General features: G+C 44.1%; 6 protein-coding genes and 6 pseudogenes across 8 annotated transcripts; 9 read left to right on the top strand and 3 right to left on the bottom strand.

The window, feature by feature from the left end:
- Positions 1-7,616: 7,616 nt before the first annotated feature.
- LOC139014444 (cystatin-8-like) lies at positions 7,617-16,442 on the top strand. The gene is made up of 3 exons (XM_070421413.1): positions 7,617-7,847; positions 12,475-12,588; positions 16,359-16,442. Exons 1-3 carry the CDS (start codon positions 7,617-7,619, stop codon positions 16,440-16,442), a joined length of 429 nt encoding a protein of 142 aa, XP_070277514.1.
- Positions 16,443-24,673: 8,231 nt separating this feature from the next.
- Positions 24,674-29,416, top strand: LOC139014443 (cystatin-13-like). The gene is made up of 3 exons (XM_070421412.1): positions 24,674-24,901; positions 28,196-28,309; positions 29,333-29,416. The coding sequence occupies exons 1-3, from the start codon at positions 24,674-24,676 to the stop codon at positions 29,414-29,416; spliced, it is 426 nt and encodes a 141-aa protein (XP_070277513.1).
- A 10,116-nt stretch (positions 29,417-39,532) lies between these two features.
- Positions 39,533-42,216, top strand: LOC139014442 (cystatin-9-like). Its single transcript, XM_070421411.1, has 3 exons — positions 39,533-39,742; positions 41,155-41,268; positions 42,127-42,216. Exons 1-3 carry the CDS (start codon positions 39,533-39,535, stop codon positions 42,214-42,216), a joined length of 414 nt encoding a protein of 137 aa, XP_070277512.1.
- A 16,904-nt stretch (positions 42,217-59,120) lies between these two features.
- Positions 59,121-63,319, bottom strand: LOC139013650 (cystatin-C-like). Its single transcript, XM_070419810.1, has 3 exons — positions 63,003-63,319; positions 60,245-60,358; positions 59,121-59,434 (listed from the first exon to the last, which is right to left on the bottom strand). Exons 1-3 carry the CDS (start codon positions 63,243-63,245, stop codon positions 59,351-59,353), a joined length of 441 nt encoding a protein of 146 aa, XP_070275911.1. The 5' UTR covers positions 63,246-63,319; the 3' UTR covers positions 59,121-59,350.
- A 6,661-nt stretch (positions 63,320-69,980) lies between these two features.
- LOC139013649 (mediator of RNA polymerase II transcription subunit 28 pseudogene) lies at positions 69,981-77,541 on the top strand (annotated as a pseudogene).
- A 2,553-nt stretch (positions 77,542-80,094) lies between these two features.
- Positions 80,095-81,467, top strand: LOC139014441 (RNA-binding motif protein, X-linked 2-like). Its single transcript, XM_070421410.1, is given in 2 exon segments — positions 80,095-80,417; positions 80,419-81,467. Coding segments are annotated over 2 exon segments (1,017 nt in total). The 5' UTR covers positions 80,095-80,124; the 3' UTR covers positions 81,143-81,467.
- A 1,039-nt stretch (positions 81,468-82,506) lies between these two features.
- On the top strand, positions 82,507-82,638 carry LOC139014816 (U2 spliceosomal RNA; annotated as a pseudogene).
- A 68,002-nt stretch (positions 82,639-150,640) lies between these two features.
- On the top strand, positions 150,641-152,662 carry LOC139014347 (RNA polymerase-associated protein RTF1 homolog pseudogene; annotated as a pseudogene).
- An 87,713-nt stretch (positions 152,663-240,375) lies between these two features.
- On the bottom strand, positions 240,376-405,691 carry LOC139014346 (casein kinase II subunit alpha' pseudogene; annotated as a pseudogene).
- Positions 326,559-512,496, top strand: SYNDIG1 (synapse differentiation inducing 1). Of its 3 annotated transcripts, none has more exons than XM_070419808.1 (4): positions 326,559-326,603; positions 444,669-445,234; positions 462,048-462,185; positions 511,328-512,496. In XM_070419808.1, exons 2-4 carry the CDS (start codon positions 444,755-444,757, stop codon positions 511,484-511,486), a joined length of 777 nt encoding a protein of 258 aa, XP_070275909.1. In that variant the 5' UTR covers positions 326,559-326,603; positions 444,669-444,754; the 3' UTR covers positions 511,487-512,496. The 3 variants fall into 3 exon arrangements, with proteins under 3 accessions (XP_070275909.1, XP_070275907.1, XP_070275908.1); XM_070419806.1 differs by lacking the exon at positions 326,559-326,603 and adding an exon at positions 388,472-388,573; XM_070419807.1 differs by lacking the exon at positions 326,559-326,603 and adding an exon at positions 388,809-389,038.
- Positions 512,497-549,537: 37,041 nt separating this feature from the next.
- Positions 549,538-551,606, bottom strand: LOC139014440 (RNA polymerase-associated protein RTF1 homolog pseudogene; annotated as a pseudogene).
- A 2,381-nt stretch (positions 551,607-553,987) lies between these two features.
- On the top strand, positions 553,988-554,946 carry LOC139014345 (zinc finger protein 296 pseudogene; annotated as a pseudogene).
- The last annotated feature ends 6,598 nt before the right edge of the window (positions 554,947-561,544 follow it).

Genomic DNA, 561,544 nt, shown 5'->3' with positions numbered 1-561,544 from the left:
TTATTCATCCATCCATCTATGTGTTTATTCATTTATTCCCCAATCTCTTTGTGCTCCTCTTTCAATCCACTGATAGGAATGCAGATAATTTTCCCCCCTCTGGGCCCAGGTCACAGTATAGTGGCCTTTTTATAGTGTGTTATGCCCAGACATAGGGATGGAAGGTGGGCGATTGAAGCTGGTTGAAGGCTCTGTCCTCCATGTACATTCATCAGAGCATCTGCACAAAGAGCTGAATTGTCGACAAGAACATCCTCTCATGCTCTCTGAGAAGGCCTATAATGTAGCATCTCCAGCCACTATATTCCCACATGCTCCCTGAGCCTCTGTTTCTCCATCTTGGCTTAGTGTGATGTTAATGGCTATCAACACTACTCACTTCCCCTGAGAGAGGCACTGTGGCCACTGACACCCACTCTGATGAGCATCTCTCTGTCCCTGGGTCCTAGGGAGGAGCAGCCTGGAGAGACAGATGGAAGGCATGGGAGGGTGCAGAGCATGAATAGGGACAGAGACACAGTGGCAATGCCTTCTGTCGAAATATTTCAGAGCGAAGGGCTGATGGGACTTCCTTCATCCCACCTGGGTTTCTGGGAACTCTGGTTTAATTGGTCCATAGTCGAAAGGCTGGCTCTTTCCTGGCCATCCCATTGCCATGAACTGGTCGTAAGGCTGACGGTGTAGGATTTTCCTGGACAGCTGGAGACAGCACGAAGAGAGTGGCCTGGGCCAGCTTGGGAGTTTTTGGCCAATCTGTGTATAGAGTTTGTAACATCTGCCCACAGTTCTATAGGGGCATCTATAAAGTTGCAAGGGCATGTGTGTAGTCAGCAAAGCCAGCCTATTTCCCACTCTTGCCTATGATAGCACTTGGGTTCCTAGTGGTTGAGACATTGTTCATGGGTTGAGGACAACCAGACCCTGCCGGAATGCTAGTTGGCATTCCTCATGGGTGGCATCACCTTCACCTCTGACTCCCGTTTTACACCAGAAAGGCCTGGTGTCCTGTTCCTTTTCACTGTACTTCAGTTGTTTCCTACCTTGATTTGTATGAAAACTCCATTGGTTTTATTTTACAAATTTCCTAGAGACCAGGCCACACCCCCATCTCTATGATAGAAGAATTTTTGTGACCTGACATCAGAAATATATAAAGCCCCCAGGTGATTAGCACTTGTGGCCAAGGTCGTGTAATGGTTCTCTAAGGAACTTCCACATTTAGAAATTGTGTAAATCGCAGTTAGTGAATACTGTTTGTGGCCTCCGTCTTTCCTCTGATTCCCACTCTCAGCGAATTACAGGTCTGTGGTAGGGTTGGTACATTTTGTGCCTGACACCACGGTCCTTGAACCCACACTAGTAGTTTTTGAATGATGCGCCACTCACTAAGGTCTGTTAGAACAGGAGCAACCTATATCCTGTGTCACCGTGTCCTGGAGAGACCTCTCCAGATTCAGTCCAGCCACTATTTGTCCCAGATCAGGAGGGAGTAAAAATACACTTAAAGTTACAATACGAGCACACAGTATGAAAATGGACACATTTTAGAAATTCTTGATTTCCACAAAACCCAGATTGTTTTATGGAATTACCAGATTGTTTTATGGAATATATTTGCTGAGGACCCCCCTCCCTCCTGAAAATGGGGCTTAACCCAAATCTCAGCACTGGGGTCTTTGGGGAAAAATTCAAGGCAGAGGGAAGGAGGTGGAGGAGAAGTAGGAGAACTGTGCTCCCTACACATTGGATGTAGTATATTTTGAGTAATGAGATTATCTCTGTGAATCTCAACCATCAGCCCCTTTTTCCATTTCTATATCAGGAAACTAGCAACTTGTCTTGTGGTTTTCTGAATTGAGCTCAAGGCCAACTGAATCCAGCACTCTTATCACCAATTTCCCTTTTGACTCTTTCCAAACATAAAGATTCATTGTTGTTAGCACAGAAACAAAGGCTTAGAAACACTTGTAACTAACCACTTCTTATTTCCTTTCTGTGAGGCCCTCCAAATATTATTTTCAGAACAACATCACCTGCCCCAGAAACCACTGTTGTTTATCTGCTCTCCTGTCCTCTCTTATGCGGTCACATTATCAGCCTAGGAATACCATCAGTGGATCAAAACCAACAAATCAATGTCTCAAATCATTGCATTTGTCAGGATGAGCCCGTCACCCCATCGCCAACTGCCCCAAACTCAAAGGCCTCATAGCATCTGCCTCAATCTATCCCCAGCACTCCATAGACCCTGTACCATCTCTTTTTCTTCCTCTTCTGCTTTCTTCACTGCCTCCCACTTTCTGTTACTCTGTAAATGATGACACCCATTATCTCTGAAATTGCTTATATTTTACATATACCTGTCCTATGGCTTACATTGTGTGCATAGCTGTTAGATAAATCTAAAATATTAGCCAAATCACACAAAGGTTCAAATTAGTTCTATATTTTTGAAACACAAATTTCTAGAACACGTTAAAAAAAAACCTATCAAAGAAAGTACAAGACATGATGGGATAGAACGAAGATAAATAATAGAAACAAACCTGAAAAGCTATCTAGCCAACGTGGTTATCAGATATGGACTTTAACATACCTAGGATGAATTGGTTCAAGGAATTCAAAGATGACTAATATTGGCAAAGAAGTTGGAGTTATCAAAAAATAATAAAAGGAAAGTCCTAGGACTGGAAAATACAATAACTGAAATGAATAATGAGACAGGCAGGTTAACCTCAGATTAGAAACAGCTGAAAGGAGAATTAGACAACAGGAGGCAGGACAAAGGAGAGGCTGCAGGATGAAAAGTATGAGAAGGTCAATGTGAGCTCTGCCTCATAGTGAAAGGAAGAGACAATGGGGCTGAAGCAATATTTGGAAATGCAAAGCCCGAGTTATACAGAGCTGACCAAAGACATCAAAACATTTTTTTTAAAGCAGTATTACAAACTCCACGCAGGATAAGAGAAGAAATCCACAGCTGAGCATGAAAAAGTTAAAAATCAAATTTAAGGAGAAAAGTCTTAAAATCAGCCAGAGGTGTTTTATCTTCAAATAAGCAAACATCAGGTTTTCCGCTGCCCTCAGATAGAAACCAATGAAAGTCAAAAGACGTTGTCATGCATCTTCTAAGTGATTCCTTAGCCAGCAAAAATATCTCTCAAAAGTGCATATAGAACTAAGTAATTTTAAACAAACAATGTGGATGTAATTATTGCCAGTAAAACTGTTCTAAAATAAATACTAAAGGGAATTTTCTGGGCAGAAGGAAAAGATGAAAAAATAGTATAGTAGGAAGAAAGAAACAACATTCAAAAGAATAAATATGTGGATGAATCTAGATGATATACAGACTACAAATATAATATTTTATTGAAGATTGTAAAATGCATATAGAATTAGTATACATGGACCTCATGGCACAAAGCTGGGAGAAGAGTAAATGTAGCTGGAATGATGTAAGTGAACTTAATGCTCTAGTTAAAAGACAAATTTAGTTTATTGTTGGAAAAACAAAAGAAAACAAAGCGCCCAGCTGGCGTGGCTCAGTGGTTGAGTATCAATCTATGAACCAGGAGATCATGGTTCGATTCCCGCTCAGGGCACATGCCTGGGTTGCGGGCTCAATCCCCAGTAGGGGATGTGCAGGAGGCAATTGATCATTGATTCTCTCTCCTTCTCCCTTCCTTTCTGAAATCAATAAAAAAAAATGTCAAGAAAAGAAAACAAAGCAAAAAGGAAACATCATAAATATATGAAAACAGATTTTTGAAAAATAAGGTTGGACTAAAGTATACAATGCCAACGGCTATGGTGTAACAGTGCTAATAGCCTATAAAATTAACTGTAAGACAACAAGCACCACTTGAAATCAAGGGGGCTATTATGCTGATGAAAATGTTCACCTGTTTCAAAATACAGCAAAAACAGAAAGAAGAAATAATCAAATATACAATCGTAGTGAAAGTAGAAAACACAACTTCCAGAAACTGGTAAAACTTACTGGACACAATGCACCAGTCAGGGTCTCAAATTCTTATACAGAAGATCTGAATGACACAATATCAAATTGTCCTGAACATCACTGAAACACTGAACATGAGTTCATGGTCTTGCCAGATGTACATGAAACATTTTCAGAATTGATCAGTGGTGTGTCATGAAGTAATTCTCAGTGAAATTCACAGTCCTGATACCATGCAGACTCTTCTAAAACCACAGTGAAATTAGGGTAGAAATCAAGAAGAAATTATTCATTGGAGACTCTTCAAGCTGATCTCCATGCCACACTGGGCAGGCAAGGACTCACAGCCCTCCCCTCCTGTGCAGGAGGTACTCAACAGATACACTGCTTACAGGGGACCTCCTCCTGGGGGAGGGGCACTTGAAGGCACTTTTCTCCTCTATGACTCAGTTCTCAGTACTTGCCCACTCCTAGGCCTTACCCCTTGCCATCCCAAGGGTGCCAGAGCCCTCTCTGGTTTGTCTGCTTCCCATTTATTCATTTATTGATTCATTCTCTTTTTCTCTTACACCTACTCTGGTATTCCCTGTCCATTTTCTTCTTAGATAACCAACCTTATGACTTCTATGGGTATCTTTATGCTGGTATTCTTGAAGAATTGGTAGTATTGTTTTGTGTTCATAATGTTCATGTAATTGTTTCGTTATGTACCTTGAATTTGCTTTTTTTGGTTAATGCTCACTGAGCATATTTTTCCATTGATATTTTTTAGAGAGAGTGAAAGAGAGAGAGGGGACGAGAAAGAGAGAGAGAGAGAGAGAGAGAGAGAGAGAAACATCAATGTGAGAGAGACATATTGGTTGGTTGCCTCCTGCACGCACACCAATGGGGGCCAGGGATCGATTCTGCAACCTAGATATGTTCCCTTGACCGGGAATCAAACCTGTGACCCTTCGATGCATAGGCTGATGCTCTAACCACTGATTCACACCAGCCAAGGCCCTTGAATGTACTTTTTCCTGTTATCATTGTCTTTTAAAAGATCTGTTCTTGTTTCTCTGTATACATCTAGTCTAGTTTCTAACTTTTGCATAGTATGATAGGAATGCCCACTTATTTTACCTACCCTTTCTTCCATTCCTAAACTGCTTCTGATTCCTTGCTGCCAAATTTGCTGCAATGAACTTTTACCTTTATGTCCCTCCTGTACCTAAGAAATTCTTTCAATTTGTACTTGAGGATGGACTTGCTGCATTTCAGGGGTTGCAAGCCCTCAATTTGTCCTCCAGAATAGAGGCACCAGTTCTCATCCCCACCAACTGTGCAGGCGGCCTCCTATGCCCTCATGGCCAGTCTCATCTAGTTTATTTATTTATATTTTTATTGATTTCAGAGAGGAAAGGAGAGGGAGAGAGAGATAAAAACATCAATGATGAGAGAGAACCATATATTGGCTGTCTCCTGCACGCCCCACATCCCGCAACCCAGGCATATGCCCTGACCAGGAATTGAACTGTGACATCCCGGTTCATAGGTCGACACTCAACCACTAAGCCATGCCAGCCAGGCACTTTGAATATTTTTTGCCAGTTCCTTCTGGCCTGCAAAGTTTCTGTTAAAAAATTAGCTGATAGTTGAATGGGCTCTCCCTTGTAAATAACTAACTCCTTTTTTCTTGCTGCTTTTAAGATGTTCTCTTTGTCTTTAACCTTTTGCATTTTAATTATGATGTGTCTTGGTGTAGGTCTCTTTGGGTTCATCTTGTTTGGGGCTTTCTGTGCTTCCTGCACTTGTATGTCTATTTCATTCACCAGGTTAGGGAAATTTTCCATCATTATCTTTTTACATAGGTTTTCAATTTCTTGCTGTCTCTCTTCTCTTTCTGGTACACCGATGATGCAAGTGTTGGTACACTTGAGATTGTCTCAGAGACTCCTTATGCTATCCTTATTTTTTTTGGATTCTTTTTTCTTTTTGCTGTTCTAATTGGGTGGTCTTTGCTTCCTTATATTCAAAATTGCTGATTTGAGTCTTGGCTTCTACTCTACTGTTGATTCTCTGTAAATTATTCTTCAATTCAGTTAATGTATCTTTCATTTATGACTGGTCTTTTTTTATGCTGTTGAGTTTCTAAGTTCATTCAACATTCTTACAACCATTGTTTTGAACTCTATCTGGTAGCTTGCTTCCCTCTGTATCGCTTAGTTCTTTTTCTGGAGATTTTTCCTGTTCTTTCATTTGGGACCTATTTCTTTGTCTCCTTATTTTGGCTGCTTCCCTGTGTTTGTTTCTATGCATTAGGTAGAGCTACTATGTATCCCAGGCTTAGTAGAGTAGCCTAATGTTGTAGGTGTCCTGTAGGATCCAATGTCATAGCCTCTCTGATCACCCAAACTGGGCACTTGAAGTTCACCCCAGGTGTGGGCTGTGTACACCCTCCTCTTGTAGTTGAGCCTTGATAGTTCTTGGCTCATCAATGGAAGAGATTTACTCCCAGGCTGATCAGCTATAAGGACTGCCTATGACCACTGATCTCCCCACACTGTACAAGACCAGCTGTGCAGGAGCCCACACCAAAGAACAGGACTTACTTCATCAGAGTCTGCCTCTGGAGTGCATCGCTTGTGGAGGTGGTTGGGTGGTAGTGCTTAATGTGGTCTAAAGCTTTCCACTGCATGTACTGCTCCGGGGCCTCCTGAGGGGTGCAGGCCAAGGTCAGGTGAAGGCACCCTGGGACTAATGCTCACCTATCTACCTTTCTAGTAATTTGCTGGACACTGATTTGGGATTTTCACAGAGAAGCAGAATTTCTAAGAGCCCAGGGGGTGCATGATCCCCACAGGGTGGGCTGTGTTACCTGCTCTCTGGCAGAACAGTGGAGAGAGGTAGTATTGGGACTCCCTGGCCAGAGGGAGTCCAGAGGCCAGGCATTTAGGAAGCTAGGTTCATGGCACATGTGAGCAGGAAATCTTTGAGGGACCCTCACTCCAAGGGCAGAAGCAGGAAAGGTTTGCCTGGACTGAAGGTCAGTGGCAGGAGTCTGGAGATGCCCTCCCTGAGGCAGGGTCACAAGTGCTAGATTACATCACAAAGTGGGACCTCTCTGCAGGGGCATGGACTCAACAGATGAAGAGAAACCAGAGATTAGGAGGCCATAGGCCAGGGTATAGCTGCAAGCTGAGAGTGCTGGAGACCCAGGAGAACCACGAGCTGGCACCGAGGGCAGAATCTGACTCCACAAGGAGGAAGGAGCAGCTGGCAGTGGGGTAGGTTGGAAGGCCCACTGGGTGCTGGAGCCAGGAACCCAGTCACATCTTATAGGCCTGAGACACACAAGCAAAAGTTTGTGGTGAGGCTTACAGGGTAGATGTTGGTACCTCTGGGCTAAGTGCTCTCCCTGGAACTGCAGACCACACCCAGGATAAAGAGGGCAGATGCCTGGAGCAGAGACTCCTCATAGTTTCTCTAGGGTGGGTTTCCTTCGAGGGCAGGGGTAGCCCTACAGGTGACCCTGTCTTGAATCTAGCTGGGCTGATGTTGTTGTGGTAAGATCTTTGAACCTATAACAGCAGCAGCAGCGGTCACCCCATCTCATCTGCAGCTCCATCCCTGAGAGGACAAAGGCTCACCTGTGCCCCTGGATGGAGAGACCATGACAAGACTCTGGGGGTCCTGCCTGTTCCTGCTTACCCTTGTGGTGGCTCTGATGGCCAACACAGAGCCAGACAAGAATAAGGTCAAGGTTATAAGGGAATTAAAAGTTATTGATGCCTCTAATTACAACGTGAAGCAGTGTCTGTGGTTTGCCATGCAAGAGTACAACAAAGAGAGTGAGGATAAGTACATCTTCCACGTGGTCAAGATAGTGCAAGTCCAGCTGCAGGTAAAGGTGTTCTCTCTCAATATGCATATTTGTTTCTGGTGTAAAGACTGAAGCCAGTGTGAAAAATTGGGCATCTGAGAAAAACATTGATATATGAAAATCCTAAATATGTAAGTGCTCAAGCCATATACACTTGCACATTACTATAACATCAGTGCATTTCCTATATGTGCTTGGACTGTCATTCTAAGTACTTTACATATATTAACTCATTTAAATCCAAAACTAAAAATCAAATGTTCATTATTTGTATTTGCTAAGGTTATTGGGAGACCAATTGAGTACCATGAGTATTTTGCAACAATGCTGCCACAGGCCACATTTCAACCTACCCACATAATGTGGAATGTGGAGTTGAAAAGAAACACATAGCACACTATCTACTGTGTAGGCTAATAAGGTGCCTTCTCCTCCATTCTTTAATACTTTTAATCCAACATTTTCATGGAAGTGGAGACTATGATTTTCTGTTTATAGAACAGAACCACAAATTGCCCAAACCGAGGAAGTGTTACTGACTTGGATTCTAGTGTGTGGGGTGTTCCCCGGAGTTTCCAGGACGTGGCCTTGGCTGCCATGTCTGATAAAAGGCTCTGTGTTGGAATTCAGCCTCAATGGTGGGATGGTGGGATGGTGGGGTGGTGGGGTGGTGGTGTGGCTTATAATTGCACCATGCAACTTATGAGAATGAATTGAAAATGGAAGGTCATTGTTAGCAGAGCTTATTTCAGGCTTTACACTCCCCAGACTGTCTCTTAGCAGGAGCTGGACCACTTTACATGTTGATCCTTATAACTCCATCTCTTGGGAATATGAGAGCCAGGAGCACCATATTTCAAATGTTATGCTGCTGGTGCAGCATGCTTTACTGATTGGGCACATGCCACAATCCATCAGAAGGCACACTCTTGTGACATCTATATATATAAAAGGCTAATATGCTAAGTGTCCAACCATCCAACTGGTCACTATGATGCACATTGCAGGAGCTGCTGTGATGCACACTGGCCATTTACAAAGAAATGGCACCATGGACCTGGCACTGACAAAGCAACACTCAGCTTCCCCCAAGTGGGACACAGGCCCCGGCCACCACCCCAGAGTGACACCCCACCAAATCCCAGCAGATGCTGCTGAGGCCCCATGGTGCAAAATGTGGCCTACAGCCCAGCCCAGCCTAGAAACGAAGGCTGTGGGCACTGGGTAATGAGGTCATATAGCAACACCCAGCTTCCTCTCCCTAGCGACTAGACTCCTTGGAGTTTCTTCAGCCCAGAAACACGACTTGCTTTATAGCCAGGTGGAAACATTTTACACTTTAACCAAATGTCTGTGAAGCGTTTTCATGTGTCTCATCTCATTTGATCCTCACAGAAGTTCTGGAGTAGGTATATAGGAGACTCGATGGAATCCTATTTTCTTTTCATTAGCTGGAAAATGGAGATTTAGAAAGCTTAGAAACTTGATCCAACTGAAAAGAAGTAAAAAATGGTGGACCTTGAAAATGACTTCAGGTTTCCTCACTGCACAGAATATAGTCAAACACTGCTGCAGTTAAATGTTTTACCCTTTGTTTTCCCTACAATAATAATCTGCTTTGTGTTGATATTTACTGCTGTGTTGCTGACAATTAAAGAGAAGTTGGGGTGCTTCACTGGGCTGGGAAAAGTTTAGCTAAATCAGAAAACAGGTCTAATTAAGCAAGTTTATCTATATATATAAAGCTCTTGCTGGCGCCAATCACACACATGTGTTTCAATCTGTCATTGTCAATTGTGAATTTGGTTGACACTTCTATTATATTTTTTCTAATTAATTTCCTTTCAATGTGCACGAATCCATGCACCAGGACACTAGTTTTGAGATAAAGGAATAGCTCCTAGGTCTTGTAACTTTCCTAGTCTTCCTCACAGTTTTTTCCCTTGGTACCCCAGGAACATACACATTTAGCAAGTTTCTCCAAAGCCACTTCTATATTAGCCATTGTAGGTGGGGCTGTGAGATGGACAGAAATGATCATAGCCCTTGGGGAGCCATCAGTCCAATTAGAAAGAAAAAATGCTCAACCATGAATGAGGAGCCGCGATGTTTGTTTGAGAGACATGGAACATAGACAAGGTCTGGTTATCAGGGGAAGACTTCTTCAGACAGCATTTCTCCTGAGGAGCTTGTAAATGTCCTACTGTATCCTCATCAATTAAATGAGAGTCTTTAGGGGGGTCCTAGGCCTTATTAGGTGTTAAAATCCTCCAGGAGGTGACCCCTATATGCAGACAAGGCTGAGTACCACTTTTCTAGGTCAGCCCAAGGTCAGACTAGGAGTGAAATAAGGTGAAGAAGGTGGGTAGGAAATGTTTTAGTTTGGGTTTCCCAGAAGCAGACTCTTGTGCTATAATTCAAGTGCAGATATTTGGAAGGCCATCCAGGAAGCACCAGGAGGCCAGAAGGGGGAGTGTGAGGGGTCAGGGGGCACCCATGTGGGGTAAATTTCTGAGCAGGTTACCACCTTGGGCAGCTGGGCTCAGTCTATCTGGGGAATCAGGGAGAGGGCATAGAGCCTGATTAGAAATGGGGCCACCCTGTAGGTGAGGAGCTGGGCTACTTATCCACCAACTCTTACCCGGCCTTGCCCAAGAGCTATTCTGGGAGTCCGTGCTCCTGTTGGCAGCAGGAAGCCCCAGCATGGAGCCCCAGGACCTAGCAGTGTGCTTAGGAACAGCATGGGATTGGGGCACCACTCATAGCATCTGCCACAGAGGAAGGCAGGGAGGTTTATGGTGCATGGGGGTGGGGAAGAGCGTTTAGGCATAGCAGGTTGCCAGTGGGAAGAAACAGGGCCCATTTGGCAACCCAGGAGCCAGTGTGACTGGCCAGGAAATAAACAGGGACCACCAGGACTGTCCTTGCAGGCCATGGGCAAGACTTTGACTTTATTTTAGGAGCACTGGAAAGCCAGACAGACATGTGGTCTGGAGTTCTCAGAATCCATGTTATTAGATTTGGGTTTTAAAACTGTCATTCTAGGTAACCTATATTTAGAAAGAGGTTATGCAGATTCAATCAAGGTGTCCATGAAACCGGATGTCCATGAAACTTCAGGTTCACATTCCCCAGGAATCACACACAGCAATCCTCTGCCTTCCTCTGGCTGGACAAGAAAAGTGGGCGGAAACAAGAGAGGGGTGAGCATGGTGGTTAGGGATGCTAGTCCACATGCTAGGATAATCTTGTTTGAGCCCTGGGTTAGCTGATAGTTAGATGGATAGTTAATTAGCTCCTCTGTGCCTCAGTTTCCTTACCTGAAAAAATGGGAGTGATAGCCTTACCCCAGAGGCTTGGTATGTGGGTTAACTGAGTTATTTTTTTAAAAATATTTTTATTGATCTCAGAGAGGAAAGGAAAGGGATAGAGAAATAGAACATCAATGATGAGAGAGAATCATTGATCAGCTACCTTGTACACACACTCTACTGGGGATAGACCCCGCAACCTGGGCATGTGCCCTGGCCAAACCATGACTTCCTGGTTTATACCTTGAGCTTCAACCACTGAGCACACCGGCCGAGCTGCCTGAGTTATTTTGTGCAAAGCCCGGGTGTAGTGTGTGACAGAGAGCGAGGGTCAGCAGGCATTATGACTAACAGGAAGTCCTGCTCCTGATCAGGTTCACGGCCACAGTATTTTTGAGATTCTCTAAATACAAACTTAATTTCCAAACTCAAGGTGTACCTCTGCTGGTCACTTCTTGATGTCTAACCAGCTTCTCCCCAATAGGCCAGTCTCCCTTGTTAATTCTTTGGAACACAGCCACAATTTAATACAAATTTATCAAGGTTCAGAGATGGCAATGAGGAAACGTACTAGAAAAAGTGGAGTCCAGGGAAGCTGGAACCAAGGCACAGATACCCCTTTTTTGTGGCTTGCTGTGATGTTTTCTAACCTGATGAAAGCAGATTTAAATGACCACCTTCTCCTTCACTGCACTCAGTCATTAATGAATTCAGTAAATACTGATGCCTTACTACAAATCTACTGCTACACTCCTTGCTAAACACTCAACAGAGAACAGAAAGACAAACTCCCTTGGCATAGCCCCTTGAGGACTATTTGCTGAGGTGGTGGGAGGGGCCTTGAGTAGAAAAAGGGCAGGGGATTTAAGCAGATAACAGAGCCTGAGGGGTGCGTGTGTGGAATAAGAATCATGGGGGATGTCCAATATGGCTGAAGTATCTGCCCCTCCATCTGGCCTACGTGAATATGTAACATCCTGGGCCCAGAGGAGCTGCTGGTTCTGGTGACTTCATTTTTCTCCCCCAACCCGTCACTGAGCGTGCAGCATGCCTTGGACTTTGGGACAGAACATGGAATTAGAAGACTTTGCCTTCCAGGAGGCCCCACACTGGAAAGAAGCCTCTTCCCTGCGTATCCAGCTCCATGTAGGGCTACGTAACTGGTATCAATGTGCAAAGGAATCCAGGCAGTGGGCATCACTGGAGAAAGACTGGCTAACAGATAGGGAGGCAGGATGAACATGAGAGTAGTTTTTTAGTGTTCGCTAAAACTTCTTAAAGGCAAAATACAACTTTTTGAATAAAATCGCACAATTGTTATAATTGCTGATTGACAGGTCACAGATCGTTTGGAATACTTCATTGATGTTGAAATTGCCCGCAGCAATTGCAGAAAGCTTTCAAACAGTAATGAAAACTGTGTCACTCAGGAAAACTCCAAACTGGCAAAGGTAAGTGACAAACCAACTGTCTGGGATGGTCTTGGCTACTCTTAAGCCCCAGCCAGAAGAACTTGGGGTGTCCAGACTCTCTCTTTGAGGTCTGGATGACTTCAAACATTTAGCCCCAGAAGTGGTCAACTCTGTGGCTTTTAGAGTGGAGAGTGTAGGTCTGCAGAATGTGGTGGACTTCTCTGAGACTTTCCCCACCCCTCAACCTAGGGACAGCATGCTGTCAATGTCACTCTTATTGAAAGGGCTCCATCAACTCTGGCCTCTTGGTGCAGGAAAACTTGCCCATGCATATTTATTGAAAGTCTTCTCTCTTGGGCCCGGATGAGCAGTCAGCTGTGGCTTCCCCAACAGTTGCTCATCCTTGAGAAGATACAAGAGGAAATTTGTTCATTCACTCATCTACTCATCGAAGCTTACTTGTACCAGTGCTGTTCTGTGTGTTGGTGATTAAGCAGTGACTAGGCCACACTGTGTCCCCATCCCAGACTTACAGTTGAGTCTTGCTAGGCTCAGCCATAGTTTCAATGAAGGTCCAATGACTCTCCCCAAAAAGCTGGGTTGGCCCAGGGGCCTTTCACTTGAAGCCTGTTTTTTTAATTTCAGAGGTGGGGAGAGCCCTGGATTATCCAAATGCTTAGTCTGAGGCTAGTGGAGGCCCCTAAGTTTTGCCTAGGAGGGGTGTCTTTGTCTTTTTCTTTATACCAATGGTTCTCCACATGAGTGGGCATCAGAATTACCGGAAGGCCTTGATAAACCCACATCCCACCTGCAGAATTTCTGATTTATTGGTCTGGAATGGGGTCCAAAAATTTGCATTCTTGACAAGTTCCCAGGTCATGCTGCTTCTGGCATTGAGTCCAGGAGCTTGCAAAGGCCTGATCACCAAGGACACTCCATCATGCCTGGGACTGCCTCTGTGTGCTCCACCTGAGCAAGTTTGATCATTTCCAGTTGACAGTAGATAGCCATTAGGGCACACATTTAAGCTGTGAGCGTGTCTTAATGCCATCTGATCTTTTATGCTAGTATTTAAAAAAAATTTTTAGTAGAATTATGGTCGGTTTAAATATATTCTTTTGTACTGGACTTATTGGAGTTATAGTGAAAGTTGTTGCTTTTTACCTGTTTGTAGAACATATTAAAAAGAATTAAGGAGAATTTTCCTCAAGGAGCTCACTTATTGTATCTAAAGTTTCCATGGACAATCTCAGTTTTTTTTCTTTATTGATTAAGGTATTACATATGGGTCCTTATCCCCACATTGCCAATCTCAGTTTTAAGATATATGTTTTTAAGCATGCATTTATCAATACTGAAAACTTTCTTTCCAAGCCTTTGGGATAATGTTGAAGAATAACAATGCCAAACAATTATTCTTATTCCTGCTTTAATGGAAATGTTTTCAGTACCAGCATTTATATTCTCTTATTAAATATTACATAAGTGCTACTTTCTGAAGTCTCTCCAATTCTCTCTTTATGAAGTGTTATTTTTAAAATTAAGAATATTTTCTTCTATTGATTATTCTTTCAGCATCTACCAAGTATAGTGAATTCTTTCTCTTCTTTGAACGATTAGTATAGTAAACTGAAATAATAGATCCCCTCATATTGAGTCCTTATTCTTACATGTCTGGACTATGGTACACTTTTCTTTTTTTGTGTAGCTTTATAACTTTATTTTATTATTAGTTCTCATCCTCTTTGACTGACGATAGCTTTTTGAAAATGGTGACAGGCCCATAGATCACCAATAAATATAAATTTCCTGGGTAACCACACACAGATACAGTATGGGGCATTTCTTATTCCTTTGACTCGGACAGCTTTGCTGAGCCTGGAGTTGAGGGGCACATCTGGCATTTCTGTCTCTTTCACTGCAAATGTTCATCTCTCTCTGCGAGTTGGGATGGGGGAGGGTGTGCACTTCTGGAAGGTCACTCCACAGGTGTGCTTGTGAACATTGACGGTGTGTTCTAAGTCACCACCACGTTGACAGCAGATAGCTTCCCCTTCCCACCTCCTTTCTTTGTTGCAGCCCTCCTGCCAGCCCCAGGTTGGAAAGAGAGCAACAGATTGTGTCTGCACTCATCTGTTAGAATGCAGTTGGGTTCAATATGCCACTTCTTTATTTAGGACTTTTGCTTTTATATAGTATATTCAGTACTCTCAAACTAGTATTAAGAACCTTTGGAGAATGAGGTGAAAACACAGACACACATGCACACACAGATGCACACATGGGCCAGTTCCATTGCTTCATTCTAAACCTATTGAATCAAAATTTCCAGGTATAGACACTCACATATACTTGATATCACTGGGAAAGCCTCAGAGGCACTGCTTTAGAACTGTCTAAAACTCGGCAGCCTCGAGCTAGCAGTAATTGTTTAACTTGCTAGTATTTTTAAAATCCCGTTTATTGATTTTAGAAAGATAGGAATGGGGGGGGGGGAGAAGGAGAGACCACACACCTGGATATGAGAGAGAAATATGAATCTGCTGCCCCCCGTGCACCCTTGGAATTGAACCTGACCCTTTCTATATACAGGATGACGCTCCAACCAACTGAGCCACCTGGCCAGGGCACTGGCATTTTAAAAAATAATTTTTGTTCTATTTACTAGGACAAACACTTAAGCAGTAAGAATGCCTTAATGCCATTTTTGAAGTTCCTTGGTAATACTGCTGCTGCAGGCCCTGGGGCCAGCCGTCCGGCTTATGATTTGGTCTCGGGGTTTCTCTTGTCTGGTATAATAAGAACGGAGGCCTGAATCCATTTAAAAACAAAGGGAGCTTTTGGTTGCCAAGCTGACATAATTCCCCTGCAAAGCCATCTTGATCTGGTATTGTCTGTGGGCCTGAGGGGCAAGAAGCTCCATTGTCCTCCTCTGTCGGTGTCTGATACTCAGCAGAGATCAACTCCTGACTCCATTCTCTCTGACTCTGTTTGCCTCAGAGCTCCTGGAAGTACCTCCTTGTTGCAGTCAATTATTTAAATGCCCTTTGCTGCTTTCCAGGACTTCTATCTATATCTATCTATCTATCTATCTATCTATCTATCTACCTACCTACCTACCATCATCTATCAATCATCTACTTATCTATCATCTATATAATTATCTATCTATCTACCTATCATCTAATTATCTATCTATATCTATCCATGAATGCATTCATCTATCTACCCATTCATGCATCCCTCCACCCATTTATCCATCCATCCACCTATTCGGCCCTTTATTTGCCCATTCATCATCTATCCTATACAGATAGAATATTTTATTTCAAAGGTATTTTTTAATCCTGTTTATTGATTTTAATACTAAACAAGAGAGAAGGGCTCTATAAAATGGAAGTCAGGTTAGGCCCTAGAATCTTCTAAATTGCTCTTATTCTGACTTATTTGTTATCAGAACAAAAGGCACTATTTAATTATTAATACAACATACATTGGTTCATATCTGGCATAGCATTGCTTTATTTACATTGTAGAATATATTTATAGAGAATTAAAAATAAAATGAAGTTGACATCTGATCTCCCATTAAAATATGGTGATTGTTCGATTTGCGATCTAATGGTTGGTGTGGAAACAGAGAATCCTCTGGGGCCATCAGCATTTGCTAATCATTATGAAGGTTTGCAGCATCCAGCTAGCAGGCTCCTGGGAGCATTTCTTGATGGATGATAACCGTCTTCCAGCATGTGTCTAAGCTGGTACCTTGTGGCGCACTACTGATTGTTTGTGGTGATGGTCTCTTTCAGAAAATGACGTGCAGCTTTATAGTTGGAGCACTCCCCTGGAATGCCGAGTTCACCGTGATGAAGATGCAGTGTGCAGACCTCTAGGGCTTCTGGAGCGCGCCCCACTGTCTCCGCCTTGCTCTGTGAACAGAACTGGGAGAAACATGCTTTCCTCATGCAGGCCTCTCTGCTTGACATTTTGTTTTCCAGTTTCATAGTATGTGGTAACGAAAGATGGGCATGTCCAATTCCTCCTTCCTGGCCGCAGTGGGGCCCTTTGCCTTTAGTCAGCCTGATGGTCCACCACCAGGAATATGCTTATCACTGGGTACAAAGGATGGAGTGAGGTCTGTTTCTGCCCCCCCTCTGCAAGTCTGGGGAGGAATCAGTTTTGATTGGGTAACAGCCCCTTACAGAGGTAGGAACCCAGTGGGTGCTAACTGAACATGCTCCTTTTGGAAGCCTCTTTTGCCTGGGGCTCCTTCCCTTCCCCTGCCGGAAGCCGGTCCATCATTGCTGCTTGACACAGTCACTGCAGGGAAGAAACATCTACACAGCATATGTTTCAAGGGACCTGGCGTACATAGCATACTGTTCTTAATATGTTTGCTCCCCTTCTTAGCACTATGTGTTTTAACCAAGGTCACCTCTCCGAGAAAGGTTGTTTCCCCAGGTGGGGATTTTTCCCTAGAGTTAGGGATTAACAGGACTAAGGAAGGGAATAAAATCCCTTAACTAAGTGCCAGGCTGATAATTAATCACTTTAACTATGAACAATCACTCTTAAGCTACATAATCTTTATTTAAGATAATCTCCTTCAGTTACTTCCTTGTAGTTTAACAGAACAATAGAGTAGTGACCTTGGAATGAAGATAACAAATGCCCTAACCTTTGGAATAGAATGGATAGGATTAAAATCAACTGGTATAAATAGAGATGTAACAGGAGAATAAAGAGAGAACCTGGCTGGAGAACCTGGCTAGGCTGCTGATCAACTGAATGCTGTCTCCGTGTCATTTCTTCTTCACCAACTCTGTCCACACCTTTGGAAACCCCTGGACCCACTGGGGCTGGACCCCAACATTCCCCCTCCCCCCAGGGCCCTGAGTGAATGGAGTTTTAAACTGTTAGTTGTAAGGTCGCTTTTAGTTCTGAGCTGACAGAGTTTGATTCTTTCGACTTCAAATGAGGGCAGGGACAAAACAGACTGCAATGCTTTTGCCCAAAGAGCAGAAGGTTTTGGACCAGATGACATGGAGGGTTTGAGTCTGGCAGTTCTCTAGCTTTTGTCTAGAACAGGGGTGGGCAAACTTTTTGACTCGAGGGCCACAATGGGTTCTTAAACTGGACCGGAGGGCCGGAACGAAAGCATGGATGGAGTGTTTGTGTGAACTAATATAAATTCAAAGTAAACATCATTACATAAAAGGGTACGGTCTTTCTTTTTTTTTAGTTTTATTCATTTCAAATGGGCCAGATCCGACCCGCGGGCCGTAGTTTGCCCACGGCTGGTCTAGAACAAGGGCACATCTGAAGCATGCACCCTCCCATCATGTGAACAGGAATATGAATCTGTGGGCCACTCTCAGATTACAGGAGGGCAATGACTTTGTCCCCTATCCCAACAGCCCCCCACCTTGGACACTACAGGCAGGTCTCTGGAGCTTTCTAACACGGAAGGTGTACCCCAATAAGTGCACATGTGTAGGTGATCAGCTTGCTCTGCTTTCAGAAACCTGTCTGCCTCTCCCTGCCAAGAACTTGGGCTCTACACTCCAACCCCTCACTGCACAAGGAAGCTCATTAGAAGCCCTTTCTGCAAGTATTCCCTCAGCCTCAGTTCTTTGCCGTGGGAAAGAACAGGACAATGGGGCTGTGCCCGTTGCCAACAAGAGGAAATTGATCTGTGGTAAAACTAGCTTCAACTTGCTGAGTGTTACAGCAAATTTTACCCCCAAGGGAAGGCCCTGAGCCAGGCTACAGATCAGAGAATTGGTTAAAAGTCCTGGGGCTCAATCCCCCACTCTTCCTCCTCATAAAGAAAAACACAAAATATTAATACTAGGAGTGAAACAGAGAATATTACTACAGACACAATCATGAAAAGGATAATAAGGAAATATAGTTGACTCTTGAACAACATGGGGATTATAGGCACTGACCATTTGCACAGCTAGAAATAAGCTTATAACTTTTCACTCCCTCCAAACTACTAATAACCTACTGTTGACTGGAAGCCTTACCAATAACATAAAGCTGAATAATATATTATGTACGTTCCCCTCTGTCTTGTTTATACCCCAGCAACAGCCACCTTCCCACAATTGCAGTATTCCAATAGCCCTTTACTGAGCACCCAACCTCCACCACTATTGATGTTCTTCAGTCCATCATCTACCATCATACACAGAATCACATTATAAAATTAGAAATCAGCCCAGCCAGTGTTGCTCAGTGTTGAGCATCAACCTATGAACCAGGAAGTTCAATTCCCAGTCAGGGCATATGTCCGGGTTTCGGGCTTGATCTTCACTAGGGAGCATGCAGGAGGCAGCCAATTGATGTTTCTCATCTATATTTCCATCTCTCTCTTCCTCTCCCTTCCTCTCTGAAATCAATAAAAATATATTTTAAAAATAAAATAAAATAAAAATTAGAAATCTGACAATGCCAGTCCTCTAGACCTTCATGTTTAAGCAGCTGCTTTTTAGTTTTCAACTTTTTGGGTCACCAATGGGCAAAGTACGGTTGTGAGAGGAGGGACAGATGAGGACATGAATAAAAGATGGTGGGACATGAGTGTAAAGCAGGTGATGGAAAAGGCAGGCCTGCATAGTATTCCATTGTGTGACTGCACCACAGCTTTTTAGCCACTCATCTATGTTAGGTCGGAGAGAGCCCAGGATCGGATACATGTAGACGTGTGCTGAGACAATGGACTCCCCCAGAATTTCTCACAGATCAATGTACCAGACACAGATACCGGCTTCTTCTCCCTGAATCCACATACCCCCACAAAGACACTGACTCCTTCCTGAATACCTTGCTGACCCCCCTGCAGCTGAAGCTTCCTCAACTGAATACCTCAGCTCATGTCCCTGCCCCTCACCCAACCGCAGTATAAAAAAAGCGCCCCCCTCCATGTTGGCGTGAATCCACGTGCCCTGTCTTTGGGGTACGTGGGTCTCCCGGGGATGTGGAAATAAACCTTTTCCTTTTCTTTCTTTTTCTGATTCACTGGACTGTCTTTATTTCCTATGCCGCCTCCTGAGCCACCTAACCTAACAATCTACAGATGGGTTCTTGGGCTGTTTCCAGATTTTAGCTGTTGTAAATAATGCTGCTATGGACGTAGGGGTGCATATATTCTTTCTGAGTAGTGTTTCAGGTTTCTTAGGATATATTCCTAGACGTGGGATCACTGGGTCAAATGGCAGTTCCATTTTGATGTTTTTAAGTAAATTCCATATTGTTTTCTATAGGGGCTACAATCTGCATTCTTACCAGCAGTGTACTAGCCTTCCATTTTCTCCACATCCTCACCAGCACTTGTTGTTTGTTGATTTACTGATGGTAGGCATTCTGGCAGGTGTGTGGCGTTATCTCATTGTGGTTTTAATTTGTATCTCCCTGATGATTAGTGATGTTGAGCATTTTTACAAAAAAGAAGAATGTCTTACCTTTTTCAACAACATGGACCTGGAGAATATTATGCTGGGTGAAAGAAGCTAGTCAGAGAAAGACAAATACCACACGATCTCCCTTATAAGTGGAATCTAATTAACATAATAAACTGACAAACAAAATAGGTCCAGAGACATGGAGGGATGGAACAGACTGACAGATCTCAGATCAAAGGGGGGCTGGGAAGAGATTAATCAAAGAACTCATATACATACATGCATAACCAATGGATACACACAATAATGTGGTGAAGGCCTGGGGTGGGGCAGGGGCTGGGAGGAGGGTGGTGGAGGGGGGGATTGGGGAACATCTGTAATACTGTCAACAATAAATTTTTAAAAATTAATAAAAGGCAAGGCTGCCAACATTCTACAGAGAGAAGTTTAGAATGAACTCTTGGGAACTGATGAATCAGAAATAGAGGTTTATTTATATTTGTTAAATTTATTAAAAAAACTAGTAGAATGTCTCTCTATCTAGCTATCCATCCATCCATTCCTCTAAACATGAAGAAGAAGAAGGAGAAGGAGAAGGAGAAGGAGAAGGAGAAGGAGAAGGAGGAGGAGGAGGAAGAGGAGGAGAAGGAGGAAGAGGAGGAGGAGGAGGAGGAGGAGGAGGAGGTCATGGGTCCTAGGGCTTGTAACCAAGTGGTAAAGAGTAGGGGTGGGCACTTGCTTTTCATCATCTTAAGGTCTTCTCTACATTTGATTTTTACTTTAGAACTTGAAATTTTTATCAAAGTAATATTTATTAATAGATAGAGCATTACAGAAATAATTAACTTAGTGACATTCCTAAGTAATCTCATTCCTCAGGTACAAGCCTATGAATGGTTCAAAATCTCCAGATTTTCTTTTATTTGAGCTTAATAAACCATTATCTTTATTCTTAACAAGTCAAAATCGTTCTCTGCTTAGTATTTTACAACTTGCTTATCACATTTATATAGAGAACACAACTTTCCTTGTCAGTACATGCACATATTTTTGTTGCTTTTAAAAATCTCATTTCATGGACATTACATATCTTATTTAATAGTCTACTTTGATACATATTTGGGCTAATTTCCTTTACTGTTAAAACTTTTTGTTACACTAAATAATTTTTCAGTCAGTTTTGTACACATGGGCTAATATTTCTGTGGGATGCAATCCTAGAGGCAGAACATCGTGTAAAGGAATGTGTAACTTTTAACTGTTCAACAGAGACTGCTTAGTCATTGTGAACAGAGTGAATTCCCACTCTGCCGATGTTGATGAAAGAACCTTATTTAGAAGGCATTGTTATTGTATTTTATTTTTTCCCAATAAGTAGGAGAATAGTGATATTTTATTGTTGGGTTAATTTGAATTTTTATTGTTGAGGAGGTTACTAGTAAGCATATTTTTACATGTGTATTAGAGACATTTATTTTTTGTGTGATTTGTGTACTTGTGACTTTTATGTATGTTACCTATTGGATTTTGTCTTTTTACAAAAAGAATTACTTGTAATGGCTCTTTGATATTAAGGAAATTAAAGTTTTCTGTGTCAGATTTGTCAAATTCTTACCACTTGTCTCACTTCACACGCAACAGTATGACTATAAAAAAGACAGATAATGCCCTGGCCAGTGTAGCTCAGTTGGTTGGGCGTTGTCCCATGTACTGAAGGGTTGCTGGTTTGGTTCCTGGTCAGCCCACATGCCCAGGTTTTGGGCTTGATACCCGGTGGGGGGTGTGAAGGAGGTGGCCAATCAACGTTCCCTCTTGCATTGATATTTCTCTCTCCCTTCCTCTCTTTTTTAAAAAAAGACAGATAGTAATCAATGTTGTCAAGGAAGTAGAGAAATTTGAATCCTTATACGTGGCTGATGGGAATATAAAACAGTAGATCCACCTTGGAAAACCATCTAGTAGTTCTTTAAAAAGTTAAACTTAGAATTATAGAATTACCATGTAAGCCAATAACTCCACTTTAAGAGAAATAATCCTCGAGAGAAATAAAAGCATATGACCACACAAAAGCTTAAACGTGAATGCTCACAGCAGTATTATTCATAATAGCCAAAAAGGGGAAACAACCCCAGTGTCCACCAATTGCTGAATGGATCAATTAAATATGTAACATAAACAATGGAATAGTACTCAGCAATAAAAGGAAATTAAGTAGCAATGAATCCTACAACATGGATGAGCCTTGAAAACATGCCAGCATGATTGATGCCAGCTGACACTTTATGGTATTTCGGGTAATGGCTTCTGCCAGCTGTGGCCCGCAGCTCCTTGGCCCAGGCACCACCAAGGACCTCTCCTCCCTAGGCCTCTCAGTCCCAGACTCGCCGAGACTGGCTGTTTGGTGCCTCTTCCTGTCTCTAAGCCCATGAAATCAAGTAACAGGACCCTGAAATAAATGGCTGTGGAGGTGCTTCCTGTTCCAAATGGTTTAGTCTAAAGCCCAGAAATGTAGAAGGTTAGGAGGCATAGAATAAGAGTGAGGACTTCTGCACGGTGAAGCGGGGAGGGGAGGGGGGTGCATGTGATGGCTGCTGGTGAGCCTGTGAACTGACGGGTGAGGGACCCCTGTCAGAGGTGCTGCTCACTTGAGCTACATCAGAGGGGCTGGGCTTACCTCACAAAAGGGCCATGGCTGTGACCACCTGGCTGGGGAGTATATCCAGAGGACAGAGGCAGCCCTGAGCTCAGGTCCCACTGACACCCTGACCAGGCACAGGCATGAACTAAGCGTGCTGGGGACCCAGGGTGCCACAAGGGAGGGACTGGTCAGAGCTCAAGTCCCCAGGAAGGAGAAAGATACCACCGTGGTCAGGGCCTTCAGCTCCAGGCTCAGCGAGCAGGAAACTGGTGGAGGACTTGGTTCTGAGGTGGGTCTGGGGTAAAGAGGTTCTGGGTGGGAGATGACAGGAATGCTAGGGGGGTCTCCAAGTATGCCCCAGGCCACTTATTTCAGAGTCACAGAGCAGAACAGGCCAAAGTTTGCTGCTCACATGGCGTGGGTTACCAAATTAGTGTAAACCATTGACCAAGGAGCAAGGCTATGAGAAGGAGCAGGTTGAAATGCTTAAGACATGTGGCCAACACCACGTTCACCACTTCCTGCAAGCTCCAGAGGCTTTGCCACTGTCAAGGCATAGAGCCTGCAGGTGTCCAAACCTCGGCATTCATGGAGATCTATGAAAGGCTTCTGAGCTCTTACCATCAGTCCTCTCTCTTCCATGGGCCAGAGATTCATCCATGAGCTGGGCTATGAGACAAATCAGAAGACAACACTCTGCAACTGTCCTTCTAATGCCTCAGATTTTTATACTGGACTGACCTGTGCATACCCGGCTCCTACTTCCATGCAAGGAAGCTCCTCCACCCCACCTCCTTCCTTTTGCTCTTCCCTGCCAGTTACCCAGCCATGCCCAGTCATATCCTGATGTTAGACCCCATTTAGGCTCAAGCTGGAAGCCCTGTCATTCTTGCAATGTATTCCTCTGTCCTTGTGTAAACATAAACACGTTAGTTACATGAAAAAATATGGAAATAATTTGAAATGTGGTTAGTTTGGCATCATCACAATTCAATATGATTTTGTAGAATGAATCTACATCCCTGTTTATGGAAAGCGCTGTACAAATGTCAATAATACTGTCCTGACTGGTTTGGCTCAGTGGATAGAGCATTGGCCTATGGACTGAGGGGTCCCAGGTTCGATTCCAGTCAAGGGCATGTGCCTTGGTTGTGGGCACATCCCCAGTGGGGGATGTGCAGGAGGCAGCTGATCGATGTTTCTCTCTCAACGATGTTTCTGATTCTCTATCTCTCTCCCTGCCTCTCTGTGAGAAATCAATAAAATATATAAAAAATTTAAAAAAAAAAAAAAAAAAAAAAAAAAAAAAAAAGACATGTGGCCAGTGGGGCAGACGTGGAGCCTGGGCCAGCCATATTCTCTGTGGCATCAGCCTCCTGCGGGCGAGTCTGCTTTGCCCTCGCACAGCTGGGCACACTGTGTGGCCTTCCGCACAGCCCAGGATTCAGTTTACGTTTTCTGGGGAGAGGACACATGGGGCCAGAATGACATCACCAGTGGGCAGCAAATGAAGACTTTCTGAGTATTGTGGGCTGCGTGTATCGCATGTGTGCTTACTATCTGATGAGGGGAGAGGCAGAGCATAGTTTGGAGGCCTGTACAATGACTTTCATATGTGCTCCTGGGAAGGAAACAATAAGAGAAGCTTTGGGACCTGTCTTCTCCCCTGCTGCAGGTGCTCATGGCCATCTGCTCACACAGACTTGACACAGTGAGGCACCTTCACTGGATACACAGGGACTTTGCAGATAAGGCAGCAGGGGTCGTCTGGCAGGGAAGAAAGGTGTGTGTGTGGGGGGGGGGGTGTGTGTGTGTGTGCACGCGCGCGTGTGAGTGCATGTGCTTCCTTGTGTGAGTGCATAGAGGTATGCATCCTTCCAGAAAGAAAAGAGCTAAGACAGGAAAATGGACAGATTGTGATTGCAGATTTCTCCCATGGTTTCTGTCTGGGGAAGAAGAGAGAGAACCCACAAATAGCAATGTTTACAGAGATTCTTTCTTTTTCATCCCAGTCTGGTCCACCCCTAGCCCTGGAAGGACAGAGGGAGCTAGCCTGAGCTCCCTTGGCTGAGGTGCCATGGCCAGACTCTACCCAAGCCTACTGCTCCTGGTGGCCAATATGGTTCTTGTATCCAGAGATATTCGCACCTGGGGCTGGAAGAAGGTGGTGAGGGAATTCAAAGACATCCCGGAAAGCTATGTCTATGTGCAGCAGGCACTGTGGTTTGCCATGAAGGAGTATAACAAGGCCAGCAAAGACAAGTACACTTTCAAGGTGATGAAAGTGCTGAAGTCCCAGGAGCAGGTTGGTGGGCATTTGCTCCTCAGTTCTCTGCATGTCTGTGGTTGTGGTGGGGCCATTGTGTATGAATGGAAAGCAGCTCAGAGATAAATGCTTTTAGCAAATATATTAATTTTATTTTAGGGGTTCTTAGAAGAAAATTAATTGTAATGTATCCTTTACTATTCTGAAATAGAAATAGAAAATATCCATTATGGTAACTTAAAATTGATGATAATCACATCATAAAACATAGGTAATAGCCCAGAAGGGCTCTTAAAGAGGCCAAGTTTGGGAAAATTTGGCTAATATCAAAATGAGTGAGACAGGGATTAATTATTATATGGCGAATAAGCAAAGAAACTGCAGGTCTAGTTTTCACTGATAAAGAGAATCAGGGCAGAGAAGAGAAGGCTTTTCTTTACACAAGAATGCCTGCTTATAGCCAGTTTTTCTCAGTGGTTAGAGCGTTGGCCCACAGACTGAAGGATCCAAGGTTCGATTCCAGTCAAGGGCATGTACCTTGGTTGCAGGCTCGATCCCTGGCCCTGATCGGGGCATGTGCAGAAGGCAACCAATTGATGTGCCTATTTCATATCGATGTTTTTCTGTCTCTGTCTCTCCCTTCCACTCTCTAAAAATCAACTGGAAAAAATATCCTCAGGTGAGGATTTAAAAAAAAAAAAAATGTCTACTTACAGATGTAACTAAAAAATCACCTTTTGCAATGACCATGGTAATCACTAACTCAGGAAAAAGATCATCAATAAATTCTACAACCATTGGGTGAGAGAGAGCTGGAGAACAAATTTCTTAATTAATTATAATGGAGAAAAGATACATTTTCTGGTGAACACCTCACTCCACAAATGTACCGACACTGGGGAAATTGAAATCATGTGCCCTGATGTGATATCCCTGAAAGGACACAACATCAACATCACCTGTTTATGTTATTCTTACACACACAAAAAGCATACCCTGAACTGTCATGAGGAACAATTTTAAAAAGTCCATATTATGGGACATTCCATAAGTTCACTTAACAATATCTACATCACCCTGCCTGGTGTGGCTCAGTTGGTTGGCATCCTTCCATGCACCAAGGGTAGGGGTGAATGGGGGTGGTGGTGGTGGTGCCAGTTTGATCTCCCATTGGGACACATGCCCCTGGTGCAGCTCGATCCCCAGTGGGGGACATATGGGAGGCAGCTGATCAATGTTCCGCTCTCACATAGATGTTTCTCTTTCTCTCTACCTCTCCCTTTCTCTTTCTAAAAATCAATAAAAATGTTTTTAAAAATCTTTAAGAAAAAATTTTTGTTTAAAGAGATCAATGTCATGAAAGACAGGGGGAAAAGTAGGGACCCTATTCTCAATTAAAAGAGGTTTAAGAAACATGACAATAAATGTAATGTGTGGTCCTGTATTATCTCTTGGATTAAAAAAATGATAAAGGCCCAGTTGGGTGTGACTCAGTGGTTGAGCGTCGACCCAGGAACCAAGAGGTCACCGGTTTGAACCCTGGTCAAGGCACATGCCTGGGGTGTGGGCTTGATCTCCAGTAGGGGGCATTCAGGAGGCAGCCGATCAATGATTCTCTGTCATCATTAATGTTTCTATCTCTCTCTCCGTCTCCCTTCCTCTCTGAAATCAATAAAAATATTTTTTTTTAAAAATATAAAGAATGCAGCCGAAACCGGTTTGGCTCAGTGGATAGAGCGTCGGCCTGCGGACTGAAAGGTCCCAGGTTCGATTCCGGTCAAGGGCATGTACCTGGGTTGCGGGCACATCCCCAGTGGGAGATGTGCAGGAGGCAGCTGGTCGATGTTTCTCTGTCATCGATGTTTCTAACTCTCTATCTCTCTCCCTTCCTCTCTGTAAAAAATCAATAAAATATATTTTAAAAAATATATATATAAAGAATGTTATTAGGGCAATTGAAGGAATTTGAATATAGATTTTATCATAGAGGCGAGCATTGAACCAATTAGTATTTCCTAAGAAAGATAACTGTGCTGTGGTAATGTAAGAGAGATCAAGATAAGGCTGGTGGCCAGTTGGGGGCTGTTGAGTGTGATTTAAATCAGCCTGTTTTTATGATTTGGAAACATTCCTCAAATATAAAGCAATCGTTCTCAGCTGGGTATGGACTTGGGTTGGCAGGGGAATTTGGCAATAACTGGAGACATTTTTGCTCATCACAACTGAAGGGCCAGCTATTCACATCCAGTGGGTGGAGGCCAGGGATGCTGCTGCTAAACACCCTCCAGTGCAAAGGAACTACCCCACCCCCGAGAGTGAGGGCTGAGGTTGAGAAACGTGATATGTAGTCATAATAAAGTTCTAGGAGTACATATGTTTGGAAGTTGTTGAGTTAAAAAAATGAAAGTGAACACTCCATTTCTCGCATTTCCAGTCTGACTCAGCATTCCTGCGGGCACCAGCAGAAATGGTTTGCTCTGTCCCTCCAGACATATTCTATCCACTTCCTGACTACTTTCCCATTTTCCAATGTGGTCAGGACTGGAGATGCATTCAGTGGCCCTACTGAAAACAAAGATAGGCATGAAATCACAGTTAGAATTCTGCCTACTGCACCCATTTGGTTCAATGCCCAGGCAATTTATCTAGAATTTGCTATATTTTCTGAATTACCGCTTATTCTTCTAGAGTAAGTTATTGTGTTTAACTTGGCCATTCTCTTTCACATGCTCTCTCCCCTAAATCTTGTAAAACTTGTTATCTTCTCATTCCTTTTTTAATGATAAAAAATCTACATTTACCATTGTGTGGCTCCAGGTCCTCACAAGGCCCTCCTGAATAGAGGGCAATGGTGGGCTCTGCACAGATGAAGGTGCCCAGGAATTCAGGAATTTGGGAGGGTTATATCATAGGGGATAAAGTGTGTATTGTCAAAATCTCCAAAGTATGGAAGGCTTTGGCGAGAAGCAATATACTCTAAGTATATTTCAGTTCTGGGATGTCTTTTCTATTGACTAGGCATGAAGATGCTATAACCTCTGTTGTCTTCGTCCCAAACTCCAATAAAGTTCTATTGAGAATATTTTCTTGTTTTATCTTGGGACAATTGTTGCTACTTTAAAATTAGATGCCAGAGAGAGAGAGAGAGAGAGAGAGAGAGAGAGAGAGAAAGATCAAAATAAGAACCCTCTCTCCCAATTATTCCAAAACTTCTGGCAAGGAAACTAGGAGAGAGGGTCATTGACCCTAAGTAGACAAGTTTATTTATCAGAGATGACTATTAATGCTATGCATTATTTTATGATATCTAATTTTTAAGTTATTCATTGACAGGTCACAGATAGTTTGGACTACTTTCTTGAAGTCAAAATTGGCCGAACAATGTGCAAGAAAGCTTTAGGAGACAATGAAAACTGCTTATTACAACAGGATCCTGAAATGCAAAAGGTACGTGACTGAGATGGGGAGAAGTGATGGCCATGGTTTGGTTTGTGACCCAGACAGACAAAACGGATAGAACCAACCCATTTTGATTTTCAAGTTTCCTCTTTAAACCATATTCAGAACTGAGGATGGCCAGGTTCTAGATATAGAGCATTGTTTTTATTATGTTGTGCTGATACCACCTTCTCCTCACTACACACACACACACACACACACACACACACACACACTCACTCACGTACACACTTAATGGCTTAAAGCAACACCAAGCCATTGCTTTTCATTCTGTAATCTGGGCTGGGTTCTGCTCCCTGTGTTGTGAGCTGGGGCAAGAATGTTCCAGACATCGGCTCTACTTACATGGCTGGTGTCTCAGCTTTGTATTTGATGCAACTTCAATTCTATTTGATGCTGCCATTCCCTACTGATGTCATGCAGGTGTCCCTACTTTGTTTTTATTCTAACTGAGTAACACTTTTAGGAGAGAGAGGAGGGACACAAGACAACTCATCCCACATGGCATGTGCCCTGACCAGGAATCGAACCCATAACCTTTTGGTTCCTGGGTGAGCCTGAAGCCCTGCTCATTCTGCAGGCCCTGGAAAGAGCGCTATGTGTCTCTTCCCAGCTTCCAGACTGAAAGCTTTCTTGGTGGTATCTGTCCAGGCTTTGAACCCCCACCCCGCCCCAAGGAATGCAGGATCCTGCACTATTCTTTGCGGGTTGCCTCCCCTGGGAAGGACCCACTGGGCCCTCCATGCAGTATGGGGTCTCCGCGGGCTGCAGGGAAGCTGGCCCGGCTAGATGAAAAGCAGAGCTGGAAGTGAGGATTTCTGAGGATAGCCGGTTCTCGGGCCACCCTGGAGCAAACAGAGCCATGTCCCTGATGGCTTCAGATCACAGGAAAGTGAATTGGCAGGAGCCCATCCAGCTGAGAGAGGCTGGCTCTGCACTTCATAAAACAGAAACTTAAAAAATATATATTTTTTCTTTCTTAAAGCTGATTATTCTTTTTGTCTCTTTTAGATGCTTCATTGCACCTTTATTGTTCTAACCAAACCCTGGTTATTTGAACTCACTCTGCAGAAGAAACATTGCAAAGATATCTAATTGTCTTCTAGTACATTCTGCCAGTCTCACTTTCATTTAAAGAAGCAACAACATCTGCAAAATATTTAAATAACACAGCTGGCCCCCTGACTTCATTTTTGTGGACTTTTTGCTTTTGTGTGTGTGTTTTTCAAGGGCTGATGGTGGGAACGTGATGCCTTTTACAGTGTTGGGAAGCCTCTTCTAGTTGGCAATTCATCCGCTGGCAGGGCCAATCTTCTACCGAGAATTGGAGAGAGTGGGAACTTGTCTCCATATTTTACCCAACTCTGAGCACAAGTTACTTTTCACTGACAGCCTCACAAAGAACTAAACGGAGAACCCAGTTGTCAAGCTGGTGGGTAGTTTTTACACGGTTCCTAGGGTCTGGTTGCCTTGAGGGTGCCCTCATGGATTCATCCATGGATTTCCACAGAAACCTTCCTGCCTAGAACTTCTGGGAAGACACAGCTTAATGGCTTAGAAAGTTTTAAACTCCAGATCAACCTGTGATCACTGGATCATTTGGAGATTTATATTTTACTTTTGTTTTTGAAGTGAGGGAGAAAAAAATGCATGAGTGACGGTGAATGGAGAGTAGGTTGCATTTGTGTGTGTGTGTCTGTGTGTGTGTGCGTGCACACGATAGGATACATTATCTAATGTTATATGACTATTATGTTATCTAATAACCCTGCGTTTAGTGGCTTAACCAGTTTTCTTATGTCTCTCACGGTGTCTGTGGGTCAGGTGTCTGTGGGTGGCTTGACTGGGTGGTCCCAGGTTTTATCTCTCATGAGGTTACACTCAGCCAATGACTGCACTGCCCTCACATGAAGGTTGGTGTGCCTGGAGAAACCACTTCCCAGATGGCTGCAGGTTGGTGTTGGCTGCTGGCAGGAGGTCTCTGTTTTCTTCCACATGGGCCTCTCCCTTGGGCTGCCGTGAGCTTGGCATGATGACTGACTTCCTCCAGACAGAGTGTTCTGAGAGACCAAGATGGAAGCCAAGATGGCCCTTGTGACCGAGATTCACATGTTACACATCATCACCTTTTCTTTTAGTTATTGGTCACCTGATTCAGTATGGAAAGGAACCCTACAGGGGCATAAGCGCCAGGAGATGAGGACCAGTGGAGGCTCTCTTGAGGCTGGCTACCACAATGCATGCATGTGTGTGTGTGTGTGTGTGTGTGTGTGAGAGAGAGAGAGAGAGAGAGAGAGAGAGAGAGAGAGAGGGATGGGGGCTGAGATGATGAAGGAGGTTAACATGGCCAGAAGGAGGCACTTTCTGAAACTTGAATGTGGAAACTATAGTACTTGTATACAGGTCAAGGTCAGCAGGGAAATGTCAACAATAATGTAGGAGTGAGTTCTAACTTAGACATGAGAGAGATGCTGTCGTGCAGAGGCCATCTGGCTGACAGGTAAACACTCTCCAAGAGTTCTTTTCTCACAGGATGGATGACAAGCACCTGAGCCGCTTTGTCTAAGGGTTTCCCCTTCACCAGGAGGGGCAGGCCAGAGTGCTGGGAAGGTAATGACCCTGGGAAGAGCCCTCAGTCAGTGGCTGAAGTTGGAAGATAAATATCCTAGCCTTCTGATGCCCCAGGAGATAACACCAAAATTTGATCTACCAGGTCTTTGGGAGGTGCCCAACAAGACAGAGCCCATAGCCCATATTGTGATTCTGCTCACTGTTCCATGCTGCTTCCCCTCTATTTCCCCACGCCGCTCTCTGGTATTTTCTGGATCATCGCCAAATAAACCATTTGCACCTAATTTCTGTGTCAATGTTAGCTTCTGAAGGAAACAGCCTCGTAGTGGAGCCCAGGTCCACTGTGAGGAGTGGCCTGAGGACACCCTGGGGGCTCTCCTGGGTAAGGTCAGGCAGCAGGGCATACTTCATCTGCACTTACCTCCTCTCAGCTGGTGGAGAAGGCCTTTGCCTTTCTCCTCCTCAGTGTGCTCACAGAGTTCTGGGGACAGAGCGGGAGTAGTTTTGCTATATTGCTTCTCCCCGCCTCGGGAAAGGGATGCTACCTGCAGCACCTGTAGCCCGCTCCTCTCTGCCCACCTCTGTTCTTAAGCCCCAACCACTGTGGGTGTGCAGCCTGTGCTACCAGAGCATGTGCTCCTGGGATCTGTAGCCAGAGCTGGTGGGCCCCACCTGGACCCACGAGCAGCCCCTCAGAAGGTCTTTCTCCTCTGAGCCCTGACAGTGTGGTTGCACACCTGGAGGGACCTGAGACGTTTACACGTCCTGGGCTGGTCATTTTCATCTTACCCTTAATACCGATTGCAAGCCAACCAAACTTTACTGTCCACCCCCGGGGTCAGCAGGCCATGCTTTGGGTTTAACTCTTCAAATCCTCCTGGGACCTTCTCACACATTGAGTCAGGATGAAGAATCAGGATTGACAACTCAATTGATTGATGAGATTTTTTATTTTTTTATTTGCTCCAGGTTGATGACGTTCTATGTGATATGGAGGGAAATAGAACGTATGGGTATTCGGATTTCTGGGGCAACTCAGTATTGGCTCATTCTCCCGAGGTTTTAAGGCTCATTAAAACCTGTGACCTTGGCCACCCAAAGGACCAGCTGCTCATGAGAAGTAAGGCCTCCAATCCTTCTCCTTGGAGGTGGTGCTTCTTAGGTGATACTTGGATGACAGAGCATTGGCTTTGCCATCATGTCCCCTTTCCCTCTCAGATCATGAAAAAAAATTGAGGAGGGGGAGAGAAAGAGTAAAAAATGCATCTTTCAAGCAGGGGGCATTTCTCTTCCAGGATGAATGGGCATGGGGGGTGGGACAGGGAGAAACCAGAGTTCTAATCCCATGGGCTGTACCAGGATCTCAGAGGGTGGTGTGAGCATTAGGGACCAACCTGAACATTTGCAATGTGTGAGGTTGTGCTGAGGAGCATGCAGGGCAAGGACCACTGACAGCAGGGCTCGTCTCTGTGGACATCATCTGACAGTACTGCCCCCTGGCCCCAGCCTCCTTTCCCTTCCTTTGTCCCCATGGGAGTGGCCTGGCATCCGCAAAGGCCTCCGGGAGTTCTGCAGCTGGTTGTTACTTTGTGTTTAGTTCTGTGTTTATTGAGCCCAGGGCTGTGCCATGACCCTGATACCCTGGGAAGCGGGGGGAAATGTCCAAATGTCCCCTGGCAGATGGGGATGTGGCTCCAGAACAGAACACAAGATATGAATGCAGAACATTTGATAACCGACACAAGCAGCTATTTGCTTAACTTGATTGTTAGCTGCAGGCCTGGGAATTCACTCCTGCAAATGTTTGCCAGCAAGTCTCAGCTTTCCGATGGCTCCAGGAAAAGAAGGGGCAACACTACTGACTCCTGGTATAAGGGACTCATGTCCTAACCCTATCTGTCCTCACAGGGTGCCCAGGGTTCTGGGTGTTATCACTGTGGAGTGCCAATGGCTGGTCTTTCAGGAACTTCAGGGAAGTGTCCAGCCTCCCTGAGTGTGAGGCTTAGAAGCAAAGCCCATTCATTCCCATGTGACCTATGGGCACAGGGCCTTGAATCCACACAAGTGCCCAGGGTCTGGGAAAGCCCATGCTGGAGAGGGCATGAGCCCTGACTTTCACAGGAGAGGTACCATCCCCAACAGCATTTCCTTCCGATTTTTGTTTTCAGGCATTGTCTGTTCCTACTGAGAGCTGCTTCCCGGGCTGTGGGGGCCAGACCTCCTGGTTGGCTGTCTCCCTCATTCATTTTCCCTCAGCAGGAAGCTCGCCTGAACATCCCTGCCAAATCCCAGGCCATTTCTATCAAGTGTCATTTTCAAACTCAATGCTTTCAGTGTTGCATATTTCACTTGTCCTGTCAGATGTCCATATGAATGTTCATTCTTATGTCAACACAACATTTTAATTCCTTTTGGAAGATTAGTTATTTCTAGGAAATTTACTTTAAAATACTCAGCGAATTGGTTGGTTTGGGTAGATATTTCATCCTAGAACACCTCACTAGGATACTAGGTTGTGACCAACCCAATCCAGGGTGCAGAAGTGGTCCTGTTCACCATCTCATTATTGAGACAGAAACACCACCCCAGGGCAATCATTTAAACTTTGGTCTTGAGTGGTTGTCCCAGACCAAGCTGGGAGGTGTGTGTGCTGTGGGGGTGGCAGCTGCAGGACTGTGGGCTGCTCAGCTGGTCCCCACACTTCAAAGGCTCCCGATGCAATCAAGGCTGGCCTGTGCCTGACGAGGATGGAGGCCTCAGAACAAGGGTCTCGGTGTTTCTTGCTCTCTCCCCACACGACTTATTGTCCATTATATTACAAAGTGGTTGATAAAACTGTCATTTAATCATTCTTTTTCCTCAGCACATAAAGAAGTTGTTGCTGTGCTAGAAATAAGGAAAGGACAAACTGGCATGCCAGTCCTTCTGAATAAAGGAGGTCCCCTCTCTGGCTGGCATAGGGATGGGAGAGTGGGAGTCAGGACGTCCCCAGATCTTATCTGAGCGTGCGAGGCGAGGCTGAGGCACAGGGTGTGAAAGAGCATCGGGCTGCTTAGGGGGAAAATGTCAACTGCTGTGGGCTCTACAGCAAGCGCTTTTATAACTCACAAGACACTGTGGGGTAGGGGAGCCCGGGGGAATGTCAAGGGGTGGGGGGGAGGAAGGAGACATATGTAATACTCTTTGTAATACTTTAAGCAATAAAACAAAATTTAAAAATAAATAAATAAATAAATAACTCATGGGAAAGGAGTAGCTTCGGATCTCAGTTTCAACCATGTCTGCCTGCAAACAATTCAATTCCAGTTTTGAGGACATATACTTTGGGATTAGTTGTTAGACAAAATAAACAACTGGGATGGATATCTATAACTATCAATGTTATCTACATTATATAATTTAGAAAGAATATTCTATTTCTGGCTTAAAATCATCTTTCGATATCTGTTGATTGGACATTCAAGTGTGCTTTGCTGGGGTCTTTGATGAAGCTGTGGTCAAGATATTAGCTGGGGCTGCAGGCCCCTGATGGCTTAACAGGGCTGAAGATCCACTTCTAAGAGGCTCTCTCCCGCAGCTGTCAGCTGGAGGGCTCATTTCCTTACCAGTTGTGTTCAGAGCACACGTGGGTCTTCCTATAGGCCTGCTCTCCAGGGCAGCTGGCGAAACCCAAAGCAAGTGATCCAAGACAGAACAGGGGCCAAAGGGAGCAGAAAACCACAAGGGCTTCTACAAGCCAGCCTCCGCAGCTGTGCAGTGCCACTGACACTTTATTTATCAGTTACTGAGCCTGGCCAACACAAATGGGGAAACACACACACACATAACTAGGCTCCACCTCTTGAAAGGAAGAGTATCAAAGACTTTGTGGACAGAACACTAAGCCGCTGCATAGACTATGAAGAGAAAATATATGAAGGCAATAAAATGAATGTTTTAGATGCCTCTGAAAGTGTATCAGTGAGCCCTAGCTGGTTTGGCTCAATGGATAGAGCGTCAGCCTGCAGACTGAAGGGTCCCGGGTTCGATTCTGGCCAAGGGCACATGCCTGGGTTGTGGGTTCTGTCCCCAGTGGGGGGCGTGCAGGAAGCAGCCAATCAATGATTCTCTCTCATCATTGATGTTTCTATTTCTCTCCCCCTTGCCCTTCCTCTCTGAAATCAATAATATATATATATATATATATTTTAAAAAGTGTATCAGTGAAGAATTCAGCATGATAACTGAGAAGAAAAAAAGGAAGACAATGGAAAGAGGAAAGAGCTGAAGAGACAGTGAAGTGGGTAAGATTGAGGAAGAAATACAGGAAGAGGAGAGATGAGAAGATACACAGAAAACAAAAGAGATGAAAAGTGGAAGAAGCAGAGTAAAGCTCCAGGAGACCTGGAGGTGACCCTTGTCTTCTGTTAGAAGTTTTTCTTCCCTGCATTCCCTGAGCGGGGATGGCGAGCTGTCCAGCCGATCCCAGTCCCGAGGGCTGCTGGCAGTGCTCCTGCCTAAAGCCCAGATAGAGTGCGTCAGTAGCAGAATTTAGATATGGACCAGGAGTTAGGTTGTAAGCTGGGGAAAATACGAGCTGATGCCTACCCCTCTCTTCACATTGAGTTAATGCACTTAGTACGTTGCCGAACGTTATGTATGAGGGGTGAACTCTGAGTCGGAGAAGGGGTCTACTGGGGGCTCACTGAGTGTGGCTGATCCACGCTCCCCTAAGAATCTTGGTTGGCAAGTCCTTGGGAAGCAGAAAGGGCAGCCCCGATGGGAGTCCTGCACTGCAGTGTTCACTCGGGTCTCTCAGCTTCCGGCCTTGAGCAGCCCAGAGGTGCCTCCAGGCCCAAGCAGCCTCAGTGTTCCTGGGCAGGTCAGCAGCCTCCTTTGCAGGCCATGGCTCCTCCTGCTCTCTCCCTCTTATTCTGTAGGGTCCTGAAAGTGGTTTGGCTTCTTCTTGTGTCCTTGAGGACTTCCATGCCTTTTTCCTGGTTATAAGGGTCAGGTGTCCAGTCTACTGAGCCAGCTGGTCCCCTGCCTATGTCTTGTCCTGGCCTAGGAACTTTGGGGAAAGGAGGATGTGATGTGAGCTGCCCCTGCAGCCAGAACTTCCTTCGTTTAACTCAGGGCTCTGTTGTGTAGGATGCCTTTCCCCAAGATCCATTCCTGGTCCCATGTTCTCTTGGGGGTAAAGTTTGTGGCTACCGGTGGCACATGCTGACTTAGATCAAGGCCTGTGCACCCAGCCTGCTGCTTGGAGCTCTCAGGAGGGAAGTTCAAAACACAGCATGGGGGCAGGTGGTGACCCGAGAAGCTTACCTCTGGGCGCTTGGAGATGGTTCCAAAGCCAGGTTCAACTCAAGAGCTCCCAGGGCTCAGACATCAGGATACAATGATGGACCACAGCTCGGTGCTTCCCTGAGCACTCGCCCTCTCACCTGGGAAAAGAAAAGGGAAGTGTCTTACATCTTCTTGTGGATTTTTCAAAAAGTTCTGAAGAATTTCTCTTTCTTCCTTCCTCTGGTGGCACAGTTTAAGGTCCATCTGATGAATACACCCAAAGGGGGCAGCACCTTTCGTCCTGTCATTATGCCCTGTTTCCGAAGGCTGTCAGTAAGGACAATTTGAAGCTTTTATAAAAGTTGTGACAAATGCCGAAACCGGTTTGGCTCAGTGGGTAGAGCGTCGGCCTGCGGACTGAAAGGTCCCAGGTTCGATTCCGGTCAAGGGCATGTACCTGGGTTTTGGGCACATCCCCGGTGGGGGGATGTGCAGGAGGCAGCTGATCGATGTTTCTCTCTCATCGATGTTTCTAACTCTCTGTCCCTCTCCCTTCCTCTCTGTAAAAAATCAATAAAATATATATTAAAAAATAAAATAAAATAAAATAAATATATCAATGTGTTTAAACATTTACCTGTTGAAGTGAATCCGGGCTGATTCCAGTTTAGGGCTCTTACAAATAAAGTTGCTATGAACATATCTCTACAGGCTTTTGTGTGAGCATGTTGTCTTTCAGTGGGATCTATGCTCAAGAGTGCAATTCCATGTTGAATTTTATAACAAACTGTCAACTGTTTTCCAGAGTGGCTATATCACTTTACATTCCCATCAACAATGTATGAGTGATCCAGTTTCTCTGCATTCTTGCCAACATTTGGTGTTGTCACTATTTTTTTTTTAATCTTAGTAATTCTCAGTGTATGGTAATAGCTCATTGTGTGCCTTTTTGTTTTTTTGACAGTTCCTTTTGCTGTGAAGAAGCTTTTTAATTTGATATAGTCCCATTTATTTATTTTTGCTTTATTTCTCTTTGCCTTTGAGGTCAGATTAATAAAATCCTCTTTAAGACCAAGGTCCAAAAGTTTAGTACCTATGCTTTTTCCTATGTAATTTATTGTTTCAGGTCTTATATTTAGGCCTTTGATCCATTTTGAGTTAATTTTGTATCTGGTGACAGACAGCAATCTAGTTTTATTCTTTTGCATGTGGCTTTCCAATTTTCCCAGCACCATTCATTGAAGAGGCTTCTTCCTCCCAGCCCCCTTGTATCTTTCATCAAAAATTATGTGCCCATCTGCATGTGGATGCATTTCTGGCCTTTCAATTCTCTTTTATTGGTCTGTGCATTTTTATGCCAATACCATGCTATTTTGATTATGCAGCTTTGTAGTATAATTTGAAGTCTGGGAGTGTGATACCTCCAACTTTGTTCTTTTTCTCAGGATTGCTTTGGCTTTTTGGGTCTTTTGTGGTTCCATACAAATCTTGTGATTTTTTGGTTCTGTTTCTTTAAAAATTTTGACGGGGATTGCATTAAATGGGTATGTTGCTTTGGGTAATATGGCCATTTTTAACTATATTGATTCTTCCAATCCACAAATATGGATTTATCAAAGGATGTGAAGGACCTATACACTAAAAACTATAAGACATTATTAACACATATTGAAGAAGACACAAAGAAATATTTGTAACATTTTTAATACTATCATTTTATGATTATCACTTCCTTACTTAAAAACCCACATTCCATACTGGGCAGAAGAATTTTCAGAAAATTGTTTAAGTAGACTAGTTAACTGCATCTTTCAACTCAGCTATATTCTTTATAATGTTAATCTGTCTTGATATCATCCCTGAGAGATGTGTAAGATGCTCCCAACGTGATTGTGGAATTGCTGGTTTGACCTGTAACAGCACCAATTATTCTGTTGGCTATTCCAGCTCCACATGTGGTTTGGATGCAGGTTCATAAGTATTAGAGCTTCTTGTTGAAATGTTTCTCTTATTATCACATAACATGCAATTGTATTGCTATCGATGCTTTCAGCCCTCAATCCAACCATGTTCCCATTGCTATAAGAGCATTCTTTCAGTTGCCATTTGACTAGAAATATATGAGAAAGAATCAGCCCACAATAAGGGGCTTGTAATGCGAGCGATACATTTCTACACTTGACCATGGTATCTTGTTAAGTGGGTAGCAAATGTTCCAGATGATGAGGAGAGAGCGTCTGGGTGACTCAGGTGGGCATGCTGGACAGAGCAGGGACTGAGCCCCTCTGTTTTGGAGCTGTGCCTGTGTCCAAGGCTGTCAAACACCCTCTGGCTAGAGCCCATCTTGAAAGGAGACCCATGCTCTTACACTCTCCCTCTGCATTTCCTGTCCTGGCAACAATTCAAGGTTATTTGTTTACCACACAGCTCCTGGAACAATACTTTGCTGCAAAGCCCATGGACCTGGACCTGGTTGAGTTTGCAATAATGCTCATACCATCGTCCAGAGTTCTGTCACAGGCAGGTCCTATGACCAGCTGTGTTCAGCTGAAGGTACTTGGTACTGAATACGTGCATTGTTCCTGTTCATTAGTCCCTGCCTCTGTCCCTGTCCCCTTGGCATTTGGGACTCTTAGGTCTACCACTATCTCTGCCCAAACCTCTACATCCTGTCTACATCAGGTTTGAAGAGTGCTGGCTAGCTTCACCTGACTCTCACATCTCTTTGGCATGAGGCTGGTGTGCCAGTGCATCAGACTCAAAGCAACAAAAAAAACGAACCATGTCCAGCCTTCATCCCAAGGCCCCCAGGTGGCCACAACTCAGGCTGGCGATTCTCAGGCAGGTGCTGGTGCCCTTTCCCAGAATGTAGCTACAGGTTGCCTTCTTTCACCCCCAAAGCTGGCTCTGGAAAACGCATCCTTTTTGGTTCTGCTCCTTCTTGTCTTGCTGACCTTCACTCTACTGCTGTGTCAGAGGATCACCTTCCATTTCTACCTCTTGCACGTGTGCCTTCATTATAGACTCTGGTTCTGGGGCATTCAAGTGAAGTCTTCCTTCCCCACTGAAGCTCTGGGGGAGTCCTCTGGCTGGGATTCAGCTACAGGGGACCCTGTCTCCTATCGCTGATCCTTCCCAACCCACCCTGCCAGCACCTTGTTCCTTTGTCCTGGACAGGAGACAATTTTAACTACTTTGGACAGAGGAGGCAGGGTCACATGTGGGAGGGGACAGGGTGTCACAGCAGAGAGGAGGCTCACAGGAAGAATATGCCCTGGAGTAGATTAGTTGGACCACTGCCCAGGGAAGCTTGAGTGGAGTCTGAGCCAGAAGGGCTGTGGGTGGCTGGTTGCCTGCATCTCTGTGTCTGCAATGGAGATGAGCTCTGCCTGGGCCATGTTCCTGCTTCTCGCAGGTTCCCAGGTCCGAGTGACTCACAGCTGGAGGATTAGCGATGAGGGAAAAGGCATAGAAAGTTATTTCCTTGCCACCGTGGAGTATGCCTTACACATATTCAACGTGAAGAACAAGGACACGAATGCCTACAGGCTGGTGAGCATCCTGGACTCTCAGAGAGAGAAGGTAGGTGACTGCATCTTCCTGCTCTGCTGGCCTTCACTTGTAGTAAGTGAGGGTACAAGACAGGGGCCTTAGCACAGGATCTTGTATGCCATTGAAGTTTATAAAATAAAATATACAAACTATTCATTTTCAGGTTTTATAAAAGCTTTTACATGGAAATTTAAAAAATTAGATCAATGTCTACTCACATGCAATATTTTTTCAATCTTTATGTCATTGTTTAATGAAAAATGACATCCAAATGTAGTCAATGAGGGGAGAAAGAGAAAGATGTCCAGACACACAGAGAAAATGCTTAAAAAGTTAGGGTGAGGAAAGAGCTCAAGGAAATAAAATAAAACAGGGCCTCTGCTGTGACTTCCGTGAGCCCTGGGCTACCTGATGTGGAATCCACCTCTGTGGATGGATGTTATTTTACACTCTTCCCCAGGCCATGGTTTTGAGTCCTGAAAGGTTCTCCTTATCATGGACTCTCTTTCAGAATACAACCAGCGATGCCATTTTCATTTGGGCTGCAGACGTGAACAATGAAAACACTCGCCCGAAGGAGCGCTTCTGGCTCTGTGTGTGAGTGTGTGAGTGTGTGTGTGTGTGTGTGTGTGTGTGTGTGGTGTCGGGGGCATTACTCTCTCACCCTCTGGACCTCCGCACTGAGAGTCCACATGAAGGGCAAAGGGTCCCCACCCTCACTGACCTTAACCCTCTGTGACACTGGTTCAGGCACCCTGGGCTCTCTCAGGCTGGACCTCTGGTGAGGATTTTTATATCCAGAGTCACAGACTGAGTTTGGGTGCTGGGGATAATGGAGTGGATGCCGTGGGAGACGATGGAATAAAATGAGTAGAATGGAGTGGAGAAGAGTACAGAACATTTCACAGTGCACTTTGTAATAGAAGTTGTTTCTCGAAGCCATCGTCGTATGTGTGTGTGTGTGTGTGTGTGTGTGGTCTCACTAGCATCGTAAGGCATTTTTCTGATGTTGGGCAGGTGAAGGGTGTGACAATGGGGCTATAGATGAGCCTCCCACTCTGGGGTTGAGATGATCAAGCAAACTCTTGCAGGGCCAACACCCTCCCAGCCACTTGTCACCTCTCTGGGAATGCTGTGGAAGCAGGAAGCATTGAAAAGAAAGGTGGGGTCTCATTTGGCGTTTGCAAATGTGAGGCTGCAGTGTGTGGTATTAATAGTGTGTGATCAGCTTGCTTTTACCCCGGAGGCTCCACCGGGCTAAGTGCCTCTTTGTCCAGAACACCCCAAGTGTAGCTTTAACACAAGTGTGCTGATCCAGACCCAGAGGGAAGCCCTGAATAGAGTAAGGTTGGGCCTGTTCCTGCACTCCATGTGTCACCACTAGCAACTCCTTAATGGGACCATGAGGGATGTTTCCCCTCTAATGTCTATATGTACCACAGATAGAGACCCTGATGGCTTTCTCCATGGAGCTGAAGCTTCGCAGAACCAGGTGTGGGAAATTTGATGAAGACATTGACAACTGCCCCTTTGAAGAAAACCCAGAGCTGAACAACGTAAGACACACATGAGCCTCCTTCAGGTTCCAGGGCTGTGGACCCGCATAGGGGTGTTGTGGGGGGTGGGGCAGAGGACATACCATTCCTAGGGACACAAGAGTGAAGGGGCTACTGGCCCTACGACAGCCACTGCTTCTGCTAAAGACAGAGCCCAGCCTAGCAGGTAAGCCCCAGGGTCCACTTGCAGGCCCCTGGCCAATGTGAGATCCTAACTGTCCACTCAACCTGTTCAGCTGTCTGAACCTCGGGCCATACCGGTGACAGATTGTTCCTGCCCCTAACGGTCCGGGTGTCTTGATTCTGACCAGAGGATGTTCTCTTCCCGCTTTGCAGCCACTGCCCTTTCCTGCCTTCAGGAGGAGGAACATGTCTGGAGTGGCCAACATCACTGTTGACTGAGTGGCCAGTCCTCAGGTCCCCCTGTCACTTCGCAGAACTGATGGGGGTTTGGGTGAGGGGAGCCCACTGCCCTGTGTCCCATGCTCTGCCTCAGGCCCTGCTGAGCTGCAGTTCCTGCCAGGGGGGTAAGGGAAAGTGAATTCCTGCTCTAGGACAAGCCCACCTCAGGTCAGGGCTACTTGAGGTAAGGCCTGTGTTGCTGTACTAGAGGCATGGGCCACTTGGGGACAGCCCAGGGGTGCTCCTGGGGAGAGCAGAGTGGTACAGGAGACCCTGGGGTTAGGAGTGAGCCAGGTGAGGAACATCTGAGACTTAGACTGAGGGCCAGAGCCTGCGTTCCCCCAGCTGCTCACCTTGCAGATGCAAATTTGGGATGGATGCTATCTTTAGGGCTTGGAGTTACCAGCTTCCCAAGGCTTCTTCACCCACAATTTATTCGTGTGCTTATTCCCTCAGACCTTCATCTGCTTCTTCACCATCAGCATCGATCCCTGGAGAACAATGTTTCAGCTCCTAAACGAGACCTGCCTGGAGGGGACCTACTGAGTGATATCACGCTCCAGCCCAGCCTCTCTAGCCCCCTCTCGGTAGGTGGCCCTTCCGTGGCTGAGCAGCTCTGAACTCACTCTGTTCTCTGCCTTGCAAATATCTGGAGCCTCACACACAGGCATTGTGGAAATTCCTCGGTGTCCATTTTCTTTCATGTAGAATAGTCCATTAAACACCAGCATTTCAAAAGGCGCTGTGTGCACGGTTCCTGACTGAGGGGGATGGGCAGTTGCTGGGCAGCTCGGTGGCCCAAGGGGGTGGGTCATCTCTCCCCTTGCACCTCCTAAGCCAGCTCCAGGTGGCACAAATAAGGCGCCTCTGAGCGGCTAGCTCAGGGCTCATGAGGGATAACCATGTCCCCAGAGGGACAATGACCATGACCAAGGTGGGGAACCCTTGTCTGAAGGATGGAAACAGACAGGGCCGCAGGCCCCTCAGGACACATGTGGCCTCTGTTCGGGGGTCTTGCTCACACACATTTCCTGGTCCGTGACGGCTGGGACAATGGAGGAGGGGACTGTAGCCTCCACTCAAAGAGCAAGCAAGGCCAGTGGCAGCGGCAACGGCAGCTCAAAGACCCTTTTGGAGATGTATGTCTCAGGGCCTGCACCTTTGGACCAGGAGATTGCATTTTACAAATCTCTAGGGACCCCAGGGCCAGTTAAAGACTGAGAGGCACTGGCTGCTGTGCCAGGTGCTTTTGGGACTCCGGCCAAAATGCCTAGAACAGGATTTGGCAAACTTTTTCGGTACAGAGGAAAAGAGTCACTCTTGGGCTTTTGTGGGCATGTGGTCTTCTCCACTCTGTAATGTCACCTTGTGTCTGGAAAGCACTGGGGGCAATGAGAACACAAGCAGGGTGGTCTTCTTCCAATAGGACTTTATGTGTATAGACAGGCAGAGGGTGGGTTTGGCCCAGAACCAGTACCCTGACACTAGGTGCCCCACCCACCCCTGCAGCTGGGAGGTCCAGGAGCAGCACACTGGGAACAGGTTGGATCGAGAGCTGAAAGCATCTATAACAATACAACTGCAGGTTATGTGATAATAAGAAAAATAATTCAACATAAAGCTCTAATACCTATGAACCTGCACCCAAACAACATGTAGAGCTGGAACAGCCAACAGAATCATTGGTGCTGTTACAGGTCAAACCGGCAATTCCACAATCATGTTTGAAGCATCTTACACATCTATCAAGGATGATATCACGAAGGATAACCATACCGACAACCTGCCTTCCTCCATCCAATGCAGTTAAAATTGTCTCCTGTCCAGGACAGAGGAACAAGGCCCTGGCAGGGTGGGTTGGGAAGGATCAGCGACAGGAGAAGAGGTCCCCTGTAGCTGAATCCCAGCCATGGGACTCCCTCAGGGCCTCCGTGGGGAAGGAAGACTTCACTTGAGTGTCCCAGAACCAGAGGCTGAAATGAGGACACAAGTGCAAGAGGTAGAAATGGAAGGGGATCCCCAGACACAGTAGCAGAGAGAAGGTCAGCAAGACAAGGAGGAGCAGAACCGAAAAAGGTGTTTCCCAGAGCCAGTTGGTGAGTGATAGGAGGCAACCTGCCCAGCGATGAATATGCATTTATTAGGAACTAAAGTCCCAGTGCATGAAATTCGTGCACGGGTAGGGTCCCTAGCGGCTGCCAGCTGCCGGCCAGGGCCTCCCTTCCCCCGGCTGCCTGCCACCGCTGCTGGTTGGGGGGAGGGGCCGTGGTCATTTGGCCGGCCAGCCCCACCCCTTAGTTGAACTCCCGGTTGAACTCCCAGTCAACAGGAAAATTTGCATATTAGGCTTTCATTATATAGGATGTACAGAAGGGGCACACTGAGGTTTTTGTTTTTTGGTTGGGTTTTTGTTTTTGTTTTGTTTTGTTGTTGTTGTTGTTGTTTTGTAAATTAAATGCACCAGCAGAGCTGGTTTTTTTTAAAAACATTTTTTTATATATATTTTATTGATTTTTTACAGAGAGGAAGGGAGAGGGATAGAGAGTTAGAAACATTGATCAGCTGCCTCCTGCACACTCCCCACTGGGATGTACCCGCAACCAAAGTACATGCCCTTGACTGGAATCGAACCCAGGACCCTTGCATCCACAGGCCGACGCTCTATCCACTGAGCCAAACCGGTTAGGGCCCACACTGAGGTTTTTATGGGCCCCAGTGTTTCCTTGTCCCACTGGCTCCTCAGACCCCCTGTGGCTTCTGAAACAGTCTGGACTCACTGGCTCCTGGGCTGTGGCCTCACTAGGGATGTTGGAGGATGAAGCTGAGCTCAGTGCATCACTCTTTGCACAACTCCTCAGCTTGTGGATGTGCTTCCATGAGCTAAGCTGAAGGCCTGGCTGGATGAGCAAATGCCCTCTCTCCAGAGGGGTTTACAGGAGATGGCCCCGACATGCACTGCACCTATTGGTTTCTTTGTAGAAATTTATTTCTAGAATAGGAGGAGTGAAAGAGAAACAGAGAGAAGAGTGAACCAAATGAGCTCCAAGGATCCCTGAGCTGTATACATTAGGTGACCATGGTGCCCTCTGGTGGCCACAGTTGTCACAGCTCAGCGAGCACAATTTGCTGTGTGCAGTTTCTAGAGAAGGGTCATTCAAGGCCCACAGCTGGAATAGCAAATGCAGCTCTTGGACGATTAAATAACACTCGCTTTGCAAACAAGCTTCAGCGCTGTACCATGAATTAGGCCTCCAGCATCTGTGTGAAGCTGCTTGTGAACTTCAAAGGGTACCATCACCCCTGAAGGCCTGTGGACACCCAGGTCCCTGTGCTTGTCCCTATCCCAGGATTCTGACCCAGTAGGTCTGGGAAGGCCTGGAGGGCTTGCTTCTTAACCAGAAACCAGCAGGTGGTGATATTCTTGGTTTCTGGCTCCCACTCTGAGTAGCGCAGTTACAGTGAGTCCCTTGGTTTGGATGCAGCCAATCACATGGAGAAGTCGCTCAACTGTAAGGGTGGGGGCTTGAGTAGGGTTTCTGGGCCCACACTGAATCCAGGAAAGGGTCAAAACTTCATGCCGGGTGATAAAGAAAAAGAGTTTACAGACCCCAGGCATCAGCTTGTGGGTGTGCTTCCATGAGCTAAGCCTGAGGGCCTCGCTGGATGAGTAAATGCTTATGGAAGGAGAGAAGGCTGCTTTGACCCTGAGCGTGCCTCAGCGCTGATGCCCTTCGCCACCAGAGGGAGCTCTTAAATCTGTCCCAGCCATCCCAACCCCAGGTGTCCCACACTCAGGAGAGCCTGCTGCCTGCTCTCAGCTATGCTCTCCCCAGAGACATGGTCTTCCTCTTCCTGACCAGGCAAGCATACCTGTCTATCCTCCATGCGTCTTTGTGATTTTCTTTCCACACAAGGTTCCAGGTTCACTGTCCGTTGTCTCCCACCAGAAAACAACTCAGTCCTGTAGGACAACAGCAGGTTGGGATGTGCTATTTGCCACGGATAAGCAATTTGATAAATCACACGTGGAAGCAGCCAAATGTGCAGCAGAATTCCACCCAATCAGGTTGCATCGTATGCAAAATTATTGAGCCATAAAAAAGAAGGATGCCGAAACCGTTTGGCTCAGTGGATAGAGCGTCGGCCTGCGGCCTAAAAGGTCCCAGGTTCGATTCCGGTCAGGGGCATGTACCTGGGTTGCGGGCACATCCCCAGTAGAAGATGTGCAGGAGGCAGCTGATCGATGTTTCTCTCCCATCGATGTTTCTAACTATCTATCTCTCTCCCTTCCTCTCTGTAAAAAATCAATAAAATATATTTAAAAAAAAAAAAAAGAAGGAAATTTCCCCCAGTATGGATGGACCTGGAGGACGTTATGGTAAATGACATAAGCCAGACACAGGACAAATGCTGCATGATTCCACATTTTTTTTTATTGTTTAAAGTATTACATGTCTCCTTTTTTCCCCAATTAACCCTCCCCCACTCCCACACCTGAGGGCAAACCCCCACCGCCCCAGTGTTTGTGCCCATTAATCATGCTAATATGCATGCGTACAAGTCCTTTGGTTGATCTCTAACCCCCCTCTCCCCTGCCTTCTCCCCGAGGTTGGACGGTCTGCTCAGTGCCACCTTGTCTCTGGGTCCATTTTTGTTCATCAGATTATGTTGATCATTATATCCCACATATGAGTGAGATCATGTGATATTTATCTTTCTCCAACTGGCTTGTTTCCACTTTTTAAAAAATATATATATATATTTTTTATTGATTTCAGAGAGGAAGGGAGAGGGAGAATCATTGATCTTCTGCTTCCTGCACGCCCCCTACTGGGGATCAAGCCCATAACCCTGGCATGTGCCTGACCGGGAATTGAACAGTGACCTCCTGGTTCATAGGTTGACACTCAACCACTGAGCCATACCAGCTGGGCTGCATGATTCCACTTTTATGAGAAATCCAAAATAATTAAGCTCACAGAAGAAGAAAGCAGAGTGGTGGCTCCCAGGGATGAGGGAAGTGAAATGGAAAGATGTTGGTCAAAGGGCATAAAATTATGCAGGATGAATAATTTGGGGAGATCTGCTGTACAACCTGGAGCCTACAGCTAAAAATACTGTGTTTTGCACTTAAACATGTGCTAGAGGGTAGATAATGCTCTTACCACAAAAAGAAAAATTAAATTAACTAAAATAATGGGTGTCGGAGGACACTTTTGCAGGTGATGAGTATATGGTCTTGGTTGAGGTGATGATTTCATGGTGTATACTAATTTCTAAACTGTTTGGGTTGTAGACATTGGATATCAATCATACTTCAGGATAGTGGTTTAACCAAAGCAAAGAGAAAAAGATTGTATCTTTTCTCAGGAGACTTTAAGTTCAATAAAACTGCCATCGAAACATAAGTAACATGGTTTTTTAGCCTGAGAAGGATTGTGCATGTTTGGGGCTGGAATAGGTGTCAGCAATCTTAGGAGCATCTTTGTGGGTTTTGGGGGGAACAGGCTGTAGCGATCTGTGTGAAGTAGAGTCCTAACACATCTGGATAGGTTGCAAGTGTCTCGACAGTGTCCAAACAATGAACACAGAGGCCACCCCCACTTTGCCACCGAAGGGGACTGAACAACATGGATCTGTCCTGCAGACATCAATGTGTGGGATCCCTATCCCGAGAGCCCATATGTATTCCAAAGGAATGTCCACACCTACCCTTACACGAGGGCCGGTTTAGACCTCGGTGCACTGTGTCTGTCCTCACTTGCGGCCGAGGAGAGGATGGGGATGGTCACACCCAGACGTGATCACAGCTGCATGGACACAGCTGGTCCTTACAAGTGTGTCTATACTCTTGCCAGGTTCCTAGGTGTCTGGGATGGTCCCCCTTCCCAGACTGAGAGCTACTGGCATATCAAAACATGAGCCCAGGGAAGAAGAGTGAATGTGCAGGAGGCAGCTGATCAATGTTTCTCTCTCTCTCCCTCTCCTTTCCTCTTTCTAGGATTTTTATGGTTTCATGACTTACATTTAAGTCTTTTTATCTATTTTGAGTTTATTCTTGTGAATGGTATAAGTTGGTGGTCTAATTGCAATTATTTGCATGTACCTGTCCAATTTACCCAACACCATTTATTGAAGAGACTGTCTTTACTCCATTGTATACTCTTGCCTTCTTTGTCAAATATTAATTGACTATAAAGGCATTGGTGGATTTCTGGGCTCTCTGTTTTATTCCATTGATGTATATGCTTTTCCTGTTCTAGTACTTTACTTTTTTTTTTTAATTACAATGGCTTTATAGTACAGTTTGATATCTGGTATTATGATTCCCTCCAACTTTGTTCTTCTTTCTAAGATTGCAAAGGCTATTTGGAGTCCTTTAGGGTTCCACATAAAGTTTTGGAACATTTGATCTAGATCTATGAAATATGCCTTTGGTATTTTAATATGAATTGCATTGAATCTATAGATTGCTTTGGAAAGTATGGACATTTTGATGATGCCAATTCTCTAAACCCATGAACACAGTATATGCTTCCACTTGTTTGTATCTTCCTCTATTTGTTTCTTCAATGTCTTATGGTTTTCTGAGTACAAGTCTTTTACCTCCATGGTGAAGTTTATTCCTAGGTAACTTGTTTTTTGTTGTTGTTGCAATGATAAATAGGGTAATTTTCTTAGTTTCCCTTTCTGCAAGTTCATTATCGCTGTATAATTCTGCTATCGATTTCTGGATATTAATTTTGCATCCTACTGCTTTGCTGAAATAATTTATCAAATCTAATAGTGTTTTGGTGGAATCTTTAGGGTTTTCTATATACAGGAGCTTGTCTGCACCTTTCCCTTTCCCCTCTTGTTCCATCACATCTTCTAAACTCTAAGGGACCCCATGAGACTTGCAACTGGGGAACAATGGGCAGTGGCCGCTTGTCCTGGATAAAACCCTGATCCTGCCCCCAAAGCTCCCTTTTCTCAGACTTCTTAGTGAGTGAAAGCAGCCCAGCCTAGGCTCATTTCCCCACCTAGTCTCTCTCCTTTGCTTCTTCTATTCTAGGCCCTTCCTTGTTTAACTGTGCACAGCTTTAATAAGCATCCTCTAAACATTGCCTAAACCCATGTTGTGAAATCTTTCCTGCATGGAGTCAAGAACCCACACACTACTGCTGGCCCTAGGCAGACCAGCTCAAGGCCAGGTCCCTTTGCTGGCAACACTATTGCTGAATGTGGGAAGCCACCTATTGTCTTCACTAGCAGAGAGGTGTGAACAAGGAATCCGAAAGGCTGGTGACCCTTGATACCCTGGCAAAGGTCAGGGCTGTGCACCCACTGTTAGTCCAGACCAGCCGTGGGCAAACTACAGCCCTCGGGCTGGATCCTGCCTGTTTGAAATGAATAAAACTAAAAAAAAAAAAAAAAAAAAAAAAAAAAAAAAGACCGTACCCTTTTTTATGTAATGATGTTTACTTTGAATTTATATTAGTTCACACAAACACTCCATTCATGCTTTTGTTCCGGCCCTCTGGTCCAGTTTAAGAACCCATTGTGGCCCTCAGTCAAAAAGTTTGCCCACCCCTGGTCCAGACAATAGTAGCTGAAGCAACTTCCCCATTTATTATTGTGTAAATCCTTGCTGATGGGCTAGTCTGCCTGTTATTGGAAATTGCCTGCCTAAGGGCTATGGGTGTATCCCAAACCAATAAAAGGTTGGCACGGCCTGAGCACCAGTGGAAGTCCTTCCCCTTCAGTTGGACTTACCCGCCTGGCCCCCCAATATTTCCAAATTATTACTTGTCTCGTCTCTTTCATTTGTGTGCGGCCCCTCTTCCAGATCCTGAACCCTGAACCACGAGGGACGTGGGGAGAACAAACAAACATACAACTCTACACAACTGAATTAGGAGCAGTGACTGGGGTTGAAAGCATCTCACTGCTGAAGAGAAGAGAGGTCTCAGGAGAGACTGGAATGATACCTTTGGTGGTGGTGTAAGATCCAGGACACTATTGTGGGAGTGCTGTGCAAGGAGTACCCACAGTAAGAACAGTTGAGGGATTGCCCCTAAAACTGTTGCAATCATATGAGTGTGACTTCAGCAATCACATGAGGGTGATTCTAATGTGTAGCCAGGGCTGAGGACCGCAGCCTTAGCAAGTGAAAGGGCGAGGGCTAGGCCCTCCACCTTGCCCCAGGGTAAAGGCTACGCCCTCCACCTTCCCCCAGGGTAAGGGCTACGTCCTCCATCTTACCTTGGCCATGTGTTGGGCAAGGAGCTTCTTCACGGAAGTCTAAGACTCTGCTAGCCACACCCAGGAACGGGACATCGACTTGTGCCTGGCCAATCGGCAAAGCACAGTCCTTTCTCCTCCCTTACTCCAACCCCCCCTATATAACCGGTCTCTGGGCGGGGTTGGCCTCTCTCAGCCACTTGGCCTGCCGTTGTGTCGGTGAGTCTGGTGGACGGGAGCCGAGCTAGCTCGAAATACAGATTCTTATGCTTTTGCATTGATTGGCTGGCTCCCTGATGTGGTTTCTTGGGAATCTTGAAATCTGGGCATAACAGCAAGCAGGTCAGATTTGCCAATCAATTTCACCAACCTCAACATATCAAGTTCTATTGTGTGATTTGCAGGTAGTGCAGACACTATAGATGGAGATACAGGTTTGCTTCAGCCCCAAAGGAATGTGCTTGATAAACTTAAGGAAAGGAGGGTGCAGCAGAAGTAAGACATTTTACCAAAGGCAGCCTGGGTTGCAGACATTCTGATGAGAAATGTCTTCTTAGGTGGAAGTTATCAATCTCAGGAAGAGAGAATGGACACTTGTTTCAACAGCAGATGAGTTTGGAAGACTAGAGTTATTGAGGTGTATCTTTTCACAGGATACCCCTAGGGCAAACTATCGTGGACTATATAAAAATAGGAAATGAGTGGGTCTTAAAAGCAAGGGAAAAGCAAAAGAAAGAGAGACACTCAACCTGGAAAACAATACATGACCTATCAGGTTTAGGAAATGTTAGGATCCAACTTAAAAGGCAGGTGAAATGAACAACTTACTGATCCTTACTGAATGGCAAGGGACAGAGTGAGAAATTCTGATTTAATTGTGGCCAATTGACTATTCCTGAAATGAAAGCAGTGGTTCTCAAACTTTAGCCTCCATCAGAATCACTTGAGTTAGTCACATTGCTATGCAGTCAATTATTGCAAAACCTAGTAACTTCAAACAATAAACATTTAATATTTCACAATCTCTGTTGGTCAGGAATCTAAGCACAGATTAATTGGGTGCCTCTGCTCAAGGTCTCTGTAAACTTACAGTTCAGCAGCTGGCTGAGCTACCGTCTAAGTGAAGGCTTGACTGGAATTGGTTGTGGGAGAAGCTCCCGCATGTGGTTGCTGGCAAGTCTCGGTTCCTGTCATCTGAGTCCCTCCATAGGCTGCCTCTGTGTCCTTACACCACAGCAGCTAGTGGTTTTATGGCCAGAGAGCCAGAGAGTGACTAAGATGGAAGCCACAGTCTTTATAGACTAGTTTTTAGCGGTGACATCTTATCCCTTCTACTGTTGTCTTTTCATTATAAAGTAGTCATGAAGTCCAGGCTATACTCAGAGGGTGGGGATTACACAAGGGCATGCATACCAGGAGATGGAGATCATGAGGACCATTCAGGAAGCGGCCTACCACCGCTCATTAGCACACAGATTGTGGGATTCTACCCCAGAGTTTCTGACTTAGCAGGGCTGGGGTGAGGCCTGAGAATTTGCATTTCTAACAAATTCCTTGCTGCTGTTGTTGTTCTGCTGGTCTGAGAACCACACTTTGAGAATTGTTGCTTTAAAAATACTATACCCAATCACAGAGAAGTAGACTATAGGACACAAAACAAGACAGACAAGAAGTTAATAGCTTTCCCTGGGAAAGAAAAGGATCAATAACTAGTGGGTAGCCCTAAACCAAATTCACAAGAGTCTAAATTTGGAAAAGAAAGGGAAACATAAAATTTTACCTGCCACTCTTTTTTTTTAAGATTTTTAAAAATTACTTTTTAGAAAGAGAGGAAGAGAGAGGGAGAGGGAGAGAAACATTGACGTGAGAGTAAAATATTGATTGGCTACCTGCCAGAGATTGAGCCTGCCACCTGGGCATAAGCCCTGACCAGGAATTGAACTGGCAACCTTTTGGTGCATGGGATGATGCCCAACCAACTGAGCCATGTTGGCCAGGGCTACCTTCCACTCCTGATCAGACAATATAGAACAAAGTCAGGAAAATTGACTCCAGTAAGAACTACGTTATTCTTTGCTAGTGTGGATAAAAAAGAGGGCCATATACTAAACCTGACAAGTTCAGGGGAGGTCAGCTTGGCAGGCCCTACAAACTTGGAGACTGAAAGTAACCACATAAATGTCTAAACAAAATTTCCAGACTAAAAGTGGGTTGTGGCAGGCAGTCACATCCTAGGCCTGTAGCTTTCCTGACAAAGGTAAATCTTCACCTTAAGTGAGCCTATTGTCTTTTTAAAAAATCTAAGATCATATACCTTTGAAATATCAGCGCAGTCTCCTTTCCTAGAACCCTCAGGGCAGAACTGCTGCACCAGAGCACTGAGATCACAGACCCCTCTTTTTTATGTTGCTCCCCCGCCCCCAAGTACCATCTCTATGTGCTGTAATGTTATTAATCATCCTGAACCCACCAATGTAAAAAAGTATGTGTCTCTCCATTTCACTTTTTATCTAATCCAGAGTTTCCCCCTGCTTTGTTTTCTCCCATCATTTTAATCCACCAACAGACTTCAGGTAACCCTCCTTAATCTTCTCCTTAGATGTTACTATATATACAATAAGCTGTAAAACTGCCACTATCCAGAGCATTTTCTCAATCCACTGGGGTTTTGCTCCCCAGCAATTGTCATCAGGTAGGCCCAAATAAACTCATAAAAATTCTCTACAGGTTTGGACATTTCTTACATTAACACTGGCTTCTGAAGGCGCCAGAGCAAATGGGGTGTAAAGTAGAGAGGTTAGCCCTGGTACCTAACAAAATTTAGCAAGGTTTTCCATTACTTTTGTGGATAAAAAGTAAAATTAAAAAAAAAAAGGATTCTATGGAAAGTATCCTCACAGCATGGTGATCTGATGATAAATTCTTAACTGGGCAGGTCATGTTGGGTAGTCATGCCCCAGGCATACAACTTCTTTAGTAAAAGGATATTTTTGCCTGGAGATATCCTTTGTTTTTGTGCATCTAAGTTAACATACATTTGAAATGCCCCTTATTTACAGTGGGGCCTTGACTTACGAGTTTAATTTGTTCCCTGACGGAGCTCGTAACTCAAATTACTCGTATGTCAAATCAATTGTGAATGAGTGAGATACGTGATGCTGGGCTGATGTTGTGGCGTTCACTGTGACGTTCGCTGCTCCAACTAGCGGTGGGGTATCTGAAGCTGGCTCATAACCCGAATTTTAGCTCGCAACTCAAAGCAAAAAATCGGCCTAGAGATGGCTCATATCTCGAAAAACTCGTTAGTCGGGACACTTGTAAGTCAAGGCCCCACTGTATTTATTTATTTACTTTTACCCTCAGATTTTAAGGTTTATCTCTAAACTAGAGGCCCCAGTGCACAGATTCATGCATGGGTGGGGTCCCTCAGCCTGGCCTGCACTCTCTTGTAATCCAGGACCCCTTGGGGGGACGTCAGACTTCTGGTTTTGGCCCGATCCCGGCAGTCTGACATCCCTCTGAGGGATGTAGCAGTGCTGAAGCGGCAGGGGGTTAGGGAGGAGCCCCAGCTGGGGCCAGGTGCAGCTCTGCTGCAGCTCATTCCACCACACTGCACTGTGCTTGCCACTGCCACTGCCACTGCCGCTTGGTAGCGCTGCTGTGGAGGCAGGAGAGGCTCCCGCAGCATCTGTGCGCCAGCCATGAGCCAGGCTTCTGGCTGAGTAGCGCTCCTATTGTAGGAGTGCACTGACCACCAGGGGGAAGCTCCTGCATTGGGCATCTGCCCCCTGGTGGTCAGTGTGCATCATAGCAGTGGCTTAGGCTTTTATATATAGACTAGAGGCCCAGTGCACTCAGCCCGGACTATGCCCTCTTGCAGTCTGGGATCCCTCGGAGGATGTCCACCTGCTGGCTTAGGCCCGCTCCCTGGGGGATCAGGCCCAAGCTGGCAGTCAGACATCCCTCTGGCAGCCTGGCAGCCCTCAGGGGATGTCCACTTATCAGCAGGGAACAGACCTAAGCTGGAGTCGGACATCCTTAGTGCTGCTGAGGAGGCGGGAGAGGCTCCCACCACCACTGCTGTGCTGGTAGCCATCAGCCTGGCTTGTGGCTGAGCAGAGCTGCCCCTGTGGGAGTGCACTGACCACCAGGGGACAGCTCCTGCATTGAGCGTCTGGCCCTGGTGGTCAGTGTGTGTCATAGTGACCAGTCATTCCCAGTCGTTCTGCTGTTAGGGTCAACTTGCATATTACCCTTTTATCATATACGATAGAGGCCTGGTGCATGGGTGGGGGCCGGCTGGTTTGCCCTGAAGGGTGTCCCGGATCAGGGTGGGGGTCCCGCTGGGGTGCCTGGCCAGCCTGGGTGAAGGGCTGATGGCTGTTTGCTGGCTGGTCACACCCCCTTCAGGGTGGGGGTCCCCACTGGGATGATGCCTGGCCAGCCTGGGTGAGGGGCTGATGGTTGTTTGCAGGCTGGTCAAGCCCCCCCCCCCCCCCGAGTGGGGACCCTCACTCCATGGAGGTTTGGCCAGCCTGGGTGAGGGCCTGAGGGCTGTTTTCAGGCTGGCCAAGGCCCCTGGTGACGAAAGCTCCCAGCCTCTCCTTTTTTTCTTTTTTTTTTCATTCTGGGATTTATTTACCTTCTATAATTGAAACTTTGCAGCCTTGAGTGGAGCTCAGAGCCAGCCAGGGCGGGCAGGAAGCTTGGCTTCCACCATCACTGGAACAACCAAGTCTCCTGCTTGCTCCAGCTGCATGGCTGTCGGTCGCCATCTTGTTTGGGTTAATTTGCATATAGTCACTCTGATTGGCTGGTGGGAGTGGCTTAAGGCATAGCAAAGGTACAGTTAATTTGCATGTTTATCTTTTATTAGTGTAGATTGTGGAACAAGAGGTTTCATCTTGTGGTAAAGGAATTTCAGGCAGCAACAAGCATGCAAGGTAAGAGGCCAGCCCACACACACAGTCCTGTAGGCTGACACTTACTCATATGATCCACTCAGCCACTGCCCCCTTGGTTAAGACCTTCCTCTTAGGGAGCTGATTTCCTGGGCACGCCTCTCAAGCTCCCCAATCTTCCTCTCGGAGAAAAGAAAATGTAAGCATTCTAATGTGTTCAACTGATTTGAGCATTTCTGTGCAGGGTGCGTCTTTTTTAGACCACTCTGAAGAGTTACCACCCTGGAGAGTGCACATAATCTTGTTAACTATCTTGCCATTCAATCCATGCCTTGGTTTTTTCCTTTATGTAATCTCCCTTACATTCCATCCTTAATTCCAAATTCATAAAAGAAACTTCAAACTGCCATTCTGGGAAGCATCTATCTAAGTCTGTGGAGATCTTGCTTCCAGGCTTATCCTTTGTTTGCTTCAAATGAACTTTTATAAATAAATGATTTACAGATTTGGACCTTTTTCACATTGACATTTGCTTGGTGTAGTCAGCAGAATTTCAAATAAACCCACCCAGAACCACCCTGCATAAATGAGTGGAACAAATCTCTCTCTCTCTCTCTCTCTCTCTCTCTCTCTCTCTCTCTCTCTCTCTCTCTCCCCGCTTCCCTCCTTCTCTCCCTCCCTCCTGTTAGGGTCACCGAAGGAGGAACGCCCGAGAACAAAAGGGGTAAAGACTTATGAAATTTATTAGGTCACCTGGATACCAGATGGGCAGAGCCCGCGAAATGGTGCCAGCCCCCAAAGACAGAGAGTCAGAGGCTTTTAAAGGACTCTAGGCGGGCTTTTTCTGGGAGGAGAATTCTCTGTGCAGGTGCAGATTCTGGGAAACTCCGGAGGGGAGAGAGAATGGTCTTAGCAAGTGGAATGTGGTCTCAGCAAGTGGAATGTCCACCGTGAAGTGGCCTAAAGCTCAGTTCCCAGGGGAGGGGGCACTGATTCAATTATTTGATCAAACCTATTACTTTCCTTTCTCTCTCTGTAAGAGCAATAAATTTTAAAAAATTTTCTTTATAGTAGTGGCTCTTAATAGTCTGAGTCATGCCTCTGTTTGTTAGGCCCAGTTCAGCCTGTGACATGGCCCTTTTATCAGTGGTCTAATGCCTCCCAGGTCCAGAGGGCAGGACCTGCACTGTCTGCAAGGTGACCCCTTGGAGTGTTACTTTGAAACAGTCAAGAAATGCCGTGGGGCAATCAGCTCTGAGGAATGAATGGTGAATTCAGCTCCTGCTCCTCTCTATCAGTTAGGACTCATAAGAGCACACGCGCCAGAAAAACCACCCAGCAGGCCTGAAGAGAGGGGATGACCCTCTCACGTAACTAAGAGGTCCAGACAGCAGGCGCTGCTCAGTGCCGGGACTCAGGTGATGTCAATGACCTGCTCTTTTTTTGTCTCTTCACTATGTTATTGTGCCCCCTGTAATCTGGCTTTATTCTCAAACAACTGCTTTAGACTTCCAATCTTCTATTCAAACCCAGCTAGAGAGAGGCTGCTTTTTAAGTAGCTTAAACAAAGTCCCACATTAAGCCTCAGGAGTCTCCCCCTCTCCCCTCTGCTGCCCCAGGTGGCCAGCCTTGGGTGATGTGACATCTTTAATCCAATCACTAAGGCTTAGGGTGATGGGCTGTCCTGACTGGCTTCGCCAAGGTCACCTTCTCCAAGCCATGGTTCAAAAGGTAAAGTCACCTTCCCTGAAAACAGGTGGAATGAGAGGAAGGAAGGGGGCGTCGTCACATGAATTATTGTCTTGTTTTTATCATCAGAAGGCGGGCACTCTCTGATTTGTGAGTCAGCACTAACCTCAGGGATTTTCCCGTGGTGTTACCTCCACCTGGACAATGCGATGTGAGAAACACACAGGGCCAAGGGCTAGCATTCCTCAGCACAGTGATTCCCAAAGTGGGTGCTACCGCCCCCTGGTGGGTGCTGCAGCGATGGGGGGGGGGGGGGCGGTGATGGCCACAGGTGCATGTTTTAACTTTTTTTGTATTACCTTTCTATTCTGAGTTCAATAAATAGTTTCATAATTTCAAACTTCAATGTTTCTAATTTACACCCTTCTTTACTATATTTTACGAAAAAGGTAGAAACATTAATATATATATCTTTCTGTTTAATTGCTATTAAAATTTAAAAAAAATTAATTTCCAGGGGGCGCCGAGTAATATTTTTTCTGGAAAGGGGGCGGTAGGCCAAATAAGTTTGGGAACCACTGCCTCAGCACCATTCATGGCATGGCGAGTGGAGTGGCCGGAGTGGAGTGGCCAGGACAGGCAGGTATTTCACTTAATCTGTTCCTCAGGGGCCTGGATTCCACAGGCATTTGGGTAAAAGGAAAACATGTTGTTATTCATGATGAAAAGACTTCACTAAGAGGGTAGAGCCTGTTGACTAGGAAACCCTTTATATTCTGAGCACCTTGATGGGTGTGATTAAGTCTTGAAAGAACTGAGCTGCTCTGCCCCATAGAGGGAGGTTTGGACCTCCAGCTGACGGATCCTTGGGAAGGGATCTCCAGGAAAGGGATAGGGTGGACAAATGAGAAATGCCAAGGAAAGAGGGACCAGTGAGAGAAAGAAGGTCAGTGACTCCGAGAGGTGAAGGTCAAAGGGCAACTACCTCTAGGAGTGAGGTCAAGAGCGTTTCAAGGAAAGGGTTGAACATGTCAAGGTTATTGCTCCACAGAAATCTCTTCGGCTGCCACAAGTCTCCACAAAAGTTCACTGACCTAACGAAGGCTTTGGTTGAAGGATGTTTTCATGTGGTTTTGTTTGGTTGCTTTTCATTTACTGGGAATCAAGAAGGGGGCTGGGTTATATATCTGCATGGATCCCTGGAACCAAAAGCACGTGTGGATGCAGGTGTCTTTGAAAGAGAACCCTGCACTGGCTGCAAATCCCAGATGTTGTAGGAGTCTTAGGACTTTTAGAGGAAGTCTAATTGAGTTACAGGTCTGCAGTTCCTTTGGGAATCAATTGGATATCAAAATCCCAGTGCCTAGGCCCCAGCCCTGACCAATTAAGTCAGAAGTTCTCAGAGTGCACAGCAGGCATCAGTATTTTTTTAATCCTCCTCGGGTGATGGCATAGGCAGCCATGCCCTAGATTACGGGGACTCCAGCTGCCATTTAGTTGTTGTTATTAATCCTCACCTGAGGATATTTTAAAAAAATGATTTTATTGATTTTAGAGAAAAAGAGAGGGGAAGAGAAGATACAAACATCGATCGGCTGTCTCCTGCAAGCCTCCTACTGGGGATCAAGCCTGCAACCCAGGCACATGCTCTGACCAGGCATATGCGATCTCTTGGGTTCGTGGGTCAATGCTCAACTGCTGAGCCACACCAGCTGGGCATCTGAGGATATTTTTCTATTGATTTTTAGAGAGGGTGGAAGGAAGGGAATGGGGGCGGGGGGGGCGGGGAGAGAAAAAGAGACATCGATGTGAGAGAGACACAGTGATTGTTTGCCTCCCACAAACGCCCGACAGGGGCCGGGGATCAAACCTGCAACCCAGGTACATGCCCTTGACCAGGAATGGAACCTGCAACTTTTCAGTGCACAGGGTGATGCTCCAACCACTGAGCATACCAGCCAGGGCTCTGACTGACATCTGAATGACCCTGAGTGTGTCTGACCCTGGGCTACAGAAACCTCTGTATCATCTGACACCCTCCCCCGCGCCCCCCCCCCCCACCCCCCTTGCCTCCAGAGATCCAATACCAAGGGCGTGAGAGCAGGACTGCTTAGAAGTGTCTGCTCCTTGTTCGGCTACCTTGTTCATGAACTGTTTCTCAGTTTTATGTGTGTTTGTCCACATGGCAGAGTATAATGAAGAGAAGCAGGTGAATTATCGCTTTCGTTTCTAGGGAACCTCAGCCATCACATCAGCCCCTGGGGTCTGATCAGCTCAGCACATCTGGCGGAAACCTATGGCTCTGCAGAAGCTTGCAGAGGGAGGCCCTGGGCTATGGGATCCGTCTGACTCCTCCCTACTGTCCAGCCCTGCTCACAGTCTGACTTCTTTTCTACCGCAGCAGCCAAGTCTCCAGAGCCAGCAGCATAGGTCCCTTCCTCTTTTCCTTGGTTTCCAGGCCCCCTCCATGACTCAGTCATCCGAAATGGGGCAGCATATTCCCCAACATGCCCACTATGGCCATCCGTGTCAGCTCTCTCTTCTCATCTGCCCTCCAGAGCCAGGGAAACAGGAGCTCCTGGTAAAGTAACTGCAAACCCTCAGGCACATCCCCGAGACAGTGAACAACTCCAGGAGTAGCTGATGTCATGTTTTATTGCATAAAGTGGAAGCAGAACATGCACCGGGCACAGGTGCATCTAGAAAGCACTCTACAGAAAGAAGCAAGTGAGAGCCACTTAGCTGGTCACACAATGCTCAGAAGCTTCTCCGTTTGTCTCCTGAGGCCAGCACACTGAGGGGGCCCCACCAGGGAGGGGGCGTGCAAGCGAGAGGCAGCCTGCATGGCCCCGCCTGTCTCATCTCCTCTATGCGTCCTGGCAGTTGGACTTCACCAAGGAGGTCTTGCCCAACCAGGGGACAGTGTATACCTGGAAAGAGCAGAGGGCTTCCTGCAAAAGGGAAACGAGAGAGATGGTCAGTTAGGGCTACAGTCAAAAAGGAAACGGCCCAGCACGAGGTCTCCGAAATGCAGGTGAGGAGCTGTGGTTGTTTGGTGGACCTCTCGGCCCCCTACCCTGTGGAGCCCCCCGATAACAATGCAGGGCTCACCAGGGGCTTCTTGGTGACCCCTCCCATTACTCCAAGTCCAGGAGATCTTCATCCCCCATCCCTGCAGGAATCCACACTGGTGTAGCCCCAGCATGGCCCTTTAAGGAGCAGCCCAGCAAAGCCACACAGCCCCAGGGGGTGGAGGGTATCAGCCAAGTTCCCTCCACCTCCAGTGGGCTGGCACTGAGACAGGAAAACCTCCTGAAAGAGTCAGTGTGTTTGGGGAGGTGACAAGCAGATGGAGGTCTCCTCAGCGGCTGAGACAACCCAAGAACCAGTCAAGCCCAGGGGAGAGTCTGGTGTTCAGTAGCAGGGCAGCATGGGTGGGCTTCTCCCATACAGGCCTCTAATTCCCTCTAATCTGTTCCAGTGGCTGAGTCTGGGATTAAAGGGCCCTATCTCCACCTGCTGCTTCCTTCAGTCAGCAGGCAACAACCCCCCAGAGCATATGGTGCTCAAAGGTCCCAGCTCAAATGCCCTTATAAATTCAAATTAGGAACCTGTACACACAAACTGACACCCTTTCCCCCCACCCCCCAGCCCCTGCACACCCCACCCAGGCCACAGCACTCACCCATGACATATCCCCAGGGCACAGTCCCACCCCTCTGCCCTGTGTGCCTGGCCCCTGGCCCACATCAAGTACATACCTTCCTCAGGTGCGGCTGCACGTGGAAGGGACAGCTGGCCAAGTTCGGCTGGGACTTGGTACATGTGGTTCGACCGATTTCCACATCCAAGAAGTAGTTCAGTCCAGCCACGAGCTGTGCACATAAAGGGAAGGATTGGTTTTCATTAACTGCCCACGTCACCCAGGCAGGTACCTTCCCGTTAGCGTGCATTGGGCCAGCATTCAGGGGTTGCCAGAGCCAACACCCAGGAGGCACCCAGCCACCTCCTGAAGGCTGCCCAAGTCTGTGTGCCCCAGGTCCTCCTTGTAACTTGTTTACGGAGCAGCTCTGACAAGGTGAGTCACACAGCCTGGCAGAAGAGAGGCAGGAAATAGAAGGTGGAGCCAGACATCAGCATTCTGCCAGGAGCTGGAGGTGCAGCTCTGGGGAACTAGCCAGGGTATCAGCAAATCTACTGTGCCAGCGCCAGGAACCAGGGCAGGGACTAAGGCAAAATGACAGCTCTGCCGGGGCCATGGCTGGTTCTGCCTCAGGAAGACTCACATGGTAATGGCCTTGAAATTACAGTCCAGTTGGTAATATCCAACCCATCGAGACTCTCATTCCATGTAACCAGGTTACTCATGCCCCCACTGAGCAGATGCTTCACACACATACACACACAAACACACACACACACACACACACGCGCACGCACGCCAATAAAAGATGCCCCTGGGATGCCTGCCTTTCAAGTTATTTGTGAGGGGAACACTACTAGTGTGCCACACACTCACACCTTGTGTCTTTTACATTTGAGATTACAGATGTGAAACCTGTGCTCACACAGGCAGTCCCCAGGCACACCTCCTGAGAACTCGGAGAACCTCGAGATGAGGGGCCCAGACCAGGCTCTGGACTCTGTCCTATGGATGCCAAGCAAGTCCTACGATCCCTCTGCTGTTGGTTTCTTTCTTTTCTTTCTGTTTTTTAAATTTATCTTTATTGTCGAAAGTAATACAGATGTGCCCTTGGTGTCAGTTTCCCACATGGGCCGATGAGTTGTGACACCAAGCTGGGGTCACAGTGGAGAGGAGCTGGTAGGGACCTGGTGAGCAAGGAGTGCACGTCCCATCCAAAGGGGCCAGTGCCAGCCAACGGCTGCAGGAGAAATGCGACCAATCTTGACCCATCGTCTGACGTTTCCAGAGGAGGCGAGAACAGGCTCTAAACACTGGCCTGCAGCAGGCCACACTTTGCTGCTGCGTGGCCATGCTCTGCTCTTCCGTGGTCTAAATTCCAGCCTTCCTCCAAGGACAAGCTCAAGGCCCAGCAGCCCCTCCGGATGTGCCCTCCATTCCCCTTCTGGACTCTGCTGACTGCTCTCCCTATCGGGCCAGAACCTCGGGGCGGGATGGCAGAGGCAGGGTCAGGTGGCCCTCTCTACCCCAGCAGACATTTACTTACTACCTCTGGCTTCTGGTGGTGGGGTACCCATCTAAGGGTGGGGGGGGCGGGGAACGAGACTTCAAAACCCAGAGCCTCCTCCAGAGGTCTGACCTCTGGAGGGAAGAACACTCCAGGGGCCTTTCCTCCAGGACCTCTCAGCAGCTCTGGATTCTTAGGCAAGACCCTCTGCCGTAGCATCTGCCTGGATACCGCAGGCTTATCCTGGACTCCTCTGTGTTTGCCGGTTCCCTCAAGGCGACCAGGGGAGCAGTGAGGGCCCCAACTCAGTGCCAGAGGCCCCAAATACCATGGCACAGAGAGGACAGGGAGGTTGGTGTCGTGGCACCTGTTGAGAGGAGACTCAGAGAACATTCCTCGATTGCATGTCCCAAATCTTATCCTGAGGAGACCTCAGGGCCACACAAACGGAGTGCCAGTCCGCACATTTAGGCCGGACCCCTCACAAATGTCAAGGTGAAGAGGCAGGCAGACAGGCTGCTCCAGGGAAAGGGGCTGCAGTGCAGGAACCAGGAGTGTCCCTGGCTACAGGGGACCCCGGTGGACCTGCCACAGACATCTGATAAGTCTCTGCATTAGGTCACTGTTTCAGGGTTGATTCCTGCTGTTCAAAACTGTACTGCGATTCTTTTTAAAAATGCCTGTTTTTAGGAAATATATACTCTCAAATAGTTCAGAGAAATAAATGCATATATGTACCCCCACACACATGTGGGGAGGAAGCGAGGTGGATAAAGCAAACAGGGCAACATTTGGACTAATCTGGGGGAAGAGTCTACAGGATTCTATGTTCCAGTTTTGCACGTTCTGTGTAAGTCTGGAGTTATGTCAACATGAAAAGTTAAGAGGAATAAAGTTTTAAAAAACCATTCAGTGGCACAGCTGGAGGGCAGCCGGGAGGCAGTCGGTTCTCCTTCGCCTGTGGTCATTAAGTTGCCAACTCACTCTGACTCCCCAGTCCCACGGCCTGGCGGGGAGATAAGTGGGCTGGACCGCAAGCCCTGTCCTTGCGGGGCTGGTGCTTGGAAACATAAGCGCAGGCCTGGCACGGACCCAGAGTGCCCGCGACCCGCTGCCAGGCCCGGGGAAGAAGCCCGTGGTCTGGGGGTCACATGAGAGACCAGAGACACTGCCGGGCTGGGAAGCACTGGCGGGGGGGACCATCCCGCGAGTTGGGCGCTTGGGGCGGGGATGATCGCGTCACAAGGGCCACGCCTCCCGGGGCACAGGCCCCTCCTCCCCATCGCCTCGCCCTGCCCTCCCCCCCCCCCCCAGGCCTCCCGGCCCCTCGGCCCCCCGATCCTCCCAGCCCCCCGACCCCCGGACGCACCTGCTTGCGGGCGCGCACCACCCGCATGGCGCGGCTGTGGAAGGCGTCGTTGCTCGCCTTGTTGTACTCGCTCAGGGCGAAGTTGAGCGCCTGCTGCACGCCCTCCTCGTTCACGTCCGCCTCCGCCAGGCCGCCCACCAGGCGAGGCCTGCCCGCGGTGGCGCCGGCCGCAGGGCTCGCGGTCAGGGCCAGGGCCAGGGCGAGGGCCAGCAGGAACAGCGGGGCGCGCGAGAGCCCGGCCATGGTCGCCTCCAGGGGAAGGAACCGGAGCGAAGAGACGAGCGTGGAGGGTGCGATCCAGAGGCCGCGAGCTCCGCCCGCCCACAGAGGCTTTTATGCCGCCGGCCGCCCCGCCCCGCCCCGCCCTCCGCTCCTCCTTTTCCGCCCGGCACATCCCCACCCCCTTTCCGCAGACCGGCCCCTCGCTGGCCCTGCCCCGTTTCAGTCCTCGGGTCCTGCTTCTCCAGCCAGCTCCCTTCGCCGGCTCTTTGTCACCATCGCCAGCCTTAACAATCCTTCCCCTCCTCCCGGCTCCTCCGCACCCTGAGCCCTGCCCCTGGACCCAGTCCCGGTTCAGCCGCCGAAGTGCGTCCGGGCTCCTCCCCCGCCCGTTTCAGCCCCTCCCCACCCTCCCAGGCCTCCTCTAGGGCGCGCCGACGCTCAGCTCCTTCTGGCCCCCCCCTCTCTGGGCCTGAACAGCTGGTAACCCCTGAATTCTAACTTATTCTTTTAAAAGGGAAAAATCGGTGTCTTGGTCTCTGAGCAGTGGGTCCAATTCTAGGAATGCCAGAGCACGGGCACGATTTCAAAGGCTGGGGAAGATGCCATCTGCGCCTTGTACTGCGGAGTATCTTTGCCGAACATAAGTGAAGTACTTAACCTCTAATTGGTAAAAAGTTCGGGTTCTCTTTTGCACAACTCATGTAATTTATTCAACAAACCTTTCTTGGGCTTCTCTCAGGCCAGGAGGTCTAGGGTTTGTGTGTAACAGGTGGCGAGTGGGCGAGTGAGCCTTGGACTTGACATTGTAGAGGGGCTGCCCTATAGAGATGTAACCGAGTCCATGTGTAGCTTTCTGTTTCCTAGTAGACACGTTAAAGAATGTAAAAAGATACAGGTGGCAGTAAGTTTAAGAATATTTATATTTGATGTGTTAACTGAAAAAAAAAACACAACAAGGTGAGAAGTGACAAGTGTTGATTTGCGATTCAAAAGAGCAGCTATTCCAGAAGCACTGTTTTAGGCAGAAACCCATAGGGTTTCTATTAGAGGTGAAGGTAAGGGGTATTTATGATAAAGGGAAGGGGGTAACTACTTGAAAAGAAGGAAGAAATTTCTATGGGTGTTAATAAACTAAGGAAGGAATTTCTACAGATGCAGATAAGCTAACAGTGATATTTGTCCTAAAAATGTAACTGATTTTTAGTTCTGTAGTTATGACCTCTGCTTCCCTGTTTTGACTGCGGGAAAGAAAATATCTGCCAAGGATGGCTTCTTGTGGTTCACTGGGCCCAAGTGTAAAACTGGAGTCTGGCAGCTACTGTGGCAGAGACCTCTAAATGCACACTGCCTACCAGAGAGAAGCCACAGGCTGAGCGGTCAGCCTGTGCAACGCTCCTGCATCGTGAGGCAGCCCTGGTAAGAGAGCTCTTAGGATTGAAATTCAACCAATAGAGCTGAGACCTTCCTGTCCAATTTGAGACTAGGGAGGGCTATTTGGGCCAATCAAATTGTGATGATTTGGAGTCCTCAGTTGCATAGCAAGGGGCCAGTCAGGGACAGGGGGTGAGCATCATGATATGAGCCAGCTTCCTTGCAAGACTGTTTCCCCAGCTGAACTCTGAAACTAGAACCTTCACACTGAGGGCACCTCATCTGGGCCACTTCTCCAAAGTTGTTTCAAAATCCCGCTGTTCCAAACTAGTTTCACCAGAAAGGGGGGTGGGGGTTGGGGGTGGTGGTGGAGGCGGGAGACAGAGAGGACTCAAATAAAATCAGAAATGAAAGAGGAGAGGTAACAACTGACACCAGAGAAATAAAGGAGACTGTGAAGAAATATTAGGGACAACTATATGCCAACAAGTTAGACAATCTGGATGAAATGGATTAATTCCTAGAAACATACAATCTTGCAAAACTGATTCAGGAAGAATCGGAAAATCTGAATAGATAGATTAAAACTAATGAAATGCAAGCAGTAATCAAAACAAAACAAAACAAACAAAGAAAAACCCTCCTGAATAACGAAAGTCCTGGGCCAGATAGCTTCACAGGTGAATTTTAACAAACACTCAATGAAGAACTAACACCTGGCCTTCTCAAATTATTCCAAAAATTTCCAAAAGGATGGACGACTTCCAAGCTCTTTTGGTGAAACCAGCATTATCCTAATTCTAAAACCAGATAAAGACACTACAGAGAAAGAAAAATTATAAGCCAATATCTCTGATGAGCAGAGATACTAAAATTCTCAACAAAATATTAGCAAACTGGGTCTAGCGATACATTAAAGAGATCATACACCAGGATCAAGTGCAATTTACTCCAGAGACGCAAGGTTGGCACAATATCCGAAAATCAATAAACTTGATACTCCATATAAACAAAATGAAGGATAAAAACAACATGACTGTATCAATAGATTCAGAAAAAGCATTTGATAAAATCTAGCACCCATTTATGACAAAAACATTCAGCAAAGTGGGAATAGAGGAATCATCTCAACATAATAAAGGCCTTATATGATAATCCCACAGCTGACATCATGCTCAATGGGCAAAAACTACAAGCACTCCCCTTAAGATCAGGAACAAGACAGGGGTATCCATTTTCACAACTCTTATTCAACATATAACTGGAAGTCTTAGCCCCAGCATTCAGATGAGAAGAAGATATCCAAATAGGAAAAGAAGAAGTAAACTGTCATTATTTGCAGATGACATGATACTGTATACAGAGAACCATAAAGATTCTACCAAAAACTACTAGAAGTGATAAATGAATTCAGTAAAGTAGCAGGATACAAAATTAATATCCAGAAGTCAGTTGCATTTTTAGGCACTATCAGAAAGGGAAACTAAGAAAACAGCCACTTTCACAGTTGCTTAAAAATATAACATAGAAATAATTTTTTTTTCAATTAGCAATAATTGAGCCTTGGATAAACCTCATTGGCTATGATACTGCACAAAGCTGACCTAGAAATAATTTAACCCAGGATGTAAAAGACCTCTACTCAGAAAATTATAAGACACTGAAGAAAGACAATGAGGAAGATACAAATAAGTGGGAGTAAATACTGTGTTTATGGATAGGAAAAATGAACATCACTAAAATGTCCATACTACCCGAAGTGATCTATAGATTCAACGCAATTCCTATCACGATACCAATAGCATATTTCACAGAACTAGAACAAATATTCCAAAAATTTACATGGAACCACAAAAAATCCCAAGTCGCCTGGCAGGTATGGTTCAATGGTTGAGTGTCGACCTATGAACTAGGAGGTCATAGTTCAATTTCTGTTCTGGGCACATGCCCGGTTGCAGGTTCGATCCCTAGTAGAGGACATCATGCAAGAGGCAGCTGATCAGTGGTTCTCTCTCTTCATTGATGTTTTTATCTCCCTCTCCCTTTCTCTATGAAATAAATAAATAGATATATATATTAAAAATCCGAAGTCATCACAGCAATCTTCAGAATAAAGAACAAAGTTGGAGGAATCATGCTACCTAATAGCAAAGTATACTACAAAACCATAGTAATCAAAACAGCATGGTACTGGTATTAAAAAAGACAGATAAATGGAACAGAATAGAGAGCCCAAAATATACCCACACTTTTATGGTCAATTAATATTTGAAAGAGGCAAGAACACACACTGGGGTAAAAATAGTCTATTCAATAAATGATGTTGAAAAAATTGGACTGATATGTGCCAGCAAATGAAACTAGACCACCTTTACACCATACACAAGAATGGATGGTGTAAACTCGCCCTGGCCAGTGTGGCTTAGTTGGTAGGGTGTTGTCCCATGCACCTAAAGGTTATTGGTTCAATTCCCAGTCAGGGCACATGCCTGGGTTGTGGGATCAATCCCTGGTAGGGGCATGCAGGAGGCAGCTAATTGATGTTTCCCTTTCACATCAGTTTCTCTCTCTCTCTCTCTCCCTCTCCTTTTCTCTCTTTCTAAAAATCAATAAAATATTAGAAAAAAGAACAAACATAATGAATTAAAAGCTTAAATGTCAGACGAAATCATAAAATATAGGCAGTAAAATCTCGGATATTTCTCGTAGCAATATTTTTTCTGATATACTATCTCTCCTTGGTCAACGGAAACAAAAGAAAAAAATAAACAAATGGGACTACATCAAATTAAGAAATCTTTTCACAGCAAAAAAAACCATCAACAAAATGAAAAGACAACCTACTGAATGGGAGAACATATTTGCCAATACATCTGATAAAGGGTAAATATTCAAAATGTACAAAGGACTTATAAAACTCAACACCAAAAATACAATCCCATTACAAAATGGGAAAAGGGCCTGAATAGACATTTTTTCAAAGAGGACATACAGATGGCCAATAGATAAATGAAAAGATGGTTAAAGTCTCTAAATATCAGTGAAATGCAAATTCAAACCACAATGAGATATCACCTCACACCAGTCAGAATGGTTCTCATCAATAAATCAACAAACAACAAATGTTAGCGAGAATGTGGAGAAAAGGGAAACGTGGAGAACTGTTGGTGGGAATGCAGCCACTGTGGAAAGAAGTGTGGAGTTACCTCACAACATAAAAAAATGGAACTGCCTTATGACCCAGCAATTCAACTCCTGGGAATTTATCCGAAGAAACCCAAACCATTAATTCAAAAGAATATCTGCACCCCTGTGTTCATTGCATAGTTATTTACAAGAGCCAATCTTTGGAAGCAGCCCAAGTGCCCCCCAGTAGGTGAGTGAGTAAAGATGTTGTGGTACATTTACACAATGGGATACTACTCAGCCACAAAACAGAGCTTGGATGAACCTGGAGAGTAGTTTTATGCTAAATGAAATAAGCCAGTCAGAGAAAGACAAGTATTATATGATTTCACTTATTTGTGGAATCTAATGAACAAAATAAACTAACAAACAAAATGGAAACAGAGAACAGACTGACAGCTGTCAGAGGGGATGAGGGGTTGGGGAGCTGGGTGAAAAAGGTGAATGGATTAAAAAAGAAAAAAAAAATCCTAAACCAAACAAAAACCAGCAACTCATAGACACAGTCAGCAGTATGATGATTGCCAGAGGGAAAAGGGGGATAAATGGTGATGGAAAAAAAAATTCTGCTGTTTCTCAGCTGTGCTGTTTCACAATGCAGCTGTTTTAACCGAATGGCATCTCTCTCCCATTCCTGCACCCCAAATTGAGGACTCCTTTTGGCATTAAATTGGCATCCATGACCTTTGGTTGACATCTGTTAGTTTTGCAAACAGTTGTTTGGAATACAGTACTGCTGTAGGGTTAGTTCAAGGGTTATTTTGCCCAGTTTTAGTATTCAGAGGTTTGAGGAGTAAGATCTTCAAGGCACTTTTTTGGGGGGATGGCAGCTTTGACACCATTTTGAAGTGACTCATTTTATATAAGTTTTTACAAATCCATAATGTTATTTCAAAAATATGCAAGCAATTGTTTTCTTCAAACTATATGTATATATTTTAAATGTATTTATTGATTTGAGAGAGAGAAAGAGAGAGAGAGAGAGAGAGAGATATCGGTCTGCTACCTCACTCATCCATGCATTCACTGGTTTTTCTCTTGTATGTGCCACAACCAGGGATTGAACCCACAACCTTGGCATATTGGGATGATGCTCCAACCAACCAAGGATTTGCAAACAATTGTTAATGAGATGTTTTACATTCTTCTCTCTGTGCTAAGTCTATGGAATCCTGTGTACATATTTTACACTTAGAGCAGGTGTCGATTCAGACTGTTCTTATTCTTAGCTTCCATGGCCAAATATGACTGGTGGTTGTGGTATTGCATGGCCCAAATTTAGGGTGTGTGTGTTCGTGTGTGTGTGTGTGTGTGTGTGTGTGTGTGTGTATGTGTAGAGGGGTAGTGATCAATAATTAAGATCAGGGTGTGATAGGCACTTAGTTGGAAATAAAATAAAATGGTGAAAGAGAGAGATGATTAATGCTGGACACAGTTCAGGGAGACCTCTTTGAGATGACAGACATTTAAGCTGAAACCTGAAGGACAAAAAAGTCCTGCTGAGACCAGAGAAAGAGAGCTTCAGGCACTGAGACCAACCAGTGCAAAGGTCCTGAGGTGAGGTAACGAGAAGGAATTGGAGGCTCTTTAAGCAGCGCAAGGATCTGATCCAGAATCTCAGCTCAGCAGCTGTGTGGACAATAAACTGTGGGTGGGGGTCATGGGAAGAAGATGCAGGGAGACCCCTACCAGGATGGTGCAGGGGCAGGTGGGAAAGAGACATCGAAGAGAGCAGGCAACTGGGAGAACGTGTGTCGAAGCACAGCCGCTACTCTTGCTTCTCCCCTGGGGGAGCCACATTACTGACTGGTTGTTGTTTTTTTCCACGGCTTGGAAAACTTGATGTTTAAGATCACGTTGAATGAGGTATCTATTACATATACTGAAACACCTCACGTTTTGTGTCCAGATGAGAAATTTTAGCATGCAACAATATCCTAACTCCATCAAGGTCTGGAACATTCCCACTACCCAGAAAGTTGCCTAGTGCCTCTGCAGTCAGTCCTAGACCCACCCCTGGCTCCTGGCAATGCACACACCTGTCCTTGTAGACTTGAGCTTGGGCCTCTTCCTGCACTTCCCATAAAGGGAATCACGTGGTGTTAGTGCACATGTGTCTGCCTGGCCTCTTTCTCTCAGTATCAGATTTGAGCTGTCCCATGTTGTTGTTGAGACAGGCTCAGCCTGTCTCAGGTGGATGGAATGCTCTTTGGTTGTTTTTAAGCCTCTTCTGGACAAGTTGAAAGTTTCTCTTCAGGCACTCCCAAAGAGCTCAGCTCTGTGCCTGCGCCAATGGATACCAGTCCATAAAGAAAACTGGAAAAGCAAAGAGCTCTGCGTGGCACCTGCGTGAGGAACCCAGCCCTCTGTAAGTCAGACCCCGCAGCTGTTCAGGGCGCTGCCTTCTTCATTCATGGGCGCTCCCTTGATGCTTCAAGCTCCTTCCCTTTCACCGCTCCCTCCACCTTGTTTTCAGGAAACCTCTTTTCTTGAATGTTTTGCCTCTCAATTTTTTCTTTAAAATATATATATAATTGATTTCAGGGAGGAAGGGAGAGGGAGAGAAAAGTAGAAACATCAATGAAGTGAGAGACACCTGCATGCCCCCAAAGGGGGTTGGGGTGACAAGACCTTCTTTACTGATGACATTGTGCTAACCTAATTGTTACTTCTTTTTCTCTCCAGAAATGGTTAGGATATAGGCTCTGAAGTCCCTTGCACACATTTTCCCTCCTTCTCCCCCTTCCCACTGTCCAACTCAGGGAGACATGGGCATGCTTCTGCACCATGTGCTAACACTGGTGAAACAGGGCTCTGCTCAAGAAGGATGTTAGGTTATTATAAAACAGTGATACTCAATGGAAAGTCTGTGTACTGTAGCCTATTAAGTGACCTGTTTTGCAGAAAGGATTATTTTGGGAAGTTGTTTTTTTTTTCAGTATCCACCAAGCTCTTACTGCTTTATATTATAAGTTACCATTTGTTTTCACAAGCTCATAATGACTAGAGCAGCTCCAGTGTCTGATGCAGCACAGCCAATGGCGAGGGGCAGAGAGAGGGCAGGGCCTCTGGAGACTCAGCGGATGTTTTGTGCAGCTGGGTGTTCTGCCTTCTCTCTGGGCCTCAGCTCTGGCCACGAGGAAAACAAGACAGCTCTGAGTCAGATTGAGCAATCCCCTTGGCATTTCTGGGTGGTCAGAGTTATCCTTCCTGCTGTGACTTCCCTCTCAGTGTTTGTGCAACCATGCATGCCTTTTTTTCTTTTTCTTTTCTTTTCTTTTTTTTTTAGCAATCTGCAATGGAGCGGCAGAGGGAAGCTTGTGTCTGCCCAGGATGCCATTAAAAGTGACACACCAGATTTTTGAGCAGAAAATCAGAGGCCACTCAGAGAAGCCTGCCCTCTCCATGGTGCCCTCTACTCACCCCGTTTCTGCCACTTTCAGAGGAGCTGGGTCTAGTAACATGGGCTTGTTGAAGCTTTAGTCTGGCTCCCCCACGCCTGCTCTGTCACTAGGCCTAGGCCTCGGCTCTGTCCTGTCCTGTCCTTGCCAGGCCTGCTACCCCTGTCTCAGAGAGAATCCCCCACCCTGATATCTGATCAAGTTCTTTATCCCCCATATTTGATGTTTAAGTCTTTCTAAAAGTCCTGTTAGGTCACTTTAGCCAGAATATTCCCAGTGTCTTCTCCCAGAAATTTTTCATCTTCTGACCCACCCCCTTGGCTATCCATTCTCATTTGTCGTGGTTGTGTTTACGGTTGAGCTCCTTCTATTTCCATAGTCTTGATTCCTACTGCACTAGTTTTGAATGAAGTCTCCCTTCCCATTTTAACAAGCATCAGGATAACATTTCTTTAACAGTCCGGCCAGTGCTCTTTGCTCTTCCTGGAACATGGTCAGAATACTCGTACTGCTGCCAAGTAGAAGCACAGGGCCTGGTGAGATGGAGGAAAACAGAAAAGGGAAATGGCAAAGAGAGAAGCAGACAGGGAGGAAGAGCGCAGGGGAGCTGGGGGGTGGGGAAGTGGGATGCATTTCCCCTGACACTTTATTATAAAAATTTTCAAATGTGTAAAGTTAGGATAATTTTATAGCAAACATCTGTATACCCACCACCTGGATTCTACCATTAATATTCTACTTTTCTGACTTCATCACATAAATCCTCCTGTCTACCTTTTTTTTAATGCATTTCAAAGCAAGGTAAAGACATTAGTATACTTCACCCCTATATACTTACTAGTAAGCATGAGTAGCATTAGCTAGAGTTTAAAAATTACTTACAGCTTTTTCATTTGTTGTAAACTTACATACAGTGAAGGTGTACATTTACTTAATTCTGACAAATGCATATCTCTGTGCAATCCATGTTATCAGAGACAACATGCCTATCACCCCAGGAAGTTCCCTATTCCCTTTCCCAGTCAATCTGGGCTCTCACCTCCAGAGACAACCACTGTGCTAATTTTTTTCTGCTACAGATTAGTTTTTAGTATTTCAGAAGTTCATATGTAGACTTCTCTGTGTGCCTCTTCTCACTCAGCTTGTTGAGATTCATCCCTGTTGTTTAAATTGTATGTTTATAAATCGGCCTTTGGTTGCACACGGCGCCTATTCCAGAAAAGTCTCTGGAGGGTCTCAGGCTCTGGATCACAGGCAGGATCTGCCACAATGAGGAGGGCAACTCTTATTTACTCAGAATATTTTAAAATATATTTTTATTGATTTCAGAGAGGAAGGGAGAGGGAGAGAGAGAGATAGACCCATCCATGATGGGGGAGAATCATTGATCGGCTGCCTCCTACATGCCCCCTACTGGGGATCGAGCCTGCAACCTGGGCATGTGCCCTGACCAGGAATCAAACCATGACCTCCTGGTTCATAGGCTAATGCTCAACCTCTGAACCACGCCAGCTGGGCTACTCAGAATTTTTGCTTCTGTTCTCTTCCTTTCTTTTTCTGTATTAATTTGGAACAACTCCCCACCTCCCCGCCCCTTTTCCTTCCCTGCTGCACTTTCTTCCCTCCCTGTCTCTACTTCCTTCCCTTCCTACTGCCACACCACAAAGCTAGTTTTTGTGAAAAGACCTACCACGGATAGAGGAAAACCCAATTTTAAAAGACAAAGAACAAATTTTCCAAACTTGACTAAACATGTAAAGAAAATCTTGATATAAAGGGATAGATTGACAGTAATGCAGTGATAGCAGGATATTTTAGCACCCCATGGACATGAATGGATAGATCTTTCAGATGGAAAACCAACAAGGAAATGGTGACATGAAATGACATACTAGATCAGATGTATGTTCTGAGCATTTCACCCAGAAGCAGCAGAATCTGCATTCTCTTCAAGTGCACATAAAATTTATAGGATACAAAACAAGTCTCAATATATTTAAGATGATTAAACTCACATAAAGCATCTTCTCTGACCATAACAGCATGAAAGTAGAAATCAATCCTAAGAACAAAACTAGAAATCACCCAAAGACATGGAGGCTAAATAACATGTTAGTAAACAATGAATGGGTTAACAATGAGACCAAGGAAAAAATCAAAAGATACATTGGACAAATGAAAATGAGAACACAACTCAAAATCTATGGGATATAACGAAAGCCGTCTCAAGAGGAAAATTCATAGCATTACAGGCCGACCTCAAGAAACAAGAAAAATCTCAAATAATCTTACTTTATACTTAAACTGTTTCAATTATGCTTACAAAAGTGTAGTTTACCAAATTCCTCTAGGTCGTGGCTAACTTAAGAAAAACTTTTTCTTATAGTATTGGGAAAATTATAAAATTAAAGAACCATCAATATTTCAAACAAAAGTCACAAAAATTGTAATATTCTCAGTTCATTCAGTCCTGTGCAGTTAGAACTTGTCCTCTTATATTCAGTTTTTTCATCAGTTCTCTCAACTTAGCCTGGCAATTGCAGGTGATAGGGTCAGTTATAATTCTAAGAAATTTATAAGGTTGTCTGTCAAGGTGTGCATAATTTGCTCAGTAAAGTGTGTGCCTTGGTTACTAGAGATTGTAGAAGGTGTACACTAAGCGGAAAACACATTTTCAGACAGTTCCTTAGCCACTGTTAGACATCAACCCTGTGGAAGGGGAATGCTTTAACCCACTCAGAAAAAAAATACATATGACAACAAAAACATATTGATAACCCATACTTAGTGGCAATTAAATGAAATCCAGCTTAAATGTGCAATGGCAGATGAAGAAATGCAAAAACTGGGGGAAGAAGGGTTTTTACCACAAAATCTGGAAAAATCAAGCAGCTGTCTTAGGTTTTCTATACCAGTAGCCAAAACTATTTATTTAATTTACAACCATTGTTTACCCATACAGTGTCCCCTAGAAGTTTTTCATCACTTATTTTGCAATGTTTTCCATGTAATTTAATATACCACAGATGCTTATTTAGTTTAAAATTTCTCTTTTGCAAGGAGTGAAAACACATCTTTTGTGGTGTTCCAGGAATACCTCAAAGTTATTCCCAGGTCAAGACTTTATTCATAATTTGAATTTTGGGAAGTTTGTCACAATATATGAGGTTTGGACATTTGACTAAATTGGATCAGAAATCATTATGAAACCCATTTAACAAAAGTAACAATAATAGGTTTCAAAAACAGATACAGAAGTTTATGTAATTGTCAGCAAAACTTAGTTCTTACTATTGAGGAGACTGAGTTTTCTTAAATAATCAAGAACCTAATTAAGACAACATAAAACAGAAAATTATTTTGATAAAACACAGAATCTTGGCTTTTTATTTAGAAAACTTTTTCACAGTACTTATCAGTAGCAGACTAGTAGTCCATGAAAACTGTCATGGACTACTTTTATCAGAGAGACAGAACAGAACTCTAAATTTGCATCAGCTTACTTTTGATATTAAATTCACCTACTTGATTAAATCAATTTCAATCATCTTCAACTTGACCACAAATAAATTTTATTTCTCAGGATTCCTTTTTCATAGCATTTATATGAACTTCAGTGTTTTTTTAAAGTTTGTCTCTTATTCTCTTACCTACTCAGAAATAATCTGGACAGAAGTTCAAACAGGAAACTCTCAGGGGGGTAGCATGTATCCCATCAGGGACACTGGGCAAGCCAAGAGTCATGATTCCCTGTGGGGGTGTCTGCCAGTGATGCTCTAGGTATTTGCTTTTCACAGGTTGGGAGTATATGAATTATTTTCAATGCTGAATACACTGCTTGTAATAAGCCATGTGCCTCATTTTAAAATCTTACATATTATTTATTCTTTATATGTTAAAATTATAATTGAATCTAAAGCTATACAAATTTTATATTCTCTGTTATTTTTACAGGGGTTATTACTTACCAAGAAATTGTTGTCTTGGAATGTTATATTTTATAGAAAAGCAAAGTTTTTATCAAATCTATAACCATGCCACTTTTAAATTTTGTCATTCGTGGACAGCTTTATTCTGATGCATTTGTAGGTATATTATATGTTTAGAAAAATCCATGAAAAGGACTCTGACTTAACCTAAATTGCAGGCTTGTAAGCAGGTCATATTTTTGAACTGGATGACGATTTATAGAACTTCAAGGAATAACTGAATTCAAAAACTGCTGGCAAATAATCAGGATAAACAAAAATAACTATGGGAGTAAATGAATTGAGGATAATTATTCTTGTGACTGTTTAAAATATTGTTGACTTTTAAATTTTTGTTTCCCAAATATAAGGAAAAGTAAAGAGCGGACATTCTGCATTGTAGGAACTAACAAATTGGTAACAGATTCATTTCACAGTGCGCTCCCGGGAGACGAAGATTTCAAAGATCATGGCTTACAACCAGGAGATTTGGTGTATTGGAAGAGACACCAAAATAAAAGACTCTCTCCAACCTCTTTGGAGGGAACCTTACCAGGTATTACTAACTAACCCATGTGCAGCTAAACTTAAAGGAGTTAGTTCATGGATTCACATTTCTCATTTAAAAAAAGGCACCTGACTGTGAATGGACATCTACTCCCATCTCTGACACTCATCTCCGTCTGCAGCGGAGATCAAGGACTTTTCAAGGACAAGAAACAGCTGAGACCTTTCTAGGACGAGAAGTCGCTGACCATGGAGGCAGACAGCTATCCCACGACACTGTCAACAAGGCCTGTATGCTCACAAACTGATATTGCTTGAAACTTGTTTTTATATCATCTGGTTGTTATTGATTGAATGTACATGAAATGCTTTTCATATTATTATCCTTATGGTTTTCTAGTGGAAACAATATCTGCCTCCCCAGACCTCCCTTATTAGATATGAAAAATTTAACTTGGATACCTGCTCATCTTTCCCACCTACTGCACAATGATGTTCTGACTATCAGGTATGATAGTGAAATTAATGCTTTGTTAGCCACATATTGGTCTTCTCCTACTATCAATATAAGCTTTGGTACATTTTTTTCCCCTGACTATATCTATGATAAAGGAATCCACCTTAGGCAAATACCTCCCTGATAATTCCACTGGAAGAATTGTATATGGATCTAATCTGGATGAATATTGTATAGCTATAGAGATGGATGATGAATAACTAAGAAAAACACCTGGATATGATGGCCAAAGGCTTGCAGCAGCCTGTCCTATCTGTCATAGTATGCCGGAAGCTGGTCCATCCTTGCTGCTTGACACAGTTGCTGCAGGGAAGAAACATCTGCACAGCTTATGTTTCAAGGGACCTGGCGTATATGGCATATGGTTTGCTCCCCCTCTTAGTGCTATGTGTTTTAAACAGGACCACCTCCCTGAGAAAGGTTGTTTCCCCAGGTAGGGATTTTCCCCTGAAGTTAGGAAGGGAATAAAACCCCTTAACTAAATGCCAGGAGGGTAGTTAATCACTTTAACTACGAACAATCACGCTTAAGCTATATAATCTTTGCTCCCTGGAATGGAGATAAGAAATGCCCTAACCTTTGGAATAGAAATTGACAGGATTAAAATCAACTGGTATAAATACAGATGTAACAAGACAATAAAACACAGAACTTGGATTTTCAGAAATGGCGGCTCCACTGGGAGGTATGTTCTCCAGGCAGTCACTTGGTGCTCCGCCTCCGCCGCCAGGCCCCCCGGGCCAGGCCTCGCTTCTTCAGGCCACGCCAGGCGCTCCCAGATCTTCTCCGAGTACCTTGGTGGATGAGTTGGAGTCATCTTTCCAGGCTTGCTTTGCTTCTCTGGTGAGTCAGGACTATGTCAATGGCACGGATCAGGAGGAAATTCGAACTGGTGTTGATCAGTGTATCCAGAAATTTTTGGATATTGCAAGACAAACAGAATGTTTTTTTCTACAAAAAAGATTGCAGTTATCTGTCCAGGAGCCAGAGCAGGTTATCAAAGAGGATGTCTCGGAACTGCAGAACGAGCTGCAGCGGAAAGACGCCCTGGTCCAGAAGCACCTGACCAAGCTACGGTATTGGCAGCGGGTGCTGGAGGACATCAACAGGCAGCACGAGAGGCCCGCTGACATCTCGCAGGGCTCCCTGGCCTACCTTGAGCAGGCGCCTGCCAACATCCCCGCGCCTATGAAGCAGAACTGAGAAAAAGCCGCAGGAAAGGGTCACTTCTCGGTGGCATGACATTTTGGAAGAACTCTGCCAGAGAACGAGACTATCTCAGTTGCATGCTCCCACCTAAAATGTTCCCGTTCTTTATAAGCTCTTACTTTATTATTACTTTATAAAATGTGCATAGCTTTGGTAAACCAAGTAAATATTTGTGTTTTTTTTTAAAAAAGAAATAATCTGGAAAATATTATTACTTCATTTTCATTTGTTTTTATTGGGGTGACATCTATATAATAAAAGCCTAAGTGTCCCTTATGACCGAATGACTGGAACGACCAGTCGATCAGTCGCTATGACACACACTGACCACCAGGGGGCAAATGCTCAATCCAGGAGCTGGCCCCTGGTGGTCAGTGCGCTTCTACAGCCAACCTCCTGCAGCCTCTCCTACCGGTCTGCTGGCCCCCCATAGGCCTTGATCTCCAGCCAGGCTAAGGGACCCCCACCTGTGCATGCATTTGTGCACCAGGCCTCTAGTTGCTCAATATGATCATATTATCTTTCACATTCAAAAAAGCCAAACATATCATATTTTTAAGTTGCACAATTGTTTTTCCTATTTTATTAAGTTTTATAGCTTCAATTGCATGTATTAGAATTCTTTACCTTCAAAACCTTCATTTCTAATGAAGACTAAGAAGTAAGCAATGTGAAGTGTCTGTTACACCAGTATTCTTTATATTGACAAATTTATGAACACATTTCATAATTTCTAGAAATAGATATTTCTTCATAGCACATTTTCTAAAATATGGCACAAAACATGTTTATAATAGACTCAAAATTATCTTTGGTTCTTCTATAATAACAAGCAAAAAGTAGATAAAACTATGTTCAGCCATTAATGTTTCATTGTTTTATCTTATTTGGAAATGATTTTGATATCTAATGACTATCCATCATTTAATTTGGCTAGCAAAACTTTAAAGTTTTAAGTTACTAAAGAGATTTAAAAAACATTTTTAAATTAAATACAACTATTGCTAAAGAGTTCACTTACAAAGAAACTTTTTGTCCTACTTACATATACTTAATTTACTTGCTCTTAAAAATTATGTTTAGATTACTTATAAAAATTTTATCATACCAAGTTATCTTTATTTCTGACAAAGTTTGCAACAGAGATAACATGAACTTATTTAACTAATAAACCAAGGTAAAATAAAAGTATTATTTAATGCTGATGACTCTAAAGACACTCCTCTTTAACTAAACCAAACTTAAGCTAGCTTTACTATCATTTCCCCAGGTTACATGACTCTGAAAGCATTATTTATTGATTTGTTTTTTAGAGAGAGGAAGGAAGAGAAAGAGAAAGGAAAACATTGATTTGTTATTCCCCTTATTTATGCAATCATTGGTTGATTTTTGTATGTGCCCTGACTGGGGGTCAAACCCACAACCTTGGCACATTGAAACAATGCTCTAGCCAACTGGACTGCCCGTCCAGGGCTCTGTTATATTTTTAAAAATTCTAATATATGCACTTGTTAAATCCAACTTAAAGAGCTCTTTACAAAGTTACATGGTTGTTCAGAGGTAGAAACTACCACACAATACATATACACATACAGACAGACACCTGTGGTAGGCAGTTAGACAGACATGAACAGAGCAAGGACAGAAGGTCACCAGGGTGAAAAGCCCAAAGTGCCTAGCAAAGGACAATTGTAGGGTGGGACCTCATCTCCAGGGTGACCTTTCCTTCCCTAGCATACTAAAGTTCATAATCAGTTCACTGTAAGAAGGGAGATTATTCTAGATAACCACGGTGGCCTGATTAAATTGGTTCAAAGTCCATAAGAGCAGAATTGAGTTTCCCTGAGGAAGAAATATTAGGCCCAAGGACAGCAGCTCCAGCATGTACCCTAGAGTTCCAGCCTGCTTTTTCTGGGGACATGCTCTGTGTGTGTGTGTGTGTGTGTGTGTTTGTGTGTGTGTGTGTGTGTGTGTGTTGCCATCCACAAAAATTATACAAGCTGATGCCTTGCCATAAATACATTCTGGGTCTATTTCTCCAGTTGAACCCTGACTGACACACACCCATGTAGCAATAGTCAGTATTGGCTTTAACTTTTTAAATATATATGTACGACTATATACATATTACTAAAACACATAAAATTAAAAGTTCAATGCTGGAAGCCGGTCCATCCTTGCTGCTTGACACAGTCACTGCAGGGAAGAAACATCTGCACAGTGTATGTTTCAAGGGACCTGGCGTATATGGCATACTGTTCTTAATATGTTTGGTCCCTTTCTTGGCACTATGTAGTTTAACCAAGGTCACCTCTCTGAGAAAGGTTGTTTCCCCAGGTAGGGAATTTTTCCCTGAAGTTAGGAAGGGAATAAAACCCCTTAACTAAGTGCCAGGAGGGTAGTTAATCACTTTAACTACAAACAATCACCCTTAAGCTACATAATCTTTACTCCCTGGAATGGAGATAAGAAACGCCCTAACCTTTGCAATAGAAATTGACAGGATTAAAATCAACTGGTATAAATACAGATGTAACAAGACAATAAAACACAGAACTTGGCTAGAGATCCTGGCTAGGCTGCTGATCAACTGAACGCTGTCTCCGTGTCATTCCTTCTTCGCCGACTCCGTCCACACCTTTGGGGACCCCTGGACCTGCTGGGGTTGGACCCCAACATCTGGTGCCCAAATAGGACTCTCCCGTAGTGGGTGCCTCTGTGCTGAGCGTGAAACCACGGAGATGAACCCTTTAATGAAAGTGAAGCTGATCAATGAGCTGAATGAGCGTGAAGCCCAGCTTGGGGTGGCGGATACAGTGTCCTGGCATTCCGAGTACAAAGACAGCGCCTGGATCTTCCTGGGAGGACTTCCCTATGAACTGACTGAAGGAGATATCATCTGTGTATTCTCACAATATGGGGAGTTTGTTAACATTAATCTGGTGCGAGACAAGAAGACTGGGAAATCCAAAGGATTCTGTTTCCTCTGCTATGAAGACCAGAGGAGCACAATTCTGGCTGTTGACAATTTTAATATTAAAAATTAAAGGAAGAACTATCCGAGTGGATCATGTGTCTAACTATCGGACTCCTAAGGACTCAGAAGAAATGGATATTGTGACCTTAGAGCTCCAGGAGAAGGGCTGTGGGGCTCACACCCCTTCATCAAATTCATCTGAGGGCTCTGAAGAGGACAAACGCACCAAAAAACACAAAAAAGACAAAAAGGAAAAAAAGAAAAGAAAGAAAGACAAAGAGAAGACTGACCAGGAGGAACTGGCAGAGCAGCCAGCCTCCTCTTCAACTCCTAGAAGCAAGATGAAAAAGGAAAAGGACGACCCTGGCTCTCAAAAGCACAGCAGCAAGAACTCAGAGAGGGGTCAGAAGCCAGAGTCTAGGGAGGTGTGGAAGCACCACCCCAGCTCCCCTGAGGTCAAGACAACCTGCCGCGGGGGAGTAGAGGACCATGAGCAGGAGCTGAAGAGGGAGAAGCACGAGCGCAAGTCCTCAAGCAGGAGGGAAGAAAGAGAAGAAAAAAACAGGGATATGGACAGAGGTCGAAGCTCAGACATACATTCTGGCTGTCACGAGGGGCATTCTGAGGGACATAGCCATAGAAGTAGAAGTAGAAGTAGAAGTAGAAGCAGAAGTAGAAGTAGAAGTAGAAGTAGGAGCCGAGATAAATCCCATAGGCCTAAAAAGGTCCGGCACTCTCGAGACCTGGACCCCTCAAATCCCAATGATCACAGGCATCACTGAAGCTGAAGCCTGGGCAGCTACTCAGTGGAATTAGAAATGAACTACATTTTTAAAATTCAGTCAAATTCAATTATGCTGTATTGTTTCTGTATGTAAAATCTCTGAGGTTGCATTCTTTAATCCCTTGAGTATTAGAGTTATTGAGAGTGCAGTAGTTTCAACAGCCAAATGTCCTGGAGTTTGGTTGATTTAAAACTTTTAAAAATATATATTTTTATTGATTTCAGAGAGGAAGGGAGGGGGATAGACAGATAGAAACATCAATAATGAGAGAATCATTGATCGGCTGCCTCCTGCACGCCCCACACTAGGGACCAAGCCTGCAACCCAGGGATGTGCCCTGACCAGGAATTGAACTGTGATCTCTTGGTTCATGTTGGGGTCCAACCCCAGCAGTTCAAGTTTGTCCAAGTTAGTAAATACTAATTCAAAAACAGCTTTAGAAGCCATAACTTGAATAGATCTTGTTTTCCCTTTGATTTTGGACTCTAGTTTCTTGCCATCTTCCATGTTTTTAAGAAGATAATTGTTTTTGTCAGCATATTTGGTTATTGATAGTGGAAAGTTAGTCTGATCCCTAGTCAGCTTATTTCTGAAAATGAAAGTTCTTCTTAGGCTTGGCTGAACTGCAACACTTACAAACAAACAAAAAATAACATGACATGGTTTAAGTAAGTTAGCATATGGAAAACAAGCAAGTGTTTTTTTAAGTCTTCCATATTTCAGAAGAAGAATCATTGCAAGGTTCCCTTACATAGATTACAAACATTTAATTACATAGAACTTTTCAGGAATGTGTCAAAATCTTTTCAAACTTTTTTTATTAGACTTTAAAAATTATAAAATACAAGATTTTATTCAGAAATTACTTTCCCAGTGAACTCAACCACCCAAGAATCCAAAAGTGCGTATAAAATAATTCTATGTAGTCTAATTAGATGGCCAAAGATTTATCACCTTATTTAGTGTAATTTATTCATTGGAAAGTCCTTAAGGCCTCATTCAGAGTCGATTAACTTTTATTTTATACACAAATCAAAGAAACCTCATTCTCTGGTTTTGTAGCTCATAAAAACAATAAACCCTTAAAAACAATAATGTAAAAGAAAACATGTACTTTGAAAGATGGGCTCATTAGAAAAACCAGGGATGCTACCTGAAATATAAAGTTATACATACACATACATATTATAATTATTTACTGACCTTCTTGAAAGTAAGTTGTAGGTATTATGACCCTTTGGATTTTTTATTTATTTATTTTTTAGAATTACACATAATGATCAAATTCAGGAATTTAATATTGATCACTATTATTATTTAATAGTCAATCCTTTTTAAATATTCTTTAAATTGTCCACTACATCGCTTCTCGGCCTTTTGGCTAAGATCAAGTGTAGTATCTGTTCTTATCAGTTTAAATTGTCCATTACATATTTTTTTTTTTCCCATCTGGTTGAGCATTTAATACAGGATTACATTTGTATTTAGCTATCATGTCTCTTTAATTTCCTCTAATTTGGAAATACTGATGTGCCTTTATTTGTCTTCCATGTCATTTATATTTTTAAAGAGCACGGAACAGTTTTTTATAATATTTTATAATTATTTGGAATTGTTCAATGCTTTCCTGATGATTAGACTCAAGGTAAATATATTTAACAGAAGCATCACATAATGATGCTGTGCCCCTTTAGGGTATCTTATCAGGACAGTGCCATGTTTGTCCTATCCCTGTTGGCATCAACTTGATCATTTAAGGCAGTGCCTCCAAGTCTCTCCATGTTTCTTGCTTGCTTTGTAATAAATTAGTAATCTGTGGGGAGATAATTTGAGACTGTAAATATACTGTTCTCCAATCACATTTACCAGTGGTTTAGAATCTATTGGTGATTGTTATCTGAACCTACTATTATTTTATTATGATTATTATTATACTAGAGGCCTGGTGCATGATATTTGTGCACGGTGTGTGTGTGTGTGTGTGTGTGTGTGTGTGTGTGTGTGTATGTGCGCACGCACGCATGTCCCTCAGCCCAGCCTACACCCTCTCCAATCTGGGATCCCTCTCACAATCCAGGACTACTAGCTCCCAACCACTCCCCTGCCAGCCTGATCCATGCCTAACTGCTCCCCTGCTGGCCCAATTGCCCCTAACTGCCCTACCCTGCAGACCTGGTCATCCCCAACTGCCCTCCCCTGCAGGCCTGGTCACCCCTAACTGCCCTTTCTTGCAGACCTGGTCATCCCCAACTGCCCTCCCCTGCAGGCCTGGTCACCCCTTACTGCCCTCCCCTGCAGGCCTGATAGCCCCCAACTGCCCTCCCTTTCAGGCCTGGTCCCTCCCAACTGGCCTCCCCTGCTGGCCATCTTGTGGCAGCCATCTTGTGTCCACATGGGGGTGGCCATCTTGTGTGTTGGAGTGATGGTCAATTTGCATATTACCTCTTTATTAGATAAGATACTTGCCTTTCCTTCTAAAATGCAGCTCTTAGCATAGGCTCCAGAGGCACTGATCTGTGGGGCGGGTCTCTGACTTTTGGGTTGCAGAAAGGTGGTGTTGTGCTCAAAGTCAGCCAGACTATCCCATGCATTTCCTTTTCTCTGGGAAATATGTGTGTTTCTTTGGGAAAGTTTTGTTAGGAAGCCCCATTTTTAGACCTGAGAGCCCCTTGGCAAAGACTACTTATTATACCACCTTTTCACTTTAACATCAGCCAAAGCCTCTAGGCCTTACTAGTAAATACCCCAACTGGAGTCTGGAAATGAGACAGTTGTTTAAATTTAGAAGCCAATGCTTCGCCTGAAGCTACCAGTATAATAGATTTAAGTGTATATTTAAGAGGGACTGGTGCTTGCTTGTGTCTGAGAAGCCCAGCCGTGAACAGGAGTCAGGAAGAGTCCCAGCAGGCTCCTCAAGGAGAGGACCTGGTGGCTGACTCTTGGACAGCCCAAGACAGCCACACACCACTCAGGCCCAGCCAGGTCCCACCTGCAACTGCCTGCTTCTGAACCACACCTGAGAACCACTGCTGCTGGAGCACCGGGGCGAAGGAGTACCTGTTCTTAGGGACCGGCCTTAGGCTGTTCCTCTTTTTCTTTCTCCCTTCCCACCCCCACACCATCTGTGATCAACCTTCCCTGCAGGGAGTGGGCAGAACTGACCTCTCCAATCCTGTGGACCAGGAGCTTTCTCCTCCTGTCCCTTCTGGGGTCAGGTCAGGGGAAGCTGGTGCACAGCCTGCCTGAGTTTGACATCCCTGAACGTTGTGCTTCTGAGAGGCTCACTCATGGTCCAGACACATAGCAGCTTCTCTGGGGGGGCTATTCTAGTTCAGGTACCACCCAGTTTCGGGTGAACTCTTTGATGGCTGGGCCCACTCACAGTTTTCAATCTCCCGTGAAAATTGCTGACAGAGCACATGGCCCAGGGGGAGCCAGGACCAGTTCTGTAGGATTCCAACACTGAGGTAAAAAATGTGTGAGATTATTGTTCATCTCTGTCGAGAAGTCAAATGTTCAGGAAATATTTGTGTTGAAAAGGGGTCACATACTAAACCTGACAAGCTCAGGATAAGACTGCAGGACAACTTTACAAACTCAGAGACCTGTTGGGTCACAGCCCCTCTGCTAGGGGCTGGGCCTCCGAGGATGTTGGGAATTGGAAGAAGACACGAGGAGCCATAGGCGTATAGGAGAAACTTTATTTCAGACCAAGCAGCTATTGCTAACAAGGAGCCATCAGACAAAGCAGTTCTTCAAAGTAGCCCCACAAAGCAGCCACACACCGGCTGGTCAGTAACACATTTTTATACCAACTCATGCAAAAGAGGCTTCTTGCCAAATTGTGACATTAATATTTGGGTTATGGAAAGGTATGCCTGTGCAGTTTGTACAGTGAACTGCTGTGTCATTGCCTTTGAACGTGTGCGGCAAATTGGCCTTTAACCCTTTAACATCTGGGGTACTCTGGTCAAGGTCCCCCCAGTAACCACCTAGGATGGTCTTGTGACAGGTTCCTCTCACAGACACCAGAGGGCTGTTATCGGACAGCCCTGTAGTCAGAAAGAAAGGGCTATTCCCACCTCAGTTCTTGTCATGCTCATATAAATGAGTTTAAATGAGAGACTTCAGATTATGTTGTGATAAAGTCAATTTATTAAAAACTTAAAGCATGCACATTTATTAAAGAAACAAGGAAAGCAAATCTATACATCTGGCTTATAAAGTGCATATAGGCTCTCAGCTAATCTGAAGAGCAAGTAGGGTGGGGTTTCAACGCATTATATACCCTTCTGTCCACAGGATTTTGTTGTTGTTTAGTTGCTCTGCTAGATATCCTGGTGCAGTTTAACTCTGAAGGTCTCCCCTTTTCTTTGTTATGACTTTCCCAGAATTTATGCGAAGCACCAGGTAATTAAGTCCTGAGACTGTTGGCTTCTCTGTGTAAATGGTGAGAAGAGATTAGGCTGCACTCTTCCTTTGCTCTCCTCCCTCCTCTCTGTTGTCTTTTAGTTGGTTTCAGGTTGATTTAGCTCTGTGTCCTCTAGTTGCATTTAGAATCCTCCTCCTCTCTCCCTTCTCTTCCCTCTCCTCTCCTGCATTTGTGAGGAGAGGTTTTAATCCTTTGTCCCAAGATAAAATCCTTATATAAGTGGACTGCAAAGCTCTTTGTCATCATTTAATTTTCCAGTCTTAGATTCCCTATTTCATTTTGTAAGGACAGAAAAAGGCCTCTCTTTTCCTTTGCTGTGGCCTTCCACATTTTATGAGAATCACCTGGCAATTAAACCCCAAGATTGTTGGCTCCTCTGATTCAAACTGCTTCTCTGTTCAAACTGTGGGACAAGATAAGCTACTCCCAAGGCTACATTCTTGCATCCCCCTCCTCCCTGCTGTTTTCACAACTCAGGGGTAATTCCCACCAAGGAGTCTCTAGTTAGTACAGTGGTTCTCAACCTTCCTAATGCCGCAACCCTTTAATACAGTTCCTCATGTTGTGGTGACCCCCAATTTCATTGTTACAAATTGAACATAATTAAAGCATAGTGATTAATCACAAAAACAATATGTAATTATATATGTGTTTTCCGATGGTATTAGGCAACCCCTGTGAAAGGGTCATTTGACCCCCAAAGGGGTCACGACCCACAGGTTGAGAACTGCTGAGTTAGTAGAACGTTCCTTTCCCCACTCCGCTTCATACAAACTTCCTTTGAACTCTTCATAACTTTTGTTCTAAGCTTGTTTTACTGATAAGACACCTCTCTAGGACATCTGCCAGAAGACTGTTTCCTGGAAAGCAAACAAACTGTAGCTTTTCAAGACAACCCCCAATATCTGCTCAACTTCAACACAATCCCCCTCCCTTTCTTATTACCTGTCAACAGCAACTGATTGGTCTTTAAAAGTGGAAGCTACTTTTTGTTCCTTGTCCTGTATTGATTAGCAATACTTGGCCCTTTACTCCCTTGGAAAGTATAGTAAACGTCCTCTCTGTATCTTCTCTTTCACATAAGAGCTCAATAAATTACAAAACACACATTCTTTTAGTTGTGAATTCTTTCACAGCCCATGACACCAGTAAAACCCTGATACACTTGTCCCAGAATTTTCCCAGCTTTTCATTGTCTTATAACAGTCTGAAATTAAAACTTAACTAAAAGCAGTTTATAGTAGGTCCTAGGCTAAAATCTTCTTAGACAAAAGTCAATCTTTACCTCAATTAAGCCTGTCTATTACCTTTCTGCATCTATGACAACCTGATAACTTCCCTTTTTCCAGAACCTTCAGGGTCAGAGATCACAAATTCTCTCATTATTATTGTTATAGACTTAATTGTTGACTGTTAACTATCCTATGAGCACCTATGTAAAAGAAGCCTGTATCTATCTTTTTATTTTTATTCTAATCCCAGAGATTTCCCCTGTTTTGCTCTCTCCCGCCTCTCTAATCTATTACTAATGGATTTCATGTAACCCACTTACTTCTTTCTCTTTCGATTGTAATGTATAAAATAAGATGCAAAACTGCCATTCTCTGGAACATTTTCTCAAGCTGTTGAGATTTTGCTTCCCTGAAATTGTTGACAGATTGGCTTAAATAAACTCATAGAAAATATTTACAGGTTTGAAAGTTTCTTATGTTGACATATTTGTGTTTTGAGTCAGAGGTCCTCACTCTGACTCTCCTGTTCTGCTGACCAGGTTCCCATGGCTGGGTAAGTGTTCAAGGTTTGCCTAGAGATGTTAAGGGATCTGCACAGAAAGGGTCATCCTATGAATATGTGGGTTTCTTCCTAAAGTCACTATTACAGTGCTAAATACATTTAATTCCCTGTCACTCTGAGGCTGTGAGAGTGGGTGGGAAGAGGGCAATGCTGCAGGATTGATGGGGTAAGAGTGCGATTAGAGGGATGGAGGCAGAGAAATTAAGGTAACTTTTGTTTTTAAGGTAACCTTTGCTTCCCCAGCATCTACCAGGTCCTTTTATATGTGCTTCCTCTGTTAATTTCCAGACAATTCTGGGAAACATAATCCCTGTTTTATACATATCAAAATGGAGGATAGAAAAGGTCAGTATATCCCACACACTCATTCAATCAGAAAGAGGATGTGAACCAAATCTGTTTACTTTCTGTGAAAATAGGAAGTGGGCTGGGTATGGAGAAGATGGGGTCTAGAAAGTGATGGTTGAGGTCGAACAGGGAACAGAAACAGGAGTGAGCAATGTCAAGATGGGGAACCATGAACAGGCCTGAATTGGGTGGAAGCTGGAAGAGGCGCTCCAATGTTTGCTCTCCAACACGGGCACAGATGCCATGACAATCATCGGACTTATCATTACTGATAAGCACTTAGCTAGTCATGCATTCGTTTATGTAACCTTTGGCTTACACTTGGTTCTCAGTAACATTCAATAATTCCAGTTCCAAAGATCCACATAAGAGTTCAGTAAATTACAAAACACACTCAAGGTTTTGGTGTTGATACTTCATGAAGAAGAAAACAGCCTGGCCGGCAAGGCTCAGTGGTTAGAGTCGACCTGTAAACCAGGAGGTCATGGTTCGATTCTGGTAAAGGCATGTGCCTACTAATGGGCTTGATCCCTCGTGGGGGCGATGCAGGAGGCAGCAGATAGACAATTCTTTCTCATTGTTGATGTTTCTGTGTCTCTCCCTCTCCTTTTCTCTCTGAAATCAATAAAAATAAAAATAATGATAATAAAGAAGAAGAAAACAATGAGTGCATTTAACAAATTTTTTAATGATAGGATTCTTTGTGGGTATGGAAATCCTGACCTGAAGGCATTGATTAAAACAAAACAAGTACTTTGTGGGAGAAAAGGTTCTTCTTTGATAAATTTTGGAATCATCTGGGGATTCTAAAACTGATTTGTTAAGTAGTCTGAATTCTCAACATTTAGACTGGCCTTCTTCATTAACTGGTCTCATTATAGGCACCAAAAATGCCAGAAAAGGTATTATCAGACCCCTGAGTTGGAGGGAGAGGGCTGTATCCTCCCTGGTTCTTGTCAGTCTCATAGGAAAGACTTCAAGGGAGTAACACTGGACATTTGCATTGTAATAAAGCTAATTTATTAAAGAAATAAAAGCAAGTAAATTTATTAAAGAAGCAAGGCAAGTCAATTTATCAAAATACATCTTGCTTATGAAGCACAGACTGGCTCTCAGCTAATCTGAGGAGTGAGCCTAATGGGAGTTCAACGGGTTTTATACTTTCCTGTCTATAGGTTTTGTTGTAGGCAGTTAGACAGACGTGAGCAGAGCAAGGACGACAGCCAGGTACAAAAGGTCACCAGGATGGAACGCCCCAGGTGCCTAGCAATGGACAACCAATTGTCGGGTGGGACCTCCCCCCCAGGATGACTTTTCCTTCCCTAGCATATCCCTGGTCATGCAGTTTGGACCCCCTGACCTTTCCTCCCTAGAGGTAACATCTAGGCTTCAGTTGTATTTCAGCTCCAGGCCCAGATAAATAACCAAACCAGCCACGGCTGACGTCAGGACCAGCTGCATTGAATAATGTCCCCTCTGCCCTGGTGCTGGCCAATCAGTCCGTGGAGACCACAATACCTGGAAAGTTGTTGAATAGTCTATTAAGATCTTCCCCTGGGACCACCCCTAAAATCATAGCCCTAAAAACCCTTAGGATGGAGGACCCAGTGCCTCTCCCTCCAGGGAGCATGCCTTTCCATTCCTCCTCCTTTCCTTTTCCCTTCCCCCTTCTTCTCCCCAGGCACATTACCATTAGCTTCCTGGCTCCCAAGCTCTAAGGGCCCTTCTTTTATCTCTATAACTTGTTTCCTAAGCCTATTTCTCCTAGGAATTACTTCTTCTACTCCTGTCATTTACCCAATAAATGTTGTCTTACAGTTTGGGTGTTGCTCTGAATTCTTTCCTGCTGAACCCAGGTTTGGTCTGACCCCACGGGTCAGACCCCTGGTGTCAGTCCGCCGCCTACAACAGTTTCAAGATTCCTCTGCCAGATATGTTGGTACAGATGAGCTCTCAGGGCTTCCCTTTTTTACTTTGTTACAGCTTTCCCAGAATTTATGAGAAACACCTCCAGATTTTATCTAGACAAGCCCGGAAACTGCTGGCTTCTCTGTGTAGTGAGTGGGATAAAAACTCCCCCTTTTCTCTCTCTTTCTCCAAGACAGCTGAGTTTTTTGTTTAGTGGGTGAAATTAAACTCCTTTCTTTCCTTCCCCCTCCCACCCCTCAGGCCTTAGCAGTTCCAGGGTGATTGAAGCTACATATTCTCTGGTTAGGGAGGAGAGGTGTTAACCATTTGTTTTCAAGTGTCCTTGGTTGGGAAAGATAAGAGCTTGCTATTCACAAAGCTGGCTGCATGTTGCCTAAACTGTTTGGCCTTGCTTAATTTTCTTGTCTCCGTCTCCCTATTCCACTTGACTAGGAATCCTCCTAGCTTCTTGTTAGCCTGTTACAAACTGGTTACGTTTGGGTTTTCTCCCTTCCAGAATTTAAATTTCTCCGTGTGAGAACAGAAGAGGGTAGAATAAAGGATTGTGTTGTCTGCCAATTCTCTTGTACTTAAAATCGAGTGGCAGAAATCTCAGGCTTGCTGGCATTGCTCTTTGACTGGGTAGGGATGGAGCGGCATCCGGAGCAGGTTAGAAAGGCCTTCCCTGCATTGCCAAGGCTGGAATATGTGCTTGGCCTGGGAATCAGTCTGGAATTGGCTAAATGCACAACCTTCCTATAATATGGCGCCCAGGCCCTGGCTTCTGTTTTCCTCGGCAGCCCATTGTTAGGTCGCCGAAGGAGGAACGCCAGAGGCCAGAGTGGTGAGGGACTATGAATTTATTCCATCATCCACACACCAAGTGACTGAGCCTGGATGGCTCCAGCATCCAGTGACAGGAGTCAGCAGCTTTTAAAAATACATATATTTTTTATTGATTTTTTTACAGCGAGGAAGGGAGAGGGATAGAGAGTTAGAAACATCGATGAAAGAGGAACATTGATCAGCTGCCTCCTGCACACCCCCCACTGGGGATATGCCCGCAACCAAGGTACATGCCCTTGACTGGAATCGAACCCGGGACCCTTCGGTCTGCAGGCCAATGCTCTATCCACTGAGCCGAACCGGTCAGGGCAATCAGCGGCTTTTAAAGGACTTTTGGTGGGCTTTTCCCTGGGCAGAGACTTCTTTATGCATACCGGAAGGGGAGAGAATGGAATGTGGTTGCAGAAAGTGAAATGTGGTCTTCAGCAAAGGGAATGTCCATAGTGAAAGTGACCTGAAAAGCCAGTTCCTGGGGGAGGAGTATCAACTCAATTGTTGGATCAAACCTAACACCCATTGAAGCTCACTGCTCACCAGATGGCCCCGGCTGCTCTCTGGAGGGTCCAGGGAAGCCAGCCTGCGAGACTGGGTCTTCCACTGAGGAACTGAGGGTTGTTTTTTTTAAGCTCCTGCACCCCTGCCCCAGGCCCAGCAGGTCTGCTTCCCACTTCCTCTTTCATTTCCTTCCTGAGGATCTGAAATAAAACAGCAAACCTCTCCCGGCACGCAAGAGGAAGTCCAGACCTTCTCCTTGCGTCTCTCACTTCGGGTCATAGCTGCGAGCTGAGCTCACTGTGAAGGACTGGCCTGTGGTGGACTGACTCCTCTCCGTGTGTTTATCAGTGACCGGGAGGCCCAGATGGGTCTGTGAAGGAAGGGAGCCTGGGGCCTGGACCTCGGGATCTACAGGAAGACCTGCCCTGGGGTTCCTGGGAGCGTGACTAGCGATGTGGCAGGCACTCACTTTCCTCAGGGCCGGTCTCCCCTGTGAGTGCCGTCCTGGTCCTGGGAAGGGTCTGAGAGAAGGGGAGGGAAAATGGTGCGATTTGAGGAAAACCCAGCGTGGAGTCCCCAGTACTCACAATCTCACTGGTGGTAAAGGGGCTTGAATATCACAAGGTGACAGATGACATAATGTCCACGCACAGGGCCATGGGACTAAGACAGGAAACCTAGTATTAAAAACAATTTGTGAACTGAGTTTATCTCTGCTAACAACTGGAGATAAGAGCCTGGTGACACAAGGGGAGGGGGAGGGGAAGGAGGAAGAGCAGGGGAGCCGCACCCCAGGCAGGGCAGCAGCGCCTGTGAAGCTTAGGCCTGTCTGGGGGCGCTGTCCATGGGCAGGGGGTGCGGGGGGGGGGGGGGGGGGGGGAGGGGAGGTGGTGAGTGTGCGCACGAACTGCTTGCAGAGTTTGTTAAATGAAGGTTCTGATGCAGAGGTCGGGGGCCAACCTGAGAGACTGAATCTCTGACACACTCCCAGGTGACGTTGATGCTGCCAGACGGTAGCCCTCTGGCTGCAGGGCTGCGGACACAGGACCTGGGCAGCAGCGCCATCTTCATGATGTTGAGTCAATCCTTGGCTGGGAGAGTCCATTTTGGCTAACCTGGCACTTAGAGGTAAACCTAAATAGGACCATATAGTGTTGTATTGAAATTCAGCGAGACGCCACAGCCAGAGGGTCGAATTTTGAAGCTTTTATTTAAAAACCGACATGCCGGGACCACGAAGGGCTTTTCACCACTCCAAACCTCCCCCGGAATGAAGTTAGGGGTAAGCTTATAAAGGCAAAAAGAGGGAAAAAAATCACTCTAGGATTGGTGCCCTGAGACCCTATCTCAAGGCCTGGCCTGGCGCCAGCCCTGACAACTCCGTCTGGGCGAATTTTAGGTTATGGCCTTTCCAATATGGTTAAGCAAACAGGTCCTCCAAGACAGATGATTTAAGAGGGAGCAGTGATCAGACTATAAACTGATAAGAACATACAAGGTCCATTCTTCAATAGCTGGAACCAAGTGCCAACGAGTCAAATGAACGGTGACTAGCGTTTAGCTTATGTCCTTAACACACAGGAGTAAAGTCCGTTCAATTACTGCACGACACAAGGTGTATGCATACATTTCATATCCTATCATAAAAACAAGGACTTTAAATTCGTCATTACTGATGACTCTGAAGGCTCCAGTTACTTTAAGTCTAGCAATCCTAGTTCTAAGACACACACTGAGGAAGAAAACCTTTCAGAGTAACCCCGTGACTTTTGCTACTGAAGCAATCTTAATTATTCAGATTCGTAATCAAATCTAATATTATTTAAAATTTCTGTGCTGAAGATGCAGCTTTAAGATTTAAATTTGGGGGGGCCGTGGAGTGTCTGAATCAGCTTCCTCCTTGGGGTGTTCCCTTGTGTTGTGGAGGAAGTCAGAGCTCTACCCTCTACAGTGCAAGCTGAGAAAGGCCGGACACCCCCTCCTGCCTCCTGGAAGGTAAGACACAGATGCCAGTCGGACGCTCTGATTCTGGACTGTAAATCGGGAATAGGTTTATAGAGAGAAAAGGACAGATGAACAGGAAGTGGAGTGAGGCAGTACCCCTGTCTGTGGAGGCAGAGTTGGAGGACCTGCATGCTGACCATCATCCCAAGCGCTAATGGCATAGCCCACTGCCTATGGGGGCAGAAGCTGCAGCCGAGGCCAGGTGTGTCTTGAGGTGTGACTTGGCCGGGCTCTGGCTACCTGATGCCTCTCCGTCTACTCATTTTCTGAGCCTGGTTTTCCAGGCATGCCTCAGGTTTGTGAAACACCTCATTTCCTTTCAAATAAAGCCAGTTGCTCTTAGTCAATTAGATTTGGTTTCAGTTGCTTTCTGTGACTGTGCTTCTCTCCTATCAGAGTGAAAACAGGAATGGTGAGCCAAGGTTTTTTCCCCGGGGGTGGTGTCTCACAACACCAAAGAATGAGCTCCATGGACCAGAAGATTTAAGCAAAGTGTGGAAAATTTATTATAAGCAGATTCAGAATCCCCTCACAGAGAGAGGGGGGCAATAATGGGATGCCCCCCTCCCCCGCCCCCGCCCTAAGTCTTGTAGTCCAGGGGTATATATTTGCTACAAGCCTGTTCTATATCTATCTGTGTCATCACCTGATTGAGTCCCTCAAGTGTTCTTGCCCAGCAATGGACCTGAACTTTCCCTGTTTCTGTGTGTTCTTTCTCTGTTCCTATGCTGAACTTTCTCTCTTTCTCTGTTTGTACACCTTGTTTGTTTTCCCATGCCTCCTGCTTTGAGTCCAGAAACATTCTATTATTTCAGCATGGCTGGTTTCTGGGATTAGGCTTGCTCAAACTTCCGTGTCTGCCCCTGCCTATGTTCCACTTGCCTTCGTTCCCCACTGGACTCCTGCCCTATCTGCCTACATTTCAAGTTAACCCTCTCAATAGGTATAAATTTCCTTATTTTTTCCACCACTGACTGCTGATTCAGGACCTTCTGGGATTTCCGATAATTTTTAGAAAGATGACATTATAGCCATTCTCTCTGTTTCTCTCGTCCCCTCTCCTTGCTCCTCCCTTTCTCCATGTATCTATTTGACTCTTGGTTCCTTGTTTTATTCCCTGAGCTATAATATTTTATTACTATTCATTCTAAGGTATAAGTTGTCTCAGAGTTGGCTGATGGAAGCCCCTATAAGCTGCTTCGTGTGCTCTGTTGATATATCCCATAATGCTTTGAGCCCATCCTTACTTTCCTCTATAACAAGAAAATTTAGCTTCATATTTCATGAACCTTGGTTGGAATTCATGGTGAATGGTCTATGGAAACCAATACCTGCACTAAGTGTGCTCATTAATACTGGGATGCCATTGCAGCCAAGACAGGGGTTGTCAAACTGGGTCACTTTTGCCGCCTGGAGACAGTTCTGTTTGCTACAAGTTGCAAGGAGCAGGGTGCTACTGGCATCTAGCGGGCCAGGGATTCTGTTAAACATCCTGCAACGCATAGGATGGCCCCACAGCAAAAACTATTAGGTCCAAAGTGTCATTAGTACTGAGATTGAGAAACCCTGTTAGACCCTCTAGTGGACAGATCTAGGAAATACACACACTAACACACATGCTGGTATTTATTGTTACGTCTCTATATGTTAAAAACCATGACTTCAGATTGACACCAATTCCAACACAATAAGACCCATTCTAGTCCTTCCTTTCTACAGCTGACTCCTTTTTATGACAGCTGTGAACTGGGTCCCATTCTCATCACTATACTTTCTCAATAGCAGAACTCACAGAAGGTAAAACTTTATCCCATGTCAGTGTTTTACAATTGATTTTTACAGGACGCTATTTCTGAAGATTGCTGATAAGAGTTAGCCATTGCCCTGGTCTCCCTGTAAAAAGGGTAATAGAATTAAAATAACCCATGAAAGTTTCAAGAGAATGAACCAGATTCTTTACTGCACACATTTGCAGTGTTTTCATTAGTGTTCTTATGTGCATTGGTATCTCCCAAGGGAGGCTTTTGTGTACAGAATATTGGTTCAAGGAATTTTTAAAATTAGGAGCATATATTAATCCATCAAGCCACATTTGTGCTGCAGGCAACAGTTTGTAAAACGCTATTTTAGATCTCTTTCCTCCTGCAAGGAGGCTTTCTAGATTTTTCCATCAACATAAACTGTTTTGTGTTTTCAAGGCTCTCCAATGTTTAAAAATATCTATAGAGCATGTTTTCTCTGAATATACTCCTAAAGACGTGTGTATGTGTGTGTGTGTTGTGTATGTGTGAGTGTGTGTGTGTGTGTGTGTGTGTGTGTGCGCGCGCCCGCGCATGCATGTCTGGACATATGGCCAGGCACCAATCCTTCCACAAGTGTCTAAGAGTTGACTCTCACTGATTTTCTAATGAGTAATGAGCCTGACTCACCCTCATTCAGCAGCTCCTGCGTTCCCCTTGGCCATCTCATTGCCTTTTCCCAGGTCTCTGGATTAGTGTCATAATTTTTGTGGTTTTGCTATTTGCTCAACAGCAGAGTGGCTTTTCTTTGCGGTAGCATCACATCAAAGATATACTCACTTTCCCTCATGTGGTTCCTACCATTGGGCACATCCTACCACACAGCTTCTTCTTCCCATGAGACTCAGGCCAAGAAGGGGGAAATGGGTGCTCACTACTGACCCTCTGGGCTCTTCCACATGGCACCTTTGTTCTGACACCTGGCTCTTCTGCTTGCTCACTGCTATAGTCCCAGTCTCACCCACAGGGATAAATAGGCAATGTTTTGAATGAATGATCTTCCAAACTCTTTATGAAATCTGTTTTCTGCTTTTGCATGTGAGGAACCTGCAATAAAAAGTGTTAGGGTAGCCCGACAGGTGTGGCTCAGTGGATTGAGTGTCATCCCATGCACCAAGGGGCCACTGGTTCAATTCCAGGTCAGGGCACATGCCGGGCTGTGGGCTCGATACCCAGCAGGGGCCGTGCAGGAGGCAGCCGATTGATGTTTCTCTCTCATCCATGTTCTACCTCCTCTCCCCTTCTCTATCTAAAAATCAATAAGAACATATTTTTTTAAAAAGTGTCAGGGTAGAATTAGAATGCAAGCCCATCAGACCCCATATGGGTGATCTTATCACTGTCAAGTTGTGCCTGGGGTCTCAGAACTCTCCTGTGATATCACATTTAAGGAAGGAAAGAAACTCCATCCATGAAGTCAGTCAAAAAAGTTTATGGTGTGCCTCGTATATGTCAGAGATTATATTTTAAATTTAATTTATAGAGGTAACATTGGTTAAGAAAGCTATGTAAATTTCCAGTGAACAACATTATAATTTGATATCTGTACACTGACACCAGACTCCTTCCAGTACCTATATTTAACTCACTTACCAAATTCACCCTGCCCCACCCAGGGATTATTTCTCAGTAGTAAAGTACCCGATCTACTTTGGGAGTAGTGAAGAGAAAATGATGTTTGTGAGGTCCTCTGCTTGCACACAGAAGCACACAAGAGAGGTGACAAGTGTTGCTGAAAAATACTCTGCCAGTTGGACTCAGGACACCCTGTTCTATGAGTCACCCTTTCCAGGCCATTTATTTCATTCCTCCCCAATTGCATTTTGATATTTATTTCCAAATCTTTGTTATTTCCCATAAGTTCTAACACTAGGGCAGGCTCCAGCTATTGAACATAGCAGTTCTAACAAACAGTCTTAAAGTCATACCTAATGATGCTGCCAGCAAGATGTCCACCCTGGAACATCTTATACATACTGGAATGTCTCTGGTAAACCCATTCAGGAATATTCACCCAATATGATCATTGAGTGTCCTTCATGTTCCAGGCAGACACATGATGGAAAATGAGACAAATACACTATTGCCTTCAAGGGGCTTACATCCAAACAGTAGCCACCTACCTACAGAGAATAATTAGGAAAGATAATTTAGAGAAGGTAATATGTGAGCCAATATCTGAAGGAAGAGGAGAAAGCTGCAGAAACCAAGGAGGGGTGCTTCTGAGAAGAACCCCTTGAGCTGACCCTGAGGCAGAAAGGTCTTAACTTCAAGCTCTTAACTGAGCTGACAGGTACTGGCAGTGTTGTGGTAAACAAGATTGAGTTTGATGGATAAACAGACATCAATTCACGCCAGACCTTATGCACCCTCATAAGGAGCTTACATCTTATTCAAGTGTAATGAGAAATCTTTGAAAGGTTTTATAGGAACATATTAGTGGATATTACATGCTATTAAAAGACTAGAGGCCCGGTGCACGAAATTCGTGCATAGGTGGAGGGTCCCCTAAGTCCAGCCTGCACCCTCTCCAATCCGGGACCCCACGGGGGATGTCTGACTGCCAGTTTAGGCCCGAACCCTGGGATCGGGCCTAAACCGGCAGTTGGACCTCCCTCTCACAATCCTGGACCGCTGGCTCCTAACCGCTCACCTGCCTGCCTGCCTGATCGCCCCTAACTGCCTCTGCCTGCCGGTCTAATTGCCCCAACTGCCCCCCCCCCCCATCATCGGCCTGGTTTCTCCCAACTCCCCCCCTCCCCCCCACTGACCTGGTAGCCCCACGCAGCCTGCTGCTCGGTTGTTTGGTCATCCCTCACTAACCCCCCTGCCAGCCTGGTCAACCCACACAGCCTGCTGCTCAGTCATTAGGTCGCCCCTCACTAACCCCCCTGCTGGCCTGGTCGCCCCATATAGCCTGCTGCTCAGTCGTTTGGTCATGCCGGCCCACGCAGCCTGTTTGGTTGTCCGTTCAGTTGTAACAGTCGCGTAGGCTTGTATATAGATAGACTAGTGGCCCAGTAAGCGAAATTGTTCACAGCAGGCCACCTGCCGCTTCCACGGGAGGTGGGAGCGAGTTGCCAGCACCTGCAGGAGGTGGGAGCTGGGAGGGAGCTGCCACCACCCACGGGAGCCGGGGTGGACATTGTGGATCTAGAGGTGCTCCATGCATCTCCTTGTGCCTGTACATGCCTCACTGTGCATGCAGCCCCGCCCACCCATGCATACCTGCTGTGCATGCAGCCTCCTGCTGATCAGTTGTAATGTGTGAGGGCATGACGACCATTTGCATATTAGCCTTTTATTATATAGGATGAGCATTGTCACGTTGGATGGAATGGTTTTAATCAGCAAGAATGGAAGCATGGAGAACAGTCAAGATGATCTTGCAGCGATCCAGGGAAGTGAGGATGGTGACCTGGGCTGCTGTAGTGTGAGGGAGATGGAGAAAGAAAAGAGACTCAAGATGCATTTGAGAAATGGACTTGCTGAGGGTATGGGTATGGATGCAGAGGAGAGGAAAGAACAAAAACTGCAGCCCAAGCTTGAGCAAATGGAGGTAGCAGTTACTGGAGAAGAGATGAGGATGCACAGACTGTCATGTGAGCTGGGGGAGAAATAGGGAGTTGTTTTCTGAGATCCTGGGAAGAACCACGGGAGTAGGTCTGTGGATCTCAAATGCCAATCTGTGGATTCACCTTAAAGGGGTAGTTTTTATTAGTTAAATTGCAGGGCAGGACACCCTTCATTTTGGGCAGTATCAAAGTGTCTTTCTGTTATGACCAGTAATAGATTTTTTTTGACAGTCTTATCTGAAGATACAAACATTAGCATTGTTCATCTAAAAACAAACAAACAAAAAACAAGCCACTGGTTATAGTAATGTACATTCTGCAACTCATGGCCTGGATGATGTCTGAGGGGACCATGGGATTGTCAGAGTCGGCAGGAGGGTGAGCCTTCAGGGCTCTGAGAAGTGGAGGGCCCCTGAGGGGAACAAAGGAGTAAAATGCTCACAAGAAGGGCAAGCCCCTGTCCACAATGCAGAAGTGGTTGATACACTGAGATATCACACATGAAGATGAAGACACCAAGAAGAGAATCCATGAAGCTGATGCATCAACCACATGATAAGGGCCATTCCAGGGCCTGCAGTCTCCTTGCCCTGTAACTCCTGCTGAATTTAGGAATTCGCAGAGAATTGCTATTAGGCTTAGGTCTGTGTTCACCACTTGCCCACAATGACCGCCAGAGGGGAGCATTCACCCACTGATCGTCAGCCTTCTCCTCTAACTTATTCCAGCTACACTTGTGTGCTGCACATTCTCCAAGGCCTCTCCTGGGAGGACTTAGGATCTGACCTCAGGGAAGGGGCTCTGCAAACCAAACATTCCTGAGTACTGACTCGGGTTCTAGAGAACCCCTATCTGGGCTCTGTGCTCCCTGCTCTGGACTCCCTGGTGTCACTGGGCATTATTGAACACAGCAAATGCCAGTAGATGGCAGCAGCCACTCCTTACTCAACTCCTCAGCAGAAATGCCCAGATCTGAGCCTCCCCAGGAAGGAGAGACAGGCTAAGAACTGACCATCGTGGGAGACAGACCCCTTCTTCAAGCAGGTGACAGTAAGTGTGTGGACACCCCTGCAGACAAGTCTGGTTTCTGCCCTCTCACCTCTATCCCCTCCCCCTTCTCTTCTTTGCTTTCTCTTGCTCCCCCTTTTTTTTGTTTCTCAAGATAACCATCTCATTCTTGTTCAAATAGCCACCCTTTGGCCTGAGGGAGTGCTCGGTGGTAGATGCTGGATTGAGGACAAACTTTTCCTGACATCAGAAACATTTTTTGAATCAAGCTATACCCAAAGATCAAATTCATGGTGGTGCCCCGGAAAAGAAGAGCGCTCGACGCTCGTTCCAACAATTCCCCCGGAAAACAGAATTCCATGCTGGCCCATTTCTCTGCACCTCAGCTCTGAATGAAAGATTTAATTGAATGTAAAGAAAAATCAATTTTCTCTTTTATTTTTAATTGGATCTTTCAGCTGGTGAGAGCCTTGGAAAATGAAGTTTATTCCCTATCTGTAATATTAAAGGGAAAATAATGTAACTAAAAAAGAACCACCGTACACTGTTCTGAATTATTTACATGGGCGATGCCCCCTGCCGGAGGCCACATTGGAACATCAATCCCCTGCTGTAGGTGTTTTCATAGTGTGCCTCTCCTCAGCTGTTTTTTGGTAAAATAGTTACCTTGATTAACCTTTCTTATCTACAGCTGGGACTGGTGGGAATTAATTCTGTGTTGTTTCTGTCTTCCTTGGGATTAAATGGCGCTCTTCCTGCCCTCCTCCCATAGAATCATCTCATTTTTAGTTTAAAAATTCAAGTGCTAAGGTAATGCATTTCATCACACAATTCAGTCTGTACTCCAACATGGAAGATAGATTTCTCTCTAAGCTAATACTGTCTGCCTAGATGATTTTTCATGGTGCTGTGAAATTGAGCAGACTTCATAAGAGACCAGGAATCTGGCTTGTAAATTATAAATGATAGAAAAAGTTAATCCTTCTCAGGTTAAATCTATATATGCAGAAAAGCACAGTGCAGACCTCCTTGGAAATCCCAGAATGTGTGGCTTGCAATTTATAGCTGTAACAATTTGAACCCTTTTTTTCCAAATAGTAAGCAATTCCAGGCAGGAGATTTGGGCCTTCATCTTTGTTTTTCCAGTAAAAAACAATGTAATGCTAAATTGGAGAATTCTATTTTATTACTTTAGTGGATATTGTCGAGTCTTAGAGCCCATTTATAGCTAAAAAGGCCCTTGAAGAGACGAGAAATAAATGAAATGATCATTGACCTCGCTGTTCTAGTGAGAGTGGCAATATTGCTGGTATCTCATGAGAGCAGTTGCGGGTATCTGTACATGTCCTGGGCAGGAATCGGAGGGAATCCCTCCGCCCTGGCATCCAGAGAGAAAAAGCAAGTTCCCAACAGAAGCACCTAATCATATCTCTACATTATGATTTGGGCTGGAGCAGATACAGGAAGGAAAGCAACAGACGTGGGGTTCTTACAATAATCTGCCTGAACTGGAGCATCTCCTCAGGGTTACAACAAAGTGGAGAAGTTTTCATGGTTGTTTTATTGCCCAGGATGTTGTGTGTGGCCCTTGAAGGTATTTTCCTTAAAATTTTCGCTGAGAGGCAGATGAAAAGAGAAAACAACTCCCTCCGCCCCGCCCAGGTTTATGAAGAGCTCATTGCTAACAGTTGGGAAGAATTTCTGCCAACAGTAAAGTGAGATAGAGTTGGATTAACAGAAGCTTCGGTTACTCATTTGTGCTTGGCTTTGCTGTGCATGTTTTTTGCCCACATATGTGCACTGTCCTCATGCCACGGCTCGTCCTAAGCTCACAGGCCATGGAGCCAAGTCAGTAGGAAGCAGGACAGAACCTCTTCATTTTGTGAGTGCCTCTCTCAATATAGCTACTCAGAAACTACAACCATCCAGAAACAAAATGTGGTGGAACGGGCAAAGTAGCACCTTGTGGTGGCACATGAGATGTTGTAAGCGTTGTATCCATGAGCAAGTCCCATGGTCCCTCTGGGTAAGGGACCAAAAACAAAATAAATGACATGTCCATGAAGCAGGATGTTTGGTCAGCCAAGATGGTCCTGCATTCCTTTGAACTGAGTGTCAAAACAGGGATGAAGATCTCACATTAGCATGAGTCCAGCTCATGGATAAACTGCCTGTCAACATGCTGTCGATCTGATTCAGTGGGTGGGCGATGAGGAGAATCAAAAGGAAGTCATGCAGCTCACTGTTTGGAGAAATGCAATGGGAACTGTATATCCCTTAGAAGAAGAGTAAATAGAGAAAAAGAAAATGTTGTCCCACCCAAATGCACTCCAAATCCAGGGAATGGGGCTATCATAGCTGAGATGCAGAGTAAGAGCAGACCTTGAAGTTTGTTTGCTTGTTTAGAAAACCGGCCTCCTCAATAGCATGCCAATGGATGTGGCTCTATAAACCTGGAGCAGAGAGTGACAATAAGAAGACAAATTGGCATGGAAAGACAGCAGGTGGTATGAAAAGATAAGAGGATAAGATGCAAAGGCAATACAAGGAGAATAAATATGACCTTGTTATAATAAAGATTTAATAGCAGAGCTAAAGCACAGTGATAAAGCACAAGTAGCTAAATCATGAATATGGGGAAGGAACATTAATACCTAGACAGCCTTGGTAGAATGCCTACAATGTGAACAAATAGGTGTAGTATACACAAGAAAAAATAATGGATAAAGAGGATAAAATGCAAACTAAGAAAATAGGTGCTTATGAAGAGGTAACATGTGCAACTGGAACATTAGTTGTCATCAAAAGAATTATTTCTTGAATTAGTGTAATTAAAAAAAGTGTCCAGACCCAGGACCCGAGTGCATGGATTAAAATTATTATTATTATTATTATTATTTGTAAAACAATAGTCCTCAAGAAATAACCTAGACAGCTTGGGTAAATGTTTTCATTAGGAGGCTGGAGTGGAATATCTTCGTCCAGAGAGAAAAAAAAGTAACCAAGAAAGGAACCAAATTCAGACTTCTGTTTAATAATATTCAGACTTCAATTAAATAATATTTATAGTTTTGAAGTGGGAAAAGATTATCACACAAATTTTATTCACATCCAAAGATGACATAATCAAGGACATATATCTAAATTTTATTTTTTGATTAAAACGTTGGTATTCTAGAAATAGCTTTGAGATGAGAGAAGGAGGAAGTTATGGGAGTAAAAGGTTGGCTTTGAACATCGAAACCAATGAAGGAAGCATTTGCTTGAATCATTCTGACAAACTTGCAAATCAACAAGCATACATACAACTAATATTTGATGCCAGAGAAAGAATGCAAAATGAATCACAGAGATCATTCAAAGATCCAATTTATGTTAAAAATAAGACTCAAAAGTGTAGGGTAGAACATAAAGAAGCAAAAACATGCTAAAGCCTACATTTTATGCACATGACAAAGCACAGCCAAAAGACATATTTTCTCTTTTGATTTGAATAAAGAATTATAGGTTGAACAATTAAAACCACAATGTAAACCATTAGAGAAGATAAATGGTAGCATAAGTTAATCTTCATAACTAGTTACAATATAATAGGAGAAAAGAACAAACATGACAGGATTTACAATAAACATAAGTGGGTTGGATACCCTAAAAATGTCATAGATTCTGAACCTGCCTTAAAAGTTAATGTCTGTATAGTTTGATTACATTCTAAAACAAAGAAAACATATAAAATTAAATAATATAAAAATATAGAATGAAAGTAGATGGCATCATTGTTTTCAAAGAAGTAAAATTCAAGGCAGAAACCATTAAATAGTAGAACTGAAAAGAATCACAGTGGATAACATCTGTGGATACTCATGCATTAATTAATATTGCATCAAAATATATAAAGCAAATACTATTTTATTAAAATAAAATAGCAAATTGATAGATGATATTATGGAAGTTACAAATCTCAAGGAAACATAACAAGGACAGAGAATAAGAGTAAGATTAAAGTAATTACTACATTTTGTTGTAGAAAACATACTTTTTCAAATGTTTATAAAACATTTACTGCCCTAGCTGGTTTTGCTCAGTGGATAGAGCATCGGCTCTTGGACTGAGGGGTCTTGGGTTTGATTCTGTCAAGGACGTGTACCTCAGATGCAGGCTCAATCCCTGGCCCTGGTCAGAGAGTGTGCATGAGGCAACCAATCGATGTGTCTCTCTCACATCAATGTTTATCTCTCTTTCTGTCTCTCCTTAATCTCTAAAAAAATAAATCAATGGAAAAATATCCTCAGGTGAGGATGAACAAAAACAACAATAACAAAAGAAAACATTCACCAAAAAAAAAAAGTTTAATAGGATGTGCACAATTTTTCTAAGTCAAAATCACTGGACAATCTTTCAATCAAGTTGGAATAAAACAAGAAATGAATGTAAAAAAACTTGCAAAATGAATCAGATATTTTAAACTACTTACATAAGATTATTGGGTTAGAGGAGAAATAAAAGTCCAATTATAAGCTTTTAGATATAACATATCTTTTAAAAAAAATATATTTCTTTATTGATTTCAGAGAGGAAGGGAGAAGGAGAGAGAGAGAAACATCAATGATGAGAGAGAATCATTGATTGGCTGCCTCCTGCACACCCCACACTGGGGATGGAGCCCGAAACCCAGGCATGTGCCCTTGGCCGGAATCGAACCTGGGACCCTTCAGTCCACAGGCCGATGCTCTATCCACTGAGCCAAGCCGGCTAGGGCATATAACATATCTTGAAATAAAGTTAAACATGAATTGAGTATAAGTTTTATAGACAGAATAAGCAATGAGCAAAAAGTGTACATGACAAAGTTAGAAATAATAAAAATAAATAATTGTAGGGAAAACAGGAGAAAGGAAATAAGGATGATGAAACAAATGATAATAGAATGCATAAGGTTCCCACAGTCTTATTCTTTGGTCAAATTATTGGCAAACCTCATCAAGAAAAAGGAAAAAAATGTACAGAAAAACAAATGATGTGAAGAAAGAATATTAAGAGGTTAATATTCACAACCTTCCTTAATTTTATTTTATTTTTTGTTAAACCTCACCTGAGGATATTTTGCCAGTGATTTTTAGAGTGGAAGGAAAGGAGAGAGACACAGAGAGAGAAACATCTATGTGAGAAAGACACATCGATTGGTTGCCTCCCACACGCAGGCCAACCTGGGGCCCTTGACCAGAATCGAGCCTGTGACCTTTTGGTCTGAGGGCTGATGCTCTATCCACTTAGCCAAACTGGCTAAGGCCATAACCTGTTTTCTAATAAATGATAAAATATCAAGTAATTTTCTTTTTCTGGGAAAAATATCAGTTAACATGACTGACTTACAAAAGACAGTTCTGGACAGATGGTGATTTGAAGCACACCCTTGACTTCTCAACCTCCAGTTCCATCTTTTCTGAGATTTTGTGTATAGAGCGTAGCTGTGGGCCTTGGTTCTTGACAGAAGCAAAGCATCAGGGGCTGTAACAGAAATCAAGGCTTCTCTATTTCTGTGTAAGAAAGCACCCCATAACTTTGGTACTTAAAACAATGGCCATTTCATTAGTTAATGATTCTGCGATCTGGGCTGGATCAGCTGGGCAGTTCTCTTGATCTTGCCACTGGTTATGTTAAGAGATTTGCTAGAAGCGAGGCTCACCTGGGATGCTGGGATGGCCTCTGTCTTTCTCCACTAGTGCCAAAGCCTTGGCCTCTCCACGTGGTCTCTTCACGTACACACTCAAGCATCTCTGTAGCAGCTCAGGGCTCCTGGAAGCACAACAGCAGAAGGTCCTCAGCGTGGGCTATCGGCTGTGATGTTCTGCTATTCTCCCCTCTGGGAAATCTGCTCACACGCCATCTCCAGCTGGGATGTTTCTCCAGGTTTCCCTGTGTGTAGGTGTCTGCAGCCCCCTCGTTAGTGTCTGCACTACCTGTGGGAGAGGCTGAATGTTTACAAGCTTACCAGGTAGAGGATACATGGGTGTAGAATATATTCCCTGGTACTCAGGCATGGAAGTGGGAGCATCTGCTTGGAAGTTTTGAAAATGTGACTTAGTATGAAAATGTAAGGTGTTTAGAAAATACAAAGGATTCAAGCTTTGGTGGTTCAACAGCATGGCCAATTGGTTCTGAACACTTTCAAAATTGTGCCTCCAAGACTCTAAGGCAGCAATGGGGGCAAGCATTGTTTTTATAAAGTAAACAGCATGTTTACCACAGAGCCAACTCCTGTGTGAGCCACGGGAGAGAATGACCTCTCATATTGCACTGTCTCAGAGTAACCCGGGAGGTGAGCACAAAGGGCTCAGGTTGGCCTCCAGGAATTGACTGAAACCCATTGATTTCCTTGTGGAGGTCTGATGTCCAGGCTTTCAGGTCAGAGAAACGGAAGAATTTGTGGTGATATCATGGAAACAGTGGATATCTTTTATTACCTAGAGCAGTGGTCGGCAAAGTCACTAGTCAACAGAGACAAATATCAACAGTACAACGATTGAAATTTATTTTGAGAGCCAAATTTTTTAAACTTAAACTATATAGGTAGGAACATTGTTATTAACTTAATTAGGGTACTCCTAAGGCTTAGGAAGAGCCACACTCAAGGGGCCAAAGAGCCGCGTGTGGCTCACGAGCCTCAATTAGGACCTAGAGAGGTTCTCACTTCAAAAGTGCTGAGGTTTTTTCTAACATCAAAAACATTTTTAGACTTTATTAGAAAGAATCCAGAATCTTTATATGGTCATTATGATTGATTGAACAAGTGGCCATGAACCTTTCCCTACATATACCCACACCATTAAAATATGACCTTGAAAAATCTATCCAGAGACCAAGTCAGAGTTTATTTCTCTAACCATTGAATCTGGGTTGGCCATGTGACTTTGCTTTGGCCAATGAGATTTTGGAAAATATGATATAAGCTAAGGCTTGAAAAGTACCTTAAATCCATTTTGCATGTCATTAATTTTTAACAAGACTCAAGAACATGCAGTAATCTGAATATTATGTTGGCTTAGAAAACATATTACCTTAAGAAGTATGGGGAACAAGCACAAATATAATAACAATATTAACAGTTAATAACAAACACACAAAGAGATCATTTTTCTGAGCTGAGAGTGTGGATGCCTTTCTTTGGGGACACCAGCTGGAACTGAGTAGCTGCACAGTGACTCCTTCACCGGGTCTGTGGAGGCCTCCTTTACAACAGTGCTTACTGCTTCCTTGAACTCATTCTGCTTCTACCCACGGTGTGATTCTTTGTGGGGAGTGTCTTGGCCTGCATGCTGGTAAACATGCATGTGGAGCAGATGGACATCTTTTATCAGTCACAGAGCCATTGCTGAAGTTGTCTTCTCGGGTCCGGATGGTTTTCATGGGAAGCATGTAACTCTTGGTCATCCTCGGGAGCCTGTGCATGACAGGGAGCCATACCGTGTTCTGTCTGCAGCTCCCAGGCCCTCTTAGTAACGTGCCACACCCTGGCAAAGAGAGTTGGTGATGGGTCTGCAAGAAGAGTGCAGCCACCTGAAAACTGCAAGAGATTGAATTAGGATGCTCCAGAGGATTCTTATGTCTGTCACCTGCACAGAGCGCACTCTGAAAAAGGAAGCAAAGCAACAGGGCATTGAGAAGGGCACTGGGACCTGGGTATTCACACCCCCAGTGCTTGGTGAACACTAAGTTTTCATCTTGTAAGGCTGTTCCATGAGGCACTTTTTCCCCCCTGCATTTCCCCCTTTTTGGCATTGAAATAAATGATAGGCAGATGTAGAACAAATAAAAAGCATCTGAACATTTACAAGATTTCAGACAAAGCATCTTCTTATCAGGAAGCAATTGTATGAAAACAATCAGTTAAGATCAAGGTTTTCAATTGATGTAAATGCTGAGATTTGTCCCACAGGTTAATAAAGCTGAACAAGCTTCTTATTCTGTTTGGAGGCCAAATGCTGCAAAGCTATTAAATTGCATACATCTTGTGTGCTTCAAAATTGAAATTAGCTTCTTTAATTGCATCAGCATAAAGCAAATATCTGTTCCTCAGAGGACCTGGTTTTAAAGGTAGCTTGAAATTAAGTCATTCCAAGCCCTTGTGGGTGTTGTCTCAGCAGCTAGGAAACAGGATGACTTACTGTGCAATTAGGAGAATGCAGGGAAAGCTGAAGTAATGGGGAAATTTTTTTTCTCCTCACTTTCTCCCTTATTCTTTGGATTTCACCATCGGCGGTTGGTTAGTTTCTTTACTGCCCGATGCTTTCAGACACACATAGCAAGTGGTGAGCCTGCAAATTGAGTGGAAATTACTAATCGCTTAGATAGTGATCCCAATAGAGGCTTCCTCACGAGGAGAACTGCTCATGATATTACCAGGTGGAACCTGGCCCCGTCTGGTTCTCTCTGCTCACCAGTAAAGCTCCCCTCCTCAGTTCCCTGGAGAAGTAACAGGGCCAGAGGAAATTGGGTATGAAGACTGGTACTCTGAGGAAGAATCAGGACTGAGAGTAAGAAGAGATAATGAAATCAATTAAGAGAGACAGAGATAGAAATGGGGGAGGAGGATGGAGAAAGGGATGCAGAAGATAGCTTATGCTCTGCCACACTATCAACACATCTGCCCCTTCCACCCCCACCCCTCCATGAAAGCATCCAGAGAACCAGGTGAAACTGCACGTCCTCTCCCACCTTCTTGGAAGTCACACGGTGTCTCTTGCTTTGCATTCTGTTCAGTAGAGATTCAAGGTGAAGGCTCATCAACCCCACATTCTGATAGGAGGAACATCAATAATTTGGGACCTGCCCTAACCGGTTTGGCTCAGTGGATAGAGCATCAGCCTGCGAACTGAAGGGTCCCAGGTTCAATTCCGGTCAAGGGCATGTACCTTGGTTGAGGGCACATCCCCAGTAGGGGGCATGCAGGAGGCGGCTGATCGATGTTTCTCTCTCATTGATGTTTCTAACTCTCTATGCCTCTCCCTTCCTCTCTGTAAAAAAATCAATAATATATATATATATTTAAAAATAATAATTTGGGACCATATTTTTAATCACCACAAGAGACTTTCCCAATAAAGTGACTGAATAAGCATAGACCCAGATAAATCCTGTCCCAGGATTGGAATCTTAGATACCCCGCAGTTCTCCAGGGACCTCAGCTTCTCTGCCCTGCGAATGCTTCCTGATTCCCTAGGCATAAAACACACCAGATGCTCAACATGGGACCTAGCATACCGTACTGGTAAGTAGATTAAAATAAAGCACCGTACGTCAACCAGTTGACAATCAACTATCTTCTGTTATGTGGCAAGAAGAGGATCAAAAATGATGAAGAAGGAAGAGGAAGGTATCCACCACATTCCTGAGTATGCATGCATGAGAATGAGCAGCACTCAATACAGAGCAAATCAGCTGGCCTTTTTTTTTTTTTTTTTTGGTCTTGTCATGAAATTTAAGGAGGAAATGGCCATTGTAGACAAAAGCTGTGCTACTGGTGTCTGGTCCATGCTGAGAACCTGGCACTGAGGATGGTATAGGTATAATACTCTACACCCTGCTGTAACTACGTGGTGAGTACCAAGGGAGTTGCAATTTGACATGTGGCCATCTTTCATAGAACTAATTGAGCATTTCTCATATAGGTTTTCACTAAAGAAAAGCACAGTGCTTAGGTGTACCTGGTGCTGAGCTAGCACTGGGAACAGTTAGGTAAATAATCCATAGATTCTACCTTCAAGGAACTTAAGACCAAGAGAAACAAAGTTAAACCAAACCTACAAGTGCTCTGAATGTTTCCTCAACAAAAGTTTCAGGAAAGTCTTTTTAGAATAGCTGAAATGTGAGTTTAATTCCAAAAAGTATGTTTTTTACATACCCCTGCTCCTACACACATCTAGATTCTTACCTCTTTCTTCATCTGGAGGGTGAGACTTCTTTAATTGTGTAAATTAACTCCAGTCAGTAAACTGTGGTATGTTGAGATGGGCTGGGCTGGAGTTGGTAAAAAAGCTGCTCCAGTCTGAGGTGTAAGTATGAGAAGTCAAAGGGAGTGGAAAATGTGAGGTACTTAGATATTCTAAATAGTTCTTGAAAGTTCTGTTATTCCCAGGCAGGAATCTCGCCCAATACAAGCCAGGTCTTAGCTCCTGGTTAATTTACAAGTAGAAGAGAGAGAAGAGCAAAGAGATGCATCTGTCTAGCATCCTAGCCCGTCTTTTTCTGACTCTGCTTCTCCCTGCTCTTTCCTTCAAGGCTCTCCTGACTCCCCAGATGTTGGGGACTGGGTGTAAGCTGACAAGGTCCTTGCACCTGAAGGGGCTAGCTAGGCTGGGACCCTTACCCTCACAGTTTTCCCAGACTTGTTTGGATGGCGATTATCAGTAGAATGAGAACAACCTTTGTAGAATGAGAACAGCCTTTCATGGCTTACCAAGAAGTCTCTAACTATTTACTGAGATATGCTATACGGAGAACAAATCCTTCTGCTCTGTCCCTCCCTTAGAGATTAAGAGGAACAAAGAATACATTCCTCTTGACAGACCTCCTATTCAGTGTCTTGTGTATAAATAGGATTGTGTGGCTAATAAACTTGCTTCAGTTCCTCGAGAGCTGTAGTCCTCCCGATCCCGCTTTCCTGTCTTTCTTTCTTTTCTCAATTCCCACCTCCCTACCTCAGCCCGGCTCAACCTGTCAGGCTGGCCCTGACACCCAGAAGTCTCCTTTAACTATTAGAAAGTTTAGCTACCTATTGACTCTTAGGCTGGCTTCCATTAAGTCTGGTTGTGTCCTTGGGGTGTAGAGAGAAATGTAATTCCTATCCCTTACACAGCTTTCAGGTGTTCACCAATAGCTATACAATTTACCACAGTCAGGTTTTTTTTTTCTTTTTCCTTAAAAAAATAAAATAAAATAAAATCTACTTCTCTCAACATTTTTGAGAACATACTTCTGCTTCCACACACTTTTAGATTCTTACCTCTTTCTTTATGGAGGATCAACTTCTTTAATTGTGTAAGTTAATTCCAGTCAATAAACTGTGTTTTGTATCCTCTTGTGTTTATTTAAATAATAGGGAATGGCAAGTTCTGTGTTTGAATTTGAGTTAGCTTACAGGAGTGCTGATTGTCTAGATAGCTACGTGTCAACTGTTCTGACTCAGGCTGCCGTGGAGCGGGATAAACACCACAACATGACAATGGCACTCTAATTTATTATTTTTGGTACACAAGTGGCTTACATGGTTTTAATAATCACATGAGACACTTGGTCTGCACAAAAGTAAAGCAAAGTAACCTCACTATTAAGCCAATAGTGGAGCCAGCTCTTGAGTCTTAGAGGGGCTGAGGTATAGTTCCACCTCATTAATCATTTTGGGAAGCCATCATATGAGCAGAGGCTGTTGTCCTATAGGCATTCAGACAGGTGGTGATTGTCACCTTCCTTTCAGGATCTGAGAGGTCAACATGCCTATTTTCAACTAGAGAGTGATTAAAAGGCCAAAAGATCTTGGCATAATTGTCACAGAATGAGCCCACGTAATACCAGACAGCAACAAGATTGTAACACGTTTGGGATCAGTCAGCTCAAATGCTGAGAAATGTGAGTAGAGTAATAAGACTATAATTTTTGTATGAAGTAATTTAAAATTTGATAATGATTTAATATTTGTCAGAGTAATACACATATGGTAAAGAAAAAGAAAAAAATGCCAGTGTAAAATGAGAAGCATAGATAGTCCACTAAATGTCTCAAAGTTCTCACCCCAAGTCTTTCAACTCTTTGTGTTATGAGTTCTACTGGTTACCATGAAAATACTAATAACCTATTCTGCTATTTTATTCATCTTAAAATATTTTTTAATATATATTTTTATTGATTTCAGAGAGGAAGGGAGAAGGAAAGACAGAAACATCAATGATAAGAGAGAATCATTGATTGCCTTCTGCATGCCCCCCACTGGGGATCGAGCCTGCAACCCAGGCATGTGCGCTTGACTGGTATCAAACCTGGGACTCTTCAGTCTGCAGCCCAACACTCTATCCACTGAGCCAAACCAGATTGGGCTTAAAATAATTTTTATACATGATCTATTAAGTCTCTGGTTTAGAATTTTAAAATTTAGCTAACTTGAATCACCCCCCTCTCTTCTCTTTGGCCTCTTCCCAATTTTAGGTAGTACAGTTGGCCCTTGAACAGTGCAGGGGTTAGAAGATTCAAAGCCCTGTGAAGCCGAAAATCTGAATATTAATGTTGACTTCCTTCAAACTTAACTACGAATAGCCTGCTATTGACCAAAAGCCCTACTGGTAACATAAACTCTTGATTAACACGTTTTTGTATGTTAAATTCTTACAATGAAATAAGTTAGAATAAAGAAAATGTTAAGAAAATCATAAGGGAGAGAAAATAAATTTACAGCATTTATTGAAAAAAATCTGCATATAAGTAGGTCTTCACAGTTCAAACCCATGCTGTTCAAGGGTCAGCTGTACTTCTATTAGTTACAGTGAAAATATAAGAAAGATATGGCTTCATTTAGTATGGATTTATTTTTTATTAGACTTGTGTCTCTTATCATCTCAATTCCTACACCAGCTCTCCAATCCCTGTTAACTGAACCTTTGTTCAGGGAAATGACATTTATTTTATATTCTGTATCATAATTAAATTTTGTGTTCTTTGAAGATTGATTTAAGAGTTCAAAACCAACTGCTCAGGGGACTGCGAAGAAGGTGCTAGGGAGTGGCCTGGCCCCAGTTCCCACAGCCCTGGATGCTGTGCGTCAGGCGTAGAAGTGTGCAGGGCATTGTGACAGCCCCTCTGTAGCCTGGAGGGCATCGAGGAGGCCAGGTGGTGACAAGGAGGTGCTAGCAAGTCAGGCAGAGCTGAGGCATTGGAAGGAGAAGAAGTGATCGCTCCTCTTCCTAGAAGCTACAGGAACCACCTCCAACACAGTGCAGTCTGTTCACACCATCCTAGCCGAGACCAGCATTCCCCTGTAGAGCCTAGTTCTGTGGGTGCAGGGAGAGGGCTCAGAACTGGGTCATTCCAAGCGTGAGACTGGAAGCAGACCCAGCTTTTGGGCTATAGAGGCCCACCCACAAGACTACCTGGGACTCCGCCCTGCCATGCTTTAACCAGGTTGTCCAGGGTCAGGCAGGGATAGCGACTCACACTGACCTGCACCACAGAACCTCCCAGGAGGCCCGGGACTGACACACCAAGGGGCCAGATTCAACCATACAGAGCAAAATCCAGCAAGCTCCACAAATAGCAGATCCACAGGTTTGGTTTTTTTTCTTTCTTATCTTTTTTCTTTCATATCTCTTGTTTCTGTTTTCACTCATTCCATTTGTTTTTCTCTCTTTTTAAATTAATTTTTTTCTTGTTTTATTCTATTTTTTTCTTTTCCCATTTTTGTTTCCTATTTTATATTTAAATTTATTCATTATTATTACTTTTTAAAATTATTATTTCAGTTATTTTTTATCCTTTATCCTTTTCTTTTTATTCTTATTCTAGTTCTTTTCTCTTCCTTCTTTCCTTCCATATTCCCTTTCTGGTTCTTCCCCCTCCACTCTAATTTTTTTTGGTCTCATGTCTTTTAGTGTTTTGTTTTTTTCTTTCTTTTCTTTTTTCTTTTTCAGTATTTCTTGTTACTGTTGTTCTTTTTGTGAGTGTTGTTTTATAGAACAGAGACTCCAGAAATTGAGCCATGTCATTACCTTCAATTAATATTTGTCAAAAGAGGCAAGAGCATGCAATGGAGTAAAGACAGTCTCTTCAATGAATGGTGCTGGGAAAATGGAAAGGTACATGTAAAAAAAATGAAACTAGACCACCAACTTACACCATACACAAGAATAAACTCAAAATAGATAAATATACTTAAAGGTAAGTCACAAAACAATAAAAATTGTAGAAGAAAACATTGGCGGCAAAATCTCAGACATCTTACATAGCAGAATCATCACTGATACAACTCCTAGGGCAGGAGAAACCAAGGAACAAATAAACAAATGGAACTGCATGAAACCAAAACGCTTCTGCACAGCATAAGAAACCATTAAAATGCAAAGGGAACCCGTGGTATTGGAGAACATATTTGCCAATGACACATCTGATCAGGAGTTAATCTCTAAAATACATGCAGAGCTCATATGACTCAATACCAAAAAGACAAACAATCCAATTAAAACTGGGCAGAAGTTCTGAATAGATACTTCTCCAAAGAGGACACACAGATGGCCATGAGACATATGAAAAAATGCTCAAAGTCACTGATCATCAGAGAAATGAAAATTAAAACCACGAGATTAGTACCTCACACCTGCCAAAATGGCTACCATCAATAAATAAACAAACAACAAGTGCTGGTGAGGATGTGGAGAAAAGGAAACCCTAGAACACTGCTGGTGTGATGCAGACTGGTGTAACCACTATAGAAAACACTGTGGACTGTCCTCAAAAAATTAAAAATAGAACTGCCTTTTGACCCAGTGATCTTCCTTCTGGGAATATAATTTAAGCATCCCAAAACACCAATCAGAAAGAATATATACACCCCTATGTGTATAACAGTCTTATTACAATAGCTAAAATCTGGAAACAGCCCACGTGCCCATCAGCAGATGAGTGGATAAAATAGCTGTGGAACATTTACACAATAGAATATTATACAGCTGTAAAAAAGGAGGATCTCTTACTTGTTGCTACAACATTGATGGGCCTGGAGAGTATTATGCTAAGTGAAATAAACCAGTCAGAGAAAGGCAAATATCGCATGATCTCACTTATATGTGGAATATAATTTAAGAAAATACAGGGGTGGACAAAAGTAGGTTTACAGTTGTAATACAAATATTTAATACAATAATAAGTAATAATACAAGAATAAACTGTGTTTCACACAACTATTAGCCTACCTTTTCCCACTCCTGTATACTGATGAGTAAAATAGGTCCAGGGGCATGGATGCACGGAACAGACTGACAGATCTCAGAGGGGAGAGGGTGGAGGGGACCGGAAGAGATTAACCAAGGCTTTCACCACACAGAGAATAGTGTGGTGAAGGCCTTGGGAGAGGCAAGGCCTGGGTGGAGGGGGTAAAATGGGAGGAAAATTGGCGATATCTGTAATACTGTCAACAAGAAAAAACTATGCGGGGAACACTTTGGAAAGTATTTGATTATCTAATAACTACACTGCACACCTGAAACTAATGCAAAATAATATCAAATGTAAACTTTAATTGCAAAATAAAATAAGAAAACTACATAAAAAAGAGTTCAAAATCAAAATATTTCCTTAATGAAATTTTGATGAAGTAAATATTATTGAGAGTCGAGTTACATGGTTGAGTTGTTTTTCTTTCTCCAAACTCAATATGATGACCCTCAGGCACACAGAGTGAAATATTTTTTTGGGTAGAATACAAGTTATATCGTTCACTGCTCATCAGACCACATTGAATTGGATTCACATTGAAACCATGCCTTTCTTGAAAGGCTTTTCCCTTTTCCTTGGCCTTTCTAAATGCTTTTTGTTTCTTAAAGCTCAAACAAAATCCACATTTCCCCAAATGTGTGAGTCTTTGTCTTAAAACATGTCTTTAGTTACAGAAACACGTAGAAGCTTGGAGGGCTGTGGAAAAGGCAATGGATGTATTTTAAAGAGCCAGATTTACACAGAAGTGCAACAAGGAGGAATGACTGAAATAGAATCTGTGCGACTAAATTGATTTAGATTGTACTTCTCAGCCTAGGGAGATGTTTGGGGAAAAACGAGAAAATATGAAAGAACCAGATTGGAACCCAGCAAGCTTGAGACCTTACTAGTTTCTCAAATGGCAAACTGAGGAGAGATGCACCTGCCTGGGGAAAGAAGAGAGCTGATTGGGGTAAATTGCCGTTAATGGGGCTGGTAATTTGCAGGGAGGCACATTTGCATGTCTTTTGATACATGAACCAGAAAGACCAAGTAGAATGAGTCCTGGCTCTCTGGCCTCCCCTCTCCCCACCCACCATGCTTCATCTGTCCTGGTTCAACAATGAGAAATAAGCAGAAATAATCTGTACATAAATATTACAAAGAAGGAGTGAAAGCAAAATGAAATAAAAGGCATATATCAGAAGAGCAATCACCAAAGGAGGGTGAGTCTGAACACATAGTTCTCCAGAGACTCAAATAAATTACAAACATCATCTTTGGAAAAAGATTTAAAAGAGAAACAGAAGTCCGTGCAAGGCATTATGCAATATCTGAGAAGGATTCCAAAGTGCACGGATTGGGACTTGTGAAGATGAGGAACAAATAGAATGGAAATTTTTTTTTTCCAAAATGTAATAAAACAAAATTTCCTGAAACTAATATCTGGATCTGCAACTTCACCGGGCACACCACATCCCAGTGAATATATACACTCTGGAAAAGAATAACTCCAGGTTTATGTCTGTTCCCTGTGTCTGTATATGTGGTTTTTGAATGTTTGAGTTGGAGTTTGTAAACATTTCTGAGACATTTTCTATCACCTTAACTTTTTGCTTTATAGACTGGGGGTATTTTATATATATATATATATATATATATATATATATATATATATATATAATTGATTTTTTTACAGAGAGGAAGGGAGAGGGATAGAGAGTTAGATAGTTAGAAACATCAATGAGAGAGGAACATCGATCAGCTGCCTCCTGCACACTCCCCACTGGGGATGTGCCCACAACCAAGGTACATGTCCTTGACCGGAATCGAACCTGAAACCCTTTAGTCCGTAGGCCGACGCTTTATCCACTGAGCCAAACCGGTCAGGGCGGTATTTTATATTTTAATATTACTAATGATTTTATTTAAACTTCAGAAATAACCATTTTAACTACCAAGAATATTTTCTTGTTCTTTGATATTTCCCCCAGCTGTCTGTTCTTGACTTATAGATGCAGTTTCTAAAGTACACTTGAGAGTATTCTGGATATTTGAAAATGTTGTCTCTACATTATCTCAGTTTCCCATGGATTGAGTTATTTCTGTTGACCTTGGTTGTTTCCCTTGGAATTGTTGCCCTCTCCTCAAGGCCTAGTGACTGCACCAATGCTTCAGACAAGGAAAAGGTCCAGCCCAGCCGGCATGGCTCAGTAGTTGAGCATTGATCTATGAACCAGGAAGTCACTGTTCATTCTTGGTCAGGGCACATGCCCAGGTTGTGGGCTTGGTCCCCAATGTGGGGCATGTGGGAGGCAGCCGATCAGTGATTCTCTCTTATCATTGATGTTTCTATCTCTCTCTCCCTCGCCCTTCCTCTCTGAAATCAATACAAATATATTAAACAAAAAAGAAAAAGCTCCAACAACTCACATCTGCCCACCCTCTGTTCCATCCACTGAGGTAATCAACACTCTGAATTTTGGTGTTACCCATTCTCCGTTAAAAATATATCAGTTTATCCTTTATAAATATATGTTTAAATAATATAGCATTTATTTTCAAATCTTTTATAATTTTATAAAAATGTTATCAAAATATGTTTCTTCAGAGACGTGTTTTCTCGTCCATTAACATTTTGTTCCTATGGCCTATCCTTGGTGTAGCATGTAGCAGTAGTTCATTTTCCCACAGGCAGGGTATTTTATATTTTACCCTGGTAAGGTACTCTGGCCAACTAAACATGAGCAGAGGGGAACATGTGTCAGTTCCGGCGGAAGCATTTAAGGTCCAGCGTGTGCTTCCCTGTGCTTGTGCCCACGCTGCTGAAACTGGGGAAGCGCCTCTGGACACGAAGCTGCCGCAGATCAGAGCACCCCAAAGTGATCAGCTACAACATGGAGAACAGCGGCCCCAGAGAGTGCTGGCAGTCATAGGAAATGTGTCCAGGGAAAGAAGTTAACTGTGGGTGTAGTCAATGAGATTGAGGGGCTACTTCTTATCATAGAATAACCCAGAGTGCCTTTTCATTCCGTTTATTTCCATCTTGAAGTTATTTTTGTGTATGAGGTGATGTGTTAATCCAATTTTATTTCCTGCATGGATAACTGAGTTTGCATCCCCACTTAAACAGCCCTTTCTCTGGCCAGGAACCCACAATGCACCCATGTTTGTATGGCCTGTTTCAGAGCTCCACCCTTCTCGGCTGTCAATTCATCCATCCTGCACGAATACCTCTGCAGCCTTCATTACTGGAGCTTAAAAATATCTGGTAGAGTGGTTTTCTTCACTTTTTTTTTCTTCTTTAGGAGTGTCTTGTCCAACCTTGTAATGTTTGTCTATTAAATTTAAAAAATCTAAAATTACATACATAACAAAACATCTGTTGGATTTTTAAGTATAATTGCATTTGAGGAGAACTGATGTCTTTAAAGTATAGAATCTTATTTTTTTAAATATATTTTTTATTTATTTCAGAAAGGAAGCGAGAGGGAAAGAGAGAGAGAAACATTAATGATGAGAGAGAATCATTGATCAGCTGCCTCCTGCATGCCTCCTCCTGGGGATCAAGCCCACAACCTGAGCATGTGCCCTGACAGGGAATTGAATCTTGACCTCCTGGTTCATAGATCGATGTTCAACCACTGAGCCATGCTGGCTGGGCAGTAAAGAATCTTCTTACTCATCATGGACTATGGGCTAGTCCATGGTCTTTTGTCTTTTTTGATGTCTCCAGATTATTATAATCTTTGTGAGCAAGGGGATAAGATTACTTTCTTTAGACCATCTTCTGGAATTGGAAATCTATTTACAATAGCGTTTTAGAGAGTTAGACACAACATAAAAGCAAAACACAGGAAGAAGACAAGGTGGGAAGAAGACTACACCAGGTATTTGTTTTGTGCCTGATGTCCAGTGGGTGTGATACAAGCAGAGCTTCAATCTAGTCTACTAAACCCCTCTCAAGTATGTAGTAGGTTTTTCATGAAATCAAGATAGAGGTATGTTAAACAAACTGTCAGAGCTCAGATTGGTACAAAGTGACAGAGCCAGGAATTGGAGCAGGCTACTCTGTATGCAAGCCAGAATTTCTCCATTTATTACAACAAGAGGCCCGGTGCATGAATTCATGCACGGATGGGGTCCCTTGGCCTGGCCAGTGATCCAGGCCTATCAGGGGGGCCGGCCAGCCTGGGAAGGGGAGTTGGGGGGAAAGGGACTGCGGGAGGTTGGCTGTGGGAGCACACTGACCACCAGGGCCAGCTCCTGCATTGAGCATCTGCCCCCTGGTAATCAGTATGCGTCATAGTGACTGGTCAACCAGTTGTTCTGGTTGTTCGGGTCGTTCAGTCATAAAGGCCACTTGGGCTTTTATATATATAGACTAGAGGCCTGGTGCACAAAAATTTGTATACTGGCAGTGGGGGGGGGGGGTATCCCTCAGCCCCACTTGTGCCCTCTCACAGTCTGGGACCCCTCGGGAGATAACAACCTGCTGGCTTAGGCCCGCTCCCGGGTGGGAGAGGGCAGGACCAATCCCTAGGTGCAGCCCCTGGTTGGGCTCAGAGCAGGGCCGATTGCAGAGTTGGGGCACCACCCCCTGTCATGCACAGAGCAGGGTGGATCAGGGAGTTGTGGTGCCACCCCTGTCACATACAGAGCTGGCCGATCAGGGGGTTGGGGCACTCCCCTCGTCACACTCAGGGCAGGGCCAATGGGGAAGTTGCGGCTCCACCCCATCACACACAGAGCAGGGCCCATGGGGGGGTTGGGGCACCGCACCCTGTCATACACAGAGCAGGGCCAATCAAGGGGTTGGGGAGCTCCCCCGATCAGGCACAGAGCAGGGCCGATCAGGGGGTTGGAGCGCCTTCCCTTGTCACGAACAGAACAGGGCAGATAGGGAGGTTGTGGCCTCGCCCCCTGTCACACACAGAGCCGCAGGGTGATCAGGGGGTCTGGGCGCTGCCCCCTGTCACGCTGTTCCAAGGGCCAGGAGGCCTCGTGGCTCTGTTGATCCCAATGCTGGGAGGCCTTGCGGCTCCGCTTGACACCAGGGCAGTGAGGCCTCGCTGCTCAGCTGATCCCGGTGCTGGGAGGCCTCGCGGCTCCACTGATCCCAGTGCTGGGAGGCATATTATCCTTTTACTATATAGGATAGAGGCCTGGTGCACTGGTGGGGGCTGGCTGATTTGCCCTGAAGGGTGTCCTGGATCAGGGTGGGGGTCCCGCTTGGGTGCCTGGCCAGCCTGGATAAGGGGATGATGGCTGTTTGCAGCTGGTCACACCCCCTTCAGGGTGGGGGTCCCCACTGGGGTGCCTGGCCAATCTGGGTGAGGGGCTGAGGGCTGTTTTCAGGCTGGCGGGTGACTGAAGCTCCCAACCTCTCCTTTTTTTCTTTCTTTTTTTATTCTGGGATTTATTTACCTTCTGTGGCTGTCACTGGAGCTGAGAGCCGGCTTTAGCTCTGAGGCTTGGCTCCAGCTCTGAGACCTCGCCTGCTGAAAGCAGGTTTCTGGGCTTTGTTTACCTTCTTATTTGAAACTTTGTTGCGACTCCAGCTCTGAGATCCCGGCTGACTGAAAGCAGGTTTCTGGGGATTGTTTAGCTTCTATAATTGCAACATAGTTGCTTAGAGTGCAGCTCAGAGCTGGGCAGCGGCAGGCGGGGAACCTTGGCTTCCTCCGTCACTGAAGCAAGCAAGCCTCCTGTTTGCTTCAGCTGCCTGGCTGCCAGCTGCCATCTTGGTTGGCAGTTAATTTGCATATTTCGCTGATTAGCCAATGGGAAGGGTAGCGAAGTTATGGTTAATTACCATGTTTCTCTATTTTTAGATAGGATGAGCTTGCTAAATAAATTCAAAACTTTGCCTGCATTTCTTTAGGTGTAAGAACTGGCTTAGACCATATTTTCTGTCAAATTTATGATTATTATAAATAAATTTTAGAATAAGATCCTGGTTAGGCTAATCAAAAGTAAATAACTATGGTTTCATGACCTACATTAAAGTCTTTAATCCATTTTGAGTTTATTCTTGTATGTGGTATAAGTTGGTAATCTAGTTTCATTTTTTTGCATGTACTTTTCCAATTTTCCCAATACCATTTATTGGAGAGACTATCTTTACTCCATTGTATGCTCTTGCCTCCTTTGTCAAATATTAATTGGACATATGGCTTGGGATGATTTCTGGGGTTTCTGTTCTGTTCCATTGATCTAAATGCCTGTTCTTGTGCCAGTACCAGGCTGTTTTGATTACAGTGGCTTTGTAGTATAATTTGAAATCTGGTATTGTGATCCCTCCAACTTTGTTCTTCTTTTTTCAAGATTGCTGTGACTATTTGGGATTTTGTTGTTGTTGTTTCTGTTCCATATACAGTTTTGGAGTATTTGTTCTAAATCTGTGAAATATGCCATTGGTATTTTAATAGGGATTGCACTGAATCTATACATTGCTTTGGATAGTATGGACACACTAGTATTAATGATGTTAATTCTACCAATCATGAACACAGTATATTCTTCCACTTGTTTATATCTTCTTCTATCTCTTTTTTCAATGTCCTATAAGTCATACAACCATAAAAACCCTAGAAGAAAATATAGGCAGCAAAATCTCAGACATCTCTCATAGCAATATGTTTCCTGATACATCTCCTAGGGCAAGGGAAATAAGAGATAATATAAACAACTAGGATTAGACCAAAGTAAAAAGCTTCTACTACAGCAAAAGAAACCATCAACAAAATGAAAAGGGAGCCCACTGTATGGGAGAACATATTTGCCAATGATATATCTAACAAGGGGTTAATTTCCAAAATATATAGAACACATGTAACTCAGTACCAGGAAGACAATCCAATTAAAAAATGGGCAGAGGACCTAAATAGACACTTCTCCAAAGTGGACATACAGATGGTCAAGAGTCATATGGAAAAATGCTCAAAGTCACTAACCATCAGAGAGATGCAAATGAAAACAACAATGAGGTATCTCCTCACACCTGTCAGAATGGCTAGCATCAAATAACCAACAAATGACAAGTGCTGGCAAGGATGTGGAGAAAAGGGAACCCTGGCACACTGTTGGTGGAAATGCAGACTGGTGTAGCCACTAAGAAAAACGCTGTGGAGTTTCCTCAAAAAATTAAATATGGAACTGCCATTTGACTCATGATCCCATTCCTGGGAACCAGAGACACCAATCAGAACGAATGTATGCACCCCTATGTTCATAGCAGCACAATTTACAACAGCTAAGCTTTAGAAACAGCCCAAGTGCCCATCAGCAGCTGAGTGGATAAAAAAAAACTGTGGTTCATTTACACTATGGAATACGATGCAGCAATGAAAAAGAAGGATCTCTTACCCTTTGAGACAGCATGGAGGGACCTGGAGCGTATTATGCTAAGCAAAATAAGCCAGTCAGAGAAAGACAAGTAGCACATGATCTCACTCATTGTGGAATCCAATGAACAAAATAAACTGATGAACAAAATAGATCTAGAGACATTGAAGCATGGAACAAATTGATGAATCTCAGAGGGAAGGGGGAGGGTGGTGGGTGGGTGGGTAGGTGGGAGAGCTTAACCAAAGAAATTTTATTCATAATTCATGGCACATACAATAGTGTGGTGTAGCCTGGGACGGGGGCTGGTACGGCTAGAAGGGGTCAATGGCGGGGGCGGTGGGGAGGGAAGGCAACATCTGTAATACTTTCAACAATAAAGATACACTTTTTAAAAAGTAAATAACAGGAATGGATGTCCATAGACCAAGGTCAAGTGTGGTGTCACTTTATCTTTCCATCAGCTAAGAGAGGTGAACTCCTCACATAGAGAAATAAAAAAAACAAGCAATTCTATTAGGTCTCACAAAACCCACAAGGAAGGTGCAGCTGCTGCAATGTTTTGAGAAAGAACATTAGTTTCACTTGGTCTCTATGTTTAGATCCTTCTTTGGTGACTGAGGGGGCAATTTATTACTGGCATAATTAAATTGCATTATATACCAGCTCTGTCATTGTAGTTTTATATTTTCTGTCTATGTAATAACCTTCTATGATTATGTATGAACTTCTAAGTAAGAACAGAGGAGACTTAATTCCATTACATATCCCTGGAGAAGGGGGAGTCTGACTCAGTTCAAATACAAAGATTCTTCTTCTTATGAAATGGTGGTGTTTACTTACAGCATTATTTTGTGGAGTTGGTGACTGTGTCTTGATGATATTTTTATTTTATGTATGCAGTCTGGGCTGCCCACACTTGACTAACTTGAGAAGCAATAATACGAAGAGCTTTCTTCTTACTGGACATGTAAAAGTCCACAGGTTTTCCCACTCCTGCTCTAGGATATATGAGCTCAGCCCTGAATAAATTTAGTCTCTAACTTAATTTTGTTCCCTCCTTTCCACAGATCAAATTGTTTCCACTGATGCAGACGATCTAGCAACTGCAGACACACACTGTTTTTATATGGTCTGTCGTCATCTCGTTTTGCAAAGGATATAAAAACAGGCAGATACTACACAGGAGCGAAAGACAACACAAGGGCTGTAGTTTAATTATAGAAATGCTCAGTGCTTTAGTTATCAAAGGTGGATCGCTTTTTGGAGTGTGTAACAGAAACTCAAATATTAAATAGATTAGTTGTGTCGATCCAAGACACCATCCCAGAACAGAGCAGGCTTCTGGGAACAGGGTCCTCATTCACCCGCTCTGCCTGGCCACATTTTGGCCACACCCTTGCTTGTCTCTACATGTCTGCACACTCTCTGCACACTGCCTCTCCACACCATGCCAGCGCTTCAGCTCAGTCCTGCACAGTCAAACAATGAGCTCTCTGTCCCATTCCATAACCTCTGGGCAATGCTGGACTAGCTGAGCTGGAGCTACACGTCCACCTCTGGTCGTGGCCAAGGAAAGGGTGTCCTGGCGAATCAGGATGGCTCCTTCCTAACTGCAGCCTTCCAGGCGTTAGGGGCCGCGGGGAGTAACAGATGAGTGTGTGGAGGCAAAATAAGGTCTTAAAAGATGCCCACATCCTAATTGATGGGACCTGTGTTGCCTCATATGGCAAAGGAACTTTGCAGGCGTGTTAAGGATCTGCAGATGCATAGTTTATCCTGAATTATCCAGGTGGGCCTGAAGTAATCACAAGGTCCTTTGAGGAGGGACAGAGGAGGGACAGAGAAACAGATGTGATGACAGAAGCAGAGGTTGGAGTGATGCAGCCACAGGCCAAGGAATGTGGGCGGCCTCTTGAAGCTGGAGAGGGCAGGGAACAGATTCTCCCCTAGAGCTCATGAAGGACCACAGTCCTGCTGACATCTGGCACAGTGAGACCCATTTCAGACTTCTAACCTCCAAAACCACGAGATAATATATTTGTTGTTTTAAGCTACTATGTTTGTGTTCATTTGTTACAGCAGTCATAGGAAATAATACAGAGTGAACATTGTTAGAATCTCTAGTAATAATTTAGCTAATGTCTATGATCCTTCCATTTTTATGGTTTATTAAGATTTTTCTACAGTCATTCATTCAAAGAAAGAGAGGGAACTAATGGTCACATTAGCAACATTTTCACATAGAAACAATAATAATTCTGGATCTGGTGATATCAGGATTATAACCTGTTTTGAACAGTGTGTAAGGAAAGTTCTATAGATGTGGTAAATGTTTCCCTCCACGTCCCGCATGGTTCAGGATCTGGAAGAGGAGCCGCACACAAATGAAAGAGAAGAGACAAGAGATCATTTGGGAATATTGGGGGACCAGGCGGGCAAGTACAACTCAAGGAGAAGGACTTCCACCGGTGCTCAGGCCCCTCCAAACTTTTATTGGTTTGGGATACACCCATAGTCCTTAGGCAGGCAATTTCCAGTAACAGGCAGACTAGCCCATCAGCAAGGATTTACATAATGATAAATGGGGAAGTTGCTTCAGCTATCATTGTCTGGACTAACAGAGGGTGCACAGCCCTGACCTTTGCAAGGGCTCCAAGGATCACCAGACTTCCGGGTTCCTTGTCACACCTCTCTGCTAGTGAAGACAATAGGCGGTCTCCCACATATAGATATTAAGTAAATAAACTGACCGGCAATTCACCCAGTTTCCCCAATTTTTAGAGTTGTTGTTTTTGTTTTTTTAATCTTTATTTTTGGGCCACATATGAGACTTTGAGGAGCCCAAATGACTTAACACTGGAAATCTTTTTTTCCCGTTTGTATTGTCTATTGTGAAGAGGTCTGGGTCCTTGTGCCTGAAATCTCATCTCTGGCATCATTCCTACGCTTGCCCCGCTAAGGACAGGGAGATCCATAAACAGCTTGGAGTGAGCGCTTGACCTGGGGTTATGCTTGCACTTTAGCAGCTGCAAAAGCATCTGACGCCTGAGCTGTTCAATGACGAGGCTGGAAGGGTGACCCATTCAATATGGGAGTGGGATGCCGCTAACGGATCGGGTTTGGAACAGCTGCCTCCGAGGAGGCCACCAGGCGTTCCCAGGGATACCTGAGAAGAAAAATCTGGCTCCAAACCTCGGCCACCCAGGGTGAGAGGGATGGGATTGACCCCAGGCATTCCCGCTTTCATCCTCTGGCTTCAAAGAACACGGCTGGCTCTTTTTTTTAAGGAGCTTTCTGTGTGCCACTCACGACAGAAGTCCTTTTTATCCCACCGGCTCTTCAGGAATCAGATTTGGGCTTTTGTTAGATTCCGCCCAATCTATTGTAGATAAAGCCTATTTGCTGAAGCATTTAAAGTCGGGTAAATTTTTATACAACTTCATATTTATTATGTACACTTATTTCCTTTTTTTTAAAAAAAAAATATATTTTATTGATTTTGTACAGAGAGGAAGGGAGAGGGATAGAGAGTTAGAAACATCGATGAGAGCGAAACATGGATCAGCTGCCTTCTGCACACTCCCCACTGGGGATGTGCCCGAAACCAAGGTACATGCCCTTGACGGGAATCGAACCTGGGACCCTTCAGTCCGCAGGCTGACGCTCTATCCACTGAGCCAAACCAGTGAGGGCTGTACACTTACTTTCACCTTTACCCAAGAAAAAGTCAAATTCAACAGGAAGGAAAAATCTGAGATTTTTTTCTCGGAGCATGTGTCCTCCAGTCAGGAGCAGGCAGGGTATTAGACATGTGGGTTTGGCAGCCCCCAGGACCATTTCTACTGCCAAGTTTTCAGTTGTGTAGGTGAGTTTCCAGAATGTTCCTAGTGAGTTTGACTAATTTACAAAAAGAAAGTGGATCTGGACATCAGCTGCAGAGACACACCATGCAATCGTCCAATGATGCCCCTATCACTCTTGCCAAATGTGGCAAAATGACCTGGCAGTTATTGCAGTTATTAATGAGCAAGAATGCACAAAATGTACCATTTAGGGAAAACTGTCTATGGAAACTAAAACTCAGATCAGTAAGTGGGCTGCTTTGAAAAGTGTTTGAATACACTTCCAAAACATGGGACTATCTATTGTGCTCTGGCCACTGCACCGGGAGTTTTTTTACACGTTACCCGGATCCTTATGACAACCATGCTGGGAGTGTATCTGCCATGACGAGGGGAGGGGACACTCACAGCATCGCTTCCCTTGGCTGTCAAATCTCCAAAAGCCCCCTGCCCAGTCAGAGTTCAATAATTACTTACTAGCTGAATGAGCAATCAGATCAAAGATTTGTTTTTTTCCCCAGGGATAGCATTTGCTGGAGGTAACAGAGCTGTTGTGTGTCTCCAAGTCCATTTCCTCCTGCCTCCTAAGGGTCTCCTTTGATTGAACTGCATTCAGGGCTCCTGATATTTTTTAAGTTCTCAGTGATCTCGGTTTGGGGCAACACTACACCATAAGAAGTAGTTTCCCCAGGGAGGCCACTGGGCATTGAAACCAGATTACATGTCTAGGACCTTTACCCATTTGGTCTTGGATAAGTACAAGGAAGATACATCATTTTCTGAAGGGTCTTATGAGCTTAAACGAGATGTATTAAGCAGCGGTTCTCAACCTGTGGGTAGCAACCCCTTTGGCGGTTGAACGACCCTTTCACAGGAGTCGCCTAAGACCATCCTGCATATCAGATATTTATATTACGATTCATAACAGTAGTAACATTACAGTTATGAAGTAGCAATGAAAATAATTTTATGGTTGGGTCACAATATGAGGAACTGTATTTAAAGGGCCAGAAGGTTGAGAACCACTAATAATTAAAGTATCATTCCTGTATCTTAGTGAGATAAAACCAGGCTGGTAAAAAATTCCATTAGATTTTTTATTACTTTTCTAGAGCTTTGAGTACCAAATTTTTGTTAATTTAGTTGTTTGCAATAATTTCTATCACTGGAAGCACATGGGAAAAGGGAAGCCTCATCTACAGTTGGTGGAAACATGTTTGTTGAATTGCTTTTTGGTGTCTTTTAATTTATATAAAAAAAATTTAATGGCCAAGAAATTGTACTTCTTGGAATTAATATTATAAAGATGACACCACCAGGCTATGGAAACATTTTATGTTTGAGGATATGTTAGTGGTAAAATTTGAAAAAATTTACTGCCATTATTGGGGAAAATAATAGAATAAATCATAGCTTATCACACACCACAATTATGGAGTCATTACAATAAAACAAAAAATTAACAGTTTCATCTATACTAAGGCATCCATAAGCATTATTGAGAGATGCACATGTAAAGCAGCATGTATCAGCTAACAACTGAGGACCAAGGTTCGATGCATGGACAACTATGTATGAGGAACCACACAGCTGCAGAGTTTGTGTGACTTGGTAGGTGTGTGCATGTGTGTAATGATCACATGAGCACGGAAAAATTTATAAGAGTCATGTGGAATTAGGGAGTGATTATGAGTAAAAAGGAAAAAAGGAAACACATTAACAAGGAAAAAGGAAACATGAAAAGGTTGCACTTTAGAAACCTGGCATATATGACATGATCCACTTCAGTAAAATTATGTGTCTGTAGAAATAAACAGTGAGCTCTATTGCCATTCCTTAGTGGGGTGTCCATGATACATTGTCAAGTGAGAGAAAGTAGTTACATGATAGTTTGTATAAACTATGATCTATTTAATAAAAAAAAAATCAATGGACACCTCAAATAGCCAACACAATACTGAAAAATAACAACAAAGTTGAATCACACATTCTGATTTAAAACTTCCTATAACATTTCAATAATCAAAACAGTGTGGCATAAAAACAGACACATAGGCCATTGAAATAGAGACAGAAACTCTCACACATGTGTTCAAATGATTTTCGACAAGTTTGCAAAGCCTAATCAATGGGGAAAGGATTGCTTTTTCAACAAATGGTGTTGGAGTAAATGGATATCCACGTGTAAAATAATGACATTGACTCTTGCTTTACTCCATATACAAAAACTTCAAAGACTTAAATGTAAGAGCTAAAACTATAAAACTCTTAGAAAAAGTGCATAAGAAGAAAGCTTCATGACATCAAAATTGGCAGGGATTTCTTGGATGTGACATCAAAAGCACATGCAACAAATGAAAACATAGAAAATTGGACTTCAATAAAGTTAAACATTTTTTAAAAATATGTTTTTATTGATTTTAGAGAGAGAGGAAAGGAGAGGGAGAGAGCTAGAAACATCTATCGGCTGCCTACTGCATGCCCTTACTGGGGACTGAGCCTACAACCTACGCATGTGACTTGGCCAGGAATTGAACCAGTGACCTCTTGGTGCATAGTTTGATGCACAACCAAATGAGCCACACCAGCCAGGCTAAATTAAACATTTTTATGTATCAATGGACAATATTAAGAAACTAAAAGTCAAATCCCAGAATGGGAGAAAATATTTGAAAATAATATATATAATAAGGGACCAATATCTAGAACAGCCGTGGGCAAACTACGGCCTGCGGGCCGGATCCAGCCCATTTGAAATGAATAAAACTAAAAAAAAAAAAAAAAGACTGTACCCTTTTATGTAATGATGTTTACTTTGAATTTATATTAGTTCACACAAACACTCCATCCATGCTTTTGTTCCGGCCCTCTGGTCCAGTTTAAGAACCCATTGTGGCCCTCGAGTCAAAAAGTTTGCCCACCCCTGATCTAGAATATATAAAGAACTCTTACAACACAACAACAAAAAATCCAACAGTCCATTTGAAAATAGTCCAAGGATTCAAATAGATATTTATTCAAAGAAATAAATATGGCCAATAGCACATGAAAATATGTTCAACAATGTTAATCATTAGGAAAATGCAAGTTAAAAACACAATGAAATATCACTCCATACACACTAGAATGGTTATTATTTAAAGAATCAGAAAATAATAAGTGTTGGCAATGATATGGAGAAATCAGAACCTTTGTGTACTGCTGGTGGGTGAGAATGTAAAATAGTGAACTGCTATGGAAAACATTATGGCGGTTCCTCAAAAAATTAAGCACAGAACTGCCACGCGATTCACCAATGACATTCTGGGTATATAGACAAGAGAAATGCAAGCAGGCATTTGAACAGATATTTGTGCACCAATGCTCCTGGCAGCATTACTCACAGTAGGCAAAAGATGAAAATAATCCAAGTGTCCGTTAATGGATGTGGTATATACATACAATGGAGTGATAGTCAGCCTTGAAAAGAAAAAAAATTCTGATGCATGATACAACATGGATAAACCTTGAAGACATTATGTTAAATAAAATAAGCCAGTCACAAAAGTACAAATACTGTCTGATTCCATCTATGTGAATGACCTAGATAATTCATTTCATAGGGATATAAATTAGAATGGTGGTCACCAGATACTGGGTTAGGGAAGGAATGGGGAGTTAGTGTTTAATAGGAATGTAGTTTCAGTTCAAAATGATGAAAACGTTCTGGAGATGGATGGTGGTGATGGGTGCACAACAATGTGAATGTACTTAATTCTACCAAAATGTATATGTTAAAATTATTTAATATGTTTTTATTGATTTCAGAGAGAGAGGAAGAGAGAAAAACATCAATGAGGGGAGAGAATCATTGATCAGCTACCTCCTGCGGTCCCCCAACTGGGGATTGAGCCCACAACCCAGGCATGTGCCCTGACATCCTGGTTCATGGCTTTATACTCAACCACTGAGACACATCAGCCGGGCCTGAAATGTATATTTAAAAATGATTAAAATGGTAATTTTTACGTTATGTATATTTTACCAGGCAAGCACAGGCTTGTGCCCATGTGCTTGATTCAGGAAAGGCTGGGAGTAGACAGTGTTGGCAGGAGATGGGCTGCCTGACGGGAGACCATTTTTTTAAATACAGCATTGACTGTGTTTCATTTGCCATACAATTTAATTAATTTTATAACACAAATCTAATAAGGAACCTCTTTCTTTTAATGGCAGAGGAGTTACTAAGAACATATGCATACTGATCAAGGCTTGCTTTTCCTTCTACTGTGGACACCCACATTAAAATTGTCCTTAACCCGGTGACTAACCTTGTAAGGAAGGCTACTTGCCAAGTGGATTCAGCAGTTGAGGGTTGTTTTGCACAGCAGACTCACCCCCGCCTGGGCTCTTGGAGAATAAAGAAGTCAGCTCTCCGTGCTGAGCCTGGAGTCCAGCCGGCAGGGGCTGATGGCCCAGACACCTCAGGCAAGGGCAGTGCCAAAGCTTCGGGAAGACAGGCCTGATCATAACTATCAGAATAAATGGGAGGAAGCTTTCTGTGTGTGCTCCAATAGTCACGACTTTCTGGTCTCACAAGGCACCAATGTGACACTTGCTGAAGAATGTGGCTGTTAATATAGCTTGTCTTCAGTTTTATTTTCTTCCCTTGGAGTGAAAGGCTATTAAAGAAAATAGTTTCTAAAAAGATTTATTATGTACTTGCTGGGAAATGGGACTTAAGAAAGTGGACTTTCATAGCAAAGTTTCGCAGTATGGTAATGAGGGTTTTGTTCAGCAGGAAGGACAGGGTAAGGTGTGTGTCCTGGGAGGACATGGCATGGCGGTGCATCCCGTGCTCCCACTTGGCTTAGGATATTGGAGCAGCTGCCCTGAGTTACTTTTATGGCTCTGCCTCTAACCCGTGTGTGAAGCTAGGATGCCAGTGATGCCATTTTTTAAAATATCACATTGATTGAAGCGTAATTTACATACATAAACAGCCCTTTTTAGTGTCCAGTTGCATGAGTGTGACAAATACATGCCTTTATGTAACCGTAACCACAAAGGAGACACAGAACATTTCACTGCCTCAAAAAAGGCCACTTGTGCCCCTTAACAGTCAGTTCCTCTTCCAATTCTCACCTCATGCCAGCAAGTGATCTGTTTTCTGTACCTATGGTTTTGACTTTTCCAGAATGTCATAGGAATAATCCATAAGGCATTTTTAACAGCCAAGTTGCCTTTTGTATTTTATTAAAAATTTCAATTACAGTTTACTTTTAATATTATTCTGTATTAGTTTCAGATGTATAGCAAAGTGGTTAGGCAATCATATACTTTACAGAGTGCTTCCCCCACTGCTTCAAGTACCCACCTAGCCCCATACACATTTATCACAATATTGACTATAATCCCTATGCTGTAATCTACATCTCTGTGTCTATTCTGTAACTACTATTTTGTACTGCTTAACCCCTTCATAGTTTTCACCAGCTCCCCAAGCCCCCACCCCTGACAACTGTCAGTCTATTAAGTTAAAATGTCCACTGGTGCTTTGCCTACCTCCAATATTCATGAGCTGACATGGTTCAATAAATATTCTTTTTTTCCTTTTAACAGACTTCCTGGATTCAAATTCTGATATTGCCTGAATATTTCTATATATTTCATTTTGGTTTTCAGTAACTTAGTTTCCTCATCTATAAAATGGGAACTATGAAGTACCTATCTTTGGAGATTAAAAAAAAATTAAAGAAAACAACAATGACAAAACATTATATTGTCCTTAGGATCTTACAAAATAAACTACGTGAGCTTTCTTTATTTTAAGGCTTCTTCAGATGACAACAAATGGCACTCAGTGACCATGGGCAAGTTTCTGTGTGCTAAAATCCTTTTGTGTAAATTAAGAAAAAGAAATATGCCTTTTCCGTAGGATTGTTGTCATGAGATTAATGAGACTCAATCTATATAATGCCCTCTGAACAACCTTAGACTGTTGTGAACATGAAAAACAAACAGGGCCTATCAAAATTATCTATTGAATTTAAATATCAATATTAGAAAATATATATGCAGTATATATTTAAGAATGTTTAAGGGCCCTAGTTAGTGTTGCTAAGGTTAGAGCATCTGCCGAGCACCGAATGGTCACAGGTTCAATTTCCAGTCAACAACATGTACCTGGGTTGCAGATTTAGTTCCTGGCCCTGGTTGAGGTGAGTTCCAGCAGCAACCAATTGATCTGTCTCTCTCACATCGATGTTCTCTCTCTCTCTCTCTCTCTCTCTCTCTCTCTCTCTCTCTCCACCCCTCCTTCCCTTCCACTGTCTCTAAAAATCAATGGAAAAAATATCTTCAGATGAGGATTAAAAAAATAAAGAATGTTTAGTGATCTGATTGCTGAATAATGCCCTTCAACTTGATATACATTTTTCTTTCATTAGTTCATTCTTTTAAAGAATTGAGATACAACTCATAGAGTCAAAAATTCTTCCTTTTAATGTATACAATTCTTCTGTCTAGTTGTTCTGTTCCTAATTGAAAGTGGCATATTGACTTTTAGTCAAGATGGTGGAGTAGGGAAAGGCTGTGTTCCCCTCCTCCCACAACAACATCAAAATTACAACTAAATTATAGAACATCCATCCTCGAGAATCAACTGAGGAAAGACTAGCTGAACAGAACTCCTATAACTAAGGATATAAAGAAGAAGCCAAGTTGAGGCTGGTAAGAGATGCAGAGATGTGTAATGGGCTGGTTTCATAACCAGGTGTTGTGATTAAGAAAGGGAAGGGATATCTTGGCTACAGAGATCCCCCTTGAGGAGTGAGCAGTCCCAGTCCCACCCAGGGTTTCCCATTCCAAAGCACCAATGCTGGGAAGAGGAGTCAACACATCTCGCTTTGACAATCAGCAGAAATTCTGTTTGGGTGAGACAGGGCTGCTGTAGACACAGGCATCCTCTTACAGGGCCTGCACACAGACTCACTTGCTCACAGCACTAACTCTAAGCTCCAGTAGCTCAAAAAATACAAGGGACAAAAGAGAAGGAACTGAATTGTGTGACTTCAGGGCAAGGGCTGGAGAGGCAGCTCCGTCCAGGAGTGGGCGCTGGCAGGTGCCACTGTTCCTTTGTTAAGCCCTCCTTCACTTCTCCACACAGCCAGCAGGAGCAGGTGCAAGTGCTGGCAGGCACCACTGTATTTTTGTTGAGCCCTCTCACTACCCAGTCTGCAAGTACAGATGGATGCCAAATATGTCTCCATTAACCTGGCTAACACCAATCACCCCACCCTGGTAATTCCTTAAGATCCTACCCCACCCTTTTTTACACACTTGCCAGAACTTCTTTCAGTGGCCATGTCTCACAATCAGCCAGCCTTGGCCTGTGCTTCAGACCTTCCTAAAGTCTCTCAGAAGTCCAAAAACCCAGACAAGCAGAAGCTGGCCTCAGTGTGCCCTGCACCTATGGCTGAGTGGCCATAAGCCTGGCATTAGAGGCAGTTGGCCTGAATTTGCAGCATAACCCCTTCCATTGAACTCCATGCCTAGCAGAGACAAGCAGATTGCTTTGAGTCTCCTACCAGGTAGTCCTGGGTTTGGCACAGGCAGCAGCTAACCTTGGACTGTACCACAGACCCTCCCAAAGGCCCCAGGAGGCCTGGGCAGGGGCCTGAGAATGTGCGTTTATCACAAGTTCTAGGTGATTCTGATGCTGCTGGTCCAGACACCACACTTTGACAACTGCTGCACTACATACTGATGATCTAGGAAAGACTCTCCTCCCCAACCTGGGCACTGTTCAGATCTAAACTATGTGTAAATAATAGTTAAGTCCCTCAGCTTCTACAGAACTCTTCTGTTAACATGCTTTCTGTCAGGGAAGGACCTCGGGTAAATCAAATCCTCCAGGCATGCGCATTGTCAGCCCAGAAGGTATTGACAGGCTGATAGAGAGAGTGAAACCATCAGAAGGTGCATCAAAGGAGGGTGCTGAGTAGGGGGGAAATGGAGACGAAATCACCCTCACTTACTCTGAGTTTGCTTGTGACTGGTGCCACTCCAAGATTCTCTGACTCATGTCAAACAGAATGATTGGTTTGCCCTATTGGTATTGCATTTCTCTAGTCCTTAAACATGTTAATGGAGGCACTTCAGTTATGGAAAGGAACTATTAAAAGACATCTTTATGGACAACGTGGGCCACCACAAAGGTACATGGGAATGCACCAATGAGTCAGCATACATTTAAAGAAAAGCTTATACATCTGTGTATGGCCTGGATTTCCAAAAGCTTGAGAGCCACTGACTTAAGAAATGACGTGTTAAAGAAATTATTCACTGGCTACTTGCTAAAAATGGCAAAGAAGACTTTATTCAAAACTACTGCAATAGAGGGAAGTGATTGAACTCAACTCAGCATAGAACAAAGATAGCTAAAAATTTATAGCCACTGAACAGAGAGGGAGTCAAAGATGAAAATTGCTAAGAGGAATTTAGAGCAATTTTTAAAAATAATTTCTTCATTGTCTAAAGTTTTACATATGTCTCCTTTTCCCACATTGACCCCCACTCCAAGCCATTCCCACCCTGGGCAAGCCCCCACCGCCCCAGTGTCTGTGTCCATTGATTATGCTAATATGCATGCATACAAGTCCTTTGGTTAGAGCAATTCTTGCTAAAATGGTTTGACAGGATTCTTGCTTAAGGCAGGCTAAAGACTTAGATATCAAGGAGGAGCACTAGGAACTTGATCAGATATCAAGGGTGGGGAGATTCTTTATAAATTGCTTTAACAGGTTTCTTTGATGAAACTGGGTTCAAGCAGAACTGCAGGCCAATGGGCCAATGTCAGGGCCTGGTAGAGAAAAGGCTCAGAGAAGCTTGCCCTCAGTCTGGTCAAAGGGGATCCTTTGTCAGAAGAAAGAGAGGCAAGGAGGCTAAAACCTGAGCAGGTCCAACATATTTTCTGATAAACCAGAATCTTCACCAGCAATGTTCAATCCTGGGTTTAGGAAACCAGAGGCTAGGATAATTTACGTAAACAAGTATTATAAAAATTTTAGGTCAAGATTAATTTTAATATGCTTTACAATAAAAAAAAAAAAAACACCCATGCTATATTTTTCCAGAGAAATCTTTTGAGACTAAGGCTAATATAGTTCAATCAACTGAATAAGATGTTATTAAAATCCCAAGAAAAACTTGAAATCAGCAAATAGAAATGGGATTCAAAACTGTGTGAGCAATCAGACTTGAATAGAGATGATACCATTTGAAATACCATATCAATTGAGATGTACTCCCAGGCCATCTCCAGTGCAGCTATAACTGTGAATTTCTATGAATAAAAATAAAGAAGAAACTGCCTTATGAAAAGTTGGGGTAAAAGCCATGATGGCTGCTACATTTGGGAATTGAGCTGGATTCCACAATGCCTAGTGAGAAAATATTGCAGGGTCCAAATCAAGAGAAATGACATATAATGGGCTTGTTATGAAGAATTGTACTTGGAAAAGAACAATAAATCTCAAAATAATATGTGGAAAACAATGAGTCAGTTATGCTGAAAGGAAAAGAGAGATGTGTGGGTCATAACAAGTCATACACGTCACCAAAATCTATAGGTCCACAGGGCAGATCTGATTTGAGAGACCAAGTGTTCTCTGTCCCAGGGCTCCAGTCTGGCTGCCTTTGCTGCAGATCAAGTTTGCAGATCAGCAGGCTTTGCAATGGAGCTTGATGTGTAGGTCATTGGTTAAGGAGCATTCTTTGCACCGACTCCTGCAGAAAGGCAGAAGAGAGACAGACTAGGTGGAGGGAGAGAGAAATGGAGCTGGGGTGTAGGCTGACCTACAGGGTGATCTGGAGCCAGAAATGCCCTTCAGAGTTGTGCTGAATCGAGCCTAAGTGGCCAGGCCTTCATGTATCATTAGATGTGGGCTCTGGGCTGGCCAGGCCATTGCTGAAGGGGCTGATTCTGAAGGCACTATGTGGTCAGTGTTCCCAGAAGCAGGCAATATCCTTCACTGATGGGCATCTGGGGCCCCATGGTGTCCACCACAACATTTGACTCCCTCCACTGAACATTCATATTGAACCCTGTAACTTCAAATGCTACTTACATGTGCAGCAGCATACCGGTTTTTAAAATTTACTTTTTATTATAGCATAGTTGATATATAATATTATATTAGTTTCAGGTATACAACATAGTGATTCAGCATTTATATACCTTACAATATTTTTCTCCATTTTTTTTTCATCAATGTGAATTATGTCTGTTTCCCTAGGCTTCCTCTATTAGCTTGCGGGGGGTGGAGGGGGGGTTAGGTCTGAATTGTGATTTCTTTTCTTATCTGTTTCTCCATCATTGGACTGTACACTCCTGTAAGAACAAGGTCATGTCTGTCCATGGTATATTCTATCCCTCCAGTGCAGCAAAAAATGCGCAGTAAAAATGCTCACCCACAAATCTATTTCCTTGTAACCACCTGCTCTCCCCACCTCACCCCCAGTGCCGGGTGAAGCTCCAGGTGCAGTCATGAAGTTGATGCATCATTATGACTGATTGAATAGGCAGGTAATGCACAGATGTACTCACAGGAGCAGGTGAGTTAGCTCAACGGTGAGAAGAAAGGCCTGCTGAATGGTGATGGCTTCCTACTGCGGTTCCTTGCTCAGGAAAACATTTTATCATTAGTTATGAAATGCCTGCTTAACAGGGAGGAAGACTTGATTAATAAGTCACTTAAAACAGAAACAATTAACATCAGCAGGGCCTTTCTTCAGGTTTGAAGAAGATAAACCACTCAGCCTTCTTGGCAAGTGCATGTTCTTCAGCATGCAGCCTGAGAGGGTCATGCTTTGATGAGTGAGGCAGAACTTTCCCACTTCTTTCAGGCAAAGAAGTGTCTCTTTCCTGAGTTAGGGCAAGGACTCCTGCCTGCAGCCTCTTCACCTTGATAAAGGGAACTGTGGTACAAAGCTTGCATTTCCCCATTGAGATGTAAACTCCAGGAAAATCCAAGTCCTGATAACTTAAGGCACATCTATCCAGGAAAATCCCAGTCCTGGTAGCTTAAGGCACATCTACAAAGCAGGACAAGACATGTCAATTCTCCCAGATGCCCACCTACTGTGCATCTGCCGCAGCTCCTCTGCCGCTTCCTGCAGGAGGACCTTCCTGATTGTTCTCCTGGGGCCAAGCCTCTGAGTGTTCTATGTCCGCTCTCTTTTGCACTGTCTCTGGGGCCTTGATAGCATGCACCCTGCTGCTCGGCAACCATTGTCCTTTTTCTGGCCTTGGTTACTCTGGAAAACCTCGGAGTTCCTGATACTGCAGCCATGGCGTGACCCAGAGCACCATTATGGCAAAGACCTCTTCTTAGCAAAGGGCTCTACTTAAATTTGTAAACTATTTTTTTAAAAAAAGGAACAAACGAGTGATACATGTGGAAATGAATCTGAACAACACGATGAGCAAAAGGAGTTGGACATAGAAAATACATACTGAGATTCTAGTTATATGAGAACCTAGCACTCAGACACAATATTTCTTCGTCATCCTGTTAGTCCTTCCTTCATCCCTCTCAACTACCAAATGTATGTATTTGCGCAGAAGCCTCTCATTTGTACACATCAAACAGGGCTTATACTGCAGGAAACCTCACACTGCTGTGAGTTACTCTGAACCACGGGGTTCTCACCCCAGGGCACTCCTCACATCCTGCATCTGAGGATAAACAGGGCTCCCCCAGGGCAGCACTGCTTCATGTGGACATAAGAACCTGTGACTCTCCTCCGTACATCCATCTGGTACTCCCACCTGGCCTTCTCATGCCCCGACCACAAGGGAGCAGATAAATCTACATGAAGCACAGAGAGTTTCAAAAGTTCCCAACTGTGGCCCATCCAACTGAAGAAAACTCTCTGCTGTTTGGTTTCTATTAAACAAAGTTGTTTATTAATGAAGTCTTCTGCTTAGCAACCAAGCAAGGATAATTGATGTTTAAATGATAATCTTGAGAATTGTGGAACTCTAAATTGCCTTCTGAATTATCACAGAGATTAATATCCTTATAACGTCCCTGCAATTCATTTTTTTTCTAGAACAGCACAAAGAGTGGAGAATAAATGCAAATGGAAAGAATTCTTAGGAAACAAAGATTATGGTAATCATTAGATCTGAAGGTTTAGAATTAGAGAAGGGACTTTAATATAATTTTACAGAAAGGAAAGTGACACACACAGTTTACATTTAGTTACAAAATAAAATTAAGTTTTGAACCTGGGCTTTCCACCCCTTCTCTAACAATGACCCTAGTATGTTATCTCATGAACTCTTCTGCAAATCATGAGGTAGGCACATTTCCCTCAAGTCCCCTTTCCCTTTTATTGCCCCACCCCCTTCAGTGGTTGGGCCCCTGGGATAGAACAGTCAATTGGCGCATCCATTGCTATCAGAGAATTGATGCCATAGAGCAGTGGTTCTTAACCTCCTGGCCCTTTAAATACAGTTCCTCATGTTGTGACCCAACCCTAAAATCATTTTTATTGCTACTTCATAACTGTAATGTTGCTACTGTTATGAATCATAATGTAAATATCTGATATGCAGGATGGTCTTAGGCGACCCCTGTGAAAGAGTCGTTCGACCGCCAAAGGGGTCGCGACCCACAGGTTGAGAACCATTGCCATAGAGCATGGTGGTGAAGGGCAGAGGTTACAGAGCCAAGCTCCCCAGCTATGTGAGTTTGGGTGGGTTATTTAGCCTCTCTGGGTCTCAGAGGGTTTATTAGAAGCATAAAATAATATTTACAAAATGATTAGGACAATGTTTGACATAGATAATATTCTATATTAGTGTGTTTTTAATAAATATACCCCCCTGCCAAGTATTTACTTTCAGGATAAGCTAGCAAAGACCGTGTTTACAGTGTTTAAGGCCTGTTTTATGGTGTGAGCCCTGGCTTCGGCAGAGAGAAAATGAAGCCAGGTGCCTTGTTGGCCACACCCCAATCACACTACACAGATGACCATCTTCTAGATCTAGAGGCGAGGACACTGGTGATTACAGTGAATTGTGGTTTTGCTGAAAAGAAGAAATATTGAAAAGGATCAAAACTGTGAGAAAGCAATTTACTTTTATACCTGGAAACTCTTTAAAAGAAGCCTATCAATGTGTGATTGGGTGAGCTAAAGTAACTGTCTTATTATCTGTTACATACAAATATGATCCATTCATAAACATAGCTGTTTGAGCAAGTGCATCTAGCATTTTTCTTTGGGGGGTCTGGATGGATGAATGCCATCTTGAAGGACTTTTCTTTGTCTTAGTGATGAATACTTGGTTCCTTAAAACCCATAAATCAATGAAATTTTAATAGATATTGCTAACCCTATCTAATAAAAGAGAAATGTGGTAATTAGCCGTACGACCGTTACCCTTCCCATTGGCTAATCAGCGAGATATGCAAATTAACTGCCAACCAAGATGGCGGCTAATTTGTATACTGCAGGCAGGGAGGGCCAGCTCGAGCTGCCATCCGGCCCATGTGGCGCCTAAGCCCCAACGCCAGCCGGGACCCCAGTGTGCAGCCCTGAGTGGCGGGGGGCTTGGCGGCTTGAACAGCCCCCTAAACCACACCCCCAGCTGGGACCCCTGTGTGCAGCCCTCAGCCACGGGGGGCTTGGCTGTGCGAACAAGCTGCCTAAACCACGCCCCCAGCCTCCCTGTGTACCCCCTGGGCGGCTGGGGGGCTTGGAGGCACAAACAAGCTGCCTAAACCACCTCCCCCCCCCTCCCCCGCAGCCAGGACCCCTGTGTGTGGCCCTGGGTTGTGGGGTGCTTGGCAGCACAAACAAGCCGCCTAAACCACACCCCCAGCCGGGACCCCTGTGTGAGGCCCTGGGCGGTCGGGGCCTCCGCAGCTGCAGTTTTTGGACCCACGACCCCAGCCTGCCCTGGGCTCAGCTCAAGGAGGGGCTGTGGGCCTGGGGTTTACTAAACTTTACTGGAGCTGCTCCCCACACCCCAGCCCCTGCCCCAGAACCACACTGCCCACAGCAAGGTGCCTGGCAGCGTCCTGACAGGTGGGTGGCGGGAGAGCTGAGTAGAGCAGGGTTGCAGGGAGCCACGGAAGGATTGGGCAGGGGGAGCCAAGCTCCAGGGGGTCTGAGGAGAGAGCCTGAAGGTAGAAGAACCTTTGGCAAAGCGGCTGCCAGGAGCCACGGCCATGGGGTCTGCAGGCGTGCGGACAGGCCTCCGCCTGATGGGTGATCCTGGGCAAGTGCCATGGCTTCAGGGAAGTGGCTGACCAGGAGGCAGGCGGCCCAAGGGGCGCAGAGTGGCGCCAAGGTGGGGTGCACTGGAGGGGGCTCAGGCCTGGGCAGGGTGCTGGCAGGTGGGGATCTGCCTCGCCCATGGAGAGTGAGGTTCTGCGGGAAACAAGAGGCGATGACTGCAGGCGTGGAAGGATGCCCGGGCAGAGGGGCGCAGACTTGAAGCCCTGAGGCTGGGGTGGAGGGGTGGTGCCACCTCAGTGGAGGAGTGCCCCACTGCTGGGTACTCCACTGCGGTGGTTTGGTGAAGCTCCCGGTGCTGACTGGGCCTCCCCGCGGCCTGCACACTTGAGAGGCCAGGACTCCTGCTCCCGCCTTGGCCCTAAAACAAGCCTGCGCCCGCCCCGCCCCCAGTTCTCGCCCACCCCATGGGGGTGCACACCTGCACAGTGAGTGCAAGCCTATCACCTGCTCCCCAGAAGGGAGGTGGGCAGTAAAGAATGGGGTGGTTGCGGGGGAGAGGAAAGAATGTGGAGCATTGGTGATGAAGAGGTGCTGGAGAATGAGGCTTGGAAGCCTCAAGGGGAGGTTTGTTCTGTTTGCCCTGCGGCTGTCTCTTAGGAAAGGCGGAGAGCGGGCTGTGAGGGCTCCCTGCGCGAGGAGTCCAGTTCCATAGTCAACTGGAATTGGCCTCAGTTTCCTGCTCTGTAAAATGTGTTAAGCATGTCCCAGTGCCTTCACTGAGCTTTAAGGGCCAATTGAGATACTATATAAAGAAAATGAGGGAAGAAGTGAGAAAGAAAAGGAAGGGCTAGCAACACAAAAGAAAGATTGAAAAGAACCTGTAAACCTATTGTCACTTAAATAAGGAATAGCGTCAAGAGTGTTGTAATGACAGTACGAAGCCAGGTGGGTACTGGAAATATCAGGGAACACTTTGTAAAGTATATGGTTGTCTAACCACTATTCTGTAACTAATAAACCTGAAACTAATACAAAATAATATTGAATGTAAAGAAATGAAAATAGGAATGAAATTTTTCTAAATTTCAAAGTTTAAATAAAGGCTGTAAAGGAAGGAAGGGGGAGAATAAAAATAGTGTTTTTCATTTTACCACTTTATTGTCTTTTCAGTATATGAAAAAGACAGTTGTCTCTATAAGGCGCTTTTATGCTTTTCTAAGTCATTATCTCATTTGATGTTCAGGGCAATTTAATGACAAGATAATTATTCCCTCCACTATTCAAAGAAAGGAAGTCTTGGTGTCTGGCCCCAATGATTCAATCATCAAGCCCTTATTGTAAAGCAGGGTTAGTGAAATTTCCTGTGAAGGGTCATATCTATACCAATAAAAGCCTTGGGGGTGATCTGGACAGCAGGGGAGGGCAGTTGGGGATGATCAGGCCGGCAGGGGAGTAGTTAGGCGTCAATCAGGCCGGCAGGGGAGCTGTTAGGGGGCGATCAGGCCGGCAGGGGAGCTGTTAGGGGGCGATCAGGCTGGCAGGCTGAAGCAGTTAGGGGCAATCAGGCAGGCACGCAGGTGAGTGGTTAGGAGACAGTAGTCCAGGATTGTGAAAGGGATGTCCAACTGCCGGTTTAGGTCCAATCCCAGCAGTCGGACATCCTGGGATCAGGCCTAAACCAGCAGTTGAGATCCCCCAAAGGGTCCAAGATTGGAGAAGGTGCAGGCTGGGCTGAGGGACGCCCTCCTCCTATGCACGAATTTCGTGCACCGGGGGCCACTAGTCCTATATAATAAAAGGCTAATAAACAAATTGACCGAATGGTGGAATGACTGGTCGCTGTGATGCACACTGACCACCAGAGGGAAGATGCTCAATTCAGGAGCTTCCCTCTGGTGGTCAGTGTGCTCCCATAGGGGGAGCACCACTCAGCCAAAAGCTGGGCTCAAGGCTGGTGAGCAGCAGTGCTAAGGACCCAATGGGGGATGTCTGACTGCCGGCAAGCAGACATCCTCCAAGGGGTCCCAGACTGTGAGAGGGTGCTGCGGGCCTTAGGAGCTTCCCCCGCTCTCCCCAAAACCACCCCAAGTGCACAAATGTCATGCACCAGGCCTCTAGTATGTATATCTACATTAATAAAAGAGAAACATGGTAATTAGCATACGACCGCTACCCTTCCCATTGGCTAATCAGCATATCCTTATGCAAATTAACTGTCAGCCAAGATGGCGGCCGGCAGCCAGGCACTGAAGCGAACAGGGAGGCTTGTTTGCTCCAGTGACTGCGGACTCCAACGTTCCCCGCCTCACTTGCTGGCCTCTCAGCTGCAAATCTAAGCAACTGTGTATTATGTTGCAAATATAGAAGCTAAACAAAACCCCAGAAACTGGCTTTCAGTCAGCAGGGCTTTAGCCAGCCTGACTGCAACATTGTATCAATGTTTTCAGCAGCGAGGCCTCAGAGCTAAAGCTGGCCCAGAATAGAAAAAAGAAAAAGAAAAAAAGGAGCAGTTGGGAGCTTCAGTCATCCGCCAACCTGAAAACAGCCCTCAGCCCCTCACCCAGACTGGCCAGGCACCCCAGTGGGGACCCCCACCCTGATCCAGGACACCCTTCAGGGCAAACCAGCCAGCCCCCACCCATGCATCAGGCCTCTATTCTATATAGTAAAAGGGTAATATGCCTCCCGGCACCGGGATCAGCATGACAGGGGACAGTGCCCAAACCCCCTGATCGCCCTGCAGCTCTGTGTGTGACAGGGGAAGGCACCCCAACCCTCTGATCAGCCCTGCTCTGTGCCTGATAGGGGGGAGCTCCCCAATCCCCTGATCACCCTGCGGCTTTTGAGTGTGACGGGGGGAGCTCCCCAACCCCCTGATCGCCCTGTGGCTCTGTGTGTGACAGGGGGCGGGGCCACAACCTTCCTCTCTGCCCTGCTCTGTTCATGACAAGGGAAGGCGCCCCAACCCCCTGATCAGCCCTGCTCTGTGCATGAAGGGGCGGCACCCCAACTCCCCAATCGGTCCTGCTCTGAGCCTGACCAGGGGCTGCACCTAGGGATTAAGCATGCCCTCTGCCACCTGGGAGCAGGCCTAAGCCAGCAGGTCGTTATCTCCTGAGGGGTCCCAGACTGGGAGAGGGCACAGGCTGGGCTGGGGGACCCCTCTCACCCCCCAAGTGCACAAATTTTTGTGCACCGAGACTCTAGTGTGTGTGTGTGTGTGTGTGTGTATATATATATATATGGCAATTTACTTATCTTGGGAAATAATGGATTTATAAAGGGTCTAAGCAATTTCATTAAGAACTGTGTGGTGAACACAGAGCAGGGTAACGATTATTTATGAACCAGGTCTGGGCAGTTGACCTCCCCAAACCAGTTTTAAGTGCAATAGAAAAAATAAATCCTTGCTGCTGGGTAGAGCAGCCGTATAGCCTCAGAGGCCAACCCCAAAACACTGCCACCCAGAGGCTGAGCCATAAACTGACTCTTAGGTGAACACAAATTAAGGCAGTCTGGATCACAAATACAGCCTGCTTTAAAATCAGGACTGTGATTTACAACACGGAGGAACAGTGTATCGCAGGGAAATTCAATACTCTCCAGAATACCTGGCAGGACTAAGGCGAGCCAGGCTGAAGAGTAGAAGAACCGAAAGACCTTCACTACTGCAATTTTTTTCTTTTTTCGCCTTTTAACTAAGAAACCAATTTTTTTTTCTTTTTCTTCTTTTTCCATCACCTGATTTTACCCTTTTAATTACTACATTTTTATTTTTAACCAGTATTATTACTGCTACCATTTTACCATTTTTTAAAGTGCCATTTTATTTTCTCTCTTTTTTTTTTTATTTTGGGAGTAGTGTTCTCCATTCTATTTTCATCATTCCTTTAGCATCAATTTTCCCTACCTCAATTTTACCTCTATGCTAAAACCCTCTTCCTCACTTTTCCCCATTTGGTGTCCTGTTTCTCTTACCCTATTCCTGCTTTAGATTTTCCCTATTCCATCTTTTTACCCCCTGTCTAATTTCACCCTACTTATATATCCTATTTCCAATCACTGTTCTAAATCCTTATACACCTATCCCTTATCCTTCTTCACTATCCAAACATTTTTTTCTCTCATCTTTCTATTGTTTTCTTGCTGTTTGCTTGATTGCTGAATATATTGGTTTTTTTTTTCTGTTTGTCTGTGGTTTTTTTTTTTGCTTGTTTTGTTTTGTGTTTTTTTTTTCTTCTTTTTTAGGACTGGTTGTGAGGTTGTTTTTCTTTTTCTTTTTCTTTTTTTCTGCTGGTTTTTCCCTTCCCTCCCCTCCCCCACACACAGGTATTTTTGTGCTTCTATTTTTCCTTGCCTCTCTTGATATCATTGGTTGTTTGTAGTTTGCATTCATCTCCAGGGATCTGTTGCTGAAATTTGTTGGGATTAGTGGCAGTTCTATTGGAGTTTTTTCCTCATACAAATATTCTCTTCCCCTCTTCTATTTCATTTTCTCTCTCTATTTTTATATTTTATTGATTCTTTTTACAGAGAGGAAGGGAGAGAGATAGAACCTGGGATCTTTCAGTCCGCAGGCCGACGCTCTATCCAATGAGCCAAACCAGTTTCGGCTTCATTCTCTTTTTTCACTCTTTTTTTTCCCCCCTCTTTTTTTCCCAATTTCATTTTTGCATTTCTTTTTTGTTTTTTTTTTTCTTATTTTTCTTTTCTTTTCCTTTTTCTATTTTATCTTTTTCTCTTCTTTCCTCTGTATTCCATAATACTATTAATTTGGGTGGCCACCTTTATTTGGGGTTATTAATACCATAAATACATTTGGTTTCAGTGCCTGGTATGTTGTGCCTTGTTGTGTTGTATTTTGTGCCTTTAAATAAATGCAGCAGATCCAAGCAACAGCAGCCTCCTGATCACCAGACCATCTGTCTGAGGAACAGCAGCTGTACGTGAAGCCTCCCCACACCAGCCAGAAAGCCACCACAGCTGTGAACAAAACCCACCAGAGGAGCTGCTGCGAACTGAGGAACAGCTGCTACCACAACCACCCAAGGAGCAACCACAGCCCGAGGAGCCACTGCCACCCAGGGAGCAGCCACTGAATGACTCATTATCTATATATGTTTGTGAGATCAAACATTGGTAGACAAAGAAACCCCCAAAGGAAAGGAAAGAAAAGGAGGACTCGCCAGAAAAGCAGCTAAGTGAGACAGAGGCATGCGACATGACAGAAAAAGAATTCAGAATAAGGGTCCTAGTGTGCATAAACCGGATGGAGGAAAAAATCAACAACATATGCATGAAGCAAGATGAAACAGATGAAAAAATCAACTACTTATGCAAGAAGCAAGAAGGGACAGATGAAAAAATCAATAACTTATGCAAGACCCAAGAAGAAATGAAGAGTGATATAGCTGAAATAAAAAACACCATTGAAAGCATAAACAGTAGACTAGGAGAAGCGGAGGACCAAATTAGTGAATTAGAAGACAATGAAGCAAAAAACACCCAAACTGTACTGCAATTGGGGAAAAAAAATTAAAAGACAGGAGGAGAGCCTAAGGGAGCTTTGGGACAATATGAAATGAAACAACATACGAATAATAGGGGTGCCAGAACAACAGAAAGAGGAACAAGGGTTAGAAAACCTACTCGAAGAAATAATATCAGAAAACTTCCCTGAGGTGGGGAAGAAAAAAGTCACACAAGCACAGAGAGTCCCAAACAAGGTGAACTCGAAAAGACCCACACCAAGACACATCATAATTACCATGCAAATGTTCAGGACAAAGAGAGAATCTTACAGGCTGCAAGAGAGAGACGGAAAGTTACATACAAGGGATCTCCCATTAGATTATCAAATGATTTCTCAACAGAAACACATCAGGCCAGAAAAGAATGGACGGAAATTTACAAAGTGATGCAAAGCAAAGGACTGAATCCAAGAATACTCTATCCAGCCAGGCTATCATTCAAAATTGAAGGGGAAATAAGAAGCTTCACAGACAAAAAAAGGCTAAGGGAGTTTATCACCACCAAGCCAGCAATGCAAGAAATGCTAAAGGGACTGGTGTAAAAAGAAATAAAAAGCTCAGAAAGAAAACAGCCACACACAAAAAGAAATGGCTAAAAACAAGTACCTTTCAACAATAACTTTAAATGGAAATGGACTAAATGCTCCAACCAAAAGACATTGAGTGGCTGAATGGATAAAAAACATGACCCATACATCTGCTGTCTACAAGAGACCCACCTCATTAGAAGGGACTCACACAGACTGAAAGTGAAGGGATGGAAAAATATCTTTCATGCAAATGGAAAGGAAAAGAAAGCTGGGGTAGCAATACTTATATCAGACAAAATAGACCTCAAAGTGAAGGCTATAACAAGAAATAAGGAAGGCCACTTCATAATACTAAAGGGATCAATACAACAAGAAGATATAACCCTGGTAAACATATATGTACCCAATGCAGGAGCACCCAAGTACATAAAAAAACTCCTGGAAGATATCAAAGGAGAGATCGACAACAATACAATCATAATAGGGGACTTTAATACACCACTGCCATCACTGGATAAGTCCTCTAGACAAACAATCAGCAAAGAAACAGCAATCCTAAATGACTCACTAGATCAGATGGACTTAATGGACACCTTCAGAACACTTCACCCCAAAGCCGTGGAATATACATTCTATTCAAGTGCTCTGGGACAGATTCAAAAATAGATCACATATTGGGTCACAAACAAAGTCTCCCCAAATTCAAGAAGATTGAAATCATAAAAAGCATCTTCTCAGACCACGATGGCATAATATTAGAAATAAACTACAATAAAAACAACCCAGAATACTCAAACACTTGGAAGCCTAATAGCATGTTATTAAATATTGATTGGGTTGCCAATGAGATCAAAGAAGAAATTAAAAACATCTTGGAAACTAATGACAATGAAAACACAACAATCCAAAACCTATGGGACACAATGAAAGCAGTCCTGAGAGGGAAGTTTATAGCTCTACAGGCCAATCTCAAAAAACAAGAAAAAATGGTAGTCAATCATCTAACTCTACAACTCAAAGAATTAGAAAGAGAGCAACAAGAAAACCCCAGAGTGAGCAGAAGGGAGGAGATAATAAAGATTAGAGCAGAAATCAATGAAATAGAGACCAAAAAAAACAATACAGAAAATCAATGAAACCAAGAGCTGGTTCTTTGAAGGGATAAACAAGATTGACAAACCACTAGCCAGGCTCACCAAGAAGCAAAGAGAGAGGACCCAAATAAACAAAATCAGAAACGATAGAGGTGAAATAACAACAGACTCCACAGAAATACAAATGATTGTTAAAAAATACTATGGACAGCTCTACTCCAACAAACTAGACAACCTGGAGGAAATGGACAAATTCCTAGAAAAATACAACATTCCAGCACTCAATCAGGAAGAATCTAAAAATCTCAATAGGCCAATAACTATGGGAGAAATTGAAGCAGTCATCAAAAAGCTTCCAGCAAACAAAAGCTCAGGACCAGACGGCTTCACAGGGATGTTTTACCAAAATTTTAAGGCAGAACTAAAACCTACCTTCCTCAGACTACTACAAAAAATTCAAGAGGAAGGAACACTTCCAAGCTCATTCTATGAAGCCAGCATCACCCTAATACCAAAACCAGGTAAAGACAACACAATGAAAGAGAATCACAGGCCAATATCCCTCATGAACATAGATGCCAAAATCCTCAACAAAATCTTAGCAAATCGGATGCAGCAGTATATCAGAAAGATCATACACCATGACCAACTAAGATTTATCCCAGGGATGCAAGGATGGTACAATATCCGAAAATCAATAAACGTGATACATCACATAAACAAATTGAAAGAAAAAAACCACATGGTCATATCAATTGATGCAGAAAAAGCATTTGACAAAATCCAACACCCATTTTTGATAAAAACTCTCAGCAAGGTAGGAGTAGAAGGAACATACCTCAACATAATAGAAGCCATATATGACAAACCCACAGCCAACATCATACTCAATGGACAAAAACTAACACCATTTCCCCTAAGAACAGGAACAAGATAGGGATGCCCACTCTCACCACTCCTGTTCAACATAGTCCTGGAGGTATTTGCCATTGCAATTAGGCAAGAAGAAGAAATAAAAGGCATCCAAATTGGAAAAGAGGAAGTAAAACTGTCCTTATTTGCAGACGACATGATATTATACATACAAAAACCTAGACACTCCATGAAAAAACTACTAGATTTAATACATGAATTTGGCAACGTAGCAGGATACAAAATTAACCCCAAGAAATCTGAGGCATTTCTATATACCAATAGTGAACTTTCAGAAAGAGAGATTAGAAAAACAATCCCATTTACCATTGCACCAAAAAAAAAAAAAAAAAAATTAAGCTACCTAGGAATAAACTTAACTAAAGAGGGAAAAGACCTTTACTCAGAAAACTACAGGAAGTTGAAAAAAGAGATAGAGGAAGACATAAACAGATGGAAGAACATACCGTGTTCATGGATTGGTAGAATCAACATCATTAAAATGTCCATACTACCCAAAGCAATCTATAAATTCAACGCACTTCCCATTAAAATACCAATGGCATACTTCACAGATCTAGAACAAACTCTCCAAAAATTCATCTAGAATAAAAAAAGACCCCAAATAGCTGCAGCGATCCTGAGAAAGAACAAAGTAGGTGGGATCTCAATACCAGATATCAAGCTGTCTTACAAAGCCATTGTTCTCAAAACTGCCTGGTACTGGCACAAGAACAGACATATAGATCAATGGAATAGAATAGAGAGCCCAGAAATCGGCCCAAACCAATGTGCTCAATTAATATTTGACAAAGGAGGCAAAAACATACAATGGAGCCAAGATAGTCTCTTCAATAAATGGTGTTGGGAAAATTGGACAGATATATGCAAGAAAATGAAACTAGATCACCAACTTACACCATACACAAAAATAAACTCAAAATGGATCAAGGACTTAAATGTACAACAGGAAACCATAAAAATTCTAGAAGAATCCAAAGGCAACAAAATCTCAGACATATGCCAAAGCAATTTCTTCACTGATACAGCTCCTAGGGCACTTGAAACTAAAGAGAAAATGAACAAATGGGACTACATCAGAATAAAGAGCTTCTGCACAGCAAAAGAAACCATCAACAAAACAACGAGAAAACCCACTGCATGGGAAAACATATTTGCCAATGTCATATCTGATAAGGGCCTAATCTCCAAAATGTATAGATAACACGTACAACTTAACAAAAGGAAGATAAACAATCCAATCAAAAAATGGGCAAAGGACCTAAATAGACACCTTTCAAAAGAGGACATTCAGAAAGCCAAGAGACATATGAAAACATGCTCAAAATCACTAATCATTTGAGAGATGCAAATCAAAACAACAATGAGGTACCATCTCACACCTGTCAGACTGGCTATCATCAACAAATCAACAAACGACAAGTGCTGGAGAGGATGTGGAGAAAAAGGAACACTCGTGCACTGCTGGTGGGAATGCAGACTGGTGCAGCCACTATGGAAGACAGTATAGAGTTTCCTCAAAAAACTAAAAATGGAACTCCAATTTGACCCTGTGATCCCACTTCTAGGAATATATCCCAAGAAACCAGAAACACCAATCAGAAAGAATATATGAACCCATATGTTCATAGCAGCACAATTCACCATAGCTAAGAACTGGAAACAGCCTAAGTGCCCATCAGTAGATGAATGGATTAGAAAACTGTGGCACATCTACACGATGGAATACTGTGCTGCTGTAAAAAAGAAGGAACTCCTACCATTTGCAACAGCATGGATGGAACTGGAGAGCATTATGCTAAGTGAAATAAGCCAGTCAATGAAGGAAAAATACCACATGATCTCACTCATTCATAGATAATAGAGACCATTATAAACTTTTGAACAATAACAGATACAGAGGCAGAGCTGCCTCAAACAGATTGTCAAACTGTACTGGGAAGGCCGGGGAGGGATAGGGGGCAGGAGGGAGGGGGGTAAGAGATCAACAGAAGGACTTTGATGCATGCATATAAACATAAACAATGGACATAAGACACTGGGGGATAGGGGAGTCCAGGGGACTGTCAAGGGGGAGGAAAAAAAGGAGACATATGCAATAATCTTTGTAATATTTTAAGCAATAAAACAATAAAAAATAAAATAATAAAATAAAATAAAATAAATAAATCTGTCCAGAAAAAAAAAAATAAAAATAACATAAAAAATTAAAAAGTGGTAGTTTGCGGAAAGCCAGTCCATCCTTGCTGCTTCACACAGTCGATGCAGGGAAGAAACATCTGCAGAGCTTGTTTCAAGGGACCTGGTGTATATGGCATACTGTTCCTAATATGCTTGCTCCCCTTAGTGCTATGTGTTTTAACCAAGAAAGGTTGTTTCCCCAGGTGGGGATTTTCCTCAGTAAAACCCCTTAACTAAGAGCCAGGCAGGTAGCTAATCACTTTAACTACGGACCATCACTCTTAAGCCACTTAATCTTCTCTCCGTGGAATGGAGATAACAAACGACCTAACCATTGGACGAGAATGGATAGGATTAAGACCAACTGGGTATAAATACAGATGTAGCAGGAGAAGTAGAGTCAGAGCCTGGCTGGAGATCCTGGCTAAATCCCGGCTGGAGGACCTGGTTAGGCTGCTGATCAACTGAACGCTGTGTCCGTATCGTTCCTTCTTCCGAGACACCGTCCACACCTTTGGGAACCCCTGGACCTGCTGTGCTTGGACCCCAACATCGAGGTGGTGGCGGTGGCGGTGGCAGTGGCAGTGGCTGTCCCACTGGCAGACGGGCTAGAGGGGAGTCGGGGCGGCGACCGGCGTGGGAGCCGGGGGATCACCATGGCAAAGAAGCGGAAAAGCCGCGTGCTGATCAACTCGGACATGGAGGACAGCGGCAGCGACCAGAACCTGGATCAGGAGCTCTTGTCCCTGGCAAAGCGGAAGCGCAGTGACTCTGAGGAGAAGGAGCCCCCTGTGAGTCAGCCTGCAGCCTCCTCAGACTCTGAGACGTCCGACAGTGATGACGAGTGGACGTTCCGGAGCAGTAAAACTAAGAAGAAAGGAAAGGCCAGAAAAATAGAGAAGAAAGGAACCATGAAGAAACAGGTCAATAACACTGCTTCATCAGGCAGTTGGGACAAAGACAGTTCAGCTGAGAGCTCAGCCCCTAAGGAAGGTGAAGTGTCGGATTCTGACAGCAACAGCTCCTCCTCCTCCAGTTCACACACTGACTCCTCCTCTTCTGGAGAGGAAGAGTTCCATGATGGCTATGGGGAAGACCTCATGGGGCATGAGGAGGACAGGGCTCGTCTGGAGCAGATGACAGAGAAGGAAAGAGAGCGAGAACTCTTCAACCGCATTGAGAAGAGGGAGGTGTTGAAAAGAAGATTTGAAACTAAGAAAAAACCAAAAACAGCCAAAAAGAAAGAAAACAAGAAAAAGCAAGAAGAGCAAGAGAAGAACAAGCTGACACAGATTCCAGAATCTCAGGGAACATCCCACAATAAGGAACGACATTCCAAACGGGATGAGAAACTAGATAAAAAATCTCAAGCCCTGGAGGAGCTAAAAGCAGAGAGAGAAAAATGGAAGAACAGAACAGCTGAGCTCCTCGCCAAAAAACAGCCATCAAAAACCAGTGAGGTATACTCTGACGACGAGGAGGAGGAAGAAGATGACAAATCCAGTGAAGAGACAGACGGTTCATCCCGAACACCATCGTCTGATAAAGAAGAAGAGAAAGAAGAGATCCCTCTGAAATCACAACCAGTGTCCTCACCCGAAGAACTGAATCGGGTTCGATTATCACGGCATAAGCTGGAACGTTGGTGTCATATGCCCTTCTTTGCTAAAACTGTCACAGGATGTTTTGTACGGATTGCCATTGGAACCCACAATAGCAAACCAGTTTACCGGGTTGCTGAGATCATGGGTGTTGTGGAAACTGCCAAGGTTTACCAGCTTGGTGGCACCAGAACAAACAAAGGGCTACAGCTACAGCATGGCGATGCCCAGTGGGCATTCCGCCTAGAGTTTGTCTCAAACCAAGCATTCACTGAAAGCGAATTCATGAAGTGGAAAGAAGCGATGTTTTCTGCTGGCATGCAGTTGCCCACTCTAGATGAAATCAATAAGAAGGAATTATCTATTAAAGAAGCTCTTAATTATAAATTCAATGATCAAGACATTGAAGCGATTGTAAAAGAGAAAGAAAGGTTCAGGGAAGCTCCGCTTAACTATGCCAAGAAGAAGACTCAGCTGCTAATGGAAAAGGCCATGGCGGAGGACCTAGGGGACCAGGACAAGGCCAAACAAATCCAAGACCAGCTGAATGAGCTGGAGGAGCGGGCAGAGGCCCTGCACCGCCAGTGGACCAAGAACATATCTACTATCAGTTACATCAACCAGCGGAACCGGAAATGGAATATTGTGAAGCCTGAGAAGGCCCTTGTGGCTGAAAGTCACAACGTGAAAGACCAACAGATGGATCCCTTTACCAGACGGAAATGCAAACCTATCATCGTTTCTAATTCCAGAAGCCCAGCTGTTCAAGCTGCCATCTTGGCCCAGCTGAATGCAAAGTATGGTTATGGAGTGTTACCGGATGCCCCAAAGGAAATGAGCAAGGGTACGGGAGAGGATAAAGATTTGCATTCTAAGTCAGCCAGTGACCTCTCAGAAGACTTGTTCAAAGTACATGATTTCGATGTGAAGATTGATTTACAAGTTCCCAGCTCAGAGTCAAAGGCTTTGGCTATCACCTCCACTGCTCCACCAGCCAAGGATGGGGCTCCAAGGAGATCTCTGAACTTGGAAGACTACAAAAGACGACGGGGGCTTTTTTGAGCTCACCCAGCCTGCTGCTTCTGACCCTGCAGGCCCCCATCAGTGTCCCGCCTTTCCTCTTCCTTTGATGTGCCCTCTTTGGGCTGGAGCAGCAGTAGAAACTGGGAAGAAACTCTAAATAGAGTGCACAAGTGTTCATTTCATTATTATGCTTTGTATATATAGGGTGGGGTTTTTTTTTGTAACATCAGTGTACAATTTAAACATAAATAAACATTATGATCAGCTTAACGCCAAAAAACATATGGTATATAACACATATAACCTACAAGATATGTGTTAATCAACAGTTTAAGAGTAAGGCTTGTGGTCAGTAAGGCTTGTGGTCAATAGTAGGCTTTTAGTAGTAGTAGTTAAATTTTGGGGGTGTCAAAAGTCATATATGGATCCTCAGCTATGTAGGGGGTCAGCATTCCTAGTCCCCACATTGTCCAGGTGTCAACTGTTTTTGAAGGAGCTGCCCTATTCTAAAAACCTCAGTTTCTCACTCAGACAATGGCATAATAATGCCCGCCCTAACGCATTTTATGAAATTTCAGTGACACTATGTATGAAATGACTACGGTGGAGTAAATTTTTCATAACTGAGTTTTACATCCCAATCAATTCTGCTCCACTTCCCATTTTCCAAAGTTCAATTTTTATCTTAAAACCACCCATTCCATTCTACCCCCTTCATCCAACAACCATACACTTCCCCAATACCCATCTACCACCCATGTATTCATTTATTTTTCCATCCCTCCCTCCATCCTTCCCTCCATCCATCCGTCCGTCCGTCCGTCATCCAAGTTAGATCCTTAGAAGTGCATGTGGAAAGCTAAATACTGTAATGAAGGATGGCTAAAATGAAGGCTGAGTTCCTGGAGTAAACAGAAGGAGACTGAAAAGGTTGATGAGAAACAGTGGTGACCAACCTGTTTTCTATGCTAATGAGGTGAGCTTTGTCCCAAAGGCAGTAAGAAGCCATATCACATTGCATAGAGACCATTGGTCAGGCACTTATGAAATGGGAACAGTTAAATCAGTGGCTAGATGAATGAAAGCTTATTGAGCACGGTGGTGTAAGTGTAGGAATTTAAGATCAATGAATGATAAAACTAGTAAGAATGATGGTCCACAACTTGTAGAAATCAGCAATTTTGGGAGAAGACTGACTTGAATAGAGACAGTGAGGAAAGTGAGGAAGATTTTGCAACCACTTATTATAAGACTGACAAGGCTTGAACTTAAACTGAGGCAGAGAGATGGAAATGTAGATTGGGGAATTACTCAAGAGGCCTGAGAGGGAATGTGCAGGGCTAGCTGGGTGACGGGTGGCAAGTCACTCAAAACCCACTGTGCTTGGTTGTCCATTTGTAGAGTGAGCAGACCTCCACTACCAGCATCTGATGAGCGAATACCTGTAAGAGGCACTTGGCACCTTATAAGCTTTTTGTAAGAGCTAGTCAACTCAATGTTGTTAAATAAAATATAAAATATTTCTGAGAAACTTTTTTATTGATCACAATGAATACGTGAGAAAGGGATTTACAAAGTTGAGGTGGTTTAGGGGGTGGAGCATAAGAAGCAATAATATATATTATTTATAATAATAATATGTATTTCATAAATGTTACATTATCTGAACCATGCAGCATACATTCTTTGGATATTAACTTTTCTCACTCAACATCATTTCCTTGAGTTTTATCTAAATTGCTGCATGAATCAATTGTTCATTTTTTTATTGCTGAGAATTTTTTCATGATATGCCATACTGACCTTTTAAATCATAAATTTGTTAATTAAATAAAATTAAATTAACTTTGAGAAAAATTCTGTATTGTTGCTCATCCACTTGACATGATTGACAACTTTGACAGAGCATAAAATATGGAAGCAATTAATCGGAAGAATTTTGTGAATGATGTCTCATTAACACTGAATGCTGGATTGCAGCCAGAAGACTGATATGGGTTTCAAAGTTTGCCTTCATATGTGTGCTTGGGTTGGGGGCTTGTCCCAGCATTCAAGGAGTTGTCAGTAAAGGCATCTGAGTGCCCAGGCACAGTGACTTAGAGAGTAGAATGATATTAATTTCCAGATGTTATGAATTAGACTAGCAAAGAGCGGGAAATCAGTCCAGACTAAAACACTCAAGTGACAGGCAAGGAAGAGGGGCTCATTCTTGGAAAATTAGGGCCACTGGTCAGGTTCTGATTTGGAAAGTGGATTGGCCAAATTTAGCAGGGACTGAGGGAATGGCTACACTTGTTATGCATGGCACAATCCCATTATAGAGTCCTGTGGCATGCAGTTCACTCTGTGCAGTGATGTAACCTGCTCTGAATAAAGAAGAGGCCTGGTGTCAGTGTACCATCAAATTGGATTTGATTTTACTGCAGGGTTTTGTCATTTGAAAGAAGAGAAGACCCAAAAAGGCAGTATGAGAGGTAGGTCAGCACCACCTAGAGCACATCGAGGCAGACTTCCAGAGTTTCAGCCACATTGGGTTATGGACATTCGTTCCAAGGATAATCAGGTCTCATCCTCTGCATGCCCTTCTCTGGGGTAGGCCAACTATAAAAGAGATTTAGGGTTCATAAGTTCCCTGAAACCTTGATCTGAATCCAAAAGTGTGACAGTTCTGTTACATCTGATTTTGTGGAGGAGGCTAGGCAAAAGAGGGAGGTCTGAGGCTCATAAATTTAAATCCTGCTTAGGTCTACCATTGGGGATGGTATTGGGTTAATTTATAGGGAGCTGAGAAAGGTGTAAAAAACAAACAAAAAACTGTTAAACAGGGAGAGTTGTAAATAAATCTCATTGTAACTAACTCCCTAAAGGCCAGCTAGAGGGTCTAGAAAATATGGCATTATATTGCATTATTACCAAAAGAACACTTATCACAAAAATGATTTCAAACAGACACAATGGTGTGTTTTCTACCTGTGATTTGTTTTGTTATTGCAAATTAAAATTTAGAAATTGGTTTATCTACAGCTCAGACAAACAAACCTAAAACCTTCCTCCTTTGTCTTTAAATCTATATGCTCCATAGCTTCTCAGAGTCTTCTGTCATCCTGGTGATTGTGAGATGTGACTCAAGTAATACTGGAAAGTTAAAAACAAAGAACAACAATGAAATAGCAAGGACAAAGAAAAGAACAGGAAGATCTTTTTTTCCTACTCATTCAGCTCTAGCTCAAGGTCCTAATCAAATTAGAGCCAATCCAGTTATCTAATTCATGAATCTCATTAAACCCAGTTCATGTTGTGACTACTCATGCACTAGAAAATGTCTGAATTAACAATACAGGGAAACCATCTCTGACACCCTGAACCCGCCATCAGCCCTAGTGCCATGTGGCTCATGTTTGTGGGACCTGCCTGTGTGGGTACCTTCCTCTAGGCTGAGGGTCCTATGTGTGCAGAACCCTAAGATACCAATGAAGGAAAGCAAAGCAATTGACTGACATTATCTTCAGGGGGTGAACACATCCGGTGTGCCCAGCTGCCCTGGTCTCTGCCAGGGCACACATTTCAGACTGGGGGTATTTTTCACCATAGGCAAGCCAGGTCAGAAAAGGTGAGTTTCTGACTCCTTCCATTTGTCAAAGTCCTCAGCAGTCCAACTGCAGAACATGTCTCAAATCCAATCCTTTTGTCCATCTCACCACCACATGCTAATTCAGACCTTGGCCAGGTCTTACCTGAATTTCCTCCAGAGCCTCCTCACCAGGCCATCTCCTCCATTGCCATACAGGCTGCCTTCAATATGATCTTTCTAACATGGGTATTGGACTTCACCTGGAAGATTAGTCTTTCAGTAGCCTTAACTGTCTTTAGAATATGTTTTAAACTTATAGCAAAAAAAAAAAAAGGTATGTTTTTATCTGACACTTCTTCAATCCTATGGCTCTGCTCTATCCCGCAATCACCCTAAACTCCTGTATTCTTAACTGAAAGCTAACTCTAAATTCTATCATCTATCTATCATCTATGTCTCTATGTTTCTATCTATCTATTATCTATCTATCTATCTATCTATCTATCTATCTATCTATCTATCTATCATCATCTCTATCTCCCTCCTTTCTTCCTTAGCCCCTTCTTTGTTCTTTCTTGTAATAATCTTTCACCAGGGAAGACTTTATTCCAACACATGAATTCAGAAAAACTTTCCCTGACCTTAAAGGCTGCATGCACTTTTCCCCTTGTACCTTTTTTTCACAAAAATATCCTTTATCTAAAAGGTTCTGAGACTTATTAATGGTCTGTTTTCTGACTAAACTGACAGATTCTTGAGGACAGAGAGCAGATCATGTTCAAAACTCTTTCTACAGACTTTACCACTTTACTCAGAATATAAGGGCACTAAAACTGTATCTGTTAAAATATATTAAAACATGGATTTTATGAAAGTAATTTCTTTATTATTGCAGTAATAAAATTTCAGTGGCAGATTAGAAAAGTGTGGTTTTGTGGTGTGTTTTGTTGTTGTTGTTAATGCTTAAATGAGGATATTTTTCCATTGATTTTTAGGGAGAGTGGAAGAGAGAGGGAAAGACAGAGAGAAACATCTATGTGAGAGAAATATATTGATTGGTTGCCTCCTGCACGAGCCCCGCCCAGGATATGTGCCCTTGACCAGAATCAAATCCAGGACCCTTTGGTCTGCAGGCTGACGCTCTATCCACTGAGCCAAACTGGCTTGGGCTAGAAAAGTATTTTTATCCATCCTGTGAGCACTTGTCCTGCAAAATGTAAAACATACTAGAGATCAGAGTATGGTGTAGGAAAAAGAAGGAGTTACTGGTTGCACCAGTCTTCATTCCCACCATCAGTGTAATAGGGTTCCTTTTTTCTCCACATCCTCACCAGCATTTGTTGTTTGTTGATTTATTGATGGTAGCAATTATGGCAGGTGTGACATGATACCTCACTGTGGTTTTAAACATTTTCTTTTTTTTAAATATGTTTTTATTGATTTCAGAAAGAGGAAGGAGAGGGAGAGAGAGAGAGAAACATCAGTGATGAGAATCATTGATCAGCTGCCTCCTGCACACCCTCTACTGGGGATATAGCCTGCAACCCAGGCATGTGCCCTGATTGGAATCAAACTGTGACCCTCTGGTTCATGTGTTGATGCTCAACCACTGAGCCACACCAGCCGGGCACCTTATTGTGGTTTTAATTTGCATCTGACTGATGACTAGTGATGTTGAGCATCTTTTCATATGTTTCTTGGCCATCTGTATGTCCTCTTTCCCATTTTTTAATTGGATTGTTTGTCTTACTGGTGTTGAGTTATATCAACCCCTTATCATAGGTGTCACTGGCAAATATGTTCTCCCATACAGTTCGTTCCCTTTGCATTTTGAGGATGGTATATTTTGCTGTGCAGTAGCTTTTTAGTTTTATGTAGTCCCAGTTATTTATTTTTTTTCCGTTGTTTCTCTTGCCCTAGGAGAGGTATGGCTGAAAATTCTGCCATGTGAGATGTCTGAGATTTTACTGTCTATATTTATTCTAGGATTTCTATGATTTCATGACTTTCATTTAAGTCTTTTATCCATTGCACATTGGTGCAGTATGGAGTTTCCAAAAAATAAAAATAAAAATGGGACTGCCATCTAACCCAGTGATCCCACTTCTGGGATTATATCCTAAAAATCCTAAAACACCAATGAGGAAGAATATATGCACCCCTATGTTCATAGCAGCATTATTTACAATAGATAAGACCTGGAAACGGCCCAATTGCCCATCAGTAGATGAGTGGATACAAAAGATGTACATTTTCACATTGGAAAACTAAGCAGCTGTAAAAAAAGAAGGATCTCTTACTCTTTGAGACAGCATGGAGGGACCTGGAGAGTATTATGCTAAGTGAAATAAGCCAGTCAGAGAAAGACAAATATCACTTGATCTCACTGATATGTGAATTCTAATGTACAAAATAAACTGACAAAAAAAAAAATAGGACCAGAAACATGGAACAGACTGACAGATCTCAGAGGGAAGCTGGGAGGGAGGTTGGGGAGAGATTAATCAAAGAATTTACATGCATATATGCATAGCTCATGGATAGAGCCAATAGACAGGTGAAGGCCTGGGGTGGGGTGGGAGCCTACTGAAGAGCAGCAAAGCGGGAGTGGGTGTGTGGGGGGATTGGGGAACATCTGTAACACTCTCAACAATAAAATAAATTAAAAAAAATAAAAGGATGGGGTCAGGTAAAGACAGAAAGATGCTTTATGTTAAGGCATCTCTGTGTAGAATTTTTGAAATGCATTTCCCAATTCAGGATAAAAGAAAAAGAAAACAAAAGCTGAATTCTTCTGCTTTTTGCCAAATATCCTAGGTTCTCCATCTTAGATGACCTCAAGTTTACCATGATCTGTGAAGAAAACCAGAGTTTGCCACCCAAAATGTGCCTTGTATGATATTAACTATTTAAGCTGGTTATTGTTAAGAAACAAGACACAGAAAAAAGCGTTGACCTTTCCCCTAACTTCCTAAAAGGAATTTATATTGAGTCAGATCAAGGAAAGACAGATATCATCACAGTAACTATAATTTACTATGAAATACTAGTAAGTGTGATTAACTGGGGGGAGTGGAGGGTGCTAGAAAAGCACATTAGATCAAAATCCTCTCTGTGTCCCACTGTTAAAAGGCCCAGCAATCATTTGTTTACCAGGCATTTGCTTTTCCATCTCCATGTGGATTGCCTTCCCGACCTTTTAAGTCCCAGACCACTGCCCCCTTCTCCTAAGCTCTAGATGGCGTATCAACCTTAATTGCCTGATCTGTCCTAGGTCTCATATTCCTGTGGAATCCCCATATGTAATACATAATACATCTGGATACTTTCTCCTGTTAATCTTATCATGTTAATTTGATCATTAGTCTATCAGAAGAACGTTCTAAAATGTAGGAGGAAAATTTATTTTTGGTCCCTACATCTGCTCCTCAGCATATGCAGAAATGGGAGTTTTGATTGATTTTGTCAGAGATGAGGTGGTAGCACTACTTGAGCTTCAATCTCCCTTTCACTGATTGATGACATGAAACATCCCAAGTGCCTTTATGGCATTGACTCTGGAGCAGTGATGGCGAACCTTTTGAGCTCGGCGTGTCAGCATTTTGAAAAACCCTAACTTAACTCTGGTGCCGTGTCACATATAGAAATTTTTTGATATTTGCAACCATAGTAAAACAAAGATTTATATTTTTGATATTTATTTTATATATTTAAATGCCATTTAACAAAGAAAAATCAACCAAAAATGCTGGGGCCCAGCCCCAGCAGGTCCAGGGGTTCCAAAAGGTGTGGACAAAGTCGGCGAAGAAGGAAGGACACGGGAGCAGTGTTCAGTTGATCAGCATGGTTGGGTTCTCTCTTTATGGTCCTGTTACATCTATATTTATACTACTTGATCCTATAAGCATGCCTCTATAATTACATCATGGTATGTTTTGGGTAATGTTCTACAGTTCCTTGTTTCTTATCTGACCTTTACCCAAAATCCTATCTCTATTTAGTTCTGTTGATTTTAATCTTGTCTAGGTTAATCTCTGTGTCCCATTACAAGGGCTATTCCAAGGTCGCTGCTGTACTGATAAGCTACAAGGAAGTGACTGAAGGAGATTCTCCTACCCAGTAAAGGTTATGTCCTCCCAGCCTCGCTGCTTGCCTTCCCTGGGACTGCCCTGTGTCAGTGGGTCTCCAGGGGTATAGGCTTTGGTGCTTTCCCTGGTGGGCAGACCCCTGGGATGCGGGCCCAACAAGTCCCAAATTTATTGCCAACAGTCTTAGTCCAAGTTCTTCATAAGTAGTACATGGTATTTCTGTAACACTAGGGGGATTTACTGACTTATTCTCTTCCTTAGTCCTGTTAACCCCTAACCTGGGGAAACAACCTTTCTCAGGCGGGGGGTGGGGGGGGTGGTCCTGGTTAAAACACATAGCGCTTAAGAGGGGGAGCGAACATATGTCATATACGCCAGGTCCCTTGAAACATAAGCTGTGCAGATGTTTCTTCCCTGCAGCGACTGCATCAAGCAGCAAGATGGATCCGCTTCCAGCACAAAAAAATGAGTTCGCGTGTCACCTCTGACATGCGTGTCATAGGTTTGCCATCACTGCTCTAGAGAGTGTGATTTGACTCCTATCCCAGAACCTTTTGAAGTGGATCAGAAGTTCAGGGTGATGAAGGTGAGCAGACAACTTAAAAGATAATTACCCCTCGATTATTTACTTCTCACAATCTGCAGGCTGGCCACCAGGCAAGTCCTTCTTTTGGTCCCTCTGGGATCACACATGTGCTGACATTACTGATGGCTGGAAGGTGGCATGGGCTGTTGGCTTGGGCACCTCAGTGCCTTCCAAGTGGTCTCTTCTTGGAAGAGGCTGGAGAAGGCTTCTTGCAGGAGGCTGGCCCAGGTCCATTCACAACACAGTGGGCCCAGGGTTGCAGAAGCGGAGAGGGTAGGAGCTATAGGCTATCCTGAAGCTCTGGAACCCACACAATGTTAGTTCCCCCACACTCCACCAGTCAGACAAAGCACAGGATGTGCCCTGTGAGTGGGGAGGAGACTCTCTCTCTTTTTTAAATACTATGTTTTTATTGATTTTTTTAGAGAGAGAGGAAGGAGAGGGATAGAGAGACAGAAACATTGATGAGAGAGAAACATTGATCAGCTGCCTCCAGCATGCCCCACATTGGGGATTGAGTCCTGGCACCCCCTCCACTGGGGACTAAGCCAGCAACCTTCTAAGGAAAGCAAATCAAACTGTGGTGACAGACAAGATCTTGCCTGGGTCTGTGCTTGGTGGGGTCGTGATCGCAAAGGAGCATGGGAGCATGGGGGGTGTTAGTGATAAAAATGTTGGATACCTTGATTATAACAGCATATACATTTGTAGAACCTATCAAACACTGTACTTAAAATAGATGCGTTTTATTGTGTGTGCCTTTGGCATCAGAAAGTTTATTTTTTAGAGGCTTTTTAAAAAGCACCTGACAATTATGTTCAGTCCTGCCCCGTGAGGAACGCTGCTCTGGCTCCACTCTGCCTTAATCAGGCAGTGAGTTCCCTGTTAGCCCTTCATGTCTCCCTCCTGTTCCTCTCAGGATAGAAAGCACTTTGCTAATGGGATTTGGTCTTCTCCGTTAGATGCCAACAATGATCAAAGAATTCCCTGGAGATGAAATCAAACCGTCTCCTTCTGGACTGAAATATTGATTATTGCCAAGTTAATGTCTCCTCAGTCCCTACAAGATCCTGGTCCTGACAAAGAAATGCCATTAGCATTTTTCCCCCTTTTCAACCCAAAGACAGGGACAGTTTTTCCTAAAGTTGATAGAAATGATGTCAGCTGGACTGTATGTTTTAGAGATTAGCCACAGATAGAGTTATTCTGTGTTGACATGTTTTACAAAATGGCAAAAAACAACAACACTTGAATATGACAGAATGTGTCATTTGACTCTCTGCCTACACAGCAAGCAATGATTTCAGAAAATATTCATTAAATGATTATAATATGCACTCCTAAATCTATTAACTAAACACAGGACATAAATCTATCTTCTTTTTAATGTATCTTCTGATGAAGTGTAGAAAGAAAACTTTTTGAAGCTGAAGTAGATGGATCCTCCTGGGGCCATGATAAAATGATATCATAAAATATAGACTCCCTCAAGAAGAAAAATAACCTTTCAGAAAAACAATGTTATGTTCTTCACCATAACCAGAGGCCAGTGGTGCCTCCTGTGATGATGTCTTTTCAGACCAGAAATAGCATCTTATTAAATCGTGTCTACACTTGACTCATTCAAAACTGAACACAGAAGGGAAAGCCAAATCCCTGGAATAAAGATTTAGCCTCTTCCTCTAATGCTGTTCTTTGCAAGGGGGTCCACATCCTATATAATAAAAGCATAGTATGCAAATTGTCCCCTCAACCAGAGTTCTTCTGGGAGTTCGGCCAGGGGGCAGGCTGGCCAGGGGAAGGGATGGAGGCCCTGGCCAGTGGTGGCAGCAGGCGGCAGGGGGAAGGGAGTACTGGGCCGGCAACCGGCAGCTGCTAGGGACCCTATCAGTGCACAAATTTTGTGCACTGGGCCTCTAGTTTCAAGATTAAAAGGTCAGGCTGATATCACAGTGGGAAATTTTTCAAAGCAGATAGTTTCCTTTTTATCCTTCTGATTCTGATGGTGAGTGGCACTGTGAACTCAATTTCCAGATGCAGACATTGAGTTACCCAGTAGGTATTCCTTGTGAAAGCACCAATCAACAGAAGTGGAAATAAGCCCCTGCTACCTAGAAGGCAAGGACCGTAGTGCATCCACTGAGCACCTGTGTCCATCTTTCTGGGAAGCATCACCAACAGAAGGGGGGAGGTGGGGGGAGAAAACCCATATTCTCTAATAAATAGAATCCTAAGATTCTGACTGTCATTTCCCTCTCCCTCACTGAAAACTTGGGGTGTGGGCCAAAGAGGAACCAAAACACTGCAGAGTCCTGTTCCCTAGTTTTTATTCTACAAATTTGAAGTACCTCAGTCACTTCCTCCTCTGACGTAAGTATAGTAGTTTGAGTAATAGTAATACCTTTCTCCCAGTAAGAAAGGTGCTTCTTGCAGGCAGAGATGGGGCTCCCTTTGTGCACTGAGAATGTCCTGTCATCTGTGGATTGAGCTTTTTAAAAATATATATGTTTTTATTGATTTCAGAGAGTCAGGAAGAGGGAGAGAGAGATAGAAACATCAATGACTAGAGAGAATCATTGATTGGCTGCCTCCTGCATGGCCCACACTGGAGATCCAGTTCACAACCCTGGACGCATGCCCTGACCAAAAATCAAACTGTGACCTTTTGGTTCATAGGTCTATGCTCAACCACTGAGCCACACCGGCTGGGTGAATTGAGCTTCTTGAAGTAGAAGCCAGGTGGCTGAGGACAGGGGTTTGTGCTTAGCCATCACAGAGCTCTGTGCAAGGACAGACCCTGAACAGGGCACAGCTGGCCCAGGGCCTCAGGACTAACTATTGTCATAGCAAGGCCCCTGGAAGTCTAAGGGTAGGGGACTGGGAACAGGATTCATACTTTCTGACCTGGTATCCTGCCATCTCAGGTACCTCAGGTAGGATCAGAATCGAGCTGAGTCCAGGTAAAGTGAGGACAGCAGCTAAGGAGAGGGTGCATTCCAAAGGCTCTATCCAATCACAATGTGGGATTGTGCCAACCAGATCCCTGCTTTCAGGGAGTGTGGTGCAGGGCAGATGAGAGGGAAGTGAAGGTGGGGAAGGAGAAAGTAGGTGGAAAGTAAGTGGGGGTGATGGAAGGCTGTGGGGTGAGAAACAGCACTGTGACCTGGGACATGATGAGGACTTCTTCCGCGAAGACGTCAAGACTGATGCCTGGTTTCCTGTGAATCCTTAGACTAAATCTTTCATCACCTTGAGCTCACCTGCACCCTCTCACAATCTGGGACCCCTCGGGGGATGTCAGATTTCCAGTTTAGGCCTGATTCTGCAGGCCAAGCCAAGGGACCCCAGCAGTGCACGGGCCTCTAGTATGCATATAAGATCTTTGGTTAATCTCTTCCCTCCTACCCCCTTCCCTCCTTCCCTCTGAGATTCATCAGTCTGTTCCATGCTTCCATGCCTGTGCATTGAGCGTCTGCCTCCTGGTGGTCAGTGCGCCTGGTGCACGGGTAGGGTCCCTCGGCCTGGCTGGCAATCAGGGCCAAACAGGGCCTTTTGGCTGCCGGCCAGGGCCTTCCTTCATTCCACACCACCCACTGATGGTCAGTGATATCATAGTGAGCGATCGAACTCCCAGTCTCCAGGTCGAACTCCTGAGGGGACAATTTGCATATTAGGCTTTTATATATATAGATTTTAATTACACAAACATGTCTATATGAAATAAGTAAGCTAACTAATTTGTCAATTTTTTAACATACACATTCGGAAAACCTACTTTATTATATAATGGACTTTCGGCTTTAATGGACACACCCTCACTCAAATTAGTCCATTATATCGAGGTTTTACTGTAGATAAAATCAACATACTTAATCAAATTTGTTGTTGAAAAAAAAAACCCAATAAATTTGAAAGACTTTAGACAAAACTAAGCGAGAATAACAAAAATGACATAAACAATATCAACAATGAAAAATAGTATATACTTATAGATGTAGCAAAGCATTAAAACTTTTGATAAAATATGGATTTGAAAAGCTAGGTAAAATAGTCAGTCTTTGAGAACTATAAATTATCAAGATTGAAAGGAGAAGAAAAAGAACATTTTTGCCATTAAATAGGCTGAATATACAGATCATGTATCATAGAAATGTACCCTTGAAACCTATATAATCTTACTAACCAATGTCACTCCAATACATTTAACAAAAAATAAACTAAATACGTATTTAAAAGTTCCCCACAAATGAATCTCTCTACTTAGTTTCCCAGTGAGTTATTTTAAGACTTGTGATGGCTTTTATGTCCAATTGCCATGTGTCAGGAATATTCTCATTGGCTTGTACACATTAACTTATTTAACAGCCAAAGTGACTTCACCTTGTGGGTGAGATACTACTCAAATCTGAGGGTGGGATGCCACCCCAGTCTGAGGGCAAGTTAAGAGGCAAAGGGAGGTTAAGTGACCTGCCGAGGCTCATGCAAAAGAGAGAGCCAGGACTTTAACTCAGGCCATCAGTGTGTATAGACTCCATAACACCCTGGACCCACAGATAATCTCTGAGGGAGAGACAATCCCTGCTTTATGCAAACCCTTCCAGAGAAGCAGATTCCTTTCATTGAGCTGGGCTAACTCTGATGCCAAGCCAGACTAAGGGAAGGAAAGTCAGACCAATTTCTTTTTTATTTATTTATTTATTTATTTATTTTTAATATTTTATTGATTTTTTACAGAGAGGAAGGGAGAGAGATAGAGAGTCAGAAACATCGATGGGAGAGAAACATCGATCAGCCACCTCCTGCACATCCCCCACTGGGGATGTGCCTGCAACCCAGGTACATGCCCTTGACCGGAATCGAACCTGAGACCCTTCAGTCCGAAGGCCGACGCTCCATCCACTGAGCCAAACCGGTTTCGGCATCAGACCAATTTCTATCAGAAATATAGATGCAGAATGTTTAAACAACGTACTGCATTATATATAAAAAAAAGATAATAATCATGACTAAGTTGAATTTATTACTGAATGCAATGTTGGTTAACATTAGAAAGTTAAATAATGTCAATCACCACTTTAATAAAGGAAAATGACAATACAGTTAGCTCAAAGAGGCAGAAAAATTATTTGATAAATTTGAAAGATAATTCCATGGTAGAAACTCTTCATAAACTAGAAATCAATTTTAAAAATTCTTAGGCTGATAAAAGATATCTGCCAGAGCCCTAACCGGTTTGGCTCAGTGGATAGAGCGTCAGCCTGCGGATTGAAGGGTCCCAGGTTTGATTACAGTCAAGGGCATGTACCCTGGTTGCGGGCACATCCCCAGTAGGGGGTGTGCAGGAGGAAGCTGATTGATGTTTATCTCTCATCGATGTTTCTAACTCTCTATCCCTCACCCTTGCTCTCTGTAAAAAATCAGTAAAAAATATATTTAAAAAAAATATCTGCCAGAAAGGTCTGAAAACAATTTCTACTTAAGTATAAAATGCCAGAAGCATTGTCTTTAAAAATAGAAACAAAACAAGAATGCCCAGAACTTAGCACTTCTATTCACATGGTGAGGGATAGTCCAGTCAGAGCAATAAGACAACCTAAAGGCCCAAAGACTGGGGAGAATGAAGTTTCCATTAATACAGATGTTATGACTGTTTACCTAGAAAATGCAAAAATTCTATAGGCAAATCACCAGATATAATAATAGAACCTAACATTGCTGTTAAATATGAGGAATGCATATTAAGGCCCATGGTATTTTGTACTCAAACAATTGTTGGAAAATGCAGTTAAGATATTTTATTTACACTGGCCTACAAATATAAGAAACCTAGAAATAAAATTTTTAAATGTAAGGTGTTAGCATGAAAATGAATGATACTTCATTGAAAGTCATTATAAAAGTCTTAAATAAGTGAATGGACATATCCTGTTTATGGGCAGAAATTTTCAGTATTCTATAGCTCTCAAGTGTCCTCAAACTGATCTCTCAATATAATAGAACTAGAGGCCCGGTGCATGAAATTAGTGCACTTAGGGGGCTCCCTCAGCCCTGCCTGCACCTTCTCACAGTCCGGGAGCCCTCGGGGGATGTCCAACTGATGGCTTAGGCCCGCTCCTTGCTCAGTCCCAATCAGCCAGACCCCTGCAGAAAGCTAACCTACCGGTTGGAGCGTCTGCCCCCTGGTGGTCAATGCACATCATAGCGACTTGTCGACCAGTTGACTATCTGTTCCCTGGTTGTCAGTGCAAGTCATAGCAAGTGGTTGAGCAGCCTTAGCATATCATTAGCATATTATGCTTTGATTGGTTGAACGGATGGCCAGACAACCAGACACTTAGCAGCCAGAAGCCTGTCCATCCTTGCTGCTTGACACAGTTGCTGCAGGGAAGAAACATCTGCACAGCATATGTTTCAAGGGACCTGGGGTATATGGCATACTGTTCTTAATATGTTTGCTCCCCTTCTTAGTGCTATGTGTTTTAACCAAGGTCACCTCTCCGGGAAAGGATGTTTCCCCAGGTGGGGATTTTTCCCTGGAGTTAGGGATTAACAGGACTAAGGAAGGGAATAAGTAAAACCCCTTAACTAAGTGCCAGGAGGGTAATTAATCACTTTAACTACAAACAATCACGCTTAAGCTACATAATCTTTACTTAGGATAATCTCCTTCAGTTACTTCCTTGTAGCTTAACAGAACAATAGAGTAGTGACCTTGGAATGGAGATAACAAATGCCCTAACCTTTGGAATGGAATGGACAGGATTAAAATCAAATGGTATAAATACAGATATAACAGGAGAATAAAGGGAGAACCTCGCTATGCTGATCAACTGAACACTGCCTCCATGTCCCTGATCTCCATTTATGTCCCCTGTAACAGGGGCGTGTGTGGCAGTTACCCACAAACATACTTCTGATTCCTTAGAGCAGCGTTCTTTCTCCATGGAGGGTTTTACTCCCCTGGGGGTGGGGAGGACAAGGCTGCCCTCCCCTCACTCTGCCACCACCAGAATGTCCTCTCAGAATCCTAGGGCCAAGAGATCCTCTTGTCCCCTTGCTAAGGCAGCACCGCTGTAGAGACAAGAACCGGAGTTTGGCTCTCAGCAGGGCCCCCTAAACACAGGACTAACTTCTCCTGCTTCAGAGCCCTCAGTCACAAAATAAAGATGGCCCAGTGGCTTGTAGGAGTGCTGGAGGGGCAAATGACAGAGCTTGGGCCTAGGTGAAAAACCAATGGTAGACTTGATTCCTGCTCTGGAAGAAAGCTAGGCAACTGTGGGTGACATTTAAACCTCCTCTGACCCTTCCCTCCCCGCTTCACCCCCCTTCTCCCCTTTCCTCCTCTCTCCAAGGCTTTCCTCACCAATAGGTGATGCTCATTATGTTTGCCAGGGGGAGGAACTTACGGGGGTCTAGCTTTTAGAACACAGCAGTGAGAGAGATAGAGCAGCAGGCCAGCGCGTCACCAGTTTCACAGACTATATATGAGGAAACTGAGGCTCAGAGAGGTGACAGGGCATGTGAAGGCCTTGCAGGGATACAGAGCATGTCCCTCAGGATGTGCCTTCCAGGCATCCCTCGCCCTGCAGAGGAAGCATTGGATTCCTGGACAGACATGCACTCCAAGCTCTGTCACCAGAAGCCAAGCCTCTGGCCGGGCAGGGAGCCACCTGGGCAACTGAGCCTTGACCCCAGCGATGACGCCGTGCCTGCAGCTCTCTCCAGGGAGCATCTCTTTGTCCTTTCCATTTGCTCTTTCATGGGATGAGCAGAATCTATTTTCTCTACCTCCCTGCATCTGAGTAGTTAATTGCCCCTTTCCTGGGCACCAGGTCATGGCCTGGTGGGTGTTCTGTACGTGCCTTCCATCTCTTTCAGAAGGTTTGGGTCTGTGGCTGTCTCTTGCTTCCTAATCAAACTAGCAGGCTTCAGGGCCGTGTGGTCAGTTGATTAGGTAGCAGAAGTAATCACCAGCAAATTGGTCAGGCAGGCTTGGACAAGGCGTCCAGGTCAAACTCATTTAAATGTGGGTGAAGATGAGCAAAGGAGAGAAAGAGAGACCAGCCCAGGAGCACTCGGTGAGTGAATTAAGCAGACTGGAGATCGACAGTGTCTCGATCACCCAAGTCTGAATCTCCCACCCCCAGAAACATGAAGGAAGTGAGTGCAGGTTGGCCCAGATGAGCTGGGGGCAGGATGCTAGGCTCCTGACTCCTAGAATTGCCTCCATGTGATTGACACTTGGTGCACTCGGTATCCACGCTTCCTCTCCCCTGCGGTATAATCAATGCCCATGTGGTACATTGATGCCCTTGGCCCCTGTCAGTGGCCACAGGGCAGACAGCACTCTGGCACATCTGAGGTGCCATCAGCATTAAGGGTTCCAGCCAGGAGGGTCTCAGGTACCCAGTACCACATTCACTGAACCTCCTCTTTCTTAAAGACCTGAAAACCAGGAGGGCGGGACTCTGGTCCTGGCTCCACTATACTCTCTCTCTGCTTTTCTTCAGGTCGTTTTTATTTCCTTGAGCCTCTAGAGACATTTGTTAAAGAAGGTCACTCAAAAACACTGTCCTCTTGAGCACAAATATTCTATAATTTGAAATATTTATGAGATCTTCTGAATTACTCAATGACTTGAAATGTTCTCTTCAATGCGGAATAAAAACACGGGGCTCAGGGATAGACCTAGTTCATCCTGAAGCAAACAACATAGTTAAGTTTGTGCAGGCAAAGCGTGCCCATCCCACAACTGCACCCACTTCCTCCAAGCCCTGTAGCAGTATTTTACTTGCTTTTAAAATTTATTTCTCACAACACCACAGTGCTCCAGGGCCAGCAGCATCAGCAGCATCTGGGACCTGTGGAAGTGCAGACCCTCAGGCCCCAGCCCGGCCCGCTCAACCAGAAACTCCAGAGCTGGTGTCCAGCCACCTGGGCTTCACACGTCCTTTGGGTGATTCTCCTGCCACTCAAGTTTGAGAGCCACAGGGACCATGACACAGTCAGCTGTTCTCAGCCTGTGCTATCAAACCAGGCCACCTGTGCAGTTATTCCAGCCCCACCTGTCCCTGTTGTCTAGTCCGGAAGGCCTGGAGTTCATGGGTTTGAAACCCCATGGCTGATTGTAATATGCACTACAAGTGGAGACCCTCAGATCTGGTTCCTTGGGACTCATTTTCACAGGCACGAGGTCTGAAGCTCAGAGATGTTTCTGACACATTCTTGGGAGCATGTTGTCAAGGAAGGGGTTGAGGCTGCAGAATCCAGAATTGATCTCAGGTCTGCCCAGATAGTTCCACTGTGCCAGTGGGTTTCACCCCGATTTTGGAATAAGCACACTTGGGTCCATGTGTCCCCAGCCTCAGTCTCAGTCTCCTCGTGTGAATAATGGGATGAGTTGGCACCATGTGCAGGACTGTTGTAAAGAATAGATGTGACCGTGAATTAAGTGTACAGGTGGCATGTAATAGGTGCCCAATAGAAGCTACCATTGATAATAATACAAGACCGTCCCTGAAATATTTCATCTGTAAGTTCAAGCTGAGTTAAGAAATATTCATTTCTGGAGACATTTGGCATTTTTCCTGGGACGAAGCATGAGAGGTTTATAGCGCTGCAATGGGCCCCACTGATTTGTGTAATGTTTAAAGGAAGGGAAAGAGTGAGAAGGAAGGAGGAAACAGCCACCACCACTCTCTGTTTAATACACTCAAGGAGCTGACGCAATCCAGGCTTGCTACAGGCAGGGTTTAGAGAAGGGAAACACCTACACATTCACTTACCATCCACACTCACCCACAGGCACCCCACTACAACCCTCCCTCACCCCTCTTCACCCCACTCCACTCAAAGGTGGAAGAGCTTACCTTCCCAGTGGCACTGACCATGATGGCCACCACAGGGGAAATACCATGGCAATGACTCAAAACGTGGTTTAGAAGAATGAGACAGGGAGAGAGGAGAGAGGGAAGAAAGCCTCTTCACTGTCCAACTAGACAGGGCCCTCAGAGGGAACATTCTCAGAAGAGTGATTCTGAAAAACCTGCTGGAGTTTGGGGGGGCCTGAGGAGCAAATTCTTATCTGTTAGATAACACAGAGCTCATCAAGCCCTGGTGGGTGTGGCTCAGTGTGTTGAGAGTCGTCCTGAGTATACAAAGTTCGCCTGTTTGATTCCTGGTCATGGTACATGCTTAGGCTGTGGGTTCGGTTCCCAGTCGGTGTGTGAGAGACAGTGATATTTCGCTTACATCGAAGTCTGTCTCTCTCTCCCAAATCAATAAAGGCATATTAAAAAAAAAAAACTCATCCAGAAAGAGGCTCTGGGGTGGAATGATTATTCTCTGAGTAGAGACTGTGCATTTGGGGAAAGGAGCGTGGTGACTGTCCCTGCTAGGGAGACTCGAGGAAGGACTGGACTGGAGCTGAACTGTCCTGGTGGGTCACTTAGAGAAGCAGCTCCACAGACAGGCAGCGGAACCAGGGAAACAAATCTGTCCCAAAGGTGCTTCTTCTGTCCCCAAGTGCTTTCTCCATCCGTGATCCAAGGCTTTACAGTTTGGGCTGAAATGGAAATTATTAAAGCCACTAATGGCTTAATGGCATGAAAGCTGGGATCGTACCTCTAGAAGCTTTCCATTAACTATGCAATTACCTGGTGCCCACCTTTCCCCTGCATGCTCAGCCTCCAAACACTGGAGGGTAGCTCCCAGTCACATGCCCAAGGCAGAGGTGGGTGCTTGGGCCAGGCAAACGTTATATAATGAGAGAAACATTTAAAATAAGGTGATCATTTATGTCCTTAAATGACAAATAGAAAAAGTCTGGAAAAAAATGTATTCCTTTTCAACTTGAGTATTTTTGGCAAATTAGAGTTTGTTTGTTTTTCTTAGACACCCACTCTTCTGTCCCTTTGCTTGTTTTTACTTGTCTATTTCCCTTAGCTACCTTCTTTGTGAAAACAAAACAAAACAAAACAAAAAAAAACAATGCTGATTTTTTTAAAAAGCCCTGAAAGTATGCCACAATTTACCTTTAATTTATGTCTTTCCCTCATCTTCTGCAATTTCTTCTTAATCTCTTTGAAATTATGATTTTGTGACTCTCTAAACAAAGACTACTTTTTCACAATAATTTCTCCTCGCTTAGTAGTGAATATATATATTCTCTTAAATATGTTATTGCTTTCCAGTAGTATTTATTGGTGTGTTTCATTATTTTTGACACTAACTTCCAGTTTATTATTTTATTGCTCACTAGAAGATAATTATATACATTGGAAATCAACAAGTGAATAAGAATGCAATGAAGTGGCAACATTTATAACCTGCAATACACTGAAGTAAATTATTTCAAATTTCTAATTTAACTAGAGAAATCAAAACATTAACATCAAGCCCAGCTGGTGTGGCTGAGTGGCTGAACAATGACCTATGAACCGAGAGGTTACAGTTTGATTCCCTGTCAGGGCACATGCCCAGGTTGCAGGCTCAATTCCCAGTGAGGGGCGTGCAAGAGGGCAGCCAATCAATGATTCTCTCTCATCATTGATGCTTCTATCTCTCCCTTTCCCTCTCCCTTCCTCTGTGAAATATATATATATATTTAACATCAAAACAACCACTATAGTTGAAAATAATATATTGATAGCTTCTCTGATGTAGATTGCAGTTGTAGCAATGGTAAAAACTTGGAAAAAAGAGAGGAATGGCCAGTGTATGAGTTTTGAGTGCAAAAGCTTGCTCTCAGGCCTGCAGAATATGACCCTTAAATTATCAAGCACCAAGTGATGACACATGAAGGGGAGATATTGCAAGTCAGATTTTTATTTCTGAACATATGGCAAACTAAATATCCTGAGATTCTCTAGAACTATAAAATATTCAGGAATGCTCAATAAAATCAAAGAAGCATTCTCTTCATGCAAAAATAAGATTGAGCAGAAATAAGAAATATCCTCATGTGTCAATAGCAAAGAAGAAGCTGAAAATCAAAGAGGTGAGGAAAGGGGAAAGCTCTGGAGAGCTGCCAGCTGGTGGCCAGCCTGGTGCAAACAGCTAGGGCAGTGCAAACCTAACCCATTTCACAGGAACCAGCATCAGGAGAGGCTGTTTATTCTGTAGCAAGAATGGGGTGAGCAAAATGAAGACCCCTCTACCATGTGTCTGAGCACGAACAAAAGTAGAAACACTGTGCAAATGGATAAGAATGCATATCCCCTCCTCCCTTCCAGCTGGAGTGGCTGTTGCTTCATTGCTAATAATAGCTTGAGTCTTTCTCCACTCTCGCCTTAGAAAAAAATCATTGGTTACCCAATCATGGAGTAACCCTACTTTCTGATGGCATCTAATCCAGACACGTTGGCTTCTTTGGCCCCTCCCAACACCAGTCAAAACTCCATCACAAGCTCCTCTCAGCACCCTCTTACTGAGATGTGTAAGGCTCTGCATGGTCTGCGGTCTCCTTAGCTGCAGCAGGTAATGAGTCCAACTTTGACGCCAGGTAGCTGACTGGGGCCATGGACAACATCAACTGACAATGGGACTTAGGGGAGAAAAGGGTGGCTACCTGAGAAGACAGGCCTGGGTATGGTAAGGGGGCCAGTGAGAGAGGGTCCTTGAGACGCTGGACTGCAGGAGGAAGTGCAAGATTTGTATACTTTGCCCAAGAGTTTGGTTTATATTTTATGGGATAGTCACTAGTGGGTTCAATGTTATTGCATTTGCATCTCAGCGGACCACTTTGGCTGTAGTTTTGAGAATGTGTGATAGTCAAGCAATACTGACTGTAGAGGGTGACCACCATGACCCAGGAAAGAGGTGATGTTGCCTGGGAGGGGAAGGAACGGGTTAGAGAGGACACATAAAGGTGAAGCCACAAAATTCCACATGATATTGGCAGGGAGACGTGGCAGGGTCAGGTGCTAGCATTCATTTTAGGTGGCAGATATTTATTATCATTTGGGACACTTGTGATTTGGGATAGTCAAGGGGAGACACTCCCTCAGGAGGCCTGTACATGAACATGCTGGAGAACAGAGACCAACTGAGGAAGCTGGGCGAGGTCTGTGAGGTTGAGTGTTCAAGTGGAGTGCTTAACTAAGGTTGGGAGGGTCTAGCATGAAACAGTGCAGAGGTGGGAGGGACTAATTGTGAGCTCTGGCCATGTCATATTAGCGGGCGGGGCACACTGGTGTAAGTTCATTCACCTCTGAGTCTGTTTTTTCTCTGTACAGTGGAAATAAATGCCTGCATCTTGCTAGTTGTTCTCAGGGCTAAGCATTTTCAAAGGGTCCTCATTACCTGCGTGCCATTTTCTAATGCCCCACAGTTCCATGGTTTCACAGGGAAGAACTGTGGCCTAAAAATATACCCCTTATAGGCTTACAGCCACTTGGAAAATTAGTCTCCATTCAGTCCTTTTTTTCTGCTTGACTGTCATATCTATCGCAACTAATATTTTTGTCATTATCCCTCTGTTGGTAGTTGTTAACTTCAGATAAATTTAAAAAATGCAAATCAACTGCAAGAGTGAGAGCATCAGTTTTGAAGAAGCTGCAGGGTCTCAGGAGGTGCTGGGGGCTGGCAAAGAGCGGCATCCACGGGCTCCAACAGAGCTGGACCACACGCTGGGAGGGGAGGGAACTGCTGAGACAGACAGGGCCATCTTCAGAAAATAATGTCTTCAACATGAGTGCATTGAAACAGGCTCTCAGGAAAATCAGTGAAGCTTTGGAATAGTATCCCCCGTCTCCACCGGAAACTGCTCTCCTCCAGATGGGACTCTGGGAGTCCAACAAAAGGGGAAGAGCTTCATGCTAGGCAGTCATGGCGTTTTTTGGAAAAATTTGTTCCCCACGTCTCCAACCACACTTGACTCATTATCTGTTCATCCTATGTCAGCGGTTCTCAACCTGTGGGTCGCGACCATTGGAAAACACATGTAGCATATCAAATATTTACATTACTATTCATAACAGTAGCAAAATTACAGTTATGAAGTAGCAACGAAAATAATTTTATGGTTGGGGGTCACCACAACATGAGGAACTGTATTAAAGGGTCGTGGCATTAGGAAGGTTGAGAACCACTTGAAGTAGAACATAGCTGGTTTTAAAGAAATTTAAATTTTGTCTGACATCTATTTGTTTTATAAGTTCATCATTCAATCTACTGTATCACAAGCACACATTTTGCTTAAACTATGGTTGCCTTGGTGAGGTATCTCTTGTGACACAAAATTACCTCCAGCAACAAGTGCCACCTGAGCAAGGAGCTGGCTCCTTGCCTGACACTCACAGTAGGAGCGTCATAAACGACCATCTTTCTTCTGCTGCATCACTTTCTTTGAGAGAGGAGGGAGGGGAGGAAGGAGATGACAATGTGGAGGCCTGGGTTGTGGGGGCTGGAGAGAAATGAAGAGGGGGCGCACTCATCAATAGCAGTGCATGTGGTAAGTTGAGCACTCTACAAGGCATTTATTAGGTGCCAAATAGAAGCGTTATTTACTTGCCCTGAGCTTCTTAAATGGAAGTTGGTGTTCAATCAATTTGGCTTAAAGAGGGAAATCTCTTTCAAATCTTGAACCCTCAGTATTCATCTTTGCCCTTTAGGTAGGCAGTTATGTCCGATTTAATAATTTGGTTAGCCTCTCCCTTTTCTAATCATGTGGACTGAGTTTTCTTCTTTCTAGATTTGCCAAAGCAAAAGGAATAGCAAATAACTCATCACTTAAGAGGGGAGGAGTTAACTTGAATAAATTAGCACTATTTTTAACTGGCAGGATAGTAATATTGTCATCAAGTCCATGACTGTTTTGACAGAATGAATGTCACCTCTCCCTCCTGTCACTGTTGGAGTATGGACAGAAAGGGCTGTCTGAGGATGCTGCTCTGGTGTAGGCTGGTGCTACAAATTATTTTTCCAATTTCTGGAAAATGGGGAGGGGATGGGGATAGTGAAGTCCTCTATTGGCTTGATGTAGCAAGCTGGAGGGATTTGAGGTGTTGTTATTGTCATGTTAACTTACTGGATTCTCTGAAAGGTCATGGTAGGTAAAACAAGGGACAGAGACAAGGAGCTCAAATCTATCTTCCACGGAGACAACACCCTGACATTCATTTAGATTAGGAATTAGGACCATCTTTGTGTGTCTACTTAACTCAAAGAACAGGTACAGGGATGTGCTAACCTACTCATCCAAATGAACAAAGATGGAGGCTGATTGTAACTGTGGCGGGGTTAGGGCTTTACCTGAGCAGGTGCTAAACATTTGGAGAAGGCCTTCCACACAGCCGGGTGGGAAAGGTGTGAGGAGAGCTGAGCGAGGCTTTAGAAAGTCTGAATGACTTTGAGAGTGATGAGTGACATCCACAGCTAAAAATAAAAAGGGTGGTGGCCAGGTATGATTTTTTTCAAGGGTCAGGTCAGTCCCATACCTCTGTTACTGTCTAGAATGAAGACAGCCTTTTGGTATTTGTGTGGGACCAAGCCCCAACTGTATGTAGACTCTGCTGAATAAGGACTGCTGCCATCAGCTCATGATTTTTGAGAGACCATTGGTGCCATTTGCTGAAAAGTAGGGGAGGGAACTAGAAATAAGAGGTCATGAAAAGAGAAAAGCCACAAACTTGATTTTCCTTCAAATCCTGGAGTTTTGGGTTAGTGTTTTGTTTTTTGTCACTCTTATGCTTGTGTGTGTGTTTTGGCACATGGCTCTTGAATGTCCTAGTAGCCCGTTTAATTGGTAGGATGTGCTGAGTGAGACTGTGTTACCATGGTGACTAGCCCAGGCTCTCTGACAGGGATCTGAACCGATCCTGGTGAGATAAAGAGAGACATGCAGGGAGAAGATAATTGACAGAGCTGCTCCTCAGTCTCTGGGCTGCACTCTCTGTGGGCACCTGCTGTGAAGAGAAGCAGGCTTGTCTCAGGGAGTGCCGGAGAGAATCACAGGCGAGACTCCCCAGTGTCACCTATGCCTTTAGGGAACCACCTGATCCACCCAAGAGGTCCAGCTAAGCATTGGAGGTGCTGCCGTGCAAGAAGTGTCCAGAGTTTAATTGCCCTCACATGTGGGAGCCCTTATCATTCCCCTCTTGTGAAAATATATGGAATCTAACGGACAAAATACACTGACGAACAAGATAGAACCAGAGGCATGGATAGGTGGAACAGATGGACGGATGTCAGAGTAAGGGGTTGAAGGGGATTGAATGAAGGGAGGTGAAGAGATTAGTCAAAGAATATATATGCATAGCCCATGGACACAGACCACAGTGTGGTGAAGGCCAGAGGGCAAGGGTGTGGGGGCTGGATGGAGGGGCAAAAGGGAGGAAAATCAGGGATGTCCGTAATAGTATCAACAATAAAAATAAAGTTAAAAGGAAAATCTCATTAAAAAAATTTAAGCTCAAAATATCCAGTGCTGTGCTCTGAAGATAAAGCAAAGTGTTGGCATAGGCTATACTTACATTTAAATAGCCTAGGGTAATGCATATATACCTTAGCACCAATACATTTTACTTTTTATGAACTGTGTACTGATCTTCCCTGCTTTCGCCTTCACTTAGGCCTCCTGTTTTTTTTTTGTTTTTTTTTTAATTTCTTTTTTTTTATTTTTTTTTTCATTTTTTTTTTTCGCTTAAAGTATTACAAAGGGTATTACATAAGTGTCCTTTTTCCCCCCCACCCTTGACAAACCCCTACCCTCCCTTACCCCCCAGTGTCTTATGTCCATTAGTTATGCTTATATGCATGCATACAAGTCCTTCGGTTGATCTCTTACTCCCCTCCCTCCTGCCCCCCAACTCTCTCTGGCCTTCCCACTGCAGTTTGACAATCAGTTTGAGGCAGCTCTGCCTCTGTATCTATTATTGTTCAAAAGTTTGTAATGGTCTTTATTATCCATGAATGAGTGAGATCATGTGGTATTTTTCCTTCATTGACTGGCTTGTTTCACTTAGCATAATGCTCTCCAGTTCCATCCATGATGTTGCAAATGGTAGGAGTTCCTTCTTTTTAACAGCAGCATAGTATTCCATCGTGTAGATGTACCACAGTTTTCTAATCCATTCATCTACTGATGGGCACTTAGGCTGTTTCCAGATCTTAGCTATGGTGAATTGTGCTGCTATGAACATCTGGGTGCATATATCCTTTCTGATTGGTGTTTCTGGTTTCTTGGGATATATTCCTAGAAGTGGGATCACAGGGTCAAATGGGAGTTCCATTTCCAATTTTTTGAGGAACCTCCATACTGCCTTCCATAGTGGCTGCACCAGTCTGCATTCCCACCAGCAGTGCACAAGTGTTCCTTTTTCTCCACATCCTCTCCAGCACTTGTCGTTTGTTGATTTGTTGATGATGGCCATTCTGACAGGTGTGAGATGGTACCTCATTGTTGTTTTGATTTGCATCTCTCGGATGATTAGTGACTTTGAGCATGTTTTCATATGTCTCTTGGCTTTCTGAATGTCCTCTTTTGAAAGGTGTCTATTTAGATCCTTTGCCCATTTTTTGATTGGATTGTTTATCTTCTTTTTGTTAAGTTGTATGAGTTCCCTATAAATTTTGGAGATTAAGCCCTTATCAGATATGACGTTGGCAAATATGTTTTCCCACGAGGTGGGTTTTCTTGTTGTTTTGTTGATGGTTTCTTTTGCTGTGCAGAAGCTTTTTATTTTGATGTAGTCCCATTTGTTCATTTTCTCTTTAGTTTCAACTGCCCTAGGAGCTGTATCAGTGAAGAAATTGTTTTGGCATATGTCTGAGATTTTGTTGCCTTTGTATTCTTCTAGAATTTTTATGGTTTCCTGTCGTACATTTAAGTCCTTTATCCATTTTGAGTTTATTCTTGTGTATGGTGTAAGTTGGTGGTCTAGTTTCATTTTCTTGCATATGTCTGTCCAATTTTCCCAACACCATTTATTGAAGAGACTATCTTGGCTCCATTGTATGTTCATGCCTCCTTTGTCAAAAATTAATTGAGCATATTGGTTCGGGCTAATTTCTGGACTCTCTATTCTATTCCACTGATCTATATGTCTGTTCTTGTGCCAGTACCAGGCAGTTTTGAGAACAGGGGCTTTGTAATACAGCTTGATATCTGGCATTGAGATCCCACCTACTTTGTTCTTTCTCAGGATCGTTGCAGCTATTCGGGGTCTTTTTTTATTCCAGATGAATTTTTGGAGAGTTCGTTCTAGATCTTTGAAGAAGGCCATTGGTATTTTAATGGGAAGTGCGTTGAATGTATAGATTGCTTTGGGTAGTATGGACATTTTAATGATGTTGATTCTACCAATCCAAGAACATGGTATGTTCTTCCATCTGTTTATGTCTTCCTCTATCTCTTTTTTCAACGTCCTGTAGTTTTCTGAGTAGAGGTCTTTAACCTCTTTAGTTAAGTTTATTCCTAGGTATCTTAATTTTTTTGGTGCGATGGTAAATGGGATTGTTTTTCTGATCTCCCTTTCTGAAAGTTCACTATTGGTGTATAGAAATGCCTCAGATTTCTTGGGATTAATTTTGTATCCTGCTACATTGCCAAATTCATGTATTAAGTCTAGTAGCTTTTTGATGGAGTCTCTAGGGTTTTGTATGTATAATATCATGTCATCTGCAAATAAGGACAGTTTTACTTCCTCTTTTCCAATTTGGATGCCTTTTATTTCTTCTTCTTGCCTAATTGCAATGGCTAATACTTCCAGTACTATGTTGAACAGGAGTGGTGAGAGTGGGCATCCCTGTCTTGTTCCTGTTCTTAGGGGAAATGGTGTTAGTTTTTGTCCATTGAGTATGATGTTGGCTGTGGGCCTGTCATATATGGCTTTTATTATGTTGAGGTATGATCCTTCTATTCCCACCTTTCTGAGAGTTTTTATCAAAAATGGGTGTTGGATTTTGTCGAATGCTTTTTCTGCATCAATTGATATGACCATGTGGTTTTTTTCTTTCAATTTGTTTATGTGATGTATCACATTTATTGATTTACAGATGTTGTACCATCCTTGCATCTCTGGGATAAATCCTACTTGGTCATGGTGTATGATCCTTCTGATGTACTGCTGGATCCGATTTGCTAAGATTTTGTTGAGGATTTTGGCATCTATGTTCATGAGGGATATTGGCCTGTAATTCTCTTTCATTGTGATGTCTTTACCTGGTTTTGGTATTAGGGTGATGCTGGCTTCATAGAATGAGCTTGGAAGCGTTCCTTCCTCTTGAATTTTTTGTAGTAGTCTGAGGAGGGTAGGTTTTAGTTCTTCCTTGAATGTTTGGTAGAACTCCCCTGTGAAGCCGTCTGGCCCTGGGCTTTTGTTTGCTGGAAGCTTTCTGATGACTGCTTCAATTTCTTCCATAGTTATTGGACTATTGAGGTTTTTAGATTCTTCCTGATTGAGTGCTGGAATGTTGTATTTTTCTAGGAATTTGTCCATTTCCTCCAGGTTGTCTAGTTTGTTGGAGTAGAGGTGCCCGTAGTATTGTTTAACAATCATTTGTATTTCTGTGGGGTCTGTTGTTATTTCGCCTCTATCATTTCTGATTTGGTTTATTTGGGACCTCTCTCTTTGCTTCTTGGTGAGCCTGGCTAGGGGTTTGTCAATCTTGTTTATCCTTTCAAAGAACCAGCTCTTGGTTTCATTGATTTTCTGTATTGTTTTTTTGGTCTCTATTTCATTGATTTCTGCTCTAATCTTTATTATCTCCTTCCTTCTGCTCACTCTGGGGTTTTCTTGTTGCTCTCTTTCTAATTCTTTGAGTTGTAGAGTTAGATGATTGACTACCATTTTTTCTTGTTTTTTGAGATAGGCCTGTAGAGCTATAAACTTTCCTCTCAGGACTGCTTTCATTGTGTCCCAGAGGTTTTGGATTGTTGTGTTTTCATTGTCATTAGTGTCCAGGATGTTTTTAATTTCTTCTTTGATGTCATCGGTAACCCAATCAATATTTAATAACATGCTATTCAGCTTCCAAGTGTTTGAGTATTTTGGGTTGTTTTTATTGTAGTTTATTTCTAACATTATGCCATCGTGGTCTGCGAAGAAGCTTTTTATGATTTCAATCTTCTTGAATTTGTGGAGACTTTGCTTGTGACCCAATATGTGGTCTATTTTTGAATATGTCCCATGAGCACCTGAGAGGAATGTATATTCCGCAGCTGTGGGGTGAAGTGTTCTGAAGATGTCAATTAAGTCCATCTGATCTAGTGAGTCATTTAGGATTGCTGTTTCTTTGCTGAGTTTTTGTCTAGCGGATTTATCCAGTGATGTCAGTGGTGTATTAAAGTCCCCTACTATGATTGTATTGTTGTCGATCTCTCCCCTGATATCTTCCAGAAGTTTTCTTATGTATGTGGGTGCTCCTGCATTGGGTGCATATATGTTTACCAGGGTTATATCTTCTTGTTGTATTGATCCCTTTAGTATTATGAAGTGGCCTTCCTTATCTCTGGTTATGGCCTTCACTTTGAGATGTACTTTGTCAGATATAAGTATTGCTACCCCAGCTTTCTTTTCCTTTCCATTTGCGTGAAAGATATTTTTCCATCCCTTCACTTTCAGTCTGTGTGAGTCCCTTCTAATGAGGTGGGTCTCTTGTAGACAGCAGATGTATGGGTCATGTTTTTTTATCCATTCAGCCACTCGATGTCTTTTGGTTGGAGCATTTAGTCCATTTACATTTAAAGTTATTATTGAAAGGTACTTGTTTGTAGCCATTTCTTTTTGTGTGTGTGTGTGTGGCTGTTTTCTTTCTGAGCTTGATATTTCTTCTTTTTACACCAGTCCCTTTAGCATTTCTTGCATGGCTGGCTTGGTGGTGATAAACTCCCTTAGCCCTTTTTTGTCTGTGAAGCTTCTTATTTCCCCTTCAATTTTGAATGATAGCCTTGCTGGATAGAGTATTCTTGGATTCAGTCCTTTGCTTTGCATCACTTTGTAGATTTCCGTCCATTCTTTTCTGGCCTGATGTGTTTCTGTTGAGAAATCATTTGATAATCTAATGGGAGATCCCTTGTATGTTACTTTCCGTCTCTCTCTTGCAGCCTGTAAGATTCTCTCTTTATCCTGAACATTTGCCATGGTAATTATGATGTGTCTTGGTGTGGGTCTTTTCGCGTTCACCTTGTTTGGGACTCTCTGGGCTTGTGTGACTTTTTTCTTCCCCACCTCAGGGAAGTTTTCTGATATTATTTCTTCAAATAGGTTTTCTAATCCATGTTCATCTTTCTGTTGTTCTGGCACCCCTATTATTCGTATGTTGTTTCGTTTCATGTTGTCCCAAAGCTCCCTTAGGCTCTCCTCCTGTCTTTTAATTTTTTTCTCCATTTGCCGTACAGTTTGAGTGTGTTTTGCTTCCTTGTCTTCTAATTCACTAATTCGGTCCTCCGCTTCTCCCAGTCTACTGTTGATACTTTCAATGGAGTTTTTTATTGAAGCTATGTCACTCTTCATTTCTTCTTGGGACTTACTTAAGTTGTTGATTTTTTCATCTGATTCTTCTAACTTCTTGCATAAGTAGTTGAGTTTTTCATCTGTTTCTTCTTGCTTCTTGAACATCTGGTGCATGTACTCTAGGAACCTTATTCTGAATTCTTTTTCCGTCATGTTGCATATCTCTGTCTCACTTAGCTGCTTTTCTGGCGAGTCCTCCTTTTCTTTCCTTTGGGGGTTTCTTTGCCTACCCATGTTTGATCTCGCTGACATATGTAGATGTTGAGATGTTCAGTGGCTGCTCCCTGGGTGGCAGGGGCTCCTTGGGTTGTGGTTGCTGCTCAGACGGTTGCGGTAGCAGCTGCTTTCCAGTTGGCAGCAGCTCCTCTGGTGGGTGTTGTTCACAGCTGTGTTGGCTCTTCTGGCTGGTGGGGGGAGGCTTCACGTACAGCTGCTGTTCCACAGACAGAGGGTGTGGTGATCAGGAGGCTGTGGTGATCAGGAGGCTGCGGTGATCAGAGGGCTGCTGTTGCTTGGATCTGCGGTCTGGGAAACGCTCCTCTCTTACCAGCACTGCATGGTCTGGGAAACGCTCCTCTCTTATGGGCACTGCATGGTCTGATCAGTTCCTCAGGATGCCCCCTTTAGTCTCAGTTCTCCGCAATCACAAAATCCAAATCTCAAATCTCCTGGCGCCAGCAAACCCGCAGAACTTCTTACCCTGGTCAGGGTCTGTGTCTGTCCCAAGAGACCCGGCTGTCTGCCATGCGGTCTCCCTCCGACCCTCTGGGCTCAGGTCTGGCAAACTTTCCTGCCCAGATCCCTGGTTTTTAACCTTTCCAGGGGAGGTCTGCCCTTCCCAGCTGCAAACCGTCTCACCAGCTGAGTAAATTTGCCAATTCGGGGTGGGTGTTATTAGTTTCAGCTGCTTATTCCGTTTGCTCCGGGACAAGACCTGGGACGCGTCTGCCTATATCGCCGCCATCTTGCTTCTCTAGGCCTCCTGTTATGCAAAACCTTTCACCTAGAATAAATGTAGAACCAAAGTTGACCTCTCTATAACAAAGTGACTTATTGCCAATCATAGGAATGGCAGCAAGATTCCTCCTGAGATCTTAGATCTTCTATATTTGTATATACTGGCATCATGCAAAATGGTAGTATTAATAAGAAGGAATAGGGGAATGATTTATGTCCCTCTAACATCATAGAAACTTTACTGGACACCACCCACAGAGTGTCTTAAATCTGCACAAAACCCAATAAGGCAAAGAGAAGTTCATCACATGGTATGAAAGCAGCAGACTCACCTGTGAGCCCATATCTCTCTAAGTCATCTGAGGTGCTGAGTGGACACTAAGATCCAAACATAACATGGTCTCAGTATTAGAGCACTGACATTATTCTGAGCCTCTAGGCAGATATTTAGTAACAGATAGGCCCTCAGTAAAAAAACAAAACAAAACAAAAACACCTCTGAATGAACATGTGAGTGTATGACTTATAGAGTCAGTCAATTCGTCTTACTCTCAGATGTGTCATCTACCTAGATATTTCCCACACGTTTACATTTTAGATGTTGTCATATTGTTGATGGCACATTATGACCACACGTCAGGGTTCCTGGAGCACCACTCCTTTCTTTTGTTGCACTGGCTCCAGCCTCTCCGATGAGATCTGTATGTTTGTGGAGTTTGTCATTGTGTTCACCAAGCAGGTGCATTCAGAAAAATTGGTCCACCGTGGTTTACTGCTCACGCACAAGCACTAACTCCTGCTCACTGTGCAACCATAGCCAGCCAAGAGACAGCAAAGGAACAAGAAAGAAAGATGATAAGAATTAGAGAAAAAGAAAGAAAAGCAGTGGTAAAGATAGGGATGTAGAGAATAGCAATAAATATGGAATTGCCATTTGACCCAGTGATCCCACTTCTAGGAATATATCCTAAGAAACCCGAAGCACCAATCAGAAAGAATGTATAAATCTCTATGTTCATAGCAGCACAATTTACAATAGCTGAGATCTGGGAACAGCCCAAATGCCCATCAGTAGATCAGTGGATAAAAAACCTGTGGTACATTTATACCATGGAATACTATGCAGCAGTAAAAAAGAAGAATCTGTTGCCCTTTGAGACAGCATGGAGGGACCTGGAGAGTATAATGCTAAGTGAAATAAGGCAGTCAGAGAAAGACAAGTATCACATGATCTCACTCACATGTGGAATCTAAGAAGCAAAATAAACTGATGAACAGAGTAGATCCAGAGATATGGAAACATGGAACAGAGCGCAGAATCTCAGTGGGAAGGTGGGGGAGGGTGAGTGGGTGGGAAGTAATCAACCAAAGACCTTATATGCATATATGCATGGCCCATGGCCACAGACAATGGGTGTTGAGGGCCTGGGGTGGGGGACAGGGGTGGGCTGGATGGGGTCAATGGGGGAAAAAGGAGACATATGTAGCACTTTCAACAATAAAGTATAATTATAAATATATATATATACACATATATATATACTGTTTGATTTTCAGAACCGAAAGAAAATGTAATGAAATGTTTCAATTGATGTTCGTATACATTTATGTGCTAACCTCAATAAACATGTGTGTATGTAGATGTGCATGTGTATGCATGTAGATTCTTGTAAATGTGTGTATATGCACACATGTATATAGATTGTATGTATGGACATGTGTATATTATATACATGTATGTGTGTGTATATATGCATGCATGAATGCGTGTATGTGTGCATGCATGTGTGCATATATGCAGATTTTAATGCATGTGTATATGTACATAGATACATATGCATATGCATGTGAATGTGAATATGAATATGTGTACAACTACCTCTGGCTAACCCTGTTCGTTGTCCACTGTGGAATACATTGGTAATGACTTCCCCTAGGTTCCCATTACTTGGCTGGTGCACCATCCTCAGCTTCTGGGAGACTTCCTGTGAAGGCCCCGAGCTTTACTATTCCTAGAAAAATACCCTTGATTAATGGGGATTTGCCCTTGGACAGTGTGAAATGCTTCTCCTGGAGTTGCTTATTCCTCCTTTTATAGGTCTTTCTGTTTGCAAAGACGAACTGATGCTTGGCACAAGGGCTGGCTTCCTGACTTAGAAGAAACAACTCTCAGATGTCATGTGAGCCAGATTTCTCCATGAATTCCAGTTTTCTATGTAGCAGAATAGCCACCCCGAACTAAGTGGCTTAAAACAACAAACATTTTATTATACATCATAATCGGTGGGTGAGGGATTCAGGCTGGGCTCAGCTGGATAAGTTTTCCATTCCACCTGGTGTTTACTGCGGTTTCTGTGGTGTTTAGCTGGCAGCTGGATTAGTCCCCCATGTTCCAGACAACTTTATTCATGTGCCTGGTGCCTTGGTCAGGATAGTTGGAAAGCTGGGCCTGGCTGGGCCCCTCTCGCTCCCTGGAATCTCTTTGTCTGGTCTCTCTAACATGGTAGTTGGGCTTTGCAGATTTTTCAGATGACAGCTCAGGGCTCCAAGAGCAAGCGTGCCAAGAGCTAGGGAGTGGAAACCACCAGTTTCTTGAGACCTGATCTGGAAACCAGCATGGCATCACTTCACCTGATTCTCCTGTCAGAGCAAAGACATGCCCAGACTCAAGGGGGAGGGGCCACAGACCTGGCCTCTGGATGGGAGAGGTGTGAACGAATGTAGTCTGCAGTATCAGGCTGAAGCTAGACTTCTGATGAAATCAGTTTTTTTGCCCATCCTGGTTCCTTCAGTATTTCATTGTTTTCTCCTGTGAGGGAGCCCAGCCAGACCCAGCTTTCCAACCATCTTGACCAAGGCACTAGGCCTGTGGATAGTGTTGTCTGGGACATGAGTGACTAGTCCAGCTGCTAGCAAAACACCACCAAAACTGCAGTAAACATCACATGGAACGGAAGAACTACCCAGCAAAGTCCTGCCTGAATCCCTCACCACAGACTATGATAAATAATAAAAAGTTTGTTGTTTTAAGCCACTTAGTTCAGGTTGGCTGTTACCAATGAAGACAGGTATTTTTGCAATATGATATTGAAGATGCAATTTGAATAACTGGTTTCTTTGGGGAATATTTTCCCCTTGAATCTTTAAAAAGTAGCGTAAATACAAAACAGAAAACTATCTGATATACTTTCCTTTTTTGTGGTTTTTTTTCTCTAAACTAAATTACCGATTGTATCATTATGATAAATGTATAGATGTATCAGAACCTAGATGTCATTTTCAAAACATAGAACTAATTAAATTTAATTTGAAACTGATAAATCATTCTCTACTTTTTCTGTTCAAATGGATTGAAATAGAATCCCAAGTCAATATTAAATTTGTTCAAATTCAGTGTCACCCTTACTCTAACCATTTTCTTGTCAATGTTCAAGGTGCTGAGGCAGACACTTCCCGCTGTGACAATAAGTTGCACTGGTAGAGAAATGTATTTGAGCTTCCCTTTTCTTCCTGGGCTGGGGCCTGGTCACATAGCTGCTAACTATTGTTATCTCCCCAACCATTTATGTTTAATAAACACTCTTAATATCATTCAGATACCTTCAGGTCACCAGACTTTGTAGGGCAGCTACTGTCTTAGCTTGGGTTTCTCAAAGGAAAGCAGTTGGCTGAGATAAGAGTTTGTCACAGGAGAATTTATTCAGGGGAAGTGATGGTAGGGAAAAGGAGTGAAGACTGGGAAAACAAGACAGACAAAGAATGAGGGACAATTCATTATTGCAGTCTGAACAGTTCACCACTGTGGACAACTGGGGCTCACTCTCATTGGGCTTCCTTTCGGAAGTCTTGTGGAATATGCTTTAGAATTGTTTACACAGAGATGGGTGAGGGAAGTACCCACCACCAACTCCACACCGCAAATCGCCAAGGATGCCCCCTGGGGTGCTGCCTTCCTGAACTGCCAGCTAGCACAGGTATGAGTGCCAGATGGGTTTCACAGGTGACACTTTCCATGGCATCAAGGAAGCCTGGGCACAGGGAGCAAGAGACGCAGGGTTCAAGGGAAGTGGGCTCTGCCAGGGCAACCCTTTGCAAAGGTGACGTAGGCAGCAATGGCCAAAGGAAAGGTGGGCATAGAGGACATGAGGCGGGACACGGACAATGCTCAATACAGCATCTAACAGGAGAGGTAGAAAGAAAGCTTTGTGGGGGAAAACAGGGACAGGCAGAGAGCATCTATATCCTTATGAAAAATAATAATGTGATAGCACAAGTGAAAACCAAAGGGAGAATCTGGAAATTGAGAAAAATCATCAGGAATTAGAATCTGGAAATTGAGAAAAATCATCAGGAATTAGAGCGAACAAAGACAGAGAGTTGGAAAAGGTGTGGGAAAACATAAAGAGTTGTAACATTTATCAGAACTCAGAGAAGAAATTAAATGGCTCCCAAGAGAAGAAAAAAAAAAGGCACTATAAAAGAGCAGGAATCAACATAGCTTTGGAAGTATCAACAACATCAGATAGTAGAAAATAATGGAACAATGTCTTCAAAATTCTGAGAAAAAAATTATTTCCAACCAATACATCTATTCTTAGCCAGATAAACACAAGAACAGTTTATAATATGGAAGTCTTGAAATATAATCTGCCAAATCACCTTTCATACAAATCTATGCTAGAGGATGTGCCCCATCAAAACAAAGAACTAAACCAAGAAACAGGAACAAAAAAGACAAAGAACAGGGGGCACAACTTGAGGAAGAGGAAGAGGATTTCAGGATGACAGCTGTGCTCCAATCCCGGAGAACATCCAGTCCTGAACCACACAGCTCACAGAGACCCTGGGGAAATGCCGGCAAGAAAAACGGAACTGGTGGAGCACTTGTTGCCTTTGCATGATTTAGACCAGGCATTCACAAATTTTTTTCCTAAAGAGCCAGTGAGTAAAAATTTGAGGCTTTTTCATTATTGGGAGAAAGCAGGCATAAGCAATATGTAAACAAATGCGTGTGTGTTTGTGCTTCAGGACACTTTAATTAAGAAAATGAGAAACATATCAAATTTGGCATGCAGCCTATAGTTGCTGAGTCCTCTGGAATAACTGGGATGGAGTCAAGGTATGGATTAGTGGTGACAACTCACAAGATAATTTTTAACTTCATGAGAAACAAATTTATTTTAATCTACCCCCAAACATAAAATAATTGTGTGTATTACATGGTTCACCTATGAATAATCTTTATACAATCACAATAATGTAAACATTGGAAACTTACAAACCCTAATTTATGATATAACCATATGAGGAGCATAGAAGGATCGAAATTATATATATGAAGAGATGGGTGTGGGCAGAGAAAAAGCCAAACCCTTGTCTGCCATGGTAGAAAGCCAATAGGTGATGCCAAGAACAGAGAATCAAAAGCAATAATAAGTCCATGTAAATTAGATCCACTCCAGGACACCTCCATAACAGGTAGCTAAGGGTTGGGAAAGGTGGATTCTGGGAAGAGGAATTTGGAAGAGTGTCTGGGAGCCCAGAGAGAATGTCCAAACCCTCTAAGACTGTCTTCATGGCCTCATGGGTGTCATCCCAATAGCCCACCTGGGCAGAAGGCACCACCAATAGCTGCATCCTAAGCAGAGGCTAGCTAGGGATGTGGCCAGAGCTTGGATATGTGGCAAGGATGTCCCCTGCATGTGGGCAGGGCAGCCTGCAGTGGGGAGTGGGAAGAGAGGGGGTAGCCCTGGGCCTGTGTGGGAGTGAAGGGGATGGCTCTCCTGGCAATGCTGCCTTCTAGCACAAAACTCCTGGGATTATAAGGACTGTAGGACATTCTGAAGTTATATTTGTCAAGGCAGGAGGACACATACATTTTATTTAAGTTTGTTTTACTGATTTACAACCTTTATTTAATCCTGAGGTTGAAGTCTCGTCCCAGGCCCTGTGATGACAGGGTACTTGATCGCTTTGGCAGTACACAGAGTGGGCCTGCAGGTGGGGGGACACAGAGGTGACTGGAACAGAACTCAGAGGAGAGATTCAACCTCCACAGGTCCTCAGCCAGCTGTGCCACCCATTCAAGGCAGAGGGCCACCCCAGGGGGCTGTAAATGTGTCTCTTTCTGTTGGGTCTCCTCTCAGAGAGGAGATTGCTCTGAGAGGTCACTGCTGACCTAGGAGCAACACAGCAGAGACCGAGAGAGGATGGCGTGAGCCTAGGAGTTCTAGAGTGGGCAGACCTTGAAGCTGAGGCCATAAGATAGCACTGGACTTTGGGTGGTTGGAGTTGAGTTCTGGATCAAAGCAGGAGTTGAGTTCTGGATCAAAGCAGGTATAACTTGGGGTGCGCGGTGTGAGTCCATGGGCACACTGGAGCTGAGGGCAGCAGCACTGGGAAAGGATGTGCAGTGATCTGGGTGAGCTCAGGTGAGCCCCTCACTTTGCTGGTGGGCGTTCACTCAAACAGCTCTGCTTGAATGGTCTCTGTGGGTCAGGCCTGGGTGTGCCTATCCCTTGTTCTGCACTGAACCCACTTTCCACATAAGAGAACAGTTTCACAGAATAGTGTGCCTGAGGCCACGGCAGCTGCTGGCCCTGTGGCTACTCCCTGGGGCCTCCAAAAGGTACAAAGCCTCATGGCCTCACTTAGAATCATTAGACAGAGCCAATGGCTACATAGATTTTTATCTCTGGGCAGGAGCTGCAACCTTTGGAGGAGTGCCTTGGAAAGAAGGAAGGAAGGAAGGAAGGAAGAAAGGAAGGAAGGAAGGAAGGAAGGAAGGAAGGAAGGAAGGAAGGAAGGAAGGAAGGAAGGAAAGAAGGAAGGAAGGAAGGAAGGAAGGAAGGAAGGAAGGAAAGAAGGAAGGAAGGAAGGAAGGAAGGAAGGAAGGAAGGAAGGAAGGAAGGAAGGAAAAGGGAAGCTTCTGTACCTCATGTCTTTGATTTGGGTTTCATTGCCCTCCTTAGTAGTCAGGGCATCTTCAATAGTAACTTGGGTATCTTTATAGGACAGCTTTGTGCAGAACCTCAAAGAAGTCATTTGCACGTTCTGGGTCAGTTACTATGGGATAAACCTATGCCTGGTATCACTGGGGATAATCAAACTACAGAAATATCAAGTGTCTTACCTAGATCAAAGCAGCCAATTAGGGAGCAAATGAACTGGGCATCCAGAAGGTAGACACTGTCAGCCTTACTAGCAATGTGCATGGGCCCTCTGCTCCATGGAAGACCCACAGGGCATCTTGTCCTCAACAAGCAACTGCTAGCTGGAGTGCATCCCCCCACAGCCTGCTATACTTGGCAGCATCACTGAGCATTGAGGTGGGTGCAGAAGTTGCCCCACTCCCAGCCTAGGCATCCTTCCACCACACTGAACTGCCACCTGCATTCTTATCTGTATGTTCTTAAAATACAATCAACTATAGAAACACGAGGCAGCATTATTATCATCAATATAAATATAAGTTTAATACTTTTTATTGATTACAAGAAAAAATATGTTCCAGACCAGCTCCCCTGTTCAGTGTGCATTTGCAGCTCCCAAGCAGGATTTTTGTGTTTCAGCAGTTTTATGCGAAGGGCTCCATTATCTTATTATTAGAGTCACACCCACATTCACTCGCCTTCCTCCCCCAATTTATCTGTCAAGGCCTGTTCTTTACCGAGCTTTGCTCAATTATCCAGCTCTCAGCTCTACTCAAACACATTTTCAGGGTGTTTTCTTTTTTCCCAACCTCTACCCACCCTCCACATTTTCTGCTCTTTTGGTTGGGGCTATCATTCTTATTTCAAAATAAGTTAGTCTGTTATTTATAACCCAACCTCCAGTTCTCAGAATGGTTTTCTTTGCAGTGGTAAAGGCTTAGATTCAGATTTTGACCTCACTTTTGAAAAAAAATATTAATCCATCTCTGAGAATACCTTCATTTAAATGAATTTACTCTCCAAGCATTCAAGTCAGGCCTCAGATTCCATTAATTAATTTTCCAAATGAAGTCTTTTAAAAATAAATCATGAATTACATTATTTGTCTAGTGATGTCCTTGCTATTTGTATTTCTTTTTCTTGGATGGTCCTCGCTTCCTACTGATGTATGTGTAAGTCAATTTTTCTTTGACTAACAGGTACACGACAGGTGGTGATTAAACATTTCACAGAGCAACCTGATGAAGAGGTGAGGATGGTTACACTGCAGCATTGATGAACCCCAAATTCATTTCCATAGGAAAGTTGGGGCAAGACTAAGCAGTGTTTCCCAAAAGTGAGGTGGGAAGATGAGAGCAGAAGGTTAAGAATGGAAGCGATCTTTCTGTGGCCGGGAAATTTGGTGGTGAGCTCCACATTTGGAAAGACTCCTGTCTTGCCCAGGGATGAGGTGACTGTGTGACTCTGGTCTGCAGAGCTAGATCACAGTGTCATGACATCTGGGAGTTGAAGTAGCCATGCAGGACTCATCTGCCAACTTGCTGATCAATCAGTTAATGTTTGCAGCTTTCTAGGTGGCCTTTGACAATTACTATGTCAGAGCAAGGTCATTGTGGATGAGTGACACTGAGAACAATGGTGGGGGTATGGCCAGTATTCAGAGGAGGAGGGACTCCTCTAACCTCTAAAATCAGAGGAAATGAAGCAAAGATGGGTGAACTGTGTATAAAACTTTAAGTGCAGGGGTTAGAAGTTGATGGAATTAATATCTGACTGCCCCAACTCCTTAATGAATTCAGACTCAGGGTTTAACATTGGTAATGGATTAATGGATCAAGCCTGGTTGATTAGGGGACTAAGAGCAAAAAAGATATCATAATAATAAAAGCATAATATGCAAATTGACCAAATGACCAAACAGCAGAATGACCTCTGGACAACCACGCTATGACATGCACTGGCACCAGGCCAGCCAAGGCGTGTACGATGCGATTGGTCGGGGGCCTACCATTGCCCCACAATTGTCCCACAGAGGGAGGCCCAGGTCACCCACTGCCAGGTGATCAATTGGGGGGCTCCACGGAACCGGGGCGGGGGGGTGGCGGCTGACGCGGGCAGTGCCAGGCCAGGTGGGTGTGGGAGGAGGGCACATGAGGCAGCCGGTGCTGCGAAGGCCTACCCTTGCACGAATTTCATGCATCGGGCCACTAGTTTATAAATAACGGAGGGATCTAATAAGGAAAGACAAAGCAGTGGATAGATAGCTTTAGAGACCACACTGAATTTGGGGATGAGTACAATATTTTACAATAGTTGTGCTGATACAGGGTTTCCAAGGTGCTGTAGGAACACATGAGTGGGGCATTCAACTGCACCAAAGAAGCAAGCAAAAGTTCCTCAGAGTAAGTGTCACTTGAGCTGAGTGTTGGAAGACTGTGAGGGCTGGCCTGACAGATGCAGAAGTATGTGATACCTGTAAAGTGTGAAATTGCTCTATAAACCCAAAGAATTCCAAATAGTTAAGTGAGACTTGGGGCACAGAGGCACATGGGGGTGATGAGAGATGAGGCTGGAAAGGCAAACAAAGGACAGGTTGGGCAGAGCCGGGTGTTGCTGTGTCTGTGCATTTGTATGGTGTCCTGAGACCTGCTGAACACTCCTGAAGCAGTAAAGCAGGAAACACCACCATATGATTTACAAATGTAATAGACCATGCTGGAGGCTGGAGGATAGTATCTGGAGGTACAGGTACTGGCTGGTGGGATATTGTAGGAATCTGGGTGGAAAGCAATGGTCATATTAGTAAGGCCTGGCAGCAAGAACAGGAAATGTGTGTGCACATAAGAAATTGATGAGGTAGAAACTATACAACTAGGGGATTGGTTTAATGTTGGAGTGAATAGGAGGAGACTGTGATCCTTCCAGTGTCCTGGCTTGAGAAAAAAAAAGATGATAACTTGTACGTCAAAAAGGAAAGTAAGTAGTATAAAAAATAAGTTTACTATTGGGCACGTGGTGTCTGAAGTAATTCCAAGATACCAATAGTTGGATAGATGGTTCAGGAGCTCAGCAGAGAGCTCTAGATAGGGCTGAAATTCTAGTACTGTTCACCATCTGAAGGGTAGCATCAGTTGTAGGGTGCTCCCAGCTGTGGTATTATATCAGGAAAGAAAAACTGTATACTACCCCTACCTATCATGAAATGGAATTAGAATAAAAAGTACTAACAAACTGATAAAAAAAAGAACTCACATAAAAATAGTTTTCTTATAAGCACACTGCAGGGATCAGCAGTCCCAGCTCCTGCTTATACAAGAAATGGCCTTGGTCATGATTTCAATTGACACAGATTATCCAACTGCAGGAAGCTGGCTGGCACTGGCCAGTTCCAGTATGCTGACAATAATGATCCATATCGAGACAAGCAAGGACACTGCCCGCACATCCACAGCCCCTCCCCTTGATCTCTTTGTCCTGCTTTTCTCCTCCCTTCCTATAAAAACCCCTGCCTGAATTGAGATGCTAAGATGGGCGTTGGACAAGAGTCCCCTGTCTTCTCTAGATGCTGGCACTTGAATAAACCTCTTTCCTTTTCACTAGCATCTGTCTTAAGAGTTTAGTTTTGGTGCAGCAGGCGAAGTTGAACCTTGGTTCCAGTTCCAGTAAGGTTGAGGCTGCTCCCAGGCGTGGTGTGAGTGAAGGCAGCTAGAGGAGAGATCCCTGAAGACCAGTCCTATTTAAAGTTCAAGCACAGCAGAAGGTATCCATGAAGAGATGAGAAGTTACCAAAGCATAGAGAGCCCAACAAATGCACTTCAGAGCTATCATCTCACATAATTAAATATACCTTTACAAGGACCTGGAAAGCCAGGTTTAATTTATCTTTCTTGGGTCCTTGGAATTCCATGGCAGAGGGGTGGTGTGGGATGAGCTGGCTCTGGCCTCCTTTCCTGATTCAAGCCTCCCACCTTTTTCTCACACTGGCTAAAATCCTGTTCTACCATGAGATGGGACTTGTACTAGTATCATCCACACAGACACACTAAATGTTATACCTCCTATAAACAGCCATGCCTCAGCCACACCTTGACCTCCTAGAGGTACTCACAAATACAGCAGATGGGCCATTGAGCAGGGATCCTGAGGTTCTGGATTCCTGGGATACAGGCTCCAGGTGGGCAGGTCCTCTAAACACATGAACTTCATGAATTTAAAGTGAATTTCTTTTAGCCAACAAAGGATTATCTATAATAATAAAAGTGTAATATGCTAATTAGACTGGACTCCTTCCACACGAAGCTGGGGCTGCGAGGAGGTAGCTGCGACGGGGCGGGGGGCTGAGGCAGAGGCCCCTGGCCGCTGCTGTGGTGGCGGGGACTGAGCCCCTTGCACGAATTTTGTGCATCAGGCCTCTAGTGTAATATAATTAATCCACTTTGCCAATTTATGTCTTTTAATAAATGCATTTAGGCTAATTACATTAAAGGTAATTATTGATATTTGGGACTTAAAAGTTGATATTTTATTTTCTGTTTGTTCTCTCTGATCTTTGTTTCTCTGTTTTCTATTTTCTTGTCTTCCTGTGGGTTACTTTTATATATTTTTTGAATATATTTTATTGATTTTTTTCAGAGAGGAAGGGAGAGGGGTAGAGAGTTAGAAACATTGATGAGAGAGAAACATCAATCAGCCACCTCCTGCACACCTCCTACTGGGGATGTGCCCGCAACCACGGTACATGCCCTTGACCAGAATCGAACGTGGGACCCTTCAGTTCACAAGCTGACGCTCTATCCACTGAGCCAAACCGGTTAGGGCAACTTTTATATTTTTTTAGGGTTTCATTGATCTAATTGTCTATAGAATTTTTGACTCTATCTCTCTGTATAGCTATTTTCATGGTTGCTCTAGATATCACATTTGTTACATTACATGTAGTACCAAGTCTAATAGTGTCATCAAGTGCAGTGCAGTAGAAACCTTGTCTCCATGTATGCGCCATTACACTTTCCCCTTCATAATGCAATTGTCTAAACATTTTAAACATAATTAAATTACATAAGAATAATTTTATAATTTTGCTTTAAATGTCAAATATGCACTTATTTGCCATAATTTTTTTATGATTGGTATTATTTTTTTCCTTCCTTCCTGAGACAAGGTTCCAAGAATTCTTCTTTAATCATTTCTTTCTGTTTGTAGGGCTTCATTTTCCCATCCTTTTAAGGAAGATCTGCTAGTGACAAATTCTATCAGTTCCATTTTATCTGACAATCTTGATTTCTCCTTCATTTCTGAAAGATATTTTAATTGGTATAAGATTTAGGTTGACAATTATTTTCTTGAAGCACTTGAATAATGACCTACTTTTTTCTAGCTTTTATGGTTTTTGGTGTGAAATGTACTATCATTCCAATTGTTTTTCTCTCACTCTCACTGCTTTAAAAATATTTTTTCCTGTCTTCAGTTTCAGAAATTTGACTCTTATGTGTCTTAGTATAGATTTGTTTAAGTTTAAGTTTCACTCAATTTCTTGAATCTGTATGTTTATGTCTTTTGTCAAATCTGGGAAATTTAGGTCATTGTTATTTCATTGTTATTTCTCAGTCCTGCCCCTTTTCTTCTACTGGGAGACTGATGACACCAAGTTAAACTTTTTGTTGCTTTAGTCTCCTTGGTTCCTGAGGTATTGTTCTCTGTATTTTATTTTTCAGTCTATTTTCTCTCTGTTGTTTAGATTAGCTAATTTCTTTTGTTCCATGTCATTTGATTCATGAATTCTTTCTTCTGTGTACTCCATTATGCTGTTGAGCCTATCCACTGAGCTTTTTGCTTCAGTTATTATATTTTCAGTTCTAAAAATTGTATTTAGTTCTTTTTTATATCTTCAACTTCTTTTCTGAGAGTTTCTATTTTTTTCTTTTGTTTCAAACATGTTTGTAATGCTTGCTGAAGCACTTTTACAATGGTTGCTTTAAAATTCTTGTCAGATAATTCTAACATCTCTGTCAACTTGGGGTTGGAATCTATTGGTTGTATTTTCATTCGGTTTAAAACCTTTCTACTTTTTGGTATGAGAAGTGATCTTAATTGGAATTTTGACTGAACATTTTGTTATTATGCTATGAGACTTCAGAGGTTATTTGTATCTTCTAGTTTAATTGATCTCACCTGACACCATTCCTGCAGGGAAAGCGGTTGTACTTCTGCATTCCTGCCAGCTGGGGATAGTAGTCCAGACTCTTCACTAACACTTGCAGCGGTTCTCAACCTGTGGTTCGCGACCCCTTTGGCGGTCGAACGACCCTTTCACAGGGGTCGCCTAAGACCATCCTGCATATCAGATATTTACATTATGATTCATAACAGTAGCAGCATTACAGTTATGAAGTAGCAACGAAAATAATTTTATGGTTGGGTCACAACATGAGGAACTGTATTTAAAGGGCCAGAAGGTTGAGAACCACTGCTTCAGGGAAATGAGCTTGATTTTGTTTGGCAAAGATGGAAATCCCAGCACCCTACTCAGCCTTTTTTGACCATCCCAGTTGTGTCAGGGTGGGGGGTACAAGGGACACGTTGTCCTTTGCTGGATCATTGACCAAAGAAAGCAAGCTCTTAAAAATGTTTAATTGGGATATAATACGTATAACATAAAATTTAACATCTTAATCATTTTTAAGTGTACAGTTTAGTAATGATAATTATCTTAACATATTCACATTGGTATGCAACCAATATCCAGAACTTTTTATCTTGCAAAACTGAAACTGTTTACCCATTAGAAAACTCCCTATCTCTCCTACCCCCAGTCTCTAGCAACCACCATTCTATTTTCCATCTCTGTGAGTTTGACTACTCTAGGTACTTCCTCATATAAGTGAAATCATACAATATTTGTTCTTTTGTAACTGACATTTCATTTAGCATAATGTCCTCAAGGTTCATCCATGCTGTTGCATGTGTCAGAATTTCATTCATTTAAAGGCTGAATAATATTCCACTGTATGTATATACCGCATTTTCTTTATCCATTCATCTGTCATGGACAGAGGGCAGGCCTTTGTTGGGGTTTTATTATCTGCAGTCATTGGTGTTTCTGGGTTTCTAACTTCTGTCTAAAATATATGAGACAAAGATAAAACCAAGAGTACTCAGTGCAATGCCATTCCTTGCGACTGTGTTCCAAGGCCCTAGTCAATCTATGGTTCTCTCTTCACCTTTACAGGTCTTCTTATGCCTGCTTCATATATAATTTCTAGGGTTTTCGCTGTAGCTATCCAGAGGAACAGGGCCAAATACATCTACTCTGTCTTCTTAGAAGTCCTGCAATTGATTCTTATAATAGTATATTACTCATTATAAATGTTTAAACATATCTAAAAATCTGATTTTTAATAAATCAGACGAGATTTTCTTTCTTTTTAATTTGAAGTACACATAGTTTCACTTTTTGGGACTTCCGTCCTTAATAGTTCTACAGATCTTCATTTGAAAATATAAAATCAGCTTTTAAAGGGCTTGTAATTTAAAGGCTTCTCTACTTCCACTATTTGCAAACTCAGTTTTCTTAATCAATACCAAACTATGTACTATCTCATGCTCTGTTTTATGTGTTGAACTTGAAACCACTGACACAAATCTATGTTATTTTACTATGGCTTTCAGAATAGCCAGGGGATAATTTTTTTGAAGATACTCCTAGACAACTTAGAGCCATACACTTTAATGACTTTTGAACACTTCATAAAATTTAAACCTGATGAGAAAATGATTTGGTGTTTATCTTTAGAAAATTGTGCTGGGTTTCCTTATGGCACAGAAATGTGACTTCTTATTTCTTCAACAACCTGTAAAGCCTTTATGAGAAATGGAAAATGAGCATTTAGCTGAATTAAGAAAATTCTCAGGGCCCTGGACAGGTAGCTCAGGTGGTTAGAGCATTGTCCAGACACAGCAAGGTTGCTGGTTCGATCCTGGTCAGGGCACATACAAGAATTAATCAATGAATGCATAAATAAGTGGAACAACAAATCTCTCTCTCTCTCTCTCTCTCTCTCTCTAAAAAAAACAACAAACAATTAAAGGAAATGCTCTGAAACTCTAGAATTGATCTTTTGGGAATCAAAGAAATTTACTTTTAGTGAAAAGTCGTCTATTTGAAGGACTGTGAGTATAAATAAATCCTGAATCTACAGACTATATTTAACATAAAGTTAAAAAGAAAAAAAATCCTCCTAGACTGAATATATACTTTCTAAGGATACTGTAAGAAAGTTTGAGACATTATTGAACCACATAGATCTCCCATCTTCTTGGATAGTAATCTATGATAAAACTACAAGGCAACAGACATTACAATGGCTCCAATGAGCAAGTGTCTGACTCCAAGAGAAATGTAAAAATAAAACTAAACTATAAAACTTGTTCTATCTCTACCTTTCCTTTAAGGATTTTTAAAACATCAAAGATACAAAGATAGGACTGTTGAACTTTTATTTCTATAGTGATGATGTAAAATATCTTCAGATTAATAAGGATAACAGCTGATAACGCAAAAGCTGATAGAAATCTAAGTGCTGATTTTGAGTAGACACATAATTGAAAAAGCTCCCATAAGATCACTCCTCTTAGAACAGGGTTGTTTTGAAAAAGAAGTCCTGGTGCCATAGAATAACAAATAGGTGTATACATCAATGCTTTGTTGTATACAGTTAACAGTAGGACAATTTCTGATTTGTGGTATCACCTTTAAGTGCCCTTTGTAAATCCCATCCAAATGACTGCAAGTCTGAGCTACTTAAATGAACCAAAGCAAGGCATGGTTCAGTTATCTTTATTTTGTTCTATCTATTTACTGGTGCATAAAAACTATACCAAAACTCTGGTTTAAAAAGAATTATTATATCTTACAATATGTGAGCCAAGAATTTACTTGAGAGATGAAGTGACTGAGGCAGTCAGTGGGACTCAGCTGATGGATCAGCTGGTCAAAAGGTCCAAGATAGGTTATTCATATACCTGCCACCTTGTCTCACATGCCTGGGAGGCCAAACACAGCTGAGTTTCTTCCGGTCATCCCATGGCCTTCTGATTTCTCCAGCAGAGGATGAAGACTCAGGTATTCAAGAATTAGCATGCCAGGAGACCCAGTAGAAGCTCTAAGGCTTCTCATAAACCAGCTACGGAACTTTCAGAAGATCACTTCTATTGCACGCAAGCACTCAAGTGGTCAAGCAAGTCATTGGAGCCATATTCAGACAGAGGGGAATTGGACTCCACCTCTTAATGGGAGAAATGGTGGAAAATCTTTGGACAGCTTGAATGTCACACACACAAGTAGCATGGTACCCTGAATTTTTGGATATTTTACTGTATCTCTGGCATTGTTATTGCTAGAAATATTGAATATTATTTAATGGCATAATTAAATGAGATTCATCTTTAATTCTTTAACCTGGGGATAACTACAATTAACATTTCTCCTTTCTATTACATTTCTATGTCTATTTCTGTATATCACTCTCCTTAAGAATGGATGAATGTATGTACTGTCTTATGCATAAACAGACAATATCTGTTATTTTTTCCTAATGATGAAATACATACTTATTCGGTTACACACCAAAATAATTAAAGACAGGTTTTTAGTCATAAGGATAGCCTGTGCTGAGATGGCAAATGTCATCTGTCCCTGAGTTAGACTGACCAACTGGCAAGAGCCAAGCACCAGTGACCACTTGTGTAGTTAGCAACTCTACCAGGCACATGCTTTGTGAGGTCATAGATTTGAGTCAATTGTGAGTCAATGGGAAACACATGCCATAGTAATATTTTATTCTAATACGATAAAGGCACTAATAGAAATATGTCCCAAGTGACAAAGAGATTGAACGAGGGCTCATTTTTGGCCCTTAGCATTGTTAGAGTTAGAACATACTAGCGAAATTATATTAATGGTCTCTAATTAAAAGAAATAATTATTCCAGAAAGGGTTGAAGCCTGGAAATAAATTATCATAGGTGGCAAAATAAGGCAATGATAAAAATTTGGACACAGTCTGAGATACTGTTCACATGCAAAGGACACATCTCCAATACCTGTCCACCTGCAGCAAATAAGCAGCACATTAGATTTTTGCTTTTCATCACTTAGTATGACATGATTGCTTATGCAATTACAGCTCTGCACAGAGAAACACCTTGTCTGCAATTTGGTAAATACGGCCGTTCCTGCTTTCTACTCAAATCACCCTAATTTGAAGGCGCCATCACATCTGCTCCCTGCTGGGTTTCTGATACACTGCCTTTGGTGTATTTGCACTTGGCGCTCTCACCTTCACTTAATTATTATTTAATTAATTAATTTACTGGTACATTACATTGGCCTTCCATTTAACATGTGTCTATGAGGAACCTAACACTGGGCCAGCATTTCACTTTCCTTTCTATGCCCGCCCTTCTCCCAGGCACCTGCTTCTTCATAAAGCCCTGCTTTCCCACAGCCTGACGCTGGGTGCCATTTCTCTGCTCTGCAATTCCCGCTTTTCTCTCCGTATAAATAAACTAAGCTCCCCTTTCTCCCTTGGCCTCACCAAGTCTCAGGGGAGGCACTGGGCACTCGAGCTACATGAACCTTTACTTGGTCTCATTGGTGAGACCACCCCCAAACAACTGGCTTAAATAACTGGGAAGTGTGGGACCCAAGGATTTAGGTATTTGTCAACAGATATGTATAGTTGTCGATACTCATCAAAAGAAATAAACGAAGTAATTTTCATTCCAGACACCAAATCAGGCAGATGCAGGAGACAGTTAGTGGCAATGGGTTCTATAGCAATCCTGAAATCAAATCTCTTCATGAGAGTGGTTAACACTCACTGACTCTTAAACATGTGCTCAGCTCTGTTCTAAGTATATTACCATATTAAATCACTTAACCTTCCCAAAACAAATTTCTGAGATAGGTCCGATTATTATCCCCATTTTATAGGTGAGGAAACTGAGACAAAAGCTCAGAAATTTGCCCAAGATACATAGGTAGTTTGTAGCAGAGCCTAGTTTTGAAGATAAGTTGACCCAGAGGTTTAGGCATTGTGTGGACAGAGTGGGTGAAAACATACAGATTTGCTCAGTAGAGCTGCCATATGTTTAAAATGTTGTGGCAGAATGCATGGGAGAATGATCAGCTGGCACTCTGAGGGAGGAAAATTTAACCTTTATTTCGCAGATCTGCTAGTCCAGGGGAATTCTGGATCCAAAGCCTGAACTGAACTCTTGGGGAGGCTCTGGCCTGTATATCTCCTCCTGTGGCAGCCCCTGAGGGTCCCCGCAGTTCTGCCCAAGTCAGCTGTGTGGGGCCCTGGGGTTAGGCTCTGCAGCTCCGCCCAAGTCAGAGTGGGGAAATAAGACTACGGTTTTGAGCAGATACTGAACTAGGTTGCAAGCCAGCCGCCCTCCCCGCCCCCCATTTTCCTTTTCAAAAGTGCCTACTATGTATCTTAGATCCAAAAATGGATTCAATACTGCGAGGCACATTGTCCTTGCCCTCCCTGCCTTGATCTCAGGAAACTTAACATTCTTATTAGAAATTGAAGATGTTCATAGCTTAGAGAATTCCGAGGATGCTTATAAAACTGATGGTGCAAAGGTATGATAGGTTATTAAAAGGGAGAACTTACTGTGAAGTGGAATTAGGCAACAGCAATTGTGGTTTATGATATGTTTCTTGAGAGTGAAAGGAATTTTCCTCAACATAATAAAATGTTATAAACACAGGCACAATCTGACAGAACAAAAATAATAAATTCTGATGTGAATAAAAAGCTTATATTTGAAACATACACCTTAAAATATGACTCAGAAAGTCATGAGAATTTGGGGTCCTACACAAATCCAAAGATTGCATTTTTAGGTTCATTAAAAGATCTTTTGGCTTTGTACTGAGAGGCGCCAATATAATCAGGAGGGTCAGAAAAGGCAGATGGAACAAACAACTTTTATGGGAGACAGCTGCAGCCAGGGAGGTTACGGGAGATGGCTGCAGCCAGGGAGGGAACTGAAGGACAAACGGCCTGATAAGAAACCAGACGGGCATTAACTCACTTAGAGAGCCAGATCATTAGTGAAAAATTCCAAACTACATTCCCTCCCCGCCGAAAGCAGATAGGTATGTTGACTCACACGGCGCCAGATCTCCAGTAGAATGACCTCAGGTTACTTCCCCCGTTTGCTAAAAAGTATATAATGTGTGCTTAAACTCTTGGTCGGGGCTCGCAGCCGCTGCTCTGTGCTCAGAGTAAGCTGTGAGCCCCAGCATGCTGGAAACAATAAACCCTTTGCTTTTTGCATGAGAAGCGTCTCTTGGTTCTTTGTGACAGCGGCTTGCGTCCAGGGCGTTACATTTGGAGGTTCCACCGAGATTAACTGCAGCCGCCTTCGGGTATCAACGTTCCAACAGACGCTTCTTGGGGTAAGTGACGGCGCCTTTTTGGATAAGAATAGCGATCGCTTAGATATTGAGAGCTCGAATTTTGTCAGAAGTCGGCAAATCTGTTTGGTTAGTGCTAGCAAATCTGTTCGGTCAGAGCTGTGTTCGGTTTGGTGGCTGTCGGGGAGGGGCGTGAGCCTCCCCCGACTGCGGCTGACAGACGTGTCGGGAGGTCGCAGGCCACATCCCCGGGGGACGCCCTGGTGGAGTCTGGAGAGGACCAGGGGCACCTGGATTCCTCTCGTTTGTTCTGAAACTCTGTTGCCAGCTGGGTCAATTGGCTTTGAAAAACCTTCTTTTTGGATCCTTCGATTTTTGTCTCAACGCGTTGTGTCTGTCCTTGTCTTTTGTTCTTTGTTTCTTGTCGTTGGTGTGTGTGTGTTTTCGATCATGGGCCAGTCTACCTCTACTCCTTTGTCCCTGACCCTGGACCATTGGTCGGAGGTCAAGGGACGAGCTCAAAACCTTTCTCTTATCATCAAAAAGGGTAAATGACAGACTTTTTGTTCGTCCGAGTGGCCCGCCTTTAATGTCGGATGGCCCCCGGAGGGGTCTTTCCATCTGCCTCTCATCAGGGAAGTGAGGAATCTGGTTTTTCAGCCTGGCCGACACGGACACCCGGACCAGGAGTCTTACATTTTAGTCTGGCAAGACTTATGTGAGAACCCCCCGGCGTGGGTCAAGCCCTTCTTACCCCCTGGTTCTCTCCCTAGGTCCTCGGTCTCTGCTTCTGAGCCGGCAATCCTCCCTGTGAAGCCAGCTCTCCCCTCTCCTCCACCCTCTGCTCCTCCTGGACGGACGTTATGGAATGGACTCGGACTGCTCCTTTGGGTATTGTGATTGATCAGTTCAAGGAGATTGCGGGAGGCTTTAGAGCTCCCTCAGAAATTGGGAAGTTGTTAGAAATTGAATGGATTGTTTAAACTCTGAATGAATGTCTGGTGAAAGTATGTGAGTGTAAAGGCGGGGGGGAGGGGGGAGCAAGCGTGCGGGAGCGCGGTGCGCGGTGACCGCAGCCCTCACCCCGGAGCCCGGCCGCGCCGCGGGCCCAGGCAGCTCGGCTGCAGCGGTGGCCCTGGGAGCTCGGCCTCCAGCCCAGTCGGCGGCGGGCGCTGGGCAGGAGCTGGAGCCCGAGCGGTGCAGCCTGGAAGAGGCCGGAGGCCGGGAGGGGCGGCGGCAGCCCGGGCGGCCCGAGCCCCGCAGCTTGGGCCTGCGCCCGGCGCCATGGGCGGCGGTGCGCCTTCGGGGGGCGGCCCTGGGGGCTCGGGCCGGGCGCGGACTCGTTCGCGGAGCCTGGCGGCGGCGGCGGCAGCAGCAGCCGGCGTTGGCCGGCGTTGGCCGGCGTTGGCCCCGGGCTTGTGGCGAGTGAGTGGAGCCAGGTGGAGTGCGGGGGGCCGGGGCCGGCGCATCGCTCACGGGAGGCGGGAGCAGCGAGGCCCCCGTCGGCGTCGGGTCCGGGGGAAGGTCTGGGAAAGGTCCCGCGTGGAGCCCACGGGCCGGACACCTGGGGGCGGCGCGGCTACTCTGGACGGGAGCCGGCCTCTTCCCATGGAGATCGCCCCAGCTAGGAATATAAAAGTTTTAAAATGCATCCGGGATTTCTGTGCACGTGTAAAGGGAAAGGGCCAGTTTAAAAACAAGTGCGCATAGTTTTGAGCTGACCTTTTGCTGTGTACAGAATAAAAACCCGAGATTGTTTTGGCCTTAAAAAGTGGCGGAGAAAATTTCTCGCCCTAAGACAAGTACCACCAGGAAGTTGATAGTCAAATTTACATGTGAATAGCTATGGGAGTTGCTTTTGATTTCCCCAGCAGAAAAATTGTGACCATTTTAAAATTTAGCAGCTATGCCAGGCTTATTGGCTGGAAATTTAAAACCTTTAAGTTCAAATCATCTATGAAGCAGGAATTATACTTGCCTCTCGAATTTATTTTTAAGCTAATCTCTTTAAAAGGGACTGGTACAATTATTTCAGGTAGAAACTGGTTTCTGTAAATTGATCTGTCCTTATTGCTTAAATATGTATCCTTGTTGTTAAATTTGAATGTATTGTTAATCTGAGAAATATTAATTATTTACATATCACCTATAAATTAAGGCTAAAAGTTCTAACTAACTAAAAAGCATGGCTTTGGTGTAATGGAAGAAAAGAAATGTTAAATGAATGTTAAAAAGCTAAAACTGGTCACTGGTGATGAATTGTAAAAAAGGCTGGAACTTCTCCTTCCTTGGTACCCCTAAAACATCAGAGGGTACTTCTGGCCTTGATTTTCTTGGTTTTGGATTTGTTTGTTTGTTTGTGATAAAAAACCGTTTCTATCTAAATAAGACATAGGTCAAGAATCCTGTCCTGGGATGTGGGAAAGGGAAAAGCCCCACATCTGTTCCTGTCAGGTCCCCTTCAGGGGACTTGGGGGCGGTGTTCCTGTTATCTGCTCAAAAGCCCAAGACTGTAAAGATACTTGTTCACTGAAAAGGTGTAAGTATGTTTGTAAACACCTCTGTCTGTTTGTTTACTGGGAACTTTGATTTTCTATGTAATATTCTGTGCTGGGTTGGGATTTTGGAATTCTAGTCTGATTGGAACATTTAAGGATGGGGCTCACAGTTCCTCAAGGCAAAGACTTAATGGGCCTTTCCCCCTGCCTGTGAAGGAAGACAATGGGCCTTGAAATCTGTAAAGATAGGTGAGAATGAAGCTGGTCAGGCCTCACCCCCTATCATTCCTGACTTTCTTGCTGCAAGAATTGTCTCTTTTCTTGAGAGGGCTCCAGAGGGCGCACGAGGACATTTGGCTGCGCCTTGGCGCCACCCAGGCAAAAGGCACCTCCTGGAACCTCGATGGAAAGGTCCCTACACGCAACTCCGCGGTGCTGACGACCCCCACCGCTCTCAAGATAGACGGCGTCGTGACCTGGGTCCATCACACCCACGTCCGGTCAGCGGACCCATCCATGATCCGGAAAGACTTCGTCAAGCTACGGCGTGCTCAACCTGCCTGATGCTGGTAACATTGAATAGACTTAGATAATGCCTGCACCTTCATGGACATGACTCCAAAGAGACAAGGACAATTTATAGGATCACATGTTTAGTAGCAGAAGATGTGGCTGCCTAAAGCGGCCATGATGCCTATATTATGTTTCATTGTATTGATGTATTATATTGACCTTTAATTCTCTTGCAGGTTTGAATGTATGTTGGCTGTCCTGGAAGGGTACTATGTGGGGTGAACCCCAAAAAGTAAAGGGTGCCTAGCTGCCAAGAGGGCAGGTGCCCACCTGGGCAGGGAACAGTGCCCATCAGGTTTTGGTCTCTGTTGAGAGACAGCTAACAGTTGGCAGCCTGTGTACTGCTTGCAGGCCTTTGTGACCATGCCCATGTCAGGGGTAGTCTGAAAAAAGCCTGTTTAGAGTGGAAAATCTAAGGCATGGTTATACATAAAAAGAAAGTTTAATGCCAACAATTAAAAGGAATTGGCAAAGAAAGTCAGAAAATCTTAGAGTAGAGCAGTGTGTCTTTCTTCTTATGTAATTCCTCCGAAATTTGGCAATGCTAACATGACAATACGTTTCTTTGCATAGATTCAATAAGACCGGTTCCTAATAGTGGTTTTATTAACGGAAAACTTTGACTGGAGTATCATGTTTTAAAGAGACCTATCTGGACTCTGAAGACTTGAAGCCAATAAAAGTGCCACAGGAAAAGCCTGGTATTCTGCTTGGAAGCCCTGAAGATGGCTGGCGCTGGAGTGTCAGGCCGATGCCCTACCATCACCGGCGGTTGGTAAGAGTAAAAGGGGAGCAGTAGGGATGCCTCTACGTTCCTGCGGAACCCCCATACGCTCTGGGCCGCAACAAGTAGGAGGGCTACTGAGATGGGCTTAAAGCCTGGAGCGTGGGCTCAGGTGGAATTGCTACAGGTGAAAAATTCACCTAACTCAGCAGATACTGCAGGCGGGCCTGATGGCAGCTGGATGGCGTGGCTTCCTGGCCCTACGGGGCACATTAAGATTCAACCATGAGATTCCAGCAAAGGTAGTCAGTTACCACTCTTATTGTGTTTATGCAAACATCAGGACAGTAGATAAATTAATCTTAATTTGGCTTTTTGATAGTCATGAAAAAATTTTAAGAAGAAAAATCCTATTTCAATAGAAGTTGCTAAAGCTAAAATAATTTCTTTCCCCTCCACCAGACCATTTGTTAAAATATGCCCAGTACGAGCCTCTAGCAACGGTGGAATCAGTCCGTCTCCCTCACATCACTCTCAGAAGTGGTCTTACAGAATAGATGAGGTCTAGATCTCCTGTTCATGCAGGACGGCGGGCTCTGTGCAGCCCTCAGGGAAGAGTGCTGTTTTTATGCCGATCATACAGGGGTAGTAGAGAAGTCCATGACCAAACTTCGGCAGCAGCTGGCCGAACGACAAAAGGAGAGGGAGGCGCAAAAGAGTTGGTTTGAATCTTGGTTCACACAGTCGCCTTGGTTAACGACCCTATTATCAGCAGTTGCTGGACCGCTTATAATCCTGTCGTTAATTCTCTCCATAGGACCCTGTATTATAAATAAAATTATGAACTTCATACAACAGAGGGTAGGGAACATTAAGCTCCTTATTATCAGACAACAATACTCAGCCTTAGCTGAGCCTGAAGGTCTCTAAGATTAGAAACCGTCCACAGAAAAAGGGGGGAATGAGAGGCGCCAATATAATCAGGAGGGTCAGAAAAGGCAGATGGAACAAACAACTTTTATGGGAGACAGCTGCAGCCAGGGAGGTTACGGGAGATGGCTGCAGCCAGGGAGGGAACTGAAGGACAAACGGCCTGATAAGAAACCAGACAGGCATTAACTCACTTAGAAAGCCAGATCATTAGTGAAAAATTCCAAACTACATTCCCTCCCCGCCGAAAGCAGATAGGTATGTTGACTCACACGGCGCCAGATCTCCAGTAGAATGACCTCAGGTTACTTCCCCCGTTTGCTAAAAAGTATATAATGTGTGCTTAAACTCTTGGTCGGGGCTCACAGCCACTGCTCTGTGCTCAGAGTAAGCTGTGAGCCCCAGCATGCTGGAAACAATAAACCCTTTGCTTTTTGCATGAGAAGCGTCTCTTGGTTCTTTGTGACAGCGGCTTGCGTCCAGGGCGTTACAGTACCTCTTAGAAAACCACTATGATGCATGAAATAATTAAACCAGTTACTGTGTTGATTCTGCCCAAAACAAACTCTCTCCTGAGACACCTCACATCCCAAACATGGGCCATTCATACACTTCCTCCACTCTTCAAGTTAATACATCTCCCCTCATTTCATTACTAATTGAGTAGATACAACATCCCTACAGCGTCCCTGACTTGTGCATCATGATGTAGGACACAGCAGAGGAAGCTAGAGAAGGAGAAATGACTTGGACTAGAGCCCACTGCCAAAATATCTCAAAGGCAAGAGCAGATGGCCACAAAGAAGGAGGTACTCTGTTGTCTCAAACACTAACCATTTTTATGCACTGCAGTAATGCTGCTACTGGCAAATGTTTCCTCTCACAATTGCACATTTAAGAATATGATTTTTGAAGTTATAAATTGTCAGCTATTATTTGATTATCTCAGCTTGTACCTTGCTACATAATGAGTTCCTCAGTAGGATGCTGAGCTGCTAATTCACAACCTCCTTCTGAAAAAGCTTTTCAGAAAATTTGTAACAAATCCATTAAATTAAAATAAATTTGTGCTACATTGAGAAGTAACTGAACCATATGGGTCCAATCCAAATGATGTCATTTTTATTTTTTTTCTCTAACCCAAAGAACATTACATTTATTTCTCTTCAGTAAGAGCAGCATGCACTATACTTTTGTGGTCAGGATTGGTACAGGGGGAGTGGGGCTGAGAATTTTCTGTTGGTCTGGGTATCACACTTTCTAGAGGCAGGGCTGCAGGCTTGTTCAGAAAACCAATTCTAAATCCCAGTGGCATAGAAAATCTGAGCCTCACAGGTTCGATTCTGGTCAAGGGCATGTACCTTGGTTGCGGGCACATCCCCAGTAGGAGGTGTGCAGGAGGCAGTTGATTGATGTTTCTCTCTCATCGATGTTTCTAACTCTCTATCTCTCTCCCTTCCTCTCTGTAAAAAAATCAATAAAATATATAAAAAAAAGAAAGAAAGAAAATCTGAGCCTCATTTTCAACATCTGTAAAATGAGGCATAGAAATTAAGCCTTCCAACATTTTCTGAGAGAATCAAGTGAACCATTTGTGAACATCATTGATAAAACTTTTAGTTTGCAATGAGTAAAAACTCTTAAGGGATAATATTCCAAAACTTAAAGTCATGACTTTAACACAAATGTAAACATGCGCTAATAATTTTATTTAATTCATCGATTAATGATGTAAGATACAAAAAACAGGTTCAGGGGAGTATATCTAAAGAATAGACATGTAATGGGCAATCAGGATGCTGGAATGAAATTCAATCATAGATGCAAAACTGGGTAAATCTCAGGCATTAAAATGTAACATTTGGAAAAAATAGAATGTTTGGATAAGTCCTTTCTCAGATCGGAAATCAACTCCATTTTCACGTTGTGGGTATCATGGGACGGGGGTGGGGGTGTGTGATATTTTTATTGCTTTGCAAAGGAACCAGCTGCATCACAATGAACACAGAACACCTTCATTGCCATCAGCCCTCCACAAATCTACTTCTCTATTTGAACAGAATTGCAAAATAGCCTGGCCGGGGACAGGAAAAGGTGCTCACCCCATAGAATTGCATCATCATGGGAGGTGGAGCATCCTATCTGGCACTCAGAATTTCACTGAAGAACAACCAGTGGTCTGTTCTGCCCCTTTCAAAAGACAGACATCAATCCAATGAACAAAATAAGTGGATGAACAAAATAGATCCAGAGACCTAGAAGCATGGAACAGACTGACAAATTTCAGAGAGAAGGTAGGGAGGGGGGGTGGGGAGGGAGTGATTAACCAGGGAATTTATATGCATATATGCATAGCCCATAGGCATGGACAATAGTGTGGTGAAGGCCTGGGAGGGGCCGGTGCAGGGTGGAAGGGGGTCAATGGGAGAAAATAAAACAGAGGGGACATCTGTAATACTTTCAACAATAAAGATTAAGAAAAAAGACAGCCATCATGCCAAAATTAAGAAATTTATAGTCTTATAAAATCCCCAAAATAGCGATTCCTGCCTGAGGGGGTGAACTATCTTGGCTTTTGTTCTCCGACTTCTCCGTCTGCCTTTTGCAAAGGCCTTTAGACCCTGTGCTTGACTTTCTACTTACGCTGGCAGAGAATAGGTGGCTGTATGAGGCCAGGGGACCCACAAACTGGGGTGCCCCATCCACCCACCTAGCTCTTCCCTGAGATAGTGCCTCCTGGGATCCCATTGATGGGGTTATTTGTGTAAACTTTTGAAATGGAATTTTTGGACTGGAACTGGATTCTTTGTCCACCAGAATCGAAGAATGAATCCACGGACAGAAAGTGGTATAGCAAAGGTGGAGATTTATTGAAGAACAAGTACAGACTCCCACATGGGGAGAGGGAAAGAGTCCCACAGAATGGACTCCCAAATAGGGAGGGGGAAAAGGTCCCTCTGAGTTCCTTTTCCCTATGGCTTATAAAGGCTACAGATCATGGTGCCTGGATATCCCCTCTGTTTGGTCGCTATTCCCCTAGACCGTTACTACAGTAACTCCTAGGCTCAAAGGTCAACCTCACATGGGACATGTGAAGTTCTCCCCCTCCTTCCTTATTGTTTTCCTATTCCCTTTGGGCTTCCTTCTTCTCCCTCTGGATGAAGGGCTTCCTTCTCTTTATTTTGTAAATATAGACCTTTTGCTGTTTCCAGCTCCCTCATTCTATGGAAATGTACCTGTTGCAGCTCCTCAGTTTCCCCTCTTTTATGGAAATATACCTTCTGCTGCTCTGCAGCCCTGTGCTTCTTCCATGGTCCCCTTAATTTCTAAAATTTCGAATATTTCCCAAACCTATCCTATTTTACCCCTAAAATTCCTGTTTCACTTTAACAATAATCAGTCAGCCATTTCAGGAAACAAAAAGAGAAACAGCAGCACTTACTTAAGTGACTCAACCCACGTGTGCAAATTTTTTTTTTAATTCTTTATTAGTTAAGGTATTACAAATGTGTCCTCATCCCCTCCCCACGTGTGCAAAATTTTTAGTGAATATGATCACAATAAGAATGAACAATTGTTTTGCATTTACTTAATTCCCCCCTTTTAAAAAACTTTATTGTTGAGGGCATTTTTACAATACCCCATAAATAATGGTGTTGTGAACATTCCGGTCTTGTCTCTGAAAGTTTCTCTAGAATATAGATCTCAGTGGATTTGCTATGTCCCAGGGGGCACAGATGTTCAATTTACAAGATAACACTGAGTTGTTTTGCAAGGAAATTCCTGTCCCAATTTATATACCTCAATAAGCACTGGGTAAGGATGCCAACTGCTGCCCTGGGTTCGACCTTCACAAGGACTGTGCCCATCTCATAGGCATAATCTGGGAACCCACTGTGGCAGACAAGGTCATATACCTGGCCATATTCTCATTATTTTGACCACCTCTGTATCTATTTTCTGAAAGGCTAGTCAGTGTGTTTGGGCCATAAGTTTTGCTCTTGCTTTCTAATTGCCCTCTAGAGATTCTGGTTTCTGGATATTTACTTCTTGTTTATTATCTGTTTCAAATACACTATCATTTTCCAGTTTGTAGCTTGTATTTTTGCTTTCTCCATGGGATTTTTTGATAAATAGAAGTTCTCAGACTTAAATTTAGCTTCTTATCGATCTTTGAAGGTTAGCATTATATGTATTTTTAAAAGAAAACCTTCCCTATCCCCAAATATTAAGTGTATTCTCAATTTTTCTTCTAAGTGTTTAAACTTTATTCTTGGCATTTATATATTTTATCTAATTATGTCTTTTATTGTTTTATAATATACTAGAGGTTCAGTGCATAAGATTCGTGCACTGGGGGAAGATCCCTCAGCCCGCCTGTACCCTCTCGCAGTCCAGGACACCCTTGGGGGATGTACAACTGCCGGCTTAGGCCCGCTCCCCATGGGCCTAAGCCGGCAGTCGGACATCCCTCTTGCAGTCCGGGACCCCTTGCTCCTTACCTCCCACCTGCTCGCTGCTCCTTACCGCTCAGCTCGTTGCTCCTTAGCATTGCCTCAGAGGCAGGAGAGGCTCCTGCCACCGCCGCTGTGCTCGCCAACCTGTGCTCGCCGCTGTGCTCAGCCTGGCTTCTGGCTGAGCAGCGCTCCCCCTGTGAGAGTGCACTGACCACCAGAGGGCAGATCCTGCATTGAGCGTCTGCTCCCTGGTTTTCAGTGTGCATTACAGTGACCAGTCATTCTGGTCATTCCACCGTAATGGTCACTTAGTCTTTTATTATATAGATAATGTAAGGTGGTGTTGTAATGTAACCCTTGAATCACAGAAAGACGCTTCAAGAAGTCAAATTAAAGAGTCACATTTATTGCAATCCGGGACTATGAGGGGCCATTCCCCAAATCACATAGTAACAAGATGGTCGCAGCTCCATGGTTATATAGGCAAAAATCACAAAGGTATTGATTACATCCTAGGGTTTGGAATGAGGAACCTGGCTCACAAAAAAAGCAGTTTACAGAAGCAGAATTAAGCATGTTAATTACAGTTTTGGGTCTCCGGATCACTGAGTTGACAGAAACACATCATCTGGGACCGCTGGGTTGACAGGAACACATTATCTAGAGCCCTCGGTTCTTGAGACCACTGAGTTGGCAGGAATTCATTATCTAGAACCATCGAGGCAATTTAGGGTAATTGCACTGTCCTGGTCTTGGGACCACTGAGTCAACTGGAACGCACCACCTGTGGCCACTAAAACAATTTAGGATAATTGTGCTGTCCTAATCCCAGGTATAGAAGAATGAGCTTTCTAAGACCAGTATGACCACTACAAATGGGATTTCACATTACAATCAATAGGGTATTTAATCGAATGGGATGATTTATATAATTCAGAAAATCAAAATAACTTTTCTATTGTTAAACAAAGCAAATAAGTACAGAAGCCAAACAGCAGGGTTAAAGTTAAACTACAGTTTCTACCTGAGATGATTGCTACCATACTTCAGTAGGATGCAGTTTGCTCCTTTCCCTCCGTACAATCTTCCTAGTACAACTTATTAAAATAGTCCATCCTTTCCTGACCAGTAGGCATGGCCATCTCTGTCTTACACACACTTCTGGGCTTTCTGTTTTGTTGCCGTGATCACTGTATGTGTCGATGCACTAGTACCACACAGTCCTAATTTCTATAATATTATTATGTCTTGATAACTAGTAGTTCTGCCTTCCCCATGTTTAACTGTTTAATATTGGTTTGAGAAATTCAATAGATTTATTATATAGTCATAATTCTTGAGCATTTTGATAACTATTACTAACTCATGCATTGCTTTTATTTTTTAAATGTTTTATTTTTTATATTCTGTTCATTTTCTTTCCTGCTTTCCAATTTATAACTACTATTCATTACGAAGCCTCTGTAAACCTCAAGTACAATGTTGAATAAAGGCGGTGTTAGTAGGGAACCTTATTATGCCCTTTACTTTAAGGGAAATCCATCTAAAATCTCGGCATTGAAACTGGTGTTTGCTGGAGGCTTTTGGGAGATACTCTTTACCAGTTAAGGTGTGCTAGGGGCGGGGAGCCTGACAAAAAGAATTACTAAGTAGGCTGAGGGGCAGGGACCATGGGAGAACAAAATTGCTAATTATCTCGCTAGAAAAGCAATGTGTCATGATTGAACCCAGCCAGGTGTGACCCTGCTCGTAAATTGTATGTAAACTTTTTACCCTGCCAGTACCAGGAACGGCTAATGAACGGCTTTGCAGTTTGTTTTTCTTTTTAAAAAAAAAAATACTTTGTAGTGTTGCAGATAAAAGGTCTTGCTGTACTCTCAGTCGGGACTGCAAGCCGTGGGGCTCTTATGGGAAGAGCACGGCTGGCAGTCAGCTGGCCAGTTTAATAAAGGCACTTAAAATTTAAATTCTGAGTCGGTGGTCTATCTCGCTGAGCTAACCCATAACAAAGGAAGTTTCCTTCTAGTTTTCTGCTGCTAAGAGTTTTTATCATGAAGAGATTTTAGGTTTTATTAATGCTTTGTCATTGCAAATTGGGGTGATTATTAGAATTTTTCTTCAATATATTAATGAAGTGAATTTCCTCTACAAATATTTATAATGTTAAACAACTTCAGTATTTTTAGAATAAGCCTCAACTTGATTATTATATTTTCACTTTTTTAAAAATATATTTTTATTGATTTTTTTACAGAGAGGAAGGGAGAGGGATAGAGAGTTAGAAACATCGATGAGAGAGAAACATCGATCAGCTGCCTCCCGCACACTCCTTACTGGGGATGTGCCAGCAACCGAGGTACATGCCCTTGACCGGAATGGAACCTGGGACCCTTCAGTCCGCAGGCCGACGCTCCATCCACTGAGCCAAACCGGTCAGGGCTATTTTCACTTTTTAATAAATTGCTCTGTTTGATCGTCCTCTATGTTGTTTAGGGTTTTTGCATCTGCATTCACAGTTATGCTTCACCAGTCATTCTTTGTTCTTATACTTTCCTTTTTAGACTCTGATAATAAGGTCACGGTTGTTGAACAGGAATCTCTGCTCCGGAAGAGTTTTATCATGTTAGAATAATCTATTCTGTGAAAGTGAATTAACTTTATGTAAAACGGGCTGGTGGGAAGATTTTTAAATACTGATTTAATCCCCTTTAATGATTATAGGATTTTCAGGTTTTCTATTCATTCTTGAATCTCTTTTAGAAAGTTTGTTTTTCTAGTTTCCCTCTCTCCCCATTTGATCTAAGTTCTGTTGACAGAGTTGTAAATTATATTTTTATTAATTTTTAATTTTCTTTTTAATCTCTGCTATATCTGTTGTTAGGCTCTTTCCACATTCTTAATTATTTCTTTTTGAAAAATTTTGGAATGTAATATTCTTTCTATGCTTAGTTATAATTAATTATAAAGCTTCACTCTAATTTCTCTTTGTTTCAAAGGTGACATGCTGTTTAAATATTAACATTATAACACTTTATCTCCCTTTTTATAATTGATTTCTAACTTTATTGCTTTGGGATCAGAGAGATGACTCTGTGATACCACAATCATAAAATCTTTAAGAAGTTTGAACATGCTTTATTGCTTAACTTGTATGCTTTAAAAAAAAAAAAAGATTTATAGCTCTGACCTGTGTGGCTCAGTTGAAGCATCATCCGGTACATTGAAAGGTCATGGGTTTGATTCCAGATCAGGGCACATACCTAGATTGGGGGTTTGGTCCCTGGTTGGGGTGCATATAAGAGGCAACCAATCAATGCTTTTCTCTTTCACATAGATCTCTCTCTCTCTCCCTTCTTCTATCTAAAGTTCATAAATATATCCTTAGGTGAGGATTAGAAAATGATCTATAGGGTGTCCCCTCAAAATGTATACAAACTTAACAGCTGATAACTCAATTGATGTTTCTTTCTTTTCAGATTTAACCCATTGGAATTAATAATTATTCAAAGTGTGCACACATTTTGGGGGGACACCCTGTATATGTGCTTGGGAAAAGCAAATATTCTCTGTTCACCAAATCAAGAGTGTTAATTGTGTGGCTTAAATTTCTAAACCCCCAAAATTCTTTGTCTAGTTGAGGTCTTTAAAATTAGCAAAATATCCCACTATATCAATTATTTGTTTGTTTACCCTGGAGACCTATAAAGTATATATCTATACATATAAACAGCTTAATATAACCTTTAGTTAAATATATATTTATAGGTATATTTTTAAGCTATTTTGTAGGTACATAAAAGTTTTGAGTCATTGCATATTTCTTATTTTTTAAACTTTTAAATATTGTTTAATGTTTCATTTTACCACAATTTTTTATGTAGTAAAATCTCTTTTGTTAATATTATGATAGTAACACTAGCTTCTATTTGATTAATATTTGCCTGAAATATATTTTCTATTCTTTCCATGTCTTTACTCCTGATCTATACTTTGCCTGTTTAACCAGTGAGGGAGCCCACAGCCAGCATCTCCAGCTCACAGATAAAAAGTGCAGAGTCCTGAGGGCCCACACTGCCTTCTCAGCAGGAGGGAAAATAAGGAGCAGATGAGATGCAACACAACCAGGGTAGGACCATGGCAAAGGGCAGCATTGCCGTCCCACCAGGAGACAGCAAGCAGCTGCTCCCAGCATGGCCTGTGCCCTAGCAATGACCTTGAGATCGAATAGTCCTGGAAATAAGGCAAGTCCCCTTTTAGGAGTCAGGCAGAAATCACCTTGACTACAGTCTTTTGAGTTTATGAAATATCAGGCTTCTCATTCATGCTAGAGACAGCTTGAAAATATTACGTAAGAAACGCTTTGTAAGAAAGTTAAAGTGCTATATAATTACATATTTCCACAGGTTTCTTGATTAGATTGGAAAGGCTAGAATGAAAAATAATTACCATGCCACTGAGTGTGTGGGTAATCCTGTAAAAAGACTATGCGGTTGTGTTCCTGAAATATTCCTCCTTCATTAGGTTACAAATAAATCTTTTTAAATGTTCTAGAGGAGCGCATATTTAAAAGAATGCCATTCTCTTACACAACCAAAAATTCCTTTTTAATGTGACTCTCATAAAACACATTGAGAATGGAATTTTTAAAATGTATCCTGGTCTGAATCTGTTTTTAATTAGCTGTAAACTAAGATGTGACATTTTCTTAGATCCTCAGTGTCTTCCTCTGTACAATGAGGGCAGCCACCTCTCAGACACCTTACAAATCACCTCCTGGTGCTCGTATTAAGCTTATTGGCAGCAACACATGAGCACTCGCCTGAGGTCTCACAGAACACAAACTGGGCTCCATTCGTGGCTCTATTGTGATTGCTTAAAGTAGTGTATTCCTGGGCACTTGTTATGCTTGTTACATTTTCTCACATAAATAACATCCAAGTCAACATCCTTATAGATGAATTGGTGTCAGTATTTGAAAAAAATTTTAGGTGAATTACATCATTATAGTATTTTCCAAAGTTAAACAGTTGTCCTTGAGACTGCTATTGAGCAATATGATAATTTGAAATGCTATCTCTATCATATATAAATATCAGATTCCATTTCTGAGCCTTTATTTGTTCCACTGATTCATATGTCCTTTTCTGCAAATAGTTTAATCATTTATCTTCACAATATATTTTAATATTTTAATACCAGGTAATATTTTTTTAAAATATATATTTTACTGGTTTTTTACAGAGAGGAAGGAAGAAGGATAGAGAGTTAGAAACATCGATGAGAAAGAAACATCGATCAGCTGCCTCCTGCTCACCCCCCACCGGGGATGTGCCCGCAACCAAGGTACATGCCCTTGACCAGAATCAAACCCGGGACCCTTTAGTCCACAGGCTGGCGCTCTATCCACCGAGCCAAAATGGCCAGGGCGTATACCAGGTAATATTTTAATAACAGGTAGTACTCACAAACTCTTTTATTTTATATTATTTTCTTGTTTATGTTTGTCATATATTTTCCCCAGCTTTGCCACCCTCTACCTAGCCCCTCCCACACTCCAGGCCTTTACCACATTATCGTCTGTATCTGTGGCCTATACATATATGCATATATGTTCTTTGATTAATCTCTTCTCATCCCTCCTAACCCACTGAAATCTGTCAGTCTGGTGCGTGTATCTATGCCTATGGACCTATTGTTTATCAGTTTATTTTGTCCATTAGATTTAATATGAGTGAGATCACGTGATACTTGTCTTTCTCTGACTGGCTTATTTCACTTAGCCTAATATTCTTCAGGTCCCTCCATGCAGTCTCAAAGGGTAAGAGATCCTTCTTTATTACAACTGCATAGTATTCCATGGTGTAAATGTGCAACAGCTTTTTTATCTACTTATCTACTGAGGTATTACCTCACACCTGTCAGAATGGCTACCATCAACAAATCAATAAATGACAAGTTCTGGCGAGGATGTGGGAAAAAGGGGACCCTAGTGCACTGCTGGTGGGAATGCAGACTGTTGCAGCCATTATGGAAACCAGTATGGAGTTTCTTCAAAAAGTTAAAAATGGAACTGCCAATTGACCTAATGATCTCACTTCTAGGAATATATCCTAAGAAGCATGAAAAACCAATCAGAAAGAATATATGTCCCCCTATGTTCATAGCAGCACAATTTGCAATAACTAAGATCTGGAAACAGCCCAAGTGCCCTGCAATCAGCAGATGAGTGGATATTGAAGTTCTTTTTAATCACCTAGCCTTTGGTCTATCCTGAAGAATGTTTTATATGCACTTGAGAAGTATATGTGTTCTATTGTTATTCGATAAAGTGTTCTATGTCTATTAAATCTAGTTGATTGATGGTATTCAAGTCATTTCTATTATTTTCAAAGTTTAACAGTTGACCATTGTTGAAAGTTTCTCCAAAAAACAATTGACTGCCCCCACCCCCACCCCCCCCCACACACATACACACAAAAATATTATTTTATTCTTGAGGCTTTATGGCTTTTGGAGGGTCTATAACACATTTCAGTTTCACTGAACATGATTACCAAAGGGGCATTTTTTATCTCCCCCCCCACCCCCGTCTCTGACACTTTTTTTAAATAGTATATCTATCAGAGTATTTTTCATAATAAGAAAAAAAGTCCTAAGAATATAGGAGACTGCCCCACCAGTGTGGCTCAGTGGTTGAGTGTTGACTCATGAACCAGGAGGTCACAGTTCGATTCCTTGTCAGGGAACATGGCCAGGTTGCGTGATCAATCCTTGGGGGGGCGGGTGCAGGAAGCAGCTGATCAATGATTATCTCTCATCACTGATGTTTCTATCTCTCTCTCCCTCCTTCTCCTTGCCTCCCTCTGAAATCAATTAAAAAACATATGTAAAAAAAAGAAAATAGAAGAAAACTCGCCCACATAGCACTGCAAACTCCTTTTCACTGATGTCTGGCCTCAGTTCCCTGCTAACTGTAATTTAAATACAATTTATGATTCCAGTCAAGATCCTAATTACATTTAGTTTGCTGGTGACAGAATCAATTCATTTCAGCCGGGAAAAATGATGCATTGGCTGTCAGGCTTCCGTTCTCTGAGATACCAAGTTTTCCCAGAGCCATCTCTGCATTTTGGAGATGCCTGCCTTTTGCTCCTGACATTTCATAATGATCAACATTTAAGCGTCAGCTTACCTGGTCGGATGTCAGGGTCACTACATTCTGATTTATCATCCAGAGAGACAGTCAAGCACGATAACTCCATCAACAGCAAAACAAATTTCTGAGGAAAATTGGGCAAACAAAGAGAGGTTTTTAGTTTATGGCCAAGCAGGTTTTTAACACGTTGGTGTTATTCCACACTGCAGTCTGAAAGGACTTACATAAGAGTGTAATAATAAAAGGCATGTTTGTAGTACTGTAGTTATTGCAGAGGGCCCTAGTGTCCACTGTTTTTAGATTTGTTTCTTATGAGAGACTACTCATCTAATCTATATACTAGTATATAAAAGCTTAAGTGACCATTATGAACAGTCGACTGAAAGATCGGTTGACCGGTCATTATGATACACACTGACCATCTGAGGGCAGATGCTCAACACAGGAGCTGCCCCCTGGTGGTCAGTGTGCTCCCACAGCCAATCTCCCCTGGTCCCTCTCCCCCAGCTGGCAGGCCTCAATTGGCCCCTATCAGGACAGGGCAAGACAGCCCCGATTGCCCCAATCACCGGCCAGGCCGAGGGACCCCACCTGTGCATGAATAGAATGCATCAGGCCTCTAGTTCTCACATAATTTGTCAACCCCACACATTATTAATTTGAAAAAGAACCTTCTTTCAGGTCTTTTAAGTTGCATAATGAGTTTAAAGCAACAAAATTTGACCTAAAACATATAGACCTAAAACAGCAAAGAGCATGCTATTTTTTCTCTAACTGAGGCGAAGCTGCCAAGCGCTCAGGTGAACTACAAGAGTGAGCAGTGCTGGACAATACCTGGGAAAAGCACGATCGCTCACATGACAGGCTTCCCTTCTCTCTGTGCTCCTGGGCCAGCCATCACAGATGAACACTGGGCTCTCCCATAGGCTGCCTGCATGTGAGTTGAGGGTGTTTCCAGCGAGCCCATCACAGGTGTGGAGAGGAGTGTGTGAGGCTGAGGGACCACCACAAAGAGAATTAGACACAGAAATCAGGACATGGGGTATCTGGCCCTGGTGAAGACACACATGGGTCTGTTTCACCAATGCACCCCAAGCTCTGAAGTGTCCATCAATATGCTGATCCTCACTCAATCCCTCACAACAGCCAACAAGGTGTAATATTTTCTCAAGAATAAGAAAACTAAGGCTCATTGAGACTGGCTCCTACTGACTAGGAGATGGAGGTGAAGGAACGAGCTTTGAGAGAGCTATTTTGTCACCAAGGCCTGTCCATCCTCCGCTGACATACCATGTGCCACACAGCAACCCTGGGGTCTGAACACAGACATCTGATTCCAAAACCTGGGGTTTTAGTCACCTCTTCCCAGTATGTGGAAGTCCAGCTTCCCCAAAAGGAAGCAGGAACTGAATCAGTCAGGATTGAATTCAGCTAAACAATAGAAGCTCTGCCCTAGCTGGTTTGGCTCAGTGGATAGAGTGTCGGCCTGCAGACTGAAGAGTCCGGGGTTCGATTCTGGCCAAGGGCACATGCCCAGATTGTGGGCTTGATCCCCAGTAGAGGGTGTGTAGGAGGCAACCGATCAATGATTCTCTCTTATCATTGATGTTTCTATCTCTCTCTCCCTCCCTTCCTCTCTGTAATCAATATATATATATATAGTTTGTTTGTTTTGTTTTAAATAGAAGCTCCAACTTAACAAAGGCTTAAACAAGATATAAGTTGATTCCATTTTCAGGTTAACATCCAGCTGCCCAAAGTGGATATGACATTCCACACATCAGATCTTATTTCTCTGCCATGCATGGCCTCAGCCTCACGGTCAATGATGGTCCTTCCATTTTTCTAGGGGCAGCAGGATGGGTAACCCAGAGAAAAAACACAATGACCCACATCGACTGTGAGAAGACCCCTCCCCCACCCCATGCAATCTCAGTGCTGCTGTGTCCCATGGCCACACCTAACTGCAAGGAGGCTGAGAAACATAGTCTTAATTCTAAGCAGAGGACAGATATTGAAAAGATGATCAACAGCTCTGCCTTGATGATCTCCAAGGAGGGTCGGTTTCCACTTGCAACAGGTCACAAAGTATTGTCTCTTGTGTCCTAGAAGGGACCTACTTTGTCTCCGTGGACCATGAACATGTCATTACTCATATGAGCCACCATCTAAGTGTTACCTAGTCTGCACAGTGAATACCAATGACCCCTTCTGGATATTAGATGAAATAGAGGAATTGGGATGTTTGTGAGCTGTTGGCCAAACTGTTTGGAGCTCATCTTTTCTCACAGTATTGTTGCTTAATTTGGTCAGGGGGCTGGTAGCAAAAGGAGGTTGAGGTATATAATTCTTTTCCTTCTGGAGATAGATAAAAAGAAAGAAGGTGAATAGAATTTGCCCAGCCAGTCACAAATTTGGGGACCAAACTCTTACCTCTGAAGTCTACCCCTCTCCAAGAACAGTAGGCAAAGGGAATCCCTACAGACTATTGGATGAGGGATCATTTGAATACTTAAAGTAAATGTTTACCATATCCAGTGTGACTGCCAACTCTTCCTCAGTCTTCTCTTCAAGCATCTGATTAGGCAGGAAGCCCTGTGTGCCAAGGACCAGGCCGCCCTCCTTGGATGCTACTCATGTAGACACGGCTGTACTAGGATATACCAGTGAACTTTATATGGGGGGTGGGGGGGGTAATGTTTTATGTCACCTTCCAGAACATTCACATGCCCCTGAGATACAATGATCTGTGTTTTAAGAATGCCTCAGAGCACATTTAAGAACATGCGCCTCTCAGAATATGGTGGGCCACCTCTCTCCTGGCCTGCAGAGCATGGGTGCCTTAATTTATAGACGTTGTAAACTCACTGCTGTAGGATTTATTTAAAGCAGAAACTGGCTCACATAGAATCTGTGTTTCTGTCTCTCTGAAGTACCCAGAGAATATTGTCATGTGTTGGCGGTAGATTTCTGGGGATTCAGTATAACTGCAGCTAATGGATTTCTAAGGCTTTATACATGCAGAAGCAGAGGAAGGATTCTCATGGGGAAAGCTGGAAATCTTAGCTCATTCAACATGGCTGTTGCCTGATTTTGCCACTACAAGGCCTATGGGTCATTCCTTCTCCCTTGGAGATACACTTTATTCTAACATCGCTTCTGCTTCACTTTTTTTTTTTTTTTTTTTTTGCCCTGTGTCTAGTCAGTTGAAGGGGATCACTGGTCACACAATGGCACCCAAAAGCATGGACTTTAGAAATAGGATGAGGCATAAAGGCCAACACCCCTTCTCAGAGGTGCTCCGAGACCCTTGCTGTAGGAAGTGGACAGCAGGTCTTCAGCAGTTTGCTCCCAATGAAATAAGACTGGGAGCAGAACCTCAGGGAATGGCCATCACTGGGTTTCTAGTCCTGGGACTCAAGTCCCACTAATAAGGAGTAAATGGTAACTGGGAGGGGTGGAGGGATCGCTGGATCCTGTAATCTGAGAATTTGATCATCCTTTGCCCCAGAAGCATCTCCATGCAAGGTTTCAGATAGCAATGGATTTACAAAGGAATGGGCCAGCTGAATATACTTTATTTTTTCTCTTGCACTTGCTGAGTCTCAGAGAGAAATGCTCCTGCTCATCCAGTGGCAGGGCTGGGGCATGGAACCAACAGACCTACTGTCCTTCTTGGTCCCTTTCCACCCTGAGCCCACACCTGATCCACAGCTTCTGCACCCTTCTCTTCTCATGTCAAAAAATTCCTGGCCAGGGACAGGCAAACTGGAGACCCTGCCCCTGCAGGCTGAGGGTACTCCCACAGCTTTCAGCCTCCCAGCTGGGCACAAGCACTGTCCTGCGTGGGAGGATGTTGGGCCTGCGGTGACTCCTGCAGAACTAGCCAGGCCCCGCAGAGTGCATGGGGGCTCCACAGTCATCACTACTACACTCGGTGGGAGCCTCATCGGGGTCCCGCACATTCTGGAACACACTCTGAGACCCAGATGAGCACACATGTCCTGAGGACCAAAAGAAATGTAGGAGTTTTACTTTATTTTGGAGGTCTGTGGAAGCGATGGAAATGCAAACACTCTCTTGGTTAAAATGACTACTAATTGTAAGAGACACCATAGTCCATTCTGATTATCTGGTGAGTACCACCATCAGACCTTGATGAACAATAACCAGTTGTTTTTTTCCTCCCATATTATTCTTTTAGAAAATATAAGTTTTTATTGATTACAGAGATAGCGCAAGGGAGAAGGAGAGAGAGAGAAACATCTATGTGAAAGAGAAACATCAATTGGTTCCTCCTGCAAGCCCTACTGAGGATCAAGCCCACAACTCAGGCATGTGCCCTGACTGGGAATGGAACCGGCAACCTTTTGGTGTACAGGACGATGTTCAACCAACTAAGGTACACTGGCCAGAGCTCCTCCCATATTATTCTTAAGATAGTGCACACCTTGTGGCTCTCTGGGACCTCTGAAAGTAGCAGAGACTTGGGATGGCTCGTCAAGAGTTGGGACCAGCAGCTGGCCATGAAAGGCAGTGTAGTGTGTCCTGCAGGGTTCACAGGTCAGGTAAGTCTCTTCAGAATGATAGAACCTCCCCTTGAGCGATGACAGTGGGAAGGAGGTGGCATGTGAAAACTGAGATGGGTCACCATCGGGCTTCAGCTGAAGAGAGTGAGGCAGACAGCACAAGCTGGATACGAAGCCACTTGAGGGGGCTTCCTGGGGGAGAGATGGCACTGACAGACATAATACCCACAGCAGTGAGCAGAACTTTTGACACCCCATGCACGGTTATGCTTTAGACCACCAGGACATCTGAGTAGGAACTTTTTGTCCTCGGTTTTCACCTCTAAGTTAGACTGTAGTCTCTGTGACAAGACAGCTTATGAAGCGGAGCAGTGATGACTGTGGAGCCCAAGGCTCTCTGCAGGCACAGCCGGGTTTCCCTGCCAGGGTTCTGCCTGCCCTCGTTATTAACAAAAATGTGAAAAGAACATTTCTGCCAACTTCTGAAGTTGCTCAAGAAGCTCATATAATCTGAGAAAAACGACCTTTAGTGAGAAGGCAGATACCTCTTTTACAATGAAGCCTGGGATGCTGCCTCCAGGGACATAGGAGTCTGCTCTCTCCAGTCCCTGGGCCGAATCAGCAGGGCTTATGACTGTTCTCCATGGGGTCCTGACATGTGAACAAATTGAGGGCACTGCTCCCCATAATATCCTCGCTACAGTAGGTTCACATCACAACACATCTCCAAACCATGTGACCACTGCCCTCCTAGACCTTCATCCTGGATCACCACTGATATTAGGCTGCTTCAGCCCTCACAGGGCCGGGCTCCCCGCCTGGAATGAACATTTTGGCTTCTCAGAAGGTGGTGAGTATCCCATCTCCCTCCTAGAGCTGCACTTTCAGTTCATGCCCTTTGTGCCCCCCTCCTACTCCCCCCGCCCCCCACACACACACACATACTGGTCAGATGAGATGGGACTCTTGGATGTAGTCTTGCATTGCTGCCTGTTCTTCATTGTATTCTTCTGATGGTTATTTTGTGCCACTGGAATAGACATGGCTTCTATAAAACAAGGTGAAACTTAAAAAACTGTGACCCCCTGTGCATAGCACTGTGCTGACCTTGAATAGACATCACATTTCCTTGCCACAGCCAGGGCACCATCTTCACATCCTTCCTCAGCTTTGGGCATGCTCTGTGACATGGGCCCTGGATTTCCTCTAAATGCTGGAATTCCCTAAGTCCACTGCCTCTTTTCTTGCAGACATGCCCAGCTTGCAGGACTTCTAGAATGAGCACAGATCAGTCCTCTGGCCACATACCCTGCAGAAAGCACAGCCTGGAAAGTGCCAGGAAGAATGCTGGCTGGATTCACATTGAGGGTCAATGGAGGTTATTCTTGATGGCATAGCATGTGAATTAGATAGGGTTAGCAAGGGCACATCTAAAATGTGAGCAGATCTGATTGATGAGCCCCATTTATAATAACAATAAGCTCCATCTCCCATTCTTTAATAGAAAGGTGCTTTCGGCTGATTATGATGAGCTGCAAAGAAGCTCCTTATTCTGCTACAGCTCTTCTTTAGAAACCCAGACCTTGACCTCCAAGATCAGCCCTCAGAGCCTCCGAGGTGGGCGTGTTAGCAAGCTCCTCAGGCAGATGGGAAATGGCAATCTTGCAGGAGTGGAAAGTTGAAATTCAGACTTTGTCTTGATTTCCTCTGAGTTATGAGCCTCATTGTTGCTGTTCTCCTACTGAGGCTCCAGCTATTACCTAATGGTTGGCTATAAAACACTCTGTGAAAACGCAGTGTTAAATAAGATAAGGAAAATCAATATTTGTTCCTAGTGCATTTTTTAGCGCTGCATAATGTAATTTTAATTTTAAAAACTCACGATTTTAGTAGGGGACTAACCAAAGATTGTGTACTTGCTGATTTTAGACATCAAGATGGAGGGAAAATAGGTAGCTTCTGCATCTCAAATTACTTCACTACAGCACGGTCCTTCTTTTCCTTGGATGAGTCTAGAATTAATGCCACAGGACAGACAAATGTGGAACCACAGATTCACTGATAGAACAACCACCACCTCTGAAACCAGAAAAGATATCTGACCCACAGTTGAAATGGATTATTTACTTTCCTCTTAGCTCAGTTCAGGAAGTTTCAATAGTTTATCAGCTGTGGTGATTTGGGAGCGAAGTCAAACTGCCAACCCATTATAAGGCCAGGAGTGAAAGGGGGCGAAGCTGAGGACCACGACTATCGGCATCCCAGAGGAACCAGAGAATGTTTGCAGTCAGAAAGCATTAAAAACTCAGAAGAGCAGATAAAGAAGGAGGGGAGGAAATCTAGAAACATCCTACATACGTGTAGCGTGGGGGAGTCCCTATGCTTCCCTGAATAACTTCATTAAGCTTCCTGTTCTCCCCTTCAGGACTTGGAGCCTGCTGTCTTGCTGTGACCTTGCTCCCAGGGCAGACACTCATCCTTGGACACAAAAACTCTTAGTACCTTTGCAGCCTCCTTTTATCATCTGGATGGACTCACAGTCTGGAAGAACCTTGAAATTTTTGCTGGGCTCTGGTTCTAATGAAAATAAATCACAATAAAGACAAGATCATTGTATCAGCAAAGAATGGATTTTACAGAACATCGAAAGCCTGCTGAGAGCCATGAACTCAGGATTTTAGCCAGAACATATTAGCCTCCAGGTTGCAGCAAAACTGCTCTTCTCAATTCTTGGGAGCCCAGCTCAGGTCTGGCCAAGTTTTCACTGATGTAGACCCAGGAGAGAGGACGCCCTTGGCATCTAGACTGTGTCTTCTTTGCATTTAAATGACTAGCGTGTACTTCTGGTGAACTGTAAATCACAAACAGACACTCTCCCAGAAGTCTCAGAGAGAAAAATAAAAGCAAAGAGAACAGAGTGAAGAGAGAGAGAGATGTTTGAGTAAAAGTAGAACACAATGGCCAATGTGGAACGTGGTGATTGTTTTCCCTTTAGACTCTACCCTTTCACAGGGGTCGCCTAAGACCATCGGAAAACACATATATAATTACATGTTGTTTTGTGATTAATCGTTATGCTTTATTATGTTCAATTTGTAACAATGAAATTGGGGGTCACCACAACATGAGGAACTGTTATTAAAGGGTCACGGCATTAGGAAAGTTGAGCTTTAGCGCTTTCATTGCAATATCTCTTCTAAATAGGTTACCATTTCAATAGCACTTGCTGGGGGTTTTACTGTTGAAGGCCATGTGGCAGACCCTAGGAGTAAAATCACTCTCAGGAAACTTATAATAAAGGAGTGGAGATACCAGTGGGTTTTGGGTCAAGGCCTTCATGCAAATAGAAACACAGCCTGGATGCTGTATGCTTAGGCTTTGAAGTTGGAGCAAGCTATGAGGAGCTTGCTAAGGGCAAATATCAGGCAATAACAGTGTGAGCATGGCCAATGAAATATGACTTTCTCAGAAGCTCTGTGCCACTGACCTCTCCACACCTGTATGAGGGGTTCTCATGAATGAGGAAGCACCTCTATGGCTGGTGATATGGCAAAAATCTTATTTCCACAGGGGTTATGTGTATCCCCTGGACAAGGTCAATAGGTTAAAAGTCACTACATTATTTCAGTATCTATCTCTAGGACTCTGTGTTCCACAGGGTATGGAGCAGCTCAAATTTCCCATTCACTTGGACCCTTGAAGCAGGTGATAAAAGGGTATCCTTAACCTTATCTGACTCTAATGTGGAAATCCCATTTTTTAAGAATTGGGAAGCAGAGGGGAGCATTAACTATCAACTGTGTTGGGGGGAATGCTGTTCAGCCTGGGGTACCAACAGGGTAGGGTGGGAGGAGAGATTCCCGCAATGCGCTCCTAGAAAACTTGGGAAATAAAAATCCACAAATGTTCTAGCATGGGTCTCAACTTCCTAGAGGAAATTTAAAATGTTTCTAGTTGGAAGGGTATTGGGATGAAGTTAGTTGTTTCAGAAAGACAAAGTTCATGGTGGTGTGGAGATACATTCGAGGTTGGCATCAGGCCGGGGACATGGAGCTCAGCCTGACTGCAACCAGGCACAGGCACAGAGACAATGGCTCCAGATGATGAGTCTTAGGGTCAGAAAAGACTCAGCAGCAAAGTGGATCTGATGCATTTGTACAGTTTAAGGAATGATAGCAACAGAAAGACCTGTGTGTCCACAGCCTCAGAGGAGTGGTCTTTTCAAATTTAAATCAGATCATGTCAGCTTCCTGTTTAAAACCTTCCAGTGGGCTTCCATGTAAACAGAATAAAATCTAAGCACCCCGTCTTCTTCAGAAGACTTTCCTTCACCATGCCCTAAACCAGGGGTGGGCAAACTTTTTGACTCGAGGGCCACAATGGGTTCTTAAACTGGACCGGAGGGCCGGAACAAAAGCATGGATGGAGTGTTTGTGTGAACTAATATAAATTCAAAGTAGACATCATTACATAAAAGGGTACGGTCTTTTTTTTTTTTTTTTTAGTTTTATTCATTTCAAACGGGCAGGATCCTGCCCGCGGGCTGTAGTTTGCCCACGGCTGCCCTAAACCCTTTCTCTCACTTCTCCCTCTCACTCATGGATTTAACCCTGTTGGAAGTCAAAAGACCTTTCCATCATACTAAATTCACTACTAAACATTTGCAGTTTCCTTCCCTTCTCCCTCAAATATCCACTCTAGATTTTCACATCTTATCCTTGTTCAATGTTCCAATGGCATCTTTCTGAAAGAACATCTTCCCTGGCCACCCTATGCACTGCTGTATCTTCTCCCACTTCTCCTTTACTCTGTTACTTTGTTAATCATTATCTAAAATTATTATTATTTTTTCATTTTCTTACATGTTTATTTCTGTAAGATTTCCATTAGACCTCGCCGAAACCGGTTTGGCTCAGTGGATAGAGCGTCGGCCTGTGGACTGAAAGGTCCCAGGTTCGATTCCGGTCAAGGGCATGTACCTGGGTTGCAAGCACATCCCCAGTGGGAGATGTGCAGGAGGCAGCTGATCAATGTTTCTCTCTCATTGATGTTTCTAACTCTTTATATCTCTCCCTTCCTCTCTGTAAAAAATCAATAAAATATATTTTAAAAAAAAAGATTTCCATTAGACCAGTACTTCTCAAACTTGAGCATGCAAAAGAATCACTTGGAGACTAAAACATATATTCCTGGACCCATCCTTAGAATTAGTTCCTGATCCAGTAGGTCTGCGATGGGAGCTGAGAATTTGCCCTTCTAACAAGCCCCAGCTGTTGCTGATGCTGAAGGTCTATGGAGTAGCAGGACTTAGAAAGTGAGTTTTACATGGAGCAGCACTGTGTGGGTCTTACTCTCCACTCTACCCGTCGTGCACATTATGATGTTTGCACATGGTAACACTCAGTCCTAAGGAATCCTTCTGAATCCATTGGGATTGCAGGCACCTGTGGAACCTCACCTGACATGCATGTGTGCATGTTTGTCTGCAAAGCAGAGCTGCGAATACAACTTTGTTGGCTATGAAGTGTCTGGACATGAAAGGAAGGCCCGGAACTCAATGATAAAAAATAGCTGAACCAACTCCTAAGGAGTCAGCTTAGATGCCTCAATCACTCAACTACTTTATGACCATGCTCTCTTCAGGGCCATCGGTACTCAACTAGGAGGCCAGACATGATCTACCATCCCAATCTACACAGAGAATACCCAGTGTTTCTACCCACCAGCAACTGTGTTCAGCAATAAGGGCAACTGATAATTGAACCTGTTTCATCAGCTTTCTGTTTTTTATGTGCCCGTGGTCTTTGATGAAGACCTGAGCTCCTTCCTCTTTCTGCACAGAAGCTGCATGACGAGGCTAGGTGAGAGGGCCATCTGATTCTGTGGTCCTCTGAGTGTCCCTGCAATGACTTAAATAGAGCTGATCACCTCCTAGGAGACACAAGAGAGAACAGTAACTCCCCCTGTGAAGCCGCTTGTCCTGGAACACCCACTGTTAATGCTGGTTCCGCTCTCAACACAAGCAATGGTGTGGGGTGTTTGAGTCATTTCCTCCATTCTCCCAAAACCATGCAGTGCTGTCCTATTTCCATTTGTGGACAGGGTGGGATGACCACAGCAAGCCCGTTTTGCCAGATAATTCTGGCCAGTCATTGACTAAAATTGGATGGATTATCAGAGAAATCAGGTTTCCCACCACTGGCAATTCCTCCCTGGCAGCACTCTTGAGTCTCACCTGAATTTCAGCTCTAGATGAGCCCTCCCTGAGGGAAAGAACTCCTCTTTCCTCAGACCCTGCTGTGAGGCCTGAAGAGCCATTAGAGTCAGGTGACAAGAGTGATCTTTGCCCAGAAATGTAACTTCTCTAAGACTCATATGCCCACCATGTGACATGGCTAGGAATATTTTCTGCTATTGGTTATAGTGAGAAATAAATGAGAAAAAAAACACTTGTGGAAATATCTATAGCAATACCTGGCATAAAGCACACAAAAAATGTTAGATCCTAAATACTTTCCCCAAGCAAGGGGGAAAAAATGGGCAGAATGAAGAGAAGGGTTAAAGTGTGAATCTCAGATCTTGAAGTTCAACTTGAAATTGGTTGCAGATGACTCAAAGTTACTGTATTAGTTAAGTGATGGGGTTTGTGTATGTGTGTGTGAACACAGATATGTGTGTTTGGGGGAGGGGGCACTGGGGAAAAGAGAGAAAGGGAGAGATAAGAAAAAGTTGCTATCTTCATTGGGATCTCCTGAAGCGAAGCCTGAACTCGATTAGTTTATTTGGGAATTTGACCCCACAGGGCAGAGGTGCAGGACAATGAGGGAGAAACTGGATAGAAGGAGACTGCCTATATGCAGACATTCATATGGACAACTGGACACCATCGGACCATGCTCTTCTGGGAAGCCTGTGAAATGAGTCTCAGAACTGTCCACAAGGGAGAATAAAAACAGTATCAGACGTTCTAGCCAGAGCAATTATGCAATAAAAACAAATCAAAGTTCTAAATTGAAAAGAAAGAAGTACAATTATCTCTGTGCACAACCTGACCTTATATGTTGAAAACCCTAAAGATTCCACAGAAAAACTATTAGAAATAATAAACAAATTCAGCAAAGCTACAGTAGCACAATTTCATGAAAAATCAACACTTTTATGTAATAACAATGAACAACCCAAAGAGGAAACTAAGAAAATGATACCATATACAATAGCATCAAAATAAAAAAAGTATTTGGGACTAAGCCTAACCAAGGAGGCAAAAGACTTGTACACTGAAAACAGCTAAGTGCTGCTGAAAGAAATTAATGATCACACAACTAAATGGAAAGCCATACTGTACTTAAAGATTAGAAGATAATATCATTAAGGTACCAAATACTCAGGGGATATAAAGTACAGCATAGGTATTATAGTAAGTAGCATTGCCATAACTGTGTATGGTGCCAGATGGGTACTAACTTTATTGGGAAGATCACTTCATAAAGTACACAAATGTCTGGTCACTATGTTTTACACCTATTATATTAAGCTAATATGATATTGTTGGCTGTAACTGAAGTATGAATACAACTTTTTTAAAAGATACCAACACTCTCAAAGAGATCTATAGATTCAATCTAATCTCGATCAAAATTTCAGAAATAAAAAACCCTTTTCTAAAATTCACATAGAACCTCAAGAGACTTTAATAATAGCAAAAACAATCTTAAAAAAGAACATGGAAGTCTCACACTTTCTAATTTCAAAACTTATTAAAAAGTAACCAAAGAATGTGCTTTGGACAAATATTATATGATATCATTTATATGAGGTCAGGAGATGGGAGAGAGGCATGGCTAGCTTTCCCCTGGAGCTGGTGGCAGGACCTCAGAGAAAGGAACAGTTCCCAGGAATTGGTCTTTGCCAATGAAAGAGCAGAGGCCCAGGAGTGTGCAGGAAGTAGGCATCTTGGTACTGCTCCAAGGCAGCCGGCCCTGGGGTTTCCACATCATGACATGCACGGGATACAAGGAGGAGTGAAGCGATTTGCCCAGCGCCACTTGGCAATTCTTTGAACAGAGCATGAAAGAGCCCTCTGTGCCCCTAATTCCAGGGTGTACATTTAGTCCCTGGAGCCTGCCTTGCTTCTCCAGAAATACTGGCAGCCTTTTCTGCTGTTAACCAAAGCTTAGTGACAACACAAAACAAGGTTCCCGCCCCGTCTCCTTCCCTCAAAGAAACCCTGTGAAAAGGGGCTGCCTTATGGTGCTGGCTCCTGAATCTGCCTCTCACTGTTCTGCTTAACCCTTCATGTTCTCTCAGACGGACTGAGATGAAGCCCCTTGAGCCCAGGGTAAAACCCACCTAGAGTTGTGCCTGACTGTTCCTGGCTGAAAGCATCCCAATTCACCTGTTGGTCGTAGGCTGCCTATTATAACCCTAAACAACCCTTCTGGTCTCTGCCTTTTCTAACAGCGTGAAGGAGCAGGACTCATGAGGCTCCAGGCATGGATGGAAGCTGTGATAATCAGGAAAACAAATTCAACTTTTTAAAAGGCATTTAAATTTATGAGAATGGGGAAGCTGCTAGTAAACCTGCTGAGAGAGAGGAAAGGAGAGGAAAAGAGAGGAGAGGAGAGGAGAGGAGAGGAGAGGAGAGGAGAGGAGAGGAGAGGAGAGGAGAGGAGAGGAGAGAGATGGTTCTTAGAAGAGACACATTTCCATGATTTAAGTGACTTCCAAGGCTGCTCAAGGTTCAAGGTCTGGTGCAGATCACATGGTCCTGCAGCCCATTTGCACCAACATTGTTGTCCTCAACAATCAGAATGCATGAATAATCCAGGCACAATGGGAGCTGATGGCATTGGGCATTTATCGTCCAATGAGAACGTGGTTCAGAGAACTATAAATCTCCTGGGTTGGAAAGGTTGGGGCCAGCTATACTTCTTTGTCCCTGTAGGGCCCTGAGGATGTAGACAGTGACTCGCTGAGAGAGTGAGAAAGATAGGTTGCCAGTATGAGCACTGGGCTGGCTCTTTGCCAGTCCCTCCTTGCACAGCCCTCAGCCTTGACTCCTGTCACAGAGGCCCCAGGAATGTGCAGACAGGTGTGTGTGTGGATGAGGGGGCCTCCGGGAGATGGGAAGTGTGCACTTTGGATATTAAGTAACCAGTCTGTGTAAAAGAAAGGCAAGGAAATAGGAAACTAGCACCAAAGGCCAGAGCTTCCATTATTTGCCAGGAACATCTCTGTGTGTGGGGCACGTCAGGCTGGTCTTTCAGAACCCAATGGCTAATGGGACTCACTCAGCAGAAGGAGGAGCCGGCACGGTCTCTGCTCAGGGCCACTAGAGTGAATTGAAAACATATCATTTGCCTGAATAATTAATCAATTAATTTGTTTCAAACTGTAGATCCAACTATGAGAAGAAGCACACCAGAGAAGTATAATTTAAAAGATTTACAAAGAGGGAAACCATAACAAGAGCTATTTATTCATTTCCTTATCAATAGGCAGCTTGGGTTTATAAGGGCTCTTGTTGGATAGAAATCAGTTTTGTTTTTCACCAGCGTGTTTCTGTTTCATGAGCTCTCAAACCCTGAGATATACTCAAAAATCATCCAATTTCAATCACGAGATGCATTGTACCTTCTTGTAATGTGTAAGTACATTCTATTCAAAAATCATTTCATGGGATACTATTAAATGAAAATGATGAACTTAATTTTAAAAACATGGGTAAAATATCAATATATTGTGTGAATAAAATAAGACACATATTCTCTGTCATATTATTTCATTCATGTGAATTTTCAAAACAGGAAAAATGAAACTACAATGATCAATATTCCTTATATGTCAAGAAAAGCAAAGAACTGTTGACTTGCCCTAACCGGTTTGGCTCAGTGGATAGAGCGTTGGCCTGTGGACTGAAAGGTAATGGGTTCAATTCTGGTCAAGGGCATGTACCTTGGTGCCGGGCACACGCCCAGTAGGAGGTGTGCAAGAGGCAGCTGATCAATGTTTCTAACTCTCTAGCCCTCTCCCTTCCTCTCCGTAAAAAAAATCAATAAAAATATATTTAAAAGAAAAGAACTTTTGACTTTATAATTTATGCTTAACTTTTTGGTTTGAAATGTTATTGAATGGAATGCATAGGAAGCATAATATTCTATTGCTTGACCCGACCGTAGTTAAGCAGATATAAACTTTACAACTAGTCATTGAACTGCACAGGGAAGTTAGGTGAATTTTTCGTAGAGCAAAATATGTAAATTTTAATGCATAAGTACAAGGATTGGTGTATATTACAAAAAGGAGAAATGAAAAGTTCTATACATTATGTTATATATGAAATAAAGAAGAAATAATACTTAGTAAGACAAAAATGATACTTAAAGCAGTCATTTTTCTAATATAAAGATTAAAAATCTCATACTGTGTAAAAAAAATACAAAATCCAACTATACAATATCCATTTGAAAAACACTGAAAAGAAGGGAAGAAAGTTGAAAATAATGTTAGAAAAAATATAACAATATTTTTGAAATGCTGGGATCTCACATATTACTCTTTGAGCAAGTGGACATGTCAATATGTCATGGAAAGATGAAAGTCCATTTTTTTATATTTTATTGATTTTTTACAGAGAGGAAGAGAGAGAGATAGAGAGTTAGAAACATCTCGATGAGAGAGAAACATCGATCAGCCACCTCCTGCACATCTCCCACTCGGGATGTGCCCGCAACCCAGGTACATGCCCTTGACCGGAATCGAACCCAGGACCCTTCAGTCCGCAGGCCAACGCTCTATCCACTGAGCTAAACCGGTTTCGGCTGAAAGTTCATTTTTAACTGGGTATCACAGAACACGAAGAAGCTACCATCATTGGAATATGTTCAATTAATGGAAATAAATGGGTATAAATGTTACTACTGCCTGTCGATTTTAACAAATACTCTCAGAAATGATAAATCAGGCAGACAGACAAACATACAGATGATATTCATAATATACCCATCAGGAGATACATATAACCTTGGTCTTACATTGTTGAACACAGAAAATCTTACATCCACTGAGGAGGGTCGTGGGATTTCTGAACTGTGTGTGTGGGCCTATGCCCCTTAAGCTGTTAGAGCAGCCTTTCTCACATAGAGTTTCACAAGGGAATCAGGTCCTGCAGAAAGCAATTTGAGTAAAGACTGTCTTAATCATACCAAGGAATGTGCATAACCAGCAGCAGGCTAGATGCTGAGATTAGAAATATGTCCTTACCAGCTGTGGACTCCTCGTGAAAGCCATCTGAGAGAGGCACGGAGTGGAACTGTGCAGGGCTGCAGATAACAAGTTCACTTTTCTTGGCTGCCTTAGTGCGGGCTCATAGAGCCCACATGCCTGGGCTAAAGCCACAGTAGCATGGCAGTCATGTGCTTAACGTCGCTGATGCTGGGAAGCAAGTCCAGCCCTTCCTTGCACGTTTCTAATTCTGAGACCTAGGTTGCTACAGAAAGCACCACTTTGTGGTGTATGATGACTCCTGTGAGGATTTTTTTTATCCCAATTAGCAGAGTTAATCCTGAAATATTTATGAATTTGAGGGAACCAGTGATAAATACTTTGTAAATTATAATGATCACTTCAGAAAAAGTAAATATTACATATAAAATATATATAATTAAAAAATAAAATATACATAATATATTATATTCTCCTTCTATTTTTATACATGTACTAGAGACCCAATGCACAAAATTTGTGCAAGAGTAGGCCTTCCTTCCCCCAGCTGCTGGCACCGGCTTCCCTCTGGCTGCTGGCAGGCACCCAGGACCTGGGCTTCCCTTACAGCCCCAGCTTTGTCCAGAAGGTCGTACGGAAGGACATCTGGTGCAATTAGCATATTACTCTTTTATTATTAATATAGTTAATCCTCACCCAAGATATTTTCTTCCATTGATTTTATTTTATTTTTTTGGAGAGAGTGGAAGGGAGGGAGGGTGGGGGAGAGAGGAGAGAGACACAGAGAGAGACATCAATTGGTTGCTTCCCGCACTAATCAAACCCTGATCAGGGCCAGGGATCGAACCTGCAAAGCAGGTAGGTGCCCTTCATTAGGAATCAAACCTACAACCCTCTGGTGCAGGGGTCCTCAAACTTTTTAAACAGGGGGCCAGTTCACTGTCCCTCAGACCGTTGGAGGGCCGGACTACAGTTTAAAAAAAAACTATGAACAAATTCCTATGCACACTGCACATATCTTATTTTGAAGTAAAAAAACAAAATGGGAACAAATACAATATTTGTATTTGCATGTGGCCCGAGGGCCGTAGTTTGAGGTCCCCTGCTCTGGTGCATGGGCCAATGCTCTAACCACTGGGAACAACGGACAGAGCAACAGTGTGGCTTCTTTGATTAGAGCAGTTCTCCTGAACACAGTTGAGTAATCATGTATATCTTAATTCCATAATTTTCAATTCTATAAAACAACTATAGAGCAATTTAAATGCCTGTCTTCTGAGAACTTTTGGAATTACAAGGGGCTTTTGAACACTAATTGCCTTTAATCACTTGACATACAATTAAGGCACTCTCCTTAGCAGCTCTCAAAATTCAGTCAAAGCTCCCAGGCATGAAAACAGCTCCCAACCAGTGTGCTGATAGGAAGGTTCATTCGTGGGGGAGCAAAGAGACAGGGAGGGCAGCTGTGTCTGAGGCTTATCCAGAAGGGTCTTGAAGACCAGACTTCAAGTCGATGGTTCTACTTCCACCTTCTTCTCCCTCTATCTTGCCTGGAATTTTATTTTATTATTTTGTTAATCCTCACCTGAGGATATTTTTCTATTGATTTTTAAAGAGAGTGGAATGGATGGGAAGAGACACACAGAGAGAAACATTGATGTGAGAGAGACACATCAATTGTTGCCTCCCACACATGCTGGGGCCTGGGATTCATTCTGCAACCTAGGTTGCTTTGTTTGCTTATCTTTTCTGAAATAATCTGTGCAAATACAAGTATATGAATATGTCTTTCTTTTTACACAAATGAATATGTGTATGCTCCACATTCTGCAGTTTTTTAGACTTTAAATTAAATTTTGGAGCTAATGCCTTGGTGTCAAAATTAAACAATTATTTTTTAAATAGATGCATGATATATCTTTGTAAGAACAAACCATTAATTATTTAACTGGCTCCCTATTAATGAATATTTGCTTAGATCCAGACTTATTCTTACAGAGTCATTTTTGCATGAGTATCTTTGCATTTAATCGACCATACCTACAGATTAAATTTCCAGACTGAAAACGGCTGGGACAGAGTGTGGTTCATTTAAAATTTAGACTATTAGAATTGGTAAACGAATCCAGCGAAGCAGCAGGATACAAAATAAATATTCAGAAATCAGTTGCATTTTTATATAACAACAATAAACTATTTGAAGGGAAACTAAGAAAATGATCCCATTTACAATTACTTCAAAAAGAATAAACACCTAAGAATAAATTTAACCAAGATTGTAAAAGATCTATATTTGGAAAATTATATCACACTGAAGAAAGATAGTGAAGAAGGTACAAATAAGTGGAAGCATATGCCGTGTCCATGGGTAGGAAGACTTAGCATCATTAAAATGTCCACACCACACAAAACAATCTACAGATTCAATGAAATTCCTATCAAGATACAAATGGAGTATTTCACAGAACTAGAAAAAATATTCTACAAATTTACATGGAACCATAAAAGACCCCACATACCAACAGTGATCTTGACAAAGAAGAGCAAAGTTGGAGGAATCACGCTATCTAATAGCAAACTATACTACAAAGCCATAGCAATCAAAACACCATTGTACTGACATCAAAACAGACATATGAGTCAATGGAACAGAATAGAAAGCCTCGAAATAAACCCACACCTTTTTAGTCAATTAATATTCGCAACGAAAGCAAAAACATACAATGGGCTAAAGATAGTTTATTCAATAAATGGTGTTGAGAAAATTAAACAGATGTGTGCAAAAAATAAAACTAGACCAACTTTTATACCAATCACAAGAATAAACTAAAAAATGGGTTAAAGACTTAAATGTTGGACTTAAAACCATACAAATCCTAGAAGCATTTATAGCATTTAACTTATTTGGGTCTATTGCCTCTTATGAAAATCTAAGGGAGTTGAAATTTATGAAGTTAAAGATTTCATCTTATACTAATTACCTCTCTGACTTTATGCTTCTGTTCTTTACTGCACATATATACCTATATATACACAGAATAGATGGTTATTATAAAAGAGAAGAACTCAGACTCATTGGATTTCATTCAGTTGATTGAAGAGAATGAGAAGGGCATGAAGACAGAGGAGGAAGAGAAATAAGCCTGGGCAAAGTGTCCTTGACCAATGTAGAGTGACCAAGAGGGTTCAATAACTAAACCAGGACTCCCTGAGTTCAGCAGAGGGAAGTTCAAAATTACACACAGTCTTCATAAAACACACTTGATAAACAATGTGGAGGAGGACATGAGAAATGTGAAGAAGCAGAAATCAAGTCTTTACAAAGCCAAAGTCGAGAATATTAATTTTTGTTTTATATGGATCTTGGCTTATTAAAAACTGGATTATATTCATAAACCTCTACAAGTCATTGTGATTACTCAGGCGTCTCAGAGACAGAACTACAAGGACGAGGAGAAGAGAATGAAACCAGACAGGACAGAACACAGGGACAGAACACACAGGGATGAGGAGGTGGCAAGCCCTCGTCAGTGCTGAGGCCCTGGGTGCCTTGGGCACCCCCACCAGCTCTGGCAGTTGATAAGGCTGATCTGAGAAGTGGAGAGCAGTGGGCAGTGCCAAGGGAGATGACTGCTGGGATCCTGGCTTTCCTCACTGTTGTGTGCCAAGGAGCCTGTAAACTAGCCAAACAAGAGCAGGGATTCATTAACTCTCTAACTAACCCCCAGGGAGGAAGTGGAGCACCTGATCTCTCATGGCAGAAGCCCAGACCTGGACATCCAGGGCCCTCAGCCTCCCCACTGGCTTCCACCTTCCACTGTGTCCTCACTGACTGACCGACTCACTTGCAGGTAGACACACAGTTCCCGTAACACCTAGGGCAGACTTCACGCAGCCTTGCCACTGCATGAGCTGGACTAACTGCCTGATTCTAGGTCAGAATGATCCTGTAGAAAATCTGTAGTGATCCCTTAACTTAGTTTGCCTCCACCCCCTAAAGCAGAACCTGAGATGGGTGTAGAGTCTCCAGGAAGCAGAAGTGATGGAGCAGGTGAGTGTTACCCAGGAGGAAAAGCCACCAGAGGGTAGATCACTGCTGATCCTGACCACACACTGGAGCTCAGCTTCCAGAATTTCTCACAGACATGCTCATCCAAGGGATGGCAAGCTAGAGAACTTACCTGCCACTTTGCACACTCGGTTGACTGATAGCTAATTTCCCTGCACGGAACAGGTTCTATGGCTTCAGATAAAAACACCCAGGGAAAAAAAATGAGAGTCTGGAAGCAAGGGTGTGAGGTGAATGCTGTCCGGACACAGGAAATTGCCCACCACAACTGGGCTAAATCTTGAGCCCGAATCTCACCCCTGAGTCACACTGGATGTGTCTGTTATAGCCAGCGTGGGCCTGATGCCATTGCAGGACAAAGGGCTGGTTTCTAGGAGCTCCTGCAGAAACCCCCTGGTTAGATACAGGAAAGTCACTGGGCAGGTAAGCAATCCATGTGGTGGGAAGCAAATAGCCAGTTCATAAAGGACCACAGGCAACAGTTATGGAGTCTAACTTCCTATGGCTTGGGAAAGAAAAACCTGGTCACTGAGGTCCTCTGTAGGTAGTACAGGGCCTGAGAGAATACTGTAGACCACAGTCCTGCAGAATTTGCAACATGCTCACCTCTGGTTTCAGCTCCACAATCAAGAGGAGACACATACCACAGCAGGTGTGGCCGATAGTGTGTGAATGCAGCAGGGGTGGAGTAAGCAGTGGAACTGCCTGTGGCTATGCCCAGTATGGGACCCCCAGCCTATGTGCAGTTTTCAGCTTTGCACCTTCATAGCAACAGGAACAAGGATGTGGTCGGCTACCAGTCATGGGAGGTGGTCAGAGGCTGCTATGGAGTTTCCTACCTGGAGCAGAGTTGACCAGGGGGCACAGAATGACCATGCCCGCAGGTGACACACGGGGGCTGCGGTGGAGCCAGCCTGGGCAGAAGATGTTCTTTGAGCATTTATTGCAGTAGTTGTTATTCCATCCTGACATCCAGGCAAGAGCTTTTAAATTAGCACAACTTCATAAGCATCAACGATGTAAAGAAGCACATTTAGTCCTCTGGGGAAATTAAGCCATTTAACATTACACACTGACATGCTAATTCCTCAAATAAAAATTCAGCATCTCCTTAAAGGGTGCCTTCCCAGAGCCCATTTCTCTTACAGCCAGGGAACCAGGAATGTCCAGCATATTACACAGCGCATGCTCCGCTTCGGTTTGTTTTTTTAAATACGGTCACTCTTTTAATATCTCCTTTTGGTAAACGGTGCGTCAGTACAGACTGCCGATGTGTTGCTAAAACTTGAGCCTGAATCTCACCCAAGGAAACCCAGACTGCAGGGGAATTGATAGGAAGTCAGATAGCCACAGCTTGTTGACCAAAAGGGTTAGTTGAACAGCAGTCTCCTGTTCAATACAGGTAACTGTGCAACGACTCCTAGTCTCTCGTCGCTCATGCATTCCAAAGGGAAAGGTCCCTTCATTCCCAAACCGTGTGCATCATCACGCTCCCTGCCAGAGTTTGTTTGTTTGTTTTATTGACAGACTGTTTGGTCTTACCCTTCTTTGTATTTAGAAGATAAGACTGAAATTTCATATCACACTGTAGTTTTCCTTCAAGATTTGTATTGGGTTGGTTGGTTTACTGGCCAGCATCAATGCCGCATTGCCCATCGCTTTCCAGTCTTCACCCAGCTGCTGGGAGACCCTGACAAGTACAGCCCTACCTGCACAGGGCTGGGACGGCTCCTTCACCGTGAGGTAGAAGTATGGGTGCTCTAGGGACTCTTGGGCAGTCAGTCTGTTGATGGTCGTATTGCAGAAGTTTGTCTAGAAAATCTAGGGCCTCGGGGCTGAGGAGGTGTCTGTTCTCATTATGCATAAAGTTTTCCCAGCATTCCCATGAATATCACTGAAGGGTGGATCTAGGTATATGTGATACTTCTTCAAATAGCCATACAGCTCATTTGTATCCTGAACCTCGGCAATTCAAACAAGCTGGTTGTAGTTGTCCTGTCCCTGTAGGAAGGGTTCTGTCTGAAAAATCATGCTTGCTAGCATATAGCCCGAACTCCACATATCCAAGCTAAAATCATGCATCTTGTAGGCCACAAGAGCTCTGGTCCCTTGAAGTACCTGGAGGCCACAGGACATGGCAGTCCTGAGCAAGAGGGCAGAACTCTGCCAGACCCCAGGGTATCAGCTGCTGCTTTTCCTGTTGGTGAGCATCCATCAGGACATTGGGAGGTTTCACATTCCTAAGCACAATTCCCTTGCTGGGCAGTAATTCAGAACTTGAAATACTTCATCCGTATAAAACCAGATATCACAGTCTGTCCGGATCCTGTAAAGTTGCTTAAAATCTATATTATTGATATTGATATATTCAAATACCAAAGCTAGTGTCTTGACACAGATTACTTCACAGTGTCAATCAATTTAATGATATTTCACAGAAGGGTTCTCCAGAATCTTAATCTCTTGTTTTATCTTCTTTATCTTCACTGGCTTAAAATTTTTTACAACCACTCTTTGGTGATGTTAATGACCTCAAATACTTCATATGCTTTCCCTGGACCGAGTTTTCTAACCATTTGCTAGTCACCGAAATTACCCCAGTTTGGGACGTGAGCCTCATAGTACTCAGGGCTCCTCAGGCTGTTCACCGCAGCCTAGCCCTGTGCCCTGCAGCCCCTGGAAGGCTAGAAGGGGGTGCCTCAGGGCAGCTCGGGGCACCCAGGGCTGTGGCTGTGAGGCCAGGGCCCTGGGGCAGCAGCAGAGGAGGAGGAGCTGGGAGGCAGGTGGGCTGGGGGTGGGGCCATGGCAGAGGGCTGGGCTGTCCTCAAGCTGCAAGACACCCTAAGAGGGGGTGCTGCAGTGCCACAGGCAGCAGCCCCTACTGGCCAGGAAAGGAGATGCTCTGTTTCTGAATTCATTTTTTTTTTAAGTCATCACGAAGTTTCACTTTATACGTAACCTCTAGATTATTTCAAATATGTGCACTTATCAAATGCTAATATTTAAATCAAACCCTGGGAGCTAAAATTCTCTGGGGTTCCTATTGGTTCTGCATTCATAGGTCGCTGTTACAGACCATGCAAGTGGGTGTGTGGAAAGTCACTCTGGAGTGAATCAGGTACACAGCACCCTAACCCTGAGCCTACACGAAGTCCAAAAACTATAGGTCTTTCCTCCCAAAGTTAAATCCAATCGGCACCATTCCTCTGTCTAGTATCTCACAATGGGACTGTGAACTAAACTGAAGCTCTTGTGAGTGGTTTGAGGTCCCTGCTCACAGCAGTCACTTTCTTGACAGTTTGGTTTCACAGATGTCCAAGCTAATCTTGCTAGGTTGGATGTTTCTCACCCTTTAACTTTACAACAGCGAGTGAACAAAAGCAGGGTGCTTCCTATTCTGTAAACATACACTGCTGGGCCTGCTGAGCCTGCTGGGCCTTCCTTGTGTGCTCTGTGGCCCCTTGCAGTGAGTTTGCTGCCCTGGAGCAGCGTTGAGGCTGTGATGGAGACAGTTGTATGTAGCCCATACAAGATGTCAATTGCATCTTATTGTTTGGGAGTAGACAGGATTTGTAGAGACCAGTGCCACACAGAAAAGTGTTAACCTAAAAATAAAAAGTCTTTCAAAGTGAGAGGCAACAGATCAAAGAAGAGCTATTTGGGATACACTGAGTCTGACAGAAGACCAAATGGTTTTGTTTGTTTGTTTGTTTGTTTGTTTATATTTTATTGATTTTTTAGAGAGGAAGGGAGAGGGATAGAGAGTTAGAAACATCGATAAGAGAGAAACATCGATCAGCTGCCTCCTGCACACCCCCTAACTGGGGATGTGCCCGCAACCAAGGTACATGCCCTTGACCGGAATCGAACCTGGGACCCTTGAGTCCGCAGGCCGACGCTCCATCCACTGAGCCAAACCGGTTAGGGCGACCAAATGGTTTTGATGAGGAGACAAAGGCCCTGGGCATTTATGAGAAGAAGAAGGGGACAATTACCTCAATGGAAGGAGAGCATTTCTATCGGTGCAGGTCACATCACACAGTCATGTTTATTCTAAGTAATGTTTTTACTTTGAAGTCCAGTAGGCATCGGTCCGGCAGTCCTAACAACTACTTTCTTGTTATCTTCACAAACAGTTCTTTGGGGCAGAGTGTTACTTTAGGCCTCATCCAAAGGTTACTTTGCCATGTTTCAACATTCCAAAGGTTTGAGGCATAATATGTGCAAGGCAATTTCTCTGGCACGGCAACTCCAGCTCCTTTTTTTTCACAGAAGAAAAGACCAATTCTTTGGGGTCAGATAACCAAGACTGGTTTAGCAGAGTGCACAGGTCTGGTCCTGTGATAGCCCAGATGCTAATGGGGAATGAGGTAAGGACAGGAAGCACCCTACACCAGTAAGGTATCAACTGGCAGAGCTAGAAATTAGCAGGAGTCTGATGTTGACAAAAGCCTCTGTCCTGACAGGCAAGGAGCAGGATTGCTACAAAACGGAAAAAGGTTTGGTCCTATCATTGGGACCATCTCAGTTTGTTCAAGTCTTAGTGGCTTCCCAGGATGCAGAAGTGGGAAAACCCTGGCCAAATCCAGACTCCTAAGTTTTAAGGTCAGCAAACCAGGCAGAAATACTAACCCCGAGCAAAGGGCTCTCCTCTTCGCCTGGGCCTGGGAAGCCCAGCATGGCTCCTGGATTCCTGCGGGCAAAGCTGTGCTCCCACTTTAGCTAGTGCCCTTATCCTCAAAGAACTAAGGTCATGGGATTATTTTAGAAGAGTTTACTTTGGGAAGCAGCTACTCTAATCGCCTCCCTTTTAGGCCATTATCCTTATTTTAAAGCCTGAGGTTAAGTGTTTTATTCCAGGTCAACAAAGCTAAGTAGTGGTAGAGTCAGATCTGGAAAACTAAATGGTTCTGTTTCCACGCCTGTGTCCTTTGTGCTGTAACCTTCCATCTTATAACGTACTAGAGGCCTGATGCATGAAAATTCATGCAAGAATAGGCCTTCCTTCCCTCCGGCACCCGGGACCCAGGCTTCCCTTCTCCAGCCACCAGCAGGCACCCAGGATGTGGGCTGGCTTCCCTCAGGCTACCCACAGGCACTCAGGACCCGGGCTGGCTTCTCTTCATCCCTGGCTTTGTCAGGAAGGACATCCGGAATAGCATCCAGAAGATGTCCAGTCTAATTAGCATATTACTCTTTTTTTATTATAGAAGCTCAGTTTGGGACTCATCTGAATGCTGGGTCCATGGGTGTTGAGGGCAGAAGCAAATGCCTGCTTACCACTTCTGGTTCCCTCCCAGTTTCTAACCGACATTTAGCAATACCAGGCAGTTCTTAAAGACTGGGGTAGGTTGTTTAAGTAATGAAGATTAAATACACATGGAAAGAAAAAATAGTGAGGAAGATGTACTTGGAGGTTGTGGCTCTTGAACTTGAAACTGAGCATAGTATTGTAATTTATACAGTGGGTAGGTAACACTTGGAATATGGGTTCTATTTGAGGGGTTGAGGTGGGAAACGCAGAAAGAGTGTGATGTAGAAAGAGGACTTAGGGTTGAAAAGGTCACGTAGTCATGGCAGAGAGATAGGGGTATTGAAATTGGTATGCAATGCAGTAACTGGTCCCAGCATTCCATACTGTAGATCCTTGCTGCATACATTCTAAAAACTTGCCCTAACTGGTTTGGCTCAGTGGATAGAGCGTCGGCCTGCAGACTCAAGGGTCCCAGGTTCGATTCCGGTCAAGGGCATGTACCTTGGTTGCGGGCACATCCCCAGTGGGAGGTGTGCAGGAGGCAGCTGATTGATGTTTCCCTCTCATCAATGTTTCTAACTATCCCTCTCCCTTCCTCTCTGTAAAAAATCAATAAAATATATATTTTTAAAAATAAAATAAAAACTTGTTCTCAGAACCCCATTTTTAGGGGCTGGCTCTTACCTTCTGTTGCTATCACTTAATTAAGTATATATTGATCTTCTACTGTGTGCCAGGCATTGTACTGGCACTGGAGGTATGCAGGCAAAGAAGTCATAGTCCATGTCTATAAGAGCTCTCATTGTAGATGAAGGAGGACTTAAGTCTGGGATCAATAAATCTTTGCAGGTGACCTCAAAGTTCACGTAAGATACAGAGGTACAAACTTCCAGTGGGAGACAGGGTATCTTCACAGAGAGGGGGTCTCTGGGCTGAGTCCTGAATGAATACATGTTCTCAAGATGAAGAGACAAAGTGAACAGTGTTCTGTATATAAAGCATAGCTTTTCTCCATTTCTGGGGATTAAGGCAACCATTTTTCTCCTTCTTCCATATACTGATTAGGAACTCCTAGGACACTTACTATCCTAGCCTCAGTCACATACAAGAGTTCAGAGGTGCTACAAAAGCCTTCTCTACTCCTCACTCCTTATCCAGTCCCTGTGGCCATCACCCAGGGTCCCACGGCAGGGCCTGGAGGGGAGAGCTCCCCAATCAGTCTCCATTAGTTCTCCTCCACATGGATACACACCAGCACATCAGTATTCAAACAACATGCCTGCTCTACATGCACCAATAAGTAATTAGAAATAAAATAGGAAAAGCATTCTACCTACAATGAAGATAAATGTATAAACTAGTTAGAAATATGTTTAACAAGAAAGACCTAGAGCCTAGATAACTGATACAAGATGTAGAACCTACATCCACATTTTTATTATCAGATGTGAAATGAGAATGAAGCTAATGGAGTGACACACATGGGAAGATTTAATGTCACAGTAATACCACATGCTCTCCAAAATAATGTGCAAACACTATCATTCTAATTGATAGTCCAGTGTGGTATTTTATTTGAATTGGATCAAATAAATGACTGTAAAATTTATACGGCAAAATGTATATATTTATATTTTTTAAATAACTATGAGGGTGGTTATATTTTGCCAGTTTTTAGATCCTCAGAGCTGTTATAACCTATATTCATGTCAGTGGTGGGGCAGAGGAACCCTATGAACAATCCAGACATCAGTCTCAGTGTATGAGGATTTAATATGGGACAAAACACAATTCAGCAGGAAAACATTAGATTACTAATAAATGGCACTGGCATAGATGTTAGTCTTCTGGAAGAAAATAAAATTAGAGATCTGTTAGCAGTTATACAAACTTAAAATCTAGTCTGATCAAAGGCTTGAATGTAAATAATGGGTAATTAAATTCTTAATGAGAAAATCTGAGAACATAGATGCATATTCTATGTTTGAGAGAGGCCATTTTAACCACAATGAAACACAGAAGATATACAAGAAATGACAGCTGTGTGTTATATAAAACTTTAAAAAATATATATTTTTATTGATTTCAGACAAGAAGGGAGAGGGAGAGAGATAGAAACATCAATGATAAGAATCATTGATTGGCTGCCTCCTACATGAACCCTACTGGGGGTTGAGCCCACAACCTAAGCATGTGCCCTGACCAAGAATCAAACTGTGACTTCCTGGTTCATGGATTGATGCTCAACCACTGAGCAACATGGCCAGGCTATTATATAAAACTTTTAAAAGTATGGGAAAGATGCCATAAAAATACCAACTGAAATAAAGGGCCAATATCCATTTTATAGAGTGAAAATTTTCAAATGGACCAGAGAAAGAAAACGTGGAAAAAATGGAGAAAGGAGAAAAACAGATAATTCAAATGGAAACAAATCCAAATGGGCAATGCATATATGAAAATAAGTTCAAATTCACTGATTATCAGAAAAAGGCAAATTTTCTGGCAGTAAAAAAAAAATCACTTGCCACTTTGGTCAAAATGATTAATACCCTATTTTGCTGGTAGTGTTGTTGGGGGAAAGACTTGCTCATCCATTGTTAGGGAAAATATAAAGTGCCACAGAGACTTTGGAAAATGATATGGCAATACCTTTTTAATCATAAAATACACTAGAGAGGTCTGGTGCACAAAATTCATGCACGAGGTGGGGAGGGCCCTCAGCCCATCCTGCACCCTCTCGCAATCTGGGACCCCTCAGGGGATGTCCGATTGCCGGTTTAGGCCTGATCCTGCATGGATCAGGCCTAAACCAGGAGTCGGACATTCCTCTCTCAATCCAGGACCACTGGCTCCTAACCACTTGCCTGCCTGCCTGATTGCCCCTAACCACTCTACCTGCCTGCCTGATTGCCCCTAACCATCTCTGCCTTGACTTCCGGAATGACGACCGGAAGGTCGTTCGGTTGCCTGGTCTTATTAGCATATTACATTTTTATTATTATAGATATGCTATGGTACTATGACAACATTGTTACTGGTTCCTAACACTGAAAACACACTTAAGAGTGCATCAAAGAAGACCAGTGAAAATGAATCTTCAAGCGTCCACACGCTGGGATGCAGTGCAGTTGTGACCGAGAGGGAAGCAGAGCTATCTATGCTGACATGGAGCCATCTCCAAGGTTTACTGAGAAATGGCACACATTGAGGATTAAGCCTGTGCCTGAGCCTGTGTATCTGCACAAATAGCACCTTGGAAGGGGTCACCGCAAAGGGGTCTTGGGGACTTCCTGTGGGAGGAGGAGTGGAATTTTTGGAGGCTAGGAGATTTCGCGTTTTTTTAAAAATTTAATATATTTTATTGATTTTTTACAGAGAGGAAGGGAGAGGGATAGAGAGTTAGAATCATCAATGAGAGAGAAACACCGATCAGCTGCCTCCTGCACACCCCCTACTGGGGATGTTCCCGCAACCAAGGTACATGCCCTTGACTGGGATCGAACCTGGGACCCTTTAGTCCGCAGGCCAATGCTCTATCCACTGAGCCAAACCGGTCAGGGCAGATTACGTTTTTTTACTGCATTTTTCTTTATAATTTTTTTTTTTTTTTACCTTTTGCATATATTTTTCCCACTAAAACAGTTAATATTGAAAAAGTCCAAATACAAAGGCTAAAAAAATAAGTAAGGAAATGTGACTGAAAAGAAACCAGGTCTAAATGAGTCCATTAGAAACATGAGTGCTGATGAGAGGAGATGGGAGGCAAACATAGCTAAGTAGAGTGGAGGAGAACTTTCTGACCTGCTGTGTTTGAGATGGTGCTCACAGCTAGGCATGGCCAGACATTTTATTCCCCACCACAGCATGTCATAAATTAGGGAAGCTACGGCAAAAGATGAGCTCACCTAAGAAGTTCACCAAGGAAGAACACATGGCCTGCTGAGGTTAGGATGGTGAGGGTGCCCATAGCGCCCAGGTTTCCCAGGCTCACTGTGTAGGAGCACCTGAGGGGTCTGCACTAACAGCGACAACTCAGAATTTAGGGCTCAGGAGCCCAGCAGCACACTGTAGAATTCAGGTATTTCTAGGGCAACAGGTGTTTCATATACACCCACAAAAAGCCCTTAGTCTTTCTTTTGTTGATGTTCACTCTCCATCCACGAAGCTTCTATTTTTTCTGCTGCCAGCCGAACTATAGGATCCATTCCAAAACTGCGGCCATTTCCACTCATATCTTGTTTAACAAAGGTTCTTATGGAAACACTTCCTATATCTTTTTTCTGCTCTTCCTTTGGGTTGGCATCTTTATCTTAAGGAACTATATCTTGTACTCACCCAGATTACCTTTCTTGACTTTCCCCCAGTCTACACTGTCCTGCTCATCACTTTTCACTCAGGCTAGGACTTATCTGGCTCCCAACCAGGATCCTTGCCTGCTACTCATGTAGTTGTGGGGGAGACAAAATCAAGTGAGTGATCAGAGACATCAGAGAAGTAAGGGCTCTACCAGGGAGGTGGAATTGCACCCCTGTGTTCACTGCAGCATTATCCACGGCGGCCAAGACATGGAAACAACCAAAGTGTTCCGAGATACAGGACTGGATAAGAAGATGTGGTACATATATACAATGGAATATTACTCAGCCAAAAGGAAGGATGAAATACTGCCATTTGCAACAACATGGATGGACCTTGAGAACAATATGCTAAGTGAAATAAGTCAGTCAGAAAAAGCTAAGAACTATATGATTTCATTCATATGTGGGTTATAAAACTGAAACTTGTGAGCACAAATAGCAATGTGCTGGTTGCCAGAGGGAAGAGGGAGTGGTGACAGGAGATTTAACTTTGGGTGGTAGGTACACTGAGCAATATAGAGATCTTGTAACAGAAACCCACACCTAAAACCTATATGATCATGTTGACCAATGTCATCTCAATAAATTTAATTTAAAAAGTAAATAATTTAAAAAAAGAAACCCAGTTTCAAGGAGAGCTTGGGTTAAAGATCATGCTTGTGAGATTGAGCCATTATAGTAAGCAGTTAGCAAAGCACCAGAAATCTTTGAGAGAAGAATGTTGGCCCAGGCCTTAGTCCCAAAGCTGAGATGAATGGTAATTAAATAACTTACAGGAACAAGAGTAGAGTATTCTTTCAGAACCAACCATTAGGAAGATCAGAAAAGAAATGCTGGTGTCTTGATGTCTAATAGATGTTGGCAGAACTCCATTTTAATATGAGGTTGTTTAAATCCCTTTTCAGGTTGAGAGCAAAGATACAGGAGAAAGGCTGAGATTGATCATATAATGAAAGAGTGAGGGAATGAGACATGGCATCATTTTCTAAAGCTGTTCAAAGACAGTAGAATCAGAAGCACAGGCAGAATAGTTAGCCTCAGATAAGGAGGGTGTTGGGATATATCTTGCAACAAAAGAGAAGGCTTTGCAATTGAAGAAATTTAAAGGGACCCCTATTTTTCGCTCCAATATTCTCTGTGAAATGAGATCCAGGCTCACTTTTTAAAAAAAAAATTATTTTTATTGATTTCAGAGAGGTAGGGAGAAGGAGAGAGAGAGAGAAACATCAATGAATGATGAGAGACAATATCGATCCACCACCTCCCTCAGGGAATTAAACTGTGACCTCCTGGTTCATAGGTCAATGCTCAACCACTGAGCCATGCCAGCAGGCAATCCAGGCTCACTTTTATTCAGAGATGGGGATGATGAGTTTTAGACCAGTGTTTCTAAAACTTTACTGTGCGATCAGATCACGTGGGATCTTGCTAAAATGCAAAATCATTTTCAGTAGGTCTGATTGGGGCTTGAGATTCTGTATCTTTAAGAAGCAACTAGGTGCTGCCATTCTACAGGCAGGATAGAAAGGAGTAGAATTCCCTTTTTGTCCTAAATTGGAGGGGAGTAAAAGGACAGCCCAGTCATGAAGAACTATATCTCAACCATTGTAATGGTTTGGTTATCAGTTTTATGTAATAATATGTAGATCTCCCTGCCCCATCAATAACTCACACTCAGGGCACTTATGCAGAAACCCAGTGTTTAGATGGATTCATTTTGGAAGCTGTTGGAAAAGCATGAGGCACTGAGAATGAGCTGCTGCTCCTCCCTCTGAGCTCCAGGACCAGGCGTGGTCGGGAACCTGTTTAAACAGTGAGCATTTAGAACAGTGAGCATTCAGGTGCTGCTGATCTAGAGGGGTCCAGAACCGGGGAGGGGACTGAAGGGATGAGGAAGGCAGTAAATTCAATGCTGTGTTTGGCCAAAGTGGAAGAAAAGCAAGTCTGAGGAAAAAAAAAAATTAAAGCTCGGTATATTTTGGATTTTAAGCTTTACCTGTTATATTTATAACATATTTTATCATCACACTGCTGATTTTCATTTTATTAAAGTTTCAAAATTGTGTAGTCATTATTATGATCTTTTCCTTTGTAGCTTATTCTAACACTATAACAACAAAACCATTACTTTTCTTCCCCAGTGGGCATTAATATATTATTTTGACTTCATAAAATATTTTTTAATTTTAAAATTTAATCTACAGGAGAGTTATTGTGGAATTTGGCAAAATAAGTTAGCTATCATTTCTTGTTTGATCACTTATGCTGATTAACCTACTTGTAATTAAACACTTGAGATTTACATTCTGTATTTCTTGTCTTCCATTTAAACCTATTGAAATAAATTCTCTGTATTCCCTTTGAAAAATATAGAGTCTTGTGCTAATAGCTTTAGAAAAGACTTCTTTCTTCATCACTCTTTACATAAGTGTTCATTAAACAAATATTATGGAGTACCTGCTATGTGTGGGAGCTGTCCTACATGCCGGAGCTGCATCCTTAAAAACAATGCCCTGCTCAGTGGACGGTTCAACAAGAGACTCCTCCAAAGACCAGGTTCTGTCCTGAAACATATCTATGTGTTAGCTACATCTGTTGTCCTACCATTGGTAGTAATAGCATCTCTTTCACTAGGAAAGTGTCCTGATTTGGGCAATAATTATATGGGGACTCCGTGTTTCAAATACAAATCTGAACTTCAGAAGCTGGGGGTTCTGCCTGAAGTCCCCCAAACCCAGCATACCAGAGAAAACAGCAGGGATAAACAATATGGGGCTCCTCAGAGAGGTCCTCAGAGGCCAATTCTGTCTCTGGAGACACACCATCTGTCTCCAAGGTAAGGAGCATGCGCAGTTTGGGGGGACTCTACAAGCTGTAACACAGAAGCACTCTTGTTCATGAAGAACTATATCTCAAAAATAACAAATAATACTTGGCTTCACAAATCTCAGCACAATTCTCAAGTGTCATTTTGTTTAGCCTCACAATTATCCTATGGATGGAAAATAAGGCCCCCATGAGGCTCAAGGTCACCCAGCTTAAGTGGCTAAATGCCAACCTTGAGCAGAAATCACTGGATCCATGTCCTGTGTCCTCCCTGCTACTGGCCACAGCTGCAGGGCTGGAATTCAGAGGGCGAGGAAGCTGCAGTGAGATGTTAGTCATCAGCTCCTTCTTTCTCTCCATTAACGTCTGACAGTCAATTATTTTGTCCAGGGAGAGGAATGCACATACAGAAGCCAAAGATAACCACATGAAGTATTCACAAGATCCCAATTCCTACAAATGCTTGGCTCTGCCTTTGATTCAGGTGGGAAAACCCATAATTATGTTGTTTACATATGTGCAAAAGGGAGATATGAAGCAGTAAGGCAGGCTTCTGGATACAAATAATGGAAATGTGATTCTGTGTTGTTCATTAGTGGGCCTCAGTGCAGGGAAGCAAGACGTATTTGCCTTCCTCAGCCCTGCAGAATGTATTGGTTATGAAAAGATATTTGGCACCAATTAGCTTACTGGAGAAACAGCACGGTGACAGAGGTCTTGCTCACACCTGAGTGTTGGTGTGAATGAAGTGCTGCTGGAGGTTACAGGATTGGGTCAATCTATTTGGGCAGGTGTGACTGCAAGCAAATGGTTTCCAGTGGGGAAAACGGTCTCTAAAGGCTGTGAGGTAACTTGAAAGTAAAACTAATCAAATAAATCCCAGTGACCTCCAAAGTTTGCAGAGCACAAAGTACTGTTCTCGGAAGATGCCAACAAATGAAGTCAGCTGCTCCCCGGGTGTCATGCAGGCATCCCTTCCATGGCTGATGCTTTTGGAAACTGGTAGAAATGGGTTAGAGCTACAGGTTATCCATTCGCCAGTCAGGCAGTACGCATATGTGACGTGCCAACTGCCTGTTCTGCCTGGACTGGGCATTGTGGGATAAAGAAATATGAAGGCTCTCACGGGCTTAAATGTAGTGGGTAGGAAAGTCAAGCGCAACCGTTTAGGTCACTGAGAAATCACTGCTAATGGATGGTGTGGCTGAGGCTCAAAGGCTGCGGATGTCCAGAGTCTGGGAGATAAGCCACTGAGGGCTGAGAGAAAGTTATTAAAAAAAAAAAACAACTGGATTGAAGTTTGGACCTGAGGATACTGAATAATCTATAATAATAAAAGCATAATATGCTAATTAGACCAGATAGCCGAACTACTTTCCGGACGAAGCCGGGGCTACAAGGGCCGAGGCAAGCCGCCACGGCTTCGAGGGCTGAACCCCTTGCATGAATTTCATGCATCAGAGCCTCAAGTGCTACATAAAGACAGTCAGTTGCCCCATAAGTCTGATTATTTAAAAAATAAAACTAACACCCTGTCTTCCATGCTGCATTTAGGAGAGGCTAAGTCATGAAGTGGGCTAGGGTTCAGAGTCAGACCGAGCCAGAATGAATGAGGCAGCCCAGCACTTCCGCAGGCTGGTTGCTTATACCCTCTGGGCCTTAGTTTCCTTGTCTGCAAAATGTTGAGCAATAGTACCTGCCACCAGGGTTGTCATAGGAGTAAGCGAGCAAATCCGTGCAAAATTCTGAAAGCAGTGTCCGGTACAGAGTACACCACTCAAAATTGCAATTTATAATTTAGAGAAAGAAGATTCAACTAAATTCGTTAGAGGAAAATTAAAGAACGCATGGAATGAATGACAGCAAAATAAAGGTGTCAGAGTCCTTGCAGCCCTGTCCATGAGAGAACAGAGCCAGTCCCAGGAAGTATTCTCTTCAGTGGCGTTTTCCCAGAACCCAAGTTCCTTCCCTTGTTTTGCTCACCACTCAGCAAGTCTCTGGCAAGGGGATCATTTGAGACTCATCACAGCTGTCATGATCCCTAGAAAAGAATACGCTCCACCTGGAATTGGCAGATTGGCATTTCAGCATTCACATGTAAGCTTGCCCATGGCAAACCTGGCCCCAACACTGACCTGATCCATCATCAATGATGTCTGCAGACAGGCTCTGATTGAAAGAGGGAAATGTGGACCCTTGCGGGGGCGGGGGAGGGGGGGGCGGGGGTGACGGGGAGAGAAGATACCTACTAAAAAGGGCTCCTACGGCTAACTTGGTCTCAAATTAAAAAAAAAAAAAAAAATGCCTAGCAGCCATTTCTAGACAAGGCCTCTCTTGAAAACTGCACTTTTGGGAGAAGCTTGCACTGAACTGCCAGCCTGCACTGTGTTCCAGCCATCTGAGCCAGCCCTCATAACGGAGTTCCTGGATATAGAACTCAGGCTTTCCCCATCCAGTCTATATAAGCCAGCTCCCCTCTGGCACTTTCCATTTTCATGGAAGACAGAAGACTGCGATCCCCCAGTGGATCTGAAACACCAAAGATGGCTCACCAGAGCAGAGTGGGGCAGAACAGCACGAGCCAGAGTAGAATGGCACAGATAGGAGCTGAGCTGAGCAGAGCGGACCAGCACAGTGCAAAGCAAACTAGCATGGAGCAGAGCAGAGACCAGGGAGGCGCAGAGCAGAGCTGTCCAGACAGATAGGGGCCTGGCCCCAGGGACGCCTGGCCTTAGGGCTGCCTCACGGCTGTGCTGTAACACAATTGAACTCTTCTACAGCTTTAATATTTATATAGTCATGCTGTATCACCACAACTGAGTTATTTTGCAGTGAATAAAATTTCCATCTTCCCTTGCCCTGACCAGTTTGGCTCAGTGGATGGAGCATGGGCCTGCGGACTCAAGGGTCAAGGGCATGTACCTTGGTTGTGGGCACATCCCCAATAGGAGGTGTGCAAGAGGCAGCTGATCGATGTTTCTCTCTCATCGATGTTTCTAACTCTCTATCCCTCTCCCTTCCTCTCTGTAAAAATCAATAAAAATATTTTTTTAAAAAACAAACAAACAAAAAAAACAGGATGCTTTAAAAAAAAATTCCACCTTCCCTTCACCCCAAATTAGGAATTCCTGTTGGCATTGAACTGGCAACAACCATTGGTTGACAATGTGTAAAAAAATATTTCATCCTAGACTTTCAATGAGCATCGTAAAGTGCTAATAAACCTGATCTTTACTTGAAGAAAGCCAAAGCTTGAGATTTTCATTGATTTAGGAGACTGAACTCTTTGACCGCTGACCCCCAATGGCTTCCCATCACAGCTACAGTAAGGGCCACAACCATACCTTGTCCAGAGGTGTTTTATGAATTGGACTCTGGCTACATGGCTAAACCCACTTGTTGCTGCTCTCCCCCTCTCCTCTGCGTGGTCTCAGGGAGAGACCTGAAAATTCAGCCTTCCGGCTTCTTCTCAAACACAAATATTCCAGCCTCCTTCAGGGGGGTTGCAGTGGCCCTTACCCTCTGCCTTCTTCACTCAAGTGTCTGTACAGAATCTTCCTTAAACCTCTCCACCAAAATGGTGCCACCACTATCATCACCTCAGTTCTTCAAGACTTTACTTCTCTTTGTTAGTATTGCCCGTCTCCTTGTTTGCTTGAGCTGGATTTAATATGGTATAAGCACCGAATAAATTCGCTTTACCTCACCATTAACCCCCAATTCCATCAATCCCTGAGTTCCAAGCTTTCTCCTGCTTCTAGCTTGGTCTCTAGACAGAGGCATGAATGCTTGGAGTTGGATGGCCAGTATTGTTGGCATCTCTGATATTTACTAACTGTTCCTTAACCCCTAAATTGCTAGCAGATATTCATGACCCTCAGGGGTAAAAGAAGGGTAAGGAGAAAGACTCCCACTTAATAGGCACAGGATGGCTGGCTCCATCATTTATGAAAAATGTTGTGGATACTTCTGAGACCTTCATGCTAGGGATTTCTCACTAGATTTCTAATCATATCAACTACGCTTTCTCCATATATGACAAATTGTTTTAAAAAAATTTTTTTAGAAAATTTTGTCACATTCCATATTTCATCCTGGGATTCCTGTAACCTCCTAAGTGCTTTTTAAAATTTGTATTTATTAGGTTTTAATCTTTGTGCTGTAAACATTAATGGGTTTGAATAAATGCACATGTCATGTTTTGGCATACATATGTGTCATACAGAATAGTTTCACCACCTTAAAAACCTACTGTGCTTCACTTGTTTAACTCTCCTTCCCAAGTCTATAGTTTACACTAGGGCTCACTTTTAGCATTGTACATTGTATGGGTTTGGATAAATGTATAATGACATATATCTACCATTTTAATATCATACAGAGTGATCATACTGCCCTAAAAATCCTCTATTCATTCCCCCGCCCTCACCCCAAATCACTGGTAACCACTGATCATTTTACCTTTACTATAGTTTTGCCTTTCCCAGAAAGTCATATAACTGGAATTATACAGTATGTGGCCTTTTCAGACTTTCCTCTTTCACTTGGCTATTGTAGTTAAAATTCATCCATGTCTTTTCATGGCTTGATAGGTCATTTCTTTTTATTACTGAATAGTCTTCCATTGTATCCATGTACCACAGTTTATTTATTCATTTGCCTTTTGAAGGGTATCTTGCTTACTTCCAGTCTTTGGTGATTATGAATAAGGCTGGTATAAACATTCACATCCACATTTTTTGTGCAAACATAGTTTTCAAATAAATTGGGTAAATACCTAGAAATGAAATCCCTGAATCATATGGTCAGACAATGTCCAACTTGTAAGAAAATGCCAAACTTTGCATTTCCACTAGCAATGAATGGCAGTTCGTATGTTCCACATCCTCATCATAACTTAGTGTTGTCAGTTTTATTTAAATTTTAGACACTCTAATAGGTATGCAGTAGCATCTTGTTTTAATTTGCAATTCTCTAGTGACAAATAATGTTAAGCATCCTTTTCTAATTATTTTTATTTTTCAATTACAGTTGACATTTAAAATTATATTAGTTTCAGGCATACAGCATAGTGGTTAGACATTTATATAACTTATGAAGTGATTCCCCAATAAGTCAAGTACCTCCAAAACCATATATAGTTATTAAAATATTATTGATTGTATTCCCTATGATATACTTTATATCCCAGTATTTTGTAACTGACAATTTGTACTTCTTAATCCCTTTATCTTTTTCATCCAACCCCCAAATCCCTTTTTACCTGGCAACTCTCAGTTTGTTCCCTTTATCTATGATTGATTTCCATTTTGTTTGTTTATTTATTCTGTTTTTTTAGATTCTACTTACAAGGAAAAATATATGGTATTTATTTTTCTCTGTCTGACTTATTTTACTTAGCATAATACACTGTAGGTCCATCTTTGTCACAAATGACAAGATTTCCCTTTTTTTAATGGCTGAGTAATTTTTCATTATATATGGGAAATATATATGTTATTATTCATTTGTCTACTGATGGACACTTAGGTTGCTTTAATATCTTGGCTATTGTAAATAATGCTGCAATGAACATAGGGATGCATATGTCTTTTCAAATTTGTATTTTGGGTTTTTTCAGATAAATACTTAGAAGCTAGGTTTTTCTTTGTCTCTTGTTAATAGCTTTTGTTTTAAAGTCTATTTTGTCTGATATAAATATTACTACCCCAGCTTTTTTTGTTGTTTCCATTTGCATGAAATATCTTTTTCCATTCCTTTACTTTTAGTCTGTGTGTGTCTTTCAGTCAGAAGTGAATCTCCTATAGGCAGCATATGTATGGGTCTTGTTTTCTTTTCTTTTTTAAAAAATATATTTTATTGAATTTTTACAGAGAGGAAGGGAGAGGGATAGAGAGTTAGAAACATCGATGAGAGAGAAACATCGATCAGCTGCCTCCTGCACACCTCCTACTGGGGATGTGCCCGCAACCAAGGTACATGCCCTTGACCGGAATCAAACCTGGGACCTTTGAGTCCGCAGGCCGATGCTCTATCCACTGCGCCAAACCGGTCAGGGCGGGTCTTGTTTTCTTATCCATTCAGCCACCTTATGTCTTTGTTAGAGCATTTAATTCATTTACATTTAAAGTAAGTATTGATAGGCATGTAGTTATTGCTATTTTATTATTTATATTTTTGAACTTTTTTTTTTCTTAAAGTCCCTTTAAGATTTTTTTAAATACTGGTTTGATGGTGATAAATTCCTTTGGCTATTTCTTGTCTGGGAAGTTCTTTATCGTTCCTTTGATTCTAAAAGATAGCCTTGCTGGGTAGAGTAATCTTGGTAAGTCTGTGCTTTTTATCACTTTGAATATTTTGTACCAACCTCTTCTTACCTGCAAAGTTTCTGTTGAGAAGCCAGCTGACAGTATTATGGAAGCTACCTTGTAATTAACTAACTGCTTTTCTTTTGCTACTTTTAAGATTCTCTTTGTCACCCTAACCGGTTTGGCTCAGTGGATAGAGCGTCGGCGTGTGGACTGAAGAGTCCCAGGTTTGATTCCGGTCAAGGGCATGTACCTTGGTTGTGGGCACATCCCAAGAAGGGGGTGTTCAGGAGGCAGCTGATCGATGTTTCTCTCTCATCGATGTTTCTAACTCTCTATCCCTCTCCCTTCCTCTCTGTAAAAAAATCAATTATATATATGAATGATTCTCTTTGTCTTTAATCTTTGATATTTTAATTATAATGTGTCTTGGTGTGGGGCTTTATTAGCTCATTTTGTTTGGGACTCTCTGTGCTTACTGGACTTTTATGTCTATTTCCTTTGCTCAAGTAGGGAAGTTTTCAGTTATTATTTCTTCAAATAGGTTTTCAATTCCTTGCTCTCTCTTTTCTCCTTTTGGTAACCTTATGATGAAAATGTTCCCGTGCTCAATATTGTCTTAGAGGTCCTTTAACTATCCTCACTTAATTTTTTTTTCTTTTTGCTATTCCAATTGGGTGTTTTTTGCAACCTTGTCTTCCAGATTGCTGATTTGGAACATGGAAGATTTGCTTAAAGAAATGACATCTGAACTATTTTATAAAGGAAGAACAAAAATTTATCCTTTATTAGAAAATGAGGGACATGAAAGTTGAAAAGAGGCAGAGGAAAAAGTATCTGACAAGGAAGAGAAAAGAGAAAAAAACAGTGTTCTTGTTCTATATTCAAGGAAGAACAAGAAAAGAATTCATTTAAAAAATGATAAAAGGTGACCATGTAAAATTAATGCATAGCCAAATGATTGAAAGTCTTATATATCAATGTTAGGGAGGATGGATATTCATTGAAGGTTGTTGTGAGGATTAATTATATGTGTCAGCTTGACTGGCATAAGGGATGCCCAGAGAGCTAGAAAGAAATCATATTTCTGGGCATTACTGGAAGAAATTAAAATTAGATTCAGGAGACTGAGTAAAGAGATCCACCTTCATCAATGTAGGTATTATCATTCAATCCATTTGAGGGCTCAAAGGGAACAAAAAAGAGAAAGAAGAGCAAATTCTGCTTCTCTTCTTGAGCTAGGATGACCATCTTCTGCCCTTGGATATCTGAGTTTCTCATTCTTGGGCCTTCAGACTCTGGGATCTACTAGTACATCAGCAGTCTCCTGGTTCTCAGGCCTTTAGACTCAAACTGAATTTCCCACTGGATTTTCTGTTCTACAGCTTTCAGATGGCAGATTATGGGACTTCTCAACCTCCATAACTGTGTGAGCCAATTCTTTATATATAACCTTGATCCTGACTAATTAACAGAGATGAGGAACAGGGTAGTGAAAACATGAATTGAAAGGGATAGGGCCCAGAAAAAGAAAGACAAATTAGTCAGGGAAATGGTACATATTGAGCAGTTAGTCTGAACCAAGCAACAGCCTGCAAACCAGCGATATGTTATAAATGGGAGCCACTGCCTCTGGTTTGTCAAATTCAGGGTCAAGTTAGAATCTATGGTCATCAAATAAATGATTAAGATGGTCTTGCAAAATGACTGAGAAAAAGGAACATGGTCTAGGGACAATCAGAAGATAGGGTGAATGACAGCATATAGAACAAAACAGAGACTAAGGATGACTAGTTTTTGGAGTGGGCCAAATGGATGTCAAGATACAAGCTGGAGGATAAATATTGGAAGGAAGAGTTAAGGAGACAAAAAGAGCAGGTGGTGGATCTGTGTTAACTAGATAAGAAGTCACCTGAAGAGCAGTGAGTCAGCCAAACAAGAATTGATGGTATATTCAACCATAGAGAGAGAAAAAAACGTTATTTTTATCTATAATACATGAAGGAGCAAAAACACATTTAAAGATACATAACAGAGCAAAGGGCAATAAATGATTTTCATAGTGTTCAGACTTATAAAATCTATGGCTAGCCTGACAACGAGCTAATGTTTCCTCCACTCATCCCCACCAGCCCATTCCCCAACCAACTGAAATGTGATATGTGGTTTTTCACTTTCATGTGCAAATTCCAAGAAGGTAAAGCATGAGTACCAAATTTATTTTCCACATAGTTGACTAAAAGGGGCATATGGCAAATGAGAGTCAATCTGTGATATTTGTCACCACTCCATAATCAGTCCTAAGTGACTTGAGGGTGAGTGAAGGCTGAGCCCACCATCCCCATCCCTTCCAGCTAGAAGAGACTCAGGGCAGTTCAGCCTGAAAGCTCCTCTTCTGGCTTGAGCTTCTGCTTCCTTGTCTCATCTCATCTAATCAGCTGGCTAAAGCTAGGTAAGGAGGGAAATGGAAAAGAAGTGAAGAGGGAGCTGCAATGAATGTGAGGAAGCATCAGAGATTTGGCCATCTCCTCTCCCCCTTTTCTTAGCTGGCCCCAGAGAAGGATACTCCATGTTACAAAGAACAAAAAAATCATGTTCCAACCCACCGTGGTTGAGTGTTGACCTATGAACCAGGAGAACATCGTTTGATTCCTGGTCAGAGCACATACATGGGTTTCGGGCTCGATCCCCAGTGGGGGGCAAGTTGGAGGAAGCCAATCAATGATTCTACCTCATCACTGATGTTTCTATCCCTCTTTCCCTCTTCCTTCCTCTCTCTGAAAACAATAAAAACATATGTTTTTAAAAATGAAAATCAAGTTCCTACAATTATACAACATCAGAATGGATGTTGAGTAAAACAAGATGGAAGAGATAGGGTCCAGGTTCTACAAGTCTCTATACCTTAACATCTAGACAGATATCATGGCTAATCCATTCATTCATCAAAAATCTATGCCTTAACTGTTTCAAGCAATAATAAAAGTATCAAGGATGCTATAATTTATTAGTTCATTAAACAATTACTTATTGACCTTCCAATTTATGTCAGGTATTCTGCCAATAAACCAACAAACAATGCTAAAACAGGATTGTTGCCTTCCTAGTGCCTATAGTTATGGAGAAAGCAAAGAACATACAAAAAATATATAAATTTACAGCTGTAGTTTAAGTATCACAAAGCAGAGGTATGTAGTGCTCTTACCCAATGAAGGAATTCAGCAAGGCTTCCCGTGGAGGTGACAATTAAGCTTTCAAAAAAAATAATGAGGCTAAGCTAAGCTGGAATTTCTGGAGTACAGAGAAGAAAGAGACATGCAGTGGCACTGCAGAGAAGCAGGACTTGGGCTACACAGAGACTAACAGACCATGTTAAAGCTTGGGCATGTACTATTCTAAGAGATATGGGATGCCACTAAACACTGTAAGTAGCTGACATGTATTCAATAGCATGGGAGCATAAATAGGTATAGAGTTTTGGGAAATTGCAAGAAGTCTTTATGGCTGGAGTTCAGAGAGTGCTGGAGAAAGATAGATGCTGCTCATGGAACATGCTTTAAATTAGGATAATTCATGTTTGCTTTATAGTGGGTGAATTGAGTAAACAAGAGGTGAATATAACCATATTGTGGTTATATTAATATGATTAACATAATCATATTAATTAATCAAAATTAATCCTGGTGGCTAAATAGAGGAAGGCTTATGGTCACAAAAGAAAAGAAGCAGGGTGCCTATTTGGAAGAAAATGCAATAGTCAAGGTCAGAGACAAGGACCCTGTTAAGGCCATTAGTGAGGACAGGGGGGAGGGGATGTTCAGAAAAGATAGGAAGGAGCCCATGAACATGGAGAGTAAGTGGAGCAGTGAGAAACCAAGAGGAGGTGGTGCTGACTTTCCTCTTCAGGAATGAGGCACTACAGGATGGCAGTCCTTTCTCATACAAGAAATGTTATGTTGAGTTCAGTTATGATGCTCAGGAAAGAGGAAGGGACGAAGGAAGGAGAGGGGGGCGGCGCTGGGATTGATAGCACTATGTTCTGAGCTGTGTATATGTAAGACAAAAATTATGTACAGTCAAATTCATTCTAAATCCCATTCATCTCCATTAACTCACCAAAAAACTGAAAAGTCAATATAAACATCTGTTTCTCTCTGTATTTTGGCTTTAAGCTCCCTTTTCTGGGTCATGTAATAGAACTCATGGGTATTTTAAACATGAAAGGACAAAAGAATTAGTGTTTCCTTTTTCTTTCTTAGGTTTACTATAGTTAATTTTAAGTTAAACGATGCTATTTCTTTGCGTGTATCATGCACCAGGTGATGGCTGAAGAACACCAATGAAAGTCCCTTGGTAATCACAGTCAACACAGTGCAGCAGCAGGGTTGGGGCCACGGGACAAGAGCAGCATTAGCTTTTTGGACATTTGTTTCTTGCCCTACCTCTCCCTGCTGACTCGGCATCTCTAGTGTCCTCCTCTACAGTTGTTTGTAGTTAGAGATGCAGGAACATTTGAAACCCCCTTTTGATATGCTTTCAGAAAAACAAAAGCAAAATAAGTTCCAATACCATCTCCAACCATCAGACCACAAATCAGGCTGGCCCAGGGACACCGCTTCTCTGGCATATTGGCATCTCTGGAATGAAGTCAGCTTAGAAAAGTTTCTTTTGCTTCTCGGGGATGACTAATGGAGATGCCTCACCAGATATTGTGTGACTCAGGATTCCTCCTGCCAAGAGCATAGAAATTCCAATTCCCTCCGAAGCTTAATGCATCTAGATCAGGAAAAAGAAGAATCATCAGGAGTCATGCTCATAAAACTGAAACTACTTAATCAGCAGCCTGATACATTGTGCACACTTAATTACGATGATTACGAAGATTGAGGTTCATTCTAATGCATTCTAATGACTCACCTTGATAGCTAATGATGCCACTGATGGTGTCAATGTAATGTGGAGTTACAGCCACTCTTGCTGCTCAGCAAGAAGGCTCTGGATGCTAATGAGACCCCTTCCCAAGAGGTCAGGCGTCTCACAAAGATACTCACACAGCCCTACTGGGAAGAACAAGGATGGCATCCCCGTTTTCAGAGGGAGAAATGAACACTGCAGGTCATAAGGGCTGTCAGATACAAGATAGATTTCCTGTTTGAGGGTCTGCTTCCCTTCTCTGCAGGACGAATTAGCAAGTTTTTTCTTGTATTTGGGTTTGTTTTTTTTTTCTACCAGGCTTGACCTAAGGCCATCAAAAGCCAGAAGTGTGAATTCTAAGCAAAGATAGTAAGCATATGCTGACAACTTTACTCTCAGTGACGGGCAAGACAGGCCCAGGCTTCACAAAGGAAGATTTCCAAAGTCAGGGCAGGAGGCTTCCATCGAGATTCATCCTCCGATTTTGATTAGTGAAAAGTCACGAAGTCTGGTTCAAGCCTTGTACTCATCACCGAATCTTCCCTAAGTACAATGTTATGTCATTTTCTCCTGGCTTATTATATGAAACCTCCAAGATTTCAAAGAGGGAAGGATCTGTCTCAGATATTAGAAAATCTGTATTTTTGCACAAATTCAGGGACAGATGTATTTATGGATTTTATGTTTGACATTTCAATACATCTCCAGGTGATTTCTAGGCAGGTGTTGGAGGACTGTGCTTCGGTAAGTTGTGTTGTAACGCACCAGACTGCTACACTGGGAGGGAATATCCCCAGAAGCAGACCTGCTCCTATAAACACCTGGCTGCTTCCCCTGGAGGACAGAGGTCAGCACAAGGGCAGCTTCTGAATCAGCCCTCACCGGACACCTGGTAGCTGTCCTTTGAACTCTTTTCCTCTGTCAAGTGTCAGAAATGTTCTTGCCTATTCGAGCTCTGCTGGCAGACAGGCTCCTCCAAATTTCACAGTATCAGTCGCTTCTCTTCCTCCTTGGTGTGGTGTGGTAAGTCCCACCCTTCTTTTCTCTCTACCTTCCCCGCAGTCTGCAGTTTCCAGAGATCACCATAGGCTGTGCTCAGAAGAAGGTCATAACATGCGTGCTCAGCACACTTTAGAAGAAATGCATTATTTTGATTCTGTTTTTAGATTTTTGCTGTGTCGATACAGCAGGGACCTTTTGTCTTTGCTTTCCAGATCCTGGAATTGATATATATCACCACCATATGTGTCCAAAAAATAAATGTCAGATCAACTCAGGGTGCAAACCTTAATGACTGGGCTAAATGAAATTTTGGATCCAAATAAAGGGGAGATGAACAAAATGTTTCTGCTGAACCTACAAGGCTCTGGTTACTTTCTCATTTGAAAATTAGATGTGCAGTCCCTAGGTGAGTGCCACTCTGGCATCTAAGCCTGCTGGTGCTAACACCACCTTGACCTGAGTTGAAATATAGATGCTTGCTGTCTTTAAGAGGAATCTGATCTAGCACCAAGTCCCCAGCACAGTTTTGCGTGGACAATTGCTTCAACAAGACAAAGGGGATCCATGAGAACAGGCACCTCCAGCATGCCGCGCTGGTGCCCAGAGGGGAGAGTATTTGGTAGCTCCATGGAGTTCCTGTGAGGCCACGCTTTGTCCTGCCTAGGAGACACCTTGATGGCAGGAAGCGGATTACAGGGGATTTCTTAGGCAGGAGCCAAACATTCCAAAAACACCAATTCATAGACCTTCAAGTCCCAGATGGCAGAATAACCAGTCTATTGACAACCAAAGATGCCAATGACCTGGTACATCTCTTTTTACTTGACTTATGATGGTTAATTTTATGTCTCAACTTGAGTGGCCACAGGGTGACCAGATTAAACATTATTCCTGGGCATGTCTGTGGGGGGTGTTCCCTGATGAGATGACCATTTGATTCAGTGGACACGGTAAAGTCACTGCCTTCCCCTTTGTGGATGGGCATTAATCAGTCTATTGAGTCCTGAATAGAACAAAAGGTGGAGAATGAAGGAATGGGCCTACCCACCCCCTACCCCCCCACCCCTCACCCCCCACCTCACTGTTAAGCTGGGACATCTTATCTTCCCCATCTCTCAGACTGGGACTTATACCATCAGCTCCCCTGATACTCAGGCCTACAGACTCGAGCTGAATCATACCACTAGCTCTCTGGGTCTCCAGATTGCAGAAGGCAGATTGTTAGGCTGCTCAGCTTCCGTAATTGCATGAGCCAACTCCTCATAATAAATCTCCTTCTATCTGTCTCTTACAGGACATGTATACATCTATCCACGGCTATAGCCACAGCTATACCTATCACTATATCCATTCTACTGGTTCTGTTTCTCTGGAAAACCCTGACTAATTCAGGAGTTTCCGACTGAATGGGAAGCTATAAAATGTACTGATTCCCACATCACACTATCGAGGAAGGAGCTTGGGAAGCCCACTAAATGCTGCACAGAGCACCTGCTGCCCACACAGAAGATGGAGCCTCACATCCTGCTTCTTCTGATACTGACCCTTGTCCTCAACAAGTCTCTTATTTTTTCTCACCCCTGTTTCCCTTATCAGTACCACAAAGATAATTCCCTCCTGGTGGCTCCCATATTCTACTTAAAAGATCCTTAAATAGGCCTTGCCCTGTTATAGGCACAATTCTGAGAATTTTACAAATGTTAACTCATTTCCACTTCCTAACAGGAAGTTCTTGTTATCCTCAGTGAGCAAATGAGGAAACAGGCACAGGGTCACCTATCTGACTTCTGTAAGGGGGGAAATGTAACAATTACTGCCAGACACTTGGCAAGCCTGAAGCAATGTGAAGGTAATTACAGCCATAGCTAGCAAGAAGTGAACACTTGAGCACTTCCTTCAGGCTAACCCAGAAACGTTCAAACTTTGTTTTTAAGTGCAAGACACACAGTAAAGAATACTTTTTACTTTGTAACCCAGCATGCATACTGAAATTACTAGTACATGCTACCCCATCGTGCAGATTTAGAACAGCTACCATTGTGTTATACGCATGAATTCAAGCAGGGTTTAGCTAGGCAGTTATTTTGTTCCTTGCGGCACCAACTGAGGCCACTAAATAGTAATCAGCAGCTCGATAAGTTTATCTGTAGGATCCTAAGGTTGTTTCGCTCGTATCTGGGACCTGAAACTGGGGTTGCTCAGTGCCTAAAACTGGAGCACCTACCTGTGGCCTCTCCACACGGGTTGGGCATCCTCATAGCATTGCAGCCTCGGCATACTCTGACTTGAAACATGGCAGCACTGTGCCCCGCGATTGAAGGTTCTAGCCACCAGGACAGACGTGGCATTATTTTTATAACCCAACCTTAGAAGTCACAGATTCACTTCCACCACATTCTGCTGCTCAAAGTAATCATGAGCTTACCGAGATTCGAGAGGAGGAGAAATAGACCTCATCTCAAGATGCTGGGGCAGGAAGGTTCCACTCTACAGGAGCACATGGGATGCAAGACATTATTGAGGCTGTTGTTCACAATAGGACCTGCTGTAAACACTTAGCTTTACTCACTCAATGTACCCTGCTCTCTCCTATTTTATTCTGTCACTTTTTAGAAATATTGGCCACAATGCACTATAGTAATTTCATGACCCACTCATGGATATGTCCATCGGTTTTGTGTGGGGTTTTTTTTTTAAAGGAAGAATAACACAATGTTCTAAGCTCTTCTCATGTAACATCTTTTTAAATTCTTATAACAAGTTTAGGAAGCAAATACTTAGACGTTCCCCATTATATGGCAATGCCAGTGTGACTTCAAAAGCTCACATAATGTGATAGATCCAATATTGACTCCAGTTCTCCAAGGCAGATGCTCTTAACAACTGTCACTTATATTCCTGACACAATGCATTATCCTTGTTATTTTCCAACTGCCACCGCAGACTGTACCATGTGGCACTCATCATAGATTGTAGAAGGGGAATGGTAAAATTGGTTGGTGATTTATGCATGGTGTTTGTGTGAACAAGAGAGAGAGAGAGAGAGAGAGAGAAAGAGAGAGAGAGAGAGGATGTGCATGTGCACGTGTGTGGCTCAGCTGCTAGAACATGTGAATGCAATCCAGCTTGGACAATATGTGGCTAATCAGATGTCAGGGCTTTCTTGGGACAAGGAGGTACCAGCAGCCCTACCGCGCCCCCCCCCGCCCCCCCCTTAGTGTTCATGAACATGCCAGTGACAAGCTGAGAAAAAGCCCTGGAATAAGACCACCATCATAGGCAGAGCTTCGAGTAGCAAATGCCATGACTGATTGTTTATCCATCTGAGATGTCTACGAGCATTTTAAATGAATAATGAGGGAACTCTCTACCCACATAAATTATATCAGAGGGAAATTGACATTTCCTAATTGCCGGGTGTGGGCAAATGCCAGCTTTGGGGACACAGATGTGCTACTAGCTTGGAAAAGCAACGGTGATGACCACAGATGACTAGAAAGGAAGTGCCCACTGGCCAGTGACCATCAGGCCCCAGCTGACTCTTCCTCATGTCTATTCTTCAGTCTCCTTGGCAAGGTCACTTCCTATGTGTCACCTGGAAAGATTTAAAAACTGCTAATTGTTAAAGAAATATTACCTTCAGCCTGGCAGGTTTTCTTTCTTTCTCTCTCTTTCTTCCTTTCTTTCTTCCTTCCTTTCTTTCTTTCTTTCTTTCTTTCTTTCTTTCTTTCTTTCTTTCTTCCTTCCTTCCTTCCTTCCTTCCTTCCTTCCTTCCTTCCTTCCTTCCTTCCTTCCTTTCTTTCTTTCTTTCTTTCTTTCTTTCTTTCTTTCTTTCTTTCTTTCTTTCTAATAGAATAAGGATTGAGAATGCCCCCTAGTGTCCTCGATCATCCAGTGCGATGGGTCAAAGACTGCTCTCTAGGCCTGGACATGCCAGCTTTTCACCAATTTTACCTTTTCTCAGGATGTTGTCACTCTGCAGGTAAACAGGTACCTGATAATCTTCTCTCTTCTTTTCATGCCTCACTCCATCCTCCCCTTCTCCCTGTTGGACCATGTTTATGGGAGAAAAGGAGCAGTTCCCTTGGCCTGGGCACTAGCACTTGGAGGAAATGTGTTGCTGTGGAGATGACCTCCTGAAATCTGAACCCTGGCCCAGACAGGCAGGGGCTGCAGCCCCTGCTCAGCGTTCTCTCTGCCCCTTTAAATGACCCTTCAGATGCCCGGCGGCAGCCAGCACCCTGCTGGCAGCCTCTGCTGCCTGTGATACTGGCCACCCCCTCCCACGGCACCCAGAAACAAATCCTGGGCTGCTGATGTCAGGTGCTGCCCTCCACAGCCAGATGCCAAGGCGCCTGTGCCCCTCCAGCTCTAACAAACCAAGCCCAACCCCGGCAGGGACGGTTGGAGTCCACCGGCTGCCCAGCACCTGGCCCTTTGTGTCCTTTGACTGCCCTTTTCACAAGAGCCCTCCTGTGGCCCCAGCTCAGGGTGGAGTGCTAGGCTGGGTCCTGATCCCAGCTCCATCTGCTGGGCTGTGAAACCCTGCACTGAACTCCTGCCCACCAGGCAAAGCTGCAACCTGCCTGGCCCCTGCTGGGAGCTCAGCCTACTACTTGCCTGTCCCCCATCTCTGCTAGGAGAATCACACCCCCAAGAAAACGCACCTGGGAGACCTGTCATCTCCCAGCCTGGCCCAGGCAGCCACGCCACCTGACACATTGAAAGCCAAATTCTAGCAAAACACTACTTTTCTTAGGATTCCACAGAAACAGGCCCTGAGACAAGGGCTGGAGCACATGACTTACTGTGCGCTCCGGGAGATGGGACATGGGGATGGGGAAGAGAGACCATGAGGGGTCACAGAAAGGTGTGTTACCACGAAGCTTCCCACTGCAGGGTCCTTCAGGGCAACCTGCGCTTCCTGGTTTTCTCCTGAGAGAGGAGCCTGACATTTGCTCCCCTGTTCCCATCAATCCTGGTTGAGGGATGCTCTTGAGGGTACTGGCTCCCTGGCCCTTCCAGCCACTCTCCCGATAGACCCTTGGGCAAAAAGAAGCAGGGACAGGCCTTTGGGGACCAGGTTCTAGTGGAAGGGGTAAAAGTAGGGCACTGTCAGTGTCCGCTGGGGCAGGTCCTAGGAACTGCCAATGTGAGATCAGCCTGGAGCCCCCAGATGCACTCTCAGGGTGGGGCCTTCCCCTTCACCCCCTTGCAACTGGGAGCATGCCTGTCAACTCCATCCCTCTTCGGCTCCTGTTTCCCTGGCAGGCTTCCCAGTTACCTCACAGTTTCGTCCTTTGCAAAACTGATGAAAATAATACATTTGTGGATAACCATTCTAAAGGCTAGGCTTCCTCTGTTTAACGATGCTGAATCATCCAGGCAGATATTAACCTGAGGGTTTATGCAGACCATGAATAGACTTTAAGGAGGTCTGGGAACCTTTAAATTATACTGGCTAACATTTTTTTAAGTATATGCATCTTTTCTGGTGAAAACTTTTCCAACATCCTAAAAAGAAAAGCCTGAGTTAGAAAAAAAATTAAGATCAATCTAAGACCCACTGTTCAAGTAAACGATATATCAAAACACATTATGCAGGTGCTCTGACTACACGTTGAAGGAACACATAAAAAAAACAAGCTGTGAACCCCTGAGGGCAAAGGGTGGTTTGATAACAAGCAGCACAGTGTCCACGACCAGCAGGCTCCCATGCTGGTTAAATGGATGATCTGAGCCTAATCTCGTATCATGAAGACTTTTATAGTTTCTATTACTTATCTGCAAACTTCTCATGTTAGAGAGGCAATACGAAGTCATATGTGCTGTGTCAGGGCAGTTGACATTACTTCAAGAGTTTCTACCTCCAAAGAGCTAAGAGCTGAAAGTATTTGCCTGTAGCAGTCAGCTTTTGCTGCAAACAAACCACCCAAAATGTAGTGGCTCAACACAACAGCCATCTATTTAGCTCATTATTCTGCAAGTTGGGCATTTTGACAGCTGGGTGGTTTCTGGGTTGGATCTGTGCTAGGCCAGTGTCTGCATCTGTGGTCAGCTGGTCAGGTGTCAGGGGGTCATGATAGGATGACATGGACTGGGATGGCAGAAGCCTTTCTCCATGAGGCCTCTCACTCTCCATCAGGCTAGCTTGGCATAGGTACCTGCTGGTAACGTTCTAAGAGCACAACACAGACGCTGCAAGGCCCTTTAGGCCTGCACTTAAAGTTGGTTCAATGTTCTTTTCACATTCTGTTGTCAAAGACAAGTCACAAGATGAGTCCAGATTCAAGGGGTAGGTAAACAGATTCCACTTGTTCAGGGAAAGAGCTGCAAACTGTCTTGGTGATTTTTATGATTTACAACAACCTACCAGACCAGAAAAACCTACCAGCTGAGCCCAGCACAAATCATCAAGCTGCAGAATCATGAGTTCAATAAAGGATAATTGTTCTGAGCTTCTAAGTTTGGGGATAGTTTGATATGCAGCAAAAAAGAACTTATTCTTTACCTTAGATTGAATTTTCCTGATGTGGATGTTGAGATGAGGATTCATGTGAAAGTGACTGATTAGAATGCGTTCTCAGAAAAAGCCCCTGGTGGGTGGAGAATGGAGACCAGGAATGGAAGAAGTTGTAGCATGAGTGAGATATCAGTCAAAGCCATAAAGGACAGCATGTGTGACAACCTTGCAGGAAACCTCTGGGGACTGTGTAGGTCACACCCCAGAGCTTTGTCACTCAGGGCAAGGAAACTGCAAGGCTGATGTCTCCACACCTGGCAGTCACTAAGATCAGCAGTGCGTGTTCTCAGGCACTCTGGCTTTCTGTGGGCGCAGCAGAGGGGGTCTCACCCATAGGGTGGTGCTGCCTACTGGTCAAGAGGCAGGTGCTAGCTGTTGGGAGTGATGGTGCCCCAGAATCTAGCTGCACCAAGTGGCAAATGGTTAAGAGGGGATGTGGCTGGAGCATTAATGTTGTCTGCCTCCATGTCCAAGATGGGTTATGTTTCCTCCACAGTTTGGAGCCTATTGTTTGGAGCCTATTGAATGATTAAAATGCTTTCATTGTCAAATACTTTCATGTCTTTCTAAGTAAATGTTTTTGTTGCTGTTGTTACAATGCCAATTCGTGTCTTCCTGTTTGTAACTCTGGGGAGGAAGCAAATCATTGAGAATGTCCTCATGATAACTTTCATGTGCTCAAAGGCCATTGCTAATCACCTCCTGAATATTTTCAGCTGGAGAAATGGCCTCAACTCCATTAACCATTTGCCTGCCATAAGCGTCTATAAACCAACTTTAAAATTATTTTTCATGAGACTTTTTAACTGAAAATACTCAAGAACATCCAAATTGTGAGTAATATATTTACTTTTATAATATTCATTGCAAATTGATTTTTTAATTAAATTCAAAATATCGTGGCGTGTGGGATGGTTTCCGTTTTGGACGTATGGTAGTTAACTGGTTAAACTTTTTTGTAATTGCCAGACTCTCTCCTTTTAATCTCTTGATCTGTTCCTCTCTTAATCCTTTCTCCTATACCCACTTCTTTCCTGTACCATTTTTTTTTATAGGTGAAAATTCAAATTAGAAACTGACCTCTTTGTTTAATCAACAATAAGAAATTAGAGCAAATCCGTGCATCTTAGCCTGTTAATTACTTACTTTTAGTTGTCATTAAAAATTAAGGCTTCTAAGAGTTAGGAATGCTAATTAGGTTGAAAAGAAATTGTGTGGTTTTTGTAATAAAAGGTATAAGGTATCGATATATATATATATATATATATATATGATTTTTTTTATTGAATTCAGAGAGGAAGGGAGAGGGAGAGAGAGATAGAAACATCAATGATGAGAGAGAAAGTCATTGATCAGCTGTCTCCTGCATGCCCCACACTGGGGATTGAACCATGCATGACCTCTTGGTTCATAGGTCAATGCTCAACCACTGGACCACTACAGCTGAGCTGGAGATATATTTTTAAGGAAATAGAAAGAAAGTGGGTTATTTTAAATTTGGTTATTTCGAAATGGGTTAAGAAGAGGCAAACTAAAAGGAAATAGGAAAGTTGCAGAAGATTTATGAAGAAAAATCTTAAAAGGAAAGCATATCTGGTTAAGCTGAATAATATTGAAACAAATATAATAAGTAAATAAATTTAAATATTGAAAGTAAGCTAATACAGAATTAGAGTTTGGTTCTTTTTCACTGTGTTAAAATGACAAGTGTTTTTCTATATTTATTGTTCTAATTCAAATAAAATATAAAATTTTTCTACCTAGAAAGCAAAGATTCTATGTTTTATTAAAATAGTTATATATCATATTATGTTAATTAGGTACTTGATTACTTTAAAAAATCTTCTTAATTCTAAGAACTAAAGTTTTGCTAGCCTGTATTTATGTTTGACACCTTTTATTGTGACTTTGGATAAATAAGTAATTTAATATTGTTTCATAATGATAATATTATATTTTGGTCAAATATGTTTAACAACCTTCTCATGGTTTACATTTTATGAGACTTCTTTTTAAATCATCACCTGAGGATATGTTTAAAGGAAGAGAGAGAGAGAGAGAACTCACTTTGAGAGCCCATTTGCATCACTACCTCCTGAAATGAGACTCAACAATTTAACTGAAATGGTTTATTTTCAGGACTGAATAATTGAGAAAATGAAATATGGATCTATCTATCCTCTTTGCTTCTGGAATGTAAAACTTTATTATTTAAAAGGTGGGACTGAAGGGACCAAAGTTCTGCCACCTTGAAGCTGCTTTTATGAGATATTGATTTTAAACTATTTATTAGAAAATAGAAGACTCAAAACGAACCTTTGACCCTTCCCCTTTCCTACTCAAGAGATTCAGATAGAAAAACCTGCTTCGAGAAGGAGATCTTAGGATGTTCCCTTCGCCTAATTTATACTAAATACGGTAAACTTCGCCTAATTTATACTAAATATGGTAAACAAGAGGGCTTCAGGCAGGTGCCTGTCAGTGAGATACCCGCTGTGTTCCATTGTTTCTGAGTCGCCTATCATGAGACTATGCTAAGGGAACTAATAACACAAGTCTCTCAGGGACACTTAAGACTCTCTGGGGGCAATACACACTTCCCTGGCAAATGTAGTGCTTCGCAGTAGACTAGCATTCAACTATGTGCTAGCCAAACAAGGGGGGGATTCTCTACTGTCATTAATAAAACCTGTCACAGCTACGTGACCACCACTGGACAGGTTAAAGAGGACATAAAAAGAAAGATTTATGACCAGACAAGTGGTCACACTTTTTCTCAGGGGACTCTCCACCAACATAACCTGGGACACTATAAATCGGTCCCTCCCCTATCACCTGGTTCTTTTATCTCCCAGGAGACCTTTAGTTGCTATAAATCTTCTCATTTTGAGAGCATGCCTTTATTACCTTCTTTTCAAACGTGTCACCTCTAGGATACAACAATTCCATGTCAAAATGATGATTTTTCAATGCTTTGAACCCATCCCTGGCTTAGAGGACCTGGAGGATAACATCACCACTCTGGGCCTGACTCCCATTCCCTGCCCCCCTTAGAACAGGAGACTCCCGTGCCCTCCCCAGGCATGGGCCATGACCTTTGCCAGAAGGAAGCAGTTACTAAAGCCACTACATCATCACCCCTAAAACAACTCAGGGATAGAAGTCTCTGGGGTGAGAAAATGAGACAGGTTAGTAAGAAATTGGGAAAATTCCCTGGCAAGTGAAAATAAGGAAATGGAGACAAATGTTGAACAAACGACCAAATGGCGGAGTAATAAACAGCCAGGTAATAAATCACAAGACCTTATCCTTCCTAACTGAAAATGCCTAAGAGCAGATGGTTTAAATCACCACAGTCAGGGAGGTAAGTAACAAAAAGCAGTTGGATCCAGACTAATCCAAGATGGAGAGACTACTGACCAGAGAATGACCCCATTATACCATCATTATAATGAAAATGAACATAAATAGAAAGTGTCATAGCCTCTTCCTGAATGAATTATATTAGGAATAAGAACCCTTTCCAACCGGAAGGCGGAGTCAGAATTTGGCATCACAAAGCTTGGAGACAACCTCCCCTTGGAAACACATAAAATCCCCCAAACTGACCATGTGCACAACTCACTCGTGAATCGGCCTGAGTCCAACTGGATGTGTATGTTTTGCTTATTTCACAGCAGCACCTACATCCTGGCCTCTTGCTTTTTCTTTAACTGAATAAAACTTGCTCATCCTTGAAATTTTTCCTAGGTGAGCCGAGAATCTGGAGGTCACCTGGCATGGGAAAGGTCTTGAACTGTGCCCAGGCAGGACCAGCCCTGGTTCAGAAGTCGTCCAGTAACACTGGAAGGGGAGGGGCTGGAGATGGCATTATTCGCCAATGGCCAATGATTTCATTAATGATGCCTTGGTAATGAAACCTCCATACAAACTCAAAAGGATGGATGTCAGAGTTCTTCCACAGTGGGGACCAGGACACACTCGGGTGTCAGACACCAAACTCCCTGTGGGCAGGAGTTCCCCCCATGTATCTGTTCATCATTGATTCATACCCTTTCATCTCCTTTTCAGTAAACAAATAAACTGGTAATCTAGTGAATAAACTGGTTTCCTGAGTCCTGTGAGTCTCTCTAGCAAATTCATAAAACGTAGGAAGGACCAGTAGAACACAGTAGGGAGACCTCAGAAACTGTCTCTAAATGTGTGACCAACTTCCATATGTGCCATACGAAGGAGAGATTAGACATGCTCCTTTTGGTCTATGGTTTGACCCAAGTGCACTTGGTGAGCATTTTTTTAAAGAGACAGAGGCAGCTGAATATGTGTTCTTGCCTTTGGAGGTGTTCAATGATAGAAAAGGGCCAGTGAATTCAGTCGGAAGGACCTTGATTTCCTGTGGTGTTTATTGCAAATACAGGTTCCTGGAAAAATCTCTGGCATGCTGTGCATATATCATCTTTTAGATTAATGGCTTTCAAACTAACCTGCATCTGAATCCAGGAAGGCTTGTTAAAACACATTCCTGGCCCCACCCCTGGAGTGTATAAATCTATAGGTCTAGGATCAAGCTTCAGAACTTGCACGTCTAATGTTTTCCCAGATGATGCTGATGCTGCTGGTCCAGGAGCAACAGACTGAGAATAATTGTTGGAGATCATGTAGTGAATTTCCTAATGGCAAGGATAATGTCCCGTATGTGTTTTATTATTCCCCATATTTCTTAAGACAATACAGTTATATTGGTTAGGAAACTCTAAATTATGCTGCAGGAACAAGCAAATCTTAAGCCTCAGTAGCTTAGCACAGCCAGAGTGTTTTGCTGCTGTTGTTCACTCAAAGTGTGAGGAAGGAAATGAGTCTGTTCTCCATCCTATAACCAGGGATCCCAGCTCCTATCAACTTGCATCACAACCACATAGACATATGGCTTCCAGGGTCACTGGGCAGGAGAGAGCTGAAGAGTGCACAGCAGCTCTTAAATGTTTTGGTGCAGAAGTCTCAGGTATCACTTCTATTCACAGTGCAGTGGTCTAAGCTAGTCACCTGACACCAACCTAATTGCAAGGGATTCTGGGAAATGCTGGAACAAGTGGAGTATTTTAAAACATTCTGTGCTGGAGTCACACACTCAATAAATAACTGTGTGGTGTGGAAGGGGATTTCAGCATCTCTCCTCACAGCCCCTCAGTGGGTGTAGCTACTTCTCATCCAGGCAGCAGTGTGGATGTGCAGTTCTTGGTCCTGGACTTGAATCTCTTCATCATTAATTTAACAACCTCAGACTACTCACCACATGTCCAGCCTACAGACTCCTCATCAGTCAAGTGGTGGGAGTAGATGCACATTGACTCTTCCATCTCTATGTTCTGCAAGTCAAGGCAGCTATGCAGCTGGTTTCTCCATTTCCCAAATAGAAGAGATCTGAATAAAGAAAAGGCTTTTGTGTCATTGTTACCAGAGAGGTGAAAGGCAGTCATAGGTTTCTTCCAAAGGCTTCACTTCTCTGGACAATTTTCACACACAATTTGGCACAGCTGCCCTATCAAGTGAATCACACTTAATTTGAACAGGACATTTATGAGTTACAAGTTGAACAACAAAATATCCAACAGGAAGAAGTCTGTTCATTCCAATGACTATTATTTTGATTCATGTTATTTAACTAGGGGCCCAGTGCACAAATTTGTGCACCTTGAAAGGAACTGTGGTGGGCAAAGGGGCGGACCTCAGCCCATCCTCCATGTCCCCGCCCAGCCCATCCTGCTGCGGCCCCCAGACCCCTCTCTGCCAGCAGTCCTGCTCCCGCTGCCTCCACTCCCACACACTGACAGAATGGAGTGATTGGGGCCGGTGTCAGCAGTGGGTGTGAGTGGCGGCTGCTGCCCCAATTGCCCCTCAGGAGCAGGGGGAGGTGAAGAAGCCCTCAGGGGCTATCAGAGCCAGCAGCCACCGCTCACACCCACTGACAGTGCCGAGCGATCAAGATTGGCGCTGAGGTGTCAGCAGCAGGTGCGAGTAGTGGCTCCAGCACCAGCTGCGGGTGCGAGTGGTGGCTGCTGGCCCCAATCGCCCCTCAGGAGCAGGGGGAGGTGGAGAAGCCATGATGGGGCAATTGGGGCTGGCACTAGGTGCTGGCAGTGGGTGCAAGGGGTGCCGGCGCCGGCAGCAGGTGCAAGCGCCGGGCGGGACGGTGGCATGTGAGAACAAGAATTTTTAGTAACCACCAGAGCCTCACCCCGATGATAGCGACCGGTGCCCCACCTTGGTCTGGCACCCCCGCTCACCTGCTCCAGCATCTCGCCGCAGCTGACACCTGCCATGTTCTGTGCTCTGCCGCCTGCTGCCAACTCCCACCATGTTCCACATGCGCCCCCTGATGGTCAGTGCAAGTCATAGCAACCGGTTGTTTGGTTGTTCAGTTGTTCCACCATTCGCTCTATTTGCATATTGCGGTTTTATATATATATATAGATAATAATGCTGATAGTCTTGTTTAATAAGTAAAGATGTGCTAAGCTACAAGCAGCATTTAACCATGCTGTGCTGCTTACAAAACAACACAATTCCTTTTGTTAAGGCTGAGAGCCTGTTGTGAGGGCAGTTCTTGTACAGCCTCATTAGACTCATCTCTCTTTCATGGACCATGAACCAGCTGACTGGTTATTGAGAAAACTGTAGCAAAACCAGAGATTTGTAAAGCAAGACTGGATGGAGATCAGTGTGGCATGGAGGAGAGAGCAGTGGGCCGAAACCAGGGAACCTGGGTGGCAGATCTTTATTAGCAACCTGTGTGGCTTCAGGAAAATCATTTTACAGCCTGTGCTTCACCTTTATCCCAATATGGCAACAGCAATAACCTATCTGATGATCTGGGGAGATGGATGGATGCAATTTCTTTCTTTCACCTCATCCTTGGGGCCTCGCTGTCCTCAAGAAGATCAAGTTCTTTGTGTCTTTATTTTACAGGACACTCCATCTTTCACCGATCTTCATCAAAGTGGGGAAACATCATTTTTCTTTGAAAGTGTGAAGAGTCTCCAATTACGAATCCATGAATAAGCAGACTTAACTGCATTCTTTGCAATCAAAGCTGATTTGAATTGAAAGCTGTGAGAAGAGGTTTGGAGAAAGTATTGGTCTTGCAGATGTCAGCCCAAGTTTTTCTCCTTTTCCCCATATCAACATTGAATTATGTCTTTGAGAGACAGCCTTATGTTGACCCATATTTTTTGGAGAGAAGAAGGTTTAAAATGAGTATAACAAAAATCTTCAGTGTTTTCTTATAGATATGGATTCCACCATGCAGTTATTCCTACCTTAATAACAGCCTAAAAGATGAGATTTAGACTGTGGATTTAGTTATCAGGCATGACCCTTCCCTTGTAGTCTAAGTTCAAGAGTGAGAAAGGTATGGCTTAAGTAGCAGAGTTTGGTGAACACATGAATGAGGAAGTCCCTTTATTCCTCTAAACCAGGGGTAGGGAACCCTTTTCCTGCCAAGTGCCATTGGATATTTATAACAATATTCCAGGGTCATACACAATTATCAACTTAAAATTAGCCTGTTGTATTTGGCCAAACATTTAATTAAATCACCCCTAATGCCTAGGTAGCACCAAACCAACTCATTTTCCAGGCCTCGTACAGTCCATGGGCCTGATGTTCCCACCTCAGCTAAATCCTCTTCCCACTGGGCATTTGCACCCGAGTCCAGCTCAAGGGAGAATTACAGCTAATCTTTAAGAAATAGGAACCAGCTCTCAGAATACGCATATGAGATGAATCTTCTTCAGTCTTGCCCATCACTGAACTTATTAAAACTCAATTGCATGTTGCTGTATTCCTTCTCTTTCCATAAGCTACCTGAGTGGACTTGGTGGCATCCATTTATACCTACCTTGTGGCAGCAGCAGGAATCCCAGCATAGGTCATATGGGAAACACCAGGATCCTTTGCTACTGCTAAGGTCACACACAGTAAGACATACCCTGAGGAGCCCTCTGGGAGGGGAGCAGCATCTTCGCAGCAAACAGCAGTGCAGTCATGGTGTCAGACCTCAGCAAAGTCAGTGAGTACTAGGTCCTGAGCTGTATTCCCTCTCTTATAAGTTCAGGATAGTTTTCTCTCTTCCAGAAACTTAAGTGACAAGGCCATCTCGGCAGAACATCAAGCCCAACACCAGACATAATGTTATTTTACTTTGTGTTCCATTCTCTTTACTACATGACCTCACATCCCTTCCCTCAACAGTTTTATACTTCCATAAAGCATCTCTCTGTAATCACCAGGGAGTTTTTATTGGGGAAATTAGAATATTTTGAAAGTACATATTTATGTATTTATTGCAGAAAATGCAGAAAAGACCAAATAGGAAAATAAAAGTCCCCCCAAATCCCATGACCCAGAGATTCCTGACGTTTTGGGATGTGTCATCTTGCACTTTCTTCTTATCAATTCATACTTTTAACACATCATTATTAGTGTTTTTTGTAACATGTTTTTTTTTCCCCTTAGCATGTGTTGTTTACTTTCCTTTGCCGTTAAATGTGCTTACGTGATATCATTGTGATATGTGCTTAGTATTACACAGCTGAATTTAGCATAGATTATTTATCCAGTCACCAAATACATAGCACTTGGGTTGTGTCCAATTTTTTTCTGTTATATATTACTAGAGGCCCAGTGCATGAAATTATGCACCAGTGGCTCTAGTAATATATAACAGAAAAAAATAATGAAACAAGCTCTCTGACATCCCCTGACAGGTCCAGATTGTGAGAGGGTGTAGGCCAGGCCAAGAGACCCCACTGGTGCACAATCGGGGCCGGGGAAGAATGTGGGAAGTTGGCAAGCTGGGGAGAGATCACAGGAGGGCTCCAGGGCATGTCTGGTCCATCTTGCTCAGTCCCAATAGGCTGGACCCCAGCAGCGAGCTAACCTACTGGTCAGAGCATCTGCCCCCTGGTGGTCAGTGCACGTCATAGGAAGCAATTGAGCAGCCTTAGCATATCATTAGCATATTATGCTTTGATTGGTTGAACGGAAAACCGGTTGACTGGACACTTAGCATATTAGGTTTTTATTATATAGGATGTTATAATTAGTATATTTTAGGTGGCGCTTTCTGCACATAATAACTATTACCAATAATGGCTTTCATGTCAGGAGTAAACTGCACACATCAATGCGTCTGCAACATCTCTCTTGTCACTTGGCTGTGAAATGGGCTTTATTTGGCCCACCCCCACCCCATAGTCGGTCTGGCACTGAGGCTGAGTTCTCTGTGTTATCTCAGACTGGCATATCACTTCACAAAGGAGGAAGGAAATTTAGACAATATTTAAGCCTCTTACATCTATACAGCCTTATAGCTAAGAATTTTAGTTACTGCACAGACAGTAAAAAAAATAGTCTCATTGTCATGTAGATTAAGTGTAGCAATACCTGGCAGGTAGTAACTTCAAGTGTGTGTCATTGTGATTACTATTAGGAGTGTTATTACAATTAATCAGGAGAATGCAGGGAGGTGCCCCACCTCCCTGCTCAGTGGCCTCAACCCCCTCTGCCTGTTTCTGATGGACAAAGAATGCCTCGCCCCATTACTTCTTTCTCTATAGGCTGTCTGTCTTCACACAGGTTACCCTGGAAGCAAACCTGAGACAAGAACTCAAGTGCTAATAGTTATTTAGGAATCAAAGGAAACATCAACAATAGAAACATAAGGTGCTAAACAGAGACAGGGAGGAGATGAGTGAAAATAAAGTGTGATGTTACGCCAGTGACTACTGTGAATGACAGGACTTCAAATCAGTGTAGAACATGCTCCTGAGTCATTCCACCAATGGCTGGGGGCTGAGGTATCCATCACCTGCTGCCATTGCATTGTTGTGGGTTGTTACAGAAGAGGGTTACCAGCACTCCTGAGAATGCTGTCAGGCTGAGGGGACAGGCACCAGAAATCAGAGGCTGGTCCATACTCCAGGAAATGTTACAACCTTGAGGATGTGGTTGGCCCTATGAGTATGGGCTATGTGAGAGTGCCTGCCTCCAGAGCTCTTAAAGTTCCCTGGTCAGTGCATCTATGCTATCAGACCAGAAAGAACGTCCAATGATTATATGTGGGTAGGTGAGGGGCATGTAGGCACTGAAGGAGGGCTCAGCAACATCTCAGAGCCTGTGGATGGTCAGCCACCTTGGAGCTCAGACCATCAGGTGGGCTCAGCTGGTAAGGGTCACAGCAGTGCAGGCTTCAGGTCAGTAATGACTTGACAGAGCACCATCCCTGTGCAGAGGAGGAGAATTGTAGGGGCATATACCTGCTCCTTGTCTCTGGGTTAGCCAGAGAGATGCTGTAAGGAAATCTTAACTGAGCTCCCTCCCCGTGTCAGGTAGAGAAACAATATATATAAAATATCTTCACCACTGTCCTCAGGGATGTCCAGGCTAAGGAGCTGCATCTAACTACTTTCAGGTAGCGCCTACATATTAAGCAGAACCATCTGTAAACCAGGCCCGAGTCTTTGCTTCCTCTGTCGACCATGAGGCAATAGGTACAGGCTGGGAGAGAGAAGGCAGTGTACCAGGAATGGAGACCATGATATTGGAGCCACTTATTCATGTAATGAACTTGTACCTTCTGGACCTGCTTGGGACGAATCATATAGACACCACTTCCATCTGAGGATGGAAGGCTGCTCTGCACACCCAACTTTATGACGTGATGAGTCAGGTTACACCCAGTTCACAATGGGCTACTCAGGTCACATAGTAAATTGTGGCCCATGGGTAAGGTAGAGTAGCAAGTCGTGGGCTGTTTCTTAAAAGGAGAGCAGTTATCTACAGAGCACGTCAGGGCTCTACTCCAAATTCCTAAAAGTCTTCTTTGTGATTCACCCATCGTGGTCTTGCCAAAAGCTCCAAACAGCGCCTCTATCTGCTGCTGATACTTCTAGCACTACTGGATCTGCTCCATCATATGGCCCCAGGGCAGAGCAGCTTGCAAGGCAGCCTTGATGTGTTTCCTAGTCTTCTGTTGTTCAGGGCCTTACTTAAAACTGCAGCTTTTTAGGTCACTTAATAAATGGGACAGAGTAACACACCAAATTGAGGAATATGTTCTCTCCTAAATCCAAAGAGGCTCAATAGATAGTTGTATGAGGGGCCAGAGGCACTAAGTTATCCTTCACCTTAGAAAGGATATCCTGACATGCCACACACCACTGACCTTGGAAATTTCACAGAGGTAGAAGGCCCCTGAATTTTAGCAAATTTATTTTCACCCCATGGCACTTGAATGTCTTACCCATCAGTGCTGTTTCTTGCTCACTAGGCTCAATGTCACCAATGTTATGGGCCAGTGAGATAGCTTAGGGAAGGGAAAAGCAATCGATTTACAACAAAGGCCTGGGAAGTTGACAGGTACTAGCAGTAGGAAAGCCTTGCCAGGTGAGAGTGAACTGCTTCAGGTGGGCCTTTTTGTCAGGGATGGAAATATACCATTTGCCAATGCAGTAGCTGCATACCAGGTACCAGGAGATGTGTTAAATTATTCAAATAATAAAAGCATATCTGATCAAGCAGCTGCAATTGGAGTCAGCACCTAGTAATGCTTGAAAATAATCCACTGTCATTCTCCAAGATCCATCTGCCTTCCACACGGGCCAAATAGACAAGTTGAATGGGAATATGATGAGAACCACCACCCTACATCCCTACATCTTTCATGTCCATGATGGTAGCACTAATCTCTGAAATCCCTCTGGGACTGTGGTCTTTCCTTTAGTTTATTGTTTTTCTAGAGCTAGAAGCAGTTCTAGTGGCTTTTGCTTGGCCCTTCCCACAATAAAAGCCCTCACTCCATAGGTCAGGGTACACATGTGGGGATTCTTCCAGCTGCTGAGTGTAGTTATTCCAATCATTCATTCCAGAACTGGGGGAATGACCACAAGATGAATTCAGAGACCCAGTGGGCCCACTGTGAAGTGGTCCTGAGAGAAAACTCATTGGCCACCTGACCTCCATAAAGCTCTACTCTGACTGGTGGACCAGAGTAACATTTTGAGATTCCTGGATTTAGTGTCAGTTCAGAACCAGTGTCCAGAGGTACCAAAGGACTCTCAGTATTTCATTTTTCCCAATAAGGTACCCTGATAAAAGGCATAGTTCTGCTTGGGGAAGGCTGGGAGAATGATTAACAGTATACATTTTTGACAGTGTAATGGGATCCTTCTTCAATGGGACCTCGCCTCCCCTTCTTCATTCATGGAGTTCTGGGTCTGTAATTGGGTCAGCTCCAGGAACTGATTGAGGAGCCCTGACTCCCTGTTTTTATAATTCAGGTTCAGCTTTTGTTCCCTTGATCTAGAAGTTTTCTGTTTATACAGATCAAGTTAGAATTTAGTAGGCTTTCTATGTATTTTACTTATAGGAACACTATCATTAACCAGGCAACTCTATAGTCTGGATAAGTCAGAATGCTTTGATTGCTGCTTTAGCTCAGCTGCCAGGTTTGGTAGCCACACCCACCTGCCTTTGGTGGTTGAATACTGCCCCTTGGCCCCTGGCAACCTGGGGTCCAATTACTCCCATTGCATTTACGGTTCCTAATTCAGTGACTGCAATTCCCACTGTGAAGTCTGGCCTACACAGAAGTGTGATCACAGAGCTTTTCAAGGATGCTGGAACTTCTCACACAAATTTATTTGCCACAGTAGTGGTGGCAGATATTTCTTCTAGATTCTCCCTGTAGGAGTGAGTAAGTTACATGCAAATCCACTCTAACACTTCCTTGGCAAGTCTGCAGACTAGTGCACTACTGATTCAAATACTCTCTCATTAGTAAAATAATTAATCAATTAATTAATTTTAAAAATGGGTCTCTGGTATGCTCTAATTCCTCAGTTTAAACCCCTATCAACCACTATCAATGCATTATATTAAGTTGAACTGCATTGATCCAATTTTATAAAACTCAAAGTCACAATAGTATATACTTCAGACTTGTGGTTAGGATAACATTCTAAGAATGAAAATGAGCAGACTAAGTCATTCCTTTTTGTTCACCCATGGGTGCAGGGAAGGCAGGAGAAGCATGGTATGGTAATCAGGTAATGGTGGTTACTGTTCCCAGGACAATCACTGCCTATGAGGACTAGAAGGCAGGGGGATTAATGCTCAGTCTCCCATTACTACAGGGATGGACCCTGGGTCAACTCTCTGAACATCCTCAGTGGGTCTAGGGAGACATAGTCCTCATTGCCCACAATAGTAACCAGCACAATAATGTACCCTTTATTGACTTCCTGTCTGTCCTTATCTCCTCTCTCTCACTTACACATCATGGGATCACTTCCCAAATAAAGTACCAGCACCACGAATGGGGTAGCAGGCTTCTGGAAGAGCCAGAGGGAGACACTAACATACCTAATCCCTCTGAAAACAAATCGATATTCTTGGTTTTTTATGTTGTGGAGTGGTGAATGGCAGTAAGATGCTTTCATGTTGGGTGAGGCCAGAAGGAGGGTATTCTAAGGATAAGAGAGAGCACTCTTTACCTGGATAATGAATTGATTTCACTAGGTAACTTTTAATTCTCAATCTTCTTGAGTTTACTGATCACTTACTACATAAAAGATGTCATGGAAAGTACAGTAAGAAGCAGAGAGAAGAAGCATAAATGGATCCTTCCTCTGATAGTTACTGTATTTTTTAGGAGATATGATAAGCACATGGATATGTGACCAGCATGGTAACATGGTATTTAAAAAATCCAAGTGTCCAGCACAAACAGCCAGCCCATGATGTAAGAATTCAGAGGTGGGAAACAAGGAAAACGAGGATAGTGAAGAAACACATCCCATAGCTCATGCAACTTGAACTTTGCTCTGAAAAATGAATAGCTTTCCAGCTAACAGGAATAGACACCACTTACATAATTCTGCTTATTGGAAGAGAATCATGTTTCCCCACCTGTCCCAAGATAAATGGCGGTAAACTCACCATTCTATCTGGGAGTCACCTCTCCCAGGATGCACTTTGGGATAGACCAGTCACGTAATAGGTAGGGACCAGCGCTGACTCCACAAATGGTGGAGTATGAGGCCAAGAGAGAGGACTTGGTGAACCTACAGGTAAAGCACAGGCCCTCTTTATTATACTTGTTCTATTTCAGCTTACTCTTCTTGAGCACCAGCTTTTTCTAAGACCTGCAAACCTGCCTACTGTACACTAAGAAGAAAGAGCATGTCCCCCTGGTGTGCTTGAGATAACAGGACACCTGAGCATCTGAACAATTTTGTTAAGATCTAAAAGACAGACACACTTGAAGCACTAAGGAAATGTGGGATTTACTTGTGAACAGCAGTGGGCATGCAGCTATCTGTCTATCATAGATCTAAAAATAGAGCGATCTCACTGCTGGAACACCATGACTCTGCCTAGCCTGGAAAGGAAAAGAAGGCTAAGACATTCAGGAAAAGAAATACCTTCATAACTGGCTAAAGGATGGTTAGGAGTCAACCGGGCAGTCAAGATAATGTTGGGCGTTCTTAGCAGGGCTATTTTCTGGGCAGTTCGAGTATGTTCACTAATAATCTGTCACAACCCCGTGGAACCTTGTACTCTAGCTCCTTGTCCTATTCTTCTATTTAAGACTTTACTCTTCAAAGAGATTAGGAATCTCACAATGAAATTTAGAATATGACCAAACAAAAAAAATTTTAAAAAACAACAACACACGACATTTAAAATATATGAAATTACCCCACTAAAAAGGGTGAGGGTAAAAGGTGCTGACCTAAGTAATTTTAGAAATGAATCCAATCTGTGAGACTAAATGCAAAAAGGAAATGCACATATGCATTATACTCTAGTTTGTAAAGTTGTTTCCCATGGGATTACAGGTAAACCATTATCCATGTATATTGTAATTGAACAATTAAATTAAACAATAGCAAATAGTGGGAGCCAAGTTTTTCGCTGTTGGAGTGGAAGGTTATAGAAATCAAAGGCTAGAATGATCCATGTCATACTAGATTAGAGGATTAGAGTTGGAAACATCAGGATGAATTAAGTTAGTACAGATACAGATATATATACTTAGATGTAGGTGTGAATATATTCAATATACACATCTATTTTCTTACTCTGACTTCTGAGAGGGCCTAGAAACAGGAATACTCCAGTAGTATGAGCTCACACAGAGCTCAAGTTTTGTTTTTTGTGGTAGGCAGATTAATGGTCCCCCAAAGACATCCACATCCTAATCCCAAGAAGCGTTGTATATGCTAGATCGCATGGCTAGAGGTAATTAAGGTTGTGGGTAGAAATAAGTTTGCTAATCAGATGGTCTTCAGATGAGGAAGTCATCCTGCATGTTCCAGGTGGGCCCAAAGTAATGACAGAGTCCTTCTGAGTAGATGAGGGAGGCAGAAGGAGGAGTCAGTGTCAGAGTGATGCATTGGGAGCTTTGAAGATGGAAGGGACCACCACAAAAAGTCATATAATAAGACAATTCCTCAGTTTATGAAATTAGGAAGAAAGTGTTTTCAGAAAAGAGGGCACCCTATGAAAACTATCATCATCATCATTGTCACCCCAGTTCACACTTGTTATGTGGCTGACTTTATCCTGAACATTTTATGCATTTCATTGGTTCCTCAAACAGTGCTGTGAGCTAAGTATTAATAACGGACTAAGGTGGCAACCTTGTCTATTGAACAAGACCTCCCAGAACCTGCCCCCACTTCCAGCCACCAACATACATAAGCTGCAGCTATTGCTCCAAGTGACCTACACTCTCTGGCACTTACCCAGGCCTCTCGCAGGCTTTCTTCAGAGGGAAAAGAATGCATGAAAGAGACTTCATTCATAAGGAAAATCTATTCAGGACAGGACATTGTTTGGTGTAAATGGAATGTTCTTGAAACTGTTGTCATTCTTAGAAATTATATATGCATTCTGCAAGAATAGAGATAAAACAGACTTGACCTCCAACTTCCCCAGAAGTGACAAGTAAAAACCAAATTAAAAATAAAAAGCACAAAGCAACGACCACAATAGCATAATACTCTGCCCTGTAGAAATGTTCTGCATTTGTGATTATTCATCTACTTAATGCATTTCTTTTTACACCAGGAACAATCGGTGGTTTAGAAGTTGAACTGGCTAGGTCAGCTGCATTTGGAGGTAAGGGGTTGCTTGATATGGGGAGACCACAGAGATGGGAGAGCTTACTGCATACCCCTCAAGTGAGCACACAGTCCAGTGTAGAAGCCTGTCATTGTACTTCTTAAATGGCTGTCTCATAAACAGAAAACAGAGGTTTGTTTTTTGCCTCTATGAGATTATACCAGTGGTTTCCACACCTACCCCCAATACCGTGAATGATTTGTCTTGGGGTTGACCAGGTTTTCAGAATTTTTTTAAATCTGGGAATGACTGACTTAAATGTTTACTCAGCAAACCTGAGGTGTACATTTCATACCACGAGATGCTGGGCATTAAACAAAGGAAGTAAATTAAAAACAAAAACAAAGAAACAAGCCAGGACCTTGAAGTTGACACATAACTCCAGAATATAAAGAGCTTCAATTCAAATGGTGAGCCCGGGTGGTAGAGCCAGGTCTCAGGGAAGGTGCTCTGATGTGGCCTCACTTTGTTCTGGCAGAGACTGTCCCCCAGAAGGGGCCCCTGTGCCCGCGTCCTCTCCAGCACTAGGTGTGGCTCCCCTTTCCAATCTTTGCCTATTTGCTGGGCATCTCAGTTGTCTCAGTGTAGCTCTCTGATTACCGAAAAATTGCATCTTCTCTTCAGATTCATTAAGCCTTTCAGTTTACGTCTGTGAAATTTTTCACTTCATAGCTTTTGCCTATTTTTCTATTGTTCTCCCTGTCATCAACCTATTATTTCTATGTTATGTTATACATTTTCAATTGGTAATAACTCAGGAGGATCCAATTTCAACAACTAAGGAGGATCTTCTGTAAAATTTCACCCCCACTCCTGACCCTCAACCACCTCATTTCTTATTTGTCATTCTTGAGATGTTTTGTGCATGTGAGCGCAAATAATTCATAGAAGCATTCACACAAATGATGGATTGTTTAAGCATGCTTCTTACCTTGCTCTAGTTGTTTAACAGTATATCCTGGAAATTGTCACATATCAAGACATAAAGCATTTCCTCATCTCTTTTTGAGATTGTGGTGAACTCCTTTATGGCGCGCTCCTTTGATAAAATATTTAACCAATTTATTATTAAGAGACATCTAGTTTGTTTCCAATCATTTTTCTCTGTTCTAGAAGTAGAACTGCTGAATCAAAGGGACCATGAATTTTTAATTTTGAAATTTATCTTAGAGTCCTTCATAGAGGCTCTACCAGGGAAAACTCCCATCGGGGATATGTGAGAACAGCTGTGTCCATGTATCACTGACAGGCAGGGTGGGATCACCCTGAGTGGAAACACTGCTCAGTGAAACATGGGCATCTGTGAGGAAGGGCAGGTCCTTGCCTAACACAGTACCCACGTGCACTTCTGTCCTCCGAACTGCTGTGCTGTTTTTCCACCGTGTTGCTGGCCTTTTGTTTGTGGAGGAGCGTTTATTATACTAGAGAAATGAGCTGTCTCTGGGATATTGGTGGCATATCCCAATTTCCCTCAACTCGTTATTTGACTTTTGATTTCACTGCATGCTGTACACAATGCCCAAACTTTTTATATATGTAGCTAATTTTATTAATCACAATTTTTCTTCTTCTGGGCTCTGTTTCTTCTGTCTGAAAACTATATATATATATATATATATATATATATATATATATATTATACTAGCTTAGTCTGAAAACTATATATATCTACATATGTAATATATTAGCTATCAACAGTGTCTATTCTCCTTTGTACTCTTTCATTTCGCCTTCATTTCAGTGATGGCTTAATATTGGCTTTGCTGCTTCCTTGCTATGCGCCACAGCTCACTTTTCATCTTCCCATGGTCTGCTCTCTTTCCTCACTTCTTGCATTTGTGCTTTGTGCTCTTGCCCCATAAAGATGAAGGCTTCATTAAGGTTTTTGTTTTGTTTGCTTGCTTTAAAAATAAATATGTAATGTATAAATACAGCGTGGGGCACAACTAGGTTTTAAGTTGTTCATATGGAAAATAATACAATTATTATTCAATGAGAATACAATATTAAAGTATGTGTTTCATGTACTCACTACTATAAACCTACTTTTGCCCCACCCTGTATACATACTGTTATAGATACAAAACAGCATCTATAAAAAGGACTACAAGAACGAATAATGATTATAGAAGTTGGAAAAAGCAAGCAGAAAATTTACAGAAAAGGGTTTCTATGGGACAAAAAGTTGTAGCCCATTATATATAACTAGTGGCCAGTTGCACGAAGATTCGCACAATAGGCCTTCCTTCCCCTGGCTGCCGGCACCGGTTTTCCTCCGGCACCCGGGACCCAGGCCTTTGGTCCGGCCACAGCAGCAAGGCTTGACTTCTCTGCTCTGGCTTCTCCCAGCCCCTCCTCTTTTTTTTTCCAGCTCCTCCAGCGGAGCCCAGGGCAGATTGGAAGCCTGGGTTGCTCCCAGCCACCCAGGCCCCCAGCCCCTCCTTGAGTGGAGCCTAGAGCGGACTGGAAGCCTAGGTTGCCCCTCCTTGAGCAGAGCCCCCGGTGACCCAGGCCCCCAGCCACTCCTTGAGCAGAGTCCAAGGCCAGCAGGAAGCTTGGCTTCCTCGGTCACCAGGAGCAACCCAAGCCTCCTGCTCTCTCCAGCTCCGTGGCCGCCACCATCTTCAGTCTTCTTCCGAACCTGCGTATGCAAATTAACCACCATCTTTGTTAGGTTAATTTGCATAGTCGCTCTGATTGGCTCATGGGTATAGCAGAGTGGTGGAGTGGCTGAGTGATGGTTAATTTGCATGTTTCTTTTATTAGTGTAGATTATATATACAGAGCATCCCACAAAAATATAAACACTCTTTAACAGCTGATAGCTCAATTTTGAAAATGAAATGTATTTTAATAAACACTGCCTTTATAATTATTCAAAGAGTATGTATACATTTTGGGCAACCATACATATCTAATCTAATAAAAGAGAAACATGCAAATTGACCGCACCTCCACTATGCCCAAAGCCATGCCCACCAGCCAATCAGAGTGACTATATGCAAATTAATCCAACCAAGATGGCGGCCACAGCCACGGAACTGAAGGAAGCCAAGCTTCCTGCCTGCCCTGGCCAGCTGTGGCCTCCACTTAAGGCAACAAAGTTTCAATTATAGAAGATAAATAAATCCCAGATACCTGCTTCCAGCTAGCCTCCACTGGGAGCTTGGGTGGCTGGGTGCCATGGCCAGCCTGCAAACAGCCATCAGCCCCTCACCCAGGATGGCCACACCCTCATGGGGTGAGGTTCCCTGCTGGGGGGCTTGGCCAGCCTGCAAATAGCCACCAGCCCCTCACCCAGGCTGGTCAGGCACCCCAGTGGGGACCCCCACCCTGAATGGGCTGTGGCCAACCTGCAAACAGCCATCATCCCCTCACCCAGGCTGGCCAGGCACCCCAGCGGGACCCCCCACCCTGATCCAGGACACCCTTCAGGGCAAACCAGCCAGCCCCCACCCATGCACCAGGCCTCTATCTTATATAATAAAAGGGTAATATGCAAATTGACCCTAACAGCAGAAAGACTGGGAATGACTGGTCACTATGACACACACTGACCACCAGGGGGCAGACGCTCAATGCAGGAGCTGCCCCCTGCTGGTCAGTGCACTCCCACAGGGGGAGCTCTGCTCAACCACAAGCCAGGCTGATGGCTGCCAGTACTGGGTGGTGGTGGGAGCCTCTCCTGCCTCCTCAGCAGCACTAAGGATGTCCGACTGCAGCTTAGGCCTGCTCCCCGCTGGCAAGTAGACATCCCCCGAGGGCTCCCAGGCTGCCAGAGGGATGTCTGACTGCCAGTTTGGGCCCAATCCCCGGGGAGCAGGTCTAAGCCAGCAGGTGGACATCCCTCAAGGGGTCCCAGTGTGCGAGAGGGCACAGGCTGGGCTGAGGGACCCCCCGAGTGCACTGGGCCTCTAGTGTGTGTGTGTGTGTGTGTGTGTGTGTGTGTATATCATCTATTGGAAAGATATTTAAATATGGAAAGAAGTAGAACTACCTCTCATGCTAATTGTAGTTTTTATTTATTTGTTTTTAATTTTTTTAATTTTTCAATTACGTTTGACATACAATATTATATTAGTTTCAGGTGTACACCACAGTGATTAGGCTATATAAAACTTACGAAGTGATCATCTTGATATATCTCATACCCATCTGACACCATACATAGTTAGAGTATTATTGACTAAGTTCCCTATGCTGTACATTTTTATTATAACCAAATATTTTGTGTGAGTTTGTTTAATTGGCTTTGCACAAGAGATCATGGTAGGCAGCTGGGTCCCAATATGAAGTCTCTCTTCTCTACTCCAGCTGCAGAGCTGCCTACAAGTCTGGATTCCTTCACTTAGGCCACCTCCACTTCCTTCTGGGCTCTAGTCGAGTCCAGAGGAGCTCCTACAATTAGCCATACACTCTGTGCTGGCTGCAACACCAAAGGAATTTGAGTTTAAACTTCAAGGTGTGCCTGTTAGCTTTAAGAATTTGACTTTTCTTGCTGATTTTGAGACCTGCCCCTAAGCTTTCTCCCTCAATGTGCCCTGCATTATACCCACTGCTCTCAGTGGTCCTTCTAACCACCTGAAATCAGGGAGTGGTTAGGGTCTCCTCATTTTAGTGAAGCTGGAGTGTGTGTTTTCACTTGTCATTCTCCTTGATGCTTTTCAGAAATTTCCCATGGATAAAACAAGTAAATGCAGAATAAATACTTCTATACTAAATATAAGAGCCCCTAATTCCTTAGTGTTTTGGTTTTACAAATGTTTCTGTTATCCTGTCACCATATGGTAATTGTATTTCTGGCATTTTATTTTTAAGCCTTAATCATTAAGTTTAATGTTGTCAAATCCCTCAAGTTTTCATCTCAGTTTGTTTGTGGTGTTTTCTTTAAAAGCTCTTTCTTTTACTTGTTACTCACAAAAATAGTTTGCTTAGATACCCACTACCCATTTCCTTTAGAACTCTACACATTGATCCTGTCACTGACTTCTGAACATGGTCTAGGAAGACAGGAATTAAATGTTATTGTATATTTGACATAACAGTTTAAATGAATCCTGCACATCTATATATATAAAAGCCTAAGTGACTGTCGTAACTGAAACACCCGAATGGACAACCGAACAGGCTGCATGGGGGGACCATGCCAGCAGAGGGGTTAGTGAGGGCCGACCAAACGACTGAGCACCAGGCTGTGTGGGCAATCAGGCCAGAAGGGGGAGCAGTGAGGAGCGACCAAACAACTGAACAACAGGCTGCGTGGGGCAACCAGGCTGGTGGGGGGTGGGGGGAGGGGACAGTTGGGGGGGACCAGGCTGGCAGTGGGGGTAGTTAGGGGCAATCAGGCAGGCAGGGGGGTGAGCAGTTAAAAGCCAGTGGTCCCGGATTATAAGAGGGATGTTGGACTGCCGGTCAGACATCCCCCAAGGGGTCCCAGATTGGAGAGGGTGCAGGCTGGGCTGAGAGGACCCCCCTGCCCCCGCACAAATTTCATGCACCGGGCTTCTAGTATATTTATATTCTATTGGTCCTGATTCTCTGGACAACTTGAATTAAGACAGACATTATTGGAAGGAGGCATATACAGTTAACAAATGTAGGAATTTACCTCTCATTTCTCTGCAAAAATGAATGTGGCACTTAGAGGTGTGTGTGTGTGTGTGTGTGTGTGTGTGTGTGTGTGTGTGTGAACTTTAGAGTCACTTCACACTGACTGTTGTTCCAACCAGACCTTGATGGTGGCTATTTCTCATTCATGTAAAAACAGGACAGAGCTTTAAAAAGAATCAGGAAGCATCTGAGCCAGTCCAGGAAGACAGGGAGAAGGATGAGGAGAGAACTGCATGGTCAATGTCAAGGGCACACTAAGATGGCCTTAAGACTCAGAGCTGGCAATGAAGGAGAAAGGACCTAAATTATATAATAAAGTAACAGTCATCCACCCAACTTGCATATTTTCTTTAAACAGAATAATTTCAGAGGTTTATCTTACCAGTGTCTGCAGCATAAGAGGTCCTCAGGAATCCCGCCTGACATGAGGCCAGTCTCTGACACCACGTCCTCCCGAGGTGAGAGTCCTGCCCAGCAGCTCTGTGGGTCAGTCTTGTCTGATGCCATTTGAATCTTAATTGTGTGTTCCTCTCCATGAAACTGATTCTGACAGCCACCTTTCCTGGGCCTCTGATGTCCGCCATCACAGAGCATCTGTGAGCCATTGAGGAAAGTTCACATTAAGATGCAATAGCTAATCAAAAGGTCTCAGACTTTTGTTAGAGCCATAACCACTTGGATAGGAGAGATAAGAGGATTAGCTTTCTTAGATGCAGGGTTTCTGGATGAAGTCCTCCTCCCAGAAGCATCTCAGAGCAGACTGTGCCCTGCGAGAGATCACCAGCATCCTTGCAGTTGTCTTCCTATGAGACGTTCTGGCTTCATGGGTCACTTCTCAACTAAAAGCTAAGTCACGTTGGCCCAATCTGGGGAGTGATCCTTTAAGTCAGGGGTAACAAATGGCCCACCACACACAAGATCACTCTGAAGACATGCTTGGTTTATCCCTCAGAGAATATAACATGCACAGTTGGAAAGTTTTGTCAAGTGTCTCTTAAAAACCTTCCAGAAATTATTTCATTGGCCAACATTCTCCATAATAACAAATTTAGTGGTGACTGTTCCTGTTGAAGTCAGTGCTGTGCACATGTGTCCCATTGATAACCGGAATAGTGAGCTGAGGATTTTTTCCCCGGGGTCGTGTCTCAGGATGCCGAAGAATGAGCTCTGAGAACCAGAATATTTATGCAAAAGCATGGATACTTTATTACAAGCAAATTTATTACAAACAGATTCAGACTCCCACACAGGGAAAGGCCCCAAATAATGGGTTGTCAGTGAAGCTAGGTAGTCTAGGAGTATAGATGTGCTACAAGCCTGCTCTGTATCTACCTGTGTTGCCACTTATTGATTCTCTCATTGTTCTTGCCCAGCAATGGACTTGAACTTTCTCTGTTCCTATGCGTCAGTACACCTTGTTGTTGCAGGCCCTCCCTTGGTTTCCCAAGCCTCCCGCTCTGTGTCCAAAAACATTCTATTATTTCAGCATGGTTGGTTTCTGTGATTAGGCTGGCTCAAAGTGCCCTGTCTGCCCCTGCCTATGTTCCACCTGCCTTTGATTCCCACTGGACCCCTGCCCTGTCTGCCTGCATGTCAAGCTAACTTCTCTCACCATGGTCTTGCACTTGGCCATGTCTCTTGTCTTTATACAGGTCATTGATTTCTTTGAGGCAGTGGTGTACTCCCTCTTCCAGATCTCCATGCCACCCTCCGCAGAGGTGGAGGAACATCTGACATTCACAAATAGCTTCCTGGTGACTTTACCTTCCTCCAGGCTACCATCTGCTGCAGGTGTTCTCCAGCCATACCAAAAAACACATGACCCATTCATTCTTGGAGCCCATGTTAGATACCTGGTCCCCTGAGCTCACTGTGAATACCTGATACTCCTTGCTTTTGCCCATTTATTCTTTCTACACTCTGCATGCAGTACTTTGACATATTGAACTAAATACAGCATATATTTTTAAAAGATTTTTAAATACATTTTTATTGATTTCATAGAGGAAGGGAGAGAGAGATAGAAACATCAATGATGAGAGAATCATTGATCAGCTGCCTCCTGTATGCCTCCGACTGGGGATCCAGTGCGCAACCCGGGCATGTGCCCTTGACTGGAATTGAACCTAGGGCCCTTCAGTCCACAGACTGACGCTGAATCCACTGAGCCAAGCCAGCTAGGGCTTTAAATCTATTTTTTATTGATTTCAAAGAGAAAGGAAGAGGGAGAGATAGAAATATAAATGATGAAAGAAAATCATTGACCAGCAACCCAGACTTGTGCCCTGACTGGGAATTGCACTGTGACCTTCTGTTTTGTAAGTCAGCATTCAACCACTGGGCCACACCGGCCGGGCACAACATACATTTTTCATACATGGTTTGGGTATTAAAGACAAAGTAAAATATTTCTTAATGAATAAAAACCACTGTCAAATATCACAGTCCCTACAATCCAGGTGGCCACATTATCCCTGAGGTCCCACCTGCAGCTCTGTTGCTGGGACCCTCCTTGCTCCCTGTTCTTTCTTGATTGGCTTCACTTCCTATTACTCCTTCCCTACCAGGGGGAGCAAACCATGAATTAAATTACGATATTGCCCCATGACCTGTGCTGCTGAGGTCAGACTGCCGCCTAGGGCCAAGCTCTGGACCTGCCACACAACCCAACATTCTTAAAGTTCTTTCCAGAAGGAAAATAAATTCAGATGTCATTTTTCACCTCAAATTTAATTTTCCATCTTGCCTTTTAATGTGATAAGTTTTTCAGGAAGCTTTGGTTGGGGGCCCAGGGCAGGCTGCTCTAAAACATGCCACTTGGGTGCATTGATTATTTTGAATTAAAGTTACTTTAAAAACAGTGGGTGCAAGAATGACCTTTGTCTCTCAGAATGCAGTAAATGTATTTCCTCTGTGAAAGGCCCCATCCGGGCACCTGGAGAAGGAGTCATGCCTATCATCAGGTTAGAGAATACAGGGTCCAGGAGCCTGAATAAACAAGCTTGTTACTGTTTTTGCTAATTTGCTACCCAAGCCAAATCTTTGCTTAGATTCCTCACAATGAACTCCCAAACCTGAGTTTTTCTTTTGTCTTGTTGAATCCTCACAAATTTCTTGTTTCTCTATGTGAAAAGACAATAAAAGCTGCCTGCTTTCTGGCCACTCTTTGAGCATTAATTTTATGATCTGTGTACAACAGCTTAAGTTGGTTTTCTCCCGTGAATCTCCCTTGTGTCAATTTTATTATCACTCTGGCCACAAGAACTCAAGAGGGAGATTTCCCTCTCCTTGACACTTTCTGAAAGCATAATTTTCTATATTCTGTTGCAGAAAGGAGGGAGGAGAGAGGATGGGAGAGGTAAGGGAGGGAGGAGGTTCTTGGCAGCTGGTGCAGTTCCTATGCCCTCATTTCTCAGGCTCACTATCAATGTGATGACCACTTACAGCTTTTCAGGGGAAAAGCAAAGAAAACGACCCTCCAAAATGGTTAGATCAACTGTAAGTCATGTCCGAAAGGTAAAAAATATATATATGCTTTTGAATTCTAGAATCATGCTACTTTTTCTGTCTCTAAAAGTGATTTTTTTTTTATTGCTCTTTCAACAGATGGTGTCAGCTTAATAATTACTTTTGCGGCCATCCATGTTTCTCAGGGAATAACCTATTTCCTTAGGCCAGGAAGTTGACTTTTACTTTATACTTTTGGGTATTGTTCTCTAGGATGTGTTGTTAAAAGAAAGGATGTGGCATTCTGCATACCTGAGAGACAGAACGTGCGATAACCCCTGCTGTGGGCAGCCCTGTTTGGTGGGGCTTCTGAAACTGAAGGATCAGCAGGTAATTGCCATTTCTAGAAATTACTAAAAAATCGATTTGTGATAGTTTGGTAATAATATTTAGGGGGAGCTTGTTTCAGCTTAATTTTGTTTTGTTTTGGCTCCTGGGGTGCCAGAGGCAAGGCATTCCTCCATCTCAGCCTGGCAGCACCGCTCTGCCCCAGGCCACCATGTTCTCCAAGTTGTGTAGATAATTCAATATTTCTGGGTTAAAAGCTCAGGGGTCAGAGAAATATTTCTAATTATAAAATAGTGGTTCTACATCATCTTTGGAGTCAGATAAGCCGAGGTTAGAATCTCAGATCCACCACTTACTGTGAATGACGTTAGATGTTAGGTCAGTTCTCCCTGCCTCAGTTTCTTCTTCTGTTCAATGGGACAGGAGACACCTCACCAGTGAATAATATGAAGCAACTGCAATCACTAATGAGAGTTGAGGTGTATTGAGTGTCACACCTGTGCTGAGATCTCCAGCACCTCTCAGGTGAAGCATAGCCAGAAAGTCAGGAGCAGTGAGCTAAGGGTGGCAGTGCACAGACATGCCTGCTCAGGACCCCTTTTATCTCTTATTTTTAAGCTAAAGGCCCAGCGTGCACCAAATCTTGCGCAGTTAGGGTCCCTAGGCCTAGCCTGGCCTCCTTCACGTGGCCACTGCCACCCTGCAACGCTACGTGAAGCTCCCCGCCCCGGGTGCTCCATGCACTTCATGGTGAATGGTCGCCGGTTTGGTCATGATGGCACCTAGCTCTATATATATTAGGATCCTTACGCAAGGAGTCAGGATATTTTTTCCATGATTTTTAGGAGAGAGTGGTAGGGGGAAGGAGGAGAGAGAGAAAGAGAAACATCAATGTGAGAGAGACACATCAACGGGCTGCCTCCTGCTCACACCTTGACCGGGGCTGGATATTGAACCTGCAACCGAAGTATGTGCCCTGGACCTGGAATCAAACCAGCAACTGGCTTTTACTCCTCAGTGTAATTCTCTGGAGATTGACTCAAAATGTCATATGTATCATTATTCATCCCTTTTTTATGGCTGAGTTGTATTTTATGATATGGATGCACCAGTTTATTTAACCATCATCTATTAGGAATATTTGGGTTATTTTTAGTTTTCGGCTTTTACAAGTAAAGCTGCTGTGATTGATTGTGTACAGATTTTTATGCTGACATAAGTTTGTATGTCTCTGGAATAAATGCCTAGGAGTGCAATTGATGGGTTATACAGTAAGTTTATTTTAGTTTCTTCTTAAACTGCCAAATATTTCTCAGAGAGTCTGTACTGCTTTACATCACCACCAGCGATATATAAATGATCCATTTTTAAGACACATGCAATAGCATTTATTATTTCCAGCTGTTTTTTGTAACTTTTATTTGTTCTAATAGGTGTGTAGTGATATCTCATAATGATCTTAATTTGCCTCTTTCTATTCGCCAGTGAAGTTGAACGTCTTTTCCTGTGTTTATTTGACACTGCAGGCCATCTTCTTCACTGAAATGTCTCTTCGTGTCTTTTTCCCACTTTCCAGATGGATTGTTTACATGTGTTTTTAACTGTCCAGTTTTGAAACGGCTTCATATATTCTAAACATGAGACCCTTGTCAGATATACAGGGTTCAAATATTATCTCCAAGTCTTCAGCTTGTCTCTTAATCCTCTAAACAAGTTCTTTGCAGAGCAGAAGGTTTTAATTTTGATGAACACTGTTCTATTTGAATAGTTTTTAGTCTATAATTTGGACCTAAGATATATGTCAAGTGTGTGTGTGTGTGTGTGTGTGTGCGCGCGCGCACACACTCATGTGTTTCAGTTGGCAATTCTCTGGTCCAGCATCAGTAAATCGATCTTTCTGGTAATCTGAAGACATCTCCTTACCCACAGCCCCGTGCTTACCAATTTCCATTTAGTTGAGGAACTCCTGGGGCAAGTGCCCTGCTCTCAGAGCCACATGTCCGCCACCTGCTTCCCAGGCAGACAGATAAATAGATGAGACTGAAGTCACGTCCCAATTGTGGCGCCATCTGATCCCACATTATTATTCTAATTCTCAGTCAATTTTAGTGCATGACCTTTTTAAATTTTTATTATTGTCCTAATTATTTCCTGGAGAGTCCAACTCTCTACTGCTTGAGTAAAGAAATTATATTCCGCCACAAGCGGTAACGATTGTAAATGAATGAATTTTAACTTTCCATATGTGAGTTACACTAGATACACTCCTTCAAGGAGCTTATGTCATATATCTGTTCTGTGGAAACATCATATCATGAATAGTTTTCCTAATTTCTGTGTCTTTTTTCTTAACCATTTCCTACCCCATGTTCTAACACGCTTTCTACCATCCTCCTCCACTTCTTTCTCTATCCTGTGATCTCACTTTCAGGTTTGTAACCTTTTTATCTCTTGTAAATCTCTTTGAATTTAGTATCCATCTCTCTTATCTCTGCCATCTTCCTCTCAGTCACCTTATACTGTCCAGCAACATTCTCCTACATTTGCGAGTTTCCCTTCTCACTCTCTCCTATCTTTCTTTAAGTGGTATGTTCTTAGTACATCTTCTCTCCCCTAATCACACATTCTCTCTCATTCTCTCTTGTCACCTTGACCTGAGTTTAACTTCATAATTTACTAGCACTGTGTCCTTGGGGAAGATACTATGCTTTTCATTTATTTTGTCCATAAACCTCAGTTTTCCTATGCATAAAATTAAGAGAAAATACCTACCATGCATTTTTGTTATATAGACTAGAAATAATTCATGTGAATAATAATATAGTAGTCCCTCTTTATCCATGAGGGACAGATTCCAAGAACTCCCCAGTGGATACCTGGAACTAAAGATGGTATCAAACCCTGTATATACTGAGTTTTTTCTTGTATATGCATACCCGTTCACTTAAAGCAAGCATTTTACAGCTTCTCTTTGGCATATCCAAGTTGCCAGTGTCACTATTCTTTTGGGGGGGGGGGGAGGGGCTGTATTATTAAGTAAAATCAACGTATTTGAACACAAGCATGGTGATCCCACAACAGTTGATTTGATAGCCCAGATGACTGGCTACAAAGTGACTAATAGGCAGGGAGCATATATGGTGTGTAGATGCTGGACAAAGAGATGACTAATGTTTTAAACAGTATGGAGCAAGATGGCACAAGCTTTCATCGTGCTCCTCAGAACAGCATGAACTTTAAAAGTGATGAATTACTTATTTCTGTAACTTTCCACTTAATATTTTGGGTAACTTGAACAGCAGAATAGAGATGGACAACTGTAGCAATTAACATCTATGAAGCAGCCGAAGTATTCTAGAACAATAGTTAATCCCCCACGATATTCCTACAAACCCAGCACTATTATTGTGTACACTTTATATATGAGAAAACTGAGGCACAGAGTAGTTAAGGCATGAAGACAGTGGAGCCAGGGTTGAGTCTAGCAGCTGTGCTAGAACTCACAACTATAGATGGTCCACTTTGTGGCAGTGAACTGCTTAATGTTTAAGTAATCTGGCCAGTAAGTTCCTGCGCCAGATTCCCTCTGTTCACACAGGGTCTGACACATGAACCCACTTGCAAGATACCTTAAATAGCAAGCAGTCAATCAGTCGTGAAGCCCTGTCAGTAACTCTTTGAAGAATGTAGTATTATTACTCCAAGTTTACTGATGATGAAACACTTTTATGGGAATTGTATAACTTGCCCCAGGTCTCCAAGGTAAAAGTGGAAGATCCAGGGGTTGGACTGAGATCTTCCACAATTTGTGGTTCTAAACTCCACAATCCAAAACTCTAGGATGGTTGCTTGTCTCCAGGATGGCACATCAAGCCATCCCCTCCCAGGACATGCATGCCATTCCCCTTTTGAGAGAAGAAATATCCTCCCTTCCCTTTAAATCTAGGTTGACCCTCAAGGCTTACTTGATAAATAGAATTCGGTGGGACTTCTGTGTCTAGGTAATAAGAATCCTTGCAGATCCCACCTGAGCCCCTTGGAACAATAAGTTTTGGAGTAAGAAGGCCAACTGACCTGGTGAAAAGATGGGGGATACCCTGGGACTACACATGGTGAAAGGGGGGCTAGTCAGGTCTCAACTTCCAGCCATTTTCAATAAGACACTAGATATGTGAATGGTACCATCTTGGAACATTCAGCCCAGCCATCAGCTGAATATCACCAAGTGAGCCCAGGAGAGTATGTGGACCAGAATAATACCTGCCCACATCCTGCTTGAATTCCTGACCCATAAAATCATGAGCTTTCACAGTGTTATAGGTGTTTTAAGCCATTAAATTTGAATGGTGCTACAATGCAGCAAGTAACCAGAACGATGGGTTATGTTGTTATATCTGAAATACTGATTTCCACTGGAATGGTGACCACCTTTAAGAGAAAAACAGGTAAAACTATCAGGCAATGGAAATAAAGTCCCTGAGAGATCAAGAGAGGAGACCCAGCAAAGCATTGTGGTCATGGGATCCTCATTAATCCCGAGGAGTATCCCAGTTCCTTCTCTCAGAGCCTCTGGCCCAACTGGCTCCATACCAAGCCAGCACCTGACCGCCCCAAAGGGGAGGACCCTGGCTGCTCTTCCCTGAAGAGACTCCAGGCCTCAATTCCCTATATTTTCAGGGACTTGGGCTCCATCACGCAAGGCTATAGGTTCTAACCAACCCAAATCCATTCCAGTTCCTTGGTTTCTAGGGCATTGGATTCATTGATGGAGTAGCCAAGTTCCTTCATGGTTATCCTTGGAAGTGGGCCAGGGTCAGGAAGGAGTCAGAAAGGGGTGTGAGAATCATGTCAATGGCAAGCCCTGAGCCCCCTCTAAGGGTGCCTGGAGGGAACTGCTTTCATTGACAGTGTCTGAACATCTGGGAGAGAGACACTGAGCCATATTGTCCTCTCCTCTAGCTCTGCAGTTACTTCAGTCACCAGCCAACTCCCAGGCTGACACCGCGCCCCCCCCCACTCCCCCCCCCCGCACCCGCCCCCCACCACCACCAATGCTTTGACCCAAGCACATACCTGATCAAGTGCTTTCAGTCTTCTGGCAACTCTAGATCCAACCACAGTTTGGGGTGCTTGTGCCAGAAACTGTCCTGTATGTTCTCATTTTTCAGCCTGATGTGAAATGTACAGAGTATAAAGAGCAACCCAGGCTGCTACATCTCTGAAGCCAGAGAAGCATCGGCAAGACTCGGGTAATTGTGGTCCGTCTGTCACTTCTGTTGCTGTAATATATTATCATTCCTATTTTGAAGCATGGCCCTTGGAGTCTCAGAAAGGCTGAATGATGAAGAGCCAGAAATCAAGGTCCAAGGTCCCTATGCTCTATCGTATGCTCCCTGCCCACTCCTCGCCACTCTCCTTGCATCTTTGAATGTGTCCTCTGCTCCCCTGAGGGGAATGTAGGCACGCTGTCAAGCTGGTGCAGGCAGACATGCTGGATCGGTTCTTTCCAGGCTGCTCAGAATCATCAGATCCCTCCATGTTTGGGTCTGAGCCTCCTCTTCTGAGGCAAGACAGGAGCCATGGGATTAGAACTGAGAGTAGATGAAACTGAGTTTTACACTGAGCAAATCTGAAGAGGGAGCTACCGTGAGAGAGGTATGCATACAACTTCTCACATACCCAGATGCAGTGGGAAGCAGGTTTCTCTGTAATGTCTTGAGGATATTTCAGCAGTTTGCTCACAAATTGTTGAAATCTCCCTCCTTCAGACACTAGCTCACTGCCAACAGACTCCCTAGAATCCAAATAGGAACTCTTATCTCAGACCCAGCGCAGCTTTCCTGCTTGCTCCTTTCAAATTTCAACACTCTGTTAAAGAAACCCTGGCTTTGGTTTCCACTCCCATGCTGTCTTCTTAGTCTAACACCCTGGTTTTTCCTGGGAAGAGCCAGTCACTGAACAAACTCTTTACTTTGCCAAGATGCTCATAGACCCATTCTCCAAGGATCCTGCCCCCAGCACTGCTCTTAGGTAAGTGGATGAACTAGAAGAGCAGTGGCAGGAGAGAAATGTTTGTCCTGAAAAAGTTTAGAGCTTAATTTCACATGCTTTTTCTTCTCCACTGGCTTTCTGACATCATGTTTCCAAATTCCCATGTCACCTGTTTATCTCTTTTTCAGATCCACAGCTAATGCTGGTGGGCACTTTTGTCACTCTTAGCCACCCACACAGCCCCCAGGGACAAGTTCAGGGTCATTTGGGGAGAGCATTTCTGTCCAGGACCTTGGCATGTATTTTTTTGGTAGGAGGAGGCCTCCTGATGGGTGTGTCTCCTTGGCCCTCCGTTTCTGGCCACGCAGTGGAGGGTCAGAGCAGGGCCCTTCTTTAATGCAGGGGATTGCATTCTAGGATTTTCCTGCTTTCATTCTACTCTTCTCTCCTGTGCTAATCTCTCATTCTAGTTATTGTTTCTGTGGGGAGCTGATATAGGATTAAGCCTCGGACTGACCTGTTGGCAAAGTCACAAACAAGTCCCAGCGTAGAGGGCACAGTCCTCTTCAGCATAATTAGGCTTGACCTTATGACGCTCCCTAGATCTTTTTTTTTTTTTAATATATTTTATTGATTTTTTACAGAGAGGAAGGGAGAGAGATAGAGAGTTAGAAACATCGATGACAGAGAAACATTGATCAGCTGCCCTCCTGCACACTCTCTACTGGGGATGTGCCCACAACCAAGGTACATCCCTTGACCAGAATCAAACCCGGGACCCTTCAGTCCGCAGGCCAACGCTCTATCCACCGAGCCAAACCAGTCAGGGCATCTCCCTAGATCTTACCTGGGAAGCTAATGGGCTAAGGGAAGTGCAGCAAGAACAAGAACAAGAACAAAAACAAGTGAAACTCACAAGAACAAAAACAAGTGAAACTCACAAGAACAGTGTAATTATGAAAACCACTGCCTTGTTTACCTCTGACTATAAAATAAAGGCTCATCTTGCCTCGGGATCTTTCTCTGTGGCCTCAGCCAGGCACAGGAAGATCCACGGAGACTAAAGAGAGATAGAGAGTTCTGAACACTGTCACCGTGTAAAACATTCTTTGCCGACTCCGTCCACACCTTTGGGAACCCCTGGACCGCTGGGGCTGGACCCCGGCGTGTTTCAATAAAATTTGATGTTGCATGGGTAATAAAAGTCAGAATTAAACTTTTTTTACTTTTGGCTGAAGTGCTTTAGAGGATATTATTATTATTATTTATTTATTTATTTTTTGGCTAGAACAATTTTTGGTGTATACATTATTTGCATTATAAAGACTTTCTGGAAGTGAATTTCATCATTCCCACTTACCAGAAAGCTGAGAGCTAAGAGAGTAGATCTTAGTAGTTCTCATTACAAGAAAAAACTTGTAATTATGCATGATGATATAACTAGACTTGTTATGGTGATCATTTCACAGGATTCACAAATATAGAATCATTATGTTATATACCTGAAACTCATACTGTTACATGTCAAGAGACATAGAAGCATGGAACAGACTGTTGAATCTCAGAGGGAAGGCGGGGGAGGGTGGGAAGAGAGCAACCAAAGAACTTGTATGCATATATGCATAACCCATGGACACAGACAATAGGGTGGTAAAGGCCTGAAGTGGGGGGCAGGCATGGCCTAGAAGGGATTAATGGGAGGAAAAAAGGGACATATGTAATGCTTCCAACAATAAAGATTTTTTTAATGGATTAAAAAAAATTGTGCTTTCACCCTGAAAAAAAAAAATTTTAGAAAAAAAAAATTTTTTTAATAAAAAGCTGAGCTATGGAGTACAGGAGACGGACCCCAGCTCAGCTGAGCACAAAGACAAGGACTGGAGGTCTTTGTCTCTGTGTGACATGAGTGGTTGTTCAGCATATTTAAGTACAGCCACTGCGAATGCAACACATAAGAGAAACCAAATGTCCAACTTCCCTGGAAATACACTGACACCCCGCGAGCGGAATGACATCCCACAAGCCCAATCTAGGATTAGAGCTCCCTGAAACCCTGGAAGATGTCCAGATTCCCCTCAGATTCATCTGCTCTCCTGCTCCGTGGAGCACCATTTTGGTTCCATGAGTTTGCTTCTTTTCCTGAACTAACCACAGGCACCAAAGATTTTGGCTTAGACTGTGCACCTTGCCTTAGACCTTAACACCTGCTTCGTCGTTTTTTGTTTTCTACCCAGACTCACTCCACAGCCGTCTCTGCCCTGCGTTATATCCCAGGAGGCTGGTTCCTGTGGCCCAGGAGGCTGTCTGTCACCAGAGGGTTTTTAAGTTGAGTTTTCAGTTGAGTCTGACATCAGCAGAAAATGAGAGGTAGGAATAGTGAGAGATGGGGTGTTTCTTCCCTAATACCCCCTTTTTTTAAGCAACATGTCCTGGTAGTAACTGAGTCATCTGCAACAACATTTCCCACCAGATAACTTTCTCTACAGCTTATATGTTACCCAGGCTCAAAGTGCCTTCATCACATGTGGTTTAGTTCCATAGCCCTGTTCCTCACCTCTCAATTATTTATCATTAAAGTGTCTTCATTTGGAGAAGCAAGATGGCGGCGATATAGGCAGACGCGTCCCAGGTCTTGTCCCGGAGCAAACGGAGTAAGCAGCTGAAACTAATAACACCCACCCCGAATTGGCAAATTTACTCAGCTGGTGAGACGGTTTGCAGCCAGGAAGGGCAGACCTCCCCTGGAAAGGTTAAAAACCAGGGATCTGGGCAGGAAAGTTTGCCAGACCTGAGCCCAGAGGGCCGGAGGGAGACCGCATGGCAGACAGCCGCGTCTCTTGGGACAGACACAGACCCTGACCGGGGTAAGGAGTTCCGCGGGTTTGCTGGTGCCAGGAGATTTGAGATTTGGATTTTGTGATTGCGGAGAACTGAGACTAAAGGGGGCATCCTGAGGAACTGATCAGACCATGCAGTGCCCATAAGAGAGGAGCATTTCCCAGACCATGCAGTGCTGGTAAGAGAGGAGCGTTTCCCAGACCGCAGATCCAAGCAACAGCAGCCCCCTGATCACCGCAGCCTCCTGATCACCACAGCCTCCTGATCACCACACCCTCTGTCTGTGGAACAGCAGCTGTACGTGAAGCCTCCCCCCACCAGCCAGAAGAGCCAACACAGCTGTGAACAACACCCACCAGAGGAGCTGCTGCCAACTGGAAAGCAGCTGCTACCGCAACCGTCTGAGCAGCAACCACAACCCAAGGAGCCCCTGCCACCCAGGGAGCAGCCACTGAACATCTCAACATCTACATATGTCAGCGAGATCAAACATGGGTAGGCAAAGAAACCCCCAAAGGAAAGAAAAGGAGGACTCGCCAGAAAAGCAGCTAAGTGAGACAGAGATATGCAACATGACGGAAAAAGAATTCAGAATAAGGTTCCTAGAGTACATGCACCAGATGTTCAAGAAGCAAGAAGAAACAGATGAAAAACTCAACTACTTATGCAAGAAGCTAGAAGAAACAGATGAAAAAATCAACAACTTAAGTAAGTCCCAAGAAGAAATGAAGAGTGACATAGCTTCAATAAAAAACTCCATTGAAAGTATCAACAGTAGACTGGGAGAAGCGGAGGACCGAATTAGTGAATTAGAAGACAAGGAAGCAAAACACACTCAAACTGTACGGCAAATGGAGAAAAAAATTAAAAGACAGGAGGAGAGCCTAAGGGAGCTTTGGGACAACATGAAACGAAACAACATACGAATAATAGGGGTGCCAGAACAACAGAAAGATGAACATGGATTAGAAAACCTATTTGAAGAAATAATATCAGAAAACTTCCCTGAGGTGGGGAAGAAAAAAGTCACACAAGCCCAGAGAGTCCCAAACAAGGTGAACGCGAAAAGACCCACACCAAGACACATCATAATTACCATGGCAAATGTTCAGGATAAAGAGAGAATCTTACAGGCTGCAAGAGAGAGACGGAAAGTAACATACAAGGGATCTCCCATTAGATTATCAAATGATTTCTCAACAGAAACACATCAGGCCAGAAAAGAATGGACGGAAATCTACAAAGTGATGCAAAGCAAAGGACTGAATCCAAGAATACTCTATCCAGCAAGGCTATCATTCAAAATTGAAGGGGAAATAAGAAGCTTCACAGACAAAAAAGGGCTAAGGGAGTTTATCACCACCAAGCCAGCCATGCAAGAAATGCTAAAGGGACTGGTGTAAAAAGAAGAAATATCAAGCTCAGAAAGAAAACAGCCACACACACACACACAAAAAGAAATGGCTACAAACAAGTACCTTTCAATAATAACTTTAAATGTAAATGGACTAAATGCTCCAACCAAAAGACATCGAGTGGCTGAATGGATAAAAAAACATGACCCATACATCTGCTGTCTACAAGAGACCCACCTCATTAGAAGGGACTCACACAGACTGAAAGTGAAGGGATGGAAAAATATCTTTCACGCAAATGGAAAGGAAAAGAAAGCTGGGGTAGCAATACTTATATCTGACAAAATACATCTCAAAGTGAAGGCCATAACCAGAGATAAGGAAGGCCACTTCATAATACTAAAGGGATCAATACAACAAGAAGATATAACCCTGGTAAACATATATGCACCCAATGCAGGAGCACCCATATACATAAGAAAACTTCTGGAAGATATCAGGGGAGAGATCGACAACAATACAATCATAGTAGGGGACTTTAATACACCACTGACATCACTGGATAAATCCGATAGACAAAAACTCAGCAAAGAAACAGCAATCCTAAATGACTCACTAGATCAGATGGACTTAATTGACATCTTCAGAACACTTCACCCCACAGCTGCGGAATATACATTCCTCTCAGGTGCTCATGGGACATATTCAAAAATAGACCACATATTGGGTCACAAGCAAAGTCTCCACAAATTCAAGAAGATTGAAATCATAAAAAGCTTCTTCGCAGACCACGATGGCATAATGTTAGAAATAAACTACAATAAAAACAACCCAAAATACTCAAACACTTGGAAGCTGAATAGCATGTTATTAAATATTGATTGGGTTACCGATGACATCAAAGGAGAAATTAAAAACATCCTGGACACTAATGACAATGAAAACACAACAATCCAAAACCTCTGGGACACAATGAAAGCAGTCCTGAGAGGAAAGTTTATAGCTCTACAGGCCTATCTCAAAAAACAAGAAAAAATGGTAGTCAATCATCTAACTCTACAACTCAAAGAATTAGAAAGAGAGCAACAAGAAAACCCCAGAGTGAGCAGAAGGAAGGAGATAATAAAGATTAGAGCAGAAATCAATGACATAGAGACCAAAAAAACAATACAGAAAATCAATGAAACCAAGAGCTGGTTCTTTGAAAGGATAAACAAGATTGACAAACCCCTAGCCAGGCTCACCAAGAAGCAAAGAGAGAGGTCCCAAATAAACCAAATCAGAAATGATAGAGGCGAAATAACAACAGACCCCACAGAAATACAAATGATTGTTAAACAATACTACGGGCAACTCTACTCCAACAAACTAGACAACCTGGAGGAAATGTACAAATTCCTAGAAAAATACAACATTCCAAAACTCAATCAGGAAGAATCTAAAAACCTCAATAGGCCAATAACTATGGAAGAAATTGAAGCAGTCATCAGAAAGCTTCCAGCAAACAAAAGCCCAGGGCCAGACGGCTTCACAGGGGAGTTCTACCAAACATTCAAGGAAGAACTAAAACCTACCCTCCTCAGACTACTACAAAAAATTCAAGAGGAAGGAACGCTTCCAAGCTCATTCTATGAAGCCAGCATCACCCTAATACCAAAACCAGGTAAAGACATCACAATGAAAGAGAATTACAGGCCAATATCCCTCATGAACATAGATGCCAAAATCCTCAACAAAATCTTAGCAAATCGGATCCAGCAGTACATCAGAAGGATCATACACCATGACCAAGTAGGATTTATCCCAGAGATGCAAGGATGGTACAACATCTGTAAATCAATAAATGTGATACATCACATAAACAAATTGAAAGAAAAAAACCACATGGTCATATCAATTGATGCAGAAAAAGCATTCGACAAAATCCAACACCCATTTTTGATAAAAACTCTCAGAAAGGTGGGAATAGAAGGATCATACCTCAACATAATAAAAGCCATATATGACAGGCCCACAGCCAACATCATACTCAATGGACAAAAACTAACACCATTTCCCCTAAGAACAGGAACAAGACAGGGATGCCCACTCTCACCACTCCTGTTCAACATAGTACTGGAAGTATTAGCCATTGCAATTAGGCAAGAAGAAGAAATAAAAGGCATCCAAATTGGAAAAGAGGAAGTAAAACTGTCCTTATTTGCAGATGACATGATATTATACATACAAAACCCTAGAGACTCCATCAAAAAGCTACTAGACCTAATACATGAATTTGGCAATGTAGCAGGATACAAAATTAACCCCAAGAAATCTGAGGCATTTCTATACACCAATAGTGAACTTTCAGAAAGGGAGATGAGAAAAACAATCCCATTTACCATCGCACCAAAAAAATTAAGATACCTAGGAATAAACTTAACTAAAGAGGTTAAAGACCTCTACTCAGAAAACTACAGGACGTTGAAAAAAGAGATAGAGGAAGACATAAACAGATGGAAGAACATACCATGTTCTTGGATTGGTAGAATCAACATCATTAAAATGTCCATACTACCCAAAGCAATCTATACATTCAACGCACTTCCCATTAAAATACCAATGGCCTTCTTCAAAGATCTAGAACGAACTCTCCAAAAATTCATCTGGAATAAAAAAAGACCCCGAATAGCTGCAACGATCCTGAGAAAGAACAAAGTAGGTGGGATCTCAATGCCAGATATCAAGCTGTATTACAAAGCCACTGTTCTCAAAACTGCCTGGTACTGGCACAAGAACAGACATATAGATCAGTGGAATAGAATAGAGAGTCCAGAAATTAGCCCAAACCAATATGCTCAATTAATTTTTGACAAAGGAGGCATGAACATACAATGGAGCCAAGATAGTCTCTTCAATAAATGGTGTTGGGAAAATTGGACAGATATATGCAAGAAAATGAAACTAGAGCACCAACTTACACCATACACAAGAATAAACTCAAAATGGATAAAGGACTTAAATGTACGACAGGAAACCATAAAAATTCTAGAAGAATACAAAGGCAACAAAATCTCAGACATATGCCAAAACAATTTCTTCACTGATACAGCTCCTAGGGCAGTTGAAACTAAAGAGAAAATGAACAAATGGGACTACATCAAAATAAAAAGCTTCTGCACAGCAAAAGAAACCATCAACAAAACAACAAGAAAACCCACCTCGTGGGAAAACATATTTGCCAACGTCATATCTGATAAGGGCTTAATCTCCAAAATTTATAGGGAACTCATACAACTTAACAAAAAGAAGATAAACAATCCAATCAAAAAATGGGCAAAGGATCTAAATAGACACCTTTCAAAAGAGGACATTCAGAAAGCCAAGAGACATATGAAAACATGCTCAAAGTCACTAATCATCCGAGAGATGCAAATCAAAACAACAATGAGGTACCATCTCACACCTGTCAGAATGGCCATCATCAACAAATCAACAAACGACAAGTGCTGGAGAGGATGTGGAGAAAAAGGAACACTTGTGCACTGCTGGTGGGAATGCAGACTGGTGCAGCCACTATGGAAGGCAGTATGGAGGTTCCTCAAAAAATTGGAAATGGAACTCCCATTTGACCCTGTGATCCCACTTCTAGGAATATATCCCAAGAAACCAGAAACACCAATCAGAAAGGATATATGCACCCAGATGTTCATAGCAGCACAATTCACCATAGCTAAGATCTGGAAACAGCCTAAGTGCCCATCAGTAGATGAATGGATTAGAAAACTGTGGTACATCTACACGATGGAATACTATGCTGCTGTTAAAAAGAAGGAACTCCTACCATTTGCAACATCATGGATGGAACTGGAGAGCATTATGCTAAGTGAAACAAGCCAGTCAATGAAGGAAAAATACCACATGATCTCACTCATTCATGGATAATAAAGACCATTACAAACTTTTGAACAATAATAGATACAGAGGCAGAGCTGCCTCAAACTGATTGTCAAACTGCAGTGGGAAGGCCAGAGAGAGTTGGGGGGCAGGAGGGAGGGGAGTAAGAGATCAACCGAAGGACTTGTATGCATGCATATAAGCATAACTAATGGACATAAGACACTGGGGGGTAAGGGAGGGTAGGGGTTTGTCAAGGGCGGGGGGGAAAAAAGGACACTTATGTAATACCCTTTGTAATACTTTAAGCGAAAAAAAAAAAAAATTAAAAAAAAAAGTGTCTTCATTTGAACCATCTGGGGCAAACTCTGATACAGTACTGTTCCCCGAACCTTTATAGGTCCCTGAATAAATACCTCATATCTCTCTATAGGAGAAGCACCACCCCTGCATCTGGCTGTAGCCCCTGGGATCCACTCAAGTCAGGCCACCTTGGCATCAATCCCAATCCCTTCCTAGCTGTTAAGAGGGAAGGGGTGTGGGGGGGGGGGGGGGGGGAGGAGGGAACACACAGAAAGAGATGTTTTCTTCCTGAATTAAAAAATATGAATTCTGCCAAAACCGGTTTGGCTCATTGGATAGAGCGTCGGCCTGCAAACTGAAGGGTCCCGGGTTCGATTCTGGTCAGGGGCATGTGCCTGGGTTGCGGGCACATCCCCAGTGGGGGATGTGCAGGAGGCGGCTGATCGATGTTTTTCTCTCATCGATGTTTCTAACTCTCTATCTTTCTCCCTTCCTCTCTGTAAAAAAATCAATAAAATATATATTTTTTAAAAAATATGAATTTTTGGAAGCTTTAGGAAGGGGGGCTGTCAATCTGCTATCTCTAAGTTAATTTGGATTTTGGATTCCATCCCACTTGTTTGGCAGGAAAGGCGCCTAATTTAATCTCGAAGTTCCACCAAGAGGAACGTGCTATGTTTCTAGGATCTTGCATTACAAAATGGCTGGAAGGAGTCCATGTGTGGGGAGAGTTCCTTAGGCATCCATTGCCTACCTGCTCAGTTTTTACTTAAGGTTTCATGCCATCTTTGCCCATTGCCACAGGAGTGAGAGGAATCTTCTGTGAGGTCCTCAGGGTTGTACGCACCTAGACACGTCTCTCTGAGGTCACACATCTCCTCCCAGGATGCCAGGAGGACCCTGCTCTGCTTCCCCCCACCCTCCTGCTCAGAGTGAGAAGACTCCTGCCTATTACACAGCTTTCCCTTCTGTCTCAGCCTAGGGAGATTTCTCCTTCATTGGGAAAAGCTTCTCTTTCCTCCCTATTGTTTCCAAGGTATGTTGCTTCCACCACAAAATTTCTCTCCCTCTACCTCCTTCATCAGCATTGATAAATCCCCCACAGGTGCAGAAAATCTTTCAAGCTGAAATTTCTCTGCCCCTGCCCCTTCCTCCCCTGAGGCATGCTTGAGGGGGGGGGGGGGGGGTGCTGGTGGAGAGAGACTCTATGCAGGACTAGAAAATCCTTAAAGTAAAGCACCTCAAAAGATTACCAAGCCCCATAGAATATAAACAAAAGAGCCAGTTCGGCCTGGTTCTTGGTGCAAAAAGTGGATCTCCACACAAACTCAGAGTCTTGGTTTGGGATGTCCCAGCATCTGGCTTCCACCAGGGCTGATTGTCTGCTTTAGAGAAACCTAAACCTAGATTTTCTGAGAGTAAATCTTTCCAAGACAAGCATCTGGAAGAAGAAAGAATCAACAATACTCTTAGGTTCCTTCTTTTGAAAACATTTTCAGCCACCTACATAAGTATTTTTTAAATACTTGGGCCCACCTTTACTGCTGATCTCACTGTGCTCCACATCAGCCACCCACTCTACCACCACCATGGATGGAATCTGCCAACTTTTTCCTGATGAATAAACCATTCCCAGCTCTGGGTTTCTGCAGCTCCATGGGCTGGGGCTGGGAAGGTAGCCCCCCACACACTCTGAAGAGCAGTGGTTCCCTGGGTGCTGCCTTGAGCTCCTCAATGATGTAGTGGCTATGTGGTACTGAGGAAAATTTATATCTGAAAGATTACAATATTGGTATGCCACCTCCAAAAGAGTAATTTATGCTTTTACTTTTAGTTTGGGTATGCTCGGCCCTGCCAGATTTCCATTTGATTTATAGGTTGAAAGCTTTTTATTTATTCTTCTTATGCAAGATTGCTTAGCTGCTTTCTTACAGATGTTGTGGTATAGGGGTGGGACCGAGTATTTATGACAGCCTAGTTAGTATACTGGAATGAAGGATCTGCACCTTATAGGACAAAACAAAGTGAGAATTTTTTATTGTAGATTTTTCATAATGGTTCCAGGCTATGGTTTGAGCATCTGTGAGGGACCTCTTTATTGATCTGTAATTTGAATAAAAGTGGGACTAATTTGCCTTTCCTACCCCATCTGCTGCCAAAATGTCTGTCAAATGGCATTTCACTGTGCTTTGTAGCATCAGAAATCTTATCTATCAGCTCTTACAGTGTAAACCTGCCCATAAGGACAGATCCACACTTACCAAGCTCACAAGATATCCTATATAATAAAAGCCTAATATGCTAAGTGTCTGGTCAGCCATTCAACCAATCAAAGTATAATATGCTAATGACATGCTAAGGCTACTCAACTGCTCGCTATGACGTGCACTGACCACCAGGGGGCAGATGCTCCTACTCTTAGGTCAGCTTGCTGCTGGGGTCTGGCTGATTAGGACTGAGCGAGATGGGCTGGACACACCCTGGAGCCCTCCTGGGGTCCCTCCCCAGCTGGCCAACCTCCTGTATCCCTCCCTGGCCCCGATCATGCACTGGTGGGGTCCCTCGACCTGGCCTGCGCCCTCTTGTAATCTGGGTGGAGGGACACCCCCCAAGTGCACAAATTTCGTGCAGTGGGCCTCTAGTAGATATATAAACAGGGATACTACTCAGAAAACTATAAAGAAAAATGCACTTCTCAGGTTGGTCAGATAGCTCTCCCTGGCATCCCTAGTTCATTCTATTCTCATAGGTGAGAAGAAACAGAATCATCATGTGAAGGCTCCTCAAGATATAGGAACTCAGAAAAAGGGTTATTTGGATCATTGAAGAAGAATGAATATTCAGAGTCCTCTTATGCAGACCTACTGCAGTTAATAAATGGACACTTCAACATTTGTTTCTGTAATTATTCATTTTGTTTCATAATGTTTACATATTTTCTGCTGACCAATCCATCCCTTACTTTACGGATTAACATATTTTATTTAAATCTGTATTGATATGCTGAGTCAAATGTTACACTGACATGGGGCCAATATCTTGCTACCTCCTTATAAAGAGTGCATGAGTCTTTCCAATGTCATCCATGTTGTGCTGGATTTATTCATTGACTCTCAGAGGAAAATCTTTTCTTGTCTAAAATGTGTAGTAAGTTTCATCACTATCACCTCTAAAAGACACTCAAACCTATGGCAGTATCTGGGGTTGGCATATGTCCTTTATTCACCCCAATTCTTTCTTAGGTATTCCACTTCTCCAGGCATATCCACCAGGACATCTGCCTCCATCCCACCCATGTGCCACAACCCCACACTCCTTGGAACTGTACTCCTCTGTCAAGGGTATTAACAAGGTAGGGTCATGTACAGACCTGATGTCACAGAGACTCAGGCCCATCATATTCAGAAAAACTGAGCAGGACACTGTGCATCCACCAGTCACATGCTTCACCAGCCACAAGGCTTAATGATTATTAGGTGGTCACTTTATTCCAGGCACTGTGCTATACATTGCATGCATTATTTAATTTAAGCCTTACAACTATCTCAGGAAAGGGAAAGTTTCCAATAGTACCCCTGTAACTCTCCACATTTTGAGCCTCAGTGGGACTTGCCCAAATTCCACAGTATATAACATCACAACGTCCTGTCTTGAATAAGTGGGGCTGCAGGGCTGGAATTGTTTGCCTTTGTAAGTGACATAAAGGTCTTGCAATGACCTCAACTAAATCACTTTAGAACTAGCCTGTTTTCCATCACCATGTACAGTAAAGTCAGGTCTTCTGATATATAAATTGTAGGTAACATGGGATCACCAAAGCCCAAAGGAAGCATGTAGCTCATTTTGAATGTTACAGAAGATGAAGACCCCAGAGCGGGTTATATATGGGACCTCCCCTGAGAGGCCTGCTGTACTGAGCTCATTCACATTAGGGAGAGGATAAAGGTGGAAGATGAGTTAATAATATTGATGAAAAGATGTTTCTGTGGGCCAATCTTAAACCATGTTTTGACTGTGCTATCACATAACTGTGGGCCTGATATCCTAAATGTCATGGGCAGCTAATATTTTCCCTTTACCCTGGGACTTTAAAGGCCAGTGGCCAATGGTGAATGGAACATATATTGTCTCAGTGACAAGCACTACAATGTCCCACCCATGTGCTATGCAATATTGTCCAAAAAGTAAGCTAAACCCTGCAAGGTATGCAATTTAGAGATGGCTGGCACAGGACTCTTGGCTTGTTTCAACAACAATTAGAATTTGAAGGAAATTTGAAGAGCAATTAGTCCACGGGTACATTTTGGTGATGAGATAACAAAGACCCAGTGAGGATGGGTGATGGTAAAACATGACATGGCTAACAGGGCTCTTTCCACAGTACTAGCCATCATGTATTCCTTTGACTGACATTGGTGGAGGAGAACCTCTCAGACCAGGTGTTAGGGATACAGTGGTGGACAACATGTACCTGGTACCATGGAGGTTATATTCTGGTGGAATCTAATGAACAAAATAAACTGACAAACAAAATAGGTCCAGAGACAAGGATGCATGGAACAGACTGGTGAAGGGGGGTAAGGGCGGGAGGCAATGGGGGATATCTGTAATACTGTCCACAATAAAAATAAATTTCAAAGGAAAAATAAAGAATCTAGAACCCTGTACCTGTGTGCAGAATTCCACCCAACTTATTAGTGACCCACCACCTGCCCCCATGGCAATGTGAGCTGAGCGCGCTGCCCTTTCATGACACAGCCCTATCTTGGCCTTGGAAGAAACAGTTCATACCAGGCAGAGTGCAGGTTACATGGTCCTATCTCCTACCCCCTGCTCCCAATATTAAAACAAGTTTTCCCGCATGGGAGAGTTTAATCTGAAGCTTGATTTCACTGGGAGAAGTTGTGTGCAGTGGACCTGACCTCTCACCTTCCTAGAATTGTTGAAGCTACTAAAATGTGATCCACAGGAGCCTGACAGATTAGAATACCCATATTTCACATAAGGCATGAGCTGGAGGGAGAGAAGAGACTGATTGCAAAGCAAGTGGTCAGCGGGAACATGGCTCAGCACACGTGGGTGTGGCTGCCACCGACTTGCTCCTACCACCTCATATTTCTTCTCCAGTCACATTCCTAGGAAGATCGTCCCAGAGAGAGCGCTCATATTTCTGGATAGTGCACGGGTGCCAGGGCCATCCTGGATACCTCCTTCTTCACTTCCTCATGATGGCATTTCTATTTTCAAATGCCCTAAGTGCTCCAGAGGTGGGAAGGGCTCTCTCAGCCTATCACACACAAAGCTTCTGCCCTTCAGTGAGACATGAAGCATTTTTCCAACCTATCCTCTCATGGGAACCAATTCAAGACCTCCTGCTGGCACATAGAAGCCGTTATGAGGATGAATTTTCATTCGCAATCCACAAATGCCTTTGTCAATGAAACTGCACAATTCACCCTTTAAATAGCATCATCCTGATGTTAGAGTTAGCCTCTGGATCTCAAAACCAAAAAGGGATTCTTGGTTTCAAACAGAGCCTCCAGCATCGAAGGGGTGTTTGATGGAGCACCTTCTCAAACCACAACTGCCTACTGACAAAACCTTTCAAGAACATTATTGCTGCTTTACTGGCTTCTCTGCCTGTGTTTAGTTTCCTCATCACCTGGATGCTTGTTGGAAGCAACTCTGGGGTGCAGAGGCCACCCCAAGCACTTCCTTTCTTGTAAGATCCAGGGGAAAAATTGGGTCCCCTCCCCCTTCTTTCTATTTCCCAAGCTCATTGCATTTTATGGCCATGAACATGAGACTGCACTTGTTCTTGATTGGGTTGTTGAAATTGTTTTCGGTTCAATTGTGAGCAAACATGATTCTTTGAATAGCTCAGAGGATGCATTCATTTTGGTTTAACTCAAAATGCATCTCATTGTGAGATCTAATCAATTCTGGTAAGCTTCCGTGAAGATTTAGCTTGCAAATATTCTCTAAGCCAGTAGTTTTAAAAACGAAACGTTCAAGGGGAAAAAGGAGGTGACTGCTTATGAGAAATATAGATTCCTGAGCCCAGAGTACTGAATATGAAGCCAGGGTAATCTGCTTGCTTACAAAATAAACACAGGAGGTGGCTTTGCTGTATGCCCAAGAGCCACAGTGAGTAATTAAAAAAAAACAAACAAACACCAGCAACTGCTCTGGGCCCTCAGGTCAGTTACACTGCCTTATGTCAAGCACTGGTGTGTAGGAGAGGCCTGGAAGCCAGAGAAGCCCCAGTAAGCCGGGTGTAAATGTGGCCTCAGGAACTTATGCTAATTTTATGAGCCTCAGTTTTCTGTGTTGTTTTGTTTTGTTTCAGTTAGATGGGGAGAACTCTACCTAACTCACAGCATTGTTGCAGAAGTGAAATTAAGACCTAGATGCTGCTTAGCAAAGAGCAGGTCATCAAAAATGTTTGTCTCTCTCTTCAGATTGTTCACATAAAAACATCCAAACCTGAAAAGAATTTTTGTGAGTTTATTTGAGCCAAACTGTCACAATTGCCAAGAATCTCAATGGATTAGGATAATGCTCCAGAGAATGACAGTTCTTCACCTTGTTTTATATATTGCAATCAAAGAAGGAGATGTACCAGTAAGTGGGTTACAGGAAATCCATTGGTGATAGATTATGGAGGCAGGAGAAAGCAAAAGGGGAGGGGAAGGTGGGGTGGGGGGGGACCTTTGGATTGGATGAAAGTAAAATGATGACACACACTTCTTTTACTCAGGTGGGTGCAGGATAGTTAACAGTCAACAATTAACATGGTAACAATGACAATAAAGGAATTTATGGTCTCTGCCCTGGAGCCCAGGTGCATTTGGTTGTGCCCTGAGGGGTCCTGAAAAAGGGAAGTTACAAGTTACCCTGAATTTCACAAGGATATTATCTTAGATGCAAAAAGACAATAGTCTCAGTTAAGGTAAAAATTGACCTTTATCAGGCAAGATGCTGGTCTAGGACATGACTACGCACTCTAAACTGCTTTTAGTTCAAGTTTTAATTATAGACCATCCTTTGTGGTTACTTTAAGTTTAGGTCTTTAATTTTGCAAAACTGTTGTGCAGGCCTTCCCTGAGCTTGTCAAGTTAGCATGTGGCCTTTTTTTTTCGTCCACAAGATCTCCTGAGAAGTGTCCCTGGGGAAAAGCTATATAGATTCTGACCAGGGTGCCTGAAACTTCCCTATCTCTAACCTGGATTTTAAACAGATCTAAAGGGCTCAAAAACTGTGAAGAAGGAAAACATTGCCACACTATAACTGAGGGAAGAGCAGTTAGTTAATACAATAAGTAGAACAGAAGAAGACAAATTGTTATTACTCAGAGACAAAGCTGCTCAATTAAAGGATTGTACAAACTATACTAATAAAAGGGTAATATGCTAATTAGACCGGGTCAACCGGACATCTTCCGGTAGCCCTGCCTTCCTTCCGGACAGAGCCAAGGTGGCTGGGGCCCGAGGCAGAGGTGGTTGGGGCAATCAGGCCCTCAAGGGAGGGCAGTTGGGAGTGATCAAGCCAGCAGGGGAGGGCAGTTAGGGGAGATCAGGCAGGCAGGTGAGTGGTTAGGAGCCAGCGGTCCCAGATTGCGAGAGGGATTGCGACTCATTTTTAAATAAATTTTGCATACAATGTGACTCATTTTTAAATAAATTTTTAGTGTCATTTTCAATTCATTTCTGAAACCCTCGGGGCAAATGATTCATGCATTTATAATATGACAGAGAAGATGATGAAACGGAATTTTTGGACTGGAACCCGGATTTTTTGTCCGCCGGAGTCGAAGAATGAATTCACAGAGAGTAGTATAGCAAAGGTGGAGATTTATTGAAGAACAAGTACAGACTCCCACATGGGGAGAGGGAAGGAGTCCCACAGAATGGACTCCCACGTGGGGAGGGGGAAAGGGTCCCACCAACTTCCTGTTTCCATGGTTTATAAAGGCTGCAGTTCCTGTGTCCTGATATCCCCTCTGATTGGCCACTATCCCCCTTTTTGATTTGGTCACTATAGCAACTCCTGAACTCAAAGGTCAACCATGTGGGACATGTGATGCCCTCCTCCCTCATTGTTCTTTTCTTTCTGGCTTTCTTCCTTCTCCTTTATTTTGTAAATATAGACCTTTTGGCTACTTCCAGCTCCCTTATCTTATGGAAATGTAACTGTTGCTGCTCCCTGCACCTGGCTTCCTTGTGTTATGGAGATGTACCTTCTCCCCAACCTGTAGCCCTATGACTTCTTTCCATGGACCCCAATTGTAAAAATTCCCTAAACCTGCCTATATCCCCTTAAAATTCCTGTTTCAATGAGACCCGTGCATAACCAACAACAAAAGAAGGAAAACACTAGTAACAGAGGTGACAGGCAATTACCTTGGCATTGGCCCTCGCTTAGCCCTGACCACAGCATCACCTGGGAAGTGGTGGCAATATTCAAACTCAGCCCTGGTCAGTTTGGCTCAGTGGATAGAACGTTGGCCTGTGGACTGTGGGGTCCGGGGTTCAATCCCATTCAAGGGCACATGCCAACATTGCTGGCTCAATCCCCAGTAGGAGGCATGCGGGAGTCAACCAATCAAATATTCTCTCTCATCATTGATGTTTCTATCTCTCTCTCTCCTTCTCCCTTCCTCTCTGAAATCAATTTTTAAAAAAATAAAGAAAGAAATATTCAAACTCGGAACCCTGAGGCCAGTAAATCATAATCTCTGGGAGTGTAGAGTGGGATTGGAATGTTTTAAAATCCCAGAGATGTTAACATGCAGCAGCTGGGACTCATATGGCAGAGGTTCTCACCATGGCTACACACTGGTACCACCTGGGAGCTTTGCAAAACCTCCCTGCCAGGCCACGCCCCATGGGAATTAAATCACTAGGGGTGTGTGCCAAGCAGTGGTGTGTGGAAGTCTGGTGAGAGTCAACTGTTCATTTTTCAGGAATTCTGTGAAACCACTGTTACACTGTTGGCAACTTGGAATTGGCCAGGGTGAGAGAAATTGCCAAACACTGCAGATCAGCAATTCCACTCCCCAGCTGGAGAGCTAATTGTCAGACATTTGGCAACTAGACACCACTGGTTCCAGACAATAGTCCTTGTGATGAGTGAAAAATAAAGAATTTCAGCTGGGAGATTACGGGAGGCTTTGTCAACAGGATGCAAACTTGGGAATGGGAGGAGAAGCATTCCAGAGGGAAGTAGCTGATGGACAAGGCTTGGAGGTGAGTGAATGTAGCAAGTGCAGGGAAAGCGGTGTGTTGTAGACTAAAAGGCGTGATGCACACTCATGCTGGGAAGGCAGGCTGGTAGCCAACCCGGAGGGGCTTAAAGCCAGTTCATCTCACTTTAGTCTCTGAGTAATTGGGACAAATGGGGGTCTTTAACCAAGGCAGGCACAGAGACCAAAATAAACTCTAAGAAGTCCTGGCCCCCTCCAATGAGAGTTCTGATGTCTTTCCAGACTCTCAGAAGGGGGGTCCTGGGAATCTGGTTGAGGCAAGGTAGTTTACGCAAAATAACTTAAAAAAATAGATAGATAGATAGATAGATAGATAGATATATGTCTTTATTGTTGAAAGTATTACAGATGTCTTCCTTTTTTCCTCCCATTCACCCCCTCCACCCAGCTCCTGACCCCCTCCACCCAGCTCACGCACCACCCCCCCACCCCTCACCCCCCCCCAGCTTATCATCAAAAGAAACAATTATTGCACCTGAAAAAAATGATAGTACTTGCATTATTTAACAAAGGAACAAATGTCTAGTTAAATGATAGATAATTTGACTCAAAGGTCAAATCCCAAATCAAATCATGACTCTTTAATGTTATTAAATTAGAAGTCATTTCTGGGTAATTAAAAATGTCTGGTTATGGATCTTTTGGTAAAAATATGGCCCAGAAATTTGGAAAGATTCTGTACTAAATCTACTTGAACTCAGCTGGAGACAGATCAAAAGCATTTCACATCTAAAGCTAGACGCAAGGGTGTTTTACTTTGGAAGAGAAAAGCTAATGGGTTCTAATCTGTTCTTTGATCATATTTAGTTTGGAGAGTTCTTTCTTTATGTTATCTTGTAATGTTTTTATACATCAACTTATTTCTCCATTAAATGAAGAAATTTTCTGATGTTGGGAAAGAATTAAAACTTTTGGCGAGACAGTCATGCATTCTCCTTTCAAAATCATTATCCTTAATCCTAGAACTACATAAGTCTTAAAGCATTGGTCTCCAACTACTCAATTGTGCTCAGCCAGGTAGTACCTGCATACCAGGATGGGGGGTGGGGGGGTATGACAGCCATTTGATGTGCTCAGTATCTACACCCAGGAACAGAAAGGCCCTCACCCAGGGGACCTTTCACTTGTGGAAGCACCAAACTGCTCCACAGGCTGGCTGAATTCCGGCTGGCTGGCAGGCTCCTCCAAGGTCCCAGGAAATCCCACCAGTGGCGAAGGCTGGACTGCTTCCTGTCTGTGACCCTGGCCCTCATTAGAGAACTGTTCCCCTGCGGCTCAGGCCATACAGATTCTCTCCCAGTAAGATAATGACCTTGTCTCTGCTTCTTCCTAGCCGGTGTGAGCCTGGTGGGGAAACCATGGGCCCGATGTGCATTCGCCTCCCATTGCCTCCTCCCGGCCCCTGCTTCAGAGTGCCCCGCTCTGATTGGAGAAATACTGGACGGACTAGTATCATTGAGGCCACTGTTCCATACTGATTATTTTTGTTTTTACATTGTTGCCCCTCAGAGCCTGTCTTGCAACCCCTGTAAGGAGTGTCCTGTTTTCTCCCAGAGAGCGCTCATGGCACTGGAGAATCTTTCATTCACAAGAGGCATTTTTTGTTCTTCTACCTGTGGACTCCTGAGCAGAGGTGAAGTAGCTAAAGCCCCACAGTAGGAGGCAGCATATTAGGACAAACCTGTGTCACCAGGGAACTCTCGCCCAAGCAGGTCCCACTTCTGCCTCTTACATACTGGGTGACTCCAATGAGCTATCTTGGACTCATTGTAAACTAGATTTAACTCCTCACCTAGTCAAAATGTCTCTCATGATGCTTATTACCACCAGGAGCAAACATCTCCCATCCAGGTCTCCCCATTGGTACCACAGCCACGCCACGTCCTCCAAAACTCCCAGCACTTGCCAGGCCTCTCCTAGTTCAAAAGGAGCCAATTTTTATTGTCAACGCCACATGGGAGAGCTCTGTTAGGAACCAAGGGCTAGTGTGGAGCCTCCCACCCAAGAGGGGATGAACCACTGGCTGTGACAACATTCTGCCTGGGTGTGCGGGGCCAGGTCATGTCCAGAGAGAGGACGGTGAGAAGTCCTATCTGCTGCTGACATCAGTCACCAGGTCTGTATAGTTAGCATCTCCTCCTTTTGAAACTTTGAATGAATCGAAAAGGATAACAGCTGAGTCATACAAGCACAATCCTGTTTGATGAGTTGTTTTCCTTTGTGTTTTATTTCTTAAAAATTTATCTTTATTGTTGAAAATATTATAGATGCCCCCCCTTTTTCCCCATGGACCCCCTCCACCCCTCACCCACCCTGCCCAGGCCTTCACCACACTATTTATCATCTGTGTCCTTGGGCTCACATCTGTCAGAATGGCTATCATCAACAAATCAATAAACGACTAGTGCTGGCGTGGTTATGGAGAAAAGGGAACCCTAGTACACTGCTGGTGGGAATGCAGACTGGTACAGCTACTGTGGAAACCATTATGGAGTTTCCTCAAAAACTTGAAAATGGAACTGCCATTTTACCCAGTGATCCCACTTCTAGGAATATATTCTAAGAAACCCGAAACACCAACTAGAAAGAAGATTGTAGATTGCACCCCTATGTTCATAGCAGTGCAATCTACAATAGCTAAGATCTGGAAACAGCCCAAGTGCCCATCAGCAGATGAGTGGATAAAAAAGCTGTGGTACATCTATACCATGGAATACTATGCAGCAGTAAGAAAAGAATCTCTTACCCTTTGAGACATCAGGGACCTGGCGAGTATTATGCTAAGAGAATTATCTCAGTCAGAGAAAGACAAGTATCGCATGATCTCACTCATATGTGAAATCTAATGAACAAAAAAAACTGATGAACAAATAGATCCAGAGACAGCGAAACCTGGAACAGACTGACGAATCTCAGAGGGAAGCTGGGGGTGGGGGTGGAGGGATAGGTGGGGAAAGAGCAGAGCTTGCGACAAGACTTGGGTGCAGATAATCTATCGGGAAGATGATTGCCGACAGCAGGAGTGAGATGGAGAAAAGGTGCCAAAGATGCCCACGTGGCTTCAGGGTCACTGAGAGGTTACAGAGGGGATGTGAGCAGTTCCTGGCAGCACTGCCACAGCAGGTCTCCATCCCCAGGTGCAGGTCTGGACTCGATATCAGGCTGCCTGGCAACCTCGGGTGCTATATAGCACAGGGAAGGCACCCGAGTACTTTCTCCTCTTCCTCATATCCCAGTGCTTCCTCCCAATCACCCAAAAGGAGGGAGCCAAAGACAGTTTCAGTGCAAAGGGAGGGGCCCTGGGGTAATAATAAAACCCCAGGGGCTGTGGGTCAGTCCTGATGTGTTGCTTCCACAGTCTGAGACTTTGGACAAATCTCCACGGGTTTGGAGATTGTCGTTTCTTTCTCTAAAGCTTTTCACCTCTCAAGGACATTTTAGAAATCAAAAGCAAGGTTGTACGACCATGCATGGTAAATTCTGCAGTGCTCCGTGAAGGCTTATGGTTAGCGCCCTAAGTCTGAGACTGTCTCTACTCCTTTGTTTTAGTTGATAGGAAATGACCAGAAAGAAAATTCAATATCCCACACTCATAAAGTGCATACGTCATTGAAATCTGGAAGAATGTCTTTATTCAACTTGGGCCAAAGTGCATGCTTATGCATTATTTAGTAACTTAGGCAAGGGCCTGGTAATGGCTTCATTCCTGCTATCAGAGGAAGTGTTTTGTGTGTTGTGAGTCAGTGAGTTAAATTGTATCTGTTGTTTATATTCTCATGGGTCTGGGAATAGTGGGGGGAAAAATGATTCACTTTTATGTTCTCTCCATATGAAGCCTGAGAACATACCCCCTCCCTGTGAAGAGAAAGTCCTGTGAACTCCTTGTAAACAAGATGAGCTGAAAATGAGAGCAAAGAGCCTGTGGGATTGCCGGGCAGGTGAGCACTGTAGGAGGCTGCTGCCCCTGGGAGGTGGCACTGCTCACTCCTAGAGAGCAAGTGCAGCACCCAAGCTATGAACTAGCCAGTGTGGTGGGCAAGAGACCTGCCTTCTCGGCTTCCTTCCCTGATGAGAACAAAATGTGGTGCTTGCCTGGATGGACCAGGAAAACAGAAGCAGGTGGCTGACAGCCATGCCTGCTCATCACACTCAGGAGCTTAAAAGAGCAATATTTGTAAGCTTGTAATATTACAAAAGAAAACACTAGAAATGTATTACTCTAACCAATTTATTGAGTGTTCTTCTAGACATTTTTTCTATGCATTATACATATTCTTTTTGACAAATATGAGGCTCATTCACTTGGGGTTTCTGGTTTTGATAATTGGTACCATAACCAACTTACTAGTTTCCATTTAACTATTTACCTTAGAGATAGTGTCCATATCAATAAATAAATATCTACAACATTCTTTTAAACAATGGTCTATTTCTTCATGAATAACTATACATCAATCTCTATGGGAACTCTCAGTTGATGGATTTATTTGTTTTCTATTTTCTTTTCTCTGAATTGTTTGTATTGTTCTCTATTAAATTGTTTTTCATATGAATTATTAGGATTTCATACTATGTTCTGAACATTAATATTTGTGATATATATCCCAAGGACTTTTTTGACTCTTATCTTTCAGGATTATAGAGAAAGCATTAATTTTGATACAGATAAACATTAATTTTTCTTTTCCAACAATTGTATTGCATATATATATTAAGGAAGCTTTCCCTATTCACAACGAAATAAACATTCTCTTAATTTGTATTTACTGATTTATTTTCTTTAGTTTAGAGATAGGGTCATATATGTTTCATTTGTTTTTATATTTAGCTGTATAGTACAATTTGAATTTGTTTTTATGTGTGTTATAAGTAGGACTCTAGAAAAAGAAAAACTACTTATCCCACCTCTTTTTTTTTTCTGAATGCTAGTAGATCAAGTTCAAGTCCTAATTAATCATCAGGCATAATAGGTTAGGTGCACTTTCAATATAAAGTTTAGTGGGTCAAGTCTACATTCATTAAGTAGTTTAGTAGGATAACGCCTCCTTCATTATGCAGACTAGTAGGTCAAGTCTATGCTCAATATGTTGTTTATTGGGTCAACTCCACATTGATTACCCAGTTTAGTAGGTAAAGCTCACTTTTTTTTCGAGAAAGAGAGAGAGAGAGAGAGAGAGATCAATTTGTTACTTAACTCATTCATGCATCCATCAACTGACTCTTGTATGCGCCCTAATGGCGGATTGAACCACAACCTTGGTGTATCAGGATGACACTCTAACCAACTGAGCTCACATTTGTAATGAAGTTTAGTAGTTCAAGTCCACATTATTCTGTAGTTTAACTAGTGAAGTTTACACTGATTATGAAGTTTAGTACATCAATTTCATGTTCATTATTAAGTTGAGTAGGTCAAGTACACATTCATTATAAAGATTAGCAGGTTAGGTGAGAAACCAAGGTGGCGGCATAGGTAAACACAGGAAATTGCCGCCTCCCACAACAAATTCAAAAATACAACTAAAAGACAAAACAGACATCATCCAGAACCACAGGAAGACTGGCTGAGTGGAAATTCTACAACTAGAAGGAAAGAGAAAACCACACTGAGACTCAGAGGAGGTGCAGAAGTGCAGAGGTACGAAGGTGTACGTGGCAAGGGCTGGCAACTGAGGACGCGGCTGTCATTTTGAATCAGGAGGGAGTCACAAACCCCCGACTGCTCTGAACTCCAGTTCAGGGTGAGTCTCTGGGGACCCAGACTCATACAGGGAGAAACTGGACTGTCTGGCAGCGGGCAGAACTTGGAACTCAAGGGCGGCTTTCTCTCAAAGGTGCTTGCAGCCATTACCAGGACATTGAGACACGGGGCCACTTAGGGCAGGGCTGAGGATCAGCCATAGCTGCTTGCTCCACCCTGTTGATTCCCTGAGACCCTGCCCCACCCAAACTGCGGCAGAAGCTTTTGCATATGAAAGGCCTGGCCTTTTGCAATCTGAAAATTACCTAACAGACTGCAGCTGGGCCAGACAGACCCAGAACTTCCAAGAGAAGGCCCAAGGCCCCACAGCAGCTTGCATTGCTTCACAGCTGGGCCTCATTTGGGCACCTTCAAACCCCAAACAAGGAAGGGGAATCTGCAGATCTCTTCATAGCTCCTGCTGGGTAGCCTCAGGCAGAGGCTAAATTAGCACCTCCTTAGATCCAAGAGCCAGTGTACCCAGTGGTCAGAGTGGGACCATCCAATTACAACTCCTCAGATCCATAAGGGGCACACTCAGGGGGAAGACTCAGTGAGCACCAAAGCCCCACTGAAGCAAGTCTTGCCTCATAAGGGTGTCTTCAGCACAGAAGTTCTCCCACTGTAGACACAGCTGACTCTCACAGCCAATTGGCCTGGAGGTCAATTCCTCCCAGTGATACCTACAACAATCAAGGCTTAACTACAACAAGACTATGCACAAAGCCCACAAAGGGGTGCACCAAGAGTGTCCACCTCAGGTAATTGGGGAGGCTGAGCCACTAGGCCTTATAGGACATCTAGCACACAAAGCCACTCTACCAACACAGGGAAGCATAAAAAATGCGGAGACAAAGAAACAGGTCACAAATGACAGAAATGGAGGAAAGCAAACAACTGGATATAGAATTCAAAACCATACTTTTAAGGTTTTTCAAGAACTTTCTAGAAACCGCCGATAAATTTAGTAAGACCCTCAAAAAGACTGGTGAGACCGCCGATAAATGTATTGAGACCCTCAAGAAATCTAGTGAGACCCTCGAGGTATGAAAAAGGACGAACTAGAAATTAAGCATATACTGACTGAAATAAAGGATATTATGCAGAGTTCCAACAGCAGACTAGAGGATCGCAAGAATCAAGTCAAAGATTTGAAATACGAAGAAGCAAAAAACACCCAACCGGGAAAGCAAAATGAAAAAAGAATCCAAAAATACGAAGATAGTGTAAGGAGCCTCTGGGACAGCTTCAAGCGTACCAACATCCGAATTATAGGGGTGCCAGAAGAAGAGAAAGAGGACCACACCAAGACACATCATCATTAAAATGCCAAGAGCAAAAGACAAAGAGAAAATCTTAAAAGCAGCAAGAGAAAGAGGCTCAATTACCTACAAGGGAATACCCATACGACTGTCAGCTGATTTCTCAACAGAAACTTTGCAGGCCAGAAGGGAGTGGCAAGAAATATTCAAAGTGATGAATGCCAAGAACCTACAACCAAGATTACTTTATCCAGCAAAGCTATCATTCAGAATTGAAGGTCAGATAAAGAGCTTCACTGATAAGGAAAAGCTAAAGGAGTTCATCACCGCCAAACCAGTATTATATGAAATGCTGAAAAGTATCCTTTAAGAAGAGGAAGAAGAAGAAAAAGGTAAAGATACAAATTATGAACAAATACACATCTATCAACAAGTGAATCTAAAAATCAAGTGAATAAATAATCTGATGAACAGTATGAACTGGTGATTATAATAGAATCAGGGGCATAGAAAGGGAGTGGACTGACTATTCTTGGGGAGGAAAGGGGTGTGGGGGATGCGGGAAGAGACTGGACAAAAATCGTGCACCTATGGATGAGGTCAGTGGCGGGGGGGTGAGGGCGGAGGGTGGGGTGGGAACCAGGTGGTGGGGAGCTATGGGGGGAAAAAAGAGGAACAACTGTAATAATCTGAACAATAAAGATTTAATTTAAAAAAATTAAAAAGAAAGATTAGTAGGTTAAGTCCAGCTTTATTATTAGTAGGTCAACTCCAGATTCATTATGTAGTTTAGTACAGAAGGCCACATTTATTATGTATTTTAGTAGGTCAACTCCACAGTTACTGTGCACTTTAGTAGGCCAAATCCACATTCATTATGAATTTTAGTAGTTCAAGCCAACATTTATTATAAAGTTTAGTAAGGCAAATCCACATTCATTATGAAGTTCAGTATGTTAATTCCATACTCATTATGTACTTTAGTAGTTCAAATCCACATTTATTATGAATTTTTGTGGGTCAATTTCACATTCATTACGTAGTTTAGTAGGTCAACTCCACATTGATTATGTGGGTTCATAGGTAAAGTCCACATTTATAATGAGATTAGTAGGTCAAATCCATATAATTTTGTAGTTTAGTAGGTAAAGTTTACATTTTTATGAAATTCAGTACATCAAGTTTACATTTATTATTAAACTTAGTAGGTCAAGTCCACTTTCATTATGAAGGTAGTAGGTCAATTCTACATTCATTATGAGGTTTAGTAAGTCAAGTCTAGATTCATTAAGAAGTGTAGTAGGTCAAATCCACATTCATTATAAAGTTTAATAGATTAAGTTTACATTTATTATATAGTTTAGTAGGTCAGTTGCACGCTCATTATGTACTTTTAGTAGGTCAAGGCCACATTTATTATGAGGTTTACAGATCAAGTTTATATTCATTAAGAATTTTTGTGGGTCAATTCCACATATATTATGAAGTTTAGCAGATAAAGTTTATGTTCCTTATAAAGTTTAGTAGATCATGTCCACATTAATTATTAAGTTTAGTTGGTCAATTCCACATTCATTGTGAAGTTTAGTATGCCAAGTCTATATTCATTGAGTGCTTTAGGATATTAAATCCACATTCATTACATCGTTTTATAGGTCATGTTCACATTCATTATGAAGTTTGGTAGGTCAGGTTCACATTTATTATAAAGCTTAGTAGTCAAGTCCAACTTTATTATGAAGTTCAGTATGTCAAACCAGATTATTATGTAGTTTAGTGTTCAAGTTCACATTTATTGTGTAGTTTAGAAAGTCAAGTCCACATTCAATAGGTAGTTTAGTATTCATGTTTATTATGAAGTTTAGTAAGTCAACTACTTTATTATGTAGTTTTTTAGGTCAAGTTCACATTCCTTATGTAATTTAGTATGGTCAAGGCCAGGTTCATTGTGTAGTTTAGCAATTCTAGTTCCCAATTAGTATGTAGATTACTAGGTCAAGTCCACATTTATTATGCATATTCTTGTGCATTTTTTTCCCATTTATATTTTAGAATTAGCTTGCAAAGGTCAGGATAATTTCCTTTGCAATTTTAATTAGAATTGCACTGAATTTATAAATTAATTTTGGGAGAAATGACCTTGTGAAAATATTGAGTATTTTTATCCAACTACATGGTAAAGAACTTTATTTGCATGTTGTTTATAACTTATTACTGACATTTTATAATTTTGTTACTCTTATGAATGCAATCTTTTTTATATCATCTTTAATTTATTCTATTAGCTTATTTTAATAATAAAGTAATTCACTGTGGTGAAGAAAATAGAACAGTGTGGTTCCTGTAAGAAGTAGAACAATACAAATACAAAAAAATACATTTGTCTTAGGGCCCTCTAGATAATTCCTAAGGAGGCCAGTGTGGGCAGTGTGCTTCTTGCATGAGCAGCTCAACTTACATATGAGGTACTCTTTTAAAAATATTTTTTTATTGATTTCAGAGAGGAAGAAAGAGGGAGAGAGAGACAGAAACATCAATGATGAGACAGAATCGTTGATCCGCTGCCTCCTGCATGCCCCACACTGGGGTCAAGCCCGAGCCCACAACACGGGCATCTGCTGTGACTGGGAATCAAACCATGACCTCCTGGTTCATTGGTCAATGCTCAACCATAGTGAGTCAACTAATCAGCTGTTAGAGTCACGGAGGGAGGAACACAAAAAGCCAAAAGGGGTGAAGAATTATAATTTATTAGGTCATCTGGATACCAGGTGGGCTGAGTCCCAAAATGGCAACAGCCCCCAGGGACTGTTAGTCAGAGATCTTAAAGGACTCTAGGCGAGTTTTTTCTGGGCAGAGAATTCTCTGGGTGGGTACTGAGGGGAAAGATAATGGTCTTAGCAAGTGGAATGTGGTCTTAGCAAGTGAAATGTCCATCGTGAAGTGGCCTATAGATCAGTTCTCAGGGGAGGGGGTATCAATTCAATTATTTGATCAGACCTAACACCAGCAATATTATATTTGTATCTATCTACTTGGCCCTTTATTCAACTCTGGTGCAGAATGAGTCCTGTTTTAGCATCTGTTACTGAGGTATAACCACAACGTTGCCAATAGTCTACATGCTTGGGTTCTGGCACACAGTCCTAGCAAGTTTGCTTTTGGCCTGGAACCAAGCCATTCACGGGGCAGATGCTCACTGCTCCCCCTCTGTTGGAATGCTGTGACAAGGAAGGACACCCCAGGAAGACTGTGTATCGATCTTCTGCTGCCTGCTTCCATCTGAAATGCCCACCATCTATCTTTAGAAGTTTGTGTTTTGTGTGTGTGCGTGTGTGCATGTAAACATAAGTACACTCTCATTGGCAAAAAGGTACCTAATTCTCAGAATTACTTGCTAACATAAATTCTCATTACTCTTTTTCTTTTTTTTCTTTCTTTTTTAAAATATATTTTATTGATTTTTCACAGAGAGGAAGGGAGAGAGATAGAGAGTTAGAAACATCGATGAGAAAGAAACATCGATCAGCTGCCTCCTGCACATCGTCTACTGGGGATGTGCCCGCAACCCAGGTACATGCCCTTGACCGGAATCGAACCTGGGACCTTTCAGTCCGCAGGCCGACGCTCTATCCGCTGAGCCAAACCAGTCTCGGCTCTCTTTTTCTTTTTTAGCAATCTCATGACAACTCATTGCTGCTATCATTTTTTATTATTGTGAAGTGGAGGATGTTTCCATATGTTTCTCAGCAACTTGGATTTATTCTTTCATGTTTGACCTATTGATCCCCTTTGCACATGTTTTCATTGTTTTTATTTTCTCTCTCTTATCAATTTTTAGATAAATTTTAGAAATATTTGTGGCTACTGTGTGCCCTGCAAATTATTTTTCAGATAACACTTTGTCTTTATTTTTAACCACTTTATTGAGATATAATTTACATACTATAGAATTCACCCTTGGTCAAAGTATAACTATGATTTTTAATAAGCTTTCACAGTTGTGCAACCATCACCACAATCCTGTTTTAGAACATTTCCATCACCTGTAAAAAACCCTCAAGACTATTTTCAGTCAATCCCATTCTCATCGCCAACCCCAGAAAAACACTAATCTGCCTTTTCAGGGCAATTCATATGAATGAAATCCTACAACATGTAGCCTCTTATGCAGCCGTGGGCAAACTACAGCCCGCAGGCCGGATCCGGCCCGTTTGAAATGAATAAAACAGCAAAAAAAAAGACCGTACCCTTTTATGTAATGATGTTTACTTTGAATTTATATTAGTTCACACAAACACTCCATCCATGTTTTTGTTCCGGCCCTCCGGTCCAGTTTAAGAACCCATTGTGGCCCTGAGTCAAAAAGTTTGCCCACCCCTGCTCTTATGTCTGAATTCTTTCACTTGGCATTATGCTGTAGCATGTATCAGTATTTTATTTTTTTATTGTCAAATTATATTCCAATGTATGGATATTCAATATTTTTATCTATTCACCAGTTAATAGATATTTGGATTATTTCCAATTTTTGTCTATCATGAATGTTACTACTATAAACACTTGCATACACATTATTTACGTGGACATTATTTTCATTTCTCTTGAGTACATTGCTCCTAACGGAATTGCTGAGTCATATGAAAAGTAAATGCATAACTTAAGAAACTGCCAAACTGTTTTCTAAGTGACTGTCATTCTATATTCCCACCAGCAAGGTATGAGGTTGTTCCACATCCTTGTCAACACATGTTATTGTCAGTCTCTTTTACCATAACCATCTAATTATGGTTTTAATATGCATTTCCTCAATTACTAATGATGCTAAACATTTTAGATGTATTTATTGATCATCTACACATCTTTAGTAAAGCGTCTGTTCAAATATTTGCCTGTTTTTATTAGTTTTTATGTCCTCTTACAGATGAGCAATAAGTTTTCTTTATAAGTACTGGATACAAATCCTTTATACGATATATGATTTACCAGAAAGGCAACTGGTTTTGTCTTTTTATTTTTTAATTAGAGGCCTGGTGCATGGATTCATGCACGGGTGGGGTCCCTCGGCCTGGCCTGCACCCTCTCACAATCCGGGACCCCACTAGTGTACACAATCAGGGCTGGGGAGGGACCACAGGAAGGCTCCAGGGCATGTCCTGCCCATCTCACCCAGTCCTGATTGTCTGGACCCCAGCAGCAAGCTAACCTACTGGTCAGAGCATCTGCCCCTTGGTGGTCAGTGCGTGTCATAGCTACTGGTCAAACAGTCAAATGGACAAACGGTCACTTAGGCTTTTATATATATAGATGGTATCTTCTGAAGGGAAATCATTTTTTTTAATTTTACAAAAGTCCAAATCATCAAATGTTTTCTTATGGATTAGCCTTTTGGTGTCATAGGTACTATTGTATTGTCAAACAAAATATCATGAAGGTTTTTCTCCTACATTTTTTTTCTAAAAGTACTTTAGTTTTAATTCTTATTTTTGTCTATGATCCATTTTGCATCAATTTTTGTGTGTAAGAAGATGAATTGTTTAAACTCATCTTTTTAGTGGAGATTTTAAATATTTCTAAAGCAATTTGATGAAAAGACAGAAGTTGGAAGCCCCATTGAATTGCCTTAGTATGTAAGTCAAGACCAATTGACCAAGAATGTAAGAATTTATTTCTAGACTCTCAAATCTATTCAATTTATTTATATCTCTATCCTATGCCAGTTTCATACTGTCTTGATGACTTCAGCTTTATAGGAAATTTTTAAATTGAGAAATGTAAGTCCTCCAATTTTATTTATCTTTTAAAAATGATTTGGTTATTCTGGATTCTGTACATTTCCATATACATTTTAGAATTAGCTTGTCAATGTCTGCAAAACCCTGCTGGTATTTTGATAGTAATTGCATTGAATCTATACACCAATTTTATGAGATTTGTCATTGTAACAATATTGAGCCATTTTATTCATGGACATGATATGTATCTCCATTTATTTTGAGATTTTAAATTTCCTCTTAGCAATATTTCGACATTCAGAAAGCCAAGAGACATATGAAAACATGCTCAAAGTCACTAATCATCCGAGAGATGCAAATCAAAACAACAATGAGGTACCATCTCACACCTGTCAGAATGGCCATCATCAACAAATCAACAAACGACAAGTGCTGGAGAGGATGTGGAGAAAAAGGAACACTTGTGCACTGCTGGTGGGAATGCAGACTGGTGCAGCCACTATGGAAGGCAGTATGGAGGTTCCTCAAAAAATTGGAAATGGAACTCCCATTTGACCCTGTGATCCCACTACTAGGAATATATCCCAAGAAACCAGAAACACCTATCAGAAAGGATATATGCACCCAGATGTTCATAGCAGCACAATTCACCATAGCTAAGATCTGGAAACAGCCTAAGTGCCCATCAGTAGATGAATGGATTAGAAAACTGTGGTACATCTACACGATGGAATACTATGCTGCTGTTAAAAAGAAGGAACTCCTACCATTTGCAACATCATGGATGGAACTGGAGAGCATTATGCTAAGTGAAACAAGCCAGTCAATGAAGGAAAAATACCACATGATCTCACTCATTCATGGATAATAAAGACCATTACAAACTTTTGAACAATAATAGATACAGAGGCAGAGCTGCCTCAAACTGATTGTCAAACTGCAGTGGGAAGGCCAGAGAGAGTTGGGGGGCAGGAGGGAGGGGAGTAAGAGATCAACCGAAGGACTTGTATGCATGCATATAAGCATAACTAATGGACATAAGACACTGGGGGGTAAGGGAGGGTAGTGGTTTGTCAAGGGCGGGGGGGGGAAAAAGGATACTTATGTAATACCCTTTGTAATACTTTAAGAGGAAAATAAAAAAAAAAAAAAAAAAAAAAAATTTCCTCTTAGCAATATTTCATAGTTACTAGTATACAAATCTTGTACTTTTTGTTAAATAAATTCTTAAGTATATTATTCTTTTTATGCTGTCTTGGTGGAATTGTTTACTTAACTTCATTTTGGATTATTCACAGCTACTATATAGAAATACAATTGAGTTTTGTATATTGATCTTGTATCTTACAGATTTGCTAAACTCATTTATTAGTTTTAAATGTGTATGAATTTATTAGGATTTGCTATATAGAAAATCATGTGATGATCCTCTTTGTGAATAAAGATGGTTTTACTTATTTTTCATTTTGTTTGTATTTTATTTTTCTTCCCTGATTGCACTGCCTAATACCTTCAATATAATGCTGAAAAAAATTAGTGAGAATGAACATATTTGCCTTGTTCTTGATCTTAGGGGGTGTGATACAATAAATATACATATTTGGTCTTTATTCCTGATACAGAGCTCTGAAAGCATTTGGAACTTTCTGAGTAATAGGTGTAATAAGGGTGTCACTTGTTCTAATGAGGTGACTCTCAGCAGGCCCTCAGGCAGCTTTAGGATGGGTCACCAGAAAGACCAAGGCATGATTGCAGGGTTGGAAGTTTTAGCCCCACTTGACCTCCGGGGAGGGAAAAAAAACCTGAAGATTGGGTTAAACCCATGGCCAATAACTTAATCAACCATATCTATGCACTAAAATCTCCGTGAAAAACCCTTAAACAATAGGGCTTCCAAGAGCTTTCAAGTTGGTGAATGCATCCATGTGTCAGGAAGGTAACACTCCCCACCACCACAGACACAGGAGCTCCTGTGCTGGGAACTCCTCTGGACTTGACTCTGTGAACCTCTTCAGCTGACTGCTCATCTGGATTCTTTCTAATAAACCGATGATAGTAGATAAAGTGTCTTCCAAGCTCTGTGAGCTGTTCTTGCAAACTATGGAACTTGACTTGCAACTGTTGTCTGAAGTGGGGAGTAGCCTAGAGGGACTGAGTCCTTAACCTGTGGGTCTGCACTAACCCCCAAGGAGTTAGTGTCAGAACTGAATTAAATGTCAGGATACTCAGTTTGTGTCCAAAGAATTGGAGAATTGGTTGGGGGCGGGGGTGAGGGGGAACACATTTATTTAATGTCATAAGTATTGTAAGTAAAAACAGCTCTGAGGGGAAAAGCATTCAGTCTTTCACCATTAAACTGCAGGCTTCTCATAGGTGTCCTCTATCAAAGTGAGAAAACTCCCTTCTGTGTTTTGCTTGTTGAGTTTAATCACAAAATTATTATTTGCTTTTCTTTTTTATAATAAAAATTACTTCAATTGTACCAAAAATGAGGTTTCTCTGTTCTTTATTATCATCTCTTGTGTCCCCTTTTAAGTGGTAAATTTCATTGTCCTCCTTCTGGAGTATATGATGTACTAATTTTAAAGAAAAGATATTTGTAAGAAGTGGTAAATTATCTGAAATTTTAAAAATATTTATTTAACTCTCCCATTAGAATGATACTTTATCTGGCTGTAAATTTTAAATACATGTTTTTTCATACTCTTTTTTTCCACCTTAGAGATTGTTGAGTATATTTCTCCATTATTTTCTTATCAATGAGAAGTATCCTGATGTCAAATAGATTCTCATTCGTCTGTCTTTCTTATTACTACCACCACCCAGAGCCTTTAAGATATCTCCATTCTTAATTTTCTAAAATCCTCCACACTATATCTTATTTCATGTTCCATGCATGGAACATTTTGATCTAAGGAGTCATAACTTGCTCAGCCATGAAAATGTTCATTTTATTTTTGAACACTCTCTCCTTTCCACTCTCTCTGTCCTCTTTTGTGGATCTCCTATGTGATCATTTAATCTCAATTTACTGCAAGATGACATGGAAAAACTCTGTGCCACAAGAATGGACAACTGGACAAAATACTTAGAATCTCTGTCAATTCAATTCAGTAAGCATCAACTACATATCCAGAGAAGTGTCGCACAGAATAAATTTCCAATTTTAAATTGACTTTTGAAGATTTAACTTCAGGGATAGCATGAGATTAGTAAGTGATGGTTCATGGGAAACATAATAATTTGTTTCTTACAAACTTTTGTCAAACCAACCACTCTTTCCTAGGGTTCATGTGCAGAGAGCTGAGCTAGCCACAGAAGGCATATTTGTCAGAATTCTCCAGATTATTGCAAAATTCCCTTGATTAATTCCTCTTTCTTAGTTTGCAGACCTCTTTCTATTTGTGATGAGTTTGCTTTCTTTTCCTTTGTAGAATATGCCCATTGACATATAGGACTATATTTTGAATATAATTGAGTAACCAAGCCTTGGTAGTAAAAAATCATTCATTCATTTTCTGGGACAGTTAAATTTTCACACAAGAAGCAACTGGGGATTTATTAAGCACAATGATTCTTAATCCATCACACTTATTAGCCTGGTTTGCTTATTTTCCATATTGTTTCTGTCTAGTAGTTGGACTGACTGGCTAGTTATTGAATTGGTTTTAACTGTGATAATAAAATGTAATAACATACATTTCATTCTTCCCTATCCCTGAGGACCAGAGTTTGAGTGGGGGGGCGGCGGGGGGGGCGGGGGGGAGAGACAGAGACTGTAGAGAGAGAAAGACTGAGACCTCTGCATTGCTCACAGGTAAATTAGGAATCTGTGTGATGGGATAAGAGTGTGCCATAACCTGTCCCTGGACTGAGGCTCATCCCTGCTATTCACCAGGATTTATGACACCAGGATTTAGGGCTCCCTGCCTCTCCAACCTGCTGGACCGTGCCGACTGCTTGCGCCTCTCCATGCAATCCCTGCCTGTTGCTTCTGACTTGATCTCTCTGACCATCTGACTTGACTTTTCTTTTAAGATGTACCTGAAGCCCCTCTTGGTCAGGAAGTCTTCTCTGAAGCTTATTTCTCTAAAATTTCTCTTATCTAAACTTGTAAAACATTTACAGGATGAAACAGCAACAAATAATTTCACAATAAAATATACCCTCTCTGTTCATAGACAGTAAATATAGAGATTTTTGCAACTAGATATGCCATTCATTATGTCCTTTACATAAAACATTTTGGACACCTCCCACTTATTCTCTCATTTATTCTCTCTTATTTGATCACTAGTTTGTATTTTGTTGCTTTTACTGGAAAGAGGGCTAAACATTTACAGGAAAGGCATAAGTCTCAAGCCCACCCTGCCATTACTATATGGGGATTTTTTTAAATTTAGTTTACTCAACAGTTCGATAAGATAACAATAAAACCTCATAGGACTATTAAGATCCAAGAAGATGATGCTCATAAAAGAACTTTATGAATTGCAATATATAACAAATAGTATCTTCATTAATTCTTCTGATTACAATGTAAAGAAAGGGTCAGTTGAGTAATGTGACTTTACTAAACATCTCTATAATATTGATTGGTATCATTTGTAGTAAAGTAGTTGTGTGTTAAATTTATGTTTTTCTCCACGCCGCAATGGGAAACCGAGAGGAGGAGAAACAGCTAGGGTAAAAAGCATACGGTATGCACCATGACAAAGGGCTCAGGTTTGGGGGTCAAATAGAAATGTTCAAATCCTAATCTGCTACTTTTACTTTGATCCTGCACAACTTTTTTTTAACTTATCTGATCCTCAATTTACTTATCTATAAAATGAATCTAGAATTGACAAGGCTATAATTTACCAAACTTAGGCTCACGATAAAGCTGCATTTCCCACCACCACCACTGCCACTTGCAGTTATGTTCGGGCCATGAGACTGGGTTCTGGAAAGTGTGATTTATGCTGCTTCCAGCTATGGCCATAAACTCCGCTTCAAAATCTCTTTCCTGCTCATAACAACTGTATTCATCAGCTTTTACTCATTAAGAAACTCCCCCTCTCCCCAAACTCAGTGGCATAAAATAACAGCCATTCATTTTTGCTCAAGCATCCATGGACCCACTGGGAAGCTTTGCTGATCTGGGCCAGACTCAGACATTGGCGGGGCTTGCTCAGTCTTCTGGGGTCAGGCAGCAGTTCAGCCAAGGGTGGGATAATCAAGAATGGTCTCACTTGCATGATTCATAGTTGTTTTTGTTGTCAGTTGAGGGGCAGAGATTGAGCCATACATCTCTCTTCATCCAGCAGGGGAGCCTATGTCTGTTCACGTGGAAATGGCGGAGTTTGAAGAATGAGAATAGAAGCTTCCCATCTCCTAAGTCTTAGGCTCAGAAACTCAACAACATTTTTTCCACACGATGTTTTAGCCAAAGCAAGTCCCAAGGCAAGGGGAGGGGAAGTTTCCATCTACTTATAGGACAAGTTGCAGAAAAACATGTCCATTATTGCAATCTAGCACAATTTGGGGGGCCATGAATGGGAGAGGACAGTGTCACAAGGTTGCAGCACCACAAGCCTCCCTTCTGATTGCATTTGAATGTGAGATGTGCAAGAAGTAAACCTTCGTTGCCAATGCCCTGAGAACGGGGCTGTTTGTTACAGCTGTCTATCTTGACTAATACAATGTAGATAAGAACTTTCTGCTCACAGAGCTCTTATAAGATTGAATAAGGCAAGCTATGGAAAGTTCTTAGCACAGTATCTTACATGTGCTTAAATTCATGGTTGCTATTTTGATAATTTATTATTATTATTAACATTGCTGTTAAAAATTTATGATAGTCCCCTAACAGAGCCACATTATGTGTCTTGATGGTCATGTGGTGCTAGAGTCTCACACCCAGCAGAAGTTATAGGAAGTACTTGAGAAAGGCTCCCTGACAACATGTGGGCTCTGCCATTGGAGGAACAAGAGGGAGTATGCAAAGTGACCCTTCTCCAGACTTTAGTCATTATAAGTAGGAGCCAAGATTCTCACCAGTGCCCCCCTTCATATGACTGCTGACCCAAAAAGAAGGCCCAGAGTTCACTTCCCCTCACCCTTGTGATGCCAGGTTATGGAGGGGAGAAGTTAGAGAACACTTAGTAAGAATCAGTAGGATTTAGGGGCAAGTAAATATATATTCTAAACCAAAAACAATTAAATGTTCAGCAAAAAGTTAAATTAAAACAAGCACACATTGTAAGACTCCAAAGTACATGCTGTATGCTTCCATTTATAAAGGACTTGGAGAGTATCATGCTAGTCAGGGAAAGATAAGTATCACATGATCTCACTCATATGTGGAATCTAATGAACAAAATAAACTGAAGAACAAAATAGATCCAGAAACATAGAAGCATGGAACAGACTGTCGAACCTCAGAGGGAAGGCATTTGGGGGGAAGGTGGTGGGGAGTTGGAAAGAGAACAACGAAAGAACTTGTATGCACGCATGCATAACCTATGGACACAGGCAATAGGATGGTGAAGGCCTGGGGTGGGGGCAGGGCTAGAGGGGGTCAATTGGGGGAAAAGGGGAACATAGGTAATACTTTCAACAATAAATATTTTTTAAAAAGAAAAAGAAAAACCAGCACACAGCATAATGCAAAGCAAAATAATAATAATAATAATAATAAATAACTTAAGCTTTTAAAAACAAGATAGTGGCTCATTTTCAGGAAGCAGGAGAGGACACAAAAAGGGCTCCTGGTGCTGCTAATGTTCTATTTATTGATTCAGATGCTGGTTACACAGCTGTGTTCTGCTGTGAATATTCATCAAGCTATTCATCTATGATCTGTGCACTTTCTGTATACATTATATGTCAATAACATGTTTTAAAAATGATCTGATTATTTTTACTTAGTAAAGATATTTGCTCATTAGTAATGCATTCGATGCATTTATTAGTAAAACATTTGTGAAATTATATTAAGTAAATCACATTTAGCAATGAATTTCATGTTTTTTAAGATAAAAGAACTGTCCTAGAAAATCCAGAGGAGTGATTTTATTTGCCAGAAGACGTCTTCTTGAGGTCCCCACCACCTCCCCGGCCCAAACACAAACCAGCCCTGGCCTTCAGCTCAGGTACACATGAGTGCCTCCTTTTGGGCAAAGCCAGACATACTAGGTAATTATTTTGACTTTATAAATCATGGTGAGTCTAAAGATCTCAATTTCTTTAAAACACTAGCTTCTGTTTTCACTTTTATATCTCAATTTGTCCTGTTTTTTTTTTTTTCTTTATGTGAATTTGATCGACTTGTTCTTTTGTTTGGCCTTAGGAACATAATCCTTTCTTTCCTTGGTCCATTTCATGATGTTGGAAAAGTCATCGAAAAGGCCATTTTATAGTGAATTACCGAGCCCCCCACCAGTGTCTGAGGTGTAACAGCTCCCATGTTCAATACCAAATGAGTGCATGAAGTGGTTAGGCCGCCTCCTGGGCGGGAGGTTCTGAAAGGTCTAATGCATTAACTACATCCAAGCCCTTGGAGCCAGCAGACCAGCACACTCATTGTCAGGGTTTGAAATCAATTATCAAGAACTATTATCATGTTAAACCTGAAAACTTTCAGTTTTTAGCAACAAATGGGCATCCTCCAGCTCTTTTTCTAAGATATTATGTGAATGAGCACATTAATTAGAAGTTGGATGTTGTTAAACCCGGTCTTTCTGAACCACATAATTCCTCACTTTTTGTCTGGACAGCCCAGCTAGATTGAGCCTTTCATGCAAACTGAAAGCCCCCATGTATTCTTTAGCCCTGAGGAGAGGACAGTTTTACTTCCTTTCTCTTGCCTCTTTGCTAGAAGTAAGTAGGATTTAACCAGTTTTCTCCATCTTCAACAAAAATAGCAATTAATTATAAATTCTGCTCTGGATTTTCACCTTGAGCTTTCCAATTGGCCCTAACACAACAGGTTAACAAGACTTCCCTTTCTTCTCAGTTCCAGGTTAAGCTTTATCTTAGTTTAGGTTCCCCTCAAAAGCAGACCCTGGGAGAACTCGATCAGGGTGCAATTGTTTATTTGGGAGGTCGTCCCAGGAAGCCTAAAATGGAAGAAGAATGAGGGAAAAGGAAGGTTTGAAAACTAAAAAGTGAGTTAATAAGAGCTACAGTAAGAGAAGCTGAACATCCATCTGCTAGGACCCTCTATGAAACCCTCAGAATTTACCTTCTGGGGGACAGGGAACCTGGGGTCATTATCCTTAATTGGTTGATACCCTTGGGGGTATTAAATCCTTGGCACTCCCAGGATGCCCTGAAAGTGCCTAGGCAAGTTTCCATAATGGTGCAGAAAGCCTCAGGCAGGGCACAGACTCATGCAGGTGCATGGGGTGAGGTGCTATCAGTACACATGGAATTAACTATCACAGCTGCAGAACTCAGACCTGAGCCAATGGGATACAGGTCGACATCAATGTCTGCCACAGCTTCTCACCTGAGCACTGTCAATGCTAACATCCATGAACACATTCACATGGGACTTATGTACAGAGTTTGGATAGAAAACGCCATTGAGGGTGCTGAAAATATGACAAAGAAAATGTGTCCGTGCTCACACATCCATCTGAATTAACCAAATTATTCAGAAACAAATGAAGAAAGCTGGAATACCATTTCCTAAGCCTTTACGCATTGCATATTTATTTGTTCAGAAAGCATTTGGATCACCAGATAGCACCCAAGCCAACTTTTCCTTTCAGTTACCAACATTAAACATCACACCCAGGAAGAAGAAGATCTTTCAAGTCTGTACCAGGGAAAAAAAAAAAGAACCTGGTAAATAAAAATTTTTAAAATAATAAAAAAAGAACTTTGCCCACATTTATATGTGACAGATAACAGAAAGAACTCTGCCCTAAAATGCACTCTTCAGAGATGAAAAAAAAAAAAGAGTTTAATAATTAATTTGTGTACCTTTGCTGTGCAGCATGAGATTTTTCTATAAGTCTTAGAACTGGATTATTTGTGATTTTTGGCAGGTTTGCTTGGCTGTGTTTATTATTGAAACATAACTATCTATTTTTTTGGGAATAAATGCAAAAGGAGTGTAAGGTCATTCTGTTGAAATCTACTTCTTCAGACATGACTGACCAAAAGTGAACTTTAAGTCGGAATTGACCAGCAAAATCAAAATTATATTTGGTGATAAAGGAATAAACAGAGGCCAGAGACACGAAGGTCCCTGGCCAAGACCACAGCTATTAGGATACCTGTGGAGAAACCAATGGGAGGACTGGGTATGAGTTCAGTTCCAGAATTGCCTTTAGGTGTGCATCTATCTCTATCCAGAGGGGAGATACCCAGAGAGGCTGGACAGACCTGAGCTACACTGAAAGCAGTTCACTGTTCACTGCCCCTGTCAAGAAATTGCTCTTGGTGTGTCCAGACTCCAGGCTATGACCCCGAACTGGTATGCAAGTGCCTTGCCCCAAATGTGCTGACTTGGATCTGCATTGGCCTGTGAGTGCACATCTCACACACCAGCCATTAGACTCACTTTTATTCAACAATGTTATTGTGTCACCTTCTGGTCTTCTCGGCCAAACCCTACCTGCCGTTTTAGCTGGGATGACACATCATACCTTGCCATGGCCTGGCCAGGATAAGAACAGTGTAAGAAGATCATGAAGAGTCAGCAAAAGCACCAAAGTGATGCCCACCCCCCGCAAAACGCCCCCGCCAAGCCACATTAGCATCACTGCCTGGGGATAAAGCGGGAAGGCAAATTCTCCGAGGCTTGGTGATTTCAACCTACAGGCCTATAGGAATCACCTGGAGAACTTTTTCCTGACGCCTGTATCTCATCACCAGAGATTCCGGTTTCATAGATCTGGAGCAGTGGTTCTCAACCTTGGCTGCACATTAGAATCATCTGGGAATCTTTTAAAATCCTGATTTCTGGGCCTCATCCTCCCGAAATTCTGTTTCTTTGTCATTAATGTTGTGACCCCACCCCATAAAAAAGAAACAGAATTTCCGGAGGATGAGGCCCAGAAATCAGGATTTTAAAAAGATTCCCAGGTGATTCTAATGTGCAGCCAAGGTTGAGAATCACTGATCTACAGAATGCTCTGGCTTTGGGATTTTAATATTGTATCAAGATTAAGAACCACTGCCCAAGACAAATGTCAGGGTCAAGAATTTGGGGGCCCCTTCCCCTCACCCCCCATTTCCCACTTAGTAATGCTCCATGTTGAAATTCTAGAATGATGTGCAATTATCTCACGTTACTTTCCAGAGCATTCTTACTAATAGACCCACTGGGACTTGGGCTGAGCTCTGGAATTGTCTCTTTCACCTCCTTCCTTGAGGGGCTATTTGGTGTCCTGGGAGGCAGTAAGAAGACCGAATTCAAGTCCAGCTCTGCCACTGGTCAGCACAGAGTCTTAGACATTTCCTAAACTCTGTGCCTTCTCTCAACTCATCTTTAACATACAAGGATTGGACAAGATCTTCACAGAAGTCCCTTCTGTTTCTACTATTGGCCACTTTGTAGGCATGAGCTACCTGTGGAATGCTGGGGATAGAGAGACCTGTCTGTGGCTGGAATGGGGGCTTCTGAGTGAACCCTTAACATAAACTGAGCACTCCACCAGTGTTGCTGGTGGTGATAAATTCTCAAATTGCCCAGTTTTCACCCTAATTAACAATTTCCTTGAGAGCTTTGGAGGGCTCTGCACAGCCCAACTGAGGCTAGATGTCCAGTTCACTCCTGTGGTCATTGCTAGTCAAGATCTACCCGCATCCCAGCTCAGAGGAGACCCCATTCCTTTTGACTGCTTAGTTTTGATCCAGGGCATGAGAGAATCTCTATTCTGAGACTCCTTTATTGTCTGCTTTCAGCCAGTGCAAGTCTTTGGAATTTTCCCAACCCATTCTGTATCCATAGCCCTCTATCAGCCCCTGAAATGCGTATCTGAAAATATAGGTCTTTGGCAACATCCAGATCTGAAACAGCCCATGTGGGAGATGGCTAAGAGTCTGGGCTCTTGACTTGGCTCTTGAGTTGGCCCTGAATTTGAATATTGAGTCTGCACACATCAGCTGTACAATCCCCTGGGAAGTGACCTATTCTCTCATTGGGAAGTGAAGAAGACAATAGGATTTACCTCAGCCAGTGGTTGTGAGGATTAAATGAAAGGTGACCTGGAACGCTGGGGGAGAGATTATCAGGCACATCTGGAGTGTAATCATATCAGTCACAGAGCACACATCAGACTCAAGATCAACTTTTGTCATCTCTACAGTACAGAATCTTCACTGGGATTCTACACACAGAGGAGTCCAAAAGGAGGCTTGGCTTCCTTTGTTATGTCTTTAGATGCACTCCAGCCCCTTCCTAAACAAGGCTGACACAGGAGGACAAAGCCACGTCCACTACTATCCATTTGTAGTGCTAATGACTGTGAAGAAAAAGATTTCTACCCTCTCTACTAACGGTCCAGCCTGCTGGTGTTGCTGTTGACATTAAAAACTGGATGGCAGCTGTCCAGTGCACAGAGGATTCCAGGGAAACAATGTCCTCCTGGAACCCAAAGCATTATACTTAGATTCCACGTGGCCTCTGCGAAAAGCAAGAGGGGATGAAGGGCCCATCTGCTTTCATGTGTTCTACACATTCTGCTTCCATGTAGATTACATTTGATATGAGCCCAAATATGTTAATTAATAACTAAAGTGGTAAAGCTCTGCCACAGCAGTGCACTAGGGTTCCCTTTGCTCCACCAGCTCTTGTCCTTTGTTGATTTGCTGATGGTCAGCATTTTGGCAGGTGTGAGGTGATACCTCATTGTCATTTTAATTCGCATCTCTCTGATGATTACTTTGAGCATTTTTTCATATGTCTCTTGGCCATCAAGCTTTTATTGTGATATAGTCCCATTTGTTTATTTTTCCTTTGTTTCCCTTGCCCTCGGAGATGTATCGGCAAACATATTGCCACCAGAGATGTTTGAGATTTTGTTGCCTATGGTTTCTTCTAGGATTTTTATGGTTTCGTGACTTACATTAAAGTCTTTTATCCATTTTGAGTTTATTCTTGTGTATGGTGTAAGTTCGTGGTCTAGTTTCATTTTTTTGCATGTACCTGTCCCATTTTCCCAACACCATTTATTGAAGAGACACTCTTGACTCCATTGTATGCTCTTGCCTCCCTTGTCAAATGTTAATTGAGGGTAATAACACAGACACTAGTGTGGTGAAGGCCTGGGCGGGAGGAGGGCAACGCAGGGTGGAATGGGGCCAATGGGAAGGGAGAGGGGAAAGAAGACATCTGTAATACTTTCAACAATAAAAATAAATGTTAAAAAAAGAAAAGTTCTGCCACAGGACAGTGCTTTAAAGCTCAGTGTGCACAGACCCACAGAGGGGTCTTGTTCAAGTGCAGGTCCTGGTTCAAATGCACATTCAGATGCAGGTCTGCGGTGGAGCTGAGAACCTGCTCTGCTTAAAAGCTCCCAAATGCTGGGGAGAGCACTGTGAAGAGCAAAAGTTCTGGGGGACCCAAACTCCAACACTGGTGAGACCCTTTTATGGGTGCCATAATTGGGAATTCTCTGGGGGAAATATCCTGGGGATACCCTACAAATTTGAGGAGTGATTGGTATTTTTAAAACCTGAGCTGACTTTGGAGGTCAATTAAGAGAGAAAGACCAATTGGAGCTGTATCCAGCCCTTGGAATGACCTGGACTCCTCTGAGTTTACTGCAGACATCATATACTGTATATGAGGCCCCTAGAACCATGAGAAGTGTAAAAAATTCACTGTTAATAACTCATTCTTGAATTGCCACCCTTAGAAATCAAATTGCCCCCCTGTGGGGTGTGTGCCCCACGCTGGGAACCACTGATTTAGAGGGATCGCTGGATTCCTTCACTGTGTCTCTGGATAGTGCTTATCTTCTCAGCTGGGAAGCAGGGCCCAGAAAGCCTCTCCCCTTGGAAAATGCAGCAACAGTTTACTCAAAAATAAAACAGGCAAGGCTGAGTGTCAGAGGTGAGGTAGAGCTGTGCATGAAGCTCTGAGGAAATTCAGGAAAGGGTGGCTACACCCAGCCAGGAGAGTGGGGAAGAAATTACAGGTGAGGGGATGAGAGTCAGGGCTTGGTGGATGGGGAGATTCTGCAGAGGAAGATGTCAGGAAGAGGAAACAGCCATTCTCACCCATTCATCTGTCAGCTGTGTTCTATCCCATGGCCTACCCCAGGTTCCTGGGTTTACACTTTCTGGGGGAGGGGAGGAAAGACACATTGTGCTTTGCTTTTAGATAAATGTGGTATGAAAAAGTGCTTCATAAACTTTAAAGTATAATATAAATGCAAAGTAGAGCCACTTTTATTTATCTACATATAACCCACGCTATTTGTATTCATCAGTAGGTTGCTCAGATTGAAACACATTTGGAAAAATTTGCATTTGCTCTTGCTAATATAGTTAATTTGTTGTGTCTTTAGCACTCCAGCCCCTTCCTAAGCAAGGCTGACTCAGGAAATTATCTCGGCATCTTAGAGCGAGTAATTCTTTCGTCACTGTTGTTCTCATTGTCACACTAACAGTCATTAAGGACTTGCTTTGTGCCATTAACTGTTAGCAGATGCTGTCTGTGACTTTTCACTGGGCTTGGGTATGTGAACTAATCTGTGGAATTGCCTCTGGTTCATGAAAATATACATTTTTATTGGAGACGAAGCAATTTCCCCCAGTTTCTACAATTGGCAAGTATCAGAGCCAGGGCTTGAATTTAGCTCAGCACATGACATATTGCCTCTCGGTTTTCACCATTAAGTCCTTTGAAAGAAGCAGGTTAGATATCAAAATGGGCCATATTTTAAAATACCCATCACTCATAACCTCTTCTTATATTTACAGAAATATAAAAATGATACTGCCACACATTAAATATTAGAACAATTGAATCCGCACCAAAAATATTCAAGAATGCTGTGTTCAGAGAGAAGGGAGGAGCCGTTCACCACCCCCTTGGAAATCAGATTTACCAAGAAGGTGAATTCAGTAAACAAGAGTGCAAGCATGAATTTGGAAAGTCTGTGTACCGGCCTTTCCACCCATAAAATGTTCATGTCTTAGATGTATGCTGAGGGTTATCAGAATCTAGAGTTCTAAGGGCTTCAGTCATTTATTCTCTGTACCGGGTATTAGAGCCAAAGCACATTCATCTTTGGACCCAGGCATGTCAAGTGTTTCTGGAGTTGAGCTCTGCTCTGAGTTGTGGCCCAGAGACCACAATGGGACCGTGTTCTTGCAGTTCCCATTCATCATCAATATGCTTTCTGTATAGGGGGCCCTCCCACAGCCAGGTTCCCGGAACAGGGCCTGGGAAAATGCGTTTCTGCCAGGGTGTGCTGGTATTACTTTTACATCCTGAACGAAAGCATCACTGCTCTAGTGCAGAGTGTTGATATTTAATACAGGATTGAAAAGGCACCTGTCACAGATACAGGAATATTGAATTTTAAATTGAAAATATATGCTGCTTCCTCCCCTTCAGCATGCAGCATGGAGCATTGACTGAAAGTTGTCCAACAGACCAAAATACCATGGCAGAGAGGCCGGGCCATGGTTTCCACTCACTCTTCCCTGAATAAGTTACTATACAAAACTCTGGAACCTTCTTAGCCTTCTTTTGGTCCTTGATCACATGAGTATCATAATGCCCGTTTGGGGAAAATAGAACCAGGTAAAACACCTTCTTTCAAGTCCCTGATGCCCCATGCTTTAGGCTTCTCAAGTAAACACAATGTATCTGCATCCATCAGGGAAACAGAAGGTCTCCATTTAAGTACATTTTAATGGAACCACTATTTGCTTTTCTTTAGGCACCTAAACTAGGCACGCATTCCAGGATTTAGATGGAGTTTTCTTGCTTTTTTCCTAAATGTCCAGACCCAGTCTGCAAGCTTCGCTCCTAATTCTACTGACTTCACTCACCACCAATTGTCCCCAAATACTCCAAAAGTGATTTTAGCTACTGGCTGGGGTCCCCACTTGGTCAGAGGGATTCAGCAACCGGAATTGGGTCTGTAGGACCCCAAGGCCAACACCTTGTGCCCTTGGGAATCCTCCATTGCTTCCTCCCTCCCCCACTTGAGGAAGCCCTGGCTTGATGTACTGAGCCCTTAATCCAAAGAGGTGTTTTGATAGTTTAACGTCGTCATGCAGGCACAGAGCCCAGATCTGGCCTTGAAGTTGGTCTCTGCTGGTGACAATTCCACAGGAGAACTGCTGCAAGTGGCAGTGGTGCCCATGGTGAGGACTCCACCCTAAAAGGAAATGAAGGCTGAGTGCTACGTATTCACTTCACAGTTAATCCTCAGAATCAGAGAGGGACATTTCCTTTTTTTAAAATTGAATGTAAGTTTATTCAAACTTCTCTATGGGCCGTGACTCTGTAGGGTACTAAGGTGAGAGGATGAAGACAAATTTGACCATGTCTCCAAGGAGTGTCCAACCCAGTGGGAGAACTGGACACTAACCAGGAAGCCAAACAATAAAAACTCTGACAAGTGCAGAAAAGTGTGCAAGGACAGAGCACAGCACCCTGACCTGGCTTGGGAAAGATAGGGGGAGGAATAAAGAGACCTAGAGGTTAGATCTGAGACAAGTGAGACCGTGTGATATCTGTCTTTCTCTAATTGGCTTATTTAGCTTAGCATAATAATCTCCAGGTCTATCCATACTGTTGCAAAGGGTAAGAGCTTCTTCTATTTTTTTTTTAACAGATGCATAGCATTCCATTATGTAAATGTACCAGAGCATCCTTATCCACTCATCTACTGATGGGCACTTGGGCTATCTCTTTTAATTCTCAGAACAACTTCCAAGATAGTGATACTAGGTGGCAAAGGCTAGGTTTTATTGCAGTAAAAATGAACTTCAATATTTCAATGTTTTTCGTCATGTCATATTCTGATGCAGGTTGAGTAGTTGACCTCTATCTTACAGCTACATGGTCCAGAGCATTTGTCTCCCAGGAAAATGCAGAATACTACATACTAACATATATGCCACTTCTGGAAGGCCTCACATTGCTTCCGCTCCCATCCATTAGCCAGAAGTCAATCAAATCACCTCAACCCAACTGAGGGAAGCAGGAAAGCAGAGCCTTCCTCTGGGTCCAGAAATAGAAGGCTGTGGAGGCTCTGGGTGAAAGGGGGCTTTGTAAGACATCTAGCAGAGAGTAACCTCACGGGGTTATTTGGTCATAAATTTCTGACTGGGCATATCATGGGGTGTTGTCATGCCCCAGGCCTTTAACTTCTCTATAAAAGGTATTTTAGCCTTAAGCAAGCCTTGTCTTTGTGCATCTAGGTTAACACACCTTTGAAATGCCTTTTTCAGACCCTTCAGAAGAGTAACTACCCTCAATAGAGCACATAATCTTGTTAATTATCTTGTAATTCAATCCCCTTTGTGCTTCTTCCTACCTTTACATAATCTCCCTTATGTTCCCTTTTTAATTCCAAATGAATAAAAGAAAGGGCACACTGTCACTCTGAGAAGCAATTTTCTCACTCTGTTGAGATCTTGCTTGCAGGCCTATCCTCTGTTTGGCTCACATGAACTCTAATAAACTCTTACAAAATTTTTTCCTACAGGTTTGGACATTCTTATGTCAACAAAGCTATATAACATTGACTGGGTCTCAATCATTATGCATCAGCAGAATTTTATTCAATATCTACTATATTCCAGGCAATGTGATGGATCTTAAGTGTGCTATTCCCTTTAAACATTTAGAAAAATGAGACTCAAAACTGCTAATGACTTCCTCAGAGCTGCACTATGAATAAATTGCAGACTGATTTGCATCTCTAATTAATTTTTTTTTTTTCAATTAACCATCCTCTTCCAGTCTGATATCCAGGCATGAGTAAAAAGATTTTCTCAAGCCGAAACCGGTTTGGCTCAGTGGATAGAGCGTCGGCCTGTGGACTGAAAGGTCCCAGGTTCGATTCCGGTCAAGGGCATGTATCTGGGTTGCAGGCACATCCCCAGTGGGAGATGTGCAGGAGGCAGCTGATCGATGTTTCTCTCTCATCGATGTTTCTATCTCTCTCCCTTCCTCTCTGTAAAAAAATCAATAAAATATATTTTTTAAAAAAAAAGATTTTCTCAAAAAGTTATTCTGTTTTAACAATTTTTAATCTTATGATGAAAAATATTCATGATAAATAGTTGTGCTTGTTGTAAGCCACTTCTATGTGTGACAGCAAAGAGACTGACTGCTAAATGTTGTATTGGCAAAGGGACTTCTAAATGTGGTGTTGGCCTTGTCGGGGGGAGGGGAGAGGAGAAACTTTCCTCCACCCTCAAATTGCTTTCAGCTGGTCAGATAATCAAATAGACATGAGCCAGATCAACAAGAGAAAATGGTCAAATTTAATTACACGCGTATGTATGGGAACCCCTCGTAGAAGAGAGAGACACCGTATGCACAAGAGATATAAAGGCAGAAAGGAAAAATGGGTATACAGTACATATGACGTTCTGAGCTAGAGGTGAAGTTAGTCATCTTGGGCCTTCAGAAGGTCATTGTAGGGAGAGCATGTCTGTAGTAATTAGTTGTCTGCCTTGCCCTATAGATACATAGGTCAAAAGAGGTTATCTCTGGTAATCTTTTCTTATGGTCAAGTTCACAAATTTAGATTCTTCTGAGTAGTTAAGAAAGGGGAAGAAGTTTCTCTTGAGCAAAAGGGCTCTATTGAGTGTGAGACATTACTCCTTCCATTTCATTGGTGGCATTTGCAGATGTAATTTTCTGCTGTTTGTGTTGCTTTCTCTTTTGTTGTTATTGTTCCAAGATATGACAATAAAGTATAAACAAATATATTTCATGCATCACTATTTGCCTGGGACTACTATATATATATTATACATATATAAGCATAATATGCTAATTAGACCAGACAGCCGAAAGACCTTCCGGACGTCCTTCTGGACAACCTTCCAGAACTACCAGTGGGAAGGGAGTGGGGCCAGCAAGCCTGTGCCACCAGGGCAGCCATGGTGGTCTTGGACCCCCCCTTCTGCAGAGGCAGTGGGAAAGGAGGCTGCATGGGCCTGGGCCTGGTGCTGCCCCTTGCGCAGAGTGTTGGGACTGGGCCCACGCTGCCGCCTGTCCCAGCACTGCTCCTTCTGCAGAGGCAGTGGGAGAGGCCGCAGCATGGCCCCATCCCTGCATCGCCCCTTTTGCAGAGATGGGGGGGAGGCAGAGGGCAGAACAGTCCCAGAGCCTCCTCAGAGGTGGTATAGGGCACGACCGCAGAGACTCAACCTCCCACGGCTCCTCCCCTGGCCAGCCCAGCCCCAGATCACACCCCCACCAGTGGGTGGAGGGTGGGGCCAGCACTAAGGAGCAGTGAGCCCAGCTTCTGGTTGAGCGACACTCCTACCACCCAACCCCGCTCATCCAGAAGCCGGGCTCATGGCTGGCGAGCACAACTGAGCTGGCATGAGCCTCTCCCACCTCCGCAGCAGGTGGGCAGTAAGGAGTGAGGGGTCCTGGACTGTGAGAGCCCCAGACTGCGAGAGGGATGTCTGAGTGCCAGCTTAGGCCTGATCCCCAGGGGATCCTGGACTGCAAGAGGGCACAGGCTGGGTTGAGGGACCCCTCCCCCCCAAGTGCACAAATTTTGTGCACCAGGCCTCTAGTATATATATATATATATTTGATTTTTTATGGAGAGGAAGGGAGAGGGATAGAAAGTTAGAAACATCGATGAGATAGAAACATCGATCAGCTGCCTCCTGCACACCTCCCACTGGGGATGTGCCCGCAACCAAGGTACATGCCCTTGACTAGAATCGAACCTGGGACCTTTCAGTCCACAAGCCAATGCTCTATCCACTGAGCCAAACTGGTTAGGGCACCTGGGACTACTTTTTGAATGCAGGACTTCTTTGTCCTGTGTTTTACAAAAAATAAAAAGTAAATAAAAATAAAATGCTTCAAAATACTCCTGCCCTTCATTCCTTCTTTGGAGAATATTTCATTGTATTTCTCTACAGTGTATAATAGTTTAATTGAACTTGTAGGAACAGATAAAAGTGTCATTGAAACAAGTAATTTCAAGGTCATATGTTTTCTCTGGTTTGGTGAATATGATCATATTTATGCTATGTTCTGACTTGTTATTCCCTTTTATGTCCTAGAGTTCAGTTGCTATGCAAAATAACCAGGTCTTTTGAACTTGTCTACAAATTCTCCATAAAGAAGAATGAAAGATGAATTTTTATCCATGAAAATTATTCAAACATTTTATATTCTTAAACTAAAACTATTTATGTCCTTTGCACTGGAACCTATTACTGCACTGTGGGGTGTGAAAAGGATTCCCATACACAATTCCAACGTGTGTGTGAAGGCTTCCCCACAGCAACAAACAATTCTCCGATGCCAGCAGAGTGTCTTAGATTTTAATTCAATAATGGCACTGTCTACCTGGAGATAAAATCAGATTCCACAGGAAAAGGGCTGAGTCCCACAAGAGCAACCTTTCCTCAGAGGCAAGTTGCTACATGTGCTTCTGACTGATGGACTATAAATTGGAGACCCCTATAACCCCCTCCTCAGGCTCAATTAATTTGCTAAAACTGCTCAAAAAATTCAAGATAACTCACTTACTCACTAGATAACCTATTTATTATGAAGGAGATTAATGGATACAAATCAACAGCCAGAAGAAGAGTTCCATGGAGTGAGGTCCCGAAAGAAGGCACTGCTGTCCTCATGAAGCTTGGGGCCAAGCAAGGTGGTATGTGGAAACTTTCTGGTTCTCCAAAAAAGGGCCAACCAACACAGGTCCTTTTGGGTTTTTATGGAGGCTTCACTATCTAGTCATGATTGGCTAAGTCATTGGCCATTGGTCATTAATTCATCACCAAGCCCCTTTCCCATCCCTGAAAATCAAGGGGTGGGATTGAAATTTCCAATCCTCTAACCACATGATTGTTGGCTTCTACCGGCAAACAGCGCCTATCCTTGAGTGGTGTCCAAAAGTCACATCACTAACATAGCAAAAGACCCCATTGCTGCTCTCATTACTTAGAAAATCCCAGGATATTTGGGAGCTGTGAACCAGAAATCATAGATAAAGACCAAATATATACATATCTATATCTTAGCTAATAAAGAGGGAATATGCTAATTGACCCTCACACCATCACAAAGATGGTGGCACCCACAGCCAATAAGAACAGAATATGCTAATTGACTATCCCCCCTCAAAGTTGGCGATGCCCACAGCCACAAGATGGCGGCACCCATAGCCAATAAGGAAGGAATATGCTAATTGACTGCCATGCCCTCAAAGATGGCGGCACCCACAGCCACAAGATGGCAGCGCCCAGTCCCCTCAGACCCCACCAGGGGCTGCAGGTGTGCAGCAAGGCCAGGCCCGTGGGCCCGGCTGCTCTGCACGCCTGCCTCCAGAGTCCTCCAGTCCCCTCAGCCCCCAAGCCTAAGCCATCAGTCGGACATCCCCCAAGCACTCCCAGACTGTGAGAGGGCACAGGCCGGACTGAGGGACACCCCCCCCCCAAGTGCACGGATTTTGTGCACCAGGCCTCTAGTATATTAATAGTTATAAATATATTATATATTTATATAAATATAATAGCACATATCATAGTTATATATACAGATTTTCTTACATAAATATAATATATCATGCATAAGAGAATTTGTGAAGCATAATAGTCACTCAGAGAGAGGAATCAAGCTTAATCAAATGGACCCACTGAAACTATGTTAAATGTAGGAGGAAATCAACCTAAAAACACTTGTCATCAGAGATCAGCCATGAGAACAATAAAGATGTTGCATCCATAATACAAGGACAGGCTGGTATGGAAAAAAAAGAGCAATCAGAGAATAAGAGAAAAGATAGAAAAATTTGAAACATTATTGCTAAAAATTTACATATCCATGCATATTCATGTATGTATGTATGAAATAGCAGAACAAACAATAATGAACACAGTCTCACAAACACCACCAGGAAGCGCTCTTCTAAAATTGTCTGTTTTCCACAATCCATAGAGGACACAGACTTCTCTCTCCCCTTACATCCAGCAACCTCCTAAGAAACATGTCTTACTCCTTCCTCTCAAGACCACGTGGCTCTTTTCCTTTTTGCAGATTTGCTGAAAGCAAAGGCAACATATTCAGCCATCAGGCTCCAAAGCCACTGAGTAGAAACCTAGTTTACACGGTATTGAGGTACAAGGAGGCTATTAAGTGTGAAAACACCAAGGAACTGACAATACATGGATACTGTAACTGTGTAAAGTAATGCTGTTTTCTAATTATATCCAGCACCTGTGAGGAGAGTACAAAGATGTATGGAAGACAATGAAAGAAGAGACTCCCAGCCCCCGCCCCCTTTTCTTTTTCATTCTTTTCTCTGAAATAAATTGAGAGTGGGGTGAATACAAATTCTTTTAAAGAAATTATTTAACTGTGAATTTTTTCCTGACTGTGAAAAAGCCTGAAGGCAAAACTCTTTAATGGAAAGAAAATGATTAACAACCTTAATTTGTGTGTTTCTGAAATTCTAACTCCAAATATTTATCTACTTTAAAACGCCAATAAAATAAACTGACCCACTGCTGGAACTAATTAGGAAATTGGACAAGGAAGCTTAATAACAACTCACTGGCAATAATCAGGAAAGAAAAAAAAAAAAAAAGGAGAGAGATTGCATTCAAAGGAATAAAAACAGGATAGAATGCCCAGGAATAAACAAATTAAAAAATGCATAGACTGTAGGCTAACAAATCCATACCCACACACATCCACATATATTTTTACTGAATGACAGGAAATAAATAGCTGTAGGACGTGCAGTGTTCCTATAAGGGAAGTCCCAGTACTACACAAATGCAAATACTCTTGAATTACTCAGTAAATTTAAACAATCCCTACCATAATCTTGTGATAAATTTTAATGAAACTTGGCAAAGTATCTGTTAGGGTGAACTACCCTTAACCTCTCCTGCTTGGACATATTTTCTGAAATATATGTTGTTATAAGCCTTTTCCCATAGCTTGGGGCCTACGGCCTACACCTGCAGAAGCAAGATAAGAACTCCCCTCCACCTGACCGACCTGTGCACTCTCCTCCCTTGACTGACTTGTGCACCCACGTCCTGACCCTCCTTTGCATACTCTCCCTAAGAGAACATAACCACCCCCTCGGGGCTGACACCGACACACGGGTCTCAGCCCACTGTGAGAAAATGCAATAACATTTCTTAAACGTTCACAGTGCCTCTTGGCCTGGCTCCTTCCAGTGCGGACCTAACAGTATCTATGAAGTTAATGTGGAAAAGAACAAATAAAATAATAGTAAAAAATTGCTAATATTGTTAATGTTAAAATAATGTGACACTTGCCGTACCATATGCGAAAGCTGATGATAAACTTACAGTCAGTACATCTGCATGGTATTGACACAGTTTAAAGAGTGGGAGAAAATAGTTCAGGAACAGATCTGTCTGTGACGTACACATGATATTTAGAAACAGTGGGAAAGGACAGATTGTTCAATACATTGTAGTTTGGGAATTTCACTCCATTTTGTGGGAAGCAGAATAATAGCCCCCAAAGATGTCCACACCTATGCCCTAGGCCTAGGGTCTGTGACCTGACGTGTAGAAAGGACCTCACAGACATAGTTGAGTTTACGGACCCTGGAACAGAGAGATTGTCTGGGACTATCCTGGTGGGTGGTCACATGAGTCTTTAAAAGCTGAGCTTTCCTGGCTGTAGTCAGTGATGGAAAGATTGAAGGAAGGTGAGGGCGAAGAGATGTGCTGGCTTCCAAAGGAAGAGGATCTCAAGACAAAGAAGGAGGACGCCTCCAAATGCTGATAAAGGCAAGAAACCACATGCTTCGCTAGAGCTACAGAAAGGAGAGTCAACCACCAACATCCTGATTTCGGTCCAGTGAGACAGACCATGCTGGACTTTTGGTCTCCAGAATTACAATAACTTTAAGTAATATTACATATAGTATAGTAATTAAATTAACTTATTAGTATAATGTAATATACTATGCTTTAATAACTTTGTGTGGCTTTAAACTTGGTTATTACAGCAGCAATGGAAAACTTTGAAAAAGTAAGATGTCTACCTTATTCTACATACAAAACTAAATTATTTAATTAATGAGCCAAATACGACAAAACATTTTGTGAGATAGGTACAAACACAAACTCAAGCACGCACAAACACGCATTTGTGAGATGGTGGGAATAAAAGAAGCTTTAGTGGAATGTGCTTATACATTTGATGTGGAGAAAAGCTCTCTACGCAACACATAAAATACAGAAGGAAAAAAAAAAAAGATGGACAAATATGACTTCAAGAAACTTAAAATGTCCTGAAGGACTAACAAAAACATTAAAGACAAAACTAGCCTGAGGGAGAGTACTTCTGACATATGTAATTGGAAAAACAGTAGCATATTTATCATTGAAAACAGGTATACAACATTCAGGAAAAATAATAACTGGTTTAAAAAATTACACAGTAGAAGACCAGGTAATTCCTAGAATAAGCAATTTAAATGGACAGTAAGCATATGGGAAAAAAATGTCAGTCCACTTCCAGTCTTTTTCTTATCTTCTTGGCCATTTTTTTTTTCAGTCCTCACCTGTGGATATGTTTTTATTGATTTTTAGAGAGAGAAAAAGTGAGAGGGAGGGAGGGAGAGAGAGAAATAGCAGAACAAACAATAATGAACACAGAGTCTCACAAACACCACCAGGAAGCGCTCTTCTAAAATTGAGAGAGAGAGAGAGAGAGAGAGAGAGAGAGAGAGGAGAAACATCAATAGATTGCTTCCTGCTGTGTGCCATGACTGGGAATCAAATCTGTGACCTTTTGGGATTTGGGATGATGTTCCAACCAACAGAGCCACCTGGCCAGGGGCGGGCCACTTGGTTTTTAAGTGCATCACATGCATATATCCTGCATATGTACTTTGTACCCTTACTTTTTTTACTCAACATTTGAATCAAAGCATGTTTCCATGATGTGTAAGAAGAGTTCAACTCAAACTACTGTAGAGGTCATTTGGTTTTGCAGATAGTGATGTACCAGTTCCCAAATCTCTTCTTTGTTTGGAGTTGAGGCCACTGATTTTGAGCATACTTAGAGGAGAGTTTCCTTCGACATGAACCCAGCTCCTCTATTTTGTCAATTGACTCTTATATTCTGAGCTAGGTTTTACAAACCATACCTTAAGAAAGCACCATCCTAGATTATTCAATTGGCCATTTTCCTGTTCATATTTTACCTTCAAAACTATTCTTTACTTTGGATAATCAATGTTTAATGATTTGTTGATAAAATGATGCCAGCAGAATAGAGTAACATAAGATGCTCTTTAGCAAACCCAGGTTGGACAGGAAGAAAAGAAAATAGAGCTTATGAATAAGTATTTCCCACATACAGAAAGAAAAACTATTTGGGAGCCAATTACTGGAGTGAAAAATTCTGAGCCATGCCACATTTGTAATGAAATTAAGATTAAAAATTAGAGAGTCTCGCCGAAACCGGTTTGGCTCAGTGGATAGAGCGTCGGCCTGCGGACTGAAAGGTCCCAGGTTCGATTCCGGTCAAGGGCATGTACCTGGGTTGCAGGCACATCCCCAGTAGGAGATGTGCAGGAGGCAGCTGATCGATGTTTCTCTCTCATCGATGTTTCTAACTCTCTATCTCTCTCCCTTCCTCTCTGTAAAAAATCAATAAAATATATTAAAAAAAAAAAAAATTAGAGAGTCTTGCTTTACCCTATGGTCCAAAAGAAGTTGCTTCTACTCAAGAGCAAAAAGTCTCAGTTTTTTCTTGGACAACCCTATCTAATAATAAAGAAACATGGTAATTAACCATAACTTCGCTACCCTTCCCATTGGCTAATCAGCGAGATATGCAAATTAACTGCCAACCAAGATGGTGGCCGGCAGCCAGGCCCCTGAAGCGAACAGGAGGCTTGCTTGCTCCAGTGACGGAGGAAGCCAATGTTCCCCGCCTGCCACTGCTGGGATCTGAGCTGCTCTCTAAGAAACATTGTTGGAGATATAGAAGCTAAACAAAACCCCAGAAACCTGCTTTCAGTCAGCCGGGATCTCAGAGCTGGAGTTGCAACAAAGTTTCAAATACAGAAGGTAAACAAAGCCCAGAAACCTGCTTTCAGCAGCCAAGGTCTCAGAGCTGGAGCCGAGCCTCAGAGTTAAAGCCGGCTCTCAGCTCCAGTGACAGGCATAGAAGGTAAATAAATCCCAGAATAAATAAAAAAAAAAAGTAAAAAAGGAGAGGTTGGGAACTTCAGTCAATCGCCACCCTGAAAACGGCCCTCAGCCCCTCACCCAGACTGGCCAGGCACCCCAGTGGGGACCCCCACCCTGAAGGAGGTGTGACCAGCTGCAAACAGCCATCATCCCCTCATCCAGGCTGGCCAGGCACCCAAGCGGGACCCCCACCCTGATCCGGGACACTCTTTAGGGCAAACCAGCTGGCCCCCACCCGTGTACTAGGTCTCTATCCTATATAGTAAAAGGGTAATATGCCTCCCGGCACTGGGATCAGCGGAGTCGCAAGGCCTCCCGAACCCGGGATCAGCAGAGCAGAGAGGCCTCACTGCCCCTGTGTCAAGCGGAGCAGCAAGGCCTCCCAGCACCGGGATCAGCTGAGCAGTGAGGCCTCCTGGCACCGGGATCAGCGGAGCCTCGAGGCCTCCCCAGCACTGGGATCAGCGGAGCCGCGAGGCCTCCTGGCCCCTGGAGCAGGGTGACAGGGGGCAGCGCCCAAACCCCCTGATCGCCCTGCGGCTCTGTGTGTGACAGGGGGCGGGGCCACAACCTTCCTATCCGCCCTGCTCTGTTCATGCCAGGGGAAGGTGCCCCAACCCCCTGATCGGCCCTGCTCTGTGCCTGATAGGGGGGAGCTCCCCAACCCCCTGATCAGCCCTGCTCTGTGTGTGACGGGTGGAGCTGCAACCTCCCCATCGGCCCTGCCCTGAGAGTGACAGGGAGGAGTGCCCCAATCCCCTGATCGGCCCTGTTCTCTAGGTGACAGGGGGCAGTGCCCCAACCCCCTGATCGGCCCTGCTCTGTGCATGACAGGGGGCGGCGCCACAACTCCCCAATCGGCCCTGCTCTGAGCCTGACCAGGGGCTGCAGAGCAGGCACCTAGGGATTGGGCCTGCCCTCTGCCACCCGGGAGCAGGCCTAAGCCAGCAGGTCGTTATCTCCCGAGGGGTCCCAGACTGTGAGAGGGCACAAGTGGGGCTGAGGGATACCCCCCCCCCCCCCCGCCAGTGCACAAATTTTTGTGCACCGGGCCTCTAGTCTATAATAATAAAAGCATAATATGCTAATTAGATCGGACAGCCTAACAACCTTCCAGACATCATTCTGGACGTCCTTCTGGATGAAGCCACCGTGGCAGGGGCCGAGGCAGAGGTGGTTAGGGGCGATCAGGCAGGCAGATGTGTGATTGGGCCTAAACTGGCAGTCAGACATCCCCCGAGGGGTCCCTGATTACGAGAGGGTGCAGGCTGAGCTGAGGGACTCCTCCCTACCCCCCCCCCCCCATGCACGAATTTCATGCACTGGGCTTGTAGTTGTATCATAACAGAGAAGCTGGTGCAAAATGCTTTCTGCCCATGTCACCATCAAGATGACTGAACTATGGGAAGTTTTTATTGCAACCACCTACTGTTCAAAAAATAATAATATCTACCATTTGCTGAGAATTTACCTTATGCCAGGGCAATGCTTCACCCTTCATTTGTCTGTGTTTTATGGAGGGGTGATTGGGGATAAGATGTGATGTACCTGACCACCAGCTTGTGGGTGATTAAGCTCAGATTTTATGCCTTCTCTAGTTACTTCCAAATTCTACATTCTCTCCCTAACCTGCAAAGTAGGTTTTTTAATAGCAGCACAGTGACGGCTTGTAAGGGGCCACACTTTTTTGGTTACATAATAATGTTAGGCAGTAGTCAGTGATGACTCTTTGTCCTATAGGCAACTTGGGATAGGTACTTACTTCCACCTAATCTGTCCTTTAGTTATTGCTGCATATGGGGAGATTGGGAGACAGAGTGTTACAACTGTCTGTTTTGGTGTGACTATGCTAGCAGTTATAAATATTTCATTCATTCAACAAATAGTAACTGAGCATCTCCTTCGTGCCTGGCATTGTCTTACAAAGATCTGAGGAAGTCAGTACCCCTCATCGGCTTATATTTTGCTATAACTCATCAGGGGCAGGTGTCCCAGCCACCGATTGCATCTGAGCAGCGATTTTCAACCTTTCTCATTTCATGGCACACAGAAACGAATTACTAAAATTCTGTGGCCCACCAAACAATATATTATATTTTTTGCCAACCTGACCAAAAAATAGGTATAATTTTTATTCATTCACACCAGATGGCTATTGTTGTGTTGACTGTTCTCACTTTTTTTTTAATTTGACAATCTAAGAGAAAAGAGGTCAGTGTTCCTAACTAAATAAATAGTCAGATATTGCTTGTTTTAAAAATTCTTGCAGCACACGGGTCGGAAAGCGCTGATTGAGAACATACCTCCTCAAAACTTAGCAGCGTAACAAAATGACACTTTTCTGGATGTTTGTGAATCTGAAGTTTTCCTACCGAGTCAGCTGGGAGAGCTTGTAGTTTAGATGGAACCACCGTCCAGCTGGCCCCTCACCGGTCCGGTGGTGAGAGTGAGGCAGAGGCTGCCTCACGTCTGATGCTTTTGTCTCAGAAGTTCTTCAGCACTTCTTGCCCATTGTCACAGTCTGTGCTGTGGAAGGACAGGGGCGGGGGCTTGGGCAGGGTTGGGGAGGTTAACCAGAAGAGAGCTAAGGTGTGGCAGAGAATTCTCTGGGGCAACAAAAGATGCTGGTGTTGACTCTTAACAGCAAAGACAGCTGTCCCTCAGGCTGGTGTGTGGGTAGGTGTTGGGGGCAGGAAGTTTCACTCTCCTTTTTCCCTAAGTCGTTTACATGGTGCAGTGGGAGACTAGGAACCCAGACCCCAGAGGACAGCCAATCCACTTGTGTGAGAGGGAGTTCATGATCTCGGCCCAGAAGACATCTACAGAGGTTGAGCCTAAGTCCATGTAGCCCTTGGATGCAATGTCATTTATATTTAAGTCTTATTAATGAGTATATTTGTTTCTCTACCCAGACCAAGAGGGAGAGTTTAGTGTGGCCACAGAGTCTAGAAATAGAGATATTATTATTGTATATTTTACTATTATATAGTATCAACAAGCCAAGTACTGAGTATTTGCATGTGGTTGCCAGCTTGCTAGCCATCCTGATTATTCTCATAACAGCACTCAAGTACCATAGTTATATTCCTGGTGTAGGGTCACCTGTACCCAGCCACCTATCATGTGGCTGTGAATTGACTGGGCAGAGAGCCCCAGACTCTACCTCGGTGCTGTTGGGTCTGAAACTTGTGGTGTTTTCCATGAGCTGGGCTGAAGAGCATAGAGAACAACATAGGAAAGAAAAGGCCATATTCCCCCATCAAGACAGGCTCCTGGCTGCTAATTTGGGAAGCCCATGTGCACAGTGTGGTGTTTAAACATCTCTGTCCCCACACTTCCCTGGGGAGGGATCAAAAAGGCTTCTATTTTACTCCCAATGTGCAGGATCCCCAGAAATGAACTGGCTGTGAATCCTCACCTGTTCTTAGGAGTTTTTACCCCAGGACAGTATGGTAAGTGTCCCTAATTAAAAATCCATGGGTCTCTATACCTACAGGAAGAACCACTAGCCCACCCACCTCTGCCCACCTGGCATCTTGACAACTAGGCAAGGTGCTGCCTTGCAAGCTCACAGATATTAGTATCTTGAAGTCATTGAAGTGCATTCTATGATGGTTTAGAGAGACATGCTAAATAGCACTCATGAAGACAAGGATGAAATAGTTGAAAATTCCTACCTGGGTGGCAGACACCTAATCCTGAGTGATGTGGAGATGAATCCTCATATACATCCACAAAGGAAGGCTGTACAGAAAACAGCTAAGTTCTAAAGTGTCTTATTCTTCCTGTTTTTAGGCACCACTAGTCGCCTGTACCCTGCCACCTACCATGTGGTTTAGGCCAAAGAGTTGCATCTATGAATCAGAACAGTATCTTCCTACTCTCTCTTCTTCTAGTGCAGCAGGCAGCTGTTTCCCACCACAGCAGGCTCCCAGGGGGCTGCAATCGGAGGCTGACTGCGCAGAGAGCCTGTCATGGGTAAACATATGGTGGCTGCCTCTCCATAAACAGGGCCCACATCACAGTGCATCTGGGTGGTTGCGTGGGAGGGCAGTGGGCCTCTTCCGTCTGTTAGGAGCTAAAGCAATGGGCACACTGGCAGCACTGTGCCCCCTCTCCTCCCACATGCTGTCCACTGATGTCATGTTAATGAAGAAATAGTCTGTCCTTTCTGGGCATGGGGCATGGACAGCAATAAAGGAAGCTCCCAGCCATGCTTTAGCCCAGTCCTCAGACCTGCCGAAGGAGTTCTACTCAGAAGGTGCTACCTGGAGAGGCGAGAGCATGAGGATATAATGCCAGGATTTCCAGACTCGAGGCACTTTTCCATCACAGCAGCTATGCAACCTCGGACTAGTGATCTGACCTCTCTGAGCCTCGGTTCCTCAACCACAAATGTGACTTCAACAGCTACTTCCTCTTGGGGAATTTACGTGAATGGAATCACATGCGCAGAGGATGCTTTGGGAAACTCGTTGTGATTATAGATGTGACATAAACACAGAGTCAATAGTTTTACTATTATCATCCAGACACATTTTGTAAGCCATCTTAACTGCTGGGGGACAGATGAGCTGCCTTTTTCACTTGGAGGCTCAAAGGTGTACTTGCTCAATGCAGAATGATTCACCTGGAGTAAGACCTAGATGTGACATAACTTCCTGGAAAGTATAACCCACTTTCTTCCTTACACACTGGGTGAGATCTCCACATATGGAAGCCTGCACGCCAAGGACCCACATAGCACATTATCACTGAACAGGATGCCTGGTCCCACAAAGCAACTGTACCGTTTTATGTTACCAGCAGAAGTGCACAGGGTTCCAATTTCAATTTCTCCACATCCTTTCTCACATTTGTGTGTGTGTGTGTGTGTATGTGTGTGTGTGTATGTGTGTGTGTGTTTAAAAGTCATCCTAACGGCTGTAAAGTAATAATATCTCATTGTGGTTTTAATTTGCACTTCCTTAATGATTAGTGATGCTGAACACGTTCTTATTGACCATTTGTTTATCATTAGAGAAATGTCTTTCTATGCCCATGCTTAATCAATTTGTTTTCTTGTTGAGTTGTAAGAGCTCTTTATATATTCTGGATATTAACCTCTTACAAGATATGTGATTTGCAAATATTTTCTCCAGTTCCGTGTGTTGGTTGCCTTTTCACTCTATTCACAGTATCCTTTGGTACAGAAAAGTATTTAATTTTGATAAAGTTCAATATATCTTTTTTTTCATTTTCTTACTATGCTTTTATCATTTTAGAACCTTGGAATCTAGTACATGTCTATACCTGTCAAAGACACTGGGCAAGCTCTACTCCACTTGCTATTTCTGCAGCACATACATTTATGACTTTCTTAACCTTCTAGCTTGGTTTTTATTTTTAACATTTCTTAGTTATATAACTTGTATTATATGTCCCATTTGCCCACCCCAACAGTAGAGAGTCTATGATTGAACTAGCAAATCTTAAAATCAAGTTAATTGAAAAATAATTTTTTAATTATAATTTTTAAGTTAATTGAAAAAATATGCAATTAATTTATTTTTATTGTGGTTTGTAGTACTTTTAATGGCATCACATAGACAAAAATATTATTTGAAGTATTATGATGCTTATATTCCTTATAGTTAAAAGGGGCAATCCAGCTAGTCAGCAGCTGAAAAATGTTATCCTTGAGCTCCAAGTGATATACCAAGGCTATGTAGCTACTGCTGTGGCAAAAGTAATGAAATTCTTGCTTGAAATTTCTTATAAAGAACACTGTTTATAAGCATTAAGCACTTTAAGAGATATGCATCCAAAAATAAGAGCATAATAGATAAAGTATACAATCAGATAACACAATATGATGTAGCCTGGGAATAAAGTATGCAAGAAATTGTAAATGGTATATTTTGATAATAGAATGTTTTGTACAGAAAAACAAAACTACAGAGTATGAATCTAATTGAGTTTAAAAAATACAAAGACAAAAAATATTATAAAGATGTTACATGTGTCTCAATCTAGTCAATGGAATTTGGGGTACATTTTATTTTCTCATGATTTTCTACATTTCTAGAGAAAATTTAAGTGAATATGCATTGCTTTTTATATTTAAAACAGGGATAATAAGTATCTGTCATTAAAAACACAGCCCACTGCTCCCCTTCTTCCTTCCCCCTTCTTGTCCTACCCTGCAGGCTGAGACACCTACAAGGTGGCCACCAGGTGAGGAGGCGACTAAAGACTCGTCATGTAGCCCTCGAAATAGGTGTTATCATGTGGCAGAGACACATGAAATGAAGAGATCTCACTTGATTTTATCAATAAGTTGTTTTAAAAAACAACTATAATTGCCATAAAATGTGTGTTTGTACATATGTATGTATGTGTGCCAGCACATGCACATAACTACAGTATGAAAATCTCAGTTGTGAGGATATCATATGTGGGAACCATGCCAGAGTCCCCGGATAGTCCAGGCTAGAGTGTGGAGGCCTTGCTGATAGTATGCTGAATGTCCAAGGCCACTCTGCACCTAGGCTAAGCTACCATAAGCAGCTGCAAGGTCACAGTCTCACAGTATGCTCTGCCTTGTTGTAGTCAATATGATTGATGTAACTATGGGCATGAAGCCTTCTTTGTCTCTAGAATAATATACAAGTTACTGACCAGCTAGTCTGCTGAAGTGTGTGAAGAAGTGTACTGAAGAGACAGAGCTGGGAGAGAAGCTCAGAGGTAGTTACTACGTGAGTCTACAGAGATCAGTCAGTGTGCTGGACAGGGGAGACAGGAGAAGCTGCTGAGCCAGAAAGCTTAGGTACTGCTACGAGGTGAAGTGGTGAGTCTAGGGCTGTGGTCAGCAAACTGCGGCTCTCGAGCCACATGCGGCTTTTTGGCCCCTTGAGTGTGGCTCTTCCACAAAATACCACGTGCGGGCACACGTACAGTGCAATTGAAACTTTGTGGCCCATGCGCAGAAGTCAGTTTTCAGCCTAGGCGAGTCTATTTTGAAGAACTACTGTTGATATTTGGCTCTGTTGACTAATGAGTTTGCTGACCACTGGTACTAGGGGGCAGCATGAGGCTGCTCAGATATAACTGTGGGTACAGAAACTGCTACTTCTGTGTAGGAAAGATATTTACCAGTTGGTGTACGGCTGCCAGTATAGGACTGTTGTAAAGAACTGTTTTGTCTGATGGCTATATGGCCACTGGCTTCGGCAATACACCCACAGCTTCTCATGGCTTCTCCGTCTAAGACCAGGCACCCAAGGAGGTCCAGCCCCAGGCAGAGGCGCTAGGACCCAACACCTGTTACTAGTGAGCAGACGATAAAGGAAGAATTTGGACTAAGTTCCCAGCAGCTAGTACAGTGGGCAGGGTGAGAGAAGGAACCTGCCCTGGCGTAGTAGGAAAGAATTTAGAAGAATATATGGACTCAGGGCAACTCAGAGCAGCAATGGCCAGCAGGGCTCCTGCTGTGCTCTGACAGCACACTAAATATATTTCTTTCTTTTGGGTCCATTGCTGTTTCCTCGGGGATCTACCAGAAAACTTACTTAAATGATTTTTTCTGCCACCTACCAAAGGGTATGGTATCCAAGGTCTCTTTAACTGGTGGAAGCTGACTAAGAGACAAGAGATACATTTTCCTGACCCTGTTATTCTCATGCTTACCCCAGGTCCTCTCACAGGGACTCATGTAGGCACTACCCATGACATGGGGAATTCTGCTTTCACTGCCCTTGCACACGAGCCCAGCACATTCACAGGGGAAGTTGGAGGAGTGGGGAGGAAGGCCCACTGCCTCACACCTCCATGCTGACAGTCCACAACCCTCCCAACTGTTATCCTCACTTTAATGAAGGTGGGAACCTTCCTTCTCTTAGAAAGTACAAAAAACATAACCCTGTTGTTATGTTTTCAAAAAATGTTTTTATTGATTTCAGAGAGGATGAGAGAGGGAAAGAGAGAAAGAAACATCAATGATGAGAGATAATCATTGATTGGCTGCTTCCTACACACTCCACACTGGGAATTGAGCCCACAAACCGGGCACGTGCCTTGACTGGGAATCGAACCGTGATCTCCTGGTTCATAGGTTGACACTCAACCTCTGAGCCACACCGGCAAGGTTGTTATTACTTTTCACAATGACTGACTGGTTCTCCTTCTAATGTCCACCACATCAGTGGTCTTTCAAATCCCTACCATATATGTTCATACCCTGCGACCTACGTATTAAAACATATATGGGATGACATAACTTACTTTTACCTCTCCTTCCTATTATGATTAGGATATTAAATTTAGTTGAAATTTGAAAGTATTTGATATTACATGTGCATGCAAGTAATATTATCTTTTGGTTTAATTTCAGAAGAGCAGATGGGTGTTAGCTAATTCTTATGAAAGTGGCCTGAGGGCCAGAGCTCCAGCTGGTTTTCCCTGATTGGGCAGAAAATTTCCCTTCAGTGGGCAAGATCTACGAAGCCCAGTTTTGGCCTCAGCTCCAAGCCATCTTCTCTGAGTCAGCTTTTACTATGCCCAAACTGAAATATTGTCATCCACCTGACCCCTTTCCAGTATCTGTCAAATGTCCAGGAGCCAGAAGACTGGGTCTTTCTCAACAATGTTGGTCGTCCAACCGACAGTATGAAGCAGCGTGGTCAGACAGCCTGGGAGTCCATCAAGGAACTTTAGCTGCCAACAGAGAAACCTGGCTCAGGCTCTGTCACCCCCTTTCATTTGTTCACTGTTGTGCTTGGAATGGCACTGAGATCCCCATCTCTACTTTTCAGGGGTTGAGGGTGCCTGACATTTACCAAGCCTTCCCTTCTTTCCTTCAGCAAGTGTCCTCTTACCCATTAATCATCCCCTGCAGTCACTCTCCCAGGTGTTGGCCATCATTAGCCACATTCTACAAATGCGGAAAAGGAGGCATAGAGATTAAGCAGTAGGAGCCACCTCCATGACAAGGGTATTTCCACATGCCGTTTACAGAATTCTGGCATTCTCACTGTATTTGGGCAACAGAAGATCTTTGAGTTCGAAGGGCCTGAGTTCGCTCAGTCAGTCACTCACCAAGGGACCCCCTCTCAAGGGGGTGGCACTATCAGAACCAGATGTGCTGGATGGAACACAGCACATCCCGGGAGGAGCTAGTGCTGTTGTTCTTTCTTACAGTCATGAGAGCTTCTAATTCAGCAGGAGGCAGAATGGGTCTAGTTTCTGAGGCAAGTACAGATGTGAACCAAGTTATGTTCTGCTCTCTTTGTTACCTTCCCTCTTCGGGTTGAACACCCATGTCATGTTCCTCTTTCTCATAATGCACATTTATGTAGCCTTCTGACTTGCGACCACCCTCTGTTGCACGGTGTTATTTATCACTGTCCCTTTCAAAACAGCGTGGCCAAGGTTATCCTTTTAAATTTGGTCTTCTTAATTTGGTGCCAACCTCGGGCTTTTCAAGGCTACTTTGAATCCTGCAAGTTCATAGAGAAAATCAGCAATGCATTCCTGTCCCTCCATGCCCAGAATTTGTTTGTGTTTAAAATACTATAGATAAATTTGCCTCACAGCAGGTTTTGGTGAAGAATGAGGACTGGACACATCAGTGGCCTCCATCTTCTGAGGACTGAACTCATGGCATGAGGCCAAAAACCTCCTTCCTGTCACCTGGGCCGATACCCACTGCCACCGACACATGTGAACACACACTCATATATATATATATATATATACTCATACATACACGCACATACACATATACATGCATACTCACATGCACTCACACACACATACTCACATATTTACACACACTAACTCACTTACACACACCCCTCCCTTCCGGTGCCTTACCCTCAGTACTGTCTCCTTTTCCCCGCCTTAATGTGCTCACTCCTTAATTCTCTGCCATTTCTGCTTTGTCTGCTGCTCCAGATCCTCTGCCAACCTCACTCTATATTTATCTTGAAAAAAGTCCAACACGTAACCCAATTTCCAAAGGCAGATCTAGGTGGGACAATTGCTATTATATAGGACAGGCATCTGGCTGGGTTCAGGAGATGCCCTCATTTCAGGGAGAGGCCATTTCCTGTCATTCCATCTAAATGGTGTGCCGGCCCCACCTCTGCCCTGAACCCATCTCTGGGAGGCCCTGTAGCCTCTCATGTCCAAGGAGCATCATGAACATCAAACTCTGGAATGTGGCCCGAGTATAATGGTGCCCTGAGGAGCTGGGCAAGGCAGAGGGACTAGCTGCATTCTGTTTAGTCCAGGGGTGTCTTTAATGCCTTAGGCTGTTTGTCACTACCTGTGTGTGGAAACCCTCTGTCCTCTTGGTTGTGAGGGTGGCACACCCCTGGACCTCCTCCGTTGTGGCTCTCTCCTTCACTATCCATCAGGGACATATCTGTATGTTCTAGTACTGATTCCCAGGGCCTCTTCTGTGCTCTACCTTCATTTTCAACTAAGGTGATGTCATCATCAATGTAGTTGTCAATGCATCTAAATGCCCATGGTGACTCCTACACGTGCCAAATTCCAGTTCCTGGTTGTGAACTCTACCTGCATTCTCCTATGTGTACCTGCTTCCCTGACATTCCACTTGGATGTAGAACAGGCAGGTAGAACTCAGCTTTGGTTTGTGCTCACACTTCTCTCTGCTCCTCCTTATCGTGATGGTTAACATCAGACCAAGATATCACTCCTGATTAACTCTTTCCCTCGTGCCCTTTTTTCACTCTTTAGCAGTTCTCTTGGCTCTGCCTCCATATAAAGTCGGCCATGTCCAGTTCTTCCCATCACCTCCCCTGCCCCATCCTGGTGAGTGTTGTCATATCCACTCTTGGACTCAGCAGTAGCCTCATGATTGTTTTACCAGCTTCCTCTCCTCCTCCCTACAATCTGTTTTCTGAGCAGCAGCCATGTATTCTTGTTAGAGAAGTCATGTCAGGGGACTGCACAGTTGAGATCCCTCCCTGACCCTGCACGTCTGCCAAGGCCTCCACTGAACTTAGAGTAACATGCAAACCTCTTACCATATGGCCAGTCTGTTCACCTTCCAGCTGCATCTGGGGCCACTCTCCTCCTGACTCAATCCAGTCCAGTTGCACTGACCAGCTTTCTTTTCTTCAATAATCCAAGCTCACACCTGATGTAGAGTCTGCATACATGCCTTTCCTTCTACCTGCATGCTGTCCCTCAGAGGCTCACATGGCTGCTCCTTCTCATGAGAGGGCCCAGCTGCAGGCCACCTCCTCAGAGAGCTCTCCTCCGACCAGCATTGTAGAGGCAGACACTCTCCCCATCACCTCCTTGCACACCGCCCAGTCTGGATTGTCTTCATAAGCATTTACCTTAATCATGGGATTACTTTATTTCTTCTCCCAATGGAATATAAGTCTCTTGAGTATACAAACAAGACACATATGTTTATATTTTATGTCCAGTGCCCAGTGACCTGGCATGTATAAGGCAGTCAATAAATATGTACGAAGTGAATGATTAAATAACTGACTGACAAATGCCGACCTTCTGCCTCAGGGGTTCTCAACTCGAGGCACAAAGTAATCAAATGTTGGCTTTAAAAAATATGAACACCCAGGGCTCCATAGCCAGAATTTCTGATTTAATTGTTCTGGAGAAGAGCCCAGGCTTCGTATTTGTTGAAACTACTGATGTGAATCAAATCCGCATCCAAGGTTCAGAGTCACCTTGAATGTAGGTTGCAGCCCTCAGTCTCGATACAAGGAACCTAAAACTGCTCCAAAGGACTCCAGGAAAGGACCCAGCACAGGAAGGGAGACCCGCCTGGCTAGCATGGCCAGCGCTAAGAAAGGCGCTGACCTCAGGGGTTGTTGGGCAGGTCTTGAAAAGTGAGGAAAACTTGGAATTGGGCAGAGTTTATGACAGAAGGCTTGGATTGGTGGGCACAGCAGTGGGAGGCTGTTACGGTGAGTCCTGATGGGAAGCATCCTTGCTGAATCTTACCTTCCAGGAGTAGGGGTTTTTTGCAGCATGCAGCCTAGCTGCCATTGTGTGTGCTAGGTTTTTTGTTTTGTTTTTGTGAGGAGTGGGGGGTTGTTTTTTGTTTTTTTGGTGGTTTGGTTTTGTTTTGATTTTGCTCAATTTTCCTTTAGTCTCTGCACTAGTTAGCACAGGGACAAGAAATCGTGTTGATTTCAGTTCTTGGTATTAACCAGAAGGAAGGCTTAAACACACATTTGAATCCACACAGAAAGAAGTCTACTCAGATAAGGGTAAGTGAAAATCATGTGTTCATGAGGAAGAAAAGGTCAGGAGAAAGTAAATGCAGGCATCTCTGCAGGCACCAGTGGGAGCAGAGACAGAAAGCTGTCTTGCCCTTCTGAGGTAATTTTTATTTTAATATGAAACCTCTGCATGTGTAGTAATATAACTCAATCTATTAAGCACAGTTTAATGAATCAATCTAATATTTTTTCAATGAAGTGAAACATATTATGAATATAAACATACTACTATATCAAATAATTTGTTCTAAATAATGCAACACAATGGGGCTACATCCAATTAAAATCGGGAATTTTATTAGAGACAATAATAAACTATATTAATTTTGTTAAATATGTCGAAGGTGGCGGGGCTAGGAGAAGACATGGTAACTTGTTTAGTGCTTTGCCAAGGGAGACGATGAGGAGAAGTGAGCCTGAGGAAGCAGGCATCACTAGCAGCCTGTGCTATATCCAGGAAGATCAGCATGTGATGTCACAGCTTGAGGGCTGATTGGGAAAATTTTGGTAAATGCTTTCTCCAAATCCTTCTGCAACAACAGCTAATTAACTACCTCACTGAGTCTGAACACCAAATCCAGTCGCCTTGATTCAGATCCTTGCTTTTTATATTCATGACATATTAAAATAGGATCTTTCTGGGGAGGAGATTTATATCACAAATATATTGAAATTGATCACAAAGCTAAATGAATATAAAACTAAACACAATATCTGCATGTATGCATGAATTTAAAGTATTTTAGGCCAACTGTTTAATTAAAAAGTTCTTGTGGAGAGACAGGCAGTGTGTCCCCAGGGGCTCCTTCTAGGTGCCTTGGCAATCAGCAGACTAAGTCAGAGGCTATCCACTACCATAGGGTCGAGGGCTGTGCACACCCCCAACCCTTAGCTTCAGGCATCATTTCCCTTTCTTTGACCACCTATATTCTTCCTTTGCAATTCCTTTACTGTACTTTCTCCCTTTGCTTTGGATGTTCTTATTTTGTCTCTTCCTTACTCCTAGATTACAAGCCTTGCCAGGGAGAGGCTATGTTATAATCATACTTATATCCTCTGTAGCATCTAAGAAGATAGCTTGTGCTTATTAAGTGCTCATTCTCTTTTTTTATTAAATAATATGTTTTTATTAATTTTAGAGAGAGAAGAAGAGAAAGGGGGGAGAGAGGAAGAGAAAGGGGGAGAAAAGAGAAGAGAAGAGAAGAGAAGAGAAGAGAAGAGAAGAGAAGAGTGAAAGGGCGAGGACTACGCCCTCCATCTTACCCTGGGTCCTACATCTTTGGAAAGCCATGTGTTCGGCAAGGCTTCTTCCCGGAAGCCCAAGCCTCTGCTAGCCACACCCAGGACTTTTTTAAACTAACCAATGACAATCAAGGGAAGTGCGTGCCATAGATACGACCACAGTCCTCTCTCCTCCCCTTACTATAAAACCTCTCTCCCCACAGGGCTGGCTCTCTCTCTCTGCCACTTGCTGCTGTGTCAGTAAGGAGGGTAGGGGAGCCAAGCCCGGGTTTGAATAAAAGACTCTTTGCTTTTGCATCGGACACGGCTGGCTCCCTGGTGTGGTCTATTGGGGATCTTGAAATCTGGGCATAACGAAGAGAAGAGAAGAGAAGAGAAGAGAAGAGAAGAGAAGAGAAGAGAAGAGAAGAGAAGAGAAGAGAAGAGAAGAGAGAAATATCAATGTATGAAAGAGAAACATAAGGACTGGGGATTGAACCCAGGACACTCACACAACTGAGCCACACCAGCCAGGGTTGAACTGAATCTCTTGACTATCTACTGATCTGAGGGTAGAATATTTTCTGTGGATTCAGAATCTACTTTCTCTAAGCAGGATTTCATGACTTCTCAAAAGTCCTTGCTAATGACTCAGCCATGCCTACAGAAGTGTGGCCTGACTGGGAGCAAAGAAAGTAGACAGGAAAATATAGTAGAGAAATAACAGTTGTCCTCGGCTGATTGAAATTCAATAGACTCCCTGGGGATTTATTTTCTAAATGGCTTCTAATTTCCCTAAGTGTTTTGTCCTTTTCTCTTATATGTGAGCATCCAATGAGCAGGCACTGGTGCCATAAATTTCTGACATTCCTTTCTTAGCAAAATACTTTAATTATAAATTATTGCTTGCTTGCAAGCCAAAGGGAAGAGTAAATTGGTTCACTTTTGCTTTTAACATTGACTTCAGAGATGAATGGTTTCTCGTCCCTTGTGGAGCTGAAACCATCCCTTGACTCTTTGCAAAGGCGGGTGCCAAATGCTCGTGCTCACCCCACAGCCGAGGAGATGGGTGTCTGTATCCTTCACCTCAGGAACAGGCTGTGCATCTCCTGGCTCCTGGTGTCTCTTTGCAGAATGTCAAGGACATTATCTTCTTGATGTGTGTCTCTTCACCTGCTCCCAGCCCCAGGCAATAGAAGAGAGCCTCTTAGATAAGTGATCTAAAAGACAATTCTCCTAAAAATATTCCAAGATGCCCTCTGGACTGTGACTTCAGGGGAAAAGTGTAAAGGACTAGTGTTTAACACACGCTGAATACTAGCAAGAAGCTCTAGAGATCAAGCACGTTGCATGATGCCACTGAACTCTCTCAACATGAAGAAGGGATATTACCATTGCCCCCAATTCACAATTTAGACCCAAGGCCCAGAGAAACTAAGTAGCTTACCCAGGGTTGATCTTGCTCTTTCTCATGTGTACACAGAGCAGCCTATTGATCCAGAGATCTACCTCCTACCCATGACGCTAGGATGCCTCCTAAAAGCAGCCTTCTTTTATGGATCTAAATTTTAGAGGCTCATGAAGTTACAGCTGGCAAAAACTCCAGTTCAAGTGAGAAATTCCAATATAAGTGCAGGTGAACATTGTGCTCGAGGTCACATAGATGAGGTTAACCAAAGAGCCTTTGGGACCTTGAGGAGGTATTGAAACACAAGTATCTTTGACAGGTTCTCCCAGAATCAGACCCCGAGATGAGGATCCCTGGGCAAATGACTGGTTATGGAAGAAGTTCCAGGAGAGGTAGTCAGGGAGCAGGAGAAGAAGATGGGAAGAGGAGGAAGTCATATGGGGTAGGATATCAGGAAGTCCTGTAAAGATCAGCTGCAGCCTGATCCAAAAGAGGGCTCTGTAGGGTAAGTGACACCTCTGAGTTTGTCCTGCCTTGGAGCAAGGGAGCTGGATTTTCATATGTGTACCTGTTCATAATTGGTTACTGGTTACTAGATACCAGGGAGGATAAACCCATAGGCACTACCAGTTCTCTAAGCTTCAAGGGTAAGGCAAGTCCTTTGAAGAAAACATAAGTGCTGAAATTAGGAGAACAGCGTGCTGTCGGGTCGGGGCACAGGTCAGATAAAGGAATCAGCAGGTGTCTGGGTCGAGATCACCAGGATCCATGTCACAGGGCCACTATTGTTATTACAATGCTAAACATGGAGCCAGAACCATGCTCCTTACCTCACAACCCCACTACCTCATCAGGGAGTGTGGGGAACTGGGAAGCCATCCAAGTATAAACAGTGAAATAGATTAAGGAGATTGAAAAACAGATTTGGAAAGAAAGGTTGAATTAGAATAGAATTAGAATATTTAGCCTCAAGAGAAGATAAAATAGTTAGCCAGTAAATGTGCAAGAAAATAGAGACTCAGTGAAAAGAGAACAAAGGCTGACTCAGTGACTATAGATCCAGGATTTATAACTTAGTGTAACTTACTATAAGTAGGAGGGATTGGTGTCAGACCTAAGGAAAAAAAGCCTGACAAAGAATGGCATCCCTCAGGAGGTCCAGTCAAGATGGCGACAGGGTAAACGGGGACTCACCTCCTCCCACAACCACATCAAAATTTACAACTAAAATACAGAACAACCATCATTCAGAACCACATGAAATTGTGCTGGACGGAAATCCTACAAATAAGGAATTAAAGAAGAAGCACATCAAGATTGGTAGGAGTGCCTGAGATGCAAGGTGGAATCTCAGAACCAGCTGGTCCCACACCCATGTGTGTTAGCTTAAAATTGGGAAGAATATCTTGGCTGTGGAGGTTTACATGAGAAGCAAGGGGTCCCTTGCCCAGGACCCCAGTGCAGGCTTCTAGTGCTGGGAAGAGAAATCCCCACAACTCACGGTTGTAAAAACCAACAGAGACATGGAGGCTGTGGGAGTCCCAGGCAGTTCCTCTTAAAGGGCCCACACATGGACTTACTTGGACTCACTCTCTCTGGGCTCCAGCGCTGGGGCAGCAACTTGAAAGGAAACTGGGATATTCAGGGAGGAACTAATTTGTCTGGAATTGGTGAGACCTGGAGGAGCAACTTTCTCCTCCAGCAGGTGGGGCACCATATTTGAATCTTCATCAGCCTGGGTCATAGTTTTTTCCCACTCTGGTGATTCCCTGAGACCCTGCCCCTCCCTATTGTAGGCTTATCCAAACCATTTCCAGAGGCTTTTTCATATAGCTGGCCTCTCTTGCCTCATGCTTCAGACTTTCCTAAAATCTTTCAAACAAGCAGCAGCTGGTATTAGTGTGCCCTGTACTTCTCAAAAGTGGCCTCAGGCATGGCACTAGTGATAGCCTTCCCTGGTTCATAGTTTGGCCTCTCCTGGGCACCTCCAAGTATAACACAAGTAGTGGCCATCTGCAGATTACTTTGTAGCTCATCTGGGTATCCCCAGGCAGGGCACAAGCAGAGGCTGATTTTGAACCTCAGGGGAGGCTCCAGAGTCAGTGCACCCATTGGTTAGCTTTGGTCATGCTAGATTGCAACCCTACCACTGACACAGTGACACACTCAAAGGGTGGACTTGGTGAGCACTATGGCCCCATTGAAAGAAGTTCTGCTCCATAGGATTTGTACCTGCAGTCACCTTAGCTGGACCCAAAGATTCCCACACCAAGACACATCATAATTAAAATGCTCTTCTGCTATAGTCCCAGTTGATCCTTGCAACTGATTGGCCTTGGAGTCAATCCCTCCCAGTGACACCAACATCAATCAAGGCTTCACTACAATAGGACAGTGCACACTTTGTGACACAGGGGCACACCTTCGGTGCCCAGCTCACATGACTGGGGAGGCTGTCCCACTGAGCCCTACAGGATGCCTACTACACAAGGCAACTCTACCAAGTTCAGGAGACATAGCAGCTCTACCTAATACATAGAAATAAACACAGGGAATCAGTCAAAATTCAGAGACAAAGAAACACGTAACAAATGAAAGAACAGAAGAAATTTCCAGAAAAATAACTAAATGTAATGGAGGCAAGAAAACTACCAAATACAGAGTTCAAAATAATGGTTATAAGTATGCTCAAGGAACTTAGTGAGAACTTAAATGAACTTAGTGATCACTTCAAGGAACTTAGTGAGAACATCAACAACATAAAAAAGGACCAGTCAGAAATGAAGGATACACTAACTGAAATAAGAATAATTTATGGGGGATCAACAGTAGAGTAGAGGACACTGGGAATCAAATCAAGAATTTGGAATATAAGGAAGTAAAAACTACCCAATCAAAACAACTAAAAGGAAAAATAATCTAAAAATATGAAGATAGTATAAGGAGCCTCTGGGACAACTCCAAGTGTACCAACATTCTCATCATGGGGGTGCTGGAAGGAGAAGAGAGGGAACAAGAAATTGAAAATCTACTTGAAAAAATAATGACAAAAAATTTCCCTTACTTGCTGAAAGAAAGCACAGAGAGTTCCAAACGAGATGGATCCAAAGAGGCCCACACCAAAACACATCATAATTAAAATGCTAGAAGTTAAAGACAAAGAGAGAATCTTAAAAGCAGCAAGAGAAAGGCAGTTAGTTACCTACAAGGGAGTGCTTATTTCTCAATAAGCACTTGTTAGCTTATTGAGACTGTTAGCTTATTTCTCAATAAGAACTTTGCAGGCCAGAAGGGAGTGGCAAGAAATATTCAAAATTATGAAAAGCAAGGATCTACAACCAAGATTAGTCTACTTAGCAAAGCTATCATTGAGAATTGAAAGTCAGATAAAGAACTTCCCAGACAAGGAAAATCTAAAGGAGATCATCACCATGAAACCAGGTATTAAATGAAATATTAAAGGGTATTCTTTAAAAAGAAAAAGAAAAATATATAAAAAATATAAACAATAAAATGGCAATAAATACATATCTATCAACAATTGAATATAAAAATCAAAGAAAATGAACAAGCAGAACAGAAACATACTCATAGATACAGAGAACATTTTGGAGGTTCCCAGATGAGAGGGGTTGTGGGAGGGTGGATAAAAAAAGGTGGAAGGCGTTAGAATTACAAATTAGTAATAGTTATAGTGTGGTCATGGGGGTATAAAGTGTACCACAGGGAATATAGTCAATAATATTCTAATAACTATGTATGGTGTCCGATGGCTATGATATTTTTCAGAATGATCACTTAAGTTTTATAAGTTTAATCACTGGGGTATACACCTGAAATTAATATAATATATATGTCAACTGTAATCGAAAAAAACAATAGTGATTAAAAAAAAAAGAAAATAAAAGAAAGAAGAAGGCAATGAAGGGCATAAACTCCACATGCTTGGATCTGCTGTACAGCATTACTGAGGGTCCCTCCTGAATTGACTTGTCATGAACATAGAATCATGACACAGAGAACATTTCTGAGAATCTGAGGATGCAATTTGGGGGGGCAAAAGTACATAGAGATGAATGAGACAAACTCAGGGTGAGTAGCTCTTCCTTAGCCCACTCGGCCCTGTTTGAGGAGAGTGAAAGTAGCTTAATCTCTCTCAGCCTGGGCCTGGAGTTAGTTGCTCCACATCATGGTCCTTTCAGGTTGTGTAATGTCAGGCTATCACTTGACCTCTTTGGGACTTGTATCGACAGTGGCAGTGGCACCAGTCCCTGCATCATGTGGCTACTGTGTGCAGTCTGTGGGTACAGACACACTCAGAGCTGGGGACGGAGAATGAAATATTAACTAGAATAGCTCTTTAAAGGTAAAATGCAGGTCTATGCCTGGTGGAAGGGTGGCATTCACTGCTGTTTACAGGGATTTAAAACACTCATTTCCTGGAACAGAATTTATTTGAGCCAATGAAGCAGCATCAGGGACACCAAAAGCATTCTGAGTACCTGAAATGGAAGCTCATTCATCCTCCCAATGCCCCTGGGTGTGAGGTGAAATCCACAAACTAGCATCTCCATTTTGCAGATACAAACTGCATCAAGTGGCTGCTTCCTGAATCTGGAGGAAAAGCAGGTCTCATTGCAAGGTCTCCTCCCTTACAATCTTTTTTAAAAATATTTTTTTATTGATTTCAGTGAGGAAGGGAGTGGGAAAGAGAGATTGAAACATCAATGATGAGAGAGAATCATTGATAGGCTACTCCTACACGTCCCCTACTGGAGATTGAGCCCACAACCCGGGCATGTGCCCTAACCGGGAATCGAACCTTGACCTCCTGGTTTATAGGTCAACACTCAACCACTGAGCCACTCCAGCCGGGCCTCCCTTACAATCTTAAGATTGCAGTGAGAGTGCAGCAAAGCAGCAGTAACTGAGAGAACACAGAGGGAGAGAGAGGTTACAACACTCTGACTAAGCACATACTACTGCTAGTTTTGGAGGGAGCAGGGAGGCCTGGCACAGATGCTCTCTCTATCCATGATACCACCCTGGCCTCTGGCCACCCCTTACTGTGTTGTGGTTTCTGTGCCATGAGACTGTGCTAGGTGCCAACCTGTAGCCTCCACCAGGCATGTCTCCTCCACCAACACACTGTCCTGAGAGCAGGTCTAAAGGAGAGGGCAGCCAAGGTGATGCCAGCTTACAGGTGCCACTCCCCCATGCAGCTATGGCATCTTGATTGCTTCTCCAGAATTTGCCTCTGTTTTGACAATTAGAGCACAGTCAGGTGGTTGCAGGAAAAAGACATACTTCTGTTGAAAATTGTGTTTTCAGGGAAGCAACAAATGTATTTTCCTACCTGTTAACTATTTTGGTGCCTAAACAGAGTTTCTTCACAAGGCAAAATACACTACAGTGGGTGCAGCTCGTCAGCGCCTGGATGGAAGGTGGCAGGCCTCAGACTCCAGCGCTATGTCTCCAGTCATGAGCTGTTTGGTACCTGGTTAGTGGGAGACCCAGCTCCCACTGCTGAAAGCCCACAGCAATGAAAATCATGACAAATGAAATATATATATATGCAATAATTACAGTTAATCTAAATGTTAAGTATCAAATATATTTGTATAGTAAGGAAAAAAGCCACATCTATAATAATAAAAGTATAATATGCTAATTAGACTGGACAGCCGAACAACCTTCCGGACAACCTTCTGGACAAAGCTGGGGCTTCGAGGGCCGAGCCCCTTGCACGAATTTCATGCATCAGGCCTCTAGTAATATATATAAATCCTAGAAAATAATAGTTTTGTTTGTAGCAAGAATGTCGCACAGTACTCTAATGATGTGCACTCAGTTCTTGAATGCTTTTTAGCTCTTACCAGGTGAACAGGATTTGGAGCAGCTGCTGTGGGGAATGACATCCCCTGGCACACCTTCCTAAGTACACATGCATACCTGCATACTTGTGCACACATGTGCAGTCTACCAGCAAAGAGCTTCCAGCTCAGTAAGTGTAATAAGTCAAGTGGATAAAGGACAGCGCATAAGACAGGAAGTGGTCTGGCTGGCAGAGACATAAGAAGGGTGGTTACCTTCTTAAAAGAAGGACAAGATCCTGATGTAGTGTTCTGGCCGTGGGGATGTTGGAGATGAGCCTGCCAATGGGTGGGAGGGCCACTGTGCGGCCAGTGGTGAGGCAGACAAGGGGTCAAGTGGGGAAGGTGGCCCAGCCAAGAATCATGGGAATTCCAGGCACTGCCCTGAACAAGGGAGTCATGGCACTTGCCTTCAGATGTTTTTTGTAAGAGAAACACATTGCAAAAAGTATGAGCAAATCAGTGTGGCTAATGATATGTGATGATTTCAAAGTTGCCTGAAGAATCTTCGGAACTCATCGTCTTTCTTTGCTGTCTGCAGAAGGTTTCCTCAGGGCTTACATATATAAATCTTATTCTGCCATTCTTCTAGTCGAAGGTTACTTGTGGCCCAAAGATGAGGCCCAACCTCCTTCACCCTGGGCGGAGGCTTTTAGTGATCTGGCTACTGCCTACCTCCCCAGCCTGACCTGACCTCACACGACTTACACTTTGGGGCTTTCTGCTTCTTCTGCCCTAAAAACCTGTAAGAGCCACTATCTCCCCAGCCCTCAGTGTGCACAAGCACCCATGCACAGGCCTATAACTCAGGCTGGGTACTCAGGGCTCAGCTGTCCTGATGACTCCCAGCCCCTGTGGGCTGCACTCCTGCCCGGCTCCACTGGCTCCTGCGTTCCCTGTCGGAGGAACCATGGATCTGCAGAGCCACTGCCTGTCCCCCATCTGTGCGGGCAGGGCCATCATGGCCCCCAGCATCACTGCTCACCTGTGCCCCACAGTAGACACCAGCAAAGATCCCTGAACTAGTGTCAAATACACAGGCCGGAAGGGGCGCATCCATTCATTTGGCCTTCCTACGCAGTCTGCCACTGCGGATACTGCCGCTTTCCATCATCTGTTAGGTCATCTTATTTTGTTCTTCTGTCCATGACTGTGGGGACAAGACGTCAGTATTTGACAAGCTACCCCTGAGCTGGTAGAAACCCCTTCTGTACATTCTGGACTGTCAGGTGGTCCTTGGACCAGAGACAACTCTTGCCTTTGTACTGCCAGCCAAGGCATATTTTTCCCACATCCCAAACTGGATCGATTCTGTGTGGCATGCTCAGTGCCTGCTGGGTAAGGAGATTCTCATGGCATTCTGTTGCCCTGATATGAAGAACACCATGTTTAAGGGACCACAGGAAGGAGATGCTGCCAGAACAGTGGGGCAATGCCAAGCCCTGGTTCTCCATGGGCCCTGCCCATGTGCATGACAAGTGCCCCCAGGAGCACAGCTAGAATCCAGAAGGGCCCTGCACTACCTGGTTCTGGTACTTGCATAAGTTCCTTTGTTAAAAAGGCATTATTTTCTTAAAATATGAGTGAGAACCTGAGAATCACAAACATGAAATTGCTTACCTTTATGTGTGTTTTTTGTCCAGTTCCATATCCTGCAAAATTACAGAAGTGGTTGATTTTATAATAGAACTCTTTATTTATGGCAGGTTGAAAAGTACAAGCAGCAAAGATATATATACCATCTTGAGCCAAAAATGAGTTCTTACGCCTTTTAGAAAAATACCAAAAACCACGCTAATGATTAATGACATGTTTAAATGCTTAGTTCTGCACCGGCAATGTTTTTAATGATCCCAAACTCTTAGTTTTTCATGTTAGAGTTATCCTAGCACATTTAGTTCTTTTATGCAGCAAGGAAAACAAGCCTTCTTTCATTTTAGTGGAGGTACATTGCTTTGTTTGCATGGATCCAAGTGGATACCTGGATCCAAATTTTGAGGCTAGTGTTTTTGAGTACATGCTGAAAATGCTGGCCTCACTGTCCATCCTGAAAGTGAGGTTTTGTAAAGCCAAGCTTTCTCTCATTTTTTCTCTCCAACAGTTCTGGAAACAATCCTGTTTTCCAACTTTTGGCAAATACATTTTCCGAAAGAGACTGATTATTCTGATCCTGTGCTCTGTCATAATAGATATAGGTTATGAATCACTAACTGAATCACAGGAGTTAGTAAAGAGATAAAAGTCAAGTGGAAGCTGTCGCGGCAGGACAGGGGTAAGACAGGGGTCGGTGGGCATGGAGGAGGGGCCACACTGGTGACAGAGGGAGCTGGTGCTAGAGCAGCCGTGGGCAAACTACGGCCCGCGGGCTGTATCCGGCCCGTTTGAAATGAATAAAACTAAAAAAAAAAAAGACCGTACCCTTTTATGTAATGATGTTTACTTTGAATTTATATTAGTTCACACAAACACTCCATCCATGCTTTTGTTCCAGCCCTCTGGACAAGTTTAAGAACCCATTGTGGCCCTCGAGTCAAAAAGTTTGCCCACCCCTGTGCTAGAGGCTCGAGTGTGCACAGGCTGGGTTGCTACCTGACAGCTGCAAATGTTCAAGAGAATGTGAAACCAAATCTGTGTGAAGATCAAGTGACAGTCTAGGACAGTGGTTCTCAACCTCGGCTGCACATTAGAATCACCTGGGAATCTTTCTAAAATCCTGATTTCTGGGCCTCATCCTCTGGAAATTCTGTTTCTTTGTTACTAATGTTGTGGCCCCACCCCATAACAAAGAAACAGAATTTCCGGAGGATGAGGCCCAGAAATCAGGATTTTAAAAAGATTCCCAGGTGATTCTAATATGCAGCCAAGGTTGAGAACCACTGGTCTAGGAAGAAGAAACAGATGATCAAAGTGAGAAGAGGGAGTAGACGCAGGGTGGGAGACAAGCAGGAGAGCAGAGGAAAGAAAATCCACAATGTGTGCATCGAGCACAGCGGGGGCAGTGGAACTTGATCTCTTTCCTGACTGATCTCTGGCTGCACGGAATGTATGGGCTGCTCACTGGGAACGGCATAGGATATATTCCAACTGGGCAATTTATTCAAAACTACCTTTGTGTGTATCTGCTGTAATGCACGATAATGAGCAGCCTTGTGGCCCCGTCTCAAAACAGAGTCACATTCAAAGAAAGAGCAATTTGACACCTAACATCTTTTTAAAAAAATGTTTGTTTGTTTTTTATTTCAGAAAGGAAGGGAGAGGGAGAGAGAGATAGGAACATCAATGAGAGAGAACCATTGATCAGCTGCCTCCAGCACGCCTCACACTGTGGAACACGCCTCACACTGCGGAACACGCCCCACACTGGGGATCGAGCCCACAACCTGGGCATGTGCCCTGGCCTGGAATCAAACCATGACCTCCTGGTTCATAGGTCAATGCTCAACCACTGATCCATGCTGGCCAGGCGATAGCTAACATAGCTTGAAGTAAAGCGAAGATCTTTCATGCACATTTGAGTGACTCAGAAATTTCACCCATTGAATCACACAGCAAAATGTCTCCAAATCCTACTTAGAAGCCTCTCTTGTGCCGGAGGGAGCGTGTTTGACACATGTTCAGGCACTGCCCAGAAATTCAGTTGCTGAAGCCTCCTGGGCCCACAGAGGAGGCAGGCTCTGCACACTCACTTCTTTGTTATCTCTTGCCTGGGTGGTTCTGAGAAACACTCTCTTCATTCATCAGACAGCCCAGGGGATCAAGAACTGATTGTCGCCCACAGTAGAGATCACCATGGGGATTCCTCCTGCTGACCATCTTGGTGACCCTTCACTCCTGTCCTAGGTATTATTTTCCAAATACACTGACTGCACTTGCAGGCTCTGCTTTCAGGAAAGGAAGCTCGGGCCAAGACACCTGCTTTCTGGATGGTGCAGCACCTGTGCTTTACTGAGGCCGACAGAACTTGTTTGCAGGTGTGTGAAACTGTGAACTCCACTGAGAAAACAGTGCCAACAGAGGATGGGCACACAGACACCAAGGGAAAAGGTAGCGAAACCTGCCGTTTCAGCTTTGGTTGGGTCCCAAGAGAAGAAGAAACTTGGAAGTGTTCCTTGCCAGCATGCCTGACCATGCCCGCAGTAACCACAGCTCCTCTTTGGTGTGCCCCACACACAGGTGCCCTGACTAGCCCTCCATGGCAAATGCCGTTATGCCCATTATTTCAAGAGGTTGGGAGGTTAGGAGATGGTTGAATGTCAAGTAGGTAAAAACATGAGCTGGATTCAACCTCATCTACCAGACTCCTACCTGTCCTCGTCCATTACACCGTGGACTGCCCCATGCTTCTAGACACGCTCAGGTGTCTCTCTAGGTCAGTGATGGCGAACCTTTTGAGCTCGGTGTGTCAGCATTTTGAAAAACCCTAACTTAACTCTGGTGCCATGTCATATATAGAAATTTTTTGATATTTGCAACCATAGTAAAACAAAGATTTATATTTTTGATATTTATTTTATATATTTAAATGCCATTTAACAAAGAAAAATCAACCAAAAAAAATGATGTGTCATAGGTTCGCCATCACTGCTCTAGGCTCTGGCTTTAAAGGGCTGGAGCAGGCAGCCCGGGTTTTTACACTCTTATAAGAGAAATTAGGCTCTCCCAGAATGAGAGTGATGCTAAAGGAATGTGCAGGTGAGAGTCATTAACAGCAAGGTCCACAGAAGCCAGGGAACAAGCAGATGGGATGGCCGAAAGGATCCGAGGAGATCTGAGGGAACACAACTGCCTCTGCCGCCTTGAAAGGAGAAGTACTTGCGTGAAAGAGATCATGTCAGCCACCCTTCTTACATAGCACTCAAAGGCCTTCGAGCAGCAGCAGCAGTTCTGTGCTATGAATCTAGAGTTTGCCATTCCCCTCAACTTCCTTGGGAAGAGTACCCAGCAAGCCCTGGCAGTCTTGCCAACTGTCTTTAAGAACAATAAACAGCAGTAGCCGTTTTTGCTCAGTGGATAGAGTGTCGATTGAAGGACTGAAGGGTCCGGGGTTCAATTCCAGTCAAGGGCACGTGTCTCGGTTGCAGGCTCAATCCCAGGCCGTGGTCGGAGAGCAAGTGGGAGACAACCAATTGGTGTGTCTTTCTCATATCTATGCTTCTCTCTGTCTCTCTCCCTCCCTTCCATGCTCTCTAAAAATCAATGGAAAATATCCTCGGGTGAGGATTAGTAGCAACAACAAAAGAACAATCACCAGTAGTTTCTGCCCAGGAAAACATGCTGAGTGTGTTGAATCTTCTCTTGCCTCATAAAATGCCAGGTCTCAAATATTCTAATTATGCTCATTTTAGATATGAGGAAGCCCAGGCTCTCTACGGGAGGGCAGAGAGTGATGAAAGGTGGAACACACTCACTTGGAGGTTTCCCCGGCTCTTGGTTCTGAGGTCTTCACCTGATGGTAAACATTCAGCGACTGTTGACAGACACCCTCAGTTAATGTTGCCACTTGCAAAGCTGAAGGCAGTTGATACACTGGTCCTAAAGAGGTTGCCTAAAATATATTAACTTTCTTTCTTCCTTGATTTTTTCCCCAAAGTGATGTAATGAATGCAGAAGAAAGACTGCTGATTTGGAAGTCAGTAACCCAGACCTGAGCTTGACCACCCTCCACTTGGCCGCTCTGGAACGGTTTCCTCACCTGTAGAATCAGAGGGTGATACTAGGTGATTGAGAAGGACTCCTCCAACTCTAACATTCCGACATTCTGTGGCATCTTTTTTCCTGTTCTAAACTCTCACTTCAACATTGCCTCAGAAGTTGTTCTAGGTTTCCAGTCTTTCTCTCTTTTTATTTCTGATAGCAATTCATGTTTTTCTTAGAGCCTTGCCAATCATGTCTACATCGAACATCTGAATGGTCATCTTTCTGTCCTTCTAAGTCTACAAGATCCTACTTTAATAAGACATTACAGCTTTTCAATTCCTGAATGTCGTCAGTTTAACTCAAACAACAACAGATTTGGGAGGAGAAAAGGAAAAACTGAATTAATTACATTGCTCTAAAATTGGGTATACTGTTCTTCATTTTTAGTATTGCAATCAATGTTTGAGGCCACGCATGTTACATATTTTATCTAAAGATGGTTTCTGAATGAGCACTGATGACCCCTTAGACACAAAACATAGCAGCACATGGGCATTTTGTAACCTTTTCCCATTGTGTACAGTTCAAGACATATTGAGGAATATTTTCTATTTGAAAATCTCAAATCTGTGTTTCCCCTCATCAAGTCACCTCTCTATAGGCACACAATAGCTTCTCCTGAAAGTTGTCCAAAACCTGGCAGCTGGATGGGTGCTCACGTGTCGGTTCTTCACAAAATGTGACCTGGTCCCACCGACCTCTCTTAGCTCAGAAAGTTCTGGAATTCTTCTAAGACACAAGCATTATTAAGAAGGTAACCCAATATCCAGGAGATCTGGCAAGTTCTACTGTGTCACACTGCCCAATACATGATAGCCCTTCATATGCTTTCTAATTTCAATGCTACATCATAGCATAATAGTTAAGGTAACATTCCAAGCAACAACTAGGGATCCACACCTAAGAAAACCACCCTATGTGCAGCGACCATTCCAGATCAACTGAGGTGTCCACCAGGAACCTCAAGCCCCTCCCCTTAGCTGCCACATATGCTGGGAGGAGGTGACATCTTCTCTTCATTTGAGAATCCTGACGCTGGCAAGTTTCTTTTGCAGTAAAGTGTAAGGCCCATCAGGATTACAGAAACACTAAAAGGTGAGTGTGTCTGTGGAGGAGAGAAGGAAAGAAAAACAACATTCATCTGGGCTTCTTGAAGCTATGCGAGTGGCATGGAAGAAAATAATCACAATAGCAATAGTAATAATAAAACCCACCACATCGTGAATTTTTTTCTTTTCTTTGAAATTACTCTCTTTCATCAGAAATCTATATGTTTGACCCCACAATCAAAGGTTTTTTCAACAACTATCAATCACTGAGTATTTGTTCAGGACCTGTGTTGTGCCCAAGCAAAAAGCTGTCTAAGTATAAACACGGTGACCTAAGGGAGCTTACCTATCATAACTGGGGGAGAGAAGCTGCACATTCATTCCACAATAGAAGAAAATGTGTATGTTTAAATGTTAAATTGAGTAAAGCATGTTATGAAAACTAGGCCTTTGAAAATTTTAGGAAATAAAAGACACCTCCCCCCTCCAAGCACATGCATGCACACACACACACACACACACACACACGTATCCTTGCTCAACACTCAACACATTACCTGTAAGAGAACAGGGTACCGAGCTGCAAAGCATGAGCCTGAAAGTTTCAAAGTAGCTAGGACACGGGGGTAGTCCACGGAACTCAATACAGGGGCGACTGCAAAGGCATTTTCTCCCTTTAACTTCTGCAGCTCTCCCTTTTGGAGGGAGCACCCCACTGGCAACCAGAGGTGACCAGTGATCACATCTTACATGGAACCCAGGAAGGGTCCTGCCTGCTGTATTAGAAAAGTCCAATTGAAAATTCAAACAGTACCCTAGGGGAAAAGGCTGGTCACAGTTGCCACGCAGGCTGGTGTTCTCTTGGCAAAACAAACTGGCCCTCAAAGTCATCCCAACGCCTAAACAGCAGAAAGTACACCAACAGAGAGGCAGGGAGCTGGGCCAGGCTCCTCCGGTATACTGGATACCTATGGAAATCTCAGTTCACTCTTTTTAAAAACCTCAGCTTCTTCATTGGATAAATAGAAATAATGATTCTCTACCTCCATGAGTCTAACAATATCTATCTGCTCAGCCAGGTGGTCCAGATGAGAGAATATTCTGTTCAGGGAAAGATCCAGGAATACTAAGCAACTTTACCAAGGTAAGGAGGCATTTGAGTGCTTCTAGATTAGTGGTTCTCAACCTGGGGGTCGAATGACCCTTTCACAGGGGTCGCCTAAGACCATCGGAAAACACATATATAATTACATATTGTTTTTGTGATTAATCACTGTGCTTTAATTATGTTCAATTTGTGTTTTTTTAAATATATTTTATTGATTTTTTACAGAGAGGAAGGGAGAGGGATAGAGAGTTGGAAACATCTCGATGAGAGAGAAACATCGATCAGCTGCCTTCTGCACACCTCCTACTGGGGATGTGCCCGAAACCAAGGTACATGCCCTTGAGTGGAATCGAACCTGGGACCCTTGAGTCTGCAGGCTGAGGCTCTATCCACTGAGCCAAACCGGTTAGGGCTCTAATTATGTTCAATTTGTAACAATGAAATTGGGGGTCACCACAACATGAGGAACTGTATTAAAGGGTCGTGGCATTAGGAAGGTTGAGAACCACTGGTCTAGATGGAGGAATATGCAGTGCCCTCTTCTGAGCATTCTGCACCGCAGCCTTGCAGCTCTGGGATCTAGGAGGCACCCTCCATTGTGCTTTGCCATGTGCAGAGATGGAGAGCGATGTGATGCAAGTCCATAAAGTCAAACCACAGGTGGTGCTGGTTCCGCTAACCCTCTCCTCCACCCAAAGGCATCCTTATGGGCGCACTCAGGAGTTAGCATTCTCTTTGGGCTGCTGAGGCTCCACAGGAAGCCAAGTCCTCCTGTGAAGGGACCACAGGGAGGGGCCTGCTGTTCTGGCACCATCTTCAAATCCTACCCTGTGGAAACTCTGCCAGAGGAGGCCTGGCAGAGGAAGCAAGACCTTCTGAAGCCAATGGTTGGTGACCAGGCAGGAGGGAGGATTGGGTCCCTAGGAGGGTTTCATGGGGCATAACCAGCCTTGACAACCGGGGGTATGCCTGGGCTCCCATGGCTGGGGCAAGAGTTAACAGGTCTGAGCCTGGGGTAGAAATGGGTTCACAGATATTTTCCTAAATCACTTTAACGCCCTTTATGGTATATCTTTCTGTCATAGTTCATGAAATCCAAATACACAACTCCCCGCCGCCGCCCCCCCCCCCCCCCCCCCCGCCACGTTTGAAATGCAGACTCCAGGTAGTTTGCCCTCCCTGGGCTCTGGCTCCCCCTCCCCTCTCCCCGCCATGATTGTGCCTGCTCTGCCATTCCAGTCCTGCAGCCACTCTAGGTTTGTAACCAGACAACCAATGGGTCAGGGCGGCCTGACACTACTTGAGCCAATTCCGCAGAGACAGGGTTGAATCATATATAAACATTTATTCCAATAATGCCGGCAGTAGGGGAGAGCAGCAGGTCACCCACAAAAATCTGCTCTGCCTCCCACCATAAGCCAGCTGCTTATATAGGTAGAAGGAGGAAGATTACATGGAGAAGTAGGCAAAAGGGATAAGAATGGGTATGCAAAATGGGCAGTTTACAGGTAATGCAGTCTGGGGGGTTGCAAAGGCCTACGGGTATGCAAAGGGTTGGCACCTCAGGGTTCTGCAACAAGGTGGTTAATCTTTCCATGATAATAGACAGTTCTATGTGGAGGATGGGCCGCATTGCCAGGTGAGCTCCCAGGTCCCCCACGCAACTCCCAGCCAGGTTAGAATGTGCTTACTTTATTAGAACAAAACAATCACGGTTAACAGAGCCTGATTAATATATCTTATAATTATAGCTGGTCCCCAATATTCTATTTCTGCCCCTAACAGTTTCTTTTCAATTCCAGTTGTGGAGGGCCAGCAACTCCGGGACTACAGACCTGTTTGCGGTTGGGCGGGCGTCTAGGAGCCTGGGCCCCAGCCTGGTTTCCCCTGGAGGGTTGGCGGGTTAGGACTCAAGCAGATATCAGACCTATAGAGTGGGCTTTTGCGGACCTCAAAACCCAACCTGAGCCTGGGGACGCCTTTAGGACCCAGGGGAGCCATCTCTTCCCCGAGCCAGGCGGTAATTCCCTGTCCTCCAAGTCCCCAGTGGCGCTCCCCTCCCCCAGCCTGTGTCGCCCTCACATTCCCAGACTCCAGCCAAGGGCCTGGGGCAAAGTTGGCGGCCGCCTTCGCGCGGGGAAGTTCCCGCCTCCCCACCCTCCTCCTCCTCGCTGCCACCCTCCCCTGGAGTTCCTGGCTGCTGTCGCCCGCTAGCGTGTCGCCGGGCTTAGCAACTCTAGCGACATGCCACAGGGCGCCCCTTGCCCAACCCGCCCGCCGGGCGCGCCCCGCGCGAGTCTTCCCGCACCCTTCCCTCCTGTGGGGGGCCAGAGGGCCGGGCTCCGCCCCAGGGTGCTGCCCGGGAGCTCCCCGCCGGCCCGGCCGCCGCCGCTCTAGTACTCGCGGGGCAGCTGGGGGCGCGGGCGGCGAGCGCAGGGCTGAGAGCGGCGGGGTGGGGGGAGAGGGAGGAGAGACGCAGAGGGAAGCGGGGTGGGGTGGGGGAGGAGGAGAGAGCAGGGGAGCCGAGGATCAAAGGCGGTCTTACACCGCCCGGCTCCCGCCCGCTTGCTCTTCGGGGAGACATACCCGGAGGCCCCCTGGGCGCCTGAGCCGGGTCATCTTGCCCCGGAGGTAAGTCCCACCGCCCGGGCAGCGCAGGAGGGGCTGGAGCGAGCGTGGCGGGGGCTGGGGGCGGGTGGCGGGCTCGGGAGGCAGGCCCCGCGAGGGAGGGCGTCCTGGCTCCGCCTCGGAGCGCGCAGAGCAGGCGGCGCAGCGCCCGCGGTGAGTCGGGGTGGTCGCGGTGGCGGGACCTGTGAGGCGCGGGGTCGCCAGACGGGCGGAGAGAGCAGAGCGGGCTCAGGCTAGCAAGATGCGGAGGAAGGGGCCGGTGCTGTCGGCTCCGGCTGCAGCTTGGCGCCTCGCCACCCCGGGCGCCCAGGATGTGGAGGGCTGCCGTGCGAAGTCGGTGGGAGCTAGTGAGCAGCCCTGGGAGCGCAGCGGAGCGGGGCTGCCCGGGCGGTGAAGGCGCGCGCGGGCGTGGGCTCGGTGGGTTCAGGCGACCCCCTGGAGCGACCCAAAGAAGACCGGCTGGGGCTGGTGAGTGGGAAGCGGCGGAGCTGGGGACCGAGGTCTATTCGGGACCGGAACGGAGGGGGAGAGGAAGGCGAAGGTTCGAGCGCTGTGGTTGGGATCTCCCTACAGGCGACCAGGACGGGGACTCCCGGGGCCCCTCGCTGCCGGGAAGAGCCGACGGGCATCCGTGGGCTGCCTGCTCCCTGGCAGCCGTGGCGGCCCGCAGCCCCGCTAGCCACCAGCCCAGGAGCGGAAAGGAAAGCGAGTGGATTCGGGTTTTTTTGCTCAAGTTCGTCTCGATTTCCCCAAGTCTGATTTTTGCCTCTTGGTGTGCGCTCTCCAAGCCACAGCGGGAGGAATGGATTGCCGGCAGAGTTGGGCACTTTCTTTAGGGAAGGGACTTTGAGCTCGGTGTTTTTTCAAGATCCCAGTAGAATGGGCGATGGCTTTTCTGATGGGCAGAGGAAGGGGTCCTCTGGCCGCATTTTATTTCCTTCGGGGTCCGCTTGCCCACAGAGGCTCGGACTCCTGGCACCCACATTTCAGGTGCGCGAAGCCCTGCTGCGACGTCAGATGCGCTGGCGCCGCCTGGCCACTGGCCCGCACTCGCTGCCTGCGCTTCGGGCCACGTTCCGAGGTTTATTGCTGCAGACACTGACCGAGGGCTTGGCCGATTTGGGGGTCAGGCTACGTTTTCTAAGTAGAATCAGGGTCAGGCCGTAGGACGTGCACCCATGTTTGCTTTACTGGTTGCCCCTCTCCTACTCGCCTGCGTCTTGAGTCGGAGTCCAGAGGGAGAGGCGCGCTGCGCAACCTGCAGCCTGTATGTAGGGTTAAGCAGCCTGGTTGCAAACTGGGGGAAGGAGCCAACTTTTCCTTGCTGGGGTGCCATTGCCTGGGCGGAGTTGTGTTGGCGCAGGAATGCGGTCTTCCAAGCGGGGTCTGACTCCCGAAATTCTCACAGCAGCGCAAGTGAAAATGAGCCTCCAGGAGGGCAGGGGGGCGGTCTGCTGTCCGATCTGGCTAGGACAGGAAGTAGCTGGAGCTGAATTTTCGGAGGAATTGTATGTGCATGCTGTGCGTCTTGCAATTGTGTGGAATGCCTTTCCGGAGATCAGACCACAGGTGCGGGGCCTGTGGGATGTGCGAGGAGCCCTTCCTCCCGCCCTCTCGGTCACACTCTTAGGCTCCTTGCAAGGAGCGAATGTTGATTTCTGGCTGATCGGGTGCTCTCTTCCATCCGGTCCCCACCTACTGCATGCAAATGAAATAGTCATAATCAACAGGAACTTGTAAAATAAAGGAGGGAAATTGGGAAATCTACGTTTCAAGTTTTTTAAATTAGATTTCAGTGGTACCCAAAGGAAGAAGAGGGAATAGTACACTGAACCTCCAGTGTACCCCTCATCCCACCACCAAACTCATTCACCTTTTGCCCTGTCTTCCCCCCGCCCTCCCCACGCCCGGTCTTTACGGACCCTCCTCAGAGTTCTGGAAGCCATGTTTGCTGGATTTAAAACCCTTGGCAAGCTTATTTCACCTCCAAATGCGTCCTCGGCTAGCTCCAGCTGATGACGTTACATTTTCATCTAACGGAAATGACTGCATGACTGCTTTAAAGTATTCCATTGGAACCTAGGTGATGTGAAAATAAAAATAAAGGCATTCCCTCATTTCCATTTTGGAGTAGGAAAAGAAAACTTGCTAGTATTGTTTGAGACATGATGGGTTGTGGGGCGGGGGGTGGGGGGTGGGGGAGGGGGAATTGAAAGAAGGGGAAATCCAGATCCTGAGAAAAAGAGACATTTGAAACAATATAGATTTACATAACATTTGATGTGCAGGGGATACACAGGAATCTAATTGAATAGTGATAGGCAAAATAACTTTATTTGGTGGAAACTTTAAAAATTATTTCAGCGGTAATAAGCAATTAATTTCTTCCACATTTAGCATGACATAATAGTGCTACACTGGACTTGGTGCATTTTTCTCATGTGGCTTATTTTTTTTTCTGGGAGTTATTACTATTATATGAGAATAAAAAGATTTTCTTATGTAAGTTTCCTATCAAAGACACTTGTCAGTGCTATTCTGAGGTTTTGAAGAGTACTAAATATTTCACCTCTCAATTAGAAAACATTTGGTCGTCACACTGGTCACGTCACCTCTGGAGAGAGACCCTCTACTCACTCAAATTTGATTTCAAATGTGGTTTCTGTTGTTGAAAATAGCATGGAGAAGGCTTTTCGGGACAGTAGGAGGGTGACCCCTCCACTCCCACACCTACATGCCCCCCTTCCACCCTGCACACCTCTGCACCTTCATTTATATAAAAGCTGTTTCTAAAAATTGCCAGTGACATTCTTGGAGGATTCAGCCAAACTACTGAATACCTTTATAAGGTGCACTATTTAAAGGCACCCTTAGCTAACCTTTTGTAATATGAATAACCATCCTGTAGGTGAGCACTTTTATAAGTCTTTCTCTTTCCTAAATAAAACCACATCTTTCCATGACACCAGCATGACCCTGAGCCCCTCACTCTGTCCTTTGCAGGGTCCCCGTGCACATTGGACGTTCTCATGTCCAACATGGACTGATTACAACCTATAGTTTGAACAGACTTCAATTTACCAGCAAAATTCTTGAATGAGTGGGCGAAGGTGGCAAGGATTGAAGGATGGGGTGTTCATTTGTCAGCAGCAGCAAAAACAGTGGGTAGCAAACCAGTCTGTTGTTCTTTCAACGGAAAGTCACAGGGCTGTTTCGTGGAAACATGATATGAGGTGATATTGGAGCATAGCTTTTGACCCAGCATCATTACACTGCAGTCGTTGGGTCAACATATCCAAAAAGCAAAGTAATAAAGACATTCAAACATTAAATATTCAAAACATTAAAGATAGGCTGACCCAGTTCCTTCCCATGTCACCAGAATTGGAATGCAGTAGTAGGTGGTTTTATCAAATGTTTAACATTCTCTGTGCAAGATACGTAGACTTTTAACGTTATTCCTGAGAGTTCATAAGCATGTGTTTTAAAGAGGAGCTGAAGTAATTCAGGCGTCAGACAACAATTCAGTGCCCTCTTTGTCCCCTCAGGCACTATACTGGATTTCAGCTGGGAGTGGGGGGAGGAGGTGTGAGGGAGACACATTTGCCCTTTTCTCAAGTCCATGACTGCCCCTCCTCCCCACAGTGTTTTCTCACTGTGCCTGTGAGAAGACTTAGGTTTCAAACTCTCAGCTCTGCTGCTTGCTTGCTGAATGATCTTAGATCCTTTGACTTTTCTGAGATTGTTTCTTTTCATCCATGCTCTTTCCAGGATTTTGAACATGAGATATATATGGTTGTCACAGTTTTTTATATGGGAGGATGGTTGAGAACATTTTACTGTGTCTTAACGGAATGTTTCCTATGTATCCCCATGGCTCTCTGAGAACAGAAAAAGAGCTCAGGCCCTTCATTGTACCTGTGTCCTACAACTCACTGTGGGCCAGAGTCAGGGTAAGGACAGCGAGTGTACGTCCCTGTAGGTATGCATTCTCACATAGCAATGGTGTAGACATTCATGTCTTCCAGGGCTTAAAGGGAATGTACAGGGAAGGCTTATGAGCAGTAGCTTTGACATAACTAAATTTTTTTTTTTAAATATATTTTATTGATTTTTTACAGAGAGGAAAGGAGAGAGATAGAGAGTCAGAAACATCGATGAGAGAGAAACATCGGTCAGCTGCCTCCTGCACCTCCCCTACTGGGGATGTGCCCGCAACCCAGGTACATGCCCTTGACCGGAATCGAACCTGGGACCTTCCAGTCCGCAGGCCGACGCTCTATCCACTGAGCCAAACCGGTTTCGGCGACATAACTAAATTTAACACAACAAAACTTACTCATATCACATTATAAAATTACACGATGCATGTGCTCTAGGATACAATATTATAAAGCAGAAAACCAACAAGCTACAAAGAAGCATTATTTATAATACCATTATAACCATTATTTATAATGATGATTTAAGTTACAAACTTTGTTTAGATCAAAAGTTCTAATCATCTTAAACCATTTCATGATAACCTGTTCAGTTACATAAAAGAACAAAGACAACAACAAATAAGTATTGAGAGCCAATGTAAAAGTTAAATAACACAACCAAGATACAACATACAAATGTGGGAAATAATAAAAATAAAAGCTGCAACTAAAAGCATACTTCAGATCCACCCAGGGGACACTTTTACTTGCATAAAAATAATTTATCTAGGAGTTCAGTTCATGTTATTCAAGAGAGATGGGGGATTGTGCTCTTGGGGTTCAAATCAATGTTCATTGTGAAACATTGTGAGTTTTTAGTTTGCCAATCAATTCTTGTATCGATCACGGGCATTTTTAAACTCAGGTCCTGATAATGCTGTAAGGAGAGAGCAAGTATTTCCTGATTGCAAGTTGGGTCTTTCATCAGGGGCCCAATTAGTTTACATTCATAAAAAACGATTGCTTCTCAAACATTCGGCCTCATTGGGTGAATGCTTTCAAAAGTGCTTCCACCTGTTACTTCCTTAATCTTTCTCTCCATCAGGAAATATCAGTATCCAAAAAGCAAACAGACATTTCAGGCAACTAGAACCATAAACGTTTTATATCACCGTGTCAACTTTAAACTGAAGATACTTCGGAAAGAGAAAAATATCTTACCTCAAATATATTGGGGCTTCACAACCCTGCTCAGGGAAGCAAAGACACAAAAATGTTACATTAACTTACCTTTCTGCCATATGTACAAGATGCAGTTTGAAGCTTCTTTTTATGACTTTGGTCCTCACACCTTAGTGCCACAGGCTCGCAGTTGGTGCAGGTGTGGGGATACGGTTTGCTTCTGAGGGTCCTAATGGGATTAAGCCCTGGGACAGGGTCGGGAAATGCAGTGTCTCTGCCAAGGGGTGGACTCTGCTCAGCTCTTCGTACCAAAGATTGTTACCAATTCTTCTCTTATTTGCAGTGATTGCCTTTAAATAGAGTATGTATTTCTGTAGCCAACCTTAATATCTGAAGTCTGGCTCGGCCTCTTCTCTCAGGTATTTCCTTTATAAGAAACCTTTTCCTACCATCCACAGGTTAACAGTGGGCACTGGGTCTGAGATGCATCTAAACAGAGGGTCTGGCCAGTGCTAGTAGCTCAACCATTCATATTTTTTATTTAAGAGCCATTTGTCTGCTCCAGATATCCCATGGAGACTCTTCACCCTGCGTGTACGTGATCATGGTTCTGACCCTGCACTAGACAATCATAGCACACTCCCAGCCTAGACTAGACGTGCTTACTCATGTCTCTTGCCTGTAAAGAGCCTATCTTCATTTTTTTTCTCCCACTTGCTTTCTTTTCCATAGTGCCCTTTGGTACAAGCAGTTCAACAACAAAGACCTGTGAGCTGATTAATTAATGTGCATACTATTTAAGTTATTCTTTTATACACTAAACCCAGAGACACAGCGCATTCATATCAGTCCTCTGACACAGCACAGTACTCTCAACCCCCTCACAAAGATGGATTTCTGTTCAAAGCCACTTTTAAATAAAGGGAAATCATCTGTTTTGTTATTTCTAAAATTTCTGCCTTTCATTCTCCTGATTTTTTTTTTAAGCTGTGGATGTAAGGGTTCCACCTTTACACGTGGGACAACCACTTTGTTGTTCTCCATGATCAGCATTAGATCATCAAGTAAAGCAAGCTGAGAGTGGGCACCTGGGCATGGTCATGAGTCTCCAGACTCGGGGAGTGGCAGAGGTGGAGCCCAGACCAGCAGGGAGAGCCTGGGATGTGAGTCTCTGTGATGACCCTCCTCTTTCCTCTCTGAGCTCCATGTGTCTTAGGCCCCAGGGAAGTGGGGGAAGGGAGCCATGGGCTGTGGAGGCATTAGCTTCCGTGGAAACTGAGGTGTGGTGAGGGGAGGGGTGAGTAATGCAGAGACTTATGTAGATGTTAGTGCTGGTGGAGGACTGGACAAGGAATGGCCTCCCTCCTGCACAGCTGCGGGTATTCCAAATGCCAGGGGTCTGTCCTCTTAACACCTACCACATGGATGCATGCTTCTGGCCTTCCTCACCTCGGGATTTGGCCCATGATGCTGGACATGGATGCCACTCCATGTGTGGTGGACCCCCACTCAACATCCTCTCTTGGGTGGAGCTCTTGTACCTCTTTAAGTCGCACAACAAAGCCAGCCTGGCTGCATTCGAAGGGTGGCCCCACCCTTCTGGTATCCGGGGAAAATGGAGGTGAGTTAATGAATTTGGAGAAGTAGAGTAATCCATGTTTGAAGGGCCAAAGTAAAGTTTTCATGGCTTGTCTGTAGCTTGTCACGGGGGTTATTCAGGAAAAACCCAACAGAAGCTTCTACTGTTGGTGATTTATTGCACTATCAGTGTCTCCCAGACCAGAAGGGAAAAAGAAGAACAAGGAAAGGGAAGGGTAAAGATCCAAATGTGTGTATTCCGTTTGATTCCCTCAGCAATCTCTTGAGAACGTCCCCATGTTGCACTTGCTGGGACAAGACCCAGCAGGGTTTCCTAACTTGTTCTGTGATCTTTTACCAGAGGAAGAGCCTTGGTACATAGACCCAAGTCTTTAGGGTTTATTTGCTTCTGTCTCTAAAGCTCATGTTTGCTCACCCACGGCACTCAGTTTTCTTGGCATTGCTAACACGTGGCATAAAGCTTAGGACAAGGACATATGCTGTGCAATAATAGTTAGACGGACAGTTGCAGACAATTCTATTTTGCAATAAAGTCCAAGTAGGACAAAATGTAATTAGGTAATTTCTTCATCTGTGTTCTTGGGTGCTTTCCTTGGAGGACAGCATCCACAGCAAGTCAGCAAACTGTGGCCCCTAAGTACGGGTGAGGGGAAAGCGAGGTTGTAGGCCAAGCCAGAAAATTATGCATCTAGAGAAGCCCAGGAGGACAGGAATCTCCTGGAGGAGATAGAGCAGTCAGAGGGGAAAATGCATTTCCTCTAACATTTATTTCCAGACATCTATAGCGAACAAAGTAAACTGCATATGACAGTGGGACAACCAGGAAGGCCTCCTGTCAGTGTGTTCCCATCTTGTTGTTAGCATAAAGCTTTTCCAGATGATAGAAATGTCCTTTGTCCTTGGACTCTGCCCAGAAATGCTGCTCTTCCTGGAATTTGAATTCAGAGCTTTATATATTTCAAAAATTTATTTTGGTGAGTTGGATTCTGCCCATTGCTGACATCTCTCCTTAAGACTAAGTTGGTGCATTTCTTAGAAAATAAAGATGCACTCAGTTTCTTGGGAACATAAATCAAAGCGATGTTGTTTCTACCAGAGTAAGGCTTGGCCCTGGAGAATGTCTTGAGAGCACAGCCCTGACCATGTACTTCCCTCTTCTCTGAAGCCTTCTTCCCAAACCTGACCCTCGGTGGATTCTTTCTTCCCTGTCAGAGTGGGGTCAACCTTGTAAGCCCACTCTTTCCACACTCCTCATACTCTGACTAACTGAGGCCTCACTATGGCCTCACTTTAGGTTGTGACTTATATGCAGCTACCTCCCAGATTTCTTTTCCAATACCGAAGCCCCCCCAAGACTCAGCCTTGTCTTTCCACATGCCCCCAGCATCTTGTTGGGTGTTCCTGGGGCATCAAACTCAGAGAACCCCAGACCCTCCCACCTCCTGCCCATACCCCTTTGTCTGGTGAGGACACACAGTAACCCAGATATTCACACCTGAAAACTGCTCACCTCTTAGACTTTTACCTAATTTCTTCCCTAAATATTTTTTACCTCTCCCCTCCATCGTTTCTATCATTAGCCCCATGTAGACACCCATCGCTTGTCAGATTCTCCCAGTAGCATGCCACAAGGTCTCCTTACCTTCCTTCGTGTGCTTCTCACCTCTGTTCTCTAGGACTGTTGGAGTGAGCTTTCCAAAATGCAGATCTGCCTCAGTGACTCTTCTCCTGAATCTCTCTGTTGGCTTCCCATCTCCCATGACATAGGACAGGCTACCTGTGGAAGATAACAGGCTGTTCATGATAGTCCTGCCTATACTCCAGCCTCATTCCTGCCTTTTAGATTCCCAGAATACTGGGAAAGTCCTGCCCACAAACACGCACAAATACCCATGTGCGGACACGTCACTGCTTTCATGCCTCTCCCCGTGTTCGGTTGCTAACTCTTGTTAATTTACTTAAAGGTTCAGCTTGGCAATCCCCTCTTCCTGGCGTCCTTTCCTCAAAGCTCAGTGTCCCCAACCTGGGTGTCCTAGGTACCTGGACCCACCCCATGTCCTGGTGTGGCATTAGCCGAACAACCAAAGTATGAAATATCCAGAAATAACGTTGGGAATAAATGTGAGATCTGCACAAAGTAAACTGTACATTTTTTACTCATGGAATAAGAGAACACTTGAATAAATGGAGAGAAATACCATGCTTCTGGATAGGAACATTCAAGAGAAACAAGATACCATTATTTTCACCAAGTTACTTTGTAAGTTAAGTGTTTTTTTAATCAGAATCCCAACATGATACTGCCTTTTGAACGTGACAAAATAATTCTAAAGTTTATATAAGAATAATCAAGCTATGATGCTATTTTTTAAGTGAAGAGGAATGAAGGAGGATTTGCCCTACCAGATAAAAAAAAGCCAAGCATTAAAACTACATTAATTGACCTCAAACCAATTAGGACATCTACGATCAACAAAGAAAAAAAAGGAAATAACAAGAAGTTGGGAACCTGTTGAGGAATTGGAGCTCTTATGTACTGTTGATGGGATTGCAAAATGATGTAAATGTTATGGAAAACAATTTGGAGGTTTCACACACACAAAAAAACCCACCATAGAATTACTAGATGATTCAGCAATACCCTTTCTAGGTATATATCCAAAAGAATTGAAAGCAGAGTCTTGAAGAGATATTTGCACACCCATGTTAATAGCAGCATTATGCACAATAGCCAAGAGGTGAAGGTAGCCTTTATGTCCATTGGTGTGGTATATACATACAACAATATTATTTAGCCTTAAAAAGGAAGTAAACTCTGACACATGCTACAACATGAATGAACCTTGAGGATATTATGCTGAATAAAATAATCCAGTCACAAAAAGGCAAGTACTGTATGATTCTACTTATATGAGGTTTCTAGGTAGGTAAATTCATAGAGAGAAAAATAGAATGATGGTTAACTGGAATTGGGGACGAGGAAAGGGGAATTGTTTAAAGCATTCAGAGTTTTACAAAATTAAAAAGTTCTGGAACTTCCCAACAAACAAAATTGCAAGACCAGATGACTTCACTTGTGAATTCTACCGAATATTTAAAGAATAATTAATACCAATTCTTCCCAAACTCTTCCAAAAAATAGAAGAAAGAATATCTCTAAACTCAAGACCAGCATTGCCCTAATATCAAAACCAGACAAGGACACAACAATTAATAAAACTACAGGCCAATATCCCTGATGAACATAGATGTAAAAATACTCAACAAAATATTAGCAAACTGAATTCAACAATACATTAAAAGGACCATACACTATGATCAAGTGGGATTTATTCCAGGAATGTAAGGATTGTTCAACATTAAATCAATCATTGTGATTAAACCACAATAACAAAATGAAGGCTAAAAATTATATGCACCTCTCAATAGATGGAGAAAAGCATTTGACAAAATTAAAAATTCATTTATGATAAAAACTCTCAATGAAGTGGGTACAGAGGGACTGTACTTTAACATAATAAAGACTATATATGATAACGCCACAGCTAACATCATACTGCATGGTGGAAAGCTTAAAGCTTTTTCTTTGGGATCAGGAACAAGACAAGGATGCCCACTCTCACCAAAGTTATTTAACATAATATTGAAAGTCTTAGCCAGAGTAATTAGGCAAGAAAAAGAAATAAAGGGCTTCCCAATCAGAAAGGGAGAAGTAAAATTGTTACTACTTACAGATGACATGTTATATGTAGACAAATCTAAAGACTCCACCAAAAAACTGTTAAAACTAATAAATTAAGTAATGTTTTTGGGTATCAAAATTAATATTAAAAAATGTGTTGTTTTCTGATAGTTTTAATAAACTATCAGATAAATTAAGAAAAAAATTCAATTTACAGTTTCATCAAAAAGAATACTGCCTAGGAATAAATTTAAACAAGGAGGTTCAAGACATATTATGAAAATTATAAGACAATAATGAAAGAAATTGAAGATGGCACATAAAATTGAAGAAAATACTGTGCTCATGGGTTGAGAGAATTAATATTGTTAAAAAGTGCATACTACTTGAAGCAATCTACAGATTCTATGCAATTCCTATGAAAAAGCTAATGACATTTTTGTACAGAAATAGAGGAAAAAAAATCCTAAAATTTGCATGGCACAACAAAAGACCCTAAATAGCCAGAGCAATCTTGAGCAAGAAGAATAAAGGTGGAGATATGCCTCCTGATTTCAAACTATATTACAAAGTTACAGTAACCACAACAGTATGATAGTAGTATAAACCAGACACATAGATATATGGAACAGGCCAGAGAGCCCAGAAATAAACCCAAACATATATGGCCAATTAATTTATGACATCAGAGCTAAGAATGTATCATAGGAAAGGACAGTTTTTTCAATAAATGGTGTTGAGAAAACTAAAGAGCCACATGTAAAGGATGATACTTCACCCCTATGTTATGCCATATGCAAAAATTAACTCAAGATGAATTAAAGATTGGAACATAAGGCCTGGAACCATAAGATTCCTGTAAGTGCCCTAGCTGGTTTGGCTCAGTGGATAGAGTGTCAGTCAGCCTGTGAACTGGAGGGTCCTGAGTTGAATTCTGGTCAAGGACACATGCCCTGGTTGCGGACTTGATCCCCAACAGGGGCCATGAAGGAGGCAGCGGATCACTGATTCTCTTTAATCATTGATGTTTCTGCCTCTCTCTCCTTTGCCCTTCCTCGCTGAAATCAATAAAAATATATTTTAAAAATAACATAAAATAAGATTCCTGTAAGAAAACATAAGCAGTGACCTCCTTGACATTGTTCTTGGCAGTGATTTTGTTTTTTTACACCAAAAGCAAAAATAAGCCAGGGGTACTACATCAAACTTAAAAGCTTTATCACAGCAAAGGAAGCCATCAACAAAAATGACAAGACAACCTACCAAATGGGAGAAAATATTTGCAAATCATATATGCACTAAGGGGTTAATATCCCAAATACAGTGGGGCCTTGACTTACAAGTGTCCCGCCTAATGAGTTTTTTGAGATACGAGCTGTCTCTCTTGTCTCGACCAATTTTTTGCTTTGAGTTGCAAGCTAAAATTCGGGTTACGAACCAGCTTCAGATACCCCACCTTTAGTTGGCGCAGCGAACGTCACAGTGAACGCCACAACATCAACCCAGCATCACGTGTCTCACTCGTTCACTGTTGATTTGACATACGAGTAATTTGAGTTACGAGCTCCGTCATGCAACGAATTAAACTAGGTCAAGGCCCCACTGTATGTAAAGAACTCATACAACTCAATAACACAAATCGCACCTGGCCAGCATGGCTCAGTGGTTGAACATCAGCCTAGGAACCAGGAGGTTATGGTTTGATTCCCAGTCAGGGCACATGCCTGAGTTTTGGGCTTGATCCCTAGTGTGAGGTGTGCAGGAGGCAACTAATGATTCTCTCATCATTGATGTTCCCATCTCTCTATCCCTTTCCCTCTCTGAAATCAATAAAAATGTGTTTTAAAAAAACAAAACAAAACAAAAAACCCCCCACAAATTGCAACTAAAAATGGTAAGAAGATATGAATAGAATTTTTCCAAAGAAGACATAGAGGTGGCCAGCAGGTGATCGTACTCACAAATCATCAGGGAAATGAAAATCAAAACCACCATGAGCTATCACCTCACACCTGTTAGAATGGCTAGTATAAAAAGACAAGAAATAACAAGTTTTGGTGAGGAAGTGTATTATTGGTGGGAATGTAAATTTTTGCAGCCACATTGGAAAATAGTAGGGAGTTTCCTCAAAAGATCAAAAATAGGACTGCCATAAGATCCAGCAACTTCACTTCTGGGCGTTTATCTGAAGAAATAAAAAACACTAAGGTCACCCAGCTGGTGGGACTCAGAGGTTGAGCACCAACCCATACACCAGAAGGTCACCAGTTCAATTCCTAGTCAGGGCACATGCCTGGGTTGTGGGGGCATATAGGAGGCACCCAATCCATCTTATGTTTCTCTCTCATTAATGTTTTTTTTCTCTCTCCTTCTTCCCTCTCCCCCCCCCTCAAAAAAAAAATCAATAAAAACATTTAAAACAAAAACAACAACAAAAAGCACACTAAGGTCTTCCAGACAGGGTCAGGGTAAGGATCAGAAGTCAGAGGTCTGTGACATTTTGGTGTGGCCTCAGAATCTGATCTGTTCCAATGGTGGTAACTCACATCTGAGAAACTAGACAGATCATTTCTTAGAAGGCTGTAGTTCCCTATTGCTGCATACAGATCCCAAAACTTGCCAGCATGGAATGCTCACAGTTTTTGAGGGTTGGGGAGTCTGGGAGGGGCCAGCTGGGTGCTTCCAGCCCCAGTTTATCATTAGGGTACAGTCAGAGGGTAGCCAGAGCTAGAATATCAGGGAACGTGGGCAGCTGGGGGCCAGCAGGGCAGCTCTTTAAAACCCCAGGAACTATCCATGTAGTCTCTCCACCTGGTATACATTGGATTTCCACAGCATGGTGGCCTCCAGGTACTGGATTCCCTAAATGGCTGCTCAAGACCTCAGTGCTAGTCTTCTAGCAAAAGGTGCAGGCTGCATGGATTTTCCTGACATAGCCTCAGAGTCACATGTCAACACTACTGCCACATTCCATCATTACATGCGAATCACAAGCCCACTGAGATGCATGAGAGGGGGCAGAGACCCCACCTCAATGAGGGTAATGCCAAGGCCACATGTGGCATAGCTGTGGGATAGAAAATACCATATAAAACAAATACTGGGGAAAAAAAGACTCAAATGACATGCTTTACAGGTACCAAATACATGGAAGGTAAAATCTTTTCTCAACAGAAAATTATCTACATATTTTTGGTATATGGATTGTCCCATTGTTTCTTATTTTCTAATGTCAATATAAATTCTTCATGTGTCAGATGGTTTCTCAAAAGTGCATTAATGATTAGTGCATTCTAGCCCTGGCCAATGTCTTTCAATGGTTAGAGCGTTGGCCCACACACCAAAGGGCCAAGGGTTTGATTCCTAGTCATCATCCCTAGCCCTGGTCAGGGTGCGTGTGGGAGGCAACCAATCCATGTGTCTCTCACATCTCTCTCTCCCCCTCCCTCCCTCTCTTCCACTCTCTCTAAAAATCAATGGAAAAAAATATCTTCAGGTGAGGATTAACAAAAAAACAGAAAGTGCATTCTAGAGTGTGATGCTGTTAGGTCCACAGTCAGAAAGTGGGACAGATTAATAGCACCAATTTTTGCACATTATATGGGTGCATTAGTTACAAGTGAATTTTAGGTCTTAGGAATTTTGTTCAGTTCCATCATCCTCCAGTGTTTTCACTGAAGAAATAGAAGAGAAAGGTGAGGCAAAATTGGAAGTTTTATGTCCTTGCATGTCTAATAAATAACTTCTCCAGACTTACACAGAAATCAGTGGCAACATTGATTTGAATCTAGCTTTTTAGTTTGGTTTTTTTAAAAATCTTATTCATGTGCAAATTAGAAAGACTGGTTTAAGCAACTGTGTGAATACATGAAATGAAACAGCAACAAATGATGTAAAACCAGTGCATAGAAGCTGAACCATGGAGTTTTTTTCCCAAGGTGATATAAGCCGTGAGCTGGGAGGTGCTGACTCAGCTCTGAGGAGTTGAGGCTGCTTCTCTACCATCTTCCTGGTTCCCAGATGCTGCTACAGCCTCAGACATCACACCTGAGATCCAGGCAAAAGTGGGAGAGATGAACAGAGCCCCCCCCTTTGGCCAGAGCTGTGTCCGTAGACACCCTTGGTTATAAGAAAGGCTCAGGTGAGGATGGGGAGTTAACTTTTAGCCTCCGGGTGAAGATGGGCAAAGCCAGTGCTTGTCATCCACCTCGCAGTGAGACGAGCACTAAGGCACATTATGAGATAGATGGGGGATGGGAAGACCACACTGTGTATTTGTGAACCCAGAAGTGGTTTGCTGGTAACTCTGAAAGTGTGTATGGTGTGTGTGGGTTGGGTGGTAAGTATGTGGGTACTGAGAGGTGGCATGGCTTGGGCCAGGGCCACCAGGCAGAGGCCCTGTACTGAGGCTGAGTAAAGGTGTTTGGCTGGAGTGAGCACACGCATCTCCTGGGAGCTGGTAAAATGCAGGTTCTGGTCTAGGGAGGGGCGGGGGTCCCGAATTTCCACCAAGCACCTTGCTGATGTTGTTGCGTCCCTTTGAGGAGCCCAGGTTCAGGAGGTTCTCAAACTTGTTTGCAGAGTAGATTCATCTGGAGATATTGAAAAGTTGGTTCACACACAAATAACGTAAAGAATATAAATTGACTTGGGTAATAATATTAAAGAAGCATCTGAGTCAGTGGTGCTTACTGAAGCATCTGTTAAAGCCGCACTCGTCAAACTAATGCGCACACAAAACACCTGGGGTTTGCCGATGCAGAGTCCAGCTCAGCAGGTGTGGGTGGGCGCTTGCGATCCTGCATTTCTAACCGGGGCCAGGTGATGACAATGCTGCTGGTCCCACCAGGCCACACTTTGAGCAGTCAGGTAGTAAAGGGCTGAGATGGTGGGAGAACGTAGGGGGAGGCATGGAAGAAGAGGACTCCATCCATTGACCCTGGTTTGAGCCAAAGAAGGGTAACAGCTGTTTTAGCTGAAGATGCCAACAGTGCAAGCTTGCTGATCACTCCAGTACATGGTTTTACTCATCTTATGTAAACTTACATAACCTGAAGTTGGGGTCAAAAACATAATATACTTAAAGCTTGTCTTATGTAAGGTATGTAAAAAGAACACATTGTAAAGTCCCTTTTATTTAAACACTTAGAGGTAAAAAAACAAATGCTAGAGCTGGCAACCGTTGTGCCTCTGGGTTTATTGAGGTGAGTGTTGCAAGGACATGTGGTTAGAGCCCTAGGCCACCCTGAGCTCCTGCACCTTTATGCTGTTTACTTCTTGGCATGCAGTGGGCCTAAATAAATACACTAATACATATTACATGCATATATAAATACCCACACAATATGTGTATATGTGTGCATATGCATGCTTAATCTCCCTGCCCTGCCTCCTTCCTCCTCTAATAGTTTGCCCATGTGAAGTGTGGTAGATTGTTTGTAAACAGGGGCTTCAGCAGTTCATTTCCCCGCACACCTGCCTTTGCACTGTGACGTTCCCACACGTCCCAGCTAGAAGAGGAGTCCAGTTCACCCCCGCCCCTTGTGTCTGGACTGGGTGTGGTCTTTCTTTCCCAGGCCTCCAAATGTCTTTGACTAACAAAGTGAAGTGGGAATGGAAATGTGCCGGTTCTGAACCCAGGCTTCATGAAGCCTTGTGCACTTGAACTTGCTCTTTTGGACCTTGTCCCCCAACTTGTGAAAGAGCCCAGGCTATGATGTGTTTCTGCCAGCAGCTACCAATGCCAGTGGGACTGTCTTGTGCACTTCAGACACAGTGGAACCCCTTGTGCCCAGAGCCTCGTAAGTGACCCCAGGAGAGAGCTTCTGAGAACGGAGCAGCCCAATTCAGCTCCACCTGCCGACCCAGAGAATTGTGAACAAATGAAGTCACTGTTCTTTGAGCCCACTAACTTTTGGGGTGGTTTGTTACACAATAGGTAATAACTGATACATATGGCTAGAAAAGGATTGAAAAAGTAACTGCATAATTATATATATTCCAATGCTCTTGCAGAGAGGAAACTCGGGGAGTGTCCCAGCAAGGATCGTTGCATCCCTGTGGGAGATAAGGCCCCAGGTTAAGCTGCTGGTTCACACTGAACCAGACCTGGAGAGCCAGACAGACATGTTTCATTCATTAAACATACAAAGTGCTTAAAGCAGTGCCTTATGAAGTAACCTCCCTCATCAGCGTTTGATGTCTATTTGCGACCTAACTGTGGCTCACACTGCCTGGTGGTGTGTTGAGAATGCTAGACCAGATGGAGAAGCACTAAGCAGGATGGTGATACATTATCTACCTCCAGCCTTTGTTTAGGCTGCAGACCAAAGACTACAATGACAAGCCAAAGAGGGGAAGGCGTCCTCGCCCTGAGACCCATAGATGTGAGCGCTAGGAGTCCTCCCCCGTGCATCACACTGGTTCCTGCCTAGAACAGATGAATCTCCATTTTTTGGCCTTTGCTGAGAATATCTTTCTCAGGCGGGCCTAGGTGTCTTTATCGATGAGCTAAGTGGGACCAAGGGATGGAAGTTTCACAGAAAAGGAGTTAAATATGGTGGAATCCTCCACCAGGATTCTCAGCTAGACACTGCTCCCGGACCTGCACTGCACCTGACAGCAGGCCTGGGCCAGGGCATTGCTGGGCTCCGGGGTGAAAGGTAAGGCATTGCTCTGCTGCTCTAGATCCTTGACTCGGGAATTTCCTGTGTAATAGGTAAAAACCTTCTCCATGTTCGTCTTCATTTCTTCTGTAGTGACTCAGTCCTACTCATGATCTTGGCAAGTGTAAGCTACCTGCGGAGGCTGAGAGTCCTGCAGGTGTCCTGACCTAGAACTGAACACCCAGCTTCTTTAAGAGGACAATATTCCAGACATCTGAATATGAAGGTCACCTTCCCATCCCCATTTCTTCACATATACACACACCTAAACACACTCACATAGATACCGACACATATGGGTATATCCATGCAACACATTCACGCTCACATGGTCCTACACAGACACACTCACTCACACACATACACCGTGAATAGTAAACCTTCGCCTGTGAACTTCACCGCTGTAGGGAGAGCTCCTGGGAGCCTGAAGGGAATGAGCCGCAGGGCAGCACCTTGGGACACAGACCTCCATGTGCACCAAGTTGAGAATGAGACTTTCTGGCCACAGCTCCTGGACTGTATTCAAGAAGCCTCATGGGATGCTTTGTGCCTTCACCAAGCAGCTCTCCCCACAGTGTGTCTGAGCCTGTTTCTTCTAGCTGGTGGGATCTGGACGCAGTCCCCAGAATTGGGTTCACTGCCCCTTTGCCCATAAACAGCAGCAGAGGGGAGGTATGGGGGGAGGTGTAGGGGGAGGGAGAGCAGACCTGAGCCTGAGAACACGAGCTGTCAGGAGAGGGCCATGGGGAGAATTTGGAGCCTTAGGCTTTTATAGAAGTAGATTCTTTCTGTGCTGCTCCAGGCATTGACTAGAGTGGTGGTGGTGGTGGGGTGAGGGGGGAAGGGAGAAGGGGGGAAGGGGGCATATGGGAACTTTTCTTTGTATTTGGTTCTTTGGGGAGGGTCAGTTTGTCTCCATGCCTGAATGAAGAGTACACAGATCCCAGTTCCTTGAGGACTTTATGTTAAGCTTGTCTTTGTGACTAATTGATTTTTATTTATAAAGAGTTATTTCATCCAAAATAGCAGTTATGTTTTGCCTGTGAGCCCGCAAGGATGGGATTTGCTTATGGCATTTGGGAAACAGAGAGGCTGAGAGAAGGGCAAAACAAGCCATAGTAGCTGGGAGAGGGATTGGCTGGGCAGGAGGAGGTGTGGTATTGGAGTGTAAGTGGGGCCTCTGGGATGTACCTGGGGACTCCGCAGTCAGTCTGCCCAAATTTGAATCCTGGCTTACCCCTTACCCTTTGGGAAATTATTCGAGTAATTATTCAATTACTCTCTGTGCCTCAGTTTCCCTGTGAGTGAAGAGGATGCATGGGTGCCTCTCTATGGTGTTGTCAAGGCAATTACATGAGATGAAAGACAGGCAGCTTTCAGTAGTGTCAGCCAAAGTGGGGTCCATCATGCAACAACTCATGCTGGTGTTTCCTTACCTGGCTCCTTAACTGAGGTGAGCCCCTGGGAAATGGGCCTGTCAGAATCCTTTGTCTAGGGCAGTGATGGCGAACCTTTTGAGTTCGGCGTGTCAGCATTTTAAAAAACCCTAACTTAACTCTGGTGCCGTGTCACATATAGAAATTTTTTGATATTTGCAACCATAGTAAAACAAAGATTTATATTTTTGATATTTATTTTATATATTTAAATGCCATTTAACAAAGAAAAATCAACCAAAAAAATGAGTTCGCGTGTCACCTCTGACATGCGTGTCATAGGTTTGCCATCACTGATCTAGGGGATGAGGCGATGCTGGGAAGCTGGGAGGCCAGAGAAGGGGGTGACAGATGCCAAGTCATCCAACCATGTCCAACATTCTGAAGGCTGGGACCATCTGAGTGTGGCAAAGCCAGGGATGAAGCAAACCCCAGAGGACCTGGCATAGACCAACCTTTCTGAGCCCAGCAGAGAGGGCTGAGCCTTCATAGTGAGGTGCCACAGGGTCACTACCCAGCTCTTCTTTGTGGGTCTGACTCTGGTGACAGGTGGGGGTTGGCCATTGAGGACTGGTACCAGGAGAGGGCAGGCAGAACTATCAGGGACCAAGGTCCTAAAACTCACAGAAAAGAAATTTTCAAGCCAAATGTGCTTCTTTCACGGGCCCTGTGGATTTGGTGCTTAAGACACCAGCTAATTAGCTGAACTAATGTGAGTTCAGTTTCAATCAGTTGTGTGAATTCTTTAAACGTACAAGTTGTGGCCAGTGGAATACCAAATGAAGCAAAGGAGAGGATGCCCCTTGAGATTCAAGATCTGTGCAGGCTGGGAGAATACTATTTGCAGCCAGCCTGGAGAAAGCAGTATACTCATGGAGTCTTTGTGCAGAGCAAATCATGTCAGGTCAGTGTAAACCAGTGGTTCTCAACCTTGGCTGCACATTAGAATCACCTGGGGATCTTTTTAAAATCCTGATTTCTGGGCCTCATCCTCCAAAAATTCTGTTTCTTTGTTATGGGGTGGGGCCACAACATTAGTAACAAAGAAACAGAATTTCTGGAGGGTGAGGCCCAGAAATCAGGATTTTAAAAAGATATCCAGGTGATTCTAATGTGCAGCCAAGGTTGAGAACCACTGGTGTAAAACCACTCCCCACAGGTAGGCAGGTGCAGCATATTAAAAGGGTGCGTCTAAGATGCTGTCACTTGGACGTTATTAGCAGCTGATTTTGACAGTTGCTGGCCAACAACAGGGCCGAGTACAGGGCTAGCAGTGGGGGACTACTGCATGAGGGAGGTGCTCCGGACATCTTTCCGTGGAAGACCCAGGGATATTCCATCAATGATTCCTGAAGCCCGGGGTGAAGACATACATCTCAGAGGTGGCTCCCAAGTAGGGATCTCACATTAACCTTTACACTGATTGAATGATGAAATAGGAAATCTAGTCATAATGTTGGCAACTGACATCAACTTGACAGCACTTTGGAGTATTTGGAAAAACAATGAGGGATATGTCATGACTGAAGACAGTTCAATTCATTAACTCACTGTGTCACAAGCCTTTGGGCACCTACTGTATGTATGCCTGTGCTTTCTGGAAATACAATAACAGGAATTGTCATCCCTTTCTTCAGGAAGCTGATAGTTTCCTTTGATTCAGGTACATCTTGGAAGCAAAAAACGAAAAGGTATAAAAATACAAGAAGAATAAGAAATATTCTTATATATAATGGTGGAGGGTGAAGAGACAGTGGGCTAGTTAAGTGATTCATGTTGAAGGTGTCCTTGAGGTTGAGCCTCACAGGTTAGAAAAAGGAAGGCCCAACTCAGAGAGGTTGCAGGGGGCAAGAGAGGGGTGGCCAAGAAAGGGGCTGCCAGGACTGCCCCCAGAGTTGGATCTGGGACCCTGAGGAACCAATCTGGTCACCCCTGCTCCTTGGCCATGAGGAAGGCTGGAGTGGCTGCCCAGAGAAGCCCCTGTTGTGCTGGCTGTCAGGAACTTGGATATGGAAAGTACCATGTAGTTCTGGTTTTCATGATGTCCCCTCCTTCCATCATGGCCACCAACCTACAAATGCCCCCTCTCCCACTGTCACAGTGTGAGGTCACCTCATGGAGGTCCTGCCCAGCTCTCTAAGTTACTATGTCTGTATAGGTTCAGCTTGAATTACACTATTTAATTCAAGGACCTAGAGATGCCAGTTCTCATTTGTTATGTAAAACTCACACTTAATAGAATTTTCTAGTTATAAGAATGCTTACTAGTTATAAGAATTGTAATGCATCTATTACAATTGTGGTCATTAACAGTGTATTTATTATGCTTACCACTTTATGTACTCTTTAATCTAAGACCAGAATATATCCTGGGTCACTTGCTCCTCTACTAGGATGGGATTTGCCGGTTAAATTTTGTGATCTGGACTTTTACAACATGGAGAGGTAGGGTGAGTTCCTTGTAGGTTTCAGACAACAGATTTATCCTTACTACTCAGTAAACTAATTTCAGACCAACCCTCCATGCTCTCCTTAGCTTGCTGAAGGTTAGCCACTTGACCGTCTTTAGAAGCTCCCCTACCCATCACTGCCCTCAGAGGAGGGGCACAAAACTCTCATCCTTTATTGCCACCCTGGCTCCCTAACCCTGCTGGTAGTTCAGGCATAATCCCGGTTTATAATCTGAGCTGATGTCTTTCCCCAATTTCCCAAGCTGATTGATTCTCTGTAGGACATTGGCATTCAGGCCAGGAATGTGGCGTGGGGGTTGGAGGTGGGGATGAGGAGGGCAGAGATAATGATACCTTGTAAAGTGTGCCATTAATCCTAATGATTCTGCACAAAGCATGCTTCTGATAGGAATAGCTGCATCTGGAAGTGTCACAATCACTCTCATTGCATTCCCACACCACACCCCTCCTGACATGAGGTGGGAGGTCAAATGGCCAGAAGGTGTCAGTAAAGGCCAAACAAAAAAGACGAGGAAGTCATCCCTTCACCAGCCAGAGGTTTGCCCCCAGACTCAGGATCAGGTGTGAGCTGTGCAGACTGGAGCACTGGGGCCGTGCTGGCACCTGGTCCTCTAAGTAACATTTTGGTTTGCTTGTTTGTATCATACCAATGACATTTTAAAAGATGCCAAATGGTGACTGCAATGTTTCTTTAAGAATAAATAAATATAATTGGAAGATGTTAATACAGTTGGAGTTAATACAATTGGGAGAAAATGACAGAAAAAATAGAAACACCCTTTATGTTATTATACAAGAAAGTATTGAGCCCCTTTCTTTCTACCCAGTTCTGTTTTTAATCTCTTCTCCAGGAGTTTCTACAGAATGCTAAGCTACTTAAGAGAATCTGATATTTCTAGTAGGCAAACAAAAGTAGTGGCTTTTCTTCTTTTTGCCTCTGCCTTAATTCAAATGCTGTGCACCCCACCAGTATTCATGGAACATAAAATCCAGGGTGCTGACTGAGATGCATTAGACAGGACCTCCATGTCTGGCTCCACAATGCTCTTAGTGAAAGCACAGCTTTTAAAATGCTGCTCATATCAGCCCTGTCTATTTCAACATCAGCTCTGCCCTGGGAAGAGCACAAGACAGGATGTGTGATTTCTGCTTGGCAGCCTGTGCTATGGGAGATCCTTTCCCATAAATCAAAATAGATTGTCATCATAGGCTGAGGCTGACAGTGCTAGGGACCCCAGGGGGTCCCTGAGGGAGACAGATTTTCACTGGAATCAGGTAGCTTACCAACTTTACATTATAAACATTTTTTTTTAAATAATAAAAGATTTCTCAAGCTAGCAGGCATCTGAAGTAATTTGAAGACTTTAGGAAAAGAAATATATCTATTTAACTACCTAGATAGAAAGCATATTTGCATATTTCATATATTTAAGTATATTATAAATTTTATTTTATACTTTATATAGTAGTGTGTATGTGCTTTGCTTTGAATACTGTCCTTCTACATATACTAAAAACTCCTGAACATCATTATTGTATGGAGCTATGGGCTGAACATTACTGTATGGGGCTATTGGCTGAATGTTTGTCGTCCCCCCCCCCACCTCCCCGCTCCGCCCTACCCAATTCATGTCAAAGCCCTGGCCTCCATTGTGATGGTATTTGGAAATGGAGCCTTTAGGAGGTAATTAGGGTTAAATGAGATCATGAGGGTGGGGCTCCCACAGTGAGATTAGTGGCCTTATAAAAAGAGGGATCTCTTACCCAGAAAAGGCCATGTGAGGACACAGAGAGGTGGTCATCTGCACAGTAGGAAGAAGACCCTCACCAGAAGCCAAATCAGAAGCTGTGAGGAAATAGAGGTCTGTTGTGTAAGCTGTGGTTTTTTGATGGCAGCTTGAGCTGACTTTCACAGCACACTAGCCCTGGGCAATGGCTAAGATATTACTGGTACACGTGACACTGCTGAGCAGCAGCAGCTAATGAGGACTTTCCCCACCCATTTGCTGGGTCCTCTTTATCAGCGTTCATGTTTATTGTAGGCCTTATTTTAGGCTGGGCCTATTTGCATGGCCAACTACACTTCTTTTTTAAAAAATATATTTTATTGATTTTTTTACAGAGAGGAAGGGAGAGGGATAGAGAGTTAGAAACATTGATGAGAGAGAAACATCAATCAGCTGCCTCCTGCACACCCCCTACTGGGGATGTGCCTGCAACCAAGGTACATGCCCTTGACCGGAATCGAACCTGGGACCCTTCAGTCTGCAGGCCGACGCTCTATCCACTGAGCCAAACTGGTCAGGGCACCAACTACACTTCTGATGGGAAACTATATGAAGCTGAGTTGGGCACAGGAGCTCTGAGGCCAGACTGATTGGGATCCAGTTCTAGTTAAGCCACTTAGTAGCTATCTGACCGTTAGCAACTGGCTTTAGCTCTCTGTACTGCAGTCCCCTCTCCTGAATATGGTAATGGTAATAACAGTGCCCTCCTCACAGGATGGTGGTGACATACTGAATTGTGGGGTACTTGGTCCATATTGCCTCTGATACTATCCATCCATCACACTATAGGCTGTACCTGATGGAGTTCAAAAAGTATTCCTCTTGTGGTGTCTCATTCAAGAGTCTTTTTTTTTCTTTCTTCTTAAACATTGATTTAAGAGAGGAAGGGAGGGAAGGAGGAAGGGAGAGAGAGAGAGAGAGAGAACTCGGAGAGACAATCATTGATCAACTTCCTCATGCGCACCCCCTATTGGAGATTGAGCCCTCAACCCCTGCATGTGCCCTGACTGAGAATTGAACCCTGAGCCACACCGGGTAGGCCAGGTGTACCTCTGTACACTCACCTCTGCAGTCCAAAGCTTCTTACTCCTAACATGAGATTTGTCTACCTGGGGGCACTCAGCCACACCAGGGCAAGTTGCAAGGGCCAGAGAATGAATGCTCCTGGGGCAGCCGTGGACCAATGATGGAGAGGGAGCTTGTGTACAAATGCCCTGGTTCTCTCACCCTCGGGTAAGACAATTCTGAGTGAGTTCTCTACATGGTCTCCCAGCCTTCTGAGGCAAGATTAAGCCCCAGCTGCCTGTAGCATAAATTGGCTTATTAGCACACACTCTTTTGGCTTCTCTCTGGCCCCTACCACCCTTACTCACCACTACGTGTCCAATGCTCTGGAACCACCTCTCTAATGAACTATTTGCACTTCAATTCTTGTCTGAGGGCCTCCCGGTGGGAAGCCTTGGGCATCCCCACGGACATAGGAATCATAGCCTAATTGAAATGGTGGAACTGTTCTGCATTAGGCACTTCTCTCCTACTTCCTAAGTGGACTCTTCCAAGAACCAGCAGAGAGCTGGGACTGCTGTGTCACACTGAGAGGCATTGTCACTTGCAAAGAAGCTTTGCTTGTGCATTGATGTTGTTGCCCTAATTCACAGAGTGTCAAAGCCTCTTCAAGATGAATCACATCCCAGCACAGACAGGAGTAAATCTTAGGGGGACAATACCAGATCCTCACAAATGAATCTTCTCCTCTAGAGCCTAATTGGAAAGAATATGACTCTGAAATAATCACTCATTTGACCCCAGCAGCAAGCGTCTTATTCCATGGATGTCTCATCCAAAATCTCTTACGAGCGTGCTCATTGGCTTTTTTACATCAGATGTAGATTCACCTCACTGCACTGCCATTTGGCTTCCGGTCAGGAAGGTGTGAAGGCCTGTGGGGCTGCCCATTGCCATTAAAGGTAATGAAATTCAAAGTTCATTGAAGTAAGATGAGTACTAGCAGCTTTATAATAATTAAGATGGATGCTTCTGATATATACAGAAAGCACCTTCAATAGAGTTTTACCTGGATTTATGTTTATTTTCCTATAAATTATGACTAATTAAGGTCTTCAGTGGATATTTACTTTGACAAAATTATGTTCAGTGCTCATTCAGAAGTCATAGCATTAAGCATATCACTTTTGTTTTCCAAGTCTCAAGGTGCCTTTACCCCAGATATGTGAATGGTCATTTGCCCCAAATTCATGGTTAGGGTGTCAGGAGCTTTGTGGTCTTCAGGTGAGGCTGGTGAGATAAAACCAGGAGAGAGGTGAGTACCTCAAATATACATGGTGATGTCCAGAACTGGCTGTAAGCTCATCAGCAGCAGTGAAGAGAGGGAGATACAATCAGCAACATGACTCACAGTGTCCAAGCGGTAAAAATAGTGCAGGGACTCATGAGAAGCTCATCTATTTCTGTCACTGAGATGAGATGCAAAGTTCTCATTTAAACAATACTGCACTGCAATGAGCAGCATTCCCTGAAAACACTCCACTGGGAATGTTTCCCTCCCCCCAACTCAGCTCTCCAATCTCCTACCCTGCTCTAGCTTTTCCATACTCTCATCAGCACACTTATTAAATCCACATCCTATCTTTCATCTTTGGGTAGAGCATAAAGATCGCAAAAATAGAGGCTTCATTTGACTGGTACCCCCAGCACTGGTATGATGCCTGATACAGGGCAGGTGCTCATTGCATCTTTGTTAAATGATTGGATTTCATAAATTTTATTTCGTTGGGTCTATTCTTAGGAGATCTGTGGGATCCAGCAAGAACAGACAATTTTGGCGTGTGGATCATTGGGTGCTTGTTTTACTACAACATTGATTTTAGTATATCTAGTCCAAATAAAAGTGTGTATATATATATTAGAGGCCTGTTGCACGAAAAGATCCTTGCAATAGGCTTCCCTTCCCCTGGCTGCCGGCACCGGTTTTCCTCCGGCACCCAGGACACAGGCCTTCTCTCTGGCCGGAGCCGCCTTCAAGCCTTCGCTGCCCCGCCCGGCCACCCCGGGTCGGGTCGCACATGGGACACCTGCCACTCCGGGTTGCAGATAGCAGTCCCAGATGGCAGCAGAGCAGGCAGGATGGTGCTGTCCCGCCCTGCCTGCAGTATGCAAATTAGCCTCCATCTTTGTTGGCGGTTAATTTGCATATTGTGCTGATTAGCCCATGGGAGGCGTAGCAAAGGTATGGTCAATTACCATGTTTGTCTATTAGATAGGATATATATATATATATATCTCACATAAATAACAAAAATGTTTAAAGAAGCACATTAAGAGAAAATAGGGAAAGGTGAGGACTGAGACAAAGTGAAAAAACCTTTGCAAGCTAGACTTGGTCACTGTCAGCTCACTTGTGGGCTGACCAGTCCTAACTTTGGCTCTAGATCTCCATCTATGGCTATAAGGCCATTTGAGGGGTTGAGTGATCAGGTTTTATTTTTCCTGCTTTGTAGCATGCAAGTTATTAGTTTTCAGCTTTCTTCAGAGTAGATCAACATTTAAACTTGAATTCTGTAGTTCATGAACATGAGCTTTTACTTCAAAGAAGTGAAAGAAGGCCAATGGGCCTGGAGCACAGAAAGTTGCGGGGGTGGGGGTGGTCAGGGAGGAGCAGGGGGCATGAGGAGTTGGCTCATGCTGGGTCTCATTAGCTACACCAAGACCTTTTGTCTGTACCCAGGGTCAGTGTCACTGAAGTAATTATGTAGGAGTGTTACAAGTTCAGTTGTATTCCTGAGAGACCCCTATGGCCACGGCACTGACCAAGAAAGGGTGTGCAGGAAGAGCTAGAAGATAGCTGAAGTGGCATGGGTGAGAGAGATGATAACAGCTCAACTAGGGTGACAGGGGAGACAGGTGGAAGAATTGGCAAGACTTGTCAAAGACTCAGTTTTGATGGTGAGGAGAAGGTAATGGCAAAATAGACTCCCAGGTTTGAAACTTGGTGGACAAGTGGTCAGTGGTGGGACTGTTCATGGACATTGGGTGGGGTGATAAACCAGCAGAGGGTTTGATGCACATTGAGCTTGGTGCTTTTTAGAAAATATATTTTTATTGATTTCAGAGAGGAAGGGAGAGGGAGAGAGAGAGATAGAAACATCAATGATGAGAAATCATCATCAATCAGCTGCCTCCTACATGCCCCACACGGGATGGAGCCCACTACCCGCGCATATTCCCTGACCTGGAATTGAACTGTGACCTTCTGGTTCATAGGTTGACGCTCAACCACTGAGCCGTGCTGGCCAGGCGAGCTTGGTACTTTTGAAAAGTCCAAAGTGGAGATTCCAGTTGGACTGGTGGTCACTGTCATGTGGGTGATAGTTGGCACCAGGGGTTACAGGGAGATTATGAGTGAAAAAAAGATTTAAACCCAACACTTAAAGGCTGGACAGAGGAGGATGACAAAGAGTATGGGGGACTATCTGGAGAGGGAGTGGGAAAAAAGGCAGTTGGGGAAGCCATGGGGGAAATTATCTCAGGGAGAAGGGGGCACATGTTTCTGAGAGTTGTCATGAAAAGTGAGGTAAAGCATGCAAAGTATCTTTTTGGCTCATTGATATTTAAGCCAGGGGTTCTTTCAGGGGAATTGAGGGAGGGAGACCAGATTGGTTCCTGCATATTCATGCACCAAATCTGCCCTTTCTCACTCAACATCACAGCTAAATTTGGGTAGATTTCAGGCATCCACATTGATTTCTTATATTTTTGAGGTTCGTTTTTTAGTAGCACTGCAATATTTATAATAAAATTGAATTTAATGGGATCCCAGGTGACATCCACCTATATTTGCTGTTTCATAGTTTGCTTCTTTGGAAAAGGCAATAACGCTGGGGAAAAAAAATAGAAGGCAGCACAAAAAAGAGGAAGACCAAATATGAGATGGATTGACCCCATAAAAGAAGAGATAGGCTTGAGTCTATAGGAGCTGAGCAGAGCTGTTGTGCACAGGACACTGTGGACACTACTCATTCCTAGGGTGTCCATACTGAAGGGCATGTAACACAGTTTCTTTCCTAACTAGCTCAGCGTGTGTAGGCTCACTAGATCTTCTCAGCATTTTCCTTAGAAGGCCTAGTCTTAGACGTAAGAGCACAGTGAGGCTAGGGCTTATTCCGGAGATCAGAAATCCAAACACAGGAGGAAAGATGCTTACTCTGGTACACGCAAAGCAAGTTTTGAAAAGTCTGTAAATAATGACATGTCATTGAACATTTCAGTATTTCTCTGTTTTCTCATTCTCCCTATTCTGCCAAATCTAGTGGCCCGGTGGTAACCAATCAGGGGCCTACTACAGAACAACATGTGTAAAGAAAAATGATTTATTTTAAGGGGTTCAGAATATATGAACTAGGATAGCAGAAATAAAAGAGGGCCTGTGATATAATCTCATTGGTGACCCTGGGGCTTGGATTAGGATTTAGCTCCTACACCATCAAGCCCTGGCCCCCGTTTATCCCAAGTGCTTCAATTAGGCACCACCAAATTCTATTTATAAATGATTTCAGGGAAGAATTTTCTATTTGGGTTAATACAGCTATGGTTGGAGGCACACAGCTAGGGTGTGTCAATCCAGGCATACCTATCTTTAGCAAGTTTTAAGACCAAGGGCACATGAAATAAGGTAAGCTAAACCTTTATCTAAAACATGTGTTCCACTGGCAACACACCCAAATACCCAGAAAGGAGAATACAATTAAGATAAACACATCCAAGTTGTCAGGAAACCAAGCCAGGCTTTGAAGAAAGAAACTCCCCCTGAGGAGACTGAGACCATAACAGTCCTCCTTGATGCTACCAGAGCTAAGGGTGGCCAGTGTTCTAATATATTGTCCCTGTTGTGTGTGTGTGTTCACCTTGTTACCTGGGCAAATAAGATCTCAAACTACACTTTCCAAAATTCAAGTCTCTTGAAGTCATATAACATAAATGCCCACCAGAAAAGGTCCTTATCTAATTGCCCCAGACTGGCCTCCTTGCTGAAAAGGAAACAAGCCCCCTGTGGGCACAATCCAAGAGTTGTCTTCACCTAAAATAAAAGTGCCTGTTGGTTTCACTCTGGCTTGTTTAAAGCCTTCTGAGCAGTGACTTCCAGGGCAGTGGCTCTTCCTCAGTCTTCCAAGCCAAGGCAGCATGGTCCACCAGGGACCACGCCACTTCCCAGAATTGACAGAGAAGTGTGCCTTGTGGACCCCAGGTCCCCTGTGAGGAGCAGGTTTGAGTCAGCCGTACAAGGAGAGAAGTTGGGCAGTGGGTGAGGTAGCCTGCAGCCCGTTTTCTCATTCCGTCAGGAGGGAATATCAGAATAAAGGATAGATTGGAGCCTAAGACAAGGACTTGCATGCATGTGGATTCCCTGGGAAGTGATTCAGGGGGAAGAGTGGGGAATTACGCAGGGAAAGGAGGGAAGTGAATAAACGGCTCATTATCAAGAGTCACCCCAGGGGTGACTAGGGTCAGTTCTGCTGGGGAGTTATGGGAGACAAAGTAGGACCTCTTCAGGTGCTTTAAACACCTGCAGGCCATGAGCTGGTGGCTTTATCCTTTTGTCCATGGTGTCCATGGCTGCTTCTTCCCCAGTCCATGGAACATGTGGACCAAGGTAGCATCTTTGATTGGTTATGGTTGGATGCCACTGGTGAATGCTGCAGGGATGAGTGCCAAGGGTAAACCGACAGGACCATCAACATCTGCAACACGAGAATGCCAAAACAATTTTGGATTCATCTTTATGCCAATATATGTGGTTCCTGAAGAAGAGGCATATAATAGTATCATTTTACCCGGGACTGGTGAGAGTCCAGGCTTTCTGGAAGATGTTGCTTGGAGCTCACCTGTTAGCCTCCTCCTTTGTATGAAGCCGTGTTCCAAGCTCATTCCTCTGCACCAATAGGCATGTAAACCTCCCCACCATCAGACTGCTGGGAGCACAGGAGCTCAGTATGAAGGGAGCTGCAGGGCCCATGGGGAAGCACTCCTTGCCCTTACTCAGCATACAGTGCAGCTGTTACTAAAGCTTCAAGTTCCTTCTGTGGTTCCTGAGGATCACTCCTGGGAAAACACAGTGAGCAGCAAGCAGGTGTGAACAGGAGGTCTGCAGCCAGGCATGTCTTCTCCACCATCCAACCAAGAGGGAAGCAGCCTGCTCCTGCCTCCTGCCAGTAGTCTGTCTCCTCCTTCTCCAGCACAAACTGACCAGAACTCATTATTCTATTCAAGGAGTTCAGTGCCAAGAAGGGCTGAGGGGAGAGCCAGGGGGCACACTGTTCCTAGGAATCCAGGAACATCTAAGCAGGTACTTAGGTCAGCAAGCAGCAATGGTCCCTCATAAGAGCCTGAGCCTAAAGGGGCCGCTCAGCAATAACTACAGAGAAGGGTCAGGAGCTCTGCAAGGTGCAAGTGCGGCTTCAAAGTGAAAACCAGTGGAAAGGAAAACTGCCTGAAAAGAGGAGGAGATAAAACATAGATGAGAAAGTAGGGAAGGAGGTTAAGAGATGAAAACAAAATGTTAATAATGGATATGTGGAAATTTTAAATTAAGGGGGATAATATATACATGTTCGTCCCAATGAAAAAAGAGGTGGGTGAAATGAAAGATGTTTAAAATAAATATGAAAACAAGCATAGAACCAACAAAATTAGAGAAAAATTTAGAAGTTAAAGATTATTTTGTGAAGTAAAACAAAAAACCAAATGAGCAAACAAGTATAAAAACAAGACTAGGAATTGGAAACTAAATAAATACACTACTTCAAAATGATTTTTTAAAAAAATGCCAGCAGGTGTGGTTCAGTGGTTGAGTGTCGTCCTATTAACCAGGAGGTCATGGTTCAATTCCCAGTCAGGGCATATGCCCTGGTTGCGGGCTCAAGCCCAAGTAGGGGGTGTGCAGAAGGCAGCCGATCAATGATTCTCATCATTGATGTTTCTATCTCTCCCTCTTCCTTCCACTCTGAAATCAATAAAAATATTTTTAAATGATAAAAAGGATATGATTTGTCAATTTGTTGCATGCTTTCATGTCTCTGAATCTATTTTATTTGTCAGCTTATTTTGTTCAGTAGATTCACATATAGCTCAATTTTGAAAATTAAAAAAAAAAAAAGATTGAAGTTCTCAGTCTCACATTCCCCACAGGCACAAAGTGGAATAGTATGACTTGAAGAAAAAGGAAATAAATAGAGGTAGAATAAGGAGCCTAAAGACTAAATAAAGGGTTTCACTATCAGGTCAATAAGAAATAAAAAACAATTGCCTAGATGACAAGTCCTACAATAGAATGTTTTCATAGTCATTTAAGAAAGTAACATCACATCATTGTCCCTGTGCTGAGCCATCCTAGCACACGTCCTGCAGGTGAGCTCCAAATCTGAATCTGTGCTGCTTGCTTCACCCTGGTGACTCCCAGAGACCCTGTCCCACTCAGCTCAAAGGGATTTCATCTGGGGCTACAGGAAACCTCTTAAAGGGCTCACATACAGATTCCCTCCAAGACACTTAGCAAAGGGACAGCATCTCAAAAGATGCCAGATATTTGTGAGGGGCTGAGTTGAGTGGCTCCTAAGGGAGGTCCACTATTATCCCAGTGTTGAGCCCTCAGGCTACAGGCACAGCCTGCAGGCACTGCCTGCACTAAATCAGAATATGCATGAACACGATGAACACTCCCCCCCTTCCCTTGATTCCCAGAGACCCGCCTCATCCACTCACCTGAATCCTCAATGAGACAGAAAACACAGGGCTGTGGAAACCCATTGTCCTAAAGAGACTGCACACAGATTCACTTGCTCACAGACACCAGCGCTGTTGGCAGCCAGCCTTGAGTCACAGCGTGGACTCTCCCAGGTGCATTCCATAATGTACAAACTCTAGAGTTAATGCTATCACTGTTAGAATTTTCTTCCTGTCACCCAGCTGGTGTGGCTCAGTGGTTGAGCATTGACACAGGAACCAGGAGGTCACTGGTTTGATTCCAGGTTGTGGGTTTGATCCCCAGTAGGGGGCATGCAGGATGCAGCCAATCGATGTTTATATATATCCTTCTCCCTTCCTCTCTTTCTAAAATAAAGAAAACATGGTGGGTTTTTTTAAAAAAAAATAATTCTCTTACTGTTTAATATTACTGTTCAATATTTCACTTTCTTCTCACTCTTCTAACACCAGAATTCATCATTATTATTGTCATTATTGTTGCTATAATTTTCTATTAGTCAATGCTTATTAAAGATTACTCATATTCTTTACTTACCTTATATCTTGCACCTCCTTTCCACTTTCTGTGATCAATTTCCTTTCGTCTGGAGGACATACTGTAGTAGTCCTTTTAATGAAGATCTGTTAGTGATTGGTAGAGTGACTCTGTACAGTGCGTTCACAGGAGGTGTCATCATTTGAGGTTCCTGACTTTGTGTAGGGGTTTTATGTAGGGGTCTCAGTTTCTACTGTCTCCCTGAGGGGACCCAAGGCCTATCTCCTCTCTTTCATGGCCACTAACCCAAAGCCTTGTTTACCAAGACCAGTCTCTCTCCCCAAGGGTAGGGCAGCATCAATTTGAGTTTCAGAATCTGTATTTCACTTCCCTCTTTAATTTTAGCTCCAAATTCCCCTTACCTTTTTGTGAGTTCAGTTACGATGTTAAAGGAATATTTGCTATATTGTACAACATGCATTGATGCATTGTTGCAGGAGGTTTTAAACTGTGGTCTTCCTCCGTTGTGAAAGCAAATTTTTCCCTGAAAATTGTGAAGATCTGGCAACACAAGGTGTGTGTTACAGCAGAACTACAATAGACTAGAAACTTGGTTGGAACATGTGCCCTTTCTTCGGGCTATAATTTACCACCTGTAATATAATTCTCATCCCTTCGTTGGCATTTATGATCCAGCATTTACATGGGACCTAGTATTCTGGCTTTGAGGTTTGCTTCTGTCAAAGCCCACAAGGTAAAGACCAGGCACACATGTAGCCAAATGAGTTTGGTTGTACTTAATCTCTCTGTTTCTCACATAAATGTCCAGGATGCAGTCTGAGAGTTTATGTTAGATAATTAGAAGGTGGACCATGGATTCAATCTGTGAGATTACGCACTTGTTTCTGAATTATTGTATAAAGAAATTGTGTTTTTATATTAAAGAAACACTTTGCTATAGGAGAAATGGGAAGGGATCATCATATTTAGTTTAGATTTTTCTATTTGTTTTTTGCTTTCAGTTTATTTTAGCAATTCTGAGGTTTAGTAAAACCCCCATTGCATGGGGAAAAGAAAACCACTTTACCATTTTGTTTTTGTGGGTGCTTGAGGTTTCATGTGGCACTCTAAGTATCTTTTATATATTTTTAATTGAATTTATTGAGGTGACATTGTTTAATAAAATTATATAGATTTCAGGTACATCATCTGTATATTGAATTGTGTATTTACTACCCCAAATCAACATTCCTTTCATTACCATTTATTCCCCCTATACCTTTCTCTACCTCACACACCTCTATTTTTCTCTGGTAACCACTGTACTGCTGCCTGTGTCTATGAAATTCTTTTTCTTTGCTTAATCCCTTGGGTTTTTTTTTACCCAGCCCTCAACACTCTTCCCCTCTGACACCTGTCAGTCTGTTCTCTGTATCTATGAGTCTGTTTCTATTTTGTTGTTAGTTTATTTTATTCATTAGATTCTACATTTAAGTGAAATCATATGGTATTTGACTTTCTCTGACTGACTTATTTCACTTAGCAAAATACTCTCCCTGCTTTGAAAGGGTAAAATTTAGCTTGCTTAAGGTTAGAATGCAGTGCACAAACCCAACTGCCGATCTCCTCTCCCCGCTTTTCAGGATTGTAAAATTTTTAGTTCTTTCATTGGTTGCTATTGTATGTTTAAATGAATCTTATCCCATCTTCATCTCCTGTCATCCCACCAGGCAGGATGAGACTGTGGGTGGCATGCTGGCCCTTCCTTCTTTCCTCGTTCCCATTTGCTTTCCCATTGAGGTTGGCTGTGTCCTCACTTCTACATTAAAATGAGTGGATCTCTTTTAGTAGCTATGAGTCAGACCCTACTTCTTACAGATGAAAGATGTGGAGCAAATTACTTAGCTTCTCGGTGCCTAATAAATGAAATGAGGATAACAACAATACCTAACTCAGGGGATTACTCTGACAATTAAACAGAATAATTCTTAGGAGATTTTAGTACAGTATCTGGCATTTAGGAAATGCCCAATGTTTCTTGGCCAAAATGCTGATGATGACGAGGATGATGATGATAATGATGATGATGATGATGATGATAATGTTAGCAGACATGATGATGACTTTGTCTTTAAAATCTGTGTTTTTAATTGGGTAGATTCCAAGTGTTAAATTATTAAACAGTTATTACAGTGATGTTATAAACATTAAAATCACTTGACTGTAAACTCAAGTGCTGGTGATAAAATAATATTTCTTCTGGACTAAGTTCTAGTAGTCATACAAGAAGAAGAAAAATATCCTCAGTGTTTAGGTCAAGTGGACTATTTTTCTATTCCGTAACTGCTCAACCTAATGGGGAATTTTGTTTTCTTTTGTGTTTGGACCCTTAGAATTCTTGTTGTTTTTCTGGTTTTGTGGGTGTTGTTTTTTTTTTCTGGAGTTTCTAAATGACTTCGTTTTAGCATTGAGGAAAGAAACCTGTGCCTTATTTTGAGCATCACTGTTATCTTCCAAATTTCTTTGTTCTGTTTTTCCTGTTCATGAAGAAGGGCTTTGTGATGCCCACAGATGCAGATGTTTGTTACAAGTCGTACAGATTGTTGCTGAACAGCTGACATATGGGGATCTCTTTTTATTCATTTCTGGAGTTATTCGCTCTTTTATACCTGGTTACCCACTTTCTTGGTTTCTAATATCAATTCTTTCTAAAGTAAATTTGTAAGTTGAGTATTTAGAGAGGCAATGTGTGAGATAAATTTTCTGAGCGCTGAAATATTGATTATTGTTGCTGTTTCCTTTTTGTTCTTGCTCACATTGCAATGATTGCTTTGTTGGTGCCTAATTAAATGTTTTTTTCTCCCAACTTTGAAGGGATAACCCCATTGTCCTTACAGCATGTGTTGTTCTACGGAAGTCTGACCTCAGTCTGTATGCCTTGTCCTCTTAGCTGCCATCATCTCTTCTCAGGAAATCCAGGCTGCAGTTTCCTCATTCAGCTTAAAGTGACTTTCCTTCTTTCAATAATCTACTGAACTCACCATCTACTATGGAATTTTAAAAATTCTTTATTCCGTTAATTATTTGTTACTATTTTATCTTTTGTTAAAATATTTCTGTTTTCTTTCCTTTTATTTTTTATTAAAAACTTTTAGTGTTGACATAATTTCAAGAGTTCCCCTTTACCCCGCCCTTTGCCCAACCACCCACCTGCTTCTCCCCCTCCCTTTACCTTCACCAACCTATTGTCCATGTCCCTGGGGTCTGCATATGTGCTATTTAGCTAATCCCTTCACCTTCTTTTTCCAGTCACCCCCATCAGGGAACACCACATTGACATGCTACATGATATTCAAAGGAGATCTTAAAATCAATCAGAGGGAAAAGACAGATAAGTACATGGCAGCAACATTAGAATGACATCCAACATCAATCAATAATGGAAGCCAGAAGACAGTACACTTGTATCTTCAATATCTTGAACGAAATTAGCTATCAACTTTAAACTATACATAATAAAATTATATTTTAAGAAAAAAGTAAAACAAGATATTTACAGACAGACTAAAAAACTCAGAGATTTACAGCAAAAGAAATTCTAAAAGATGCACTTCAGGAAGAAGGAAAATAACACTAGCCTATGGCTGGAGATGCAAGGACTGATGAACAGATGAACCAAAAACATGTTTGTAAATCCAAATAAATATTGGCTATGTATAAGCCACCTCACCCCCTAAATGTTGAGGTGTATTTAAGAAAATGTAAACACTGGGAAACAATAGTATGCAAATCAAAAGGTAGGTGGTTCTAAGCTCCTTTAAATGTTCTAGAAGTATGTTAAAATATTCAGTTTTAGATTTAGGCTAAATATGCATGAGCATACCTCAAAGATAACTACCAAATGAATAGAAAGAGTTATATACATTTCAAGCCAGGAGAGAGAAAAATAATAATGAGACAGAAATGTACAGATAAAAATTGAGACAATAACAAGTGAAAATATATTAGTATTCATAGTAAGCATAACTTTAAATTGCCTGTTAAAATAAATTTTAGCTAGGATATAAAACAATATCCAGACATATGTTATTTTTTTAAAGAGAAGCACGTGTGGCATAGGTACATGGAAACATTGAGAGAAAAAGGGTGTAAAACATATCTATAAGGAAAATCATAAGCAAAATATATCAAACCAGGCCCACTTTAATGAATGTAAAACAAAACAGAAAATAAGGACTGGAAAATATTACTACAGAGTAACATAGTATCTACATAGGAAGAGGTTCAATTCACCAGTTTCAAGTCTCAACTTTTATGTTCTACATAATTTGTCACAGTGTAAAAAGTAAAATTGATAAAATTACAGGGATAATGTGATATCTCTACCACCAGTACAAGAGATTTCAAAAACAGTCTCTCAATTATGTTAAGAAATACACAGACCAAAAATAGAAAGACATAGAATATTGAAAAAACAATAACAATTTTAAGCAAATAAGCATATGCCGGGAGCTGGTCCATCCTTGCTGCTTGACACAGTCACTGCAGAGAAGAAACATCTGCACAGCATATGTTTCAAGGGACCTGGCATATATAGCATACTGTCCTTAATATGTTTGCTCCCCTTAGCGCTATGTGTTTTAACCAAGGTCACCTCTCCGAGAAAGGTTGTTTCCCCAGGTAGGGATTTTTCCCTGAAGTTAGGGAGGGAATAAAACCCCTTAACTAAGTGCCAGGCAGGTAGTTAATCACTTTAACTACAAACAATCATGCTTAAGCTACATAATCTTTACTCCCTGGAATGGAGATAAGAAACGCCCTAACCTTTGGAATAGAAATTGATAGGATTAAAATCAACTGGTATAAATACAGATGTAACAAGACAACAGAACACAGAATACAGAACCTAGAGACAGGACTTGGCTGGAGATCCTATACAGAACCTAGAGACAGAACCTAGCGAGAGAACTTGGACAGAACCTAGAGATAGAACCTAGAAGACAGAACCTAGAAACAGAACCTAGTGAGAGAACATGGCAAAAGATCCTGATCAGATCCTAACCAGAGCTTGGCTGGAGTTCCTAACCAGAACTTTGGCTGGAGATCCTGGCTAGAGGTCCTGACTAGGCTGCTGATCAACTGAAGGCTGTCTTCGTGTCATTCCTTCTTCGCCGACTCCATCCACACCTTTGGGGACCCCTGGACCTGCTGGGGTTGGACCCCAACAAGCATATATACATTTCTGAATCCAACAATTAGAGAATAGAGATTCTTCTAGGCACATGTTTTCTTTCTTTTCTGTTTCCTTTTTTTCTTTTTATCTTTCCTTCCTTTCCTCCCTCCCTCTGTCCCACTCTCCATTCCTTCTAAAAATTGATCAAGTACTAGTCCAGAAAGTATCAGTAAAATTTAAAAAAACTAGTATATTTAGATCAGTTTTTGTAACCAAAACACAATTGATATAAAAGTACATTTTTAAAAAATATATATTTTATTGATTTTTTACAGAGAGGAAGGGAGAGAGATAGTTAGAAACATCGATGAGAGAAACATCGACCAGCTGCCTCCTGCACATCTCCCACCGGGGATGTGCCCGCAACCCAGGTACATGCCCTTGACCGGAATCGAACCCGGAACCCTTCAGTCCGCAGGCCGACGCTCTATCCACTGAGCCAAGCCGGTTTCGGCAATATAAAAGTACATTTACGTTTAATAAAACAGTTAATAAATTCCATATTCATTTGGAAATTAAGGAAAAAGAAATGCTTTCTTAATAACCATTGGACTAAGGGAGAATCATAGCAAAATGTAAAATTATTTAGAACTGAATCATTGAAAAAGCTACATTTCAAAACAAACTACATCTCAGACTTAGGAGTGCAGGTGAAGCAACATTTAGAGAAAAATATGTAGCTTTAATGCTTATATGAGGAGAATAAAGAGTAAGATGCAATCAGTCAACAACTAAATTAATAAATCAGCTAAAGTAATAATAATGGAAAGGAATACATGTGACAGATGGTGATAGAAAGAAGAACCTAGTGAACTAAAAAGCAAAGATACAACATAGAGAATCAACAAAGCCAAAAGTTTGATCTTTGAAAACCAATCCTTTAATGAAACTGATTAGAGGGACAGGAAAAAGTACTAGTAATGGAACCATGCTTCTGATTCAAGGTAGAGGACTGGGCACACATTATTTTTCTTCCCTCTCTTAAAGACCTACACTAATAATGAACTCTCCAAAGAAGCAACTAAAAGAAAACCAATCCCATATACCATTGCAACAACATCAAAAGATAAGACATCTAAGAATAAACTTAACCAAGGAGGTAAAGGACCTGTACTTGGAAACTTAAAAAAAAACACAAAAAAAACATATAGAAAGTCTAGAGATGAAGAACTCATTAAAGGGATAAAGAATTAGCGGGCTTAGGAAATAGAGCTGACTAGATGGAGAAAAGAATTAGTGATATTGAAGATAGAAACCTAGAAATGACACAGATGGAAGGACACAGTCTTGAGCATTAAAAAAACAACAACACAAAGAACTCTATTTGACACCAGTCAGAAAGAGTAATACCAGTGTAAGAATAATAGACAGCCCAGTGGCATGGCTCAGTGGTTACGCATCAATCTATGAACCAGAAGGTCACAGTTCGATTCCCAGTCATGGCATATGCCCAGGTTGTGGGCTCAACCCCTGGTACGAGGCATGCAGGAGGCAGCCAACCACTGATTTTCTTTGATTGATTTTTTTTTTCTCTCTTTTCCTCTCTGAAAAAATACATTTTTAAAAATATGAGGAAAACAAACAAACAAAAAAAACCCCAAAGAAGCCCCAAGTCAGCAAAATAAAGGAAATAATAAAAATTAGAGCCAAATTAAATGAAATAGTGGACAAAAAGACTATACAAAACATTAATACAACAAAGAGCTGGTTCATTGAAAAAAATTAATAAAGTTGACAAACCACGGGCTCACTAAGCAAAAAAGAAAAAACTCAAACAAAATCAGAAATAAAAGAGAATGACAGAAACCACAAAAATACAAAGGATAATACAAATTTACTATGAAAGACTATATGCCACCAAATGCAAAATCAAAGAAATGGATAAGTTCCTAGAAATATATAACCTACCTAGACTGAATCACAAGGAACTGCAAAATATAAATAGGCCTATCGAAAACTTTCCAAAAAGTAAAAGAATAGAACCAGGTGGCTTTACTAGTGAATTCTACAAACATTTTTTTAAAATTAATGCCTATCTTTCTCAAACCCTTCCAAAATATTGAAGAAGAGGCATTGCTTCCTAACACATCTTATGAGGCCAACAAAAACCTGATACCAACACCTGGCAAGGAAAACAAACAAACAAATAACTGCAGACCAATATCTCCAATAAATACAGATGCAAAAATCCTAAACAAAATATTAGCAAAAAAGAATACAACAAGATTTTACAAAAATACATTATGATCAAGTGGGGTTCATTTCAGGAGCACAAGGATGGTTCAACATATGTAAATTGATCAATGTAATACATTTCATTAACAAAATAAAAAATAAATCATGTCATATCAACAAATTCAAAAAAATATTTGATAAAATACAGCATCCAGTAATGATTAAAACACTCACCAAAAATGTGTATAGAAGGAAAGTACTTCAACATAATAAAGGCTCTATATGCCAAACCCTCAGTTAAGATCACACTCAATGGCAAAAAACTAAAATATTTTTCTCTAAGGTTAGGAACAAGACAAGGACATCCACTCTCACCATTCTTATTTAACATAGTACTAGAAACCCTAGCCAGAACAATCAAGCAAGAGAAAGAAATAAAAAGCATCTAAATTGGAAATGAAGAAGTAAAATTGTCACTTATTGCAAATGACATAATTTTTTATATAGAAAACCATAAAGGCTCTAACAGAAAATCATTAGAAATGATAAATAAGTACAATAAAGTTGCAGGACACAAAATCAATGTACAAGACAATCAACTTTTCAATTGTACATAGTAAGAATGACATTTCAAAAATAGAAATGAAAAGAACAATTCCAGTTGCAACAAAAAAGAATAAAATACCTAGGAATAAATTTAATAAAGGATGTGAAGGACCTGTATACTAAAAACTACAAGGCATTATTAAAAGAGATTGAAAAAGATACAAAGAAATTTCATGTTCGTAGATTGGAAAAATCAACATAGTTAAAATGGCCATATTATCCAAAGCAAAATAAAGATTTAATGCAATCACCATCAAAATCCAAAAAAAATTTTTTAAAGGAGAGTAAAAATTATCAGATTTGTATCGAACCACAAAAGACCCTAAATAGCCAAAGAAGTCCTGAGAAAAACTAATAAAACTTTAGGTATAATACTCCCTGACTTCAATTATACTACAAAAAGATGATAATCAAAACAGTCTTCATTCCCACCAGCAGTGCACAAGGGTTCCTTTTTCTCTACATCCTCGCCAGCACTTGTTGTTTGTTAATTTGTTGATGTAGCCATTCTGACAGGTGTGAGATGGTACCTCATTGTCGTTTTGATTTGCATCTCTAAGATGACTAGTGACTTTGAGCACGTTTTCATATGTCTCTTGGCCTTCTGTATGTCCTCTTTCAAAAAGTGTCTATTTAGGTCCTTTGCCCATTTTTTGATTGGATTGTTTATCTTCCTTTTGGTTTTTTTGTTTTTGTTTTTGTTTTTTAAATATATTTTATTGATTTTTTACAGAGAGGAAGGGAGAGAGAGATAGAGAGTTAGAAACATTGATGAGAGAGGCACATCGACCAGCTGCCTCCTGCACATCTCCTACTGGGGATGTGCCCGAAATCCAGGTTGGGGATGTGCCCGCAACCCAGGTACATGCCCTTGACCGGAATCGAACCTGGGACCTTTCAGTCCGCAGGCCGACGCTCTATCCACTGAGCCAAACCGGTTTCGGCTATCTTCCTTTTGTTAAGTTGTATGAGTTTCCTATAAATTTTGGAGATTAAATCCTTGTCAGATATAACATTGGCAAATATGTTCTCCCATGCAGTGGGCTTTCTTGTTGTTTTGTGGATGGTTTCTTTTGCTGTGCAGAAGCTTTTTATTTTGATGTAGTCCCATTTGTTTATTTTCTCTGTAGTTTCTGTTGTCCTAGGACAGTGATGGCGAACCTATGACACACATGTCAGAGGTGACACGCGAACTCATTTTTTTGGTTGATTTTTCTTTGTTAAATGGCATTTAAATATATAAAATAAATATCAAAAACATAAATCTTTGTTTTACTATGGTTGCAAATATCAAAAAATTTCTATAGTGACATGGCACCAGAGTTAAGTTAGGGTTTTTCAAAATGCTGGCACGCCGAGCTCAAAAGGTTCGCCATCACTGTCCTAGGACTGTATCAGTAAATATATTGCTACGACATATGTATGATATTTTCTATGGATTCTTCTAATATTTTTATGGTTTCCTGTCTTACATTTAAATCCTTTATCTATTTTGAGTTTATTTAAAAGAAGGAACGCTTACCATTTGCAACAGCATGGATGGACCTGGAGAGCATTATGCTAAGTGGAATAAGCCAGTCGGAGAAAGATAAATATCACATGATCTCACTCATTTGTGGAATATAATGAACAACATAAACTGATGAACAAAAATAGATCCAGAGACATAGAAGCATCAATCAGACCGCCCAACCTCAGAGGGAAGGCAGGGGTGAAGGGGAGGGGGCAAGAGAGCAACCAAAGGACTTGTATGCATACATATAAGCATAACCCATGGACACAGATAGTAGCGAGGTGAGGGGATGTGCTGGGGTGTGGAAATGGCCTGGGAGATGTCAATGGGGAAAAAGGAGACATGTAATACTTTAAACAATAAAGAATTTTAAAAAATAAAAGAAATAAACATTGGAGAGATTGTGGAAAGAAAGGAACCCTCATTCACTGCTGATAGGAACGTAACCTGGTATAGCTGTTATGGAAAAGAGTATGGAGGTTGCTCAAAAAATTAAGAATAGAATTACCATATTACCCAGCAACCTTGCTACTGGGTATCTATCCAAAATTTAAATACATTTATTTACAAAGATATATGCACCTTTATATTTATTATACCATTATTCATGGTGTCCAAGACATAAAAACAACCACAGTGTCCTTCAATAAATGATTAGATAAAGAAGATGTGATGCATATATACAATGGAATACTACTCAGCCATAAGAAAAGAGGAAATACTGTCATTTGTGACAACATAGATGGATCTTAAGAATACCATGCTAAGTGAAATAAGTCACATAGAAAATGTCAAGAACCATGTGATTTCACTCATTTGTGGTAGATAAAACTAAAAGCAACAAATGAACAAACAAGTTAAAAAACAACTCGTAGACACAGATAGTACTATGGTTGTTACCAAAGGGAAAGCTGATGAGGGGAGGTAGTAAAGGGGATCAAATATATGGTGACAGCTAACTGAATGGAAGAAAATATTTGCCAGTGATACATCTGATAAGGGGTTAATATTCAAAGTTTATAAAAAACTTATATAACTCAAAACCAAAAAAACAAATAATCCAATTAAAAAAATGTACAAAGAACCTGAATAGACATTTCTTCAAAGAGGAGATACAGATGACCAATGGACATATGAAAAGATGCCCCAAATCACTAATCATCAGAAAAATGCAAATTAAAACCTCAATGATATATCACCTCACACCTGTCAGAATGGCTATCATCAATAAATCAATAATCAACAAGTGCTGGCGAGGATGTGGAGAAAAGGGGAACCTCACGCACTGTTGGTGGGAATGCAGATTGGTGAAGCCACTGTGGAAAACAGTATGGAGTTTTCACAAAAAATAAAATGGACCTGCCTTATGGCCTAGCAATTCCACTTCTGGGCATATATCCTAAGAAACCTGAAACACTAATTCAAAAGTATATATATACCCCTAGGTTCATTGCAGCATTATTTACAATAGCCAAGATTTGGAAGCAGTCCAAGTGTCCATCAGTATTAAGTGGATTAAAAAGCTGTGGTACATCTACATGATAGAATACTACTCGGTCATAAAAAAAGAAGGAATATTAACTTTTGTGGTATCATGGATGGATCTGGAGAGTATTATGGTAAGTCAAATAAGTCATAGAGAGAAAGACAAATACCATACGATTTCACTTATGTGAAGAATCTAATGAACAAAATAAATTAACAAAATGGAAACAGACACATAGATACAGAAAACAGACTGCCAGCTGCCAGACCGGAGCTGGTTTGGGGGACTTAGTGAAAAAGTTGAAGAGATTAAACAAAAGCAAACAAACAAACAAAAAAAGAGTATAGACATGAACAACAGTTTGTTGCTTACCAGAGGGAAAGGGAAGTGGGGGAGGTAGATAAGGGTAAAGGGCTGGTAAATGGTGATGGAAGGCTGGGTGAAAAAGGTGAAGGGATCAAGTACTACAAATTGGTAATCACACAATAGTAACAGGATGTAAATTACAGCATAGGGAAAATAGTCATTAATCTATAATAATAAAACCATAATATGCTAATTAGACCAGATGTCCTTCTGGACAACCTTCTGGATGAAGCCGGGGCTGTGAGGGAAGCCCGGGTCCCAGGTGCCAGAGGGAAGCCAGTGCCAGCAGCCTGGGGAAGGAAGGCCTACTCTTGCACAAATTTTATGCATCAGGCCTCTAGTATTGTAATAACTATGAATGATGCCAGGTGGGTACTTGAAATATCGGGGGGAACATTCTGTAAAGTATATGATTTTATAACCACTATGTTGTACACCTAAAACTAATACTAAATAATATTAAATATGAACTGTAATTGAAAAATAAAATAAAAAATATAAAGACATTTACTCCTAGATAAGGAGATAAGGCATGCTGCTTATAAATTTCAAATATGTGGGAAAAAATAACAAAAATAGAGCTACTTTCAACCCAGGAATACAATCTCTGGGTATTTATATGAAGAAAACAAAAACACTAATTCAAAAAGTGATGTCACCTCTATGCTCATTGCAGCATCCTATATAATAAAGAGGTAATATGAAAATTGACCGTCATACCCTCACACAAGATGGCCACCCCCTTGTGGTGACAAGATGGCCACCACAAGATGGCCGGCAGGGGAGAGCAGTTGTGGGCAATAAGGTCAGTAGGGGAGAGCAGTTAGGGGCAACCAGGCCAGCAGGGGAGGGCAGTTGGGGCAATCCGCCTGGCAGGAGAGCAGTTAGGTGTTGATCAGGCTGGCAGGGGAGTGGTTAGGGGGTGATCAGGCAGGCAGGCAGGCGAGCGGTTGGGAGCCAGTAGTCCTGGATTGTGAGAGGGATGTCTGACTGCCGGTTTAGGCTCGATCCTGTGGAATCGGGCCTAAACCAGCAGTTGGACATACCCCAAAGGGTCCCAGATTGGAGAGGGTGCAGGCTGGGCTGAGGGACATCCCCCCTCAGTGCATGAATTTCGTGCACCGGGCCTCTAGTTATTTATAATAGCCAAGATATGGAAACAACGGAGGTATTCATTGATATATGAATGGATAAAGAACATTGGGATATTACTTAGCAACAAATAAGAATGAAATCTTGCCATTTACAACAATTTGGATGGACCTAGAGGGTATTCTGCTAAGTGAAATAAGTGAACGGAGAAAGACAAATACCATATGACTTAACACAAATGAATAAGAAAAGAAACTCTGCTGGATAAGCCTAACAATCCACATTTTACCAAGCCCTCTAAAGCATGCCTAAATTTGAGATCATTTTCCTAAAGAATCTTAGCAGAAAATAAGGATTCAGTCTCAACTTCTTAATCTTGTGTCTCTACCAAGGCTTTATAACTAACTGCCATTGTTACTGTTGGCATTCTAAATCAATGCAACTCTACCTTTTCCAGTAATCTTTGTATGGGATGGTGGTAATCTTTGACAATTTTCCTCCATCCCCAGCAATGTCTAAAAGTGTGCTCTGATCTATAATCTTATTTTCTAGTAAAAGAATCCATCAGAGCATCTAGTCAACTTTAATGCCAGAAATGACAGTTTATGCATTGAGGTTTTAATTTCACAAATGTATTTTGTTTATTTCTGACTTCTAAGTTCTTCCTTTTAAAAAATATTCTGCATGTTTATTTTATAACCTTTATTTGATAATGTCAGTATCTCCAGTCATTTTTTTTTTACCTAACTTGGTGGCTTATTTCCTAAAATGTTTAATTCCAAACTCACATTTTTTTATATTATTATCTATGGAAATATCCTGAGGCCAGAAAGGTTTTGCATTTGCTTCTGGTAAGAATTAGGGCTGGGGGATTCCCAGCCCAAAACACTCTGCACTAAGCATTCAACTGTGTTGTTCGTGGCACACTGACGTGTGTGTGAGTCCAGGCTTATAATTAGAAATTCTGAGATGAAGTCACCCCAGCACACTCCTAAAATAACAGGTTACCCACAGGACTTTTAAGGATACTTTCCAGGCTTTCTGTCTCACTCAGTGGCGGGAGGAAGACCTTTGTTTGAGTCTGTGTCCATATTTATGGTCTCCTCACTGAATTCTTCAACTGCATGTGAAGCCTCCACATCTCTAAGCCGTGGAGTGGTGTGCGTGGGTGGGATTGTGGTGTCATTGCTGTTGATGGCAGTGGTAGTGGAGGCAGTACTTGTTCTGATGGTCGTGGTGTCATTAGTAGCGGTGGTGGTATAATGGTGGTGGTGGTGATGGTGGTGATGGTGGTGATGGTATGGAAGGGTTCATGGTCATGAATTAGTTATTTTTATCTGTGACGGTACAGATAACAACTATTTTATGGACCATATGACCTCTGCCACAACTATTCAACTCTGCCCTTGTAGTGCAGAATCGCCATAGGCATATGTGAAGGAATGGATATGGGTGTGGTTCGATAAAACTTTATCTATGGATACTGACATTTGAATTTCTTATCATTTTCATGTGTCTTGGAATATACTTCTTTTCTTCAACCACTTAAATAGCATGCTTAGCTTGCGGGCTATACAAATGCAGATTTTGAGCTAGATTTGTCCTGTGAATTATTGTTTGCCAATTCCTGGTTGTGGTGCTAGTGGTGGGAATAACGGTGGTGGTGAAGGTGCTGAAGGTAGTGGTGGTGATTGATGATGTTGGTAGTGGTGATGGTTGTAAAGGTAATGAAAGTGACAGAACTGGTAAAGGTGAACATGGAGATCCTATACGGACCTAGAAACTTCCTCGCCCGGCCAGCGTGGCTCAGTGGTTGAGCGTCAACCTATAAACCAGGAGGTCACAGTTTGATTCTCGATCAGGGCACATGCCATGGTTGCAGGCTCGATCCCCAGTAGGAGGCGTGCAGGAGGCAGCTGATTGATGATTCTCTCTCATCACTGATGTTTCTAACTCTCCCTCTCCCTTCCTCTGGGAAATCAATGAAAGAAAAAAAAAAATATATATATATATATATATATATATATATATATATATATATATATAATATATATATATATATATATTAAAAGAAGCTTCACAGCATCTTCCTTAAAACAGAGTTGGAGACTCAAAGCTAAGAGAAGTTAGTACAACTTGCACAGGCAGCAATGGTCCTAATGTAATGGGGTGACCCGCGGAGACGACCACCAGGGACTCAGATCAAAATTTAGGAGCCTTTATTAAGCTGGCCAGCGACTACAGTTACAGCACCCTGCCAAAGCAGAGGCTGAACTGCAGCGCTAACTGCAGGAGTTACAGCGTCTTTATTTGCAAAAACTACGAAGTTACAAAACCTTAGTTCCTGACACAGTACAGTATCATTACAGTGACTACCTTCCTATCTATGTGCTCTAGGAACAGAGAGCACAGTGCAACCCGTCTGGCCGAAGTGCCAGATATGCAGCCCAGCACACTAATAACTTAAGTTTTCTCATTTCCAATACCACAGCATTTTTTTCTGCACTCCTCTGACCTTTGATGAATCAGATTTAGAATTTCTGGAGGAGCCATGACAAAGGCTTGCTCACTTAGCATAAGTGTTGGTTGACTTTGTGACCAGGCCACCAACAGTGATAAGTTTCCTGATGCAGCATTTTGCAATTGTAATGTGCCATTTAAATGTTAAATAATAATAACTGATCTGGTTCTTAATGCTTCATTAACTATCTCCACTGCCAATTCACAGGCTCTTCTACTTGTTAGTGCTAAAGGCAAATTTCGATTGTATTAATGAGGGTTTGCAAGTAGCTTTTTTCTCAACATTCAGATTTGGGCAGAAGTACATATAGTATATCATTTGCTTTGCAGGAGGGAAGTTTTGCTGCCTGCACAAAGGGCTTCTAAAAGTGTTGGGGTTTAGGGAAGACCCAGCACCTAGTGCCTTCCTAATGCTCTGCTTAAATGAGTTAAGAAAGGATTAAACGTGTTAGGAGCAATCTAACCTGTCACACACCCCAAGCATCCAGGCTAAACTAATCTGCTAACTCGTTTAATTTTCCTCACCAGTTGCGTAGTTTGCTCTATTCTGTTTCTAATTGGAGAAACTGCTCTGAAGGTTTTGTGTTAAATGTGAGTTTTACTGCATAAAACTTGGCAAATGAAGTTTTTCATCAGACACACCGGTACAGATATTAGATACCACTTTGTAAAGTTATTTCCACTTCACACACAAATAAATATTAAGCCCAACAGTGCAAACCTTTAAGTCTTCCAGTGGAAGGGGTATGGGGAGAGGGGGAATGAGAGATTCGGGGGGAGCAGGGGAGATTTTTGTAAAAATCTAGAATTGTTCACAGGCTCAGAAAAAAAAAGGAAAACTCATATGAAAAGGTTTTAGTATTTCCATTTGTCTTTACTTGGTTTATGCCTTTGTCTGGTAATTATTACACTTACAACACTGGTTCCCAAAACTTTCTTTTGAGTTTTTTCTAGTTTATTTTCTCAGAACAAAGCATCTATTAAATATTAGAGACAAGTCTGAGAAAAAAATGCAGCTTGTAATATATAACCCTGATTTCTACATGGATAGGTCCATGTTTAATTCTGTCATATTCATAAAATAGGATTCCTGGTAGAACTGAATAGGATTGAAGGGATGAGCTGTTTGGAGAGAGATTTCTTTTTCTTTATTTTTTCTTCTGGAGAGTGGTTTCTAATTTAGGTTTAATGACATCATAAGCCACAAGAATCAAATTCCAACCTAAAAGCAACAACAAAAATGGTGGGGGCACCAAGAACCCTATTCTCAGCCCTGTTCCCCACTATCCTATCACCACCACTCTACTCTTCATTGTTACCTATTTTGGTTGCTTTTCTCTTCTTGGATGGCTTCTCAACCTTGGAAGCTGTTTATAATTATTTTTCCCATGAATTATTCACAAACAGATTCAAGTACATCCTCATCTCTTTGACCGGAGTAGCTACAGTAGTCAGGATCAGCTGTTGTTCCTTTACCTCCTTCTGGACGAGCCCCCTGCTCTGCCTCCAAATCAGAGAACCTCAGGCTCTCTGTGAATAAGCTGCAGTTAGTGCTCAACCTGTGAGACTTGGCGAGTCCCAAGCTAGCAAGGCCACCAGCTGCCCTAACTCTCAGAGGATCCAGCCCAGTGTGCCCAGGTCACGGGGGCTGTGCAGTGAGTACTATGCACCTGGCCAGGAGTTCTTCCTCGGCATTTTGGAGATGGCCTCAGTCCACACAGCCGCCTCAGTGTTAGAAACCCAGTGTATAATTCACACCCAGGTGATCCAAACAACACAGTCTTCTGGAAAGTGAGAACCACGCACAGCCTGGAAGAGTGGTTATACTTGAGATGACTGACTGGGGGACAGGCAGTGCGCCTGAGTTCATCACCTCCTGCCTTCCTGCCTGCCTGCCCCTGCAGGACCCATCAGTTAAAGGAGAAGCACTCACTGTGGAAGCAGTGCTTTCCAGAAGGGTGTCTAGGCACCGTTGTCCCCCAGGAAGGCCTCTGTTATCTGGTGTCAAGAGCATTGGGGGTGCTGGTTGTGTACTCTTCCAGCCACTAACATGGATACTCAGATTGCCTCTTTATGACTCATTTGTCAGAGATGAAATATATAAAACAAAGGAATCATAACTAGTGCTTTGTTAGTTCATGTCACCCTAAAGCAGCGGTTCTCAACCTGTGGGTCGCGACCCCTTTGGCGGTCAAATGACCCTTTCACAGGGGTCGCCTAAGACCATCCTGCATATCAGATATTTACATTACGATTCATAACAGTAGCAACATGACAGTTATGAAGTAGCAACGAAAATAATTTTATGGCTGGGTCACAACATGAGGAACTGTATTTAAAGGGCCAGAAGGTTGAGAACCACTGCAAAGGTTCCTACAGGGCACCCAGCTGAGCATTAGAGGAGTACACTGTACCTCATTGCGCCAGGTCACTAGTGTTTACTGTGCTTCCTCTTATAACCATTCCCCGCACTGTCCAAAAACCCGTCTATGGGTATCACATTCCACTCAAGGAGCCTTTCTTCAACATCCCCATCATTTACTAAAGTAAATGTTGTATCTGTAATTGGCTTCAAGACCCTCCAAGTAAGGCTTCTCCCCTCCGTCAACTTTATCTCCCAGCTCCCTACCACTAGAATTTCCCTAAATGCAACCTGCACATGTCCCTGCTTCTTTGCCTTTGTTTCATGAAGTTCCCTCTGCCTGGAATGTTTTTCTTACACATCTGCACCTGTTGATTTTTTAAAAGTACTTTATTATAGAAAATTGTAAGCAGACATGAAAATAAAGAGAATTACATAATAGACCCAAGGTACCAACTTGACTGATTATCAACCCAAGGCCAATCTTGTTTTCTCTGTTACCTATCCACTCCTCCTCCTTATCCAGATGATTTTTAAACAAATCCAGATATCATATCATGTTTTTATCTCTAAACACTTTAATATGAAACTTTAAAAATAGGTAGCTCTTCTTTTAATTCTCATCATATACCCTCAAGATTAACAATATCTAAATAAATTATAGGAACTTATATTAGTGTCATCAGCTATCCACCAGCAATCTCATTTCCTCAATGTCTTAATATAGAAATGTATAAGGATATATGTATAAATCTAGAGACATTTCTGTATAAATATGTATGTATATGTGTTTGTGTGTACATATATATGAATGTATATGTATGTACATGTACAAACCTATATCCATATGAAAAATCTCAGTTCATTTGTTTGAATTAGATTCAAATAATATATATATATATATATAGACATATATATCTTTATATACACACACATACATATAGTTACTATGTCTTCTATATCTATTTAACCTATAGACTCTTGCTCTCTCTCTCTCTCTCTCTCTCTCTCTTTGTTTCTTAATCCTCACAATGTCTGGGTTATTTTTCCTGTAGAGTTCTCCACATTCTGGAATTTATTTGGTTGCATACACCCATGATGTCACTTGACATGTTCCTCTTCCCTCTGAATTTCCTATAATTGATAGTTATATAAAATATTTGATTAAAACAAAGTTGTATTTTGTTTTGTTTTCTTTGGCAGGAAGATTTCATGGGTGATGGCATGAATTTCCATCAGAAGGCATAATATAATGTCCATTGTCTTTCTTTTTGTCATACTAGTAGGCATTGAAAACCACCTGTCCTATGTAACATCTCTCTGGTCATTTTGATTGTAGTTTATATTCATTTAGATTCCACAGGAAAACCGCATGTGAATAATATTCCTTCAGTTCTTTCCTATCAGCTTACATATAGCCTTGAAGTTCATTTTGACTAGATATAAAAACTTGACTCACACTTTAATGCCTTGGGTCTCTTCAGTACTTTACTTTATTGGCTTGTTATAAAGCTTTTTTGTTTACTAGTCTGATAATCTGATTTTCTTACCCTTTCAGTGACACAGGTTTTTTGGGGCCCCCCAACCCCAAATAACCAAAGTGGGGTGTTTTTGTTTTTAGGTTTTTGTTTTTTTTTTAAAGTTTAGCAGATTTACTATAATTGATATTTTGGTTGGTCATACTGAGTTGGTTTTTCTAGGTAATTATGGTACCCTTTCACCATGAATATCCAGGAAGCTTTATAGAAATCATCGTTTTAGTACTTGTTCTTATCCATTAGTTGTTTTCTTCTCTAAGTTCTCCTTTTATGTGCATATTGTGCTTTCTTTGTCTTTATTCTATATTTATCACTTTTTTCAAAATATTTTAGCACTCTAAATGAATGTATATTTAGTGTTAGAATTTGATTAGTTTTGGTAAATGCATATGTCTACGTAACCTCGGTTCTCCCAAGATAAAGAATATCTGCATCACCTCGGAAAATTCCCTCTTGCTCTTCCCTCAAAATAGTCCTTCTCACCTGAGTCAGTATTTTGATGGCTTTCACATCACAGCACTTTTGTCTACTCTAGAATTTCAAATGAATTTAAGTATTCATTTTTAAAAATGTAAGGCAGCTTTCTATTTTCCATGTCCTACTTTTTTAAGGTATGATCCACTGTGTTTTTTCACTCTTCTGTCCTTCCTGGTCTAGCTTTGATTTCTGAAATTACTTTCTCTTTTATTTCTAGTTCCGGAATTCTGTTCAAATCTTTTTCTATTCACAAATTGCATTGCTTCTGATTCTTTTGAAATTCTGATTTGTGTTGTTCCCTCCCAGTTTTTACATTTTTTTCAATTCCCTTTAGCTCATTCTGAAATACTAGATTTCAGTTTCACGTTGGCATGTCTTTGTGATATGTTCATGTTTAACTACAATTACAGTGGTTTAATATTTCTTTTTTTCATTGATTCAATTTTTAATATTAGGAACTCACATTATTATTTCCAAGAAGCACCTAGCATAGTGCCTTGCAATAATAAGCTATTGATAAATACACATTTTATTGAACTGAAACCTAGACTATTGTGAACAATATGAGATTTTCACCACCCTGTAGTGAAAGCGCTATCTTAATTCCATAAAACCTTAAGACTTGTGCCTAGGACCTACCAATCACAGAGCTGCTAGGACCTTAAAGCTCTTGCTCAACTGCTTTATTAATAATTCCATTTTCACCCAGTGTGGGGCATGCAGGAGGCAGCCAATCAATGATTCTCTGTCATCATTGATGTTTCTCTCTCTCTCTCCCTCTCCCTTCCTCCCTGAAATCAGTAAAAACATATTAAAAAATAATTCCATTTTCATAAACAACTTTCCCAAGATCATACAGACATGTAGTAGCAAAACTAAGGCTAAATCCCTGGTTTCCTGACTCTCAGCATAGTGCCATCCTATATAATAAGAGCCTAATATGCTAAGTGTCTGGTTGTCCAGTTGGCCATTCAACCAATCAAAGTGTAATATGCTAATGCTATGCTAAGGCCGCTCAACTGCTTGCTGTGACGTGCACTGACCACCAGGGGGCAGATGCTCTGACTGGTAGGTTAGCTTGCTGCTGGGGACCGGCAAATCGGGACTGAGCGAGAGGGCCGGACATGCCCTGGAGCCCTCCCCTGGTCCCTCCCCGATGGCCAACCTCCTGTGTCCCTCCCTGGCCCTGATTGTGCACTGGTGGGGTCCCTTGGCCTGGCCTGCGCCCTCTTGCAATCTGGGACCTTTCAGGGGATGTCAGAGAGCCAGTTTTGGCCCGATCCCGCAGGCCAGGCTGAGGGACCCCACCGGTGCACAAATTCGTGCACCGGGCCTCTAGAATATATATATATATATATATATATATATATATATATATATAGACAGTCTCAAAGCAAAGAAAAACGTGTTTCTATGCAATATAAAATGTGTGCAGATGTTACATACCTACTTTCTGTCCTTTTGTTTTCTCCCATTCATAGTCAGTTTCTGATAGAGACTATGTAAATATGTATTTATCAATAGCTTATTATTGCAGGGCACCTGTCCGATTTTCACCCAAACTTGTGGACAGGAGGGTTCCTTGAGCAAGAACACGAGAAGAAGTAATGGGGGATCACACTCAGAGACAAGGAGGCCCCCTCTCTCCTCTCCCCACTGCCAGCACTGGGAAAGCATCAGGCGGAGTGTGATTTGCTGGCGATGCACTCAGTCAGCGTCCTCTGCCAGACTCACACGAACAGACGCCAAAGCCACACCCCGAGGATGGGATCAGGAGCTTAGCTGTGATTGCAGCCTAGAAAGAGTTTTGTCAACACAAGGCAGCATCCTAGACATAGCAGAGCTGTTCAAGCAGAAATAAAGGACCAAGTGAGAGGGTTTCCTCGTCGCAGCCACTGGTTCTGAGTATCAATGGCTGAGGGGAAAAATACAAAATAAACAAAGTGTTATTTGTCATATAGTGTAACCAATCATATTATATGATTATATATCTGTTATGAAGAGCCTTAGAAGAACAACTCAGTCACTGGGTAATGCCCCAGAGGGCAATGGTGAGGGGGCTGGTAGATCACCCAGCCGGTGGCAGCATTGGGGGCATTCTCTCTCCACTATATCTCTGAACTGCTAAGCTGGGGCTTGAAGAAAGGCTTATGAGGGAGGAGTGCATAGAAGGAAACATAGAAGAATTGAGTTAAGAGGAATTATGCAGTTGAAGTCTATATATGACAAGCCAATGTGTGTTAAAAGAGACACTGACGCATGATGCAGGGACGAAAATAAAATCCCACTGCTTCCAGCCCCTTTCTTTCAGATGTAATCATAATTTATAATACTCAAAGCTGGAAAACCTCACTTCAAGAAGAAAATATTTATTTAAGAATGCAATTGCTTGATATGTTTATTTAATACTTTAAACATATAGTAAATAATCTATTGTAAATTCGAGTCTACTTGTCCAACAGGCCAAACTTGCTCTTTCCACCCTAGCGTGGTGCCCTTCGACTTTAACGTGAAGATGAATCGCTTGTTCTCATGTTAAAATGCAGGTTCTGATTCAGTAGTTCCAGGGGGTGCTCAGGATTCTGCATTTCTAACAAGCTTCCAGGGGATGCTGATGCTACCAGTTCTCACTGGGCACTATGGGCAGTGAACTATAGAGAGACCTAAGCTGTGCCTGCCTTTCACATCTGGGGCTTGGGCAGCGCAAGGAGATCACTAAGTAGGGATTATGGGTATCACATAAGACGATACTGTTTATGCCAACACACTTTCACTGAGGGTCTGCTGCATAATGGGCACTAGAAAGGGGAAAGGTAACACTGGTTCTTTGGTTTTACGGAGCTCCTGGGTAAAAGCAGGGGCTGCAGGAGGAGGCTGACATTAGCAGATGCCATGTTGGCAGAGAAGGATGCAACGGGAACTGTAAGAGAAGCAGCACTGCTGCTGTGAACACAACATAAAAGGAAGAGGTTGGTCTGGCTGAGCAAGAGCATGCGGTTTCGTTGAGGAGGTGAGATTTGAACCGCGTATCCTTTGTAAGATGCTTACAGTGGATCTGGGTGGAAGAAGCTAAGTCTGAGAATGAACTGACTTCAAGAAAATTATTCTAGTCTTGATAGTACATCCTGCAGATCACAAAACAGATGGGGGGCCTGGCATTGAGATCAACCCAGTGGCTTCTCTATGGAAGGAGGAAGATTAACAAAGTGTAGTGTTTGGACCAGAAATACCTCAATAAGCATATGATGCCAGGTTGGAAGATGAACAAGCACAGAGGTGATGCTCAAACACCTGGTAATGCCTTGCTCACGGCATCTTGTTCAAATATTTAAATTTGAGCGAACTACTCTTGCTGTGTAAGCAGAGGTGGAAGTATGTTTCTGACCTCTCTTAAGTTTGACACAGTGTAACACTAATAATAGGACCAATCTCTCAGTGCATATACTGTAGTTCGACTAGTCATTTGTCAACTCTATTAAAATATTATTTCCCAGTTAGTCACCAAGGTTTCTTCTCTATCTCTTCTCCTTTAGTCAGTCTGAAATTGTAACTTCCGACAACTACCGCCAAGTAAAACAGTTATAATGTAAGAAAGTGCTTGAATCTCATAGAAAGCCGGAGCACCCTAAGTCTCCAAGACAGAATATTTTCCTGAATAATAGTTAACTTGCAAAGATGAAAAACCTGAGGAAATTCATTCTTTAGCTCCCCAAATCTCAAGCTTGTATATCTTTTTAAAAAAACAAACAAAAAAATTTGAAACCCTAGAAAGAAACACAATCTAGGGAGAAACAATTTGGAGGACTTCTTAATTATGTCCCTAATATGTAGATATTTCTCTCAGTTGAGCACCATTAAGGCAAAGAAATTTCTCGGCTGATTCCCGGGACTACGCTAGAAGGCCAGTAGGCAGGTGTGTTGAGCTAATTCTAATTTCTACCTCAGAATATACATGTATTTCCTCAGTTGGGGAAATTTGTCCATCTACAGTACAATGGTATGATCTTGTCATTTATTTTCTAATCTGTGTGGGACGTTATCTAAACCCTTTCTTCTTTGGGTGTGTGTTGTTTGCTGGAATGAGTAGCCATGGACCTGGAAGAGTCCAGCTCTATTACAGATGTACAGCCTTGTTCTCCCTGAGGACCAGTCTGATGCTAATGTGATTGGGTTTACCTGTGAGATTCGGGATGACTGCTGCCCATCACAGGTTTCTCTAGAGCTGCAGTGATTCCAATTTCTGCAGAGTCCTTTATAGAGATGCAGATAATCAGTTTCTGCTTTACTCTGGCCGGCTGCTCTGATAAAGCCTTTTTAAAATTGGTGGATTAGATGCCCTCACCCATGTAGCTCGGTTGGTTGGGCCTTGTCCGGTGGACTGAAAAGTTTCTGGTTCGATTCTCAGTCAGGGCACATGCCTGGGTTCAGGGCTCAATCCCTAGTAGGTGGTGTGCAGGAGACAGCTGGGGGCATGCAAGAGGCTGCTAATCAAAGCTTCGCTCTCACATCAATGTTTTTCTCTCCCTCTCCCTTTCTCTCTCTAAAAAGAAAGCCAATTAAAAAATCTTAAAAATATAAAACTGGCAGAATCGGTAGGGCTGGACTCTCATCTCCCTCTCCTAGCCATGGTGCGTACTGGCTGACTAGTATACCTGAGAGAACAAGAATCTGGATGACTAGCTCTTTTTCGGGTGTGATTTTCTTGTCTCATCTCTGTTTTATTCTCCTCCAGGAGAAATGGGTTCCATGAGGCAAGTGTGACCCTGAAGCCCAGCCCTGCAGCCACAGCCCGACACCCAGCTGGGCAGGCAGAGCACCATGGATGGCGTCATTGAACAGAAGAATATGCTGATGCACAGTAAGATCAACGATGCTGGCAAGAGGAATGGCTTAATTAACACCAGAAACTTCATGGCTGAGAGCAGAGATGGCCTGGTGTCTGTTTACCCAGCACCCCAGTATCAGAACTGCCGGCTGCTGGGCAGTGGGGCAGCCGCCACCCTGGACAGCGGCAGGAGTGAGCCGGTCCAGCAGCTGCTGGACCCCAACACCCTGCAGCAGTCAGTGGAGTCCCACTACCACCCTAACATCATCCTCTACTCCGAGGGCATGCTGCGCTCCTGGGGGGATGGCATGGCTGCCGACTGCTGCGAGACCACCTTCATTGAGGACCGGTCACCCACCAAAGAGAGTCTGGAGTACCCCGATGGGAAGTTCATTGACCTCTCAGCTGATGACATCAAAATCCACACCCTCTCCTATGATGTGGAGGAGGAAGAGGAATTTCAGGATCTGGAGGTCAGATGGGAATGGGATGAGGTGATTTGGTGGGAATCCACGAGAGCCTGGCAAAAATTAGGGAATGAAACTAGTGTGATAAAATGCAGAGAAACTGAAACATTTTGGGTGCCCCTTAAACTCTCTAGTGTTTGTGGGAGATGGGAGGAGTGGAGAGAGACTAAATGACCAAGACCAGTGAGGGCTTCAGCAGGAATTCTCATCAGAAATGCCCTCAGGTAATAGCTGTGGTGATGGGGCTACAGGTGGACTTAAAGGTTGGCAGCACCAGCAGGTCACTTGGGGACTCCCGCTAACACCCCACCCACAGGAAAGAGGGGTCATTGGCAAAGTGAACAAGGTGAGAGGGACATGTGGTGCTAGGGCGGCAAAAGGCTAGAAATGCCTGTGTAGTGACAATTTGGGAAGTATTTTTGCTGCCACACGTGCGTGGTTTCCTTAATTTGGCCTGCCAACGTTTCTACTGAAGGCTCATTGGTAGAGCTAAAACCTGCTGGAAGGAGTAGTAGAATTGGTAGCCTTAAGAGAAGGGAAGTTAAGTTATCGCAAGAGTCACTTCTTCATTAGACTGGAGAGCAGGTCAGGGTGGTTGGATTACTTTCTTTTTTTTTTTTTTTTTTTTTTTTTTAAATATATTTTTATTGATTTTTTACAGAGAGGAAGGGAGAGAGATAGTCAGAAGCATCAATGAGAGAGAAACATCGACCAGCTGCCTCCTGCACACCTCCCACTGGGGATGTGCCCACAACCAAGGTACATGCCCTTGACCGGAATCAAACCTGGGACCTTTCAGTCCACAGGCCGACGCTCTATCCACTGAGCCAAACCGGTCTTGGCGGTTGGATTACTTTCTTAGAAACATGCACATTGACGTGGTGTAACATGCACAACAGCCTCCAGGTTAGCTTGTCCCTTCTCCTTCGATGAAGCACCCCAAGTGGGAGGTTCTTTTGTTCCCAGATCTGAACAAAAGCCATGCATTTGTCAATTAAAGGGCAGAAACCCCAGCTTAAGGAAGGAATTTCACTGCCTTGAAGATAGAGGACATTCTTCCAGGACATGAGTGGCAGAGAAAGAAGAGCCAGATTTTCTGGTGGAGGCTGGAGAGAGCAAGAAAGAGGAGGTTTGGAATAGAATCAGACCCACACTCATGGGGCCCAGACTAGATAGAAGGCCAATGAAATAATGAGGGATTGATGGGTCAATAAGACCAGAATTATCAGGACTGGAGGTAAAAAAAGCAGATGGAGAGAGATGTTCCTTTTTTATTGTGGTGACATTGGTTAAAAAATCATACAGGTTTCAAGTACACGGTTCTATAATACATCATCTGTATATTGTATTGTGTGTTTACCCCCCAAGTCAAGTCTCCTTCCATCACTATTACACCCCCTTTACTCTCTTCTACCTCCCCTCACTGCCCTTTCCCTCTGGCAATCACCATACTGTTCTCTGCATCCATGAGTCTGTCTTCACTTTGTTTGTTAGTTTATTTTGTACATTTGATTCCACATATACATGAAAAAATCTTCGATATTTCTCGTAGCAATATTTTTTTCTGACATATGACCTCCAGCAAGGGAAACAAACGAAAAAATAAGCAAATGGGACTACATCAAACTAAAAAGTTTTTGGACAGCAAAGGAAACCATCAACAAAATGAAAGGGAAATAAATTGTATGGGAGAACATATTCGCCAATAACACATTAATTTCAAAAATATATAAAGAACTTAAACAACTCAACACCAGGAAAACAAACAATCTAATTTAAAAATGGGCAAAGATCCAGAATAGACACTTCTCCAAAAAGGACAGACAGATGGCCAATAGACAAAATGTTCAAGGCCACTAATCATCAGAGAAATGCAAATTAAAAAACCACAATGAGCCCTGGCTGGTTTAGCTCAATGGTTAGAGTGTTGGACTGTGTCCTGAAGGGTCAGAGGTTTGATTCCTGGTCAAGGGAATGTACCTCAGTTGCAGGCTCCATCCTCGGCCCAGGTTAGGGCAAATGCAGGAGGCAACCAATTGATGTGTCTCTCTCACTTTGATGTCTCTCTCTCTCTCTCTCTCTCTCTCTCCCTCCTCTTTCATTCTCTCTAAAAATAAATGGAAAAATATCCTCGGGTAAGAATTTAAAAAAACCACACACACAATGAGCTATCACCCCAAGCTTGTCAGTATGGCTATCATCAATAAATTAACAAACAACAAGTGCTGCTGAGGATGTAGAGAAAGGGCAACCCTCATGCACTATTGATGAGAATGCAGATTGGTGCAGCCACTGTGGAAAACAGTAGGAGAGACCTAAAAAAATTAGAAATGGAACTGCCTTATGACTTAGCAATTCCACTTCTGGGAATATATCCCAAAAACCCGAAACCCTAATTCAAAAGACTACATGTACCCCATGCTCATTGCAGTGTTATTTACAATAGTCAAGGTTTGGAAGCAGCCCAAGTGCCCATCAGTAGATGAGTGGATAAAAACGCTGTGGTCCAGTTACACAATGGAATGCTACTCGGCCTCAAAAAAGAAGGAAATCTTACCTTCTGGGACAGTATGGAAGGACCCAGAGCCTATTATGCTAAGTGAAATAAGCCAGTCAGAGAGAGAGCGAGAGATGTTTTAGAAGAGAAATTCAGAAATGGAAAAATAAAAAGTGATGTAGCAATCCCTGTGCATGGAGCTGAAAACCAACTGACAGGCTGTGGAGAGGAGTCCGAGTGGGAAAGGCTATACAAAGAGACCTTCATGCAGTTGATGGCACCTGTTAAGGGGAAGAGAAGGGTGTGAGCCCTGGCAATGCTAGAGTTTTGAGAAAGTTGGGAGAGGGCTTTGGCTTCCATTCAAAAGCCTCTGTGAAGTGTCCACTCTGTTAAGGTCTGAGGTATTTTGCTGAAAGGAAAAGTAGAAATGCTGCTTACCTGCATACAGTTTAGGAAGCAGATATAAAACTGCAATTTCATCATAACAGAGAGTTGTAATAGACTTCCCAGTCTGCTCTGAGAGCATCTAAGGGAGGGGATGAGGCTCCTGCACTGCACCTTGAGGAGAACCAGACTGTTGGCCAAGAAGGCTGTGGGGAGGTGGTGGGAGAATTTCAGTCCAAGGAGACATGTGAGCAGATAAAGCATGGAGGCATCCAACCTAGATCTGCAGGGAACGCTAACTAATTAGAATCGAAAAAACCTATGGATCATGGTGAGGTCTTGGAGACAGGATCTAAATCAGTGGTTCTCAACCTTCCTAATGCCGTGACCCTTTAATACAGTTCCTCATGTTGTGGTGACCCCCAACCATAAAATTATTTTCATTGCTACTTCATAACTGTAATTTTGCTACTGTTATGAATCGTAATGTAAATATCTGATATGCAGGATGTATTTTCACGTTACAAATTGAACATAATTAAAGCATAGTGATTAATCACAAAACAATATGTAATTATATATGTGTTTTCCGATGGTTTTAGGCGACCCCTATGAAAGGGTCGTTCGACTCCCAAAGGGGTCGCGACCCACAGCTTGAGAACCGCTGATCTAAAAGAAGCAGGGTCCCATCACTGAGGGCCTTCCCAGCCCTCTAAGGGAGGCTGGATTTTAGGTGAGTAACTACAAGACAGGAAGGATGGACAAGTAATAGTGACAAGAAAGAGCCCTGTGGAGAGGTGGGGTGTGGGAAGAGAGCCCAGGCCCATCTATAGCTTCAGGCCTGTTCAGGGTACTGCTGTGCTGCACCACACAGGCCAGGCTGCTGGACACCCTGATGGCTACTGGGAGTAGGGAACCACTGAGGGGTTTCAGGCAGCAGGACCATAGTCAGATCCATATTTTTGGAAGCTGTTCTGGCTGCAGAGTGGGACAAGCGTGTAGGGGAGATGGAGGTGAGACAGGAGGGAGGCACAGAGCCTGTTGGGTGGTGATGGTGAAAGAGAGAATCCGGATAGCATTAAACTGAATATCTTAAAAGTGAAATAGGCCATTGTTTGGAGATGATGGGAAGGAAGGAGTTAGGCCTCTTTCTTTTTTTTTTAAAAAAAATGAATTTATTGGGTTGACATTGGTTTACAAAACCATACAGGTTTCAAGTGTACAACTCAATGAAACATTATCTGCACACTTCATCATGTGCCTATCACCCCAAGCAAAGTCTCTTTCCATCCCCACTTCCCCGGCTTTTGTCCACCTCCACCTAGCCCCCCAGCCCTTTCCCACTGGCTATCACCACACCGTTGTCTGTGTCTATGTGTTACTTATGAAGGTGCAGGCATTAGCCAAAAAACATATATCCACAGACCTCTCTTGTACATAGATGTTTCCAGTCCCCTAAGTGGCCAAGTTGGCCAACACAGGATTTTTAGTTTTACTATGAGTTTTGGGAAAATCAGCTTCAATATATAATATCCACCAGCAGTAAAAAGTTTGGAATAGTTATCACATTGAAAATGTAAAAGAAATTCCTGAATGTCTCCATCATTCTTTTGTCACTTGTTATACCCATATGTTTCATCTCCATATCCTTGAATAAGTACAGTAGGCTAAGGTCAGTGGAGATGAACAGGTGATTAGCATATCTTTTTATTTATTTATTTTTTGCCATGATGCTCCAAGTGTTTCCATTTAAAGCACAATGGAAAAGACAGGGAAAAAAATGTATGCAATGCTTAATCCACAAACGAAAAAATTCAAGTTAAAGTGTGAGCTTTTCCTTCTAAAATGACATGTGTCAGCCCTAACCAGTTTGGCTCAGTGGATAGAATGTCGGCCTGCAGACTGAAAAGTCCCAGGTTCGATTCCGGTCAAGGGCATGTACCTTGGTTGCGGGCACATCCCCAGTGGGGAGTGTTCAGGAGGCAGCTGATCAATGTTTCTCTCTCATCGATGTTTCTAACTCTCTATCCCTCTCCCTTCCTCTCTGTAAAAAATCAATAAAATATATTTTAAAAAATAAAAAATAAAAAATAAATAAATAAAATGACATGTGTCAAATAATTTTAGACATATAAAAATGTTGCAAGAACAGTGCAAAGAACTCCTATATATTTACTTGTCACCTACTTTTCTTCAGTCTCAATAGTTTATCATACATGCTTTTTCTTTCCATCAATATACATGTTTTTCTGAGCTATTTGCAAGTAAGTTACAGACATGAAATTCCTTTTCCCCTAAAGGAATCATGCGTTTTCTAAAAACAAGATCAATTATAAAAGTGAGGAAATTAAAATTGTTTAATACTCTCACCTAAAGGACATACTTTACTCAAATTTTAAAAAATTCTTTCAATATAGTTTTTATAGCAGAAGAAAAAAACATGCCCAGGATCCCATATTGCATGTTATTTTCATGCCCCTTTAGTCTTCTATAGTCTGCAACCTTCTCTGTATCTTCCCTTTATTTCACAACCTTGACACTTTTGCAGAATGCAGGTCACTTCTTTTACAGACAGCTCTCAATTTAGTTTTGTCTGATGGTTCCTTCGATTGGATTCAGGTGACTGCATTTTTGGCAGGACCAACACGTAGGTGGTGCAGTGCCCTTGCTGGTACCTTCAGGAGGCCCTTGGTGTCAATGTGCCCCCTTCCTCCTCGTGGTAATTTTATCACTTGTTGAAGTTTCTCACTGGCCAAGTGATGGTGTCTCTTTGCAATTAGTAAGTATTTTTTGGAAAGGTACTTGTAGGGAGAACACATCCTGTGTTCCATTAGCCGCTCACCTACTATTTTTACCATTCTTCAACAAATTTCTAACTCTGTAGTTCCTTCTATATGTATTAGTTGGCATTCCATTAGGAAGAGTTATTCCTCCCCATATTTATTTTTGATCTATTTATTACTTTGCTTCAGGCTGGCCATTGATTCTTATTTTATTCAGTGGGCTGCTGTCACATTTATTACAATGTGTGCTGCATATTTATTCTGTTGCTCACTTTGTTTTACTGGAAAGGAAAGGCCCCTTCAAGTTGGCTTCTGTGCCTTTTTGCGGTAGCTCATCAGTCTTTAATCAGCTGTGATCATCATTTCCTGCTACAGCAAACTGCTCCAAATGTATCTTGTCTGTTGCCAGCCCCAGCTTCGAAATCAGACATTACTCCAAAGAGCCCAGGCTCCTTTTGTTGAAGAAAGTGCACTCAGAAACCAACATATGCCTACTAGGTCTCCTCATTGCTACTTGGGACAGGTGGGGTGTCATTGTATCTAAGCCCTCTCAGCAGACTGAGCTGGGAATATACATAAACATATCTATATAACAGTGTGCATTTACACACACATATATTTTATATTATAGATAGATAGATAGATAGATAGATAGATAGATAGATAAAAACTGATACCCTCAATTCCAAGTTAATCAGTGCACATTCTTTGAAAGAGTAAGAAAAAATACTCATAGACACAGACAACAGTAGTGTGATAGGATGATTACAAGAGGGACAGGGGGGTTTAGGGATGTAGAAGAGGGTAAAGGGAGGATAAATGGTGACGAAAGAGAGTTGACTTTGGTGAACACACAATACAATATACAGATGATGTGTTATAGAATTATACTCTTGAAGCCTATATACATTCATTAACCAATATCACCCCAATAAATTCAATAAAAATGGCAAATTATAAATAAATAAATGTACAATATTAGCTTCAGATGTACAACACAGTGATTAGACATTTATATTCCTTATGGAGTAATTACCACACTGAATCTAGTAACCACCTGGCATGTATATAGTTATTACGATATCATTGACTATATTACCTCTGATGTACTTCACATCCCTATGATTATTTTTATAACTGGTAGTTTGTACTTCCTAATCTCAGCATTATGGGCTGTAGGAACTGGATTGCATTCATTCTGGAAAATGCAAGACACTGGTATTGTATTTTATTCCCCTTTGAGTTAACTTTATTTTCCCCCATCTTTAGAAAATTTTATTTTTAAGCTCTTAATTGGATTAGTATCTTCTAAAAATAACTCCTTCCTCAAGGAATGTAAACACATTAAGGGACTCTTGTACCAGATACTACCAAGAGACAAAAAAAAAAAAAAGTTTACTTCTAAGTGATGTATTAACTCCCATATTTTCAAACTTTTTTTCTTTTTTAGTTGAGAGACATTTGGTTTATGAAAGTTTTCCTGGGAACCCAACATGCAAAAGAGGAAGAGGTGAAGCTGTTTGGGTGCAAGCCGATTTGGGAACTTAGGGCTATAGATCCCATCCCCCCTTCACAGAGGCCCCACACCCGCTGCGTGCACTATAGCACGGAGGTTCCCCCCTTAACGTGACACATGGCACTACCCGTTGCAGCATGCTCTCTGTGATGTCCCCTAAAAAGCAAACGGAGAACAACTGTTTAGACCAGACCCACCAAAAGCAAGTGGTGTTTCCCCCATTTCCAGGCGCACAGAGGCGGGTAGATCTAGATGGCTATGACTGAAGCCACCTCACACGTGCTGCAGTTAGAAACACATATATTTGTTGGGAAATCGTGTCCCTGTTTTTACTTGCCTGATGAATGGAGAGGTGGTTCACAAAGAATAACTGAATTCCCAGCTTTTAGGAATTACAATAAAGCGTGAGATACATCTTCCTATGATAATCCAGAGTGCTAGTTCAGGTGGGGGGTGATTATCTTTTCAATAATTCTTTATTGTTGAAAGTATTAGATATGTCCCCCTTTTTTCCCATTGATCCCTGCCAGCCCACCCCTTCCCCCACCTCAGGCCTTCAGCACCTATTGTCGATGTCCATGGGTTATGCATATATGCATATAAGGTCTTTGGTTGATTACCTTCCACCCACCCACCCTCCCCTGCCTTCCCTCTGAGATTCCACACTCTGTTCCATGCTTCTATGTCTCTGGATCCACTCCCTTCATCAGTTTATTTTGTTACTTAGATTCCACATATGAGTGAGATCATGTGATACTTGTCTTACTCTGACTGACATATTTCACTTAGCATGATACTCTCCAGGTCCTTCCATGTTGTCCAAAGGGTAAGAGGTTCTTCTTTTTTACTGCTGTATAGTATTCCATGGTAGAAATGAGTAGGAGGGGGTGACAATTGTTTCTGAGGAAAATCTTGTATCTGCTTTGAGGTATCTCAGTGCAGGATAGGAGAGGGCTGGGCTGCAAAGCACGTGCTTCAAGCATTACATACTTGAAAGAGGCTGCAGCAAGGGCTGAGGGCTGGCTTCATGCTATGCTTTGCTCCTTGTCCTGGCCGACCGATTCTAAAAATGTGAACTCAAATGCCTTGGCCCTCACTGAGCACTGGGAAGGAAGTAACAGACACTGGGATTGTTTCTAGGATGACCTCTACCCGTGTGGTGAAGAATAAGGATGGCCTCAGCCTTAGACCAGGGGTCCTCAAACTACGGCCTGCGGGCCACATGCAAATACAAATATTGTATTTGTTCCCGTTTTGTTTTTTTATTTCAAAATAAGATATGTGCAGTATGCATAGGAATTTGTTCATAGTTTTTTTTTAAACTATAGTCCGGCCCTCCAACAGTCTGAGGGACAGTGAACTGGCCCCCTATTTAAAAAGTTTGAGGAACACTGCCTTAGACCGTCCCTGGAGCCTTGTTGCTCACTGACTCTCACCATCTGCTGTGCCCCAGGTCCAAAACACCCCCTGGCCCCTCTCTCCGCCTCCCCTCTCCTTCCACCTTTTCTACACAGCTTTCCCTAGGAATCCCCAAATCCACACCACTTTTGGAAAAATGGTGGGGTTCTTTCCAGCTCCTTGTCCTGTTGTCTACCTGGCCCATCCAGGTACAACATGCTCAACAGACGAGTTCTTTAAAAGGGCCCCAAAGAGACAGTTTCAGTCTTGCAGGAGAGGGGTTTGTTGCCTTGATTTGCTTCCATCGCGCCAGTGCAGTGTCTCTTATCTACAAGAAAATTACTACCTAGTGGGAGAAACTAAATTATATTCCTGGAATAATTTAACAGTAATTTAGGGCAATACGTGTTTAGAAACTAAAATATGATTTCTTTGCATTTCATGGTATTGAACCCCCAGATCTCTATATCTCTTTGCATCTGCAAGCCATGTACGCATGACACAGAGAGGGTCCTCAGGAGACATCTGTGGTGTTTATTGATCTAATTTTGGGTAAAGGGGAGGCCAGTGGGCTTCAAGGTGCTGGGGAAAGCTGGGATGATTTCACCTAGTCATCCATAGCCAGGCTGCCCAAATAAAACCCCTAAGTGGATACCAGGGGATCTTTGGGGCCCACCCTAATGGTGCAGATGAAGGAAGATAATCCCAGTGTCAGCCTTGTAAGAAACCCAGGGCCCGCCCGGCCAGTGTGGCTCAGTGGATGAGCTTCAACCTATGAATCAGGAGGTCACAGCTCAATTCCCAGTCAGGGCACATGCCCAGGTTGTGGACTCAATCCCCAGTAGGGATCATGATTCCTCTCAGAAATCAATAAAAATATTTTTTAAAAAAGAAACCCAGGGCTCAAAACCCAGACACTAGCCTTGCCAACAGGGCTCACTAGGAGTTATTTCTTCCTGTTGCAGTAGAAGCTCTGTTAGGTATTGACCTGTCTGGGATATCAAAGGTGCTTCCCCACACTTCTCTACTCCAACGTAGACCAAGATACCATGCTGCATGCTGGCTACCAAGACCATAGAGCATCGAGTATGCAGCTGACAAGCACCATTAGGGTGGGCCCCAAAGATCCCCTGGTATCCACTTAGCTACCAATAAAACATGCATAGACTTCTGCCCTCCTAGTGCTTAGAGGAAGGGACTCAGATAGTAAACACCACCTGGGGATCAAAGGGATGCACCAGGCAGGTACGAGGGTAGTGGTGGGAGACAGCAGTAGCAGCCTGGCAGGGTATCCTGGAAAGCTCTGAGGAGAAGTGGCATTTGAATGAAGCCCTGAGTATGATGAGAAAAGTAGTCATGTGTCTACCTGGGAAAGAGCCTTCCAGGCTGAGGAACAGCAAGTGCAAGGGCCCTGGGGCAGGAGCATATGCCGGCATGTTGACGGAACAGCAGAGAGCTCCCTGTGGGTGGGAGAGAGTGGGGCAAGAGTTAATAGGGATCAGACCCCATAAGACAGGGCTGTCTAACAGAGTTTAATGAGATGATGGAAATGCTACGAATCTGTGCTATCCACTGTGAGAGGCACCAACAGCCTATGGCTACTGAGCGCTGGCATATGGTAATGTGGCTGGGGAACTAGGTGTATTTGATTTGAGATCATTTAAGTTTATGGAGCTCCATGTGGCTATGGCTGCTTGCACCAGTCTGCACAGATATGGGTGTCCTGGGCAGCTCTGAGGCCTCTGAGCTCAATCCTCAGTCAGACAGGTTCAAGGGACCAGGGGTCGTGGGTGACCCACGTCTCAGCGCACGCCCTCAGGTGGTACTGGGTTCCTTCAGATCCTGCTCTGCCTGCTGCTCGTTGAGCACCATGCGCATGCCATGCGATTTCTCCAGGCTGAGTCTCAGGGAAACGTACTCCACAGAGTTCTTTGTGAGGACAGAGGGATGGTGGAGGGCTCTGCATTGTGAGCACATCTGTCCCTTTCTAATTTCCATTGCCAAATGCATCTTGCCTATTTTAGAAAAAAACGAAAACCCAGACATGCAAAAAGAAAGAAAGAAGTTAATGATATGCCCTCCATTCAGAAGCATCTAACTCCTGGCGTCCTGGAGGAACTGTGATACATTCACTTTCTACCCTGGTTTTTCACTCCATCCTATATAATAAAAGGCTAATATGCAAAACAACCAAATGGCAGAACGACTGGTTGCTATGACATGCACTGACCACCGGGGGCAGACACTCAATGCAGGAGTTGCCCCCTGATGGTCAGTGTGCTCCCACAGGGGGAGCATCACTCAGCCAGAAGCCCTGAGCCAGGCAGACACTGGTGAGCACAGCGGTGGCGGCAGTGGGGGGGAGCCTCTCTCGCTTCCAGGGCAGTAGGACATTCCCTGAGGGCTCCTGGACTGTGAGAGGGTGCAGGCCAGACTGAGGGACACCTCCCCCCGCAAGTGCACAAATTTCGTGCACCAGGCCTCTAGTTTATTATAAACACCTTCCCTGAGCAATCAATAAACAGCCATGCCATCAGTTTTAGTTTTCTCACCATAATTAGGGCTTTCCTCAAATGCCACTTCTCCTCAGAGCTTTCCTGGACACCCTGCCAGACTGCCACTGCTGTCTCCCACCACTACTCCCGTACCTGCTGAGTGTGTAGAATTCTTTTATAATTTTACTGTTTTTAAACAGTGCTGCCAGGAACACTCTAGAATAGACACACCTGCATGTTTGTCCTTGTGTTTCTTAGGCGGTGCTCCTGCAACCCGAGCCTCCCTAGGAAGGCCGCATCCTGGACTACTCTGCATCCTGGGCTAGTCGAGGCCCACGCCTGTACCATCCTGCTCGCTGGTCCTCTGCTCTCTCCCTCAAGCCGAGCAGTAGGTGCTCTCCAGAATTAGCAAGCAGAGAAGGCCAAGGGGAATTAAGAGAGTAGCATGTGGCCCAGAGGGAGGCACTGTGGGGATGAGTGAGGCCTGAGGGAGACTAAGTCACACAGCTGAGCACAGCTTCCCACCCTTGAAAAGGCAGCCTGCAGCCCTTGCTCACAGAGCTGAGAGAATGGGAAACATTGGGACCTAAAATACACCAGGGAAGAAAACCCCAAGCTGAGTAAAAGCCATTCCACTGAGTGGAGGCAACAAAAATGGAATAGAGAGTGGGCAGATGGTGGGGGGAGCAGCCAGATCAGCAGGGCACCGGCTGAGGGAGCCAGCAGCTCCTTCCTTTCTCTACCTTTTTGTAGCATTTGCCTCCTGCAAAGGGTTAGCTCAAAAGGGAGGACCTTCAGGTGGACTATCACCTCCATTAAATTACTTTCAATCTGCGTCACAGCTATTCCAATCCAACAACCCATGAGGAGGAATTTTAGAAACAGCTGCTGTGGGTGATGAATGTGTTGGTGTTGGTAGTTGTGCATATTTTTTCTATTTGGTTTATTGGTGTGTACATAGCCTCCTGCACGCGGCCTCGTTTCCTCTCCTTGCTGTTTGGTGGCACGATGCCCACAGCCACTTATAACCTACTAATGGAAGAAAGAACCAGAAAAGAGCTGGGCTGTTCTGTCTACCCTGTAATTTGTCTGAATCTATTTTAAAATCTATTTTAGTCAAGATTGACTAATTGTTCTGGTGCCATGTAGCCACAACTTGGTAATTTGTAGTGTGCTTCCCTTATGCTTCTAAATGAAAATCTGTGAAGATTTTGGGGGAGTGCCCTGAAGTCTAATTCTTTGCTTCATGGGTTTAGCAGTGTCATTCTGAGCAGTTTCCAAAGGCGGGAGTCGGTGCTGCTGCTGCCTGTGTGGCCTGGGGCAGCAGTTCACACACCCTGGCCATTTGATTGAGAAAGCTCTCAACTGGACACTGTCACCACTGGCCTTCATGTCACCACCATGAAACAGGCCAGTCAAGAAATTAAGTCATGCCCAGCCGGTTGGCTCAGTGATTGAGTGTCGACCTATGGACCAGGTCACGGTTCGATTCCCAGTCAGGGCACATGCCCAAGTTGTGGGCTTGCTCCCCAGTGTGGGGTGTGCAGGAGGCAGCTGATCAATGATTTTCTCTCATCATTGATGTTTCTATCTCTCTCTCCCTCTCCTTTCCTCTCTGAAATCAATAAAGATATATTTTTTTAAAAAGAAAGAGAGAAAGTCATCAGAATGCTTGCTCAGAAGAGACCTTATTTTTGGACAAGAAGCAACTGAGGTAAAGTGGGGTTTATTCATAGCCACGTTTTTGGTTGGTGTCCAAACACAGCGTAATCTGGACTGAGCAGCCTCTGGCTGGGTGGTTCTGTGATTTGGAAAGATTTCAGTTTCTCGGAGTCCAGCTCTGTCCTTTGTAAAATAGAAATAAAAGTAAAGACAGGAACAACAGCTATTTCCAGAGTTGCCGTTAGAATCCAGCCAACTCAGGTACTGTATATAAAACTCTTTGTGAACTAAAAACAAAAATCATTTTTAAAAACATGCAAAAAACAAACAATCAAAAACACTAACCAAATATCCACAGACAGAGTTGCTGTACCCGTGTGAGGACACCCGTGAGCAGCACCTGGACCCGCCAGCATGAAGTGCATGAACTCAGGGACTGAGCTGAGGGTCAGACAGGCTGTCCTTTCAGTCCTGCCCCTCCACCTCGCGCAGAGGCTCTTGGGATTCACTCAACCTGGGACGGTCACCTTAGGCTCTTCCCTTCCCAGAACGTGCAGCTCAGCCTTTCCAACACAGCTCGGCACTCGGTCCCTTGTTCCCAGATGAGGGCCTGGAGACCCTGGGGTTGACACAGCTGCAGAGAGAAAGGGCCATGAAGATACTCAGACTCTGCTCAGCAGCACTGCACAGCCTCCATTCAAATAAGAGATTTCAACTTCCCAGCGGCTGGCACATGTGCATCTCCACCTAATACCATTGTAATAACCTGGTTATTATTTAACAGGAAAGGAGTGAAAGAGGAGACCAGATAGTATAGGCATGCCACTTACATAGCTTTGCCAAAAAGCTGCATTTAACACTCTCCAGGTCTATTCCTTGCTGATCCATGGGGGAAGGGACCAGAGGCAGGTTAGACGCATGCCCAGTAAGGTCTGAGTGACGTGGGAAGCTAATTGCCCATCAGTCAGACCTGGAAATAGGTAATTGGCCAGAATGGACATGGCCATTGCAAGTGCACAAAACCTGAATATTTCAACTTCTAAACAAATAAGTGAGCTCTCTTGGCTCCCATGCCTGTTCCTGTTGGGCCTCCTGCGGCAGGGGCTGCGCTCCCCTCTGCCCACATGGCACATGCCTTGTTGGGCTCCACAAAAGGACTAATAGACTGTAACCTGGCCTGGATGCTGAACCACACCCGGCTGCAACGTGGGATGGAAACTCTGGACACTGTCCCTCTTTCTGCCTCTATGGAACTCCCAGCTGCCCCTCTTCCTGGATCGGCTTGGGGGAAATGAGACATTGGAACCTGAGAGATGTAACTCTACACCAATGAAATCTTCTGCCACCTCATCCTCCCCTGAGGGGCTTCTGAAAATTCCCATTTCAGCCGCACCCCAAGAACCCCACAAACAGTGGAGGGTCCCCACTCATGTACCCCTCCGGCAGCACACCCAGGCAGCCCTCATCCACCCATGAGTCTCACCCATGAATTATGCATCCCTGAAAGCTGTTTAGTTCTCGTCTCTGACAGACATAAAGGGAGTAATTTTCATTTCCCTCTATTGTTGGGGAGACCATCTGGGAGGTGATGCTGCAGAGTAAAAGAATGTAAATTTCAGACAGAGCTCTGGAGGGCATATGCTGTGTGATCCCAAACTCAGCAGTGCTTGTGACTCACCTGAGAAGGGGCAGTGCCCCCCGGCAGGAAGGGGCTGGTCTTCAAAGCCACCGCCCTGCAGGGCTGGGGGGACAGCTGCTGTGTAGACCGTGCGTCACCCACTTCCATCACAGGGCCCTCCAGACAAGGTCCTTGTTTGTGGTTTGAGTGAGCCCATCAAACTTGGCCTGTTTTCTCAACGAGACAAGAGAAGTCCTAACAGGAAGCTTCCACCGTTTCACCAAAACACTGCTGCTGTCTGCACGCTGATGAGAGACTCAGGTGGGCAGTTCACGTGCATTTTAATTAACAAAATAGGAAAGGACATTGTCGGCACCTGTGGGCTTCATTGGTGTCTTCGTGGGAAGGCAGGGGAGACAAGAGGGGGCATTGCTGGGGGGTGCTGGTGGCCATGGCACCCACACAGGTGTTAGGCTCATACAGTGCACCCACCTGAGTGTTTGGTACCTTAGGTGAGCGCCTGCCTCTGAAGCCGCCTCAGGCCAGCATGCACTGCGGTGGTCCTACATATCTCCAGCCTGCACCAGGGGGGCACACGTTTAGCAACCTCCTGCAGCTGACAAAAGCTTTAGTAAAATGGGACTCCATCTCTCTAAAATCATCACGGAGAGTGGCCCCCGTTTGGGATGAATTGGCCTGAGTGTGCCGTATGCTGATGAGGAGAGAAAATGTGTCGTGGGGGCCCAGCCCGCGGGATAACTAACTGGAACACAAGCATCCTCTCGCTGGGCATGTAGGAGTGGAAGCCCCTTGACATGATTCCCAGGTAAGGACCGACCCAAAGCAGCTCTGCCTCAAGCTGGCCTGTAGTGAGTGGGTTCTTGACTTCGTGTAGGAAAGATGTCACAACAGGAGCCCAGATGGTTTGAGGGTACATTTACTACAGCGGGGGACAGTGAAACAGGGAAGGAATTGGGGTAGAAGCAGCAGCAGGGGAGAGCCTAGGGGGTGCTCTGCTCTGGCTCTAGAATGTTACAGGAAAGAACTGAGCCAAGGGGGGGCTGCTTCAGCTCACTGGGAAGTCAGAGAAAAGGGGGGCCTTGGAGACAGGATCAGGGGTGAGCCCGGGTCAGGCTTCAGCTGCCCACTGCTCCCTGGTTGCAAGTCTCATGGGGACCCTTAGAGTTTAGGAAGAAATCAAATGTTCGTGCCCTAGAAGGGGCACAGGTGCCATACTGATTCTTTGTCCTGGGTGCTTTTTATCTCCCCCCTTTTTTTTCTGCAGGGGAGGGTTTCAGCAGAATATTCATCAGCTTTCCAGGTGTATTTTTAATATGCTGAAGTATCAAAATGAGTATATTGGGGAATTTTGGATTATTCTTTGGTCGGTTTTGCTGTTGTCCTTTTACCTTAGGTCTGTCTGGCTTTAATGGGGTTTTTGTTATTTGTTCCCCAACTTCATCTGTCCTTGGGTTTAGCTGGCACAAATGGTATTAATTGGGTTTTTGTTCTCTATTTTCTCAGGCTAAGGTGATTCGAGCTATCTATTCTCTGGTTAGGGAGGAGAGGTATAAGTCATTACTCTCAAGCGTCCTTGGTTGGGGAAGATAAGGTCTTGTGATTCACAAGTTGGCTGCAAGCTGCCCAAACTGTTTGGCCTGTTTAATTTTCTTGTCTCAGTTTCCCCATTCCACGTGCCCAGGGATTTCCCTAGTTTCTCACTATCCTGCCACAATGTTACTGCCCCTTCGCATCCTCAAGCTCGGCTCCAGTGCGCCCTCTGCAGGGAGGTTTGATCAGTGGTGAAATTGGCCAAGCTGCTTTTTAAAAATCCTTGTCTCAGCCCTGGCCGGTGTGGCTCAGTTGGTTGGGCGTAGTCCCTGCACCAGGAGGTTGCTGGTTTGATTCCGAGTCAGGGCACATGCCCAGGTTGCAGGATCGACCCCCAGTAGGGGGTATGCAGGAGGCAGCCACCCATGTTGCGCTCTCACATTGATATTTCTCTCTTTCCCTCTCTCTCCCCTTCCACTCTCTCTAAAAATCAATAAGCTAGTCTTTTAAAAAAATGAATAAATAAAATAGATAAATAAGTAGAAATCCCCCTGTGTTAGAATAAAGAGTGGAATCCACAGAATGTGTCCTTCTGAGAGTAGCCAGTTCTATCCTCTGTAGAGTAGACCTTTACCCCCACTGCCCGGCCCTCCCAAAGATCTGTGAGTAATTGACTCCTATAGGGTTTTGTCATCTGTGGAATGACCCAAAACCTTGTGCCTGCAATTTTTCTCTTCCTGTTCTTGGTAAGAGTTCCATCGGCTGGGCACTTCCTTTTGAGGGGTAGCACTTGCAGGCAATATCAACAACAGTGACGTTCCCGGGGGCCAGGCTCCACCTCCACCTCCAGATTCAGAGGGCATTGCAGAGTGGTTCCTTTACTAACACTCTTCATCCCCGCTTTCTCTCTTGCAGAGCAACTACTCCAGTGATACAGAGAGCGAGGACAACTTTCTCATGATGCCCCCCCGGGACCACCTGGGCCTCAGCGTCTTCTCCATGCTCTGCTGCTTCTGGCCTTTAGGCATTGCAGCCTTCTACCTGTCCCACGAGGTAAGGCCACTCCCACACAGCACACCCAGCAGTAAGGAGGAGAGTCAGGAAAGACCTTCTACTCGTGCCACCAGAGGACTCTTTACTTTATGGCTGGAGAACACGCCTGGGTAAGTCGGGGTGCCACAAGGAGCTCAGGGGTCAGGGCCACCTCACCTCAATAGTCATCCTGGGACTGCCGCCATGGCTCCCCAAGGTAAGGTGGGCAGTCTTCCGGGAAAGGGCTGAATAACGGAAACCGGTGTCCACTGGGGAAAAGCAGATAGGTTGGGGAGCTTGGCCTTCACTCGGGCACCTGGGCCTTGGCAGTGGCATTGACCCAGTGCTGGAAAGCACTGTGCCCAGGGTGAGGACATCTAACCGACTGAGAATGGACTCAAAGGGGGTGCGTTTTCTTTGTGAAAGGCTCATTCGATAAAATAGATTCTAGTTTCACAGCCGCCTGTGTGTCCTTGCCCCCAGTCAATGTTCTGCCAGCAGAAATGGTGTATGTTGGTGGGTGGCCAGTGTGAGGGCTTCGGAAGGGTTCGATGTCTAGCCCTCTTTCACTGTAGAGCATCCTCCTTGGTGTGCCTTCATGGACCCCAGGCTTTGAAAGATTTCCTCTAGCAAATGAAAAGCATTCTTTCAAAAATAACCTATCTTCCCATTTTTATTAATCAAGGGAAGACATTTATACTTGCCCATTGAAGCACGAGGTTCCAGCAGCACCACCATCCCAGCCCAGCAGAGAGGAAGGCAGCTGCTGGGCTGGCCGGGGAGAGCATGGCTCTGCACTCCTGGCTCCTGGGATGTGCCTCAGGCTTCCCTGGGCTTCCCTCTCCAGCTGCAAGGTTCTGGGACTGAGGCAGCAAACACTGCCAGTAGTTGCTCGCTTTACTCAAGGGGAAGGCGAGCAACTACTCGCAATTGTCACCACTAACACTGCCAGTAGTTGCAGAACCTGCTGGCAGAAGATCCCAGAGGAGGAGAGCTTACCCGCTCCTGTGTACACGGCACCCCAACCAGGGTTACGGTGCTGCAGTGACAAGAGCAGCTTCACTACGATAGGGAAGGTCAGGATGGAGCCAAGAGAAATGGCTTCTCACACACTGTGGGACTTCTGGCTTTTCCTATGAACTGAACATAGATGTCAGTAGTTGCTCTGAGGGGAACGCGAGGGTCTAGGAGTCTAGGGCTTGCTTTCCCAGTGGGGATCAGAAGAGGTCCCAGGCTTTCAGTCCTTTTCAACTACTCGCTTTACTTTGTTTGAAACATCAATGTGAGACAGTGTTTTTGTTTGAAATATTTATTTCTCTCGGCTTAAAAACAGATTCCTTGGCCAAGCCCAGCAGTGGCCTCTCACTGCTTCTCGCTGGTTTTGGTGTTGATTTGGTTTTTGTTTGGTTTGTGACAGGAGTCCCATTGTGCCCTTTATTTTACCCCTGACCCCCTTTCCTGACACCACGCAGGAGCGAGCGGTGAGCTGACAGGTGGTGGTACTCCTGAGGGCACGCACCTCTTAGCAGGGGCACTCCGAGGCCCTTCAGGGCAGGGGCGAAGGAGCTGAGGGACAAGGTGGGGCCCTGCTCAGGGCTTCCCTGTGGTCCTGGTTCTGGAGGGTAATGGGTGGGGAGGGTGATGGGAAAGTCCCGCACGGCTGAGGTGGGGCTGAGCAGTTGCTCTACGTCCATCGATGGCCTAGAGGGTCGACCTGAACATCTCTTGTGTGAGTTTGTCCAAGAATGCCACAGGCCTCCCTTCTTTGGAGGCACAAGCAGTGGCTGGAAAGCACAGCTTCCAGGTTTGGTAGGAGCCTGGGCAGAGCAAGTCCAGGTGTGCCTAGACTCCAAGGAGAAAATGTAGGTACTGTGTATGCTGAGGACTGGGACACAGGCTGGGGCCTGGAGAAAGGCTTATGGACAGACATGCTTCGGTGCAGAACCTGCTGGCAGAAGATCCCAGAGGAGGAGAGCTTACCCGCTTCTGTGTACACGGCACCCCAACCTGGGTTATGGTGCTGCAGTGACAAGAGCAGCTTCACTACGATAGGGAAGGTCAGGATGGAGCCAAGAGAAATGGCTTCTCACACACTGTGGGACTTCTGGCTTTTCCTATGAACTGAACATGGATGTCAACCCTCTCTCCTGCATCCCAGTCCTGCCACATGGTGAGGTTAAACAGAGCAGGTCACTCTCAGCCTCCTGGGGAAAGCCTTGACCTAGCCCCCAGCAGGAGGTGCTGTCCATAGCAGAGCTCTTATTGCCAATTTAAAAAATATATATTTTATTGATTTTTTTACAGAGAGGGAGAAGGATAGAGAGTTAGAAACATCGATGAGAGAGAAACATCGATCAGCTGCCTCCTGCCCACCCCTCCCCACCCCCCAACTGGGGATGTGCCCACAACCAAGGTACATGCCCTTGACCGGAATCGAACCTGGGACCTTTCAGTCCGAAGGCCAACGCTCTATCCACTGAGCCAAACCAGTTAGGGCTAATTGCCCATTTTTAGAGTAGGATTGACTTTCTTACCTTGGATCCTACTAGGACAGCTGTTACCTGTTCCAGAAGGTGGAAGTGCACATGCATAAATGCATCTGGAGGCACCCAGGGGGAGCGAGCCCTGGGGAAATGGGAGGGCAAGGACAGGTTGTCTGTGAGGCCGGACAGAGAGGCCGTCCCTTGCCTTGGCTGCTCCCCGTGTCCCGGTGAATCCCTGTCTCCAGTGCAGGGCAGGTTGCGCGTAGGGTCTTTGTCTAAAAGAGTGTACTTATAATACCAAGACCACAGTTCCAGAGACGAGCATTTAGAGTCTCTTTCTCAGAAAGTAATTTTATTCTTCACATGGTAGAAACCTCTTTGACTTGGGTCTGACCCGTCATGACATTTCATACCTTTGATGAGAAAGAGGATTCCGATTATTTGTTCAACAGTAAATGTGAACGGCCGTTTCCGTGGAGGCCTCTGGTCATGTTTCTCCGAGGGGAAGGCGAGGGTCTAGGAGTCTAGGGCTTGCTTTCCCTGTGGTGATCAGAAGAGGTCCCAGGCTTTCAGTCCTTTTCATTGTGCTTTGAGGATGGATTTCCCGTTAGTGGGACCAAAGCAGAGAATAAATCTCTGGAGGTAAGTGCCCTCTACGGGGTCTGTAACCAGATTTGTCCACCTGGGAAGGGCCAGGCTGACCAGGCCCCCGCAGCTCTCTCCATCACCGTCCACGCTGTGTGGTTCTGGGCTCGGCTGCAGACCAGGGGGCAACCCCCCCTGACACACAGGCTTCAGCACAGCCTGTCTGCAGGCACACCATCTTCCGCAGGCATTTGAAGGGTGCACACTACCTGCAATGAACAGACGCTCTGAGAGCCATTACACCACATTAATCAGTGCTTTCTCGGGCAAGGCCGTCTGGGAGTTCTGGAGAGAGGAGGGCACCGGAGAGACGAGCACCCAGAGCCATCCCTACAGGGTCCTTTGCAATTGTCACCAATGCCTCCTGCTTCCCAGAGGTCCTGGGGGCTGGAGTGCTGACGTCAGAATAGAGCAAACGGAATATTGATGAAGCCAAAGCTCCCCAAGTGCCAACGCTGTTCACAGGGAAATCTTTGACACCAGTGTGACGGCTGTTTTTCTTCATCTATCACAGATCCTATTTCACTGCGTCACTGACAATTAGATGGTGTTTGCACTTTGTCAAATAACCACTCAGTGAGGTCAAGGGAACATGCAGGGCCATTTTAGAAAAACAAAACCAGTATCTGCGTTTGGTCGACATGAGACAGTGGTGGGACAAATCCACAGGCTCCCTGGACTCACAAAACCCAGGGTGGTTTTTGTTCTGTCCTATTTCACCTGGGCCCAGATCGGTAGGTAACTTCTTCATGCCTCAGTGCAGGGGTCCTCAAACTACGGCCCGCGGGCCACATGCGGCCTACCGAAAACATTTATCCGCCCCGCCCCGCCGGGTGTTTTTGCCGCCGCTGTGTGCATAGGAATTTGTTCATAGTTTTTTTTTAAACTATAGTCCCGCCCTCCAACGGTCTGAGGGACAGTGAACTGGCCCCCTGTTTAAAAAGTTTGAGGACCCCTGCCTCAGTGTCTTGATCCATAAAGTGGTGTTAAAATGACCTGTGGCATGGAGCTCACCAGGTGTTCAGGAAGTGAAGTTAGAGAGGGAGTCCCCACAGGTGCCAGGGAAAGCAGCAGGTGCTGAGCACGCTCTCCTGCAAATCCAAATTGTCAGTCCACATATGGGGCCCTGGATGAAGAGACCCCTAGGAAAAGACGACTTAGGGTCTTTTCTCCAACAGACGTTATCATTGAGAAAGGTGTCATCATAGTAATGGAAGCAATAAAAGTGCTTGTCAAGTGGGAAATGTGTTGATCACTAAGTGTTGGTCCCATGTTCCATACTTTGCACCTGCTACTCGGGGTGTGGTCCTGACCAACAGCATAGCATCCCTCACACAATGAGACATGCGCGTTGCCTGGCCCCACCACAGACCCACTCAGACGGTTACATGCCTCTGGGGTGGGTCCAGGAACCTGGATGTGAACAAGCCCTCCCGCTGGTCCTGATGCTGCTTCAGTTTAAGTAGCTGTTGCCCATGCATGATCTCATAGCAAGCCTGTGACGTGGCACTGCCAGGGCATCCCTCTGTGGCCTTGTAACCAAGGTTCAGTGGGTGGAAGGTGTCCTAAGGCCCGAGCTGGCTGGCAAGGGGCTGGGGCTGCCAGGATGCCTGGCTCAGAGCCATCCCTGGAAAAGGCAGCTGCTTGGGCCTGACTGTGATGAAGGACTCAGCATGGAGGCCTGTGGAGGAGGGTGAGTGTAGCATTTGTCCCAGACATCATTTTATGCCAACAGTGTTAACCGATCCAGCTCCCAATGCACACGAGCTTCCTAAACCACTTTATAAAGAGGAAAGTGTTGTGTGCAGTTTTGGTAGGATATCCAGGAATGGATGCTTCTGAATGATGTGGAGGTTAGAACTGAATCCATAATTTGCTGAGCAACTTCTGTGAGTTAATTAATATGCACACTTATTCAATCTTTGAAATGAGTCTGAAAGGTGGGAGATTATTATCCCCATTTTATGGATGAAGAAACTGGTTTCAAGGGATTAAATAATTTATAAAAATCGGAGAGGTAGCGAGTATTGGCACTTGATGCAAATGGAGATATTTCTACACCTTAAAATGAATTTTTTTGCATTAAAACTTTGACCTTCTTATCTGTCTGAAAACAAAAATAGAAGCACGGTACCGGCTTCTAAATCCAGACCCCCACTCTGCTAGGAGGCTGGTGCAGTGAAGAAGAGAAGCCCGTTCTAAACAGGGCTCCTTACTCACTCCCACATGGCAGGTGCCAGCTGGGGACTGAAGCTGGAGACCCTCCCCCATGAGGCTTTGGGTCTGGAACTGGGCAGGGGCAGGCCAGACGCTTACATGCCCAGCACCTGCTGCAGGTGGCTTCCACATCTGAGCATTTTATTTCATAAAACGTTTCTTTCCTTTGCTAACTGCAACATTATAACAATAATTAAATGAGGAAAGGGTATAAAAAATCAGATTATGAATTTTATGAATGGCACCAATAAAGGGAATTGAATAAATTAAGGAAGAAGGAATCTCTTTAAAACCTAGAAGAACGAGAGTCCAACCCGGCCAGGAACTACATCCTTGAAATCCATTCATTCATCCGGCATTTACTTAGCGCTTACTCTGCATCAGGCCCTGTTCTGAGCGCAGGGATACAGCAGTGCATGAAACAGAACCCCAGCTTCACAGAGCTGACGTTCTAGTGCTGAGAGGCAGGGAACAAACAAAAGTAAGTCATAGAGGGCCTAACAGTGAGAAGTTATAAAGGAGAAGGAATGGATATGGGGTATACATTTTTTAGAAGGGTGATCATGGAATGGCTTTCTTAGAGGATAGCATCCTATATAATAAAAGGCTAGGGGCCATAAGTGTAATGACCGGAATGACCACTCGACCATTCGCCATGAGGTGCATTGACCACCTCTCAGTCCCTCCCCTCCCCCACCTCTCCTAACCCCTCACTCCCGCCTGCAGGTGAAGGGGAACCACAGGGGAGCAGGCCGTGACAGCGGGACGGGACTGGGGATTGGCGAGTGGGCAGAATAGCTGACCTCTTGGTCCCTCCCCCAGACCTGCAGGCTCCGATGGATCAGCGATGGTGAACGAGGGAACTGGGGTGGATGGTGGGAGGACCAGGCTGGCTATCAGGCCATTGGGATCCCAAGCTCATCCCCGGCTGCTCCAGGGCTCAGGCCTGCAGGAAAGTGGGTGCCAGTGACTTAACTTCCATGTGTGCACGGCTGCTGGAGGGCTCAGGCTGGCGGGAAAGCAGGCGCCAACCACTTGACCTCCATACGCATGCGCCGGGCTGGCTGCTAATGGAATGCGCTGTCTGCTTGGGTCTCCTCACGCAGACACCACTGCCGCTGCAGCTGCAGCTGCTGCTGGGGCTTGTGGCACTGATGGAAGCTGCGGGCGCGCTAGCGACCTACCCCCCGCCCCCCGCAGCAGAGGCAGCAGCAGAGGCGCTGTTCTGCCTGGAGACTGGCAAATGGGCAGAAGATGGCCCTGATCGCAGGCTAGGCCTAGGGACCCTACTCGCACGATTTCGTGTGCTGGGCCTCTAGTTTCACAATAAAACTACAGGCTGAGCCATGAGGATCTCTTGAGGAGGAGCTTTTCAGGCAGAGGGACAGCCAGTGCAAAAGCCCTGAGGTAGGAACATGCCAGGTGTGTTTGAGAATGACGTGGGGGCCTGTGGCTGAGGCAGGTGCCCTTTGGGTGTGGAAATAGGGAGAGAGGCAAGAGAAGTAACAAGACTGGGGTGTGTGGGGGCAGACCCCACAAGGCCTTTTAGGCAGTAACATTGACTTGGGCCTTTTCTTTGGGGTGAGATATCATGGGGTGTTTGAGCAGGGACAGACACCATCGGCACCCTCTCAGGAGCCTGTGGAGGGCACGGTGGAAACAGGGCCCCCATGCTGGAGGCTGGTGTGGTCTGGACTGCAGTCTCTGCTGGGGACTTAGTGACCAGAGCGGGACAGGATGGACTGCGGAAGGATAGCCACGAGATCTCTGTTATGGGTGCGAACGGAGGAGAGAACAGGATGACTAGAAGATGGAGTCTCCACTGGCCAGGGGTGTAGGTGCCAAAGGAGCAGGTGGAGCTGGGCTTTGATCGTTTTCCTCTGGAAGGTTCGAAATGCCTGCGAGCATACAGGTAGAGGCACCGCAGGCAGCTGGGTGTGAGCATTTTGTGGGTTCAAGGAAGAAATCCAGGCTGAGGATAGGCATATAAGACCAGGTCTGAGCATTAAGCTCTCAGCAATGCGGCCAGTGGCAACACTGACAAGCGCAGTCTCGGGGGAAGTGAAAAGCCCATTGGTGTGGACTCAAGAGAGATCAGGAGGAAAAGATCCAGGCAACACCATGCCCTGCTGCTGGGAGCTAGAACGGGGCACTGGGCAGGGTGCACAAGAGGGATTTCTGGGTGCTGCCTACACACTTGCCACCATACTCATAAGTGGACTAGTTTTCACTTACCGAGCTTTACACTTATGATTTGTGCACTTTTCTGTAGGTATGTTATACTTCTGAAAGTTTCTTAAAACATTATGGGAAATGACCAGTTGGGTATGGTACATCGAGTTACCTTTTTTGAAGAATTTTGTTGTAAACAGAGAGAATTGGGTCGTCGCTAACAGGAAAAGTGATGTCAAGAGCATTTCTTTAAGTGGGAGAAATGGTAGCATATTTTTATGCTCACGAACATAATCCAGCAAAGAGGGAAAATTGATTTTGGGGGGGGGGGGGCGGTTGGTGAAATAGTGTTTGGAGAGATGTTCTTGAGCAGATGGGTGGAGTGAGAAGTGGAGCTGTGAGTTCATGCAGAGTGGCGGGAGGTGGGTGAGAGCCGTCAGGAAGCTGGGCTGGAGGAGCAGGTGTCGAAATTTGGGGAGGAAGGGAGAGTGACGAGACTGCACCAGGGGCTCAGAGAGAGCATGGCAGGACTGTGGCCCCTGGTGGAGGTGAAGGGCCTTGGTAGCCTGGTCCTCACCAGGGGCTCCTTTGCCACATTTTTGAGTGCACATGCAGCTGGAGTGAGGGCAGAGCAGGAATGCGCCGGGGCTGCCCACATGCCTGAGGGAGACCACAAGACGAGATGCAGGAACTCAGCGATGTGGGCAAAGGACCGGTTATGATGCTGCCATGACATCGGAGCAAAGCGGGAAGGGAGAATGTGAGGGTAATGGGGTGCTGATAATAATGTGCACCAAGCATTTGCTGTTCCAGGCACCGTACACACCTCCCCGCACTCACATTGCAGCAGGCCTGAGGGCAGGGCTCCTCTCCACACTTTCGGGTAAGGGAATGGGCCCTGAGAAGTCGACCAGCCAGTCCCAGGTTACATTCTCGGGGGTAGAGCCTCAACCCCCACGCCCCAGCATCTTTGCCCACTTATGGGTTGGTACTCAATGAACTAAGTACTTGGTGACAGATTCTACCCAAATAGTGTTAAAGGAAACCATAGGCCTTGTTTAGACTTACGAACCCCCAAATAGGGAAGAAACATATTGAGTCCAGAGTCCTTTCCCTTTTTTCTCAGTGAGATAGGAACCTTGACCACAGCTCCCAGGGATCTGTCTATCGTTCCCCCACCTGACTCCATCAGGACTGTACACTATTAAATCATGGAGGAGAAACAGACAATCCTGATGAATGATATAGACGAACATTACTATTTCTCCTGAATTTGACTTTCTCCAGCAGAGTAGGTATATAAGTCAAGTTCATTGCAGGCTGCACCTTTTCCTCTCTCAATAAGCAGCTCTGCAAATTCTGCGAAGGCGGAGGGAAACAATTATGGGAGTGGGGGTGTGAAACCTGTCACTCAGGTCAGCCCTGGTAGAGCGCATGAGGGACACCATCGCTGTTGCAAAGGGAAGTAAATGTTGGCCTCCTGAATCTTTACTCCAGATGGTAATACCAATCGCTTATGGCTGGCTCCTAGGATTCTTCTCAGTGTTTGCAGTCCATTTCTCAGCAAGAACCCGAACTTCTATAATCACTGTCAAGACATGTGCCTCTCAGGGAGAGTGAGGGCCTGGTTTCTGTTAGCCTGCCACAGGATGCTGTTTGTTGGATTTCTTTCTCACAGTTGGTTCTTGAGCCACCGTGCTGCCGGTGTTACAAAAATAAGCAAACCAATAAGGCCATGAGGACTTAGAAGACGTCCTCCATGTTTCAGTTTTTACTGTCAAAAGAACATGTTGATTTGCCCTTGGAAGAATGTGAGGTTGGTGAGGTGATTGGAAAATAGAGAACAGGGAACTGTTGGGGACTTCTGCTCATTGCCTAGACTTCTGACCTCCTGGAACTGCAATAAGTCAGATGTTTTGTGTTTATTTGTGTGTGTATGTGTGTGTGTGTAATTTGCCAAGAGCTCTTCAAAGAGATGCTTAAATGTGACATTCTCTTCATGCCATTTGCTTCTTGACACTCCCCACACATGTGTTTTACCTACACATGTCATTTCTGGGTCTTTGCACTACCTGCCCCTTCCCCTCACAGCCAGAATGGCTCAGCAGTCACCTTCTGGATGGGTGACTTTCTGGGTCCCCGCCCTGCCCTCCAGCCCCACTCAGGAGATTTCAGTGGCCATCGGCGGGACATCTTATTTGCATGTTTTGTCTCTATGCAAACCACACGGTGTCACTTGTTGCCCACAAGTGTTGCAGCCTGTGCAGGGTGCAAAGGGACACCAGCCCTTGTTGCTGGGGTGCAGAGAGCTTCAGGGTGCCACAGAAGGGAACATGCAGTGTCCCGGGTGTGCTGAAGGCAATGGGGTCATTTCCTCCCTGGGGGATCAGGAGAGAGATTGCCCCAGCCCATCACCCAAGGCCTTCTCACAGCCTTCTCCCAGAATGCATTTGGAGCCATGCTTCCCAGGAGACAGATGATGAATGTCATGTCCACTTGCGTCTGTCTACACATAACCGTGCAGGTTGGGGGAAAGAAATCGTGTGTGCAGTAGAGATTATGGCTCTGTGTTATGGGAAGGGCTGCATGTGCTTCTCCTTGTTCCTGTCCTAATATTTCAGCACATAGTTTACCTCTTTAGGGACTGTCTCATTCCATTTTATGTCTGTTTCAGAAAGAGCTGCAGTTATTACAGAGTGTAGTGTTTTTTCCATGGTATCGATTTTGGCTTATTCTCCACAGGATGCGGACACTGGGGGAGGGAGTGCTCTTAACAGAGTGACTGAGGGAGGGCTGGCCCATCCAGGCTGGACACAGGCCCCTGCTTCTCTTAGGAGCCCAGGAGACACCAAGCCCCACAGCAGGGTGGCCCATGAGCACTAAGCAGAAATGCCTGCATCCTCCTGGCCTTGCTCCGGGCTCCCAAGGACTCAGACCCCACAGCAAGCTAGGGTGCTAATGCTTTATTTGGAGGTGAAGTCCCAAGCCCACAAAAGTGAGGGCACATGGAAACAAGGTAGGGAAGGGAGGAAAGAAAAACAAGCAGGTGCCTTACCAGGCTGGTCAACACTTCCCAGTGGAGGGAGCTGGCTGCTCATCACACGGAACCTCTTGGAGCAGTGGAGGGATTCTGGAGAGGGGGTCCTTTGTCCAGCCCCCACAGGTGGAGTGGCATGGCCTGCCTGGGTTTGTCAGGAAGGAGAGACCTGGGGCAGAGTAGGCAGGGATGAGCCTGAGAGGCGTGAGGCTTAATGACTCAGAGGCACAGAAGATGTGTCTGATGTCCCTCCTCCTGGAGACAAAAGGGCTGGGCTAGAGTTTCCTGGATATCCAACAACCTGAGGCAGCCCCTCAGTCCCCCTAGTGAGCCCCCCTCCTCTGAGGGTGCTGGGCGGTTGAAAATGTAGCATGTAGCCGACTGGCATGGCTCAGTGGTTGAACTTCGACCTATGAACTAGGAGGTCATGGTTCCATTCCTGGTCAGGGCGTATGCCTGGCTTGCGGGCTTAATCCCCAGTGGGGAGAGTGCAGGAGGCAGCCCATCAATGATTCTGTCTCATCATTAATGTTTCTGTCCCTCTCCCTTCCTCTCTGAAATCTATATATATATATATATATATATATATATATATATATTTTTTTTTTTTTTTTTAAAGAAAATTTAGCATGTCGACTCATTCTGCTCTGGACCGCGCCTGACAGCGAAACTAAACCAGGTGATATAATAAGCTGATATTCAGCATTTTTTCAAAATTCAAACTGTGTCAACCATACTGGACCCCACATTGGAGAGGGTAATCCTTCCCAGGGCAACCCTGTTTGGACTGCTGAGAGCCACGGTGCCCTGCTGGGCAAGGGCAGGACCCCCACTTCAGGCCTCTGGCAAACGGTACTGCAGGGGGTCGGGTGAAGCCCCTTCACGCATCCATGGAACTAAAATGTTGCTGTGAATATTAACGAGGCTATGTACCAGTGCTTTGCATGCACCTAATTATCACAGCAGGCCTGTTAAATGTGGTATTAAATTATCACCATTTTACACATGAAAAAGGCTTATAGACCCTGTGCAGATTGGGGTCTGTGCTATGTTTAAATCCTTCAAATGCTAGTACACCCAGAGCTACTTTTTCAGAACAGGGTTACGGTCGATTTTATTTCATCCTCACAAGGACCCCTGAAGGAGAGGCAGGCTCTATAGATGCAGCAAGTGGGGAAGCTGGAGGTCAGCAAAGCTGTTAAACTTCTGCAGAATCACACAGCGGGTTAACTGCGCACAGCACGCTCACGGTGGGCAGAGTCAGAAGGAAACACGGGGACGCTGGGAGAATCTCTCTGTGGGTGTTGGATGTTTGGCTCATAGAGATTCTAGTTTAATGTATTCAGGTCACATTTTCTTTTCAGTTCAGTGCTGCTTGATTTTGATTTACTACTCTTCCATGGCAAAATTAATTGCTTTCTGTTATTTCCCATTTCTCCTTCGAACAAAGACAGTTTTGTGGCTTCAAAAATTATCCCATGGCATCTAACTGTTTGTTAGAAAAAGTAGTTAAGTATTTTCTTTTAATGTCTTCATTTGAAAAAAAAAAATGTTGAACTCTCCAGGTATGAGATATGCTATTGTATATTTTTTAAATTTAGAAAAAAGGAAAAGGGGCTGAAAGAAAATCACCCCGAATATGGGTTTTCTTCTCCTTTCCACATGTGTTTTTGTGTGTATTTGCTTGTTTGTTTTAACACCATTAATGTGAAGATGATTTTCAAACCTATCATAGTTTGAAAATTTGTATTGCTTGACAAATTGTTTTAGAGCACAGAGCCACGTAAACATCATCCAAGACAAGAAATAGAATATCCCCAGGATCCCAAACTCCACCCTTCCTTGCTCCGACCTGATCACAACCCATGTCCCTACCATTACACACTGTAATAGCTTCTATGGACTTACTTCCTTTTATATCTTTATTATTTTACCCCCTAAATTTGCATCCCTAAGCATTCATTTTTTAAAATATATTTTCTTACTGCACTTATAAACACTGTTGAATGTAAGTGACATCCTTATCGTGTCTTGGGTCTCTAGGGGAAAATGTCCAACTTTCATTGTTAAGTAGGATCTTTAGTGCCTTTTTAAATTTTATCATGAATGAATGTCGAATTTATCAAAAGCTTTTTGTGCAAATGAACATAATTCTGAGTATTTTCCTTTAATCTGTAAATCTTTCTATAATCATCTTCAATGTGGTAAATTGCATTAACTCATTTGAAAATGTGAAACTGACCTTGAAATTCCAATTCCAATTCCATATGCTTAAACTCTCATGGTCATAATTTTTATATGTTGTTGAATTTGTGTGCCTCTGTGTTCCTTGAGATTTCTTCATCTGTGTTAATGGGAGAGATTGATCTGTATTATCCTTTCTGATCATTTATTCCTTAATTTTTGTAGCAGTATTATCTATTTGTGAAGACTTTCCTTTTTGTTTTCTGCTTTGTCACAGTTTTATGAATCTGAAATTATTTATTTGTTGAATTTTCGGTAGCACTCACTGGTTGGATCTATCTGGGCCTGGAGCTTTTTTGCAGGAAATTTTTAATTACTGATTTAATTTCTTTAATATTGATGAGTCTAATTAGCTTTTGTTTTGGCAAGCTGTATTTTTTTATATTTTTATCAATCTTTTCAAAGTATGAATTTGTGCCTTACTTATTTTTATTGGATATAAATAAAAGGATATATAGATAGACAGACAGACAGCTAGATAGATGGATAAATATACCTACCTCCAAAAACACAATGTTGTGATTGTCTTATATTGTCAATATTTACTTGTATATATCCACATATTCCACTTACTATGTTCCTTAGTCCTTCCTAAATCTTTGACCTTGTAGCTTGCATAATTTCCTTTTGTTAAAGAACATTCTTTAGAATTTCCTTTAGAATGGATCTGCTGGTGGCAATTCTCTCTGTTTTGTGTCATTGGAAATGTCTTTTCATTACTTTTATCCTTACAGGCTTTTTTACTAAGCATAGAATTCTGATTGACAGTTTCTTCTTTAGTAGTATTGAAACTTCTGATAAACTTATTCACTGAGTTATAATATCCTTTTTTTCCCAAAATTTATCAGTTCTAGAATTTCTTTGTCTCTTCTTTTTCTGATTTGCTGTAACATTTTTTATCGTCTCCAATTACCTGCCAAGATATTTAAACTTACTTTTATTTGTTTTCTTGAGTAGAGTAAGCGGAGTTATTTTATAGGCTGTGCCTGATGATTATAACATCTGGAACTCCCGTGATTCTGAGTTTTCTTTCTTTTCCTTATTCTCACTCATGGTATGTTTTCTTAGATTTCTTCCTCATTGCATGCTGGTAATTGTTTTTTTTAAAGGATTCACAGGAGTATTTTGAGGATTAGGATGATGCCACCTTCCTTCAGATAGGCTATTTCTCTGCTTTCACCAGGACACGGGGCACAACTCAGAGTCACCTTAGTCTAAGCTCATGTTTTGAGTTGATGCAAAGACAGGCTGTAATTCATGGCTGGGAGGCTACACTTTTGCTTCACTCTTTATCCTATGCTTTTGCTTTTTGATGTTGCATTCTATGGCAGGGGCTGATTTGCCAGGATCTCCCTCTTTGATTGGCTCTGAACCCCCGAAGTAACCAAAAACTCACCCTATCAGTCATCTCTTATGGTCAGCAAACATCCCTGTGGCCGACTCACCCCTCCAGATTCTCATTCTCTCTTGGTCTTGGCCTAATAGTTCCTCATGTTTTTTATCTCTTCGATGCTTTTAAATTATATCATATATCTTCAATGATTTTTAGTTGTCTTCTGCAGATGGGTTTCTAGTGATATTACCAGGAGCAGAAATTTGCCTTTTACTCTTTCCAGAGAATGTGTTCCTCTTTTAACAGGAATATTTTTTTAATTAGAAAAGTGAAGGTTGGCTGAGGAATTTAGATTATCTTTGCTTGAATTCCCATTCTTGCTGATGCTAATAGAAATTCGAACTGTCTCTTTGCATGATCACAACAACTACAATTTCACTTAAGTTGACAGAATATGTGAGAAAATGGGATACAGTCCATATATGCCTCATCAAACTCTGAGAACGTGGCATCCTGTGTAGAATATACAAAACACAGGATCTGGCACTTCATAGCTACTCACTAAGTCCTGGTTGAATCTATGTGTGATGCAGAGACCTGCACACCAATGTTCTGCTTGGTCATTTCGTAAAGATGAACCATGTGGCTTATAAATGTAGTATCATCATAAATGTGTCCAAGCAGAGTTGGGAAGAGTTGACCATGCATGAGATCAAATCAAATCACCAAATGCTCCGGGCATCTGCCTTCTGCAGGACTGTGGGCAGCTAGCACTAACCCCACCAGGGACCTCTAAGAGATAGTATGGATCTCACTCCTCCATGATGCCTTATCATGAGTGGCTTGTGATCAGTTGTAGGTCTAGAGCTGCTTTCAGGAAATGTTAATTTTCTGGCTCTTCTGGCTTGTTCTTCATGCATGATTGGTGGAAACAATAGAAAACAGAGGAACCTGAGTGGTCACTCAGGGAGGAAGTAAATCATACTGATACAAGCTTTATGCTGCAAAAAGAAGTAGATTGACATAAGACTGGGAAGGCAGGGTAGGGCCAGAGAGTGTTGAATGCAAAGTATAGTCTGTCTCTTAACAGAACATTTTAATCCAGAGAGTTGGAAATAGAACAAAAGGAAGAATAATCAGAAAGCACAGTATGGAAACAATTGTAGGTAAATATGTTCTAAAATAGACTCTTCCTTAGACCGTAACATCTTGTCACAAGGAAACGAGCAAGCATGTTGTCAAGCTCTGTGAAGTCTCTGTGACTATCTGCATACACCCTGCAGTCACAGGGCATAGATGGAGGAAAACCCAAGTCAGTTCATCTCCCTCTGCCTTCCCGTCAGCCAGCAGCATAGTTACAGTAAGCCTTAGACTGGTGTGATAATTGAACTGGGACTTTTTCCAACACTTGAAGTAAAATGCTTTAAGTGTTTTCAGCAGCTGCACCTGTCTTTTCTCACCATTTATCTCACCAAAGCATTTTCATGTTCTCCTATCTAAACCTTGTCACAAAGACAGACCTTTGAAATGTTCATCATTCCTTTTGTTTTCCCAAAGGTGTGTGCTTGGAACATGTTCATTACATAAAAAATGGGCCCTGCGTATTCCACACACTGAACGGTGTCATCGTAATCATGAACAAGTCTTGGAGTTAACGTTTTATGTACTTCACCATATCCCTCTTTTGTCCTCAGATTTATTATTCTCGAATGTCCCCTGATTTATAGTATGTTGAATGCACTCAATGAATGCATGAAAAGGCACTAGCAGATTCAGAATTAGCTTAAGATCTAACTCTTTACTTGAGAGTCACAGGTTATCCAATAGGCGCATAGTTAGAGGTTCAGCAGGATAACTGCCGAAGCCTTAAAATCTGTGCTGGAATGGGGGAGCATGACCTGGCAAAGCATGCCTCAGCCCCAGGAGGTGTAAAGGAGTGATGGGACCACGTGGGAAGGAAAATGCTATCAAGAGACAGAATGGGTGGGAAGGACTAGGACCAGGACCACCTCAGTTTCCAAGGTGAATGACATGTAAATTAAGGTTGTATTGAAGGAACTGCCGGGGCTGCAAGAGACCAACCAGGCATAGGAATAGCATTGCCTTTGCACACAAATGGATTATAATACACTGCTAGAGGGATAGGCCCAATATAACAATGGATATATTTAAACTTGGATCAGGAAAATGTGCAATGGCAGCTCCATGGTCATCAAGTGAGATTTCCTCTCTCCTTTTCTCCCCTTACACTCTTCATCTCTCCCTTTTCCTCCTCCTCCTCTCTCTATTTCCCTCCCTCTCTTCTTTTCCCTTCTCTCTCTCTACCTCCTTCCCTTCACCCCCCCCCCCTCCTGCCCCATCAGTCTCTCTATCTCCTTATGTATATTTTAATATGGAAATTATAGCTTCTGAAAGCTGTTTTGCAATTTCTGGTCTTAAACAATTCCATATAAATATTAATGATTCAGTGCAGGAAAGACAAAACCAACTTGTGATCTATTTCTTTTCATCTAGAATCTACGCTGGCGTTAAGTTACTGCTTTTTACTTGTATAAATGAGCAAATGCATCATATCTGCTTTGTTCCTTTGATGTATGAATGGGTCATTTTTCAATTATAGGTGGAACAGTGTCTCAGTGATGAGTGTTTTGATTTTGTAATTGTCTGTAGCAGAGAAACTCACACATTAATGTCCAGGGGCAGAGATCATGCAATGCCTGCATGTTTGGAATCTAGGATTAAAAGAACAATGTGTTAAATTTTACATTCTTCCATCTGGCCAAATTTCATTTCCGAATGTGTAATCTTTTTGCTTAGAGATGATGTAGCTAAAGCTCTGAGGACATAGCATGCCTCTAAAAGCATGGTTGTTCCTGTCTCTTTTGCATCTCTTTTTTTAAAAAATATATTTTATTGATTTTTTACAGAGAGGAAAGGAGAGGGATAGAGAGTTAGAAACATCGATGAGAGAGAAACATCGATCAGCTGCCTCCTGCACACCCCCTACTGGGGATGTGCCCACAACCAAGGTACATGCCCTTGACCGGAATCAAACCTGGGACCCTTCAGTCCTCTTTTGCATCTCTTTTAAGATTGAAGCCCCACTGCATGGGTCCATTGACTTACCAAGAACTAAACAGAAAGGTTAGTGCCAGGAGCTCTGGCCACCACCCATGGCTATGCCCATGAATGGTGACTTCAGCCTGGCCATCCCCTGTGACACACACTCAGCTGAGCATGCCCTGGTCTATGAAGAGGCACCAAGGGGTCACCACAAGGGTCTCTGGGTGCAGCCACATGGGCAGCCCCGCTGGCTTCCAGATGGCCTTGAGTCAGATCTCGGGGCTCCAGATGTGTCAGTGGTGTGACTAACAGTGTGGTCCATGGGACACCCCTGCCTCCCAAACACAGGATGGACCAGGGCTTCTGATCCATCCTGCCATTCATAACATGAAGTACCACTTTGCATGGAGGATAGCAGTTTCATGTGTTTCAACTCACATGTATATTGATGCAAGCCAAACACACAAATTCAGGAAGGGTTGCGATTAGTCATTAGTTATGAGCACTGTATAAATTTTCATGGATTTTGATATGACATCAGTGGAGTTCAGTCTTTCTCACAGACAGAAACCCCTTACTATTTAGGCCCACTGTACATGGACATTTTAAAGGTATTATAACATCCCCATCTGCCATAAGATATGTTACAGCAAGAGGACAGCGCCCTAACCAGTTTGGTTCAGTAGCTAGAGCGTCGGCCTGCGGACTGAAGGGTCCCAGGTTCGATTCCAGCCAAGGGCATGTATCTTTGTTGCGGGCACATCCCCAGTAGGGGGTGTGCAGGAGGCAGCTGATCAATGTTTCTCTCTCATCGATGTTTCAAACTCTCTATCCCTCCCCCTTCCTCTCTGTAAAAAACTCAATAAAAAATATATATATTAAAAAAGAGGATGGGGCCCTGCCTTGTGACTCTGGAGATGTCTGCTCTCACCAATGCCCCTCTTTTCCTTCCTTCCCAATGAGCTTTAGCATTTTCTGGCACTTTGAAAGTTATGTGAATCCCAGACATAGAGATTAGCGGATACTGAATTTAAAGCTGAAAAAGTTACCTTGAGCATAACATGTGCTATGACCTGCAGAGAATGTATGTTATACTCCTTAATTTTATTTTTCTTATCTCTTTTTTACAGGGTACTATTTTTTAACTTGTCCAGATTATGTGTAAAATAGTAAGGAAACTTTGAAGTGCAACTATAGAATGTGTTTCCATTGATCTATATCTAAATCCATCTGAGCTTTGCTTTGCAGCGATGTTCAGGCACACACAAAAATAGAAACACAGTGAGCCCATGTACTCAGCTTGTAAGCTGTAAGTGAGAGCTATGAGGCTGGTTGCCTCAAAAAATAACTCAAAGGTAAATAACAAAACAATGACTTCTTGAATGAGATGGCTGGGGACTTGGAAACAACAAGATATACCGAAAAGCTTCTTTTAGAACTGGCTGGCCGTGTACTGGACTATAGTAGAATGCAAGTGAGTTTATGAGTATAAGTCAGGTGTTCCTGAGGCCAGTTACCTCCTGTGGCCATGTGCTGGACCCTTCTCATCCCCCATTCCAGAACAGCTGTTGGTCCTTGTCTCAGCAACTCCTGCAAGGCACAACCTTCACACGGACAGCATCACTTCTCAGGACCCCCCTGGCACTACCTGCTCCATTTAACTGGGCATTTCAAAGCCTGAACCCCAAGGCTACCCCACTCTCCCAATTCTGCCATTATCCCAGCATCCTGATACATTGCTACCCTCCAATGCCACCTGCCCCCACCCCAGGCTCGCACAGCCCACCACCACCCAATATGGTCTCTGATGGTTTTCTTAGTCACCAAGAAAGTCACAGGAGCTCTGGGCTGTCCTGTGACTATGGTTTAGAGGCATGGAACGCACAGGAACAGATGGGCTGTCCTATGTGGTCCTCCCAGAAATCCTTCTATATGGAGTGGAGATGTGGTGAGTAGGTGGGGAGAGAGATGGGCATCTTGAGACACATTCTCCTAGAGCTCCATCTTAAAATAATTCTGCGCCTTTCTGAGATTATTTCACATAATTTTGCCTGGTCCTTATAGGTGTATAAAGTGCCTTGCATTCCTTTGGAAATGACATGCAGAGATTGAGAACCAAATGAATCTCGTAAGCGACAAATCTTCCTTTCAGAGCCATCTGTGTTTGTGATAACTACTTGGAATCGCCCATCAGCAGCTCTTGGGAGCATGTTTATGCTGTAACATTGCCCATGAGCGAGCCAAGCACTAATCAGCCAGACTTTGGCTAGTGGTCCTGTCCCTGATTCTGCAGCAGGTTCCTGAGTCAGGCATACTGCTCATAAAAGTTTAGCTTTACACAGCACCTGATTGCTTGGTCCTTAAGCTGGTTTGTAAGTAATTGGCAACACATCTTGCAGGGAACACTCAGCGTGGCACCATTTACTATGCGTGAATGTTGAACTATGAGAAAGGAAGTTGCAAGTCCAGCTGACATGCTCAAGTCTGAAGGAAGCCAGAGCCCTGAATGCAGCCACCAGGCCTCTCCCGCTGGGCGGGCGCTGTATGTTTGCTTGGGTACATGTGGGTGCTCTTTGCCAAAGTTGTGCTTGTCACTTCTTAGGGAGGGGGGCAATGTGCTCCTGGGTGAGAGGAAGCTGCTCTGGGCAGCTGTGCCTTCTAGGGAAGGTTTGTATCTTCCCGGTAAGCCCTGCTGCAGTTACAGAAATTGGGAGGTGCTAGCATCTGTTTTGTAGTCAGAGGGGTGTTTTCTGGCCTGGGTGTGCTCCAGGTACAATGCCTAGAGGGTAGTTTAGAACCTATTCCCATGTGTGAACCTTGCGATGCTCAGGATATTCTGGATCTGGAGAGTGATTTCTTTATTTCTCTTAATGGAGCTAGCGTTTGATGACAGTAAGGGCTCCAAATGCTGTGTGAATGTCCGGAAGTCCCCTTTGCTCTCCACACTTCTTAGCTGCCCTCCCCACAACCTATGACCTGCTCACTGGGGCCAGCAATGGCCCATACTCCCAGACCTACCACCGCCTCACACTGTCCCAACAATCCTTCCTGGGCCTCCCTCCCCTGCAGGCTTCTACTTGGTCTGCAGAATCAATGCTGAGTGCTCTCCGTTAACGCTTCCTGCTGGGACCCAGATATGCACCCAGTGTGCCCCGCAAGGGAAATGCTCTGGTCCTTTCTGGTGCTGTTCCCACTTTGTGGCACCAATCTCAGACCTATCTGGGAACTTCCTCTTGGCTCAGACTCACAGGGCTCAGGGCAGACCCATCTTCTTCTTCTTTTTTTTTTAAATTGTTTTATTGCTTAAAGTATTACAGAGTATTACATATGTCTCCTTTTTTTTTTCTTCCCGCCCTTGACAATCCAGACCCATCTTCTTGTCAGTGTCACCCAGGAGGGGTGAACCTGTAATTCAGAAGTTTAATGTGTTTTTTTAAAATATATTTTTATTGGTTTCAGAGAAGAAGGGAGAGGGAAAGAGAGATAGAAACATCAATGATGAAAGAGAATCATTGATCATCTGCCTCCTGCACACCCTCTATTGGGGACTGAGCCCATAACCCAGGCATGTGCCCTTGACCAGAATCAAACCTGGGACCCTTTAGTCCACAGGTCAATGCTCTATACACTGAGCCAAACCATCTAGGGCTATGTGTTATTGTTTTGGGTTTTTTTTTAATATATATATTTTTTTATTTATTTAAGAGAGGAAAGGAGAGGGAGAGATAGAAACATCAATGATGAGAGAAAATCTTTGATTGGCTGCCTCCTGCACACCCCCTACTGGGGAAAGGCCCACAATCTAGGCATGTACCCTGACCAGGAATAGAATTGTGACCTCCTGGTTCATAGGTGGATGCTCAACCACTGAGCCAAGCCGGCCAGACCAGAAGTTTTAAAATAAAATACAGGAACACACGAATCACTGTTGTCCTATAATTAGACAACTTCATGAGCGTGTCCTTGCTTTATCAAGTGCATTGCATAACTGAGCTGACAGTTACATAACCACTTAATGGTAATGGCAAGAAAATATTACCCTAGTGAATATTCCATTAAATTATCACATTCTGTAAGCACCTGATTGGTTCAATGCAGACTAATTCTACTTGTCTGAATTCTTGCCCTACAATTGGGAAAGGCCAATTCCTTCTGAAAATTCTTTATTACTCCTTATCTCCACTTTAGGAGCGGGGGGGTAGGGGGAGTGGAGGGGGAAGCCTAAGGTGACTCAATATATTTCACCATAGAGTGATCTATTTCTCAAATAATTTCTCTCTTTTATTAGAAAGGAACTGTCTGACTCCAGTTGAAGGGTTTGGGGAGGTGGTGTCATTGACTTAGGAGAGAGGACTTGAGCTTTAGTGCCGGGACAGAAATCAGATGCGCTCCGAACACCACCAACCCCCATCCCTGTCCAGGTGGGAATATTGTGACTCGCCCTCCCAGTGCCCTTGTCATGAAGCAGGAGAGGTAAGAAGTCTGTGCACATCACACATGGCATGGAACAACACGAGCCATAAAACTAAAGAATGGACCTGGAGCAGGACTTAAAGGTGATCTGCAAAGTGATTGATTACTTTCATTCACCTGCAAAGTGATTACTTTCATTTTACCCTAACAATAGAATTCAACACCTAGAGGAAAGGGCTTAAAGCAGAGTCAGCCTTAGATCTGTTTCTAAATGTATCTAAATTCAGAACTATTTCCCCTCAGCTCCTAGCAAAGAATTATAATAATAGTTTATCATCTAAAACATAGATTAAGGGTTTTAGTTCATTGTGATCTAGGAACAGTCAAGAACTCCGGGTCTGAGCAAGTTCCCTGATCTAGACACATCACTGTGGGACAGGACACGGAACCCATTGCCCACGCTAGAGACAAGACCCCCCACCACAACCCCCCCCCCCCCCGACCAGCTTACCCTATTGACACTGACAGTGATTCTTGCCATCATCTCTTGAGCACTTGCATGTGCCAGGTACCCTGCAAGACATTCCATGAGCCGTATCGCACACATCCTTCCATAGTTCCGAGATGGAATGAGGAAACTGAGTCTCTGGGAAATCAGATCACTTGTCCAAAGCCCCAGACAGGCTTTGTGTGTAGGATGAGACCTGGGCTGGAGGCCTGACTCGGAGCATACCCCTTCATCTGCATCTCCATGTTATTCAAATAAAGGCTGTACGTACTTGGGGTTGGGGTTCTGGAGATCACCCTGGTAGTATCCACTCCCAGCTGCGTGACCCTGCATAAGTTACTCACAGTTCCTGGGCCTTTAAGATAAGACAATACAAGATAAAGGAGGTGATGCCATTTGACCTCACAGAGCCGTTTGTACCCTGGATGACAGGGGTGACGATGCTCTGCAAAGTCAGGGGAACATCACCTCTCACACCTGGACAACTGTCCTTGCCCTCTACCAGCTGGAACGGAGTTATATCCTCCACACCCAGTGTAGTTGTCTTGCTGGCCCCACAGACCTGCTCATGGGGACCCCTGCTTGGAAACTTCAGGGCTCCACAGGGCCAACAGTACAGAATGCAAACACTTCAACCTGCCAAGGTGAGAACATGCCTCTAGTTCCTATGGAGTCTTGCCTGCACCCACACCTTGTGCACCCACCTGTTGCAACTCTCAAAGCTGCCTGCCCACCCCACCTTGGAGCCTTCACCTTGAGGCTATCCCTTTGTGCCCATCCTCTTCTCAACACGTGGGAATTCCTGCTTCAACCACACAGCCACCTCCTTGGTAACATCATCCCAAAGTCCCTCTGGACAGCTCAGAATCACTGCCTGCCTCCCTCTCCGCCCCCCCTACCCCCCGCCCTTAGCCCCCAGTCAGCTCTCCTCCAGTTATAGTGAAAGACATCAGGGGACTTTCTAGTTTGAACTGTGACCCACTAATGACAAAGATGTAAGATCTGAGTCTACATTCTTAGCATCTGAAGGAAGGAGAGGATGGTCTTATAAGGCTTCAGGGATGGCTTGGATGGATAGTGTGCTGCCTCCCATACAGCATGAGGGCTACTCACAGTGCTGATTATTAAGGAGAGCACACTGGCAGTCAAGGGTCTGTGCATCATTTTATAGTCTTAACTAGTGGCCCGGTGCATGAAATTCATGCTCATTAAAAGGGAATTAATTAGTGGAAATATTTTAATATTGCTATTTGCCCTTTCTCTATAATAGAAGTGTCAGAGATGAAAGAAAATTAGTAAAATGTATATGAAAATCTCCCTCCTGTCAGAGTCTGGGGCTTGCCGCAGGACCCAGAGTTAAGTCCCCGCCCACCTGCATGCTCCTTGAAATTGCGCGAGACCCAGACCTGGCCGGCCCCACCCCCATCAAGTCCCGCAGGGTGGGGCAGGGCAGTCTCAGGTCCCCCGGCCAGGCCTCAGGTCCCCCCATGAGGGTGCGAGGACATGAGGGCATGACCACCATTTGCATATTAGCTCTTTATTATATAGCATATCCATTAGTAGAGTGTTTAGTACCTGTGCAAGCTGTGGCCTAGTAAAGGGTTATAATAAATACATGTCCATGAGTTTGTTGATTGGTGGTGTAAAGCCTAAAACAGAAAGGCAACATCCAAGATTAAACAGGCCTGGCATGCATGAGCTCTTTTTCCAAAACCTTCCATTTTCATTGGTTGAAAAATGGTGCCACACACCCACCTGAAATCCATAGTTGATGGTTCAGCCAAGTCTTCTGACCCTAATTCCTCATTTAAGATGTTGGAGAGATCAGGGTAATATAGTCCATCAGACCTTAGAAACTGGGACTAGGAAAATGCAATGAGAACAGGCCACTTACATGAGGGAAATGAGCTAACCCTCTGGGCTAACCCATGGCTCTCTCGCTCCTCTGCTGGCTGAGGAGGGGTGAGGGAGTCCTGAAGCATCTCTGCCAGTCAGAGCACCTGGCCTTGCTGGCTCTGAGGGCTCAGCCTGTCTCTTCTTCTTTTGCCAGAGTCATCTCTGACCTGGGAAATTATGTTCCTGTTACTCTGCCAACCTGCAAAGCCCCCAGGGAGAAAAGACATCATCCCAACAGCCATTTTATTGCCTTTATATTTCAGTCTTGTCTTTCGAAGCTAGAAAAAGATGTTCTACATTAAAATGGCCCTTCCCGCCCTGCACAACGCTAATGCTCTTCACATAATAGAGCTAATGGAATAGTTCACCCATTGAAAATAGCCATAGTGACCTTTCTTCTTTCTAGAGGAGTCTCTATTTTTTTCTCCTCTCACTCCTTCGCTCCAATTTGCTTTCCCTTTGTTGCTTCTTTGTATTTCAGATATCAATCTTCTATAGCCAGTGACCAGGGATATTGCAGAATTAGTATTTGCTCAACTGAAACAACAGCAACAATGAAGAAAATCATGAGATGATATGGAGGGAAAGAGATGCACCCATTTTCTCCAGTTTTGGCCTCAGCAAATCTCAGACTCTTATATGAGAAGATTTAGACCTTGAGGTGTAGCTGGGAGGTACAGTTCACACCCCAGGTGGAGGGCTTTTATTTGAGATTTTCTATAATTTAGAACTACTAAAAGGGTATATAGAGGAAGACCATGTTCTTGGGTTTATCATTTCCCCCTCAAGCTTTATTGAAGTAGCTACACTAATAAAAGAGAAACATGCAAATTGGTGTCACTCCGCTACACCCACCAGCCAATCAGGATGAGTATACAAATTAACCCAACAAAGATGGTGGTTAATTTGCATATGCAGGCACGGAGCAAAGACTGAAGACAGCATAGAAGGAAGCCAAGTGCTGCAGAGGGAGCAAAGCAGCGGAGAAGGGAGGGAGCTGAGGCAGCAGAGATGGGAGAGAGTGAGGCAGGGGAGAAGGAAGCGAAGCCCGCCGCAGGAAGCCCTATTCTTGTAGGAATAGGCCCGAGGAGGCCCTGCTCTTGCAGAAATCTTCCTGCAATGGTCCTCTAGTAGAAAATAAAATTGTATATATTTAAAGTGTACAACATAACACTTTTTTTGAATGCTGGGAAGGAAGAAAGTAAGTGTTAAGCCTAGAAGTTTGACTTATTGGAACCCTTAGCCAAACTTGACCATTATTGGGCCCTACAGATCCTTAACCAGGTGGGTAGGAAAGACCTGGGCTGGGGTAGGACAGCATGTCCATTAAGCTCCCTGCAGGGCAGCAGACCGTACTGTGGCTCCTCCAAAAAGCAGCCACACCCAGGCCATCCCAAGCTCAGCTGTTACTTGTCACAGTTAAGTCTGTTCTTTAAGTGTCACTGTTATTAGGGGCCTGGAGGAAGCAAGTCACCTGTGCAGCATTAATCACATCTCCTTTTATCCCTCATTATTGAGGAGAAACAAGACAGAGGCCAGACTGTTTCTACCTGACCCAAAGGTGGAACACAACAAAAGTAGTTATCCAGAAGGGGTGGGGCATAGTTAAGAGCTAATTCCCCAGCCAAAAGGGCGCTGTACTTTAGAGATTGTACTTGTTTCTTAAGTGAAAAAGAGGGTGGCAAGAATATTGAGGCTTCCAAAAGGGGTAGCCACACAATGAGAAGCAAGAGCAGAGAGGAAGTGTGTGGGCCATGACACCTCTCCAAGTCCCTTCTCTCCAGCTGCCCTTTACGTTTTCCTGTTCAGAGATCATTCTCATGGGGGCTAAAATGTATGTGGCATGAACAGGACTGTGCATTTGCACATGAACATGCCTGCATGTGCACACATAATTTAAGAACCTTACCCATACATCACATTTATTTTTAACTAGAGGCCCAGTGCATGAAAATTCATGCACATGGGGGTCTCTCAGCCCAGCCTGTGCCCTCTCATAGTCTGGGACCCTTGGGGGATGCCCACCTGCTGGCTTAGGCCTGCTCCCTGAGAGCAGATGATCTAAAAGAAATAATCATATCCTTGGGTAAGGATTTTTTAAAAAGGTAATGGTCGCATGAAAATTCGCTGCCCACAGGCCTGAGGGGACTGGGTGCCCCCATCTTGTGGCTGTGAGTACCGCCATCTTGTGAGGGTGTGAGGGTCAATTAGCATATTGCCTCTTTGTTATATAGGCTGTTTATATGCCAGATAAATGTAGTGTTGTCACTATATATAATAGTATAGCCCTCACTGTCTGTAGTATTTCCATTAGCTTATCAGACTACAAAGCTCCAGTGATAAAAGGGAGGTCCTTTCCTAGTGACCAGAGCATGCTGTAGTCCTGACCCAATGCAGCATGTCCCAGCCTAACTTTTTTGTCTAAAGTCAGTTCAGCATTTTCCAGTTGAGAGTAGCATGAACCAAAGCACTTTGTCAAATTCTGCACATGAGGCAGCTGAGTCCCTGACATTATAATGTGGACACAAGAGTGTACCAACTAATAAGAGGTGCAAAACCCTGGCTTCCAAGGAGAAATGCCCTAAGACTTCTACAGAAGTAGCTGCATTCCTCCGCCTTTAGGGGGCTTGTAGAATTTCCTGCAAACTCCCACAATCTGTGTACTTCTTGGTTTTACAGTGAAAGTGTTTTACATGTGACACCTGCTTCCAGTTTGCTGGAAAAAAAAGCTTTACATTTTATTTCGGATACTGATCCCACTTATTTCTAAAACATAAACCACTTGATACGTAGTGCCCTAAGACATTTTCACTATGTTCGCTGTTTCTGTGGGTTGGGAATTCATGGGTATCATTAGGATGGTTTGTCCTAAATGTCTGGGAAGATTCGAGGCTGGGCTGACTTGACAGCTAATGGGGAAGGACCTAAGAGTGCCTCCACACACATGTCTTGTCATTGATGCTGACTGTTGGCTGGGACTTGAACCAGACTCCTCACAGGAGCACCCATTACATGGCCTTCCCATGTAGTCTCCCAGTGGACTAATCTGAGCCTCCTCACAGCATGGCGGTGGGTTCCCAGAGCGAGGGTCCCAAGATATCAAGGGAGATCGTGAGACCTTGTTATGACTTAGCCTCTAAAGTCATGCAGCGTCACTACCACCAGACTTTACTGGTCAAGGCCTTGGTACAGGTCCATCCAGACTCATGGGAAGGCACATTGAAGTCAAGGCTCTAGAACAAGGAATGGGAAATACGGCAGCAGCCATTTGGGGAAAATGTAATCTGTCACAGCTGCTTTTCTAGGGAGGAAAGAAAATTATGCTCTCAACATACAGGGGTAGGCAGAAGCAGATTTACAGCGGTGAGTATGCGAAACAGTTTTTTCTTATATTATTAATTATTGTATTATTTTCTATACAAACAACTGTAAACCTACTTTTGTCCCCTACTTTTGTATTTATATTACTAGGTTTATAGGAAAATTTGTAATCCAGAACAATTTTCTTTCCTACATACTATATTTAGAAAGATTATATGAAATTAACAACACTTCTGAGACCTAAAATGCCTTCTCCTTTATTAGGTCATGGCATTATTACAGTAAAAGTAAAGAGTATTTTTACTTAACAGCTGTTATACTGATCAAATACACATTGGCATGCACAACAGTGTTGAAAACACATTGCCTAAGGAAGATAGAAGGGCTGAGAACGTTGTAAATCTTCAGTTAGCAGAGCAGACAGCATTATCTTGGTAAGGGTAAATGATCGCATTAAATATTTTAAATAATTTAAAAACAAGTTAATTTAACATAGTCCTTCAAATATCTACAGCCTAACACTGTGTGTATGCACAGGAAAGAAATAGAAACTTTCTGAGCAAAATAGAGCCATCTTAGAGCATTTTAAAAAAAATCTTCATCAAGTTTTTCATTTGTCAATCCAAAAGCAAAGTGCTGGAAAAAGCTTATCATCTTTACTTTTGCCATTTAAGTAAATAAGTGATTGCATTGTAAGTGCATTGCACTTCCAAGGTTTGACGGTGTGCTAAATTGGTGCTAGCACATGGTTAGCACCAATTTAGCACACCGTCTTAAGTGGCCATTTACAAAAGATGTCATCTCATATTTGCTGAAATACTGCATTTCTAAATTACCACAGTGCTTGTTCATAGTTTTAAATAGCTCCTTCACATTTTATCCCAAGGCCCCTTTTTGATGTGTCTGCTGGAATTCCTATCTGATGCAGGGTGGCCTCTGGCATACTTTTGATGGGTGGGGACCCTACCCTGTAGGAGAAACAGAAGGATTATGATATGTATACCTCTGTGGGGAGTGCACCCTAGGCCCACTATGTATTCCAAGGGGTGAGACTTAATTAGATCAGAGGACATTCTCCTCCCCACACCCTATCACCATGTGAATAAGCCACCAGTATGATAACCATGGGTTTAAGCTGGAAGGGCTGAAAGACATATACTTTGTGTAAGGAGAAGTTTATAGGGAAGTCAAGAGGGAAGACAAACATGAGGACATAGAGGACCTTGAAGCTTTTAGTACCTAAAGCTATCACAAACATCAAATAAGCTCCACCCCTGGTGAAATTAGCATAAATTTTCACACTAAAGGCCTATTTCCCTCAATATACACTGCCCTATACAAGATGCCTTTCAACAAAATATTGCAAGGCATGCCAAATATCAAGAAAAGTTTTAAGAGACAAAGCATCAGAATCAAACTTGATTATGATTTAGATGTTGGAGTTATTAGACAGGGAATTTAAAACAACTATGACCAATAAGTTCAAGGCGCTAATAGAAAAAGCAGATATGTTTATACGAATGGGTAATGTCAGCAGAGAGATTAAAACTGTAAACCAAAATGCAGTAATAGAAATAAAGAATGTTTTTGTTGATAGACTTAACACAGCTAAGGAAAGAATCCATGAGCTTGAAGATAGGTAAAAAAAAAAAAAAAAAAAAAATTACTGAAATAAAAAGAGAAAAAATAATTTAAAAGAAAAACTAACAGAGCAGAAAATACAAGAGCTGAGGGCAGTGGAGCCACAGGAAATGCTGTAACATATATAATTGGAATACCAAAAGAAGAAACTTTTTTTAAAAATAATGGTCAAGCGCTTTTCAATCTCAGTGACAGACCAAACCACTATTCAAAAAGCAGAGAAATCTCTAAGCAGAATTAAACAAAACACAATAAACAACAAAAATATCTATATGTGTCATATGTAAACTGTAAACAATTGAAAAAAAAGAAAAAATCTGAAAGATCCTCATAAAGAAAAAAAAGAACCCTTACCTACAGAGAAAGCATGCAGCTAAGAATGCAGCTGAATGCAATCTTTAGGTGCTCAAACAAATAAAAACCTGCCAACCTTAAATTGTACATCCAGTGAGAACACCCTTCAAAAGCTGAGGATTAATAATGATTTCAAAAAAATAACTGAGAATTCATTGCCAGCAGACCTGATATCTACAAAATTATTATAGAAGTTCTTCAGGATGCAGGAAAATGGTATGGGCTAGAAAATAGGATTTAAAATTAAAAAGGAAGAGCAGCAAAAATGGAAAAAATAAAAGTGAAATATAATCTTTTAATTTATTATTTTTAATTTATCTGAAAGATTAATGTCTACTTAAAGCAAGCATGTCAAAGTCAAAGGCTAACATGGGCCAAATAAACAAGGTTTAAGTTTATGTGGGCCGCAAAAAAACAAAAGCTTCAATTTTCATAGAAATATAGGTTTATTTCAATAGAGACATGTTGAATACAAAGGGCTGAAATAAATGAGTAATCCTATATAATAAAAGAGAAACATGCAAATTAACCATCCCTCTGCTATGCTCAAGCCATGCTTACAAGCCACACCCACAAGCCAATCAGGAGTGAATATGCAAATTAACCCAACTAAGATGGCAGCAGCCATGGAGCTGGAGTGAGCAGGAGGCTTGGAGGAAGCCAAGCTTCCCTCCTGCCGTGGCCAGTCCTGAACTCTGCTCAAGGCTACAAAGTTTCAATTATAGAAGATAAATAAATCCCAGATACCTGCTTCCAGCCAACCGTGGCCTCCACTCAAGGAGGGGCTGGGAGCCTGGGTTAGCAGGGGCAACCTAGGCTTCCAGCCAGACCTGGCCTCTGCTCATGCTACAAAGTTTCAATTATAGAAGATAAATAAATCCCAGAAAAAAAAGGAAAAAAAAGATAAAAAGGAGAGGGTGGGAGCTTGGGTCACCGGGGGGCATGGCCAGCCTGAAAACAGCCATCAGCCCCTCAACCCAGGCTGGCCAGGCACTCCAGTGGGGACCCCCACCCTGAAGGGTCTGTGGCCAGCCTGAAAATGGCCCTCAGCCCCTCACCCAGGCTGGCCAGGCACCCAAGCGGGACACCCCCCAACCTTAAGGGGCTGTGGCCAGCCTGAAAACAGCCCTCAGTCCCTCACCCAGGCTGGCCAGGCACCCCAGTGGGGACCCCCACCCTGAAGGGGGTGTGGCCAGCCTGAAAACAGTCCTCAGGCACCCAAGTGGGACCTCCACCCTGATCCGGGACACCCTGCAGGGAAAACCAGCCAGCCCCCACCCGTGCACCAGGCCTCTATCCTATACAATAAAAGGGTAATATGCAAATTGACCCTAACAGCAGAACGACTGGGAATGACTGATCACTGACACACACTGACCACCAGAGGGCAGACACTCAATGCAGGAGCTGCCCCCTGGTGGTCAGTGCACTCCCACAGGGGGAGCTCTGTTCAGCCACAAGCCAGGCTAACGACTGCCAGCAAAGCGGTGGTGGCAGGAGTCTCTCCCGCCTCCTCAGCAGTGCTAAGGATGTCCGACTGCAGCTTAGGCCTGCTACCCGCTGGCAAGTGGACATCCCCTGAGGGCTCCCGGGCTGCCAGAGGGATGTCTGACTGCCAGCTTAGGCCCAATCCCCTAGGGAGCGGGCCTAAGCCAGCAGGTGGACATCCCCCGAGGGGTCCCAGACTGGGAGAGGACAAAGGCCAGGCTGAGGGACCCCCCCCCCCCCCAGTGCACAAATTTTTGTGCACCGGGCCTCTAGTTAACAAAATAATAGAACATTTTAATAAAAATTAATATTTTTTCTTGAACATTAACTTACCAGACACTGAATAACTGCACAAATTAATAAGCACAATGCAAATAAACCTATTTTTCTTGTCCTCCAAAAGCAAAATATTTCCTGTTGCACACACCAAACAAGTCAGTCCAAGACTAATGGCATGGCAATTGGCTGCTAAAATATTTGCTCCTAGTATTAGTGGAGAGAAATGGCGCATCTGTGCGTAAGACGCATAAGGGAAACGAATGCAATATGATTATAGTAATCAGTCATTAGCGAACATTGTAGTTTGTTATTAATAATCCTATATACTAAAAGGCTAATATGAAAATTGTCCCCTTGCCTGGAAGTTTGACCAGGGGGCAGGGCCTACCAGCCAACTGTCCAAGGCCCTTCCCCCCAACCGGCCCGGCCCCAGCAGATCGGGGTGGGCTGGCTGGACCTCACCCATGCACAAATTCGTGCACTGGGCCTCTAGTTATGTATAACAGGATATTGTAAAAATTAAGTTATGAAATTTTTATTAAAACTTTCCTACATACCATTATATTGGCAGATATTTGTTGTGGCCACATGGGGCCCACAGGCCGTGAGTTTGACATGCTTGGTTTAAAGAAATAGTAACACTTCATTGGGTGATTATAGCATATGTAAAAAAATGAAAAGTGACAATAATATCAGAGGAACAACAGGATTTAGGAATATTCTGTCATAAGGTATGAACTACAACTGAGACAGTAGGTGTTATTGGAAGTAGTCTTAGGCTAGTCAAAAATGCTACTGTAGATCCTGGGACCTCCACTGAAATATATATTTTTAAAAAGAAGTATACATAATAAGTTAATAGAGGGGATAAAAATGGAATCATATAAATTGCCCAATTAAAACCAGAGAAGGCTAAAAGAAGAAAAAAAATACAACAAATATATAAAGTTGGTAAATATTAGTTCAATTATATTAATAATAATGATTTACATATAAGTGGTCTAAATACTCAATTAAAAAAAACACAGAGGTCAAACTTGTTTAAAAAAGAGACCAAATTATATGCTATCAAAATATAAATTATATACTGTAAACAGTTAAAGAAACCTATATATAAATACCCAGATAGATTAAAAGTTAGGATATGAAGAAAGATATACTATGCGAACACAAAGCTGTAGTATTGATATTAATGTCAAAAAAACCTACCTCGGAAGAAAGATAGTTATCATGAATAAAGAAGCTCATTGCATAATAATAAAGGGTCAATTTTCCAAAGAGAAATCATCCTAAATGTGTATGCACCTAACTACAGAGAGTCAAAATATGAGGGAAAAACTAATAGAAATGAAAGGAGAAGTAGATATATAGTTGGCAACATCAACACTCTGTCAGTATAGATCAAGTAGATAGATAATCAATGAAGATAGAGATATCTTTTACTTGATATATTGCACTATCAATCAACTTGACTGATACATTAAAAGAACATGCCAATAAACAACAGCAGAATACTTATTCTTCTGAAGTGCACATGGAGCATTCACCAAGATAGACCATATCCTGAGCCACAACACAATCCTTAAATCAGAAAAGAATAGAAAAAAAACACATTTTATACCACATAGGAATTAAAGCAACCACAGGAAGAGAACTGGGGAGTTTCCAAATATCTGGAACTTAACCCCCCAGCCATGAATCTCTTCCATCAATAAACATCTCCATGTCTGGAGTTTCTAAAGACTGAAAGGCCAGGTCAAGTCTGCTAGAATAGACTTCTTCGATTATTTGTATACAGCCTTGAACATGTTCTCCTATCATACTGGGGGTAGAGTAGATACCACCTTTAATTTAACATTCTGGTTGTCAAGTAATATGACCTGGTATTTACCCAGCATCCTTTTGTTCAAGTACAGGCAACACACCATGTAGAGTGTGCACAATGGTAGGCTGTCTCAGGATAAATTTTTCAGCCTCCTGTAAAAGGTCACAGTTTGAGGCCACAGCCCAGAGGCAAACTGGCCATCCTCGACTTGCAGTTGTTTAACTGTTTAGAAAAGTAAGGTACTGGTCTTCTGGGTTCTAAATTTGGAGTTAGTGTTCCAAGACTCAAACTGATACTGTGCACAAAACGATCAAATGGCTTTCTAATGTCCCAGAGACCAAGTGTTGGAGCTGTTACAAGTGTCTCCTAAATGGCATGGAACGTCTTAAAGCAGTGGTTCTCAACCTTCCTAATGCCACGACCCTTTAATACAGTTCCTCATGTTGTGGTGACCCCCAATTTCATTGTTACAAATTGAACATAATTAAAGCATAGTGATTAATCACAAAAACAATATGTAATTATATATGTGTTTTCCAATGGTCTTAGGCGACCCCCAAAGAGGTCGCGACCCATAGGTTGAGAACCGCTGCCTTAAAGCATTCTGCAGTCCAGTTTAATAGTTCGTTGTCATTTCCTTTAAGAGCTTTATATAGGGGTTTGGCTCTGAGTTCAAAATTAGGAATCCAAAGTCAACAAAACCCAGTCATTCGTAAGAATCCATGTAATTGCCTTCTGATGGTGGGTACAACCACCCTGGCTAATGCTTCCTTTCAATCCAGCAATGAATTTCTTTGTTCTTTTGATAACTCAAATCCTAGATATTTTATTGTATTTTGGTTTGCAATACCTTTCCTTAGTTTTACTAGCAATTATTATGTTACCTCACCTTCATTCCACTTGATTCAACAATAAGTTCTGAGGCCCAACTTTCTCTTTCTCACTACGTCACCATCACACATATTGGGTTTCTCCAGGTCAGGAATTCTTGCAGCAGGAAAATAAAAACAAATGACTGAATCCCGAGGGAGTTTAATTAGAAAGTGCACACCCCCCAGCTGGCAGACTCTGCAGCCAACCCGAAGGCAGTCAGGTTCCTCAGGAAGAGGCCAGATGGTCAGGAGTAAGCCCAAAATGAGGACCAGCATGGGCTACTTGCTGGCAGCAGATGCAAAGTGATTTTAGGACATACACACCCCGCTCTCTGCTAAGCAAGCTGTCATAAGAGGGAGAGATAAATGTCATAAATGAGTGTGCAAGCTGAGCACAGCCACACAGAGGCCAAGCCACTTGAGCCAGACTCACTTTCAACAATAAACATTGTGATGTTAACAGCTGGCGGAGGCCTATGTCTGCAAGATGCATCATTGCTGTCTTCACAAGTCAGCATGGTGTTTGAGTTCATGTTGGAAAAGGTACTGATTCAGCATTAGCCTGCGGACTGAAGGTTTGATTCCGGTCAAGGGCACATGCCCAGGTTGTCAGCTCGATCCCCAGTGGGGGCATGCAGGAGGCAGCCAATCAATGATTCTCTCTCATTGATGTTTCTATCTCTCTCTCCCTTCCTCTTTAAAAGCAATCAAATATATTTATAAAAAAGAAATAAAAAGAAAAGGTACTGGTTCACTCACGTATTTTGGATATAATTATAAAATAAGAACCTATGAAAGTCCTTCATTAAAGGAATACTTTTAATGCCATTAATGTGCAAGGTGCTGTGTTAAATGTTGAAGATAAAAAAGTTAACAAGAAAGTGGCCTCTGTTGCCTTGGAGCTTATAGTCTAGTGGGGAGCTGAACATTTTTGGGGGGTGAGCTGAACATTAATGTCATAAATGGCATAGATGAAGGGTCACAGTTGCAGGAAAGCATGTTTTAGAGGAGTGTGACCAAATTGGGAGTCAGGCAAAATTTCCTTGTGACTGAGGGCTTGCGTTCAATCAGAAGATGCCCTGTTGTGAAGGCAGATAAGGGCAAAGAAGGCTAAAGGTAGGGCACAGAAGTGACCAGGGAGGCTGGACAGAAGAGAACAAGACAGAGAGAGGCAGAAAGGACCAGACCATGCAGGTCTTGGGAGTCCTTTAAGGATGAGAAGCTACTGTGGGGCTGTTTTAAGAAGAGAGAAGGGAGAGCATGTGGTGCATGTTTTAAAAATGAACTCCATTCCACTTCCAAATTAGCTAGAGTGAAGGACAGGGAATAGAAGCTGGCATTGTCAAAGATTAAAGCAGTGAAACAAAAGGAATTTTGTTTTGGGGCTTTTAGGCAAAACCCAGTGTCCTGAGAGAAGACTGGAAAAGCAGGTCATGAGGAAGACTGGCAGTGATGGTGGTGGTGGTTGAGGGGGACAATGGCCAGCAGGAAGGATGACAAGGTTGGCCTTGAGCACTGGATTTGAGTTTATTTTTGAGATATCCAAATAAACATATCAAGTGGTATATATGCATCTGGGCTAGAGTTATAAGACCAGAAGGTCACTATATATAGGTGGTAATCAAAGCTATGGGTATCAATGATATGCTTCAAGGTAAAACAGTAAAGGGGGAATGTGAATATTCTAGAATAAGCCTTTTGTTGATTCTTTCAATCCATTCTCTTCAGTTCCACCATGGTGTGTCTTTATGTGTGTTCAGTTCTATTTGTTCTGCTCAGAATTCAGTGAACACCTGCAATCTGATGATGCATATCTGTCATCAATTTGGACAATTCCCACCTCTGACTATTACTGTGACCTCATAAGTTCCCCTCTCTCTCCTCTGTAATTCCTATTGGTTGTATATTGGACCTTTTATGTGCTAAATCACCTATTTTTCATCTCTATCTTTCTGTGCATACCTAGCCGATTCCCTTCTAAATATCATCTAGCAGATAGATTCCCTCTTCAGCTGCATGTAGTTAGTCTGCTATTTGACCCTTAAATTGTCTTTATTTTTATATCGAGTACTCTATACTTTTCAATTCTAAAAATCTAGCTGTGGGTTTTCCAACTTTGCATTTTTTTAAAATATAGCCTCTTGTTCTTTCACTGTGGATTTCTATTCCTTCTTAATCACTTAAATTCTCTTAATTACTTTAATCTTTTTAAGTTGTGATAGAGATGAAAAATGAATTGTTTTGGAGTCATTTAATTCTTGAATTAATAGTTCTGTTTTGGGAGATCTATCTGCCAACCACCCTCTTATGTATTGTATTCTGTGCGCGCATGCGCGCGCGCGCACACACACACACACACACACACACACACACACACTATGTAGTTTATAATTTTCTATTGTGGTTTTATCTAGAGCCAAGAGCCAAGATTAATTCCCTCCCACCCGCCCACCCCCGATGGAAACTCATGAGCTCTAGCTTGTAAAACTGTCATTGTCCTTAGAGAACATCTTTGTGTTTTCCATGGCTTAAGTCCTGAATCCATATATATTTTAATTTGTTAGCAGGGCTTCTGCTCCATGCCTATATAAAGATTCAGGGCTGGCACCTATGTTTAGCCTGGCCCTTAGGTTTTGAGTGTATGTTCAGGGTCCAGGACAGACACAAAACTTACCCTCTGATTTCTCAAGCCGCACGAAGAAGTTTCTAGCTCCTTTAATAAAGGGACACTCTTTGAAGCTATGGGATTTGTATATGGGAATCTTCCCTAGCCAAACACCAAGGCCTTCCTGCCCTCAAAAGAGTTAGAAACCCAGACATGGACCCCAGATCTCTCTCCTAAAGTGCATTCCCCTTGGGCTTCATGGCTTTTTATCTTCCCAGAGGAGGGATCTCCCATGTCAGCCAATTTATTATCTTGCCAGAACGTAGGACCTGGTGCCTTTTGCAAATAAGCACCAGTAATAATAGTAAAAATACTGTTTTTGAAACAGGAAACAATTAAAATAGAAAATGCAAACACAACTGTAATTTAAAAAGAAGTAGTCATTCCTCCCTGTGGTATATACTCACCTTTGGCATATTCCATGATAATGGATAGATAGTAATTGGGAATCTCGCGGGCATAAAAGGGCAACCAAGCACAGCTCCCCATTGTCAGCTAGGCCTCATGGTCGCAGTTGCCCACTAAACCAGAACAGCTAGAACAGAACAGAAAGAGTGCTGGGTATGATTAAGAAACACGAGTTCCACTTTCAAACCTTTGCTGACTGCATCCTTGAGTCTTTCCCAGCCTCCATTTTCTCATCTGTCACATGCAGCCTGACCAGTTCTTAAGGTTGTTCTGAAAGGGGCCTCACAGAACGTAAACCATCTATGAAGTAGCATGCAAACAAGCAGAATGCTATGCCTACCTTCCAAGAAATAATAGGTTTATAAACTGAAAGCTGCAAGTTTGCCAGCTGTGCTAGAAATAAACTGTTCTTCCAATCTGTGCTGTGTCCTGGCCACATTTCACTCTCCATTCTCAGCCCACAAAAAACATGTCCAACTGTGTGCTTCATTGTGTCTAGGGACAGCATCATGGAATCAAAGAACACAAATGGCCTGGGCAGCGCCATTTCCATGCTGGTTTTTCTTTTACTTGAATTGTAGAAGATTCAACTCTGTATGTTGTACAAATTTTCCAGGTAGGGAAGCGGTTCTACTGTTCACTTTAAGCATTGAGTCCCAGAATTCCAAATGTTAACCTACATAGCTGGGATTAGAGTCCCTTAAGGTGCTGCAGGCAGCTGTTATTGTTTTGTGGTAAATATTTAAATTGACTGTTTTATAACATGAAAACAAATCTGTGTTCCTTGAAACTGCAATACATCTCGTACTTCTTAAAACTCATGTCTTGCCACCAAGGCCGGTGAGCTATGCGAGCTTGCCAGTGTACCAAGCAATGTCTTGTCATTTTCTTCATCCTTTTATTTTTCATTCATGTTTTCTTATTGATGTATCTTCTTTTTATTTGTTCATATATGTTGACTCATAAGGCCAGCATTCTTGAATTTACCTGCCTTGCGTTCCTGCAAAGAGGCCAACTGTAAGCATTGATGTCCACCAGGGCCATGTCCCAAACATTATCTTAGAGACATGGCAACAGGCTGAACTAGTTGTGTAGGAAAAGAGCACACAAAAATCTCACAAACATCTCTCTTAATCAAAAATATGAGGGAGCAAGAGATTATGAGTCAATTGGTTTATAAACTTTCCCCATCAAGAGTCCATCAAAATTTCTTAAAGTAGTGAGTAGGCAACACTACTACACAAGTGGCAAAGGATCAAAAATGAGTAGACTTGAACCTAACTTATGACTTTACTGAAATTACTTTATATTTAAACTAGAGGCTGGGTGCACGAAATTGGTGCACTTGGGTGGAGGGGTATCCCTCAGCCCGACCTGCGCCCTCTCACAGTCCAGGGGCCTTCAGGGGATGTCCAATAGATGCAGAGGCGGGAGAGGCTTCCACTATAGCCGCTGCACTCGCCAGCTGTGAGCCTGGCTTCTGGCTGAGTGGTGCTCCTCCTGTGGGAGCACACTGACCACCAGAGGGCAGCTCCTGTGTTGAGCGTCTGCCCCCTGGTGGTCAGTGCATGTCATAGTGACCGTTTGTTCCATGGTTTGGTCAATTTGCATATTAGCCTTTTATTATATAGGATTATGTTTAAAATGTTAAAATAAAATAAAAATCATAAAACTATGAAAGAAAAAGAGAATGGACATGGACCAACAAGAAACAAAAATAGCACCATTTGGAAATGTAGGTATATAGAACATCTCAGTAGCACACAGAGCATCTAGTTGGCCTTTGGTGCTCTTAAATGTCAAGTAGCCACCAGTGATTGCCTGACATTTGAGAATGCCTCTAACCTGAAGAAATGAGAACTGAATTTATGGGTGAGGGTAAGAGAAGGGACAAATAAGGAGACAATGCAGGAAGTAGAAAAATACTTTCAACAGTTGAGGAGATCTCCCATAAAATATTAACAAAAGGCCAGAGATGGACAGTAGTACAAAAAAAGGAGACAATTGAAGGATTAATTCAAAGATTTAATATCAAGGCCTTTCAAATTAACATTTCAGAATCCAGTACATGAATGGAGGATTCCTAAAAGCTTCTAGAGAGAAGAAGCAGGTTTTAATAGTGAGTGGGGTATAAGGAGGATTCTAGACCTTTAGACAGGATTGAAAAGGGGAAAACTATGGATGAATGTCTTCAGAAATCTGAGAGAAAATGATATCCAATGTGAAATTCTATACCTAGCCAAACCATCAATCAAGTGTGGGAGGGGTGGTGGTGGTGGTGGTGATGGTGGTGGTGGTGGAGGCGGTGGTAACATATGGTCATTTATAGATAGGCAAAGTCTTACAAACATATCATCCACACACTAAGAGTTCTCAGGGGTTTTCAGTAGCATGTACTACAGGGATATCTTCCTCAGAAAAGACCTGAGGAAACAAAAATGTTAACTTAGAGGAAAAGCAAAAGGAAATCTCAAAATACAACTAAAGGGATGGCATCAAAGAGCAATCCTATTAAATTGAAGCAGAAGGATAGCAGATCCCAGGAGTGTGGTCTCCAGGAAAATAAGAAAAAAAATGGATAGGTAATCTGACACGTTTGATCATATAATGAAAAAAATGTATGGAGAGGCTATTGGTGAGTGTGGTAAAGAAAATGAACAATTCCATAACATGTGAGAAACTACAGTAATCAAGGCTAGAAGAGACGAAGCAACACCAGTGTGCTTGGCTTAGTCAGATAAAGAGCTAACTAAATGCATTAGGAGGATGAGGGAAGGGAATAGGTGACAAATGGGAGGTGGGAGCAGGGGCAGAGAAGTTTTGTAAGAAAGCACCACAATAGGTGGTCAGTGATAAATAGTTGATAAGTTGATAAATTAAGAAATAAAAAAGTATAACCTTTTAAGAATTTAATACATAACAGACAGATCCACTGAAAAGTTCATCACTTGTCTTTCGGAAAAGGCTTCAGAGGTACAGAAGTATCTGTGACACCGCTGTTGATGGTTGAGTTTAGAAACCTTTTGTACCATGTATTTTATAAAACCCTGCATTCATCGATTACTATGATTATAAAAACAATTTTATGAACTGAATATATACATACCCCCATTATTAGTAGTTCTATTCTTAACCGTATACCCAACAGAAATAAGTATAGATGATCATAATGTGCTGGAATGTTTATGTTCATAGCAGCCCTATTCATAATAGCCCCCAAACTGGAAACTACCCAGATGCCTTTGCACAGGAGAGTGGACAAATAAATCATAGTATATTCATGCAGCAGGACACTAGAGGATAAATGGTGTGTAATTACATGCAACAGATGAATCTCACAGAACGAAGGAAGCCAGTTTTTATACTGTAGGACCTGTTATAAGAAATTCCAAAGCAGGCCACACAACCTAGGCCAGCTATTTTCAACCATTTTTACCTCATGGCACACATAAACTAATTACTAAAATTCTGCGGCCTGCCAAAAAATATGTTTTTGCCTATCTGACAAAAAAATAGGTATAGTTTTGATTCATTTACACCAGACGGCTATTGTTTTGTTAGCTGTTGTCATTTTTTAATTTGACAACCTAAGGGAAAAGAAGTCAGTGCCCCTGACTAAATAGTCAGGTATTGCAAATTTTAAAGAATCTTGCAGCTCACCTGGGTGCCTGCTATAGCACAAACTCACTGATCTAGGCTAAATCAGGACAGTGTTTATTGCTGGGGAAGAGTGACAGCGAAGGGGCAGTGGAAGGCTTTCAAGTGGCCATACTGTTCTGTTCTTGGTCCAAATGATGGTTACGTGGCTGTGTGCACATTGTAAAAATTCACCAAGCTGTGTATTTATAAATTGTGCATTTTCTCTATGAGTCTTATACTTAGTATGTGTGTATGTTTATGCAAACAAATGTTTAAAAAAATATGAAGGACACAGGGAAAGCCAGTATACAAATGTCTGGCCATTTTCAACTGTTCAAATTTAATAAATGAAGATAGCAACTTTTAGGCCCTCTGATGTTGTCTATAATTCGGATTTAATAGTAGAAGTTCTTTTTATCATTGTTACTCCCTACCAACCTGAGTGCCAGTGACACTCAGAAGAGAACGGGAGTGCAATGGGGCAGCACCAGGGAGGAGAGTCGAGAGAGGGTATTTGAGAATGTGGATGGCAGGCTGAGTCTTAACCACCAGCCTGAATAGGGGGAGGTGGCAGTGGGTGGGCACCAGGGGGGCAGGGCTGAGTGGGAGGCCCCCCTTCACCCTCCTCCAGGGGATCCCATTTTGCTTGGATGGCTTAGGTTTCCTGGGCCCTCGCTGGAGGAGTCCCAGCCTCCCAGCCCTCCTCTCACAGCTGAGAAAACCTGAGTGTGTGGGAAACCAAGGCGGGCTTCTCTCTGGTTGGGACCAGAGCTTAGCATGTGAGAAAGTGCAAGAGCGTGAAACTGCTTAAGGCCCATTGGGAAGGCCACTCCTGAGCTGAGTGGCTTTAAAGGCTTTGAGATTTCTCTAATCTCACGTGGAGATGGAGAGATACTAGTAGCTCAGGTGTCCTGCATGAGCTGGGCACAGTAACTGTTGTTCCATTTATACTTATGTTGTTATGTTTATGATGCTGTGGTCCCTGTAAAATAAGATCCACAGAAGGGGTGACCTTGATGACAGGAGCTGCGCAGACATCTCTGTGGGAAGTCCCCTCCCTCTGAGTGCAGTGATACAAACCAGGGATAGGCGGGGGGGGGGGGGGGGGGGGGGGGGGGGACGGCTCTGTGGAGGCCGGGACTCAAACCCAGGGGGACCAGTTACCCAGACACAGTTGGTACCTTTGTTTTGTCACTGATACCCTTTCTGCCCTTCAGACCTAACTAACAACAGATACATTTTTACTGGCTTAAAACAGAAGAGTTGCTTCAAAGGAGCGGCGGGGGGGGGGGGGGGGGGGGGGGGGGGGGCGGGAGGGGGAGCATGAAAATACACCTGCAATTAAACTCATGTAAGGAAAGAAACGTGTGTGTTGAGGCTTGTGTGTGAAACTGCCTGCATCTGAGAGGTTTTTCATCCTCGAGGTGTAGGATGTCTACATTATCTTGTTATACACAATATAACACTGACTCTCCGAGTGCCTGGTGAATGCATAGCGAATGGTAGGTGGTAATAAATACTGGAAACAAACGTTGTGATAATGCAGAGAAATGTAAACCAGCCAGCCAGAGATTGGTACTGGAGGAAAATGAACCCCCAAGCCCCCAGTGTGCTATACATTTCTGAAGGGAAGGTTGCAGAGGCAGCGAGTGTCTTGGGGAGCCCATCGCACATCTCGGGCTTTTCTGTTAAGGCCCTCCCGGCTGTGCCTGGACCCGAGTGCTCAACAGGAGCAGAGAGAATATATCTCTGGATTTAATGGAACCTGGAAACATCCAACCTTACCCCTAACATAAGTGTGCAAGAAAAAAAACAGCAGGGACATATTTATTCAGGGAGGAATCATTTATCCAAAACCTCAATCAATAGTGGGTGTTTTCTGCCCTAGCCAGTTTGGCTTAGTGGGTAGAGCGTTGGCCTGCCGACTGAAGGGTCCCAGGTTTGATTCCGGTCAAGAGCACATGCCCAGGTTGTGAGCTCAATCCCCAGTAGGGGGCGTGCAGGAGGCAGACAATCAATGATTCTTGTCATTGATGTTTCTCTCTCTCTCTTTCCCTTCCTCTCTGAAATCAATAAAAATATATATTTTTTTAAAAAAATAGTGGGTGTTGCCGGAACCGGTTTGGCTCAGTGGATAGAGCGTCGGCCTGCGGACTGGGGGGGTCGCAGGTTCGATTCCGGTCAAGGGCATGTACCTTGGTTGCGGGCACATCCCCAGTGGGAGATGTGCAGGAGGCAGCTGATCGATGTTTCTCTCTCATCGATGTTTCTAACTCTCTATCTTTCTCCCTTCCTCTCTGTAAAAAATCAATAAAATATATTAAAAAAAAAAATAGTGGGTGTTTTCCAAACTCACACATAAATGAAGACTTTGGCCAAAAGCCATGGGAAACTGAATCCAGAGCTAGGAGAAATGTTAGCCCAAGGTTCCTGGTCCATCTGAGAGAGACTGAGCCAGGCCCCTCAGAGCAGCTCTGGGCTGGCTTGAGAAGGGGAGATGGTCACATACGAGGGGAGGGAGTTCTGTTTAGAAGTCCTTGCCTCAGGGTCACGATGGCTGGGGTCAGTGCATCTCCCAATTCTAAATGTGAAGGAGCCCTGTGTGCACCCCAAATACAGGTAAGCTCATGCCAGGCCATGCAGAAGTCCAAAGGCCTCCCCAAGTTATCTGCAAATCCAAGGCGTTTTCCCTTGTCAGGGGTCACTGTTTCCTTCCTCTTACAGCTCGTTCACTGTCTTAACCAGACACTGAACCAAGTTGGGTGGGCGGTAAAATAAGCTCGCACACAATCCACACAAGGCAGGCGTGTGTGAGCCAGTTTCCCAGGGGCCTGGGGGGCGCCCCACATGTAGTGCACAGCCTGGTAGACTCCTTGGACCTCAGTTTTAGGCATTTTGCCTTCTTTTTTGGTTCACTGCAGCACTGGGTTCCTTCTCCCTCACGTCTCTTCCCTGTGGCTTAATAAAGGCTATTAAATTTAAATTCTGAGTCGGTGGTGACCTTCTGCCATGTTTTCTCATGACCCTATAGCACTTGCGTTTAATAACCACAGGCTGCTAGTGGCCACCACGCTGGACAGCACAGACATGAAACATCTCCACCGATCACAGAGAGCTCCTCCACAGCACTCACCTGGGCAGGCTCTCTCCAGCCTCAGTCGTCTTGGCCTTTCTCGCCACCCCCAGCCCCCGCCTCCTGTATTCCCTGAGAAGCAGCAATCACCCCTCCTTCTGTCGTGCAGAGCATTGCCTCATGCCCACACTTAGATTGCCAACTCCTTCCAGGCACTCAGCAGAGCTAAACAGGCCTCAGCATCCATACCGTGGCAAGATGAGTCCGGAGCTCAAATGCTGATCAGGAATGAAAACGCCACTGCAAACACAAGGGCCTCTACAGAGCAGCCTGGAGATGAAAGTCTGGGGCACACCTTGATGAACCGCATTTACATCTGTTTATAGGGAAATTGGCATCTCATTCCTTTTCTTCTACAGCAGTGGTTCTCAACCTTCCTAATGCCACAACCCTTTAATACAGTTCCTCATGTTGTGGTGACCCCCAATTTCATTGTTACAAATTAAACATAATTAAAGCATAGTGATTAATCACAAAAACAATATGTAATTATATATGTGTTTTCCGATGGTCTTAGGCGACCCCTGTGAAAGGGTCATTCGACCCCCCAAAGGGGCCGCGACCCACAGGTTGAGAAGCGCTGTTCTATAGTTTCATAAAATAAGTTTCTCTATTTTTTATTGATGCTTCTTATCTATTCACTTAATTCTTGCTAGAATCATTTCTAAAATTATCTTGGGGTGCAAAATTATATTTTTTAAACAGTGCTTTCTTCCAATTATTGACCTTCCCCATAGATATCCACTAGCCTGACTTCTTTGCCAACAAATAGCATAGATTATTTTGGCCTATGTTGTGCTTTATGTGAATAGCACCATGTGTTAGACTTCTTCTGGTCAACATTATGTTCCTGAGATTGATTTCATTTCCATATTGGGGTACCATTATTATTTATACTTTTTACTGTTATTGGACATTTGACTGATTTTCCATTTGGGGGCTACTATGATGAATATTGCTGTGAACATCCTTGTCGATGTCTTTTGGTGAACACAGGGATAATTTCTGTAGAGTATCTATCAGGAAGGGAATAGTTGTATAATGTAGCTACATGTTCAACTATAAGAAGTACTGAAGTTTCCCCAAGTAGTGATACAAATGTACTAATACACTCTTACCAGGAGTGAATGACAATTTTGGTTTTTCCATATTGTTGCTGACATTTTGTACTGGGTCACTTTTCCATTTGAGCCATTCTGGGGGTTGGTATATAGCACTGTTTTAAAACGTAGTTGCCACCCTGACTGGTTTGGCTCAGTGGATAGAGCATCGGCCTGCGGACTGAAGGGTCCCAGGTTCGATTCCAGCCAAGAGCATGTACCTGGGTTGCAGGCACATCCCTAGCAGGGAGTGTGCAGGAGGTAGCTGATTGATGTTTCTCTCTCATCGATGTTTCTAACTGTCTATCCTTCTCCCTTACTCTCTGTAAAAAATCAATAAAATATATTTTTTAAAAAACAAAAAAACGTAGTTGCCAATGGCATGCCTGCACACTGGGAAGGAGGGGTATGGTCTCTCTTCTCCTCCTCCCAGCTTGCCAATCTTGGTGTCTGCCACTTTGGAGTGAGGCATGGTGGGCAGGGACAGACAGGGGATAGAGAAGTCTTACCTCCTCAGCAAATGCTGCTGGAAAATGCATCATGGTTCTGGTGGTAGAGATTTTAGACAAAGAACGCCTGTGCTTGTTGCGTGCTCTGTTTATACGATTTTCATTTCCTCAGTTTAAATAATACATTACTCAAGGAAATCTGTTGTTTTCATGAGCTTTAGCACTAATGTTTTACTTTTGCTCTTGAATTTAAAAACTGGGTTTTCTAAGTATCTTTACAACCAGGTAAGTGGCGGTAGATCTAATAAATGAATTTGGCAAAGTAGTAGGATATCTACACTAATAAAAGAGAAACATGGTAATTGGCGTACGACCGCTACCCTTTTCATTGGCTAGTCAGTGTGTATATGCAAATTAACTGTCAGCCAAGATGGCGGCCGGCAGCCAGGCAGCTGGAAGCGAACATGAGGCTTGCTTGCTGCGGGCTCCAACGTTCCCCGCCTGCCTTGCCGGCCTCTGAGCTGGCAGTTTGAAACATTCTAACAAATATAGGCCGGGATCTCAGAGCTGAAGTTATACATTGTTTCGATTATAGAACGCAAACCAGCGGAAGCCTCAGAGCTAGAGCCAGAGCTAAAGCTGGCCAGAAGAAAAAAAAAAAAAGAAAAAAAGGAGCGGTTGGGAGCTTCAGTTAATCACCAGCCTTAAGGCAGCCCTCAGCCCCTCACCCAGACTGGCCAGGCACCCCAGTGGGGACCCCCACCCTGAAGGGTGTGTGACCAGCTGCAAACAGCCATCATCCCCTCATCCAGACTGGCCAGGCACCCCAATGGGGACCCCCACCCTGATCCAGGACGCCCTTTAGGGCAAACCAGCCAGCCCCCAGGCCTCTATCCTATATAGTAAAAGGGTAATATGCCTCCCAGCACTGGGATCAGCGGAACCGCGAGGCCTCCTGGCACAGGATCAGCGTGACAGGGGGCAGCGCCCAATCCCCCTGATCGCCCTGCGGCTCCGTGTGTGACGGGGGCGGAGCCACAACCTCCCTATCCGCCCTGCTCTGTTCGTGACAGGGGAAGGCGCCCCAAACCCCTGATCAGCCCTGCTCTGTGCCTGATAGGGGGGAGCTCCCCAACCCCCTGATCGCCCTGCGGCTCTGTGTGTGACAGGGTGCGGCACACCAACCCCCTGATCGGCCCTGCTCTGTGTGTGACAGGGTGCGGTGCCCCAACCCCACACTCCCCACGGGCCCTGCTCTGTGTGTGACAGGGTAGAGCCATGACCTCCCCATTGGCCCTGCCCTGAGTGTGACAGGGTGCAGCACCCCAACCCCCTGATCCGCCCTGCTCTGTGTATGACAGGGGGCGGTGCTCCAGCTCCCCTATCGGCCCTACTCTGTGAGTGACAGGGGGGAGCTCCCCAACCCCCTGATGGGCCCTGCTCTGTGTGTGACAGGGTATGGAGCCCCAACCCCCCCTGATGGGCCCTGCTCTGTGAGTGACAGGGGGCAGCGCCCCAACCCCCTGATCGGCCCTGCTCTGTGCGTGACAGGGGGTGGCGCTGCAACCTCCCCATCGACCCTGCCTTGAGTGTGACAGGGGGCGGTGCCCCAACCCCCCAATCGGCCCTACCCTGAGCTTGACTGAGGGTGGCATCGCAACCTCCCAATCCGCCCTGCTCTGTGCATGACGGGGCGGCGCCCCAACTCCCCAATCGGCCCTGCTCTGAGCCTGACCAGGGGCTGCACCTAGGGATTGGGCGTGCCCTCTGCCACCTGGGAGCAGGCCTAAGCCAGCAGGTCGTTATCTTCCGAGGGGTCCCAGACTGCGCGAGGGCACAGGCCGGGATGGGGGACCCCCCCCCCCCCCAGTGCACAAATTTTTGTGCACCGGGCCTCTAGTAAAATTAATAATCAGAAATCAGTTGTATTTTTATACACTAATAATGAACTATCAGAAAGAAGATCTAAGAAAACAATCCCATTTACTATTGCAACAAAAAATATAAGGTACCTTAGGAATAAATTTAACTGAGGTAAAAAAACAAACCTGTACTCGGGCAATTATAGGACATGGAAGAAAGAAATTGAGGAAGATACAAATAAGTGGAAGCATATACCGTGTTCATGGATGGGAAGAATTAACATTAAAATGTCCACAGTCCACAGGGCAATCTATAGATTCAACACAGTTCCTCTTAAAATGCCAATGGCATATTTCACAGATCTAGAACAAATATCCCAAAAATGTATATGGAACCAAAAAAGATTGTGAATAGCCACAGCGATCTTGAAAAAGAATAAAGTTGGATATATCACACTACTCGATATCAAATTATCCTACAAGGGCATTGTAATCAAAACAGCCTGGCACTGGCATAAGAACAGGCATGGAGATCAATGAAACAGAAAAGGGGATGAGAGGGCACTGCTAAAATGTGTGAACTCTCGTGGGATAGTCCTCTGAGACACAGGAATTCCCTCCAGGGGCCTGAGTCCAGGGGTAAGGAATGCAGTGTCCACCTTGCCTTCCTCTCTGTGTGTACTGCTCCGACAGCAGAGCCGTGGGCGGATGGTGACAAGGATGGGGCTAATGGCAGAGATAGCAGCAAATGACATTCTAACGGAGGATGGCTGCTGGGCTGAAGATGGGCAGTGACAGTGAATTATGTTCTAGGACCTTGGAGGGTAGGAGTACTGCTAGAAAATGAAACTCAGCTAATCAAGACTTAATTACTACTGCCCTAGGAGACTTCCCATTTTGCATTTCCTTAGCCCTGCTTCATTAGAAGTCGTTGGTAGTTAGATTCCAAGTTCACCTCCAAGCCAAAAAATTGAGGGAGGAGGACGTAAAAACTGGCCTTCACGATCCAGAAATTAGGGGAAAGACAGGGCAGCCATGAAGCAGACACAAGTCCCTTCTCAACCTGACACAGGGACGCAGACCTCATCAGATGGGGTCTGGACCACAGAGAATGGAAATTCATTTTGTGAGTCCTTTTGGAGTTTCACCCTTTGTGGTCCATTGCAAAGGCCTTGGTGTTTTCAATTTGAGTGAAAAAATATACTGACTCCTATACCTGCCTACGCAATGCAGAAATACCACTGGTGACACATGGAAATGAGATCAGGCCAGAAACCTTCTTTCTGAAAGGAAGGGGGTAAGAGGGAATACGTGGGTCTACCAAAAAATACCAAATCAGCTTCAACATCCAAAACCACGTTCCTGCCACCTCACGATCATAAGAAATGAATCTAATTAAACTAACACCGTGTTATGTAACTGAGCAGCCAGATGTCTAGATGTTGCTCTTCCTTCAAACCACTGTGTTGAAGGGTGAATTGTAATAAGTCTAGCTGTGCAAGGAAGGGAGATGGTGAGGGAAGCATAGTTCCAGGGCCACCAGCTGAGGAGTAGAGTCTCAAGTAACCTGCGGTCGATTTAATAATCTCATGCCACAGTCTTTTCTGGGAAATGAGAACCATAATACCCTTCCCCACACTCCTCCTATGCTGTAAAGATTAAATTAAGTGTGAACATATTTTAGAAAATGTAGTGTTATTCAGATGAAAGGAAATGGCATTATTGGGTAGAAAGCAGGGCACTGGAGGTGTAGTAGCTATTCATCCCTGGCGTACTGGTGCCTGAGACCCCTGGCCCCACATTTATGGTGCTCAGCTGGGCTATTGCTGACCATGGGTGTTTGCTTGAGGCTCTTTTTTCTTTACACTTTGAGTGCCTTGCAGTGGAGAAGCAGTCATAAGCATCCGTCCCCCATTCCTTTCTTGCCAGTTACAGAGAACTGCTGTCACCAGCTCAGAGCAGGCACAGTTCCCCTGGGCGAGTCCTCGCTCCCTGGAACCAGTCAGGTTCAAGGTTGGAAGGGAGCCAGAAGTGAGCCACACACGCTCTTCATCTGTCCTGACTTGCTCCTCTTGACTTCCTTTTTCTTCCCCCTCCTTTCTTTTCAACTCTGCAGACCAATAAAGCCGTGGCCAAGGGGGACTTCCACCAGGCCAGCACCAGCTCTCGGCGAGCCCTGTTCCTGGCTGTGCTCTCCATCACCATCGGAACTGGCATCTACGTGGGCGTGGCCGTGGCCCTCATTGCCTACCTCTCCAAGAACAATCACCTATGAGCTTCCTCCGTGCACGAAGGAGAAGAACTCGGGGCCAGTGTTGTGCCCATGCAGAGCGAGCAGGGCTAGCAGGGGAGAAACACCTGTGTGACGCTGTGTAGTATAAATTATTGCCAAACAACTCCATAACACTCTGAAATTTTCTACTCATCGATTTGTTTTGGTTTTACCCTTTATTTTCACAACACGTTGTAGAACAGGAGACAGATGGGCACTGCTAACCCTTCCAAGTGGAAGCTCCAAAGATGCTTACCCCGAGGCTGTCTGGATGGGTTCTGGTGGACTAGTGGCAGTGCAGCTCTCTCGGCAGCCTGCCAGGGTCTGGAAAGCCATAGCACTAGCAATATACAAATAGTAAAACTGTATTTATTTTTTATGGGATATGGTGCAATAGGCAGAAGGCCAGGGACGTGTCACTCTTCTGTCTGTTGTCCTGCTTGACTCCTCTGTCATTTCCTTCCCCGTGGAAAGGAAACAGGGCTGATCAGAAAGACAGACAAAGCTGCTAGCAGGAACCCTGCTCTCCCTAGTCTTCAATGGGTGCACCCTAAGAATGTCAAGTCAGAACAGTGTGGGACCTGTCCCCAGGCCCAGTCTCTCCCCCCCCCCACCCCACCCCACCACCCCCCCCTCGCCAGCCTAGGCTCATCCAGCCTCCCTTGTCATGTCCAAACTTAGCAGTCACCACACAGCAATCTGCCACCTGGGCCTCACTGATGTAGAGTGGGAGGACAGGCCACAGTCTGTCCTGAGACTCCTCCCAGAAGGACGCCGAGGTTTGCTCCAGAAACTGCGGACACCATCTCAGCATAAAGACAAGCGTTGGCGCTCGCCTTGGTGATAAGCAGTGGCACTAGTGATCTTAGGAGGAGATGAACCTTCTCTGTAGACTAAATGAATAGCTATTTTCTTGTCATTTTTTAAGTGCAACTACTGCTTCATGCTGCTTAGTCATCAGACGAATGCTGAGAAATAATCATAGACATTTTAATACCATTTCATTGCTGTTTCACGAGTGTTCATTACTTAACAAAAATTATCTTTCAGCTATTTTGTTTAAGATTTTTTTTTTGTTAATACTGTTTCTTAGGTTTCACTTATAGTTGTTTCTTCTTAAAATAATTAAAGAGCTAGCCAGGACTCGGTTGCTAAAACAGTAGGAGGGTCTCCTAAGATGAGAATCACATCATCTCTGACGGCTTAAGTTCCACCTGGAACACTATTCATATGCACTGTTGTTCTGATACTTTGAGTGGATACTGAGACCATCTCTCTAGGGCAGGGGTCCTCAAACTACGGCCCGCGGGCCACATGCAAATACAAATATTGTATTTGTTCCCGTTTTGTTTTTTTACTTCAAAATAAGATATGTGCAGTGTGCATAGGAATTTGTTCATAGTTGTTTTTTTTTAAACTATAGTCCAGGGGTAATCAAACTACAGCCCGCAGGCCACATGCGGCCCGCCGAAAACATTTATCCGGCCTGCCGACTGTTTTTGCCGCTGCTGTGTGCATAGGAATTTGTTCATAGTTTTTTTTAAAACTATAGTCTGGCCCTCCAACGGTCTGAGGAACAGTGAACTGACCCCCTGTTTAAAAAGTTTGAGGACCCCTGCTATAGTCCGGCCCTCCAACAGTCTGAGGGACAGTGAACTGGCCCCCTGTTTAAAAAGTTTGAGGACCCCTGCTATAGTCCGGCCCTCCAACGGTCTGAGGGACAGTGAACTGGCCCCCTGTTTAAAAAGTTTGAGGACCCCTGCTATAGTCCGGCCCTCCAACGGTCTGAGGGACAGTGAACTGGCCCCCTGTTTAAAAAGTTTGAGGACCCCTCCTCTAGAGCAATGGTTTCATCCCAGCACCTACAGCATTCCTGCTGCCTGGATCCCAGCCCCAGATTTCTGATTTGATTGATTGGGGTGCAGCCTGGTGATTCCAGTGTGCAGATCACTGTCCTGGAATAAGGACTCAGGTTTGATCTCCCTCACCATTGACCTTAAACACTTAATATCGTGAAAATTATTAGCAATGCCTTCCTAGGTCAAGTCCAAGATCTTCTACCATTTGGTTGTAATAGCTGCTTCAAAAATGTGCTCTAAAAAAAAATATATATATATATATATATATATGAAATCCAGATGTCCCTGTAAGAATCAGAGTAACCCAGCGATAGCAGGGATTTGGGATCAAACCAACCTGGACTTGAATCCAGTTGTGCTACTTTCTAGCTGTGTGATCCTGGGTAGATTGGTGTACTTCTTGGAACCTCACCTCTAGAAGAGGATAAGTGAGGCCCACTTCCTAGGATTGCTGGTAAGTGTGTGAACACAGAGCCCAGCTCCTGGCCTGGGTCATGTGAAGGAGTTGGAGTGGCCGCGGTTATTCCCAGTGTTTGGGTAATCATCCCCTGGCTTGCTTGTACCGTCCCATCATTTCAGCCCAATCTCTCCAGGTTTATTTATTAGGAACCACTATGTGAAATGGGCTTCTTTGTATTTGTCCTTAAAAGGTTTATTTGAAATTTAAGAGGTGCCCAAAGTTCCATAACTTTGGATTTGGTTAAGAAGTAGAACCAACATTGTATGGCACATCCCATCATCTCACTGCCACATCATGGTTGCTCTACACTAACCCTTCCGTGCCCAGATACCCTGTCTCCTACCAGACCAACCTCCCACTTCTCTCAGCCCCTGCCTTTCCAGTTGGAAAAGCTTTCATTTCTAGTGGATCTTCCCTCTCTGTATTTTTTTGAAGCTCTACCAAGTCCTTCCCAAGGACCAGCACGAGGACCACATGTGGTACCATATGGTGTGGATGGTCATATACATAGGGTTAGGGCCAAACCTGTCAGGACAGCTGAATGAATGGGTGTGGCCTCCCAGCTCACTGGATAGATAGACACAACACAACCCAGTTCTCTGACCAGCGGGGGAGGTGGTTGCATGTCATCCGCGGTGTCCTGTTAGTGACTGCTGAGCCGCATAACAGTCTTCTAAGTGAGTTGGGGCTGCCATGTACTTCTAAAGTCACATTACCTTAGTTGTCATGGCAGCCACCATGGACGAGGCAGTGCCCTGGGCAGGCCCTACATTAGTCACTGGGCCCACATTATCTCATGTATCATTTCACCTGGAGGTAGGTGAAAAGGTGATAGAACCGAGGTTCAGAGAAGGTAACTCACCCAGCACCACACAAGCGGCAGCTGTAGAACACCCCAGCCCCACCACCCCTCCAGGCAACAGAGCGCCTACTGGTAGAACCTGCTTCCACGTCCCTCACGGGAGGCACAGCCTTCCCTTTAGCATCGCATTCCATTTTGTAAGAACTCTTTATTACAACCATTTTATTGACATATGGAGACCCAGAGCCCATTCATAATTTTCCTCTAAGTCATGCACCTGGAAAACAGCAAAGCCAAGATGCATCCTAGACCATTGGATCATAAGCCCCAGCGGTTCCTCTTACACTGTGTTTTCTCCGTTATGGCTTTACAAGCGAGAAAAATTGCATCTGGGCCAAGATCCCATTGTTGGGGTGCCAAGACTCTTAGGGGACTGGAAAGATGCTTTTGGTTTATGTTTCACAGCCTGTCTTTGCCACTAAGTGGTGGGACAATGTGGTGAGAAGGGGGAGGGCTTAGGTGACTTCCATGGGAAGTGACACCTCAGCAAAGGTGACTAGGGCATATCTTATTCCTGTGCACAATGCTCTCCTTCCCACAGCCTTGGAGGCATCCGTGGCTGACCTATCTCCACCGGCCACAAGGCTCTTCCCGTCCCGGCTTCACTAGGCATGCCTGGCCTCCTTGGGTGCCCCCCCTTCACCAGGAGTCCCCACTTCACCAGATATCCCCACTTACCCAACTCTCCCCCAGGAACTACAATGGGCCCAAGGAGAACATGGTGAGAGAAGCCACATCTGTAGGTCACTGTGTCATCAGCAGCTGCCCAAGATGCCAGAGACAGTTCGGCCACCCAGCTAAATAGAAACAGGGCCCTGACAACAGGACCAGCCTCTTCAAAAGCCGGGCAGCGCATTCCTCACACCCAGTCAGTCTCTCGGCACTTTTTAAGATGCTAGAAGCCTCCCTCATATGAAGCAGCTTCTGGATTTAAAATGCATCAATGGAGCAGCCTTCCCATTTGCCAGCAACTCCTACTGCTCCAGGATATACAAGCGTCCAATGGTCACCATGGCTAAAGCCAGGGCCAAAGCTGCCTTTTCAGAGATCCTGGCCTGGGTTTCTGGGCCTCACCCCTGAGGTTCTACAGGGCCTCTGAGGCCTCCTGTGGACTGGCTTAGGTCCTAACCCATCTGAGGACCATTTTGTATCTCACTCTTTCCCCCTCAAAGACCACCTGCATTTGTTGCCTTGGGTGTTGACATGGACCCAATTTGTCAATAAACCATTTAGTGTAAATTCAAGCCCTGAGCTGAGGCTGACCTCCCTAAAAATGCAGCTGTCCCATCTCCTACCTAGAGGCCACCTTTGCATCTGTGCTCTGCTCTTGATGTCGTTGGAAACATCAGAGGGAGCCAGAAGTTGTGAGTGAAGCTGTGGCTGTGATGTCTCCTCCCCCATGACCTCTTGAAGCCCCTCCCTGGTCTTCAGGATGCGCTGAGCCAGCCTCTGGGATGGGGGAACTTCATTTCCCCGGGGTTCTCATTTGAAGACAGCACATCTTAGGAAAGGGATGGTGGACACTAGACCCACAGATGGCCGAGGCCAGCAGACCGCTGGCTCCCTGCCAAACAAGCATGTATATAAAGAAGTAAACTTGTCCCCTCACTGAGCCCCACAGGAGGGGTCAGGGCTCCACGTGGGTGAGGAGGGAGAGAGGAGGAGCTGTCTGCCCTGTGTTTAAGGTACAGCTGGGTTCTGTGGGCCAGTGGCTGTCCTACATTGCAGGAAGGATATTGATAAGATCACCGATGACAGCCAGTACAGCACCACGCAGGAGGGCATGGTGATTAGGGGTGGAGCTCCCTGTGGGTTTTCCTAGTAGAGAGTGTGTCTTAAGTGAGTCATGGGTCAGGGGAGATTACTGGGGGCTCTAAAGATTGGTCCACCCCACCTCGTAGAAAAGCAAGCATGGCAGGATGATTGGGGCGATGAGGTGGAATGTGGGTACCTCCATGGATAAGCACTGAGCTGGAGACATTCCCAGGGGTGGGGCTAGCCTGGGCTTTTTCAAATCCAGACAATGGTGAGAGGAGCGGCCGCCCCAGAGTTCAGTGCTGCAATTGCTCTGGACTTTGGGCCATGGTTCCTCTGCTGTTAGGATGAATCTGGGCTCCAGGCCGAGACGTGGCTGTCTTTTTAGCGGAGCAGTGCTGTCAGGCTCCTCAGTCACCCAGAGGCCCCTCTCCTCAGTGAGCTCAGGCTGCACTTCCCAGGCCAGGGAGACAGGTTCCTGAACCTGAATTCAGCATCTAGCCATGCACTCCACTGACCAGCAGGGAGTGACTAAAGACAAGGCGCTCTGCAGGGGGAGGGGGTGGGGAAGGTAAGAGCCAGGGGATGTATTCACTGCATCCCTATGACCTCTAGGGGACTATGCCTGGTTTTTTCACTAAAATTAGGCCATTCTGGGTCAATTTGAAGATAAAAGTAGAGAGATGGAAGGAATGGAGGAAAGGAGAGTAGGGAAAAAAGAGAGAGGAGAATGGGTGAGCACGCACAAAATCACAGCACCAGCCACGCATGCAGCTCTCAAGCCTTCATCTATGACACCTCCTGTCACCTGAGTCCAACTCAAGGCTCAGCTGAAAAAAATAAACAGTGATTTGGGTATGTTGTCCGTCTACACAAGAGAATTCATATTTGGAGTCAAACTATTTTATTAAATGAATCAAGATTTATAGGTGGAGCAAGATGGGGAATGGTTTGCATTCTTCTAAAATACCTAGTGTTTTTGTTCCCTGAATATGATCCCAGAACATGTTAAAAATATGTTTTTCTACTTGATTTGGTAAACAAAGTCTTAGTCCTGATAAATAGAAAGAGTCTGCTACGATCATCTATTGCTAAGGGCTGAATTAGTTGCAGAGCCGATGAAGAGCTATGAAACCTCCACACTTAGCACCACCAGGCAGGGCTTCCATTCATTCTCTTACGAGGTCCTGTGTGATTAGAAGCAAGAGGCTGTCACTGTCGAGAGACAGACCCTTTTGAATTTAGAAACAGGGATCAGGCCACTTCAGTATCGCTCGCCCTTTGTTTTAGCCCATAATGGAGTAAAGGTGATGCCCACAGATAACGCTCCCTCATTACCATTCCCACACAGACACCCAGCTATTCGAAATTCCAAACCAGCTCTTTATCTGGCATCCTGTGAACTCCCGTACAATACGTCTTTCTAAAATAACACGCACCTTGAATTTAGAGTGCATTGCACGTGGATCCCGCTCCGTGCCAGGCCTGTCAGATGCTCAGTGTTCGATGAGCTTGGGAGGCTCTTGCCCCACCATCACCAGCCAGGAAGTGACAGAACCTGGCCTTGGGCTCAGCCGAGGAGCTCTGGGGCCAGTACCCTCACAACCAGGACCAGGAGACTGTGGGGCTCTCTGAGATCTTACTGAGCCTGGTCCAGGAGGCCACCTGGCGGGGGGAGCTGATGACCCTGCAGGAAGATGGGCAGGAGCTGGAAAACTGGGAAGGCCAGGCTTCCTCCACCTTAAGCCTAACATGTGGCTGCCCTAGAGCCTGTGCAGCTTCTCAGATGGTTCCGGGAACGTCCCCTGAACTCAATCTAGGGATGTCAGAGGCCAATTCACAGGAAAGGGAACAACAGAGAGAGCCTGAAGACATCCAGCCAGGAGGAAATGAGGCTGGAGCCTGGCCTACCCACCACGGGCCAGAGATCAAGGTCTGACAGCACAAGAATGAACAAACCAGGGTCAGTTTCCCTATCCGCCCGTCACCCAAGGCCATCGGTCAATATCTGGAGACATTTGGGGCTGTCACAACTGCCCATCTACTGCATAGAGGCCAAGGATGCTGCTCAACATCCTACAATGCACAAGACGGCCCACGTCAGAGAATCAGCCAGCCTGCACTACACCATCCGTCTTGGTCATTCACAGCACAAACGTTCTGAAAACTGACTCTGAATTTGGTGCCACCTGGGTGGAGCACCAGCCCAGTAAGCTTGGCATCCATTCGCAGAGCCAAACTTCCTTCAAACGCCTCCATAGTTCAACTAAGAGAGAAGGGAAAGGAGGAGGGAGGCACCCTATCTCCTGGGAGAAGCCTCAGCTTCCACAGCCACACACCCACCTACCGCCACCAGCACGTGTCCGTTCTAGCAAAACAGTGACAGATGATAATAACACCCCTCACATGGGATATGACTTGGGGTTTGTAGAAATGACTTTCCTGTTCACTCAATAACAGCCACACAGAAATCCTCTGGTTCAAAAGGATCAGGGCCCATTCCTGACAGGACCAGGGGGTGGGGGTGGGGGGGCTTGCTCAATTCAGCACTGCCAACTGGTGGAGAATGGGACTCAGCTCTCCTCACCAGGGCCCAGGTCTCCTTCCCCAGCTGCTCTGAGAAGGTGTGGGCCATGGAGGCGGTCATGCCAGGTTAGGCGCATGTTGCCAGTGGCCCAGCTGTTATTTCCACGACGCAGGTCCAGATGCCTCTGGGAGCCACATGCCTCCACCCCCTCCAGCCCCCATCAGAAATCAGATGCACGGGGCCAGAACTGTACATGGGAATAGTTCCCTTTCTCCCATTCCTTTCCCGTGAGGAACGAAAGGACTGAATTTGGAAACTGCAGCTGAATGGGGTCCAGTAGGGGCTACGGGAGCTGCAGACTTAGTCACAGGATATATCCAGCCGAGTCGTTCAGCGTTGCTTTGGAACAGAACCAGAGGTGGATGCTCAGGGCAGCCTATTCACATCAGTGTGGCATGACAAGCGTTAGCTGAGCACCTACCATGCACAGGGCTGGGGGGGGGGGCGGCCTTGGGGGACAAAGATGGGAAGGGATTAGATGTGGGGATGCTCACAGCCTCATGGGACCATTACAGGAGTGGAAGCCAAGACCAGGTCCTGGCACATGCAGAGTTTGGGCTTCAACATTTGGATTTGGGGGGACACATTCAAGCCATAGCACCACTCGTGCTCATGCATGGTATCCAGCAACTGCCTGCCTCTCCACAGATACCGCGCCCCCCATAGTCACCCTGAACCCCTCACCACCTTTTCCCTCCACCTCTACCTTCAGCCCCAGCCACATCTAGCCGTCTGCCTGTGCCTCTGGGCCCTAAACCAAAGCTGTCTGATGGACAAAAAGTTCATGTGGGCAGTAAGTGGTCCAGCGCCCCTCACCCCAGGCAGGGCACCCAGCTCAAGCCTGTGTGAGGCCCTGAATCCTGCAGGCAAAGGGCACGTCAGAGACGGAAGGAGCCAGGCTTGCCGTGTGACACAGCTATGAAATCTCTGAGGCTGAAGGCCCTGTGATCCCTCTCAGCCTGCCTCAGGGCACCTGACAGACGGGGCACCCAGTACAACTAGAGGGCTCAGTTTCAAGCCCTTGTCATCTCAGTGGGGAGCCCCTGGGGAGCTGGCCCTCTCAGGTCAGGTTGGTGGGTGAGGCGGGGCCTGCTGGGACACAGGTACAAGATGCTTGGGCAACAGAGCTACCCCAGCGGGGACACAGGAGCATTGGATGGCCAATTGCAGGTGTTGGTGACAATGTGTTCCTAAGCACCGGGGTCCCCTCGGGAACCCTCGGGAATACCAGCCAGGCAGTGTTCACACTAGTGAGGCCCCACCTGAACCTGCCTGGGGGTGGGAGCCAAGGTCCCTTCAGCTGCTTTTACGTGGTCTTGTGTCTGAAACACAGACGCTTTACTCAGACCCTGGTGCCTACTGAGAGGAGTGTGGCTGCTGACGGCTGTGGACTGACAGCTACAGCCGCAGGCTTCCCAGGACAGCCCTCGCCAAGGCGGAGCCAGGTGGTACACAGGGCCTGGCCACTTCTTCGCCAGCCCTCTGCTGGGAGCTCCCTCTGGCTGCCCATGCGCTCTGTGTTCTGAAGGCTCCTTGGCCTGGTCGGATTCCTCCATTTCCAGTTCACACCTATTACCCCCAATAAACCTTTTCTCTTCCCTCTACTATCCAGGTAGTCCCTCTGCCACTTTCAGGAGAACCCGGCCTCCCGGGGTGAGGTCTGGGAGCCGAGGACACAGACTTTAGGAAGTGAAGCTCAAAGGGGTGACAAGATATGCCCAGAATTCATGAGCAGCTAGAAACTACCCACAATGCCTCCTCCTTCCCACCATCAAACCCGCATCCACACTGCAGTGTACGAAGCGCCTTCACACATTTCGCTTTGTCCCCACACACCCCACCTCCTTCCCTCTCACAGATGACACCCAGGATCCTGCTGTAACCAGCTCCAGAATTTACCTGCCTTCCCCTGGGCTCTCGGGCCCACATCTCTTCCCTCTACTATCCAGGTAGTCCCTCTGCTGCTGCCCAGCACAGAGCAGCCCCTTCTCTGGCAGGAACCCCTGGAGCTGGAGGGAAAGGGGGTGCACTGCTCACCGACTCTGCACCGGTGCTCAGCTCAGCCCCCACAGACCCGGTCTGATGGAGACAAGCCTACAGACTGAGCAAACCCACTGCGAGTCCACAGCGCAGGACAGACTGTCCTCTGTCTATGGAGAGTGCAGGCGATGTTTGCAGAAGGGCCTGAGAGCAGAACCCCGTGGAAAGGGTGTCCTTCATGTTCCGTGTCAATGTTTGCAGAGCCCTGTTTGTATCCTCATGGCAGTTTATAGTGTTTTCATTGCGTTTCCTGTGCAGTTAAACTTCCTCCACTTCCGTTTGCTCATCACATGCGGGAGGTCCCCTTCTGGGCTGAATCTTGGCTCAGGTGTCCAGGAGCCGCGCGGGACTGTGCGGTGCAGCCAGGGAAACTCATCACTTCTAAGTGGTGTGCCAAAGAGAGAAATGAACACGTCTTTCAGTTTGAAAGTTTGAAAAGCCAATTTGATTCCTTTGAAAATGAACCAGGCCAGCTCCCCTCCTGCAACCCAGGCATAGCTCCTGAGAGGGGACCTGGGGGATGTGGGCCAGCAAAGAAATGGCCAGCAAGTGTGCTGCCCCAGGGTCGCCCCCCAGCCCTCCTTGGCAGCCTGGCAGCATTTCCGCACCCTCACTGAGCAGCCAAGGGAGAGGAGCCCTGTGCCACTCCCATTGTCTCTGCCCACCCCATGCCCACAGGCAGATGCTTTCCCAGGAATCAGTTCCCAGCAGCCATGTGGGGCCCTCCGCACCCACACTTTGGGCAGACATCTCATGCTCTGGCTCAAATTTGATAACACTGAGGTTTTTCCCACCAGGACCCACTGTCCAGGAATGTCAAAGGCCACCTCAGAACTCCCCTGACAGTCCCCTCCACCATGCGGGCAGCAGCTGGCAGGTATGATAGTGGTCTAGGTGCCCTGCCCTGGTACAGCTACCACATTCCCAGCCCAAGGCCCACGGGCCACACGCTGCCCATCTGCCAAGACTAGCTCACCTTCTCTGGAAAGCCTTCTTTGACCCCTGCCTGAGCCCACTGGGACCCCTGCCCAACCTAAACATTAGCCCCCAAGCCCTGACTCGCTCCGCTGATTGGCACGCATGCTTAGCTGGGCACCCACGCATCCAGCACATTTCTATTGCAGGCCTCCTCCGAGCTTAGTGCCACTCTGAGCTCTGGTGATAGGGATCAGCAAGAGACAGGCCAGCCGCCTGGGGGCAGACAATGAGCAAACAAACCAGAAGCCGATAAAGTAACTGCAGAGCATGGGGAGGTCAGGGAGAAACAAAGGCAGGGGACAGAACGGGAGTGGGAGGGACTAGCGGGGATTGTCAGGGATGGCTGGTCCAAGGGGGTGATGCTGAGATGCCCTGAAGCCCACTAGATGCCATTGACACAGAGTCCTGGAACATGATGATTTGGATGCTCATATCTGTTCTTGAACCTCGTGTGTCATCAGTGATGAAACACAAGAGAGGGGTCTGAGCCAGATCAATTTACTGCTCTGCCATGCTCACGTCCTTGACCCCAGGGTGCACCCCTTGCCTTCCCTTCTCCTCCCCTCTCTTCCCTTACTAACAAAGTAACGGGCAGAACTCACTGCCCGTATCCATCAGCAAAGGAGGTAGGAGGCTCGAGAGAAGAGCGATGTAAGAATTTAGGATGGCCAGGGCGAGGTGTGAAGTCAGGCTGTCACACAGACTGGTCACAAGCACCAGCTCTGATGATAATAATTTGTGATGTGGGTGCTGAAGATGACCGTATTTGACCATGTTACAAGATCTCAGCTGATTCTCTGGAGCTGCATTTTGAAATAGTTTCTAACAGAGCACAAAATGAAAACCTCGTGGTCAAAATTACCCTTAAAATTTTGTAATGTAAAATGTAAAAATCCTATAATATAAGAGCATGATGTTAAAAAAAAAAAAAAGTACATGTTTAAATCAGTCCAGCTTGTCATCACACGGAGACCCCCTCCATCAGGGGTCATCGCAGTGTGTGCTGCTGGCAACAGAGCCGCAAGGGCATGAAGATTCCAGCGCACCAGCCTCTCCTGCTGCTAGTCCCTTCAAGCCCCAGTTACAGGTAAAGGGAACTTACTCTAAGACAGCTGGGAAGGGACTTCCATTCCAGACGCGATGAGGCAGCCTCCAGCCATCTAAGCTGCTCATCTGGCCCCTTGTGAAATGTCCTGAGAGTTGAGAAATTCAGAGAACAGATGACAGTTTGAAGATGAGTGCAGAGCTGTCGCTTCCCTTGCACAGCTCTCTTGTGGGGTTCACACACTGCAGGGGTATGTGTGGATATCTAATGTCATTATGGAGGAGGATGACTGAGGGGTGACCATAATGCAGGGAGGTTCATTTCCTGCCACGGTGTGCGGGGTATGCCCATGACCTCAGCTCTACTCACACACGTGCAGGTGAAAACAGGCCACAAAGAGGCCCCTCCCTCTTTACAGCACACACCTGCCCAGGGCTCCTCACATTCTCCGGGGGCCAATTTTGCATGGCTCTCTCCGGATGGTTTTTGAGCTTGAACAGTGGGATAAAGGGAAAGTGGCTTCTATCTTCTCCTGCCTTTCAACTGATCCACTCCCACTGAGCCATCAGTTTGTTCCTTAACTTTACTCTGGTTTCAGATTTTAATTATTTTTTCTCAATAAACGACTCAAATATGAATGTTTCTCTGGGGCCCAGGAGCAAACTGGTGTTCTCCCTCTCTTCTCCCCTGCCGCCTCACCCCCATTCCTCTCTCTGACAGGCACACACAAGAGAATAAATTTGCACACATGCTATCACGATTCTGCTTAAAAACCTCCCATGGCTACTGCAGACCAGAGCTCCATCTCCTCATCCTGAGAGGCAACTTCCCACCAGCTGACCCCAGAGCCTGGCGGCTGGCCCTGTCCAGGACACACCCGGCTTCAGAAACATCAAGCTGGCTCTTGTGTTTCCTACCTCCTCACGGGGACTGAAGCAGAAGCCGTCCCACAGGAGAAACAAAGAGATCCGCAGGAAGTGAGGACGCATGGCCCAGGGGGCTCTATCCCAAAGGAACTCATTTGCCGGGACTAACAAGCTGTCCTAGCTTCACTAGGATCGTTCTGGGTTTTTGTCAACCTGTGTCTAGGGGATGTGTGTGCTGGGAGCAGTCATGGGTAGACACAAAGGCTGAGGAGAGCAGTAAGCTGCAAGGGGAACTATGGAACGCCTCTCTGGACTCTGTGAAGGACCACATTTAGGGGTCCCCCTAGAAATAATGGTGAGTTGGTGACTTGGAGCCCATCAGTGGGCCCTAGCGGTGTGTGTGTCTACCTCAGCCATCCTGCCCTCAGGCAGGGAGACACTGGCATCAGAAGGTCCTCGGGACTTGGCCTCATTCCCCTTGGAGCTCAAGTCTGAGAGCCTCCTCCGAGGAGCAGTGTCTGCACATAAAACTGAAATTTTAACTTTGGCCCCAGGAAGTGCTTCTCACTACACCTCTCCGCCACCCCTGCCCTTGGTCAGGAATTCTTCAGTGTGGCATGCACTGACCTACCCAGATCCCTGAAACCCCACCCCCTCCAACCTGCCCCCAGCCCACACAGGTACTCACCAGAGAAGGCCCACGTCAATGCAAACCCGTCACCAAGCCTTGTCCTCGGGCTGCCTGCAAGCTCAGAACTCCTCTCGCCATCCTCTGTCCTGAGGCACCTGTGATTTTTTTATTCATTCACTGAACCAGCAGCACTTACTACAGACCCAGCACCATTAATGCTACCATGGAGGGGCTCTGGGGTGTGAACATGAATGCAGAAGGAACTTCAAAACACAGGTAATAAAAAAAAAGTCGCAGAACATACATGATGTCATCCATTTAGATGTGGTTCAAATGAAGAAAAACTGAACTGCAATGAAGAACACAAGAGTGACTGAAAAAGCATGAGAGGCTGGGCTGTGAGAGCACACAATCCAAGGTGGTGAGTATTCCCAGTGGAGTAGGGAGGAGGAGGGCAGCCTGGACACCGGCAGGGTTCCCTTTCTCAGGCTGGGGGTGGAGGGGTGAAGGGGTGGGGGCAGGGTGTCCACAGGTGCTGCTGATTGCCATGATACGAATTGCTTGTATGTGTGATATGCTTAATAAAGTCGGGGATTTAGTCTGTGCCAGGCACTCTGCTGGGTTTGAGACATAAGGAGGCTGATTAAGACATCGCCCCTCTGCTTGGGGATTCACTGTCTCTCCTTGGATTAACTTTGGTCATGAAGCTGTTACACTCACAGGCTGTAGGGTCAGCAGGATGGACTGGGGTCCTGCCATCCCACACACTGCCATGTTCCTGAACTTCTCTGAGCCTCAGTTTCCTCATCATTAAAAAACTCTTGTGAGAAGCAAAAGAGGTAACGCCAGCCTATGTCCTAGTTGCTGACATTGCTGTAACTTCCTCTGCATCTTGGGATTTTTTGAGAACAGATACATATTGTATGCATTACCTCCCTCAACATTAGTCATTTAGGAACCTGAGTAAATATTATACCTACATATTTTAGTCTGGTTACATTTGATCCTTTCAAGAAATCCCGTGTGGGGTGAGCAGGTGGGCCATTAGTTCTCCAATTGATAAGTAGGGAAACGGAAGCTCACAGAGGCCAGATGAGGGTCCTCTCAGCAGACAAGGCGGTTCCTCTTCTTATGAAGGAACAATGTGGAAGCAGGAAGGCTACCTTTTTATTAAAAGTGGATTTTTCTCTGTATCTGAGAATTCAACCACGAACTTAAAAAGAAACATGATCAATGTGTTTGGGAAAGAAAGTACAGTCACTGTCTGCTACTTCCACCACCATGGAAGCTGACTAGTCATCTGAGATCTCAGTTTCCTAAAAGGGGAACTTGGAAAACAATTTGCTAAAATCTGAAAAAGAATGCTCTGCTTTGTAACATCGCTATAACAAACTTCTTCCTTTCATGTTCAAGAAAAAGTATGCTCATTGCAACCAAAGCAAAAATGAACAAACTTCTCCACAAATGCCTATTCCCAGAGGGAAGGGTCATGTTTGACTTTCTCATCAATGAGGACATAGGAGAAAGGGTCCTTGAGTCTGGGCCCTAAAGTGGCCCTGACGTGTGGGCCTCATCAAACGGCCTGGCCACTCTGTGCCTGGGACACATCAACTGCAAGAGTGCTTTTTTAAAAAATATTTTTTATTGATTTCAGAGAGTAAGGAAGAGGGAGAGAGAGATAGAAACATCAATGATGAGAGAGAAATCTTAAGTGGCGGCCTCCTGCCAGTCCCACACTGGGGACCGAGCCTACAACCCAGGGATGTGCCCTGACTGGGAATCGAACCGTGACCTCCTGGTTCATAGGTCAATGCTCAACCATTGAGCCATGCCGGTTGGCCAAGAGTGCTTTTTCTGTTTGGTCATTTGTTTGTTTGTTTGTTTGTTTGTTTGTTTGTTTTGGGCAAGAGTGCTTTTGATGATGTGTACAATGGGGGCATATGTGGATGTTGATGAGATATGTAAAGCAATTACATATCTCAAAACTGAAGAATATGTAAAGCAGTTTGCTTTTCCTGATAATAAGACATCTCCAAATGCAAGTTGACTTTGTTGACACCAACTGTAGTGAATGTTGATGGCACCTGCCCACATTCTCTCAGTCACACGTGCTGACAGTATCTGGCCCTCCGACTGCCCATGGGGCCACAGAACCATGAAGACTGTCAAGAGCAGTCTCACCCAGGGAGGTGGGAATGAAGGGTGAATAAAGCCCAGCTTCCTCTCTGCTCAGAGACAATGCTGAGCTGATCTGGAGGCTCCCAGGGTTCCCTGCAGGATTGAGATGTCACCCTGATATCACCTGTTCTTTAATGCCCTCTCAGACTGGCTTCTTCCCTGTCCCATCTCATTTCCCCACCCCAACTCCCACCACTGCTTCCTGGGACAACCTCCCAAATATGCCACTGGCACCAAGTCTCAGTCTGGGCCTCTGGTGGAGCATGGGCAACCTGAGGCCCCAAACATCCCTCCATGGACCCTGCAGAGTGAAGTGCTTCCAAACATGCCCAGGGCTGTCCTTGTTCCCACGCCTGCTCCACAGCCTCCTGAGATCTCACCTTCAAACCCTTCTGGGTTCCTCCTTTCCTCCAGACGCGCTCGCTCCTGCTGTGAGTGCGGCTCTCCTGCTCTGAGGTACCCTGCAGCTTTTAGACCTGAAGTCCCGGGTCCACTCACCTCGCCTGAGAAGTCTGGCTCAGCTCAGCCTGGGTTCCCATCCACTTCCGCCTCAGACAGGTGTCCTGGCCACATCTTTATATACACAAGCGCATAGCGCCCAGCTTTGTTGACTCATTGGGAGCCCACAATGCACCTGTTCTCGTGAACAGTTCCATGAGCTGGACCATATGCATGACCCTGTAACCACTATCACAGCAAAGATACAGAAATGTCATCACCCCCTCAAAACCTCTCACGCCCTTTATAGTCAACCTGCTCCCTGTGACCTGGGACAACCACTCACCATCCTCCACCTGCAGTGCTCCCTCTTCCAAGTGGTCCAGGAACAGACTCACAGAGCGTGCGGCCTCCTGTGCCCGGCCCTGAGGCTCACCCAGGCTGTCTTGAGCAATGCTGCTTCCTTGCTCATTATTGCTAAGTGGGCACCGTCAGTGGCCATCATCCACTCACCAGCTGAAGGGCCTGTGGGTTGTCTCCAATTTGGGGCAATTATGAGGACCACAAAATTCCACTTTATTTAAGTAAATACCCAGGAGTGGGGTGATTTGCACCTTTTTAACTGTCTTCCTTGCTTTTTCTGTCCCACATCACCTTTTCGTCACCTGTGCTTCCTGGAGCCAAGTCCTTGCCTTGGGTCCGCTTTTGACAACAGTGGTGGTGAGTCTACTAGTAGGTGGGAGTCAGGTGAGCAGCAACCTTGTCCTAGGCCAGTGATGGCGAACCTATGACACGCGTGTCAGAGGTGACACACGAACTCATTTTTTTGGTTGATTTTTCTTTGTTAAATGGCATTTAAATATATAAAATAAATATCAAAAATATAAGTCCTTGTTTTACTATGGTTGCAAATATCAAAACATTTCTATATGTGACACGGCACCAGAGTTAAGTTAGGGTTTTTCAAAATGCTGACACTCTGAGCTCAAAAGGTTCGCCATCACTGGTCTAGGCACTGGCTAGGTGGAGTCCACCAGAGGAAAAGGGGAGGAATGGACAGTGTGTGCGTGTGTGTGAGTGTGTATCCGTGTGTGTCTGTTTGTGTCTGTTGAGTGTGTTGTCTGTGTGTGTGTGAGTTATATAACACATATAATGGAACAAACATGAATGACTATCTGAGAAAAAAGAGCTAATGGCCCTAAGAGACGTGCAGTAGGATGTTTTGTGGGAAAGGGTATCAGAAGGGCTCTGAGCAGTCCCCAAGACTGATGGGCACACCAGCCCCAGTGGGTTTCCACAGGCACCAAAGCAGGATGATGTGAAGAGTTGGGAGCAGCCCGAGGTCAGAGGCTGGAGGTACAGCACTAAGCACCAGCACCCTTCAAAGTCAGCCTTACTCACAAACCCCTCACCTTCTCCCAGATGCCCTGCAGCTGTGGTGTAATGAACACCTCATTTTTGATTTTGCATATTGGAGACTGTGAATCTGTGTTTACTGAACACTGGTGCAGACCACGTGTGGCACACAGTCAAATGCACCCCAAGATAAAGATGGTCCTGAACCTCAGACCAGGGACTCGACAAGGGCCACAAGAGAAGGCAAATGAGTGCTCAGAGCTGAGAAGAGCAGGAAACCCTCCGGGGGGAGAGGGGGGCTGCAGGCTTCCTGGAAAATGGAGGAGCAGGATTCAGAGATGGTTAGTGGTGAGAGGAAAGGTGAGAAATGACTTGCTAGGAAGAGAGAAGCATGGAATAAACCCAGAAGGAAACTGGAGATGCAGTTGGGGGAAGAGTTAGAAAGCCTGGCGAGCCAACTGGGACTCTGCACTGCACTCCAAGCAGATGCAGGGCCGAGGGTGGGGTCCTGGTGGGCAAGGGCGAGATCAGGGCAGTGCTGCAGGTGCAGGGGATAGAGAACTGAGCTGGCAGGCTGCTCCCCTTGAGCGTGCGCTGAGTCCGGGCTCAGAATGTGAATGGGGAAGAGGCAGTACTGGCTGTGCCTTGCTCATGCAAACACAACCTTGTGGCCTCACAGAGACCTCCCTCAGAGGCGGCAGAAGTAACAGGAGGAAGTGATGTCCCTCTGCGTGGCTTCTGGCCCTGGAAGAATCAGCCTTAGCCCACATCTGCTATTCTGCTCACAGGTGCTTCCCAGGGATTTTAGCTGGGCTACCAGGAGGATCCTAACTTGCTTATTTTGAGTCATTTCAGTAGCACTGGAAAGTAACAGACATTTCTGTTAACTTTGGTGACTCAGACTTCTGGTCTTACAAGGGGTGGGGGATGAACCAGGGGCCATCTAGGTGGACAGTGCTGGCCACTGCAGGCTGTCATGTTGGAGAAAGAGGACTGTCCATGTTTAAGTCTGTGTTTACATCTGCTCCTGCCCGGCTGTGTGGTCCTGGCAGCTCTCTGAGGTCATATGCCCCTGGATAAAGCGGGTTGTACACAAAGAAGCAGAGGAGCCTGGATGAGTCTGCCCCTCTGTCATTCACACCTGTGCTGTGAGGCCACCTGAGGCCCCTCTCGCCTGTCCCTGTGTGCTGCCTCCCCTGCAGGTAGGTGCGGCCAGGTAACAACAGAGTTCCCACCAAGAAGATATGGGCAAGAGAGGCCATTGGTATCTAGTCTCGGATTTTTAATTTATTTTTTAAAGTATTTTTTAAATTTTTTATTTTCTTTATTGATTAAGGTATTAAATATGTGTCCTTATCCCCCCATTGTGCCCCCGCAGCCTCCCCTGCCCCCCGCTCATGCCCTCACTCCCCTGGTGTCTGTGCCCATTGGTTATGCTCGTATGCATGCATACAAGTCCTTCGGTTGACCTCTCCCCCTTCCCCCCACCCTCCCCTACCTTCCCTCTGAGGTTTGACGGTCTGATCGATGCTACTCTGTCTATGGATCTGTCTTTGTTCATCAGTTTATGTTGTTCATTATATTCCGCAAGTGAGTGAGATCATGTGATATTTATCTTTCTCCGACTGGCTTATTTCGCTTAGCATAATGCTCTCCAGGTCCGGATTTAAGAAGTGGCTGTGCCTTCTGCATACTCCTTCCCCTTCCACAGGCTGGATCCAGGCAGGGAGGATGGGTTGCTGGAGGGGCCTTCAGATGGAGGAGAACCACCTGCCCACCAGGAGGTCACACTCTGAATCCTTCAGCGAATAAGCAGTGAGTTTCCATGTGAGAGATGGGACATGTGGGGGTCTCTTTGCTATAGCAGGCAGATACCCGAACTGAGTCAGACCTGAGTTATCTGCAGAACTTTTAGGACAGTGTCATGGGGAGATCTGAGTTTGGAAGAAAGTGCTGCGTTCCTGTGGTTGGTCAAGTACACGCCTCGGGCAAAAGAAGCAGCCCACACTCACTCTCAGCCCAGAGTGGAGAGGCAGGTAATTAAGCAATAGTTCTGCCCTTCGAACACCTAACTTCCCAGAATGAATATCTGACACCTGTAACCCACAATCCTCTAATGCAGGGGTCCTCAAACTTTTTAAACAGGGGGCCAGTTCACTGTCCCTCAGACCGTTGGAGGGCCGGACTATAGTTTAAAAAAAAACTATGAACAAATTCCTATGCACACTGCACATATCTTATTTTGAAGTAAAAAAACAAAACGGGAACAAATACAGTATTTGTATTTGCATGTGGCCCGTGGGCCATAGTTTGAGGACCCCTGGTCTAATGCGATTAGGTCTAACAGCCCTACTTAGCCTAATGGGGAGGAAATCTGATAAATCTGCAGGTGAGCACAGATAATGAGATCATGTCCTAATTAGGAGGCTGGGAACAGTTTGGGCAAGGGACATTAATGATGGGACCTGGGCCACTCCTGATGGTGAGCATCAGTGCTGACTGCCGGCTGCAGGCCTCAGCATAACCACAGCTTGTTGACCCTCCTCAGACATCTGGCCTGGCTCCTGCGCAGTCCCTGAGTGCTGGTACACGTCAAAAATACTCCACCCCTTTGGAAGCAGACACTGCAGCCTTCCGGACAGAACTGACTTCTGTGTTTAACCAGCAGAAACCCGCTTCACTGCACCACGCATGGAGCGAACAGTGTAACTCCCCTCTCCCTGCTCCGGGTCCAGGGCCTCACGACACAGTGCAGGGCAGACAGGGGCGGGGGTGGCTCAGCATCCTGCAGCATCTCAATACTGTGGCAGAGACAGGAACCATGGCCAACCCTGGGCCCTGCCTCCCTCCCAGTCCTGAGCCCTGGAAACCCTGAAGTCCCAACTCAGCCACTCACTTGCTCTGTGGCCTGAGGCAAATTACACACCATCTCTGAGCCTCTCTGCTCACTTGAAATGCAGGTGATGTGTTCCTAGGGGACTGAATGAATAGTGTGTGCCCCCAGCGTGGCACCTAATGCTGTGGAGCTGCCCAGTATCTTCAGCATCTTCACCAGGCACGAGGCTGGACCAGTCATGACTGAGCTTGTATGAGTCACCGGTCTTCTGTGAACCTGTTTTCCTTTCTGACCAGTGTTGCACCAGCCTCTACCCGGCCATCTCTGTTGGTGTTGCTGTGAGGGCGTGTGGGAAGTACCAAAGTTGGTCACAACCTGCCCTGTCAGCCTCGTGTCACAGATTCCTAGGCAGGGAATGCCATGGGGATTCTCAGGAGTCGCAGAAGGAAAAGTGCTGGGCAACTTGTAAATGCTGCAGGCACATGGGGCTCAGAGCCTGAGCTGTCTGAACCCCATGTGCGTGGAGAGTAATGTGAAGACACAATGACTTCACCAGAGCCCTGTGGCCATGGCAACCCTCCCAGGAATGATTTGAGGATGATTAAGAAACATTTACATTCATTAACAGTCTAAACATCTTGCCCAGGCAAGGACGTGACTCACACATGCCTCCTGGGCTCAGTGCTGGGAGACACTGCTAGACATTGAAGACTGGCCCTGTGGACAGAGAATTCTAGTTCAGCTCCCAGTCTCCAGAGCGCTGGGGTCTTGGGACTTCTCAGAAACTCCCTTGGGTTAACACACTCCTCCCTCCATCCCTCCCTCCACCTAGCTGTCTACATGAGCCACCACACCTGTCCACTTTACTCACAAAATTGTCATTGCTAGGCAATGGCTGGTGCCTCTCCCCTCTTTTACATCATGACGAAGAGTCGCTATTTTGTTAACGTAATTGTGCAAAGATACAGAGTCCCTCCTGGTCATTATGAGGACATGTGACATACCAAGCTCCAGGAAGCACCCACAGACAGCGGCAGTGAGCTTGGGTGCCCAAGGGGCTCTGGTGGAGCATGAGGACTAGCAGGTGGGAGCTCCAGACACCTCTGCATCGGCAGTGCCATCAGCCCTAACCCCAGAACGTGCCCTGGCTTCAGCAAGGCGGCTCCCTGTGGAGACAGTATATGTGAGGGACAGGCCCAAAAAGACGAGCATGTCTTGAGCACGTCACTGTACCCCTGCAGCAGGAAGGGCAGGTGCAGCCCTTCCTCCAGGCTCCAGGCCACCTCTTCTCCCCATAGTGCCCACCTTGCTCAGGGACTAAGCCACAGAGCCTCCCTCTTACACTCTGGGTGACAGAGCTGCCAAGCCCTGAACCCTGCCCTTACCCTGGCATGGAGCTGCTCTTCCATCCAGCCCCTTGCTCTTCCATTTCCTAGTGGCATTGCCCACTTTCCATTCCATTTCCATGTGCACAGAGGACACAGCAACCTATTGCTCAGGAAAGCCCTCCTGAGCCAGTGGAGCTGAGAGCCAATGGCTCGGATGGGCTTCAAACACCCGTCCCCCTAAATTCCTGACCCCATTTGTCCTTGGGGGAAGCGGGTGGGAACCACAACCTTTACAGCCGAGCCACTATGAGGTGGTCTGTGCTGTCTGTGGAATGGACATTCAGAGTGCTTTGTATCTGGAGAACTCAGCCACACAGGTCCTGCTGCCAGCCCCAGCTCATGCACATCTTGGGAAAGGTGGGAGGTCAGGGCAGACACTGGAACTCTCTTTGCAGGAAGTCACCAAGGGCTTCCAGAAGGAAGGTGACAATGGGGAGAGGATCCTGAAAGGGTTGAGCTTAAGCGGTGATGGTGTGTGGCCACGCGTTCCAGGCCAGCCCAGGGCGCCCCTGCTCCTCCTGCGGAGTGCACTTCTTCCTCTGCTCTCAAGCTTCATCCTTGAGACCAACAGGTGACTAGCACCTTGGAGACACTGCAAGGCTGTACAGGGGTCAGCCTTCACAGGCCCCGCCCAGCGGGGCTCCTAGAGTCCCTGGCCTATTCTTACCTGGCAGAAAGGCCAGCAGGCCCTTCCCCCAGTAAGGCAGACCTGGAATCAGGTTGGAAGGGCCTTGGTTAAGGGATGGGCTAGGAAATCTTCCCCCCTTGCCTGCATCTGGTTGCATGATCCAGCTTGACACCTGGACCCTTCCTGGGCTGGGATATTGCCCGGGTGGCCAGCCTCCCCTTATTTCCTTGCTCCCTGCCATTGGCTGGGCTCCTGGTCTGAATGAACTGATGAACCCCCAGCAACATGGTGCCCTCTATTATCAAAACCCACGAGATCCCCTTCCTGGACCCTTCTGTGGTCACACTTTACCCCTGGGTATCAGCAGGGCCTGGGTGAGCCAAAAGCCCTCCACAGCACCCTGGGACAGCCTCAGCCTGAGAGTCCCAACTCACTCTCTGGCCCAGCGGCAGATATCCCTCTTGGCTCAAGGGCCGCAGGCCTCATTTAAATAAACCGAGGGCTGTGGCCCACGAGCCACAGGTTTGACATGCTTGTTGTACACCCAGCTTGCATGACCCCTGAGGTCACCTCTGTGAATCAGCAGCCTGGAAGATGCCTTTCCAAAGATGGCTGCACTGGGAGATGTCCCAGCCCAGCACTCTCCTCACCCTGGGATGCTGATTTCTGAAGCTAAGCTGCCTCTCTCTCCTGGAGCATGTGCCTCTGCAGCCCTGGGTACCACCTGGGGGTCGGTGGCCCATGCTGACAGGATGGAGGCCATGTTCTCTGTGCCACATGGAAAGAGCACATGGAGCCCAGACAGTGTAGAGCAGAGACACGCGGTTACACTGCATTCATCCAAATTCCTGACCCACAGGCCCTCGAAATCAATGCATCTGGTAAGTTTTGTGGTGATTTGTGTTGAAGCCATAGTAACTACAACAATGTGTGTGTCTCCAAGAACATTTTGCTGGGCTTGTGGCCTATGGGGACACACAGGGTGGTGAGTGAGGATGTGGTTTCTGTTGATTTTAACAGGGGGCAGGGGAGGCAGAGGTCATTCAGGTTGATCCTTGTTACTTCACACCTCTTAGTCCCAGCGTATCCCTGGCTGGTAGCAGATGATGGAAGCAAACACCAAGAATGTGCTTCTCCCTCAGAATCCCCTCCAGGCAGGATCTGCCTCCGGGGGGGACATAGATGCCAGCCTGGAGTGGGAGACACCAAGAGCCACCCTGGGACCTGGGACCTGGGACCTGGGACCTGCCCTCACCAGAAAGGCTCCTGGGTTCTGGGTGTGTTTGCTCAGGCAACAGTGCAGTAGGCAAAAGTGAGAAATGAGATGTAGAAGGTTTACTACAGGGACCAATTAACAACACTGTGAATGTGGTTAACCACATCGAAGAAAAAAAGCCATGGTGCATCCCTGAAAGCCTTGGGGTGTGTGCCCATATGCCCCTGGAAAGCAGAGGCCAAGGATTAAGGAAAACTGATGCTGCAAAAGCATACCACTTTATTAAGTGGAAATTACTAAGAAGAGAACAGCTGAGAGAAGTATACACTAAACTGTTAATGTGATTCTCTCTGGGAAAGAGTATACAATATATTTTCCATATATTTATATAGTATATATCATATAATTTATATATTTTATATAAATATAATTTTTATTCATTATATTTAGACAGCATTTATACCTTTATATAATTATGAATATATAAGTATATATTTGGAAAGCTGGGATTTGGAAAGTTATTAAAAGTCTGTTAGAAAGAAAGACTTCCCTGCTTTGGCCACTTTCCAACCTTAGGACTTTTAGGAGCAAGCTGGACTGGACTGTCCTAGTTCCTGATCACCTGCATTGACTAAAGACCCAACAGGGTCTTCTTACTGTGCAAGGTCTCTGGTCTCAGCCCAGGCCTCCTGGCATAGACTCTCTGGGGCAGGGCCTGCACCCTGTGTCTTGACCAGTGATGGTGACCAGTTCAATGCACATTAACATCAGGAGACTCTAGACTACCTTCTGGGTACTTGCAGTTCAGGGACTCAGGGACCTGAGGAACACTTGGCCATTGTCAGTCTCTCCTCTCTTCACAGCTCCTCTCAGGTGGGGTCACCTTCCCCTGCACCGCCCTCTCTTGGTCATACAGTGTCTCTGCTTTGACTGTTGATAAAGAGCCCCATCTATAATAATAAAAGCTTAATATGCTAATTAGACTAGATGACCTTCCAGATGAAGTCAGGGCTATGAGGGAAGCCCGGGCCCCAGGTGCCAGAGAGAAGCCAGTGCCAGCAGCCAGGGGAAGGAAGGCCTACTCTTGCATGAATTTCATGGATCGGGCCTCTAGTCTATATATACAAAACCCAAAGCAACTGGTGGACCATTCAGCCAGTCGACCGTTTGACTGGTTGCTATGATGGGCCCTGACCACCAGGGGGCAGATGCTCAATGCAGGAGCTATCCCCTGGTGGTCAGTGTGCTCCCACAGTGGTCAGCTGATTGACGGGCGCTAGGCGCCAGATGCTGGGCTCATGGCTGGTGAGCGCAACTGCAGTGGCTTGAGCCTCTCCCACCTCAGTGCCAGCGCTACCAGGCAGGTCCGGGATGAGAGCGTGCGGTGCCTGGCCAGGGCTTGGGCTCCTCCCTGGCCGCCTGAGCTTCACGCACTACTATATCCCTTGGGGGATGTCAGACTGCCGGTTTCGGCCTGATCCCCACAGGCAGTCCAACATCCCTTGAGGGATCCCAGATTGCAAGAGGGCACAGGCCAGGCTGAGAGACCGAGCTGAATCCATGCATCAGGCCTCTAGTTTACTGATATTTTTCTAAGGATTGCCAGTGACCTGATAACTTACAGTCATAATTTAGAAACATAACATAAAAGGCTGAATATCTAATACATATTTGAGACATTCAGCAAATCAATCACCCCTTTTAGAAGTTCCCCAAGGGGAACAGATATTTCAGATACGCATAGATGTGCAGGAGCTCAGAACCCTCAGCTGCTTACTGCTCAGAGCACTGCATCCTGGGAGCTTTCACACCCAGAGTCCAGGCCCAGGCCTCTGCTCTTCTATCCAGCTCAGAGCGTCTCAGGTTCAAACATGAGACACCTGGTATTCTTATAAAGAGGTGGTTCTGACTCAGTAGGTCTGGGCAGGGCCGAGATTTTGTATGTTTGTTTGTTTATTTAGAAATTAACAAGCCCTCTGGGCATGTTGGGACTGCTGATAGAGGGACTACACTTGTGATCTGTGATCTACTGTCACCCACAGAATCCTTGTAAAGTAGGTAATTAATGCTCTGACCCCATTACTGACAAAAGTGTTATCACTCTTTCAAGACATGCCTTAGCCAGGACCCCTCACCCTCTGTTTCTGTTATCTCTTGCTATATAAGACACTTGAAAACTTAGTGGCATAAATAGCAATAATGAATTTGAGCTGGGATTCAACTGGGCAGTCTTCAGCTCTAGGTTTGCATGATAAGGCTGTGGCACCCAACATTCTTATATCTGGTGCTTCAGATAGGAGAGCCAGACAGCTAGGAGCTGTCAGACATAGCTGTTTCCATGTGCCCTTATGTTGGCTAGCTTGAGCTTCCTCACAGCATGGTGGCCTCAGGCCATTTGGACCTTTCACGTGGCAGCCGGCTTCCATGAGGGAGCATTCCAAGAATGCTCTGCTTGAATCACACTTGCTGACAGTCCATCCTTAACAAGTCACAGAGCAAACCTCTGAGTCCATGGGGAGTGGTCCACACAAAGCAAGGTCATCGGGCAGTTTTGTTCGTGGGCGCCACATACAGAACCTCTGACTTCTGATTCCCTTATTTATTAGTCTTTATTCATCAGTCCTTATCTCATGACTTATTCCCTTGCAAATTAATTCACCGAATAGTTCATTTAGGGGAGTCTTCGATCTTAGCAATTATCAGAGACCTGCTTTTTTAATTCAGTTCCAAGGGAATATTTTAAACAGTTCATTAGAGGTTCAAAATCTTTGATTCTCATGTAAGATTTGCTTGAATAAGTTATTACATTGAAAATTAACTTTTTCAGTCATATTTTTAATGCAAGATTAATTCGATTGTATAATATGACAAATTTCTGCTAAAGACTGATAGATGTGGGCATTCATCACTATTCTCATTCTGAAAACCATTCTCTCAACTCAATTTTATCATTTCCTGGTTTAAAAAAAAAAGATTAGAGTTGCCACTGGCAAAAATAAAATTTGGGCCTCAAAGCTCGACTTATTATTATTGCCACCAGGACACTTGAGCAGTTGGATACTAGGAGGTCATTACAGGAGACCAACAGCTACAGCACCAGTTAGCAACATTCTGCACACCCTCAGCTCACATGCCAAAGCTCTCCTGTGGCTTGTCTCTAGGGTTGTTGATGAAAAATAGGCGTGGGTGGTCCCTTTGGCATTTTCCATAAAACTCTTTTTGCTCCCACTTTTTTTAAAATTAAAAAATGCTGAAAATGGTCCAGATAGATCAAAAGTATGTGATCTGTGACTGATATTTACAGAGAATTTCACCCCAAAGCAGCAGAATATACATACTTTTCACGTGCACGTGGAACAATCTCAAGGATACCACTGAATAAAGTTTGCACTGAATAAAATTTTCTTCTTTCCCACACCCCAAATCGGGGATTCCTGTTGGCCTTGAATTGGCACCAATTACTATCAGCTGACAGCACCAACCTTTGGAAGCCAGAGGGGGCAGGGGCATGGAGCTGGGTCCCTGCTTCCCTGCTGCCCTGGCCACTGCATGCTGCAAGGAGCACAAAGGGGCAAGATCTCACCTCCATCGCATGTAGTGCTGCTGGGCGTGAGGCACCGCAGAGCCATCTGATGCTGATCTATGCACAGCTCTTTGAAAGTGTGGGTGAAAACGCTTGGAGACCCCTAGACAGTGGTAGGTGGGGTACATTCCTCTCCACAGTGGCTTCCTAAGTCTCTCTGAGGATGCCAGTGCAGCCAGCAATCCTCAGGCATGACCTCCTATTTTCTCTCCTCTTTCCAGCTCACTACCTTCCCTTCCCTGGGATGGCGCTTTCAGTGAAAGGCGAGCAAGTGCGCTGTATGTCTCAGGCTCTCTTTTCTGGGGAGCCCAGTCTACGATGGACCCCAACAAGAATCGACTGGGAGCAATATCAGAGCCAGGAGGATGCATTCACCCTGAGGTCACTCTCCCTTACCATCAGGACAGAGAAAATGAGCAATAGTGCCCTTAAATGAACTACTGCTGCCTGGGTGTGGCATGCCTGTCCCTTAAAGCTTGTGGTGGGCTGGGACTACCCAGCAAACGTGTTCCTGGCTTCCTGCTTTCTTTGCTGTAATACAAATATAATTGCAGAGCGCTGTTATTAGGAGAATAACCCATGAGCCTCCTGTCCCAATTTTCAAAACCTGTTGTTTGCTGTTGTGATTTCTGGCCCATACAAATTCAGGACACAGCAAAGCAGCCATCCAACACCCTGGAGAGAGGGACAGGTTTAAATAGGATGTTATGAAATGGAACTTAAATCAGTCATTTGAATGTAAAATCATGAAATTACAGAGAACTCTGTTACTTTTACTGTACCTTGGGAGCTGAATAATTTGACACATTAATCAGTTCTCCAAAATAACATTTACATCAACATTTCAGTTGCTCCTGATGAGTTTTGCCCCAGTTGTCAAGGTATCATCTCAGCCAGGGTTGAGGGAAGGATGCTTCAGGTGACTTGTGACTGCACCACCCACCAGCTTGCAGTGGCAACTCCAGCCATGGTCAATGGGAAAATCATCCATTCCCTGGAAAAATCACCCATCTCCTTGCAAGTTTCCTGAGGTGTCATTGTTTACGCCTTGGGTGTGATGGTGAGGCTCCCCCTTCAGGCCTGTAGGACAGGAGAGCAGGACACTTCCTTGCAGCTGATGGAGTAGGAGGAGCCTGGCCATGGGGAGCTGGCAGGGATCCTGGTGTTGGCAAGGCTGGAAGTTCTACTGCTGTGTTTCTGCCTTAGTTTCTGTCGCTAGTGGAAACTAAGATCATGGCTGTTGGCCTGCGTTGTCTACTGTCTCTGCACCTTCTCCGGTTACAGGTTCGCCCCTCTCCATCCTGTACCACCACCATGTGCCAGTCGCCACAAGAAAAGCTGAAAAGAAATCTACTGAGTCATAGATACAGTATTCAGATGAAAACATGAGTTTAATTTTTATATTTCTGAGCATTTGCTTTATAGTATTCTCATATAAGAGTTTAGTTTTGCACAAAGCTCTAAGGTTGGTTAGCTTTTCCTTAGTTTGCTCTAGAATTTGAAGCTCATTGGCTAGAGATATCAAATCAGAAGTTGAGGAGCAAGAGACAAGAAGATTGTACATCTAATTTCCTTTTCCATATCTAGAAGCTTCTGTGAGCCTCTCTTTATCCCTGGTATGTGGAAATCCTTGAGACTGCCTGCCAGCCGCCTCAGTCTCATAGCTCACTGTGCTCCAGAACCATTGTTTTCCTTTAATTTTGGTATAATTGACATATAGCATTGTATTATTTTCAGGTGTACAACATAATGATTTGATATATGTATATATTTTGAAATAATTAACACAATATGTTTAGTTAACATACACTATCACACATAAGTATAATTTTTTTCTTGTGGTGAGAACATTAAGATCTACTCTTAGCAGCTTTCCAATATATAATACAGTATTGTTCACTATAGTCACCATGTGTATATTACATCTCCAGGACTTATAACTGGAAGTTTCTATCTTTTGACTACCCTCACCCATTTCACTCACCCTCAACCGCGGCCTCTGGCAACCACCAATCTGATCACTGTATCTATGAGTTTGGTTTCTTTTTTGGGGGTCGGGGAGAAGGGAGTTGATGTTTTAGATTCCACTCATAAGTCAAGTCAGAGAGTGTTTGTCTTTCTCTGTCTGATTTATTTCACTTAGCATAATGCCCTCAAGTTCCACTCCTTGTCACAAATGGCAGGATTTCCTTCTTTTTATGGCTGAATAATATTACATTGTATATGTACTACGTTTTTCTTTCTTGTCACCATGCTTCTTTCTCTTCCTTGGGGCATTCTTTTCCTTCTACCCGGAGCACATCTTTGCTAATTAACTTCTATGCATCTTTCAGATATCAACTTAAACATCATTACACAACCACACAACCTCAAGGAAACCTTTCCTGAACCATAGGCTGGGTCAATGCCCTTATAATATACTCTGTAAAACTGGGTACTTCCTTGTAGTAATGTAACACACCTGTAATTAAATATTATTTATATTAAAAAAAAGCTGAAAAGGAAACCACAGCTCTTAGGATTTATGTTTTGAAGGGGTCTGTAGATCAGGCCCTTCTGCTTCACACTCAAGTTCAGAACCAGTGGAATCATACGAATTACCAATTTCTTTTCTTTTTTTAATATATTTTATTGATTTTTTTACAGAGAGGAAGGGAGAGGGATAGAGAGTTAGAAACATCAATGAGAGAGAAACATCGATTAGCTGCCTCCTGCACACCCCCTACTGGGGATGTGACACAACCAAGGTACATGCCCTTGACTGGAATCGAACCCGGGACCCTTCAGTCCAAAGGCCGATGCTCTATCCACTGAGCCAAACCGGTCAGGGCACGAATTACCAATTCCAAAACCGACTGAGATAAAGTAATAGCCAGTTGAGGCATACCGACTCAACCAAGTCATCAGAAACCAAATGTCCTCTTTGTAACCAGCACAGCTGATCCTGGAGAATGTCGCCATGGTGGGGGAGACAGGGGCTTCCTGGTTCTGTGCCTAGAAGAGGCTCTTTACCCATTAGTGACAGGAAGTCCTGACTCTAGGCTTCAGCCTGGGGCAGTCCCTTGAGCTCACCAGATGCTCCTGCAGGAAAGCACATCCCTAAAATAAAGGCGGAAGGAGCGAAACCACGCATGCCTAATTCCTTCTCCCAGCACTCTCCAATCTGAATGATCCCTGGAAAGGAAGGAGTAGGGGGGGATTGAGAGGCCAAAACTGTGCACAGAAGGAAACATCATGAGTGAGGAGCAAGGGTTTCATACAATATCCCAAGTCCATTAACAAAGATTCTGAAGGACACTGTGCCTCACACCAGCTTAAACTGGATGTCTCTCTTTAGTCTAGAGCAGTGGCTTTTAACCTTCCTAATGCTGCGACCCTTTAATACAGTTCCTCATGTTGTGGTGACCCCCAATTTCATTGTTACAAATTGAACATAATTAAAGCATAGTGATTAATCACAAAAACAATATGTAATTATATATGTGTTTTCCGATGGTCTTAGGCGACCCCTGTGAAAGGGTCGTTCGACCCCCCAAAGGGGTCGTGACCCAGAGGTTGAGAACCGCTGGTCTAGAGCAAAATTTCCTCAGGAATACATGTTCATACAGTGAGATGACACAGTGTATGGACTTAAACAGGTGTGACTGGCATCCAGGGGAGAAGGCATGTGAGAGCAATCATAGATACAGAGAACATTGTGACCGTTGCCAGATTTTTGGGGGGAGGGGTAGGAAGACTGGGTAAAAAAGGTGAAGGGATTAAGAAGTACAAATTGGTAGTTACAGAATAGTCAGGGGGGTGTGAAGTACAGCATAGAAAACATGATCAACATATTGTAATAACTATGTATGGTGTCAGATGGGTAATAGATTGATCTTGATGATCAATTCATTAGTTACATAAATGTCTAATCACTGGTTTGTACACCTGAGACTACTATAATATCAACTATAATTAAAAATAAAAAAAATTATTTTAAAAAAGGATGATAGATGCACCCAAGGGTGGGCAGCCATGGCAGCCAAGGTGACACCCCAGGTTTGTTGGCAACGCTAGCCACTTCCATATGCAGGTGTCTGAAGCCCATGTGGTGCATGGCCACAGCAAGTTCAGGTCCTTTCTTGAGATTTCAAGGACTTTCCTTTCAGATCATGCCCTCTCTTAAGTTCACTTTCACCAACTGAGATGCCAAGAGCCAGGGGAGAGGTTGAGAGAAGAGTCAGTGTGAAGGTGCTTGGACTTGCTAGAGTGACCGTGGTCCCCTCCCCTGGCTCCTGGCTAGTCGACTCTGCTCTGGGGGCAGAATAGGAATGGAGAGCCCTAAAGGCAGAGGTCACAGAGGCACAGTGGGGAGGGGGTACTTTGTCTGATACTTTTTTGTTTTTGTTTGTTAATCCTCACCCAATGATATTTTCCCATTGATTTTTAGAGAGAGTGGGAAGGAGGGGGAGAGACAGAGAGAAGCATCAGTGTGAGAGAGAGACATCGATCAGTTGCCTCCCACATGTGCCCTGATCAGGGCCAGATATCAAGCCGCAACTGGTACATGCTCTTGACTGGAATCAAAACAGGGACTGTTCAGTCCGCAGGCTTTATCCACTGAACCAAAACAGCTAGGTCTGCCTGAGACCTTTTGAAGCTTGCATGTAGAACCCAGATATTCTAACTCCAAGGTCTGTGTGTGTGTGTGTGTGTGTGTGGGCGCGTGCGTGCGTGCGTGCGTGCGCAAGCGCGCACGCATGCACACTCACCATGACACACCTTGACCTCATTAGCTTAATCTCTATCTAAATCTATATATCCAACTATTCCATACATACAATGCATAGTGGATCTAAAGTCTGTAACAATTCATCAGGACAAAGAAAGGAAACCCCTCGATGCTGTCCAAGAGAATGAGTTTGAAAGTACCTGATGTGAACCATTCAGAGAAGGCACATTGTCTAGGCAGGTAGTGTTCTCTAGACCTGTCATCCCACAGAATGTAATAATAAATAATAATAATAGTAGCAGATACTTATGCCGTGTTCACTATAAACCTGGCGCTGTTCTAAGCACTTCACAAACATTGAAAAATAAACAACTACATAGAATAATTTGCATGCTGATGAGGGCTCTGGAGAAACGCAGACAGCACAATGTGAAAGGGCTGCCCCTTGTGCCAGCACAGTGAGGGCTGATGCCTCTGAGAAATAAAACATGACAGGTGAGAAGGGTCCAAAGAATATGAATAACTGGAGGACCTGTGGTACAGAGACAAGAAATGGCAGAAGCCTGGGCAGGAGCAAGGACGGGGGCAGCACACACTCCTACTTCATCCAGAGAAGGCTCATTTTGGCTTCCCTTTCTCCTGGTGGCTTTGGGTGATTTCCAACAGAAGAATGGAGATAAGCCAACTCAATGTCCCCACAAATGCAAGGAATTCAAGTGTCTACCTGTGCCGGAGTCCTCAGCACTTTGCCTGTGATGACTCCGCTAAATCCACACAACAGTTTTATGAGGCTTGTGCACCTAATTTCACATTGAAGGCAACAGGGCTCGGAAGTTAGGCACCTTAATGAAGGTCACGGTGCTAGAGCAGGGCCTCAGATATCTGCGGCTCTCTGAGTAAGCCAGTGACCCTTCATACCCCACATGCTGTTCTCTTCCGTGCAATTGTTTCAACAGACTTTTTCTAGTGCTTTGGGGAAGTTTCAGAATCCCATCCACGAAAATCTCAGGCATGTTCCCTTAGAGGTGGTCCTCCAGCTGCAGACATTGTAGATGCTCAGGGACAGGGTAGCAGGGATTCCTCTCCCTCCAGGGGCAAGTTCACACTCTGGTTCATTAAGGAAGCCAGCGTGTGGCTCCGACAGGGCTGCCACGATGCAGGATTCCGAGGCCAGTATCAGAATCATTCTACCGATTACATCGAAGTGGGGAACACTGTGGTGGTACTGGGTGCACGTTCAGAACCAAAAATAATCATGTTAAAAACCTTCCTAACTATGGGAAACCACACAGTCTGGCTCTGAGCCCTTCCTTGAAAATGAACTTTTGCTTTTTCATCCCGATGCAAGGAAGCTTGGGGAAAGGCTTTCAGGTTTGTAACTCACTTCATTCATTTCAGCTGAGAGTGTGAAAATTCCTGTTTGAAAATGAGTCAGAGATGTCCTCTGGTGAACTATGACTTGCCTCTTTAGAAGAGAAAAAATAAACACTGAATCTGTTCATTTTTATCTAAGGGCCCTTAGCCACCACACCACCCTTGGACAGTAAGTTTAAGAGGTATTTTCAAGCAAATGTGCCAGAGACATACAGATTGCATCATCGTGGAATGCAGACTCCGCCAGAGCCTCACAGGGAGGCCCAGGCTGAGGGGATGTCATGGCCCTTATTATAAATGTGTGCTAACCAGTTTGAGGCATCAGTGAGGACCAGGGGTCACTTGGTTACCTACCAACAGTCCTCAGATCCATGTTGGTTGATCTGGCAGCCCCAACCCTGCATGGCACTGGTGACTGGCAGCCCTCGCCCCTGCCCTTGTGCAGACCAAGCATCAGGGAAAGAACCCAGAGTCCGTCTGGCTGTGGCACCTCCAGCCTTGTAATGATTGCATGCTCCCTGTCCCTAAACCAGCTGGTTCTAAGTTCATTTCTAGTTTCAGTTTACATTGAACAATAGTTAATGATACCTATCAAAACCTGTCAGATACAACAAAAAATGTTCTAAGACTGATTACATACTATTAGTGTTATATTAGAAAGGCATGAAGTTTGAGAATGCATGAGCTAATCACTCAACTTAAGATATACTAAAAAATCAAATAAATCACAGGAAAGTAGAATACAGAAGATAATAAAGAGAAAAGCGGAAACACATGAAATAACCTCAATACAGCTGGGCCGAACATCTGCTGAAGGGAATTTTTGTTGATTTCATTTGAACTGAGAAGATGCAACAAATTCACATCCAAGGGTCAGTATTTCACACTGAACAAATTCAAGCCAGATATTGTGCTCAGTGAATAACTCAGTAAAGGATCTATGAACAGTGAGCATAAAACAGTGAGGCCTTGACTTACGAGTTTAATTCGTTCCGAGACCGAGTTCGTTAAGGAGCTTGTTAAGGAGCTGGTTAACTCAAATTACTCTATCGACTCAATGCAAAAAAATCGGCTGAGAGACAGCTGGTATCTCAAAAAACTTGTTAGTCGGGACACTCGTAAGTCAAGGCCCCACTGTAAATAAGAAAATAATCTGTATGTTAAATGAGAAGGAGAGAGAGCTGAGTCAGGTAAGGATAAGGAAGAGATAAGCTAGGGGAGGCTATGCAGTGTTAAACAGGTGCTTCAAAGAGAAGGTGCTAAGGGCATTGGCTAAGCAGATACAGTGAGGCCTTGAATTATGAGTGTCCCGACTAACGAGTTTTTCAAGATACGAGCCTCTATCAGCCAATTTTTTGCTTTGAGTTGCGAGCTAAAATTCGGGTTACGAGCCAGCTTCAGATACCCCACTGCTAGCTGGCGCAACGTTACAGTGAAAGCCACAACATCAGCCCAGCATCACGTATCTCACTCATTCACTTTTGATTTGACATACGAGTTATTTGAGTTATGAGCTCCATCACAGGACGAATTAAACTCATAAGTCAAGGCCCCCCTGTATATGGTCAAAGAGTGTTCCCTACAAAGGGAACCTCAGTGCAAAGGCCCTGAGGCACACCCAATGTGCTGGAGGGTATCAAGGAGGCCAGGCTGGTGAGTAAGAGGGAGGTGGAGAGTGAGGACAGGTGAGCCTAGAAAATAAAGGCAGGTCCCACTGGCCCTTGGCAGGGACTGTGGCCCATACACTAAATGAAATGGGCACCTCTTGCAGATTCTGAGCAGGAGAGTAACCTGATCTGACTCAGGATTTTGGAGGCTCACTTTGGCTTCTGTGATGAGAAGAGTGTGAGAGTGGAGTGGAGAAGTGGGGTGACTCAGGGGCACATAATACAGCCTCCAGAGAACGAGGTAAACTCTCTCACTCTCCTTGGGTCCCCAGTCTGCAAGGTATCACTGGGTAGAAAGAAGATGCCATCCTCAGAGTTCTCTGCCTGGGAATATTTTCTGACATCGTGTCAGACACAAAGCAAAGTCCTCAGTGACATGGCACGATGGCTCACAGGGCCAACAGGACAAAGAAGTTGCAGGGACCTGACCTCAGTTGCTGGGAGATGACCGGTTCCCATCCCCCAACCCATGGCTCTGCAACACTGGTTAGCGAACTCTCCAGTAGAGTAGCCACATTCCCCCTGCTTCCTGTTTCCTGGACGCAGACAATGGGCCTGACCTAGTCACTGCTTGCAACGTTGCTTCGACAGAATCATGTTTTAACCCCCTTAAGCCCCATATACTCCAGAGCCAGCTGCCCATGACCCTGCCCCAGCCTGAACTCTCCTGTGCAGTCCTGAAGGGGCTGGAGCTGACAAAACAGCAGGTGTGCAGGAACCTGAGGCTCCAAGTGGTGGAGCTCAGGCTGGTCATGGTGGGCAAAGTTGTGGCAATGCCATCAAGGAAGAGAGAATCAACTCTGCCCAGATCCCAGAGAAGTTGCCTAAGAAGTCTCCAAAGAGACTGGGCAAGGGCCGTGGGTCCGGGTGCAGCTGTGAGTTCTGTGGGAAACGTTTCACCTACAGCAGCAACCTGACTGTGCACCCGCGCTCACACACTGGGGAGCGGCCCTATACCTGCGACCTCTGCTCCTTTACCTGTGCCCACAGGAGCAAGCTTAGCCACCACCAAATCATACACGGTTGAGGGCCCGGCAGTGCCCGCTTTGAGTGCCCCCACTGTCATGTGCCCTTCTGCCTGCAGGCCACCCTGGACAAACACCTGTGGCAGAAACACCCCGAAGGAGGCTGGGAGGCCTGTGTGGCAGGAATGCCCTTCCCCCATGGCTGTCCCTGATACCACTGCCCATGTACCTGTTGATCATGTCCTGCTGGGAATGAATCCTCCCTCCCTGCCTCCCTCTACTTTGTAAAATATTAAAAAATAAAAAAATAAAAGCAAAACCTTTTTCTCTGCCAAAGACACTGTCAAGAGCATAAAAAGAAAGCCCAGACTGCAAAGACATACCTGATAAAAGACTATTCTCTAAAATATACAAAAAGCTCTTAAAACTCAACCAGAAGACAAACAATCCAATTAAAAAATTGAGCAAAAGATCTGAAATGACATCTCATTAATAAGGAAAATATACAAATGACAGTTATGCATACGAAAAGATGCTTAACATCATGTGCCGTTAGAAAACAGCAAATTAAAACAATTATAAGATACACTAGGCATCTATTACAGAGGCCCAAATACAGAATAGTACCAACACCAAATGCTGATGAGAATATGGAGCAACAGGAATTCTCCTCAAATGCTGGGACAAGCCCCCAACCCTATGAGGTCACACATATGAGGCCAAGCTTTGAAACCCACATCAGTCTTCTGGCTGCAAGCCAGCATTCAGTGTTAATGAGACATCACTCACACAATGCTTTTGATTAAGTGCTTCCATACTTTATGCTCTGTCAAAGTTGTCATTCATGTCATGTGGATGAGCAACAATACAGAATTTTTTCCACAAAGTTAATTTAATTTTATTTAATTAACAAGTTTATGATTGAAAATGTCAGTATGGCATATCATGAAAAACTATTCAGCAATAAAAAAAATGAACAATTGATTCATGCAGCAATTTAGATGAACCTCAAGGAAAAGATGTTGAGTGAGAAAAGTTAATATCTAAAGAATAGATACTGCATGGTTCAATTAATGTAACATTTATGAAATACATGTTATTCTTATTAAATAATATATAGCATTTTTTCTTATGCTCCACCCCCTAAACCACCTCTACTTTGTAAATCCCTTCCTCACGTATTCATTGTGATCAATAAAATAGTCCCTCAGAAACATTTTATATTTTATTTAACGACATTGATTTGACTTAGCTCTTACAAAAAGCTTATAAGGTGCCAAGTGCATCTTACAGGTATTCGCTCATCAGATGCTGGTAGTGGAGGTCTGCTCACTCTACAAATGGACAACCAAGCACAGTGGGTTTTGAGTGACTTGCCACCCATCACCCAGCTAGCCCAGCCCATTCCCTCTCAGGCCTCTTGAGTAATTCCCCAATCTACATTTCCATCTCTCTGCCTCAGTTTAAGTTCAAGCCTTGTCAGTCTTACAATAAGTGGTTGCAAAATCTTCCTCACTTTCCTCACTGTCTCTATTCAAGTCAGTCTTCTCCCAAAATTGCTGATTTCTACAAGTTGTGGACCATTATTCTTACTAGTTTTATCATTCATTGATCTTAAATTCCTACACTTACACAACCGTGCTCAATAAGCTTTCATTCATCTAGCCACTGATTTAACTGTTCCCATTTCATAAGTGCCTGACCAATGGTCTCTATGCAATCTGATATGGCTTCTTACTGCCTTTGGGACAAAGCTCACCTCATTAGCATAGAAAACAGGTTGGTCACCACTGTTTCTCATCAACCTTTTCAGTCTCCTTCTGTTTACTCCAGGAACTCAGCCTTTATTTTAGCCATCCTTAATTACAGTATTTAGCTTTCCACATGCACTTCTAAGGATCTAACTTGGATGACGGACCGACGGATGGATGGAGGGAAGGTTGGAGAGAGGGATGGAAAAATAAATGAATACATGGGTGGTAGATGGGTATTGGGTAAGTGGGTGGATGGTGGATGAATGGGGTACAATGGAATGGGTGGTTTTAAGATAAAAATTAAACTTTGGAAAATGGGAAGTGGAGCAGAATAGATTGGGATGTAAAACTCAGTTATGAAAAATTCACTCCATTGTAGTCATTTCATGCATAGTCTCACTGAATTTTCATAAAATGCGTTAGGGCGGGCATTATTATCCCATTGTCTGAGTGAGAAACTGAGGTTTTTAGAATAGGGCAGCTCCTTCAAAAACAGTTGACACCTGGACAATGTGGGGACTAGGGATGCTGACCCCCTACATAGTTGAGGATCCATATACGACTTTTGACACCCCCAAAATTTAACTACTACTACTAAAAGCCTACTGTTGACCACAAGCCTTACTGGAAACAAAAATTGCTGATTAACACGTATCTTGTATGTTATATGTTTTATATACCATATTTTTTTTGGCGTTAAGCTGATCTTAATGTTTATTTAAGTTTAAATTGTACACTGATGTTACAAAAAAACCACCTTATATATACAAAGCATAATAATGAAATGAACACTTGTGCACTCTATTTAGAGTCTCTTCCCAGTTTCTACTGCTGCTCCAGCCCAAAGAAGGCACATCAAAGGAAGAGGAAAGGCGGGACACTGATGGGAATGCAAGGTCAGAAGCAGCAGGCTGGGCGAGCTCAAAAAAGCCCCCGTCGTCTTTTGTAGTCTTCCAAGTTCAGAGATCTCCTTGGAGCCCCATCCTTGGCTGGTGGAGCCGTGGAGGTGATGGCCAAAGCCTTTGACTCTGGGCTGGGAACTTGTAAATCAATCTTCACATCGAAATCATGTACTTTGAACAAGTCTTCTGAGAGGTCACTGGCTGACTTAGAATTCAAATCTTTATCCTCTCCCATACCCTTGCTCATTTCCTTTGGGGCATCCGGTAACACTCCATAACCATACTTTGCATTCAGCTGGGCCAAGATGGCAGCTTGAACAGCTGGGCTTCTGGAATTAGAAACGATGATAGGTGTGCATTTCCGTCTGGTAAAGGGATCCATCTGTTGGTCTTTCACGTTGTGACTTTCAGCCACAAGGGCCTTCTCAGGCTTCACAATATTCCATTTCCGGTTCCGCTGGTTGATGTAACTGATAGCAGATATGTTCTTGGTCCACTGGCGGTGCAGGGCCTCTGCCCGCTCCTCCAGCTCATTCAGCTGGTCTTGGATTTGTTTGGCCTTGTCCCGGTCCCCCAGGTCCTCCGCCATGGCCTTTTCCATTAGCAGCTGAGTCTTCTTCTTGGCATAGTTAAGCGGAGCTTTCCTGAACCTTTCTTTCTCTTTTACAATCGCTTCAATGTCTTGATCATTGAATTTATAATTAAGAGCTTCTTTAACAGATAATTCCTTCTTATTGATTTCATCTAGAGTGGGCAACTGCATGCCAGCAGAAAACATCGCTTCTTTCCACTTCATGAATTCGCTTTCAGTGAATGCTTGGTTTGAGACAAACTCTAGGCGGAATGCCCGCTGGGCATCGCCATGCTGTAGCTGTAGCCCTTTGTTTGTTCTGGTGCCACCAAGCTGGTAAACCTTGGCAGTTTCCACAACACCCGTGATCTCAGCCACCCGGTAAACTGGTTTGCTGTTGTGGGTTCCAATGGCAATCCGTACAAAACATCCTGTGACAGTTTTAGCAAAGAAGGGCATATGACACCAACGTTCCAGCTTATGCCGTGATAATCGAACCCGATTCAGTTCTTCGGGTGAGGACACTGGTTGTGATTTCAGAGGGATCTCTTCTTTCTCTTCTTCTTTATCAGAGGATGGTGTTCGGGATGAGTGGTCTGTCTCTTCACTGGATTTGTCATCTTCTTCCTCCTCCTCATCGTCAGAGTATACCTCACTGGTATTTGATGGCTGTTTTTTGGCGAGGAGCTCAGCTGTTCTGTTCTTCCATTTTTCTCTCTCTGCTTTTAGCTCTTCCAGGGCTTGAGATTTTTTATCTAGTTTCTCATCCCGTTTGGAATGTCGTTCCTTATTGTGGGATGTTCCCTGAGATTCTGGAATCTGTGTCAGCTTTTTCTTCTCTTGCTCTTCTTGCTTTTTCTTGTTTTCCTTCTTTTTGGCTGTTTTTGGTTTTTTCTTAGTTTCAAATCTTCTTTTCAACACCTCCCTCTTCTCAATGCGGTTGAAGAGTTCTCGCTCTCTTTCCTTCTCTGCCATCTGCTCCAGAGGAGCCCTGTCCTCCTCATCCCCCATGAGGTCTTCCCCATAGCCATCATGGAACTCTTCCTCTCCAGAAGAGGAGGAGTCAGTGTGTGAACTGGAGGAGGAGGAGGAGCTGTTGCTGTCAGAATCCGACACTTCACCTTCCTTAGGGGCTGAGCTCTCAGCTGAACTGTCTTTGTCCCAACTGCCTGATGAAGCAGTTTTATTGACCTGTTTCTTCATGGTTCCTTTCTTCTCTATTTTTCTGGCCTTTCCTTTCTTCTTAGTTTTACTGCTCCGGAACGTCCACTCGTCATCACTGTCGGACGTCTCAGAGTCTGAGGAGGCTGCAGGCTGACTCACAGGGGGCTCCTTCTCCTCAGAGTCACTGCGCTTCCGCTTTGCCAGGGACAAGAGCTCCTGATCCAGGTTCTGGTCGCTGCCGCTGTCCTCCATGTCCGAGTTGATCAGCACGCGGCTTTTCCGCTTCTTTGCCATGGTGATCCCCCGGCTCCCACGCCGGTCGCTGCCCCGACTCCCCTCTAGCCCGTCTGCCAGTGGGACAGCCACCGCCACCGCCACCGCCTCGATGTTGGGGTCCAAGCACAGCAGGTCCAGGGGTTCCCAAAGGTGTGGACGGTGTCTCAGAAGAAGGAACGATACGGACACAGCGTTCAGTTGGTCAGCAGCCTAACCAGGTTCTCCAGCCGGGATTTAGCCAGGATCTCCAGCCAGGCTCTGACTCTACTTCTCCTGCTACATCTGTATTTATACTCAGTTGGTCTTAATCCTATCCATTCTCGTCCAATGGTTAGGTCGTTTGTTATCTCCATTCCTCGGAGAGAAGATTAAGTGGCTTAAGAGTGATGGTTCGTAGTTAAAGTGATTAGCTACCTGCCTGGCACTTAGTTAAGGGGTTTTACTGAGGAAAATCCCCACCTGGGGAAACAACCTTTCTGGGAGAGGTGACCTTGGTTAAAACACATAGCACTAAGAGGAGCAAGCATATTAGGAACAGGATGCCATATACACCAGGTCCCTTGAAACATAAGCTGTGCAGATGTTTCTTCCCTGCATCGACTGTGTCAAGCAGCAAGGATGGACCGGCTTCCCACAAATTACCCCTTTTTAACTTTTTATGTTATTTTTATTTTTTTCCTGGACAGATTTATTTATTTTATTTTATTTTAATATTTGATTTTTATTGTTTTATTGCTTAAAGTATTACAAAGATTATTACATATGTCTCCTTTTTTTCCTCCCCCTTGACAATCCCCTGGCCGCCCCTACCCCCCAGTGGCTTATGTCCATTGGTTATGCTTATATGCATGCATTCAAGTCCTTTGGTTGAACTCTTTTTTTTTTTTTAATATCTTTTATTGATTTTTTACAGAGAAGAAGGGAGAGAGATAGAGAGTTAGAAACGTCGATGAGAGAGAAACATCAACCAGCCGCCTCCTGCACATCTCCTACTGGGGATGTGCCCGCAACCCAGGTACATGCCCTTGACCGGAATCGAACCTGGGACCCTTCAGTCCTCAGGCCGACGGCTCTATCCACTGAGCCAAAACCGGTTTCGGCTTTGATTGATCTCTTACTCCCCTCCTACCCTCCAACCCTCCCCGGCCTTCCCACTGTAGTTTGACAGTTTGTTCGAGGCAACTCTGCCTCTGTATCTATTTTTGTTCAAAAGTTTATAATGGTCTTTATTATCCATTAATGAGTGAGATCATGCGGCATTTTTCCTTCATTGACTGGCTTATCCGAATCCTCTTCTGCTCAAACCCGCCTCTCCCCTCCTCCCCACTCCCCCCCCCCCCCCCCCCCCCCCAGGCACCTCAACACTCACCTCTCCAAAACCCAGACTTTTAAGGGGTCAAAAGACCCTCTCTCAGCTGACTACATTTTTTCAGAGCTCAACCCCCTCCTGTCTGTCTGATCCTTCCTTGTTATTTTTATTAATTTATTACTATCATTGTTATCGTTATTATTATTTTGTCTAGCGAAGGTGGAAATTTATTGAAGAACAAGTACAGACTCCCACGCGGGGAGGGGCAAAAAGTCCCCCCTCCTTCTTATTCCTGAGCAGAGACTGGCTGACTCCCTCCCATCCCTCAGGACTCAATGCCACCGTACCTTTCCGTGGTGTGGGGAGAAGTTTGAGTCCCCCCCTCCCCCCCCCCAACTCACCCTGCCCCTTTATAACCCTTCCTAGCTTTGTGTGGCTCCAGGTGACACAGGTCACCCAGGAAGGCACTCTGGTTTACATAGTTATCTTGTTGAGCGTCGTCTCCCTAAACCAGTCAACTCGGGGGTCAGGGATTATTGTCTGTTGGGTTCACTGCCGTGGCCCCAGTGCTTAGAACAGTACCTGGTGCACCATAGGCACGCAACAGAGGTTTGCACAGTGAATTTTTATTATGTATTTACTGAAAGAGTCCAAGGTACTGATAGGGGCACGGTTAGAAACGTAGCCCTACCATTTTCTCCGTCCCGGGTGTTTGTGGGGATGCTGTGCCTCAGTTTCACCAGCCCTAAAACGGGATCTGAAGTCGCCTTTCCTATGCTGGCCGAGTGAGCTCGGTGCCCTTAGTTTGTGTAGTCCTTAAGCCAATCCCCATGGGCAAGGTTCAGACCGAGTTTGACCTCCAGCCAGGCCCCCAGGGGCCGCCCCTTCTGAGCCCATCAGGCCCCGCCCTATTGGGCGGAGCCACGGCCAGGCTAGCACCTATAGGAGTTCCAGGCCAGTGGCACAGTCACTCAGCTGAGCTTGTTGGCCAGAGCGCACACGCCTCGCGCGCCTTCCGCCCTGAAGCCCACCAGACTGCCCGCCAGCCCGCCAGCCCGCCAGCCCGCCAGCCCGCCAGCTCACAGGATCGTCCGCACCCCAAACCATGTCCCGCTGTAAGGCCGGCTGCAAGCCCTGCCGAGTAGACCCTGAGTCCACCGCCCACACCGACGACGAGATGGACATGGGGGACCTGGTCATAAACGTGAAGCCCGAGCCAACTCCGTGGCCCCTACAGGCCGCGGGGCTGCAGCGGGGTTCTCCAAAGGAAGGGCCCGCACCAGGCCACCTGGAGGGCGCACCCCGCTCCTGCCCTACCCTGGTGCCCGCCGCCCCTACCCACCTCGCCCTCGGCTTGCAGAACCAGTTGGCGCCGTGGACTTCTCTGGTCCCTAATCCCCACGACCGCCAGCCCTGGACTGGCAAACACTCAGATACGTTGACCTTCGGCCTCTGCCTGCAGACCTCCCGGCTGAAGGCCATCAAGGCCATCGTGGACCAGAAGAAGCAGGGCTGTCAGCCCTCTCGAGGCCCCAGCCCTTGCCCGGACTCAGAACTCGAGAACCCGAAGGCTTTGACTTGCCCCGCTGTGGCCGACAATTCACAGAGGCCTGGAAACTGCTGCGCCATGCCCAGTGGGACCATCGACTGTCCATCTACCGGACGCCATCTGAGGCCCCAGAGGCTCCGCTGCTGGGCCAGTCAGAGGTGGCTGCAGCCATGTCAGCAGTGGTGGGGCAGGAAGTGGAGGCCAAGGGCTCCCGGGCCAACAGCCTCCCGCGGCGGAGCCCCACCTGCCCTGTGTGCTTGAAGACCCTCAGCTCCTTCAGCAGCCTCAAGGTGCACATGAGCTCGCACACGGGCGAGCGGCCCTACGCCTGTGACCAGTGTTCTTACGCCTGTGCCCACAGCAGCAAGCTCAACCGCCACAAGAAGACCCACCACCGGCAGCTGCAACCTCAGAGCCCCTACACGGCCAAGGCCAGTCAGGAACAGGCCTCAGCTGCGCCTCCATTTACTCTTAATATTGGGGCTGAGAATGGCACAGAATCTAACAGTTATTAAGTGAAATATTCGACTTCCCACCATGCACTGAATTTCCAAGTGTCTCACCATAGGCTACACTGAGAACTCTGATGATCTGACCTGGGATTTAGAGAGAATGGCTGCATAAAGTGGCTTTAGCACTAAATTTCCTGGGAGCTCTGTCAGTTGATCTAATATAAATAAGTCCTTGTAGGTCACTGATTATTTTTTTTGAAGAGCTTGACAAGATACAAGCCCCGGTGGAAAATGAAATTCCAAGCAGCCACAGCCAAGCCGGGGCACGGGGCAGCCCTCTGCTGTCCATCTTCTTACTGGAAACGAAAGGTCTCAGGCACAGGCAGCAGGACCCTGGAAAGAAAGCTGCTTTCTTTCTTTTTTGTTTATTTGTTTGTTTCTGTTTGTTTGTTTTAACCATGTAAAAAATGAGAAATATTTATTTCTTTACACTTGTTTATATTCCAACATTTAAGCTAAAAATTCTGGCTGCTTTCTTATTTATTTATTTATTTATTTATTTATTTATTTATGTGTTTGTTTGTTTATTGTTTAAAGTATTACAAATAGTAGTACATATGTCTCCTTTTTTTCCCAATTGACCTTATATTCAATGTTCACCTCCCGCTGTGAGAACCTGCTTCCCGCACCACTGTCTCTAGGCTGTGATGGTCTCACTCCCTCCTTCCACTCTTGGGAAACAGGAAGAAGGAGAGCGGGAAGGAGGAGGAGCAGAGCAACACAGAAGTCCCCTCCCAGGGGCTACCATATTTGAGCACCCCCTCACCACGTGCCTACTGGGGTGCTGTATATCCCTTTTCTTACTTCATGCCCAAAGCACACATTTTACAGGCACCTAAAGAACAAAGGGGTTAATACCTCCCCAAGTCCCACAGCCAGGCAGTGGCACCCAGGTCCCTCTGACTCCCTTTGACACAGATGCAGTGGAGGTGCCTGGGGGTGACCTGCCAGGAGATACGTCCCAGACCAAACCACCAGGGGCCCTGAGACTCGGAGCCTGTCCTCTGTGTGCCAGTGCCCACCTCTGGGTGACAGCCAGGGAGGCACCCCCCTGCCCACCAAAACAAAACCCAGAAACTGCACAGATCTGAAGGTCCCTTCAGCACACAGTGGGTCCAATGGGATGGGGTCAGGCCAATCTGGATCCAGCTCAGCCCTTTCCCTGCAGTGGGGTTTCCGGGGAGCATCCTACTTACTGCCTTTAAAAATGGGGCTGAGAAGACCTGCCTTGCGGGGCTGCGGGCAGATAGAAGGCCCCAGAGTTAGGAGCCTGAAGTGGAGCCCTGGCCAACACCTGAAAGAGAAGGCCCATCATGGCTTTCTTTCCACCCCACCTGCATGTTAGATGTTTTTTAAAAAGAAATTTATAGCAACATTTTCTTTGTTACTAACCTGCCAGAGTTTTTAAGGACACAGTTGGCTCACACAGAGGCGTTGGGAAAAGTGAGTGGCCTGGTTTTACTTTATATTTATGAAACTAGGAAACAAAACAGCTTTTTCTCAAAGCCTGCACTCAATCCAGTAGAAAGAAAGAGAGGGGGAGGGAGGAAAGAGGATCAGGCTTTGCAATTGAGAAGTCAAAAGAGATCTGTGATGAGCTAAGCCCGTAGAAAACTAAAGAAAAGGAGTTACATGGTCTTCATTTGCCGTGGAGAACAGCACTCACTGCCGTGGCCTAAATTACCCAGAGACTTGAATGGGAAACCAACTCTCCAGCTCATCTCAGAGCTCGGGAGCAGAACCATGTCCCCTCCCACCCATGAATGGCTGCTTGGGTGCCACCCATGATTCTAACAACGAGAAATGATCATGTGTATGAAGAGTAATTATCAAAGGTCCAGGGCAAGGAGTGTGGGCAGGTGAACAACCCCAACCGAGGGCCAGAGGAAACAACTGAGCTGGGTGAGCAGGCTGGCCAGGGGGACGCCCGGGGATGGCTCTTTGCGGGAAGCAGGCGGCTGCTGCATCCATCTCACTGAAACTGCTCTACGTTTGCATCAGGAAACACTGGGGTCATTTTTTAAAGCCAAAATCATCTGAGTAGTCAGCTTGGATGGAAGCTCCTCCGTCAGCCAGGCGCAGAGTCGCTCAAGACCCCGGATTTCATGTGTGGTCACTCATAGCTTCAACCAGCCAGTAACTCCAGAGGGTTAAGTCTTTCCCTCAGATCTAAAACTAAAGGACTTTGCGAAACTGGGGTGGCATGTGCTGTGTGGGGAAGTGAGAAATTCATTTCTGAACGCAGTGAAAGAGGACACTCTGCGGCCTGGGAGGCCCCGGGCGAGCTGTGGGGAACAGTCCCACAATCTGCAGTGGCCAGTGAACATTCCCACAATTCCTCGTGGCCGCCACCCCAAGCAGCCTGCACAAGTGAACCCTCTGAAAGCCACAGGGGTTCAAGGAGGCAGTCGTGTCTGCATGAAATATCTGAGAGCCTTTGTAAACAATTGTGTGAATTTAAAAGGAAAGAAATATTCTATCTTCTGTAAAAACCTTGATTGAGATACATGGCCAAGAGTGAGGACCTCTGGTTTAAAGCCATATTTCTCCTCCTGCACCTCTCGGTTGCATCCAGAGGCAGCTGGGAGTCAGATGTGACTGTAGGTGGCATCAGTAGGGGTCCTGTGGCTTTAAGAAGTCACCTAGGGCCCTGAAGAGAGGGTAGAGAGAGTCAACCTCCAGGAGACTTCTTATCAGAGCAGTTGGGTGGGACACACCCCTCACTCAGACCCAGGAGGTAGCTTCAGGTTTATGGTGGCCTCATCTTGGGGGCACAGATAAAGTCAGACTTCAGAACAGTAGTGTTCATCACAGGCTGGACCCCAGCAAGCAGGGCCACCAAAAAGAAAAGCCTGACATCTTCTATGTCATTCAATGCATTTGAGTTGTCAACATGGGAAGAATCAGAAGGCCTGTCCCTTGAGCAATTTAAAATTGTACATGGGCCCTGGCTGTTGTGGCTCAGTTGGCTGGAGCATCATCCTGTGCACCAAAGGGTAGCGGGTTCAATTCCCAGTTAGGGCACAATTCCCAGTGAGGGCCTGGGTTGCAGATTTGATCCCTGTTTGGGCAATGGACAGGAGGCAACCGATTGATGTTTCTCTCTCTCTCTCTCTCTCTCTCTCTCTCTCTCTCTCTCTCTCTCTCTTCTCCTTCCTCTCTCTAAAATCAATAAAATCATATCCTTTGATCAGGAAAAAAATAAAATAAAGCTGTAAAACTATATATGCGTGGTGGCTGCATCCTAAGGGGGTCTGACCAGTCCTGAGGTGCATGGAGTCAGGGCGGGTGGAGAGAAGCGTGGCCTAGGTTATGGGTACTGCAGTGAGGGCCAGAGGATCACCAGCCAAAGAGAAAGAAAGAAAGAAAGAAAGAAAGAAAGAAAGAAAGAAAGAAAGAAAGAAAGAAAGAAAGAAAGACCGAAGGCACCAAGCACATTGCTCTCTGGCTCATCAGTGTGCACTGCCACTGGCCACTTGTCCCTAAGTCCCATGGGCCACCCCGTTTTGGTCTGCGGAGGGTCCACGCCTGGGCAGAAAGGAGTTAGTAAAGCAGGCCTGAGGCTGCTCAGCTTGGAAGGCTGCTTAGCAAGGTTGGCCCTTGGCTGGCATCTGGAACTGGATTTCTCAGGAGAGTTCCTACCATTCCCTGAACTAACAGCTCACGGTGCCTGAACTGTGTGTAAGCAACATGGCTTATGGGAGCTTTCCTCCTGGGGGGCTGGGATTGACACCCCACCCCTCCTGGTCATTGACAGAAGACACCCACCCCTCCTGGTCATTGACAGAAGACACCCACCCCTCATGGTCATTGACAGAAGACACCCACCCTTTCTGGTCCAGGACAGAAGATACCCACCCCTTCTGATCCAGCGCAGAGGACACCCACCCCTCCGGGTAATTGACAGAGAACAGCCACCCCTCATGGTCATTGACAGAGGACACCCACCACTCATGGTCCAGGACAGAAGACATTCAACCCCTTCTGATCCAGGACAGAGGACACCCAGCTCCAAAGGTTGCTTCCCCTTTGAAGCCTGTGTTTAACCGTGGGCAAACTATGGCCCACGGGCCGGATCCGGCCCGTTTGAAATGAATAAAACTATAAAAAAAAAAAAAGACCGTACCCTTTTATGTAATGATGTTTACTTTGAATTTATATTAGTTCACACAAACACTCCATCCATGCTTTTGTTCCGGCCCTCCGGTCCAGTTTAAGAACCCATTGTGGCCCTCGAGTCAAAAAGTTTGCCCACCCCTAGTTTAGACTCTGACCTCTTAGACACACTCAACCCCTCCTGCAAGCAGCCCCAACGGCACCTGCTCTCCCAGGCCTCAGAAGCCCTTTCCACCCACACAGAGCTTCAGGGTTCCTGTGGGGTGTCTAGAGGATGTCCACGATAAAACTGCAGGTTCCAGGTAAGTACCAACCACCTTCCCAACACTGGTCCCACGATGCTGGCCTGTGCCTCTCCACACCCAACCGCACTGCTTCCTCTGGCCATGCACTGAGTGGGGCTCCAGCTTTGCACCAGCTATGTGGACATGGTGAGGGGCTCCACCCCTCCCCAGCTACAGGCTCACAGCGTACATGTTAACCCAATAACCCAGAATATTCATCCCAGAGCATGGTTGGCATATAGTAATAGGAGGGAATTGTCTCCGGGAGGTTCTGGCAGAAATTCTAGAAGGGACCTTGAATCCACAGCTGGGGCGACTGGCTGGCACTCCAGGTAGAGGCAAGGTGGGCAGGGGTGCCAGCCATGTTCTGGGATGATCCTAAAAGGGTTTTTAATTCTATGAATTGTCTCATGGGGATAAGGAAAGGACCCCATCTAAGGGAGCCCTAGACCTGACATGGCTGCACTGGCTAAGCTAATTATGGGAAAAGGAACAATAATGAAATAAAAAGGGTTGAATTCCATTTCTCCTCCACGTTATGCAGACCAGAGCTTCCAGCCCCAACTAACTGGTGAGGTCCGAGAGGAAGCCATGACCCCCACAGCCATGACCCCCACAAAAAAGGAATGTATTTTAGACTCTGAATTGCTCCAGTATTGCTCTCCACTGGACTATCCAGAATATTATAAATCTGTGTATATATATTTGGGTTTATACATGTATACAATCTGGAAAACTATTCCAGAAACCAGGATCTTCCAAGGGCTTTACATAGATTAAAGGGGAAAGAAACTTTCATCATCTGGAAACGCCACCAGGCCCTCAGGTGAGCCAGAAAGCAGATTGGAGCTGCCCAGGCACCCTCCCTCATCTGTGGACATTCATGTCCAGAACACGGCTGGCACCTCCCCACCTTTGCCTCTACCTGGGGTGCCAGCCAGTCACCCTCTTCCTGCTCCCCATGCAAACTGGGAATGCAAACTGGGTAGAGGGAGTGGGCCTAACGGAAAGCTGTGGCTCCTATAAGAATTACTGGAAAGAGGATGAGGCTGGCAGTAGGACACAGCTGGGCCTTGTGCCTCACCAGCCGTGAAATCTGAGTTGAATGGCTTCATCCCATCTCTAAAACAGGGACCCCCCTTGCCACCTGTGATTTTAGAGAAAATCAGATGAAATTGAGCAAGCACGCGCATGCCCAAACCCTCCGAAGTGTGAGCCCCGCACTTCTAAACAGCTTCTGTAAACACTAGTTGGTGGGGAGGGGGGCGGGGGGGGGCGGGGGGGCGGCGGGGCGGGTGAGATGGGGATTCTTAGTCAAATAAATTTGGGAAATACAGGGTTAAACTCTATTGGAAAGATTTCTTCAGCCCGGCCAGTGTGATTCAGTGATTGAGCATTAACCTATGAACCAGGACTTCACGGTTGGATTCCAGGTCAGGGCACATGCTTGGGTTTCAGGCTCAATCCCCAGTAGGGAGCATGCAGGAGGCAGCTGATCAATGATTCTCTTTCATTACTGATGTTTCTATCTTCCTCCCTCTTCCTCTCTGAAGTCAATAAAAATAAATAAATAAATAAATAAATAAATAAATAAATAAATGAAAGATTTCTTCAGAGCTGGAATTCTCAGGGCCTTTAACTCAGGAATATTTATTTTAAATGCCCATGAAGGAGTTAAGGAGCATTTCCCAAGTGAATTTAACTATGGGACCCTTTCTTATGGGTTACACTTATTAAAATCTTGCCAAGGTCATCAGAAGGTCATCAGGAAAATTAAGCCATTTATTTAATAATTTGGGGTCGCTTTGTACTGCAATATATAACACTCTCAATTATTAGACAAGTTTTAACTACCAAATAATACGGATTATAATGTAGATTTCTTCACCCAAATATGTGACTCTCACAGACCTGGATTGGTTCTGTCCGCTCTGCTCCTCCCTCTGTACACCAACCCCCCGTCCCCACACACACCCTCAGCACTGGGATTCGCAAGGGCCCAGCCTGGACATCCATGGGCCACACCTCCCTGCACACAGCAGTTGGTCTGGAGGTGTCTCCACCCTGGAGCAGGGCCAATCCTTCCACACTGCGGGTTCTTGGAAAATGGGGTGCAGGAAGAGGGCAACTGGCTGGCATCTCATTTCTATTGAGATGGCTGCCTGGAAAGAGGCAGCTACAGCAGGCTGGGAAGCAATCAG

This window comes from Myotis yumanensis, unplaced genomic scaffold (genome assembly GCF_028538775.1).
Source record: "Myotis yumanensis isolate MYYU_CA2020_CCGP unplaced genomic scaffold, mMyoYum1.0.hap1 SCAF_7, whole genome shotgun sequence".
NCBI lineage: Eukaryota > Metazoa > Chordata > Mammalia > Chiroptera > Vespertilionidae > Myotis > Myotis yumanensis.
This window is presented reverse-complemented; position numbering and strand designations above follow the sequence as displayed.

Excerpts from the sequence above, each read along its gene's own strand:
- LOC139014444 (XM_070421413.1), top strand. The coding sequence starts at position 7,617 with ATGACAAGACTCTGGGGGTCCTGCCTGTTCCTGCTTACCCTTGTGGTG. Across the intron at positions 7,848-12,474 it reads TAGTGCAAGTCCAGCTGCAG|GTCACAGATCGTTTGGAATA; the intron begins GTAAAGGTGTTC and ends GCTGATTGACAG. Across the intron at positions 12,589-16,358 it reads AAAACTCCAAACTGGCAAAG|AAAATGACGTGCAGCTTTAT; the intron begins GTAAGTGACAAA and ends GGTCTCTTTCAG.
- LOC139014443 (XM_070421412.1), top strand. The coding sequence starts at position 24,674 with ATGGCCAGACTCTACCCAAGCCTACTGCTCCTGGTGGCCAATATGGTT. Across the intron at positions 24,902-28,195 it reads TGCTGAAGTCCCAGGAGCAG|GTCACAGATAGTTTGGACTA; the intron begins GTTGGTGGGCAT and ends ATTCATTGACAG. Across the intron at positions 28,310-29,332 it reads AGGATCCTGAAATGCAAAAG|ATGCTTCATTGCACCTTTAT; the intron begins GTACGTGACTGA and ends TGTCTCTTTTAG.
- LOC139014442 (XM_070421411.1), top strand. The coding sequence starts at position 39,533 with ATGGAGATGAGCTCTGCCTGGGCCATGTTCCTGCTTCTCGCAGGTTCC. Across the intron at positions 39,743-41,154 it reads TGGACTCTCAGAGAGAGAAG|ATAGAGACCCTGATGGCTTT; the intron begins GTAGGTGACTGC and ends TATGTACCACAG. Across the intron at positions 41,269-42,126 it reads AAAACCCAGAGCTGAACAAC|ACCTTCATCTGCTTCTTCAC; the intron begins GTAAGACACACA and ends TTATTCCCTCAG.
- LOC139013650 (XM_070419810.1), bottom strand. The coding sequence starts at position 63,245 with ATGGCCGGGCTCTCGCGCGCCCCGCTGTTCCTGCTGGCCCTCGCCCTG. Across the intron at positions 60,359-63,002 it reads TGGTGCGCGCCCGCAAGCAG|CTCGTGGCTGGACTGAACTA; the intron begins GTGCGTCCGGGG and ends TTATGTGCACAG. Across the intron at positions 59,435-60,244 it reads TGCAGCCGCACCTGAGGAAG|GAAGCCCTCTGCTCTTTCCA; the intron begins GTATGTACTTGA and ends TCCCTTTTGCAG.
- SYNDIG1 (XM_070419808.1), top strand. The coding sequence starts at position 444,755 with ATGGATGGCGTCATTGAACAGAAGAATATGCTGATGCACAGTAAGATC. Across the intron at positions 445,235-462,047 it reads AGGAATTTCAGGATCTGGAG|AGCAACTACTCCAGTGATAC; the intron begins GTCAGATGGGAA and ends TCTCTCTTGCAG. Across the intron at positions 462,186-511,327 it reads CCTTCTACCTGTCCCACGAG|ACCAATAAAGCCGTGGCCAA; the intron begins GTAAGGCCACTC and ends TCAACTCTGCAG.